The 576,716-nt window shown below is 38.8% G+C and overlaps 21 protein-coding genes, 1 long non-coding RNA gene and 1 pseudogene across 41 annotated transcripts; 10 read left to right on the top strand and 13 right to left on the bottom strand.

Annotated features, from left to right (window-relative positions):
• Positions 1 to 15,813: 15,813 nt before the first annotated feature.
• Positions 15,814 to 73,434, bottom strand: LOC117289912 (ATP-dependent RNA helicase TDRD9-like). The gene is made up of 37 exons (XM_033771115.1): positions 73,099 to 73,434; positions 72,656 to 72,774; positions 72,202 to 72,341; positions 71,507 to 71,728; positions 70,878 to 71,000; positions 69,233 to 69,313; positions 68,611 to 68,769; positions 67,331 to 67,434; positions 66,979 to 67,037; positions 66,206 to 66,263; positions 65,207 to 65,349; positions 63,597 to 63,701; positions 62,728 to 62,825; positions 61,281 to 61,412; positions 60,796 to 60,964; positions 60,490 to 60,553; positions 59,805 to 59,916; positions 58,765 to 58,818; positions 58,367 to 58,486; positions 57,501 to 57,608; positions 56,360 to 56,460; positions 55,790 to 55,879; positions 54,673 to 54,789; positions 54,058 to 54,145; positions 52,899 to 53,006; positions 52,281 to 52,400; positions 51,302 to 51,391; positions 50,311 to 50,454; positions 39,768 to 39,899; positions 35,824 to 35,940; positions 34,387 to 34,457; positions 33,474 to 33,680; positions 31,935 to 32,073; positions 31,512 to 31,627; positions 29,287 to 29,353; positions 22,032 to 22,207; positions 15,814 to 20,736 (listed from the first exon to the last, which is right to left on the bottom strand). The coding sequence occupies exons 1-37, from the start codon at positions 73,290 to 73,292 to the stop codon at positions 20,586 to 20,588; spliced, it is 4,398 nt and encodes a 1,465-aa protein (XP_033627006.1). The 5' UTR covers positions 73,293 to 73,434; the 3' UTR covers positions 15,814 to 20,585.
• Positions 73,435 to 73,590: 156 nt separating this feature from the next.
• LOC117294500 (gem-associated protein 6-like) lies at positions 73,591 to 77,060 on the top strand. Its single transcript, XM_033776943.1, has 2 exons — positions 73,591 to 73,771; positions 76,237 to 77,060. Exons 1-2 carry the CDS (start codon positions 73,599 to 73,601, stop codon positions 76,649 to 76,651), a joined length of 588 nt encoding a protein of 195 aa, XP_033632834.1. The 5' UTR covers positions 73,591 to 73,598; the 3' UTR covers positions 76,652 to 77,060.
• A 990-nt stretch (positions 77,061 to 78,050) lies between these two features.
• On the bottom strand, positions 78,051 to 100,184 carry LOC117289024 (putative ATP-dependent RNA helicase DHX57). The gene is made up of 24 exons (XM_033769933.1): positions 100,033 to 100,184; positions 98,032 to 98,363; positions 97,404 to 97,709; positions 96,584 to 96,745; positions 94,691 to 95,845; positions 93,411 to 93,606; positions 92,640 to 92,764; positions 91,934 to 92,067; positions 91,252 to 91,306; positions 89,747 to 89,964; positions 89,105 to 89,211; positions 88,201 to 88,307; positions 87,327 to 87,500; positions 86,513 to 86,676; positions 85,475 to 85,551; positions 85,180 to 85,275; positions 84,392 to 84,532; positions 84,128 to 84,223; positions 82,949 to 83,032; positions 82,448 to 82,585; positions 81,701 to 81,877; positions 80,442 to 80,531; positions 79,693 to 79,836; positions 78,051 to 79,282 (listed from the first exon to the last, which is right to left on the bottom strand). Exons 2-24 carry the CDS (start codon positions 98,307 to 98,309, stop codon positions 79,139 to 79,141), a joined length of 4,368 nt encoding a protein of 1,455 aa, XP_033625824.1. The 5' UTR covers positions 98,310 to 98,363; positions 100,033 to 100,184; the 3' UTR covers positions 78,051 to 79,138.
• A 50-nt stretch (positions 100,185 to 100,234) lies between these two features.
• Positions 100,235 to 106,157, top strand: LOC117289031 (mediator of RNA polymerase II transcription subunit 6-like). The gene is made up of 6 exons (XM_033769946.1): positions 100,235 to 100,279; positions 101,084 to 101,243; positions 102,551 to 102,725; positions 103,164 to 103,278; positions 104,143 to 104,258; positions 104,904 to 106,157. Exons 1-6 carry the CDS (start codon positions 100,252 to 100,254, stop codon positions 105,132 to 105,134), a joined length of 825 nt encoding a protein of 274 aa, XP_033625837.1. The 5' UTR covers positions 100,235 to 100,251; the 3' UTR covers positions 105,135 to 106,157.
• A 1,094-nt stretch (positions 106,158 to 107,251) lies between these two features.
• On the bottom strand, positions 107,252 to 128,884 carry LOC117292170 (multidrug resistance-associated protein 7-like). 3 transcript variants are annotated; one of them, XM_033774111.1, is made up of 19 exons: positions 128,816 to 128,884; positions 125,553 to 127,187; positions 124,744 to 124,847; positions 123,307 to 123,534; positions 122,577 to 122,733; positions 121,401 to 121,594; positions 120,238 to 120,489; positions 119,589 to 119,687; positions 118,866 to 119,055; positions 117,308 to 117,580; positions 115,797 to 115,911; positions 114,316 to 114,523; positions 113,425 to 113,640; positions 112,255 to 112,382; positions 111,319 to 111,488; positions 110,896 to 111,056; positions 110,021 to 110,274; positions 109,170 to 109,413; positions 107,252 to 108,392 (listed from the first exon to the last, which is right to left on the bottom strand). In XM_033774111.1, exons 2-19 carry the CDS (start codon positions 127,126 to 127,128, stop codon positions 108,126 to 108,128), a joined length of 4,836 nt encoding a protein of 1,611 aa, XP_033630002.1. In that variant the 5' UTR covers positions 127,129 to 127,187; positions 128,816 to 128,884; the 3' UTR covers positions 107,252 to 108,125. The 3 variants fall into 3 exon arrangements, with proteins under 3 accessions (XP_033630002.1, XP_033630019.1, XP_033630011.1); XM_033774128.1 differs by lacking the exon at positions 128,816 to 128,884 and adding an exon at positions 128,735 to 128,765; XM_033774120.1 differs by lacking the exon at positions 128,816 to 128,884 and adding an exon at positions 127,571 to 127,586.
• A 10,379-nt stretch (positions 128,885 to 139,263) lies between these two features.
• LOC117295616 (D-beta-hydroxybutyrate dehydrogenase, mitochondrial-like) lies at positions 139,264 to 158,027 on the top strand. The gene is made up of 4 exons (XM_033778324.1): positions 139,264 to 139,767; positions 153,351 to 153,503; positions 155,590 to 155,754; positions 156,592 to 158,027. Exons 1-4 carry the CDS (start codon positions 139,380 to 139,382, stop codon positions 157,065 to 157,067), a joined length of 1,182 nt encoding a protein of 393 aa, XP_033634215.1. The 5' UTR covers positions 139,264 to 139,379; the 3' UTR covers positions 157,068 to 158,027.
• Positions 158,028 to 166,025: 7,998 nt separating this feature from the next.
• On the bottom strand, positions 166,026 to 168,224 carry LOC117295607 (choline transporter-like protein 4). The gene has a single exon (XM_033778315.1). The coding sequence runs from the start codon at positions 168,222 to 168,224 to the stop codon at positions 166,026 to 166,028; it is 2,199 nt and encodes a 732-aa protein (XP_033634206.1).
• A 1,831-nt stretch (positions 168,225 to 170,055) lies between these two features.
• LOC117288475 (phosphofurin acidic cluster sorting protein 1-like) lies at positions 170,056 to 252,330 on the top strand. Of its 4 annotated transcripts, none has more exons than XM_033769356.1 (22): positions 170,056 to 170,538; positions 185,569 to 185,656; positions 193,325 to 193,414; positions 202,054 to 202,179; positions 205,821 to 205,947; positions 209,413 to 209,519; positions 216,532 to 216,606; positions 217,652 to 217,875; positions 224,136 to 224,256; positions 229,291 to 229,617; positions 232,722 to 232,835; positions 233,718 to 233,824; positions 235,656 to 235,810; positions 236,464 to 236,565; positions 237,189 to 237,233; positions 239,993 to 240,138; positions 241,357 to 241,402; positions 242,195 to 242,327; positions 243,977 to 244,000; positions 247,166 to 247,356; positions 248,197 to 248,310; positions 248,773 to 252,330. In XM_033769356.1, exons 1-22 carry the CDS (start codon positions 170,417 to 170,419, stop codon positions 248,889 to 248,891), a joined length of 2,703 nt encoding a protein of 900 aa, XP_033625247.1. In that variant the 5' UTR covers positions 170,056 to 170,416; the 3' UTR covers positions 248,892 to 252,330. The 4 variants fall into 4 exon arrangements, with proteins under 4 accessions (XP_033625247.1, XP_033625254.1, XP_033625269.1 ...); XM_033769363.1 differs by having other exon boundaries at positions 209,413 to 209,513; XM_033769378.1 differs by lacking the exon at positions 237,189 to 237,233.
• Positions 252,331 to 257,826: 5,496 nt separating this feature from the next.
• On the bottom strand, positions 257,827 to 290,002 carry LOC117292386 (leucine-rich PPR motif-containing protein, mitochondrial-like). Of its 2 annotated transcripts, XR_004519291.1 has the most exons (38): positions 289,830 to 290,002; positions 287,539 to 287,726; positions 286,647 to 286,769; positions 285,925 to 286,046; positions 284,722 to 284,867; positions 284,408 to 284,446; positions 283,619 to 283,706; positions 282,882 to 282,986; positions 281,886 to 281,925; positions 281,269 to 281,429; positions 280,648 to 280,762; positions 279,925 to 279,962; positions 279,249 to 279,318; positions 277,828 to 277,949; positions 276,766 to 276,856; positions 276,211 to 276,277; positions 274,851 to 274,939; positions 274,008 to 274,114; positions 273,338 to 273,490; positions 272,433 to 272,540; positions 271,995 to 272,134; positions 271,484 to 271,569; positions 270,445 to 270,649; positions 269,917 to 270,041; positions 269,469 to 269,575; positions 268,803 to 268,962; positions 267,966 to 268,108; positions 267,674 to 267,751; positions 266,756 to 266,892; positions 266,111 to 266,196; positions 264,949 to 265,141; positions 264,519 to 264,646; positions 263,995 to 264,107; positions 262,937 to 263,014; positions 262,111 to 262,201; positions 260,900 to 261,042; positions 259,618 to 259,938; positions 259,498 to 259,516 (listed from the first exon to the last, which is right to left on the bottom strand). XR_004519291.1 is itself a non-coding variant. In XM_033774417.1 (37 exons), exons 1-37 carry the CDS (start codon positions 289,973 to 289,975, stop codon positions 259,825 to 259,827), a joined length of 4,245 nt encoding a protein of 1,414 aa, XP_033630308.1. In that variant the 5' UTR covers positions 289,976 to 290,002; the 3' UTR covers positions 257,827 to 259,824. The 2 variants fall into 2 exon arrangements, 1 of the variants encoding a protein (XP_033630308.1); XM_033774417.1 differs by having other exon boundaries at positions 257,827 to 259,938.
• A 39-nt stretch (positions 290,003 to 290,041) lies between these two features.
• LOC117292400 (probable gamma-butyrobetaine dioxygenase) lies at positions 290,042 to 301,638 on the top strand. Of its 6 annotated transcripts, none has more exons than XM_033774439.1 (15): positions 290,042 to 290,201; positions 292,805 to 292,997; positions 293,483 to 293,583; positions 294,157 to 294,284; positions 294,825 to 294,961; positions 295,547 to 295,602; positions 295,928 to 296,003; positions 296,420 to 296,464; positions 297,089 to 297,213; positions 297,902 to 298,042; positions 298,751 to 298,811; positions 299,256 to 299,309; positions 299,685 to 299,753; positions 300,306 to 300,410; positions 300,754 to 301,638. In XM_033774439.1, exons 2-15 carry the CDS (start codon positions 292,836 to 292,838, stop codon positions 300,859 to 300,861), a joined length of 1,368 nt encoding a protein of 455 aa, XP_033630330.1. In that variant the 5' UTR covers positions 290,042 to 290,201; positions 292,805 to 292,835; the 3' UTR covers positions 300,862 to 301,638. The 6 variants fall into 6 exon arrangements, with proteins under 6 accessions (XP_033630330.1, XP_033630323.1, XP_033630337.1 ...); XM_033774432.1 differs by having other exon boundaries at positions 292,819 to 292,997; XM_033774446.1 differs by having other exon boundaries at positions 292,822 to 292,997.
• Positions 301,639 to 303,548: 1,910 nt separating this feature from the next.
• LOC117292440 (zinc finger protein 410-like) lies at positions 303,549 to 322,225 on the top strand. The gene is made up of 9 exons (XM_033774479.1): positions 303,549 to 303,624; positions 313,129 to 313,731; positions 314,376 to 314,547; positions 315,433 to 315,614; positions 316,626 to 316,715; positions 317,496 to 317,726; positions 318,326 to 318,472; positions 320,155 to 320,292; positions 320,762 to 322,225. The coding sequence occupies exons 2-9, from the start codon at positions 313,146 to 313,148 to the stop codon at positions 321,094 to 321,096; spliced, it is 1,881 nt and encodes a 626-aa protein (XP_033630370.1). The 5' UTR covers positions 303,549 to 303,624; positions 313,129 to 313,145; the 3' UTR covers positions 321,097 to 322,225.
• A 5,169-nt stretch (positions 322,226 to 327,394) lies between these two features.
• Positions 327,395 to 341,998, bottom strand: LOC117301324. Its single transcript, XR_004520291.1, has 2 exons — positions 341,326 to 341,998; positions 327,395 to 339,678 (listed from the first exon to the last, which is right to left on the bottom strand). It is a non-coding gene; the product is annotated as an uncharacterized LOC117301324 (long non-coding RNA).
• Positions 341,999 to 347,262: 5,264 nt separating this feature from the next.
• LOC117293329 (mucin-17-like) lies at positions 347,263 to 379,390 on the top strand. 3 transcript variants are annotated; one of them, XM_033775608.1, is made up of 20 exons: positions 347,263 to 347,308; positions 349,606 to 349,776; positions 350,178 to 350,321; positions 351,804 to 351,850; positions 352,185 to 354,403; positions 354,553 to 354,618; positions 354,769 to 354,834; positions 354,985 to 355,050; positions 356,059 to 356,241; positions 358,875 to 361,102; positions 362,045 to 362,243; positions 364,050 to 364,199; positions 368,490 to 368,606; positions 369,615 to 369,803; positions 370,629 to 370,691; positions 371,241 to 371,360; positions 372,234 to 372,305; positions 372,608 to 372,733; positions 373,411 to 373,551; positions 374,771 to 379,390. In XM_033775608.1, exons 2-20 carry the CDS (start codon positions 349,655 to 349,657, stop codon positions 374,816 to 374,818), a joined length of 6,366 nt encoding a protein of 2,121 aa, XP_033631499.1. In that variant the 5' UTR covers positions 347,263 to 347,308; positions 349,606 to 349,654; the 3' UTR covers positions 374,819 to 379,390. The 3 variants fall into 3 exon arrangements, with proteins under 3 accessions (XP_033631499.1, XP_033631491.1, XP_033631509.1); XM_033775600.1 differs by having other exon boundaries at positions 347,280 to 347,365; XM_033775618.1 differs by lacking the exon at positions 354,553 to 354,618 and having other exon boundaries at positions 347,280 to 347,365.
• Positions 379,391 to 379,392: 2 nt separating this feature from the next.
• On the bottom strand, positions 379,393 to 387,229 carry LOC117293341. Its single transcript, XM_033775629.1, has 3 exons — positions 386,951 to 387,229; positions 380,399 to 381,295; positions 379,393 to 379,849 (listed from the first exon to the last, which is right to left on the bottom strand). Exons 2-3 carry the CDS (start codon positions 381,266 to 381,268, stop codon positions 379,646 to 379,648), a joined length of 1,074 nt encoding a protein of 357 aa, XP_033631520.1. The 5' UTR covers positions 381,269 to 381,295; positions 386,951 to 387,229; the 3' UTR covers positions 379,393 to 379,645.
• A 1,009-nt stretch (positions 387,230 to 388,238) lies between these two features.
• Positions 388,239 to 435,024, top strand: LOC117293350 (RNA helicase aquarius-like). 4 transcript variants are annotated; one of them, XM_033775651.1, is made up of 39 exons: positions 388,239 to 388,300; positions 390,502 to 390,688; positions 391,564 to 391,604; positions 391,863 to 391,944; positions 392,741 to 392,815; positions 393,683 to 393,823; positions 394,425 to 394,493; positions 395,026 to 395,126; positions 395,268 to 395,344; positions 396,024 to 396,088; positions 397,083 to 397,196; positions 400,040 to 400,153; positions 400,948 to 401,051; positions 402,396 to 402,498; positions 403,783 to 403,903; positions 404,381 to 404,473; positions 406,624 to 406,724; positions 407,326 to 407,452; positions 408,513 to 408,683; positions 409,333 to 409,499; positions 410,397 to 410,638; positions 411,449 to 411,592; positions 412,633 to 412,702; positions 413,730 to 413,840; positions 414,741 to 414,850; positions 415,637 to 415,772; positions 416,818 to 416,940; positions 417,459 to 417,506; positions 418,042 to 418,083; positions 418,772 to 418,909; positions 419,475 to 419,546; positions 420,465 to 420,652; positions 421,947 to 422,118; positions 422,517 to 422,687; positions 423,713 to 423,798; positions 424,126 to 424,237; positions 424,698 to 424,760; positions 427,007 to 427,120; positions 434,534 to 435,024. In XM_033775651.1, exons 2-39 carry the CDS (start codon positions 390,551 to 390,553, stop codon positions 434,765 to 434,767), a joined length of 4,380 nt encoding a protein of 1,459 aa, XP_033631542.1. In that variant the 5' UTR covers positions 388,239 to 388,300; positions 390,502 to 390,550; the 3' UTR covers positions 434,768 to 435,024. The 4 variants fall into 4 exon arrangements, with proteins under 4 accessions (XP_033631542.1, XP_033631548.1, XP_033631534.1 ...); XM_033775657.1 differs by lacking the exon at positions 388,239 to 388,300 and adding an exon at positions 388,447 to 388,452; XM_033775643.1 differs by lacking the exon at positions 388,239 to 388,300 and adding an exon at positions 388,642 to 388,718.
• Positions 429,939 to 431,896, bottom strand: LOC117293392. The gene has a single exon (XM_033775702.1). It carries the CDS (start codon positions 431,829 to 431,831, stop codon positions 430,578 to 430,580), a length of 1,254 nt encoding a protein of 417 aa, XP_033631593.1. The 5' UTR covers positions 431,832 to 431,896; the 3' UTR covers positions 429,939 to 430,577.
• A 10,684-nt stretch (positions 435,025 to 445,708) lies between the features above and the next one.
• Positions 445,709 to 453,044, top strand: LOC117293397 (cyclin-dependent kinase 2-interacting protein-like). The gene is made up of 5 exons (XM_033775716.1): positions 445,709 to 445,927; positions 446,680 to 446,857; positions 448,183 to 448,324; positions 449,930 to 450,056; positions 450,371 to 453,044. The coding sequence occupies exons 1-5, from the start codon at positions 445,798 to 445,800 to the stop codon at positions 450,565 to 450,567; spliced, it is 774 nt and encodes a 257-aa protein (XP_033631607.1). The 5' UTR covers positions 445,709 to 445,797; the 3' UTR covers positions 450,568 to 453,044.
• On the bottom strand, positions 452,662 to 456,025 carry LOC117293384 (proton-coupled folate transporter-like). The gene is made up of 5 exons (XM_033775689.1): positions 455,087 to 456,025; positions 454,398 to 454,652; positions 453,874 to 453,957; positions 453,147 to 453,303; positions 452,662 to 452,749 (listed from the first exon to the last, which is right to left on the bottom strand). The coding sequence occupies exons 1-5, from the start codon at positions 455,907 to 455,909 to the stop codon at positions 452,695 to 452,697; spliced, it is 1,374 nt and encodes a 457-aa protein (XP_033631580.1). The 5' UTR covers positions 455,910 to 456,025; the 3' UTR covers positions 452,662 to 452,694.
• A 5,049-nt stretch (positions 456,026 to 461,074) lies between these two features.
• Positions 461,075 to 463,943, bottom strand: LOC117299243. Its single transcript, XM_033782758.1, has 2 exons — positions 463,868 to 463,943; positions 461,075 to 461,788 (listed from the first exon to the last, which is right to left on the bottom strand). Exon 2 carries the CDS (start codon positions 461,759 to 461,761, stop codon positions 461,126 to 461,128), a length of 636 nt encoding a protein of 211 aa, XP_033638649.1. The 5' UTR covers positions 461,762 to 461,788; positions 463,868 to 463,943; the 3' UTR covers positions 461,075 to 461,125.
• A 304-nt stretch (positions 463,944 to 464,247) lies between these two features.
• LOC117289483 (CLK4-associating serine/arginine rich protein-like) lies at positions 464,248 to 484,374 on the top strand. 4 transcript variants are annotated; one of them, XM_033770626.1, is made up of 15 exons: positions 464,248 to 464,434; positions 466,807 to 466,904; positions 467,668 to 467,846; positions 468,730 to 468,820; positions 469,417 to 469,571; positions 469,928 to 470,024; positions 471,916 to 471,994; positions 472,590 to 472,672; positions 473,378 to 473,605; positions 474,521 to 474,943; positions 477,237 to 477,282; positions 480,112 to 480,172; positions 480,967 to 481,025; positions 482,343 to 482,484; positions 482,880 to 484,374. In XM_033770626.1, the coding sequence occupies exons 1-15, from the start codon at positions 464,336 to 464,338 to the stop codon at positions 482,966 to 482,968; spliced, it is 1,929 nt and encodes a 642-aa protein (XP_033626517.1). In that variant the 5' UTR covers positions 464,248 to 464,335; the 3' UTR covers positions 482,969 to 484,374. The 4 variants fall into 4 exon arrangements, with proteins under 4 accessions (XP_033626517.1, XP_033626525.1, XP_033626541.1 ...); XM_033770634.1 differs by having other exon boundaries at positions 474,524 to 474,943; XM_033770650.1 differs by lacking the exons at positions 480,967 to 481,025; positions 482,343 to 482,484; positions 482,880 to 484,374 and adding an exon at positions 479,719 to 479,720 and having other exon boundaries at positions 480,112 to 480,155.
• Positions 477,295 to 479,705, bottom strand: LOC117289511 (annotated as a pseudogene).
• An 18,447-nt stretch (positions 484,375 to 502,821) lies between the features above and the next one.
• LOC117294946 (homeobox protein ceh-32-like) lies at positions 502,822 to 515,550 on the bottom strand. Its single transcript, XM_033777507.1, has 2 exons — positions 514,347 to 515,550; positions 502,822 to 505,626 (listed from the first exon to the last, which is right to left on the bottom strand). Exons 1-2 carry the CDS (start codon positions 515,162 to 515,164, stop codon positions 504,870 to 504,872), a joined length of 1,575 nt encoding a protein of 524 aa, XP_033633398.1. The 5' UTR covers positions 515,165 to 515,550; the 3' UTR covers positions 502,822 to 504,869.
• A 47,272-nt stretch (positions 515,551 to 562,822) lies between these two features.
• LOC117295865 (formin-like protein 14) lies at positions 562,823 to 564,349 on the bottom strand. The gene has a single exon (XM_033778649.1). The coding sequence runs from the start codon at positions 564,323 to 564,325 to the stop codon at positions 562,823 to 562,825; it is 1,503 nt and encodes a 500-aa protein (XP_033634540.1). The 5' UTR covers positions 564,326 to 564,349.
• Between the last annotated feature and the right edge of the window lie 12,367 nt (positions 564,350 to 576,716).

The raw sequence follows: 576,716 nt of genomic DNA on the forward strand, positions 1-576,716 counted from the left end.
ATGTATTGACCATCATTTCGATCGGTTTTAGCTACTGGCTTATGCTCCATCGGGGCTTCGAAAAGACAGACGGTGTCTGACTCCGAAGCCTAAGCCTTATCTGAATTGGCGGCTACATCTACGGCTACAACTGTTGCTAAGAGTATTGCTTTATGGACATCCTATACTTCACCGCGGATTAAAGACACTGGACACTACTGGTATCTGTGAAAGACCAGTCTTCCTCTGCATAAAATAACAAACCTGTGAAAATTTGAGCTCAATTGGTCGTCGAAGTAGCGAGATAATAATGAAAGAAAAAACACACCCTTGTCACACGAAGTTGTGTGCTTTTAGATGGCTGGTTTCGAAACCTCAAATTCTAAATCTGAGGTCTCGAAATCAAACTCGTGGAAAATTACTTTTTTTCTCGAAAACTATGTCACTTCAGAGGGAGCCGTTTTTTTTACTTTCAACCTCTCCCCATTACTCGTCACAAAGTAAGGTTTTATGCTAATAATTATTTTGAGTAATTACCAATAGTGTCAACTGCCTTTAACGCGGCAATCTAGCCATAGCAGTAGCCATAGCAGTAGCCATAGCAGTAGCCATCGCAGTAGCCATAGCAGTAGCCATAGAAGTAGCCATAGCAGTAGCCATAGCAGTAGCCATAGCAGTAGCCATAGCAGTAGCCATAGCAGTAGCCGTAGCCGCCAGTTCGGACACGGCATAGTGTGTACATTCCTTGGGCTGCTTTCATATTAATGATTATTCCACGTGTAAATTAATGATGACAAGGAAACTGATTTTCATGTTAAAGGGGACAGATTGAAATTTGGTCCGTCCTCGTTTCAGACTTAAAGGCAGTGGATACTATTGGTAATTACTCAAAATAATTAATAAAATAAAACCTTACTTGGTAACGAGTAATGGGGAGAGGATGACAGTATAAAACATTGTGAAAAACGGCTCCCTCTGAAGTGACGTAGTTTTCGAGAAAGAAGTAATTTTCCACGAATTTGATTTCGAGACCTCAAGTTTAAAATTTGAGGTCTCGAAATCAAGCATCTGAAAGCCCACAACTTTGTGTGACAATGATGTTTTTTTCTTTCATAGTTTTCTCGCAACTCCGACTACCAATCGAGCTCAAATTTTTACAGGCTTGTTATTGTGTGCATAATGTTGAGATAAACCAAGGGAGAAGACTGGTCTGTGACAATTACCAATAGTGTCAAGTGTCTTTAAATTGGTTTCAATGTTAACAACAAAATTAGCACGAATAAAGTTTGTAGAGCAACATGCCAAAACATTTGGTCAATGCTCACGTTGACGTCAGTAGTATTATAAAGGTTGAATTATTACAATTTCTCAATATAGACTATTAATGTATACACACTTGTAAAATGTGTTTCAATCGTTTCATTACAAAAAATGATTTCCTCATTCAGATCAAGGGGTTCGGTAGTTTCCCATTGGGTCCATACTGCAACGTTACTTTGGCCATTTTGATGTTCTTTTTACCGAACGTGTCACTGGGCATCCACCTGTCAGGATCGTTGCGGATGTACTTCCTTGTAGGGTGCGTATTAAGTTGGGCCTGCTTGTTCTTTTCCGCAAGCTGAATCCCACGAATCATACCGTTCCTTGTGTGAAACCTATCGCGTCTCTCAGCTGCTTTCGGTGGTCTGGGCATGTCACCCGATGACGATGACGACGACAGACTGTGGTCTTTGGCGACCTTTCGTCCGTCCTTTCGCGTCGGGCGACGGGCCGAGTCGTTGGTTAATGTTGATCCGGACGACGGGTGCTGTTCGGCCGACGGCAACGGGGTGCTGAAAGGTGATTTATCATTCATGACATCGTGTTTCAAACGCACATCTAGTTTGATTTTATCAAAAGTAGGTTCATCCGTCATCTGAATGGACTTTAGCTCATCTTCTTCCTTATCGTCGGTCTTTTCATCCAAATCGTCAAAAACGTCGTTCGGGAAAGATACCAAATAAGGTTTCTTAGATGATGCCCCAATGTTGTTCCTGCCGGGGAAAACTAGGTACCGTGTTTCCATAAATGGGGAAGACGGAGGAGAAATGAAAAACTTTGTAGGGTCTGGGATTTGTACCGTCCTTTTAGTGCTGTTACCTTTCTGTTTCGTCCGTGCTGTGTTTTTGATTTCTCCCGGATTCTTCTTGCGAGGCATCGGTGTTTCCGGGACTTCAGGAACCGGGACGATGGGAGGAAACTTAACGGGTGAGCTTGAAGGCGTGGCGCTGGACTTCTCCGTGGACGTTGGGGTATCAGGAGGATCATGGCTGCCGTCCGAAGACGGTGTCCTTTGCGCCTGTTTTTCATTTGAGCTGCGGTGGTGCGACAGCGTTCTAAACACCGAACTCCCTTTGACATCCGGGAGTCGGTCGCTCACGTCGCTGTCGGTGCTCTGAGAGTCTCTCACTCGCTGGCGCTTCTCCGTTTTGCTTATCTCGGCATCCAAGAAAATATCGCCGAGGTAATCCGAAAGGCGTCCGAAGAGTTTAGCGATGCACGAGTCGTGGAAGTTAGGTACGTACACCACAGAGGTCTTGAAGCAATCCCTGATCACATCCGACAGAGCATACACTGGTGTATTATCCGTGTGCTGATGAGAGAGAACGTTCTCTGAATCGGAATGAAAACCACTCGATTGGGACTCACTTTTGGCGTGGCTTTCCGGCCAGGTCTCGGAAGACTTACTCCGGACGTGCTGCTGTATTTTAGGGGGTGTCGGTTCGTCGACAGTGGCTTTGACGATCTCAAGGCGGCTGAACTCCGAGGGTAGGGTTGTGGGGAGGTTATAGCCTGCCTCTCGAACGGCAATAATCGGTATGTTATAGGCGATGGCAATGCCTAACTGATGTAAACAAAACCAGCTACCAACGGACCTATCGCTCATCAGAAACAAAAAAGCATCCGCTGAACTGACAGTGTTCAGAACGTCCATTAAATCCGTTCGGCTGACTGGTAACTCGGGATTTGCCCTGACGTAGCAGTAGCTAGACAGTGCTGTGACGATACGTTCCTTAATAGATTTGGTATGGACTAACTCACTGGAATTATGCACATCACAAACATAAACGTACCGTGCGTTGAGTTTGTCCGGTACCGAACGGCCGAACGTCTCTCGCCGACTCGGTGTGTGTCCCTTCCCCTTGCTCTTTTTTCGTGTCCTCCCCTCCTCCTTGGTGTCCGAATCTTTCGAAGTTGTTCCCTTCAACACAGGCTGTAGGAAATTCCACAAAGAGTCGAGCCCTTCCGACTGAATGAGATTCGGGTATATATCCAGTAACTGCACCACGGTATCGATGTCGCCCCTGTGCCGTTGGACCCAGTCTTGAGCCCCGGTGAATGTCGGCCGCGGCACATTCGGCTGCGGGTGAACACGTATTTTGTTGGTGGATTTGTTATTCGGGGTAGATTTCGCCTGTCTGACGGATTGTCGACGGAACATCGCCGACGGGAGCTTGCGGTCCCGTCTGTCATTCCACATGACCAAATCAAGGAATGTACATGTAGAGCGTACCAATACGAGTAGCTACTGTCCACATGGTGCGTACTGCGAAAAGCGACAGATCATTGCACTGTGTGTGCCTACATTGCGATGGTTTATGGTGCAGTTATTATGTATGCAAACCGCGTCGATGCAAACGTAGGCGAAAACCTGACACCGAAGTGGAGCAACTATACATCATGTCAAAATATGGTGTTATCGCGTGGAACATTAGCTGTGTTGATGAAAAACATAACCCAAAACACAAAGGTCGCATTACTGGTCGTTACGCGACTGAACTAATATCGCAAATACAAATGAAGTGTACACATCATAAAATGTTCCAACATAACTGTGCTCATGACGACGTGCAGTATACTGATGTGTGCAGGCTAGGCGGGCAGCGAGTGAAGTCCGTTGCTACCCAACAAAATGCATCGTAGAAGGTGTCCTTCTATTGGTCGTTTAGCCGTTAGTGAATTTCCAACTGTTCATTTCCATACCAGATCCACGGCCACTCCACGACGTCTACAGCACCTGCCATGTGACTTTCATGACTAACGACAAATTATAATCCTAAAAATTGTTCAATACAGGGTCATTGTATGTGAAGGTAGCGCCAGTCTAACCTGGACGGTGTTTCTTCGTCAAGCACTGATCAAAATGACTGCATTGAGCGTAATGAATTAATACTCCCCATTCACGTAGCGTATGAAATGATTATGTGGCCGTCCTCGGTTTATTGATACGCACTAGCGCTAATTAAAATGACATCGCACTGCGCTCCCGCTTTACAATCGACTAGGGTGTGAAGATACCAGGCGATATCGTAACCGCCAAAAAACAACGTTGACTATTGTGCTTAGCAATAAAGCCAAATTCGAGGGGAACCATTTGTATATTCACCGCTCATAACCAAGAGTGAGAGAAGAACAACAGCTGGTTGTGTGACACCTCTCGCATCTTCAATGAGTTTTAGTTACCGAGTGCCTAATAATCATGAACTATCACTGTCTGTGGGAGTACTATCCGTTGGGCTTATAAACAAAATTTCACTCGCGTTTCACAAACAATACCAATGTGTACATAGAAACTGATTGTTTTCAACAAACACAAAAATGACTTCCTGTTTATAGCACTTTTGGTACACGGTTTTATTTAAGATAAAACCAGTGGCCTGATTGCTAGCCTCTGTATTTTATGCATTTGTTATTTAAATAATACATATTTTTCTGTATTAAGACAAAAGAACACTTGGTTGAAATATTTGTCATTGATAATTCACAACACAACGCCATCTTAACGATATTTGGGCTTTGACGTTGAGCTGCGTCTTTTGTTCAGACAAAGTGCCGATTGGAACCGCATGCGAAATTCCAAAACAGTTCGGCACGAGAATATGATGTCATTAAAGGTGTAGACATTTCTTACCTGGGCCAATTTTCTGCACATGCTGCTGGCCACTCAATAGAATTTTGGTCTGTTTCTATTCCTCTTTACATAGCTAGGTAGAGTTTTTTTTCTGATCTTGTCTGCGAATCGATTTACAAATCTTTTCCCCAAAAAATTTTGCTTAAAAAGCAAAGATTTGATGTTATAAAGTTCTTCGTTTGACGTGCTGACGCGTGATCCACTGAGAGGACTAAAAGAGCTTTGATTTTTCTTTTTTTTAATTGGTTTTTCGGTACAATGCGCGATGTAAAACGGCACATACTAGTTTCAGTACAACAATTAAAACCAGATCTTGAAGAAAGGATATACAAACCATGGAGCATGTACAAACAAAGCGAGCCAGCAAGGATGTTAATCTCAAATGTTTTGAACGGTTTTTGTGCATGGTGTTTAGCCAGCCGACTGAATTGCGTCAATGTTGTTTTGCCCCTGGGTTTCGTGACTGATATATTGACCCAGGAATCAGCGTGAATGTAATTTATGTAGTAGCCATGAATTCAGCTTACCTCATGATGTCAAAGGGAATCATAACCCGCTGTATTCGGACGAGGAAAAGATCCAATGCCCGTTCTGGATATCATTGGAAATTACTCAATGTAAGCATACGAGCAATAGAGAGACTTTGAATGGTATAAAACCATGTGAAAAGCGGCTCCCTATTAAAGGAACACGTTGCCTTGGATCGGTCGAGTTGGTCTTTGAAAAGCGTTCGTAACCGTTTGTTATAAAATGCATATGGTTAGAAAGATGTTGTAAAAGTAGAATACAATGATCCACACAAACGTGCATCAAAATTGCACGGTTTTTCAATTGTTTTACTTCTATAAATGGCCGACCGTGTTAGTTCGCAAAGTTAAAGGAAAGCCAAGCAATTTCGAGGCGGATTTGTGTGGATCATTGTACTCTACTCTTAAAATATCTTTCCAATCATATGCATTTTATAACAAACGGTTACAAACGCTTTTTATAGACCAACTCGTCCGATCCAAGGCAACGTTGAGGAATAAATTCTAATTATTCCTCCATGCTTAAAGTAACGTTTGAAACTATATAAGACTTCAGCAGCTAAAGCCTTTGTCATGCATCTGAAAGCACACAAAGTAATGCAACAAGGGTGTTTTTATTTAGTCTCGCAACTACGATGACCAATTGAGCCAACATTTTCATAGGTTTGTTATTTTATGCATGATGTTTGCACCACGTGAAAATACTGACTGGTTTTGGCAATTACCAAACGTGTCCGGTGCTATAACGGAATATTTTAAACTAACGAACAATAAAAACGTCCATCGCATCAGAAGCTCTTTTTAAAGCAAAAAAAAAAAACCCAAAACAAGTCTACATAGTCTATCTGCCTTCTCATGTTCAAATACAATGTAATCAAATCGAGGCTTGAGGAATGTTTAATGGTCTTCTGTGTGGGTTGGTTATAATTAGTATTTCGTTGTAATGTTTCAGTGAAAGGGGACGACATGACAAAGAGTGACTGGCAATATAACCAAGTTGTATGCGGAGGAGAGAGGAAAACATGGCAGTGCTCTCCTTTTATGAGCGCTGAACGGGCCTGCACTGCTGTAATAAAAAACTGCTGTGGGCTATAGTAAAACACCACTTCTCGACTCGCCCTGCCTCTGTGCTTCTACAAACAAGAGCAACCTACATGAATGTTTAACATGCGCATACTCTTCCTTTTCAGATGTGAATAATACACTTTGTTTTAAAGGTGTTTAAATGTGACTTCATTTTACTAATATACCGGTTGTGATCGCTTTTATTAATAAATCCGAAAGATATATTGTATGAGAACAACAACATTTAAGGAACACGTTGCCTTGGATCGGACGAGTAAGTTGGTCTTTGAAAAGCATTTGTAACCGTCTGTTATAAAATGCATATGGTTAGAAAGGTGTTTTAAAAGTAGAATACAACGATCTACACACATTTGCCTCGAAAGTGCGTGATTTCCCTTTTAGTTTGCGAACTAACACGGTCGGCCATTTATGGGAGTCAAAAATTTGACTCCTATAAATGGCCGACCGTGTTTGTCAACGAGGTAAAAGGAAAACCACGCAAGTTCGAGTGATACTTGTGTGGATCATTATATTCTACTTTTAAAATATCTTTCTAATCATATGCATTTTAGAACAAACGGTTACAGACACTTTTCAAAGACCAACTCGACCAATACAAGGCAACGTGTTCCTTTAAATCTTCTCTGGTCTGGGCTATTTTAAACTTCCTCCGGCACGTACAATGCACAGTTTATTATTAGCCCAGCGGGCTACTTAAAAAACTACTTATACGCAAGACCTTGAAGTGTTAGACTTGCCTGGCACCAACATGCAAGAAACGAATTTTTGATTTTAGCTTTGGCCGAGGCTGTAGACTGAGCCGTAACCACTTAGAAATCTTTGTTTGAAAAGAGATAAATCACCACCTGAAATTGATAAATTTTAGTCAGGAAGCAATTTCCTGTAATAGCACCTAGCGGGCTAATCATAAAGTCGGAATTGGTTTTGCGTAACAGCAAGATGCACAAATTAATGACTTTTTTCGAGTGGAAATTAATTTCTGGTTGTTGTGATGGGGTTTCTGTCTGCAAAGAATATACCATTATTCAACAAGGGTTTTCCATAAGGAAATTTAAAGTTAAATGCCATTTTGAAGAGGGAAAAAAGAGGAGAGAAAAAATGTCAAATTTCAAGATAAATGCTCCCCTTGGCATATTACGCACACGTGTTGTTCTCATCTTATTAAGCTGCGAGGCTTTTTGGAAATTGCATCTGCGTATGCCCCATTATGGAACTACATCTTCCTCTTAAATGTGTAGACAGGAAGGGTAGATAGTTGGATTGTGAATAGTGTAGATTTGAGTTTTGTTTACAATATATTTCCAGGAGACATAAGATTTGGGTATATAGTGTTTAGTTTGTATATACGCCACATTGGTCGAAAGAACTGAAAATAAAGCAACCTTCTGCTCAGCAACACCAGGGGTATATTAAATGCTGGTACCAACCGCATCACTGGTCGTATTAGGGGAGGGGGCATGGACACCAAGAAATTTTTCAATCGCCTCTATAGGCGATCTTTGGACAAATTTGTTGGCCGACCTTGAGTAATTTCTAATTTACTACGAATTTTATTTTCAAAAATATACATTCTGTGCAGAATCTATGGTGACATGGCACATGGGGGTTCACCTGTTTCTATAGGGGTATACACCTTGCCATTGAACTGTAGTTCCCATCTCAATTTCTCTTTACACGAACAAGCCATTTCAGCAGGCTTGTTCGACACATCAATGCATTTCCAGTTCTGTTCAACATACTACACGCGGTGTTACATCCTTTTCATATGTAGGACTATCTTTATCAAGAACCTTCAACCCATCATGCTATTCTGAATGAAAGCATTGAAGAGAGGAATTGTGTAGTACAAAAAGACACCACATTAGCTCTAATAAAGGACAATATGTCTGTCTATCTGAATACGCATATAATTCCATTATGAATTTGTTTTCATAATGTTGTCCTCTGCTGCAGATTTATGGCGGGAAATCTACCGGGCAGCTGAGTTTCTTGATACATTGACAGTTGTGAACAAATGTCTTTGAGACTGTCTACAATGTTTAATAGCAAAACACCTGCCAGACAACGGAACTAATCTCAGAACGGACCAACTCACAAGCTCAAAATTCAATATTTCTGGTAAAAAAAACCAAGGCCAGCATGTGTTTTTTATTATTAACTTTAAAGTCTACTCACAAGACACGTGAAACTGCAACGTGGTTCATGATTAAAAAATACCCTTTTCAGAAAATAGGCTGAGCTTTCTTTATGTGGAGCTAATCTTTATGATTAGTTACATTCCAAACGGAGATATTCTGGATTAAATTCCCATTACTCTCCTACGCAATTCCCTTGATGAATGTTAAAGATGTTACCTTTGACGCTTCTCGAATAGTCGGATTGAGTGCCGGTCTACAAGTCATGACTGCGGCCATGTTGGAGGTGCTGCATGTTGCAGATGTATTTTTGTTTTTTTCTTCGCAATTCGTAGAAAGATACTCATCTTATTTGGAAGAATGTACTTTTTACGCCACTTTTTTACGGACAAAAATAATTTGGTTGCGGCGGATCAAAGTTGAACATGACCTCGAACCTTCGGAGAAAGTCTGACTGAATAACATCTTTAAACTGTGTCTATTTTTACATACAGTGTTGACGTACAAGGTGAAATTAACTATTCTCAACATTAGTATTTCATTAATTAGAATGTAAATTGCCAACCACTAGATCGTCGCCACCACCAGGTGAGTATCGGTTGCTGAATGGCGCTTCAATGAGTAAGGCCCGTTAGGAGGTCTTCAGTCTTGGTCATGACTTAATTCTTATTTTAAACCACGCGAATCGTCCAATTTTAGAATATTGCTGAACCTGAAACCTAGCTTATAAATTAAACGTTCTTTACATTTCATTAGCTTGGAATACATCGCTGCCTTTTTTTAACGAGCAGAGTCAATTCCAGGGTTTTTAACAAAGATACCTAGTAAAAAGAGAACATTTTTGCTGACAGCCGTAGTGAAAACGTATGCTTTAGTACTGCATCACAACACTAAAACTCATTTGCTGCCTATTATCATTTTCCAATATTGCAACTTAACTCAGCAGCGCGAAATCTCAAGAGTGAAATTATTATATTGATTTTTTTTCTGATTTGTACACAGATCTGATAATTACCAATCAGTGACTTTGTACTCAATCATCAGCGATTAAAGTCACCTGGAAATAGAATTGTTTTTCGTCAAACATTAGAGTATATGTTTAGGAACAATAACATAATTTGTTGAGTAATTGTTTGTAACTATTTGTATGTTTAAAAAATTGTTTTGGGGTGACTCCCCCTACCCCTTTTGTGACGTCAATCGAGGAAGAATTTGCCTCGATCGAACATCGAACACACGTACGTACAAGTCGTGCAAGTCCTAGTCGTGAGTTTGTACGTTTCGAAAAAAAATAGTCTTGCAATTTTCCGGCAATGTCGATCACGTGTATTGCTGCTGGATGCAGCAAAACAACTAAAGATTGGGTCCGTTTGCAAAGTGGTCCGGTCCTACGTCATTTCAAGCGCTGTGCAGCAAACACTTCGAGCCGTCGTGCTTCGAGAATCCGGAATACACCACACATTTTGACATGAAGAGAAATGTTCTTTTCTAAAACATGACGACATCCCAACAATTTTTCCAGCTAGTGGGAAGTCGAAGAAGGTACCTGAAATACGTGACGAACCTAAAGGAGCATTTGTTTAACGTGCAAAAATCGGGTATTGTTTCAACTTTGAGGGCATGTTTTTAGCTTGCGCCAAGCGTCACTGTCTTGTGTTGGCACTGCATCCGAGTAGACCGTTCGCACAGCAGCCATACACTGCGTGCAGTCTGCTCCGTGAGCGTAGTTCTGTACGTATGCATCATACCGATCAGGTACCCAGACGTAGTGTACGGGGCCAGACTACACATTTTCTCTTCAAATATCGTGCCTCTTTTGACGTCACGAACAGCGCCCTCTCGGGTCGGGCCTTCTTTTAAATTAAATAAAAGGGAAACTAATTTTTTTAGAACCTTAGTTATCTGTTTATTCATATTCCACTCATCAAAACACATAATATTTTAGTAACAAAAGCTTTATTTTGACAATTACAATTACCACTTCCAGGTGACTTTAAGTGCAAAGTACAGTTATTAAAAACCCACCCAAATTAACGTTGTGAAAGAAATTGCATTAATTGGCACTTAACAATTAATTGTACTTAATTACGAGCCTCGTTAGTCCGTTCACAGGAAACTACAACCTGGTAGGTGACGTCTAAAACCGCCTTTAATTTATGGCACTCCAACCATGTCTTGTTCATGAAACTTTGATCCTATTTTAAAAATTATTTAAGTATAAATGATACCAGATTATTCTGCTTCACATTAACATCATAGAATGTCTGGTATTAGTGCTTTTTTAGCGAGTTGAGGCAGGCCTTTAAGTTACGGCTCGCTCGCAGACTGCAATTAGAGGAAATGAACACTTGATGGTGCAGACGATGTAACAGTGCATTGGGTATGAACTCAAGTACGTGCTTTATCAAGCGGTTTAACACCTAAATCAACAAGCAATAAGAAATCAATCATCGCCTCTGCGGCATGTAGTCTTTTCTAATTCTCTCCGTTGTGAGAAGTAAACGGGAATATTTCATTCCAGTAATTGCTTCTCTCTGAGAAGTTAGATTTGTGTGAAGTCAGCTTGGAAACAATTGAGCGTACGTGTGTTTCATAAAGGCTTATACATATGCAGACTAATACGGGTCGCGTAAAAATTGACTCAAAACTCGACGTGTGTAAATTTATAAAATAAACATTGTTGCGTTGCTGTCAAGAATTGTTAGCACCGATCTTTATCATTCTGCCACGTTATTGGCCGTGTTTCGTGTATCAAATTGGCAATTAAGGATGCTAATATTCATGGCACCAAGAGGAAACGACTAATTCTCCTTCGAGCCTCGGTTTGGTAACATTAAAGGAACACGTTGCATTGGATCGGACGAGTTGGTCTATAAAAAGCGTTTGAAAACGTTTGTTATAAAATGCATAGTGATTAGAAAGATGTTTTAAAAGTAGAATAAAATGATCCACACAAGTATCACTCAAAATTGCACGGTTTTCCTTTTACGTCGCGAACTAACACGGTCGGCCATTTAAGGGAGTCAAAAATTTGACTCCCATAAATGGCCGACCGTGTTAGTCGACGAGGTAAAAAGAAAACCACGCAATTTCGAAGCATATCGTGTATTCTACTTTTACAGCATCTTTCTACCCATATGCATTTTATAACAAGCGGTTACAGAACGCTTTTTAAATACCAACTCGACCGATCCAAGGCAACGTGTTCCTTTAAGATTTGTTTGAGAAAATCAAGATGGCCGCTCATTGATACTTTGTTGTATGGGCGCATTAATATGCGCCAATTCTGTTCCCAATAACTAGCTACTCAGTGGTAGCATTATCACAATACACACACCACAAAAGTTATATTTCGCTTTTCAGTGGATTTGATGTTATTAATTTTATACTTATAAAAACTGGATACTTTTCGGGGGGTTTGAAGATGTAGTGAGAGAAATTCTTAGCGCAAATCGACCGTGAGGTTACACGTAGTGCAGATATCATGATGCATACTAGCCAGTAACCAGCAGTGATGAGCATAAACAACAAGGGGATGTCAGTAAGCATCTTCTTACCATTTTTATATTTGTTTCCACGAGAGGTAGAGCGATATTGCAATAAACGGTATGAAATTATAAGGTCGGTTGATATATTGGATACAACTTTAGCTTATAGAGTTCGTGATCGTTGTATCCGATAGTTGGGACCTACGCAATAATGAAACTCAGTTTCCCACACATCATGATTTTGTACTGTACATGACGATATCTCGTAATATCTAATAGCATCACACAGCAGCGGATAGCCGTTGAATCTTGTAATTTGGGCTTCTTGTAATTTGGGCTTAATGGAAACTAACTTGACAAGTAAAATCACAAGTCACAATCTTGTTCATCAATGTGCCATATATCAGTATAGTGTAGCCAGTAATAAAACACACAACTTCATCCAAACCCTTCGTTTCTACTAAACAAATCGGCCGCGAGATTTACAGACCCATGCCTATCTGATGCAGTTGATCTGATGGAATTGATTATAGCAGATCAACACTCGAACCAAAAGCAAATTGACTTTACTCTCGACTCGCTGTGATTTTCCGCGGTCGTAGTATATTGGAATTCTTCATCACGGTTGGTTATTCCGGGCAATATCCAACTATTTCTATACGAGTCCGTGATCTAACACTGTTCCTATTATAGAAAGTTTGATCCAGGTTTTTTCCCTAGAGAACATGAGCGGTTTGCGGAGGGTTTTGTTTTTCTGTATTTGTTTATTTTTAATGTCAATTAACTGCCCTAAAAGCAATATGGCACGAGGCACGTCTTGATGGTAAAAACTAATTATAGTAATGTTTTTTTTTATTGTACAAAGCTTCAGGACTTTAAAGTTCAGAAATCATGGAGACGAGTTGTCGTTTCACACTTTAATTGTTCGAAGAGTTATAATTGAAAATACACTACGGATGACTGCCGTGTTTGGGCGGGGTTTGAGTGACTCGTTTATTTAAACATATTTTATGTATATTTTATAATGAGTATAGGGTAGATGGCCTTAACTTTCGATCAAAGCAATATAAACACATTCATTAAACAACCTCAATGACCTCGTTTTTCATCAAAGATGGCGGTCGATGACATATCGTGCAATCCCAGCCTCGCTACCACGGTCAGCTATCTCTTCACTATAATCGAGAAAGGCATTCTGGAGACAAAGTACAAAATGGCACGGCAAGATCGGACACCACCGCCATGGGAGTTAGATGCAATCTCTATATTATAAAGAGCTGAGGTGGCATTAGAGATAAGATGACGTCACTCAGCCTGCGAACCAATGTTTTTATTCTGCCTTTACGAACGTGCCCGCCGTAATGGGCATTAGGCCTATCGATTTACGTTAACATGTGACAATTTGCTTCATATTGCTTATTGCGTTTAACGTGTCAAAACAAAAATCACCACAAACTTTGATTGAAACTTGAGAGGTTAATAACAGTCGAGGTTACTCAACATTTGTCTTATACCCGTCTTTAAGAATCTTTAAATTAAACTACTGACAAAGTGGAGTGTTGTGTCATCGTCGACACGCACTCAAACGCCCACACTTTAAATGCTTTAACTCATCAACAGTAATTAACAACTGGCCGAGGTGTCAATTAGATTGCGCCTGCTATTGTAAAACCACGGTATACACACCATTCGTCAAACAGGGCTTTGACGTCATGTTATTCTGACGTTGCTAAGCAACAGGTTTGGCGCGCGTGGAGACGGTAAGCTTGGGTGTATTATTTACTCCTTAGATGTCTGGGACGATGATGGTTTTCTAGTCGCTCCATTCGTTGAGGTATTTTATTCCTATGGTTCCTGTATTAATTGTAATAAAAAAAAGACCGGAGCGAAAATTGAAATAACTTGAATTGAAAAGCTATTAAATGCAAGCTGAGGGGATAAAACAGATGCAGACCGTTTGTATGCCTAACTGAAGATATTTGTATACAGGATGATCGAAGAAGGAGAAAACAAATCGATGTCAATTTTAAGCCAGGAAACCATTTGAAGTTCACACTATTGAACCATTTTTTTCTGCGAACAATGTTCATGTTGAATGAAGACTTATTCGAGAAAACTGGACTTGTAAACCTTAAAAAAAAAAGGTTTTCCAACAAAGATTTCAGTTGGTACATGCAAACCATATTAAGGACGACGTGTTTACATGCTGATTGGGCACGATCTTCACTACTTTCTCCTGGCTAACACAACAGAAGCCCAAATGTTCATATGATTTATATTTCATGTAGGCCTATGCGGTTGATAACACAAAACAGGAACACTTGTTTGTGACTATTTTGTCATTTCTTCCACTACACGATTAAATTCTGTGGTAACCTTTTGAACGATCCCACAATATCTATTGTGATATTCTTCGGCTTAATTAATATAGATAATGGTTGTGACAATGAATGGCTTTAATGAGTCGAGAAAAACCAATAATTCTACATGGAAACAGGGTGGTCGTTAAAATGTTATTGTAAGCGTATGCAGTATCGTTAAAATTAATTGAAAAAATATATAATACAAAACAAATTGTCATGTATAAGACTTGATAGTAGTATCAGTCAGCAAATGGGTTTCGCCTGAAAGGCATCCCTTTCAATAATAATAATAATAATAATAATAATAATAATAATAATAATAATAATAATAATAATAATAATAATAATAATAATAATAATAATAATAATAATAATAATAATAATAATAATAATAATAATAATACAATAATAATAATCATAATAATAATAATAATAATAATAATCATACTAATAATAATAATAATATAATAAATAACTAATATAATAATACTATCATAATAATAATAATAATAATAAATAATAATAATAATAATAATAATAATACTAATAATAATAATAATAATAATAATAATAATATAATAATAATACTACTAATAATAATAATATAATAATATAATAATAATAATAATAATAAATAATAAAATAATAATAATAATCATAATAATAAAATAATAATACTAATAATACTAATAATAATAATAATAATAATAATAATAATAATAATAATAATAATATAATAATAATAATAATAATAATAATAATAATAATAATAATAATATAATAATAATAATAATAATAATAATAATAATAATAATAATAATAATAATAATAATAATAATAATAAAACCATTCTTATATAGCGCATATCACCGTGAGGTCCCTATGCGCTGTAAAAGGAAATCAACAATTATTGTACAAAGTAAACAGATATGTTTTCAACCGGGTTTTGAATTGCTCTGATGTCTCAGCCTGTTTAACAACCTCTGGAAGACTGTTCTATAACTGAACTGCTGCATATTGGAAAGAGCGGGAACCGTACGACTTGGTTTTGATAACTGGGGGGGGGGGGGTCAGAAGGGATTTATTTGAAGATCGCAGATTCCTGGACAGTGATCACTAGTGGCATATGCTGATAATGTTTTCTTACTAAATACATAGGCACAATTTGACTAATGTAAGCGCAAATATTGCAGCGGGATAACCAAGGGGAAGGGGTGGCTCGTGCCCCACCCCAATGATGTGCATGGCCCATGGGTCACTCCTTTTTTAATCTGGACTTTTGAAATTACACATTAGTCTAAGATTATCCAACACAAAATAACCGGATAATTAATGACATAAAGAGTGGGCCAAAAGGGGGTTTGTTTGGGGGAAATGCAGACGAAAACTACAGTTTTTAATTGGCTTCGGAAGTGATACATAGAAAAGGATGGTCCACCCTCGTGCGACCCCACCAAAATTAAAATGTTACCTATATCGGCACTGAAGTATCGTTTATACACGTAAACAAACCCGCAAGCAGGTTCGCTTTTATGGACTTTTTGTCGCATCCAATTGTAACGAAAAACATGTTGTTTTATGTCTCGACCAAGATGTGGTGCTGCTTGAGGGTATCACCGTAAACTACGCGAACCACCTTCGAGAACAACTGGTACTGAAATAAAGTCACCTTCAGAAAATGCGTAAAATTCTGTCCTTCTTTCCAATACATGGCAGGCCTACAGCGTGATTGAACTGTTCCTCAGCTTTGTTTTAATTCAACGAAGAAAATGTTTGGACATCACCCTGACTTGTGTACTGATGACTGGTAATGATGGTATTTCACCGGCAAACAATATGATGTCCGCTGCAAATGCAAAATGTGCCAAAATGAATCCGAGAGAACTCCAAGTTTCAACCCCATCATACTCTCAGTGAAGAAAGACCACACGTGACATTTCATGCTATAGGCGAAAACAAATTGAGGCAATAAACTTTGGTTTGGTCACCTCGGGCTAAATATACTATTTCAGAAAACCTACACCATTTTGTTCTACCATGATTTATTATCGAATTTCTTTAATGAGTTTTCTAATTTCATTATAACACTGGCATGTGAGTTCACGTTTCGAACACTTGTCAAGTCGGTCACCGACTGTGTATAGCTAAAAGTTTGCGCTTAATCCATGATGTCATATATCAGCTTTCAAGATGTTCAAAGGTGGGAGCATTTCAAGTGATGGACAATACCATTGTTCGATGTATGCCTATAAACAAAAAAAAGGTTGCTCTGTAATCCAAAATTGTTTCAACATCCAAAGTTATATCCAAACATTATTCTGATATCTTATGGTATCCAGCATTTTTGTTTATCACAAAGCTATTCAAATATCAAAGAGTTTTTCTGATATCCAAACAGTCCCAAATCTGATCTAACATTATTACTGATATCCAAAGTGGTTCTTATACCCAGACGTTGTTAGATTATTGCGTTATTGTGAAAATCCACACAGTGATCCTGATATTCGAACTATATGTTATATAGTATCTTATACATTATTATAAAATCCACAGTTATTAGGATATCCAATACGTTGTTCTGATGTGTACTTCTGCTATCGAAACGTTTATGATTTGTTGATGGAAAAACTATGACATCAAGCGATAATTTGATATCAAAAAGCCAGTTGTGTAATCCAAAACTTATTTTGACCTCTAAACAGTTTAGTCTGATATTTTCTATTCTTACAGGTCCAAGAGTTGTTTTTGGTATTAAAAAAATCATTCGTGTACAAAAAGCTATTTCCTATACCCACCATTGTGGGTAGACCTATACTGGAAGAAATAGTTTAAACGGCTATCTAACATGATTGCAAACAACGCTAAATATATCGGAATCCACTTGACATAATATAAATAAATTTCTTATACTCTACATCTATATTGCGCCAATTCCCTTTAAGATGGGAAGGAAATGAACCCAAATTTGTTGATTCCACGTCCCATGGGGCCTGACCCATTTCTGGATCAGTAGACTCATTTTGGGGTCAGTATGACCCGTAATCTGTGTCAAAATAAAACATAAATGGATCAAACTGTGAAACATTTCATTTTAACTGGTCAATTGTGACTCGGGGTTTTTGTTTTAAAACTGTATACAATAACTGAACGAGCGAAAAACCCGGCGACATCGCAGCACGGTTAAATTATTTATTCAGCATATATAATGGGAAATAATAATACCTATAGTCTTCTTTCGTTCCATTGTCTGAACACAGAAACAATGGGTTTGCTCTTTCCGCATCATAACAGATGTCCAGAAAATGCATCATTTACGAGTTGTTCATAAATGCATTAATTGCAAAGTGCGTCATTTGTTTGTGGAGATTACAATGACAACTGCTGATACTGAATGCATCCATTTGAATGCCTTTTGAAAGAAGAAAGAAAAAACTCCAATGATGGCCCTGAAAAAAGTACTGTTAAATAATGTTTCATCGCATCGTTCTGAAATTGATCAATGTTTTTGATGAAGGGAAAATGCATCTTCTCTCCATGGCAACATGTTCTAGAAATTTTCCAATCATGCACATTCCCCCACAATGGAGTAACGGTTTGGGAATAATTTTGAGTATACAGATGAAAAGGTGCGCTACCTGTGGGAGATGTGCAATCTTCGTTAATGACGCAGACACGACTTTTGTCAGAGGCTGAATTTGTTTACTTTAAACAGTCCGGAGACGATACTGAAGCAATGACCTTATTCACCCGACTCCATCAACAAGATAATCTTCACTCTAAATGTGCATGAACACGTTTGAGCAGTTTTGCTCACCATCTTTTAATAAATTATATTAAATTTTCAGTCTATTTTAATGTTAAGCTGTACTATAAACACATAGTTCTTAATTTCGGTTGCAACAACCGATATCAGCAGTTGTTTTTGAAAAAAATTCACTAAAGTGCACACTAAATAGAAACTGAAAATTGGAACATAAACACAGACAAAGAATCACAATGGCTTAACTTTTCTGGGTCCAAAATTTGACCGAGGTTTCTTATTGAATCAAACATTATAAGAGGTAAAAATATGAAAATAAATTACTTTACTATAACCATCTTCAGGTACAACGTGGTACAAGTTTAATAACAACGGGCTGCCTAGCCTCTTTTCAACATTCAGAGTCGACCTCAGAAAAAAACTAATACACCACAAAGACGTAACTAGTAATTAATGAAGCATTAACAGTTCTGGTTACAAAAAAAACCTGAGAATAATAGTAACGAAAATAGTCATCTCTTTTATGCACGTTTATTAAAAAAATAAATAAAACGTTTTTCTTCTTTAAATGTCTTTACTTTCTGACTATTTAAATGAACTATTTTCAAAAACTGCCAACATGAAAAACTAAAACGTTGGTCAATTACTCTGTTTTCATAGGAGTTTCAGGGTGGGTTTTCGGGGGGGGGGGGGCAGCTAGGTTCATCCAGACGACGTCTATGTTGTGAATATTTCTTTGATAAAGTGAAGGGTAACTATTATCACTATGTGTTCTCTCTCACTGGTAATTTAGGAGACCATAGGATGGCAAAATCAATATCATGATATAATAAAGACATGATTATCATTTTTGAAATTCCCTCTGCTCAAGGCGTTTCCACTCTGGGAAAACAAACATAATTTGATAACATTAAAGTAATTTTCCGCTCGGGAAAAACACCCTCAAGGGAAAAAACACCCTCTGAGGCTGTTCTATGTGAACAGCCATTTGAACAGAAAACAAAGGCCCTCAAAAACACTTCTGGTGTCTTCCAGAAATAGAAATAAAGTATATTAACTTTGGCAAAATTGTAACGTCTGGAATGCTGGCCCTGTTTGGGGTGCCCAGCTCATCTGGGCTCAACCTCACGGCTCTGCTCAAAGTAGAAAAATTCATAAGCATATCACATGGGTTGTTATGGAGTATGTTCCTGTGTGCAGCTAAGTATTAATTGTTTCAGATAGAAACAATAATTCTGGGCTGACAGTGTAAAGTAGAAAATAGTTATCGCGTAATTTCATGGCAAACAAAAGACCCATGCAGACAAATCAGTTTTCTCACAAGGTCCAAACCTTGCAGTTTATAATCAGGTTCAGGTACTAAAGGTCAGAGGCCACAAGGAACAAACCTCACATATTGGAATTGTGTTTAGGTACTAAAGGTCGTGTCACATGAGGCTCATCGGGCATCAAGCTCTAGGCAATCTCCAAACAATCACATTCCAGTTTTCTTGTGAGTTAAACTTACAGCTCGCCGAATATGTAATGTGATCAAGCAAAATGAGACATTAGTCGACCCAGGTAATTTTTCTATACATTTGAAAAAAAGCCCAGCATAATCTATGTTTTAAAACATGTTAAAACCCCATGTGGATACCACATTTAGTACAAAAGTCAAGAAAGAAGAAACACCAAGTACGAGAGAATAAAATTGAGAAAGAGGGATTTAAAGTTGAGTTGATATTTTGGCATAAATTTTCTATTTTAATTTTTTATTTCTTATTTCACCTCTGTTGGCCTGTTTTGGCTTGTTTCTCCAATCTGAGATTACCGACAAACGACTCATTTTGCTTAATCGCATCACATATCTATTGTGCTCCCGAGGTGTTTCTTCTGCACACAGTGCAATAAGGGCCATGCCACACGGGGCAATTTACAAGCAACCAGTTCCAGGCAATCTCCAAGAAGGAAAGGCATTCACATTTCAATGTTCACGTATTTTTCTTGTTGATTGTAAGAAAATGTTGGAAAAATGTGTCATGTGCCACCAAAGTGGTCCTAAAGCATGCACTGCAGTTGGTTGCCTCCAAGTTGCCTGTAAAAGTTGCATCGTGTGACAAGGCCCCAAGTTGACTCCAAGTTGCCTGTAAAAGTTGCCTCCAAGTTGCCTGACAACAGTTGCCTCCAAGTTGCCTGACAACAGAAATCACCGTGTGTGACATGGCGTAAAGGTTTGCCAATTACAATCTTCCTATCCTGAGCTTAGAAGTAGGAGTGATTTCTTCTTCTTTCTTTCTTTTACCCAGCTACAGGCGGCCTACTGAAAATACATCTGGTGTTCTTCGTCCAGTTTGTGCTCTTCTTGCATGTGAGATTGCGTTCCAAGATGGAAGAGAAGATCTCTAGGGGTGTAGCAGACACATTCACAAAGCCAACATTGGACCGGCTTCTCGAAGGGGACAGTGGATCTATTCAGAAAAAGAAAAGAAAAAAACTCATCCTCAGACATGTTGGAATGGATTATTCAATCATAATGACTCCTTCTATATAAATCGATTTAAAGAGTGGCTCAAAGGTCACATTCAGTTTTGTGATCCACTTGTTTTCCAATTGTCCCTATAAAAATTGGGGGAGATATAAAAGTATCTAACCCGACGTTAAAACAATACCAAACTTATTGTAACTTAATCTTTTTAATCTTTCCCTCTGTAAATGGTGATGGTTGTCTCTTAAAAGGCAGCGATGAAAAACGATTTTTGTTATTATTATAATAAACCAGTAGTAGAAATTGCCACTGTGTTTAATTTGCCAAGCAATGTTTGTGATCTGCTCTCTATGAAATCCCTACTGCCACAGAATCTGGCCTGTATTTAATTTGTTGTTCCCCCCAAATGGGGAGTATTTTGTACATGTGAGGTTGTAAGGTGGTTATTCTGTCTAGTAATTGATACAACAGTTGGCACAGGGGGGACAGGGGGAACACTATGGAAAACAGCTGAACAATATGCAGAGTTTTTTATGCTGCCTACAGTTTAACTCCTATAGCTCAATCCTAACTGCTTTTCACCGGCAATCATTGAACCCATGGGGCACTCGATACATGTAGAGACAGCAGACAGCTGCGTTGTTGTGTTAGCTAATAACTCAGCATCACATGCAGGGCACTGATGACCCAGATAAAGTATTTTTACTACAGTTTGTCATTGTCAATGCCATACCCATTTGATTTGGTAAACAAGCATTGGATGAGGCTACTGTTTAATAAGGGGTAAGGGGGGGTGATTGGGTGAGGAGGAACAGGGGAGAGGGGTGGAGGCGAGAGAAGAGGGGAAAGGAGTTTGGGGAAAAGGGAAGGCGGGAGATTTGAGAATGGCGTGCGGGAAAGAGGGGAGAGGTAGGAGGAAGATTGGAAGCGGCGAGGGAAAGATTGGAGAGGGGGTGTGATGAAGATAGGGTGGGGGTAGGGGGGCAATTGGAGGGGGTAAGGTAAAGATTGAAGGGGTCGTGATGAAGATAGGAGGAATGAGAGGAAAATTGTAGGGGGTAGGAGGAAACTTGGAGGGGGTGAGGGGAAGATTAGAGGGGGTGTGGTGAAGATAGGAGGGGTGGGAGGAAGATTACAGGGGGGAACTTGGAGGGGGTGAGGGAAAGCTTTTTTTTGGGGGGGGGGAGGGGGGGTAGGGGAAGATTTGGGGAAGAGAGAAGATCTTACGATCTTAGATTTGGGAGGGGGGAGGCGAGGGGGGGGGGCAAGGTGACATACCTATTTGCCTTAGCATGCATGCCATCTAGATGCCTCTTATTGTGCTGGTAGTTGATGAGGTTTCTCTCTGTGTCCTCTTCTGATTCCTGCAGCACGATGCTGTCGTGAAGTTGAAATAACTTTGGGAAGTGGTACTCATCTTCTTTACCATGTTCCAGCAAGTCATTGGGATCAAACTGGTGGATGTAAATAGCAAAACTTAGTGAAACTATGTTTGAAACATTGATATGTTATTATTAAACTTCCTACCTTGGAGGCTATGTGAAATAACATATACATGTACCTAAGAAAGCCACATTTTTTCTGGACAACTTAAAACAAATTTGTAAAGAATACACACCGTTTTTTAGATAACCCAACAAATCACTTAGTTTATGCCTATGTAAAGATCAGACATACCTAGAAACCCTGAATCTTAGTCCTGCAAAAACCTGCAGAACATTTTGTTTCCATTGTCATCACCGATTAGAGAAAGAAACCTTTACAAATGGACATTAAAAAGTACATACAAAATATAATTTGTCTGACGTTTTGTTTTTACCATACACAAAACAAACTTTGTAAACTCTGTGCCTTTCCAAGTCCAACAGACAAAAATAACTCCACAGGCACACTACTCGTGTGGGATTCGAACCTACGACCCCTGGCCATTCTAGGTCTCTGAGCATTCATTCATTCATTCATTATTGGTTTATTATTTTAAAAACAAATTCCCATGGCGACCGGAGGTTGAATTACAGGAAAATATACAGAGATTAAAAAAATAAGAAAAAATCACACTATTACACATTACACATTGAGCACGCCCAATGACAAGAAACCAGTTCCAAACTTTTCACCTTCAATGTGTTTCCCCCATCAGGACAGGGAGTAGCCACACAGACAGCCAGAATGATGAGCAATACAAATACCTTGATTAAAGAGTTTTCTAAAATGGTATTAAAAACAAATGGCCCTAAAGAGAATGCTAATCAATCATAATAAAACATTCATCCTTCAATACCTAAATAGATTAATAGATTTGGTAAAACTCATTTATTATGATCTCTCAAGTTATTTTCTCCCCCCCCCCCCCCCCCAGAAAAAAAACCCCACAAATTGAGTTAGAAATGGAACTGTATAATGACGTCAACCGAAAATTAAATAGGTGTATCCAATCCAAGCATTTAATTTTTTAGCCAGTCATGTTTTCAGTTTGAAAATCATCCATCAGGACTCCATTTCACAAAAAGAGTGAAGATTGATCTTAACTGTGAATCAATCTTAATAATGGTTTACATAAATAAGTCAAACATAGGGTGTTCATAGTACGATTGGCAAGACATCTATAAACTGTAGTAGGGGTCTCGTCAAAAAAAACCATTAATAACGAAACTCTAATGTCTTGATTAAGATGAATCTTAGAGCTTAATGAAATCAAGCCCTGATGTACTTTACAGAGTCCCACATTTTGCCTTTAATGTAGGTGTACTGTCATGGACCCAACTGCATAAAGCTTTTAAGCAGAAAACACTGCTTGACAAATTTGTTTGCTAAGCAAAAATTGAGTGGGGCAACCGCCGCAACAATGCATACTTCATGTAATTTTAGCTAGTAACCTATATTTCATCTAAGAAATACTTCTCTGTGCTTAGCATGCTTTTGTGCTTACATGCTTTATGAAATTGGGCCCTATATAAAGCAGTCATTCTTCTCACTAATTTTAACGCTTGGATTTGTTGTTGTATATAATTTTTTTCTCTGGCTTTATGGAATTTTAATATTAATAACTAAAATTTGTATCCCTCCATATCTGACACTTTCACTGTGGATGCTGCATGAAATATATAAATAAATAATTACATAAATAATCTACAGTAGGCAAATTGGTGAATATATTTTTTAGGTGGTTTAAAATCCAATACAATATTTTAGACTTATTAAGAGCTGAATACTGATATTTGTTTGTATTTTTACATGACTTTGCCATTGTACCAGTGAGTTGCAGGAAATCTATCATTCCACAACTGCACAAATGTTGTAGTTTTTATGAAGGGTTTTGTAAATGCCCTTTACTCTATTGCCCTTTAAAGGGTATATGTACGGTACTTTTTCCTAACAAAAAACACAATGTCAACAGATTTACATTAAACTTACATAGTTTGAAGATTATGATAGTAGAAAGCTTCCCTTGAAATGTTATTTACTTACTGAGGTGCTTTAGTTTTTGAGAAATGAGTATAAGTAATAATTTTCGTCTCAGTTTTAGCATGTAAAAACGCATTAACCAGTTATGCTATGGTTTTGGTATAATATCATAACTGGTTAAGGGGATTTTACATGCTAAAATAGTTTTGGTCTCATGAGACCAAAACTATTTTGTGACTTGTTTTACTCATTTCTCAAAAACTACACAACCTTAGTTAGTAATATTTGAAGGGAAGCATTCCACTATCATAATCTTCAAATCCTGTAAGTTAAATGTAAATCTGTGGACATTTTAAAAAAGTATCCGAGTCCTTTAATATGTGTTTCTTCATATTTTTTTTTACATGTACTTATATTTTCAACATTGTTAAATGACCCTTCCAGTTACTTCCAGTCATTTTGTAAACAGAGTAAATAAACAAATAAACAAAACAAATATTTCCAAACTGCATACCCTACCATTCAGAGGAATAACTAAAAGTCACTACATGCCAATGAGCCTCAACTTGTTCTTCTTGTTTCAAAAGAAGTTTCAAGATTTTCCTACCTCCATTGTCAGTGCCCATTAGACTTCTATCAAACTACTTCTAATTTTGTACGTCATGGCTGCATACCATGGAGACACTATTCCCTGCTCCCAGAGCGCATTCGTCATTCACATTGAAGTTAACCATATTAACCCAAATTTCACCTTAAAGTCCAACTTCCATCATTGAATGTTAGACCCATTAGCATTTTCATACAGAAAATGCATAATATTTTTTAAATGATATATATTTTTTTTAAACATACAAGAGGGAGAAAGGAAAGTGGAGAAACGTGGAGGCAGGATTGGTAGAAACAACAAAACATATTTTAAATTTAATCAGAAATTTGCTGGAAGTGGAAATACACACAAAATATTTTCATCGTTGCAGTGATTTCCTTAACATGACATTTAATGAATGAGGGCTTTTATGAACTTAAATTACTTCTCCCTGATTTTATTATTATGACAACAATACTTTGACTGGTCTTATGTCTGCCGCCAATGCCACACTGATCCATCTTCAGCCTTCTAAAATGCAACCAATTTTAATAAAAAATATTGAAAATTGAAGAAGAAAAAAGCTTGTTCAAGTGGGTCATGCGTCAGCACAAGTTTCCATCTAGATGATGCAAAGACATACACTTAAAAATGAAAAGGCTGATTTTAAGCTAGCTACATCAATGCAATCACACAACAAATTGAACAAGTTGAAATTGTTCTGATAAATGCTTCTGCATCTGATGTTAATGTGAAATTATCAGGCCTGGATGCTTCGTGTTTTGAAAGGGCAAGGGTACAAAGGCATTTCCTTTTTGTTAGAGGGCACCCTAATGAGGGTCTTGCTAAATTCTACTGGAGCATTTGGAGAGCACCAAGGCATTAATAGCCAGGGAAGATAAGTATCAGGCCTGGATGGTGATATAAAAATCAGTTTAAAAAAAAAAACACAACAAAAAACCAGACATCGATGTTTCATATAACAAACTATATATAACAAACTATCGTGGAATTAGCTGTCATCTTTGTTGACTACGAGTCAAATGAAATCACTGTGAGTTGCAACAAATTGATCTGCTTCATTTAACAGTAAGGCCTACATGCACATTATGTGAATGAGCCGCAGCATAAAGTGCTGTTTGCAACAGAAGATGTCAATCGGCAATAATAACTTGAGAAATTACTTCACTACCAATTGGAGCATATTTAATCTAGATCCGGGCCAAATTTCATGGAGCTGCTCGACAACAATAAGTAGCTAAGCACAACAAAAATTAATCTATACCAGAATCAGGTTACCGGCCAAAATACCATTCACATGTACCATCTGCGACTGGTATCCTGCTAAGTTTTTACTGAGCAGAAAGTTATTAAGCAATATGCAGTGCTTAAAGACACTGGACACTACTGGTTATTGTCAAAGACCAGTCTTCTCACCTGGTGTACCATGATGGTTCAATAAAGGTTTGCGAACTTTTCTGCGAGCAAACAAATCCGAAATCCGATTTAAATAGGACCCATACCATAATAATAATAAATAATTCTTATAAAGCGCATAAATTCCATCCATGGCAAGACCCAATATCAATGTACGGGCATGAAACTAATTTAAAGAACATTAATTTAATCATGTAAAAGATCCGTTAAAGATGGATGATTATATAAATCATTTCGTGTCCGTGTGCCTTTAAAGATAAAACCGCTCCATTAACCACCACTCTGAGCCATCATTCCTCTACACATTCACAGTCCGAGATTGAAATAAAACAAAAACTAGAACCTTGGGGCATCATTTTGAGGAATGCGGTCGCACTAAACGGATTTTCGCATTATTCACAATAATGACTCCGCATTTAGTGCTACATTCATCAAGGTGTAAACGCGTCCAGATGCCATTAGATGGTGATAAAACCCCCATGGCCATTTCAACCTTCAGTACATTATTGATGACGACGAAGGTGTCCCTTGGAAACTGCTGTGTGTATGTGTGCTGTACACGCCAGCTGTTTTAATACACTGTGTCCGCGCTGAAGATTAAGTTTGTAATTACTTAGCGCGCGTCTCTCAAACCCTTCAGATTTTCCCATACACTTTGGAACACTTAACGGCTCAAGAGCGTACTCAATAAAAGGGGGGGGGGGTCGAGGAAGGGGGAGGGGGAGAGCAGGAATACATGCAGATTAAAATGTGTATTCATGAATAATATACCTGAAAAAATGGTACTTGTGTTTTCAGAGCCAACAATCCCACAAAAGAGATTTACACATGGTTGTACCCGCAAGTTTACATATTTATAGTATGTTCCTATGTCTGTCTCTCTGTCTGGCTCTTTTCTTTTTACGACTGAAAGAAGGCGCCTTCACCAACCCTTAATTTCTCTATTAAATACATGTAGATTAAATTGTGTGTTCTTGTTTTTCTTTCTGTCTCGCTCTTCTTTTCTCTTGAATTTGAAAGAAGGCGCCGTAACCAACCCTTAATTTCTCTATTGAATACATATAGATTAAATTGTATATTCTTGTTTTTCTTTCTGTCTCGCTCTATTCTCTTTACTTCTGAAAGAAGGCGCCTTCACCAACCCTCAATCTCTCTATCCTCTTGTCTGTGCTCCCGTGTAGAGCTACAATATCCCTATGGAACCTCTTTGTTTCACTACATGTACACACTTCAAGTCTCCACTGCACATGGGAAGCCTCTTCACCAGTCTTTGACCCCACTCTCTGCCTCATACATGCTCCCAGGGAGAAGGAATACATTGAGTGTTCTTGTTTTTCTTTCTGTCTGGCCCTTTTTTTCTTTTTTACTGAAAGAAGATGCCTTCACCAACCCCCAATCTCTTTACCTCTTGTTTGTGGTTCTGAGTAGAGATATAGTATCCCTATGGAACCTCTTTATTTCACTACTTTCAAAGTCTCCACTGCACATGGAAAGATAATAATAATAATAATGGAAAGCCTCTTCACCAGTCTTTGACCCCACTCTCTGCCTCATACATGCTCCCAGGGAGAAGGAATACATTGGGTGTTCTTGTTTTTCTTTCTGTCTGGCCGTTTTCTCTTTTTTACTGAAAGAAGATGCCTTCACCAACCCTTAATCTGCCTATCCTCTGCGCCCGCGTAGAGCTACAATATTCCCCATGGAATCTCTTCATTTCACTACTCTCAAAGTCTCCACTGTACATAGAAAACCTCTTTACCAGTCTTTGACCCATCTCTCTACCAGTGTTCCAGTATGTCATCTCCTAATTTCTACTTTGAATCTCTTGCTCGTTTTGAAACAGTGCCCTTGGGGTTCCACTCTGTTATTTTGCAGGTGCATCTTGCCCCAGTGCATGCTGAGGTGGTTTCTCATCAAACATCCACTAATCTCCCCGCAGACGCAGGCCATTGTTTTTGTGCTTTATAAATTTCTCTTTATTATTTTTATTATGCTAACTTTGAGCTGTCCATGCCAACCAGCACGCGGTTTGTTTATCGCCAAAGGCTGTCGATCAAGCAAAACCATATCACTCTAGAATGCTCATGAAAACGTTAAAAAACCGGTTCTGAATCCTCCTCACTTTTCAAAGTGGATGCTCTACCATGGTGCCATACTAGTATCATGAGCACTTTATGAAAGGTGGTGGTAAAGCTAGACAGTGGAGCATCCTGTAGACAGTGTCTAGTAGAATTGGCTGCCTAGACACTGATTGTGGAATTTGTGAAAAGCACTTTGTAAACCATGGATCTATGCTTCTTGATTTCCTTCGAAATTGCATTGTTGCAACAGAATTGTTGTCTGTTTGCCTTGTTAAATAGAACCACGAAAACCTGAACCCAATTTCATGGCTCTGCTTACCGCCGAATTCTGCCCTTACGATCACGATTCTTTTAGGTGGCTGTTGGTGGTATTCAGAGAAAACATGAATCACATATGGTGTTGTTTCAAAAGGCTGATATTTACAAAGTTATAATCTACCAATGAACAAAAAGGTGCTATTTAAGTCAGTCCAATTCAAACGCAGACAATCAGAAACTATATATCTCCTAGAATAACTATCAATTTGTTCCCAATGGAATACCATTGATGGAATGAGAAAGTTGAAAATTTTAATCTAATAGTCCCAATGGTTATTAAAAAAATAACAAAAAACCCACACACACATCACACAAAATGAATGTAAAAAAAAATTCTGAGGTAAAAATTGACCAAGCTTTGTACAATCCTCGAAGACACTATCAGCCCAAAGCAAACTCAACGCATAGGCAACTTAACAAATAATATCAAAAAAAACAAATCAGACACAGAAAAATATGCAATAAAATGTATGTTAACATTTACGCTTATGATACTCTCATTTGAAATACAAAGAAAAGAAATGGAGATTACGGAAAAATGACAAGCTTCAAATCTGAAATCTGACTGATATCATATGAAGACCAATCCTCCAGGGAACCATCTCTGTCTGAAATAATATACCTTAGTGTCATTACCAGAAATATATAATGGTAATGGTAATTATAAAAGTAATCTGGGAAGATGTGAGAGTTTGAGGAGACTTACCTGTTGCCATAGATACGCTCGGCCAAAATGAACTGGCTCAGCTGCCACTCGCCTCTTCAGGAATAACCTGTCAACAAAAAATCAATCAATCAATCAATCAATCAGTCAATCAATCAAAATATTGATCATCGGGGATAAAGAATACTATTTCTATACTATAATATAATAACCGTTGCTATTCTAGAGCAGATACTCTATCACTAATAATAATAATGTTAATCATACCATTGATAATTAATAATTCTGCTACTACTAATACTGATGGTAATATTAAAAATAATACTACTACTAATAATAATTATATCAATATTTATAACGCCCTGTCTAGTTTATGTGCACAACCCTATTCAGAGGTGCGGCACATAAGACACATAATAAGCAGAGAAAAATAGAATACAGAGATACACACCATAAAGTGTACAAATCATTACACATTAAATGACACACAGACCACTAAACAACCAAGACTAGAGACAGCTTGAATACTGCATTTTAGCAGCGGGTACTACACAGGTTTCAATAGATGCTCAATCTGTATCATCAGGGAGAAAATATTAGTTGATTATCATTAAAAGGTACATCTTAGATCGGCTGTACTGGATCTTTTTATACAGTGAGTTTCAACAAACACACACAACTAAATAGAAGAGTATCGTCTTTTTCTTATAGATTATAGTGAAGTCAGGTATGATCTGGTAACATCTCCCAAGATCTCACAGCCCAAGAGCATCCATTTACTTCAATGCTCAATAGTGAAAGAGTACAAGAAGAGAATTCCCTGCAGCTAATCTTGTTAGCAGATGATTTTTAAGCTCTTAGCTCTTGAGACAGGTAACTTTGTTATGATTGCCCCCTGAGACCCGCACTAATATTGATGTTTATACGAAACACGAAGGCTCTCCACATTCTTTTCCTTTCCTGAATATCAAATAAGCAGACAATTTGTTTCCATACTTCCAAGCTTTGTGAGTCTGTTTTTCAAACTGAAGCTTTCATTTAATCTAATAAATCGATGGCAGCTTTACACAAGAGAAATGATTCCAAACTACACTACATCATCATGCAATAGTACAGGCTCATATGCTTCGTTCTTTGAAAGGCCAAGGGAACTCAGGCATTTCCTTTTTTGGTAAAGGGCATCCTATTAGGGAATAGTTAAAATTCTACTGGAGCATATCAAGGGCACCAAGGCGTTGCCTCCGTGAAGTATCGGGCCTGGAATATGCTATACCCCTTATCTTTGAAACACAGATTTTCAACTGCTAACTTAAAGGGACACAAGGCCCTTAAAATCTCTCAAAATGTTGCCCTTTAAAATGCTCATTTTCCTTTTGTTCATTCAGTCAACAACAAAGACTGCCTCACAATCAATCTATCATAAAAAAGACACGTTGTATTTCATCAACTTGTATAATGATAAAAACCATAACAATAGTGGTTCACTTTTTATATTGTGCACATTCAATTAAATGTAGACAAGTCATAACAATCATGAAATAATGAAATACAGAACGATGATAATGTACGATAATACAATGTAGACAAGTCATAACAATCATGAAATAATGAAATACAGAACGATGATAACGTACGATAATACAATGTAGACAAGTCATAACATTCATGAAATAATGAAATACAGAACGATGATAACGTACGATAATACAATGTAGACAAGTCATAACAATCATGAAATAATGAAAAACAGAACGATGATAACGTACGATAGTACAGAACGATGACAACGTACGATAATACAGAGCGATGATAACGTACGATAATACAGAACGATGATAACGTACGATAATACAGAAAGATGATAACGTACGATAATACAGAACGATGATAAGGTATGATAATAAAGAACGATGATAACGTACGATAATACAGAACGATGATAACGTACGATAATACAATGTTAAAAACATAAAATATCACAATAAGAAGACATGGATTGGTAAAAAGTTAGAAAATACTACCATAATAAATTTGTAAAAAATTTGATTAAACAAGACCCATTTAGAACTCCAAGAAGCACTTGTGGTTCAGTGCATTGCTCAAGGGTGCAAGTTTCATGACCAGATCCACACTCTGCTGCTGACAGCACCACAGCTTGGTTCCGGTGAACTTGACCACTTGGCCATGACCCGCAACACACCATAGAAGTGATTTGCAACTAGAATGACAGTGGTGTTATATTGAGTAGAGATGAAACAAGAACTTACTGCAGCATCTCGTCTCTAGCCGCCTGCTGGATCTTCATTATAGCGGTTGGTCCCCATCCTTTCATTGCCTCTTCAGATCCAATGGCAATATTTATGGCCGTTCGGATACCATTAATCTGTAGTAAGATCAATCAAGGACGGAGCATATCATGGATAAGTGTATTGCTTAAGGACACAGGTGTCATGACTGGGACTCGAACCCACACTCTACTGATCAGAAACACCAGAGAATCTGGTGCTCTGTACCGCTTGGCCATGACTCGCCACTGGCTGGCATCTGATGCTAAAACTAAATAACATTCAACTCAAAACTCACACTGTATTTACATACTTCCAGAAAACAGCACAAAGCCATAACAATTATTAATAAAGAAGTGACCGATGACATAGAATACTATTCAATTGTATTTTATAATAACCTACATCTGCAATGTCCTGATTCAAAATGACCGAGTCAAAGGTCACCTCGATGTCATGGTCTGGTAACACGGCTCCTTTGGATTCAGGATCATAACCAAGACCACACAGAGCTCCTGCCAGTCTGGTGTTATCCTTGTCAGTCCTGCAGTGTAAAGAAAAAGGAAACTGTCAAAGTTTTAGGAAGGCACAGAATTTACAGGCAATTTGGTTCTAAGTAGGATTTGAAACTTTGCATGGTGGAAATACGAGATAGTAAGGTTTGCGGTAACACCATTTGTGGTTCTAATAAATTTTATCATATTTCGATCCTCACAATTTCTTCAAATACTATTTCACCAGTCTTCCAAATGGCAACTTCAATTCCAAAAATAACAGTCCCACTCTTATGTTGTCTCTAATTTTAATTGATTTGAATAATGTTAATTTGGACCCCCTCTGAAGGTGATCCCTTACAATGCCTCTTCCCAGGTTGTATCGTCAACGTTTTTTTTATTAAGATATTAACACAATGTATTTTATTCAAATGAAAACCAAAAGACCACCAGGCTTGTCCCATTGTGAGTTTACTAGCCCTCCGCTAAAACCACAGGCCTGAAGCCATTGTTAATTTAAAGAGACAGTCGTCTCACTTGGTGTATCCCAAGATATGCATTAAATAACAAACCTGTGAAAATTTGAACTCAATTGGTCATCGAAGCTGCGAGATAACTATGAAAGAAAAAACACCCTCGTCACTTGAAGTTGAGTGTTTTCAGATGCTTGACTTTGAGACCTCAAAATCAAATTCTGAGGTCTCGAAATCAAATTACTTTTAGAGGGAGCCGTTTTTTTTAACAATGTTTTATACTATCAAGAGCTCTCCATTACTCGTTACCAAGTAAGGTTTTTTGCTGATAATTATTTTGAGTAACTACCAATATTGACAACTGCCTTTAAAGCCCTGAAATCATAACATTAACAATGCATCCAAAATGGCGACAAATTTAATTAGTCTTCAGCATTGCCATTCTAGCCAAAGCCAAAGGCGTAGCCAAAATAAACCTGAACCAACAACACAGAAGAGTAAGTAAGCCAGAGCACTAACAGCTGATATCATGCAATTCATCATAAAAAAACAGTGAAGAGATGACGGCCACCCCTGCTCGAACCGTAAATATATTCCTAAGTGAATTAATAACGGTAGAAGCAAGCTGAGCCAACTCTGTGAGTGGTGTCAAACTTGACACTAGTAAAATGAATTTTGAATTTCACAGTGTGTCAACAATGAGACAGCAGGGGAATATTACTATCAACGTCACCCAAAGTTTGCTTTCCATTATTGCTTTCTGTGTGTACGGTGAAAAAAACACAATACAAGGAAAGAAGGCCACTCATAAGCTTAGAATCCATTCCGAATTATCAATGTTTCAATTGTTGGTTCTTTTTTCAAAAAATTTCTTTTCACCATAGTTATCTTTTCGTTTGAGTTCACCACTTGGTTTTCCCTGTAAAAGAGCTTTATAAATATTTATTATTACATATGTCTCTTTCTTTTGTCCATACCTGAGCTCAATGGCTGGTGTAAACAGCATGCAGACAAGACTGGGTAGGTCAGGTATGTTGGGCATCATTGTTGTATCCCTGCTAAGCAGCGTGTTGCCCGAATGATTGAGGCCGACGTTAGCGGATACCATCATCTTGGTAAACTTCTCCTCCGGGGCGTTGCTCAGGGCAACTGAGTTGATGCTGTCTCGCTCTACTCTGGTTGCCCTGGGAAGAACAGAAATTCATAAATACAATTTCAGAATTTTAAAAAGCTTCATATACCTTTAATCTATTTCATTCAAGGAAGCTGGGCCAAATTTTATTATAATAATAATAATAATAATAATAATAATGATAACAATAATACCAACACTTATATAGCACCTAGATCATGTTGAAATGCTCTGGGTCCCACTAGTAAAAAACTAAGAAAGTACAAATAAGAAACAAAATTACATGTATAACAGAAGGAGATTCATATTAATTTTGGTTTTTACCCATACACCGATGTGTGTTAGTACTGTATTCTCGGTACTTTCCCGAGTCCTGTGAAAAAATATCACAGGCATGTTACTCTGGTGGGATTCGAACCCACGACACTTGCAATTCTAGAGCAGTGTCTTACCAACTAGACTATCGCCCGGTAGCTAGAGGCAGTTTGAATCCTTTGTTTTGGCAGCGGGTACCGCAACGATATAAGGAGATTCAATGCATTGAAATTATAAAACTGCATTTATGGCTCTGCTTACCGTTAAAACAATGCTTTTGGAAGCAGGGAGTTCCGTTCTATCGTCAAGCATATTTCACAGGTTAGCAGGGAACGAGACTCAAACCAATACTCTACTTCCATCAGAGTAAACCATTATGAATGAATACACACATTTGTGTGTAATTGTTAATTTTCATCATGTAAATTTAAAATTTGACTTACTTCATTCTTCCGACGCGAGTCATACTGCTGAACCTCACCTCGAACGGACTAATTGGACCACGGAGAAACGCCTAAAAGCAAAAAATAAATAAGGGAATCAATGTGTGGTACGAGGCCTGGTTCTTCATAATTTTACCGAGACGAAGTCGAGGAAAATTATCAAGAACTAGGGCTCGGCGGGTTTAAACCACTAGTTGAAAACGGATTCAACACACTTTGATTCCCATTCATAAATACCTTTTCGGTCAAAAAAAGTCAACACTTTTGGTCAAAAAGTAAAATAAATGCAAAAATTATAATTGTTCTATGATTTCTTTCAACACAACACCCCTCCAGCTATGAAATGGTAAGGCCCTCCGCCGCCCTTGGGTAAACAACTCCTTATAAGGGACTGCTGTGTGCGTCGCGCGTATCGCGTGATGTGGCACAACTGTCCCGGTCAATGCTCTCGACCAATAGGAATGAAGAAACTGTCTTAAAAGCACAAGTGCACGCTCGTATGTCACGCCCATGTTTCAACACTTTTTACCGGTCATAAACAAAGGTTCATACACACCCACGTGACGCGCTCTCCACCAATAGGAATAGCGAAACTGTCCGAGGTATTTATGAATAAACATGTATGACTTTCTTGAGCTGTTAAAATTTTGTGACATTATACAAAAGGCATTAAATTTGAATTAAACTGAGATAAATCAAAAAGCGTTGTTTAAAATCCAGGCATGATATCTGACCAATCAAATATGAAAAAAACATAAAAAGATAATTTTGTATCGAGTACAAGGGCTGAGCTTCATAGTGGTACAGGTTTAAACAAAAATATTATTTCTTATTATTCAATAACAGTTTTACTGATTCTCTGTGTGGTGAGGTCAAACAAGAAACTGGAAAAAATACATAAAAACATTCCTATGATTATGGGTTGACAGACGACAAAATTACTGAGCTTTCTAGCCCTAATGCTGAAGGTCTCCCTAGTTTATCAATTAGTTTGTTCAGTTGGAGTGCCAGTATAAGCCAAACTTACAACTGCTGATTTTATTTTAATCATATCGTAGTGTGACTGGTAACCTTATTCTGGCAAGCATAGTTGATTCGTGCTAAGTGATTTACTAGTTGTGATTGTGCCAGTTGAAGGTGCTAATAATATCAAAGCCACTGTTAATATCAGGGATGTGATAGGCTGTTGAGGAAAAAAACCAAAACAACTCCGAGTGCAAAGCCCAATGTTAACATTTATCTTTGGTTTTGAAAGCCCTACACTGCAATATGGGGCGTTTATCTTGATTTTTTTATATAAATTGGATCTTAAAAAAATGTAAAAAAAATCACGGAAAATTGAGAATTCATTATTTTTTTAGAGCAAAAAGACAACAGAATTCCGGTTAAAATGGAAGAATCACATCCCTTTAGTGTATTTAAGAAATACTGCCTTACCCGTCCACTCTTTCTGGACGTCAGAGATCCAAACACTTCCGAGGTATTGGAAACCTCCGTCCAGCCAGGGTCAATGTACTTATAGGCAACCTCCTCTTGTCTTTGTAGATTGTTCATCTGATGAAAAAGAAATAAGACAGGAAATAAACATTTAGCCGAACCATTTTAGCAAAAAACCTGTGCTGCTTGACTCGTTTAATTGGAGCTAACTACTCTGTCGATGCTACTTGTTGACTTATCACAAATCTTCACTGGTTACCCATCCGGCAGTTTATTTCATGTTAAAGCCATTGGACACTTTCGGTAAACAGTATTGTCCAAAGGCCCACACTTCGTGTATCACAACTTATATATAAAATAACAAACCTGCGAAAATTAAGGCTCAATCAATAAATCCGTAATTCTCGATATCGAGAATTGATATATGTTTTAATGTTTTCTCAAAAAGTAGAGCATTTCATGGAATAATATTTCAAGAGAAATCTTTCAACATTACCTTGTGTAAACCCTGTAAATAATTGTAAATCTGTGAACTTTTTTTTCTTTTTCTGTTCTGAAATTGTACCGGTATAATGGCTTTAAATTCTCTTGATGATACACAAGTGCATACATGGTATTGCTCCTAAATACTTGTGTGATTTTCTCGCTTTTTATCTACAAAAATATTAAATTGGATAAGCGTGACCTATCATCAAACGCACACAAGACTTTGGAAATCAATGTTGTGTTGACATAATTCTGATTATGCAACGTTATTGATTATAATGCAAAGTGACAAGTATAAATATAGAGAAAGGAACAATTTACAAATACTGAGTCAGTATCACAAGAATACTAAAAAGGTTTAGTTATGATATTAGTCCTTGGAAAAAAAGTAGAAATATGTAATCGAGTCAACGGCTGGCCTACATGTACCCATAGTGTGGGCTAGGATAGAGATTGCTGTAGCACTTAAAGACACTGGACACTATTGGTAAGTGTCAAAGACTAGTCTTCTATCTTGGTGTATCTCAACATATGCATACAATTACAAACCTGTGGAAATTTGAGCTCAATGGGTCGTCGTAGTTGCGAGATAATAATGAAAGAAAAAAAACACCCTTGTCACACGAAGTTGTGTGCTTTCAGATGCTTGATTTCAAGACCTCAAATTCTAAATCTGAGGTCTCGAAATCAAATTCGGGGAATATTACTTCTTTCTCAAAAACTATATTACTTCAAAGAGAGCCGTTTCTCACAATGTTTTATACTATGTTTTAACCTCTCCCCATTACTTGTTACTAAAAAAGGTTTTATGCTAATAATTATTTTGAGTAATTACCAATAGTGTCCACTGCCTTTAAAGGCTAACTAACTTCATACAAACTGAAGAGCTCTAACACCAACAAGAAGTTGTTGCTACAAAAGCTCTTACATTTTAAAAAATTAGTTTGTCTTTAAGTTCTGCGCCTTAAACACCCAGCAGGGTGGATATGTGCGCATTACAAGAATTTATTATTATCATACTATTATTACAACTATCTTCCCTGTTTTATGATGAGCGCGTCACGTGGGGGTGTTTAAACGGTTGATAAAGACACAGCTGAAGCTGTTAAGACTGGCTGGCTTCCGCGCATCGGGTGCGCGCGCATAAGATTTTCACACAATTCATAGCTATTAGTAACAGCGCGTAATATGTAAGCACGCGCGCGTAATCTATTTCTGCGCGCGCGCGCGTACACACAACCCACGCGCATCAAACAGATTCTTCACAAAGCTTTTAATTTTTTTGTTTTCAAACCTCAAATTTTCAATTGTCAAAGTGTCTAAAAATGTATTTTGTTTAACGTTAAAGGGCATTTACAAAAGGGAATAAAAGAGTAGTGACTCGTTGCAGGGTCGTTGCCGTGCAATAAAGGCCCGGTTTTAAACGGCCGTTTAAGAACTCGTCGCTACCCTTTTATTCCCTTATTTCAGGCTATTTAATCACAATTGTTTCATTTTTTTTCCAAGGAAAACAAAAAAACAAGGAAACAAATATCTAAAATCTGAAGAATAACATGCCTGAATAAAGTACCTATTAATTGAAGAGTGGATTCAAACATACATCTCAATAAACATCAAGTAGGCTTCAGAACTTACATGTAAGATTATTGCCGCTGTCGCACCATTGCTTTAAGTAGTCAACGACTGGATAAATCAAAAGCTGTTGAATTTTTGTGTAAACTCAAACGAGTTTGTTGAAATGCCCGAGCTTTAGTAAGAGGAATTAACCAAAACAAGCTGTCCGAAATGCCTTTCAAACAAGATTCCCAACTGAAGAAAACTTTGGGAACCACGCTATTAAATCAACTGTATAATCTGTTATCTCTTCAACTGGCAAGGAATAATCAATAACTCTTCTCAATCCTCGGCAAAAAAGTTAAAACAATTTACGGCAGATAAATAAGCGCTTATCGTCTGATAACATTAAAAGCCAGGTTGCTGTCCTCAATAATTACAGCGACTATCTAGAGTCCTTTAACTTGGTCTCAAATTATCAATAACGCAATTGTAACCCTTCGTTAACCCCCCCCCCCTCCCCCCATCTCCTTCAGTTTACAAAGGCTGCCATCAGCTTAAAGGTATTACACAGGATTGGTTGAGCTGACAAAGTAGTCTAGTGTTACTGGTATTCAGCTGTTGTTTGCTTATCCTGAAAATCACATGGAATTTGATTCGTAATCCTGTTTTTGTCAAGGAAGAAATTTCATGCTAAGCAAATTTGTGTGCTTAGCAGCTCTATGAAATTGGGCCCTTGCCTCAAAATAACACTCCACACTCACAGCAATTGCCGTGGTGCTCTGAGATTTTGCTGTGTTTCCCCTTTGCAAAGCTCCAAAACAAATTGACATTTTCCTCATACATTAGTGCCCCCTACCAGAGAAAAATTGCTATGCACCTTCAGGAGCTAAGTTAATGTACTTTTTAGCAGAGATTGACAACAATGACAAGACTGTAATGCGATCATGAGAAGCTCTCCATAAGGTCCCTGATTGGACGCTGTAGCTGAATAACACTGCCTGTAATTACATCACGCGTTTGTGGCTCTGAACCCACAAGGAGTTTCCAGAAAAAGACTTCGGTTTTAGGATGAGTAGATAGACATTCATGGTTCTTGACTCTTATTGTTAGGGATGTATTTATGTATGAATGCCTTGAGTTGTCTGGTAGCTGCCTTTGAACCCTATCGGTATAAGTATGTTGGTTTGCATGTTGTCAATGTTTTTTTATCTTCTGTCTTCAATCTTCAATCTTCAATCTTCAATGGTGGAATCATTATCCAGCTATCTATAGCTATACTAGGATGGTGCAGAAGTGACGTCACAGGCAAAGTGCATAAGAAATAAGGTGAAGTTAAGGTGTTGACAAGAAAAAAGACTGATAACAAAAGACGATAACTTAGGGTGCGTAAAAACTGAATGATGAATTAGAGGAGACGTGAGCCCACAGGTAGCCTCATCCCTCTAATAGCTGATAGGGCAGTTTCTTTGATACTCCTAGGCTCAAATACATGACTCTGCTATCGTAAGCAAAGAATCAACAATAAGGGAAGCAGGTAGTTCAGCACTCGAATCAACAATAAGGGAAGCAGGTAGTTCAGCACTCGCGTCAAGTGTGCACATTTTTGCTTGTGCTCGTACGTCTTCCATGTTACTAGGCATTCTTAGCATACAAAGCTTGCCAATAATTTTGCGCTCGCACAGTAAGCGGAAAATAGTGATGGTGACAACTACGCCAAACACATTTACTAATCCTGCTCACAACCTGTAGGCAAGTGTAAACACATCCCAGTAATGGCAGACACCACAGTACAGAACAAAGGTAAATGGTCTAAAATCTCTTTAAATAACACATATAGGTAAAGTTAAAATAATACAACAATAATCAAGCATAATACAAAATCTGTTCTGAATTAACTTTACCTTCGAGACGTACGGCTCTTCAGCTTTGTCGGCCTTGTTTTCATGTATCAATATTTGATTGATGTGCAAGGACGGTTCTTGGCAGCAGTCGTAAAGATCCACTCTTAGCGTCCCACTCACCACAGAAAACACCTGCAGATTTCAACAACATAATGGAGTGGTTTATTAGCAAGGTCTTGCATAGGTTAGAATCAGAGAATTAAAGAATGGCATTGAGTTCTAAAACATTTGTTTTAAAACCGGTAGGGTTGTGGCCCGTGCGATAAAGGAACGCACCAAAAACGAGGTCCTCTATCAACCATCCATAACTACAGCCGGTTACAACTGGGTTGAAAAATCTTTTATTCCAATTCATTAATTGCTTTTTTTCTTTAAAAATCCACAAACCATTAAAAGTTAGAAAAATTTTCATAAATGAAAACCATAATACAACAGAGTTACCTGCCCAACAAAACCTTACAGGAGGTCGGTGGTTCAAATGACGCTCTAGTATTTTATTTTTTGTTCAACCCAAATTTATTCTCTTAAAAGTTTCAAGATCCTACTACTTTTGTTCTAAGGTGCACACTTTATATATATGTAGCATTAAAACACACCCACACTCGCAAAAAACTTTGAATTAAATTTAAGGCTGCTACTATATATAATATGGATTATGTTTAATAAACAAAGATTTCAAGAGATGTAACATCAAATTCTGTGACCTAGATTAAATGTCCCACCACGGTTGAATCAGCAGTCAAGCTAGACGGCGTGACGTCAAATCTAATGAAGACACATGTTAGCGCCGATTGTTTAGGGCAGTGATTTATGGCGTCCGATAGCAACATACTGCCACAGATATTAAAATGTTCAAAACATATGAAGATGTGACAACCATTTTCATATAGACATGCCAACAATTATTGATGTGGTTGTGGCTTTTTAATTGCAACGCACTTTAAGGGGGTGTAGAGATTTATTATAATATGACTCGCACAAGGATCCTAGTCAGTTTATTGATAGAACAAGCATACTGCGAGAAAAATCAATCTTAATATTAATCTAATAGTTAACTGGGGGACATCGTAGGGCACCGATGAAGGGTGTTTTTTTCCATCACACAAATGACTAAAAATCTGTGTGTCATTTGAAACAAATTTGAGTGTCTTCTTAGTCCCCAAAATAACATGGACTGTTCCGTTTGAATCGGTTTGCTTCATAAAATGGAATTGTCCAGATGTTAACGAGTACAACATGAATCATAATTTTTATAGATTTTAAAATTGCATTCTGGATAAAAGTAATTTTTTGTTTTTACCCATACACTGTATACTTTCCAGAGTCCTGTGAATTTCTTTGTCATAAATAAGTACAAAATATCCACAGGCATTTTACTGTGTTTTTACTGTGTTTTTTACTTCTAGGGCTGAAACAGGGTTACCCCTTTTACAGTCCATACGGATGTAGGCTTGGGTATCATCAGTCCGAAGCCTGGCTGGTAGGTTGGATTTTGAAACCACAAACTTTTGGAATTCCAGGAAAGACAGTCCCAGAGCTCAAGTCTCAACGCAATGTTAAGTACTCGAGGTTACTGATGAGAAAGTCTGGAAAATCTTATCGAGTACATTTGCATATTGTGTTGGCATCAATTTTTCTGATTTTTCCCAGGGCAAAAGAAACGGGAAAACCAGACTAAAGTAGGAAGAATGTCATGCCTGATCGATGCTCAGCTTTTATTTCAACCATTTCAAAAATCAGGCCCCTGGTATGTAGAATGCCACTGTTTTGGCAAAAAGTTTGACAGTACCTTACTACACATCTTTACTCTAAAAACAGTTGTGTTCACTACATGTACAGATCTTTAACCTAAAAACAGTTGTGTTAACGTAAAGGCACTGGACACCTTTGGTAATTGTCAAAGACCAGTATTCTCACATTGTGTATCCCAACATATGCATAAAATAACGAGCCTGTGAAAATTTGGACTCAATTGGTCATTGAAGTTGCAAGTTACTTCAGAGGGAGTCGTTTCTCACAATGATATATCAACAGGTTTTATGCCAATATATATTTTGAGAAATTACCAAACGTGTAAGACATAAACTAACACGATTAGGTGTTATAACTGCGTGATCTACATACACCCTGGCATCTTAAAAACACTGTAATATTATCATTCCTCATCGAGAGATTCCGTAGAGCTGATCCTCCTGAGCTGAGGTTCAGGTAATACATGGATACTGGAGATGACATAAACAATATGATGAGTCCTGAGAAATGCAGCATCACGTTTCATTATTGATGGCCGGAAGTCAGAGCCAAAAAGCCATGGGGTTATTAAACTATGAATCATCGGCCGAAGCCACATTCATCATATCATTTGCAAATTACATCAGGGGCCAATTCTACGGAAGCTGTTTAGCGGTAAGCAATTCATTGAGCTTCGTTGAGCTTGCTATGGCAGAAGAAACAAATTTGTATGAGAGTTAAGTGTATTTCACAAACCATCGAGATGACTTGAAGGCGCCATTGGGTTTTGAATTGATGCATCACTCATCTGCTTATACCAGGACCAAGAGCAACTAAGCATGCATTTTGATTTGCTTATGATACTCAGTCAGCAGTTAATGTTTTCAGTAACATATATTTCTGGTACTGAAACAAAGGATACCACAAGGCTGAGGAAACTTAATAACAAGGGTGCTGGCTATGTGAACCCAAAACACTGGGGTTAACCCCAAGTCTTGGTTCTTCTATGTGCGCAAATAATCCTAGTACACAGGACCTCTGAATGAATGTCCCATCCGAAGGAAAAAACTATAATAATTACGTATCTTGCTTAAGAACACAAGTGTCATGAACCCACACTCAGCTGATCAGAAACACAAGATACAGAGTCCAGTGCTCTTAACTACTCAGCCATTACACAATGTTACACACCACAGAAACTATACTTTGGACCAAGTCTGCCTGTAAAATTGGCCTCGAGAGAATTGAAAATTGAAATGTTATATTTAAAGTGTTTTTCTCCGTTACCTCCCATTGTGAGTCATGCCATTGTGCATTGAGAGAAATAGTCACCTGCAACAGCCATCTCAACACTACACGTCACTAAGCTTGGGCGATATCACGATTTTATCGAATATCGCGATATTAATTTGGACACGATTTCGATATCGGATGGATTTGGTTTTAATCGAAATATCGATATATCGCGATAATCGCAATGTATTTGCTAGCTGAGACATCTTGCACCCCATAGGTTTGGAGTAAAACCAGAAGAATAGGTCATTAGAACACCTCTCTTATGCTAGGACTGTCTCTTCTACAACTTTCACTTGGAGTTTTAAGATGATTTTGATGATGTCAAATTTCATTAATCGCGATTATATCGAATATCGCGATATATTGTCGGCGATATATCGTGAATAAAATAAATCGATATCGCCCAAGCTTACACGTCACCTCACCATGGATACCGACATCAGAAAATAACAACCACAACCATGGTCGTTCATCCAAACAATTTTTCTGTGAACGCAATTTTTCTTAGATCAATAAGGCAGATTCAGAAGACCGGAATGCCAGACATTGTGGTTAAAGCATGCAGACAACATCGGTAATTGTTAAAGACCAGCGTTGCGTGTTTTGGTGACCATGACCAGAAACAAGTTTAATGAACGTAAAATTCACCGACCGAAAATTTTTCCGTTAGCTACACTAAAAACGAGTCGGAAACCAGAAACAGTTCATGACGTAGATATACTACATGAAAATTGTGTTCTTGAAATATACAGCCTCCATTGTTTGAGTCTAAGAACTTTTTTCGCCAGAAGACGATCAAGAGCATACTGATCGAAACGTCGAGTTGAAACCAATGGTTCTTTTCAGAACCACCCCAACTCATTAGAGATAGTCATTACATGGTGTTACCGCAAACCTTTCTATATTATTCGAACTTGGTCTTTGCAATTTTATCAACATGTTATGTTTCAGTGTATTTTAAACCTAACTGAGCCAACAATTCTTTTGTGGTTTGATCGGAACAGCCTGGTCACCGCAGTTCAACCGAATACGCGAAATCGCTCAACCAAGGACCAAAAGTCAAACAAGGTTTCAAGTTGTGGTTAACAAAATACACTTCCTCTATCTGCACTGTATGTGACCCAGCATATACGTGATACAACACACCTGTGAAAGGTTAAGCTAAGAAGTCACAAAACAAATAGAGAAATTAACAAATGTGTTTTCAATCTTCAGGTTTTGAACTCAACAGAACAAAAGTAATTGTTATACCTCATTTCTGTAAACACCTATAGCATTTCAAGCAAACACAATTCAAGGGATGATAATCTTTATCATTTATATTTTCAATCTTACAATTCAAGGGATGATAATCTATATCATTTAGATTTTCAATCTTACAATGGTGTGCAACACCTGTCATTTCAGAATGGATCGAGTGCAGGAAAACTTGCCAGTATAAACCTTGGAGAAGAGTCTCCATTCCAAGTTCGTTTGACCCAAAACATTTATTTTCAATTCAATTCAATATTGGTTTATTTTCATATAAAAATACAAGACCAAATAAAAAGTCATAGACTAATGGCATTTGGTTAACAATACAATTACATCAAGAATATATGTACAAGTTTACATGATAAAACAATAATTATTATTTAAAATATTACTATAGTTAAACAGACAAACAGGAATTGGGAAAACAGCTATTGACATGAGGGGGGATTTGTGGACACAAAATAAAAACAAAACAAGGGAGTTTAAAACAAAACAGCAACATTCTGTAGGCAAGGGAGGTTTGGACACAACATGAGCACAAAGGAAATGAAAAAGAGCGGTTATCATGAACTAATTGAGTTAAGCATCTGGAGCATTGAGGGGACTGGCGAGTTTTTGTATCTCTGAGTTTTTATCTGAAGGTGTTCTAGTTGCCTGGTGTTTCTTAAAGTATGCTCTGACAAATAATTAGATTTATGTTCTGGGGGGAGGAGGTGGCGATGATTATCAGAAGTGAGCAGAGATTTGGCAAATTTAAGAATTAGGTGTTTACGCCTTTCATTCAATGATTCAAGTCTAAAAAAATTCAAGTGATCAAGATATGACAAAATATTCGGATAAGCAATAATACGCAAAGCCCTTTTTTGAACTTTTTCAATATTATGAGCTTGTATTTCATTGATTCCCGATGACCACACAGTAACACCGGATTCGAGTAATGGGCGAATATATAGTTTATAAATAACAATGAGGTCATTGGCTTGAACTTGATTTTTCTTTAATTTACTTAGTATGTAAAGTCGTCGTGAAGCCATACTGACAATCTGTTGAACTTGTTGGTCCCATTTGAGACTATTTTGAATGGTAATCCCAAGAAGCTTCAGTGATGTACAGCTTCAAGTTGCACACCATTGACATGCAGCTGAATGCATGAAACCGGATTTTTAAGAAAAGAAATCTGCATTACCTTACATTTGGAAGGATTCAGTTTCATATCATTAACATCACACCGAGACAATTTGACTATGAGAAACGATTCATTCAGGGGGCTGCTGTCTCTTCAAGATTGCAGTGGAAAGAGATGCTCGCTGTCAGCTTGCTAAACGTGGATGGATTTGACGATCTTGTGAAAATAACATTTTATTCAGTTAAAACTTTCCCATGTGACTGTTAGTGTTGGTTTTTATATAACTTTGCTTATCAAATTCAGCAATGCAAAAAAAAAAAAAAAAAAAAATCAAAATAACCACCGTTTTTGACCCTACTTTGAAGTGTATATAACTTGTATCCTTTGAAAGTAAAACAAAAATGTGAATTCGTATACACTAACGAATGTGTTTGAGCACCACACTCACAATAATTTATGATAATCCAACAATTTAAACTGAAAATGTTTATATGGACATGCTAGGAGGCTGCCATTATCAAGTGCTTCAATCTGATTCTGAAAACCCAAGAGGGAAAGAGCAAAATTGTATCTGAAATGTAGTCCCAATTGACGCGTAATTGAAACCACTGTTGTCATGGCCTTTTTTTTCTTTTCAGGCACACATGTTGAATGGATCACCATGCCAGCCAAGCAAATTGATACCAAAAGTTCAGCGAAGGAACAACACAAGTCATAGACCTGTGGCGGGTAATTTGTCACAATTTCCTCGCTCTGATTTCATGCGGCAAATTAAACCAGTGAACTAGTCCGTTGACCCAAGCGATAACATAAGTTTTTTGATGGCAGAGAAGTTGTTAATTAAAAGCTGTTAGTGAGAGGTCCAGGTTTTTACAACTTAAAAATTGAAACCTTAGAGAAAAAAAAGGGAATTTTGATTTAGCACCAGGGTTGATAATGGTACACTACAGGCTTTTACAGACTTGTTAAGCCCATTTTAAGAAATAGTCAGAAATCAAATCAAATGGGGAAAACCATCAAATCTGTTTAATAAATTTTTTTTTTTTAAATCTGATTACAAAAGTTGATATAGCTTTTTTATTATTAATTATTTCCCCCTCAGATTCTAACCTAACCTCCTGAAACATATTTTAGACCCATAATTACACAAATGCCATAGAGGTCTTGGTGCCCTTTGTAAGGCTTCCCAAAGATTTAAGATTTTCCAATAAAGGACTTGTGCCCTTTGAAAAAAAGAAAAATTACCTTGCCCTCTAAAGATGAAATTCAAGGCCTGAAATGTCAAAGTGCTTCTTGAGTAGAAAATATTGGTAGAAACATTTTTGATAAAATAAGCTGGAAAACCAGTTTAATAGTACATCATTTGTTATGATAATAATAATAATAATAATAATAATAATAACTGCATTTCTATTGACCCCTTGCGACTGTGCCACGCTCACCATGTTGGTGGACAATAGGTTAACGTGTAAGCACTGCGTCGCCTAAAATGCGCACTTCACTGAATAACGCACAATGACATTGCCCACCAGTATGGCGCATCCAAGATTACTTTGATGATAACATCAGGTCAATAGGGTCAATAGTGCCTAACACCTTCAAAAGCAATCAGAGTTTTAGCTGGTATCTTTTATACAAGGTGAAACAAATTATGTTGAGCTTTGATAGTGACTTTCTGTTATTCTCCATTTTATTTTATTGTTTTGCTTTTATTGTTAATTGTTAAATTTGACAAATTTCATATCAATTTGCAAGTATGCAGGTGAAAAAAACAACTTACATCATTATTAAATATAACTGTTCCTAAATATTCTATAGAAGACTTTATCGTTGATGTCTTTTTTTTCTTGGCTTTGTACATGAACTTAGAAGAGGTCAGTTTAGTTGATGTTTAATTTTATCTAATAAATTGTAAAAAAACTCCATATCTCAGTGATTATCACCTATAAAAGGTTGTTTCTACATGTACATCTCATAAAGACAACAACCTTTCCAACATTGATTTCCACATCCAGACAAAACATGTCACATTAGTTTCCAGCCATTGACGCTGCATTAATACAATCTTTCCTAAATAGATGAAGTATAGACCCAAGAGCGTTGAACTTTTTCCTGAGTCGACGTTTCAGAGGAAACTTATTGATTCAACCCCTGGAACCAGGTGATGTGAACTGTTAGGTAATCAATGACACACTATGTCTTAGTCAGCGATACGCAAAAAGATCCTTACGCATGGCTCGCCACATCCAACCACTAACCACCTGGTATGGTATGGTATGGTATGGTATGTCCGGTTGGATTAGATCAAGCAGTAGAACTAGAGCAAGTACGTCCGTTACAACTCAAGCTCACTCTCTAGTCCATGATAAGTTAAATCAGTCTAGTCTACATACTAAACAGTCACCCGTGTTGTAGACTGACTGGCCCCCAATTGGTTTATATGTATACATTTGTACATCAAAACTAGCTGCGAACCCCAAGAACCCAAACCCCCAAAAAGTTTTGTTCAAGGACACAAATGTCATGACTGGGATTTGAACCCACAATCCAAGGGCTCAATAAGCCTCCAGAGTTCAATGTGCTAGACCACACGGACACGATCACGTTGTAACTAAGGTTACAAATACTTGAGTACAACTAAATATCGTATAACTACAAGTTATTTTTATATTTTGGTGAAATAATATAATTTATATTGCAGGTCAAATTGCAATAGACGGTGCAAGTCTCGCGGGCACCGGAGCGAGAAAACACTTCAAACAAAAAACTTGTTTTTTATCTAAATCAAATCTTTGCTTTAAATTATTCTAAATACCAAATTTGAACAACAAAAATACTCATTAGTGCTTGTTTAATTTAGATTTAGCTTTTTAACCATTTTTGCAATTCATCGGTTATAGTTTATGTATAGACAAAAGGAAAATTCTGGGACAAGGATGTTTATTTGATGATAAATTTGTTGAAACCCCTGTTGCAAATCTACGCCCGATTGTGAAATTATCAAAAGCTGGGTCTTACGCGGACGCACAATGTTCGCGAGGGCGTTAGATTAATGCGTGCTTAAATGACAAATTAAAATGCTGTTCACCCCGCACAAACAAAACAAGCGTCTGCGTAAGTTTCGTGATTGGAGATGGGCAACAACTTTTTTTGAGTAACTTGACATGAGGTCAAGTTTTCAATAGATTTTCTTCGTTATTTTGTTGAATTTATTTGTACTTTTATATATGTTGTTAATTAGTATTACATTTTCAACAACATATGTAATTTCTATGGTCATAAGGTATGTTAAACTCTGTTGTATTTTATACTATAAGGACACATTCACAAGGAATTACAACTACATGAGGCAAATACGCAAATTTATAAGAAGTCAAATCATAATTTTAAAGGTGATGCCCTTCAACATGAAAGATCAGACTCATAAATATGCGCATGTTTATGAGAAGTCAGATAATAATTATAAAGGGAATGATCATAAAACTCATAAATATGCGCATAATCAGATCGTTACTATAAAGGGAACTCCCTTTGACATGAATGATCAGAAAATTTGACAGTTAAGAGCATTAGCATAGAAGGCACATTTTCAGGCAACTTGGAGGGAACCAACAGCACTGTATGATAAGGAACACTTTGGTTTGGTAGCTCATAAAGAGATAGTTTCTATAATAATCATAATAATAATAATATAGACTCTTATATCTAGGACAAATCCAAAGAATGATCATTGCACTTCAAACAATAATTAATTGAGCCATTTCATTTCTTAAACCATCTCAGCTCCCTGGGGAATATACAGCTTGTAATGCCAAGTATGTAGCGAACTAAAGCTTAACCACACACAAGAACAATCTCTACCCTCACAGGTACCCATTCACCCCTGGTTTATTAGAAACAATTATAGTTTAACCGTCTTGCTCAAGGACACAAGTGTCATGACCGGGATTAAAAAACACACCCTGATGACTCTTTGAACCGCTTGGCCACTACCAAAGAAAAGAACATTTGCGCCAAATGCAAAGGTAATGTGTCCCTTTAAAGTGCGACAGTTTGTTTCCTTCACAGGTTAAAGCAATGTACGAGGGCCCAAAGTGGTCTCCAAAATGTTTGAATATGCTTGAAACTTGCACGAAGTATTATTTAAAAAAGTTAGGGACCCAAAGCACTTAACTACTTCAAGTTTACACTTCGTCAAGTAATCTTTGATCAAGTTTCAAGCAAGTTTTCATCCTCATTGAATCGAAGTCTCGACACTCCTGATGGGGTGACAGGTCTTTTTCATCAGCTGCGCCACGCATCTGGAATTCTCTACCACTTAATCTTAGATCTTGTCTTTGTACCACAAAATTCAAATCTCTCCTCAAAACTTATCATATGTCACAGGTTTTCCGGGACTAATTTGTTGTGTTTGTTTTCTTTTCTTATCTAAAAGATGCTATGTCAGATGTTTGGCCTATTTGACCCCAAAATTTTTATTTAAAATTTAATTAGGTATTTTGATGGGGGTCGGGAAAGTTACAAGCTTTCATTTGAGCCATTGCTCGAAAAAGTCTGCCAATTATTAGTAGCAGTGAAATAAAGTGCTTAAAATTAGTTTTTGTCGGGATCCCGACAATATCTCCTGTGACCAATTCTTATGTGTTTTATAAGAAACGTCTTAAATTTTTGTCATGGTTCCTGGTTTTGTGTTCCACCCCCACTGGAGGTGTTTCCTACACAATCCTTATATCTGCCCGCGGCCAGGCCAGGTTTCTCAGTAATTTGCTAGTGTTTTTGCATATTTTTTTGCTGTTCTCTTTTTATAACCATTGTATTGCTTTTTCTTGTAAATCTTTGATGTGCAATTTTTTAATACATGTTTGTGTTTTTTCATGTTTGCTGGCAAATAAAATGAAATGAAAATGAAATGAAATGACCATTAAAAGTGAAAGGTAAACTTTTTTTCATTAGAGCGGGTGATACTCTTTGAAATAACATTCACTCAAAAAAATCTATTTTTTAATGTTTGGGGCCAAAAATCTGACATAGCATCGTTAAAGTTTTTTTTTCTGTACCTTGAACACCCAGCAGGGTGGATATGTGCGCATTACAAGTCTTTATTATTACTTACATGTATTATTAAGTACATCTTACCTTGGCAGTCATGATTCTATTGGAAGCCAGCTCATACAGGCGCTGTTTTGGTGTCGACAGGTGTTGTCTTGGATTTGAGTCGGCCTTGTTGGTGTTGGCTAAAGCATAAAATGGTTTGGTCTCACACAAAACACATTCTAAGGACTGCAATCAAAGATAAGTAATTCAGCATTATTTCATCTTCTGAGCGGCAAATGTCTGCAATGTAAGTTTGTATCTTTATGGCTTAGGAAATATTCCTGGGATATTTCATGCATGCCTGAAAAAAAACCAGGCCTAGACATCTCAGGGTATCTGCAAAATATAAAAAGTCAAATTTAAGACTTTTTAAGACCCTTTGTAAAGCCATTATACACTTTCGGAACAGAACAAACAAAATAAGTTCACAGATTTTCAAATAACTTACAGGGTTTACAGAAGGTAATGGTGAAAGACTTCTCTTGAAATATTATTCCATGAAATGCTTTACTTTTTGAGAAAACATTAAAACAGTTATCAATTCTCCATAGCGAGAATTACGGATTTATTTCAAACAAATGTCATGACACGGCGAAATGTGCGGAAACAAGAGTGGGTTTTCCCTTTAATTTCTCCCGACTCCGATGACCGATTGAGCCTAAATTTTCACAGGTTTGTTATTTTATATATAAGTTGTGATACATGAAGGGTGGGCCTTTGGACAATACTGTTTACCGAAAGTGTCCAATGGCTTTACAGCTACCCGTCACAAAATGTTTTTGCCCAAAACTTAAGACCAAACATAAGTTAAATAAGCAGTGGAGAACAGCTTTACCCACTCAAACTTTGATACTTTCTTTAACGCACGGCGTAATTTGGTTCCTTACCAGCTGATAAGAAAATTCATTACACGCTTCATCCAACTTCTTAAAGACCTCAAATAACTAAACTTAAATAAGACGTTAAATTTGATTAGTGAAATCAAAGACTTTTTAATACTCCTTTTAGGATCTGCGGAAACTTTTGATCGTACCTGGAAAGGTATCTGTAGCAGACTTCTGGGCATCTGCCTCAACTCTTGTCTCTCAACCTGCTCCATGTTGCCATAGTCCAGAAAAAACACCTGGCAAGAAACAAATAATTTTAAAATTTATTTGAATTTGAATGTTTTATTGTCCGCACTATGAATATACAGAAATTTAACTTCCACTGGCAAATAAAAAAGCCGGTATCGAGTAGGGTTTGTACGAGGAACACAAAGTCTAAGACCGGATCTGATAACAACAAAGTGACAAAAGAAGGGGGTGTGTTGGATCTGATAAAATCATATGAACCTTAGATTTTGCATGTTCCAAAAAGATGTTGTTATATGTTGGCAAGGTGAGGCCTACAGAGCCTTGGTAAAAACAAAGGGGCTCCAATATCAAATTTGTGATCCATTCATTTTCCAATATTTGGGGAGAATACTAGGAGTATCGGTTCATTTTGTAACCATTGGAAAAGGTGCATTAGAATTGTTTATTGTCATTATTACCAAATGATTTAGGATTCAAAAATGATATTTTGACAAGAGCTGGATTTGAACCAGTGACCTCAGGTGTGGAGTGCCGGCACTTTACCAACTGAGCAATCTAGTCCTACAATGGTACTGCAGCCAATTTCATAAAGCGCTAGGATTAATCCTATCTCCAGTTATGATGAATAACCCAACATAACTTAGGATGGGTTCAACGTGTCATATTGCTGTCGTTAGGGAACTTAACTCGTCCTAAGCACTATGATTAATCCCAAGTTAGAAAGAGTTTGGTGACATCCATGGCTGGTGGTCTCCCTGTCTTATCAATATCTTTTTTTTCTTCAAAAAGTGCCAGTCAGAAGCCGTACAACCACTTCAAAAAACGGAACGGTCAGTTATGATTTGTTATTTGCACAGCTGTGCTACACTTTATCTGTCTTTAGGCAGCAGAATAATATCGGTTTTAACTGACCTAACTACAGACGAAATAACTTACCTGAACGTGACTTTTGTCTGGATGTACATCTTCAATACGAGCTCTGTAATAGTTCCGCTCATCCTGATCAGTAAACGGAGCTAGGCAATACGCACCTGGCCGTAACGCTACAGCAAGTTTCTACAAGCAGAAAAAAACACAAAGATTAGGGAAATTTTGATAACCCTCTCATAAAGTCAGGTGAAATGGCAACAACATTGTTTTTTTGAAAAAACAAATTATTTGTGATGTGTTTGCGCTCGCCTTCAAGTGCGGGTTTTATTTGATTTTTTATTTGGAAAGGTGGGAGGAGGGGGAGAGGGTTCTAACAAATTTTAATATAATTTCTGCCCAAATGGAATGACAGCTTAGGAAAAGAACTATTCAGTTCATTTTTTTTTTTCATCTTTTATTGTTGGCAAACTGAAGAAGCTTTTCAGTCAAAATTTCAGTTCAATTAAAACTGAGGAAAAAACAAACCACAAACAATTTTGAGAACACACAAGAAAAGTTCTTGACAACACACACCCTTGACAACACACACCCCACAGTGTAGCTCTTGTTACATGTGTTAGCCTAGACAAACAGACAAACCGACCAACAGACAGACGGACAGACAATTTGTCTGATAAAACTTACTGGCATATCAAAGGCACTTTGGCAATTGATTTCTCTCATGATATGTGATAGCAGTTTGAAGGTCTCGGAATCTGCATAGTGAGCCCAGAAGCGATTACCATCAACAACCTGTATCAGCACATCAGAAAAAAAGCAAAATCACAACTTTATGCTAAAAGAAATTTCTCCAAAAGATATTATTATTAATATATTATTATTATAAAGGTTATTATTATTAATATCATTTTATTCCTCTCCACAAATTCAATAAGTTACTCACAAAAGAGAAACAATAAAACATAAAACAGTTATGGAGAAACATAATCACACAACATCGCGTCAACAGACATTTCCAAAAAATCATTTTGTAGCAATGCAATACATCACTCTAAAACCTGGCATAGTTACATATTAAACTACAGCAAGGCATCCATGTTGGCAGCTTGATTTGTCTTTTATACAATTGTTCTTGGTTCTCCAAGATGCGTTTTGATTTGATTGTAAGATGGTGGATGTATAGATGCACTGGCATTGAGTGCAGAATGTAAGCAAAACATCCAATCGTGTTAACAGATGTTCTGACCAAATTCAACATGTTTTCAAATGTTCAATTTCTAATAAAAATTGTCCCAAGATTGGTTGCTTTATTTCCAATAATTTCAACTCTATTTTTGAATAGTTGTGCAACATAGTTACAAACTGTCGCCATTTGTTTTTGTTTTGCTTTAACGGCTTTCCATAGTTTTTAAATCTTGGTGGGCAAAATCTCGGGCTGTGACGTTGAGATAGAAAGGTGTATTAGTCCACATATAGGATTTGAGGCATTTGAGGTATCTACTTGCCAGGTAGAGTTTGTTCTTAGAGAACTGTCTTGCTTTATTCTACTGACGCGTAGTAGATAATCGGAGGTTCGGGAGACTTCTCAGTTCTGAAAAAAAAACTGCCCTGCTTTTTAACTATTACCAGGGCGTTTGGTATAGAAAATAGACTGGACTACTACTTTAGCTTAGCTTATAGGATCGTAATTAACTGTACTGCTGCGGAGTCAGTTCTGAATTTGTCTCAATGTTTCGACTAGCTTGCTCTAGTCATCCTCAGGAGACTGAAGAGGTAAGAGAAGAGTGGGCTTATGTATTAGTCATGTTTATACAAAGAGTCAAGTAGTTAAGCAAGAACCTACCTCAGTGACCATAATGTCCACCCAGTTCCTGTTAGGGGGTGGCAAGGCAACCTGTCTTGGGGCATCACTGTCCACAGACACGGACAATCTACAAACAGTTTCAAAATAAAGCAATATCCATAACTACATATCATGTACAAAATATGCTTGAGCTCCCAGAATATCAACGCTAATCATTCAGATTAAAGGCACTGGACACTTTGGTAGTTGTCAAAGACCAGTCTTCTCTGATCACTTGGTGTATCTCAACATATGAATAAAATAACAAACCTGTGAAAATTTGAACTCAATTGGTCGTTGAAGCTGCGAGAGAATAATGGAAGAAAAAACATCCTTGACGCACCCTTTCAGACACTTGATTTCGAGACCACAGCTGAGGTCTCACAATCAATTCAAATATTTTAGTGAGAAAGAACTTCTTTCCTAAAAACGACGTTACTTCAGAGGGAGCAGTTGCCCTCAATGTTTTATACTATCAACATTGCTCCATTGTCGCTAACTAGAAAGTTTTTATCCTAGAACAAATTTGAGCAACTACCAATAGTATCCAGTGCCCTTAAGTAAAGCTTTAATTATTATTGCCATTTTAACTCGGCCCATGTCAGTGCTACTTACCTCTCAGTTTTCAGCTGCCTACCACTCTGAGACGAGTTCTCCCTACCCTCTTCAAGGGACTTCATCTGTGACTCGTTGACCTCATAAAGGTCAATGGTCATGGGCAGACGAAGTAACCTGGATATTAACAAATCAATGGATTCATCATGGCAAATACTGTTATCAACAATCACAAAGCTGTTTAACCAAAAGTTTGGTTCTGTACAAAGCTATTGTGTATGAAGATGTGTGTGTGAGAAGTGGGCAGGCACACTCATAGCTGTGTGAACTTCAAGAGTTGGGGAAAATCAACAAACTTTTGAACAAATGTTGAAATATGTTGCACAAAGTTTGTCTACTTCCATGAAATGTTTTTGGAGGAACAACAACACAAGTGAACACAATAGCGCGAGTGGAATACAGACAAAAATTAAGCGATTCTGCATCCCATACCCAATGAAATTAACGTTTGCTTGAAGATCAAGCCTGGAATTTAATCTTCAAAAAGGACATGGCCATTTTCATTTTTGCAAAAGGCAATGCCGTTGGAAAATCTTGAAGTCAAAGGTTACCAAGGCCAAGACCAGGGGCAACGGAGGCCGTTGCCTCCATGCTATTCTAGGCCTGGAAAATAAAAACAAAGGGTCAACAATGTACTTGGGGGATAGCAAGTGGTTTAGCGGCAACACTTTCTCATTTTGGTACGATTGGTGCCACACCTATATTTGTCGCCGGGCTGCTAAGCAATTTTATATTCTTGAGCCTTGGGTAGATAACCCCAACTTCATTGGAGGCAAGAGTGAGAGGAAACAAGATCCCCAGAACCGTTCTGACTGTCGTTTTTTTTGTATATATGAACATAACACTTCAACTGTAAATAAACACGAATAAAATATTCTATGAACTTCAACATCCGTCTGTTTGTCACTGCCTGTACAGTAGCCTTCCAACAACTCGGTTACATTGACAATCAATTATTCAATCATTCAATCATTTAATCAATCACATAGTAAACCATTCAATCAACTAATCAACCAAACAACACACAGACCAACCAACCAATCAATTTCTCAATATTTAATCAACCCAAATTACCTCAATCACACGCTCACTCAACGGTGTTCGATCTATAACCTACCTCATCTTGACAGCCATGTACACTGCATTTAGGATGGGGCTAGACTCTGTGTCGGTCATGGAGTGGGGACGCTCAAACTCAATCAGTGCTCTGAAACAAAAATCACCACACGATTTTGAATAAACTCACTAATCTACTCTGAGTTTCTTTTAGGAAACGAAAAGGTTTCCTATTGAACTGAAGGTCTAGGGTGAGGTTCCAAAGTAACGCATAGCAATTTCTTTGTCAGTACAAAATTTTACATTTCTGAATGATTTTTATAATTTATTTGTTGTTATATATAAATAGCAGCACTGGTCCTAATGTTTTTAGTATTGCGGCAAAGACATATGATCTTTGCATTATTGTACAGTAACATGGCAAATTTGATAGAGCTGCTACAACAGAAAACATTGCTTAAGAACAAATAAGAAGGAAATCAGTCACAAAGTTGTGCATTTAAAATGGTATGTTGGTCAGTTACCTTCTTCTAAAGCGTGATGTTGTTGTGCTTAGCTACTTTTTGTGCTTAAACTAAGCAGCTCCATGACATCGGGTCCATGACTGAAACTGTGACCGAGTAACACTTACTTGGATTGTTCAAAGTAGAGGTGCTTTCCTTTACCACACTGCTCAAAGAGACTTGCAATGGACGTCTTATACAGGTAGCCATGGCTTGGGAGATTGGATATCTTAAAAAGAGATACAAGCTGAATGATTAACGGTCATAGATTGTTTTTTGTCAACGTAATGCTGAGTTATAGGTCAAAGCATCAAGAAAGATACAATAAAGTCACATGCGAAAGTTTCAGCTGGATGCAGTGTCTACTTGTTGATAAAACAGCAAAAAACATCATGAACGTCAAATTGATACCAATGATATTTGAGTCTCAGAAACTCACCTTGAGGTGAGTTTCAAACTTATTTAGACATGAATGATTTTGGTAAGTTTTTAATTTTTTTTTACATACTTGATTTTTAATCAACACAGGCATTTTAGACAACATTTTGTAAAATTGATGCTTATAGACAATGGACACTATTGGTAATTGTCAAAGACCAGTATCTCAACATATGCATAAAATAACAAACCTGTGAAAGTTTGAGCTCAGTTGTTCATCGAAGTTGCAAGATAATAATGTCACACGAAGTTGTGTGCTTTTAGATGCTTGATTTCGAGACCTCAAATTCTAAATCTGAGGTCTCAAAACCAAATTTGTGGAAAATTACTTCTTTCTCAAAAACTACATCACTTCAGAGGGAGCAGCTTCTCACAGTGTTTTATACTATCAACCTCTCCGCATTACTCGTCACCAAGTAAGGTTTTATGTTAATAATTATTTTGAGTAATTACCAATAGTGTCCACTGCCTTTAACACCATTACCGTCTTTATAACAAGTAAAGCTTTTTGAAAGAAATTACACCTTTCAGGGTCATTACCAGAGTATGTTGATACAGAGGGTGCTACCTGTGATCAATTATGCAATCACCTGGGCCCAATTTCATAGAGCTGCTTAAGCACAAAATTTTGCTTAAGCAAAAACATCCTTGCTTAGTAAAATCAGATTACCGGCCAAGACTCCACTAATGTGTTATGCTAAGTAAACAACAGCTAAGTTCCAGTCACAAGCAATGTATATGGCATGAAATTTTTGTTTTTGTGCTTAAGCAAATTTTTTGCTTTATAAGCAGCTCTATGAAATTGGCCCCTGAAGTGTAATAACCACTCACCATGACAGTAGTGCAGGGGTCCTTTCCTGAGAGCTGTTTCAGAGCATCAGCTTCATTTGGTTCTTCACACATGAAGTAATTAGGGTAGAAGGCTCCAGCAAGAACAAGCTAAAACGACAAGAGGAAGAAGGGATCCAAAGTCATACTGCTGCTTAGAGGAAATGTACACCTTTGGTGTTTAGAATCGTCCAATTGTTTGAATACTCTGTAACTAACATCTGAAATTTTTTATTTGCAAAAGTTTGTAGCGTTTTTGCGATATCACCAAGTCCATGCAGGAAGAATAATTTGAAGCTGAAATACAAAATCTGAGAACTGTTTCTGAAAGTAACGTTTTTTCATATTCAAATTTGTTGGGATGAAAACTTAGATCTTTTTCAATAACCACATTACTTTGAAGTGAACAAGTTGACACTTCATCACCTCGAACCAATCAAAACAAAGATATGGAAATCTTAGGTCACAGCACGTTGATCCATGTCACAGCACGTTGATCAAATGAAAGCGTTGATCGTTGTCGTTATTGTTTCTTTGGGTTGTTGTTGTTGTTTTCATTTTTTTCCCTTTGTTGCTTCTTTGGGTTGTTGTTATTGAAGTTGTCCCTGTTGCTGTTGTTTTCCCTCTTGTTGTTGTCCCTATTCTTGTTGTTGTCCCTATTGTTGTTGTCTCTATTTTGTTTTTCTCCCCTTGTCAACTATTTATTTTACTTTAACGGTTTTGTTTTGTACATATTGTATTTGCTAGTTTTCCTGATTCTGTTTACTTTGTAGTATTATACTGTATTTTTGTGAACGTTATTGTCTTGTATCTTGGACGAATAAATAATAATAATAATAACAATTTAAACCCGTCTAACCATACTTTACCTTGAGGACCAGCATGTCCTGTACATGATCTTCCTGCTGTCTCCTTCTGTGGCTGTCCCTTGGCACCTTGATATTAAACTTGAACAATCGATCACACAGCTCCTTGGCCACTTCAGACACCTGGTAAATTGGGTGATCAAAGGTAACATCGTTCTGAATAAATTGAACAGCAATCTTCAGACTCCATTACAGAAGTAATTGTATCTTCTTACAGTCAACATAATAGGGAACATGGATAAATCGGTTTATCGATGTTGAACAAAAACCAGGGAGGGTTAGAAGCTCTGATTTCGCTGAAGCTTTTTTAAAGTTTTGTACGAGTAGTCATTTAAATGGCAGGGATTTGAATTTTGGTAAGGAGAATTTAAAGTTGATCAATTCAAACAACCATGTCTTACCTCTCGGATTCTGTTGATCTGGATCATGTTCTTCTCACCCCACCTTCTCTCGTTCTGTTGTAAACAACAAATCACATTCAAAACATACAAAATTTAGCTAACCAGTAAAAGGTAACCATACGTGTACATCTGTGTACAATCTATGAGTTATCACCTAACATCATAAGGCCGGACGGCTTCTCGATCAACGCGAGGGCGACATTAATTTTAATTTGGTTTTAACCCATACACTGATGTGTGTCAGCGCTCAGTACATTTCCGAGTCCTGTGAAAAAATCACAGGTATATTACTCGGGTGGGTTTCGAACACCCACGACCCTTGCAATTCTAGAGCAGTGTCTTACCAACTAGACTACCGAGACTGCCCGGCAGCTGGAGGAGGGCTACACTTAAATAATTTTGACCACTAACCAAATCGCTTGTCAACTTACTACTTGGGTTGCAACTGAATTACCCATTTACAGTACGTAAGGATGTAGACGTGGGTATCATCAACCAGGAGGAGCATGGCTGGTAGAGCGAAATGCACTACCAACTTTTGACAAAGCAGATATGGTTAAATAACCTTGCTCAAGGGCACACGTTTCATGATTCAAACCCACACTCTGCTGCTGAAAACACCAGAGCTTGGGTCCGATGAACTAGACCGCATAACATGCCACGATAAACGGATAGAAAAAAGCCCAACATGGATCGAAAATCTGAGACACGTATAAATCGAGCGGTGAACTATTCATGTTTGTTGTCATTTAGCCTTTGAAACGTCAGGTCATTAACTTTTTTTGCATTGATATCATAGGTCCTTTTGGCTGGTAAATTAAGTAGGATTGGAAACTTTGCAAAATGGAAACCTGATATAGAAAGGTTTGCACTAACACCATGTAATGATAATCACTTAATGAAATGGGGTGGTTATGAAAATAATCGCTGGTTTCAACCCAATGTTTCGATCAGTATGCTCTGATCGACTTCTGGAGAAGAAAAAAAAAGAAATAAAAAATGAAAAACTCTTTTTTTTCTCATTAATGACTTTGACTCACCATTCCCGGTCTTAGGAATCCACTTGTGTCTTTGAGATGTTCCCATTCAGTGTATGCATTCAGGATGGCTATGCAGTCGCTGAAGGACTTGCCTGCCCATTTCAACTTGGACCTATAATCATGACAAAACAATCAGCATCAGAACAGTCATCTACATCAGAATTTGGTTTTATTATTATTGTGTGCAGCAGCATGGCCAGTGGCTTTCTTCTTTGGTCTGTATGTTTCGCCAAGCTTGTACCAACTACACAACATAAACGGTGCAAATGCTGTTTTAAAGTAAAATTGCCCTGGACGAAATAAAGGTATTGTTTAAGGTACAGTATAAACGTAAGATTTCACACAGAGATCAAAACAATGAACTCAATCAAAATCAGATAAGGTGCATCGTTGTATAAACGCAGTAATTTTTTCGACCTTTGAAAGTCAAATAAGCTGTGTCTTGTATGCAGTGAATTACGATATATTTCCGTCTTTCGTGAAAGTTTTTATTCTTAATATAATCCAGCATTCCAGGGATTAATAAAAATTTTTGTAACAATATTTTTCTGTTGTTTAGACCTTATATTGTCATGTATTTCTTACTTTTCTACATGCATTGAAGTATAAGATGCCCTTAGCAAGACACCTAGCAACAGCCACAGCCATTATATGTAGATGCTTATTCGGATTTGGTCTAACTCACCCATAGGATTTGAGTTGATCCTTATACGGTCTTGCAAAGAAACTCTTCACAGAGAGACCAGCACCTGAGGATAGAAGTTTTAAAAAATGTGTTTATTAAGGGAGTTGAGAAAGTTGAAGGAAAGGTCTTAAAGTATTCCTGATGAACAAGGGGAACAAGGATAATAGTTTTGTAAACCACCTTGATCTAGCTACTTGGAAACGTGCTTTATATAAGAACAGTAGTATTATTTGAACTTGGTAAACAGAGCAGCAGTTACAAACTAACTTCAAGGATTTTTTCCATATAAAGTCCACATCTACTTACCAATGATGAGGCATTCCCTGAGACAGTCAAACACATGGCCTAGTACCAAGAGTTTCCCTACACGTATGTCAACAGGGAGCTCAGAGAGCACCTGACCAAGGAATGTTAGATCACCATCGCTGTCATTAGGCGAGATGACACCCCCTGTGGTAGTAGACAAAGCGCCAACCTGTAAACAATAAAAACTTAATGATTCAATTCAGTTACAAAGCGCAAACTCCTTTAAAATATTAAAAATATTTAAAGCCTTGTATATAAGGCAAAAGTTAATGATTGCCAACCTACTCGTGTGGCATGTCATGGCCTAACAAATAAGTTGATCGGACTCAAGCTCAGATGTTTCTGATCAGCACTTGTGTCCTTAAGCAAGACACTTAAGCACTACCAGGATTCAAACCCACATTTCCATGACTTAATCACCAGAACTAGAACATTGATGCTCTTAAACGCTCAGCTTAGACACTCTTCTTATAATTCTTACTGACCTCCTTGAGAAGGAGTACTGTCCTCATGATGTTATCCAGGTTGGGTGGTTCTAGAGCCAGAGCAAGCAGGGCCTTTGGTTCACCAAGGTCTAAGCGCTTGACTTTGAGAATCAGGTGCTCCAAGGGGCAACGCTGAGGGAGAAGAAATTATACTGAGCGATATGATTTATTATTGACAGTAATCATGTCCCTAAATAAAGGCAGTGGACACTATTGGTAATTACTTAAACTAATTATTAGCCTAAAACATTACTTGGTGATGAGTAATTGGGAGAGAGGTTGATGATACAAAGCATTGTGAGAAACGGCTCCCTCTGAAGTGACATAGTTTTTGAGAAAGAAGTATTTTTCCACGAATTTGATTTCGAGACCTCAGATTTAGAACTTGAGGTCTCAAAATCAACCATCTAATTACACACAACTTCATGTGACAAGGGTTTGTTCTTCTTTCATTATTATCTCGCAACTTCGACGACCGATTGAGCTCAAATTTTCACAGGTTTGTTATTTTATGCATATGTTGAGATTGACCAAGTGAGAACACTGGTCTGTGACAATTACCAATAGTGTCCAGTGCCTTTAAAGGGTCTGGGTACAATGTCACGAAAGTACCTTTTACATGCTAAAATAATTTCCCTCTCCTGAGATGAAAATTGAATCACTTTGTAAAAAGCGCTGTATAAGTAAGGTTATTATTATTATTATATTTGTGACTTGTTTTACTCATTTCTCAAAAACTTCAGCACCTCAGCAAGTAATATTCTAAGGGAAGCTTTCTACCACCATTGTATTCAAATTGGGTAAGTTTAATGTTAATCTGTGGACATTGTGTTTTGTGTTAAAAAAAGTAGCCAAACCCTTTCATAAAAAGTTTGACACATTCTATTATTAGAAATCCGTTTTCGGCAAAATTGCCAAATATATTTTGTAAGATCTTATTATTTATATATAAAGAATTTGATTTCCTTTGTAGGGACGATAGATTTAGATTTTTGATGGACCATTCCGATGAACCTATTATCAAGTGTTGCGAAATATATCTTTTTATTGACTTCATGTTTCTTGTTCTATGTTAAATCCCATATCTTTCACAACTGATTTACTTTTTGCTAATTATTAATGGGGTTTGCTCCAGTTTCGGAACACAAAACAAAACAATTCGTAGCAGTACTCAGATGTAAGATGGTATGAACATTCCTGAAAATCAGTTCCCTCTTGGTGTAAAGATGAAGCCCACTGAATTAACAGAATGCAAGACAATAAATGGCCTGACGATCAGACCCCAGCAAAGTTTTTCTAAGCGGCTAAATTAGGTGGAAAATACGCTATAATTATTTTAGTTTTCTGTTTGCCTTTCATGACCAAATACACGTAAGATCTGAAGTCTTCATAAATGTTCTGTTTCCACAAAATGTCAAAATTCAGAATAATGAATGTAAAAACAAACCCTCATTTCAGGAATTCCATAATCATTCATGTAATCCTCATAGAACCTTTTTGAGACAAGTCTGTAAACCTGACCAGACGAAACACGACCGGCTCTTCCTGTTACAAAAATAAAATAAATTTAAACGCCAGAAACGGAAACCACTTCACAGTTATCATTACAAAAAAAGCAATTCCACAATTACTGGCGTGTTGTGGCCGAGCAGTCTGGTGCATTGAACTTAATTTTTGATGGGCGAATTATCGGAGTGTGGATTTGAATAACTTGAAAAGTTTCGCAAATGTTGTGTATGCTTTTTTTGCGCATCCATGTTTTAGTTTGAAAACGTGCACATAAAATGCCAAATGTTTGTGTTGTTCGCCTGAATGAAACGTACCCCTGGTCTTGACACATGTTCCCCCCAGCAAGACATTATAAACTGCTTCTCATTACTCAGGCATAAATGGGTAAAAACTATAGATGCAAATGACGACCACCATCCTTTGTACCCATTTGGCTACTGGTGGTGCATACTCCTAAGGATTGGAGGGCGTTTTAGGTCTGACGAGGCACTTAGAAGGGCCTACTTGGTTTGAAAATTGCATAATGATTACACATTACTATTATTGTTTCTAGATAGCACACTGGTATGAGATTTACAAAATGTTTTGGGTGATCTGACCCACTGAAATGCGTTATCAGAACTCACTATTAAAAACGGAATGAATCACATTGATTTAAAAACTGACTTTTACCCTTTCAATGTACCATAAAATAACATTTCAATACACAATTTAGGACCACCGTTTGTTTTTGTGCTACACAGGTCCAAGCTCTTGGGCCAGTTTTTGAGGGATATTTTGGGATGCTAGATGAAATTAGATTCGTACCTTTTCTTTGGATGGCATTGGCTTTGGATGCCCACTGTACTTTAAGACTCTGAAAGTTGGTCTCTGGATCACATATCATGCACTTAGTCAACATGAAGTCAATAACTGAAATAAAGAGTGTTGTACATAATCAGCGACTCATACTGTAAACCAAAACTGCCCCCAAAACATTTATGAATACCATGTTAAAACCATTATACACTTTCGGAACAGAAAGAAAAGAAAAAAGTTCACAGATTTACAAATAATTTACTGGGTTTACAGAAGGTAATGGTGAAAGACTTCTCTTGAAATCTTATTCCATGAAATGCTTTACTTTTTGAGAAAACATCAAAACAATTACCAATTCTCGATAAAGAGAATTACGGATTTATTTAAAAACACATGTCATGGCACGGCGAAACGTGCGGAAACAAGGGTGGGTTTTCCCGTTATTTTCTCCCGACTCCAATGACCAATTGAGCCTAAATTTTCACAGGTTTGTTATTTTATATATAAGTTGTGATACACGAAGTGTGGGCTTTTGGACAATACTGTTTACCGAAACTTTTTGTCTGTGAAAGATTTCCCCCTGAAATGAAATTATATTTGAGAGAACTGTATCTGAAACCAAAAAAACTTAAAGGCAGTGGAGACTATTGGTAATTACTGAAAATAGTTATTAGCATAAAACCTTACTTGGTATTGAGTAATAGGGAGAGGTTGATAGTATAAAACATTGTGAGAAACAGCTTCCTCTGAAGTGACGTAGTTTTCGCGAAAGAAGTAATTTCCCACAAATTTGATTTTGAGACCACAGATTTAGAATTTGAGGTCCCGTAATCAAGCATCTGAAAGCACACAACTTCGTGTGACAAGGGTGTTTTTTCTTTAATTATTATTTTGCAACTTTGATGACCAATTAAGGTAATATTTTCACAGGTTTATTATTTTATGTATATGTTAAGATACACCAAGTGAGAAGACTGGTCTTTGACAATTACCAAAGGTGTCCATAGTGTCTTTAACAGCTGATTTCCCTTGTTATGACTCAAACTAAGAACAATGTGTTTACATCATGAAAATTATGCATGGTATTTTACTATTTTCTCTTGACTCACAAAATGGTTTAAGCCTTCCTTTTTGAAAAACCTCATAAAGGTTGGCATTTCGGGTTCAAAACGTGCAAAAAAGCGGGCACTGAAAGAGTGGAAAGAGATCTACCAAACCCATAGAGTTATATATAAGAACTAGAGGGAGCACTGGTGATGCTGCTTGCACAAACACGACGGAACTGCAAGGAGACACCCGCGCCATTCTGTACGCGCGTTGAATTTGAATTACACGTTTGTCCCATGCTGTTTTGTCAACTTACAAAATGGCCGCACAAACACACGCTGTGCATTGCTGTTTTGTCAATTTAGAAAATGTGCGCACAAACACACGCTGTGCAATGCTGTTTTGTCAATTAAGAAAATGGCCACATGCGCGCATGCCTCGCTGCATATATAGGCCAGTGCGCCCTCTAGTCCTTATATACAACTCTATGACCAAATCTCAGAATAGTGTACTGACGCAATAAATGAGTGCCACACAAAATTGATCTTATAGAAACCCAAGACTGTCTTTACCGTATTTGATATCAGGAACCGTGATGGAGCTCTCCGCAATGTTGGTTGCTAGGATGACTTTCCGGAAGCCGTCCTGGGCCTTGGTAAAAGCTCTGGATTGCTCCTGGGATGTGATGGTAGAATGAAGAGGCAATACCCACAACCTAAACACATCGAGGTCAAATAGATATTAGATTAGGAATGTTGAAGGGTCTATGAACTTTTTCCAAACACAAAACACAATGTCCACAGATTAACATTAAACTTACACAGTTTGAAGATTATGATAGTCGAAAGCTTCCCTTGAAATTTTACTTACTGAGGTGCTGTAGTTTTTGAGAAGTGAGTCAAAACAAATAATTTTAGTCTCAGTTTTAGCATGTAAAAACGTATTAACCAATAGGCTATGGTATAATATCATAACTGGTTAATGGGATTTTACGAAAATTAATTTGCGACTTGTTTTACTAATTAAAAAAAAAAAAAACGGAACCTCAGTTAGTAACATTTGAAGGGAAGCTTTCCACCATCATTATCCAAACCCTGTAAGTTTAATGTAAATCTGTGGACACTTTGAAAAAGTACCCAAATCCTTTAACAAGTCAATCTTCTCATAAAGGTGTAGCTGTTGCAAACTGCTTACCAACCATATAAGGACCTATGGTACAAAACAAAAAATAGTTAAAGGCCAGACGTTTCGACCCAAGATTTTTTTCTCATAAAGGCCCTAGAGATTAAGCCTTTGAGAAAGACTCTGCTATGGTCAAAACGTCAGGCCACTAACCATTTTTTTGCAAAGGTTTATTTGATTAGCACTCATGCTTTTGAGGAAACGGAAACAACTGTAGGGAAACGCAACTTGAGTGAATTGGGCGAATTGTTTGTCGCAAATTTGTGACATCAATTTCACTTTGCATTCCTGTGTATCAATTTTACACACGCTAAGCTTCCGACTACTACAGAAGTACACATGATCATGCAGCTTTCCTTTGAACACAGAGTTAAAAACTGAAGATTTACCTGTGAAAAGCAACCACACTGACAAGCATTTCATCAAGTCTGTTTATCTCCGCTAATCCTGAAATAAAAAATCAACAATCTCTGTATGTCAGTCTGGTATCTTGGGAAAGGTAGCTTCAGGGGAAGGGAAAGTGGTTTCTTAACCCCTTCTCCCAATCTTTCAAGGAACTGTTTCAAGATATTGTAACTACCAGGGCCCAATTTCATAGCTCTGCTTAACGGTAAGAAAATTTTTGCGCTTACTGTAGCAGAAAAATTTGCTTAAGCCTTAGCGTATTTCACAGGTTAGCAGAAAAATTGGGCGGCCATATTGCGTGTTTACCGTGGATTTGCATTGTGACGTCATTTATTTTCGTGTGGTAAGCACCGGAAGGTTAGCATGCCTTTTCGTGTGCTTACGGTTAGCAGCGCTATGAAATAGAAACTGCACAGTAAGCACAAAATCGGCCGCTAAGCAGCGCTATGAAATTCGGCCCTGGTGGTTGGGTTGGCATAGTGTTATCTTTCCTTGCCTTCTACTTCTAAGGGCCCCGATTGGTATCCCGTTGGGTCACAATGTTGATTGAGATTTCAGTCCCTGATTGATTTCTCTAGGGTTTTCCCTCCCTAAACCAAAAATGAAACTTCCTTCCTCTTCTTCTCTCCATGTGTTTCTTAGCTAGAGTGGTGACTAAGTTTGCTTTTTAAAAGTCCTTGGCTGCACATTAAATGAAACTACAAATCTGTCAGTAATGATAAATCAGCACACGCCATTCTCTCATGAACCAACTTACCTGGCAAAAACACCAAGACTGTTCCCCTGTGCTTAGCACGACCACTCTTGTCACTGTCCCTGTGTGTAAAATCAAAGGTGTTTAGCATTAAGACAGTTTTGGCACTTACTGTAGTTGGGGGAGGGGGAAATGAAACATATGTACGTCAACGTAATAAAAAGACAGGAGGTGATGACTTTGTTTGCTCCAACATATACTTTGAGGACTTGTTACCAATATCAAAAATTTACCACCAACTCCAGAATATTTATTGTCATTCCCTTATAACAGCAATTAAGCCAACAAAATCAGACAATGAATAGTCTACAATGAAAAGATTTGTTTATTTCCCTAAGATGGTCAGGGTTCTCACCCTTGTTCAGCCACTTCCAGTTCATCAAAGTGAATGATCAGGTTCTTGGCAAGTTCATAAGTCTCAGGGTTGATCGTCGGCTCACCGTTTTCACTTTCTATGAACTGTTGACAGAAAAAGAAAATATTTTCAAGAAGGTGCTGTTGTGCCAGAAAAAAACCTAAAAGAAGGTTTTTTCATCCCATGCTCAGACAGACGTACATTACTGTAAAAAAAACACGATAAAAGTTATGAAGTGGAACACAATATGATTGGATAACTTGAGATAGAAATTGGCAAGTGTGAAACAATATGGTCGGATAATTTGACCAATTTGACATATAACTTTGAAGTGCTGAACAAACTGCAAAAGGGCAAGTGGGACACAACCTGGTTGGATAATTTGGGTTATGAACTTGGACTGCAAATGGGCAAGTTGGACGCAACGCGGTTAGATAATTTTAGTGCTGGACCAACTGCAAATGTCCATGTGGAACACAGTATGGTTGGATAACAGAAGTTATGAAGTTGAACTGCAAATGTCCATGTGGAACACAGTATGGTTGGATAACAGAAGTTATGAAGTTGAACTGCAAATGTCCATGTGGAACACAGTATGGTTGGATAACAGGAGTTATGAAGTTGAACTGCAAATGTCCATGTGGAACACAGTATGGTTGGATAACAGGAGTTATGAAGTTGAACTGCAAATGTCCATGTGGAACACAGTATGGTTGGATAACAGGAGTTATGAACTTGAACTGCAAATGTCCATGTGGAACACAGTATGGTTGGATAACAGGAGTTATGAAGTTGAACTGCAAATGGGCAAGTGGAACACAGTATGGTTGGATAACAGGAGTTATGAAGTTGAACTGCAAATGGACAAGTGGAACACAGTATGGTTGGATAACAGGAGTTATGAACTTGAACTGCAAATGGACAAGTGGGCCATATAATGGTTAAATAATTTGAATTATGAACTTGTAGCGATGAACCAACTGCAAAGGGTGATGTGGGACACAACCTGGTTAGATAATTTGAGTTTTGAACTCACAGTGCTAATCCAACTGAAAATCGGCAAGGGGCCACAGCATGGTTAGACAACTTTAGTTGTGAACTTTTAGTGCTGAACCAACTGCAAAGGGGCATGTGGGACGCAACACGGTAGATAATGTGAGTTTTTAACTCCTAGTGCTAAACCAACTAAAAACGGGCAAGTGGGACACAACATACAATGTGGTTTGATTATTTGTAAGGCTGAACCAATAATAGTTGAAGTAAAGGAACTGCATTCGTACCTGTCCGAGGTGGCTGACATCTGGTGCGTAGATTTCCTGCACATCGTATACTTTCCCCTCGATGTTCACAACAGGAGCGTTCTCCAGTTTCCCGGCTATGGGCATGGCAAAGTAGTTGGCAAACATGGAGGTGTCAAAGGTCGCTGACATGAGGATGATCTGCAATAAGTTAAAGGTATAATACAGGATTGGTTAAGTATCCAAAACAAACATCATTGTTTAAATTGTTGCCTGAAAGCTATGAAGCTTATGAAATTAAGTATAGGATAATGCCGAGGTGCATGCCATTCAAAGGTAAGAATTGCGTGAGGGCCATTCGTATCCCACGAATGGCGAGTACACCGAGGGCATTATTGGACTTAACCTCCACCTGTGAGTTCATGGTACAATGTTCCAGTGCCTGTTTATTTTGCAGGAATGAGGTGATATTGTTAAAAGTTAGCCATTCGTTCAAAACAATGGAGCGATGGAACAATACCATGAGGTCACAGGTGGAGGTGAATACTAAATAAGCACCTTTTATTGGAATGAAGTCATATTCCATATTCCAGGAAACTCTGTCTGAAAACATAGAAAAAAATTCAACAGTTGATTTTGGCTGTTACAATCAATAGGAATTTACCTTGACATGTCTTGAGTTTGATCTCTGTAGCTTCCTGGCTACTAGAAGGGTGAAGTCCATATCTTGGTCCCTTTCATGTACCTGAAGAGAACACATTACGCACATAAATTAGTAAATCTGAACCTGACGAGGGCAATGCTAAAGAGGACAATCAGTGGACACTATTGGTAATTACTCAAAATAATTATAAGCATAAAACCTTACTTGGTAACGAGTAATGGGGTGAGAAACGCCTCCCACTGAAGTGACGTGGTTTTCGAGAAAGAAGTAATTTTCGATGAATTTGAAATTCTTTTGAAAAACTCTGTGTTTTTTTTCCATTATTATCTCTCAACTTTGATGACCGATTGAGCTCAAATTTTCACAGGTTTGTTATTTTATTCATATGTTAAGATACAGCAAGTGAGAAGACTGGTCTTTGACAATTCCCAATAGTGTCCAGTTCGATAATATATCATCAACACATCATTTATCATTACTAAATAAGCTCAAGTTACTAGTAATTATAATGAATTAAGATTAGATTTCAGCAAGACAACATTTAGGTTTGGGTGAGGTACCGCCTTCGTTACACTATTCTTATTGATAGACAAACAAAGAGAGGACACAGGACAAAGGACTGTCAGGACACAGACAAAAAAAACTATACAAAGACAAGTAGCATAAATGCTGCAGAAAACACTGATTTAGCAATGAAGAAGAAGATTTGAAACAGCAATGTTCTAAAATTATTTTGGAATTTTGGAAGCTAAAGAACTGTCTTGCTTAATGACTACTACCTGGGTGGGAGGTAGAAAATTGTTAAAAACTACTACTTTCGCTTAGTGGATCGAGGGGACTTCTCCCTATTAACTTAACTCAGGGATGTGAGCCCAGAGCATGAAAAGTTGCGAGCATGAAGCCCAAAATGAACATTTATCTTTGGTTTTAAAAGCCCTACCCTGCACTCTGGGGCGTTATTATAATTATGGTTAAATCTCAATTTCTTTTAGAATTTGATCTAGAAAACTAAACAAAAAAGGAAATCTGTTTAAAAACGGAGAAACCACACCCCTGTTAACTGCCACGAAGCGAGTTCTACCATGGTCTCAACATTTCAACTCGCCTGCTCAAGCCATCATCTGGTCACCAACAGGAGAAAAATTTAAGTTGTACTACCAAAGTGTTCCTTTTGCATGCAGTGCAGTTGATTGCTTCCAAGATGCCTAAAAAATACTAACCTCATTGAGTGACAAGGCCTTAAAGGCAGTGGACACTATTGGTAATTACTCAAAATAATTATCATCATAAAACCTTTCCTGATTACGAGTAATGGGGAGAGGTTGGTAGTATAAAACATTGCGAGAAACAGCTCCCTCTGAAGTGACGTAGATTTCGAGAAAGAAGTAATTTTCCACGAATTTGATTTCGAGACCTCAAGTTTAGAACTTGAGGTCTCAAAATCAAGCATTAGAAAGCACACAACTTCGTGTGACAATTGTGTTTTTTCTTTCATTATTATCTCGCAACTTCGATGACCGATTGAGCTCAAATTTTCACAGGTTTGTTATTTTATGCATATGTTGAGATACACCAACTGTGCAGACTAGTCTTTGACAATTACCAATAGTGTCCACTGTCTTTAAGGATGAACCTCTTTACTTACCTCGTCTAGAATGATGTGTGTGTACTTGATCATGGTTCTATCCCGGATCAGTTGATTCAAGAGAATCCCAGTAGTGCAAAAAGTAAGGCGTGTATCCTCCGACGTTTTATTATCCATACCAACCTGCATTATGGGGAGGAGATATTTTGACCCGAGTATTAAAATAGACCCTATGACATCAGACGCACAATGCCACCTACTCATGGGGCTGGACAGGGTTACCCGATCACAGTCCGTAAGGATGTACACACGGATATCATCCACTAGGAGCCTGGCTGGTAGAGCAGAATGCACCACCTTCCCAACTTATTATGAAGCAGTTGTGGTTAAGTGCCTTGTTGAATCCTCCTTCAACTTTATAATGTAGAAACTCAACTCTTTCACAGAGCATGCTCGCCATTAACACTAATTAACTCATTTTCATCCCGCCTCGGCACCAAATTTTGCACTTACGATCACCGCTTTCTGCGCTAGCTGTGTAAGCGTAGAATGCCTAGTAATGTGGAGTAACCCGAGAAATAAGCTTGACGTAAGCACGGAATTCCCTGCTTCTGTAAGCACTGATTCTTTGCTTACACTAAGCAGAGCCATGAAATTAGGCCCTGTACTTCTGACCCAATAGAACTCACCTGGTAACCGACAAGACTTCCAAGTTGCCAGCGCCGTTCCTCGCACACTCGTTTGGCAATGCTGATGGCGGCAATCCTCCTGGGCTGAGTCACGATGATGTTACAGTGTTTGTTGTGAGTTGCGTAATGGTTCAAGAGGAATTGGGGAACTTGGGTTGTCTTCCCGCTTCCAGTCATACCCTGGATTATTGCCACTTGTTGGGCCTCGATTGTGTTGACAATCTGTCATGACAGAAAAAAATGTTACCAGAAATTGTTGTTTACAGCCCCTTGATACAATGACAGTGGTTAGACTGCAGGAATTGCAATCACAAGTTTGTGGGTTCAAATACCACAAAGCCTACCACTGCTTTTTAGAATACCTAGAATAAGTATTGTCTTCTGGTTTCAATAAACCAATGTTTGTGTTTGTATGAGAGAGATTGGCTGTGGCTAGCTTGGTGCTTTTATCTCCTTGTGGGTGTTTGGCAAGTTCCCTCAAAAAAAGGGAAGATCGTACAAACAAACACACCAACAAACAAACAAACAAACAAACATAGTCTTTTCTGGCCATTTAATAACAACAAAGCAATGTAGGCTGATTCTTTGAGGGGTAAAAAAACAAAGAAATCAATTTAAAGCGGAAAGACTTGTATACATGATACAATAATGCACTTGGCAAAAATATTATCTTATTGTTTCTCTTTTTCACCAACCTGTTCAGCATACTCAGTGATTGGCAGAGCTGGGTTGTATGTGTGATCAAAGTTGTAGTTATGGTAGACCTGAGCAGCGAGTTCTGCTGGCTGATCATACGGCATACTGAAGACATCACTCTCAGTCATGCTCTCCAAATCTAAAGCATGTTGGAACAAAAAACTAGCTAAGGACAGGAAAAATGCTAAGCAGAACCATATTACCAGTCAAAATGCTGTGAAGTTTACATTATTGCAACTGGTACTGAACTCATTGTTAGCTGAGCAAAGAAATTTTCTAATCAGTAAAGTCTGCTACACAGATTAACTGGTAGTTGGGCTTGGCTCGGTGGTGGGCGTAGGCGGGAACAGGAGCTGAACAAGCCGGGCTTAGCTCAGTGAAGCGTTAAGGCTGGAGCTTGGACTAAACCTAAACTGAAACTCTCGATATAAAATTAGGCTCTGTAGAACTCACCAGAGAGACTTGTGTGAATGCTTCTTGCAACGTCACTTTCACTGGCGTCCTGAAGCCTCTCTTCTTCCCATTGCTTCTGGTACTTTTCCGCATACTGAAGCTGGTGATCTTGGGGATCTCTAAACATCATGAAAGATTAAAAAAAAAATCTTTTTCAATACCATCTATAATAAGCTCGGTATAATTGTTTCGTTACAACAAAATTTACTTCCATAGTTGTTTTTCTAGTTCTGAATTGTTTCCTGGTTTTCATTTGCCAGAAATCTAAATATAATTTGTTCTGTCAGTTTTATTGTATGTACTACTTGTAAAAGTTGTATTCTGAAAAAAAAGTAAGTATGGATTATCAGGAGGGAGTATTTATTTTTGTAAAACCGAGTGAAAAATAGGTGGCAGGATACTGACACAGTGACAGTATTTCAAAGAAGCAAAGGAGTACATACCGACGATAGGTAGGAACCTGTGCGGCGTCTGCTTCTTCGGTCTCGTCCCTCTGCTTGTTGGGCCACCTGCCTCCGGTTCCTCCTCGGCCCCCCGTGCTGCATAAAACGGTCTCAGGCATGCGTGGGTTTTTCAACCCAATTTTGAACCAGTCGTCGATGTGCTCGAACGACACTTCAGAAGTAACCCGACTCATGCTTATTCGTTACAAGAAAGCAGCAATGTTGCCCCTCTGAAACGTGTGTTTTGCTGCCTTTTATTACCTAACTTTCTACCGTTTATCACACATTCGAACATCACATTCCTTCCTCTGCATGGCACACTGCAGACTGACTTCAACCGACTGTACTGACCATGGACTGACTGAACTTTGTTTTTGCTTAGCACCGACTACTGTTCTAACTAGTAAATACAGTATACAAACGTCAAGGTTTCGTCCCGTACGTTTTTGAGCAGCGCCCTCTACTGTCGACCAAAACCTTTAAGGTGCTCAGAAAACAAGATGTCTGCGCCCATAGTGAATCGAGATTGTGCGAAGGTCCTGACAGGCAAGGTGTTTTTGAGCCTTTCTCCCAGCAATTTGCGTCTCTTAGTTTCCCAGCGGGTTGTCGTAATATGTACTGATGGCAAGACACAAGCTGGATTGGTATTTACGGTGGACCCTGTTTCAAAAAGGTGGGTCTCTTCTTCCCTAGCCCTAGCCTAGAGTCTACTATCCTGGTGTCATGTGTTTTCAGTAGGATAACAGGAAAATTGTTCACAATCAAAAACTAAATATATTTTTTTCAAATCATCTATCCAATTTTTTAACAATAACACTTTCACTTCATGGTGTGTTGAAATTTTTAAAGTTTGGATTTTACGTTGCGAGAGACAGTCCGCCATTAATTAACAGTGCTTATGCATGCACGACACTGGAGCAACGTCATATGTTTTCACACCTTTCATTGGTTGGTATTTTATTGAATATTCAGAAGCTAGTATGGCGTGCAAAATAAATCAAAAATATTATTCAATTACTACTTAACAAATTTAATTACATTTTTGTCCAGTGGCTACTTAATTAGAATCCAGAGATATCATAAGGCATGAAAGTAAAACACCCCACCCCCCTTGATGCACTCACACTTCATAGCAATCCGTTTTTCCCCATTTCAGACCAGTCATTTTTGGTTTCAGGAGATAAGAAACCAATCTATGATATTTTCTCTTTAATGTAGACTTAATATTTATTACGCTTATCGGAATTTATTACAGTATGCATGAGTAAATCAAAAACAAAATTGTTGTCATTTTCACTTAAAATATTTTAATATTTTCCCCACATTTGCACACCATAGAATCCCAAATAGTAACCACCTCACGTGATCCATCTAGTGACTAAAGCAGAATGAAACTCAATCTAGCAGATAGTAATTTTGTTTTGAACTTTCGAGGTTGGATGATGTTTCTTTGACTCATTTGAATGTTGGCATAATAATGCACTAGTGATTAGTACCAAAAATCAATCATTTTATAAATGTTTGAGCATAACCAACGACAGGAAACTTTACTCTCAGCATGATTAAGCCTGATGAAAATACAGACCGTGAGTAAACTGCATAGCTTCTGTCACCGGTGCAGCTTGCACAATTTCGCGATAAACGGGAGTCAAAGTTGGGGACCGAAAACATATGAGGGTCGATAACGTATGACGCTACGATACGTACTACTAAAACTTAAAAGTAAAATAAGCTAAATGCCCCTTATTTTTGACCGCGCAAGGGCGCTATAAATAGTATTTTTATCACTTCCGGGGGTACACGCGATTCGCCCTGCACAAATTAATAGGCGTTCTGTCACTTTTGTTGCGCCGTAGTTTCAATTTGCTTTAGAGGTGGATTATAACGGCTCCTTTAAAAATTCAAGTCTTATTGTCTGTGATGGATTAGATGTCTGTGGTGGTAATGTGTTCCAATCTTTAAAAACTGTTTTGGGTATGAATGAATATACCCCCGGAAGTGATTGAGAGCGCCCTCACACGGTAAAAAATATGGCCCATTAGACTAGCCACCGCAGTGCTGTGATGTGATGGGCATTGTGATCGACTTTCATTCGGCCGCGTCGTTGGTGACCGCGCTTGTGTGGCTAACGCTAACAGTTAAAGGAACACGTTGCCTTGGATCGGTCGAGTTGGTCTTTGAAAAGTGTAGGCCGCTAGGAAAACAAATTCCAAACAAAGTTTCCAAAGGGATCTGGCAGTGGCACAGCCCAGAGCCACAGAAGCCATTTGTCACAGTTTATCATGTATTATTCCCATAAAGCCCCAGTGGCAAGGCTGAGACCTAAATACGTCAGCCCAGGTCTCAAGGATGACAACACGGATTGATATGGGTGCATTCGATTAGCTTCCCGGGTTGACCTTCTTCTACGTTCTAAAAGCTAAGGTTCCCCCATGAGCCTTCTAGGACTCCCCTTTCTTTAGGCCTTTGTAGACTTGTGTAAAAAGTTGTTTCAATATTTGTCGCGCTGATAGCGACATACTCAGCACCTCTCTGCTCTCGCACAAGGCTGCTTGCTCCCGACTGCTACTCCCGATTAAATGAGGCTATATTCACGGAAGGTTTGGCTTGCTAGACCATCACCAGTCTTGCAAGAATCGCGGAGAGAGTTAGAATGCTATCAAACATTAAACAACTTGTTCTAGGGCCTCTTTATAATGCCACACATTTTCAAATTGATACTTCAACATTTTCTGGTCTTCAGCCAGCAGTAGCTTCAGTTTCCTTTGTACTACTCATCTAAATCTTTCTCACCACACTGTGCAAATACTTTTGCAATACAGGTGTGTCTTTTTTGCAAATTTGTATGCCAAAAACCTCATTGAAAAATGAGATTTCTTACTCACTATTCGCAGCAGTTTTGCTGTCAACAAAGCACATTCAATGCTTAAGCTTGAATGGTCTGACCAGTCATTCTGTGCAAGGGACATTAAAAGAAAAGACTTCCGCCTCCTTTATTTGAGCGTGGAGATGAATTGAGGCAAGATATTTAGTGATGAGTATCGAGCAAGAAATTTCAATTTCCAAGTTTCAAAATATATTTCCAATTATGGTTATTTTTGTAACTGTTGATGGATTTCTTCTGTTTTTCCACTACAGTATAGTTCTGGTACAGTTCCCAGATGAGCAATCAACGATCACTAAAATCATCATGGGCCATGCGGTCGAAAGTATAACTGTAGGAACTGAAGCAATCACATCACAGACTGAGCATCGACTGAGTCAGTTATTCAGACTAAATGATCCACACAAGAATTTATCTGAGGAGGAGACGGCCAGACGTAAGACTGAATTGAAACAGTGGTTGGAGCAGCACCATATTCCAGTGACGATCTCGGGTGATAAAGGAGAGCTTCTGAATATTGCCGAGGCATTGTACATTGAACCCCCGTACGGTCTAGACAACTGCATCAGTGCAAATGAGATTATACTGGGAAGGGTGCAGGCCCTGATGAAGAACAAACCAGAAAGATTAGATACAAAGGAAGTGACTCTCAACGAAGAAGAAACATGACACCAAGCAGACGTCAATACTGTATGGCTGTTTAAAAAACTGCTTGTGTTAAAGAGTACAATAGTGAAATCTACACAATCCAGCAGGAATTGAACCAAAGCCTCACCTGGAAGGTCTACCCTTGGAGTGATAATAATTATGCACCTTAGGATTGGTAGTGCATTTAAAAGAACCCAGAACACTTGGTGTGGAAGAGTAGGGGTTAACCTCTGTTTCTGGTTCAAAAATGAGACCATACTCGGAAGGGTGCAGGCCAGAGAGATTAGATGCAAATGAAGCGACTCTCAAACTCAATAAGGGAGAATCGTGACACCAAATCTGTATGCTGTTAAAAACTGCTTGTGGTGAAGAGTGCTATGGTGAAATCTACACAATCCAGCAGGAATTGAACCAAAGCCTCACCTTTGTTAAGGGTTTACCTTGAGTGTACTTACATGCTCGAATTTGGGAGAAAAACCTAAAAGGGCTTATAGCTCAAAATGTTTACTGGACCAGGGGCCAATTTTATAGAGCTGCTTAAGCGCAAAATCTTGTTTATAAAGCAAAAAAGATTACCAGCCAAGACTCCACACAATTGTTATGCTAAGTAAACAGCAGCTTAATACCAGTCACAAACAATGTATAGAGCATGTTGTGGCCAGTAACATTTGTAAAATAAGCAAACTATTTTTGTGCTTAAGCAAATTTTGTGCTTAAGCAGCTCTATGAAATTGGCCCCAGAACTGTTTGTACACCAGAATCGAAGAGAGAAACGGTTCCCGAGTTCCAACAACATGCAGGTATGCACTAAGACATCTGGAAGAAGAGAATATTTATATTTATAGATTGTCTCTTTTCAGTATATTTCATTACTCAATAGACTCTAAGTCATTTGAACATAATTTAGACAATGTGACCTGTGAAATCACATGTTTACAAAAGAGCCACCAAGCATGGACAGTGGACTTCCTGCGGGCAAGATTTGTACACGGAATAATGGAAGTAAACATGTCATATTTTATGGAGATTGAACTGTCCAATTTTTATCAACTTTTGATATGATGAAAGGGGGCACATCTCAAAACTTGTCCAGCTTTTACTTTCATAACTCTTGGATTTAAGTGGAAATTATGACACAAAATGTCGACTTTCTCATATGACCAGTGCAGTATCTTGCCTGCCAGACTAGTACAAGGTCACACTTATTGTAATCAAATTTCACATGGTCGATATTGAAGTTCAATTGACCGCCGGACTTGTAATGAAATTACTGGCCCATCACTAAAACCACTGGCCTAGGTCCTGCTGTCCAGTGTAAAATTCAAGCCATGATGTACATCGCTCTCAGTTTGTTAGCGTTTGTGTTTAGAAAAACATACCTTTACAATTTGAGCAAAGAAATAAAGCTTCAATGAAACAATTAAGTTTGTTCTGCTTGGCTGTACTTTAATTAAATATTTAATTTTCAGTTGTATGGGTCCTTTAAAAAAAACCACACAGAAATACTAATTTAAAGCAATATATTGTTGTTGCACATAATTAATCACCATAATGATCATACTAATTAAATAATTCTTTTAAAAAGCTGTATTACTCTGTCATTTTATTTCTTCAAAATTCGCAAACTACACAAGTTCAATGATCCATAAAATGATAGCCACACACAACGATGAAGAGTCAAATTAATTTTGCAAACTATTATTCCATAAAATGCCAGCCAAACAAACCCCTCACAGTGCGATTCCCATAGGCCTATAGGAATATAAAGATAATTCATAATATTCGTCTTGGGACTTTAATTAATTTAATAAATACAGCAGACTGCAATAATTTATCCGAAAAAATAACAGATAATTACAAAAGTTAAAAGGAACATTTGTTTGTACGCTTACCATAAGTTTTCCCTTCAATTTTGACCGCCAAAATTGCGAGCATTCTAAGGTCACAGCTATGGGTACCAAACTAATAATTCAGTAGCACACCATAATTCAATAGTATAGAGTTGGCTGTTGAGTCCACTTTTGTACAGCAAGTTCCACACTGACAAAAGTTTTTTCAAACAACCTCTTTGGAAGACTCGTATCTTTAATAAATTCTGTTCCCAATTTTTCAAATTGGTTAAAGCTAGCTAGTAAACCGCATTGGAAACTGGTCGTTGACATTTATTTTCAATGACCAGTATCCACACTTTGTGTGTAACCCAACCAACATAACACATAGCACAATGGGTCACTGGAGTCAAGCGAAATAATTAAAAAAACATGTTTTGCTTTCACAGTTTCAAACGGGTTTTGGACTAGCAAGATCAAAACTAATTGTTTTATTCGTATCTCAAAAACTAAAGATTTTCAAGCAAAATATTTTCCCCCATGATCGATTTATGTGCAAGTTTAGTAACATTTATGTTTTCAATCTCACTAATGTTGTGCACACACTTCCAATGACTTGAATCAAAGTTGGTGAAATGCAAAGCTACTGCTCACACACTAATGATGTAATGGCTGCAATTTACTGTGTACTTATGAGTTGTACAATAGCTGTGATGATTCGACTGCCTCGTGGACACGTACATAGATCCATGTTAGGCTGCTGAATCTTGTCCTCTAGGAGCTGGTCTAGCTCCAGCCTCAACTCTCTCACAAGCTCAGCTACCTATAAATACACGACAAAGACTATTTAAGTAGAATATAATAATAATAGGTGTTTGTTTGTTTGTTGAGTTCTTATATACCCAAGCCTACATCCGTATGGACTGTAAAAGGGGTAACCCTGTTTCAGCCCTAGGAGTAGGTGGCAACGGCCTCTGGAAAAAAAAATTGTAGCCCACACCTTGAAGTGGCCTTCAGGCCTTGTGTGTCTGGTGACTTGCATACAAAATAAATGACAAAAGGCCTTACACCAATATGGTCTCACTAGCACTTCACACATTTTCAGCACTTTTATTCCATTTGCCATCCATTTAAAAAAAATCAAGATAACTGACCATCTTTTTCGCTTGGCCTCCTAAAATTGTTGCTTAAAAAACAAGCTCTTGTATTGGGAAAAAAGCTGACTCCATTTACCTGAACGGATGCAACGCTGAATCGAATCCAACCCTCGTCTAATGAGATGATGAAGCGTCCCTTATCGAGATCAATCGATAGATCACAGCCGCCAAACAACAGCAGTGGGTATATGGACACCATGCTGCAGTCACGTATGTACACCTAATGAATAACAAGGGATTTTTTTTTATTAAAACACCTACTTTACACTGGTATTGCATATGCAGAGTACCATTCCTATTGGCTGTTTTCTCAGCAAGTAGACAATATATTCATCTGAAATTTCAATAACAAAGCTTGGGGGCACTGTACAAGTAATTACTCAAAATACATATTAACATAAAACCTTGGTAACATGCAACGGAGAGCTGTTGACAGTATAAAACATTGCGAGAAACGACTCCCTCTGTAGTTTTTGAGAAATAGGTAAGTTCTAACTAAAATAAAAGACTTCTGGCCAGAAGCCTTTTACTCCCATCTGAAGGCACACTATTTTCTAAAACAAGGGTGTTGTTTCTTTCATCATTTTCTTGCAATTTCAATGACCAATTGAGTCCAAATTTTCACAGGCTTGTTATTTTATGCTTATGTTGGGATACACCAAGTGAGAACACTGGTCTTTGACAATTACCAAACGTGTTCAGTGCCTTTCAACTTCTATAGGTAAATTATGTATTCACAGTAAGTAGGGATTCAGGTCGTGACCAAAAACTTGGTCTTCAAAAGGTATGGCAACCTATTGATGTACTTATGAGTGATATGGTTACCTTTGATGTTTTGATCTTTTCATGATACACCAGATACGGGCTCTCGTAATATCTCACTTGAAAGTTAACTGATGATGGATGAATGTTAACCTAGTTAGGAAAAGGACAAAAATAATTGTTAGCATTTGAGTTGACTGACAGATCAAATTAAAACTGGTTGCCACTGGCCCCCTGCATTTATTACTACATTTTGTTTTAATGTTCATAAAACCTTTGGTTTTAATGTAACTTCCTTGCTTACTGTGTTGAATCAATCCAGATGAGCAAGTAATGTTGTGAACTTTCACATTTCTGAGAAATTCTGGTTCATCATTGACAACAACTTTATACATTATACAGTGGTTTGTCATTGCCGTTTGTCATTGGCGAGCGATTAGGAGCACTTAACTCAAGCTCTGGCGTACTTAAATGCAATAATAATAATAATAATTAAATATGGCACTGAAGAATGGGGAAAAGACAGAAACAGACAAAGACGACCAGTTATGAAGACGACCAGATGTTTCTGACCAACAGAAAGTGGTTTTGAGTCCCGGTCATGGCACTTGTGTCCATGAAGCAAGATACTTTACCATAATTGCTTTGTCCTTCGGATGGAGCCATAGGTCCCATGTACTATGATTGATACTGCACGTAAAACCAAGAACACTTATCATGGAAGAGTAGGGGTTAACCCTGGTGTTTCTGGTCCACGTAACAAGCACCCTTGTTTACAGTGATTCAGTTCATTTATGAAGCATACTTGGTTTCATTAACAGAAGTATGCAATATCTAATTGCTCCTAAAATGGTGCAAAACACATCTAGTCGAGTTGAAACCAACGGTTTTTTTCAGAACCACCCCAACTCATTAGAGATAGTCATTACATGGTGATACCGCAAACCTTTCTATATCGTATTTCCACCATGCAAAGTTTCAAATCCTACTTAAAACACATCTAGCAGAGATGTTAAATTTGCATTTAACATCTCTTATATCGTTGCGGTACCCGCTGCCAAAGCATAGGATTCGAACTGCCTCTAGCTACCGGGCAATCTCGGTCATCCAGTTGGTAAGACACTGCTCTAGAATTGCAAGGGAGGTGGGTTCGAATCCCACCCGAGCAACATGCCTGTGATATTTTTTCTATTGACTTGGGAAAATATTGAGTATACAATGCTAACACACATCGGTGTATGGGTAAAATAACCAAAATAAACATCTAGCAGAGTCTAGTGCCAAACTATTTTCACAAATATTATATTGTGCACAAAACTCACATATCCCTCTTCCTTTGTTTTGAATCTGATATCAGTGGGTTTTGGAGCCTTAGGGACTGCCCCGGCGCTTGTCTTACTGTACTTGGACTCTGGTGTCATGACTTGCACAACGTTGGGATAGAGGGCAGCACACAGCACAGCGACTACGAGTCGGGAGTTTTCTGCATTGGAGTTAGCCTGAAACAGAATAGTTTGATGACAGATTAGTCTGTTCTCTTTGATGAAAAAAAAACAACAACCAAAAAGCAGATAATGTAGATAAAAAAATGTTGTGACAGTGTTCAACTGAGTTGGGTCAAAAGGGTTTAACGCAGAGCTGCAAACATTTGCATCTTGCAATCAGGAAGATTTATAGAAAAACATATGTTTAACATGATACAAAAACAACTTTCCATAATCAGGGAGATTTTTATTTTTGTTCATCAGGAAAGATTTGTTTATTTCCAGATAACTTTCTACAGTATTATGAAGAGTGGGAAGCTCTGGTGAGGTCGATTCTCACTCCATAGGTTATTTGCTTACATCAATGACTCTGTAACAAAGATCGCCTTTATTGCAACAAGGTTGTTACCCTCAAGCACTGATGCGGCGGAGACAAAAAAAAGAAACAACAAATTTATTTCATGATAACAAGCTTTAGACTGGCTTCAACTCTGTGTAGGATGTTTATTGCAGTTAAAGCTGAAAACAACAGAACTTGATGATGATGATGGTAAAAGTTATCTTCTAAAGAGAGTCGACCCTTACCTCTGGTCCACACATCTTCAAGACTGCATCTCCATTACCTCCTGTCTTCCTGTCCATCATCTTTGCATTCAGACCATCTTGGACGAAACCAATGGACGATAAGAGCTCAGCAAACTGGTGCTTCATGCTCGCTATCATCTAATAGTAACAAATTAAACAAATCATGATAATAATAATACAAAAAATGTATGTAGCAGCTAATGCAAGAGTCTATCTGGGCAACATAAAATGTATGAAGCAAAGTTGTAGATTCAAACCAAGTGAGTCTTTAAAAGTCGATTGAAAATCAGAACAGAGTCAGCTTGGCATTTCTATGATGAAGTTAAAGGCTCTTTGGCCATAGAATTTTGTGAAAACAGTAGTTAGGGTCAGTAAGGAAAGGCCAGCAGAACAGGAGTAAATGTTTGCATAAGATCATATATAAATTTCAGTTTACACACATTTTACGCGGAGCTAGTAAAACACTGCCATGAGAAATATTTACTGAAAGGGGAAACTCACCTGAAGTGTTTTGAATGAGAGGAAGTTTTCATGACAATAACGATAACCGTTGTACGAGCCGCGCTCTATCACTGCAGTCCAACCCTAGAGCAAAGAAAGACAATTATTAACACCACAAATTTTCTAATTAAGTTTAAAATAGAAAGAAACAGAATCAAAACACAGCAATAAAAGCTCTTGATATTTAACTTTGGGGCAATTAGCCCTTCCCATCCAATGGACACTATTGGTAGTAGATGTACGTAGGCTTCAAGCATTTAATACCAGATGCCAACGGCGCATACTCTGTGTCCATTGGTCAGACTTTGTCTCCAACGAATCAATTTGGGAAACCACCGGTCTCGAGGACATCCGTGTGACCATCTCACAGCGACGCCACTCCCTCTTTGGCCACGTCTGTCAACTTCCAGAAGACACTCCAGCACATGCCGCCCTCAAGCTGAGCGTCAACGCTCGAGGGGAACTCCGTCCTGGCCCAGCCTGGAAGAGACCCAGAGGGCGACCACGCAACACCTGGTTGTGCCAGCTAGAAGTGGACCATGACTCACCGGCACAGCAGCTGTGGCAGTCTGCAACAAATCGCTTGGTTTGAGTGGCTCTACGTCCCCCTTGATGGACCACAGAGAATGATGATGATTCAATATGCTAATTACATTCATGCAAGCATACAAACATTATTGGTACTTTGTGAGGTAGTGTTTTTCAATTTGGGCATAATTAATCATAATAATCTTAAAGATGGTTTATAAACTAATCCTTTCTCAGGGTGACCGTTATAATAATTATCTGTGAAGCTAATTATCCTTACGAATTGCAAAGTAGGCGGCTACAGCGTGGGTCAAGCCGCATGCATGTAAAGGCACCTGTGGCACTCTGCCACATCAACCCATATGGCCACTGAACACAGCCAGAGATCTGAAGTAGTTGATTTTTCTGGTAGGAAGAAATCTGGGGGGCCCAGAGCAATTTTCTTGTTATGCAGGAGACAACCAACGCACAACTCTACTTGCGCGGCATTTGACAGGAATCAAACCAGGGCCACAGTGGTGAGAGGTGAGTGCTCTAGCACTAGCCACTCTCATATCAAGCACAGTTGGTAGGTTTATTCATATTATCAAATATTTGTACTGCAAATCAACCGCGGAAATGCTGGTTTAAAAAGGGTGACTTTTGCTGTACCTTGTATGCTCTGAGCAGAGTAAGATGGTCGCTGTTACCAATGGCAAACTCCAACTTCTTCTTGTCTGCTTGATCACGCTTGTCAAATGGAGAAACCTAGTTACAGAGAATCAATACTACAAAGTCAATTTATGATAAACACCATAGTTATGATAAAACACAATAATTAGGCAACAATTGGGCAATTTGAATCCTTTTTCTTAAGATGAATGGAAATTTAATAATGAATCCCAGATGATAAAAATAGAATCTGAAAGCACTTACAAATGGTGACTTGAAGCTGAGACTAGCAGCAATAGTAAGTACAGGATCCAAACAGCGGAAGATAGCACCAAACAACATGAGTTTGCCAATGCGTACATCAACTGGTAGGGAGGCTAAGTGAAAACCTAGTGGTGTTAAGGCCTGAAAACACAAAATTAAAACTTATAATAGATGTTAAATTTGCATCGGGGATAAAGAATATTAATTTTGGTTTTTTACCCATACACCGATGTGTGTTAGCACTGTATACTCAGTACTTTCCCGAGTCCTGTGAAAAAATATCACAGGCATATTACTCGGGTGGGATTCGAACCCACGACCCTTGCAATTCTAGAGCAGTGTCTTACCAACTAGACTACCGAGGTTGCCCGGCAGCTAGAGGCAGTTCGAATCCTATGTTTTGGCAGCGGGTACCGCAACGATATAATAGATGTTAAATTTGCATCGGGGATAAAGAATATTAATTTTGGTTTTTACCTCAAATTTAATGCAAATTTAACATCTATTATAAGTTTTAAATTAAAACTTGTTATCAAGAAGTAAGCCCAGTTCATACTTGAATTGCAAAAGCAAAGTGAATTTCCATGAGTCACAGAGTGTAAGGTATTTGCTTGTGTCACATCATTCACTTTCAGCTTAAACAGCTGAAAACATTCATAAGTTTTTCTGTGCATAAATTGGGACTCTGCCTTGGTCAATGTGCCTTGGAATATCTTTTTTTGTTCATTTTGAATGAGTAATTGATGATAAGAAATGTTAAAATCTTAATTTTTTTAGGATGATCTTACCTGACTAAGGTCCAATGCTCCAAGATTCTGTAATCTTAAGATAGAATCTTGAATATTCGACACTGGAGGAGGTTCCAGTAGATTTGACAGCACATCCTGTTGACATAACAAACCAAAAAATTCCAAACAGTTTAGCTCATTGTAGTATTATTTTTATTATGATATATTTCTGGTAATGAACCCAAGGATCCCGCCTCATAAGTAAACATAATCACTGTAACCCCAAAGACTGAGGGTACCTGTAAATAAGGGTAATAAAACATGTTTATTACAACAAATATTTGTATCAACTCACCTGAACTGACTGCCTTTTGAAGATCTCCAGAATTTTGATTCTCAGTAACAGCTGCTCCAGTGGAATCCTCTGGATCTCTACAAAGTTGTCATAAAAAATACAAAATATTTGCTTTGTGTTCTACCCCTGATGAGCAGGATCACCTTAAAGAAACACGTTGCCTTGGATCAGTCGAGTTGGTCTTTGAAAAGCGTTCTGTAACCGTTTCTTATAAAATCGGTATGGTTAGAAAGATGTTGTAAAAGTAGAATACAATGATCTACACAAATATGCCTTGAAATTGCGTGGTTTTCGTTTTACCTCGTCGACACACATGGTCGGCCATTTATGGGAGTCAAAAATTTGACTCCCATAAATGGCCGACCGTGTTAGTTCGCGACGTAAAATGAAAACCGTGCAATTTTGAGTGATAATTGTGTGGATCATTGTATTCTACTTTTAAAACATCTTTCTAACCATATGCATTTTATAACAAACGGTTTCAACTCGTCCGATCCAAGGCAACGTGTTCCTTTAAAGGGGATGCGATGTTCTGACAAAGGTGGACAAAACTAATGCAGGACATAGTATTTAAGCAACAAAAAAATCAAATTTGTCTAATAGTGAATGTTGTGCAAAGAGGCTACAGTTGCATGGGTAATACACAAAACCAAGTCACCGTGGTCAAGTGGTTAGACTGCATGACTTGCAATCACAAGGTTGTGGGTTCGAATCCCCAAAGCTAACCGCTGATTTCACAATGACTAGAATAAATATTGTCGTCTAGCTAATGAATCACAATTTCTTGATTTGTGTGATTCATAATCATAGACGTTTAACCAATACTGTTTCAAGCTTGGTGTTTATATCCCTTGTGGGAGTTTGCCGAGTTCCCTTGATGGGAAGATCATTCAAACAAACAAACAAACCAATTACCTAAGAGGGTTTATGCCTTTTTTATAAAAAGAATTAGGAGATGGGACTAGAAAAAAAAATACACTAAAATGCACAAAAAAACCAAAGTATCTTGAAAAGTGTGTCAGTGCTAATAACATATACCTGGAATAGGCTGCTCTCTAAGGTGTTCATCATAGGTGTGTTTACTGTAGAGATGAAAACACACCCCTTGGGTGACACGCCCCGCCCTTCCCTTGCGCTGTAACGCATTGGCCCTCGACACCCAGGTCGTTTCCAGGCTCTCCATTCCCTTTGACGAATCATACCTTAAAATAGCACAGGAAACTTATTATAATTAAGGTTTCATACGGAATTGGAAGGGCTGACAAAATAGTCGCGATGATCCTTTTTTGTGTGATCAACTGCATACATGTAATAACAAACCTGTGAAAATATGGGCTTAATCTGTTGTGCCAGTCAGGAGAAAGAAGTCAAAATAAGCACATTTTTGCCAGCTTGTAATCAGCTTGTAACACATTGTCATTATTTTTGGTTGTAATGACCAAAGCCAGCTGTTGCACGTTTTTAAGAAAATTTTCAGATACAGTTTTCTTGAATATGACTGCATTTTAGAAGGAAACATTTCACAGAGAAAATGGTTCTAGTATGAACTTCCTAATTTGTAAGCTTTCAGACTAAAATTACAGAATGATGTTATTTATCCATACCAATCCTGTTTATTACCTTTAAGATTTTATGATACAATAAGATTTTTGTGATCGTATAAACCATATGCATCCAACACCATATCAGTAGGGCCCCTGAATGGATGAGGTCAATGGATAAGGTAAATTTGAGAGGTCAAACCTTTAGTTTTCCAATTTGAGAATTTGAAAACAAAGCATAAACTGCACCATGTAGGTTTTGCTCCATCGACAGAAAAAAACAAAACCAAAACCAAAACAAAGGGACATACCTTTTCTCCTTCATTTTGCCTACATCGATAACAAACACAACATCATCAATTGTAATGGAGGTCTCGGCGATGTTGGTCGCAATGACTACTTTAGTCACCCCCTCCTTTGGCTTGATGAAGGCTGAGTTTTGCTCCTCACTTGAAAGTGAAGAGTGCAGAGGTACAAGCTTGAACCTTGGGGAAAAGGTTTTGAAGATCCAATTCAATTGACAATTTCCCCAATTTTCTTTTTTAAATGCTGTCATCTCCATACAATTTTGTTAGATTTATGTGTTCGATCTATGACAATTTTGGGGACAAAAAGTGTCAGAAAGAGAACCAGCTGTAGCCTGAAAGATTGCCTAAAAGAAACAAAATTTCGGTCCAGAAGCTATCCTGTAAGTATAATTATAAAATATGCAAACTGTAATCACAGGTTATTCTCGTCACCATCTCTTCACTTGAGATTAAATTTTCAGATGTTCTACATCTTTATTGTACCTCTATTTGTGATCTTTTTAAAATGTTTAATTAATAGTAGCACTTATCAGAGTTTATGTAGCAAGAAGTATGTTATGCCAGTTATCCTAGTGGAAAGTATTTTTGTATTTTAGTCTTTGGATGTCTTGTATTTTGAAATTGTACTTAAATAAATACTTTTATATTTCACAATGTTTTTCTGTAATTTTAAAAGAAGTATATACATTTTCTTATGTAATTTTAAACGCAATTCAGCCTCTGGCTGCCAAGTTTGAATGTTTTTTAACAAACCAACAATAATAATAATATATAATATGCAACAGTTATAACAAAAAAGAACACACACCACTTATTTGAAGAGATTGTAACATAGCAAACCATTTCTCTATTCTAGGAGTGTTTCTAGGTGCCTTACTTTTTTTTAGCCCTTGGTCCACAAAGAGAGCTCTGTAGTTGTTCATAACAAGACAGTATCTCCGCTAACCCTGGCAAGAAGATAAGAATGGCTCCGTCTTTAGGGTACTGTTGGGAATCAAAATAAAACAAATTGTTTAAAGACAGTAGACACTATTGGTAATTGTCAAAGACTAGCCGTCACAGATGGTGCATCTCAACATTTGCATAAAATAACAAACCTGTGAAAAATTTTGCTCAATCGGTCGTCGAAAATTCAAGATAATAATGAAGAAAAAAAAACACCCTTGTCACACGAAGTTGTGTGCTTTCAGATGCTTGATTTCGAGACCTCAAATTCTAAATCTGAGGTTTCCAAATCAAATTCGTGGAAAATTACTTCTTTCTCGAAAACAACATTACTTCACAGGGAGCCGATTCTCACAATGTTTTATACCATCAACCTCTCCCCATTACTCGTTACCAAGTAATGCAAATTCCAAACTCACATTCTATACACCAATCTGAGCACCGCGCACCTGCTGCAGTGTACCTGAGCCTAGTTTTGTGCACAAAGACACAAGAAAATCATGTTCCTTTTCACTCTCTATGGAAATAAGATGTTTTCCTTCAACTTACACACTTTCTTTGACATGATATCATGATATACCAATGTAGATCACCGACCACAAATTTTTGCAACCAAACTCAAATCATCTGGAAAAGGTACAGGTACACCGCAGCAGTGGCGCGAGCGGCGCCCAGCATTTGCATGCCCGGATTAGTGTATACTTTCAAAACTTGAGTCCACTGCCCTAGACTGCTTGACCAGGACATGCCAATTTGATCCCAGTCCAAACTGTCTGAAGGAGGGAGGTGCACGATATACAAGGAAGGGGTTTTTGGTCACTAGATGTCCCTCTTACCTCATGATCACCGAATACAATCCATGACACCAGCGTTTCAATCAGGTCATTGTTTATCTTATCTGGGTCCATTGTACCCAGAGTTCTGATGGTGCTTTTACTGTAATCTATGGAAGACGAACACAAATCAATGCACCATAGTTGGTTTGAAACAAGTGAACAGGTTTGCGATTAAGTACTAGATGTCAAACAATGTCCAATGATCCTTTCAAACAGAGAAATCACCTCTAGGGGATGCAGCTTTTTTATTTCACACATCGAGTGACAAACAACGAGCGAAAAGTCTTAAATAATTTGGGGTTGAACAGCTAAATTGACCAGAGTGAGAACTGAACCTGCGACCTCTTGGTTATCGAGCCGACGCTCAACCAACTGAGCTAGCTAGCACTAATGTTGTTGGTCTCCCTTTTTTAACAATATCTTTGCTCGGTGGTGCTAGTCAGAAATCAGTCACACATTTTGTCACTTATTCCTCCTCATCTAAATAAAGTTTGACAGTGGATGATATTGAATAGTCAGACAGTAGGAGGGTTGACTAGACAACTGTCTGTTTGCTATCATGATTCACCTTTTTCGTACCTAATTGTACATAAGTTTTGAATAAAAAGGATCGTCTGTGTTATACAATAAGGACTTTCTTACCGCTGTATCTGAGAGCTAGCTGTGGAATTGTTAGATTCCAATCTTTGACGTTATCTTTAGGGGGGCTGACATTCAACGAGGATAATGCTTCCGCTATATCATCCTCTATCCCACCGTCGTGTGTAAAGCCCCTCAACTGTTTGGCCGTACTCTCTGATTGTACAGCATTGCTGCGCTTGATTGGTCGGGAATAGGTAGAATTCTCCTCAAGCACATAGCTGTTTGAAAAGGTCAGGGTTGAGAGTCATTACTAGCGAAAAAGTCTGAAACTTATATACAAATTCAAAGGTACAAACTGTATGTTGAAATGATGCCATTTCTACCATTTGGTAACCCCTAGGGTTATAGATTCCAAGGAGCTCTTGGAAACAGTATCCAATGCACTAGAGAAGTAGACCAATGAGCAGGATTTCTTTATTTGTGGAAAAAAATATTGTCTGATTTTCTTCACCAGGCCCACATGAAAAGTCTGAATTCAGACAAAAGTTTGAACAATCTCATCCCTTGAAAGGTGTGTATAATTATTATTTTGCAGCAATAGTTATAACATAGTTTGCAGTAATAGTACTTGTTAATTTGTTTGAATGGACAATTTTGTTGATAAGTTGCAAGAGTTGGATTTTCAGAACTTTAGATAGTTAGATTTTCATTTTTCTTTAAATAAAAGTATCGCCTAACATTACAAGGCCGGATGGCCACTTCAGAGTAAGAGCTACACTTAACTGATTTGGGATATCAACCCAAATCAACTGCCACCATTGCCACCTACTCCTGGGGCTAGTAAGAATGTAGGCATAGGTATCATCCACTAAGAGCCTGGCTGGTACAGGATGCACTACCTTCCCAACTTGCATTGAAGAGACAATCTCATAGATACCGTTAAATGTACAAGTTTCATGGTTTTTGATTTAATAAGAATAATTAACCATTCTTGTATAGCGCTTAAAACATAGCAATTAAACATGTCCCTAAGTGCTCTAAAGAAAAACACAACAGAATACAAATACAAGATGCACTGGGTAACAAACAAAACTGGTAGAATAAAATGTTAAATAAGTGCCTCTTTAAAGCAATCTTAAACTTAACAATGGAGTCAATGTTTTTTAAATGTTCCGGGAGATTGTTCCATAAAGTTGGGCAGTGTGAGTGAAGCTATGTCACCATATGACTTGGTCCCCACTGGTGGAATAACAAACAATTTTTTCTTGTTAGGACGAAGAATTTAACTCTTTTTCCCAACAAAAGCAATTTCTGTTTGAGCAAAAACTGCACTCAAAAAGACCAGTTACACATAGATAATTCAGGCATGCAACTGTGGTTTAACAATCATGAGGAAAAGGCCATGCGCAGCAAAAGTTTGTAATGTGGTCTTGATCTATGGCTAATATACATACAGATGGGCACAACTCTACCAGTCATCAGGGTATTGAATGAACAAATCAATCAATCAATTAATCAACATACACTGTGAGCAACAAATAAAGACTGATCAACAAAGTACTCACTTTGTACATTCAATGGCATCCTCCAAAAAGTACTGTTCAACAGCGAAGGTTTTTCCTGTAAGTAAAGATGTTTAAGAACAAACTCAGTAACTTCACCAGATGCAAAATAAATCATACTTTGCAAGTCAGATCACAAGTCACATAACGTCCCAAAATAAGCCCACACCCATGGCATTGTGACAAACTTAAATAAAATAAAAAACCTGTTATCCTGGCAGATTTAACATTTCTGCCCTCTGAAAAGTGCACTCGAAAACATCTTGATCGTCAGCAGCAGAGTTATCACCAAAGACTTGATTTTGCCACATTTAGTTACAACAATAATTGCAAAGTCGTAAAATCTAGTAAATTCTCAACTATCAAGTTATATTTGCTAAGTCAAGTCAAGTCACAAGTCGTTTTTCCCCAAGTCAAGTCAAGTCGCATACATGTCAATAAAGTTGGTGACTCGACTCTGGCTCAAGTCAAAGTCACAGACTCAAGTGTTGTATTGGAGAAAGTACAATCCTTGAACGCAATACAACACTTCTTTAGTCATCAGCCTTTCAGAGTTCTTTACATTCTTTCGTCTTTCAACAATTCTTGTGTAACCCAGACGCCTTATGATGGCGCTATTACAGTATTCATGAACACAACACACTGATACATATGAAACAGTGTGGAGTAAAGAGACAACCCTTACCTGGGATGTGGATGACTGGACAGCCTTTGAAGTAAGAGGAGAACAACTCAGCATTGAGTGTGGCACTCATCAGTATGATCTTAAGATCTCTCCTCTTGGGTAGAATATCACGCAGGACCATCATTAGAAAATCACTTCAAGTAAACATGAGAACACAAAAAAAGGAAATTTTGTTTCATACAGTTATAAATTGGCAGAAATTGCCAATTGTCATCAAGTTCCCATGGAAACACACCCAAACACATATTTCATTTTTTTTGCATCCCTATTGAGACATCTTTTGTTCTTTCCTTTGTCCCAGTAGTGAAGCAGCCCGAGTCATTAGAATTTCCCTACGGATAAATTTTGTTTTCCCTTTTATGTTTTGTTCTCAGTCTCCATAAGTTTGAATCCTAAAATTTCCTAGATATTTAACAAAAATTCACAGGACTCTGGAAAGTACTTAGTATCGTTTCTTTACACACATCAGTGTATTGGTAAAACCAAATAATATTCTTTATCCCCAACACAAATTTAACATCTAGTAAGATATTTATTGTGTTCATCTTTTCATTACAAACTTTGGTTGTCTTTGTGTTGTAGCAGAGTTCTTGTTTTTTGCACCACGAGTGTCATCATTGACAGACATAGCACACTAGAAATGTTCAATATTGATATTATTTATTGACCTCTGATCACCATCATCCTCCAAGCCCAGCTTCCATACCTTTCATCACTTCTCTCATGCACTTCATCAACAATGACATGACTGACTCCATCAAGGTTAAAATCTCCTTCCAATCTACGCAGAAGGATACCAGTTGTGCAAAAGAGAAGTCTTGTAGAGGACGACTGTGTGGGTATGATGCAAACAGAAACAAAAAAACCTTAGTTATTTGGAATGGATTTTTGAGCAAATTATTTTTTACAGTAAACAAAATATGGGGAAAAAGAAGCCTGACGGTTCGACTGTGGCAGAGTTTTTCTCGAAGGCTACTACGAAGTAAAAAAAAACTATGACCATCTTTAAACCATGTGACTTGTGTGCAAATCTGTGAATCATATTATAACTCCTACCAATGTTGTACACACACTAAATCAATATTTGATGAAAATAATGACGACAACGTCAAACTGCAATGACGCCAGACCTTGCGCTTAAGCTCTTTGTATATTAGACCCCCAGGCGCGTAGAGTAACCTGTACATTTTACATGCCCCCAGGTACTTTAAGTAGCCCTTTCCAATGGATTAATGGTAGTGGTCACAACCAGTGATGTTCACAAATAAATTAACACATGTAAACAATTTATTACTCTCATCTAAAAGGGAATCAATATGAACATTTTAAACAAGTAGGTGGCAGTTGTTATCAGTCCACAGGGCAAGTTGAGAAGTGGTGTTTACTAGCCCGTAGCACTTTTTAATAGACAATGTACGCCCAGCTAGTGTTGAGCCCTTGAGGCTGATAGCTAAATCACAATGACTTTATTCCGTACCTGCTTGTTCTCCAGTCTAATCTGGTACCCAACCACACCTCCCAGCCTTGTAGCTCTCTCATTAGCAACTCTCTCAGCCACCGCTGTGGCTGAAATACGCCTTGGCTGGGTACAGATGATGTTACACAATGAAGGCCCATGGTTTGCAAGGGAAGCATCTAGGATGAACTGAGGAACTTGGGTTGTCTTTCCGCACCTGACAACATAAAGCGATAACATTTAAGGATTACTCAAGGTCGAGCTCAAAGAGGTCGAGATCACCTGTCTTATGTTGATCTACTAGGACACTGGGTTTGTGACAGCTGGAGAAATATCTAAATGCATGCGTTAGGGTGTCGTGGCCGAGTGGATAAGAACACCAAACTCAAGCTCTAATGCTTCTGTTCAGCAGAGTATGGGTTCGAATCCCGGTCATGACACATGTGTCCCTGAGCAAGACACTTAACTATAATTGCTTCTCTCCACCCAGGGGTAAATGGGTACCTGTAAGGGCAGAGATGGTTCTTGTGATTGATTTAGCCGAGTAGCGCATATTAATGTTGCACGAGGCTGTATACTCCTCACCAGGGAGCTGAGATGGTTTAAGGAGTGATTTAAGGCCCAGTGACCAGAGGTAATAATGTGAAGCGCTTTGGGATGCCCTCCGGGTGTGAAAAGCGCAATATAAAAACGGGTTATTATTATTATTATTATGAGGGACATGGAGATCTGGGGACAACTTAAGTCCGGTACATACTTCCTGCGAATACGAATGTTGACGTCACAAATTCGCAAGGAATAATTTGCAGCAGTTCAACTCTGCTCAACTCACTTGCGAATATCTGTGCAACAGGAGGGTTGTGATGTCAAATTCATGTAAAATTTGCTTCGCATTCGCAGGCAGTATGAACCGGGCTTTGGCCATAACTTCATTGACCGAAGACATCGCTCTAAAAAGAAGAATTCAGACTTTTCCCCCCTGACTTATGAAAACAGCTCTTAAAGAATTTTAAAATATCAGTCAGAGTAGTTGTTACAGCAGAGCTGCCAACATCTGCATCTTGCAATCACAGAGATTTTGAACAACACTCAGGGTGATATTTTAAATTACATTCAACATAATAGGGAAACTGTTTCCATAATCAGGGACATTTTTCAACTGTAATGTGAACTTGAATTGATTGGTCTGGGAACTTTTTTACTGAATCAAGGAGAGTTGGCAGCCCTTACAGGCATGTTCACAATCCAAAGATTGGTTAATTTACTTCTGTGTCACTTCAAAAATTGTTTGAGTATCTTACCCAGTCATGCCACTGACAACCACAACTTGGTTTTTATCAAGAGCTTCCAAGATGGTCTCTTGCTCCTTCCATGCAGGCAGCTTCTGTCTGTCTGCCAAGAAGTTCCTGTATGCATGAGAATGCTGTTTCCTCTTAAAGGTCTCTTTGAGGGTTCTGTTAAGCCTTTCAATTTCTCTCTTGTCTCTTCTTGGAGGTACGCTCTTATTAGTTCTAACTGGAAGCTGTTCGACTTCCTCCTCCTCCTCTTCATCATCATATTCACTCTCACTGCTTTCATCAAGATCCTCCTTCTTCAAATTTGTTTTTGATGAATTCACAGAACTTTTAGTTCTTGTGCCTAGAGGTATGCCAGCAGAAGCACTCTGAGGTCTTCCACGTCCGGCACCATGCTTCGTTGCAGAATCGTCCTTTTTTAAGGAAGGCGCAAGACCCATTGGCAAAGGTTTCTCTTCAAGGGCCTTAATCATCTGGTCAGGATCTTCTAGAAGGGCGACAAGGGAGAACACAACAGGAGAGGCACTTTCAGCGACAACCTTCGCTTCATCAAACAGCAGTTTAGAGACATTGAGGCATTTAACGATTGGAAATTCTGGACTGGCCGTCAGGAAGGCAACAAGTGGGGGTTCCATGGGATAAACATTCCCTTTCGGGAACCGGATCTCTAACTGATAAACCTGTGCGTTGGAGTTATCACAGATCTCCTGGTATGTCTTTCCAGGGGTTAGTTTATGCCGAAACTTGCACGACGAGCCAAATCGACAATGACCCTGCTGGTAGAATCTGCAGATATTGACATTTGAGAGGGATTGTTCAACCATCTGCTGTTTTCTGTCGTGCAGTTGCCTCGCCTTCACCTGAAAGTGATCTGTGACATGAGGCAGGTCAAAGGTCATGACCCATATTTGGTTGGGTATCCTTTCCTCAAAGTCGTCTCTGTAGATGGAGCTGAGGGCCAGAGCTTCCTCTTCCCTCTGGAGCAAGGCCTCCTTCATCAGCGCCTCGTTGTCCTGCTCTCCCTGACTCTTAGTCCGTTTCTTTTTGCTCTTCTTTGAAGAGGTCTCAAAGCAAGTTTTGAGAAGATGTTCTACTGCCTTGCCGACATCGCCGTCTGTCTCTTCCAAGGCTTCCTTGCAGTGGTCACGATGGAAGCCATATCTGACATAAAATTTTACAAGAGTTTGAAACTTTGCACGGTTAAAGTAAAATCTAGAAACTAAAGTCCACAGTAAGAACCTGCCTTCTCTCTTAACAGTGGTCTGCTGGCCAAATGCTAAATACTTGAGGAACCAGTCAAATTTAAATCAAAGTGGAGTGGCTGGTTAGTTCAGTGTTGAAAAACATCCATTAATTTGAAATTTAAACAATTGAAAGGGCTGGCGGACCAACACAGGTCTGGATGGCTAGTCACTGGAAAAGTTAAGGGCAAACCCTCGGGGAACTTAGGAACCCATCACAGTAAATTAGTTAGCAACAAAAATCTTAGGAGACATTTCTTCAGTGCTAACACAAACCTTATTGTTTCATTTATCAGCCACTAAAAGAGGTTATGACTACTTCCTCTTAGAATGCAAGTTTGACAAACTATAAAAAAGAAACTGGTGATCAACCTTAAATTGGGGTGAAAAAAAAAATCCTTCAAAGATCATTTATTGATTAGTATACTGCACCAAAGCACCTTGTAAACCGTTACATGGTGCTCTTAAAGGAGATCTCATAATTCAAATGTAGTCCCACATACCTCGCGGGAAAATACTGAATGTTGAAGTGCATTGAGCATCACTGGTTGACATTTATGAGTGCTGTATAAGAAGCCATTATTATTATTATTATTGTTATAAAATGAAAGAAAAGTTTTACTTTTAACTTTGAATGACCAAAATGGCGGACACTCACTTAAGTAGTTTGAGCACAGCGTATTTATTGACAAGCTTTTCTTGCAGGTCATCGTCCTCCTCATCCACTTGGAAGAAAGAAGCGCCCTCAACCATCATTGTTTTATCCTCAGTCCAGTAGCGATTGTCGCTATGATAATCCAATTCCTCGTAGCCTTGCTCACTGTGTTGAAAACAGTCGAAAATCAAACGTATTTTTAAAGTGCACTTGAAAGGGTATTAAACACTGTGATATTTAACAACATTTTAATGTGAGGTTAGAGACTTACTTTTAGCTGTGTAATCCTCAGAGACCATTTAAAGCATGGAATAAAAAAGGAAGGGAACAGTAAACTTGTTTAAGGGATGCCAAGTTCAACTCTGGCCACATAAACTACTCAATATGTATCCAACCCTGGCCATATCTCATTGCCCCCCCCCCCCCCCCTTTCAATGTTGGCTTGCAAGGTCTTCTGGGAAGAAGACACGCAATGTTTATTGTAACGTTGAGAATGGGTGGCCCAAGCATGTTGGCCTGGATTGTGGCTAGTGGGCCATAGATAAAATCACGACAAAAAACAATTCACACGCTGATGCTTGGCTTTAGTTGCTTAAGCCAAGAGCAACAGCGTTACAACAAAAGGCCTCATTCTATATTCTTTAAAACTGTGTGATTTAAGTACTCTGGGCACCTCCATGAGGGAAGTCTAAATTTCTATTGAAAATACCAAGGAAATAAATAGATACATGGAGGCAATCACCTCCATTGCCTCTGTAAAGAATCAGGCTTGCCCAAAGATCATTGAAGTCTGACAGATCATTAGAAAGCAAGTTACTCCTACCTGAACTCAGTGGGCTCTGCCCCCTTCAGTTCTCTCAGGACGTCACGCACTAATTCTTGATTATCAGTAGTCATATGAAGTTGCTGCATCTGAACCTTCCTGGACTCACCCCTGCCACGCCCTCTTGACCCGTTGCCACCACCCCGTCCTCGATATCCATCGTTCCCAGGTCCTCCAGATGATCCCCGCCCTGACGATGAAGACCCTTGTCCTGATGATGACGATCCTCGTCCTGATGATGATGGGCCATGTGAGGAACTCTGTGGTTTTCCTGACGAATAGCCCCCTTTTGAAGCGCCCCCACCTCTGCAAAACAATTATCTATCTCAATAGAGGTAGAGACATTCCTCGGGCATGGGGGGATGGACTACTCGATTGCTCAGGCCTAAAAGGTCATTAGTGCAGCTTTTATGGATTTCATAAAATTGGTTTTGCATATTTTGGGGTTTATTTGTTTGTTTTGCAAAAAGAAACATTAATTTGCAGTAATGAATCAAACTACCTCCAAGTCGCTTAAACTGTTTTTTTATTTTTTTTTTATTTGAGTAAGGTCTGAGAGGAGAAGGGGAAAAGAAATGTAATTACATGCTCTTCTTAAAAGCTACAGATCCTTCAACAACACAAGTACCTGTTACTGTTGGTGTTACTGCCACGTGAATGTTCCCTCGGCATAAAACAAACATCATCGTCTAAGTAATCATATTTTCCCTTCCTCGCTCCAGTCTCCGACGCAAATCCTGCAGGCTTTTGACTCTTTCCTCCTCCTCCTCCAGTTGAACCCTGACCTCTTCCACGACCTCCACCACGACCTCCGCCACGACCCCCGCCACCTTGACCTCCTCTGCTTTTATTTCCTCGTCCGCCTCCTTTGTTGGGGCCTCCTTTCTTTCTTACAGGGTTGTCCATCGTGACTCCCTGTATAATTATGTCAGGTTTCTCATGCCTGTATTTAGCTGACTTCTGTGAGGTTGGAAGGATTATACCAAGATTTTAAGTGTCTTATAAAACAAATCAATTTCAATTATTTTGTTTGCTGTTGGCCAAAATAGCTTAAAAGGAGCTTGGAATTTGTATTGCAATATTTTGTACTTGATAGAGTCGCAGATCCAATGATTTTGATGTAATCAGTAAAAATGCTATTTTGTTATTGTGGATATAAGCCTGCAAAAAAGTGAAAACCAACAGTCAATAAAAAATGTATTGTCTCCTGTATTATAAAACTGCTGTTCTGATGACCTCATCTAAATCACCCTGACAATTTTGCCATATTCGATTCCTTTGGGCATGAGTGCACAAGAGTTAAATTTGCCCTTTAATTTTCCCTTTTTAAAGTCCACTATGCAGAAATGTCTCCTCCGTGGAGTCCACCATTCTTGATCAGGTTGGTTTTGTAAGAATATTATAACTCGGAGTAATTTGACCTAAATTAGGAGGATAAATTCAATTGGTGGAATGCAGCAACAAAATTGCCCTAATATTAATTAGAACCAGATACTGGGGTGCTGTATTCCTTTAAAAAAGAAATTGACAACTTCGCAGGTCTAGAGTGCTGATTTTTCATCTTTGGTTGACCGAAGCTGTCAAAAAAATTGTTTAAAGGAGTAAAGCTCCCTAGTTACTCGGTCTAGTTGCGATGATCGTAACGAAACCCTCCATCTTTCCGACCGTTGGGAGGATCGAGCTCGAAGTACGCGTATGGGGTTCGTTCCGCTATATCATCTCCACGAAGACGATAGCAGAATGAACCTCATCATTCATAGTTCTAGGACTAGGGCTAGCTAGAGTATTAGGACTCTAGGAGTAGAGTAAGAGAGGGAAGATTGATGGAGGGTTATGATCATCGCAACTAGTAAGTAAGAAAAGAAAAGGATCAACCTTGTTCTTGTATGTTTTTGTGAATTGTGTTGTTGTGGTTTTACTTAAATTATTAGTAAATAATTATCATTTATTTATTATAATGTTGATCTTCAAGATGGGCCGTGCAAACTTCAAGCTTTTGGGAGTGAAATTTGCGTTCGGCAAATTTGCGCGTGCCGATGAAGTTTGCATGCTTCATTTCGTCAAGCTCGACATGAACTGCACAGCATAAAATTACCCATACTATGGGCCATAGGGTGCCGCGTAATGCACGCTTGCTTGCTTGCCCAGTTCCTGCTGGACATCGCCATTTGGACTTTATAGACTTAGTATAACTTTTTAGTTAGTTAAATAAATCACCTCCATGGTTAAATAAGTTATTAGTTTCGGTCTTAATATGATTTATTCTATCAAACAACAAAGGGGAGAACCCTTTCAAATTCTCAAGGATTCTTTTTGAAAAAAGTCTGATGTGGAATATAAAGTTGCAGGAATGGATTCGACCCTGGAGGTTCGACACTGCAAAAGCCAATAACTTTTTATTTTTTTTTACAGCACCAAATTTGCGCAGGATTGAAATTTGCGTGGAATATCTGGTGCGCAAGCTTAAACCTGGATGCACAAAAGGGCCACCAAGTTTGCGCGCTCAGAGCGGAGGCTGAAGTTTGCGCGAGGATTGAAGTTCGCTATATTAATTGCTATAAATAATATAAATTATCATTACCCATAATTAATAAACGAGGTAATACATAACTAAAACAGCAATACTTACCTATAAGTTTAGCCCAATTATTAATCTTCTATTGCATGGATTGAAAGGGGTTTACCCTTGCCTCACTGCACGAAGTAGCGGAGGTTACACGTTGTGTGTGTGGTGCACAATCCCAAACTTGTACATTCGCTCGTTCCCCCCATGCCAATTCACTGCGGGATTCTATCATCTGCGAACTCTTGTTAAATTTGTTAGCGCCCTCTTCTGTTTTCACATTAAATGCAAAAGATGGCCGCTCCAGAAAGAGGTAAAATTTATTTTCTCCTGAATTGTAGATCGATCTTTAGAGGCTCTACACAAACCAGAGGAACCAGTGCTCATTTCATACCTTTGTAGTTCTTTAATTCTAATGTTACCTTTCACATTTATTGCTATTTAGTGTTAATTAAATCAGTGTAGTTTAGGTATGGACTTTCATTCCAATCCATTGTTATTATTTTGTTTATAAAAATGTTTTGTGTGCGGTTGTTAGCCATTTTGTGACGGTACGTGCAAACTTTGTCGTTTAACCATAATTCAAACCACTTTTCATAACATAAAATTAAAAAAGACACTGTAAATTAAGAGAATTTACATCCGGAGCAGAGGTTAAAAAGGAAGCATTGAAAAGGGGTAATTATTAGAGTTTGAATTTAGTGTTCTTTCTGCTGGAATCCTGGATCCCTTTATAACAAAAATAAGTTTACTTCATTTTGAAGTGACTGAGTGATAGGCTACTTTTGTTTAAAGTCTTGGGAAGAATGTCAAGAAGCAGGTATTAATTTCTACAATTTTTTGGCCGCGGGAGGTCAACAGAGATGCCAAGTCCAGAGGCCAGCTATGCTTGAGATTTTTCACAGCTCACCACCCCCCCCCCCCCCCCCCCCCCGGTCTTCTGGCCCCAATGCGTGAGAAAATGGTTGCTGTGCGTGTGAGCGTGAGACAGAGCCCAAATGCGTGAGTCTCACGCCTAATGCGTGAGACTTGGTAGGTCTGGGTCAAGGGGTACAATTATGCTAAATATGCAAAGAGGTGGCTAACTTTGTTCATTTGTGGCTCTTTTTGTTTGCAGATAATCCCCTGTTTATGTCATGGTACAACAGTGCCTGGATTCCTCATCTGAATCGAGCCAATATTATGGACTACTTCGCAGATCGGAGCAACCCATTCTATGACCGCACCTGTAACAATGAGATTATTAAGATGCAGAGAGTCAATCCGGAACAACTCAAGTAAGATATAAATCAACTCCACTTTGTCTGTCTTATATTGCAATAATTTCTCCTTCTCAATTCTATATTGAAAAGTTACATTATTTATATTTCTGGCTGAAGTGCAATCTTGAAGGAAACTGTTTGTTAGGAGTTAATCTCATTTCTCTTGGAAGAAAAGCTGTCAATATCATATAATACAAAAACTTTCACTGCATGTGGTGTTTCTGGTTCACATAGGATGATAGCAAGTACCCTTGTTTTCAGGTTTCCTCAGGCTTGAGAGCTACACTACAGTGAATAACTTAAAGAAACTGGACACTATTGGTAGTTGTCAAAGAACAGTCTTCTCACTTGGTATTTCTCAAAATATGCATAAAATAACAAACCTGTGAAAATTTGAGCTCAGTTGTTCGTCGAAGTTGCGATATAATATGGAAAAAACACCCTTGTCACTCGAAGTTGTGTGCTTTCAGATGCTTGATTTCGAGACTTCAAAATTTAATTCGGAGGTCTCAAAAGCAAATTTGTGGAAAATTACTTCTTTCTCAAAAACTACGTTACTTCAGAGGGAGCTGTTTCTCACAGTGTTTTAAACTATCAACAGCTCCCATTACTCATTACCAAGTAAGGTCTCATGTTAATAATTATTTTGAGTAATTACCAATAGTGTCCACTGCCTTTAAGTTTACTTAGGAGGCATCCTTGGTTTCTTTACCAGGAATATATAAGAATAGTAATAGCAGTTTGTCTCAAAAACACGAACACCAGTATACACATATTGACTGGCAACGAGGTAACTAGTGTACGTCTATTCCCACAAGGGACTTTGAGTGACCAGAAGAGCGACCTATTTCCCGAGGCCGAAGGCAGAGGGAAATAGGCCCCTCTTCTGGTCACTCATAGGCCCGAGGGGGAATAGACGTACACTAGTATACCGAATTATGCCAGTCAATATGTGTTTTATAACACAGCTCGGTCGTAAATGTCAAATAAGAACAGAAAAAGGAGTTTCGTAGTTGTTGTTCACTGTTCAAGTCAAGAGAGGGCGCTGTTACAGCGGGCACTATATTCAAAGACTATTGCCCGCTCTGGTACTATTCCCGCAAAACACGCACGCGCGATCACTAGCCTATATGAGTTCATCCCACGAGACCGTGTTTCAGCCAACCAGAATACAGAACAAGCAAGAGGTGTGTTATAATTGTGAATATTTTATCCCAGGCAATCTTAGCATATGATTCTTGAAAACCGGGAACATTAAGAAGTATGTACTCATCCTGAGTGATACTCTTCCAAAACCAACGCATTTTTCCTTTTATCGGAAGGTCAATGACCGGTCTTGAGTATGAGTTACTTCATGTGCAAGAACCAATCCTCTATGTCATACGAAAACAACATCGTCACACAGTGGAACACACCACACCACTTGCCAACTTCTACATCATTGCAGGCACAGTCTACCAAGCGCCAGACCTGTGCTCTGTGCTCAACTCTAGAATGGTAAGGAACTTCAATCACAAATTTGAAATTACTAATTGGTCATTTTTATAACTTAGTGCAATTGTGTATGTAGTTGCATTATTTTTGTTTTTCAGGTTGATTTTAACCTACTCCCAATTCCTTCTATATCCTCTTTGCCATAATGAAGGATTTTAGAAGGACTTAGGGTTGTAGGCCCAAATGACAATTGTTTTAAACTGGGGAAGGTAATCCAGTCTTATCCAAGTCTCGTTCAAATTTACATGTGTCTCACCAAAGTTGTCATGTCAGCTTTGATTTGCCATAATGGTAACATGCCGGACATCTAATGAGTAATTCACAGCAGTTTACAACTTTTTGAAACTTATTTTCATAAGAAAATCTTTTCCAAAACTCTGAACTTACTTCTAATTGTCAACTTCATAAATCTCCTTTTATAAGTACTAAATTATCATTCAGTTGACAGGCGTGCACCACATTGAGTCAGCGTTTGAAGAAGCTCAATCGTTCTCTCGTTATAATCCCAGTAAGGGATACTGGTGGGAGTTCAACAATAAAGACCAAGAACAATCCGGTAAGGAACTAATCTATCTGCCTTTTCTGACTGGTTTCCAACAAAATTTGATCAGTAAATTTATGAATTAATTTGTGATATTTTCTGCTTAGCAACTGCCTGATACTGGGAGCCCATGTCCTTTAAACAGATTTCAGACATTGAAGTGAAGAGTTGCTTACAGTGTCTGCTCTGATTAGTGTCTGCATGGAATTTTTGCCATATAGACTGGAAATTTATTGTAATTTTAATAGATGTTAACTTCAGGGATAACGAATATGGTTTGTTTTTACCTATACACCAATGTACTTTCCCGAGTTCTGTGAAAGACAAATCCATAGGCAAGTCACTCGGGTGGGATTTGAACTCACGACCTTCGCATGTGAAATTAGCATTCAAACCGCCTTTAGCCAGTCATGTGATTAGACATCTGCTCTACCAATGCAACGGTTGTGGGTTGAGGATTTGTTTTTCCCAGACCTCTGGAAAGTACTGGATATGCAGTGCTTTTAAACACTGATTAAAATCAGTGGTCGAAATTGCCACTAGCCTGCTAGCCCGCGACTACCATATTTACAGCCGGGCTACTGATTTTTCCAGTTTGATAGCCTGATGGGCTAGTGGAAAAACAATGCAAAAATCATCATCACAAACAATAATGAACTGTGCTATGGTGTATTGTAATGTGTCTTTCGGGCTACCAAAATCTCATCAGGGCTACTAAAAATTCTTGGTCACTAGCCCTGCTGACTACCCTGAAAATACACTTAATTTTGACCCCTGTAATAATACACATCGATGTGAGGTTAAAATCAAATGATATTTTATTGTAAAAAGAACCTTTGCAATTGCTCTGAGAGTTGATTTCATTTCTGCCTTTTTCAGAAGAGAATAAGAAGAAGAAGAAGAAGGATGATGCTCCTAGCTCGATGTTCCAGAGGCAGAGAGTGGATGACCTTCTCCTGGAGCTGGCTCGGAAATTTCCTCCAAAAGTCATCCAGGTTGTTCTTGCCTTCCTGTTTTTATTTTGCACTAGAAATGTCCGGTTTCAAGTAGCTCTGATCACCACATTTTGTGTGTGGAATTTCTTGTTTTTTTACGCACCAAGAAGTTTGCTAAGCAGTATTTTCTGCTAAATAGCTTTATGAAATTGGGCCTAGAGATTTTATATGGATGTTCAATTTACTGAGATCATGAATTTCGCATCTTCATTTTTGTTTTTGTTATTTGTTTAGTGCCTTTAAAGGGGGGAAGTCCCTATCACTGAATGAGAACAAACAGAAAGTGGTACAATTGCGGACAAGACTTGAACACGTTAACAAATTCTTAAGAGTTTTGAATTCAGTTGCCTTAGTGAAGTTGACGTGTGGTAACTTGAACTAAACAAGTGATAACCACTTCACTTCAGTATGATTACAAATTACGTGTCCATGGGCAGTTATATTCTTCTGCTATTTTTGCGCTTCTGGAGTGATCGTTTTCCCAGAGGCAATCCAAAATTGTTTAGGGAGTTAAAAAAAGTCCACAGATGGCTAGGCCAGACAAAAAAATTGGCATAGAAAAAGTCATCTGACATGAAGTGGTGTTAAGATAGTAGCCTTGTGATCTACTTGAAGTAAGTAATGAGAATATTGCCTTTCCAACAGACCAAACCTGGTGACAAACCTGTACCGGTGGAAACAGAGCAGAACGTCAGTAATACTGTCATCATTAAGGAAGAGCCTAAAGATGAACCAGGACAGCAACCACAACAACTGCAGCAAGTCAACAGCAACACCGGCCAACCTGCAGGTGCTGTTGCTGCCCCAAATTCTGGCGCCTTTTTCTCTGGTGGTATGAAAGTGCCCATTGTCAAGAAGAGAAAGTTAGGAAAATGAGGGTATTGTGATGGAAGTAGACGTCTTTGAGGAAAATTGACTGAAGGTCCTTACTCGAGAGTTGGTCTTGGTGAACGAACTTAAAACCAGCCAACCATGTCAGCCGATTGGTCTCCACTTTGAGCAATAAAGATATGCTACAAGTGCCTCAGCCGATGTTTTGTTCAGGTGGAGATGCTCCTGTGCAAGCGTACCCTAAACAAGAGAGACACTAGCCGACTGTCACTGGATAGATCAGACGCCATCTGATATTGCTTAATGGAAAGTGAAGGAATTCGGAAGAGCTCCTTTTTGTAGGTTCATCACTGTCTGTGGAAAAAAAGACCCTGCCCGTCTTTGATTCAGAGCAATATAACCGAGATGAAGCAGAAAGGGGAATTGGTCGGGCTCCCCAATGATGTCAAACTTTAAAAGAGATTGAATTGAACAAATAAAGGAGAAGTTTCCATTTCTTGCCACTTGAGTAAATTGAAAACTAATTTATTTCATAGCGAATGAAAAAGTAGTGGCAGTAAACACGCAATGTTGGTATCAACTGGTGTCCTAATTACCTTCCTTGTTCTGTTGGAGAAGTATGCAAACAAACTTAAACAAGGTGGCAACTTTCAACGATCTTCTCACTAGCCCTCCAACTTCTCGGTTGCAAAATGAAGTCTGCGGTGAACATTTTAAACTGATTCGATCTGGTGGGAAAATATTTCGTCGGGAGAGAATAGCGTGCCTCCGGGCCCATTCACTGAAAACACTGGCCACTATGATCCCTTCCTCAAATTGAATTCAAACCCACTGAAGTGTTACTGTAGATAGCTTGTGTTTCTACCGCTGGCAGCAAAGGCATTAGGGCATAAGGCATTGAGAAATAAAGTTCCTTTTATCATCCAATAATAACTGATAAGATGCCTTTGTCAGCGAACAGTTTGTGCATAATTCCACGAAACAAATTGTTCATGTTCAACCATGAGGGTAGACCTCACAAATTGAGACGCCAATTGGGGGGGGGGGGTCCGAGACAAACTGGAAGAGTTGTTTTACTCGGTACCACGATATGGGCTGCTTCTAATTATTTTGCAAAATTAATGTAGATGTTGTGGTCAAAACTTCGCCGAGTTTGGAGTTGGTTTCAGGTTCGAATCCATCGGCCTGTAAATGTCAACCAAAATAATTAAGAAAAGAAATGAAAAGAATTTCATCCCGGTTTCACATTCGCCCCCCCCCCCCCCCCCCGAACCTCACAACTATGGGATAAATGCACCAGTGGATACATGTTCATTCTCTTAAAAATGATTTAATCTGACAAAATACCCAACAAAATTGTCACCAAAAAAATAAGTTGGTCCCCTTATCTTCTATACATAATTGACACTTTAAATCAGTTGATAATTGTCAAAAAATCGTCTTCACCTTTTGTAAACAAGGAATTTATATTGAGTTGCATGTGTTTATTATATACCAGTACAATAAAAATAAAATCTGAAAGATTCTCACATACCATAATAACTTACATTCAAAGTTAAAAACCTGAAAGCATGGGAATGTTGATCCATATAAACATAAATGTATGCGTACATGAACAATAAATATTGTAATAAGGCATAACTTGGTCTCACCATTTTTATAAATGTTCCAGGAATGTAAAATAAAGTTCAAATCCAAGCTGAACGTCTTGGGTTGATTCTACATGTATGATTATACTGCTACTTTAAAGAAACATGTTGCCTGGGATCGGTCGAGTTGGTCTTTGAAAAGCGTTTGTAATCAGTTGTTATAAAATGCATATGTGAAGAAAGATGTTGTTAAAGTAGAATACAATGATCCACACAAACATGCCTCGAAATTGCACGGTTTTCCTTTTACCTCGTCGACTAACACGGTCTGTGTTAGTTCGTCTGTGTTAGTTCGTGTTAGGTCTGTGCGAACTAACTGTGTTAGTTCGCACAGTAAAAGGAAAACCACGCAATTTCGAGGCAAATGTGTGTGGATCATTGTATTCTACTTATAAAACATCTTTCGATCCAACCATATGCATTTTATAAAAAAAGGTTACAAACGCTTTTTATAGACCAACTCGTCTGATCCAGAAACAACGTGTTCCTTTAACTGAACTGTTCATCTGCTGGTTTTTTTTGTTTTTTGTTTGTTTGTTCGTTTATTTCCAAATATCACAATATATATTTAAACATCATGCGTTGGGAACAATGGGTGATAAGTGGAGGGCACCATTTCACATCATGTTTTGGTGAAGACATTGAAGATTTACATGTACACAGTACACCACTTGCTTCATGTTATAACCCACGTTGGTTTCTGTTATAATTCATTTTATTTATTTATTTATATTTTTTATTTTATGTGTTTATTTTGTCAATACTACTGGCCAGAGACTGTCAATATTTAAATGAACTGTAATTTCAGACATAATTCTTTGCCAAAATGCCATAATAGCAGACAATAATACTTGGTTGGTTGCCGAACCTACCCAAACCCAATCAATCTTTCCACTAACGGGGTGTTCACCACATACCTTTGGATAAACCGACTTTCAAAAATGATAAATAGTTCATGAAAAATAGCCTCTCTTCCTTACCCTAATCCTACAAAGTCCTTAAATTTACAGCTGAAAACCAGAACCTTTGCCACCTGATGGTAAAGCATGGTTGGTTTGGGAATTGAATGATTGAATTCAAAGTCGGAGACAGAACTTTGAAGGATTAACAACAAACAACCAAATCTGACAGAGACTTATTTGTAAAGCACCACGCCTAACCAAGGGAACTTCCTGCCAAAACTCAAAACTGGGACCATTAGTTCATCAAATGGATAAATATAGGGGTTTGCAAATCACACATAATGAGAACATTAAAAGAATATGTTCCAAATATATAAGGTTTAAGGCATCACATCACATGAATATCATGGCTGATGTTTTAGTCATATTCATAATTAATGTAATTTCACTGTCCTCGAGAGCATTGGATGTCTCGGGTCACACTTTTACTTGTTTACATCTGCTGAAGTTGCTCCGCTGTTGACAAGTCCGTAAAACATTGAACTTGGATCTTCAAGGAGTAGTTGAGGGGAAGCCAACTCGGCAACTTGGCCGCCGTTCATGACCAACACCCTGTCACTATCCAAGATAGTATTGATACGATGTGCAATTGTTAATACCGTGCTGTTTACAAATTCTTGACGAATGGTTTGTTGAAGTAACTGATCTGTTTCCATGTCAACACTAGCAGTGGCTTCATCGATGCACAAAACCTGCATTTAGAAAGACAAATATACAAAGTGAATTTTGATTTTGTGCCATGCAACAAAAAGCACATTTATATATCAACTAAAACACTAATTACAGTAACAAATTTAACAGAATAACTGACTGACTGCAGTAGAAAATTTACAGACTATCTCTGACTACAGTAGAAAATTAACAGAATTACTAAATAATAAAAAAAATTAACAATACCATTTTTAAAGACACTGGACACTACTGGTAATTGTCAATCACCAGTTTTCTCACTTGGTGTATCTCAACATAAAATAAAAAACCTGTGAAAATTTGAGCTCAATCGGTCATCGAAGTTGCGAGATAATTATGAAAGAAAAAACACCCTTGTCACACAAAGTTGTGCGCTTTCAGATGCTTGATTTCGAGACCTCAAATTGCTTCTTTCTCGAAAACTACGTTACTTCAGAGGGAGCCGTTTCTCACAATGTTTAATACTATCAACCTCTCCCCATTACTCGTTGCCACGAAAGGTTTTATGCTAATAATTATTTCGAGTAATTACCAATAGTGTCCACTGCCGTTAAAGATCAACTAAAATTAAATCACTCAACTACTTTGTAACTTTTACTTGTTTAGTTTATTTTATTTGGTCACAAGCATGAAATTTTCTTGCGTGTAACTTTGTTAAAATTTGATGGCACCCTGCATGGTCTCCAGCAAGTTAAACATATGACAGCGGATTGTCAATTTTTTTTTATAATGTTGATCACGGTAACAAACTATAAATCCAGTATATCATAATTGCTTACCTTAGCTCCAGAAAGCATTGCTCTTGCTAAGCACATTAGCTGCCTCTGGCCAGCTGAGAAACGTCTGCCTTTCTCACCAGCCTCTGCCTCAAGCCCTCCAAGAGCTTCTACTGCTGATTTAAGATGACATTTGTTTAAGACTGACCACAGCTTGGACTCTGTGAACTGACCTGTAGGGTCCAGGTTTTCTTTGACCGATCCAAAAAACAGGAATGGATCTTGTGGAATAATTGCAAGCTTTGACCTGGCGGAGAAACGGTGGAAGAAAAAAAGAAGGTTGAGGTAGATCGATAAAAAATAAGTTCAAAGCCAATACAAATGTTGAAGTGAATAAGGATTTCATTTTTTACAAACTATCTAGGAGAGGGATTTGCAGATTATTTTCAACTTTTTGGAGGAAAATTTTACCTCAAGATCTTTGAGAAGATTTGGTGAGGGTCTCAATCAATCAATCAAAAGACATTTATAAAGTGCCAAAATCATACGTTTGCTCTAAGGAGCTGATGTATGAGCACTAACAGGAGAACAAATTATTGAAGGTACACCTCGTGAAACAAGTGAGCTTCCAGGAGTGTCTTGAATGTATGCAGGCGATATCTCTGATGTATTCTGGAAGTTTGTTCCAGATTCTGGGTCCGTATACAGAAAATGGTCTATCGGCAACAGACACAATGGGTTCTAGGCTTAACAAAGAATACAAGTGTTAAAGTGGTGATTCTCATTAGAGAAGAACCTGAGATGAGATGAACAGTTTTAGCACTGTACCTGTTTGTAAGGCATTGTGAAACACTGATTTCTGTATAGCTTTGTACATCACAACAATCATTCTTGAATCTTAAACCTTTGTTTACCTTAGTTCTTCCAAAGACAGGTGTGCAGTGTCAACCCCATCAATAGTCACACGGCCGGTTTGAATCTCCACCATCCTAAACAGCACAAGTAACAATGATGACTTTCCTGATCCTGTCCTTCCCACAATGCCAAGCTTCTCTGCAGGGCGTAGTTCAAAGGTCACTCCATTCAGTGCGTTAGGGAGATTGGCACGGTAGGCAAAGGAGACGTTATGGAAAGATACTTGACCATTTTGGGGCCATGATGTCGGCGCCTAAAGATAATCAAAAGAAGAATAAGGAGAAACTCTTTTCATCTAAAGAAATATCAGATTAATATATTAAGTCCTCCACTCCTGTCCATTGATTCTAATTCAACATTTGCTAGTGTTTTAAGGTTTTGTAGTTTGGCAGGTAGGTGATGGGATTGTACCTTTGATGATACAAGCATAACATTTGGCACAGAGTCAGAGTAGGTCTTAAGAGAGATATTTAGCCATACATACATCGCAGGTTTGTCTTTTGAAAAACCAAAGGTAAAAAATAAAAAATAAAATGGCAGCCATTTCGACATTTTGAAAAATTGCTTGTTATAGCCAAATATCTTTCTCATGATTTTGACTGTGTTCCATATTCCATGCTTGTATAATCAAATGCAAAGTACCCCTAAATATTTCTCTTGACTTCCCCATTATTGTGTACTTTATTTTTACCCTTTCATTGGTGTGTATAAAGCACTGTATACTCAGTACTCCAGAAAACACAGGCGAATCACTTGGTTTGGATTCACACCCACGACTTTTGCATTGCTAGAGCAGATGTCTCACCCCTTAACCAGCTAGAAGCAGTTTGAATCCCATGTGTCAGTTGTGGATCCGTAGCTATTTGCATTTTACCTTACGAATTCCTTCTTGTTGTTCCCATGGTACATCCACAGTATACTGCTGAGCTCTCTCCATACTGACCATGTTCTTCTCAGTATCCGTAAAGGTGGTCACCAAAGACTGAAGTAGTGCACTGATTGAGAGAGTGTAGGAGATAGCAAGCCCAACCAGTCCTGCCAAAAAAGAACCATTGACAAGGTCAGGTATGCCAATCTTACAAGAGTCCAAACATATGGGTTTAAAGTTATATTGAAAAAGGAGTTTGAGTGATTGGAGACAGCTCTTGGTAAGATCACCTGGAGATCGAATCCCCACTCTAACAAGTACTTAGACTTTCAATCAGGAGGTTTGCCGGGGGGAAAAAAGTCAAAATGTATTATAAATCAATGCAAATAAAAGAGAGAGAGCATGGGACAAAATGAAGTCTTTATATACCTGGGTTAACGCTATCAAAGCGGTGTTCTAAGACTGCTATGATGGCCACCATTGCAATGATTGCTACACCCAGCATCTGAAGGCAAAATGACAACCAGCAGGTCACAGCAAAACTGCAGAATCGAGCTCTCTGATTGGTCTCCAGTTTGCTGGCATTCTCAAGTCGGAATCTGTCACACACAAAAACGAATGATACTTGAAATTATTCAAGCACTTCTTCAGCCTTCAAGGGTCAAAACTCTGCTAGGGTCAAAACGTCAGGCTAGTAATAATTTTTTGCTTTTATAGGTCCTCTTTGTTGGTTAGAAGTTTACAAAAGCTCATTCTATTTCCCACTTCTTTAAAAGAGGAAATGTATGAAATCCAACGATTCCTGTTTATATTCTTTATGGTTATATCACGTAGTACGTCTTCTTTCAGGAAGAATGGGCTCAATTTCATAGAGCTGCTAAGCACACAAATTTGCTTAGAATGAAATTTCTGCCTCGATAAAAACAGGATTACCAACCAAATTTTCACATGATTTTCAGGATGAGCAAACAACAGCTGAATACCAGTAACAAGCAATATGCAATAAATGTAAATTTGGTTGGTAATCCTGTTTTTATCAAGGAAGAAATTTCATGCTAAGCAAATTTTTGTGCTTAGAAGCTCAATGAAATTGGGCCCAGCTTAGAGAATACTTGTATTCTTCATTATCAACTATTTGACTGATTTGCCATCATCAAGAGATCAAAGGCAAGAGGAGTAGAGTAGCCAATCATCTTCAGTTTAGCCCGTCCTGACTTTAAGGTCGCTACTTTGTTGTTGTTTATTTAGTTATTTCATGATTGTTATGTGCTTGTGTAAGGAATGGGTGCCATATAAATCAATAAATTATTATCATTACTATAACAAGAGTGAACATTATTACAGTCATGATGTTATTCTTCCTACCTGTTGGCGGTGCGCAATGCTCTAATGGTTGATAGTCCAGTCAGTGTCTCTGAGAAGTGGGCATAGATTGGAGACATAGTAACACTCTCAATCCTCCTCAGCTCACGGGACGTCTTTCTGTAATAGTTCTAATCATCATCAATAAAATACTGTAACTCTCGCTGTTCAGTCAAAGCAATAAGGTCAAACATGAGATACGGACATCATTTTGGAGAGGGGGAAAGTGGCCCCACCCCTAAGTTATGTCGTTGCACAGAAGTTCCTAAGATTTACTTTAACTTTTTGAAGAATCTTTTGAAGTTCACATTGTTTGAAGTAGTTTTACAATGTAACTGTTTGTGCAACCTTAAGAAACAATAGTACTGAATTACAAGAAAACGAAGAAGACTGTTTTGAATCATTTTTTGTTTTTATTTCGCAAGCTTGCTGAGGTGGTTAAGTAAGATATCCCACACACAAACTCATGGAATCGGCAAAAAAAAACGTGTCTGCATACCATACTTTCCCTAAATCTAGGACACAGAAGTGCTATATTTTTCTTTACCCATGGAACATTTGTGGGAAAACTGACAACACACCAATAAAAAGCAACTTCAAAAAGTAAAATTGCGGGAACAATAATGTGTCAAATCTCTTTTGGGAGGATTGCTGCTCTCTGAAACGAGCTGGGCCCAATTTCATAGAGCTGCTAAGCACAAACATTTGCTAATCATGAAATTTCTTCCTTGATAAAAACAAGATTACCAACCAGATTTCCATTTACTGCATTTGCTTGTTACTGGTATTCAGCTGTTGTTCGCTTATCCCGAAAATCACATGGACATTTGGTTGGTAATCCTGTTTTTATTGAGGCAGAAATTTCATGCTAAGCAAATTTGTGTGCTAAGCAGCTCTATGAAATTGAGCCCTGGTGTAATCTCAACGTTTTAAACAGTGTACTCTGCTCATAATCAGAAAACACACTTCTCAGAACCAACACGCCTCCCAAAAAAGGGATTTCCATTTTTAAATCTTTTTAAATTATGTACATGTTTTTTATGAAACTTGCGCATAATAAATGAATAAATTATTATTATTATAAGAGATTTACAAACAGTTGTAGTTTACAGTTACTAATATTTCCACACCATGCAAAGCTCAAAACATCGCTTCATAAACACCATGACCTACCTGTATATACAAGTAGATGAGAACCATAGGTAGCAGCACCAGTGCAAACCATGGTAGTCCATAGCAGGTGACTACGAGAGCACCCACTGTGCTGAACAATGATGCAAGAAAGATATTCAAGACGAACGGGAGTCCATCATCAATGGTGTAAACGTCTGATGAGAAGCGATTAATGATTCGGCCGATGGGTGTGACGTCGAAGAAGGAAACAGGCGCCTGGTAGAGTAAAACACAATGATAATGACCATGAGTACCAAATCATAAGCTCCTAGAAGTTCCCCTTAAATTTTATAAAACAAAAATTTTACAAACAAAAGTGCCTTCAATCTAAAATGACTACAAACTGATCAAATACTGCGGACAAAGGGCACTTCTACTTAAAGATCTTTAAGTCTATGGGAAACTTCTTGAAAGGGCAACAATGCCAAGACCAGGGCAATAGAGACCATGGTCTCCGTTACCTTGATGTTATTCCAAGCCTGACCAGAGGGAGCGCTCCAATGAGTGCTTGTCTATGATGACCTTTCCAAAGAGTTGATTGGTAAGAAAAACTGACATTTGAAAATCTCCCATCTTTATTAGATTAGAGATTCAGTACACAAACTAAAAACACATTAAAATTTCATAACACTGCTTAGCGTAACAAAGAATCAGCGCTTATGCCAAGTATATATTTCATGGGTAAGCAAGGAATTTTTTGCTTGTGAACATGTGTACTTCACTTACTAGGCAGTCTTTGCTTACACATCTAGCGCAAATATTTGGCGCTTACACAGTATACATGCAGAACAAAGTGATCATAAGAGCAGAATTCGGAGGGTAAGCAGAGCCATGAAATTGGGCCCTGATCATCTGAATAAAGACACAAGTGTCCTGAGATATGTACCGTACCTTCATCACACTGCTCAGAAGTCTTTTGTGTACAGTCCTAGCCGCACACAAGCCTCCATAAGCAAACAGGAATGCTCTGAACAAGGTGAAGATACTGTTTGCCCCTACAAGGCCTCCGTAGATTCCAAGATAGAACCGAAGATTGTCACCGCTTGTAAGGTTGATCTTGGTAGAAGGCACGGAGGGATCTAACACGGCACTGTTGCTTCTGTTTCAAAAAGAATCATTGCATGGAAAATATAAATCAGTTATTAGTACAAAAGTGATATCTTGGAGTAGGTGAGGGTAGGTTGCAGAGCAGAGGGTGCTCACAACCAAATGATGTTCACAAATGTAAAAATTTGCAATTGCCCTCGTCTTTCAAGGAAAGTGTTGTAATTCTCCTCACTTCATAATTATTTTCTAAAATGAATAAGGAAAATGCAACACTAAAAGAACTACTCTTTGCTCATGATGAATGTGACTCACAACATCACTAGTTTAAAACAGCGCCACAGACCATGGACTTCCTGTGGCCAATTAGTGTGTATCAGCTAAATAACAACAACAAAAAAACAGATATTTTTAAAATTTCATAAAGATTACAGTATAAAACAATTTGGTTCTCAATTGTAACTCATATCCAAAATATTATTTTTGAACTGAGACATCATTACAAAAGTTTACATTGATAAGAAGAAAAAGAATACATGTCATCTGACTGTTGTTTATGTTGATATTTTGGTAACAACCAACAAATAAAGGAAACTAACTGGGTAAACTTAAAACAGTTTGGGGTTGAATAAAGAAGCAAGTTACATGAGCGGTACTTGAACTTGTGACCTTCGGATTAATGCGCCGGCGCTCTACCAACTGAGCTATCTAGCCCAAATGTTGGCAGTCAATATCTTTGTTCAGGGATGCCAGTCAGAAGCCCCTTAATGGATTTGGGTACTTTTTCAAAATGTCGCTAGATTTACATTAAACTTACAGGGTTTGAAGATATTGATAGTGGAAAGCTTCCCTTCAAATATTACTTACTGAGGTGCTGTAGTTTTTGAGAAATGAGTAAAACAATGTCATGAAAATACGTTTGTTAATGCTTAAAATATTTTTGGTCTCATGAGACCAAAACTATTTTCATGACATTGTTTTACTCATTACCCAAAAACTACAGCACCTCAGCACGTAATATTTTCAGGGAAGCTTTCTACTATCATTATCTTCAAACTGTGTAAGTTTAGTGTAAATCTGTGGAAATTGTGTTTTTTGTCCTACAAAAAAGTACATACACCCTTTAACCTGTAACTGCTGTTTAGCCAGGGATTGTTATGCACAAGTTTTTGATAGAACCTGGGAAGGGGCAGCAGTGATCAACCCAAATGATATTATGAATTGATATTAAATGGAAGTTATGATCTAATGTACAACACTTCTCATATCTTGTCTGCCCTGGTGTAATGTATTTTTGTTAAGGTGACATGGTCTTATGTATAGCTCACCTATAATGTAGAGTTTCTATCAGGAGGTTTTTGCTCCTACTGGAATTGATGGATACTTGACTATGGGAGTAAGTAACCCAGTAGGATAACCACCAGTCTGTCATATTCCTGGAGGCTGGTCAGCAAGAAAAAATTGTCAAATGTTGTTCCAAGAAAAGTATGCTATCAATGAAGCTGGGATCCTTTTCACAAAAGACCAAGATTTATCTTAAGTTGACTTACCGATAATATTATCATGACTTGTAGTGTGACATCACACTTTGCTCAACACTCTCAAGGTATAATAGATGTTAAATTTGCATCGGGATAAAGAATATTAATTTTTGGTTTTACCCATATACACCGATGTGTGTAGCACTGTATACTCAGTACTTCCCCGAGTCCTGTGAAAAAAAAAAAATCACAGGCATTTTACTCGGGTGGGATTCGAACCCACGACCCTTGCATTCTAGAGCAATGTCATACCAACTAGACCACCAAGATTGCCCGGTAGCTAGAGGCAGTTCGAATCCTAAGTAAAATGCCTGTGATTTTTTTCACAGGACTCGGGGAAGTACTGAGTATACAGTGCTACACACATCGGTGTATATGGGTCAAACCAAAAATTAATACTCTCAAGGTAAGCAAAGCTTAAGATCAATCTTAGCTCTTTGTGAAATTGTACCCTGTTAACCTTAAATGCCAACCCTTGTTATATAGAGAGTGCCCGGGACAGGAAGCTTTTACAGCTGTGTTTAATTGTAAAGGGTTGTCAAGTTTTAGTTAACAATAAATAATAACAACCGCATTTCTATAGTGCCTAACACCTCCAAAAGAAAGTCTCTAAGAGCTCAGAGGAAACAAAAGAATAATTATGTTTAAATGATGATTTGAATACAAATGTTTTGAGAAGAGTCTTGAAACTTGAGATCGTTGTGTCTTGTTTGATGTGTAGAGGGAGATTGTTCCATAAGTAAGGTGCAGCAAACTGATAACAACGTTGACCATAGGCTTTGGTGGCAACATTAGGACTAACAAGGGTGTCTCCCAACAACTGATGCATGGCCTTTCATTGTCTAAGTTTGGTGGTGGTTTGCAAAGCAGTAATTTTTGCATTTTTCTCTGTTTAACTACACAAGTGTTTTGTGGGAAGCGCAGATCCTAAACTGCCAGCGCCAGTAAGGAGTTTTAAGTGTGATATTTTTCAGTTGACCGATTTGTGGGTAACCATCCTCTCCGGAGTAAACTGTAGTGCCTGTGCTTTATTGGGAGTTACTCACATTGATGGCAAATAATCATAAACATTTCAGAGAACAATACTGAGACTTCCCAGCCAAGAATACCCCCCAAAAGAAGTTTGACAGATTTCTTTAAAAATTCATTATCGAAAAAAACTAAACCCCAAGACTCAACGAAAATTGATTTCACTTTTCATCTCAATTGTGGGTTTGAAAAACATAAAAATTCAAAAAAATAAAATTCTTTGTCTGAATACTAAGATTATGAGATTACATATGAGATTGCATTCCTACCTTGCATAAGGAACAAAGCTACAAGAACACTGGATGCCAGTATACATCCTATGGCATTCCAATACGCCTTATACACATGCAGTTTGACCACACCCACATCCTTCTCCTCCTCTTGCACCAGTTTCCCGTCCTCTCCTTCCTCCCCGGCCAGAGCTTCTGCCTCCTTCTTGTCTCTCATGGGTTGGTCTATTTCAGCAGATTCATCTTTCTCGGAATCCTCATACTGTAATGTCGTCATGAGTTCTTTGTTCTTTAAGATCACTGATGGATGGCCTGAACATTCAAATAAATGAAGACAGATGTATAGTCAGTTTGTGTATATTGCTCAGTAAAAAACGATGAATAGTTTATATTTTTAACAAGTTGATGCATTGACAACTTTTATGGCCAAACAAAGGGAAATTTGGTAAACCCACTTGGTGTACACACATCTCCCACCATGCAAATTGTTCTTTTCTCTTTACAAACTGGGACAGAGGGTAATGGAATTCATGCTCAAAATCTCATATTTTCTGGTATACAAATATTGAGTGGCTCAGAGTGGAATGGGAGGAATATTATTGCAATCAAAAATTTGGACTGTTCCATTTCACGAGGCAAAGGATAACATTATGAAAAATCACACAAATTGTACTGACAACCAAAAATCATATAGCGCCGCATAGCGGCATCAATGCACAAATCGGATCACAACCTTTTGCACCTTTGTTTTAGCAGCGGCGCGGTGGCTCTGTACTGCTCAAAAACATTGGGAACAAGAATGGGAGTAATAGTGAATGTCACGTGAAGTAAGTTCCACCAATCAAATGACAAGGATCTGTATGTCAGTTATATAATAGTTATTATGTAATCCCTGGCTGCAGGCCTTTCGGAGCTGCCAACACTTGCCAACAGCATGCAATCACAGAGATTTTAAAAATTACATTCCACAACATCAAAGTCTCCATAATCATGGAGATTTTTAAATTTGTTCATCAGATTAATGGAAAAAATATTTATTTCCATTAAACTTTCTGCAGAATCAAGGATTACGAGAGATGGTTAGGCCGCCATAATTTTTGTCATATTGTATTGGAGATTCTATGCCCCATTTATTATTACCCTAGTATCATTACTGTTAAAGGCAGTGGACACTATTGGTAATTACTCAAAATAATTATTGGCATAAAACCTTTCTTGGTGACGAGTAATGGGGAGAGGTTGATGGTATAAAACATTGTGAGAAACGGCTCCCTCTGAAGTGCCATAGTTTTCGAGAAAGAAGTAATTTTCCACGAATTTGATTTTGAGACCTCAAGTTCTAATGAGACCTCAAGTTTAGAACTTGAGGTCTCGAAATCAACCATCTAAACGCACACAACTTCGTGTTGCAAGGGTTGTTTTTCTTTCATTATTATCTCGCAACTTCGATGACCGATTGAGCTCAAATTTTCACAGGTTTGTTATTTTATGCATCTGTTGAGATGCACCAACTGTGAAGGCTAGTCTTTGACAATTACCAATAGTGTCCACTGCCTTTAATCCAAAATCTCAAGGCCAGGGTACGACACATCCTTACCAGCATTGGTTATTTCTCCATGCTCCATCACCACAACCAAGTCTGCCTCCTGAAGGTACTTGGTGTGGTGCGTGCAAAGGATTCTGGTCTTGTTTTGAAGCAGTCCCATGATACATTTGGAAAATATGTGTGTGCCCACGTGTGCATCGACTGCAGCCAGAGGGTCATCAATCAGGTAGACATCTTTGTCCTGAAATCAAAGGCAATCATAATAATGTGTATTCTTTATGATGCTTTCAGGGCCCCTCAAAGGGACTTACATATTGTTTACCTGTCACTAGCCTTTCCCGAAACAATCTCATCTCTTAGAGAGTATTTCTGGAATGATTAGAATGTCATGTCCGAGTGGTTTAGAGCATCAACTTGAAATTTAGTCATAGGGGTGTCCATTGAACAACACACTTCACTATAATTGCTTCTCTTCACATATAAAATGGGTACCTGCGAGGGTAGAGGATTAGATTGAGTGTGAGAAAACCCTCTGAGTGCCATGACAGCTCGGGGCTGTATAGTCCAAAGAGCTTAGAAAGATTACACAAGTGTTATCTGCCCAATGACCATGCAACTATAAATGTAAAGTGAATTTTAACTTAGAGCCCCTCATTGAATTGCCAGTAACTCAAATCTTCTTCTGATAACTTGAGTTGTATGTAAGAGTATTTATTTCTGACAGTTCAAATCTGGACTTGGCGATTTCCTATGAATAGGCTTTCATTCCTTTACCTGATACACTGCTCTAGCTAGAGCTACTCTTGCCTTCTGCCCTCCACTGAGCGTCACTCCATTTTCACCGATCTCTGTTTGGTCTCCAGCCGGTAAAATCTGTGAAAAAAGAATGCATCTCATTATCCAGAAACAGTTGTAAATATTCTTGCGCTACCAACCCACCCTGCTAGGAAATTTAGACAACCACAACCACAATGTCAAAACTTAATAGCGCTGTGGCCTCTTACAAGTAGTGTGTCATGGCCAGCCTGTAGGCACACTGGACTCAAGCTCTTATGTTCCTTATCAAAAGAAGTTTGGTTTAAGTCCCAGTCTTGACACTTGTGTCCTTAAGCAAGACTTTTCACCAGTATTGCTTCGTCCTTCAGATAGGGCATGAAGCCATTGGTCCTATGTTTTTTGTAATGCTAGATAACGATCCCACTTACACTTATCGCTTTCCTTCAATGTTTATGGCAGTTGCTGCTGAATGCACCACTTCACCCTTGCAAGGTGATACATAAATTGTTCTCATAATTCAAAACTTTAAAAGTCTGATTTAAGACGACAATAGACAAAGTGCTTTCAAAAATACTTATTGTTTTTTCTTAACTGAACAAATTCACAAGCAATTTAGCGATAGCTATCTTGGATTCTCATTGTTCACCTTGATATCTTCCAGTAGTGCACATGCTTGCATGACAGCCCTGTAGCGTCTTGGTATGTACTCCACCCCAAACATGATGTTCTCCCTCAGCGTGGCATGTTGTATCCAAGCCTCTTGAGGCGCCAGACCAAAACCATCGCCAAGATTGGCGACACTGATGAAGCCACCAGACTTGGTCATCTCTGCCATGATGGCAGCAAGTAGAGAGCTTTTGCCCGATCCAACACAACCTATGACTCCAACCAACTGACCCTGTTGAGGTAATGCAATCAATATACTGAGAGATTTCATTTTCCAAATGCTTTTTGGGGTAAACCAAAAAAAAACAATTTAACTAAAATCAGGACTAACAAGCCGGTGCTCTATGGACTGAGCCATCTAGCCCTAATGTCGAACAGTCTTCCTATTTTGTTAATAAAATTTTTTATAGCGGTGCCAGTTAACCCTTGTTGCCGTTCAACTGTGATTCACACCCAAGTCTACCATACAACCTTGGAAGCAGCAGTACTAGGATCACCTTAAGGGGAGTTGAGTTTTCACTTCAAATATCAAGTAATAAACCAAAAAGGAAAGTGGTTTGGTAAATTTTAATTCAATTTTGTGTTGAGCAAAGAAAACTTTACAAGAACGGGATTCGAACCTTGGCCTCCAAATGCTTTTTATATGACAAGATGATAGAAACACATCTCTCTTTGGAGTTGTGTATGCAAACATGGATTGTATGTTTTTAACTTTGAGACAATTAGCTATCAAGTAACAATTGTGTGAAATGTATCTCTTTGAGAAAGAAGTGACTTTTGTGAGAAGAACAGGGTTCATGATGTTGCTCTCAAAATTTCAACTGGGATACTCTGCTTGTCTTCAGGATAAATCTTCAAATGTGACTGTCAACACAGATTTCTTGTGAACCTTAGAATAAACATCTATTGTTGCAGAACCTGTTGTTAACAAGTAGGACTCAAAATTCCTCTGGCCACCGGGCTAGCTCGGTGGTCTAGTAGTAAAACACAGTTCTAGCAATGTAAAGGTTGATTTGCCTGTGGTTTGTTTTGTAGAACTCGGCAAAAAAAATACCGCGTAGACAGTGATTAATACAAGTCAGTGTAAAGGTAAAAACCAATGATAGACTAAACTCCTACTTCAATAAATTACAGCACACTTACCCTGCCAACTCGTAGATTCAAATTAGAGAGCCTCAGGGTCCCTGTCTCTTTCTCATCCTCCCCACGTTGTTTATCCTCCTCCTCATCGTCCCGAGATAACCCTCCATCTTTAGATGTATTTTTCTTTAATGGCCGCTCCCACTGAAAGCTGCCATGTTTGATTTCAAGGTAGCAGTTTGGATCCATCGCGTCGTCTGAAAGGGTTGTACAAACATACACAGTTTATAATTTTTTAGCTTACACCAAAATATTTGCTGTACCTACCTGGCTAGAACCTACCAGGGATAGGACCTACCTCGGCTAGAACCTGCCAGGGGTATTACCTACCTTGGCTAGAACCTACAGGGGGTAGGACCTACCTGGGCTAGAACCTTCAAGGGGTATGACCTACCTAGGCTAGAACCTACAGGGGGTAGGAACTACTACCTGGGCTAGAACCTGCCAGGGGTATTACCTACCTAGGCTAGAACCTACAGGGGGTAGGACCTACCAGGGCTAGAACCTGCCAGGGGTTGGATCTTCCTGGGCTAGAACTTTCAGGGGGTAGGACCTACCTCAGGCTAGAATCTGTCAGGGGTACGACCAACCTGGGCTAGAACCTAAATGGCGTTTGACCTACCTGGGCTAGAACTTACATGGGGTATGACCTACCAGGGTTAGAACTACCAGGGGTAGAAACTACTACCTGGGCTAGAACCTGCCAGGCGTTGGACCTTCCTGGGCTAGAACCTACAGGGGCTAGGACCTACCTGGGCTAGAACCTGCCAGGGTATGACCTACCTGGGCTAGAACCTAAATGGGGTATGACCTACCTTGGCTAGAACCTACAGGGGGTAGGATCTACCAGGGCTAGAACCTACCAGGGGTTGGACCTTCCTGGGCTAGAACCTACAGGGGGTAGGACCTACCTCAGGCTAGAACATACCAGGGGTAGGAACTACTACCTGGGCTAGAATCTGCCTTGAATAGGACCTACCTGGCCTAGAACCTACCAGGGGTAAGACCTACCTGGGCTAGAAACTGCCACGGGTAAGACCTACCTGGGCTAGAACCTACAGGGGGTAGGACCTCCCATGGCTAGAACCTACCAGGGGTAGGACCTACTACCTGGGCTAGAATCTGCCATGGATAGGACCTACCTGGGCTAGGACCTAATGTACCGGGGCTAGAACCTACCTGGGGTATAGTACTTTGAAACGTTTAACTCCTGTAGTTCCAGAAATCTCTGGACCCTCTTGAGGGAAACCCACGCTTGGATGACACCATTCAGTACCCATGGAAAGCTGTTCAAAGGACCAATCAGCATGTTGAACAAGGCCAAACTTGTGAAAATCTGGAAGGAGAAAACAGTTTGCAAATGTATCAAGAATGCAAATACATTTGTGTTCAGAAATTTGTATTTGTTTCCCTTCACCCATTTCAACCCAAATAGCGACAAACCAATTAAAATCGATCCCTTGCAAGTGACATACACACTCTAAAAAATCACTCTCACTGAGGTCAAAAAGCATCCTAAATGTGGCAAAAGAAGGCAAATCATTGGATGATAGCTGTTCTTTCTGTGTAAAAATGTACAAGTGACCTCAGCATCCTTGGTGCCTTTCAGGTTATGCAAGGGGTCTACATTGTATAAGACAGATATGGTGCTTGTCTTAAAGACATATGGTGCTTGTCTTTAAGACATGGTGCTTGTCATAAACCTGAAACACAGCTCTTCCAGTACAGTGGCCTCGGTTCCTTTACAAGCTTTGCCTGTCCTTTTATGCAAAACACATCCGCAGTCTTATAAACTGGCATTTGAGTTTCTTTGCATGTTTGGCAGTAAGTAGTCTTGCCAACACAACATATGCTGTGGTGTAAACATAAACAGGCAACTGCTTTACTATTGGAAAAAACACACACATACCTTTGCAGCAGTCAACTGGTTTCCGAGGAGAGAATATGTAGTGAAGGATAGGATCGAGATGAGTACCGGTGTTGTGGCCCAGAAGTACACACACAAAGCATCAAGGTACTTGATTCCTTTCAAACTGCCAAGCTCTAGATCTCTCAGCTGTTTGATCTTGCGTGTAAAGTGTTTCTCCCAAGCGTAAAATTTGATCACTCGGATGCCATACAGGATCTCATTCATGGCCTGTAGAATGAAACAATCAGGACACATTGTAGCTGCTTAAGCACAAAAGTAGTTAAGCACAATAAAAATATTCTTACCAGAATAAGGTTACCAACCAAAATAGCATTCCTCATGTAACATTTATAACTGGTATTCTGCTTAATTTTGCTTAGCAGAAAATATCTAAGCAATATTTGCTGCTAAAGCAGTTCATTAAATTAGGGCCAGGACCCAATGTTATAGAGCTACTTAGGCACAAAAAGTAGCTAAGCCCAACAAAGTTATGCTTACCAGAATAACGTTACCAGCAGCCGAATTTCACGAAACGCTAGGATTAATCCATTCTCGAATTAGGACGAGTAACTCGTCCTAACTTAGGATGGGTTCAATGCATCCCAACGTCTCCGATGTGGAACTGAACTCGTCCTAAGTCCCAAGATTAATCCCAAGTTAGGAAGAGTTTGGTGAAATCGACTGCAGCCAATGTAGGCCTACCATTCACATGTACCATCTGCAAATGGTATCATACTCATTTTTGCTCAGCAGAAACTTTTTTTAAGCATTTTTCCTGCTTAAGCAGCCCTATGAAGTTGGGTCATGGTCTGGAATTACATCAGAAAATGGCGTGTCCATCATAAGATTTGGAAGACAGTTGGGGCACCCAAGCCCAAGACCAGGGTAATGTGAGCCGCTGGGAATCAAGACCTTATTTCAAAGAGCTGGTTAAAGGGCCAATTTGGGCTTCATAGCGCTGTCAACTATAAGCATCTGGTACACGCTGCCAAAACATAGGATTCGAACTGCCTCAAGCTACCGGGCAACCTCGGTAGTCTAGTTGGTAAGACACTGCTCTAGAATTGCAAGGGTCGTGGGTTCGAATCCCACCCGAGTAACATGCCTGTGATATTTTTTCACAGGAGTATACAGTGCTATGAACACACATCGGTGTATGGGTAAAAAAATAAAAAAAATAAATATTCTTTATCCCCGATGCAAATTTAACATCTCTTATAAGCATCTGAAAAAGGCATGCTAATCCTTCCACTGCTTACTTTAAGCATAATTTGTAATTTGTTTGCTAATTTGTTAAATACACACAGTTTAAATATAAACTTCTCTGCTCAAGTTAGCAAAAACATTTGCCGAATACTGTTAGCATTTCTATTAATTTTGGTCCCAATTACTTGAACTTCACTCAATTTAGACCTAGATTTTTCATATTTTGTTTACCTTTATTCGACCATCCTTGTGCTGCATCAAATCTTCAAAGTATTTCTGTATTTTAACCGTCAGCCATTTTGTCATAAGAACCAATAGAAGGGTAAAAGCAACACCTTAGAAAAGAAGACAACAACAGAAATATTAAACACGTTGAAGACAAAGTTCAACTACAAAGCAACAATTAATGACATTCCACAATTTTGTCCTCAAACAGACCCCCATGTTTTATATTTAAAACTTATTCAGTTGTAAATAATAATAATCACAAATATTGGATGCATGCCGCAGGCGAGTACACTGCGCAGAATATTATCACAAAGTGCAATCAAGACTATTCCATTTCTTGATGCAAAGCCAGGCAAAAAGGGAAATCCAGATTTATACCGCTACACCGAGACAATAGCAGAGACTTTGCCAAGACTGTGAAAGGTTGAATTTGCATAAGGTTGTACAAATTGATGCAAACCCCACATGTTGGGGCTGTGATAAATACTCTGCATGCTGAGGTCTGGGATTGTGCAGGAGTTGTGAAATAGTATCCTGCATTCTGATTCCAGGGTATTTTAGCCACAGATTTAAAAAAGCAAGTCCCTGCACCTGGGCAGGTATTGGACATGGCCAGGCCAATTTTACATCTCCAAGCATGTCCCCCATCAGTACCAGGATGCGTTACAAACAGGTGCATCAAGGCCACATTCCCTTTAATTTTTGGTGTATTATGGCTGAATCTTCATTGGGGAATATGACTTTGCCTTTAGTTTCAACACTGTCGCTCCATTGTAGCACATCTTTGGTGTTTATTCAATTGTTTAACCTACCTGTAAGGAAGGCCAGTCCAAGCTGTTGATGCAGGAGAAACAACGCCACACCAATCTTCACTGGCAGACTCCACAGCTCATGAAAGCTCTGGCAGATGTTAATGATGCGCTCCGAGTCAACACTCATGAAGTTGACGATCTCCCCAGTCGTGAATCTCGATAGCGTGGTGCTACTGACCACCAATGCTTTACGGTACGTCATCGTGACAATGGCTGCCCGCATACGAATCAAGATCTTGAAGATCTGGTAGTTATAATGAATTGACATGAAAGACACAATGAAGGATGACAAGCAGAGACCTCCGGCATACAACCAACCATTCAACACTGGCTCGTTGTTTTTGTTTTCCATGAAAGAAACAAGAGCATTTAAAAGAAGGGGTCCAGAAAAACTCAAGAGATCACACACAAATTTAACGACTCCGAGAGCAAAGTAGCGTACTCCGAAAACTCCAAGAAGTGCTCCTAGAAGAGTACACTTTTTCTGAGACTTACATGTAGATGATTGTGGGCTTCTGATTTCATGGGTGATTGTATCTTCAAAGTCACTGCTGTAACTGTTCACTCCATGAAGCGGTTCATTAGAGAAGAGAGAATCAGGGGGCATGTTAACATTCCCCTGGGGAGTGCTAGCGTAGGAAGTGTTGTAATCGGTGACACTATAGGCCGAGCTTCCTTTGAAATAGACTTCACTGAAAGATTCTTCAACATTTCTTGTTTGCAATTCCCAGGGTAACCTGAAGACATCATCAGCCGTCCTTAGATCACCGCGAGCCCCACGTTTCATCAAGGGCTGTATCCACGACAAAACCATCTTGGAGAAGATGTTTGCATGTTCCTCAGCGACACCTAGCTCTACAAGGGCACCGTACCTATCCCTTGAGTATGATCTGCTTCTCCTAATAAGAGGAGATTCCTCATCTGTAGCATCATCGTTGATGCTGGGAAAGATGCGTCTCCCTTGACCTCTCTCATAATTGGCCCTGGCATGCCTTGGGGATGGTAAAACTGTCAGAAAGTATAGCAACTGCAGAGCAATTCCTACAAATGACAAAATCTTCTCTATCTCTTGTAAGTTTGATGTGTCTTCATGCTGGAGTGTCTCAACAACTTCAACCACTTTAACAACTGTTGAAAGCAAAGTCAATGGCCACATTAAGAGAACTGGGACATGGCCGCGTATGTGTTTGATCCCAGCCCTACGCAGCTTGACAAGATACACTGTGTGAACCACCCAGGCTAAGAAAGTGCAACTGTACGTTAAATACTCCACCGGTGTTAACTTCTGTGTGTTGAACAAGCTCCATACGATTTGTATCACGGGAATGAGACTGGTTAAAAAAGACACAATCTGTCTGCACTTAAGAGCTCGGGATTTCTTCAGGTTCTGGTGTTCAGTGTTTTGGATGTACCCAATGTAGAGACCACTGGTGACTGCAAGCATTGCATGACTCGTCAAACCAAAGACAAGGAGTTCCTTGCAGTAGCCATACTTGCTGTGTGGCCAAATGATCGAGTCATTGTTAGGCGGTCCGCAGAACTCCCTCAGAAGACTGTCATCATCAGGAGAAGCCATGGTGGAGCAGGTTGTTTTCAACAAAAGAATTCTAATTAGTTGTCAGTGTTGCAATTTACCTTAAGGAAAGAATAACAGAATGACGTACAATCAGAGGTTGTAAAACAGATCTTTAGAACAGATTGATGGTTTCCTCAATCAAATAAAGCATGGCTTCCACTCAAAACAAAGAGGGGAATAGTTCTCATATTAGCTCAGATTTCAATCTTTGCTAGTCTAGCTTAGACTAGAGAGATCGTTGGGAAAAATGTTACAACCTCGCCACCAATCTCTGGCCTTTTTTTTCTGGATGTATATAATGCGGTAACATTTCTTCGCAGTAAGAAAAAAATTCAGTGGTTTTGGAGTTAATTAAGGGCGGGCAAATTGGTGGCGACGTGCAGAAAATTATCCATCTCCTGCCACACCAGCACAGTTTACACGGCCCAAAAAAATAACACACAAAATAAGACATGCAGAAGAAAGCCGTTAGAATTATTACAAAAGCCAATTATCTTTCTCATTCAGCTCCTATATTTGCCGAACTTAAAGTGCTCAAATTTAATGACCTGTATCGTCTGAACTTGGGTAAATTCATGTTCAAGAACAAATACCGCCTGTTACCTAATAGCTTCAATGAAATGTTTACTTTAGCTTCATCAATACATTCCTATGGTACTCGTAAAGCATTGAAGGGGGATCTGTATGTCAATCACAATAGAACTTCAATTCATAAAAATAGCGTTGTGCAACGAGGAGTAGAATATTGGAATAGTCTTCCCATACATTTTAAGCAACCTTCTACAATCAGTACATTTTCAAGAAAACTTAAACACTACTTGCTAGATACTTATCTGTAATGCCATCAAACTCTAATGGTGTTCTTTTTAATCGTTTGCTTTGTTTGGTCTCAGCTGTCAGCTTGTGTATACCTGTGTGTCTGTGTCTCTCAAATAGGGAATACTTTGGTACACTATTAGTAATCGGCGTCTTACTTCACGAAAGCATATTCTTTATAACCCTATAATTCATGACTTTAATAGTACGAGTCCATTTAATGATGACTCGCCTTTGTGTTGTTTGTAGGCCTACACCTATCGTCTGACCATGTTGTCCCTTGTCTTTGTCTTTGTTTGTGTTCCTTAGTATCATGTTTGTCTGTCAATAGGTTAGGGCACAAAAGCATTTTGCTTAACCTTACACCTAAATGTTGTCTTTAAATTACTACTTGTTTATTTATTTATTTTTTTGAAGTATTGTGTACCTAATCATACCTCATACTATATTGCTTGTTTTAATTTTGACATAAATGTACGCTATTGTATTATTGTTTTGTATGACAGCATTGAAATAAATGTACTGAATAATAAAAAGCGCATGCATGACACGGGGGAGGCTGGTTTTGTAGTTGGACGTCTCTGCGTTTTGAATGGTCAGTCATAAACAATCAGACAACCAAAGCAGATGGTTGCAAATGGCTGAATAAAATCCGTATCAATATGGCAAGAAATGTCAAATGCGCCCCTTTGTTTGTATGTTTGTTGTTGTTGTTGTTGTTGTTGTTGTTTGTCGAGTTCAGAATCAGATGACTTCAGTTCAGTAAAATCTTTCAAACATTTATATTTACACTCAAAAATCTAAAGGAGATAAACCTGTAGCATCCCAAGCTCTGTCAGGAAAAGTAGGAGCTAGGCTTACGTAACTTTACCTTTATTTATAGAAAACGTCCGTACTTCCGTCTAGATTATCACCCTGCTGTCTGGGTGACAGCTTCTCGTCTCTCATTGTGAAGCAGCGCCCTCTGTAGTCAGATACCGATCCATGTCCGTGGGGTGTGGGGGGCGGGGCGCCGTACATTATTGTCCCATCTACTATTTGCATCTACAAGCCTTCATACCAGATTATGACATTGTCGACATCATACCGTAGACACACTGCTTTGTGTTTAAAGGCACTTGACACTGTTGTTTTTGTTAGATACGGAGAGCTAGGCTGTTGATATTATAAAACATTGTGATAAACGTCTCCCTCTGAAAGTATGAAAGAAATTAAGGGGTAATTTCTCACTCAAACAATAAAACTACTTCAGCATTGTGCATGCAACAAGCTTAGGATGTTTTTCCTTCATTATTTTCGTACAACTTCGATGACTTTGTCAAAATTTCACAATAGTTGGGTATTGTATGCATACAAACATTAGGATACACTTTAGTGGGCTGAAAAAAGGAACTTGATTCAAAAGAGGGCGCTATAGAAGAAATGTCTATTTTCGTCGATAGGGGGCACAGAATCTCCTACCATAATGACAAAAGCCACCAATGCCATGAATACTGATGTACGAACCCGGCCTGAATAGCCGAGCTTTGGGCACGAGAGGTCGCAAGGAACAACCACATCTGGCAGGGCCCATTTTCATAGAGTTGCGTAACAGAAAAAAAAGTAGCCGAGCACACCAGAATAAGGTTACCAACCAAACTTCCATATACATATTGGGACTGGTATCCTGCTCTTTCTGCTTAGCACAAACATTTTAAGCTCTGCTTAAGCAGCTCTATGAAATTGACCCCTGGGCTTTGATTTGGCGACTCTTCCTTTTTATAGTGAGACAACCAGAGTCACCAACACCATGTCTTTGTACGGCAACCTGACCACTTGCAATAATTCCCCAAGCGACGTTTCTGACGCGACGTGACGACGTTTCTGACGCAACGCTGCTGGCGGGACGCTTCTGATACCCTTACTTTGATCTCATGATGAATAATGACAAAGCTTCAGTGTGAGACTCCCAACAATAACCCAAGAAGATGATGATATGATTTCAGATCAAAGAAGTTGTCTGAGTTGGATGTCCCCCACACTTTCGTATATCCAGTCCAGCTGAAAAGCACTGAGCAGATGAGGAAAGCAACCAGGGGGTTCAGCCTGGTGAGAACCTATAGCCACGCTGCCATTCACGGAAAGTCAATACATTTCTTCGTCACCAGGTGATCTTAGACCTCTTAGAAGCTGGATCATCCCTAAGGATTGTGGAACTGTGGGTGCAAAAGTTGCTGGCATAGGAACACGTAATCAGAATAAAACTAGTGAGGCTGAGTTTGATTTCGGTTTGAAATACAAAATGACCGCAACAACAAAATTGCGGTAGAAATTACTTAAGCTGGCACCTGAAGATTGCCAGTATGCGTCGATACGACTGAAGCAGGAGAGTTTCACAGGCAGATACCACGTTGGAAGAAACTCTGGTGGTAGGTCTGGATTCTACAGTTCTGATGATGGAACTAGAGGTGACAACCTATGGTGGCTGATCTACCAATTCTGGTCTGGATGGGATGACGACCAGCTTTGCAAAGGCTACAAAAGATCGCACGATGCCAAACAAAACAGCGAAGCATAATCGTAAAGTTAGAAGCTGCAGAAATAACAGGCACACTGCAAAACCGATGGACGGTATGTTGAAGAATACCATTGCAGTCGAGTGCAATTCACGGGACAGCCATGCCAACGGCCAACCACATGATGCGCTCAACAATAAGTTATCAAGATTTTTCTGTTTAGGATTTCGTCCAAAGAATGACCGAAATCTAACTCATGAAGAATCTTACCCTACATAGTCCAAAACAAGCAGGTCTGGTACACATACACAAAACCATGTCTACAGAAATGAGGAAAGTGATAGATGTTGTGTCCCTTGCTCTATGGTTTTGTGAAGTCGAAAGTCTTTTCGAAGCACCGGCTTTACATTTCCGCGCCATGCTGCGTTTTCACGTCATCCTGCGTCATCCTTGGCTAAACCTTTTAACATTAGTCGTTGCCGTAGCTGTGGTTGCCAATTCGGATACGGAAACAGTGTGATCATTTAAAACAATATTGATGGTTAAAAGCAGATAGCAACCAGACAACACCATGATGTGGTGAAGCGGCCTAACCGTCTTTTACAGCGTTTAAGCCAATTTAGGTCATAAGGGCCTATAAGTTCATGTTTCCACCAATCACATAAGCCCATTTTCACGAAAAATATTTTTCAACAACATTTCTGTCGATACAAACTTGGAGATGGGAACTAGACATAAACAGTAACCGCATGTAACAGTAACTTGAACCATATACAATAGATCAATTCTGTTATTTGCTCATATCATGCTTGAACAGCCCTTCGTATCCATACTTAGTTTCTTGAAACCGCGACCTCTGCAGTTGAGTTCGAATGTAGCTCAGGGTAGCCGGAGAAGGAAAGAGGGTTTCCGCAAAAGGTTTTGACATTAGTGTTGTTGTTGTTTTGTTTTGTTTTGGAGAGAAGTGTGGGGAGTAATCTTAAGAGGCATTTTCAGCGCAACTGTGTTTTCCCAATAAAATTGTAAAAAAAAAAAATAAAAAAAAAATCCAAACCCTCAGTCTTGTTTCCAGCTTGCTTGTAACTTGACCACCGCAAAATATGACAAAACGTGAACTAGATGTAAAACATATTTATCTTCCTTTCAATATCATCTGGGTTAACTTTTTGTTCAAAAGTGAATACTCGTCGCATACAACGGCATATATTTTCTTGTCAGAAACCGGTGCAGTACCATTGTGAATAATGAATGTCCCATAGAGGACTGATACCCAGGGGGTGGTTGCTGAACTTTTGAGGGGGCCTTCCATCGCTGAAGTAAAAGTTTGAGTATCAATTAATTCTCAAACTGCACGGCGCCAGCCTTGATCAATCAAAAACGCAGTAATGTTACGAAACGTTTTGTACCGACTCTCTTGAAGGGATCGCTTCAACTGCCGTCCCACGGTATAACGTGGCATTTTGTTTGTACTGTACTGCAAACAGAACGTGCCGTATACAACAGCACTTTCCCACTAGTGATAAACAAGTCATTTGTTTGTCAATAAATGTTGGTCACGGGCCACCAGCACTTGATGTGGGTAATTCGTCTTCAGTAGCCTATATAGTCCCATGGGTAGAGTTGTATAGAGTTTCAAACTATATAGTTTCCATTGCAAGCCAATACAAGGGTGAAATCATGGCCTTGGTGGTCGTAGCCATTAATAGCTTCCTGTTCATTATCTCCATAGAAATAAATGGAAAAATTACTACTAAAAAGGTAAACACAAAAACAAACGTTTTGCTTCATTTTCCTTCATTTTATAATTTGTTATCTTGTTTGGACTTTTGTATTCTGTAGTTTGTGTGAAGGTGCTCACCCCCCCCCCCCCCAAAAACAAAAAGCTTTTCCTGAACAATATTTGACTCATTCATCCAAAGGACTACTTCGATATTACTCTAAACGTATTCGGTTGACAATTTGCACTTATAACAAACCCACTGGATGCTTCGTGACAAGCAACTTCTTCCATAATAGTCTGAGTTCCAATCGAATGAAAGATAAGAATCAGTCGGTACAAAGGCCATGATTTAATGGGAATACTGTCTCGTTATCTGGGCTAGAGATGGGGTTATGGCGGGTCCACAAAAATCCCGCGATATTTGACAGGAGTTTCCCAGTGTTTTCCCAAACATTATTGTCCATTCTTGTACGTTTTGAGTGAAACTTGCTATAGTTCTTTTCAGTTATAATGTATAACGTTGCAGAAGTAGGTCAGTTTTAAGATGACACTGCAATAAAAATTGATGAACATTCCCAAACCAATAAATGAACACTCTTAAAAAAACTCCCTTGTCATAATTAGAGTCATAAAATTGACCCGGATCCGAGTTCCGTGGTACCTTTATTTTCTGGGTTAGTATGACCCGGAATCGTAATAAAATTACCCAGAACTTACCCAGAATCCAAGTTAAGAAATCATGTTTGGGTCAGGTTGATCTGGAACTGTGCAAAAATGGGTTTTTAATAAGGATTCTGCGTCAGTTTGGTCCATTTCCAGGTAAAGTTGTTACCTATCCAGGGTCATACTGCGCGGAAATGATTGACGTCACAATGGGACGCTGAACTGGGTCAACTCTGACCCGAGGAGTTTTTACCAGTGTATGGCTTCATAAATCTTATGTCAGATGTTGTTTGATACAGGTATCTTTCTAAATCCACCAGAATGCCTTCTGTGTTAATAGACTCGGATAAATTGGATGGTCATAATATCTGACAAAAAATGATAGATTTCGCTTCGCATCACTGAATCTGAATCCACAAAATAATTTCATTCATAAGACATCCTGGTGTAATGGAGGTTTGTTAGAGAGAAAACAATCCGGGTGAACAAACTTTTAGACATTATATGATCGTAGTATAATATAGATTTACAGATCTGGGCCCAGTTTCATGAGAAGGGAACCAGTCATAAACATTATACATCACATAGTATTTTAGTTGGTCACCTGTTTTTGACAAAGGTAGAAGGCAATTCGGTGCTTCTTAACAGTGCTAAGCGGTACTTCTGCAAAGTGTGTCTGTGAAGTTTGGTATATGACAGTGCAGCATTATATAGACTGGTGCCGAGATACAACAGGTGTTGCTAGTCTGCTTGTTGAACAATATTGTGATGCGGTCGGGTTTTATTTATTTCTGTGCCATTTCTATGTTTTTGAGTGAGATTCTTACTTTCTGTTCTGTTTAACAAAGAAACCAAGGAAAACTATATACATAGCTATATATAGATTCCGCTGAGCATTAGGTCTCTGAACACACACTACGACTTTTGCGAAAATCAAACAAGAATGACATGTTCCAATGTTGCCTGCTCTTTTGTTACCATGAGTCGTGTTTAGTAAATCATTTATTGTCTGTTCGCTGACACTGTGAAATGGGGCCACCCCTTTAACGGCACAATCCCCTCCACCAAAGAGCTATGATGTGCAGAGTGGGCTGTCATAACATGACAGCGTGAATGGCCCCCAATGCCCCCATCCTGATCCCAACCCGATTCCATTTACGGATGTTATGGCGAACATTTTGATTGACTGTATGGAAGTTTTCAAGAGCCCCCACACCGTTTATTTGTGTTGGACGTCAATGAATCAAAAGCACAAGTGATTTCATGGTTACATAAAGGTCTGATTTTATGAGACAAGAGGGGCTCAAGTGGAATATCACTGGTCCCCTGGACTGAGGGGTATCGGTTATTGGCCCCGAAATACTTCAGTGCGGGGCAAAGTCCTGACGGAGCCCAAAAATAGTATAGCCTACCTCGTGAAGATCGACTAAACGCGAGGAATTACGTGACAGAATCATTTGTGTACACACTCCATCGGGTTGGGGTAACATCTGGGTAAATTTGACAAGAAACTCGGATCTTAAAGGCAGTGGACAAAGTTGGTAGTTACTAAAAATAGTTATTAGCATAAAACCTGCATGGTAATGAGTGATGGGGAGAGGTTGATAGTATAATACTTTGTGAGAAATGGCTCCCTCTGAAGTTACGCAATTTTCCACGAATTTTATTTCGAGAGCTCAGATTTAGAATTTGAGGTCTCGAAATCAAGCATCTGAAAGCACACAACTTCGTATGACAAGGGTGTTTTTTCTTATTATTATCTCGCAACTTTGACGACCGATTTACCTCAAATTTTCACAGGTTTGTTATTTTCTGCATATGTTGAAATACACCAAGTGAGAATACTATTCTTTGAAAATAATTTACCAATAGTGTCCAGGGTCTTTAATAGCAATTAGCAACATAGATTGATACTGTTCCGGCGGAACTCCCCCCCCCCCTTTCTGATGTCAATGTTCAACCCGGACTGTGGATCGTATTGGTTAAGTTTAACAATGATTATCTAACTCCAGATTGCGGATTTGGGAGATTTGTGTGGGACGAGTTGTGGGGGCAAACTGACACGATGGAGGGATCCGGAAAATCCATGTCAACTATTGCCCCAAAACGTTGCAGGACTACTATTGGGGTTTCGCTACAAATATTTTAAAAATAATGAAAACAAACATTAGGTTACAATATTCCCAATATTTGAGGGGAAACAACGACTTCACATAGATCCTGCATTTTGTATCAGTATAGTTTTGCGCAACTGAGCGAATAAAGTTATTTTGTATTTCTTTAATTTATTTAACTTTCCATTCTGTTTATTGTATAATAGTGTTATTTGTGCTGAATTTCTGTATTATCATCATGTGTGCAAATGTGAAAATTTGCAACGCGAAGAAAGTGCAAATTCTATCATCTTGTCTCGGATGTTACTGAGCTTGATGCCCTAACGGTTACTTATCCCAATCCTGGTCTCAGATGTTACTGAGCTTGATGCCCTAACGATTTCTTACCACAACCCTGGTCTCGGATGTTACTGAGCTTGATGCCCTAACGGTTACTTGCCCCAATCCTGGTATCAGATGTTACTGAGCTTGATGCCCTAAGGGTTACTTACCCCAATCCTGGTCTCGGATGTTACTGAGCTTGATGCCCTAACGGTTACTTGCCCCAATCCTGGTATCAGATGTTACTGAGCTTGATGCCCCAACGGTTACTTACCCCAATCCTGGTATCAGATGTTACTGAGCTTGATGCCCTAACGGTTACTTACCCCAACCCTGGTCTCAGATGTTACTGAGCTTGATACCCTAACAGTTACTTACCCCAATCCTGGTCTCAGATGTTACTGAGCTTGATACCCTAACGGTTTCTTACCCCAACCCTGGTCTCAGATGTTACTGAGCTTGATGCCCCAACCGTTACTTACCCAAATCCTGGTATCCGATGTTACTGAGCTTGATGCCCCAACGGTTACTTACCCCAACCCTGGTCTCAGATGTTACTGAGCTTGATACCCTAACGGTTACTTACCCCAATCCTGGTCTCAGCAGATGTTACTGAGCTTGATACCCTAACGGTTACTTACCCCAATCCTGGTCTCAGCAGATGTTACTGAGCTTGATACCCTAACGGTTACTTACCCCAACCCTGGTCTCAGATGTTACTGAGCTTGATACCCTAACGGTTACTTACCCCAATCCTGGTCTCAGCAGATGTTACTGAGCTTGATACCCTAACGGTTACTTACCCCAACCCTGGTCTCAGATGTTACTGAGCTTGATACCCTAACGGTTACTTACCCCAATCCTGGTCTCAGCAGATGTTACTGAGCTTGATATCCTAACGGTTACTTACCCCAATCCTGGTCTCAGCAGATGTTACTGAGCTTGATATCCTAACGGTTACTTACCCCAATCCTGGTATCAGATGTTACTGAGCTTGATATCCTAACGGTTACTTACCCCAATCCTGGTCTCAGATGTTACTGAGCTTGATGCCCCAACGGTTACTTACCCCCATTTTGGACTCAGATGTTACTGAGCTTGATACCCTAACGGTTACTTACCCCATCCCGTACTTTTTATGTCTTAGGTGTTATCTCATTATTCCCAGGTTTATGCCTTCGAATCGTAATAAAGAAGTAAAGCAGACAAAACTACCCAGCAGCAGGAGGCCCTTATAATTTCAGAGCTTAGTTTCTATGTCAAGGTTCGTTAAAGTTCGAGAGAAAAAGAAAAAAATATCCCGCTGAGCAGTGACGGGAACAAATCAAAAACTTTATTGATACACAAGATGGTTTAAAAGCAGCATGCTTGTTTAAAAAAAAAAGGGTACGCAGCGGTCGTTCAGTGAACTTAGATAAGTTTGTGTCCCTGGTAATGTTTTTTTTATTATAGTTGAGCTATACTTCACTTTATGATATCATGCGTCAGATTCGTATTATGCGACCGACCTTCATAAAATAGTTCAATCACAAAAGGATGTGTTTTGAAGAACCGCCGATAACCCGTTGGTGTTTTGACATTGCCATGAATGCATGAACGACTCACGTTGGCGACAAAAATACTATTTATAAAAGGTTTTGAAATGTATTCCAGATTTTAGGATTTTTACTTCAGGAACGTTGAACTCCGTTTTGGTAATCGAAACGGATTCTGAGATTTAAATTTGAAGTGAGGGTATCAGAGTCAGGAGTTACAACTTGTAGAAACAATCTCAGTTAAAAGTTCCAACTCCATTTATTGGACGCGAGTGATCATTCTGCCGTTAATCCTGCTCTGATTTTGTTGTACCAAAAATGACTTTGGGTTTTGAACAAAACACAAATTATTTTCCTAGGGAAAGCCTTCGGGAGTTTACTGCTGTGCCTCGTAGCTCAGCTGGTATATCTACATGGAGTCTTGGGTTCAAAGCCCAATGAGGACCATTTTATTTTCTCATATCCCATGTTTAGTTATTTCACTTCTGTGGTGATTACTGATTAGGCACCATACAAAATATTGTGGGGTTTGTAAACATTTACCCAGTCAGTTTCCCTTGTGGTTTATTACTTGACATAAATATTAGTTTTATTGTGACCTTGAATTCGCAACGGCGACATTAAAATGACCAATTTGATCTGAACTGATCGCGGATACATTGAGTATTAATTTTTGCAAAAGGGTGGAGCTCTCTGCTTCGGAAACGAAGATGCCGAAGAAAGTTGATTCCCAGACCACTTGCCCTTTGTGCACGTGTGTGCTGAAACTTTCGGGATTATTTGTTCCATTATACTTCCGACTACGATGTACTTGTTGATTTGTTATGCATTCGATTGTTTTAATCCTATGTAAAGGTAGAAATAAATCAGGGTTCTCATAATAGCGCTTTATCACATCCCTGGGTGTATCAAAGCGCTCAGTATGTTTTCCTGCGAGGTATGTGGAGCTACGTTTTGAAGCATGATAACTATTCCTTTAAAGCAGGAACACCGGGGTTAACCCCTTCTTTTTTCGATAAGTGCAATGGATTGTTTTGCGCGCATTACACGGCACACAGGACCAACTGTTTTACGTCCCATCCAAAGGACGAAGCGATGGTTACGACTGGGACTCGAAACCACACTCTGCTGAACAGAAACATCAGAGTTTGAATTTGGTGCCCTGGACCGGAGGTCTGCTCAGGAAGAACAATTCGTATTTGGAATGCAGAATCTGCAAACAAATTCAGGCAGAAACAATCCTCAAACTGAAAATATTTTTGAAATCCCTCTCTCTAAGTTAAAGCCACATTGTTTAGAAGTGAACAGCAGCAGTTCTTCTTTCCAAGTACGTTTTTATTGTGGTAATTAAATTGGGAGTAATTACCAAAGGTATACCCTCCCTTTAACATTGTCTTTACAAAGAAATGACCAATAGTGTTTTGGGATTGCAAAATATTGTAAACTGATTGTAGCAAGACGTTGACACGAAAAATGTACACTTAAAGGACGGCGATTGCCCGTCAACAACTTCCTCAATTCACTGAACGATTATGCGCGTATAAAGTAAAGAAAGTAAGGACACAAACTCTGCTAAAAGTTGATAATAACTGGTCAAAATATCTCATGTCGGGCTTCCATCACTTTGTTTAATAATATTTTGCGTAAACATTATGCACGGACACTCGGTGACATGTCGGCTCAATGAAAATCAGCTGTTGTTTGTGGGTGGTACAAGTTGATAGTAGAAAGTGTAAAGTTGATGGTGTGCGTAGCATTTGTATCCTGTTAATAATTACCAATTTGGACATTGTTCGTCCGTGTGTACAGAAGTGATATAGTTGATCAGAAAATGCGGGCCAGCCATTGCATGCACAAACAACTTGCACTAGAAATTAATTAAATGAATGGACAGTGAGGTTGGATTATCTCAAATGGAGAAGCTTGAACTCTCAGGGGATATTGCGAATAATATCAGAATATCAGGCGGCTATAGGGGGGGTAGTGCCTGTGAGGTCAGCCAACCTGGTTCCACCTGGTAGTAGGGTAAAGCAGCCGCCAATGCCGTCATGCACTTGGTTTAGCCTCGTTCACAGCACGACACTCTATTCTCTTCTGCCTCCCTTCATCCGACCCTATTCAAAGCATTGTCATGGCCGTTCGATGCACCCTCCCACGGTAGCTACACACAAAGTCGTTAATGGAGCAAGCGTGCGTGACTCCGTCAAAAAAATCCCACATCTAGGCTCGCTGCTGTGATACGAACCCATTCGGCGAGCAACAAAAGCACGACACATTTTCCACTTCTCTGCCTCTATGTCCTCATTTCAACTCGTCAACTGTTTTAGGTGTCGTACCGATCGATCTTTGCATTTCAAGTACCTCCGTGACTTTTTCTGTGTTGCGCATTTCTGAAAGAGTATTATTGGCCGTGTCTGCCTATCGTTATGCATGATGTCCTGAGTTGACCTCAGAGGCTGTGGAGGAGTAAAATGCCCACCTGTAAACCAGAAGGGACTATATATAAAGAGCTATCATCATCTGTCACAGTAGTCAGTCAGTCTTGTTTGGGACACGTCACTGGAGCTCACCTGTACAAGCTGTAACCATGGCGAGCTTGATTGTATTCATTTACCTGTTCATAGTGTACCTTTTACCGTGTACAACGTGGGTCCGGCTGGTTGGTGCTTTACCCGCCGTGGTCGTGCTCCTCTTCAGCTGGTTCGGTCCACCGGAGGAGCGGCTTGCTGCCACGGGCAAAGCCGTGCTGGTCACCGGATGCGATACCGGTATCGGCAACGCATTGGCCAGGTACCTGGACAAATTAGGCTACCGTGTCTTCGCTGGGTGCTTGTTTGCGGACGGCAAAGGAGCGCTCGAGTTAAAGAGACAATGCTCAGAGAAACTAGTTGTGCTTCAAATGGACGTAACAGACGAGAAACAAGTAACTGGAGCAGCAGCCCAAGTACAGAAGATCCTACAGGCAAACAGAGAAAGTATGCACATTTTGTTTTCTTTATTTTATATTTAAAGATGGATTAGAAAGACAAAGAAGTTGCAGGGAAGTTGTGACAATGTTCTTTAGTGTTTCCATTCCAATCTACTTTTCAATTTAGTATATTGTAAGCTATAGTGTTTTGGGGATCTTTGATTGTGTTTTTGCTCTGCAACCAGTTAGTTTCATTCCGAAATTGGGTTCCTGGTGAATTCGTTGTTTTAAAGGCAGTGGACACTATTGGTAATTACTCAAAATAATTATTGGCATAAAACCTCATTTGGAAACGAGAATGGAGAGAGGTTGGTAGTATATTAGCATTGTGAGAAACGGCTCCCTCTGAAGTGACGTAGTTTTGGAGAAAGAAGTAATTTTCTTCGAATTTGATTTCGAGACCTCAAGTTTAGAACTTGAGGTGTCAAAATCAAGCATCAGCTGAAAGCACACAACTTCGTGTGACAAGGGTGATTTTTCTTTCATTATCTCGCAACTCCGACGACTGATCGAGCTCAAGTTTTCACAGGTTTGTTATGTTATGCATATGTTGAGATACACCAAGTGAGAAGACTGGTCTTTGACAATTACCAATAGTGTCCAGTGTCTTTAATTGATGAGCGAGGGTTTTCCTATTGTACTCCTACCAAGCTTTGAACTTATGCATATAAATATGCAGAATACTATGATAAAATAACTTACCTTTTTGCAGGTTCGCGGACGTGGTATATGCTATTGTAGACATTGTTGATATTTTTAGTCACTAAATGATTGCCTAGTCAACACCTTATCACAATTTCTTGAATGCATTAATCTTACATAATAATTTGGTTTGCGGTAACACCATGTGTGTATCTACTTGCCAGTATAGAGAACTATCTTTCTTTATTCTACGACCGCGGAGTAGATTTATCCGATGTTCGGGAGACTTCTCAGTTGAAAAGAACTGTCCTGCTTTTTAACTATCACCCGGGCGGAAGGTATAGAAAATTGGCTGGGACTACTACTTTAAGCTAAACTCTACCTGGCAAGTAGAGACACACATGGTGTTACCGCAAACCAAATATATATGTTGATACCTCACCATGCAGTGCCTCACATCCTAATATGCATTAATCTTACTTTAGACAACGAGTGGGGATAGAGTAGAGGTGCTTGGTAGATATACAATTTAAAAAAATTATTCTACCCAATTCACATTTGCAGCTTGCTCATTAACATTCAAACACGATTACTTCGAATTTAATACCGAATTATTTTATGATTATAGTGACATCTTCCGTAATGATATCTCCACAGGAAATCAAATTTGTCGCAATAATTGTCCCCCGCTGTAGGTATCCAAACAAATTAGTTCAAATTTATAATAATAAAAAAGTCTTCCTTGGGGACAACAGCGCTGCCTAAAGGTAAAAAATTACTGATTCAGTGCTATTTATGTATCCGAAAAGTTGCTTTTAAGCTGAACAAAAAACGTATTTCAAAGGTTAGCAAGAAAATAAGGCGGCAATCTTGCTGCTTGATTTGCATTGTGACGTCATGTTTGCTTCCACTAAGCACCGGAAGGTTAGCATGGCTTTTTCTGTGCTAAGTACAGTTAGTAGGGTATATGAACTGGGAATCGCACAGTAAGCAGAATATCGGTTTGTAAGCAGTGTGGGCCCCATACAGCTGCTGCCGAGCTAAATTAAGCAAGAAACAGTCACAGATCATACATGTGACATTGTATTTGGGCTGGTAACTTTGTTCTGGTAAAACTGTTGTGCTTCAGTGCTATGATCATTGGGCATTTCGTCATAGCTTATAATGCATAATATGACGTCATTAATTGAGTAGACGCATTTAGAGTGAGATTGCTCATCGTGAGCCGCGCGTAGGTCATATAATTATAAGCGTTTTCCTTTGAACTAAAAGTTTTTGCCTTACACAGTGCCAGCTGTTGATCTGGATACAGCGAAAACTTTGCTGCAGATACCCACGTGTGACGCAATGACTTTCCAACAGAGAATGGATTTCATTATTGACCGTATAGATAAAGAATCTGATTACACTTTAAAACCATTTTATCTATAAAAAGAGACCAATGGCCCACACGCGCCACATGCTGTCCGCCTTCCTGGGTGTCAAAATGTACACAAACAACCTCGTTCCTGGGTGTGATCGATCTCACTGCGCCATTTTCCCCCAGTGCGCTCGCCCAAAACGTCGCGCTGCTGAAGCATCGAGGCTGCTACACGAAGGCGTAGGTAGACGCGCATTGTGCACAGTTGCACCTCTCGTCGTTCAATAGGGGAGGAGTGGCAATCTGTCCCGACTAACTATTTTGACGAAATGAAGTCGTATACCCCTTGTCGACTTTCCCAGCATCTCAACTCTGTCGACGCTTAAAAATTGTCAAGGCAAAAAATTGTCGTTGTTATATTTCATAAACATCACTAGCAACTAGTATCAATCACCAAAAAATAAACTGCTGTGAAAGTGCAAAAAGGGTTTTGAATGCGGTTTACCGCAGGAATTAGGACGAGGTTGAATTTCCAGGACACGAGGGGTGAGTAGTGGAGAAAATCCCCCTTTCATTTCCTTCGTCAGGAACCTCCGAATTTACCCAAAGTATCCCCTCAATGAGTTGGTTCACTTATTATTTGGGGCAGGTGACATCCCATCATCCAAAAGAGAACTCGTTTAATTACTGCCCCAGATTGTAAAGGTATTAAACATGATTGGTGAGGATCAAAAAACATAACCTTTCTGATTATAAAATTTATGCTATATTAAATAAACGTGTTTTTTTTAATTCTGTGAAACAATTCCCTCTAAAATTGAGTCATTATTATTCGAGAAAATATCTATGAACACATATTAATAATATACGCAAACAGTGTGGTATCGTAACAATTTTGAAATAGTGGATATCCTACAACGAGACGTTATTTAAAACATTTTTGGGACTTTAGTTTTCAGAATCGTCCATTCATCCTAACTGAGCACGATCAGTGATAAATGCTTCGTTTAGTCTGACACATACTTTTACATAAAGTGGACCTCTGTCATTTTGCTGAGTTTGTTCGCACTCCGCTTGTTTAAATAGCGATGCGAAAGACGTAGGTGATTCGACACAACAACAAGGGAGATAGATTGTCCCCACTTTCTTCTACTTTACTTACCCCCATCCCTTCATGGCCGTGAATGGGAGGGGAAGGATGCTAGTGGTTGAGAATGGGTGACGACATTCTGTCACCTTCATTAATGTCAATCATGGGAGGTCGTACGTGCATACGAGTGTTGATTTAAGGGGGGCGGTGCCCTTGGACTGGTGTGACAGGCAACGCCCCTCTCAACATGTCCTCCATTCATTGTTCGCGATTTTAAACTACTATTGTTTTTTCACACACGGTACCATTACATCTGCACCCACGCAGTTCTCATAGATCGTGTCTTGCTTAAAGCTGTTTAAGCAGAAAATACTGCACAGCAATTTCCTGTGCTAAGCCAAAGTTGAGTGGGGCACCATGTCAACTTTATGGAATTTTAGCTGGATAACCTACTTCTGTTAAGCAATACTTTTCTATGCTTTGCAAGTTTGTGTGCTTACAGGCTTTCAATATTGAGCCCATACCGTACATTGTTCGACACCACAATCGATATACACTGATATGTATGTAAGCTAATTGATGGCGATGAAATAAATTGGCTGAAGCCTCAAGTTAATTTTGATATCGGGTTTAAAGGCAGTGGACACTGTTGGTAATTACTCAAAATAATTATTAGCATAAAACCTCACTTGGTAACGAGTATGGGGAGAGGTTGATAGTACAAAACCTTGTGAGAAACGGCTCCCTCTGAAGTGACGTAGTTTTCAAGAAAGAAATAATTTTCCACGAGTAGGATTTCGAGACCTCAAGTTTAGAATTTGAGGTCTCGAAATCAAGCATCTGAAAGCACACAACTTCGTGTGACAAGGGTGTTTTTTCTTTCACAGTTATATCTCGCAACTCCGATGACCAATTAAGCTCACATTTTGACAGGTTTGTAAATTTATGCAGATGTTGAGATACACCAAGTGTGAAGACTGGTCTTTAATGGTTAAAAATTACCCTTGCTCCCGACCCCGAAAACCAAACGGTAACTAATAAAACTACCGTATGCGTACATGGAGCTGTATGCCTACGTTTTGTAGCATTCCACCAACAGCGATGGACAGAAAATGTGACTGAAACAGGTGTCGGGTAGTTTTTAAAAGATAATGCGCTTTATATCTGCCGCAGTATTACACTACGAAACCTGAAATAAACAAAAATTAACTTAAAATCATTTTATAACAATCTATATAAAATACCACAGTGGCTCTTATAACCTAGTTCTTTATGCATCGCTTGAGCAAATGTTGATGTCCAGTACACATCCATTGTCCAAGCGAGTACAACTTATATTAAGAGGGAGTCTAATAAAACATAAACACGCTTAAAGTTTGCTATGATTTGACGTGATTTATCGTGATAACTTTGGTAACCTTTTTTCTGTGTCGCTCATTAGGGAAATTTATGACTGGAGCTTAACTTTTAATTTCTTTGCAGGCCACCACCTGTCATTTATATCAATAAACAATTAAAGAAATACAAAGTATTTATAACTGCTCTTTTGCTGTGACAAATATGCACTAATGCCAACTTCCTCACATGTGAAGAATTAATGGCAATTCCGGGGAGGTCAGAGTAACATTTTGCAACATTTTTGCCCCATGAAGGGTTTAGGGTTAAGGGTCGACAGCTTGTGTTTCTGCATGTTTTGTTAAACACCAGTTCATGGCTACGTCTTCCTCCATCAACCATGTACAGTGGTCGAGGGGTTAGACTGCAGGCCTTGCAATCACAAGGTTGTGGGTTCGAATCCTACCAGGCCAATCGCTAATTTCACAATAGAATACGTATTGTCGTCTTACTGAAGTACAACTTCTTGATATGTGCAATTCCTCATAGACGCTAAAGGCACAGAACACCTTTGGTTTGGTAATTTTCAACGACCAGTCTTCTCACTAATGTACCTCAACATATGCATAAAATAACAAACGTGTGAACATTTTAGCTCAAGTTGTCATCGAAGTTGCGAGAGAATAATGGAAGAAAAAACACCCTTTTTGCACAAGTTGTGTGCTTTCAGATACTTGAATTCGAGACCTCAGCTGAGGTCTCGAATTCAATTCAAATATTTTAGTGATAAATTTCCTCTTTCTCAAAAACTGCGTTGCTTCAGAAGGGGCCGTTTCTCACAACGTTTTATACTATCAACAGGTCTCCATTGCTCATAACCAAGTAAGTTGTTATGCTAACAATTATTTTGAGTAATTACAGATGCCTTTAAACCAATGTTTGCAAGAGATAGTTTGGCGTTGTCTATCCCTCTATGGGAGTTTGCCGAGCCTTGACCGGAATATCATCTAAACAAACAAACTGGCGACTTCTTAATATAGGAGCTCCAAAACCGAGAACACTACTCCCTCTGAAGTAACGTAGTTTATGAGAAAGAGGTAAATTCTCACTCAAATATAAAAAAACAATTCAGGCATGAAGCCTTTTTCTAGGCATCTGAACGCACAACAATTTGTGCAGCACGTGTAATTTTTTCTTTCATTGTTCTCTTGCAACTTCGATGACCAAAATGAATCAAAATTTGCGCAAACTTGTTATTTTACGCATAACGTTGGGATACACCAATTGAGATTATTGGTCAATTATCAAATTTGTCAAGTGCCTTGAATTCAGAGCGGTGTTTCAAATCCGTGCATAGCCGTCCTGGTCTTCGCTCTTTTAAAGACACTGGGCACTATTGGTAATTGTCAAAGACAGTTGGTGTATCTCACCATATGCATAAAATAACAAACCTGTGAAAATTTGAGCTCAATCGGTCGTCGAAGTTGCGAGATAATTCTAAATCTGAGGTCTCGAAATCAAATTAAATCTGAGTTCTCGAAATCAAATTTGTGGAAAATTAATTCTTTCGTGTGTTAAAAGGCATTAAAAGTCATTATTTTCAAACCCTGTAAGTTTAATGTAAATCTAAGGACATTTTGAAAAAATATCCAAATCCTTTAAGGACGGCATACAAAGCACGGTGACGCAGAAGTCTAGCCGTAGCCGCCATTTAGGACGTGGCCGTAAAAGGCAAAGCCACAAGGTGTGCGTGGGTGATTGTGTGGTTTGTTCAAAACATTTTGTACCGTGAACCGTAACATGGTTTCATACGAAAAAAAGTGTTCATTCTCATCAGCAATATTTTAATGCAACTACTTGATGAGATTTAACTCGTACCAAGCATATCTAGCTTTATTGAGACGGGCGCCTCTTCTAGTTTGTCAATTTGTGATCATAATTTCGAGTTTATTATGAGTGCGCCATAACAATCATACTAATCCATAATGACGACGCGCCATTGTAATATTAGCATCCAAACTCACTTATTCTTTTTATCTCCAACACTAATTTGATATGGTTTGTTTATATTGATGGTCAATTAAATGTAAAAAAAGAAACACAATCCGTAGATTATTAGATACAAGTACGATTGATATAGCCGTTTAAATATGATTAATGAGAAAATGGCCTTGCTTAAACGATGAATAAGACTGAGGTATGTGTCAGTTACCGCTCGGTCATTGCCCCTGCGTTAAAGCTTTCTTTAAAATAGGCGGTTTTGTATAGTTTTTTTTTTTTCAATATGTATAGCAACCTGTCCTCTTCTATATCATATTATGTATTTATTGACAGAGGTTCCCGACTACTCTTTATCGATAAGTTAAGAAATAAGCGAGCAGATTTTGTTTTTGTTCCGGTACCTCAAAGACAATTTTTTTAGATTCCATTTAGAGAACTTTCTATTATTGCTTTTGATCTGTATTTGTTGTATTGTAGCTATATTTCAATCATTATTTTGCGTTTTGTTTGTCGTTGTGAGGTTTTTCTTTTAAATTGCTTGCAACGTTGACCGGGCGCCATATTGTTTGCCATTCACCAAAGTGCAAACCATAGCTGTGACGTCGCAGTGAATCCTTGATGTAAAAGCACCCCGCAACGGGCCTAATAAACATGCAAATCCAAAGGCGAATTAGAAATAATTGTACTTCCGACTGCGAGTCATTAGTCATGTATATAATCACCGTGAACAAACCCCAAAGTTTATTATTTTAATTCCAATTAAACCGACTTCCTCCATATCCGTCCACAGGGAGCGTTGATTCTGAGTTATTGTTGTCGTCAATGCCCGGTTGCGTACAAGGCATCGGTTGACACCCTCGGCGTGTATAGTCAAAGTTAAGAAAGTAAAAACCATATTGAAGCTGATGAACTGCAGTGAAAGATATACAAGCCTTGATTGATTAACGAAACAAATTCTGATTTGTTCTGTACCTTGTATTGGCAGAATATATATATATACGTGCTTTCTATATCCTCGAAACTTCCTTAAAGGCAGTGGACACAATTGGTAATTACTCAAAATAGTTATTGGCATAAAACCTCACTTGGTAACGAGTAATGGGGAGAGGTTGGTACTATAAAGCATTGTGAGAAACGGCTCCCTTTAAAGTGACGTAGTTTTGGAGAAAGAAGTAACTTTCCGCGAATTTGATTTCGAGACCTCAAGTTTAGAACTTGAGGTCTCGAAATCAAGCATCTGAAAGCACACAACCTCGTGTGACAAGGGTGTTTTGCTCTTTCATTAATATCCCGCAACTTCGACGACCGATTGAGCTCAAATTTTCACAGGTTTGTTATTTTATGCATATGTTGAGATACACCAAGTGAGAAGACCAGTCTTTGACAATTACCAATAGTGTCCAGAGTCTTTAAACTAATGTCACTAATTTTATGACGAGAAACAATCATTTATTAACCTTGGAAAGCTGGAGAATAGCCCCAAGCAATACTCCCTGGTGGTTAGTAAATTGATGTAAAATAATTTCTCTTTGTTTCACAATATTAATTGGCAATGTGCATATACCATTTTATGCTTTACGCTTGTGGCATGTTAATGTTGCGGCTGAGCGGTCAAGAGCGCCGGAATCAAGCGCTGGTGTTTCTGATCAGCAGAGCATGTGTTCGACTGGTCCAGTGTCCAATTTTATAAGCACAAAAACTTGCTAAGCACATACAAGTTTGCTTTAGTAGCAGAAACAGGTTACCAGCAAAAGTGACACTAAGTTTACATTGTTCTGACTGGTGCCTCACTGCCCAACACAATTTTCGCTTAGCAAAGAAACTTGTCAATCAGCATTTTCGTAATGGCTATATGAAATCGTGTCGTGCTTCTAAGCAGCTCTATTAAATTAGGCCCTGGTTTGGGCTGTGCACAAGAACTGGCGCTGAACTTTTAATCAGTTTAGCCCACTCAAAATAATATGGCTTCAAGAAATACCTTACTCAATAAGAATTGCGCCTTGTGTAGCTGTATTGGATCACTACCTTCTATATTACAAGACGTCATAAGCCTAATCTGAAAGTGTTGCTTTTAGAAGTCTCACAAATTCTAAAACCTGAATATCGAAGAAGTTATCGGTGCGGCGAAGACAATACATTGGTTCCTTCCAAGATGTGTCACTATTCTTTATCCCCACTGCAATTATAACATTTTGTTGATAATATTTTGGTTCATTTTTGTCCTTATTAGGACTTTTCGTCTGCATTTTATCACAAGTCAAAGAATACCACCCTGTGTTATCTTATCTGTTACGTGTACAAAGCAAGACAGAGGACCAGTCTATATATTCAACTTCAGTATCGATTTGGTTCGACGCGTCAATTATTAAGTAGAAGAATAACACAAGATAGGTCCATCGTGCTAAAAGTCCCGTAAAAGAAAAGTGAATCACAACATCAAACTGACTTCAAGTTGACATGCTTTCCCTTTAAATAACACTCAACTACCTCTGATGTAAGTGGGTATCGCAAGCACGATCACTCACCTCCAAAGGCATTCACCTTTTACTTCAATCCACTGACATAGCCCTACATACATGTAATTGCAATAATAGTATCCTGCCGTCTTGGATTTGGTAAATATTGTAATAGGGGCTGTTTAACCCATTTTATTCATTCGCACGCCCCGATATCGTAGAATTAAAATAATACGAGCGGGCAGTAATCCGAAAGGGGGTTAGTCAAGCACTGATACTGGTCTCAGTTTCATAGAAAGTATAAAATAAAAAAACACGCGGGGCCGCGGGGGGACGGTTCGGATCGAAGGGAGCCGGTGGGTAGCGGGGCTTGGAGTGGTTTAAGACAGCGGCTTGACTATAGGGAGAAGGTACGGCGAGAGGATTCTACGAGGGTGTGAGTAGCATGGGGGGGGGGGAGACCCGTTTGCGAGAGGGCGGCTTTTCAAGGGGAGAGAAACCCCCTTGAAATTCCTCGCCCCCATTTATTGATCCGCTTGTAAGCAGGCCGTTGAACCTGGCCTGGGGAGGGGACAGGGGAAGCTGGTCCATACATGATGCTGGATGGTCGTGGGGGGAATGACCGGCAGACCAAAGGGGGAAGAAAAACGCTGGAGAATTATTTGAGAATGAGGGCTCCTCATTTACTCAGTGTTTCTGAAACTAATATTCTGTAATCCAGGAGCTTTGGATTGAGGTTATTATCACATTGGGATTGAAGTTATGACATTGTAGTTTCATATTTATCCTTTTCACGTTTTGTTTTTGTTTAATACTGATTGCAGTCTAACTTATTGTTCTCTTGGCAAGATTTTTGTATAAAAATGAGAGAAACATGGATTTTGTTTATTTCATTAATTAATTTAAATTCGATCACAGGACTACGGATGTAGGCCATTATGTTATTTTTTGACGGCAAATTATTTTTGAAACAAACCAAGAAACTAGTTACAATAACTTAGTTGGTACAACCTATCACTTTGTAAAAGGCTTCTGTATAATCCAACCGAAGTGGTCAATTTTTATATAACTTTCAAATTAAAGGGCTATAACGAGGTCCGTTGAGAGGAATGTATCTGTCATCGAAACCTATAAATTGTAAGCTAGAAGGCTCAGACGAAATTATGACATTGAATATAAAAATTGAGTTACAACGCCAGCTGGGAAAGTTGTTTTCCCGTTTAGTTTTTATTTTGGAGCTTTATTCGTACCGTGTGAAGGGCATTCGTCCTTCCCGATGATGATTTGAATGCCGTGTTCTGACATATTTACTGCGTGGTAAATTCTGTGGTGAATTTCCAGAGGGTACAGTCGTGATGGATTTACAGTCATTTAATTTGACCACGGGGATACGCTTCGTCACATAATACGTCATTTCTGTCACAACGACAGAACTATCTGCACATGAATTGACAGGCTCTTTATTGTTCCATCCACTACCACAGAAAGCCAGTGCGAAAACTGATTTAGCGTTTCTGATATTCGATGTTCGTGTAATTTTCGAGGAATGCGTCCTTATGATTGTGTGTACGGCTGGCCTAATTGCCAACAATTTAACAGACATACATAAATCATGATTTGTGGGGGAGGTGGGGGCTGTACTCTACCCTTGCGTTTATCGATTCATCGCTTGCAGCGGGGATTCTCAGCCATGACAGCGGTGTCGAAGAAAACATCTACGAAACCTGGGCCGGCCAGGGGTACGGACGGGTGTAAATCGATGGGGCCCAAAGCGTCCAATGAACCCGCTGGCGTTGTCAATGACTCCGATCATGAGTCAGCGTGTCTGCCCGTGAACTCAACTATGAACACCAATTGGCGAGATATTTCCATGATGAAAAATTGGTTACCTAAGGCAAATCGTCATGTCTTGATTCTCAATTCGTTTCCTTGATAGGTGGGAGGCTCATGATGAGTGTGAACCTTATTTGACCCCGCTCTCTACAACTTGGGATCATTTGAAGATGAGTCTCGAAAGGGCCAAATCCAAGGTTTCAACAACTTTATTAGACCCCGAATATAAGGTTTTGAAAATACGACTGACTGAGGCTCAATTGGCGAAATGGAAGGAGCATGCCCATGTAAACATCTAGCTTTTGTTAATTGGTTTCCTTTCTGTTTATTTATTATTTTTAGTTCAGGGATTTTGTAGCAAAATTGTTGGCCAAAATATCTATAAGCTACTTGACTCATCTCGTGACTAGTTTAGTTAACCCGTTTAGATGACACGCATGGTAACGTACCCTGTTTGCGGGAGCTGAGATATACCTATTATTGATAAAACTATAAGAATCTTACCACCATCGAACCATAGCCACGGTGCTCCTGGACAATCGGTCCTTACCCCCGTGCATATTTCCTCGTCTTTACAAACTTTTACGAGGTCAATAAATCCATTTTTCAGCTGGATGCGCTTCATGTGTGATTTTCCCACTCATTCCAAAAGGCACCTCTACGTGCAAAGTACAATCAAATAATACACTGGAATGGTTTTAGAACTCCTACAATAGTTTTTTTCTTTTCTTGTTTTTAAACAAAGTGCGAATGAAGTTTAACCACCTCTGCAGCCTATTGAAATTATCACCGTGTGTTCTTTTTTTGCCCTGCTGCGCTGAACCCCAAATTCGCAGTCTCGTTTCTGAACGATTGACACCAATTTTTCAACTGATTTATGAAAGAGCCGTTTAAGTCTAAACATGGACAGTGAACCGATGGGTCTATTGACATTGAGTTTATCGAACTACTTCAGATTATTTACTTTTGCCCGATGGGTGGCATTGCATTTTGTAACGCCCTCTTTGTTCGGTATGCAATCGGCACACACCCTCTTTATATCTGTACGACGTCAGAACAGACAAGTGGAACTTATTGTTGGCCTGCTGAGTGAGAATTTGGTTTATCTCATTTCAATCAGATATCATCCTTTTGAAGTTGAGCCAGCTACAATTCCAGCGTGAAATGGATTTATGGATTAACCTACCGGTCATGTCCGTGGTTAAGGCACAAGTAACTGAATTTAATCACCCGAGGGGGGGGGGGAGTGGCGTAGAGGTTTGTAGGGGGCATTTTTCTTGGACATAATAGAGACCCTGGGGATTTTTCTTGGACATAATAGAGACCCTGGGGAATTTTCTTGGAAAGTTGATAGATGCTTCTTTCAATTGGTAGTGCCACGTGGTCGTTGCAAAAAGTGACAGGTCTCTTATCGCTGTCCGAAAATGGTTTCGTATGTATCTTGTTTACCATGGGGAGAAATTGGGGGGAAAATGTCTCAATGTTGTGGGAGTATTGACTGAGGAGGGCAATGCACCCCATACCTAGCGCCGTCCATGCTCGGCCTTCTACCTCAAAGGACCCTGCCGCTGTACACCTGCAGACCCTCCACGGCCGTTCAGCTTCAACAACCCTGCACCTTTCACAGTAAAAGAAAAAAAAATGGAAAAAGGGAGTATCAATGACAGTAACTGGAGGCTTGCCGAGGGTGCCGTAGCCAAGAATACATGGACCTTGACGCTGAGTTCACTGGTAACACCCCTTTATTTGTTACCGTACATGATGCCTTCACAATGCCACACCGGGAAGCGGCTGAATCGCTAACCCAAGCTCGTTGCTTGATGTGCAGCTAGTAACTACACCACCGGGTTCAACGACCGACCAGTCATCTACCGCAGCAGTTTTTATGTGATTTTTTTTGTTCACAAACCCTCGTTAGTTATAAATTCATACAGGACTTTGAGATTATTTGCTTAAGAAAATACTCCCGTTAAAATGCCATTATGAGGGGCTTTAAAATTGTTTGATGTGTCAGCTGAAAATAATCAAACGACGAGGTACCTTTAAAAAACAACAGGTGTATCTTTGCAAAAACAATCCACCGAAATCCATGATACCAATAATATCAATGCGACCGGGTTTGTTTTATTTTAAATAAAAGTCAAATTGACGCGGAAATAATACTATTCGTATGACTATTGGGAACGTTTGTGTTGGGCTTGTTTGGCCTTTTTTTTTTTTTTTTTTTTTTTTTTGTTAAGGGTTGGGGGAGCTTTATTTTTGCATGGAGGAATTTTCCAACTTCCTTCCGTTGACCAAAGGAGAAATTTATTCCACCAGGAACGGGAAGGAGATAAAATAAGACGATGTGAATAAGTTCCTATCCCGAATGTGTCCGCATATACTGTGATTATTCTTATATATATTTCTGGTAACGAAATTGAGGATGCCTCGTAAGTCCACTTAAATCACTCTAACTTGCAGGAATCTGCAATCAAGTGCTTGCTATGTTAACCAGAAACACCGGGGTTATGGCCCTTATCGTCCACGATAAGTTCTCCGGTTATTTTCACGTGCCCTACCAACCCTGTGCAAGGGATTTGCGGCTTAATGTCCCATCCGAAGGACAAAGCAACGGTAGTGAAGTATTTCCCTACCGGAAAAGAGGGCCACAACCGGGACTTGAACCCACACTCTGCTTAGAAACCACCAGAGTTTGAGTTCGGTGCTTTGAACCACTCGGCAAAGACACGCTTAATTGATGGGTCGTGGTTCAAAGACAAAAAAATACCTGTGCTATAAAAGTTTTGCCATTGCATCCCTAATGTCTATTATTTTGTACTTTCCTCAGTCTGTGAAATACATATTGAGTTGTATTTTCGCTCTTTCTTCAGATCTGTGGGGCGTGGTCAACAACGCTGCCGTGAACGGTTTAGGAGAGCTGGAATGGATTAGCCTGGACACCTTCAAGTCTGTTACAGATGTCAATCTATGGGGCAATATAAGAGTGATCCAGGCTTTCCTGCCCTTCATCCGTAGCTGCAAAGGTGAGGCCTATCTAGGGCAGTGTGGTTTGCCATCTCTTGGATAATTGAAGGGATGGCTAATTACGGGGGTATATTAAGGGGTTGTAGCGTCACCACAGAGGCTATGCTTCGGCATACCACAGACCCATCAGTGGGTTGGCTTACATCTGTAAAATTTTAAAATAATTCCCTTGGCGTAGAAACCATTGCCAACAATATCGAATATGACTAGATTTTCAGAATCACTTCTAGTTATGACTGTGTGTTCATAGAACTCCACTGCATGGGCATCATTCATTTTCGAGACTGGCCCCTAAAATCCTTGTAAAACATCTCATTATCTCCATTTTCTTTCTGTTGGTTGCTTCTTCTTTTTTCTTTTTTTGTGGGTTGTTTTACGTTCGTTCCCATTGTTTGCAAGTTATCTAACTTCACTTTAATAATTTTCATTGTTTTCAATGTGTTTTTACGGAGTTTGGGTTTAAAAAAATATACAGACAAACCTCATGTTCAAGAACATCGTGTCTAATAATTAGTTAATTAAATTTGCTGACAACCTCCATGTAAAAGTTGCAGTAGTAACAATACAGTTAGACAAGCAAACAATAAGTGTAGGCTACTTATACCAATCAACGTTAGATAACCAACCAAAATGGCATCTCATTTGAACAGTCTGTTGACTGGCTTCCGACTAATGTTTGCCCAGCAGAAATTTGCTAAGCAATAGTTTCTGCTAACGCAGCTCTAATGAAATTAGGCCCTATTTTAAATCAGAAAGGTTTATAACTGCTGTGTGGAGGCCCCCCTCCCCTTGAAGTTCTTGCCCCGCCTCTTTGAGGACAAGCACTGCTGGAGGGCAACGACCCGGAACATTCTCAATTGACCCAGGGAGGGGCTCAGGAAGGGGAAGACTTAAGACAGGTGTGAGGGGTTAGTCCTAGGGGGTCATTTAGCTCTTGAGTCGGTCATCGGATGTGAATATGGAGACAATGAAGAATGATGTGATTGGCCAGAGCTTCCTCAAACCCAGGTGCAATAGGTTTTGCTTCTTCCAGTGTTCTACATTTAGCTGCCGGTCAGAATGCCTTCTGTTCCCAGTAATAATGGTCCACAGATGTCTGTACAAGAAGAAAACGGATGGCTTTCTTCAAAAACACAACAACATTGTGAACGGCTGTAAACATGGGGTTGGGTTGTTTTCCATGAGGGAACTTAGGAGGTATAGCGGTTTGCATCAAGCAATATACCGAGCGGCAATTTGAGAACAATTTGAAATGTGTTGCCGTCACATTCGTAAGCCTTCCTCCTATAATTGAAGAAGAAAAACTAAATCGACAAACTTAACATTCCAAGGATAAACAATATTATAATTCGGTTATTCCGTGTTTATTTATTCACAACCACTTATTTTACATCGTTGGGGAAGGTGGGGGTAAGTTGGGAGAAGTGATAAATCAATTGTGGTGCACAACAAGAAGGGGATGTTCCTGATATAGGTTTGCTCGATAGACGTTTGACGAAAAGGACGTCGGAAGACTGCACAATAGCGTTAAAATAAAATATTTTATTTTGTGCCTTATATATTGTTCAGGCTTTCCCCTCCCTGCTTGTAATATATAAGCTCGAGTACCAAAGCCCCCAAATTAGCTAAGCTCAATAAAATAATCCTTACCAGAATAAGTTTTTTTTTACCAACCAAATACCATACCACATGTACGATTTGTGCATGGTATCCTCCATATTTTTGCTTAGCATCAAATCATTCAGCAAATAATAACACAAGCAAATAACACAAGCAACAATAACTGAATGATGAAGAAAATGTTAAGTTTTAGATGTGAAAGGAAATCCAAAATGGGGACAACCCACGCAGTCAGTGAGTGAATAATGAGTACCCGATCCACCTGCAAGGTGGGATTCGAACCGGGGTTCAACACCGTGCTGATACAAAACTGTAAAAAAGAAACCACCGAGCCAACCTGACTTAAACATCCTTAAAGTATCTGGGACAAATTAAAAGCTTTTCCAATCTCTATTCACGACCTTTCCTAGCCAAGTTTCCGTCCCCCATTTAGACTGTCTGTGTTTTTGTCCATGCCTTATATAGGTCGCGTGGTGAACATGAGCAGCATTAGTGGGCGTATGAGCTTCCCGTGTAACTCCGCGTACTGTTTGACCAAGTACGCCATAGAGGCGATGTCGGACTCACTGCGTCACGAAATGTATAAGTGGGATGTGAAGGTGATCCTGGTCGAACCAGGCAACTTTGCAGGTGAGTGACTCCAGAATATATCAAACTAGAGCTTCCAACTCTCCCTGATTCTGCAGAAAGTTCTTAAACCAATCTTTCCATTCAGAAGACGATCAGAGCATTCTCCAGAAGACGATCAGAGCATACTGATCGAAACGTCGAGTTAATCCAACGGTTCTTTTCAGAACCACCCCAACTCATTTAGAGATTGATATTACATGGTGTTACCGCAAACTCTTCTATATCTTATTTCCACCTTGCAAAGTTTCAAATCCTACCAATCTTTCCTGATGAACAAAATTTGAAAGTCTCCCTGATTGTGGAAACTTCTTATGTTGAATGTAGTTCTAAATGTCTCCCTGATTGTCGTGAAAATCCTCCTTGATTGCAAGATGCAAATGTTGACGGCTCTGATATATTCTATTGTCAAGACTTTCGTGGTTTTGACAGCTTCATAAACAGTGGAGCGACTGGAAAGGGAGACCACACGGTCGAGTCGAATGGCGAAGCGTGCGTGGTCTCCCTTTCCAGTCGCTTGGGATCGCGGCTGTACGAAGCTGTCCATGCCACGAAGGCATTGACAAAATGCTACCTGACATGGTAAATAATTGCGTCAAATAGCTCCCTCTTGCAAATCACATCACAAGCAGACAGCGCCCTCACTGAGGTAAAAAGGGGGTATATCAATGTGAGAAGACAAAAACAACATTGCAGTTGTATAGTGTCATATTCAAGCGAAAAAATGCAAAATCCGTTAGCGAATACTATATCATCTGCGCTGGTCTGAACAGCCCCCATTTTAACTGTGCAAATTCTTTGGCATCGATCTCTCACTGCACATCTCATTTTACATTACAGGAGCAACCGATTTCTTTAAGAAAGAAAACATCGAGAACATCCTTCAAGGAGTCTGGAACAAGATGTCCGACTCTCTGAAAGAGGAGTACGGCAAAGAGTACTTCGACTTCGTCTTGAGATCCATGTGCTCCTGGTCGGGTCAGGGGTCATCCGACCTCCAGCCAGTCCTCACGGCCGTCGAGGAGGCACTCACGGTGATCAACCCCAAGGAGAGATACATCGCTGCCCCTTTCGCCGTTCAGTACCTCCTCTATGTCTTATTCGTTCTTCCTACCTCATGGATTGATTTCTTCTTCACTTTCATGTCTGGAAAGTCCAACCTCCCACCACGGGCGAGTAAGTCACCCATAGACCCCGCCCCTACGAGTACGCCCCCCTCGCCAATCTCGTCACCAGCACCATCGACCCCTGATGAAAACGACAACGTGATAAGTCTAAACGGCAATGCAGCTGCCAATGGCAACATAGAAAAGTAGAAATACTATTTTGTTAGTACTTTCCCCCGGCCTCCCTCAGTTACTCTTGTGTAAATAGTTAAAAATCTGGCTGCGACAATAGTAGCCTTATTGAGGTATGGTGGACACTATAGGAGTGCACTGTTTGGTTTGGGAGAAAACAGACAAATTTACCCAAACCTAATAGTTTCATATGAAGGTGTTCACCATAATCTCAAAGTGGCTTATGGGCAAAGTGTTTCGTAGATTTACGCTGGACCGTTAAACATCGGTCCTTCATCAAATGAGCCAACGGGTGTTCTTTCGAAACTATGGCTTGAGTTCAAATTGAGGCCCTTCCCAATTGTACACGCTTTCCTTTTTTTAAAGAGATAGCCTATAAGTCAAAGCCCGAACCCAAAACCGCGGTTTTCGAAGGGGCCTTTTTTAAAGCCCTTTTTACACTACGGAAGAACAACACTTGTTTTTTACATGTTCTACATTCTTTGCGGAATTTTCTCAAGCATTGCGAAATTTAGTATGTATTTTTATTCGCATTCAAAGAGAATGCTGATTCATTCACACAGTATGCTCATGCCATTGTTCATACTGATTGTGTACGGCAGTGAATGTTTTGTAATTTTCTTTTCGTGGGATTAGGACAATATTGTCGGAATACTTTTTAGTCAATTATGGATTGACATTTCGTATGTAAAATACTCCCTTTATGGTATTGTAAATTCCAGAAAGCTTTTGAAGTGTATATTATTTAAATGATGTGATAAAGTCTACGATTAACAAAAGAGGAAAATCGGCATCACCACTATATAGTTTTATTGAAATAGTTATATTTTGTTCTTTTCAGCTTTGATGTGATTCTATTCTTCACTTTATGCTATTTTACAAAAAAATTCGTAGCGTGTGATGTGAACTAGTAAGTTTTAATTGAATGACAATAAACATATAGCCACACAAAAACCAACAAAAACAACAACCACAAGCAAGAACAACAACAAGAACAACAACAAGAACAACAACAAGAACAACAACAAGAACAAGAATAACAACAACGACAACAACAACAACAACAACAACAACAACAACAACAACAACAACAACAACAACAGCAACAGCAACAGCAACAGCAACAGCAACAGCAACAGCAACAGCAACAGCAACAGCAACAGCAACAGCAACAGCAACAGCAACAGCAACAGCAACAGCAACAGCAACAGCAACAGCAACAGCAACAGCAACAGCAACAGCAACAGCAACAGCAACAACAACAACAACAACAACAACAACAACAACAACAACAACAACAACAACAACAACATTAACAACAACAACAACAACAACAACAACAACAACAACAACAACAACAACATTAAAAATAACAAAAACGACAACAACAACAACAACACACCAACAACAAAACTAAAATGTCTGGTTACGCAATTTTGCCTGGAGAAATAATTTTGAATTACAGGTTGTTTTTGGATCTCGTCTCGGCTCTAAACAGATATAGCATGACTTTATGCATTCTTAAGTTCAACGACCAAGTGGTTAGTGGAAGATTGACACTAAACATCGACAAACTCAAATTTTCTAAATTAGGAACTCGGAGTACAGCCAACCTTGGTATGATGCCCAAACTTGTAAAATCCACTCAAGAACACACCGAAATTGAAGGCACTTTTTCTTGTGGTGGGTTTTTATCTGTACAAAATGCTTTTAAAATATGACCACATGTACTTAAGTTTGTTCTAAAAGTGAAAACAAAAAGATTGCAACTTTTATAATGTACAAAATAACAATTAGAAAAAATATATAATTTATTTTATTAGTCATTGTTGGTGATTTCTAATTCAGTTGTATGACCGCCAAATCTGCCGCCGAAAGTAAAACTAACTTTGGAAATTGATGCCAATCTAATTTTATTGATAATTTCCCTCAATAACACTTCACGTTTAATTGACTGTGACGTTTGTTGACTCAGGACCAGGACGCGGGGGGGGGGGGGGGGGGGTGTATAGGTCAGTTACTCCCCGTTCATGATGCACAAATGACGGCAGTGAATACCTCGGTGTTTCTGTCGCTTTAATTAGTCAACGTGGTAGGGGAAATTAGGAGAAGAATGTTTTTGAAGCGGAGAGCGTAGACCCTTTTCACCCTTATGTCCAGATGAGTAAACAAATTGTATATTTCTGGCCTTCGAATGTTGTTAAAGTTGTTGCCATATTATTATTATTATAAGTCTTTGATGTTTTACTTAAATTTTATTTGAAGGGGGACCTGGACACGATTGGAAATTGTCAAAGACCAGTCTTCTCACTTTGCGTATCTTAACATATTCATAACATAACAAACCTGTGAAAATTTGAGCTCAATTAGTCGTCGAAGTTGCGAGATAATAATGAAAGGAAAAATACCCTTGTCACACGAACTTGCTCTCAGATCAGATGCTTGATTTCGAGACCTCAAAAACAAATTCTGAGGTCTCGAAATCAAATTCATTGAAAATTACTTCTTTCTCGTAAACAACGTTACTTCAGAGGGAGCCGTTTCTCACGATTTGTTATACTATCAACCTTTTCCCATTACTCGTCACCAAGTAAGGTTTATGCTATTAATTTTGTTGAGTAACTATCAATAGTGTCCACTGCCTTTAAAATATATGAGTTCTTCACAAGTATGACACACCTTTTTGATGAATTCAATATAGCCTATATAGGAAAAGCTGGACTTCAGAAGATTTTTGTCCTTGTTACCAACTGCACATACGCATGTGTTGCGAGCCAAAGATGCTGATACTGGTGGATTTTGTTCTCTGGTATCAAATGAACTGACAACAAGGAACACTCAATTAAAACCTTGCTATACTGTCTTCAGTATATCCTTTTTATGCCGACAGAGGGCGTTGTTAATACAAAAGTTTATTAGCAGAAACGTCACTTGTCAATTTTGTTTTGCTGTCTGTGACGGGTTATTTTTTCAAATCGTTTCGATAAACTTCATAACATTTTGTTTGTTCGTGTTGCTTTGAATAGGGGTAAGGGTTGTTATGCTATTTATCACGTGTGAATTTAATACACTTTTGTACTCTTTTTGTGAACTTTTATACACTAATTCTTTTATCTGTAAATTTGGATTGTAAATCGTAGTTATTGATATATTGTTATAACGATAGTCTATTGTAAATTGGATAAATTGCTTAGATCGAGCAGGATTATATTTGATTAGCCTTGTTGGTAATTTTAATAAGGGTAACTTGGCAGTCTTGTGGTCGATTTCGCAAAGATTGATCTTAATTCCAAATCAATCTTAATTGCTAAGCAATGTGATGAATCTTTAGTGCTTTATGAAATCGACCCCAGCTCCCAATAATATTTCAGCTCGAAAAGTTAAATGACCTGGGCCTATAATTTCGTAGAGCTGCATAAGTAGAAATACTGGCTAAAATCTCTGCTTAATAGCAACAATGAGCAGGATACTATGGGGCGCCATTTGTCACTTATATTGTTTAGCACTTTAAGATGTAAAATTTGTTAACATCTAGTTGATATAAACCATGGCAAAACCATGAGTTAAAAGTGCTAAAGCACCCATCGATACCATTCATAAACTGTATAGGCATATGACATGCTATTTTGGCTGGTACCTTTTTCTGTTCAATTATAATTTTGTTTTGCGTAGCGTTTTGTACAGGTCTATGAAAACCATGGGCCCGCTGTACATGAGAGTAGCGTTATTTTGTTCCCAGAGAAGATGGAATTCTCTTGCAGTTTCTAAGTTTACTTTGAGTACGTTTAGAAAAGCAGTTAATTGAATAGCTTATTGCAGGCCATTAGAAGTAACGCGGCGCATCGGTGGCTGAACATTGAATACTAAGAATAAACGTAATACAAATGTTGATGTAATTTCATTCTTTATAATAGGGTAATACGTTTTGTTGACTGCTTTAAAACGTTTCAATATAAAATAGACGTCTGTTTTGATATTATGTGACCTCAGAATAACCAATAAATATCGAACTCTGTGATTATAAGAATTGACTGTGTCGATGAATTCAGTACAGACTGAGGCCATTATTTTCCCACCCCCCATACTCGAGTAAGACTACGGGCGATTCAATTAATACAGCCTCGGTTAGATAATTCTTTTTTGCCCCATTTTATCTCTTTCTCATCTGAAGTATGTTGATTGACACAACACACCAACTTTTTAAACGAAGACAATGACGAAATTTCAGTTTCAACCGAGGGAGGAACACCTCAAAGTGGGAAACCCATGCAGTCAGGTGGGACCGGAAAAAACCCTGTTTAAGGCTTGGTCTGGTATCCCAGTGAAATCTGACCGCCGGAGATGTCCCCCGTGGGAAACTAACATGGGCTCAATGAGGATTATTCACAAGAGGGCGCTACCAGTAGCTTGTTTGTACACTGTGTACGCCGGGGGGGGGGGAGGTCTCCTTTCATACCTGGAATAGAACCGGGATCCACAAAAGTGAAAGGCAGCAAAGTAATAAACCTTGTGGGTAGAGCTACGGGTAGGGGAGCACACGCGTGGCCTGAACGGGAGAGGGCAATTTTTCAAAAACATAATGATCATAATGATTATGATGCGACTAAAACTGTGACCATTATCACACATTCTCCCAAATTGTGCTTTAAAACCGCAGTTTGTATACTGACCTAGTTGCTCATTCTATTTAAAACCTATGTGACTGTGTTATTTAAAATAAAAACTTCTCAAATAAATCAATAAGCTTGGAAACGGGAACTTGAAATCTAAAACAGTCATGACCAACTTTATTGGATAACTATAGAGGGCGCTCTTAAAATATTGCACTCTGTCGTTTAGCGACATGGCAGGGATTGTATTCGTATATGGTCAGTACCCAAACTCAATTGAGTACACATAATTATGACTAGGGATGTGGCTGCTGAAAACCCCCACAATATTAGAACCATCCGAACTACCATGGTAGCAACCATCACACCTCACAAAGGTTCCAACAGGTTTGTGCACGAATCATGGACTCCCGTTATGAAGTGATATTTGGATACATGATACTTTAAAATGGGTACCTTGTCCTGCTTAACATAATTTTGTTGTGCTTAACTACTTTTGCCCTGCCTAAGCAGCTCTATAAAAATTGGGACCTAATTTAGTTAGTGTTAAATTTCCAACCATCTAGTGTACCTGGAACTTAAAGTTGTACCTTTTTTCAAAAAGAGTTGTTCTTTGCGACAATTTGATCAGTAACAATACCTATATGTGTATAGAGGGTGTTCCTGTAATATATTATGAGTTGTGTACACAAAGCAATATATAACTCTTTTCCAAAGTCCCACACCTCTGCCCCTCTTGCCATTGGCCATGCCGAACATTGATTGCTAGCCGATAAGCTTATTATGCCCCTGCAGTTGGTGAAGCTACCAAAGGTAGGGGCGTACTATTTCTGACATTTCATTCTGTGTGCGTGTATACATAAGCCCTATAGGACTCTTTCTCTGTACACAGATACAGCGAAACTGTAGTACAATACAAAAGTGTAAGGCCGCCAGGGCTAGCATTCACTGGACTTTGTTAATTATAATTTACCATCTTTTATTTACAGTAGGTTATTGTTTAAACCGGATCTACCACAAATATTACGGGATTAGTTGTTTGTTGACGACGGTCATAAAGTTTAATCAACAATCTGTTTCCATGGTAGAAACAGTTGTATCTGTAAACAGCCTTATAAAACATTCATTAACTGATTGCTAACATCCCAGGCAACACACAAAGGACCTCTTATCACTCTATAAATCGTTCAAGATTCTCTATCAAGTGTTTACTCTGTTTGTCAAGTCATCATAACTTTATAAACCGGTGCCCAGTTCAAAAAGGTGTTTAGCAGAATGGTATTTGGTAAACTGTCTACTAAGCAGACAATTGGCATGGAACCAGTCACAAGCAGTGTGTCTTACACGGTGTTTTGTCTGGTAACCTGCAATATTTACTGCTGTGCTATGCATTTTTGTGCTTACAGGCTTCGTAAGAGTCTGGTTCCTGGGCCATATTTGGTTATGCTGTTAAGCACAAAATTCTGCTTCGAAAATGTTATTTTCCCTGCTACTGAACAAGAAAAGAGTGGGTTACCGGTCACAGTAGTGTGAACTGTATTTCTGCTGGTGACCTGTGAACTAAGCAATACTTAATTTATGCTTACAGGCTCTCTTACCCCATGGGCCAGGGAATTGATGTTTATATTAACAACTGCAGATGGGCCACCAACTGTTTTGATTCATAATTTGTTTTACTATTGAATGTTTTTTTTTTCTTTCTTCTAATTTGGCACTCTACCTAGCTACCGAACTTACAGCCCTTTGTTTGGTCTCACCATTTTTTCAATATCTGTATTTGAGTGTTTTTCTTTTTAACTACAATGACAACATGCCAGGCAAGCACAGACACAAATTTGCGTTTTTGTATTGTCATAATTTCCCTTTAAACAGGTTTTAAAGTAATTGAAGAGTATATTGACATGTTTTAGCAGATTGAAATAAAACTTTATTAATTTAAAAAATACTTCAGAAATGCGGTTTTAACTGTTAATGGCTAATTTAATCTAATATATAATATATTACATTTCGTGGAATAATGCAAGCAATGTTTAAGTTTAATAGCTGTTAGTTTAAACAACTCGAAGCGTTTTGGTTAACGATTAGGCTCGTTCCCTTTGGAAATAAAACAATAATTATTTAAACACTTCAGAAACGCGGCTCGAATTGTTGTTTTAGTCAATAACGTTGAACAACCAAAATATCACCTCGACATATCTTGCGTTGTTGAAAAACTGTGTTATACACATTATAGGCCTATGCATGTATGCGGGTTTCCTTTTTAACTAAAGATACTTTTGACTTATACCAGCACTATTATTTTGACTTATACCAGCACTATTTAAATATAGCAATGCCCGAAAATTCAAATACATACAAAAAGTTTTTAAGTTGTTTTCGTTCAAATGATGAAAGATTGCCGACATAACAGTTTGAAATTTTGTTAATTTAATTTGTGTTGAAAAAAATCTGGAAGTCATTTGCCATTATTATCAGTAAACGTATACTAAAAAGTACTTTGCATTGTTGACAGGATCAAAAATACATAATTTGGAGTGGATATCAATGTACGAAAATAGATGCATGTTTTATCAAGAATATTAAAAGCTATTGATCACAAACCTTTTCCCTCCCCAATTTTCTCTAAAAGAAAACACTTTGGTTCAATTACATTTTAAAGTTTTGTATAGCATTTTTTTTCTCGGCATAAATATAAAGTATGTTAAAAAAAACGGAAGTGATTTTTGTCTTACAATATCGTGTCGGCGGATTGCTCATTAGCCAATAAGTATGTTTTGGGGTTGAACAAAGAAACATTTACTAAGTGGGACTCGAACCAACGAACTCCGTATTAACGTGCCGGCGCTCTACCAACTGAGCTGTCTAGCCCTATGTTGGCGGTCTCCTTAAATTATTGTCAATATCTTTGTCCCCTAGATAGCTCAGTTGGTAGAGCGCCGGCACGTTTATGAGGTCGTATAGGTTCGTGTCCCACTCTAGTAATTTTTTCTTTGTTCAACCCACAAAATCATTTAAACATTTACCCAGTCAGTTTCCCTGGTGGTTTTATATTGATACAAATTGTCAAACATGTCACCGGCCATAAGGGAACACGTTGCCTTGGATCGGACGAGTTTGTCTTTGAAAAAGTGTTTGTAACTGTTTTTTTTTTTATAAAATGCATATGGGTAGAAAGATGTTGTAAAAGTAGAATACAATGGTCCACACAAACATGCCTGAAAATTGCACGGTTTTCCTTCAACCTCGTCGACTAACACGGTCGGCCATTTATGGGAGTCAAATTTATGACTCCCATAAATGGCCGACCGTGTTAGTTCGCACAGTAAAAGGAAAACCACGCAATTTCGAGGCAAACTTGTGTGGACCATTGTATTCTACTTTTAAAACATCTTTCCAACCATATGCATTTTATAAAAAACGGTTACAAACGCTTTTTATGGACCAACTCGTCCGATCCAAGGCAACGTGTTCCTTTAAGATTTCCAGCCTCAAAGGTGTTTCACTAAATTTCAGTAAACGTTAATGAACCACCGTCAGTAAAAAGACTTGCCTTACTGATAGGCTGGTCAATACACTTATAAGCAGAGTCTTTCAATTATATTTTTTAGCATAATGTTTTGTAATATTTACAACAATTAAAGGCAATGGACACTAAGTAATTATTCAAAACAATTTGTTAGCATAAAACTTAATTGATAACGAGCAATGAATAGCTGTTGGTAGTATAAAACACTGCGATAAACGGTCCCTCTGAATTAAGTAGTTTTTGAGAAAGATGTAATTTCTCACTCAAATAGTAAATGACTTTGGTTGTGCTATTCTATTATGCATCTGAAAGCAAACAAAATTCGTGAAACAATGGTGTTTTTTGTTTCATTATTATTTCATGCAGTTGAGATACACCAAGTGAAGAAGTGTGGTCTTTGACAATAACCAATAGTGTCCAGTGTCTCATCATGTATTACTATTCTAAGGTAATTGTGTGTTTGTGTACTCGGCTGGAAGATGTAATTCTATAACTTGCCAAACTCTTAATTTCATCATCATCAATAAGTTGTTGCAACCGAGATCCAGATCGCAACGTCATGCCATAAGACTGTGTTTACTCCTCGTCATGTTTGGAAAGTCCTCAATTTTCAAATTAAACCACTCTTGTCACTATCTATCATTTTCTTGCCCTATCACAAAAACTTCACTTCTTTTAAATGTTTGAAACTAATGTAACACCTCTCAATAATAGCCAGCCATTTCTTTTCACATATGTTTTCCCTTCATTTTGGAATATTTGAGACTAAGAGAACAAGTGGAGGTGGTTTATAAATTGTTTCTGCTTCACTTCGGTACAAGTTATTCTGTTCTTCCATTTTTACTGCGCGTTTTCTTGCATTTCATGATCTCTTTCTTTCTTCTTCGCCTTCTTGGGTTTCTTATTCTTCTTACCAAGTACAGCCATAAGACTCTTCGACATGAAGTAAGGCTTCTCCTCGGATCCATCATGGCGCTCCAGATCTTCAAGGAAGCACAAGAATAACGTGTCCACTCCCATGTCGTACACGGCAAAGAAGACAGCTGCAATGACGTAAGAGAAAACACCGATTACCACTATGGGTGCCCAGATGTAATTCAGAGGTGGTATAGGAATGAGAGGATTTGAGTCCCATGTGAAGTAGTAAAACGCACCCACAGTGACGCCCAAGGTAATGGTCAATTTGAAGATGAACAGCAAGAAACTTGTAATGCTATTCAAGACGGCAGCGCGCAGGATGTTCCTCATGAGGAGGAAGAAGGCATCCTTGGCAGCCGCACAGAACGAGCGGCCGTATATAGCGATCTCGATGTAGGCATTGCGGTTGATGTACCGGATGAACTTCTCAAGACACCAGAAAAGACAATGGCAGCAGCATAAGATGAAGCGGGAGATGCAGTTATCCAAACTAGAGCCTTTCAGCTTCTTTTCCACGTACTCCAGAATGATACGGATGAACTGGACGATGGTGACAATGAGAGAGCCGAATGCCAGGGAACCAAGGTGGTATCGTATGGCCCGCCAGAGGGAGCTGGCAATGGCCACAGCAGGGATGTCATTCGGCTTGGAGAAAGCCCAATAGTAAGAGGCAAATGCCCCAGCTAAAATCATCTCCCCCAATGCTATGATAAAGTTAACCATCCATAACAGGGCAAACACCATGTACAACTGTAAGTACAGTTTGTAATCTGGGATGTCATAACTGACAAACTGGCATTTTGCCGGTGAGTTCAGCGTACTGTTGAATCCCGATATGTCACAAGCTGTCCCATTCGTGACATCTGACCCGAGTGGAGCGTCGACAACTGTATAACTTGCCTCGCCAATCGATGCTAAAAATACAAAAACGAAAGCCCAAAAGACGGCGAATGTGATCTGGAGAATGAATGGCAAGATGGGACCAAAGATGGTAGATGGCATCATGCCCATGGCTCGGCTTGCCTCCTCGATTACTGCCGTGGCGAGTCGAATGCGGTTGAAAAGCACCAAGATGATCAGGATGAGTATGCCACCGATCACGCTTAAGATGATGGCGAAGACGAGCCAGATGACTGAAGATTCGAGGTAGCATTCCGGGTCGAGATAGTTAAAAGTGGCGTCTCCAAAGTCACCACATTTGGATTGGTCTCTGTATTGAAAATATCGCGTGTAGGTAAAGTAATTTCCAAATGCAAGGAGACCAACGAAGGCTACAAGCACCGCCCAGACGATGAACGTCGCCAACCATTGCATGAGTACAAGAAGAAAGAAACAGAGAAGCATTGTTCCTCCTAGAGCTGCTAAGATGTAAGGCCATGTTTTCAAGAAGTCGTCAACAAGGTTCTCAATTTGTTCGATGCCGTACACGAAACTAACCAACTTCCCCAAAGTGTCCACTTGTTCGTTGGTTGTGTTGCGCCCGTTTTCTGTCTGTCCGTTTTCGTCTGCAAAGGTAATGGGGAGACACCGTCCAGCGAACGGTTGGCTCGGTACGTAGTAGACGGCACACAATTCCTTAGTCGCTAACTCCAAGATTTTACTAATGTCGTTACCAACATACGCTTTCGGATCAATGTCATATCGACAGATGAGCTTATCCCAGTCCACAGTATAAAGATCCACTACTTCCAGTAAAGAAAATGTGGTATTAGGGCATGACTTGACACATACTTGCGGGGTTGGGCAGCTGAGGGATATCAGGACGGTAGACGAAAGGCATGACAGCAAGTCGAAGTAGAAAGCGTAGGGTTTGGTCTGTACGGTATCACTCACCCCGCACAACTGCCCCTGGTAGTCGGATGGATACAACAAAGTATCTGGATTTCCATACGAAAAGGCGAAATAGGCGACCACTCCAATGCCGGCCAAGAAGGCCAGAAATATCACGCAGCAAATGACATCGGTGCAGCTTCGTTTGTGGATGGGTCCTTTGAACGTTGGGTCGTGTCGGCGTGGTTTCCCGTAATTCTTCCCTTTACGCTCTTCCTCTAAGTCGTCGTCAGGTCTGTCAATGTTCTCCACTGAGGATGTTTTCTTTGTTTTCTTAGATCCGAGACCCATGTTGTTGTTTTTCAACTTCAAACTCGAGACAATTCGTGACTACTGATTTGATGGGCTGTAACCCTCTGTGATGACACACTTTTTAATGCGAGATACGGACGACAGTTTGTCCTGCTGCTGTGAGCCGGACTTGAATGTGACTGCTTCGCCGAAACCGTCTAGCCTTTTTTTTTTTTTTTTTTTTTTCTCCAAAATAATGCACCAAATGCATTCCAGAATGACTGTCCCCTAAATAATGCAGATACACGTCAATCCAGTAATACCTTTAGCCGGATTCAGATAATGGCTTCGCTGAAACCATGGAGGAATACACCGAAACAATAATCTAGTTGTTTGTTTGTTCTTTTTTCTACAACAGATGTATCAAGCCGTAGTCTGCGGCCGGGAATGACGGGTCCACACACCATGTTTGATGTCGGGTTAAAAATTAACTACAGTGGACATGCTTTAAAGGCACTGGACACCTTTGGTATTGTCAAAGACCAGTTTTCTCACTTGGTGTATCTCAACATTTTTGCATATAACAACAAACCTGTGAAAATGTTGACTCAATTTGGCGTCGAAGTTGCGCGAAAGGAAGAAATACTACCCTTGGCGCACAAGTTTTATGCTTCAGATGCCTTGAGTGAGACCTCAGATGAGATATCTTATTCAAATCCAATATTTTAGCGAGAAATTACTTTGTTCTTTCTCAAAAACGTTACTGGAGGGAGCCGTTTCTCACAATGTTTCAAATTATCAACAGCTCTCCATTGCTCATAAATATACCAAGTAAGTTTGAATGCTAACAATAATGAGTAGTTCCAAATAGTTTCCAGTGCCTTTAAATACACGGGCGGTTTTTCTCAGAGCGACTTGCAATGCAGTACGACTACACATAATGACCTTTGGATACAAGTTTGACAATTAAAAACTGGTCAGAGGTTGAGGAGCAAAGCCTTTATGTAAGTAAATAGGCCTACATGAAGTATGGACATAACATTATAACTGATAAAAATATGTAGACTGCTAGTCTTAATAATTACTTGATATAGGCCTAGGCGTTTGTGTATAATAATTGTGCCTGTATATTTTATGCGACAAATTTAATTCAGAATTTAACGTAGCCCGAGAATGGAGCTTTACAGTCCATACCAATTTTGTGTTGCGTGAGGATTAGGTCTATCTTGTATTTTGTGCTTGGAGTCGAATTTAGTGGATTGATCGGGGATATTACCCCCAATAACTCACTTCAGCACCGGATTTATAACCTCTGTCAGTTACTCTCTTAAACTGCATCAAAATTGATTTTTATTTTTGTTTACGTATTATTTTACTTAGAGTCACTTGCTACTGCAGTTACAGTGCAAATCATACTAACGTCACGAAGTAGGCACAAGTGACCCCCCCCCCCCCCCACCCTCGTATCTGCTCCATCTTATCACTCGTTGCTCATTGGATCTAGGACCATAATGGTTTCATGATGATTGGACGAATATTTTATAAGCCAAAAGCCAGGGATCATCACCACTAAGAAGAAGTAAAACACAACAAAGTATTGTATTTAAAAGGGATGATCAAACAGTGAGCGTACATTCTCAGACGAGGTATTACACTGATAATACAAAGTGTTTAGATCTTGATTGGCCGATCATTGGTTTGTATCAGGTATGCTTACTAGTTTCAAACTCTCTCACAAGCATTGTTCTTCCTCATTCATGTCATTTATTTTGAATCTAGCGCCCTCTGTTGGTGAAATTTAGTCTGACCACCGCCTCGGATCCTATCGTTGTTTAATAAGGAAAAATAAGAAGGAAGCTGGTACCGCCCCCAGTCTCCGCTCACAATTACATGAAAAACATAAACAATTTTGGCAGTGTTCAGTTATTCGAAGATGTCATGCTGTGCTGGAGTGATTTGAGATATTGTTTATAAATGACAGCCATTAATTGGGCTGTACATTTTGTCTTTGTGATATACACCACAAGCAGCTGTTTTTTTATTTATTTCAGCCCAGTGCTCCAGTCGTCTAAATTGCCGGGGTATTCCATCCCAAACAAGTGACGCCGAGCTTTGCTTTGGAGGTCCCAAGTCAACATGCTGATTCCGTGAGAGCAGGCTCTCCGTGGATTTACCCACCCAGTTCTTTGGCCTCGCTCGGTGCATGCCGTGAATTACTTACTGTCGACCGCGACACTTACTGACGTGCAATCATGGCGGAGAAATCTTCAGGAAGGGCGTACGCTTCTTCAACATCACCGGGTAACAAACCTGTACCCATGAAGTTGTTTTCTACGTGGGAAGTTGAAAGAACTGCTCCTAACTGTATTGCAAGGTAGGCACAACAAAAAACAACATCACTCTGTCTGGCTCTGCTGTCTTCTGTGTAATAATCGAATTTTTACAATTATATTTAGATTTATTTTTGACAGGAGTAGTGACAGTGTCATGCATGTCAAATGTCATAATATGTCAAAGGACCTCTTTTACGGACGAATAAAAAGCAACATAATTTGATATGTTTTGGGACATTTTGAAAATTTTAACAATTTTTTATAGTTTTCTGTTCTGTCGTCGTCTGTGTCGATTGTCAGTTGTCTGCGATAACAAAACCCTCCTCCCTATGGCGAAGCCGGAGGTTATTGCAACTATAGTTTGTTAGGATCATTTGCCATCTTTTCTTATTTTGACACAATGTTCGGTACAACTACAATACAAATACAATGCAAACTAGTTGCGATAATGTAACCCTCCTCCCGACGGCAGCAGGAGGGTTACGTTGTCGCGGCTAAGTGCAAACCAACTTTAACAATGCAAAATAGTTTGCTGTAGTAAGATGTAATCTTGTTTTTAAATGGCATGTATGCAGTAGTATGCTACAATTTAAACAAGGTACTTTCCAATTCTACCCCCATTCGTGTAGTACTACTTCTTGTTTTGTGAGACGTTAGCTGAACGAACCGCACAGTTCTTATTTTTCTAGGAGAAGGTTGTTGAGATGAGTGCCTTGATTGACAGGATGACCTTTAAATTTAACATAAAGCGAAACACATCCGATCCTGTCTGTTTGTTTGTTAATATTGTTAATATTGTTTAGATGGTCTTCCCATCAAGGGAATTCAACAAAGCTCCCACAATCGGATGTACAATGTACATTTAAGTAAACGCCGAGCTAGCAACAGCCAATCTGTCAGAGTCTCGCATACAAATATTGGTTTAGTTAATGTTTATGAGATCATAAATTAATAAATTCAACAAATTGTGATACAGCACTATTTTCTAGAAAATTGCCTAAGGCCTATGTGTCCGAATTCAAACACACAACAACCTTGTGATTACAAGTCCTGCAGACTTGACCATGGATCAGTATTTGAGGTCATTTAGTCTTCAGGGTATCTCTTAAAATTACTTTTATAGTAACTTAATAGTTTGATTTATTGGACCTACCCACACATCCTTTTAAATAGTCAGCTCTCTAGCAAAGTCTTGATTTTTCCCTGTTTTTGGACAGGTGTTTTTGAAATCTTTGCCTCCGTATAAGTTTGATATTGAGAGTTTCTAAAATAAATTTCCAAACCCCCAGATAAAACATGAGGTTATAAATAACAATGTAAGAATAGTTCCTTACACCATAGTCATTTGTTGTCATGCACTCATTTTCTGGATACAATAACCACTTAAAGACATTTATAACTAGTAGTACTGTAGGTACTGTCATTGCTCCATGGTTCTTTACTGTCAGTAGTCGTCTACTTCAATGCAAGTATAGTAATACTATTTCAGTGTACTTGCTGCATTTATTGCATTAAGTTTGGTAACTGGCAAATAAATAAACAGTCGAATGAGGAAGTGGACTGTTTATCCACAAGTATGACAACAGTTTTTAAAGCTTAGTCAGTGGTTGTATACTTCCCCTGATGGGCTTCCCTTTTGCTTTGTAGATTCTTTCAGTCATTTTAAAATAGTGTTTGTTTTTAAGATGGATCTTCCCGTGCTTGAAGGTAATTCACCCATGACATAGAGATCTAGTATTGGCCAAATGCCAGAACATCTGAAGACCAGCCAAACACTCCTTTCCAGGATGTTAGGAGGAGCCCATGGGTGCTTTAAAGTGACAGCTAGCAGGCATGCACACAAGTCTGATGTTGGTTAATAATAAATAAAAAAACAATACAGGCCTGGTCCCACTGCAGCGATAACGAGAACGATAGCGATAACAACGCCAAGAGAACGTATTCTATTGGTTGAATGAGCGTGTGCGTATTCTGCGTGGAGCAATTCAACCAATAGAACGCGTTCCCTTTGCGTCGTGATGGTTATCGTTCTCGTTATCGCTGCAGCTGGACCGGGCCTTTAGACTATTGAGTCAACCCACTCCGTCCTCCATGGCCAGCAGGACCATTTTTTTGGAGTAAGCTTGTCATTTCAAGTAGTCCCCAAGCTTTTTCACAAGTTGATAACTTGGGCTGCTTTTTTCAATCACTTAACTAGTCAACTGGACCACTCGGAGAGAATTCTGACTTGTCCTCGGGTGTTTGAACAAGCATTTGGCCAGCAATCCACTGTTAAAAAACATAATGAAGGAGTCCTCTATGATAGAACTTCATTGTGATTGGCTTGGTTTGTAGACACTTGGCAAGTATTTGCCTTGCAGTGTTGCAGTATTTAACCATGATCATTTGATCTGTAAACTATTATAGTGTACCCCATGTGCCTCTCATACTACATGTATGCCCTTAAATTGACGTTCTAGAAATGGGTTAAGTATTGTTTCTATTTTTTAAAATCAAGCAAGCAAACTAAAGCAATAATCAGTAATGTTAACATAATAGTTTGAAACAACATGTCGAGCTGTACGCACTTTCATTTAGAAAATGTTTACACACCCGTACTAGAGAATTTTGCCAAGCCTACGTTTAAAAAGAGAATTTGGCCAAGCCTACGTTTAAAAAGAGAATTTTGCCAAGTCTTATGTTTAACATACACAATGTAGACCCACACTCATTGTTCTGTGTATACAGTACAGTATGTTGTGATAATATTCAAGGATACGTAAGGCAAGGGTTCAAGGTTGGAAACAGGCCATAGGAATTCTATGTTTATTCATTGATAAACTAGATGCTGCACTAAGCCATGAGGTTTTTTTTGCAGTGTGAAAGGGTTTGTGGTTTGACTGGAAGCCTGTGTCACATGATAAGGTGTTATGACTGGATCAAACTGGAATAGTGATGAATTTGTTCAGTCCTATAATATTGTTGTTTACTTTCTTTGATGACTTCATTGTGAATGAACTGCTCCCCTTTTCAGGGGACGATGTGTTTAATGTTAATGTACCTAAGCTTTACCTTTCCTGGTTGTGATTATAAGTGAAGAAACAGCACGATACTTATTTACTTTGCTAGAAAATTTTTCATAGACTAGGCAAAAAAAAAACCAAAACTTAAGGCTACGAATTATTTTCAATCAGATCGAGCAGCCCAAACAAAGAGGCGATATAAATATTTTTAAAATTGAAAAATTTCTATAGGCCTTACTGTTAGTACCCGATAACACTAACTAACTTACAAAATACAACATTTTGGGGGGTTTAACCTTTAAAAAAATGTGTGTTAGCACTGCATAGGGCCTACTCAGTACACTTTTTCATGACTTCTGGAGAAAACAAATCACAGTCATATTACTCGCATTGGATTTAAACCAATGACCTTTGCAATTCTAGAGTGGTGTCTTACCAACTAGGTCTTGACAACTATACTAGACAGTGTCTCTTTTATGAGATACACTTTTTGTAGTAACTTTTACCATTATGATACTCGTTAACTATTGAAAGGGCGGTATGGTTGGCTTAGGGTTACCTCAGTGGTTTCTTCCCTGACTTTCACCTCTGTTGACCCCAGTTCAATTCCCGGACTGTTGCATTAGTATGCGTTAGGTTTTTATTTCCAACCTGACTCTGTGTGTTTTCCCTAGCTGAGTTTTCCTCCCTCGTCTTAAAACTTAAATTTCTTCATTTTGAGTCTAAGTAAAAAAGTAGGTACGATGTTTTCATAGGGATGCTTTGTTGGACTGTATTACTCAGATTCGACTCAGCATGAAACTGAAAAGTCCGTGCCCCTGTTAGAGGTAAATTCTACAAAGACTCAATAGGCTTTTCTTGAGTACATGTCCTTGTCATGACTCACGGTACACCACACTCCTCTTTTGTGTAGGTGAACATAGAGTTTGTTTTCTCTTAGTATTTGCTCCAATCACAGCCATTGCTAAATCATTGAGCCTTGTGGAACCCGCATGGTGGTCAGGAGAAAGGCATGTAGGTCATCAGTAGCAGGGCTTTCCTACTTTAAATGTATTATTTAAATTTCTGGTAATGCAACCAAGGATGCATCATAATAAGTGTGAACTTAATCTATCTTTTGTTGTTGTTATTTATTTAGGACTAAAAAACAGTGTTAAATCCCCCAGTTACAGCAATGCTATTGTTGAAATGTAAATTGCTCACATGGTCATGTTTACCCGGCCTTAAATTGTTTTCAAAGCTCGGCCGAAGGTGAGACCTGTTCTTTATTACATGACAATGATCCTGCAAGGTCTTAAACAGCCGTAAAGGCCAAGTCACTGCTCGTTTATTTTCTTAAATGATCATATGTTTTCTTGAAAATATTAACCCCTGGAGGAATAATGGGAGACTTTATTTTAGACGGTCCTTTTTCATGGTAGTGGGCGTGCTCATACCTATTCGTGCAGTACTGAGCATGCGCGCACTCGCTCAAAGCCACAAAAAAGGACTTTTATGTCTGCCTGCTGCCGCCAGCGTCTCAAAAGTCTCCTATTGGCTAGGATAATTTGTCATGATTTTGAAAGGCTCAGTGGTTGGAATGAATCCATCATTATTTTATATAATAAAAACAATTATATTTCTGGTTTATATTATTTTAAAACAAGTTGACATCTATAGCTGTGTCTAAGGCCAAAACTGCTCAAAATGTATACAAGATGAAATCAAAATGCATTTAGAATATTAAAATTATATATTTGGCCCTCTCCTAAGAAACATTTTCCAGGGAGTTGATCAACCATTTGAAATCCTTCACTGTTGTAGTACAGCTGTGCACATTATTCCTAAAAGTGTGCTTTGTACTATTGGTGCTACTATCCTTCACTGTGTAGCATGCATGCACTCCCCACATAATGTTGTTTTTGTAGGCTGGCATAGTTTATTCATCATTCAATGCTGGATGATTGAATGGTCAGACAGTACATGATGTATGTAGGTTGATGGAAATGAATTTAAACTCAATACAAAAACTACTGATGTATAAAGACCTTTGAGGCAAATATACCACTCGATTTTTTGTTTGAACCGCTCGGTTGTGTAAAATCCTATATAAATGTATTAGAATGAAACAGCCCCAAACCTATGAAAATATTTCATTTAAAAAAAAAGGCTGATAGCGTTTTTGAGATATTGCTAAAAATCTATTAAAGCGGTTATGTCCAATCAGACAGACTAGAAATGTGAACTGCATGAAACTTTTCTCAGATCTCGAAAACTTTTCTCAAAACCCTCTCTATAAAACCACATGTATCCCTTTAGGTGCTTTAAAGGGAATTTGTTTCTCAAAAAGTCATATCAACAGCTGCAATGTTTCTTCTTACTATTATTAGTAAGTTTTTATGGTAATTAATTTAAGAAATAGTTACCAGAAGGTATGCCAAACTATACGTGCACTGCAAACTGGTCCTCCCTGTGCTGTAAGTGTGCTGTATTTCTAGTTAATGCTGATCCAATCTCCTCCTCCATGGCCAGACCACCTGCTTGAGGTAAATTATCATTTTTAAATACAATTGAATAAATTACTCAGTGGTTAAATCGTATTTAATAGCTCGTCTGGACTCTGGGCTGGTTCTTCCGGTCAGGTGCAATATGCAGATGTTTTTCATTCCTAAAATACATTGCTGCCCCAAAGTACAATTCAAAAGCTGACATCTGCATAATACCTTCTGTAAGAAAACCCCAAAACAAACAAACAATGTCGGTAAAGATACAGACTTCATTTGTGTGTTTATTGTATGTTCTGTTCTTCCCAGTTTTTCTACAAACTGGTCTGGGATTATGTTATACAGATCATTAGCAGACTGACCATGCAACGTTAATTTTTTAATTGTTAGGCCACATCTACGCATGCACATACGTACAAGTAATTTGAATGTGACAATACAATGTAAAATGCAAAAATAGTAGGTTGTCTTACATTTTGACCCTAACAGAGTCTTTCTTGAATGCTACTATGACAACACAACACACATTATAAACAGGGATGAGAGTGCAACGGAAGCAGTCAAAAGGAAATTACAAACTACTAATTAAATTGATGATTTAATTCTGATTTTCTGTTTTCTTTTTGAGAGCGCATACAGTCTTTCGTGGCTTTACACATGAGCAGGTTTTGTATAGCAGAGGAGCAAAATGCTATGCAAAGTGTGTCAGTTGCTATTCAAAAACCATAATTTGCTATTCAATATTACAGTTCATCAGTGTGCACAAATTTGTTTCAGTCAACATATTTAGCTACAAGTACCGGTATGCAAAAATGCTAGATGAAATCCTTCCCTGAAATTGTAGTGGGAGTTCCTTCCTTGCTTTCACCTTTCTGTATACTTACAGGACAGCCAGACACCTAAATGACCTATTGAACGTTTTTTTCTATTCAAGGTCAGACAAGAACTTGTTTTGTCTCCAGCCTCAAGCACATTTTGTACCACCTTTTGTCTGCCATTGTAAATAAAGGCATACTTCATGGGGCATGGTACCATGGAGGTAGCTGAGTACCCCTACTGTACCACACACTGTGTGGACATTCTACATTTCACCAGCTGTACTATGTTCTGATGTGTTCATTAAAGCCACCTGGAAGTGGTATTTTGTCAAAATTAAGCTTTTGTCTCTAAAATATGTGTTCAGATGAGAGGAATAAGAATAAACAGTTAACTAAGGTTCTAAACAAGTAGGATCCATTTTATTTACAAATTTAAAAGTAGGCCCGATCCGAGAGGGCGCTGTTCGTGATGTCAATCGAGGTGCGATATTTGAAGAGAAAATGTGTAGTCTGGCCTGTACACTTTACTGGGTACCTGATAAGTATGATGCCTACGTACAGAACTACGGTCACGAGCACTGCACGCACTGTATGGCTGCTGTGCGGACGGTCCACTCAGATTACCCAGCACCGTGATTCGCATGCAGTGCCAACACAAGATAGTGACGCTTGGCGCAAGCTAAAAACATGCCCTCAAAGTTGAAACAATACCAGATTTTTTTCACGTTTAGGTTCGCCATGTCTTTCAGGTACCTTCTTCGACTTCCCACTAGCTGGAAAAATTGTTGGGATGGCGTCATGTTTTAGAAAAGAACTTTTCTCTTCATGACAAAATGTGTGGTGTAGTCTGGATTCTCGAAGCACGACGGCTCAAAGTGTTTGCTGCACAGCGCTGGAAAAGACGTCAGACCAGACCACTTTGCAAACTGACCTCCATCTTCAGTTGTTTTGCTGCATCCAGCAGCAATACACGTGGTCAACATTGCCGGAAAAATTCAAGAAATAAACCTTTTTTCGAAACGTACAAACTCACGACTAGGACTTGCATGTAGTTGCGCAGACGTGTGTTAGATGTTCGATCGAGGCAAAGTCTTCCTCGATTGACGTCACAAAAGGGATAGGCGGAGCCACCCCCAAACAACTTATCTATTTTTTAAACATACATCATTACAAACAACTACTCTTTATTGATCATAAAAATAAACTCTAAGTCCAATGTTTGAAGAAAACAAAATTCTATTTCCAGGTGACTTTAAACGTTGGGAATTTTCTTCCCCCACGGTTTAAGTAACATGTTCTAATAATAGAGTGCATACCTTGTACTATTGTCCCTGACCCCAATTTCAAGGAGCTGCTTTTAAAAGCGTGTTACTACGTACATGTAGGCAGTCTTTTAAAAGCAAAACTAAGCAGGACACCAGGAAAGGAAACAGAAAATATGGCTTAAAAGTTTAGCACAAATTAGCTGGATGCCAGTCATAGATGGTGATAAGACATGTTTTTTTTTTGCTTTTTTTTTTTTGCTCACATGTTCTGGTAAGCAAAGTTTGTCTACTTGTGCTTTTAAAACACTGCTGTCTGAAATGGGGCCCATGGGTGGATTTCTCAAAGAGTTACATTGTAAGAGTAGTCTTATCTCAAGTACTCGTTCTAACTTAGGACTAGCCTTAAGTTTGAATAACTCCTGAAGAGTCCTAGGACTAGTCCTAAGTTAGGAATATCTGTATCAACGGCTGGCACTGTAAACATTTATGCATCAGAAAGGTAATTTTCTCAAATTGTCCGTTTCTAAAAGCATCAGAAACAGGAAATGAAAAAATGGATGTTACTTTTTTTTGTCATCTGAACTGATAAAGTGGGCCACTGAAATGGCTCAAAGCCCTGGCACTCAGGCAGGCAGGCTCACCCACCTTCATCGGGAAAACAACCAGGAAGAAGTTTGTTGTCATGTAAGTCACAGCACAGCATAATAACGGTCGAATAATGGCCCCCAAAAAAAGATTTGTGATTTAATTGCCTGAGAGGGAAAGCTCTTCCGCTGAGCATGATATTTCCACATCAGATCAGAGAAGTAGGTCACCTAAGCTGTTTTCACTGATGGACAATTATAGCATGGACCAGTTCCTCTCTCAGTCTGTTATCGCCATGCTGTTTTGATTTTACTCTATGATTGTACAATTAGAGGCCGTGTACATGTACGTCACATTTTGGCTGTAATCGTGACCCTGTGTGCGGACTTGTTATGCACACACACGTCCAAGGTAGTATGGCAGATCCTCCCATATTAAATGAGACAAAATGATTTTGTTGTCACAATTCTGGTAACTATGACTGGATCCTACATAATTAAATGAGTCTACTAAATGATTTCATTATCAGAAATCTTCTTGCCAGCTATGATTCTTTGAGCTTAATTGAAGAAAGGGCATGACCACTTTTCCTGAAAAAAAAGGGTCCAACACGTGAATGTTGACTACAGTATTACAGTGTGTGCTATGTAACATTAAAAAGGGGCTCGCAGGAAAATTACAAGTAGACTCTATACTCAAAATTAATATTTTGTAAAATGAAATTTTATTTGACACTCTTTCAGAGCAAAATTTTAAATATGACATCAGACATCAAAGGCAAACAGTGTGTACATTTCAAAGCTCAAATGTCAAATTCAATACCTTTTTGATTGAATATCATCAAAATTCAGGAATTAACTGAAAATTCTCTGTACAAAAACATACCTGTAGACCTTCTGTATTTGAAATGTGGTGTCATAAAATGTTTTAGGATTTTGACAAAAAATGCATAAAATGATATCAAATCAAACATTTTATGCATTTTACACCATTTAACATGAGGTAAAACTGGTTAGAGACTTATTACCCCCCCCCCCCCATTTTCATAAGTACTTTGTTTCTTTGAAAATAAGTGGATCGTATATCTGAATTTGACCTTGCCAAACATGTAGTCAGCCAAATGAGTTAGCTCAACGTAGTCCATTGTTCATATTAAATGGGGATGACATTTCATATTAGACGTTTTTACTAGCATTCTGCCAGCGGACCACTGTTGTATGATACGCAACACAAATGCCATAGATAAACATTTAACTTACACGGTTTAAAGAAGACGTAATGATGGTAGAAAATGTCCATTAAAATATTACTTGTTGAGGTACTGTAGTGTTGAGAAATGAGTAAAACTGTTTCCCAAAATTAATTTTCGTCTCAATGAGACAAAATTTATTTTAGTATACAACAGATTAACATCTCCTGATTCCGTTGATTGTGATTTTCCTCTTTTTCTCAAATCTCGATGACTAACGCATCTGAAACTTCTACATGTGAACTTTATGCATCTTCATTCACAGTGAGTAGAGATTCATTTCATGGCCAAAAACTTGGTCTACAAAAGCTATCAAAACCCTTTGAGGGAGACAGATGCAGGCAAGATGAGGAACCCTAATGCCTTATATTCTTACAAAGAATGTTGTATATTCCTCATTATTTATCAATTCTACATGGAAGGGATCATTTTTTCATCAATGTGCATTGAGCCAAGATGCAGTCAAGTCTTACTAATGGTTTCCAGTTGACTGCCAGCTATTTTCATTAATTACTCTAATTTTATAAAACGAAAGAAGAAATAGCTGGTTGCATACTGTTTAACCGTTTCCAATTTTACCAACTGAAATAACCCATGGATTTGTGTGGACCATAAAGTGGTTTTAAAGGCTTAGTTAGAAATAGTTTGTTTATTTATTTAGAAATGTATGGTTCTGCACTAGTTGTTTTGGTGGGTAGATCAATTTGTCTATTTTTTTCTGTTTGCATGTTTGGTGATGCATTAGTATACACATAATGAATGTTTATGAGTGCAATGGTGCGAATATGTTCATGAGTTGAAAGATGGAATGTTCTATTCAACGAGGCGGAGCCGAGTTGAATGGAACATTCCAGCTTTCAACGAATGAACATATTCGCACCATTGCACGAATGAAAAACATTCATTATTTGTTTTATATAACATCCAAGTAGATCTTTGTCATTTTGATTGAAAGATACAACTTTCAAAACAAACAATTTCAACTGTAGAAGCCGAATGCTAGTAATTTTACCATGCCTTCTTGCAGTAACACCTGCTGCGTTACCAAAGACACGCGCACGCAGTGATGTTTTTACTCAGCTTTTTCGTTCCATCCGAAGAGTACCATTGCACGCTGCCAGCGTGCAATGGTACTTTTCGGATGGAACGAAAAAGCACGGTGAGTGACTCAGCGTGCAATGGTACTTTTATTTGCTATCACGTGACGGACAATCCTCCAATCAAATGGCAAGGATCTGCTTGGGTGTTATATAATACATTTTAACCACCAAATTAATTCATACAGTCAGTGAACAAACTGCTTTTTTGCTGCTTAAAGTTAAGGCAAATGTTCTTTAGTCCAAAGGTCGTTAACCTACCGGAGAAAGGCAATTAGTAGCTGGTTTTATTGTAAGTATTTGTAACTTTTTAACAATGTATAATGATTAGTTACTTTTAAAAGTTCCTGTATTTTTTTGCTTGTCTCGCACAAAAACTTTCAAAGCTTCGTAATATACGTTCTGTTCAGTTTTAGATTCAAATTTTACTTAAATGTTTTTACTGTTGTTTTCATACATGTCTCATTTCTAACAAAACATAAAACAAAGAAAAAGCAGATGGATGTGAGATGTGCACAGAACAAACTCCAATTATCTTTTTCATCTTATACTGTACTTTGTATCCAGCCTCAATCCTCATCTTCAGAGAAAAGTCAGCAACAGCTAAAGTAATCCCCCTCGGCAGTTTCAATCACATGGGTTTCTCATCTCTTAACTTTTCCCCGTCTCATTGTCGTCTCAGTAAACAGCTTCCCGTTCATTGAACCGGAGTCTTGCCTCGCTTCTTAACTCGTATGTTGTCCTCGTGCCCCAGTTACATGTATGAGGAGCAAGACATTTCACGGAAAGCTCTTTATGTGAAGCAATGAAGGATGGTGATGATGTACATATGTACATGTACTATGTTCTGTGTTTGTTGGCGTTTTTGAAGACTGCCATGCTATTCTTCCTTTTTCGCAATCTGAGTTCCGATGTTTTGCGCTCAGAAAGGGTAATTAAATACTATTAGGAACATGTAAGTTTCTTTGGGAAAAATAAAGGGGCATCAAGGCTAAGTCTTGATTATTATTCCAAAAGGAACATGGCAAGGGCCAGAAAAGGGCAAGGGGGCAATTGCCTGCATTGTGTCTTCATGAATATCAGGTCACAGGGCATTTCTATGCAGCTTCTGCAGCTTAAAGGATTTGGGTACTTTTTCCAAAATGTCCATAGATTTACATTAAACTTACAGGGTTTGAAGATAATGATAGTGGAAAGCTTCCCTTCAAATCTTACTTACTGAGGTGCTGTAGTTTTTGAGAAATTAGTAAAACAATGTCATGAAAATCCGTTTGTAAATGATTAAAATAATTTTCGTCTCATGAGACGAAAATTATTTTCATGACATTGTTTTACTCATTTCCCCAAAACTACAGCACCTCAGCACGTAGTATTTTCAGGGAAGCTTTCTACTATCATTATCTTCAAACTGTGTAAGTTTAGTTTAAATCTGTGGACATTGTGTATTTTGTCCTACAAAAGTTACATAGACCCTTTGAGACCAGAAGAGGTTCCATCCAGCCTTTCGTGTCAAGATACTTGTACATACTTAGCCATTTGATTTGAATTTGGACACTGCACATCGGCATGTAGTGTAAAAAATAAAAAACATTTCAAATTTCTGTATACTTTCTTATAACGTTATGCTCCTACGTTTGTAAATGTTGATTTTGACAAGGAAATTGAGCAGACAGTGTGCATGAGTTTTGCTTCTTAAAAGCATTCAAGAGGGTTAGAGAGCAGATTTGCAAACGAAGGGTATTTACATTATAATACAGTGTACCATTAAGAGATTATGCATTTAATGCTGTACCATGAATGCACTGTATTGTGTGGGTAATATTTTGCAACTTAACCAATCAGTTGTATACAATTTCAAAATAATGATATTTCCTGAGATCCAGAGAATCCGCTTTAGAAGGTTTTTTGTTCACAGTACTTTGGAAAGTACAGAGTAAACAGTGCTTAATACAATAGTTAAGGGGTGAAAAACGCAAATAGTACTTGTTATCCCTGATACAAATTTGAATCAAATTACATTTCCATTTGGGCAATTTGTTTGATTTATCAATTTTGCTCTTATTCAGTTCCTGAAGGGCTAATAATAGAAAGGCATTTTTACTTGATAGATTTCTTTAAATAGGAACGTTTTGATAAGCTTCCACATTTCCTTCGTTCAAACCGGACCTTAACTTCCCTCAAAACCCAAATAGACAGCACCTTGTTGTGTGTAAGCCATTTCCTATGAGATATTGATAGGGTCTTCTAATACAGTACCAGGAATATTACAATGCATGCAATGTAAGTTTTACAAACACTTTTCTTAATGGAAACCAACGGTGGCCCAAAGCAGTGGGTACCTCGTATTTTTAATGCATCTTTCATGAAGTAGTATTATAATCGTTTCACACTACGTCAGGAGGGGGTCTGGATCTCTGTTATAAATATCGAGGGTCCTTTTAGTCATTATTTCACAATGACAACTGTAATTTGCTACTTTCTTTTTAACATCGATGTGATTTTAGTAAAGATTCCTTGTTTTAAGGTCTCTAGGGTTCTCCTCAGGTTTTTTTTCTTCAAATTGTGGGGCATTCTGGACCCAAATTTGTGGGTGCTAAAACATGAAACAAGGTCTTTGAAATGTTTCCTATTAAGTGTTTTTAGCCCAACTGTGCAATCTGGAGAATTCTATGGTTTTCTCTTCATATTTTTTTGGGGTGAGAAAAAATAAATTAAAAAATTCATTGTTATTACTTTTGTTTACGTATCAGCGGAAATGTGCAGATATTGGCATGCAAAACATGCGTAATGGCTTGGTACACCAGCTTGTGTATACGGAGAACCCTAGACTCTCATGTGAATGAAAAAACCAAAGGCCTTTTTAGTTGATGGTTTGCCTTTAATCTCTGCTCTTGATTGATCCTCCAAGTGATTATTCCATCCTTAAGTCCCAAGGCCATTCCTTCATGGTTGAATCTCCTCTTTGCTGCTTGATGAAGTTGTCCTCATCAGGGAAATCTGACTTGCATTGACTGCTGGTCACCACCCTTCATTTTAACATGAACCTCATTAGGCAAGCACTTGATTCACATGCGGTTTGCGAGGGAGAACTTTAATGGTTTGCCATTAAGTGGTTTTCTTTTTTAGAAGCTAGCCACAGAACACTTGCCCTTTTGTTTTTACAAGCTCACTAGAATATTAATGTACAATATACTACATAGTACCATAACAATAAATATATTTTTTGTTTTGCAATTAGTTGTCTGAAGGAACTCAAACTGAAAAAAGTTAATATTCTTTATCCCCGATGCAAATTTAACATCTATTATATGTCATCGCGGTATCCGCTGCCAAAACCGAGGATTCAAACTGCCTCTAGCTACCGGGCAACCTTGGTAGTCTAGTTGGTAAGACACTGCTCTAGAATTGCAAGGGTCCTGGGTTCGAATCCCAACCAAGTAATATCAGGCATGCAACTCTTCCGCGTTTCCGCGGAATTCCGCGTTTTTTTTTCTTTCTCTTTTTTAAACATAAAAAAAAAATTGATTTTTTTTTTCGGATTTTTTGTTGTTAGCCTAATATATGCCTGGGAACAACAGTGTACAACTACAATCATGTAAAATAAGCCTAGTACATGCTAACAATGCACCTAAGAGCCTAATAAACTAACATTTTGTAGGGTACCATTGTGGGTATCGCACTTGCATTGTGCCTTTAAAAACTTTCCTCTTTTTTTTTTCAACGGGCAGTTGCATGCCTGTAATATGCATGTGATATTTTTGTTCACAGGACTCGGGGGAAAGTACACAGTGCTAACACACATCGATGTATGGGTAAAAAAACAAAATTAATATTCTTTATCCAAATCATTATCTATTATATTTAGAACTCAAACTGGTCGCTAGTGATCGGTGGACACAAGACAGTTACAAGATTGAAAGACAAATTTGATATTCACATGCAGCTCATTCATATAAAAAACAGTTTGCAATAATCATGCTAAACTGTGTAGAAAGTTCTTTCTCATAAGATTCTGGTCTTATAAAACAAATTCTGGATTTCTTCAAACTTCAAGCTGTGACATGTAAGGGTACACATGTACATGTACATGTAATCTTTGATATTCATGGAATGGAAAGATTATGTAACAGTTTATGACCAGTGAAAGGTGAGTGTAGGCTCTGAGTGTTCAGGAATGAATCATGGAATGATTTCCTTCCTCCTTGGTGCTTCATACATAGTCATTGTAAATCCACTTCAATGTTTGTGAGGTGGGATTTATAACTACCTCCATGGTAACACCACGCAAGGTCAAAGGTTTCTCTATCAACAAATCTAAGGGATGGGTACCCTTGTAGTCCATCGTGTTCAACTTGCCCCAAAGCACGACATCAGATTGCGAAGCCTGTCTGTCAGTGGAGGGCAGTGTTCCTGTTAATTGTCTGCGTGTATAATATTGTTTGTTGTATTAGATATCTGGCGTCATGCTCGATCCTTGACATGTGATGTCATATCTTGTTGCTATTATATGTGTCCCTCTCAGTAGAGGGCAGTGTTCATCTTATAATTGTCGGCGTTTGTTTGTTATTTCAGGTTATGCAGTCTGAGGTTAACTCGCTTAGTGGTGCTTAAGAACCTTGAGACCGACTTGGGTTCCGTCATCATCGCTGTACGCATGCAGGTAATTTATTCCACCTTTGGTATGACAAGTGTACAATGTTATAAAATGTGTAAATGTCTTGGTTATCCAAGACAATTCTGAGATTTGGACTTGGTTTTGATGGATTCAGAGTATGGTTTCCTGCATTTTATGTATGCATTAGTGTTCACTGGCCTTTAGGAGCAGGCAGCGTTACTAACTTCACTGAGGCAACAGATGCAATTGCCTCAGTGCCCCAGTGAAATGTTCCAGTAGAAATGTTAGTTTCACTCATGAGGTTGCCCTAAAATGAGGATAAACTTCTCTGCCCTTACAACAAGAATGTATCAGGCCTGAATCTTGACTGAAATAAACCCTTTACTAAACAACTGTCTGCCCATCAAACAAGGAAGCATTAGCCTTGAATCTTGGATGAAATACATCCTTTACTGAGGATAAACTGCCCTGCCTTTTAAACAAGGAAACATTAGCCCAAACATCTTGGATGAAATACATCCTTTACTGAGGATAAACTGCCCTGCCCTTTAAACAAGGAAACATTAGCCCCAAATCTGGAATCAAATAAACCATTTACTGAGGATAAACTGCCTTGCCCTCACAACAAGAAGACATCAGCCATGAATCTTGAATGAAATAAACCTTGAACTGAGGAGAATCCGCCTTGCCTTTAAAACAAGGTAGCATTCAGGCCCGACACTTGAAACAAGTTGAGATCTGCTTTTCACATTCATCACACTCTAATTCACAGAGCTTGATATAATAAGTACACAATAACATCAATCTCCCCATCTCATATTCCCTCTCTCGTTGCATTGTATGCCTAATTCCCTCCGTAAGGTTGCAAACATGTAGCACAGAGTTTTCTCATCTCATTCCAATTCCCAGACACTGGATCCTGTGCTAGTTTTTAATGAAGCACTCGAGTGCATGTCATTCGGATCATCTTGTTTGCTAAGGCTGTGTTTTAATTAGTGGCTACGGCTTTGACTATGGCTACAGCTGGATAGCCGCATCATCGGCATCATCGGCATCATAGGCATGGAAGTATAGACCTTTCCATTTCAATGTCACAGCCGGAGATTTTGCCAACCAAGGTTGGAAAAATATTGAAAGCCACAAGTGCAAAGCAAAACAGATAGCCATAGTTTGTATAAGGTGACACAAACACTCAAAACAGCATTGAATTTGTTTGAAACAAATACCCATAATTACAAGTTTACAGAAATGTTGAATTTGGCCACATCTGTGGACACAATTCTACCATCTATGCCAACCAGTGAGGTTTATCAACACTATATTATAAAGGTCTAGAGGCTGTCCTTAGCAACAGTGATAGCTGTAGCCGTAGCCAATTAGGATGCAGCCTTATATTGTATACTCACAGGCTGGCTAGATTTCAGCAGTCTAGTGGTGAAAGCGTTGATACTGCATGTGTACTTACTCAAGAGAGCAATACGCAGTGAATAGGCCTTTATGAAAAGTGCGTTCACCCTTTCAGTATTAAAATTTTCATTTAAATTATGCATCCACTGTTTTATTATTTGATTACCTTATTTACGGAAATTGTACATAAAAATTAGTATTGATGATGTAGGAACTGTGGCCCTATTTGTAGTATGTTTGTTAAATGTAATGTTAAATATCTCCCTGACGGTTGTCTAAAACATCATGATCGCAAGATGCAAGAATTGCCAGTTGGCTTTACAAGTGCGTACTACTACTACTACTACTAGTGCTTACAAATTGGTGTGTTGTTTTAAAGACAGTGGACACTATTGGTAATTGTCAAAGACTACTAGCCTTCACAGTTGGTGTATCTCAACATATGCACAAAATAACAAACCTGTGAAAATTTAAGCTCAATCGGTGCGTTTAGATGGTTGATTTCGAGACCTCAAGCTCTAAATCTGAGGTCTCGAAATCAAATTCATGGAAAATTACTTCTTTCTCGAAAACTATGGCACTTCAGAGGGAGCCGTTTCTCACTCTGTTTTATACCATCAACCTCTCCCCATTACTCGTCACCAAGTAAGGTTTTATGCTAATAGATATTTTGAGTAATTACCAATAGTGTCCACTGCCTTTAAATGTACATAAACTACTGCATAGTTCAATAATACTGTGTGTACAAGGTAACAGAAGGCACTTGATAGTTCATTGATTGTCAAGTATTTAAGGACACAGTAAAGTGCATGCAATGTTGCAAAGGATAATGTTAAAGGTATTAGACAGTCAGATTGTTTTAGCTGACAAAATAGTCGCAGACAGTGTTCATGTTTTTTGTGATCAACCATGTTTATAAACTGACAAACCTGTGGACATTTGGGCTTAATCCTTTGTTTTAGCATGGAGGAATGAGTTAGTGAAAAACCATGTATAGGCCTACAAGCATGTCAACACATTTGTCCTTATTAAGGTTGTAACAACCCAAATCAGCTGTTTTTATTTAAATTACAAACAATATAAACTTCAGGTTTTCAGCTACACTACTTTATAATTGGTTATTTGACTTTATTTCAGGGGGAAATAACTCACAGAAAAATGTGGTTCCACATGAACTTCATAATCAAGAAGCTTTCAGGCTAAAGTTAAACAGTGGTTTTTATTCTTAAAACCAATCCTGCCCTTTAATATTGAATAAGTTAAAAGGGAAGATTGCTTATACTGATCAAAGTATGAGACATTGTAGTACACTTAGGCTCTACATACAATGTTTATGGAATATGAATTACTGTATGTATACCATGGTTATACAGTACCAAGTGCAATATTACAATGGAACAATGGAACAATAGGCAACTAGAAAGTTAATTAATAGCCAAATATAATGACACAGTAACGTGCATGCAATATTGAAGGATGCCATTAATTAAGGCAATATTGAATAAATTAAAAGAGAAGATTACTTAATATTGATCAAAGCCTTAGATAAGGAATAGGGCAGGAAGTTAATGAACCACACTTTTTGCCGAAGGTTATGTGAACTGTATTTACTGTAGATTTTCAGTGTACATGCCTCAAGATAACCCATTGGCACATACAGCAATTGTTGCTGTGCCCTGTGCCCTGTGCCCTGTGCCCTGTGCCCTGTGCCCTGTGCCCTGTGCCCTGTGCCCTGTGCCCTGTACTTTTCCCTTTGCATAGTTCCAATACAAATTTACCTTTTCCCCATAGAGTGCCCCTTATATTACGAGAGGAAAATTGACGGCCGTGTCAAGAGCGAATATTAAGGCCGAGTGTACATAACTTAATTAACATGGAGCCGTGGTTATATCAGGGATGAGATTTGTCAGTCTTGTGTCTGATTTCAGACTTTTTAAAAGTCTACCTGGCAATAAAACATAAATTTGTTTATAAGACATGCTGTTTGATCTACTTCTCCAGTACTGAAGATACTGTTCCCCAAAGCTCATTGGAATCTACAACTCCAAATGGTGATCAAAAGTTTGAAATGCCATCTTTTCAATGTATCCCCTAAGATTTGAATCCCAGTTTCTGACTTTTTTGTCGGCAATGACTCTCATCCCTGTTATATGCACTGTACATCAACCATACATCCAACGATATACATCCACCTTTTACATAATATGTTGTAACTTTAAAATCTGTGTAGTTTTGTATTGCAAACTTGATCTGGTGGAAAGCTACATTTACGTTGTGCCTGAACATTTCAAAGGGGGAAAAAATGCATTATTTTGAGACTGCTGGACTTGAGCTAGAATCACTGGCCTCAGGCCGGCAGTCCAGTGATGGGTTCCATCACTAACTGTAAATTAATTCAAATACAGTAGCTGGGAGCTTTAAATGTCCTTTTATGTGTCACTGTTAAGGACTTGATGATGTTGACACGGTGTTAATTGATCCCACTATGAAAGTCAATGGCAGTTGAGCTTTTAACACTCTGCATCCAACGCTGATTGATAGGGGTTATTGTTGTATGTAATAGAATTAGTTAATGCAGTTAATACGCATGGAGGCACAGGATACACTTGTGGGATCTAGATATTGAGAGCAAAATCTAGCAAAACGTTTGTTTGTCGCACACAAAAATAGCATCTACAACAGCTGGGTCCCCCGGCTCTGGAAGGGTATCTCCATGTTTAATTCAATTCAATTCAATTGTTTATAAATACATATAAAATACAGTGAAATTCACTTCGGCTTGCGAGTCTAAAAATATTAAAAATTACAGAAATTACAAAAAACCCTTAAATCACATAGGCATACAGTAACGAAAAAATAAACAGTATGTGCACATTACCCAGAGAGACAGTTACAAAATTGCAAACCCCCCAAAACAAATTAAAAAGAATTAATCATTAAGTAACCTTAACTGTTGGGGAAAAAAACCCCAGAGTGTATCGCTTCACCAAAGTCGTCGTTTTTGCAAGTGGATAATTGTTTTTCTGGATTCATTGACTGCTTTTTGCCATGTAGCAGCCGCCGCTGAGGATTGCTCAGTTGTCTGCACCACTCACTCTGTATTCCCTGAGGTGTTGTGTTATTCTTGGGCTGTGAGTTTCATTACGGCAATGGCTGTACTTTCGTGGTGTTTCTCTAAAATCCACAGTGTCATGCACAAAATTTGCGTTTAGCCCAGTTTATACTTTTTCCCAGTGGCAAACAAAGTGACGCAAATATTCTTGTACCTGCAATTGTTTCGCAACTGTTTCACAGGGCAATTCGCTTTGCTTTCACATTGGCATATTAAGTATGAACTGGGCTTAACTTTGATTTCTTTTGTGATTGAACAGTGTTCTTTGGGCATTTCAGAGTACTTGTGTGAGGCTACTGAATGCACATTGTCGTTTGTGCATATAAAATTCAAAATTTTGTTATTTGTTCCCGAACTGTACACTGACGTTAGCAAGAGCATCATGTGTGCAATTAATCACAATATTTTACATTAACATCCCTACAAAGTCCACAAATTCTACCTTCATACTAAAACTAACTACTCAAAACCTGATCTTCCTTGTCTTCAGATTGGTTTACTTTGCTTGTAAGTTAGTGCTGGAAGTTGATTTAGTCAATTTCTTTTTTATAATTTCATTTCAAGACATTTTGTTCTGAAGCAAAAATTGGAGTATTCATCCATGACACCATTTGAAATAAGATTTTTTTTAAATCTGATATAAATACGTCATTATTTCTTATAATAAACATCTATAGGGCACATTTAACCAGTTTGCTCGTGGGATTTACGGTTTGTTTCTGGTACCTTCCCTGGGTTCAGGCATGCAATGTTTCCATTGTAATTGTGGGCTGATAGTACATGTACTTACAAAAGAACATGTTATTTATTTGTTGCATCTAACTAAAATTCCCAACTGTTCTGCCTCTAAAGCAAGCCAGTTTATCCTTGATATTACCATATTGGCTGTGCATTTTAAAAGCAATGTGAGCTGACATGTTAGCTTGTCTTTAGTTGTCCCTTTTTTCCTGTGGGTTTCAATTTCTGAACAACAACAACAACCCAAAAATAAGAGCTAAGTGAGTTGTAGCATTTCACAGGATACTTTTTATAGTTCAGTGCAAGTAGGTTTTCTTCTTGATAAAATTGAGCTTTCGATAATCATTGCCATGCGCAAAACTCTGTACATTAATAACATTCCAAACAACAGTGTTGTTTATCACTTCATACCTCAAGCCAGTCATCTATAAATAAAGATAATTTTGCCCAAAGACAAGGTCTTTTTTTCCTCTGCTACATGTGTATGCCCATGTGCTGAAATGTGGCGTATCGATTCCTGTAACATTTGAGATGTAACGATTTGGGTTATTAATAAGCTCAAACTGAAGTCGCTGTCTGGTGTAAAGTGTTTCTGTTTTAACAAGTTTTTACTATGTTTTTCTCTGTTTCGGAAAAACACCTTTGTTTTTGTAAAAAAAACTTAACAGGTTGGAATATTGTCTAGATCAGGCCTGTGGCTCTACATGGAGTATATACTCTCACCCAGTTACGTTTTGTATGTGCGCTTGCCATCACATCTCAAAGACTGTATCTCTGACAACGTTTCTCAGATTAACATTTTTGGGGATAGAAAAAAGCTGACTTTCCCCCCATAACCCACACTACTTCAAAGTGAAATGATTGTCAAAATACTTGATACTAATGAAAGCTCTTCTAGCCAAGTAAGTTTTTATTGACGTTTATTTTAAGAGTGATTACCAAACGTACACCTTACCGTAAAAGAAACAACAAAAATGCCAGACATTTTGCCCTTGTACACACACGTACATGTATTTCTTTCCAAAAGTATGACCCTAACCTGTGAACAAACAAACACACAAGTGATCTAGTCCTTGGTACCCCTTAGAAAGTAATACGGTAAACATTCTTATAATTTTGGGGTTGTCCTCTCCTTAAGAAAAGTGGCCTTGTTCCAGCAATCAGAGATTTATTTATCTAGCTACCCTTCTGATTTCCCGTTGGTGTATAGCCATCACCCTGAATCGTCTCTTTCTGGGCGGCCTTGTAAAAGGATTTTATTTTCATCGCAAAGAAAATAAGATGCTTTCAAAATGTGGAGAACTTTAGACAACCCCTTGCCGACATACCAAGCATGATCAAGTCTGTTTCAAACATGCATCTTGAGAATTCATTTGCTAGGAGCATCTCCGTTGGAGTTCTCCAGTTTGGAGAGTTTGCACAGCATGGCTGGCCTTTTGATGTGTGAATACTTACCACTGGACACCCCAAGCAACTGTCAAAGAAGAATTTCGGTCCCGACAAACAGAACAAAACAATCAATTGATCAGAGTTGACACGTTTATTTTTGGTCGGTTGAAGATTCACATTTTTGACATTGACTTGAGAGACGAGTAAAGTTTAAGGTTGAGGATGGAGTGTCCCCGTTTCATTCCTACTTATCTAAACAAGTTGAACGTCTTGTATAAATGTTAAGATTTAAACTGCAAAATTATGTATACAATGTATCCAAACAAAACTGTGTAGTTTGGAAGACCCTGGCAATGGCAAACATATCTTGACATTTGTATGTTTGGTCAGTGAAGAATTAAATTATTTCCCGCTGGCTGTAAAGCTAGAAAAAACGAATGGTTTCTCATCTGAACTTTTTTAAACATTAATGCCAGTGTGTTTTCCCCCAACATGGCAGGAGTCTTTTTGAGAATTAATGCTACTTAGAAATTTGATATTTACTGGTGGGTTTAGAATGTTTTGTTTTGTGACATTCACAAAATGTGTACGTTGTGTCCTTTCCTCTATGGTTGTATAAACATGCCTAATATTTAAAATAGACGGCTTTGATTTTGATGATATAATTAGCCTACATTGTGTATGGAAACTCATAATACTGTATTGTAGCATACCATTTTACAATATAAATGTGCTTATTCAAAAACATTTTTTTCCAGATTGGTAGTCACTATAGTTGGACATTGTTTGAACCCCTACTCAATCCTCCGATATCCTCCTTTCCCGTGACTTCACACCATTACATGTATGTTTGAACTAGGACAAGATTGGCATGCCTGGCCCAGTTTTACAGCCCTCATTTCTTCTTAACTCTTCATTTTTGGCTCGGAGGGCATAAAACTTGGATGGTCTTTGGAGGGGTCAAGGGTCAATGATTGAGTTTTTGTGTGTGTTAAATTGTTATACTAGTTGCATACTTATTGGAAGAAATGAAACATGTTGTATTTTTGTCTTCTTGAATGTTACAGAGCTCCAAGCGTACTCTCCGCTCAAATGAGATCTTTTTCAGTCAGGGGAGCTTGGTGGACACCGAGTTGGATTTATCGTTTTCATTACAGGTATGTAGAACTTTATGCTCCCAAACAAATGCAGTTTGAAGAAAACACTAAATCAAATGCGCAGATTCGTAAAAAAAAGTACACAATAAATTTTAAATGTACTAATTGCGAGAGCGATATGTACATACTATTCTTATACAATTACCCTCTTTACTTACAGTGGAATGTCAATGCCTGTTCACAGCATGAAACCAACATTGTCGTTTACAACCTTGTTGTGTAACAAAAGTGATTTTATACAAGTAAGATTTCAAGCTTTGTGTGGTATTGGCTTGGAAGTAATAATGAGCTGGTAATCTTGTTTGTGGTGACCACCAAGTGATAGTAATCTTTTCGTGGAAGGACCAGGGTCTATTACTCTAACTTAATAAAGCTACTTATTAAGCAGAATAAAATTATGCTTACCAGAATATAAGGTTACCAGCCAAAATAGCATGCCACACGTACAATTTGTGAGTGGTGTCCTACTGATTTCTGCAAAGCAGAAAATTGTTGAAAAAGCAATATTTGCCGCGGACCTCTATTTCACAAAGCTCGCCAAGTTTGATCCTTTAAAATGTGAATCAATTATAATTGCTCAGCAGAGTGTGATGTCAAATCACTATATTGACAATTTGTCTAAAGATGATTCTTACTAGTATTTACTGAGTTTAAAGTAGCTAAGCACAACAAAATTATGCTTACAAGATTGAGGTTGCCAGCTAAAATACCAAATCCTGCGCACCACCTGAGGCCGGTATCCTGATTAGTTTTGCTATAAGAACGGTTTACTATAAGAACAGCACACTCCATTTGTCTTCAGGTTTAGTATCTAATCAGTAGCGCATAGGTGTCTATACATGTGCGTGAACATGATGTGTACGTGACACTTTCATTTTGATCATGGCCTGCCAGCAAGAAAGCTGTGTTTTTTAATTTACATTTTGATCAAGGACTAGGATGCGGAAAGGACTTCCAACAGCTACATATTATCCCTTTAAAGCAATCGCACAACATCGGTAAACAGTATTGTCCGAAGGCCCACACTTCGTGTATCACAACTTATAGAATAACAAACCTGTGAAAATTTAGGCTCAATCGGTCATCGGCACGTTTCGCAGTGTCATGACATGTGTTTAAAATAAATCTGTTATTCTCGATATCGAGAATTGATATTTGTTTTAATGTTTTCTTAAAAAGTAAAGCATTTCATGGAATAATATTTCAAGGGAAGTCTCTCACCATCATCTTCTGTAAACCCTGTACGTTGTTTGTAAATCTGTTCAGAAAGTGTCCATCCCAATGGCTTTAAAGGCAGTGGACACTATTGGTAATTACTCAAAATATTTATTAGCATAAAACCTTTCTTGGTGACGAGTAATGGGGATAGGTTGATGGTATAAAACAGTGTGAGAAACGGCTCCCTCTGAAGTGCTCATAGCGAGAAAGAAGTAATTTTCCACGAATTTGATTTCGAGACGGTCTCGAAATCAACCATCTAAACGCACACAACTTCGTGTGACAAGGGTGTTTTTTCCTTCATTATTATCTCGCAAGTTCGATGACCGATTGAGCTCAAATTTTCACAGGTTTTATTATTTTATGGATATGTTGAGATACACCAACTGTGAAGGCTAGTCTTTGACAATTACCAATAGTGTCCACTGCCTTTAAGTGCCTTTTCCTATATCATAGCTTCAAGGATTTGTTATTATTAATCTCAAGCTGATAATATTGCACTGTACACAGCAGCCATCACTTGGTGTATAGTATGTTATAATCACACCATCAACTGTTTCATTTGCATTTGCAATGGGAGACTTTCTGGGACGATAGAGGGCAGCAGACTTACCGGGTAAATCCATTGTTCTCAGAATTATGCGCATGTTCAGAACTACGTAAACAAAGGAAATTTACCCGGTATGTCTGCTGCCACCTAGCGTTGGAAAGTCTCCTATTGTTTCATTTACCACTGTCGGGTTTCATGTACGTAGGTTGCTAATAGACCGATACATTAGGCTTTGCCCATTGCGTACATGTGAGCAAGAACATGGGAGTCTCTCCAATGCCATTCTGCACAACTCATTCTCTGCTGCGTGCGCCAAGGGTAATACGCGCATGTATGTCTGACTGTATTGTGTCAGACTTTTGGTGGCGCAATGGGTTGTGATTGGTCAATGGGAGGGAGCTTAATGGATTTGTCTATTGGTGAATCCAAGGTTTGAAATTTAATGAGTCATTTAGTTTGCACATAATTTTACCGTTTGATTATGTGCCTCATACGTTTATATGCACATTCATGAGGTAGCCATGTTGTGTCTGATTCCCTGAATCCAATGGGCTTATGATAAGCCGGTTACTTGTATTTGTTCACCTGCTACTTCAAAAGCTGTGGGAAAACCCTGCATGAAGTGTGCACACTCAGACAAGTCACCTGGCTATTTATACCTGTTTGCCGGCAGTTGCTTGCACCAGTGGCATACTTTGTATACAAAAAACTTGTTTTCTTGAAAGCTAGCAGTGAAACTTTTCCTTGAAATCATTTAATTTTGTATACCTGTTAAGCAAATTGGCTTAACTGCCTTTTAAATTTAGAGTACATGCAAAGCCTCTTTTTCAGCTCCAATTTATTATCAATATTAAAGAAAAAGTACAGTGTTGTGTCATTTAAATATGACAAAACCAGTGTTTGAGCAAGTTTTATAAAGACAGTATACGTGTTTCCCCTACCTTACAGTTAACCAGTGTTTTAAATTTGTGGGGGTCAGAGGGGAAGTGGTCATCAGTACTGGTGGTCATGGGGATGGTTAGAAGAAATTTGGTTTTTGTTTTGAGGATGAAGATTTCACAAAATAACTTATTTACATACTGACAGTCAGCTTCATTTGTTTCTCTGTCTGTTTCCTTTATAAAGTCAACATCTTAAACCCTGTTGCTATTGACACTGTAATCTGCATGTTTGTTGAATTGGCTAGAAACAAGATAAAGAGGCACCCATTGTTATCTTGATCTTGATATGTAAATATTCGTTTACACATTAGCTGTAAATTTTACAATATTGGTTTCATAAAAAATTATCATGAAGTGTTCCTTGATAGATTAAAAATGTTGAGTGAAAATCCCCAAGACTGCAGCAGTGCAGTGCTTGGAGCTCAAAATGCCTGTATGCCAAAGATCACGATGTGCACCTTTTTATTGCATGTTCTTTATGGTCAAACCTGAAGTGAAAATTAAAGCCGGTTTTAAAAACAGAATTATATTTACAAGATGAAAGTTGAAAGTTGGCGTACAGAAGGCCTTCGTGTTAATTTTTCAAACTTTGAATAATATCGTTTTACTTCGTAAAAACAGTGTTTATGATTGATCTGGCCTTACGTACATGTAACATGTTTTTTAAAGGAAAGCAATTATTGCTTGCACCTGCTAAATAAAAGAAGGATCACCACATTGTCAATATACAGTCTGTTGTCAAATAGCAGCATTATACATAGTACTCGTGCCATAATAAAAAGTACAAGAACGATAAATTGGATCATTTGTGGCTTGAATCTAGTGATAACACGACAAAGCTTGTCTGAAATTACTCCCTTGTGTACACAATGAACACGTGTACGGCATACTACACCTGAAACAAAGTCCCCTTGTAAAGTACACTTGAAACCTGTGTTCATGCACCAGCATGATTCTGTAGTGTTAGTTTTTTTCAATTGTAACCATAATTACTACATTACGACCTTTGATTACAATTCACACAATAACTTGAAAGACCAACAAGAGCAGGGCAAAACTTCATACTTCAGTAATGACCCGGAAAAAAATAGTTTTAACAGTTAAAATAAATTTATTTTCAACCAAAAGCTTACTTGTTATGAAGATGGTAATAGTTGTATGCATTCTGTGAATTTTTTTTTCTTTCTGAAATGCCCCGTTAATTTGAAATCAATAAAAACTCTTGAATCTGAGAATTCATGCATTATCGATTCTCAAATTGTTTAGTGTTGTCCATTTGGGAGTGCTGTTACCATGAGATTCAATTCAATTAAATTCAATTCAAAAAACTATAATCATCCTTTGCAGGCAATTACAATAGTAGACCAGCTCCATATAAAAAATATTAAGAGAAATATACAAAAAAACAATAATTTAAAAATATAAAGATTACTTGACAAAATGACTAGGCAGATTATGTACAAATGGTTGAAACCACAGCAATTATATACAAGTGAACACTATAAAAAAAACACCACAAAAACACAAAAAAAAAAAAAAAAAAAAAAACATTGATTGTCACTATTAAGAACCACAAAACAAATAAGACATTAACAGGTAAACAGTGGCGAACCAGACCTCCAAATAGTTGACATCCCGCACACGAAAACAAGTGCAAAACGTCAACCACTCAGAAGTCTGGTTGCCACTGGGACGAAAGAGAACTTCCTTCTATTTGTTTTGCAAAGGGGAAGTCCAAAACGTCGTCCTGAAAGAAGGAATTGAAACAATTGTTTGAGGACATGACTATCGCTGGTTAAAATCGATAAAATCGTTGTCACTTAGCTAAACAAGGATTTATTCTTATTTGTGTAAAAAACATGTGACAGTTTTGTTGCTGTTTTCTCAGTAAGAAGACAAGACACTGTGTTCAGCTCAAACTTTCACATCTGGAGGAGTAGTAGTACAAAGGTCTTGCTTGGGCACAAGTGTCAAGATGGGACTCGAACCCACACTCTGCTGATCAGAAACACCAGAGTTTGAGTTTATTGCGCTTGACCCCTCAACCAGGACATGCAGGACATGTGTGAATTGAATATTGCAGCTCATTCTTGAAGGTTCGAGACAATTTCTCCAGGGAAAAGGGCACTGAAGAAAAGGATCTATTGCAATTTTCAAAAGGTCACCCTGGCAAAAGCAAAGGAAACAATATCAGTTGCAAGTGGTGCTGGGGATAATACATACATACATTTGTACATGACGTAGTTTGATGTACTAAATGATTTAATAATAATAATTTTTTGTTTTGATAAAGCGACTTACATGAAAAAAAATCTCAAAATGTTGTACAGTATTTTTTTCATCTAGTATAAACATTAAGCTAAACAGAGATAAGCAAATAAACAGTAAGATTACATTTGTAATAATTTTGTTCACGATTGTATGGAAAAATTACATATTTGTTTGTAGTGAGTTTTGTCTAAATGTCAAGTAACAGCCCTGTATATTTTACACAGAGATAATCCGGAAATTTACAATCAGTTTACTCTCTGTACGCTTTCGTACAGCAGTTATTAGACACATTGAATATATGTAGTGTGCGGGAATAAAGTAGAGTGAATAACGGATGCGTACGCTCAAATAAATCTGCAATAATCAGCCCAAGGGAGTTACTAAATTCAGCCGGACTAGATGCGTACAGGTCTATATTATGTCGTGTTCGTTAGCATCAGCTGTATTTCATTACCATACATTCATATCCTACACATAATTGGGAGGGGTTGCGTGTACACTTAACGATGCATCAGTTTGGAGGGGCTTCTATAATGGAATATTTTTAAAGGTGAAGTTGTTCTCGCAGAGCTGACGACTTGCCCTGATTCTGCAGGAAGTTCCCTGAAAATAAACTTGTACATGTTCTGATGGTCAAACTTGAAAAAATCTACCTGATTGTGGAAACTGTTTGAATTGGAAACTGTTAAATGTAGTTCTAAATATCTCCCTGATAGCGTACAAAAACTACCCAACTATCCTCGATTGTGCAGAAGATTCCCTGAAAATAAACTTGTCCATGTTCTGATGATCAAATTTGATAAATCTCCCTGGTTGTGGAAACTGTTTGAATGTAACTTTTTAAATATCTTCCTGATTGTTGTACAAAAACTGCTGATTTCAAGATGTAGACAACACACAATGTCCACAGCCGTACACAATTTGAAGATACTAATGGTAGAAAGCTTCCCTGAAATCTAACTTGCTGTAGTTTTTGAGAAATGAGTAAAACAAGTCATAAAATAATTTTTGTCCCAGTGAGACGAAAATTATTTTAGCATGTAAAACGTATTTTTGTGACATTGTTTTGCTCATTTCTTAAAAACTACAGCATCTCAGCAAGTAATATTTTAAGGTTAACTTTCTATTATCATCTTCAAACAGTGTAAGCTTAATTTTAATCTGTGGACATTGTGTTTTGTGGTACAACATGTACTGGTACCCAAATCCTTTAAGAAGCATTGATTTATTGAGTTATTTATATTGGAATATATTTAACCAGGGTATGCCCAAACAGTTCCACCAATCAATCAATCAGTTAATCACCAGGCGTTTGTAGAGTGCCATCATTCTGGTTGCCTATTCTGGGGCACTTAGCAAAGTGAAGAAAAATTTAAGACAAAAAGATTTCACAGAATATCATGTGAAGATGTCAAGTGCATTGGACCAAATGTACACTGTAAGCGGATTCGATGATGAGTCTTAAAGACAGTGGACACTATTGGTAGTTGTCAAAGACCAGTCTTCTCACTTGGTGTATCTCAACGTATGCATAAAATAACAAACCTGTGAAAACTTGAGCTCAATTGGTCGTCGAAGTTGCAAGATAATAATGAAAGAAAAATAATGAAACACCCTGGCCACACAAAGTTGTGTGCTTTCAGATGCTTGATTTCGTGACCTCAAATTCTAAATCTGAGGTCTCGAAATCACATTTGTGGAAAATTACTTCTTTCTCAAAACTGCGTCACTTCAGAGGGAGCTGTTTCTCACAATGTTTGATGCTATCAACAGCTCCCCATTACTCGTTACCAAGTGAGGTTTTATCCTAACAATTATTTTGAGTAATATAGTGTCCACTGCCTTTAAACTGGATTTTGAAGATCTGTTATGAGTCAAGTGTATGGGGCTGATTGGGGAGATCATTCCAAAGCTTTGGTGCAAATGAAACAAAGCATCTATTACCTTATGAAGAACGGGATTTAGAAACTGGCTTCACATTCGGCCCCCAATTTGAGGCTGTGCTTTGTATCCTTTGGGAAAAAGGCTCGTTATAAATACGTTTATTATTATTATTATTATTTTAGTTATGTGTTAACTGTTCATCATAATAATTTCCAAATGTTTTTACTTAATTATTTTAGTAATCAACTATTAAGCACAAGTTTATGCCGACCAGAATAAGGTTACCAGACAAACCATCTGGGTGTCTTGCTTATATTTGCTTAGCTGGTTGTCTCTTGTGCGCCTTGGGTGTCTCCATTGAGACAGATATGTGCGCGGTATAAGTTTATAATTAATATTATAGAAAATCGCTAAGCAGTGAGTATTTTCTGCTTAAAGACCCCGGACACTATTAGTAACTGTCGAAGACCAGTCTTCTCACTTGGTGTATCTCAACATGTGCATAAATCAACAAACCTGTGAAATTTTGAGCTCATTTGGTCAATGAAGTTGGGAGATAAGAATGAAAGAAAAAACACCCTTGTCACACGAAGCTGTGTGCTTTCTGATGCTTGATTTTTAGACCTCAAGTTCTAAACTTGAGGTCTCGAAATCAAATTCGTGGAAAATTACTTCTTTCTCAAAAACTATTTACTTCGGAGGGAGCCGTTTCTCACAATGTTTTATACCAGCAACCTCTCCCCATTACTCGTAATCAAGAAAGGTTTTATGACGATAATTATTTTGAGTAATTACCAATAGTGTCCACTGCCTTTAAACAGCTCTGTAGAAGTGGGCCCTGTTGAGTAAAGAGCTAAGTATATTAAAATGTGTGAATACGTTACAAAGAAAAAGCAAACAAAAATAGAAATGGGTAACAAGTGTCAAGTCCGTGTACAATACGTTTCATGATGCTTTGCATTGGCTGGTTTCTTTCATAGTTTTGCCTCCAATAAATTTCATTAAACACTGTCTGCTGCTTTGGTGTAACTTGTAAATTATTCCTCTGATGAAAGTGGTCCCTGTGGACCACTCTACCCAGAATTGCTTTATGGAACCAGAAATTGTCTTTTTGTATAGTTGATAGAATGTGCTCCTCATTTTCCATTTCAGTAATGTGCTCCTCATTTTCTATTTCAGTAATGTGCTTCTCATTTTCCATTTCAGTAATGTGCTTCTCATTTTCCATTTCAGTAATGTGCTTCTCATTTTCCATTTCAGTAATGTGCTTCTCATTTTCCATTTCATTAATGTGCTTCTCATTTTCCATTTCAGTAATGTGCTTCTCATTTTCCATTTCAGTAATGTGCTTCTCATTTTCCATTTCAGTAATGTGCTTCTCATTTTCCATTTCAGTAATGTGCTTCTCATTTTCCATTTCAGTAATGTGCTTCTCATTTTCCATTTCAGTAATGTGCTTCTCATTTTCCATTTCATTAATGTGCTTCTCATTTTCCATTTCAGTAATGTGCTTCTTCATTTTCCATTTCAGTAATGTGCTTCTCATTTTCCATTTCAGTAATGTGCTTCTCATTTTCCATTTCAGTAATGTGCTTCTTCATTTTCCATTTCAGTAATGTGCTCCTCATTTTCCATTTCAGTAATGTGCTTCTCATTTTCCATTTCAGTAATGTGCTTCTCATTTTCCATTTCAGTAATGTGCTTCTCATTTTTCATTTCAGTAATGTGCTTCTCATTTTCCATATCAGTAATGTGCTTCTCATTTTCTATTTCAGTACCCACATTTTCTCAAGAGAGACGGAAACAAATTACGCGTGATGCTGCAACGCCGGAAACGATACAAGAACAGAACCATCCTCGGGTACAAGACGCTCGCAGTTGGACTCATTAACATGTCAGAGGTTTGTCACAGCTGATTTGTCTTCGATTTAACCTAAGCCCCTTCCTCACTAAGTTGATTTCACCCATCTTCAATTTTGTGTTATCATTATTTTATTGCACATCCTACAGCACAATTTGCGCAAATTACAGGATGAATAGGAAACAAAGGAAATGTATAGTTTTAGGTGTTGGAGGAAAACCCCATTAGGGGAAAAACCACTCAATCAGGTAGGAACTAAACAATTCACATGCGAGGCTCTGGTCAAAAGTTGAGATTCGAACCGGGGTCCACAGAGGTGAAAGGCAGGGGAAGAAACCACTAAGCCAACCTGATCCCCAATGAATTGCAGAGTTGAACAATGTGGTAGAGACCACAATTCGATGTCAAATCAACAGTTAGTTGAATATTGTGTTTATGACTTAAATATGTTCCATGTTATTTTGTCTGATGGTCAAAATAGACTAATCATCTTAAAACTTGATACATGATCCACCAATGCAGCTAGGCTATCCTCGAAACTCAACTTCTTTAGAAGTGCAGTTATAAATTGGCTTGAATGGTACAAACAACAATAAGAATAATTTACTAAGCTAATAATAATATTCCCAATTCAAATTGAACTACATTTTTCGTGAATGCCTATGTGAGTTGAAAAATAAAGCTAGGAAAAAATAGAAGAATTTTGTTTTTTCACTTTAGCATTTTAACCTGAACGAGACTCCGTCCATTGGGTTTTAGTGGACGTAAAATTATTTGTTTTATCTTCTAAGTAAATGTCACCATATGAGGCATGGCCTTGATCATAAGTAATTTACTTCCATCTGGGTGTTAGTGAACACGGGGGTAGATATTTTGAGAGGGCACCCAAGGTCAAACTCAGTGTTGTTTTTCAGTCATTTTCCAAAGATGGATTGCACGTAGCGTCATCGGCCGCTATATTTGATGATAAACAAAGGAAAAGTGAATGCGTGTACGCACAGCACACGACTCTCAGCCAATGATGTCCTATGCAATCCATCTATAGATACATGTAGATTGCCTATGAAAAGGGGGTATATATTACGAGGCTATATCTGCCACTGTGTTTGATACCCTTCAAGTGCATTTTTTTGGTCAAAACCCCAAAAGGCTTGATGATGTCACATTTTAAATATGTGGTCTGTACATTTTGTTCTGAGAGTTTTCAGTTCATTCTTGATTTCTGGTGGTATGCAATGGAAACAGCATTGAAGTTAAGCTCAAGACTAGCGCAGAATTTTTTCTTTAGAATACACAGACCAATTGGTTTTTGCTGTCCGATGACACAGTTTTTCAATTTCAAACAATTTTTCTAATCTTACTTTTTTTTTCATCCGCCCTCTAAATTTTTTCTGCTGTGCAGCTCCACCAAAAATTGTATGAATATAAATTCAGTATTTATAACGATAAGTTTGGTATGATTTATATTCAGTGTTTTATATGAAGGACATTTTAGAGATGAATTGCCCAAGTTCAGACTTTGTGACGTGATGACATTGATTAAGGTGTTACCATGGAAACACACGCCCTTTACCTTCATACATGTACTTCCTGGGCAAGTTTGCTTACCGAGCTGTCATCTATCAAATTCAATATGAACCCCCTTTTTTCTCAGATTGTTTTAAATACATGCATTTACTGAGCTGAGTGGCTTGCATTCTCCTCCCTATGGTGCTCCCATGTAAATATGACAATTTAAGAAGATGTTACCAAATCTATCCTGTACTTGGTTAAAGAGACGAGTTAAGGCCCGGTCCCACTGCAGCGATAACCAGAACGAATTAGACATAACGACGCAAAGAGAACGCATTCCATTGGTTGAATGAGTGTGTGCGTATTCTGCGTGGAGCAATTCAACCAATACAATGCGTTCTCTTTGCGTCGTGTTCGTTATCGTTCTCGTTATCGCTGCAGTGTGACTCGGCCTTTACCTTGGATTGGGCAAATTGGTCTATGAAAAGTGTTTGAAACCGTTTGTTATGAAATATATATATACGGTTAGAAAGATATTTTGAAAGTAGAATATAGTGATCCTCACAAATATGCCTTGATATTGCATGGTTTTCCTTTAATGCGTTGTGAAGTAACTGTAAACTCTTATTTTGGCTCCACAAAATGGCCGTTAGTTTGCAAAGTAAAAGGAAAACCTGTGCAATTTCGAGGCATTTTTGTGTGGATCATAAAGTTCTACTTTGAAAACATCTTTCTAATCAATGTACATTTCACAACAAACGGTTTCAAACACTTTTCAAAGACCAACTTGCCCGATCCAAGGTACATGTACAGTAGCAAGTCCCTTTAACTGTCAATTACATTCATAGGTGTCTCTAAGGGTGGCTTGCTTTAGCATTCACTCCAGCCCCTCAAAATATCTGACATTTAAGAAATGTTTATTGGTCATATTAAAGATCAAGGTGTTGATGTTTCAGATAGAAATGTGCAAAGTGTGAAGGGATTAAAATAGGGCCATCAATTTGCAGTCTTCTGTTGTGAGTGACAGATCTTGATGCAGCCAAATTATGAAAATCTACAGGATTAAGCTGATTCCACAAAGTGGATAAAGATAGACATGTTTTGGCGAGGGCGAACGACAGGGTTGTGACCATGCATAATTTTGTTCTTTGTCACATCCTTGTCTTAATATTCCTTTACTGTTTTTTTGGCAAACACTCGTTCGGCTTTTCGTAAGACTTTAAAGCCATTGGACCCTTTCGGTAAACAGTGTTGTCCAAGGCCCACACTTTGTGTACCACAACTTCTATATCAATTAACAAACCTGTGAAAATTTAGGCTCAATCGGTCATCGGAGTCGGGAGAAAACAACGGAAAAACCCACCCTTGTTTCCGCGCGTTTTGCCGTGTCATGACATGTGTTTAAAATAAATCCGTAATTCTCGTTAACGAGAATTTATATTGTTTTGCTGTTTTCTCAAAAAGTAAAGCATTTCATGGAATAATATTTCAAGAGAAGTCTTTCACCATTGCCTTCTGTAAACCCTGTAAGTTATTTGTAAATCTGTGAACTTTTATTTTATTTTTCTGAACCGAAAGGGTCCAATGGCTTTAATGGACCAGGGTGAGAATTTGGGGAGGAAATGCACAAGACCGCTAACTATAGCTTGTTCATGTAGCCCTGACCTGTAGTTCTGACTTGTAGCTCAGAATCTTTACTGGATTGGAATTTTAATAATAAGACTAGAAACAAAATGAAGAAGAGACTAGAAATCAAGCACAGTTCTTTTTAGAAGTAGGTTTTTAAATTTGTATACAGAAGTACAGTTTTACGTTTCTTCAGGTCTGGAATTTTTGCGTGGAAAGGGCAAGGCCATTGGCCATTTCATTTTTGCAAAAATGCATTTCGGGAAAATCATCAATTTTTTTGGGAAAGGGGCAGGGGCTGCAGGGATCATGGCCTCTTCCTCGTAATTCCAGGCCATTCTCTTGCAAGATTTGCCATGACTTGTCCATGATTTTTCTGCTCAGCAAATTCTAAAACACCAATCGTGCCATATGATTTCTTCTCTTAACTAACACAACTCCAGAGTGATTTACACAACGTGCTACCGCAATCCTCACCTTATGATTACTTGAGTTAAGATTTTGAATCTTATCTAACATTTGTTTTTTTTTGTGTTCCATCAGGTGCTGCAACAGTCCAAAGACAACGAGCTGAGCTTGTATGGCAAGGATCATGAGATGGATCGTGTTGCTCATGTCACTGTCCTCGGTCTCTCGAGTCAACCGGTCGACCAATTCAAGAGAGGAATAGGTAAGGCTTGATTAAAATATGGGACATTACAGAATTGGTTTTGCTAACAAAACAGTTGCTGTCAGTGTAAGCACTTTATGTAATCCACCATATACATAAACTGACAAACCTGTAGAAGTTTGAGATCGATCGGCCATCTGGGTCACGAGAAAATAGTGAAAAACCGATTACACATTTTGCATGACATTGATGCAAACAAAAAAAATTAATAAAATGCTCACTGAGCAAAAAAACTCCAAACGCAAAGTTAAATTATTTATTTCTCATCAAATATGGCATTTCAGGTAGAAATATTTTAAGGGATGTTTTCTACTATCATCATCATTAGACCGTGTAAGTTTTATGTAAATCTGCGATCTTCACAATTTTGTTTTCTTACCAATTCTGTAACGTTCCTTTAAATTACACCCTTGACCATGTTTTTCATCATAATACTAACCCTGAAACCCATCTTTGGTTTGATATAATATTTCTCAAAAGGGAACATCCAAAATGGCTTAATTTTCAGAGGTATTATGTTGAGACTGAAATAACTTGGGTTGCACTCAATAGTGTTACTATGTTGTTGACCATATACTATAAGTTATCACACAAGCGCGAGTGGAATACGGAAAAATATAGCGCTTCTGCGTCCCATATCCAACGAGGGCGAAAGGCTGAGTTGGATGTGGAACGCAGACGCGCTATATTTTTTCGTATTCCACGAGCGCACTATACAACGAATTTATCTTCCAGTCTGACGTGCAGCACGCAAGGTTTAAAATTTCAGAACGTTATTTCGCGACGAACAGCATGCGCGCACACAAAGTTTCGATTGTAATTTTTGCACTGTCCGAGTACGGAGCGTGACGCATTGACAATACGCACTGTGCAATAAAAACAGAGGAAGTAGTATATAAAACAGAGGAAGTAGTATAGGTTTTTATCCCCCCCCCCCCCCCACCCCCGCCAGTTCGAGCATCTGATTGGTGGATTAGTACAATAAAGATAAAGTACAATGCATAGATACTGCACAGTATGCGACTTGCTTTGAGAAGATTTACTACACCCACTCTTAACATATATCACCCTAGGGCAGCCACTAGCTAGCTCATGACAAGATCAACCAAAGTACGTGAGACACTCATGTCAAGAAAGAAAGAAAAAAATACCTTGCTAATGGTCACAAAATTAAATCTTCTACATATGTGTCCCTGGTAAACATGAGTATTTTCCTTCCTTCGGTAAAAAACTGACAATCGACGAGGCGTTGTACATGTACATCAAGGGTAATCTGATAACAGAAAGATCTTTGAAGTTTAAAATTACTGAACCTAGGTGTAATATCATCGTCAAATACCATCTCGGTGTTTGTAATTTAAAACTTAACCGCAGTGGCAACTTTCAGATGTAATGTAAACAGTTTGTCATGTCTTGAAGCATTTGGAATTGGATGTGCTTTTTTCTTTTGAGAAATTTATTAAATTGGCAATAATGTTTGTGTCTTTCTTGACTCCTCAAAATTTGTTAAAACACAAAAATCTTCTGGAATATTGCATTACTACTAGTTCTGTATCAATTTCCTTTTTTAAATTACATGTATAAATGTATTCTTGCAATTTTAATACCATTCAAGCATACATATAATATGTATGTGTAAATACTTTCATTTTGCAGAGGGCTCTTCCATTGGAAAATTTCAAAGTCCATGCAAACCTTTCAAAGGGGCTCGAAGGCCAAGACCAGGGGCAACAGAGGCCATGCGTGTAACTCTAGGCCTGCTTTGTTTTTAACTGAATTGACCTAATTCACCAGCACGCTGCTTACTGCAGAACTATGCGCTTACTAGGACACCATGAAGAGTGCACTTTTTGAAAAGAGAAGGGGTTCGCCCCGGTGTTCCTGGCTGTGGCTGTTGTATGCGATGTAGCACCTTGTAAACCCTTATAAGGTGCTAAATAATTGGGTCTCAAAATTCATCACTGCAATTACCTATCATTCTGAAAGTTTGTATATATACTCAGCGCCTTGAGTACCTTGTTTTATAGATACGTGTGCTATATAAGACTTAGATATTGTTATTATATTGTCGTGATTGTATGAGCTGTTATCCATGAAACTGGACCCTGATGTCATCACCCATCTAAGGAGGCAGAGTCGCCTGTGTGTTACTGTGTAGTGCACATTTCAGGTGGCCACATGTGGTTAGACATGTACCATATCTTTTCAGGCATTTTGCCTTCCAAAATGGTTGACCATGGACCGACTGTAGTCGGGTGTAACTTCAGTGCAAGGGGTCTGTTGAGAATTCAATCCATATTTTCTAGCTGCAATTTTAGTATTTTGTAACATTGTTTCTGGAAACCCAGCAGGGAATTTCATGTATCCTGATCTTTTCAGAAAGCCGCCCCTTAAGTGCAACACTGTGGCTCTATATGTACCTGAAATTGCGTTCATAGTATTTTCATTTCCCGGTGTAAAAAACAAAAGGGAATTAAAGGTCTGAAACGCGTCATGGTGGTTACTTTTTATAGACAGGGACTTCACCCCTAACACTGAAGCTCAAAACAACCAGTCAGAGTGCAGAACTATTTTTGCGATCAAGTGTGGAAATGTCATATATAGTAAACAAACCTCCTCGTGTAGTGATGATCCCAATGGGATCTTATTGGGACTTCATTGGGACTTAAGCCATAGGCGCAGTGTTAAAATCTTAGCTGAAGTGACATTTTGGTGATGCCCCTGTGAGCCATGCTGAAGGAGTCTGATGCATGGACTTGGTCCAAAAACATTTGTCAAAGTGTGAACGTTTGCAAAATAGCAGTCAAGAAATTAAAGATGAGTTGTGTATGCTAAGTTTATTTACAGTCTTTGAAAACATTCGTGAGGGATTTTTTGTTCGTAAGTTTTTCAGCAACATGTCATACAAATTTCCTGTGCTTTCTTTAGGGGAAGGTTATATACATAATAGTTGGTTTTATTGCTCCATGGTTTAGGGCAGAGTAAATTAATTCCCATAAACTTTTCGTGTATGACATTTCATCAATAGCCATTATTATAATGACATTGACTAAAAATATCAGGAGTATCGGGAGTGTTCATGTGAAGAAGAAGAAAAAAAGAAACATGTGTGTAAAAAAACAAACATTTTTGTAAATGTTAAGAGACTATATCATTGACCTACATGTAGTTCCTCAGTTCCTTCTTTCATACACTTTGAACCAAACTTGATTTTTCATAACATCAAGCCTCTTAGCTATGGGCGATCTTGTAGGTCTAGTTGGTAAGACACTGCTCTAGAATAGCAAAGGTAGTGGGTTTGAATCCCACCAAGTGTTTCGCCTGTAGATTTTTCCACAGAATCCGAGAAAGCAGTATACAGCGCATAAAACAGATCAGTGTACGGGTAAAAACAAATTATAGTCAGGTTAGGTATCTTATCGATTTGACTAATTTTATTTACTTTTTATTTATTTTTATTTTTAGATCGGTCACCGGATATTGATAATGAATCTGAAGATGAAGAAGAGTCATACTCATCTGATCAAGAGAACAGCGACAGTGGGGAAAACCTCCCTGAAGCCCAGGTACATGTACGTTCGATTTCTCTCATCATCCTTAACCCCACTCCCAGGGCATTTCATGGGGACTTAAACAAGCGCATTGGCATCAAATCTCTCCAAATATTGCCGTTTGGTATTGCTCCTTAATCATTTCAAAAGTTGTCAGTGCACAAAAAGGAATTAGCGTGTAGTGATTCAAAGAACTTTAATTTGCCTATTTGAAATACAACCAGCAAAGTAAACGGTCCACCATATTGTGGAGACAAACATTAGTGTGTGTTTTTTTTAAATAGCGTACTTTGTACTGTCATGAAATTAAACACAACGGCACAATTTTGGGGGAATTTTAGGTGAATCATTATATTCTAATAGATGTCAAATTTGCATCGGGATAAAGAATATTAATTTTTTGGTTTTACCCATATACACCGATGTGTGTAGCACTGTATAATCAGTACTTTCCCCGAGTCCTGTGAAAAAAATCACAGGCATTTTACCGAGTAAAATGCCTGTGATTTTTTTCACAGGACTCGGGGAAAGTACTGAGTATACAGTGCTACACACATCGGTGTATATGGGTAAAACCAAAAATTAACATTATATTCTACTTTAAATATATATGTCCAACCATTTTCATTTCAAAACAATTGCTTTTTATTCACCAAAGCCCCAAACCCCCAATCCGAAGGCATCATGCCCCTTTATATAACTTTATAAATTTCCAAAACATTACCATAATCTGTAAATCAGACTACAGCATCTTTAAATCAGACTAATTACCACTTACAGAGAATTCCTCATGTATCATGACATAAGTGAGCCTTCTCCCGCGCTATTTTGACAACCGTTTCCGTGGGAATAGTCCAGCCTTGCAGTTCTCGCTGCGAGTTGTTTTGTCACTCGATAGTACGCACTACCGGTCTGGTTGGCGCAAAAACACCTTCAAGTTGTCAAAGATAAAGTCTCCTTTGGTTTGAATGGTATCACGCGGGCAGTGTTACATTTGATTTCACCTCATTGGAAATTTCTAGGTGTATATTATGGAAATAAAAACTGAATATTTTTAGGAATTCTTGTTGCTGTAACCATAAACAGTTGACTTGATGTTCTTCTACAGGGAAAAGCTGGGGGGGGGATCCATGGCACAAAGTCTCTAAGTTTACCATAGACTTGCAACTGTGTAAAATTTGGTCTGATGCATATTTTTCTGTTATAAACTTCAAATTATGTATAGTGGATGTTCCATTGTCTAACTCTGTAGATTTTTATGTTTTTTTTTTTTTTAAAGTGCGTACATTTTTTTCTCCCGGACAGAACTGACAACAAGGCCAGTAAAGGCGTCACTTGAATATGCCAATAGTCGGACAAACTAGCTTGTGAAATTTTAGGTCAAACTATGTTTGATAGCCTACAAATTGCAAGATACATCTTTGTGTCTGTGACTAAGCATGGGTGTTTATGAGAGAGTTTAAAAAGAACTTCAAAAACTTTGAGATGGTGGCTTGTAACCCAGATTCACCATAGAAGGTTGTCCTCATTGAACAGATTATTCCAGGGTACTCATGAGGGATAATAACCCGTTTCATTTAATTTCATTTATTAATTTCACAGGTCAAAACATCACAAGTACATTACAAAAATATGAATAAAATACAAAAGTCAAGAGATCAAAATATAAACAGCAGACTACACAATACATGCCAAAGACAGGACAATAGCAGATAACTGTAAACAGAGCTGGAATTGATGTGCAGCACTCTACCAACTGAACCATACCGCCCTAGGTTGGCTCTATTTTGTCAATAGAGGGTCTATTTCGTGGTGCCAGTTAGAACCCAGGTTTTTTTTTTGATTGATAACTTGGTATTAAAACAAAAATGTCAAGGTTAATCAGAAGTCGGTACTGATGCTGAACTCCCTTTCATACTAGACCAATTTCGCAGGAACTCCTCAAGATAAATTGGTCCACATTTGAAGTGTTAACTCCAGCAAACGTGGGAAATTGAAATAGCTCTGCCCTTGCTATTGATTGCACTAGACAGCCATGGGGTTGGCTTACTGAGTGTACACCCCCCCCCAGCAGAATGTGTGAAACAAACTGTGGGGGTGGCAATGAGGTCAAAATTGCCCACAAGTTTTGATTTCTTGGGTTTTGGCTTGGTAGTGTAAAAAGGGTTTTAAGGTACCGAAAGTGCTTACACTTTAAGTTGTTTATGCTTTGAGGTCTAAATTGGATTTCAAAGACGAGATATACAAGAGAAGACTTTACGTACGCTACATTTTATGTAACTCTTAAAGATCTGCTTGGACGAAAAATTTCAAGTCGTGAGCTTTGCTGAAATTCATTTTAAAATGTTTTCAATGAATAAGTAAATCGAGTCATATGATAAAAAATAGTTATTAATTGTGTAAAAAATCAATCATTTCGAAAACCCTTATCCAGCGTTTTTTTGAGAGATTTGCGAAAAGCTCTGTTACGTAATCACTCTGAAAACGTTATAGTTGGGAACTCCAATCTGTAAAGCCGCTTTGTTGCAGCGTGGAGGTTATAACAAAGCAAACTCCCACAAATGGCGTCAAAGCATTGTCCTTTGACACGCGCCATCAATGGCAGAAGTGTTTTTAGTTCTTCAAAATCTTTAGGTTGGGGTCTGATTTTTTAATCGATAATTCCAAAAAATTCAAGAGTGTACACATATCAAAATTACATTAAAATGGTGAACAAGTGCATATATAAACAAGTTAATATACCATTTCCGTTAAAAAACATTCCACTCAAGAAGCTGTTTAAAAATCTGTTATGTCCAAACAAAATAATGAATAAATCCTTACTTCAATGAAACTTTAAGGCTAATTTCAAAGAGATGCTTGTTGGCGAACTGAATAGTTTCCATATGAGTTCACTCATCCGAAAACTCTGCAGAAAAAAAACTTGGTGTTGAGTTAACCTGTTCAGATGACTGAAACCAAGCTTATGAATATTATACGGACCAATAACCCAAGAGATATCATATAGCCCTCCCTTAAAGGCAGTGGACACTATTGGTAATTACTCAAAATAATTGTTAGCGTTAAACCTCACTTGGTAAAGAGTATTGGGGAGAGGTTGGCAGTATAACACATTGTGAGAAACGGCTCCCTCTGAAGTGGAGTAGTTTTCGAGGTAGAAGTAATTTTCCACGATTTTGATTTCGAGACCTCAAGTTTAGAATTTGAGGTCTCGAAATCAACCATCTAAACGCACACAACTTCGTGTGACTAGGGTGGTTTCTTCTTTCATTATTATCTCGCAACTTTGATGACCGATTGAGCTCAAATTTTCACAGGTTAGTTATTGTATGCATATGTTGAGATACACCAACTGTGAAGGCTAGTCTTTGACAATTACCAATAGTGTCCACTGCCTTTAAGATGAATAGGCTTTGCTTGTTACACGTCTCTTGTTAGCCTTACTGTATGGGGTTACTGTATGGGGTAACACCTCCTTTGTTATTCTGCGAAGAGGGACGCAGTAAAACTGTCCAAGTCTTCACACATCGTAGACACTTCAATCCGCTAGCTGTGGATTCACACTGGCATTTTGCATTCATTATTGACAACTCTGATTTAAGTGTGGGGTGGGGAGACGTAGGTCCCTCTACTCGTACACACTGGTTTGCAGTAAGTTATGGCATAGTATGCAATACTCCACATGTACATACAGGTGTACTCTGTGATTATGTGTCGGTCGCTCTGTGGTTCATGTTATGTAGATCATTGGCTTGTGGAAGAGATATTTATCATAATTGTTTGGTCTGAAACCATATTTGTAAATAATAATTTATCAATGTGAGATGGGTGGTCTCATAATGGATAGTTGCATCTTTGAGGGAATAACAAAACATTAACACTTATAATAAACAAAACGCTATGAAGTGTGAGGATGCAAAGCTTTGGAGAGGGAAAGTTGAGAAAAACAGACAAAGAGGGATAGGGGGTTGGGAGAAACCCAGATTACTACTAGCGAAGAGAGAGAAGATGGGTCATACATGTAGGAGGGCCTTTTTAGGGAGACTGATTAGAGCTGGGCCCAAGGGCCCAATTTCATGGCTCTACTTACAGTATGAAAATAATTGGCCCTTACGGAAGCAGGGAATTCCTTGCTTACTTCAATTCTACTTTACAGGTTAGCAGGGAATTTTTGCTTTGCTTGTGTTTGTGCATACTCCTCATTACTGGGCATTCTTTGCTTAACACGGTTTTATTGCTCAGTAAGATTCGATAACAATAACAACAACAACAAATTCTTAGATAGCGCATTTCACAATATAAACCGTATCATTAAATGCGCTTTACATGCTCCCCCTGGTCATTGGGCCAATAACATCCCTTTAATTTTTCTCAGCTCCCAATAGGGAGTATACAACCCCGAGCTGCCGTGGCGCTCCAATGTGATCACTAAGTAAGAGTAGATGTGATCACAAGCGTAGAATTCGGTGGTAAACAGTGCCATGAAAGTGGGCCTAAATGTAGTTGAGTTTCTATGTCATTTCATGCGGAGGCTTCGTTGGGCCTTATTTACATGAAAGGGGAAACAGTGCACATTTTTTTTTAATCAGTACCACAGAAGTTGCTTTTCAAGTCGTGAAATTTAATTTAGCTACACAAGGTGTATTTGTTGTACCTTGTACATGCTTGTACATGGTAAACAAACACCAGCCTTCCATTCAGGGGAACGGTTTCCTCAAGCATTATGCATATATAGCAATACATGTATATAAAATACTGAGCATGTTTTGTGCACACTGGATGTCATTATAAGGAGCAAATTATGATATTTGATTAGCAACCTATACATGTTCATTTCGTGTAGCATTTTGGTTTGCTATACAAGGGAAATGATTGTTCTGTTTATTTTTCTACCTCTATGCAGCATGGACACAGTAAATGCACTTTGCTACTTATAAACTACATGAACATGTAGCTTCCATATTTGCCCAATGGTATACTATTATGTATCATCAAAATATTGTGTAAATATGAATAAACGGTCGCAGATTATAATCTTGATGTAATATCCGGACGATTCCATTCCATGATGTGAAGCCGAGTCAGTGAAGAGGAAAGGCTAGATTTCATAAAATGATTATGTTATTATTATCATTATTATTTTATTTGACATAACAGTACAAAAGACAATATACCCCGAGATGGGCAAGGACAACAAAAGCAAATTCATACTATTATGATCTGAAGATATTCTGTGACAATGCAAGAACAAAATGCTTTAAATCTAACTCACACATGTAGATGCTTGTCATTTCAGATGTTTGCACAATAAAACACATATACACAAACGAAATGAATTCATCTTTTTTTTTTAACTCACACATTGATCCTTGTCATTTAAAATGTTGTAGTTGTCTGTACATTCAATTCATTTAAAAGCAATGTTCATTTCCACATATTATCGTCATCAAAAAGTACAGTACTTGGCTTAAAACATTTCTAATAACCTATCTTGCATTGGAGTCTGTGTGGTTGTATTAGTTCACTCAGTTACTGGCCAGAGGGACAAGTATCGTTTCACTGGTCGGCCAGCATTTTTTCATGAGTCCATATTTCATATGAAATAAGAATGCTTGTGGATACTGAGCTACCCAGCCGGATCACTTGGACATAATTTTGACTGGTCTTCTCCAGGTGTTATTACTAGCATTTGGCCATTCATCCACTATTAACAGGCATCGCATTCTTCCTACTTTTGTCTGATTTCAATTTTGTTGCTCTTGGGCAAAATCTGAACATTGTGATTAAAGGCAGTGGACACTATTGGTAATTACTCAAAACATTTATTAGCAGAAAACCTTACCTGGTAACGAGTAATGGGGAGAGGTTGATGGTATAAAACATTCTGAGAAATGGCTCCCTCTGAAGTGGAGAAGTTTTTGAGAAAGTAGTAATTTTCCATGAGTTTGATTTCGAGACCTCAGGTTTAGAATTTGAGGTCTCTAAATCAAGCATCTGAAAGCACACAACTTTGTTTGTGTGACAAGAGTGTTTTTTCTTTCATTATTATCTCGCAACTTCGACAACCGATTGAGCTCAAATTTTCACAGGTTTGTTATTTTATGCATATGTTGAGATACAGCAAGTGAGAAGACTGGTCTTTGACAATTACCATTAGTATCCAGTGTCTTTAAATAGCTTCAGATGTTTTCTAAAGCCTACACCATGTGTACGTATGTAGGTCAGCACTTGTTTTCAATAAAACATTCCTACTTATTTTTTTAAGGACCAAATATCATGCATGTATTAAGGGAGAGCACTGTTCATTGGTTGAGAGTGGTCACATGACATGCATTATTTTGACTATCAAAATTGCACCACACAGAAACAGACTAATCTGCCCACAAAAAAGATGATATAAGATGAGATGCATTCTAAGATAATAAGATAAGATAAGATAAGATACCATAGCACTCGAAGCAGTCCAAATTTGTATACTATTCCACATACATAAGAGGATGAGATGCATATAACTTCACAGTTTCTCGCCTTTTTTCCCCCCGGAGAATAAAACGATCGATGTTTACTCTTGTATGGATACTAACCCTTTTGAGGCCATAGCGGCTGGAAATGGCTTTTCCCAAAATGCCCATAGCCGCCGCAAAAGTAAACAAATTATTATCTTAATTTTAATATTTCCAATGTGTCTCATGGTGACATACATAAAGTATAATTTTTCTAAAACACAAGACAAATTTATATTCTATGAAATATTTCCTTAAACATTTTTACAAAAACAAAATTGTATAAAACAAATCAATAACAAAACATGTTTGGGCGTATGATAATGATTATACAGAAGTAATTTGCGCTTTATAAATGAAAACATTAGTATTATTCATGGTCTCTTGAGAAATTCCCAGGACTTTAATCGAAATCATCCCGATGGGAAGAGAGAGAAGTAGGCAGGAGGAGGTATCGGTATTGATTTTGGAAGTTGACATCTTTGACCCTGTTTTTCCAGCATGTCTGACATTCTTATTTATTGTTTCAGGATCTTCTTGGTGAGGAAGAGCAAGAGCCTGGGAGGAAGGGAATTAGGACCAAACTCAGACCTCCTATGAACAGGGTAAGGAAATATCCACCTTCAAGTAGCAATGTTAATTAGGCACTGGACACTCGGTAATTACTCAAAATTACACAGCAATGGAGAGCTGTGTTGATAGTATAAAACAATGTGAGAATCTGCTGCCTTTGAATTATTATAGTTTTTTGAGACAGAGGGTATTTCTCTCTTATTCAACTAAGCCTTTCAGTATGCATCTGAAAGCACACAAAGTTGTGCAACAAGGGTGTTTTTTCATTCATTATTATCTTGCAATTTCGATGACCAATTGAGCCCACATTTTCACAGGGTTATTTATGCATATTATGTTGGGATACACCAAGCGTGTCCAGTGTCTTTAAGGGTCTGTTCGGCTATAGTGTGTTGGACATGGTGCAACTTCTTTATATTTTTATATTCTGGACTTTACCCTGTGGGTGGTCGGATTGACGTAAAGGTTTCTTTCCTTGCCTTCCACTTCTGGAACCACCCCCCCCCCCCCCCCCGGTTCAAATCCTGGGGGGCACTATGTGGGTTGGGTTTTCAGTCTTTACCTGACTGCGTGGGTTCTATTAATTCTTTGGGGTTTTCCTCCCACATCTAAAATTTAAATTGCCTATCTTGTCTTCTATACATGAGGTTCTTCACTAGAACAGTGATTAACTCAAAGTTCGCTTTTATGTGAATCCTGGGATACTCAACCAGAGTAAATAAAGAAAAGAAAACCTTTGTATGTTCAGTTTAAGTTCTCTTGAGTGTGTCCTTTTCTCATATACATGTGTATTTTCACAAGGCTATTTTTATCCACCCTGCAAGTTATAATATTTCTGAGAGAGAGGCAGAGAGGGGGAGTGAAAAACCCAACAGTGTACTTTGCATGTTTGATCTGTTTTTATGTCGCCATAGTCACTGATATAAAAGGAACTGGCTCAATTTCTACATGTACCTTCTCTGTTTTTTAAACTTCACAATGATGTTTTTTTCAGGTCTCATTAAATCCCAACAGGGAATAATATTTATCAGTAATTGTAGATTTGATGTGTTGGTTACATATATGTTTCATCAACAGCAAAGAAACTTCAAGCAGAAGTTCATTGCCCTCTTGAAGAAGTTCAAAGTTCAAAGTGACGACAGCGACACCGAGCAGTATCCCTACGAGGATCAGGATCAGAACCAGATTGACCCTGACTTCCTGTTATATGATGACCTCGATGACCTCAATCTGAGTGATAGCGGACCTGATATGGATCAGGATGAAATGAGCATTGGGTCAACGCCTAAACCAGTGTTAAGGTAAGTTTGACTCCTCCTGGGTCAAGGGAGGTTAATTCAGTCTTTTAAAAGGCCCGGACCCAATTTGGATCAGGATGAATTGAGCAACAGGTCAACACCCAATGAAATGAGGAACAGGTCAACACCCAAAGTGGTGTTATGGTAAGCTGACTCCTTCTAGGTCGAAACTGACTCCTTCTGGGTCTAAGGAGGTCAATGAAGGGTATGAGGAGTATTAGGTCCGAACCCAACTTAGACAAGGGTGGAATGATCATTGGGTCAAATTCAACTGACTCCTCCTGGGTCAAGGGAGTTAAGTGCAGTCTTTTGCTGAACATTGATGAGTCATCATATTTACTTGTATCTCAAAGCTTCAATTTAGTTAAAGGAAATGAATTTATTTTTTATTTTTTATCATTTAAAAAACCAAACTGGTAACATGTAAAAAATAATCACATCGAAAGTTATAAAGGATTTCTAGATTCTGCATAAATCCGGTGCCTTTTTTCTGCCCTGTTCAGTGAATAAATGACTAACATTGAATTTGCGCCTAAGTGCTAATGGATTAAAGAAGTTGTTACCTTTAACAAGTAGGAAAAAAGCAAAGTAAAACGAATGAGCAATGCACATTTCAAGGTAATGCACTAATTGCCTGCTTTTGCTGAGTGAGAACTCTCTGTAATTGGAAGCTGTATAAAATAAGGTCAGACAGTGTGTGTACTCAAGTTTTTTTTAAGAAATGTACACATGTCCGTCCAACAACCCCTTGAAGAATGTGTTGAACAATCATCAATCGTAAATGTTGTCATACATCACAGAGTCCAGGCAGTTTGTGTGGGCGTCCTGCATTCATCAAATGAAAAGACCGTCTATTTAAAGAGTGTTTTTTTTTCCCCACTATCTTGTGCATTTTTTTTTTTTTTTTCCAAAGATCCAAATGGAATTGAAGCTGTTAAAGTGATTATACAAACAGATTTTGATTGAGACTGAGTGAGAGTTTATTATTTACAATCTATGTATTATTGGAAAAGATATCAGACACTGGAACTTTGTGGGTGTGCATTGCAGTGACAGATAAAGAGAGGATTTACAACAAATGGAAACAACAGTTTCAATCTTTTTATCACAAAGAAAAACAATGGGGTCCACATTTGTGAGGGGAAAAAGGTGAGCAAAGTATGGTCCAAAATGTGTGTGTGTACTTGTAGTGACATTTAAACAGAGGACTTTTAACAAAAGGGGACAATAGGTCCGCGATTGTTATCACAAATGGGATCTTATTTCTCAGGACTAAGAGTAGGGGCCACAATCGGAGGTGCTTGTGTGTGTGTTTTTTCTAGAGAAAAACATCTTCCATGTTTTTAGATAACAAAGTATAAACATCTGGCCAACAAAAATAATACACCGATCCTCATTTATTATTGCATTGACTTAACGGCCAGCCGCTCGGAAAAGTAATCACTCCCTGTCAAATTATTCAGCTGCATTTGAGATTTGTGTCGCCTGGGTAACAGAGCTCTGTAATCACATTAATCGGCAGATTGGTGACAGTTCTGGCCCCCCACGTTGTCATGGAAATGATGAGCATGATTACGTGAGGGTGCTCTTTGTTATATTGGTTATCTTGCCCGGGCCGCGTTGAAGGATTCAGATGATATGACAAAATGAAATGACATCTACGCAATATGTCACGTAATCAACATCTCCAATCCAGAGGTTCTTTCAGATGATATGATAATCAGATTAGGATGTGACGGACTTGAAAGGCGCACGCAAGGTTAAAGATGGGATGTAGTTTTGAGGGTTTTCTTTTCAATTGAGCTCTCTTTGAGCCGGATGAATTAGGAAACGTTCAGATTGTTTGTAGTCATGGCTTACATGCCACGGTTCTCCGGTCATTTTTGTCTACTGTGTTTACTAAATGCAAAAATAGTCAATGGCCTGACGTTTTGGCCCTAGCAGAGTCGTTCTCGAGGCTAAATGACAACACATCAAACATGAACAGGTAACTAAGTGAAACATAAGCAGTGAAGTGGAAATACATGAATTGAGAGAGAGAGTCAGAAAGCACACAGACACATTTAGAAGTTGCTGCTACTGTAAAGCTGACATGTTTACTCTCTTAAGTAAAGATTAGGTAGGCAATTTACAAATACATGAACTTGTGTACAGAGTTGGAGGTAATGTTTTGAGAAAAAAAGGGCTGCTGCTGAAACTCTTAATTTTATTGAAGATAAGTGCTTGTCTGCTCCTGCATAAAACATTTACCTTGCATCCTATCTTGGAATCCAGACGTCTCTAAAGCATGGAACTTCTCAGTTGATCAGCTCATTTTCATTGAAAAAAAAAAAAGGAATGAAATGTATTTTGGGGGGAGGTATACCATGTAACAACTTAATTAACAACTGTTTAAAGGCAGTGGACACTACTGGTAATTACTCAAAATAATGATTAGCATAAAACCTTACTTGGTGACAAGTAATGGGGAGAGGTTGATAGGATAAAACATTGTGAGAAACAGCTCCCTCTGAAGTGACATAGTTTGCGAGAAAGAAGTAATTTTCCACAAACTTGATTTCGATACCTCAGATTTAGAATTTGAGGTCTCGAAATCAACCATCTAAAAGCACACAACTTCGTGTGACAAGGGTGTTTTTTTCTTTCATTATCATCTCACAACTTCGATGACGACTCATTGAGCTCAAATTTTCACAGGTTTGTTATTTTATGCATTAGTTGAGATACACCAAGTTAGAAGTCTGATCTTTGACAATTAGTGTCCAGTGTCTTTAACCAATATTTGTTGCAATTTTTTTTAATGGCCTTAAAACATTACATTTCTCAAAGGCTAATGGACAACATGACCCACATAAGCAGGTATCTTATAACCAGGGCCCAATTTCATAGAGCGACTTAACAGTAAGCAAATATTTTTGCTTAACGCAGCAAAAATAATTGCTGAAGCAGCTCTATGAAATTTGGCCCTGGTATATTTTTCCATCAAATATTTTCTGCTGAAGAAGCTCTTTGAACTTGGACCAAGCTGGTTATTACCATTATAGTACCTAAGGCTTCAAAGTTCAATTAAACTGAATTGGATTAAATTGAAAAACATTTACAATGAGCATCAAGAGCAAGTGCTCTCAAGGTGGAGTTCAAAGTTCAACCACCAAACGATATCCTAAATCCTCCTTAATAGTTGTTATTTTTGCATTGGGGATTGGATAAAGAATATAGTTTGTTTTTACCCTTACATCGTGTGTACTCAATACTTTTCTGAGTACTACCAATTACTGGGCTAGCTTGGTGGTTTAGTGGAAAGACATCTGCTCTAGCAATGCTAATGTCATGGGTTCGAATCCAACCTAAAAGTGATTTGCCGGTGGATTTTTTTTTTTTCACAGACTGGTATAGAGTAAAACAAAATTATATCCTTGCAAAAAGGTTGCATAACATTAAGACTACAATCCCATCTGAATCCTACTGAAGTCCAGCTGATATACTATGGTTACTGTTAAAGGCAGTGGACACTTCATGGTAATTACTCAAAATAATTGTTTAGCATAAAAACTTACTTCATGTACTTAGTAACAAGTAATGGAGAGCTGTTGATAGTATAAAACATTGAAAGAAGTAATTTTCCACGAATTTGATTTTGAGACCTCAGATTTAGAATTTTAGGTCTCAAAATCAGCATCTAAAAAGCACACAACTTTGTGTGACAAGGGTATTTTATATTTCATTCATATCTCGTAACTTCGACGACCAATTGAGCTCAAATTTTCACAGGTTTGTTATTTTATGCATAAGTTGAGATACACCAAGTGGGAAGACTGGTCTTTGACAATCAATTACCAATAGTGTCCAGTGTCTTTAATGGGGGTTTGTAATTATAATCATCGGTGTGGGACTGATCACCCCTGGTAGCCTGTACTATAGGCCCGGGGGGCTCCAAGCTCTGATAACCACCCATGAGCCCTGGTCTCAGATTAAGCATTAATCTTGCTGGTAATTAATTAAAACCAATCAGAGTTGTACATGCAGATAGTGGAGAGGCATCGCACAGGAAGTTGTGATTCTATGGTCTAGGCAAAGACTACACTTCATTATGGTGTTGGTGAACAACTCTGCTAATTAGGGGAGACGAGTGTACATAATTAAATACATAAATCACTATTATACCCGGACAACTCGGGCCTTGCGCTTTTGTGTTGTAGCCCACTAGGCTAGTAATCTGTATTAATACATCTTTCTATTAATTAATTATAGTGGTCACAATGTGTTTATTGGTCAAATGAAGTTGCATTCATACTCTAAAAAATAATTTTTGTATTTTTATTAACAAATATGTTGCACAATTTTTAGAAGCCTCAAGGCAAGTTGATAAGTGGTGCTAATTATTAGACCATACCAGTTTGTACTAGACAATGTACGCTGGGCCCTGCCACTCATGATTTTTACAAAATTTAAGCAATTAACTTATATGGTTGACAATTGTAAAGGCAGTGGACACTACTGGTAATTTAAGACTTCAAGTTCTAAACTTGAGGTCTCGAAATCAAATTTGTGGAAAATTACTTCTTTCTCGAAAACTATGGCACTTCAGAGGGAGCCGTTTCTCAATGTTTTATATCATCAACCTCTCCCCATTACTCGTCACCAAGAAAGGTTTTATGCCAATAACTATTTTGAATAATTACCAATAGTGTCAACTGCCTTCAATAAACAGCCATACACTATTGCTAACAACATTTATCAGTTTCAGATTTTGTTTATGTTTAAAGAACTAACAGAATTGGTTTTGCTAGCATAATAGCTGCTGGCAGTGTAAGCACTTTATGTAATCCATCGTAAATCTGTGATCTTCACGATTTTTGCTTCTTACCAATTCTGTAACAGTCCTTTAATGATATTGTCAGCCTAGTTATATTTTTACCAATGGTATATGAAGACACGTCGCCCTTAATACAACCCTGTAAAATCTACTTAACATATCGAGAAAGGCCAACCGTCTAGAGGATTGATAAAAGCAGCTTGAAGGAAATATGCATTCCTTTGAAGAAGCCTTTGCAGATTGCACAGTATTACTAACCTCAAATTTGCCATGGCAACCACTACAAATTGTACATTTAATGTACAAAATTGTGTCTGTGATTCGTCTGAATTGCAAACCCATTGTTGGCATTTCATTTCCTTTCTTGAAAGAAAGCACTCAGGGCGAATATGTGAGTGAAAGGTTTGGTTGATGGGAAATATTGTAAACAAAAAATGACAATCCTGCATAGGCCTACGTGTTTTTGGTAAAAGTTTATGAAAAGACTGAAACATTGTTAAAATCTTGTAATGATCTTTGACTTTGAAACACATACGCGCACAATACAGATTTAAATGTAGTGTCGTAGATTGGTTTTTGTTTACGTAATTGCTTATTTATAGGCAAACTTATGAAGAAAATACAACGTCATTTGTGAAAATCTCTGCTGACTACAGCTTCTATTTACTTGCTAGAAAACGGCAAAATAAAATCATAGTATTTTCATAAGAACGTCAAATCCGTTTACGTAACAACTGCATCTTTGGCCGCAGCATTTACAAACAGACACCAACCCACAGTGAATCTGAGATATAGCATGCATGAATCATGATTCAAATGTTTTTTGGTGCAAAATTATCAAACCATATTACTTCATAATACTTCGAAGGGAATAATTTCTCAGAACAATTTTTTACCATCAACATCTGCATTGCCTTTCAACGGCGAAGTCAGTTTCAATGGTCATTCATTTTTGGAGTATTAACAAACCCATGACATACATTTCAAAGACACTGGACACTATTGGTATTTACTGAAAATAATTGTTAACATTAAAAAGTTACTTGGTAATGAGCAATGGGGAGCTGTTGATAGTATAAAACATTGTGAGAAACACCTCCCTCTGAAGTAACCTAGTTTTTGAGAAATACATAATTTCTCGCTCAATTATTTAAAGACTTTTTGGGCATCTTGTAATAAAAAACACCCTGCTGTTTTTCAACACACAAATTTGTGCAGGTAGGATGACCAACTAAGTCCAAGTTTTCACAGATTTGTTCTTTTATGTTACATAAATGTTGGGATACACCAATTGAGAATACTTGACAATTACCAAACAGTGTTCAGTACCTTTAAATATATTTCACTGATTTGAGTTTCATGGTTGGAATGAATGTATGTACTGCGCGGGTTTTAGTCAATTGATGACATTTGAGTGATATTTCTTTTACTTGACAATCTTTTTCAGGCCGTTTTTCTCTCAAGGAATTCCCACATCGAGTACGATGGCTGAAGAAATGGAGCAGTTCCCACTGATAGACCAATGTCGTGATGACAACGGCAACAGTAAAGACTCTGGTAGTTCTGGGGTAAGTAAATCACCAGTAGTTATAATAAGGGAATCAAAGTGAAGTAAAGAGGTTTTAAACTAGTATTAAAAAAAAAACTGGCTAAGGTCTGGTTCTTGACAATTTTAGTAAGACGAAGTTGAGGTAAAGCGGTCAAGAACCAGCAGCCAATTTTATAAAATGCTAGGATCTAACTTGGGATGGGTTCAATGCGTCCTAACGTTTATGGATATGGAACATAACTTGTCCATAGACCTTTATCACACTGTCACCATCTTGGTCATGTTCCCTGTTTCCAATATTAGTAATGAATGCTAAAATTCTTAGTTTGGTTACAATGAGTTTGAATGGAGTAACATCAAGATGACCACACCGTGTAAAAGGTCTATAGTCCTAAGATTAATCCTTAGTTTAGGCAGAGTTTGGTGCAGCAGGTCTTTGAAAATTGGTCTCTATATTTTGTCAATTTCTTTGTTCAGAGGTGTCAGTCTGTAGCACCCCGAATAAAGATATTGACAGAGCTAGATAGCTTAGTCGGTAGAGGACTGGCACATTAATACAGATGTCACAGGTTCACGTCCATCCCTAGTCAAATTTGTCTTTGTTCAACCCCAAAGAATTACTACTGCGACAATAACTTCAGTTATTCATTCTCTTGCATAAAGCCAGTGGTATAGTGCATTATGTGTCCATTGTGGTGATGTCTTTAATACAAATGCGAGTACAAACAAGTCAAGCCAATAATGAGCAGTGACGCGCGTTTTTCACTAATTCCGAAAATCTGCTCCGCTGTAGTAGAACATAAAGCAAGACAAGTTCTCAAAAGAGCATAATCTACCTGGCAAGTAGATACACACACATGGTGTTACCGCAAACCAAAAGTATGTTGATACCTCAAATCCCATATGAGTACATACATGATGTATATATGTATACGCACATATTGACGCATTTTGACTCTGTGGGGATTGATGATTAATGGAGTACTCTCATCAGCCATGTCATCAGTTTTTCTGAGATTAGATGACACAAGATGTTCACAATCATGTCAGCGTGAATGATTCATCTTTATAAACACTTGTGGCTTTTTTCTTTATTTTTTTATTTGTTTTTTTCTTATAAATTTCAATTGTTATGTTTAAAAACCCTTAGCGTAACATTTATGTGATTTGCACGTGATACATATGCTCTTTCATATGTACAATCTGAATTCAGAAAGTTTGTTATTAAGGGTGTTATACAGGATTGGTAAGGGTATACAAAATCGTTGGTTAATTTGAGTCTGAAATAATATTAATAACAGGCATTTATAGAGCGCTCTTACACCAGGCTGACAGCTCCTTACATGAATTAGTACAAAAAGCGAATAAATAATGGCACTAAAAATGGTAAAGAAAGTTGTTCCTTTGAAACCAACCATTGAACAGAAAATTGTTGATATTTGTTTCTTGAAAACTTCAAGTGACTCAGCTGAATGAATTTAATGAAGGTTCCAAAGGTTTTGGGCATTTGTGTAAATTGCACGATCCCCAGCAGCAGAATGATCCCAATTGGTATACTTTGAGTTGACTAGTTCCTTTTTAAAAGAAAACAGCACAAAGGTCCAAATGTGTTAGCATGTTATACAGGATCTGAAAAATGGGTTTCACTGGAAAGTAAGAAACAGTGCGTCCACAGTGTTCCCTTAAACCAAGCTCCACTTATCCTTGACCATGTCTACAACAGATTAATCAGTGTGTCAAAAATAAACCAAAAGTATCCAAAAGATTTGCAGATGATCCCCCTCGTCTGGCGTAATGTTTCTCAACAGGCAGTCATGTCACTTTAAATTGACTCTAAATCCACTTACAATGAAAAGCGTGTCGTTACAAATGCTTTAATCCTCCCCTATAGAGTCTGTACACATTTGTTAATGACCGGAAATTATTTGCAATAAAAACTTACGTGGTAAGAAGTACAGCTGCTTGAGTTATTATAACGCGTTTTAAAAACATTTTACTTTGAAGTACTGCGTTTATGGGAAAAGGTATCAGTTTTCATCCCACAAAGTTTAAATATTAGAAGATTACTGCGCGTAGCTCTTCTGTAGCTCTTCTCAGAATGTGTATTCCTACAAGGATTATTGTTCATGCGTGGACATTTCTCAATATCTCAAAAATATGACCACCTTTTGGAATGAAGTTTTTTTCTCAGGTTAATTTTTAATGTATACAACAACTTTTTATATAGGATTAAAGCAATCAAACGGTTTCAAAATCACAATGCCTTTAACCGCAAAGAGTAGTTTCAGGTTCCAGTCCAAAAGAGATGTCATGAATAATGTCATACAGTGAGTCATGCCATTCAGACGTTTGGTGTATCTCTTCTTCAGACCCGTGGGCCTGTTTTATTATGAGGCTGAGGTCTGTTCTGTCAGGTGATATTATCACATGTGTCTGTTCAGCAATACATGTACCTGTAGAATTGGTGACTAACTTGACAACTTAATTGATAATCGTTGTGTTACAACCTTTATAAGTGAGATCATAATGTTGGGTGTGCGTACACTTTTTGACTTTATTACTGAAAAACAAAAGCAAACATTTTGCCTATTATATTGTTAAAGTATATATTAATTATCAACCGTTAGCCAAATAAAAAATTAAATAAAAAAATTGACCATAGTGGGATTTGAACAGGCAACCTCTTGGTTACTGTGCCAGCTGAGCTGTGTAACCCTAATTTCCAACTGTTTACAAAGCAATTGCACAAGGGCACAAGTGTCATGACCGGGTATCGAACCCACAATCTGCTGCTGACAACACTTGGGTCCGATGAACTAAACCGCTCGGACACAACACGCCACAAAATAGGTACATGATCGATGTGGCTGTATTGACTCAAAACAAATGATGTACATATAACTTGTTAATTGTAAATGTCAGAACGTGGTTTTTTTTGATGACCAATATTTATGGTTTTGGGCCAGTGCCAGGAAAGTTGAAATGTGTCATTTTGGGTCCTGTAGACTGAACGTCATCTCAGTTGACAAGCAATTATTCCTCATAGTGTACCGATAAATAGGTTACTCATTTGAACTTTATGTTGGTCCTAATTTGCCAAAATGAATGACCTGTTGCAGGATGTAATTTTGTAGGCATTGAAGGTTGTTGTTATCATATTCTTAAAATTACATTTGATTGAATTTGATTCTGTTCAAGTGCTAACTTTGCGGTGTGAATTGAATTTTCCATTGGAAAGTCAAATACGTGTATTCATTGACAACAAAAATCACATTTTTATATTCTTGATTCAGTATATGACGTGTTTATGAGGGAAATAACCAAACCTGTGTATTTTTAGAGTCCCATAATTATCCATTATGTTGACTAGATTATTGTTTTAAGTATGTTACACTTTCACTATTCGCGTGAAGTTTAAACTAGGCTTAACCTACAATAAAATATATTTCATTGATGCTCATTTCCTTATGCCTTAAATATTTTTCTTTACAATGAGACGTAAACAACACAGAACACCAACTTTCTGCCACAATACGGGACCTGTCCACCACAAAACCTATAATGCATAATGTACATTTCATTATGCTGAACTTTGGGACCTGCCCATATTGTACATGTTAGATATATTATGTTTACTTTTGTAGGCTGTTCCTTGCAGGACCTGCTTTTTGGGAACGTGCCTCCACATTCATTGGCTGTATTTGATTATGATGAATGATGTTACATGTACATGTATGTGGAAAAAAACTGTTGCTTTGAATTGAATTGAATTGAATTGAATTGAATTGAATTGAACTGAATTGAACTTTACAATGGGACCGGCATTTTGAAAGACTCTGCTATTGTCGAAACGTTAGCCCACTTACCTTTTTTTTGTGTGTTTTTAATATCATCAAATAGTTCCTATCCCCCCAAGTTTCTGAATTTAGAAACATTTTGATCATCTCTCTCCTCATGACATTGCTCTCATTTTCTTGGGAGTAGTTTGTGGTGGTAGCCTTCAAAAGTGTGTCAACATTTATATATAATTGACAACTTTTTCATCCTACGCAGAGGTGGAAGTTGTTACTTTATTAACGTGAATCACTCCAGGGTTCGACCTTGGGCAGTGGTTTCCCAGCGGACATTAAAAGGATTTAATTCAATATCATCATATCGACTATGAAACAAAAACTTAGTTAAATGAATTCATTTTTGAGTATTTGTTTCTGTTTTTACTCATCCCTAATTCTGTTTGAGTTGGGTTCGCGGGGTTCATTTTAAAGGTGCTGGTTTTAGTGTTTTGTTCTTACTTTAGCAGACGGATTTTGTGTTGTTTAGGCTTGATAGTTCGATTTCTGATTTTGTTATGTGCTCTCCGAAAATCAGAAAAATTATAATTAAACAGCCTGAATTGTACACCACATGTACACATGTAGATCAGTAGTACTTGGCCTAAAAATAGTTCTACTTTGTTCAAAGAACTAATTCATCCTTGGTTGTTTAACAACTTAAAAGTGAAACAAAATGTGTTATGATTTTGGCAAGTCTGGCTTGTGATTTGTTTGGAAAAAACTATCTTGGGTTGTTAGTTTGCCGTGCCATTAATTTTGATTTAGTTATTTTTTTTAAATGCTGAAGTTGCCTTTAAAGGAAATTACCCATGTAGTCATTAATATGACCAACCAAAACCCAAAGAACCTGAGAAAGTACAGAGTGTGCAGTGCTTAATTACACACATCTGTGTATTAAAGGGTATTAACAAATTATGTTCTATATCCCCAATGCCCATTGTACTTGTGTTATGCCTCTGAAGAAGGTCCGGTTTGGATCGAAAGCTAAGGCCATCTACCCTACTTATTATCTATATCCCCAATGCAAATATAACATCCAACATCCAACAAAACCCAAACTTTCATGCAAAGCTGTTTTAGTGTTTTAGGGTTTGTAGAGGTTAAGAGAGTTTTATTTTGTAGACTAGCAGAAATATTCGGATGTGCTTGCATATATATATATTTTTTCTCTGTGTTTTAACTTTCAACTTCTGTAACCTTGCTACCTTTTTCTTTTATAGGATTTCGGTGTAGAGGATGACACAACTCCATGGTCGGATAACCCACCCTCTCTTGCCAACCGAAGCGAAAGCATCATCTCCCACCAAAGCGACCCGGGGAACCTGGTCCTGATGAAAACCACCCCCTCCCCCAACAACGAGAGGACTGTCCCCCTCGTTAATAACAGCACCAACCAGAAAGAGAAGAGACACCACAGCCAATCAGCACCCAAAACCCTAACCAAAGAGGGTTCTGTGTGTTCACAGGGGTCGTCAACGGGTCAGGGGTCACATACCCAGGCCAAGTCTTTGGAGAAGGCCAGCAGCTTTGGCAAAGCTGACCACAAGGTAAGGCAAGGATTCAAGCCACTGATTGCTTTTTGGAATGTTAGAAATAAGTCTACATTAATCAGACATGATATATTCTTCTTACTATTTTGATTTCTAATTTAGTTTGCCCTTGGAAAAATTAGACTAAATAGCCTGAAAAGGATATTAAACCCTACACCATGTTCATGTAGGTCAGTCCTTGAACTTAAATGAAGAGTTCACATTTTCACCTTTTTTTCATGAACCAAATTTCATGCCTGATTTGTTCTTACTAGTATACTGGTATCATTATATACTATTGTCAGATGCAAATCTTCAAAGTTTAACTCTGTCATGCTTTAGATTTTTCAGAAATTTTCCTTATTTCAAGATTTTCCCAAGATCTCCTTTTCTTGAAAGAAGTGACACGATCAGCAAAAGCTGAATGGATTAGTCCACAATGTGTCTGAACCTGTAGTTTTGTATTTCTGATAATGCACAGAGTCTGTTAACCTCCTGAATAGACCGATCCACTAAGCTCCGCCCGATTGCGTATTGACCAATCACAACCCAACGAAGGTCCGACAAATAAGGTCCGACATGCGTGCGCGTATCTTGGTGGGCGCGGCAGAGTTGTGCAGAAAGGCATTGGAGAGGCTCACGTGTTCTTGCTCACACGTGCGTCGTGGGCGGAGCCTACTGGATCGGTCTAATGAACATGTGGGAGGCTCTTGGTCTGGAACTAAATGGGAACACATTCTTACAAGTGATTTCCAGGAATTTGACGTTCATAAAATCTTACCCATGCTTATTTCTTTCGTGATTATTAAGTGGAAATTGGCAATACATGTATATGTGTACGCACACAATTTAACAGTGGCTATTGAACCATTGGCTGTCACCCATAGCCATGTACAAAGCCATTGTTGCTGACACGGCTTGCCTTTAATTCATAAGTTGGTGACTACGGCTACGGCTGGATTGCCAGGTCATCATGCGTTGAGGTATAGGACATCCTCTAGCAACACCCTCAGCAACAGTCATATAGCTGTATCCACAGCCGCTAGTTTGGACACAGCTGTCACCACTATCCCCAATATTATATAAAAGAACTAATGAGTGATGACCCCGAGTAATAAACTAAACAAAACACACAAAGAAATGACTACATGAGACCATGTTAAATTTAGATAATATATTTACAACAAAAATTATTTACAATTATGTACAACATTGGGTAAATCGGTGTAATCATTAGTTAAACCCACAGTCAATTGAATCACTTATTATCGATTGGCCAAAGCAATCTTCTATCAATTATTGAATAAAAATCACAGATACTTGTACTTCAAAGTTACGGTAGCTCGTCTCTATAGTCTTTAGTCTCCCTGTACGTTCACGTACGATGAATGGCGATTGGCACGCAGTCTAGTATGACATCATACAGATGACGTTAAGTTTAGTCTCCACTTCAGGAGTTCACAGCGGCCCTCGTCTTTCAGTTCATCTCAAATAGGGAGTCTCATGGACGGGAGATCGAAGCCCCAAATAATGGCCATGGTTATTGTGCGGGCGAACTAACTTGAGGCGTCTTCAGGCTGAGTGTTGCGGTGTCGACCGGGGTTAGGAAGAATCGTTACTATGGCTCTGTTTTGCCTATAGTTTTTGGATCACAGATCAAACAAGACAGAATTCTTGTTGACTGTCTACCTGTTGCTTCAGGAAGCTTCACGCAGTTGGTACAGTCTCTAAACACTCACCATCAAAACATGCTCTCAGATCGCCGATCAAAATCGTTCTGATCAAACTAACATTCAATTTCACTAGCAAACTCACTCACTACTAAACTCCCAAAATCAACAAAAGAACAAACACCAACAACGACAGACTAAACAACAACAATAACAGAACTAAACGGGGACAATAACGGGGCCGATGTATTACGTAATGTACTGTGACAACGAAAAAAGCGTCCTATGTTACACAAAAAAAAAGCACTGGAAAAATACAGGAGGGTGCGGTTTGTAGCAGCGGGAAAATTAAACGCGCGCGATCCTGACAACAGCCTAAACTGCTAGACAATAATTCATCAGAAATATGAAAGATGTAATTTAAATGCAGTTGCACTTTAAGAATAATGACATTTTGGAGTTGATGCAGAGCGATTATAATCTGTCCTCCGGTGTTCAGCTTGACTAGTGTTAACGTCAAGCCTTTAATAAACAGTAGACGTGGTTCTGTATGTATCGTGACCGCCCACTGTTGGTACGCTCCATGTGAAACCCATTTGGTTAAAAGCTGGTAATTTATAGTGCAAGTTATCAAAACATGTTTCCTGAGTGATGGAGAACTGTAAAATATCAAGCTTTTTATTTTATGATCGTTTTGACAACTTTTGGGATGGATTTTTTTACGGGAGAACTGAAATTGATTATTGGATTGCTGTTATGAATGTGGGTTTCATTGAATGTTAATGTAGACCCCTTAGCATTGGCGTCATTTGGGGTCACTGTCTACAGATGGTCTGAGATTTTGAGTTTCATATTGCTAGTAAGACAGTTGTGTGTCTAACTGTGTGTGGGTCACTTTAAATGTAACACACAGGGAATGTGACTTGCAACATTGCACAGCAAATAAGCACTGAGGTGGTGACGTTTCGTGAATTGGGTCAATTTAGAGAATTCTTGTTTGAGGTAGGGTGATGGATAAGTTTTTGTCAACATCAAACTGATTTATTGGCAAATTATTAAGGAAAAGAGACAATAAAGTCACATAGGGAAATTTTATCTGAAAATAGTGTCTTCTTGTTGAGAAAATAGCAAAAAGTGTCACGATATTTTCACAAGAGCGTCACGTTGAATTATGCATAGAGTTATGCACTTTCATATGCCTGAAAAAAGGCTTTATGCTTTTTTTTTTTTGGGGGGGGGGGGCGAAAATTAAAATTTTTCTCTAAAACTACACTACTTCAAAGGGAGTCATTTCTCACAATGTTTTTAAATGTCAACAGCTCTTCAGTGCTTACCAAGTAAGTTTTGTGGTTTTTAACTTGTGGAGTCATTACCAAAAGTGTATCTTGCCTGTAACATAGGACAGACGAGTGAATAAATTTAACTTTGTGTTTTATTTTATCATTTTATCAGCATCCCGGCATACCACCTTTAGCTGAACAACTCACAGATCTATGGCAGGGGCTAGCAGATGGTCAGATACCCGATCGAGTCATACTAGTCAGTGTGCTGGAGAAGCATGGCAGGGTATGGATACAAGACTTACACAAATTCATACATTTTTCAATCACTGGTTAATTTTTATCAAGGTAGTTTAAATATTAATATTAAATATTAATATGACATATTTGATTCAATTGTGAGATCAGTGCGTGCTTGTTTTTTATTATATGGGTCATTGATTTTTAAAGTTGAATTGAAAGAAGTATTGATAAGTAACTTATTAGGGCTTCATTTTCTCTCAAAATTATAAAAATGTGAAAATCCATCTTGGTGATGGGTGTTCTACAAACTTTCAACAATGTTTCTATCTTAGTTCTGCACATTTTGCCAACTATTGTATTTCGGGGCTTTTTATCAATGCCTTTTTACATTTTCACTTTTTACAATTTGGTTCTGTTTTTGTATTTTATTTATTATTTTTGTCACTGTCATCTGTTTCAGTGCTTGTTTTTGGGTGTTTTTTTTGCATTTCAAACCTAAAATGCCCATCTTTTTTAGTCTTTGTTTTGTTGCAAAAACAAATTGTTACTTGCTGATGTGTGTTGCATCAGTTATCCCAAAGTCAATTTCCTGAGTGATAACTCTCTCTTAATAACATGTTCATTATGGGTTGTACATGTACTATTTATAATACTTTGTGAGTACATGTACATACAATAGATTGTACATGTACGATAATGGCACTTTCAGAATACATCACATGAGTCTTACATGTACGACCTTGGCAGAGAAGGAGTTAAGTGATCCTTTCTGCTACAGCTGATGTTCACTTCAAACACTAATAAATGAAAATAGCAAAAGACAAGCTTTAGATTATTTCTTAGCAGTCATTGAATTTGTTTTTCTTCTATCTCATAGCTTTACTGTTCACAGTAATGTAATTTATCTTTTTGTTCATTGTTTTAGTTGTTAGCGCAGACGTTATCAAATACTGGGGAGAAAGTTGTCTGTACGTGTAACCATCCAGATGTTGAAGCAACTCTACAGTTTATTGTAAACAAACTCCAAAAATAGTAAGTGGATATTCATTTCCTTATGTTTCTATTATTTAAAGGGGAATAATATTATCGGCTTCTTAAATCATCACTTAGTGACGCTCATGTGAGTCAGAAAATATTGTTCAAATTGATGATCTGGTGTGATGTACTCGCAGGCTAATACTTCATATTGGGAGCTGCTCTTCCCTATCCAACCAGTGTATAGACGATGTGACCTGTGACATCACATGTTTACAAAAGAGCCACAGAGCCTGGACTTCCTGCAGGCAGGATTTGTACACAGCTCAATGGAAGAAATCATAGAATCTTATATTTTATGGAGATTGCACTGTCTAATTCTTATCAACTTTTGATATGATTAAAAAGGGGCACATCTCAAAACTTGTCCAGCTTTTACTTTCATAATTCTTTGATTTGTGTGGAAATTATGACGCAAAATGTCAACTTTCCCATAGGACCTGTGTAGTATTGTGCCTGCCAGAATACTGAAAGAATGTACAAGGTCACATGGTCTATACAGAGATACCAACATACACGATTTGGGCGTAGCAAATACGATTTCGAGCCGTGACTACGACGCTACGATAATACTCAATAAAACACGCTAAACAAGCCGCCCAATATAATTTTATTACATCGTACAATACATGCAAACAACGAATGAAGTGGGAAATAAAAATTAAGAAAAATATCAAAACAATTGTAACAGAAAAGAAAAAAACACTTTTAATTTTAGAACGCAGTGTTGAATAATAGCGGCGAATCCACTCGAACAATGTACTCGACATAATGATTGTTGTGTGCCCTCCCCCGCTGGCTGGCCGGCTGAGTGTGCATTTTTTACGCAAGTGCATTTCTGCAAGATCGTACCCATTGATCTCTATTACACGATGGGGAATAGTGCACATGTGCGTGGGGAATGAGGTTGTGTGTGAGCTAACGTGTCACAGTAACCTCATTCCTCATGTATTCATTATTGTGCCCACGCTGGCTGTACATGTACTTCATCGAAGCTTGGCAAAAAAAGTACGAAATAATGGCGACAAAAAAAGGAGACCATCTGAACAAAATACCTTCAACTGAGTGGCCTTCTAAGCTAGACAGTTTCCATGTTTTCCTACCAGTAATTGTAGCGCCGATGTCCAGACAATGCCCAAAATACGGACACGTATTTTTTGCCCAAAATCCGGACACGTTTTTTTTTTTTTCTTTTTTTTTTTTCTTCCTCCTCTCTCTCCCAATAGCTTGTTGTGGCGTTTCTGATCATTAAAACAAAAACATTTAAGTAAGGCCACCCTTTTTTATGTTACATTTAAGTAAGGCCACCCTTTTTTATGTTACATTTATTTTTGAAACATAGTCAGAAGATGAGGGAAATCAGGGTTTTTTTCAATTTTTTTTTCACTGACCACTATAAACATTTGTAGCTGTTCTGTTGATGCATACAGGTAATTGTTATTTCACAACAATGCCCGAAAATGAGCTAATTAGCATTGTAGAGAGTAATAGAAAGATTGGTTTAGGGAGCCCAAGCTGCGCTCGCCCTTAACATTTGGGAGATGCTACTCTTTTTTAAAATTCAATGTTGGCATCTCTGGTCTATACATCGGGAAATATGTTTGCTGTTCTTTGCTCAGTAGACAAGTATGCTAAGCATAATTTTTGCTGAACAGTTTTTTTGCAACGGGCTCATGACGTATGTACTATTTTGTGTGCTGATTATGTTTGCTTAGTAAACAACTTTGAGCACTGTTTGAGCAGCTGTAAGAAAATTAGGCCCAGCTCATTGAAACGTGGTAAGTTCCTCTGACCCTAAAAACTTATTTGGATTTAATTTTCTTTCCAGTTGCAATCAGAATCCAAAAATCCCTGAGCCGTTGAAGGTTGCCCTGTGTGGGAACGAAAGCTATGCCGGTGCGGCACTCAGACCGTACGTGGAGCTGTTCTCAACCAAGTCAACAGACTGGCAAAATTATATCAAGTTTTATGTAGTTCCTTTAGGTGAGTTTATGAGAATTAATAAGAAGGTTGGTTTAAATTTAACTCTAGTATGTAATGTACACCCTTCAATTGATTCATTACGAATGTCCTTTAAAACTTCAGTAAAGATGTTCACATTACACATTCGAATATATGGATAAACAAATGGAGAACAGACTCACAAACTTTTCAGTGACGTTTCACCACTACTTTACATTGGCAACTCATCACAGCCCTCGATAGTTGTCTCTGATAACTATAAAAGGAGAAATTCAACTGTGATGAGTTGCCAGTCTGATGAAGCCACTAGTGTATAGGTGAAACGTTCACTAAACTTCCATTTCAAAAGTTGTCACATCTTTTAGGGATCACCCAGGGGAATAACTCATAGTAAGAATACCCAATCTGAATGTAACGTTTTCTCAAATTCTTTAAACTTCTCATATTTTCCTTTTACCTTTGCCATTGATTAACACATAAATAAAATGATTCTTAAAATGCTTTATACTATCGAAAGCTGCTGTAAGTGTGTATTGCCATTAGTGTTAGGAGTGGTACATGTAACCAAACATATACATTCCCTCCAAGGCAACCAGTCTGCCCGATCAAGCTTGACAAAACCGTTCAAACATTTTCTTGGAAGTAATGTTTGGATATTTTGTTTCCTTCTGCAGGTAGTAATTCTCTTGCCAAGTATTTAGGGTCGCTGGACTCAAGATATTCTTCTCTCTTTCTGGACTCAAATTGGAGGGAATTCTTTGACAGAGATCTGCCAGGTAAACAACATGGCCAGAATTAGGGTTACCCTTACGGCTTGTTAATCATGTGAATTGTATTATGCATTACTATCATCAGTAAAGGAGAATATAGATTTAATGATGCCTCATTTTCTTTCCACTCTCTGTACATGGATGAGAAGTTTCAGTCTTTTTTTCTGAATGAAGGTGTTTATATGTCTAATTTGTGAACAGATCAGCTGTTATAAAGAAATATTCATAAATACCCCAGACAGTTTCGCTATTCCAATTGGTTGAGAGCGCGTCACGTGGGGGTGTTTAAATGGCTGAAGACACAGCTAGCGCTGTCTAAAAATTTCAGCAGGCCCATCATCCTGAGCAGTTGTACAATCATCCCGAATCACAAAACCCATCCAATTGTATTGATAGTTTCTTGTACCCCTGATAACTATTGCCCTCTGTCTTTAATTGAAAACCCCGATCCAACAGTATCGACAGTTTCTTATACCCTTGATTACTGATGACCATCTGTCTTTACTTGAACCCCAAATACCACTGTATCAACAGTTTCTTATACCCCCGATTACTGATGCCCCAATGTCTATATTTGAAACCCCAATTCAACAGTACTGACAGTTTCTTGCCCCCCTGATTTCATTCAGATAATCAACCCCAAATGAAATCTCGCAGAACAAGAAATGTTGCGTGTAAGTGAACAACACTGCATTGTTACGTTGTCACAGGGACAGCTGCAATACCTTGCCAACCTGTCAACCCCATCCCCCCAATTGCAGCTTTGATATCACCGCTTCCAAATAAGTTGGAGAGAGTTTCAGGAAACTGTACATTGGCAAAAGCGGGAATTCTCAAGAACAGTTTTTAAATTGAGAAATTCAAACGATCACCAAACAGTTCTGATATGGGTTCCATCGTATATCCTCCCCATTTGCTTGTGTTGTCTTTGCAAAATCTAAGCAAAAGGACTTCCAATAGTTTGCTATCGAATGAAACATAAGGGAGCAAGTTTCTCACTTCATTTTTATTGCAAATGACAGATAGAGTTAAGGTGTCAAGTTGTATTAGCGATCAAGAGACACCCTGGCATCCCTACCACTCACACGGTGTTCATGTATGAATTCAACCATTTCATGATCAAAGTAAAGTCAATGTTTTGAAACGAGGATAACAGTACCTCATAGCAAGGTATTTTTGTCATGTCATTTGACTAATTTAAAAACAACATGATCAGGGCCCAATTCCATAGCACTGCTTAATGGTAAGCAAATTTATGCTAACTGTAGCAGAAAAGTTTGCATTTTAGGCATACTCCACAGGTTAACAGGAAAGTTAGCCAGTCATCTTGCGGGTTCACCATTGATTTGTATTGTTACATCATTCATGTTCATACAGTAAGCACTGGAAGGTTAGCATACCTCTTTGTGTGCTTACGGTTAGCAGCACTAAGAAATGGAAATACAGGAAGTGCTGCTCAAAAGATTTGCCGTTAAGCGGCTCTACATAGAGCTGCTTAAGCACAAAAAGTTGCTTAGCACAATTTGAGACTCTCTCTTTGTCCTCACAAGCCCCCTCTCTCCCACCCTGCAACCTCCTTCCCACCCTGCAACCTCCTTCCCCTAAATCAAACAGCACCCCCACCCACGAAGTATTAAAAACTCCCACTCTTTTCCGATGTGCTAAGGGCATTAATGTTGCAATGGCATTTTTATTTCAGATCCTATCCAGCAAGCATGGTGTCCAGTGTTTTGATTTTCGGCAGAAACCCCACTAGTTGTTTTCTGTAGATTTTATTTTCTTGTTTCTTGATGGTATAAACATAAACATGATGCCTCTTTCATGCTAGATGAATTTCCCAGGTACATCTTAAGGCAATCCGTGTTTGTTTGACATTCGAACACTTGAATTGCTAACCCTCTGATTGTCGGTCCTTAAAACGTTTTGGTTAGTTATGAGGCAGCTGTAGTATTCGTCCCAGAATGGTGCTATGATATGAAACTGGACAGTTGTCCGATTTCCTCAGTTTTCTTACAAAGCAACTGTCATTGAATATTTAATACTTTGCAACAATGAAAACCTCCAACAAAAACCAAGCTGATTTGGACATCAATTTCAAGTTTGTTGCTGTACACTTTTAGTTTGAATTTACCTTGGACATGTTGTGTCCGTGATGTTTTTTCTTTTCTTGAGAAAGACAAATGCGGTCCGAGTTTGCATTATCACATGGAAGGTTGTGTAGCCTTAAAATGAGACCAGATCATGTTTTCATGAGTTTTTTATGTGTAGATTTACTGTTCTGTTTATATTATTTAATAACTTTGTTGTTAATTTCTGTTGATTTCTAGTTAATGGTGTTGCACATTTTGGTTGGCTCAATACCTGTATGTGATGCACTTTGTGTTACAGTGATTTCTTTGTCAAGTAGAAGTTGATTTTACGTGTTCAGTTTCATATGCATTGATTGCACAATGTATTATGTGTAGTGTTGACATGTGTCGATTACCCACGCTGGCCTGGTTCCTTATAGTCTAAAGTACAATCAGTATGCTGGTTTTGTATGCATCTGTAAGTACCAGCCTAAAGGGAACCTGCAGCCGATTTCACAAAACTTTACGCACCTGCGTAAGTCCACTTGCGCAACGTTTATGGTGTAAGTTGTGCCATAAAAGTTGCACAAGTTGACTTATGCAGTTGCGTAAAAATTTGTGAAACTGACTGCTGGTCCCACTGTGGTCACATTGATCCCGTTACAGAATTAGATGTGCCGGGTGGGTGCATTTTGAAGAAAGTTTATCGCACTCAAAGTTTTAATGATTCACAATTGTTGAAACACTGTAGTTTTGATATTTGTTGTATTGCTAGCAGTGTTAACGACCCAAAATGAACAAGCCAATGTTAATACCATTTTATGTAAACAGATATGGCTATTTCCACTATTTGTGCAGTAATGGGAGACTTTTGAGATTCTGGTGGCAGCAGACATAAATGTCCTCTTTTGCGGTTCTGAGCATTCGTATACATGCTCAGTATTAGGCGCATACTTAAGGTCAGAGCACCCGACTATATGCAAGAACTGTGTAAAGGACCGTCCAAAGTTTCTCATTGCTCCAGATGTTGATGTCATTAAATGTAACAATAATGTTGCATTTACAAAGCTCCGTCTATGTAGTGTGCTCATGCACATTATTGCGGGGCTTTGAAAAATAAATTATAACAAGCAATATAATATAGAGAAATGTAAAACACCACGTTGCATCGTCTTGCACAGAAAGTTTTAAAAAGCGTAGCTCATCTTTTGCATTTTCCATCATCAAATGCCTCCAACATGCTGCCAGAGTTGTGTCAAGTTCAAAAAGTTCTGTTCTACATCTTTAAACTGATTTTGTTACATTGACCTTGATATAAGACGTTGTCTCATCAAATATTAAATGGAATCTTTTTGATCCCATAGATGCCAAAGAAATGGTCAACAGAATATGTCAGTACATGACAGGGAGCCAGCACTGTCTGCAATTACCGATTGGGGAGGTGATGGTAACCTGTAAGCTCCGGAGTACCGATGAAGAATCCATCCAGAAATTCATCCCGTTCATTAATGTAAGTCGGCATTGCTAACCGTCATGTTGGAACGTGTTGGCAAAACATTCAACTGGTTTCACAGCTAGTGCACAAGGCATTGTAAACAAAAATGGTTGGAAAGTAATTTACAATGTTAGGCCTTCTATTTGCGATGCTCTGTTTTCAATATAAGGATTAAAATGCTAATAATAAAATAATAATACAAGGTATTTATAAAGCACTCTAACTGACAGGGGAAAGTACCACAGCGTTGTACACACAATTAACCAAAAGCAAATGTTTCTGAGTTGAATGAGAAAAGAGTTTTCGAGATGGTTTTCAACTCAAGGAAATATGAATAAAAGGGTCTTATATCAAGCGGTGTCCGAGCTGGCAGCTACAGCCAGGGCTACAGCTAGATTTTTGCGTCGTCATGCATTGAGGTGTAGGACTTCCTTAGCAACACCCTTAGCAACAGTCGTAGCCGTAGCTGTAGGTGCAAATTTGGATACGGCCTTGGTATGGAGTTAACACTAGGTCTAGTGCACTGGACGCCAGTTATGGAGTTAACACTAGGTCTAGTGCACTGGACGCCAGTTCTTGTGTTGCAATGAGTGTGGGTGCGGTTCTCAGACATGGATGTGTTCATGTGCAAGACACTTGACCATGGGGACATTAAAGACACTGGACACTATGGTAATTGTCAAAGACTAGCCTTTACAGTTGGTATATCTCAATATATGCATAAAATAACAAACCTGTGAAAATTTGAGCTCAATCGGTCATCGAAGTTGTGAGATAATAATGTAAGAAAAAAACTCCCTTGTCAAAGTTGTGTGCTTTCAAATGCTTGATTTCGAGACCTCGAATTCTAAATCTGAGGTCGCGAAATCAAATTTGTGGAAAATTACTTCTTTCTCGAAAACTACGTCACTTCAAAGGGAGCCGTTTCTCACAATGTTTTATACTATCAACCTCTCCCCATTACTCATTACCAAGAAAGGTTTTATGCTAATAATTATTTTGAGTAATTACCAATATAAGTGTCTACTGCCTTTAAGCTGTAGGTCCCTTGTGTTAGGTAACTTTTGTACAGTAAAAATAGCTCAATAGACTTGTCATTTCAACAGTAAAAATGTTATGCGATGAGCCACATCTTATAGTAGACATTGATTATAAAAAATAAAAATAAAAAAGCAACATCTATTGCTCAGATATTTCAGTTATATTTTTCTATTTGTGTTTCTTTTTCTCCAGCATGTCAGAATAGGATCGGTAGACGGTGTGAGTTTCTCATTATCAGGTGAGACAACAGTTTTCTTAAAACAATCGTACTGTAATGGTCAGTGTTTTAAAAAAATTGTTTAAGGATATATTAAACACGGTCCCGTATTATCCATAATTTGAAATCTGAATTCTAAATAATGACATTGTTGATTGAGAGAGATGGAGAGATCAGTTAGCTCGGCAAGCTGCAAAGAATTTGTTTGAATTTTTGAGATCAAGTAGGGACTCGAAACCCAATCCACATAAGGCTATTGGCAGGATGCGAACCAGGGTCCTAGAGGTGGAAGATGAGGGATACAACTTTGACAGCCCGCTTTCCTGAAGACTATTTGTCGTGAAGTGTCGTGGCTGAGCGGTTAAGAGCACCGAATTCAAACTCTGGTGTTACTGATCAGCAGAGTGTGTTCGAATCCCCAGCCGTGACACTTGTGTCCTTAAGCAAGACACTTAACCATTGCTTCATCCTTCGAATGGACGTAAAGCCATATGTTGTGTAACGCATGTAAAAGAACCCAGTGCACTTATCGAAAAGAGAAGGGGTTTGCCCCGGTGTTCCTGGCTGTGGCTGCTTAATGCGCCGTAGCACCTTGTAAACCCTTATAAGGTGCTAACTAGGTGGGTCTCAGAATTCATCTCTGCAATAACCTATCTTTTTGAGAGTTTGTATATACTCAGCGCCTTGAGTACGTTGTTTGCTAGATACGTGCGCTATATAAGACTTCAATATTATTATTATATTATTTTTTTAGTTGCTTTACTTTTCAGAAATGAAGATAATAATGACATTTCTTGTGTTTGAATGCTACAGAAGGTGAAGACACTAGTCCAGGCAGTACCTGTGGACCGTTGTCATCGAGCCCTCCAGGTGGACCCGGTAGCAAAGAGAAAGATATCGCTGCAGCAAGTACACCTCCATCGAGCCCAGTTGTCGTTAATAACAGGTTGGATTCAATACTGTATATATCAGCCATTTGTGTTTTCATTGGAACACCACATTTTTTTCTAGGATCATGGATGATTAGTGGGCTGACGTTTTGACCCTTGCAGAGTCTTTCTCGAAAACTCCAAATGATTACACAATCTTAACGTTTAGAAAAATGACAATGACCAGGGCCCTGTTTCATAAGGCCTGAAAGCACAATGACTTGCTTAGCTCAAAGGAGTCTGCTTGCTTGGCATTAATAGGTTGTGTGCCGAGTCCTATACAATGTTTCGACTGGTGGAAATTGCTAGGCAGTTTTTTTCTGAAGTCAGAAAATCTTTCCAGCAATTTATAAGTGAATACTTGAAAGTAAAGGTGCATTTTCGATACTATGAGAGCTTGAAAGACTCACAGGGGCCATTTTTAAAGAGCAGCTCAGCTGGAAATAAATGTGCTGAAAATTATTAATTGGCCAAGCAATAGAATAACAAGGATCCAGTCCCAAACAAGCTGAGTATTTCTACAGGATTACCCATTAAAATTTGAGTAAAGAAGATATTCCATGCTTAAAAGCACATTATATGGTTTCTTTGGATGGTAACCGGTTGTTGTATTATAAGCTTTAACTGCAGAGTACCAACAACACTTACCACATTATAGAGTAGCTTTTAGTTAAAAAAGATAACAATTGCGATTTTGCTTTTCAAGGGATGGTATATTGTGGTTAAAACATTTTTTTGTTTTAACTGGGAAAAAAGGAGGGGAAGAAACAAAAAAATGAAAATATTACCTCAATCAGTGAACAAGTTTTTCATTATGAAATGGGTAAATATTTAGGGCTCTGTCTGTTAGATATAACTCTGAATTTTGTACAATTTAACCAAAAAAACAATGTACCATCTCTTATCACTACCACATTTAACGTACGTAGACATACATTTTAATGTAGTATGTGAGGCAACAGCAACGTTTTCTTTCCTTTCTGGTTTAGCTGACAACTTATTTACATGTCAGTTGTATCGGTGTTTTTTATTTAAATTTTTATTGATCAAAGTTTCATTACCTGATTTTTGCGAAAATAAATTTGTTTTGAGAATTGTTTCTCTTTACAAATTTTTACAGATGAAGCTGTTTAAAAAAAGAAAACATACAACAACTTTCACATATTCCTTGGATAAAACACAGAAATACATGTTTTACAAGTAAAATTATCTGTACATGGTTGATGGACGGAGATCCTGTTGGGATCCCTACACTAATTCATCTTTAGTTTTTTTTTTAACATTAACAAATTTGTAACTCACTCAAGTCTATGAAAATAGATATTTAAATTTACAGTTGTTTAAAAGTTTGACCTAGCATCTTTGAACTTTTTTTTGCTGAGTTATAACAAAAACGATGTCGGTGTAAAGTAATATAAAAAAAAAAATTAAAAAAAAAAATTAATAAAATAAAATGAAAATCACAAAATTCTGACTGGGAAATACAACCAGAAATGGAAAACGTTGTTCAGCCTTATTAGCATAACAATCATTTTGATTTAACCCAAGCATGTTCAGTGAGTTTTCACCAATTGTTTGTAGCCATCCCCACATTTGTGTTTTTTTTTCGTTTTGTTTTTTCTTTTTCCCCCTTGCATGCATGTGTTCCTTCCACTTACCACCACAGAGAGGACTTTGTCATGGAAACAAGGTAAATAACAAACTTCGATGAGGACATCTTTTATTTTCATCAATGTGAGAGAAGGGTAAAACATTGGTTTTTCGGAATGCTGAATCTGTTTTTCAATCTTACATTTTTCCAAGAAACGCAACATTTAGTGGCTGCTATATAAAAAATAAAAAACAAGTAGTGCACATATTTTATTATACCTAGGAGAGATATGCAATCTGATTGGACGAAGACTGGTCACATTGGGGTGTATTAACTTGTGGTATAAAAGACAGGCTCTGCGAACTAGCGAATAAATGGCCCTAAACAAACATACTGTTGCACAAAAGTTCTGTATGCACTGTGCTTGTTGTGTGGTCAAATCAACTGTTTTCTTTTGTTGTTGTTTTTTTGGCAATGGCAGATGGTGCCGCATGCATACACATACCACACTTATGCAGGAGTGCGTAGCTTAAGGTAGCTGGCCAAAGGGTTTCTATGTAGTGATGGTAGTTGTCAAAGCTCATAATTAGATTTTTGTTAATTTGCATTAATAATTAAATATATATAATAGACTAGATCCTATGTAAAAATTAAACAGCCTGAAGAATGACCCTTGAACATAAATAGAACAATCGCTTGCTTTGTGGCGGGCCGCTGTTAATGGACCTCACCTTTGGCTCGGTCCATTAACACCAACCAAGTCATTATCACCCAGTGAAGATTGGCTCCTCGCACTGCTATCAGCTATTGCCCAGTTTCATATGGTGGTTAGATCTTGCATCAATTTGATACCAAGTAAAGTTTTTGAATACTTGAACATTTATTTACAAACTAGGTCGCTGTTAATGTGACAACAATCATCATAACTAAAGCTGTTTAAGATATGCAAAACTAAACTTGTGCTTTTCTATTTTTTAGAAGTAGTTTTCTTAAAAACAGCCCAAGACATGGCCCTGTTAATACTTTGTTCCCTCTGACAATATTTTTTGATAAAAACAGAAATCCTCGTTTTGAAAAGATATTGTGTTACCTTCTTTAATCAAGCCATCGGGTGTCTTTGCTCAAATCTGACTGTCGTCACATGATTTATTTAATAAGATGCATGTGGTTGTTTAGAACCTTCAAAAATGATTGTAGAATATTGCTTGAGACAACTTTCTTATATAAACCCAAATCCTTCTTCAGCAATGACAATTCAACACACATTGCACTCTGCAAGCATGATATTCTTCCTACTTTAGTCTGTGTTCCGATATTTTGGCCATTGGAAAATCTGAAGAAATGAGATTAAATAGCAGAAACAAATGAAGCTGTTTTTGCATTGTGAAGAATTTGGGACAGTCAGCGCTATTTATGGAACACCATAGACTGTTGAAAACAAGGCATAACCCTTCTTAAAATGCATGACTCAAAGATGATGCACATTCAACTCCACGTTAAGTATTATCTGGTTAAGGAGAAATGTAGATTTAAAGGGTTTATGTTCTTTTTCCTAACACAAAACACATTGCCACAGATTTACATTAAACTTATACAGTTTGAAGATTATGATAGTAGAAAGCTTCCCTTGGAATTTTAATTACTGGTTAGGTTCTGTAGTTTTTGAGAAATGAGTAAAACAAATAATTTTCGTCTCAGTTTTAGCATGTAAAAACGTATTAACCAGTTATGCTATGGTTTTGGTATAATATCATAACTGGTTAAGGGGATTTTACAGGCTAAAACAATTTTCGTCTTACTGAGACAACAGTATTTTGTGACTAGTTCTACTCATTTCTCAAAAACTATACAACCTCAGTTAGTAATATTTGAAGGGAAGCTTTCCACTATCATTATCTTCAAACCCTTGTAAGTTTAATGTAAATCTGTGGACATTTTGAAAAAGTACCCGAATCCTTGAAGCATGCGGTAACTTGAGGCAACTCGAGATTGAATCCTGGAAAACCTTAAAAAATCTAATCTCAAGTTATAACCTGTTTTTATCCCTCCCTTACTGTGTTTGTAAATGTTTATGTTAAGAATCATACACAGGTTTCATTCTTTTTGCTCCAAACCCAATTTCAGAGAGCTGAATAAGCAAGTAGCTGAGCACAACAAATCGGCTTACCAGATTAAGGTTACCAACCAAAATACCGGTACTATGCCACCTGTCGATGGTATCCTGCTAATTTCTGCTTAAGCAGAAAATGGTTTAGCGAAATGTACTGCTTAAGCAGCTCTATGAAATTGGGCTCTGATCAAAGTATAAATTGACAACATGTATGAAGACTGGCTCAATGCTGTTTTTGGTCAGTCCACATTTGTGTAATGTGCATGTTCATTACACAGTGCCTCTTTGCATGAAGTATTGGGTGCGTTCGTTTAGCTTCCCTGGGTCATCCCCGGTCTGCCCCGGTGCGTTCGAATAGTGTTTGACGTCATTCCAGGGGCTCACCCAGGTCAGCCCCCAGTGCCCTGCTTGTGGAGTGGGTCACTTGGGGCTGCCCCAGGTAAACGACGTCACTACGAGAGCGGTGAGTGGTCGTTCGTTTAGCTCTTGTCAGGGGCTCACCCGAGTGAGCACCGCGGGGTAGTACCAGGGAAGCTAAACGAACGTACCCACTGTAAACTCCGGAAAGTGGATTCCTTATATACAGTGGGTTGGTAAATGCTTGGCGTTTTCATTCCATTAAAAAAGGAAGATACATTGTCTGTGGGAGAAGGGTACTCCCATTAAGATAACTGTAAAGAGAACATTAATTGTAAATCCAAAAAGGCTAATGGCAATGGGAGGAGTCCCTTCAATCCTCTGTGTTGTAATTCAAATGTCTATTGTTGACATCTGAGGTTTGGAAGGTACATGTAGTGCATTCTGCTCGACCAGCCAAGCTCCTAGTGGATGATGCCAATGCCTACATCCTTACTCTAAAGGCGGTAACCCTGTTTCAGCCCCAGGATTAGGTGGCAACAGGCCAACAGATGATTTGGTTCGATAGCTTTTAAAGAAATTTTATGTATCGTACCAGTGCAATTCAACATATCGGTTGCCATACTGTCTATTTAATGTTTTGTTTTTATGAAATACACCAATAAATATAATATAGCCCAAATCGGTTAAGTGTAACCCTCAACTTGAAGTGTCTGTCGGGCCTTGTGAGGCGATCTCTCAAATATTTCCTTTTTTTAAATTGCTAAATTAAGTTTCATCTCTCCTTCTTACATCAGTGTAAGTCCGCTGTCTGGAGAATTGATGGATCTCCAAGTTGAGTATTGGCCGATGCTGGGAGGCAAGAAGGATAAGTCCTCTCTGAAGACAGCGTTTCGGTCGCTAACCGTCCAAAGACTGCCCTCGCATGCTGACCCGTCCACGACTGGACTCTCCATGGTTGTTGTTACCAAGGAGAAGAACAAGAAAAGTAGGTCCTTGATTATAAAAAAAATTCTGGAGATATTTTTAAACTCTAACAATTTTCGGTCAATGAATTGAAAAAATATATCTAAATGTTACATAGTACTATACTTTAATATTTGTTAAATTTGCATCGGGATAAAGAGTGTTATTTGGTTTTACCCACATTTCCTGGCTCTGCTTACCGTAAGCACAGAATCGGCGCTTACAGAAGCAAGGAATTCTGTGCTTACAGCAAGCGTATTTCAAAGTTTAGCGGCGAGTTTTGGCTTGTGCGCATGCGTACTACATGTTACTAGGCATTCTACGCTTACAAGGCCAGAAAGTCGGCCCTTGCACGTAAGCGGGGAATCGTGATGGCAAGCGCAGATTTCAGCGGTAAGCAGAGCCATGAAATTGGGCCCTGGTTTAATGGTAGTAAAATTACCTGATTGATACTTGACAGTATTATCTAAAGGTATTATTGTCCCAACTCACTGGTAGCACCACTTTGGGAGTCGATGGCCCCGTGTATTTTTGTTTGCATGTTTTTTTTTTAGGGTTGACTCCCATTAAGCATGGCAGCAGCTGCTGCATATTTGGTGGTGGAGTTTTGCGCACTACAGGAAAACATTTTGTGTCAAGTGTCGTCAGGGCTTGATTTCTACACGGTTTACCTATTGACTCCTAAAGTAGTGGCCCTAGAACAGTCGCAGCGTTGAAGGGGTCAATTAGATGATGCGGTAAATACCAATCAATTATTGAAAGAACACAAAGTAAAACCATAACTCTTCCATGATGCCTTTTCCTCTCCACCTTTTCCACACCACGCTAAAATGTTCCTCCTCTGTTTACCCTTTTCTTTTAGTCATGCGCATCGGAAAGAAACCCCGAGAGATGGAGACTGCCCTCAAGAGTCAAGAAATAGATGGAATTCATAGATTGGTCTGCACTTCAAGAACGCAGGACTACTCACTGAAAGGTTTGTCTCGTTCTAGCAAGTAAAGTTTCGAAAATCAAATGAAAACTGACTGTCTTCTGCGCCTTGAGCACCCAGAAGGGTGGATACGTGCGCATTACAAGTCTTATTATTATTATTATTATTTAAGAACTTTTTTTAAAGAATATAATTACACCATCAGCCAGGCTGATTGTTTCATTGGAAACTTTCAAGTTGGGAGTTAATGTCATTTCAGGTTTATTTGTTATTGTGTTGATTGTGTGTGTATATACTGTTTTTATTGTTTTGTATGTTAAGGTAACTATATATTTTTCATGATGTTGTGAGATCAATATTTCAAATTCCTGTAATTGTTTTTAGTCTTTGACTCAATAATCAATCTAGTTTATTCTAATAGATTTACCCAATGAACCTGCCGCCACCTTGTTTTTAGAAATGTTCAGTCTGTTCTATTACTTTTGTTTTTGTCTTCTTTCCTTTCAGTGACTATTGATGGTATTGAGCTTACCAGAGTAAAGTTCTTCCAGTTGTCCGCGCAGTGGCAAACACGTATCAAACATTTCCCGGTGGCGCTGTTTGCGCAAGACCTTCCAGCATGGTGATTATTGAGGCCTAGCCTCGAGAGAGAGAGACTTTTAAAATCAGTTGAAGCTCTACCTAGGTAGATTTGTTCTCACTTTGAGTTACGATTGTTGCAGTCGATAATCATTTTGTGAAGATCTCACAGTTGGCACCTAAGTAGTCATGTATCTGCTGATGAACAAGGATTTAAAGCCGCCCTGTGCTTGGAACAGTCTTCTACATTATACAACTCAGGAGAACTTCTTTTGCCGAGCGAGAAAGTGTTGTCATGGACGCTGCTTGGAGAGTGTCAGCTCCCTGAAGAAAAAGCCTACAGCTGTTTTATGTGGCTTTGTAAGATATCAACTCATTTTTTGGTGCAGCTTCATGAGTTCATCGCTGTCGTTGGTTCAGCCTTTGTTGGGTGGCCAATTCCTGTCTGATCAAGCTGTATATCAACTGTTTAGTGCAGCTGAGCAAGTTAATCAACTGCTGTTCCATGCATCTTTGAGAAGATGAAACCTGCTGTTTGATCAGTTTCCAGACAACACTGTTGAAGTTTAGTGAATGAACCACTGCTGTTTGTTGAAGCAGCTGATAGAACATGCTCCTAAGATCATCTACTACTGTTTCATGTATGCATTTTATTTTTTTATCTTCTGGCTGGAAGAGGCCTCTTCACACAGTATTACAACTTGTCTCTCACATTACATTTTACCAGAGTCTACGTTTGGCGTTTTATTTTTGCTTCCGTGGAGGGTAGCAGTTATTGTGATTAGCACTACATGCAACAGCTGAGGCTACCCTGTTCAAGCTCAACTACAAAGGTCTTCATTATAATGAACATTTATAATCTAATTTGCATAACCATGGACAAGCCACTCCAAATTCTACAGGCATGTCTTCTGATGTGATCATTCTATTCTTCCCTGGTTTCCACTGTTTCTTACAGAGGTGTTTTCTTGCAGATTTCAATCGAACCTCATAAATCAATTTTCAGAATATTTATGGAATGATCTTCTTCGATGGACCTTTATCCAGGACAGTTGAAGGTTTTGATTTGAGTGTGTCAAGAAGAAAATGTTGGACTAATAATGTGTAATGAATGGGAAAGTTGCAATTATTCATATCTTAGTTGATTAAGAAGTAACCTGTAAATGTTTGAATAATTCGCAGCGGAATATGTAAAGGAAAGCAGTCGCGACTGAATAAGAAAATGTTTGAATGAGGTGAAATGTACGGAAGTAGTAAAGGGAAAATGTTACAACAATAACAACAAATAACTAGTTGGAATCAATTTCTGTCTTAAATTGTGCGCCAAAAGTTTCATAAGAAAATATAGTTTGAGAAATTCTCAGTACAATAGGTTACTAATTGTACTGATCATTCTGGCTGCTGTTGCCGTCAGAAAGGCTGTAAGTTTTGAGAAAATTATGCATGAATCGGCAAACTTTTGTGGATGAATGTGAGTATCAATGCCCCATTTTCTTAAAATTAAGCAGGATTGTTTTTCAAGTCGCCTTTTGAGGATTGCTTTCAAATTTAATGGTGGCACTGTTTCATTTTAAGAAAATGCAAGTATGTTTTATAAAAGTTTTTAAAAAAGCGAGAGAGACTCTTCTCATTTTCACTCGTGACAAGTTAATTGATTTGAACTATTTATAATACCCTTTTACTGCTTCCAATAAAACAAATTAAAGCTGTACAGCCAAAGAAAATTTAGCAATGTTTGAATGCAGATCCTCCAAACAGTTACAGTTGGGCCATTCTGGACGGAAAAGAAAGGTTTAGTTTTGTGATTATTTGGAACTGCAAGAGTAGTGCAATCAAAAGCGTGTACATACATGTGGATTGGTTGGGAAGTTTGTTTTAAACTGTAATTGTCATGGCATATGTTCATTTTTCTGTTTCATTTGTACTCTGTGAACACACACAGATTGGTATCACAATTAGAAATAGGAGTGATAGGTTGACTGTTACCTATAACAAGATTTAGAAGAGGCTCAAACCTAATGCACCGCAGCACATTGCAAAGTTATTGGATTGACAACAATACAATAACCCTTTCCCCTTACAAGGCTCAAATTTGGAATGAAAATCCACAAGGCTGCCCGTGAAAGGTTTACTGGACCAGAATTCTTTTCACAAAACCAGAATTGAAATGAGAAAAATTGTACCTACACAGTTAAACATCTGAACTGTTTTAATAAGCCACTTTGGAATGTCAGTGGCGCATGTCTGTTACTGCTGACAACGGAGTTTGTCTATCTCCCTTAATTGTCAAAAGGTCACGGGAGATAGACAGAGTCCATTGTCAGCAGTAACAGACATGCGCAGCTGGAACTCCGAAGTGGCTTATTTGAACAAACACTAAGAGAATATTTATCTCATTTTGTATGTTGGGTAAGTAGTCTTCAATACTCAACAGAATTGGAAGATGGCTTATCAACATTTGAACAAAACACAAGACCTCGGACTTGGTCATGAGTGTACAGGCCGAATGTAAAATCACTGGCCTCTGCCTCTGGTCTGTGGTCCAGGCTACCCTAGCGTCTTTTGAGACCCTTTCTATATTCTCAAAAGTACTCCGTTTTGTGATAAGTTAACACCCGGATGTTTTGACTTGGTTGATATTGGTCTGCCTGTTTCAATGCATCTGTTAGGTGGGTCTGCAGTCCCCAATACAACAAAGTCAGATCATTTCTGCTCCATGTTTCAAAGAGCCCCGCTTAAACACAGAAAGAAGCTAAGCAAAATCAAATTATGCTTACCGGAATAAGTTTATGTCATTGACATTTATTTATTAATGATAATTATTATTACTTTTGTAGATTTTCTTTATTCTTTGTTATTATAATGAAAATAATATAACTGAAGCTGTTTTCTGCGATCTTCCCCCATATCTCAAATTTAACTTGTTGCCGTGATATATCAGTTTAATTTATGAGAGATATACATTCATATTTATTAGTCAACTCATCCCCCCCCAAAAAAAAAAAAATCAGTAAGAATAACCTTATTATTTTATACAAGTCTTTGGAACAAGGAAAAATAAATTATAAAAACGGTCCCTGCTCTTCCATAATTTTCTTTAAAAAATTACCCCTGTTCCAAGGAATCGCCACCCCACCGGTTCTTACTTGAAATAATCCTGAAGATTTGTTTTTTCATTTACTAAGAATTTCTTTGAAGGGGGAATTCACTCGTTGGATACTTTGAGGTGAGGGCAGTGGTGCTAGACAGTGATAAATGATATTCACAGTAATTCTGATTTTGTTTGATAATTTAAACAAAGGGGGGGGGGGAGAGAATCTGTCTCATCGAGACTCCTTAACAGTAAGGAACATATTGTGCCAAAAGGATAAAGTTTTGTTTATTTTCAATGTTTAAGCCAGTATTATGCGATTAAATCTTATCCTTTGGAAACTTCATTTTCACTGGATAAAGTTTTTGTTGCCATTTTGTTTAAATAAAAAAAAATAAAAAAATCCAAAATGTTAAAAATTTAAAAACAGAATGATTGCATCATCATTTGAGACATAATCATTTGTACATGAATTCATCACATATACAGGTATGTATCAAGTAATATTTAACCACTTACCTTCTCATAATTTCTGAGAGTTTCAGCCGTTTGCTGATAATATTGTTCATCCATATTTCTACACTGTTGTGTATATATAAGTAGTCTATGACATCATTACTGTATAAACAGGTTAAGCTGGTCTACCTGCAGTAATATCGTTTGAATACTTCTTTAATAACAGTAATTAGCTTTGTCTAGTCATGATAATTATTGACACTTGCTACTTAAGTACACCCTTTTTTTGTCTTCAAGCAAACTTGAATCGTTGATTCTGATTGGATGATCCATGGCAACAACAGTGTGATTTCAAACTATATTGCAGGGTTCATCACGCCCTGCATATTGCGCTGTTCTATCTCCGCGTATTGCGGTATTTTAACATCTGCGTTAAGTTTGCTTGAAGAAAGATTCATTATCTCACACGCACTCGCCGAATACGGAAAAAGATAACACATATGCGTTCCATATTCTATTTGGCAGTCGCCCTCATTGGATATGGAACACAGAGGCGTTATATTTTTCTGTATTCCACTCGTGTGATTTCTAATACAAGATACATTTATTCGGGATTATGTAAAGCTTTGAGAGTTTGAAAGCTTGATGTTTTCCATATTTTCACCGTTTACAATAACTTTCATGTGCAAGCCTCAGCTTGTACATCAGATGTCAAATTGTTTGTCATTTTCTTAGAATACTTTCAACAAATCAACAGCTTGTGTAGCCATAGAGGAAAAGAAGAGAAGCGTGTGTCATTGGTTGACAATGGCATGTGACATGTGATATGCCATTTTGATTGGTCGCTCTTTATGAATTTTAATCAGATGAGGGGTTTTTTCAGCCAGATGATTGAAATATTGATTAAGAATCTTTTTAATGTGTCACTGCCAACTTTTTTCCCCGTTTCCTGCACAGTGTCATAGACAAACTGTTAAGTTAATCAAATGAATTTCATTTTATGCAATGTTTACTTTTGAAGTTTACTATTTGTATTGAAGGAAATGAATTTTATGTTTAGAAAACAGTATCAGAAGAGTTCCCAAATGCTTTTGGTGCAATTAAACAGGAATGAAGTTGTCAAAATAAGTTGATTTGATTTTTACAATTTTATGAGACTTAGAGTATAGTGTCAATTGCGCAAACTCACAAACTCATAAATATTTGCTGAAAAATAAAATTATTCCACTTCATTTAGATACCTGGTAATATCACTTTTACTTTTTGCCTGAAATTTTGTTTTTCTTGAGCGGGTTTGGTTATTTTTCTAATCCTGAGCACACATCTTACAAAATGAACACAAAACACTATTGCATTGTCACAGCCAGAGTTTTTTGCTAACCAAGTTTGGAAAACTATGGGAAGCCATCAATGCAAAGCAAAAACCAGATAACAATGATACACAATTTTTCAAATATAGCGTTGATTTTGTTGGAAACAAAGCAACCAATCATGGGATCTATTTTGCTTCTTTGAAAGTTTGCAGTTAAGTTTAGTCACAACATAAGGGCCCAATTTCATGGCTCTGCTTACCGCTGAACTATGCGCTTACGATCACGATCCCCGCTTGACATGCTAGCGCCGAATTTCTGCGCTAGCCTTGTAAGAGTAGAATGCCTAGTAACGTGGAGTACGCACGCGCAGAAGCCAAAATTCGCCGCTAATCCGTGAAATACGCTTGCACAGAATTCCCTGCTTCCGTAGCGCCGATTCTGTGCTTACGGTAAGCAGAGCCATGAAATTGGGCCATGTTGACTTGATTGAGTATTTTACTAAGATTCGGCCATTCATGCCAACAAGCTCGGTTTGTATCGACTGTGGGAAGGTCTATAACTCATTGTATCGACTGTGGGAAGGTCTATAACCCATTTTGACTTCAATTTGAATAATGTCTGGTATCAAGTGACTTTCCTGGTCACTATTAAATGTCCAATTTTAATTCCACGACTAACATAACATCATATGGTCCAAGGCAAGCTTTTTAATTAGGAAAAACTGGTATGCTTTGTGCCACACATTTTGTTGTACTGGTATGTAATGTGACTTGGTAATGCAGGATTTATTCTCAAGAATTCAAATTGAGCTAAGACTAGTGACTGAGCATCAATTGCACTTGACATCGTTCAATTTGCTAGTGGCTTATTCCCTTGACAGACATGATATTCTTCCTACTCAAGTCTACTTTCAGGTGTTTTTTGTACTTTGGGAAAAGTCTGGGGGAAAAATGCTGTTAAAGGGAAGGTACACTATTGGTAATTGTCAAAGACCAGTCTTCTCACTTGGTGTATCCCATCATATTAAAGCATAAAATAACAAGCCTGTGAAAATTTGGGCTCAATCGGCCATCGAAGTTGCGAGAAAATAATGAAAGAAAAAAAACACCATTGTTGGACGAGTTAGTGTGCTTTCAAATACGAATAAAAGACTTCTAGCTAGAAGTCTTTTATTAGTTTAGTGAGAATTTACCTCTTTCTCAAAAACTACATTGCTTCAGAGGGAGTCATTTCCCACAACATTTTATACTATCAACATCTCTCCAATGCTTGTTACCAAGTCAGTTTTTAAGTTAATATTTGTTTTGAGTAATTACCAAACGTGTACCTTCCTTAAAAAGTCTATTAGAGCACATGTACATGTAGGCCAGCCCTTGCACTTGATAAAGTATTCCTACTTTTTTCAAAGGACCAAATATCATGCCTGCCTTGAGTTATGGCCAATGATTGGGTCCCACTAGAATTAATTGATTTTTTTGCAAGTAGAGTTTAGTAATGAAAATCTTGTGAACCCCCCCCCCCCCCCTAAAAAAAAACCCAAAACGACATACATAAATTTTTATGTCACAGGTGACTGCGCTTTTAATTGAATTTTGATGTTTTTCAAAAAGTAAATACACTTTGTGTGTGTCAAGTATCAAATTTTTCCCCCTGCTGTTTATGTATAGTACATAATGAACATTGCCGGGATGTATGTATGAATTTTGTTATTTATAAATAACTAAATATTTATTTTCAAATATGTTTTTTGTGCATATTCAATTTTTTTCCCGTTTGTACATTTTTACTGTACATAGTGTTCTGCCATCAGATTGATGGTGAAGGAAGAGATGTTATTTGGCTTTAAGAGGCTTGGGGACAATATAAAAGCACTGATAGACTTAGCTTGAAGTGCGGAGGTTGGTTAAGATACACTGGTACAATGAGATAGGGCCTGGAAGGAGTTCTAACCTCCCAAGCACTAACAAAAGGGATCGGTGGGCCCAGAGCCATATATTGAGAGAGTTTCAACAACTGGTGATTAGAAGCCACACTGTGTGGTTGTGTTGCATTTGGACCAATAAGGGCATCCAGAAACCAGAAAAATGGTCCCTCTTTGTCGCAACTCTCTCAATACACAGCTCTGGATGGGCCGCTTAACCCTTTGTAAAGCTTGTGCCATGCTGTGTTATATGGTTGTTAGCATTTGACTGCACGGTGTTAGTTGCGATGATCATGTTTCCTCTGATGTAAGAAAGTTGTGACTCATTCGTCGTCCTATCCCAACTCTCTCAAATCCATCCAAATTATGCAGTTTTTCTTTTTTGTTCTGTTTAAATTCAATTCCGAATACACAGTCAGTTAGAAATTCCAGCGTTTTATGGACAACCAATGGTAGTTGAGTTTCAGTGACTGCTGGATTCTGCTCAGGATGAACGTGGCTGAAATCATTGAGGTGATTCATATCACTTCAACCAAATTCAACAGTGCCCAAGTTAATGGCTCTGCTTACCATAGGCAAAGAAACATCGCCCACAGAAGCAGGAACGTCCATGCTTACGTCAAGCAAATTGCACAGGTTCGCAGGGAACTTTTGTTTTTGTACAGGCGTACAGCATGTTACTTGCCAATCTGCACTTACACAGCTAGCACAGAAATTCAGTGCTTGCTCGCTCTGTAAGCAGAGAATGGTGATCACAAGTGCAGAAATTGGGTGTAAGAAGAGCCATAAAATTGGGCCTTGGCACAATTTAATGAAGCTATTCAACAGAGATTATTGGTTAACAAAGTGTTTCTAAAGATTAGCCGGGGGGGGGGGGGGGGGGGGGACTCTCCATTTTGAATTCTGGTTGTCAACCTATTTTGCCAAGCAAGATTTTTCTCCTCTTGGAAATATGGGCTTACGTTGGTTGATATGCTGTTGGAATTTGATGGATTTGTGAAGGTGTACGGACAGAAAACAGCACACAAACATATTTGTTTAATTTAAAATGCTTTTTACACCAGCAACAGAGTTGGCTGGTGTCATAGTTTGATGGAGTGGGGATTTGACATTTAATGGAGGCTTATGCAAGGTTAAAGAACTTGTGTACATGTTCTTGTCAAGAAAGTAAACTGATTGGTTCAACAATATGGATGGATTTGTATTCAGAATTCTTCTTTGGCATGTTGGTCAAATTTTACTTTTTGTTGTAACCGATGTACAAAGTGGGTGCTAAATATGCTAAGGGGCAGTTATGAGGAAACCAACGTCTTCTTTTTTAAAATTAAAATGACGACGTCTTGTTTCATTGTCAGCTGAATCTGTTTCACCATTCAGTGATTGTAAAATTGTAAATAGTTAATGATTTACTCCAATCAATTTAAAGAAACAGTATAAATATATATAAACAGTAATGTGCTGCCAGTAAAACGCAGCATTTTGTCAGTGATGTTGTCACAGTCGTTCAACGTACACGTTTGTATGGAGGGAATGTGGAAGCTGGAGTTTAATGCACGTCTTGCCAATATTTCTTTTTTGTATGATGAAAAGTGCAGCCATGCAATCTGTGTCAGTAAACCAATTCAGTGAAAAACAAAATTGTGTCATTTTGTCTTTTCTTTTGTATCAGGAACTCTTCACCTATCGATAGAACTTTGTAATATCAGACATGTAGCTCGTAATTAAAAACTATGAGAAAAAAGAATTCTGTCTGGACACTGGTATGCTATTTTTTTGGCACAAACAATTGTGAAAAGGACTGGACTTGCCCCTTATAAAAATCTTTTACATTTTAATTTTAATTTTAGACCTAAATTTGATTTAACTGTAGCACTTGCCCTTGTGAATTTGTTAAAAAAAATTTCAAGAATTTCATTAAATTGCTAGACTTTGGGCATGGTTTTTCACCATTCTTTTTCCCGACTCACATAACGGATTACACAAGCCCAAATTCTACACAGGTTTGTTATTCTATGTCTATGGTTGATTGAACAAAACATGAACTCTCTGCAACTATCCTGTCAGCTCTACCAATTCTGTATAAACACCTTTAATTTCAGGCAAAATCACAAGTGGTAAACCTTACATTCTTGTCAACTTTTAGCAACAATTTCCAACGTGAATGAAAATATTGATATGACTCAAAGAGGACACACAACCGATTCACTTTATTGTGTATTTTAATTATTCATCTGGTACTCAGATAATGTAAAAACATAATGTTAAAATCAAGCTGCTTAAAGCCGATCTGGCGCAGACACAAACCATTAAATCTTAAGTGTAAAATTACTAGAAATATTTTGAAATTTTATTTATGAAAATTGTTTCTGATTATCTCCAGGGATCAGTCCTGCATCATTCAAAGACAACTAATCCCCCCCCCCAAGGCTACCTCCTTACTTTTAGTATGTATAATAGCTGACTTTGAGTCTTCTGCATTCTGTACTCAAAATGAAGTCAATAGAATCCCTAGCTGGACTAACTTGATAGTGAAATGAAGCAGGGATTAAATTCAAGTTAAAAACGCACAAGAACAAGACGGCAGGAATTGCAGCGTAGCATTTTTACTGGACCAGACAATTTAAATCAAGAACACAAAAAATATCCTGATTATTGACAACATGCATTCATTAGTTTTTAATTGAGCAATAATTGCACTAAGACTATGTCGAGTGGGTAAAGAATAGGCCCTACATTCATAAACATGCACTCAACACTACACAGAACTGGTAGAGGGCGTTTTCATTGGTCTTTTTATGTATTACGTATACTTCATTACGCAATAGAATTTAACAAGTTGACATTTGAACATAATTTGTTTCTATTTAAGATATGATTCAGTTGATAAACACATGACCGCCGGACACTGAGAACCACTGGCCTCAGGCCTGTCGTCCAGTGTCGAGCTCAATGAACTATTAAAAACATGACAAATTTAAGTGTAGGACATTCTTCCCCAATCCCCATAAATTATATTTCATTAGTTGCATATGAAAGTAACAAAATAAATTAGTCCAACTATCAATTAAAAAAGAAACATACTTCCAACACCACCTTAAGATCGGCAGAAACAATGGATTCAATTATTTTATCCCTTAATATATCTTACAATCTTATAAAGTTAAAATGTATGGATTTTCGCCAAAAGAAATTTTCAAATTTTGGATACTTCATAAATCACACATCAATGACCAGAAGTTTTGAACTTAGGGCTGGCTGTACTTTTGGTAATTACTCCACAAGTTAATGACAACAAAAATGTACTTAGTAAAGAGCACTGCAGAGCTGTTGATGGCATAAAACATTGTTAGAAACGACCCATTTTGAAAGAGGTGATTTTCACTAAAGAAATTTAAGTCCAAGACGGGCTTCAGGCATGAGGCCTTTGATGGGGATACTGGTCTTTGACAATTACCAAAAGTACACCCTGTCTTTAACACTGTTCACAGATGTATAATGTATACTTTCTGGTTATAACTACAAAACCCTATTCATGGCAAACAGTACCATTTCCTGGGTAAGGTTAATATATCTATAATTTGATCACATCAAATGCACAAAACATGCTTTTATACCCGGTGTAGGTTTATGAGCCGAATCTAGTTTATAGACCCCATGCATTGATCAATGACCTGGCACCATCTTGAAAGTAAAATGGCAATAAACAAAGTGGACATACAGATGTGCATGCACAGTGCACCGAATGGACAATTGAGCAAACTCCTTTTTAATGCTGCATGTGGGCACCCTATTCAAATGAAGTCATGTGCACAAGGTCTATACCAAAATGGGCTCCTCTGCTGGCTCTCTGCAAATCTCTCCCGAGTCAGCAGATCAGAGTATGGGGTAAATCTAGTTTATTCTGTACCACTGTAAACTCTTCTGCTGACTCTGGAGTAAAATCTCTCCAGAGTCTACAGAAGTGTAGAGAGATCATCGGGTATGGGGTAGACCTAGTTTATTCTGTACCACTGTAAACTCTTCTGCTGACTCTGGAGTAAAATCTCTCCAGAGTCTACAGAAGTGTAGAGAGATCATTGGGTATGGTGTAGATCTAGTTTATTCTGTACCATTGTAAACTCTTCTGCTGGCTCTGGAGTAAAATCTCTCAAGAGTCAGCTGAAGTGTATAGAGAGATAAGGGTATGTGTCGAGTCTAATTTATTCTGTACTACTATTGACTCTTCTACTTCCTTCTGGAGCGATTTCTTCAATCTCAAGAAGGTTGTCTTTCTGGTCAAGTCTTGATTGGTCTCTATAATGGCTCAGAGGATTCTGGAAATCAAAAGAAAATAAATCTCAAATTAGAGTCTGAAACATCTGTAACATTTCTAATTTAAAGGCAGTGGACACTATTGGTAATTACTCAAAATAATTATCAGCATGAAACCTCACTTGGTAACGGGTAATGGGGAGAGGTTGATGGTATAAAACATTGTGAGAAACGGCTCCCTCTGAAGTGACGTAGTTTTCGAGAAAGAAGTAATTTGATTTCGAGACCTCAAGTTTAGATTTTGAGGTCTCGAAATCAAGCATCTGAAAGCACACAACTTCGTGTGACAAGGTTTTTTTTCTGTCATAGTTATCTCGCAACTCGGACGACCAATCTAGCTCAAATTTTCACAGGTTTGTTATTTTATGCATATGTTGAGATACACCAAGTGAGAAGACTGGTCTTTGACAATTACCAATAGTGTCCATTGTCTTTAATAGCGAAGAAAGAGGGGTGGTTGGGAATATTGCATGCAACGTTGGTTTATTGGTATAATGTTTGGTATTACACTGGTTGCACTTTTGGGTGGTTAAAGTGGGGGAGGGTTGGGTCTGCCAAATAAACATACCCAGTGTTTTTTTCACGTTTCTTATAAAGTAAACATTTTGAATAAGCTCTCTTGTAAAAAAATTTTTTTTTTTTCTAATTCAAAACTCTATCAGCATAACTAGCAATTTCGAAACTTGTATATATTTTTAATGTCATGAACATGCTCGACAAAGCATTTTTCCATTTTATGGACAATAACATAATTGAATATAATCTATATTTCACAGTCATGAAAGTAGACACAAGTACAAAGACAAACCACTTATTTTATGGTACAAGTTCATTGCCCTGGCCGCAATTTACACATCACCCTAATTTATTTGTTCTCAAAATTCAACAGACTACAACTAACATTGAAATTTGATTTCAATGAACTGGACGCATTTTGACCTAGATAAAAGTGTTGCAACTTACCGGTGGTTCATCAAAGGGAACCGGTTGTTTATTGCGTTGAAGAAGTAGTGCTATTCTCTTAAGATTGAAGTCTGTCACCGGAACATTGTCCAATTCCATCTTCTCTCTCAGCTTCAAGGCTTCCTCCCAGTTATTGGCTTGGTCTGTAACAAGCAAAAAACAATTCCCAACATCAAAAAGAGAAGCCGTGTCTGTAGATGGCTCTGGTCAGGGACCAATTTCATAGCGCTGCTTAATGAAAAGCAAATTTTCGTGCTTACAGAAGAAGAAAAATTGCTTAAGCATAAGCGTATTCTACTGGTTCATAAGAAACTTAAGTGGCCGTTTTGCACGTTCACCATTAGTTCGTATTGTTACGTCATTCATTTTTATTCAGTGAGCCCCGGAAGGTTAGCATGCCTTTTCGTGGGCTTACAGGTAGAAGCGCTATGGAACAGAAATCACGCATCAAGCACATAATCAGCCAGTAAACAACACTATGAAATTGGGTTCAGATTCTTTTAAAAGGCTTCTTCTTCAACATTGTGGCTGCAGCCAAGAGCCATAGCTGTAGTCGCTTGATGTGGATACAACTGAAGTACGTTGATGCAATGAAAGTCTATACTGAGCAAACATGTCTGGGCAGAGCAGTCAAAGGTACTGGGCCCAATTTCATAGCATCGCTAAACTCAGAATTCTGCCCTTTATAGCATATGAATGTATGTGCAGAACCATGAAACTGAGCCCTGGTGTTTCTGATCAGCGAGTCCTGGTTCCTTGTGTTTGGGCGGTTTGGAGTGAGTACAGAGTGACTACAGGGTTAACGGTGTATGTGCAGAACCATGAAACTGAGCCCTGGTGTTTCTGATCAGCGAGTCCTGGTTCCTGGTGTTCCTGTGTTTGGGCGGTTTGGAGTGAGTACAGAGTGACTACAGGGTTAACGATGTATGTGCAGAACCATGAAACTGAGCCCTGGTGTTTCTGATCAGCGAGTCCTGGTTCCTCGTGTTCCTGTGTTTGGGCGGTTTGGAGTGAGTACAGTGACTACAGGGTTAACGATGTATGTGCAGAACCATGAAACTGAGCCCCCTGGTGTTTCTGATCAGCGAGTCCTGGTTCCTTGTGTTCCTGTGTTTGGGTGGTTTGGAGTCAGTACAGTGACTACAGGGTTAACAATGTAAAATACTTGAAAACCTTCGATGGTACAATAATGTATCATACCAATTACTTACCATAGGCTTTGAAGAGATAAAAGTAGACCTTGCTTTTATCCAGATAATCACTGCCCTCAGTCATCTCCAGAACGTTGGTAATCTTTCCAATCTAGACAACCAAAAATCTTCAGATTAAAGTAGGAAGACTATCATGCCTGTTTAAGCATACAGAATAATAAGCCTCTTTACTCTGTCTACCAACAGATGCCTGCAGTGTTATTACCCAGTCCTTACTCTATGGTTAAAGGCACACTATTGGTAAATACTCAAAATAATTATCAGCAAAAAACCTTACTTGGTAACGAGTAATGGAGAGCTGTTGATAGTATAAAACATTATGAGAAACGGCTCCCTCTGAAGCAACGTAGTTTTCGAAAAAAGGAGTATTTTTTCAGGAATCTGATTTTGAGACCTCAGAAATAGATTTTGAGGTCCCGAAATCAAGCCTCTGAAAGCACACATCTTCTTGTGACAAGTTTTGTTTTTCTGTCATTACTACATGTATCTTGCAACTTCGTCCGGCCAATTTAGCTCAAATTTTCAGAGGGTTTGTTATTTTATGCACATGTTGAGATACACCAAGTGAGAAGACTGGTCTTTGACATTTTACCAATAGTGTTCAGTGCCTTTAAATTCAGCCATAACCAAATGGTCACGGTATAGGAGATCTGATGTGTCAAATGCGAATGCGAATGCGATACCAATTTTGATGTCACAAATTCATATCAGCTGACTTGCGCTAAAATCCTACCAAACATTCGCTGCAAAAACAAAATTCATACCTTATTCGCATTCGAAGGGCTTTACGCTATTTCTTTATTAATACACAAGGTTTATAACCTACCAAGTCGGAATCTTTACCAATCATGGAAATGATGTAACCTATCAGCCCTGAAGACTTCTCCTTAATGACTGGATATTTCTGTTGAAAAGGCAAAAAAAAGATATGAAATTTAAATTGTGGATGAAGATTATTTGTGTTTCCCATACACTGATGTGTGTAAAGCACTGTTCAATCCAAATTGTCCTGAGTCCTGCGCTGCCCACTGCGCATATGGAATTTGAACTGCCTCTAACCAGTGTGCAAACTTGTGGGGGTCTAGTGGTGAGACTCCAATTGTGTGGTGCTCTAGAATGGCAAACATTGTGGGTTCAAATCCCACCCAAGAAGTATGACTCTGGATTCTCTTCACGCTTTACACATATTGGTGTATGGTTAAAACCAAATAATTTTAGACAAGAATGATTTAACATAAAAATCAAGCAACAAATCAATACACATACCAAAGAAAAGAATGAAACAACTATTTTTTCCAATTGTTACCCGAGTAAAATTTATCCAAAAAACCTGGCCTTTGTTTGGCCAATACATTGATCAGGTACACAGAATGTCCAAAGACCTTGTGTGGGTCCAACTTTGGCATTTACAGGGCCTTAAGGTTGGTAATAATATTAACAATAATAATAATAATAATAATAATAATAATAATAATAATAACAATAATAATAATAATAATAATAATAATAATAATAATAATAATAATAATAATAATAATAATAATAATAATAATAATAATAATAATAATAATAATAATAATAATAATAATAATAATAATAATAATAATAATAATAATAATAATAATAATAATAATAATAATAATAATAATAATAATAATAAAAGAAAATGATTATATAGCACCAAATCCATCGAAAGCAATGATGCTCCATTGCACTTAACACAGAGAAACAACAAAATCCCTAAGCAGATAAACATATTTTAAAAAAGTAAGTACATAAGCTTATTTGTGTTCCTCCAAATTTTTTACAACGAAACAAACTGGTTTTTATTTATGATCCATGGCCCTTTGGTAAGGAACTTCAAAAATAATTGTTTGTACAAACCTCTGCTAACGCTTTAGCTTGTTCTATCTGATTGCAGTCAAGATGAGCAAATAGTAGCTGCCATACTCCACCGTCTAAATCCTTCTCGTTAAATCTGTTCACCATTTCGAACACTGCAGAGCAACAACAAATGTGAACTTTCAACTCTCAAACCATAGGATATCTGGGCACAATTTTATAACACTGCTTTCCCAAATAAACTTTTGACTGAGGCAAGATTGAGGGCAAGTTGTCACCCCTCAGTCTTAATATAAATAACTAATTCTTATATAGCGCATTTCCAGCTGTATCAATAGTGCCCTGGTCATTGGGCCAACAACATTCCTGTAATCTTTCTCAGCTCCCTAGGGCGTATACAGACCTGAGCTGCTGTGTCGCTCCAAAGGCTTTTTTATACAGAATATCAACCTCTACCCTTGCAGGTACCCATTATAAACCCCTTTGTGAAGAGCAGCAATTAAGACTCAAAATCTTTCACTGATCTCGAGATGAAGACCTGAAACGCTCTATTAATGGTGACTCACCCTCTTCCATGTTGGCTTCACTCTGCAATAACCTGACGAAGAACGACCGTAGACCCAACCTCTTCATTTTGGTTGTGTCTCTTTCTACCTCTTGCTCAATGAAACTCACAGCTCCGGCGATGTCATTCCTGTCAAGTAATGATTGTGGCCAACTGACATTTTCTTTTGTCCATATTAAACCTCAATAAGGGTCATACAAATTCTGGTGTGATTGCCAAATGGGATTTCTAAAAGATGATATCTTTGTTTTTATTTTGTATTTTACAACAAATTGCTTAAACGGTACTTGTTTAGAGTTTTTTGGAAAAATTTGAATGAAGAGAATAACAAAACTAAAAAAATTATATCACAGAAAAAAATAAGCTTTGTTCAAGGTGTTTTCTCAATTTCAATATGCGGTAGACTTTCACAGACTATTGTTAAAACTCACCTCTTAATGAAACTACCCAGGATTGCCCTTCCCATGGGGAAAGTCTCTTGCGTTTTCTCCTCATACTTCATCCTCATTTCTAGCAGCTTTTCTAAGTTTCCTGTCTCTTCATACTTCAAGGCAAAGTAGCGCAACCCGGAGCGGATAGGTACGTTGCCTTGGTCCAGCTGTTCATCAAAGAGTTCATGTGCAGCTGCCGCCAAAAAGAAAAGCAAGAACAAATGTTTGGTGGGTTGGGATCACTAGGCTCCTTGAAGTTCAATCCGGGCCTCTAATGTCACGGCCATGTCACTCAGCGCAAATTAAAATCTTGGAAAGTCTATTGGAAACTTTTGAGTAGCACTCCGTACTAATGCTACAAGTAGAAGCTTAGTAACCGAATGTCAGACAAACACACAATTCACTAACATACTAGGTGTACATGTCCAAGTTTTATATTGGACCTTTATGACTTCACTACTACTACAAGTGCAATTTGGCACGTTGATGATGGCGTGATCGCTTAAGTAGTGGAATGTTTGTCTTACAGACAGGTATCATGAGCAAAAGAGATGTCATTAGTGCAGAGTACTATTGAAATGACATCAAGGCCAAAACAACAGCCCAATTTCATAGAGCTGCTTAAACACACTAGACACTATTGGTAATTGTCAAAGACCAGTCTTCTCACTTGGTGAACATGTATCTCAACATATGCATAAAATAACAAACCTGTGAAAATTTGAGCTCAATTGGTCATCAAAGCTGCGAGATAATAATGAAAGAAAGAACACCCTTGTCACACGAAGTTGTGTGCTTTCAGATGCTTGATTTTGAGACCTCAAATTCTAAACTTGAGGTCTCAAAATCAAATTTGTGGAAAATTACTTCTTTCTCGAAAACTACGTCACTTCAGAGGGAGCCGTTTCTCACAATGTTTTATACTATCAACCTCTCCCCATTACTCATTACCAAGTAAGGTTTTATGCTAATACTTATTTTGAGTAATCACCAATAGTGTCCACTGCCTTTAAGCAGAAAACAGTGCATAATCGTTTTCTGTTAAGCCATAAAAAATCCTGATACTTCTCACAGATTTTGTCATTTCAAATAGTATTTTGGCTGGTAACCAAATTCTGGTAAGCGTACTTTTGTTGTGCTTAGCAACATTTAACAGGCATACCTTCTTCATTGCCTTGGTTCACATACACCAACATCAGCTTGTTCATTAGATGCTTACTCACAGAGAAATCCTTCAAATCTTTACACCTGGACAACAGAAATGACAATGAGCAATGATCAAAAACAATGAATACTGCAAAGTATCTTTTTAAACAACCTTGTTGTGTAACTACAGTGGATATAAATCCTTGCAAGAACAAACTAGCATAAGCAATTCCATAATCTTTCAACAGGGCACAAGTTTTACACTGGACCATAGGCCAGAGGCAATAGGCCAGAGGCAATAGGCCAGAATAGGCCAGAGGCAATAGGCCAGAGGCCAGTAGTTATAGTTATACCAGTTAACTTGTTGACTAGATGAGTCCACTGAATAACTGAATATTATTTATGAACAATAAAACCTCACTGTGGAATATCTTGAACAAAAACAAACAACGTTCAAATGTTGCAATTCCTTGCAAGTTAAACTGTGTCTGGAATTTTTTCTCATATTGATTCTTGTCGTGTAAAAAAAAGGCTGGTCCAGAAAACATTTTTAGCTACAGCACATGTACAATTGCTGTGGTCTTGTGGAGTTCTCATCCAAATTCTGGCACTGTTTAAATTTCTGTTTCTTTTGTTGTTATTTCCGATTGCATTTACTCACATTTCCTTGATTCTCGTAAACTCCTGGGTGTTGTTTTTATGGAGGTTCTCCCACATTAATGCTTCGTAGGCTTGCATCTTCAGCTCAATTCCTCCACTTATTGCCTCTTCCAGCATCTTTGTCGCTCCATCTAGATCCTAGGAATAGTAATGAAATGTTCAAAGGCATTAGTCATACCAAACTTAGTCATTAGTGAGGTGTTTATTGTGCAATTTCTTTCAAGGTCCAAATGGAAGAAGCTGGTTAAAACTTAGTACAGGATTGTAACATGTCACACTTTTGAGTGCACTTTGCAGGGTTTCCCCCTTATTTATTTGGTGATTAGCAAGCAGGACCAGGTAGCTTGTTGTTTCCCTAGTACACCAGTTTTGTCAATTGGGCCATCCTTCAAACTAAATAAGGATGTTTCTTAACACTGAACTAGCCAGCCGGACCACTTGAATGAATTTTAAATGGTCCTTAGGTATTTTACATGGCATTTGGCCAGCAGACCACTGTTAAGGGGAACGCTGCATTGCGATTCTGATTTGCCAAAAGGGTCTTATAAATAGCTTTAATGGCTTACACAAAGTATTGAGAAAACATCAGCGCCATGAGGGTCTATCTGTGGCGGACACAAGACTCTTTATCAGTTTTATCCAAAATTCTTTGCGCACTGTTCATGTGCATTGGAACATGCATATTAGCATCATAACTATCAATGCAGCATTAAGCCTGGTTTATACTTTCTGTGAATGTGAATGGGATATGAATTTTGATGTAACAATTTGCATTGAATAATTTGCATCAGTTGCCCTGTGCTGAACTCCCTCGTAACATTCATGGAGAAAACAGCCATGTGACGTCAAAATTTGCATCCCATTCCCATTGGCAAGAAGTAGAAACAGAGCTTTATTGGTTAGATTTCTTTAATCTCACCCCAGATTGTATTGTGGAGATGATCTTGTTCTGACAGTCAACAGCCGGGTCGTCATGACTCATTGTACTCTCAATCAACTGTCAAAAAAGAGAAGAAAAAAATAATTAGCAAAATTTTAAATTATATTTTTAACTTGCAACAACTCTCCTGGAACTGGCAAAAAGGGGATTCCGACTTGCTGAAAATTTACAGACTTATTTTCACAACTCGCCTGGAACTGTCAAAAAGGGAAACAAAACTTGCTAAAAATCTACAAACAAGATGAACAAAATTGGCGGGATTTACATTTACCTGAGGTACTTGGAAGGGGACTGGTTTGTCGTACGAGCGGAGGACATTGGCCAGGTACCTCAGGGTACGATCCTTGGGCACAACTCCTTCATCTTGCATTGACGTCCAAACCTGGAGACATTTGTCCGGCTCTCGCTGTCGAGCTGAAGGGGGAAACATATTGTAAACATGGTTGACATTTATATTCTGTAATGTTTTTGTAATCTTTCAAATTCACCGAGAGCATCTTCAGTTTGAAATTTTTTCAATAATCAAAACTATTTTCAAGGGTGGTTGTAAGCTATCATGACTGACGTTAAAAAGCCTTGGGATACTAGTTTGGTGATTTCCAAACTAGTGATTTCCAAACTAGTTTGCTACCATTTAAGTTGACCAACCATTCAGAACCATTTGACAGCAAAGGTTGTGTACATGTATGGTAGAGCGACTGCGTAAAAAACAATCTGTGGTCACACCACTTGCACGTGTTTTCACAAGACACAAAGAGCGCCATCACTGAGGTAAATGAAGACCTGCCATTGGCCGGGTTGTGCACGTATGAGTGCTGACTGTTTACAATGTAGTTTCAATTGTGGGTTTTTTTTTTTTTTTACACTAATAATAAACAAACAAGTACCACAAAAGGAGACAATCACTTAAAGTTCAGACACAAACATGGCAAAAGCAAAACAAAAAGATGAAAACTGAGAAAAGCACAAACATCCCACTAGCACAGAAAGCCAAAAGTGTAAAATAAACACCCCAAAAACGGCCCCCCCCCCAAAAAAAAAGGGTAAAAAAGAGAAAGTGACAACATTATAGAGTGTTTTGTATGGGCCTTTATTATTTCTGGCTTACCGTACAACTGCAGCAAGAAGAAGTGAAGATTATCCCTGTCACATCCATAGAGATCCTTGGACAAAGTACAGAGGTTCTCTAATGCTTCAGGCATGTTCTTGCCGATGCAGTGCTCAGCGTACCATTGAAGACGACGATCCTTGGCAACCAAACCAGGTGTCTGTTTAAGAAGAACAAATTGGTTTGCAGAAGTGACTGAGACAATCAAAGTTATAATAATTTTGGTTGGAATAAAATAAAAAATTAAATGATCTGAGCGAGACTTGTCCAACGACCTCAGAATAAACGTATCGGCGCTCCACCAACTGAGCTATCCAGCCCTGTTTAGATGTCTCCCTATAGTCAGGGTCTTCGATCGAGGATACTTTCTATTCAAACAAGATTACTCAAAGCGATATAGAAATTGATTTTACAAAAATAAATTACACCCAAAAAGGAATGTTCCTAACTTGCAGTAAAGAGAAGTTTCTTAATACGAGTTTGAAATGTGTTCAGAGAGTGAATGTTTCTCATGTCACTGGGTCGATTGTTCCATAAGACTGGCGCAATGTGAGAAAATGCCTGGAGGAGACAGTGCAGTTATAAAATGTTTTTAAATTATTTTTCTTCTCCAAAAGATGTGAGGCACACCTAACAAAATTTCACAGATTTTCTTTCTTGTTGTACCTCAAATATCTTCTTAGCTTCTTTGAATTTGCCGGTGGAGAGGAAGGCAAAGATGAGATCATAGAGCATGTTGATGTCTCCGTGGTGTTCACTGGTAAAATCCATCGCTACAGGGGGAAACAAACAAACAAATCATCCGACGTGAAGTGGTAACAAAAAGTCTCGAGTTTTTCAACAACCAATTTTCTATCAGGTGAATGAAAACCTCGACATCCTTAAGATCAGGCTACCTAGTGCCAGAGGGTTTAAAGAGGTGCCCTCATTGCTCTTATTATGTGGACCCTGGTTTCAATCAAATTTTGGACAGGGCACATTACATGTTTTAGCTTTTTGGTCTCTGCTATCCCGACGATTTTGGCAATTCCTCAATGATCTAAAACTGACTTCTCATCGGTTTGATTTCCGCGATAGACTAATAATGATAATAACAGTGCCCTCTCTTGTTCACCTTTCTGAAGTTGCTCAGTGTCTCCTTCTTCCACCAGCTTGATGAGAATCTCATGAAAGTGGGGCATGAGTTTATACTTGGTCTGGCATTCCTTGACACACTCCATGGCTCCAGCGATGTCGTTTCTGCAGCGAGTTTGAATATGAAATTTAGCAAAATGTCAACACAGCACAATTTTATAGGCACTTTTTAGAAACTACGACTTCGGCTTGGGCTTCAATTTACGATTCGACCATTTTTATATTTTAGTCATAACTGTATGGTTTTTTGCTGTAGTATTTTTGTGAATGCTTGTCCTTTTTAATATAGTCTACAGACAGGGGGCCAATTCACAAAGTGCTAAAATTGATCTTAACTGCAAATCAATCGTAGTTGCTAAGCAAAATGTGATGGCGCAATACAAATCACTCTAGCAATAATGACAAGTCATCTTTAACATGAATGTTTGTGTTTTGAGAAATCAACCCTGGCCTCCTTCCCGCTCCCCTTCAGCAACGCTGCAAAGATTCAACAAGAGTTTAAACTTACTTGACAATGTACGCAGTTACGACGGGACCCAAGATGTTAGAGTTGACGTTGATCAACTCCAGCTCAGCCAGCTTATCAAAGATCTGCCGAGTCTGTTCAGGTAGTCCTGCCTGGGCGAGATCATTCAGGAGGTGGAACAGCTGCTTTTCTTGTCTGTCCGTTCCAACCCCTGAAACCTTCATGTCTTCAACCAATTCCAAGGCCTCTGTCAGAAAAAGGTGATCTAATAGTTAGCCTTTGAGAAATGCTCTACTAGGGGGCGAAATATCAGGATAACTATTTGTTTGTGATAAGAGATGTCAAATTTGCATCGGGGATAAAGAATATTAACTGAATTTTCCCATACACCGACGTGCGTTAGCACTGTATACTTAGTACTTACCCGAGTCCTGTGAAAAAATATCACAGGCATGTTACTCGGGAAAGTACTGAGTATACAGTGCTAACACACAACGGTGTATGGGAAAAACCAATTAATATTTGTTTGTGTTTATACCTTAGGTCTTTTTGGTTGGTAAGCGCAGTTTAAACAGCAACTACCCTTTGAAAACTGAGTAGTCAGCAAATCCTCCATTGTTGGAGCGATCATGTTTCTCAAACACTGCTTGAACGCATTGGACTATGATTAAAAATGTTGGGTGTCGTGGGGGTTCAGTGCGTCAGACTCAAGTTCTTGTGGTTAAGTCATGAGGGTGTAGGTTCAAATCTCGATCATGACAGTTGCGTTCTTGAGCAATTTAGTGCACTTTATATTTTGGCAGCATAGGCAGGGAACTGATATTTAAGGAATGAAATAAATGGCCCAGTGACCAGGGGTAATAATGCTGGAACGCCCGAGCATTACTGAGTGACGGATGTGAGAGTTATAAGAAGCCATATTATTTTTATTATAAAAAAAGTAACACTTTTTGGAAATATTGTAAACTGTACCTTTTTGTGTTTTACTTTACTTTTGATAACATTGGCTGTACATGGATATGTTGTTTTTGTCTGATCAAATAAAGTCACCAATGGGAAGGCAGATTGTAGAGAGACTTACCATCCATTCTGTTTGCTTTAGCTAATTCACAGATCAGCGGCTTGTACTTTGACATGTCCAGCTTGAAATACGGGTCAAATTGTTTTCTGAAATGAAAAGTCACGTGATTATAAAATGCGACCAAAAACAGAGTATGAAAAACAAAAACCCTCATCACCAGAAGTTTGCAAACAGTCTGATGGTGTCTGAATAAGTGCTGTGACTTGCGATAAAGGAACACTTGAAACCAAAAAGTCACATCTCCTTAAAGGTTATTCTCTATGCTGTCTGTCGCTTCCAAAGTTGCGCTGTGAACTTGGGTGTGATCCCTGGCTATGTGGCAGTTATAGGTTGAATGGCTTCTATCTGGCAACCTCGAACATATTTACAAAATAGGGAGACCAGCAAAATGAGGGTTAGATTGCTCAGTTGGTAGAGCGCCTGCCCTAGTAATTTGTCTTTGTTTAACCCCAAATCATGCAAAATATACCCAGCCAGTTTCCCATGTGGTTTATCTAAACCATTAGCTTACACTTTTTCCTTGTATTTCAATGCACTATCGAGCTGTTGGTTCTTGCTGCAAACCGTCAGCAAGGCTGCATAGATGGCTCCAGTCGCCTCGTAGCCCTTGGCCTCAAATTCTTCCATCAACTCCATGCATCGATTGTAATTCTGAAACATTCAAGGAAAATAGTTTCCTAATCATTGTGACAATGAATTGGTTTCAGTATGGTCAATACCCATCTAAATCGACATCTCTTTTCTATCCTGGCATGACATTTTAGCCCTTTGAAAAAAAACTTTAATAAAGTACATAGACGTATCTACCATGAACACATTGCACTTTATCAGGATATTTAACCACAATGTTTCGATTTTTTCAAGAGCATAACAAAATGAAAAATTTAACTTAAGTATTACCAAAATGGCTAGAAACCTGAAATCAAACTATTTTGAATGTGAGTCTTACATCACGTGCAGAATTGAGGAGGATAAGCTGCCTCAAGACGGTCCTGTAGTTGCCACCTTTTTCTTTCATCTCTTTAAGATGTTCTTCCAGAGACTCGACTGAGAGGTTCTATCAAGAAGACAGGAAAAGAAATGTAATGATTTCTCTCTATGGGTATGTTCAGACAGCGTACTAAATTGAACTCAATGAACTCAATTTGGACTAACTTTAGATCCGTTCAGACACACTGGGTTGAACTCGATCGAGTTGAACCATGAGTTAAACCAACTTTAGTACCGTGTCTGAACGCACCCTATATGGCCAGTTTACTTCTATTTCTTAGATACTTTCAACTCAGACTCACCGTTTTCATTTGTCTAATTCTGCCAGTGATGCAGTGATTGGAAAAATAAAACACCATGACAGATCATGGAAAGTGGTCCTGAGATGAAAACCCTTAATCTAAACAACGTTCTACCTGAGAGGGATGATAGAGTCTCTCTTTAGTACGATTTGAGACTTTGCGGTGACACCATGTACATGTACATAACAAATCTCTTTGGAGTAGTGATGTTTCTGAACAAAATCCTGTGGTTTTACAACAAAATAATTAGGAGAATACCCAGATTGATCAAATGTGTTCACTTTTCAATTCAATTCAATAGTACGTTTATCCCACACTCTTGTTGTAGAAAAAGAACAATTGTGAGAATTAAACAATACGTAGAAATGTAACAAAATCAAAAACGCATTAAATTGTACAGACAAAATATAATCATAAAGCAAATAATAAATAAATAACTATGAACTATGTACAAGAAAGGAGCGAGATACTAGACCAGATACTGCCCCCTACCTACATGTATCTACTGCGCAAAGCTTACAGCCAGTGCCGGAGGTCATCCGGATTCAGAACAAGAACCTACCTCTTTCAGGATCAAGTCGACATTACCCATGGGGTTTACATTCACGCTGTTTGGATCCAGAAGTTTATAGGCCGACGGTTTGAGTGGCGCCAACTTAATCTGATCCAGGAGGTTCCGAACTCCTCTGAACCGTATGGCTGAAATTTTAATTCCCTTCAATAAACAATGGAAAAAGAATACCTCTGTTAAGATAAAGCCAAATCAGAACTGTCATATATAACATTAATGTATAACAAAATTGAAGGGAAACTGACTGGGTACATTTTAAATGATCAGGGGTTGAACAAAGAAACAATTACTAGAGCGGGATTTGAATCAAGGACCTCCAGATTAACATGTCAGCGCTCTACCAACTGAGCTATCTAGCCCTATGTTGGCGGTGTCCAGATTTCGTCCCCCCAAAAAAATAGTATAAATTTTGCTGGATAGTGCAACACCAAAACCTGCGTGTGTGTAAAAATAATAACAAAAAAGGCATCATAGTGATATACATAGGTAAATGGGATTGAAATGAACATGTTGTGGCGCAGCAGTTTTTTGCAATCTGGACTCACGCATATGTAGTTGTGGACATTAAATGAGAACTACATGTATAATGTGTACGCCAGTTCAAAGGAGCTGTACAGTATTGCACAAATGGTTTGATTTTTCTGGTCATGTTTTCACCAACCTGTTGGAAGAGCTTGTCAAAGAGCAGTTGAACATGAGGTTTCAGTTGGCTGGCTCTCTGTTCAGGAATGGTCTTGATAATTTCATATAGCACACTGCCGAGGTAGTCTGCAAGGAGAGAAGATAATATACAATACAGGCGAGGTAGCAAATTTTCGACACCAACAATAAATTGAATATTAAAAAATTATAGTTTTACTTCTAATTCTATTTCAGTTTAATCCTCATCATATGCCCATTGGTTGTGTGGAACAAGATAAAATCTTGCAATTCCTTTTTGGCCACTATGGGCATTTTGACACAAGCAGCTTGCTGCCATTAATGTCTCTACATGCCTATGGGTGCATTCGATTAGCTTCCCCGTGTCGACCCTGCGGTACTTGCTTGGGTGAGCCCCTGAAAAGAGCTAATTTAACGATCACTCACCCTCTCGTGGTGACGCCATACACCTGGGGTCAGCCCACCTGGGGTCAGCCCACCTGGGGTCAGCCCACCTGGGGTCAGCCCACCTGGGGCCAGCCCACCTGGGGCTGACCCGGGTGAGTCCCTGGAATGACCTCAAAGCTATTTGAATGACCGGGGGCAGACCGGGCAACCCAGGGAAGCTAATCGAATGCACCCAATATCTAGCACATTCCATCCATACACAACATGTAAACAGATTCACTTCATCGTTCAATTGAAACTGGTATATGATGCACTCCACCTAGTATGAAAATGGTTAAACACTAACTTTTTGGGCTTGTTGCGGCCCACTTTGTAACTGAAAGGGTTCCATGTATGCAAATTTACCCAGTCTGCTATAGGACCCCCTTACTCAATGCTCTAGGCCCTTCCTACAAACCTTCCTTGGTGACATCACTGTCTTGGTCCTCTTTGAACTCAGTCCATAAATGCGTCAACAACTTGACAAGTGGCTCCACTTGAGGGGACCTAAGACAAATTGGAAGACAAACAGTGGGAGATATTACACAAAGTTAAATATGTGGGGATCTGTGACAAAAGGGGTGATAGATTCCTTGCATATGGCGTCACACTCTCAAAAACGCCATCCCCGAGGCCATACGGAAGCAGATGATTGGAGAATAACTGTTCTTTGTGCGTGAAAATGTGCGTGTGACCTCAATACACCTGGTAGCATTTCATGTAATGCAAGGGGGTGTATTGATTTCTATAGATACCTTACATAACGTTGATTGCACCTCCAAATGATGCACGTCTACCATTTACATCATCTAGGGAGCCAAATAGTTTGTGCATGAATGTGCATGATTTTGACTTCCAAAATGGCGGAGAGGATAGGCGCGTAAGAGTGCACTGTGCATTGTGCATAGACACAGTGAGACATTTTGTGATAGTTGAGGGTGCAACTGTAGGGATCTTTGATAGACAGGGTAAGGATGGCGGGACCAACTGATACCCACTGGGAGTTACTGTTTACGAAGCATACTGTTATGGTCCATTGGACAGAGGTAAACTTTATGAACTGCGGGCTCAATTTCACAACGAGCTGAGATTGATCTTAACTTCAAACCAACCTTAATTGCTAAGCAAATTGTGATGTCACTATGGTAATTAATAAGGGAATCAATGTGTGGTGAAGAGGTTTTCAACTAGTGGTTTAATCCCAACGAGGCCTGGTTCTAGATAATTTTACCGAGACGAAGTTGAGGTAAATTATCAAGAACCAGGCCTCGGTGGGTTTAAACCACTAGTGGAAAACCGATTCAACACACTTTGATTCCCACTCATAAATACCTTTTCGGTCAAATAACATCAACACTTTTGGTCAAAAAGTAAAATAAATGCAAAAATTTTAATTGTTCAATGATTTCTTTCAACACAACACCCCTCCAGCTATGAAATGGTTAAGGCCCTCCGCTGCCCTCGGGTAAACAACTCCTTATAAGGGAATGCTGTGTGCGTCGCGCGTATCGCGTGATGTGGCACAACTGTCCCGGCTGTTGCTCTCGACCAATAGGAATGAAGACACTGTCTTATAAGCACAGGTGCAAGCTTGCGTGTCACGCCCATGTTTCAACACTTTTTAACGGTCATAAACAAAGGTTTATACACATCCACGTGACGCGCTCTCCACCAATAGGAATAGCGAAACTGTCCGAGGTATTTATGAATGCCAACTCATCTTAAGATGAATCTTAGTGCTTAGTAAAATGGAGCTTAGGACTACAAATGATATTCACCTGTTGAAAGAGTTGATTAGTCCAGTCTTGAAGAGACCTATGTCTACCATACCAGGGTACTGCTCCACTGTCAAGATTCACACAAGTCAAATTTGTTATTATTAGTCTACTACTGCCAATAGTCACAATCATTGATGACATTATTGGGTTGTAAAATAGTGCACAAATCCCAGTAACTAGATCAAGGCAATGTAATAACCGATTATCATGCACACTTTCATAACCATTCCACGAGAGGATATAACATCAATCTGCTGTGCGTTTTGTTGTCCCAGATCTTCGTTGGTCTTGTGCTTTGTAATTTGCCCATTTGGAAATTGTCAGTTCTGTATGTATTTACCCTTTAATGATGTTCTTATATGGGTACTCCCTAACACAACATGTGCTTACTTGGCTGTGTGCCCCCAACTCCTAAAATTCTTGTTTTACTTTGTCTACGTCGTATTTTTATTGATTGAGAAATTTGGAAATAAATGTTGAATTGAAATTGAATCTTCCCTGCATGAATGCTACATTATTCTGTACTGCTTCAAACTTTTTGTGAAATGGACTTACCTATCTTGACGATGCTTGCTAATTTATTCTTGGTGACTTCGTGCCTGCAAACTGCAGTCAATAACTGCTTATCTAATTCTACGCCAAAACCCTGGGTAGAAAATAATATATCTCAATGTTACCCATCGTATCGTCTGAACAGTGGGCCGCTGGCCAGATACTAGCTGAAACACCCGAGGACCAGTCAAACTTCACTCTAAACAGTCAAGCTGGCTAGTTCAACGTTGAAAAGCATCCGTTTTCAAAATAAAGTATGGACTAGTGAAATGACGGACCACTAACTTGGTCCTGCTGGTTAGTAACTGAAAAAGTTAAGGGTTCTGTGCCAATCACACAAGTGGCAATCTTCCGAACATTGTTATTGTTATAAAGTAAAACCAATTAGTTTATATTTTAAAGGGTCCAGGCTCTGTATAAACCGAGGCTTTTTCCAGGTGCCCTCCTCGTATCACCCTTTGTTCTTTTGTTCTTGTATGTTTTATGATTATTTATTGTGATATTTGGAAATAAAAAATAAAAAAAAACAAACAAACAAACAGTGAACCCTTCAAATAAATGTAACTATTAACAACTTCATGTCCGATGACGTGTTAATCTACACATTGTTTTTGGACAGACGTTTTTTTAATGGCCAAAACAATTTTAGACTTTCCTCCATTGTTTGTGCCGACAGCCTACGGCCGACATTTTTATCCACCAATAATGTTCATTGTGTAGCACACACAGACATGCACCTATTGTGATAAACTTTGTTTTACCCACACAAAGATTGAAAGGAGGTTCTGGGATCTTGCCGAGTAAAAACCCATTTCCGGGGGTTATTTCGAATCAGGTGAGTGCCAATTAAATTTTCTCAAATAAAAACATCAAATGTCAGAAGCAATGATGAAAATCTATGTTGTATTTCCTTTGTCAAGTCAGGGTTTTCATTGTGGCAAAGATGTTTTCAAGATTTCCGTTATTTGAGAAGCTCAAACAAGTTCTAAAGAAACAAACCAAGGTGGGAGCAGAGAATGTTTTAAAATACAAACGAGAAGTGGATTAGATTCATCACTTTAATACCTGAAGTTCTTGTATCATATTAGTTGCTGATCCATCGACGGCCGGGATCACATATCGAGAATAGGTCTCTACATTGACTGGTACACCTGCTTCCACCATTGCTTTGGCCAATGATAAAACACCTACAATGAGTAACAAAGACGACTACAGTCAGTTAAACAAATAATGTCTGACAATAGGAAGAAATTATAATGGCCATTTGATATCCATTTTAATCTTCCTTAAAGGCACTTGACACTACTGGTTATTACTCAAAATAATTATTAGCATAAAACCTTACTTGGTAACGAGTAATGGAGAGTGGTTGACAGTATGAAGCATTGTGAAAAACGGCTCCCTCTGAAGTGACGTAGTTTTCGAGAAAGAAGTAATTTTTCCGTGAATTTGATTTAGAGACCTCAGAATTATATATTGAGGTCTCGAAAGGGTGTTTTTTCTTTCAGTGTTATCTTGCAAAGTCGACGACCAATTGAGCTCAAGTTTTTACAGGTTTGTTATTTTATGCATACGTTGATATACACCAAGTGAGAAGACTGGCCTTTGACAATTACCAAAAGTGTTCAGTGTCTTCATTGCAAGGCAATTCTTTCTTGGTTAAAGGCAGTGGACACTATTGGTAATTGTCAAAGACTAGCCTTCACAGTTGGTGTATCTCAACATACACATAAAATAACAAACCTGTGAAAATTTGAGCTCAATCGGTCATCGAACTTGCAAGATAATAGTGGAAGAAAAAACACCCTTGTCTCACGAAGTTGTGTGCATATAGATGGTTGATTTCGAGACCTCAAATTCTAAACTTGAGGTCTCGAAATCAAATTCGTAGAAAATTACTTCTTTCTTGAAAACTATGTCACTTCAGAGGGAGCTGTTTCTAACAATGTTTTAAACCATCAACCTCTCCCCATTACTCGTCACCAAGTAAGGTTTTATGCTAATAATTATTTTGAGTAATTACCAATAGTGTCCACTGCCTTTAATGGAAGGTTGATGTAAACTTGGGGTAATGTGTACATTTTCCTTGCTGCCTCTTCCAAAGTTTGTATGATTTGACTCAAAAATTTTGATTTCAAATTTGCATAGCTATTTATATAGAGCAAGAATAAATCCACCAGTAAGTACAAAGGATTTGTCATGATGCATGTATTGTCCGTGGCATAAGCAAAAACAAGATGTTCTGTGTTCAGAAACGCTTTGTGCTTACATTCTTTATGAAACTGGGCCCGGGGACTGATTCCACAAAGCAATAGAATTCATTGCAAGACAAATTGTCAGTATAACCACATTGATTTGTACACTTAGCAACTATGATTTGCAATTAAGATCAACCTTAGTTCTTTGTGAAATCGGCCCCAGGTCCGTGCTACAGCTTCTAACACACTTAAAGCAAAATGCCGAGATCTTTTCAAGAGACTACCTACCCTGTCCATTCCCTTGGTTTACTTCAGTGGCCATCATGGGCCAGAAGTAGTGTGGCCTCACTGGTAAATCCTATAAACAGAGTGGAAGGATAAAGGGGGTCAACAGTGAGATTGTCATCATGTTTAGGGTTCGGAATTATTTAGAGCTGCCTCACATCATTTAGAAGATCATGGAGTAATAATCTAGGATAAAGAGGTCAATGTAAAGGTCACAGAAAAGGTCAGGGTTACAAGGAGCTACCTTCACTGGTTAAACCTTAACACTGCATTGAATAACAAAAGAAATATATATAAATCATATGATTTATGGTTCATAGCCACCAATTGTTTCTGAAATAGAAACTTTGATTGGCTGTTATTTTCCCGCTTCTTTCTGGATCCTTCCCTTAGTCCCTTTCCCCTCTCTTTTTCTATAAATGGATATGTTTTTGTTTGTACTTGTTTTATGCCTCTGAAGAAGGTCCGGATTGGATCGAAAGCTAAGGCCACCTACCCTATTCATTAATCATATGTATAGATACATTCATACATGTTTTTTTTTTTTTGTTTTTTTTTTTACAAATGCACAATTTAAAAACAAGTTTCCAATGGGTATTTCAAAAAAGAAAATTTGAAAGGATGTACTCTTCAAAAACCAATACCAAACCAGCCCTTTTTATCTTGTTTTTATACATACCAACTCTACCATCCTCTTCATCAGACCAATGGTGTATTCTGTAAAAGCAAAAGGGGGAAAAACAGCAAACGGATTATTACACACAGTAAAACATTGAGAGATCTTATATTGATCAATTCTGTGCGGAGATCAGAAGCCATCACATACTGATAAGGAAATAGTGTTTTTTCTCACTATTCAAACTAGAAATGAAGTGCAGTTTGTTTAAGTGACTTAAATGTCATGGTTGAGCAGTCTACTTGGTGCACCAGACTCAAGTTCATATGTTGTCAAAGTGTGGGTTCGAGTCCCATTCATGAAAATTGTATCCTTAAGCAAGACACTTAACAATAATTGATTCGTTCTTCTGATGGAACACAGTAAAAGAACACAGTACACTTCACATAAATAGAAAGGGTTTGACCTTGTGTTAATGGCAAAGATGGCAGCAGATAGCTCCTCATCACCTTGTAAACTGTAACAAAAGTGCTACAAAAAGGGATCTCATAATTCAAACATTGCTTAGCATACCTGTCATAATCCCATAACACTAATTAGCGTTTTGAAACAGTCGTTATATGTGATGAATTGCTATATCAGACCCGCATACTATAATAACTATAAGGTAATCAAGTTTCATTTCATTTCTGCAACTGCTAATCTGCAGCTTATGCTACTTGGTCCATTAACCTTTGCAACACCCAAAATATACAAAGATGGCACATTTATTTGAGTTGAACATACCATGTGGAATGGTGGTCTGGTTCCTAAGACCAACATGCACTGCTACAATGTACGGAGATGCATGTATACCCTCGCTGATCATTGCATCCAGGTATTTAAAGAGCGTCTCATGGGGCTGGGCAGTGGAAAGTATCAAGACAAAAATGTTTAGTTATTTGTTCATAATCATCAAGTTTTCTGTACAAAACAATCGTCCAGAGTCCTGTGAGATACAAAAATCCTCCCGCAAATTACTCAAGTGGGATTCAAATCCATGACCTTTGCAATTCCAGAGCAGAATGCACAGGTGATGGTTTCGATCCTGTCATAGTAATATGCATTTGGATTTTTGTCACAGGACTCTGGAAAGCACTGAGTATACAGTGTGCTTCACACCAATCAGTGTACCCGGGTAAAACCCAAATAAAATTCCTTATCCCGATGCAAATTTAACATCTATGAAAGTAATATTTGTTCAACAATGACACAGCTCAGTGTCTGAATTGATGGATTCAACTGTGGCTACAGCTGAATCACTGAAAAGGTGCAATCTTCAACATTGTCATTGCAGCCAACAGCCATAGCCAAAGCCATAGTTGTTTGATACAGGCACAGCTAGACAAGAATTGACAAACAAGTTACCGTTCCGAGTTGAACCAGCGGATCAATGAAGAAGTTTCCATGATTTTGATGATCGTCTCCTGTGGAAGTGTCCATCTTACGAGACTTGAAGACTCTGATGATAGAGAAAGCCGCGTCTATGTTTCCTCTCGAGATCAGAGTAATGCAAAGATTGATGGCTTCTGTAAAGGGGACAGATGCAGATGGATAAAAAGTGTTTATCAATATAAGACGTCTACACGAGGGGGCCAATTTGATGGCTCGTAGCTACAAGGTCGTTCAATTTCAATTTCACAAATTTGAACAGATAAATAAAAATCCACAAAAAATTAGATTTATAAAAAGATTGTTTCTTTCTGCCTAACACTTACTTAGGAGACTACTCTTGATCACTAAATTCTGTTGACCACAAGCTAATTATGAAAAAGAAATTTTATGAAATCCATTCAAACTGCATGAACGACCCTGTCTACATTGCACTTGAGCGCAGCTGATGGATTCTCCAGTTCTCTTCATAAGCATCTTGTGCAATGGCTCGGCTCGTAAAGCATGTCTGTCCTCCAAAGGCCACTCTTGCAGCATTGTGAAATAAGGAATCTCTTGGAAAACCCAATGAACTGTAGGATTATTTTACTCACCAGGAACAAAGCCTGCACCTAGTCGCACTCTCTCCAACAGCTTTGATAAAATAAAGATACGTAAAAAAAAAGTTAGTCGGCAATATCAAAGCATAGGAGCCAATGCAATGATCGTCAATTTTAAAATTGGGTTGGGACCGTTTAACTGGTTAATTGTTTTACATTGAAGAGTAGCTCCAAGATCAAAATGAGTTTTGCAATGCACTCATTTTTAGATAAGAGTCCCCATGAAATTGGAGAAAAATTTTCAAGTCTCTAAATTTCATGCTGAAATGGTTTAAAATGTCAATTCAAGTTATACTCTTTCAGAGCGAAAATTTGAAATTGACGTCATAGGACAAGCAGGAAAAAATGGGTCCGTACGTTCCAAAGAGGATTTTATGCAGAAGTCAAAGGGTCAAATTCGATGCTGTTTTGATGAAAATATATTCAAAATCAGGACTAAACTGAAAATTCTCTGAACAAACAATGTACAGGCCATACATTTCAAATGCTGCGTCATTAAAACATTTTTTTAAAAATATTTTGACAAAAACTACATTGGAAGGATTGCAAACACTGGAATTGTACACAATTTTGACATAAGGTCAATTTTGTCCCCTATTTTCAGAAGGGCTCTATCTATAGACCATGTGAACCTTGTTTACAATAAGTGTGACCTTGTACATTCTTTGAGTATTCTGGCAGGCAAGATACTACACTGGTCCTTTCGGAAAGTTGACATTTTGTGTCATAATTTCCACATAAAACCAAGAGTTATGAAAGTAAAAGCTGGACAAGTTTTGAGATGTGCCCCCTCTCATCATATCAAAAGTTGATTAGAAATAGACAGTGCAATCTCCATAAAATATAAGATTTTATGTTTTCTTCCATTGCGCCATGTACAAATCATGCCTGCAGAAAGTCCAGGCCCTGTGGCTCTTTTGTAAACATGTGATGTCACAGGTCACATCCTCTATTGGTGGATCACCAAACTAACTATTCTTAACTACAAACCTTGGGGAAATGTTCTTCATGTCCACTCGTGGCCAGACTGTACAGGGAGTTCAGGTAGTATCGGTCAGGCATTTCACCTACTTGCGCTTCCGCTTCTACAATAAGCTGATAGAAAAATATTTTTGAAAGAGTTGAAACGTTTTCTTTTACAGACCATAACTGATCAAATGAAGAGTACTCACCCATAGCTCACATGAGATCAACATTCTCCTAGTGCGATTCGAATGTTACAAACTTGGTCTTTGTACCAGTATTTGTTTTCCTCATTACAATTTGTTTTTGCGCATTTCAATTCTGGTCTTATAAAAATATTTCCGGTACAGTCAAAATTTTGAGCCATACAAACATAAATACAAAAATGTTTGATGTACTGCCATTTCATGAAGACCACAGCAGTTTGTGACAAAACAGAGAAACAGCCCTGAGGTCTGGTAGATTTTAAACCAAAATTTGAGGGAGCAGTGTACACTTACATAGCAACACTGACTCCTAAAGTGTGGCAACCAAAATAACTGTCAGTTGATTTGTGGCACAACGCCTTTGTAGAGGTACTGGTCATCTGCTCTTCCTCACCACTCACTGGCTTGGTATTTCTTAGCTATTTTGCTTCTTTGTTTCTTTATGTACCGATTTGTATATTTATATTTTTATGCCAGCATAAAGTCTAATAAAACTAAAACTTGGGAAAACAAAAGGTTTTGCCCATTTTGAGCTGTCAAATACTAGCATTCCTTTACCTCTTCAATGGCCTGAATATCTCCCTTCTCAGCCAAGGCACACATGAGAGTGCTGTACGTTTCTTGGCTAGGCTCAAGTCCAACATTCCTACACAACAACAAAAATAAAATGTTATTTAAATCATCAATGAAAAACCGAAGCCATTAACGAACCAATAACACATTTTTGTTTATCTAATTTAACAGTTTACTGTCAAGCTGAAAAAAAAGACTCTGACATATCTAACAGCCTCTCTACACACAAACTTGTTAAAACAGCAATGGGAGACTTTCTGGGACGATAGAGGGCAGCAGACTTACCGGGTAAATCCATTGTTCTCAGAATTATGCGCATGTTCAGAACTACGTAAACAATGGAAATTTACCCGGTATGTCTGCTGCCGCCTAGCGTTGGAAAGTCTCCTATTGAATGATCTCTATATGTTCTCTATTCTTTGGGGGGTGGGTGATTTGGATCGCACAAGGTCTTTTGAGCGACATCCCCATTGGTTTTGTACACAAAATCAAAGCAAGGACATCCTCATTCTGTCAGAACACGGCATCCCTTTTATTAGAGTCCTCTGTTATAACAAGCAGACAACATTTGTGTAATGGTCCCTGCCAAGCGTAGACCCCATTGTTTTCCTTTGTGGTAGTAATCATGGACCTATTGTCCCTTTTGTGGATTCAATACCACTCCCCAAATGATTTGTTACACTAAGGTATCACAGTGACGCTGAATAATGTTGTTAGGTTCTTTGATTAACAATCAAGGGGCTAGATTACGGTTGAAATCTTAGTATACAGTACCTCATAACAGCAAGTATATTGCGTGCATTATCCATGTCCCTGAGCACACAAGAAGAAAAAGGAAAAATTTATGTTACATTTTTCATTATAAGAAGGAAATATATTTAAAATCCTGTAAGCACTTTGATTACTCTAAAGCATGGCCATGAAACTGGGTCCAGCTTAACTGGACCCAGTGATAAGCAATTGTTATTTGGGCCTATAGCCCTCAATCCTTATAAATCCTTCAATTCGGCCAAAGGGGATAGAAGTACAAAAATTGGGAGGATAAGGGTTAGTCTATGTATGCTACAGATGTGGTATTAATGGCTTACCCAGCTCTTGCATGTCCAGTGATGAGTGAATTGAACACGCCTTCAGTCACTGGTAGTTCCTTGATTTTCATAAACTCAAGAATCTTTGTAGCTCCTTGGATGTCTCCGAGGAGGCAGTATGCACTGATTAATCTCTGATAAGTCACCTTCACAAACAAACAAAATACTTAATATTAACCTTCCTACTCTCTGACCAACCAATATCATCAACTGGAAGAAAAACATGTAGCGAATGCACAGTACACAGTCAACCCTCTTACTTTATGACCATTTTTAAATATCATTCACTGTGGTTTTGAATGATACGTACACTATGCAAACCAACGTGGTGAATGCATGGATCTACAAAGTACAAAGTTAATCCTCCTACTTTCTGACCATTCAATGTCATTCCCTGTGTTTTTAAGCATTGGACTCGAGCTCTGGTGTTTCTGATCAGCAGAGTGTGGGTTCCAAATGCTGATCGTGGAACTTTGATACTTTACCAATATTAATTTGTCCTTTGAATGGGACATTAAAGGCAGTGGACACTATTGGTAATTACTCAAAATAATTATTAGCATAAAACCTTACTTGGTAACAAGTAATGGGGAGAGGTTGATGGTATAAAACATCGTGAGAAACGGCTCCCTCTGAAGTGCCATAGTTTTCGAGAAAGAAGTTATTTTCCATGAATTTGATTTCGAGACCTTAGATTTAGAACTTGAGGTCTCGAAATCAACCAACTAAACGCACACAATTTCGTGTGACAAGGGTGTTTTTTTCCTTTCATTATTATCTCGCAAGTTCGATGACTGATTGAGCTCAAATTTTCACAGGTTTGTTATTTTATGCATATGTTGAGATACACCAACTGTGAAGGCTAGTCTTTGACTATTACCAAAAGTGTCCACTGCCTTTAACCTGTTCATCTTTTGTGCTAGGATTGGTAGTGCACGTAGTAAAAGAACCCTAAATCACTTGATTCAAACAGCAAACACCTTTGTTTTCAGGTTTCCTCAGGCTGGCAAACTACAGTCAATAAGTTCACTTATGAGGCATCCTTGGTTTATTACTAAAAATAAATAATAATAAACACAAAAAAAAACAAGTTTGTGGGTGGTTATTTAAATAACAAAACTAGTGCAGATCAGAGCTGAAAAATAGGATACGAAAGGCTACTTTTAAAATGACAGTTGTGTTAACAGTAAATGCTCTACATACCCTATTTGGTTCAATGGACTTTGACTCCATATTGGCCAGGAAGTCTGTCGGTGAGAATTTATGTTCATTCTGAAGGTACACATTGAGGAGTGCATTATAGTGACTCACATCATACGTTGCTCCTGTTAATCACAAAATCGAAAAGATTATTATTATTTATTTGACAAAAAAAAAACACAGCACATTTACAAAGGAGCAATTACAAGGAGACAAAAAAACAAGACAAAAGTAAGCAATAGAAAACAAATAAGTCAGTTATTTCAATCTTTAAATACAAGTCAAATTGGATGCTTTAAAAAGTTCAAATATGTAATAAAAAAATATGTTCCCCACAGTTCTTCACTGTGTTCAAGTGTATTGTATTGTATTGTTTTTCCAGGTTTTGCAGTTGAAGAAACAGTAAATACTGAGACAGGTTTTGCACCAGGCAATAGATGTTGCAATGACTACCAATTGAAGGGAAAACAGGAGTACCCATGAACAGTGTTAGCTGCTTCAGGTCTGGAATTTCACCTTTGAGAGGGCAAGACCATTTTTATTTTGCAAAGGGCACTTCCACTTTTTAAGGGACACCAAGGCCAAGACTAGGGCAACAGAGTGACTCAAGTCCTGTAGCTCCTGAATTTTTTTAAATAAGATAAAAAAGTACCTAAGTTGAGAAGATTCAATTCATTGTCAACTAAATATCTTGATCTCTAGACTTATCCAAAAAGAATTCTTACCAATACTCCCAAGTTTATCCCAGAATGTATGAGCCAGGGCTGTTCTTTCTTCAGATTTGACCTCAGGTAGTAAGGAACCACAACTTCTTATCAGTAACAAAGCTTGGTTCGGGGTCGCTGTGCCTGTGTTTTTAAAGAGAAAATTACATGAATAGTAAATTCCTAGAACCCTTCACAAAAATCATATTTCAGAAGGCTTGGATGATTTGAAAGGTTACAAACATTCGGCCACTTGAAGAAGTGAATAGGGATCCTACAAAAGTCATGATTAAAGGTTTTGGAAAAACTTTGGTCGCGGTTCAAGTCCGGCTCCTTTAAATCTGTCTCGGTTCAAACCCAAATTGATAATCATTTAGGATAGATTTGGGATACACATACGAGGTTTGCATTAACACCAGGGCCCAATTTCATAGAGCTGCTTAAGCAAAAAAATTGCTTAAGCACGAAAATAGCTCGCTTATTTTACACATGTTACTGGCCAAAATTTCATGCAATACACATTGCTTGTGACTGGTATTTAGCTGTTGTTTACTTAGCATAACAGTTGATGGAGTCTTGGCTGGTAATCTGTTGTTACTTAGCAAGGATTTTTTCGCTTAAGCAAAATTTTGTGCTTCTAAGCACACAAATTTGCTAAGCGTGAAATTTCTTCATATGATAAAAACAGGATTACCAACCAAATTTCCATGTAACACTCAGGATAAGCAAACAACAGCTGAATACCAGTAACCAGGAATATGCAACGAATATAAATTTGACTGGTAATCCTGTTTTTATCAAAGAAGAAATTTCATGCTAAGAAAATTGTTGTGCTTAGCAGATCTATGAAATTGGGCCCAGGTGTATTGAGGTTAAATGAGGATACAGATTAAAATATTGTGATGTCCCTCACCCATATTGCAGACTTCATCAAAGACCAGTAAGAGCTGGTTCTTAGTGATGCGGCCAGTCCTGCGTACCATATCATCCAAACGGCGTAGCACTGTGCGGAATTCATTGTCTGCTCTGACCGTCTTACTTATTTCAGTCTCTTGATTTACCTGAGAAGTTTGGTTTACCACAGATGAGATGGAGAGTGCCCTGCAAATAGAAACAAACAAATAGAAGATGACAAGTGTTCTTGTGAAAACTTGCAGATTTCCGGCGTAAATAGATTGGCTCAATAAGAGATTTGGAACTCTAGGTAAATTGTCCTTGTTCAGATAGCTCTGTGCGATAACAAAACCCTCCTGCCGTCGACAGGAGCAGGGAACGATTTCGCCTGTATCGCATCGCAATTTGCGATGCAATTTGGATGATTTGCTATGCAATTTTAAAAAGTGCCACGCAAATTTTGCGATCCAATTTGCGATGCATATTTTGCAACATTTATGCTTGGTACAAAAACGTCAATTGCTTATTTAAAACCATTCATATTTAATCAATTTTCCCGCAAGAAAAACGAAGCTAAATTAATAAGAAATCACCGCCGACGACTAACGTTTTCTTCCGTGATGTTGAATACTTTTACACACCACTCTGGCAGTAGGGCAAAATCTACCAATGAAAAATGTTGTTACGCGCTATATGGAAATTCAACAGCCAATATTATACTTTATAGTTTCTAGAAGTATACAATGTTCAGTATACTAAGTATTAGTTTAAAGGCAGTGGACACTATTGGTAATTACTCAAAATCATTATCATCATAAAACCTTTCTTGATTACGAGTAATGGGGAGAGGTTGATGGTATAAAACATTGTGAGAAACAGCTCCCTCTGAAGTGACGTAGTTTTCGAGAAAGAAGTAACTTTCCACAAATTTAGAATTCGAAATCAAGCATCAGAAAGCACACAACTTTGTGTGACAAGGGTGTTTTATTATCTCGCAAATTGAACGACCGATTGAGCTCAAATTTTCACAGGTTTGTTATTGTATTAATTTGTTGAGATACACGAACTGTGAAGACTAGTCTTTGACAATTACCAATAGTGTCCACTGTCTTTAAAAAATAGTTTGAAATAGAAATTGCAAAGTAAGCACAAAATCGGCCACTAAGCAGCGCTATGAAATTGGGCCCTGGTCTCGCTGGCCAGTTAAAAAAAAAGTTAAGGGCAACCCCTGCCAAAAAAAGACATCCTCACCCACACAAAACCGTTCCAACCATTCAGCCCCAGAAAAATTTTAATTAAATAAAACATAATAAATTAATTTGAATAAAAAAAAAATTATAAAAAAAGAAAAAAAGAAAAGGACAATTTTTCAGCACGCCTCGTGAAAATAAAAAAGTAAAAGTAAACGTCAGGAGGATGGAGGGAAGAAAAATCTTTACACTTTTCATTTTGAAGAGTTAATCAGGTACAACCGGTGAAACACGCCGGGCCGGTCGCACTAAATACCGACAACTCACGACCCCTCACGACAACAATTTTTAAATGCACTTTAACAGAATATTTGAACGAAATTCAACCGGTAAATATGTGCACAAGAGTCACATGCAACTAAACCACTTTCAAACTGTTGAAAAAATTGTATTTTTAACTGTAAAAAAGGTGTTTTTTACCCCAAATTTAGTAACGAACGGAAATATTCGCCATGTTGTCTTTCGACGTACTTGGACAATTCTATTACACCGCAGAGGGCAAGGTCATTTCTGAGGGCTGAGTTTTATTTTTTCGTTTTGGTTTTAGCTGCTGATTTTTTCTTTCTGGTTAGTAACTAAGCCGCCACTCTGGAATTTGAAGTTTAAAAGGGAAACTTAAATATAGTATAGTTTTAAACTCCATGAAATCATCTTGCATATTGTATCACCCCTGTGGTATAATAGAATCGTCCAAGTGCGTCGAAAGACAACATGGCGGATATTACCGTTCGTTACTAGATTCGGGTAAAAAAACACCTTTTTTACAATTAAAAATACAATTTTTTCAAAAGTTTGAAAATGATTTGGGTGCATATGACTCTTGTGCATACATTTTACGGTTGACTTATGTTCAAATGTTCTGTTAAAGTGCATTTAAAAATTGTTGTCGTGAGTTGTCGTGAGGGGTCGTGAGTTGTCGGTATTTAAGTGCGACCCCGCCGAACATGCACACACGTGCAGTTCGTCAGTGTTGTTTGTGCACCGGGGTGTCGGGAGTGCAACTGCAAACAAGTAACTGACGACTAAGGGGAAAACATGAATATTTATGCACAAAACTCACCTTATATTCTCCAAGATAGGAGAATTGACTGTGCACAATGTAAGACGGTTTGCTGTGGATCCGTATCCATTAGATTGAGCTTGAATTGCTCGTAACAGTCCCGGAACGACACGAAAGACTCGTGGTGACCGCAACAAGGCTGCCATCTTGGATCTGGTTATTTAATTGGTCAACTCTTGATCAAAGGAGGGCGCACTTTACAACTGCAAAAAGGAAGATGAGAGTAAATAAATAGGGGACGGGCATTTCGTCGAAAGAATTTAGTTTTCTGATAAGATAGCTCCAGTTTATGGAAGAAGGAAATTAAATAGAGTTCCCCTTGCCTTAGGCGGAGTGGATGTGAGCTGAGTGTTTAGTGTATGTGAGTAGGCGGTGAGTATGTATGATGTTGCCCATTTTTGGCAAAACTTTTTGGGCTGCTAAATAATAAATAGCCCCACTTGGCTTGTTGGGGGGGTTGCAATTATTATGGCAGTGGCTTGGGGGGGGGGGGGGTCCAATATGTCAATAGTGGTCCAATCCAATGAAAGGGTTTGTTGTGCTTTCCTAGTAGTTGCGATAACGTAACCCTCCTCTCGACGGGGTTAAAGAATATTATTTGGTTTAAATACCCTTTACACCTAGCCCAGGTTGGACTCTGATGTTGCATGCAACGCTCCTGTTTTTAGTAGTGATGACAACATTGACGCCTTTCCAGATCTTCCTGCATATCCAGTTGGTGCGTTATTGTCTTTTGTGGTGAGCAGGAATCGTGTGGAACAGCTTCTCAAAAGAACCCATCCCATAAAAGTTCTAGTTGTGACAATGTTAGCAATAATAAAGTTCTTAAGCACTGTGCCGCTCCACTTAGTCATGTTAGTAGTCCTGTCACTAGTATTTTTCAGAAATCCCTGAATGTTGGCATTTTTCCTTCGATCTGGAAATCTGCTTCACAAGGGGGGTTCTCAAACTTCAGTTCAACATTTTCGTCCTTTTTCACTCCTGATCCTCCCTTCTTTGTCCAAAGTTTTGAAAAGATTGTTGCAGAAAACATTCTGGATCACATTTTCTCTGTTTTGTGTGATAATCAACACGGTTTTGTACCTGGAAGGTCATGCGAAACAAATCTTGCTTCACTGCTGTCCGTTGCATACAAGGGTCTGGAAGAAAAGGTTCAGTGTGACGTCATTTACACAGACTTTTCAAAGGCCTTTGATACAGTGAGTCATGCTTTGTTAATGCACAAAATCAGTAAGTTTGGCATCCAGGGAAACCTTTTTCTTGGATTCACAGTCATTTGGCTGATAGACAGCAGAGGGTTGTTTTACATAGTGCAATCTCCAACTGGAAACCTGTCACCTTGGGTGTACCCCAGGGTTCAGTTCTCGGTCCATCGTTTTCAACTTGTTTGTTAACGACATTCCCAACATTTTACGCATTATTTGCGAATGATTTGAAGCTGTTTCACATTGTTTGCATACCTGGAGATGCGCAGCTGTTGCAGGATGATCTGGACAGGCTCTATGATTGGTCACCTACATGGAATTTAACCCTTAACCCACCTAAATGTAAAGTGCTCTTAAGAAGCAACCTATTTTGCCAAATTACAATCTTTCGTCTGCCAATTTAGAAAGGGTTACACATCACAAAGACTTGGGTGTTTTTGTTGACTGTAAATAAAATTAACCTTTGTCTCTCATGTAGACTACATTGTTGCAAAGGCAAACCGTATACTTGGTATCTTTTGGCGTCACTGCAGAAACCTAGATCAGAAAACAAAGCATATCCTTTACTGCTCTCTTGTTAGACCTGGTCTTGAATTTGCCTTTGTTTCTTTTAACTCACTATCTGCCACGCAGGAGACGCGTATTGAGCGTACTCAAAACAAATTCATCCGTTTCTTTGGCAACAACGTAGATATTTCACCACATACTTCTCTAGCCTCACTCAAAAGTTGTAGGCAAACTCTAGACTTGACTTTCCTTTTGCTCTCTTTTCCCCCGTTAAGTCCCCTGTCCTAACCTCCGTCCCCCATGTCTGTTCATTTTCCCTAAAAACAGGGTCAATGCCACTTCAAAGGTCTTCATACACCGTCTCACCTCCCTGTTTAATTCAATCACCCAAACCAACCCCTCCATCGACATTTTCCACCAATCCATCTCTGCCTTCAAAGTCCAAGTCAAACAAGAGCTACAGCCATCCCCTCACTCATCTTGCCTCCTTAGGGATTAGTCCAACAATTGTCCATTTTTGGGTCTTGCATGTTTTCTGTCTGTTCTTTTAGGGTTTTCCCCCTCTTGTCATGTGTTTATTTTATGTTTCGTTTACTTCCTTAATTTATTGTTACATTTAAATGTTTTTATAATGTTTGATATTAATTCCATCCTGTAAATGGTGCTTGCGCTGTTGGATGAAAAAAAAATGGGGAAAAAAGAAGAAAAAAAGTTTACACCTAGATTCTTATTAAGCCCAAGCAAATCACTCGCTTGGATTTGAACCCACAAGTTTTGCATTAAAAGATCAGATGTCTTACCACTAGACCATCAAACCAAGCTTTATTAAAGACCCTGGACACTATTGGTAATTGTCAAAGACCAGTCCTCTCACTTGGTGTATCTCAACATTTGCATAAAATAACAAACCTGTGAAAATTTGAGCTAAATTGGTCGTCGAAGTTGCGAGATAATAATGCAAGAAAAAACACCCTTGTCATACGAAGTTGTGTGCGTTTAGATGGTTGATTTCGAGACCTCCAATTGTAAATCTGAGGTCTCGAAATCAAATTCTTGGAAAATTACTTCTTTCTCGAAAACTACGTCACTTCAGAGGGAGCCGTTTCTCACAATGTTTTATACTATCATCCTATCCCCATTACTCGTTACCAAGAAAGTTTTGTGCTAATAATTATTTTGAGTAATTACCAATAGTGTCCACTGCCTTTAAGCACTGTACTCTTTCTGTAAGTACCTCCTGAACTTAAGTATGCATTCAAATAGTATTCTTCCTACAGAAGTGGTTGGCTGCAAAATGTCCAGAGGTCTAGGTTCATATCATTGTGTACTGAGATGTGGGGCTCTGCTTTTCAGACCTTCGGCAAAACTGTTTCAGAGTAAATCTTTGCATCTCAACTGGAATGGAAACTGTCCCATCGCCAGGCCCTTTGCTGTAAAATGGCATTCCACAGGACCGGTAGGTACAATTCTTTTTTAATGTTTTATAAATCAATTAATCTGGTCTTCAGTTTCAGATTTGTTTTCTTTGATTAAGGACACTGGACACCTTTGTGTATCTCAACATATATGCATAAAATAACAAACCTGTGAAAATTTGAGCTCAATCGATCGTCAAAGATGCGAGATAATAATGAATTAAAATACACCCTTGTCGCACAAAGTTGCGTGCTTTCAGATGCTTGATTTCGAGACCTCCAAATCTCCAAGGTCTTTAAATCAAATTTGTGGAAAATTACTTCTTTCTCAAAAACTATGTTACCTCAGAGGGAGCCGTTTCTCAGAATTTTGTATACTACAACAGCTCCCCATGACTCACTACCAAGTAAGGTTTTATGCTAATAACTATTTTGAGTAATTACCAACAGTGTCCAAATAGGAGATTTGGTTCTTTCCTGTCCTATGTCTACTTCTAAAAGAGTTTTGTTCATGAATATTTGACAGGTGAGTGATGTCATCACACAGATGAAGTCTCAAGGCGTCTCTGATATAATCCCTCGAGGGATACATCTGGAGATAACTTGGAATGACGAAACTGCCAGTCGGTAATTTGATAGTTTATGTACTTTTTATGTCCTATTACATTGTAAGAGTGTTGTTTATAAGTAAGTACGGTTCGCACCATGTAAAATCTTTTTTTGTGAGTAGTGGTGGCTGGTTTCTGATCAAATCTGTAACTCCGTGACGCTCATGGCGCTCCAACATACAGTATTTTGTGGAGCTATGTATGCATGTGTAGCTAAGTATGAGATCTTTTTTCTTTACAGTATACATGTACTAGTAATGTAGTTTAGTGGGTGTTGTGGCCTAATATGCAGCCATTCATACCAGGAACAACGAGGCGAACCCCTGCACTTTAAAAAAAAGTGTGTACCGGATTCTTTTATGTGTATTACTCAACACACAGGACCTATGGCTAACTTAATGTCCCATCCGAAGGCTTCAGCAGTAATGGTTAAGTGTCTTGCTTAAGAACACAGGGTCTTGGACTCGAACCTACACTCAACTGATCGAAAACACCAGAGCTTGAGTCCTGTGCTCCTTTTTATCCGCTCAGCCATAACACGCCATGACCATTTAATATATTCAATACCATCACACATTTGTTTTCGGTGCAGCTTTTACAGCTTATGGCTGCGTAAAAATTGTCATTGTCGGTTGTGTCGGCACGACAACGGACAGCTTCTTTTGCCAAGTTTTTCGTTGCCCGAGTCTCTAACAGTCAAATCAGCCAGCATCAAATCAGGTGACTTTTTAAATAATTATTGTAAGTTTCATTTTAAAGATTTGATTTCACGAAGTACTAAGGTTGAACTTCAGATGGGTGGTTAATATTATGATAGAGATTTGTACTGTGACGTCACACTTTGCTTAGCAATTATGATTGATACACAGTTAAGATCAGTCTTTGCTCTTTATCTTCGTAAAGTTGGACCTAGAGAATACAGTTTCATAAAGATGTGTGCTCACTGTGTGCAGGGCTCAAAGTTTGGGTAAAGTTCCACAAGAATTCCTTTGTGGACTGGTCTTGGGATCCCCAAAAGCCTTTTGTTTTGGAAATGTTAAGGTCAATATGGCTAAAACAAGAGAAACGTTGTCCAATCAATTACTCAAGAATGACATTAATCTCAGCGGGGCATTTGTGTTTGTCAACACATTACTCTTATGTTTTTGGCATTAAAATAGACATTGAAAATAGTCCCTCAAGGTTGCACTGGTAAATTGGCTGGTTTATAGACTACATGTACCTCGTATTACTCAGATATTTTGCTTTCCATTGCACCAGAGAATGGAGCTCTAAACATTGATTGGAATGAAGAGGACCATGTGACGACGATACCTCTACAATATCTTAAAGACAACTGTTACTCTGATAAGTCATTGCAAAAGGAGTCCAAGAAACTGGAGGTATCAGTGTGTCAGGTAGGTATTCGAAATACCGCTTATGCATTTCCCAATGCGCATTATTGGTGCGCAAAGGATTTGGGGTGAAGTTTCAAGTCCATGCAAAATCGGCAACCATCATGGCAGGCTGACTTTGAAGCAATGGGGTTACACTTCTTAAAAATTTGGCATTTACAAACACCTGGGTAAAGAGAAGCAATTATATTGGAACATCTTGCTCAACGCTAAAGTGCCATAGATGGGATTCAAACCCACTACCCAGTGACATGAAACCTTATAACTCTTGTGATTCTTCAATCTCTGTTTGTTTGAGCTGAATTTTATGATCAGGTCTGCTCATGCTCCATGTTGCCCTTGTCTTGGCCTGCGACCTTGGTGTCCCTTTAAAAGTTCCCCATAGATGAAATTCCAGGCCTGCGTCTTTGTTGGTTTTTGTTTTCCATTTTTTTTTAAGCATTTCTTTGTGTAGTCCTAATTCTGTACCAATGACTAACAATGATTTCATGAAGGAAAACAATAAAACCCCATACAAACAAACTAAAAATCATATCTTAAACCACATCACTCCAGATTTAAATGACTGTTTTGTGTCTTTCTTGCCAGGATTTAAGAGAACATCATTATGAAGATTTACTCTCCGCTAAAGACAATGACAACAGGTATGTCATTATTTTAAAGAAGTTTTTTTCCTGCAATTCGCTGTTTTTTTGACCGCGTGAGAAATGTAAAATTTAACGTTTCAACATTAGGTTAGAGACTTGAATTATTTCCCCCCCCCTTCCATAATATGGACTCTATCTATAAGGAAGTGAGTCACAAAACTGAATTTAACCTTAAAGCCCCTCTATAAAATTTTTAAATTGACTTTACAGTTTTAAAGTTTGCGAAAATAGACAATACATTTGAAAGTTGGAATACTGTCACGCATCAAGTTCGAAAAAAGTTGTTAACAAAACGCTGCATTGTGGGGTTTTTTGATGGTAGCTTCCTCACAGATCTGAATGAAGTTGGACTAGTTCTAGTCAAGGGAGTTCCCCAAGAACCTGATAAAGTAAACAAGGTAAGATACAGCCTATAGTTCTGGCCATATCTCGTTGGACCCCCTGCAACAAACTTGTTTTCCTTCACCCTACTCTGCAAGAAATGAATGTTCATTGTAAGTGCACACTTTTAAAGCCTTTTTTTTTAAAGTATTATTTAAAAATAAAAATTCATGCTCAAAAATTGAAGATAGTCCTGGCCCTATCTCGTTGGGACCATGCCCCCCTCCCCCCATGGCCCATTCTATGTTGTCTCGCTGTACGTGGTCTCCGCCCCAACTTGGGTTAACAACATTGAGCAGGGGACTGCGAAGGATATGTTTTGTTTAACACAACCCAAGTGTTCTGATCGGGATTACAGCTGTGGATGCGCCAACTTTTAGTTTCAGATGTTAAAATAAACAAAAACAAACAAACTATTTCTTTTCTCTGGTAGGTTGCAGAGATTGTTTCCCATGTGCAAGAAACATTTTACGGCAAGGTAAGACATTTTCTGCTCCAGCCAAAGATGACTTTTCATCATGTGGCCGAGCGGATAAAAGTACCAATATCAAGCTCTGGTGATTCTGTTCAGAAGAGTGTGGGTTCGAAACCCGGTCATGACACTTGTGTCCCTGAGCAAGACATCTATAACTACATGCTTCTCTCCACCAAGGGGTAAAACCAAATAAAAATCATGTTAAAGGGATGCTGCAGTGAATTAAAATAAAACTGTTAATTTTGCTGTCATTTATTTCTGATATATGTATGGAACATCAATAAAATGTGTTTTGTTTATTCCCGACATATCTGACTTGCGTAATGACCCTTTTGTGGATTGTTACCGCCCCCACCATCGACGTCATGTTGGGAATTCAAACATATCGTCGGCAAAAAGAGTCTGGTCCCTAACTACACGCGCCTAGGTACCAGGCCACACAGTGCACACGTCTCTATATGCACACATCCAGGGGGCCTGATGGCTCGGGTTACTGACATGACGTCACGTTTATGCAAATGTTAAATCTCTTGAAAAATAAAAAAATATTTCAGGTTTAAAAAGTCATGTTTAATCGTTTAAATGAATAAAAAAAACACTGCAGCCACCCTTTAAACTATTATCTAGTCTTTCAGTGTAGAGAGTACAGAGAATGCAATCAACCTTGCATACACTCCTGATGCTTTGGAGCTACATATGGATCTGGTTTACTTCCAGTCTCCACCAGGATTGCAACTACTTCATTGCTTAAGGTTAGTAAAGAATAGATGTGTTCAAACTCTACCTAAAAGAGGTTGGCTCATCAGTGGCTTCTTTTGTCTGCCTGTTACCTCTGGTGACCGAGTTGATTCCCACATCAAACCAGAGTCTTGCATGTGGATTGGGTTTTTAGTCCCTATTTGATTGCGTGGGTTTTCCTCTCACATCCAGAACTGAACTTTTCTTTCTGTTTCTATTCATCCTGTTATTTGTGCTAATTGTGCTGTTGGATAAATAATTAAATTAAAAAGAATAAAAAATAGAGCAGTCAAAGCGTGTTTTCTAGAAAAATGCAACTCATTCAAGTTTTCTAGAAATGTAACAAAACTGTAGACTGAAACGTTGGGTTACTTTGGGTTATCATGTATGGTTCTAGTGAGTGACTGTGTCACATTAGGTTGTGCGCTTTCTGCTGCTCGTCAAAAGTATTTGCTACGTCCTACACCAAAGCTTGGGCATACATTTGTGTTTTATTTTTACACAAAGTAACCCATTTCGTTATTTAAAAGCATTTCTTATGCTAAAAACTTTTAATATTTGAGAAAGCCATAGACTTTGAAGAACATTGGAGCCCTCTCTCTTATGTGGTAGAGTCAGCCACCAGTGCCTCACAGACAGAAATAATTCAACTTGAGATATTTCCAAAGTCCTAATCTGACCCAATTTTAAATGCTGTTTTAGATTTGATGAGCAAGTGGAGGGTGGAGAGAGTGTTTTTCTTGACTCGATCCTCGTAGCTCAAGAGATGCAGCAGAACTATCCCGAATTGTTTGAGACACTCCTCAGGGTCCCAGCTACATTTCAGAAGATTCATTTTGACAGGTAAGAAATCCATTCATCTACTTTGCATACTTATAATCATCATCTCGGCCACAGCCAGAATCCAATTTGACTGCCCCATCCCATCCAGTTCGCCATACAAAAGGTGGCAAGCTACTTCAACAGTCTCCACTACTAGAGTATCGGTTTTCAGGACCCCCTCGTGGGCGTGGCTTGCCTACCTCCTCTCTTCCTACTATGTTTCTGCACCCATAAACACCACCTGGTGAGCCTCTGAGCTCAGGCATGGCTACTCTCTATCTATATCTCCATATTGATCTTGGGTTGATAAAAAAAAAATCATCAGTGGGAAATTTGACCCTGTGACCATCTGGATTGTTTTGGCGCTCAATCGACTGAGCTATTTTGCCCTAATTTAGGCGCGCATCCAGGATAATCATATAAGAATTCAGAAATGTGAAATAAGATGAAAAAGAAATGTTCAATTCTAGATGTGGGAGGAAACCCCAATTACGGAAAACCCAAGCAATCAGGTAGGAACTGAGAACCCGATCCACATGCAAGGCTCCGGTCTCAGGAGGGATTTGAACCACAGCCCACAGAGGTGAAAGACAGGGAATGAAACCACTGAGCCAATACATGATGTGTAATGTTCAAGTCAGTGGTTTGAATGTCCTTGTTTGGGTCATTTGTCATTTTCAATTTCAATTTGTCATTTTCAATTTCAATTTGTGTTCTGTCCTGATACAGGGAGGTCCCTGCAGCTTACATCTACCGAAAACCACATATCACTGTTACTCCAGAAGGCAAGGTAGGTGACAAAAAGTGAATAAGGAATAACCCACATATCACTGTTAATCCAGAAGACAAGGTTTGTGACAATAAGTGTATAAGGAATAAGTAAACCTACATATCACTTACACGGTACTCCAGAGGGCAAGGCTTGTGACAATAAGTGAAAAGGGAATAAGTAAATGCACATATCTCTGTTACACTAGAAGACAAGGTTTGTACCTACAAGTGAATAGGGAATAAGTAAACCCACATCACTGTTACACAAGAAGGCAAAGTTTGTTACAATAAGTGAATAGGGAATAAGTAAACCCACACATCACTGTGCATGTAATTTTCATCTGGTGCTTTGCATTCCAATTGTTTTGTTATAATATCTGTTAGTCTTTTTGTTAAAGTGGCATAACATACATAAATAAACTGGGTTACTCTAATGAAGTATTTTGTCTTTGTCTGTCCCCAGATAAACTCATTAATTTGGTCTCCGCCATTTGAAGGGCCTCTCAGAGTCCCAGAGGTTAGTAGAACTCAACAAATTTCAACTATCTGTTAGATTTACAGTGTCTTTATTTTTTCATTACAAATTCAGGTCGTTAGCTAAACTTAAAATAAATACATTACAAATTCAGTAGAATTTGTTAAGCTCAAAGTCAGCACAATTCAAAGCTTTGCATGGTAAAGGGAGTAATACAAAATTGAGTTTATGGTCAACAGTTGAAATTTTACTTTTGCTTTTAAATCTGAGATTAAAAGTGTACCTTAGAGCATGGAGGAAGAACCCTCCATGCTTAGAGTTAGCAACTTTCTGCCTGATACGTTATTTTTAAAATTTAACAGTAGTTATCTGACACTTTTTGTTGTAATTTTTTATTTTGTTTTTCTTTTCCTGCAGAAAGATGTGGAGCCGTACTACAAAGCTTACAGAAAACTTGCCGAGTTAATATACAACTCTAAACAGAAGGTAATGGCTACATTGAATGGATACATTTTCTTACTAGTACAGATTATTTTTTAGTCAAGTGTCCAATATTGACTTTGAGTCTGAGGACTTTGCTAGGCGAGTACAAACACGAGTAATGGCGTACTCGAGTACGAGTTTGTGAAATACAATGCCGTCCATGCCTAATACAAATTGGCTTTATTAATGGTACACATGGGAAACCCCTAAGGGGGCATGGTTGGCTTGTGCATAAAGCGCTCTCCTCTCATCAAGATGACCCTGGTTCGATACCCGGCCAGGGCCATATGTGAGTTGAGTTGTGCATTGGTTTTCTGCTGTGCCACGAGGGTTTTCCAGACCATCCGGCTTTCCTCAGTCGGGAAAAATCTAACACTTTCGATCTCTGACTGTGCTCCGTGGTCATAATGGGTTGATGTGGCTGGCTGCCTAAGGCGCCCTTGCATGCCTGCTTCTCGGACACGTTGTAGCCTCGTTCTTCTCAATTCAGCTCTTAGCTGCGAGCAAGGATGACTAGCCTCCCAAATTATATAACAATTCTCATGTTTTTAACAGATCTCTAAAAGACTCCAGCCTGGTGACTGTATCGTTTTTAACAACATTCGCATACTCCATGCACGCCATGCATTTATGTTGAATGGAGGGAAGAGACATCTCATGGTGAGTCATTCAAACAGTCGTGCACTACCCTGATTGAAAATATTGTGTGGACAAATTTATTTTAAGATTCAAATTTTCAGACGCATCTGTGTGGACTTCTGTTTCGGAAGTATAAATTGGCAGTTATAAACTTAAACCTGTGTAGTTCTTTACGTGATTTTTCAGACAAAATTTTGCTGCATCTTCATAGAAAATGCGACAAAAACCACTCTGATAACTACAAGTATGAGGTCACATAGCAAGACATCTTTTCATCAATGGTTTCTTGTAAATGACAAGACAGGGACAATGATATGGTTGTTTACAAATAATTTTGTATATATATGTATTTGTTTGGCAACAGGGATGTTATGTTAATATCGATGACTTCAAAAGTCGTGTCCAAGTGGTGCACATGAAGAAGGGATCTGGCACCATGGCTAAACGAGTGAACAATGGAGACTGGTCATAAACGCCATGGCAGAGCTGAAACTTGTCTTGAAAGTATAATTTATAACGCGACAAGTAATCATTCTCAGGACATTTACAGGGCGGTTGGATAGGCTTAGTGGTATTATCTTTCCCCACCTTTCACCTCTAGGATCCTGGTTCGAACCCAGCCAAGGGCACTGCGGGATTGGGCTTAGTTTTCGTCCCTACCTGACTGCATCCATCATGTCCATGGGTATTTCCTGGAACATTTGTATGGGGTTTTCCTCGCACATCTTGTCTTCTATGTATGGGAATCTTGGCTTGTGTAGTAATTATAAGTTCACTTTTCTGAGAACCCTTGGCTTCAGGACCAAAATTAATAAAAAACAAAACAAATTATAAAGTACTTCTGCTATATAAAAAATACCTAATGATAAAGTTTCTATTTTGTTACATGTTTGTCACACTACAGGGTGTCACAATTTATGTAAACGCGGTATACAATGTTGCTTATTTGCACAGTACTTCAGCTGTTTTCAGCTGTTTTTCAGCTGTTTTTCATGGTTACATCTTAGTGTGTAGACTATAAAAACTATTAAATACTCATAGATCAAAGCTAAATTTATGTATTTTGTAAACACTAAATAGTTGTCTATCTATCTATCTATCTAATTTTCTACCGACAAAGCAAGGCGTTTTCTTGTGTGTATTTTTATAAGATGTTCACAATGCAGTGTGATTAACACATAGAGTTATATATAAGAACTAGAGCGCGCACTGGCCTATATACGCGCCCCGGTATGCGAGCAGGCGACCATTTTCTAAGTTGACAAACCAGCTATCTCACAGCGTGTGTTTGTGCGGCCATTTTGTAAGTTGAACAAACAGCATCGCGTGAGCGTTCAATAAAAAAAAACCTCAAACGTGTATTTCATATTCAACGCGCGTGCAGAATGACGCACTTGTCATCTTGCGGTCCCGTGGCGTTTGTGCACGAAGCATCACTCGTGCGCTCTCTAGTTCTTATATATAACTCTATGGATTAACACTTGTTAATTTTAATTAGTAGATAAAGCCTCCTGAGGAGGGGGTGGGGGAGGGGGGGCGTCAAGGTTGAATAATATTTTGGTAATGACTCTGAAAACAAATTGTATAATATATTCAACAGCTTATTAAAGATGGTAATTGGAGTAAGCATCCTGTGAAATTGTTTCATTTCGAAGTGTCACCGTTGATTACTACTCATGCGGCTAGAGATGCAGTTTAGACCAAGTAGACGTTCTTATTGAAAATACAGCTACATGTATAACAAGTAGGCATTTCACAGGCGTCTTTTATTTGTATCTTTCTTGATAAATGTGTCAAACTATAGACAGTTTATTATTTAAATATTGGAGATATAGTTTTAATATTGATCATGTGATTGGAAAGAGTAATTTGTTCAAAAAGTTATGTAACATAATGTTCTGTGCTTCCATTTTGCAATTATTTTAGGTCTGGAATTACACAGTAGGCTGTGACCTCTTTTGTCCTGGTCATGGCCTTTGGTGCCCCTATAAAAATATTTCCATAAGATTTTCCAATGAAAGTGCCTTTTACAAAATAGAAATGGCCTTGCCCTCTCATGGAAAGATCTCAAGGCCTGTTGATTTACCCACAGTGGGGGTGCTTATATGGTTCTTGCTGTCAACCCCTATCAAATTAAATCGCTAGTTATGGCACAATAACAAACCTGTGAAAATTTGTGCTCAATCGGTGGTCGTAGTTGCGAGATAATAATGAAAGAAAAAATCACCCTTGTCACACTAAGTTGTGTGCTTTCAGATGCTTGATTTCGAGACCTCAAATTCTAAATCTGAGGTCACGAAATCAAATTCGTTGAAAATTACTTGTTTCTCGTTAACTATGTTACTTCAGAGGGAGCCATTTCCCACGGTGTTTTATACTATCAACAGCTACCCATTACTCGTTACCAAATTAGGTTTTATGCCAAGTGTCCACTGCCTATAAGTTTAAAGGCCGTGGACACTATTGGTAATTGTCAAAGACTAGCCTCCACAGTTGGTGTATCTCAACATATACATAAAATAATGAACCTGTGAAAATTTGAGCTCAATCGGTCATCGAACTTGCGAGATATGAATGAAAGAAAAAACACCCTTGTCACACGAAGGTGTGTGCGTTTAGATGGTTGATTTGGAGACCTCAAGTTCTAAATCTGAGGTCTCTAACTCGTCACCAAGAAAGGTTTTATGATAATAATTATTTTGAGTAATTACCAATATAGTGTCCACTGCCTTTAAGTTTAAGTACCGGTATAAACTTTAATGAGAGGTATATGCATATATTCAGTAACTGGTGAAGCTGTGTATTCTGAGTATTTCATAATAATAAAAAATCTTTACACGATTCCACTGTCTGTTTTTTTTTTCGCTGCTCTTGAATTTGTGCCACACTATACTACCAGTGTTGAACTTTGCCTGCAATGAAATGCCCTGAAATGCCTCATACTTGTTTAACTTGTTAGATTTGTCCTTAACATTTTCAAAATGGTTGTCCCTGTTTATTATCCTAAACAAAATTCGAATGACCAATTCGCAATGTCACAATAGCCAATTACAGGCCCAACACTATACCTACAGTGCAAAAAAGAGAGGCACAACAAAAATACAAAAAGTATAATTCACCAATAGGTGGCGCTATTTAACTTTAAAAATGGTGCTCCATCCGCAATTTTCATCACAGCAGTCGTGAAATTCAAAACAAAATCATGGTCGTTTCTTCATTTCAGTATTCTTTTGAGGTAAGATTTTACATTCATTAGAAACAGAAAACAATTCTCCTTACAATATAGATCATTTTAGTGAAATGCGTGTGGAATGTTCACTGAAACATTCACTACCATTATTATTAAACGTAATTGCGTGCCTACCGGTATAACTTTTATTTTTCTGAATTTTGTTGAGCTCTTTGAGCAATCGTTTTCCTTTAAAAATATCTTTGTCGCTATGAAACCCTTGCTTGGCCTTAAAATTGACAAAGAATGTATACAACATAGTATTAGTAAGGTTCTCATTAGTCATGTCAGCTCAGTAATTAGTTTAGTAATATTATTTAAGCATACGTAGGTAGTAATGAATTTGATGTGTAGGCCGGAAAAGTTTCCGTATGGCGCCACCACTTTTTCACTCAATATGAAATAATATATTATCTAATTTACCTCACTGAGATATCCCTTTTCATAAAAATGAGTGAAAAAGTGGTTGCGCCATACGGAAAGTTATCCTTTAGGCCTACCGTGACTGTGGGTTACCATGGAGGGAGTGACTCAGTGAGTGATAGAATTAAGTGTATGCACCTCCATGGTGTGGGCACTCATTCCACTCATGTCATGATGGATCCTTGTCTCGGCATACTCCTAGTCCTAGACACTGCTAGTGCTAGATGAGGTTCGTTCCGCTATCGTATCAACGATAGCGGAACGAATCAGGAGTACTCGTCTCACTCTCGTATCGCCCTGATTATCAAAACTTTGGCGTGATGGGGAGGAGCTGGCCACAGCCCAAACTTCTGCAAAGTGTATGCTGGAATATTTGAGTGGCTAGGCCTACTCATTTTTTTTCAAACAAAATACAACAAATCGCCAAACTAATCTTTTGGGGAGAACAAAAGAGTACGACTAAACTAGTTGCGATAACGTAACCCTCCTCCCAACGGCCGTCAGGCCGGAGGGTTACGAGATTGTTTCGAGCGGCAACGGTTAATCTGGTCCAACTGGACCAGAAAATGGGGCAAAATCTGGTGACTAGCTGTCGAAATTGTACATGTTGGACCAGATTAACTGTTGCCGCTCGAAACAATCTCATAACCCTACGGCCTGGCGGCCGTAGGGAGGAGGGTTACGTTATCGCAACTACGACTAAACATTCTAAAGAGTGAGAAGGGAAAAACAGCTGTATTCGACCTTCCCCGTCCTTGACTTATTTTTTTACCTTAAGAATTCATTTTGGGGAAATTATTTTCATTTGAAAAAATCCTAGAGTAATGTTTAGGTGTAATCCTTAGACTATTGTGGCGGAACTGGTCCCTTACCAATCGAGCGGTCGAGAAAGGTAGGTCCGTTTTGGATGAAATATACCGCCTATACGCGTAGCTGCACTCACCCGCGCCTCAGCCTTCTGGGACAGACAATGGACAGACAATATAAAAATACAGAGACAGATATATCACTGTTCCAACCTATTTATTATGCAATCATTCTTGTATTAACTGGACCCCTGTCGAATAACCTCCCTAATTATTAGTGTAATCCCTACAATCACAATAGCCTCCTGTTCATCAATGAGAGGCAATGCTGTCGGTGGGGTAATGCCTGGCTGGGCTTAGCCTCCGGGTGTCCGTCGTGCCGTACGCCTCAATTGCGTGATAGTGCGCCTCCCTAGATGCCCGCCCTCTACGGCTCTGAGTCCTCGGATCTCCCTTGTAGAGGCGGCCGGTGCATCGACGCGCGCTCCCCGGCTCCGTCCCGTCGCGCTACCTACAGCAGTCCGTAGCTGCGCCTCCAGTAGCCTCCTGACACCCGGTGACCAGCGCCCAGCCCGACTTCACCCACCGTGCAGCACGCCGTCTGCCCCGCCCGTGCCTACCTATTTATCCTCCTTGCGCGTGCTGAATACACCAACTACGAACTAACTACGTGGGAAACTGAGGGCTGACTGAGAGACCCGACTGTTGCGCTCACGGCTTTTATAGCCCGCAGCTAGTCGTGCGCCCTCATGTGGTGGGTAAGTTGCGTCACAAAGCCTCCTTCTTGGCATGAACGCCCCCGTTCATAAAGACCTAAGAATCAAAGCAACTTACTGAAAAACAATAACTTTATTAAACTTACTTCAACAGGGTCCTCAACTCCTCCGGCGCCTCTTTATACATGCGCCTCTCTTCAAAACTTTATAAACACTTTATAGAAAACTTTATAGAAAACTTTATAGAAAACTTTATAGAAAACTTTATGGAAAAACCTGAGATAAACGTTTATGAAAGAATGGCAAGAGCTGGTGACTTAACGAGCCCTACGCGAACACCTCTGATGGACTGTCTCTACACCCTACGGAAGTCCTGGTTGAACTGTACATCGTAAACTCTGTGCAACCGATACTCGCGAACCTTCACACCCTCTTGGTAGTCCGATGTGGTCGACACCTCAGTCACGCGGCTAACTCTGCCTCGAAGGACTTCTGCAAGAGGCACCTCGTGGATTGGTTGCAGGTCCTCTCTGTGTTCTGCTTCTCCCTCGTCGTTCCCGGCCCTTGCCTCGGCTGGCTCCTCCGGTGGCAGTACTCCCTCCTCATCTTCACTGCTCTCCTCTTTCACCTCCTCCTCACCTCTGGCCAGCGCAAACATCCCACGGGGCTTTCCTCTAAGTGGCTCACGCACCGGGGCTGGCACGTCCTCGTCCAGCAGAGACACTGAGGCTGGTGATAGAGACAGCTCAACAACTACCTCCGGTCGAGGCACCGATAGGTCAAGAGGACCTCCAGTGGCGCCTCCGTCGCCTTTACCAACCTTGCACTTGGGTGTCTGCTGCTCCTCCGTGTTTCCCCGCGGACGCTTCTCGCCCCGTTGTTGCTTGTTGGCGGCCTGCTTCTCCTTGATGGTATCCCGTGCCTCCGCCCACGTTTCCGCACTCTCCAAACCCCTGCTCACCGTCACTCTTCTTGTTTCCTTCGTCTCCTCCCCGTCCAAGCGTCGCCTCTGTACCCGTTCTCTCTCCGTCTCCAGGGGCACCATATCTACCTCGTGTGTGTGTTCCTTGTGGTGCTGGCGATAGTGCCTTCTTAAGTTGTCTTTCCTTGCACTTCTGAAGTCGCACCGTTCGCACCAAGCATACAACTCTGGGCCATGGTCCACCTGTCTATGTCTCGTGAGGCTGGTCCTGTGCCGGAACGTATTTGGGCATTCCGGGCAGCTGAACACTCTCTTTTCCTGCTCTTTCATCATTCCCGGTCTGAAAAATAAACATTAAAAATTATAGCAGAGGTTAGTTTACGGGATCTGATAATTTTTCCCTAACGAAAACGGAGAGGTAGCTTCCTCTCTCTGAGGGGGTTCCTTCGACCATGAGTTACAGGAATATCTTCTGTATCCTGTACTGTCTCATCAGTAATTACGTCATTGTCCAAACCTCCCATGTCAAGTATTGGTTCGATCCGAACGTCCTCATCAACGCCTAGGTCCGGGATCGCCGCCTCAGCGCCTCTCTGGTGATTCTGCTGTTCCGGTGACTGCCCTTGATCTAGCTGTATCGGAGTTTCAGTAACCCTTGTCGGTGTTTCCGTATGCCAAGCATCCATGTGAGGGCCTTGGTAGGGTTTCATCCTATCGAAATGGACTACAAGCATTTTCCCTCTGGGTTTACTCTGAATCCTGTAGTTCACATCAGAAAGCTTCTTTATTATGAGGTGCGGCCCTTCCCATCTCGAAACTAACTTAGGGCACACTCCCTTCTTCTTTGCTGGGTTGTATAGCCAAATGAACTCGCCTACATTGTAACCGATCCCCTCAACTTTCCGGTCGTAGGACAACTTCTGCCGTCTAGTGCTAGTCCTGGTTTGTTCTCTGGCTCGTTCGTGGGCTCTTTGCATTCTCCTGCGCAGTTCCTCCCCATAGTCCGTATTTGGTTCCATAGCCTCGTCAGGAAGGGGCTCTTCAGTAGTGAGGTCCACTGGGAGCATTACTTCTCGGCCCAACATAAGCATGTTTGGGGTCTCTCCTGTAGATTCTTGTGGTACCGACCTGTAAGCAAACGTTGCAAAAGGGAGCTGCTGGTCCCAGTCCCTCTGGTTACGATTGGGGTCCAGCATCATTGACACAGTGTTTATGAGTGTTTTGTTGTATCTTTCCACGAGTCCGTCAGACTTCGGGTTATAGGCGACTGTCCGTGTCTTTCGAATGCCCAGTATCTTGCACATCTCTGCAAAAATGTCTGCCTCAAAGTTGCGACCCTGGTCCGAGTGTAACTCCTTTGGAACCCCATATCGGCAAACGAAGTTCTCCACAAACGCCTTAGCCACCGTCTCGGCTGTACTGTCGGGGAGGGGGCACGCCTCCATCCACTTAGTAAAATAATCAGCGATGACAAGAACCCATTTGTTCCCTCCGTCTGTTTCGGGCAGTGGGCCTACAAGATCCAACGCCACCCTCTCCATCGGTGCTCCGACTCGATACTGTCTCAGGGGCGCCCGCCTCTTCCGAGCTGGCGATTTGCGTTTAGCACACACATTGCATTTTCGGCACCAAGTTCTCACATCCGCCACCATACCTGACCAGTAATATCTCGCCTTTAACTTAGCAAGCGTACGACTAATCCCGAAGTGTCCTCCACTCTTCCCTCCGTGTAACTCCTCCACCTTTGCCTCTCGTAGGTTGATTGGGAGGACTACTTGCCACTTCACCTCCTGTCCATCATTCGACTCCCAACGGCGACATAACACTGACTGTCTCATTTCCAACTGGTCCCATTGCGACAGATAGACTTTGACTGCCGATGCACGGGGGGATACCTCTTTCCAATCTGGTCGCCGACCAGACTCCTCCTTTGCACGTACCACCCAGGCAATGGATGAATCTTCCAGCTGACCTTTACGCAAGTCGTCCATGGTAACAGTTGGCTCAACTGACACAACTCTCACATTCACCTGCACAGGCGCCTCTTGGCCCTCATCGTCCACGCGTCCACACTGTTTGCAAGGTCGGCGTGATAGACCGTCGGCATTCCCGTGTTTCTTTCCAGGGCGATGCAATATCTCATAGTTGTACTGTCCGAGAACTTCTATCCATCGGGCTACCTGTCCCTCGGGATCCTTGAAGGTGACCAACCACTTCAACGCCGCATGGTCAGTTCGCACCGTTATCCTTTGCCCATACAGGTACTGCCTGAAATGTTTTAGATAGACGACAATTGCAAGGAGTTCTCTGCGCGTCACGCAATAGTTCCTCTCGGGCTTGGATAGTGCTCGGCTGGCGTAGGCTATAACACGCTCCTCTCCATTTTGCACCTGGGATAAAACTGCTCCTATTCCCACTCCACTGGCGTCGGTATCCAACACAAACTTCCCCTCTGGTTCCGGGTATGCCAGTATTGGCGCCTCCTGCAGGTGAGTCTTCAAAGTCAGAAAAGCCTCCTGGCATTCATCGCTCCAGTAAAATACCCGTGATTTCTCAGTGAGATTATGGAGCGGGCGTGCCACATCAGCAAAGCCTCTTATAAAGCGCCTATAATATGAGGCTAGCCCAAGGAAACTCCTCACCCCTCGAACATCAGTTGGGCTTGGCCAGGTCCTTACCGCCTCCACTTTGTCTGGATCGGTAGATATCCCATCCGGGGACACCACGTGGCCCAGATACTTGACGGACTGTCGAAACAGGTGACATTTCCCCGGCTTTAATTTAAGCCCCGCCTCGCGGAACCTCTGAAGTACCTCCCTCAAGCGGCTGATCTCCTCCATAATAGTTCGCCCGTACACTATCACATCATCTAAATACACAAGCAATGTTTCCCACTGGAGTCCGCGCACTATCCTCTCCATGAGCCTCTCGAATGTGGCAGGGGCATTGCACAAGCCGAAGGGCATAACCCTCCAACTGTACAACCCTCCGCGAACTACAAAAGCAGACTTTTTACGGGCCTCGTCGTCCAGTTCGACTTGCCAATAGCCGGACGCAAGATCAAGGGTTGAAAACCATCTTGCACCAGCTAGGGCGTCAAGTGTGTCGTCAATTCGTGGTACGGGGTAGGCATCCTTAATTGTCCTCTCGTTGAGCCCTCTATAATCCACGCAGAACCGCTGGGTGCCGTCCTTCTTCCGAACAAGAACTACGTTGGAAGCCCATGGACTGTCCGATGGCTCTATAACGCCTCTTTGTAACAAGTCGTCCACCTGTCGGTCTATCTCCTTTTGGTTACATGGAGGCTGTCGCCGAGGCCTCTCCTTTACTGGTTTAGCACTGCCGGTGTCTATGGTGTGTTTCACCCAGTCAGTTTTTCCTAAGTCCTTTTCTCCCTCAGAAAATACATCCGAGAATTCTGACAACAGCCCTGCAGCTGTATAATGGTAGCGTACATCTATCCCCTCCACGCTGCGCTTCCAAAGATCCTGGAGGTGTCCTGGGACATGCACATCATTTGACCCTCTCTCCGCTGCTCCCTTTGTTGACTCTTCTACATCTCCTTCCTCAACTGGCGTGAGGCGGCCTGCGGTCACCCCACATCGAAGGACACACTTCTGTCGTCCTGGGTTCAACACACGCAGCGGCAGTGTCTCGCCGTCCATGTTCACTAGTGATCTCGCAATTATAAGGCCCTTGTCAGCCACCACCCCTCCTCCTTCAACTGGTTCTATTACTCCGACATGATAGGAGTCAAATGATTTATCCATTCTCCCCGGTATGACTGCCTCATGCCCTGGTGGTATGACAGTGGTCCTAGCCACCACTATCCTGGCACACAACGATGTTCCCAATCGGCTCGTACACTTGATGTGTTCTCCATGCAACACAAGTTCCAAGGACTTAAAATCTAACACCCCTCCTGTAGGTATGAGAAAATCCATTCCTAGAATTCCCTGTGCGCTAACCTTAGCAAAAACTGCCCGCACTGGGAAGATAGTTCTTCCAACCTGAACTTCGATTTGTGCAACGCCCAAAGTGTCTATCGGTGTCCCGTCCGCCTGGAACACTTTTATGCTTTCTGTTTCCAACCTGGGCCGCCTCTCGGGTGGAATTCGGTAGTAAACTTCAGTCAAAATAATTGTATCAGTTGTTCCAGTGTCTACAAGTAGTGGAATGTCAAGGGAACGCACTTTCCCACGTACGTAGAGTCCTTTCTTTGGAGAGATCGTTGGTACCAGTATTCTTTCTTTCAGTTCGGGCTGGAGGTTTGTCATGTTTGGGTTTAAATAGCTGGGGGACCCTGATGTGGTTCCAGCCCCTCCTCGGGTCGTAGGACAGGCTGATTGGCGTTTCCCGGACGGCCATGTGTATTATTTTTCTCTGGGCATTCCCGTGCAAAGTGTCCGTTCCTCTGACAGTTATAGCACCGGTCCCCTTGGGTTGCAGGTCGACCCGGGCGAAAACGATACACCCTGGTGTCACGCCTCCTCGGTGTCTGACCCGCCTCTTCTTCCGTTTGGTGCATCTTTTGTCCCGTACTTTGAAGTGCCGCCTCCTCAGGGGTGTTGTCCAACATCCTGCATCTACCGAGGCCAAACTTAGTCCCACTCCGTTGAGCCTCAATCTTCTCAAAGTTTTCCGTGGCCAATGCCGCCCGTATCGCCTCGTCAAGAGTTGAAGGGTTTGCTCGGAACACACCCTCTCTAATGGATTGACTGGCTATGGCGTCGGAGAAGTGTCCTCTGGCAAGACGGTCCCTTGCGGTTTCCGTGAACTCCGGGTACGAAAAAGCTGCCAATTCGCGCACCGCCTGGCCGAGCTCCTGGATAGTCTCCTTCGGCCCCTGCCTCCTGTTCCTAAGCTCCAGTAGGAAATTCTCAGCCCGCTCACCCGGTCCAAAACGTCCATCCAAAAGTTTGAGAAGTTCGCTGTACGTATGTCTCTTCTTTTCTCCACTTCCGTGGTGTATAAGCACTTTAAGTGCCGGTCCCTGAAGGCTCGCCGCTAGAAATACGGACGCCTCTTCGTCGTCCCATCCGTTTACCAGCTTGCAAGATTCAAAATGTTCCTTATAGTCCACCCAAGGCTGCTTATCACTAAAACGGTCCGGGACAATCCTGGGGCGACCCGCCCCCCTCTGTAGCCTCTCTCGCAACTGCTCCTGTCCGACTATCCGTTGATCCCGTTTGAGAGGCCATGGTGTCTCCTTAGAGGCTACTTCGCCTCTTAATTCATGGTCCAAGTCCTCGTTCTCCTCTCGTTCCCTAATTGGTTCAACGTGCTTCGGCGACTCCTCGAAAGCCTCCACAGGGGGCGTTGTGTCTCCCTTGATAGCAGTGGATTGTGCCTGTGGCATCCAATTTATTTTCCTCTTCAAAATACTCCTCGGAGGTGTCCAATCACCTCCTGTGACCTCCGGCGCTGTTCCCTGTACCTTTGCCGTGTAGGTAACTCTAGTGTCCAAACCAGAATCAAACGAAGCCTCCTGGCGACTTGTGCGCCTCCATTCGTCCTCTAGCCGGGATAGTCTGTCCGTCAATTGTTCCATCTTTGCCTCCAGGCGTGTACCCTCCTCCATTGAACACCTAAGTTCATCCTCTCTTCCTTGGAGGTCTACACGGAGGCTGTCAATCTCCTCCTGAAGTTCCTGGACAGTCTTGTCCGTCATTGTTAGTCTCAGTCAGTCTTGATTATTTTGTTATTAACTTGATTTCTATTTAATTAATTCGAGGCGTCCTGAGATAATCCTTGCCTTTCCAAGCCTCCCAGAAGTGAGCACGTGGGCAAGTGTCAGCTAGACGTATAATCCCACTTCTGACACCATTTGTGGCGGAACTGGTCCCTTACCAATCGAGCGGTCGAGAAAGGTAGGTCCGTTATACCGCCTATACGCGTAGCTGCACTCACCCGCGCCTCAGCCTTCTGGGACAGACAATGGACAGACAATATAAAAATACAGAGACAGATATATCACTGTTCCAACCTATTTATTATGCAATCATTCTTGTATTAACTGGACCCCTGTCGAATAACCTCCCTAATTATTAGTGTAATCCCTACAATCACAATAGCCTCCTGTTCATCAATGAGAGGCAATGCTGTCGGTGGGGTAATGCCTGGCTGGGCTTAGCCCCCGGGTGTCCGTCGTGCCGTACGCCTCAATTGCGTGATAGTGCGCCTCCCTAGATGCCCGCCCTCTACGGCTCTGAGTCCTCGGATCTCCCTTGTAGAGGCGGCCGGTGCATCGACGCGCGCTCCCCGGCTCCGTCCCGTCGCGCTACCTACAGCAGTCCGTAGCTGCGCCTCCAGTAGCCTCCTGACACCCGGTGACCAGCGCCCAGCCCGACTTCACCCACCGTGCAGCACGCCGTCTGCCCCGCCCGTGCCTACCTAATTATCCTCCTTGCGCGTGCTGAATACACCAACTACGAACTAACTACGTGGGAAACTGAGGGCTGACTGAGAGACCCGACTGTTGCGCTCACGGCTTTTATAGCCCGCAGCTAGTCGTGCGCCCTCATGTGGTGGGTAAGTTGCGTCACACTATGTACCCATTTCTTATGAACCAGAATAAAAATCTACAATATCACATAGCTAGGATTTCAAAAGCCGTATTAACCACTACTGTTTTTTTCTCCAGTATAACAGACGTAAACCATGGACCCAGTAATTAACACAAGCGATGTTCTCGCCTCATCACTAGACAGCTTGGCAACCTCTATCGCTTGTGGAGCTACAAGTATTCTAGAAGACTCGGTGGCGAGCACTTTAATGCTAACAAATCATGGAGTTGCTTCATCGCTTGGGATCTCTCAAGCAAACCTGGGACTCAATGACATCGACGGGAACGGGTCGTCCGGAATCGAAATGGGGGCGAACCAGATTGAAAACTCTTTTCCTGATTGCACCGGGGATCTCGATGGCCAGGACATTGTTGGGGGAGATGAAACAGATGGTACAGATATGACTAATCTCGGACTCTCGCAATCTAGCTACATGCTGTTCAATCTCCCAAACAGCAACCCGACCTCAGCTGCCACAACAACCTTCATGCCCATCATGGTGTTGAGTACAAGTAATGCCATGCTGAAGGCAAATGGTGTTGAACCAAATTTGATACTAGATCGACCGCAACAGGACTTGAGTCGGTTGCTTAGACTAAGAGACCTTGCCCATGCTAATCTCATATGTGCTACCCAGGAGAGTATAGCTAAATCATCTTGGGTGACCAACCAAACAACAGGTTAGTTGACATCTTCTAGCTTTAATATAGGATTCGAACTACCTCTAGCTACCGGGCAAACTCGGTGGTCTAGATGGTAAGATACTGCACTAGAATTGCAAAGGTCATGGGTTTGAATCCAACCCAAGTAATATGCCTACAGGTGATTTTGTTCACAAAGCTCGGGTTAGTACCACAGTGCTAAACACACATCGTCATGTATTGGTAAAACCAAAATTAATATCTTATTGCTTACGGTTCATAATAAAACTATCTTGATCGAGTAATAATGAAGTTGAAATCCTGTCATGGGGTGATTTCACAAAGCGATAAGAGTTGTCAGTATTACCCTATAGTGATTTGCGTTATGACATCATACTTTGCTTTCAGCGATCAAGATTGGTATTGCAGTTGCAATTAATCTGAACTCTTGGCGAAGTCGAGCCCTGGAAGTAGAAAATTCTGCTTGAAATGATTGTGGTACCAGTCGCATCAATGTAAATTGTACGGTATTTTGGCTGGTAACCCATTTCTGCAAAGCAAGATTTTTCTGTGCTTTACAAGTTTTTGTGCTTTCATGCTATATGTAACACAACATAAGTAGATCCTATCACTGATGGCAGAAACAAATTCTTCACATTGAGTTTTCAATTGGTATCTTTCAGAGGAGAAATTCTTCAAATGTGAAGAATGCGGACGCAACTTTAAGTCTTCCAGTCACTACAGGTATCACTGTGAGACGCACAAAGGTAACAAAGTCCTGAAATGTCCAATGGAAGGGTGCAATAGACGCTTTGCTTGGCCTGCCCATCTCAAGTACCACACAAGGACACATGCGTAAGTATCCTCTTCAAGGGTTTTTATTCTTATCCCATCTTATTCTGATGTGTCATGACCAACACTGTTGAAGTTGAAGAGTCGGAGCATGCGTCACAAGGGCCCAATTTCATGGTGCTGCTAAAGCAGGAAATATTGCTTCTTAACCACTTTTTTCTACTAAGCAAAAAGGAGTAGGATACCTGTCATAAATAGTACAGGACTTCTGGCTGGTAACCTTATTTGGGTAGGCATTTATTATGTTGTGCTTTGCTACTTGTTGTGCTTTTAAGACACTGGACACTATTGGTAATTGTCAAAGACAAGTCTTCTCACTTGGTGTACCTCAACATATGCATAAAATAACAAACCTGTGAAAATTTGAGCTCAATTGGTCATCGGAGTTGCGAGATAATAATGAAAGAAAAAACATCCTGGTCATACGAAGTTGTGGGGGCCTCAGATGCTTGATTTCGAGAACTCAAATTCTAAACTTGGTCTCGAAATCAAATTCGAGGAAAATTGCTTCTTTCTTGAAAACTAAGCCAGACCAGAGGGAGCCATTTCTCACAATGTTTTGTACTATATACCTCCCCCCATTACTCATTACCAAGTAAGGTTTTTTGCTAATAATTATTTTGAGTAATTACCAATAGTGTCCACTGCCTTTAAAAGCAGCTCTGTATGTTGTAATGGCTTTCCAACATACTCAATGAGGTTACCAAACTAAAATTGTCTGTTTGCAGGGACAATTTCACTATCAAAATATAATCTGTTTTTAAGATATAGTCTGTTTTTGTTGATAAAATGACAAGGCTGTATTTAGCCCTTTACTCCTGTGTCTCTCTTTAGGACTTCAATGCGACCAATTTACAGTAAGATTCTGGTTATTATTTTTGTCAATAGCAACGATCGTCCCTACAGCTGTTCAATGGATGGATGTGGTAAGACCTTCTACACTGTACAGAGTCTACATGTCCACATGCGAACCCACACTGGCCACAAACCGTTCAAATGCTCAGAGGAAGGTTGCGGCAAAAGCTTTACAACAGCAGGAAATCTCAAAAACCATTCCAGAATTCACACAGGTAAAATTATTGTTTTTTTTACTTTAAGGAGTTTAGCGGTGATATTTTGTTATGTTTTCCACAATCCATCAGCTCCATTCTATCATCAGACATGGAACAAAATATACCAATAATATCGGGTTCTTTGAAAATGAGTGTTCTATACCATAGACTTAAATGCACTGGACACTATTGGTAATTACTGAAAAAAAATGTTAGCAAAACACTTACTTGGTAACGTACATTGGAGAGCTGTTGATGGTAAACAACATTGCGACTGAGGGCTCAAATGCAAGGCATCTGAAAGCACAATACTTGTGCGACAAGGGTGTTTTTTTGAGATACACCAAGTGAGAAGACTGGTCTTTGACAATTACCAAACGTGTCAAATGCCTTAAAAGATACTGGACACTATAGGTAATTGTCAAAGACCAGTCTTCCCACTTGGTGTATCTCAACATCATGCATACTGTGAAAATTTCAGCTCAATGGTCGTCGAAGTTGTTTTCTTTCTATGAAAGAAAAAACACCCTTGTCACATGAAGTTGTGTGCTTTCAAATGCTTGATTTTGAGACCTCAAATTCTAAATCTGAGGTCTCAAAATGAAATCCGTGGAAAATTACTTCTTTCTCAAAAAATACGTCACTTCAGAGGGAGCTGTTTCTCACACTGTGTCACACTTTTTAAGCACTCATGTATTGTACATTTGTTTTGTTGTCCATTGTTAACTGACTATGCGCCATTGGTACCCTATTTTTTATTTTTAGGATTTGAAACTTTGCATGGTGGAAAAATAAGATATAGAAAGGTTTGCGGTAACACCATGTAATGATAATCTCTAACCACCCCAACTCAATTAGAGATTATCATTAATACATGGTATTACTGCAAACCTTTTTTATTTTCAATTCCTTGTATTTGGTAAAACATTAACATTTTGTAATGAATGTATTTTGATATGGCCAGTGGATGTAAAATTTCTAATACGAATGGTCAATTGATTAAATTGTTTGTCTTATCTCTTAATGTAGGAGAGAGACCATTTATATGTGACCACGAAGGGTGTATACAGAGTTTTGCTGAACACTCCAGTCTACGCAAGCATAAACTTACTCACACAGGTAAATATCTTGAAAAATATCAGAAACCTTAACACAGTTTGGCTTAGAACTTTGCCACGCTTATGGTTTGTTGGACCACTAATTTACAGAAATTGTTGTTTTTGCTCCGTGAAAACAACAAAATCCCACCAACCTGAAAAGAGCTCTTTTTGAAAAAAAAGGACTTGATACAAATAACAGTACATTCACTTCTTTCCCTTTAATGTGCTTAATTGTGTACTAATTTGCTAATTATATTCATTGATCTTTATGAAAATGTATCTCTTTTCATGAAATAAATGTTTAAAGGCAGTGGATACTATTGGTAATTACTCAAAATATTTATTAGCATAAAACCTTACTTGGGAACAAGTAATGGGAAGAGGTTGGTAGTATAAAACATTGTGAGGAACGGCTCCCTCCGAAGTGGAGTAGTTTTTGAGAAAAAAAGTAATTTTCCACAAATTTGATTTCAAGACCTGAGATTTAGAATTTGAGGTCTCGAAATCAAGCATATGAAGGCACACAACTTCGTGTGACAAGGGTGTTTTTTCTTTCATTATTATCTCGCAAGTTCGTCGACTCAAATTTTCACAGGTTTGTTATTTTATGCATATGTTGAGATACAGCAAGTGTGAAGACTGGTCTTTGACAATTACAAATATTGTCCAGTGTCTTTAAGTGGAAACAAAGTATCAAATGGTGAGGTTTGCCATTCGAGTTTAACTTAGCATATAATTCTGCTTTAACAACACCACATACATTCTGGGACCATTAATGTTGTTTGCTCCAAATGCACAGGAGAGAAGCCATATGAGTGTGAAATCTGCTTCAAAGTGTTCTCACAGAGCGGCAGTCGAAACACCCACAAGAGACGTCACCACAGCAAGTCAAAGTCTGCGTCATCTCGAGGAGACAGGAAGATACGAGACGGGACCAGGGAGAAACAAGAGGCAGAGAGGGACACTGAAATTAACTGTAATTTATTAGGAAATCATCAGGGTACAACTCAACATGAAATAGAACTCGAAGGTAAGCTATTCTCAGATAAACGAAAATCGTCACCGTTCTCAGACGACTCTTTTAAAAAGTCCTGCATTTCTCTGGAAAACCTGTGTTTTTAACTCTTTGATTTTAATATTGAGATAAAAGTTGCAAGCTGGTTTTCAAAGAATTGTTTTAAGAGTTGACTCTGAGGGGGAAATCTACGAAACTGCATGGTTTTTACAATACCAAAATCGAAATGACATTTAAATTGTTTTTGTTTGAACAAACACGGGTGGCCTATATTTGATAATTGTGTTTATATAGTAAACATTTGAAGAAAAAAACCTACAGTAACCTACAGTAAGGTGTTGAAAAAGACAAGACCCTGATCGTGGTTGTTGAATGAACACATTTCTTGAAATATTTTTACAATTGTATTCCTTTCTTGTAATTGTAAAGTCTACTGTATTCATATATAAAAAAAATCTGTAATCGACTTTGAGGCCCATAGAAAAAAAAATGTGCCCACGCTGACCTATTTGGTATTTATTGTTGCAATTGCACCCAAGAAAGAAATTCTACAAGGACATCTGTTTCACAATCAAGGTCCATGGGATATAATTTTTTTCTTTGTTTTCTTTCAGAAATCACCTTGCCTAATCCTGAGCACAGTAACGCCACCTTACCCACCATGACAACTGTAAGTGTTTCCGAGGCAGACATGCACATGTCTTCACATTCATCTATGCCTGAACATGATGGTATATCACTGGCACACTCCATGCTTGCAGGTTGGTTTTTTAATAACTGTTATAATGTGAGTGCTTGAATATGCAGGGTTGTAGATTGTTAAAGGCAGTGGACACTATTGGTAATTGTCAAAGACTAGCCTGCACAGTTGGTGTATCTCAACATATGCATAAAATAACAAACCTGTGAAAATTTGAGCTCAATCGGTCATCGAAGTTGCGAGATAATAATGAAAGAAAAATAACCCTTGTCACAAGAAGTTGTGTGCGTTTAGATGATTGATTTCGAGACCTCAATTCTAAATCTGAGGTCTTGAAATAAAGTTTAAGGAAAATTACTTCTTTCTCGAAAACTATGGCACCGAGAGGGAGCCGATTCTCACAATGTTTTATACCATCAACCTCTCCCCATTACTCGTCACAAAGAAAGGTTTTATGCTAATAATTATTTGGAGTAATTACCAATAGTGTCCACTGCCTTTAAGTCCTCGAAGAACATTTTTTTTTCATAAATCATACATGTACTTGGTGAGAAGCATTGCAGCTGTTGATAGTATACACATAATGAATGTTTATGAGTGCAATGGTGCGAATATGTTCATGAGTTGAAAGATGGAATGTTCTATTCAACGAGGCGGAGCCGAGTTGAATGGAACATTCCAGCTTTCAACGAATGAACATATTCGCACCATTGCACGAATGAAAAACATTCATTATTTGTTTTATATAACATCCAAGTAGATCTTTGTCATTTTGATTGAAAGATACAACTTTCAAAACAAACAATTTCAACTGTAGAAGCCGAATGCTAGTAATTTTACTATGCCTTCTTGCAGTAACACCTGCTGCGTTACCAAAGACACGCGCACGCAGTGATGTTTTTACTCAGCTTTTTCGTTCCATCCGAAAAGTACCATTGCACGCTGCCAGCGTGCAATGGTACTTTTCGGATGGAACGAAAAAGCACGGTGAGTGACTCAGCGTGCAATGGTACTTTTATTTGCTATCACGTGACGGACAATCCTCCAATCAAATGGCAAGGATCTGCTTGGGTGTTATATAATATAAACTATTTTGTAAATTAATATGAAAGTAATTTGGTTTGGCAGAAGCTTTCCGGCCAAAAACATTGAATCTTAGAACCGGTTCATCATGTATGAATGCTGTCCAAGGAGAAGGATTGAAATCTCTATTGCCGGTTGAACTGTCTTACTCTTAATGCCCCACATATACATTATTTCCAATCACCTACAAATTGCTTTTGCTTTGTATGCCACCTCACCTTTGGTGTGTGGCTTTGTGACTGTGAAGACTGGCATTATATTGTTAGTCGATCCTGGAAAGTGCATTGACATTTGCTTATTTTACAGATCAGCTCATAGTTCTGATTGGAAGGGGTAGAAAACGGTCTTAAGTTCCATATCAAAAATGTTAAGAAAAATACATTTAGATGCACAACCTATGCTCTTTGTACTGATGGTTATAGCGTAGTAACTGTTCTATTTTCTCAACACCCCTATGTTCCGACAATCCTGTATTCCGAGAAACCATGATTATTTTTACACGGTAGGGTTAGGGATAGGAAAACACGCCAGTGGTGTCAGAGTATAGGGGTGTCACTCAAAACACTGGGGTGTAATGTAACCGATAGCGTAGACAGCACCCTCTAACTTTGGTGCTTTAGAGCTTGATGTGATTCTGTTTTTGTTTTTTCTTTCAACCAGGTGTTACTCTTAACTCACATCACCAAGATTCTTCATCAGGTCATGTCATGCAGTCTGAACAGGACAATATGACCATGTTGGGTCATAATGGCATCGTAGGACACGACAGCTTGACTTTGAGTCACTCCATTCTGGAAGGTAAATTTATTTTTCTCCAGAACTTGGGAAAGTACACCTATGTAGAAGGTGCTTTATGCGCACTGATGATAGGGTAAAAGCATCCTTGAATTTTGGGGAAAGTTTGATTGTGATCTCCAAATTGTTTAATATTAAAGGTGCATTATAGCTGAACGAACACTTTGTTATTAATCAGCGTGTGTTTCTGAGACAGTGGAGTGTCAATAATGTTTCAGAACTTTCCACAATATCAGTGACTTCCATTCACACTGTGTTTCTGAATTTTGTGCAATGCACATCTCTTGTCCGAAGGCTGACATAATTAGGGTCAAGTGTCTTGCTCACGAACTCAAGTATCATGACAAGAACCCGAGCCCACACTCTGATGAGTTAACTGCACAAGACTGCTCTACCTTCAGCAAACTATTCACTCTAATGTAGGGCCTAAATGTTTTTTCAAATAATGACAACAATATTTTTTTCTTCCCAGTGACAACAGACTTGGAACATGGCACAAGCTGTAAGGCAGACTGTGACGGCTCCAATGCCCGTAACGTAGTAGTCCTCACCCAGCCAAACCATAACCACGATCACACCCTGAGCATGATCACAGATGCATCACAATTCCCCGTCAGCCATCAGACGGCATCTGCAGAGGACATGGTTTACAATAACGCCATGCTGCCGTCTGCTGCTCACATGGTGGATCAGGATCATGGAGGGCACGACGTGGACATCCCTGTATCTGAGATTGAGGTCAGTGGGCATCATCACCACCATCACCACCATGACCTCCAAGGTGGTGATATAGTGATCACATGGTGATAGTTGAAGGTTCATTATGTAAAGTCATCATCACCACAGTGACCTCTAATGCTAGAGTGTAGCATTGGATTAGAGACCATAACTGTTCTTTTATAGTATTAATCACTTTGCTGAAATTTGAGTCCCTATCACCACCACGACCTTCCAAATGGAGATGACTGTGATTGTTAACAACATCAATGGGTTTAAGGTTGATGGGTTGTTTAAATATTCACCACCACAAGATATGGTCATCAGATGGAAATGATGATTGTTTACCCTAGCAGTATTTTCTAACCAATACCATCATCATTGTCTTCACTGCCATGACCGGGGCCCAACTGAATAAAGCCTATAAGCACAAAAACTTGCTCAACACAAAACACATTGCTTAGCAAAAATAGGGTACCAGCTTGTGACGGGTACCCTGGTAATTTCTTGCTTAGCCAACAAATTTGCTAAGCAGAATTTTCTGCTTTAAAACAGCTTCATGAAATTGTGTCCAGGGCCCAACTTCATAGAGCTACCTAAGCATAAGATATTGCTAATAAAAAATTTCTGCTTGGCAAAAAATGTGCAGGATACCAGTAAAAAATGGTACATGTACATGTTAGATGGTACTTTTGCTGGTAACCTTAATCTGGTAAGCATTTGTTGCTGTGCTTATCTACTCTTTGTTCTAAAGCAGCTTCATAGAGCTGCTTCAGCCAAAATGCCATTTCACATGTACCATCTGTGACTGGTATCCTGGTCATTTTTGCTTAACAAAAATTGTTGAGCAATGTTCTGTACCTAATCAGCGCCATCATGGCCCTGCTGACCACAACATTCTGTGCTCATGTGATCCATTTTAGGTGCGCATTGTTATGTGCCATTAACATGGAATTATATAGTAAGCACTTCCATGACATCTGGATCTGTAGTGTGTGTATGTTTGCATGTTTGTTTGTGTGATCTTCCTAACAGGAACCAATTTCATGGCTCTGCTTACCGTAAGCTTATCGGTGCTTATGGAAGCAGGGAATTCTATGCTTAAGCCTTACGGCAAGGGTATTTCAAAGGTTAGCGGCGAATGTGGGCTTCTGCGTGTGCGTACTCCATGTTACTAGGCATTCTACGCTTACAAGGCTAGCGCAGAAATTTGGCACTTGCACGTAAGCGGGGAATCGTGATCGTAAGCGCAGATTTCGGCGGTAAGCAGAGCCATGAAATTGGACCCAGGTGAATTCGGCAAAGCTCCGGAGAGGGGATATAAATGCAAAGCTGGCAACAGCCAATCTCGGTCATACAAACTTTGGTTTAATTTCAATGATTATAAAATGCACAAATCCATAAATTGTGATCAGTAACTAGAAGACAAAACTTATTCTAGTTTTTTGTGAAATCAGTGGTTAGCTTGGTAGGATTTTAACCCACAACCTTGTGATTTCAAGTCACAATGTTGTCTAATATGCCAAGTACAGTATTTACAACAAACACAGCTATACATGATCATGGTGTAGTGGTTTTCATTGTTAGGGCTGTAGTATGGCTATATGCTGCAATCTGCTAGCAATCCAAATTGGGACTTGTGTATGCTAGTTGTTACAGGAAAGGTCAAAGATCATGTTTACTCCCAAGCATAGACTTGCTCTATGTCCCAAGTTAGCATTGTGGCCATCTTATTGGTAAAAATAGTGATGACAAAGGAACAGCTATGTCCTGACAGTACACAGGTTTGCAAAAATGAGAGACTTCCTTTTGAAAGTCGAGTTTATGTGCTACTCGAGTTTATGCTACTTGAGTTTATATTTGAAAAACTATATACTGGAGTGAGATTCAAATTAAGTGAGCTTTCACAGCAGGGCCAAATTTTATGGCAATTCTTCTCATGACATTTATCACTTGCAATTGTTCTTCACTTTTACACTAGCAGGGTTAGCAGCCAGTTACCATGCTAGCCATATAAAAAGTGAAGAATAAGTACATTACGTGCACAATTAAACAAATAATATCTATGCATTGAATTAAGTATTGTACTAAGTTTTTTTTAGTGTCTGTAGGCCTATACATTGATTTGTGCAAGCATTTTAAAACAGTACATTATACCAGGACAAGGCCTTGACAATTGAGGCAGTCTCAGGTCTCAGACTATCCAGTTTCCACTGCAACCTGACTTCTTAAATGCAGGAATATTTTTAATCTTGAACTACTGAACTTGCCAGATGTAGAGAGATCATTAAAGGAAATCGGGCGGGGGCGGGGTCCCAGATTGGTAAGTACTTCAAAAAGTAAAGATCACAAGAACTTGAGCTGTTGATAGCAAAATATATAATGTGGTTTGGATAATTTTTCCACCAAAACGTTGAATCTGAGAAATGATTCATGCATGAATTGGTGCTCAGATTGCTAAGGGTTTGTTGACATGAATGCTGGGCCAGATATGCGGTTTGTACTTGCTGTCACCTTGTTAAACGTGAACCGATTCTCCATTCGTATTATAGTGAAAGGTTTTTACTCATTTCTAATTAAGTAGACACTGTATTCAACTGAAACTATCACATGTTACTTTTAATCTTTCTATTTATACTTTTGCCTATAAACTAGTATACCTTCACAAAAACCAGTCTACGAGCCTACATTTAAGAGTCCTGTACAAAACCAAGGGGCAATCATGCAATTTTGATTAGCATCTAGTTAAAGTTGTATATTTTTTTTTTAATAAAACATCAAGTCATGTTATCATTTCGATAACTAAAATTTGTTTTGACAATTTCTAAAGGAAACTGGATCTTGAAGAAACAACCAACAGTGGTGCCAACCTTAAATCAAATAATATTTAATAAAATAATCAAGGGCGTACAATTATTTTGTAAAACTACCTTAACCTTTTTGAAGCGGTCTGTTCTAAGGGTGCTTCATTAATTGACCAAATAATGTCTTAACCTTATTTTTTAGTTAATGAAAATCAACGAATATAGCTTCAATTTTAAACGTTCGGTTTCTGGATATAGTTGGGGCTCCAAGGGGTCTTATTCAAATTATCTTAAGGCAAGCTACATGTAGTACTTATATATGGTGGATGGAGTAGTAGGGGGACAGGCAATGAAACCTCCCAATCAAGAAATTTGTATTATAACGCCAGGGCCAAATTTCAACCAGTTCCTTAATACCCTTTATCAACCATGGCTCTTGTTATTTGACTATTAAAACTGTTTATTTTTGTGAGGGGTCTTTGTTCCCGACACCCTAATGTTCCTACAACACTATCTTCCAATAACCCCTCATGAAGAACATGATGGAGTTGCGGTTAGAACTAGGAAAATTAACTGGGTGTCGGCATATAGGATTGTAACCTACAATCCAGGGTCATTGGAAATTTAGTGATGTGAAATTTATTTCAACTAGTCCGTTAAAACTTTATAAAAAGAGGACACTTCTAAAAATCTAGATTTATGTTGTTTCATGGAAGTTACAAATTTGGAATGTGTTCTGCTGTCATTATTGCCACATAAATATTCACACATATCTATTATTTAATGATGTGGATTTCTTTTAAATTTTGTAATTTATCATTGAATACTTCTTAGTTAATTGGAATTATGTAAAATTGTAGTGTTGTTATCAGGAAAGTGTCAAATTAAATTGTTGCATTGAATCATGTGAACATGACCTAAGTGTGTAGCTTGTGGTTAATTATACAGCTATCCCAACGGTTAGAACCCTGCGTTCAAACAACCCCAAGTTTTGACGGTGTCCACCCGATAGTTCGAAGGTCCGTAGTCTGAAGGTTCAACAGTCCGAAGGTTCGATAGTCCGAACGCACAAATTTCCCAGAACAGGGGGTTCATTAGTCCGAAAATGAAATAGGGTTTGTTAATCCAAACATTCGATGCAATCGAAGGTTCATTGATCTGAAGGTTCACAGGTCCAAAGGTACTGTAGTTCGAATGGACAATAAGGTCCGATAGTCCGAATCGGCGATCGAACCTTATTGTCAATTCGGACAATCGGACCTTATTGTCAGTTCGGACTGTCGAACCTTCGGACTAACAAACTTATTTTCAGAATAATAGGGTTTGAATGTGGAAGCGCTTTGAGACGCCCTTCGGGTGTATAAAGCGTATATTTAAAAACCGACTATTGGTACTATTATTATTATTGTGGAAACATTTGGGGTGTCGGAGAGTAGAGCAGTCATCAACCCAACCGCAAAATTATGGCGAATTTGCTGAGACAAACGATTGCATAAAATCGTAGAATATGAATTTGCTTAGTAATAGTGCATATACATGGTACTATTTACGGTTACAGCTCGATAGTCTGAAGGTTCGATGGTCCGAAGGTTCAATAGTCTGAAGGTTCGATAGTCCGAATTGACAATAAGGTCCGATTGTCGTCGATTCGGACCTTATCGCCGATTCGGACTACCGAACCTTCGGACCAGTGAACCTTCGGATCAATGAACATTCGGACTAATGAACCTTTGGACTATCGCATCAAATGTTGAGATTAACGAGCCCCATTTCATTTTCGGACTTATGCACCCCCTGTTATGGGAAATTTGTGCGTTCGGACTATCGAACCTTCGGACTCACACTTTTGGGCGTACACCACTGTTTACTGGGCCCCATTTCAATGAGTTGCTTAACAGGCAGTTTGTGCTAATCTCATTCTGTGTGATTTCCATTTGATAGCGCTGCTAACCCTATAAGATAATACAAGCTGGGACCACTTTCATTAAGCATGCAATCACAAAAACTTGCTTAGCACAGAAAATTAATGCTTAGCAGAAACTGGTTACCAGCCAAAAGTCCATGAAGTTTACATTGTCGTCACTGGTACTGGTGCCCCAGCCATTTTTCGCTTAGCATAGTTGTTCAGCAGTATTTTTTGCTTAATGGCTGTATGAAATTGGGCTCTGATGGTCCCCTCTTGCCAACACTTGCACCTAAGCAAATTCTGCAACTAAATAAAGCAGTTTAATGTAATTGGTCCGAGGTCGGCTGTCATTCACATACATACCTTTCTTGAATAAGCTGCTGTTCTTAGCTCTGAATGATGCATAAATGTATATTTACATGTAATGTCAATGTACATTCACTAGGGATGTAGCTCAAAATCTTCACTTGTCCTCAAAGCAGACATTTCTTTCACCAGCTAAAAAGGGATATTTTTTTCCCCCCAAGCTGGCTCCCCCCTTTGCTGGCCGCTCCTAAGGTTGTCTGATGATGACTTCCATTGAATCGGCAACCCTTTGGTATTGGGGACTGGGAGGAGGATGGGGGTCGGAGAAGAAGAAGTAACATGCCCACTGTACATGTAGTTGCAAATTTAAAGCTCTTCCACTGTATTATAACACACTTCTAACCCCCAATTCTACACTGAAAAATCTCCATGCCCCATACTACTGTCTTTGCAAATTATATCTCCCAATTTGGTGCTCAAAAAGTGTCATGGTGTAGTACCCCCACCCCCCACCCCCCCTTTTTCCAATTTTGTGTATAGGGAATTTATGGAAATCTCCAGAGGGGGGGGGGGGGGGGCTACCTCAGTGCAAGCACAGGGTGTTTTCAAGCATAGAGGTAGATGGGAACCCTTTTTTTTGTAGTGGGTTGCCTGGGGGCATGATAAGGTAATCCTACTGAAAATCAATCCACATCTTCATGAAAGTCACAATAAATAGTCAATTCTCATTATCAGAGGTTCTGCTTATTCTTGAGTTTTGAAAATGCTGAAGTACAGAATCACAATTCTGTTTCACGTTTCTTTGCTATGCCGTCTTCTTACAACAACATAACCATTAGAACAGTCCCAGCTTTCTTTTATAGTGCGAGTCGACTACTATCCTGATCACATTTTGATGAATCCAAATCATAGTGCCATTTTATCAAGAACATTTGGTTAAGCTTGGAGTATACAAACAGCACGACTAATAATTTAACAATATGCGACTTAAATGAAGTTAGGAAAAGATTATCAGTAGAAACTACAAAAACAAAATCTTCATAAGTTATGCCCTACCAGTGCTATTTGGATTTCCTAACCACACCAAAGTAAAGCTAATAATGATCATCAGAACATGTTCATATTTTCCAACAAGTCAAAGATTTTAAACCATTGTTTAGACCTCAAATTTCTCATGTTCAGAAAATTCACATCTGATGATCATCAGATACCTTACTGTACTGTACAATTGAAGCAAATCAACAAAAAGGTAAGAAAACACTTTATGGACACAATCAAATATATTTTGTTTTGTTTTATTGTGTATTTTCAAAAATTTCTTTTCCATTTTTCTGTTATTTTCTTTTTCTCTTGTTACAATTTTTATTTTTACCCCAGAGCTGCCAACTTCAAGATTCTGCACAAGGTTCCCTGAACATAAGAACAATCTTTCCACATTTTGATGAAAATCTCCCCTTTTTGGAAACTTTCCTTTGTGTTGAATTTTTTTTACAAAATCTCCTGGATTGCAAGATGCAAATGTTGGCAGCTCTGGAATATCCCCATTTCTTTATCGATTAGTTGCATTAGAGAGTCAAAAAACCTGTAAAACCCTGTGGGAAAAAGCAGGAAAAACTCTCAGAATGCAACGTATAAAGAAAATGGGTTACAATTTGTATAACAATTTTATTTATTTTCCATTTTGTTTTAATTTAAAATTTATTTGAACTCGTTCCTTTGTGAGGAGTTAAAGAGTGCTTTAAAAGCTGGACTTTTTTACGCATAAGCAATAATTGTGCAAAATGTATATTTCATAACAATAATTTAGTAGCCCATATTGAAATGAATTTAAAAAATCCCAAAAGGTCTACAGTTTTTATCAATGTGAAAAGATTCACTGTCTGGTCTTAATATTAGGACAGTTTAGAGGTACACATGTGCATGTACGCGTATACTGCAATTGTATGTTTTTTAGCACATTGCAATTGTAAGTTTTTTAGCACATGATACAGATACAAAAAAACACCAACATTTTTGACTGGTTTTTGTTTTAACTTAGATTCAAACGATGTACATAATTCACAAATAAGTGCATTTGTTCAGTCAACTGTAAACACCTTCCAACAACGACATAAAAATTGATATGTAAGTTAACAAGCCCCAAAATGGTGTAATTCAAGACACAAGTGTTGTTTGTCCCAACAATGTGTTTATGTGTAAACTACATGGTCAGCTGTTCATGGTAGGTTGAAAAAGTATTATAATTTTTAAACATACAGATAGAAGTGGGAAGCAATTTGCTTTTTGTTTACTGACACATCGACTTGCATTTATAAGGCAAACAACATTTCTGAGCGACTGCGTGAGCACACCAATCATGGTTTGACATTCAATGTCGTAACAAGGTGATACAAATTTTCACACAATTGGAACATAAGAATTTTAAACTTTTGAGTCAAAAACTTGTTTTGGGATTTTGGGTTTCAGAACATACAAATTTAACTGATAATTTATTATTTATTTTGTTAACTTTGGTGCAACACATTACGGTTTCTTTTCTTATTTTATGCCTTTTAAATTCGATACAATGTCATCACTGTTCGTTGAAAAACTAGCAGAATTAAATGTATGAGCATTACTTTTTCTTATTTAAAGGTCTAGTTCAGTTACCATGGATTTTTCTTTTCATTGAACGCATGAAAACTAGAAGATTTAAAGAATTTGGATGAAGTACATGAACATGTCAAGTTATTTTTTATACCGTCTACGTTAACCATTGTCAGTTCTTTAACCTTAATATCTTTGCTAGATTTTGATACTGGGAAATTTATTACAATTATTATTATTTTTTATCTTTCATATTTTTCCTTTTTGATTTTCCACTCGGTTTTCTCCTTTTCAGAGAATAGGAGAAAAACCAATAGAAGATAAATGTGATTAGAGGTACCAATAAACCATAATAATTTATAAAACAAGGTAAATACAGTGTATCTAATATCATTGAAATGGTGATTAGTGTACCATTTTCAGTAATATTTCCGACATTTTTAAAACAAAATACACAACCAAAATGTACAAGGCAATTATCTAAAAAATATGCATGTGATCACTTGAAACATTTTTTTGAATTTGATAAATAAAATAACTTTTTACATGGACATGTACAATGTATACCTTTCGGCATATCAAATCGAGTATCTTTTGATTCACGAGATGTTCACTTTACATTTTGACTTCTTTTTGTGTGTGATTTTGTTTTTTTAAATGATCATTTTCACATCGATAGTTTCTAAAAGTAAAATTTCATAAATGTTGATGCCGTTTGTTTCAAATTGAGATACTATGAACAGCAGTGTATTTTTTTCTTCATTAAAATGCTTGTTTTTGTTTAGAAATTTGTCCTGAAAAACCGGCCTCCTCATCTCCCCTTATAGCCGGCCGATTCCACCCACATTTTTTGAGTGTTAAAGTTGGATTTTTATTTCAAAATATTTTGTAATTAAATCAATCTATCCTCTGATTTAAAATAATGTTATCTATGTATGTTACAAGTTACTACGATGCCCACTGAATAGTTTCATATGCAGCTAGTGTGGTCATATTGTTTTTATAGTAACACAATCAGATTGCCAGTTTCAAAGGAATGTTAAATAACAAAATGAGTACTGTAAATGTCAGTTCTCAGAAAAGATTCAACAAATGGAATTCAAAAATTGTTGGCAAGGGTTTTTTAAAGTACATCTAGTTGTAACATGATAAATTGTTTCATTCAAAGATTTGTTTTAAAAAAGATAATCTGGTACTCACTTAATGTTTTTAATTATATCAACTTAATTGGTTTTAGTAAGTTGAATGACAAATATTTTCTGCCATTATAATAGTCAAGGTATTTTCGACCATAAGTTAAACTTTCAGTTTAGAGTAAGTAGGTGACCTGATATTATCAGTGAATTACAAAGTAAATGATGTCTTTCAAAAATGCTCGATATATTGATTTTTTCAATCACATTTTTCTTTTTTTGTCCGGTGTAAATATTAGTATCAAATTTTTGTTTCTTTAATTTTTTTAAATTCTTTTTGACTTTTTTTCAAAATGCAGATTTTTAAGAACCTGGATTTAATAATTAGGTCAGATATTTTGCATTTTTGTACTTTGTAATCATTTTGGCTTAACTCAAAAGCAATGAACATTTGTCAGTCTTATTCATGGATACCCTTTGATTAGCTGCAAGTTCCCACGCCTCCAAGTTGTCCGACGCCCTTCCCACTGTCCAGTTCCCCTGTCACTACATCCTCCGTCTAAGTCCCTCGTCCTCCTCAGTCCAGGTCCCTCGTCGTCCTCCCTTTAGATTCATCGTCGTTCCTCCGTCTAGGTCGCATGTCGTCCAGGTCCCTCAACCTCCTCTGTCAAGGTCCATTGCCAATCCTCCTGTCTAGGTCATCTGTCCAGGTCCAGATCCCTCGTCGTCCTCCGTCCAGGTCCATCGCTGATCCTCGGTCTTGGTCGTCTGTCATCCATCCTCTGTCCAGGTCCATCGCCGATCTTCCGTCTAGGTCGTCCAGGTCCCTCGTCCTCCATTTAGGTCCATCGTCGATCCTGTCTGGGTCATCTGTCGTCCAGGTCCCTTGTCTTCCTCCTCCGTCTGGGTCCATCGCCAATCCTCCTGTCTAGGTCGTCCGTGTCCCTCGTTCATCCTCTGTCCAGGTCCCTCGTCCTCCTCCATCGTTGATCTTCCGTCTAGGTCATCTGTCGTCAAGGTCCCTCGTCATTTCCGTCCAGGTCCATCGCCGATCCACCGTTTAGGTCATCCGTTGTCCATGTCCCTCGTTCATCCAGTCCAGGTTCCTCGTCCCTCTGTCCAGGTTCCTTGTCACTCCGTCCAGTTTCACGTCCCTCAGCCATCCTCCATCCGAGCCAATCGTCGTCCACGTCAGGTGTTGTCAAGGTCTCCGGTCCTGTCTAGGTCCTGCGCTGGTTTGTATCTCTCCTAAGCTTAATCCCTCCTGCAGTGGCCCAATTACCTCACTCTTTTGTCAATCCCCTCGTCCGCGCACCAGCCCGTCTTTTCCTTCGTTATCAGTCTCGACAGTCTACTCCACTCATCTCAAAACAGCACATCAAGTTAAAACAACCAGACCGCTTTCCCTTTACATTAGCATGTGTCTACCTTCAAAACCATGTGACGTCTTGCGTACCCCACTTCTCTCTGTCAACAAAACTTGAAGTGGGGTAGGCAGGTGACCTCACACAGCACGAAGGAATCAAAAGCAAAAGAGAAAGTGGCCAGGCTATCTTCCTCTGATCTTCACTATGTCATTTGCAGTCACATTCCTTAAGTTCTTGGTCACTGGTCAGCTTAAGTACTCTATGTATTTCACTGGTCCCCACTCATTCCAGGTTCCCATCGCACTACGCCCTTCGGTTGAATTTCACCCTCCACCATCATTTATCCCTGCACTAGGTCCATCCACATCAAACTCTTTGCATGGGCATTCAAGTGAATAAGCTAGAGGTAGATTTTTATTACTGCACGATTCTAACAGGCATCGTAGGGTCAAACCTTCCCCCAATGTGAAATGGGTTGAATTAGCCTTCACTCCCGGAAAATATCAATGTATCATGGATGTTTACTGCATCTGTTAAAGATAGAAAAAAACTCCCCCCAAGAAAGCACCCAATAGCCATGCAATTCAGCACAATTATTTGAAAAATTCAATTGAAAAATTTACATGAACAACCATACAAGACCTCAGTTGGGAACCTCGGCATGTGTCAGCGTGTACTAGAAACCATGTCCTAACCATCCAAGATGCCAATGCTAGGAAGAGACCAAATAGCTGGAGTGTATGCTTTACGAATGGGAGTGAAGCTTCCCTTGCAATCTGTAGCTTTAAAACAAAACAAGGCATTCTTTTCCCTATTGCGCCAACAAGTGGCTTTCGCACACATGCATTTGTTAAGAAAAACAAATTCACTTGACCATGCATTTACATTCTTAGAATTCATTTTGAAAAACAATTTTCAACATTTTGAAAAACAATTTTCAATTTTATCGAGTTATGGTCTTCAGATAAATTATAAAATGACTTCCTACCAAGCGATGCAAGCACATTCTCCGTTACAAAGTAATTAGCAGCACGGCGACACGATCAGTCAAAAATTTGCACAAACGTCATCCAGCAACGCCACATTTTCATCCGTATCTGCAATGCAACTGTACTGAAACATATTCCATCCCCATGCTTACAAAAACCCAACCACAACACTTTACATAGCGGTTATATTCTATCGGTCAGAAACAATTTCCCCATCATTTAATAACACTTTATCCCACTTTAAGAATTTCAACCACAAACGGTAACCAGAAAATTCTCACCAAACCTAAGAAGCTTTTACTTTAAACCATCATCTCATTTCATGGGCGCAGTAAGATTTACACCAGCTTTTTCCATCTGCAACTCAAGACAAACAAAATCTTTTCCCACATGTTACCCAATTACAAGCAAACTATTTTTCCCACAACTTTTATGAACACAAAAATTTTCCCTCCAATCTTTTCCTCTCAAATTTTTCAATGCATCTTGATAGTTTTGCATACATGTACACCTTAAACACCATTTTTTTTGTGAAGATCTATCACCGACACGTGCTTATTTTTCAACTGTAAATTATTTCCATTTTCCCCCCATTTCATTACAAACAAACCACTCCTCAGTATTATCTACTGTTCACCCTTCATTAAGCATTCATATTTCTTACTAAATTTCCGATACATTTTCATCATCTACAGCAAATCATTACGGGATGTTGGGATTTGGACAACACGGGAAATACCTTTCGTACAATTCACGCTTTTACAATCGTAGAACATGTATCACATTTGAAGTAACAGAACTTGCACACAATGATCCGCTCAGCAATTCTTTTCTATAATCTGCAATTAAAAATAGACCTGAAAACTTAACCCCACCCCTCTCCCCGTCCATTCTGGAACCGTACACACAAATGTTTCACAACAAATTACAGTAACACATGTTAAACACAATTAATCTCAAATCTTGAAGAAAACACCTACATTAATTATAGTAGACCACAATTACGCCACCGATTAACACATGTATACAAAAAGCATAGACAAATCCCTGGCGCTGAAACTTGCTTCAATATTCAAGTTGTGATGCAAGAAAAGATTTACCCCAATACAAGTCACCCCAAACCTAAATTTTATGCAAGCGTTCATGAGTTGAAATGCAATTGATAATCAAGAACTTACTTTTTGCTTGAAAAAGTCTCAGACTTGGGAAAAAGGTCATTGGTGTAAACAGTTGGGCCAACCAACTTGCAATTTGCTCTTGAGGGGTCTCACATTTACTGGGCTTGATGGGACGATCAAATGCATAGAGAAACTGGTACAACATGAGCGAGGATTCTTGAAATGATGCTTGCAAACTAATGCTGCGAGAGTCGAATCTTGCGTGGTGATCTCTTATGGACTTTACTGGGTTTCATTCCTTATTGACGATACAGAGCAATTTGTCCCTCTCGGATTCAGATTCTGAAGATCCAATTCTTTATTCTATACGGGACTTTAGCGTGTACAGGAGTTCTATCTGTAAGGAGGAAGAAAAACACCCCAATCCCAAGCCCAAAACACAACGAACTAATACTCAGTTAACCACCCAAACCCACCAACAACTCAGTTTATCACCAACCCACTGATAAGCTCAGTTAGCTTTTACAAATGTTGAGTACAACTTATTTGTTACAATCACAAGTTTTTTCAATGGATATCCGGCACAAAACACTGAGTGTTTACCAAATTAATGGCCAAAAACATGGCAACAAAACAATCAGATCCACGACTACACCACTTGCCTGTGCTTTTCACACTTGCACCATCACACTTCCACGAATCTTAAACCAAGTGGGGATCACAACAATAGTAGCTGAGCTCGGACTCTGGAAAAGAATAACACATTATTCCGCCCTTCCCTAGTCTAAAACAATTATAGTTACAACGCGCTTTCATTTTTAACATTTTTATCATAGATAATCTGAAATTTTATTAAAAACAATGGCGTGAAAATAAAACCGGGTACTTTGTACACACAAATTTAAGTTATTCATTTAAGTTGCTTTATCATTAAATCAATGAGCGTTAATCAAGCATAGGGGTCGAATTTAAATCCATTTGAATATCACAAGAGGGAGGGGTAAATAGGTAAACATACAAATCTTATCTAACCCTTGCTTCACAGTGGACCACGACTTGGGAGACACGAGTTTATGCCAACTCACACCAAAGAATTCCAGGTGCTGAAATCACAACTTATCTCAACCAGGCCAGCAAAATGGCAAACTATTATTTCTGGAAAGAAAAAACAGATTATCTCGCCCTTCCCTCAAAACCCCAAAACAACAACCACAGTCGCTATTCGAACTTCACATGTAAGTTAACCCGACATTAATTTCCTTTTAAATTCAGAGAAATACACTCAGAGATAAAAATCTTTCAGTAATTTTGAATCCTTTTTAAAAATGTATTGGTTGAATTCCTGGCAATGTACCATGTACACACATACGCATCTCGGTTTTTATCATACAACATCACTATTACTTCACTACAAGACTCAATCTAAACAATTATTTTGATGATAACAAGTCACCTGTGTCAAAAAGTACAGCGCTCAAATTAACTCGTAGGGCAACTGATGATACTTGGGTATTAACCCGTCGTGATACAAAAGCCTGTGAAAATCCACCTATCCCAGACACTAGATCATTTACCTACAGAGATGCAAAAAGAAAATGGGAGGAAGGAAAAAAAAAAAAAAGAAAAAAAAACGCGAAAAAACCCACAAAACTGAAGCAGACGCTGATCAAGTATTAAAACATAAAAAACATTTGATTTTAACCAAAAAATAATGAAATTAAACCAAAACAGACGTCAAACTGAGAGACTTCAGGTTGCCAAGTGGCAGCAGATAAACCATTGCTCTGAACATTGCTCAGATTTTAGTAAGCAAAAGGAACAGTAAGTCTATTGTCACCTTTTTATCTGAATACTCTCCAAATAATCAAGCAAGAAGTAAATTACTTTAACAGAGTAAGCAATCTTTGATGAACGTGCATTTTGGTTAGGCAAAATTGTTGATGCTAAGAAGCTATAACGCAACGAGGTAGGTTAACAAAATCACCTGACGAAAAGCATGACAGGACTCAAAGTGGAGCCAAACGTTTAACTGAAGGTGGACCTGATGTAAACAAATGGTACGAGAGCAGTGAGTAGATGTAAACCGCTGGACGATGCATTTTCTTGAGATGCTTTCACATGGTGCAAATGCTTGAGAGCTGTATGATAACAAAATGCAAACACAAAAAGGTGTCCCCTAGCTACCCTAATTGCTAAACAATGGCAAGTGTTAATCTCAATTGCAAACTAACCCATAACGTTTGAAGAACATTCACTTTTAAATATAGCACCATTGAAATTCAGTTGATTGGTAAGTTAACATGCAAAGGTTGGAGCCCTTAACAGAAATGTTAAACAAGTTTTAACAGGTGCTTGGGTGCATTCATTCTGTGATACAAGATAAATTGAAAGAATAAATTCTTTTTCAAATGATAGGACTGTTATTGCAGGTTGAGAGTGGGTACAACTGACAAAATTGATCTACAACTGTTAATAGTTAAAAGCGTTTTTCTTACAGATATTTTAGTGGAAAGAAGTGGGACTTAAATTAAAGAAAACAATCTACTAATGAACTTTGGAAGAAGGAAAATGCTTTACCGTCACTACTACCGACTATTAGCCAGATGATGTGCAGGGGAGTACACTTGATTAGAGACAGAGAATGTTGGTTGCATAACGAAGGCATTATCTTTGTGAAAATGGAGAGTGCCAAAGCATGTAGCTGTATACTGGTTGGTTGGCGGGTTGAAAAACGGATAAAACGAGAAACACAGCAGCGCAGATCATCACAAAAGAACCACCTGGGTTATTGCAAAAGCAGGGGGAAAACAAAAATACCCTACACGCTGGTGGAAAACCTACAATCAATTTTATCATGAACACAAGAGTTGTCAGCCAAAAATGAGGTTAGAGCGAAATGGTGAAATATTCAAAAAGGTAGATCAAAAAGAAAACTAAAAACATCGAAAGTTCTTTCTTGAACACAACTAAAATGCAACAGATTCACCCAAAAGCTGAAGAAGTGTGTGGTTGTAGAAGGCGACAGTGGAGACCATACATAAGGAGAGATTCGATTAGTCATCAATGGTGTGTGTGACACGAGAGGTTTGGAGGAAGCAGGTGGTTAACGTATGGTGATCAATCCATGCTAATTTCTTCACGATGAACAGTGTGCGAGCAGACTTACGAGTTCTGGATGAGGTTTATTAGGTACAAAAACAAAACGGGTTATGTGAAGCCCTAACCTAAATTACACATGTGCACAACTTCCAAAACCAAATGAAATTCCAAACATGATGCCAAATACTTTCGTCTTTGCTGTTGTTAGTTGTCATGTACATACAGGGTCGAACTTGATCATACAAGTATTTCCTTTAAGGGTCCACATCTTAACCATGAGAATACTTTTGTCTTGGCTGTTGGTAGTTGTCATACAAAGTCTGTTACTTTTGGCGTTAGTCCATGGAGATTAACTCCACTTATCAATGAGATACAAGGTTCAAATTCTTTCCTTTTTCTTTTTTTCTTTTATCCTTAGCTTTACCTGAACTTGGTTCTTGGCATTTTTCTTCTTTTTCTTTTGTCCATGGCTATACTTGAACTTGGTTCTTGACATTTTTCTTTAATCCTGAGCTCAACTCGGTTCTTGGCAGTTCTTTTCTTTCTTTAACCATTCCTTAGCTTTTCTTGAACTTGGGTTCTTGGTTTTTTCTTCTTTCTTTAATCCTTAACTTTACTTGAATATGATCCTTGGCATTTGTCTTCTTTCTTTTATCCTTGGTTTTACTTGAACAGGATCTTGGCAGAGGATTTCAAGACTTTTGACAGGAAAAGACGGATCAACAGAATGACGCTATCTTCATGCGCATTATGTACATCTACATGTAGCAGCAATTCTAAAAGTGGATGGAAAGCAGAAAAACACAAAACATATCCCAAGGAAACGACCAATGGAAGTACACTACACACGAGTAAATTGCAATTGATGCTAGTTGACTTTATCATATTCTGTCCTTGCTGTAATGCTCACAAAATCACGACAATTATCAAATTTTTGACTTTGAACTTCTTGGAGTTGATTTAGATGTTTTGCAGTACACTAAGCGTCTTGTCTTCATGATTGCTTTTAGTTTTCATAGTGATAAATTGGTGCAGTATTTTCTTTGAACCTTGATGTGATCCAGCAGGAAATAAATAAAAAACCTTTCAAATGTGATCCTACTCCACAAGAACTACCCAGCCAACGATCTTGCAAACTTGGTATGTGACCTTGAAGTTTGATGGCATGATGATATCGAGGTACTTTTTCTGTCCAAATGTAGACCTACATTTAAAATTTGAGAGGGGGGAAGAAATCTGTCTACAACAACTCCTATCTCTACCGGGTTATTTTCATATCAAATCAGCCATTGAAATTCCATGAAATTGCAGCTTGTTTTGAGCTTTGTCACAAATTACATGTAGATGCAGTTTACATAAATTACTCGATTAAATGCAGTTTTCATTTAAAAAAAAAAACCTTTCAAATGCGGTGCGAACACTACGTTTTTACAGCTGGAGACATTGAGAGCTTGTCTTTGGTTAGCAGAAGAGACCAAGTTGAACTCGCGATGAAATCCTGAGCATCTATTTCAATCAAACCACCGACCTACATTCAAAACTCAATAAGGGATGGAAAAAAACCTAACACAAGCAAGATTTCCCTAATTAAGTAAATTTAAGTTATAATTTAATTCACATTGGCAATTTAAGAAAATATTTTTAATTTTTTTATTTTAAGCATTTTTTTTATTATTGAAACTCGCATGATCTTACTGTTTTAAGGGTATTTCACAAGCGTTGTGGCATACAGGTACACCTTCAAGGTTTTAGGGCGCATTCATATCTGGACAGCCGGGTAGCCGAGCAGCCAAAACCTACAGCTCTAACACTGGGAGAAAACACAGGGAGGGGGAAAAACGTCCATGGCAAAGCACACCATTTGATGTATCACAAAAATGTGTCAACTATAGAATCTTAAAGTGCCAAGATTTAAAAAGTGGACCACAATCAATAAAATTGATTAAAATATCCTTTCATCATTAACAGGGATAATGCATATTTTTCATGCAAAAAACAGATACTTTTAAAGATTTTGACCTTTAAAAACAATGCAATTCCGTTACCATATTCTGTGCACGCGGGTTTACGAGGTTTCGATTAGTTCTTGCCCACGAGCGTGAAGAGTCTTTATGTTGAATTGAATGCATGCAGCTTGCCTTTCATGTCGACGGTGGTTGAGAAATCTACATAACACAAAGACTTAAAAGGGGGAAAACAAACCAAAACCTACAATAGCACAAGCTTATTGAGTGACGACTCGTTGGTCAAGCATATTCAGACATTATCCATTTGAATATTATATGATGAAAAACGTCAAAAATCTTTGCTAGATAATCAGCTTTTAACTTGTTACTGATTCAAATTATTTTTTGTTGTGGTGGTTGTAGAATATTGAGTGATTGTAAAGATTTGTTTTTCAATAAACGATAAAATTGTAGACTTTCGGGTTTAATTTAATTTTTTAAAGAACCTGTTTGGCAAAGTTTATACACATCAGCGACTGTCAGGGAAACTGGTACCACGAATTGACGCTCAGTATCCGAGTTGTACACACCAAAGAACAGCGAAGTCATCTGTATACAAAACGACACTCGATAGAAAGAAAAAAAGAAAACGCCCCAAGCCACATCTCTCATGAATGGTTAAACAACTGGAACACATCCCTTGAACTGAAACACTCCAATCTGAAATTTATAAAACAACGCTCTGGAATTTCCTTCGACACAACGGATTCATCCTTTTCAGTGAATATTTACGATTCTTGTGGTATCCATTTTCTGGCATGTTTCTTCAGTGAATCTTGACCTTTTTTAGCGTGCGAGTGCTCCACTAGGACCAATCATCTTGTGTTTATTTCCATGTTCATGAGTGATTAAGCAGGTAGACTTGCAGCATTTCTTCCTGGCTTTGAGAAACTACGAAAAAGAAAACACACGAAACAAAACCCTTCCCTTCCGGGTGGAATAATGGTGACACATTTTACAAAAAATTGTTCTTGTATCTTGAATCTGGTGTTTAACTGCTGTATTCTTCATGCTTAAAATGATGCTGCACGTTGTGCTTACAATTGTTGGATGATATTTTTTTCACATTCAATAACTGTTAACTCACAATGTTTCTGTTGGCTAAACTTATCCAGAGGTTGAAGTAACAAAACAAAATAAAATAATAAGATTACCGAACGCTTGTGTAGAACTGAACTTCTGAAGGTGCAATACTTAAACCAGAACTCTGAAATTGTAGACTGTATCACCTAGGGCATCATCAATTAGAATTTGCAAAATCCAAGACTCGAGTGTCCCTCTTATTGAACTTGGCAGTCTTCAAAGTATGCAAGATGTCTCAATTGTATCATGATTTACAAATCATTGTTGCTTTTTATCTAAATAAAATGGAGAAATTGCATTGTGTTCAAAAACTGATAATAGGAAGACTGCAATCTGTCTGGCTTCAAACGATTAATTTGATTCAGTGACCAAAGAAAAACAATGTGGAATTCCAAATTCACAATGACAAGAGCGGTTAACTGTTTGTCCATAAATATAATAATCCCATGTAGACCTCTTGAATAAGGACGCATAAAATCATTGATGGTGTTGTCTAAAGAAAGTTCATCTCTATTTCTCAATGTTGTTTTTGATATTTTGTTGTGATCAGGACAAATGAAGAGAGGAGAGGATAGAAATCAGTATTCTTCCCAAGGTTTTTCAAAACTGGGGGGGGGGGGGGTCTGAAGCACACTGCATTAAAACAAGGTCTTTGGAATGTTTTGTACTTGGTGTTTATCTTCATTTAAAAGCAATACTGTGCAATCTAGATTCAAAAAAAAAAAAAAAAAAACTAACTTCCGCATCCATAACAGATAATCCAGAAAAGATGACTTCGAGTTTTAGATGAAAACAATAACAAAACAATAGTTTCAAAACTACCTGCTTATATCAGATACAAGTTTTTAATCAAAAGACAAATTTCTTTGTTTTCAAAAAAGAAAATCATGAATTTTGCTTGACCTTGATACATGAAAAATAGTTTGACAAGAGGACAAAATCAATGAATATAATTTTGCTTCAACAGGAAAATAAATTCCGCTTGACTCGTGAATGAGTGGTTTTGTTCTGAAATACATCATGACACTGTCTGTGTCACACAGTGTCATGTCAACAGCCAATTGACAACAAATTCACGAATAAAAAAATAAAAATAAATATATGTTAATTATTATTCATAATTCCAACAACAATCAGAAGAGAAAAATCAAGATGGGGAAAGAAATTATCATACTCATTTAAATTACAACCACATCCTCATAGAGTCCTAGTCCTATCCAAAGTGAACTTAATAAGTCACAAGTGAAACGACTTCAAGTTGGGCCGCAAGTAAAGTAACATATCAAGTAGGGCCTACATGTATTTCTACCAATTTCTGTGACAAATCTTGTACAGCTAGTAGGCTATTCGTAAGGCTGGTATCACCAGTAGTTTCATAGAAAGTCTTAAAATTACCAGGCATTTTATTGCAAAATTATTTCCGATGAAATCAAGTAAATATGAATGGGCCCATATGGAACTGCCGAGATGCACAAAGAAGTAAGCTCACCAGATGAAATTGTTGGAAGCTCATCAGATGAAATTGTTGGAATATTTGACAGAATTATAATTATTATGGGTGAATCAAGACTTTAAAGTTCAAAGAAACAGGACGACACAAAGACAAAGACTCACTGTTTAAACCAAAGCATTCCAGGTATGGCAAAACAAAAAAATGATTTCAACATGTTAAATTTGTCTGTACTTGATTAAGCACGTTAATTAATTAATGTAAATAGTTCAGGCTGTTTTCGATGTGGTTCCGAATCCAACAGTCTAAATCTAAAATTCAAATGTATATCATAAAATAAGCATAATTTGCAATAATAAAATGGTTTCCAAGAAAAAAAATTCCCATGTATAAAAACAATCCGACTAGAAAACAAGAAGTTAAATAAATATTTTAGGTAAATCTTTTTAAAAAGTTCAGAATGTGTTCTTACCACATTTTTTGCTTGATTCTCTTGCGCTTGAACGAAGTTGGCTTGGGTACCGGTTCGAGACTGGCCACACTCTTGGTAAAAACCTTCCGCAGTGGACAAGCCCACATAACAAATTTACTTTCTTTTAGTAATTCACCAGACACTGACCCATGACAACTCAACTTGATTCTTCGAGACATTACATAGGCTACAAATGGAATTTTGTTCAGCTTCTTCTTCAAGATTATTTTTACTCCCCATCCTGCTGTGTCGACTAAAAACGCCTACAGACAGAATAAAGTCATACTCAAGTAAGCCCTACCACACGGTCTATAGTCAGTGTTAATCTACAATTGTCTAATTGAAGAAAATTGGTTATCTTGTTATGGTGTAGAGACTCAAATGTTGACAAAAAAAGTGACGTTTGCTTGCAGAAAAGTCGGACATCATGTTGCTTAGAAAACATTTTTGATGTCAACAACAAAGAAATAGTGTAGAAACACGTAAGTCACTCCTTGAATCACAAATTATCAACCAGAAATACAAATCACGCAAACCTAAACCGACACTTATGCCAGAAAAGACTTTCCTGATGACAAAACCAAGAGAAAATGGGCCAAAATCGAACAAACGACCAGCTGGATTTACTCACACACCGAGCGCAAACCAAAAAGATCGCTGCTGATGACGCCCTACAAATTCTAGATCCGTCGGGGTTTATATACCAAATAAAACCGATTTACTGCGATATCCTTTACCATCGAAGTGTAGCGCTACATCGGGCAGTCGCGTCAGCGTTATGTAGACTCTTTTCAAGTCATTTGCTTTGACATGTTTCATAAAACATCAGAAAGAGGGAAGCAACTATCTCATTTTACAAACAACATTACGAATAAAATAAATAAAAATTGTCCTATAGTAGTTTATTTAGGAATTGTACTTTAATCACAAGTAAATTGTGGTATATTTTTTATCTTCTTCGACAGTAATTTTCAGTAACGACTGCAATACCTCTAGCGTCAAGAATTTATTGTAAACAACCTTTTCTAATAACACACTCACGCGCGTATGAATATTTGTCGTAGGAAGTGGGAAGTCGGTCGCACGACGCAAACGTCACAAACCGCAATATTGATGATGATGCTGACGTACGTGCCAAAGTTATTTGTATGTTTTTGTTGTTGTCTGGCGAGCTAGCTCTCGGAAGTGTGTTGCAACAGTTGCGCAATGGCATGGCATGCAATCGTGTTTAAAACGTTTCGACAGATTTAAAAATAGAAATTGCATCTGATCTGATTACACAGAACAGGACCTTCTTCTGATGTGGCTACTGTTCAAATCGACATTCAACAAAAAATGAAATTCTTCCATCATGGCTCTCTCCTCAAATAAAACGTGTTTTATTATTATTATTATTATTATTATTATTTTATTTGCCATAACAGTACAAAACATAATACATTGACAATATACCCCGAGATGAGCAAGGGACAACAAAAGCAAATACATACTATGATCCGTAGATCTGTTGCCCCACATCTGGGGTACACAATACAATTAATATAGATTTAACATAATATACATGTAGTACACAAAGCATTAAAAAACAGAAAATTATACAACCAATAGCAGATAATAAGAATACAAAATAAATTTAAAATAAATAAGTAGAAATAACGATAAGGTAAGGATAAACAATAAAAGGAAATAAATAAATAAATAAAAAGTAAACTTGTAGAAAAATAAAACAACTTAAAATATTGCACAAGTAATTCAGCTTAAGGTACTATATAATAGATTCATGAGCTTGGCAGACAGAAAATCTTAGTGATTTAAGAAAGCTGTGGAAGGGCAAGAGCAGTAGTGAATTGCGAATGTTTTCAGGCAAACTAGACCAAAGTCTGGGGAAAAGATGAGGAGCAGATTAAGCAAAGCGAGATTTTGTGAGATTTTTGAAGAGTTATAGTATACGGCCTACTTAAAATTGTACAACCAAGAAGTAAAACTCAGTTTCAAAATGTAGTTATAACCATGGAGGTAGAAATAGACTGACCTCCTTCCATCCTTCCATGCCCTAATATAATGTAAACCACGGAGACCGTGCAAGTTTCGCCTAAGCTGCTCCTCCTCAGTGCCCGTTGGAATAAGCTCCCTGGGGGGATGTGGGGCGCCGTCTGTGTATTGACACTTTTAAGGCATGTTTGGTATAGCAATAATAGATGTAAACCATAGAAAGTGTTGTCAGATCCTTTTTATGATTTACATACCCAGTAGTATTTGTTGTGTGTAAGTTTATGGTTTACAAACCATGAACATGCAATAAACATTTATAAATCACGGTTCATATGGAAAATTGCGCATCTTTAAATCATGGTTTATAAACAATAATAATTGAAGCATCAAATTCATGGTTTATAAACCATGAAAATTGAAGCATGAGAATATGGTTTACAAATCATGGTTACAAACTATGAAAATTGAGGCATCTTAAAAACATGATGGCTTATAACATGAAAATTGAAACGTGAAAATCATGGCTTATAAACTATGAAATCGGAGGCATCTCAAAAAACACTGTGGTGTGTACATGCATGTACATGTACATGTCACGTGTAAAACCCCTTTCACATGAGAGCAATTTAACAAGGGAAGTACGTGAACATCGTGCAGAGGTATACATCGTGACCTATGCTATATTCCGACTCACCTATATTCCGACGTGACCCCATTGTTCCAACCAGTTATTTTCGCACATTATTATACTCTGTTGGGTTGGCCCATCGTTGGCCAATAACAAAAACAAACAAACTTGTATTACGGCCGAGAATAAGTTTGAGTCATAAGTTGAATTTGTACTCGTTTTTAAAAATTGTAGCCTATATTCGAATCGCACATGCGTTTAAAGGAACACGTTGCCTTGGATCGGTCGAGTTGGTCTTTGAAAAGCGTTTGTAGACGTTTGCTATAAAATGCATATGGTTAGAAATAAAGATGATTTTAAAGTATAGAATACAATGATCCACACAAATTTGCCTCGAAATTGCGTGGTTTTCCTTTTACTTTGCGAACTAACACGGTCGGCCATAAATGGCCGACCGTGTTAGTCGACGAGGTAAAAGGAAAACCCCACAATTTCGAGTGATACTTGCGTGGATCATTATATTCTACTTTTAAAGGCAGTGGACACTATTGGTAAATACTCAAAATAATTATCATCATAAAACCTTACTTGCTAACGAGTAATGGGGAGAGGTTGATGGTATAAAACATTGTGAGAAACAACTCCCTCTGAAATGACATAGTTTTCGAGAGAGAAGTAATTTTCCACGAATTTGATTTCGAGACCTCAAGTTTAGAATTTGAGGTCTCGAAATCGAGCATCAGAAAGAACACAACTTCGTGTGACAATGGTGTTTTTTCTTTCATTATTATCTCGCAAATTCGACGACCGATTTAGCTCAAATTTTCACATGTTTGTTATTTTAAGCATATGTTGAGCACCAATTGTGAAGACTAGTCTTTGACAATTACCAATAGTGTCCACTGTCTTTAAAATATCTTTCTAATCATATGCATGTTAAAACAAACGGTTACAAACGCTTTTCAAAGACCAACTCGACCGATTCAAGGCAACCCGTGTTCCTTTAAGTTCGTTGTGTCGTTTATGAGTTATGGCTCCCCGATAAGCTGGTAATAAAATACTCGGTACTTTTCTAATTGGGCTTGTTAGATGCGTGTCCGTGTTGATTACATTTCATGAGCCTTCAATTTATAAAAATCCCCCTGTGTGTATTGCGCCGATGTGTAATTTCTTGCACCCCCCAAAACAAAAAAAGAAGAAGAAGATAATAACATGTTAACAATTTAGTAATAAATAATTAAGTCCCCCCCCCCCCCAACTACTCAGCCTTCTTCTAAATAAACCAAAGTTGCTATCAGAACTGACACTTTTCGTTGCCTTGGAGCGGTCGAGTTGGTCTTTAAAGATAGTGTACACTATTGGTAATTGTCAAAGACTAGCCTTCACAGTTGGTGTATCTCAACATATGCACAAAATAACAAACCTGTGAAAATTTGAGCTCAATCGGTCATCGAAGTTGCGAGATAATAATGAAAGAAAAATAACCATTGTCACACGAAGTTGTGTGCGTTTAGATGGTTGATTTCGAGACCTCAAGTTCTAAACTTGAGGTCTCGAAATCAAATTTGTGGAAAATTACTTCTTTCTCGAAAACTATTGCACTTCAGAGGGAGCCGTACCAATAGTGTCCACTGCCTTTAAAAAGCGTTTGAAACCGTTTGTTATAGAAATGCATATTACGGTTAGAAAGATATAAAAGTAGAATGCAGTCCACACAAATTTGCCTCGAAATTGCGTGGCCTTCCTTTTACTCTTTGCGAACTAACACGGTCGGCCAATATACATGTAAACAATAATGTAAAGCACCTTTCACACGGGAGCCTTTTAGCAAGGCTCTCTTGCTTATATTGATAAATAATTGTATAGCATCGATTGTAAAATTTTGCAAATTGTATATCCCATAAAGGCAAGAGTATCTACTGTCTCTAAGTTTCTACCGTCTCTACTACTGAAGCTCTCTTGCAAAATCTTATCAATTTGTTATCTAAGCATGGAAGAATTCCTCACCAAGGGCGGGACCCCAGTTAAACAATCAAATTACTGCCGTGTGAACGCGTGATCATGAGATAAAAATAGAGCCTACCATGGCCAATGCACCTCGAAATGTGACGTCAGATGTTCAGATTATAACATGGAGAACCTTCTTCAAATGATTGTTCTTGTCCTTGAATCTGATCTCAGTCTATGGTGTGTAGACTTGTGGACAAGTCGTTAAATCGGCCCCACGCGCTGAGATAGTGGTCTCGCGAGATCACTGCTCTCGCGCGAGAGGTGTGAGGGTGTTTGATATGACGCGAGAGAGATGGCGAGATACACGGCAAGCTGAATGGCCATATTGTTGGTATTTTCCAAATAAATTGTCGACTCATCAACCAGAATTTCGATATGAAAATGGCTTCATAAAGTAAACCGTTTAATGTACAGTGTACACCGATATGGGGCAATAAACTTGCATGCTGACTGAACATGTGTGGTAGTAGCAGAGGAACCAAAAATGAAAAGTCCACCGTCGGCACTTTTTATGGAGGTCACAAAGTTACTGGCGTTTACAAAATCAGGAACGAAATTTACGATCTTGGTCGTAAGCTTGAAACCACCACTTCTCGTTCATTGATAAATGTTTGTTTTGTTCTATAAAAACTTAATTTTGATTTACAGTCATTTCTTTCACACACCAACAGTTTCGAAACATCATTTTTAACCAAATCTCTGTCGGATCGGGGCGTCGTGTGTTGCTCTGCCCGGATAGTCACTGAAATGACTTAATTTAACCGCGATATCCCCTTGAACCAGATTATTCTCAGTTATTTCTTTTAAAATCCCATCCCACCCGCACAGTTTCGAAACAACAGAAGTATTATTTTGTGTAAAAAAATACTCGCGAACTCCCTATTGAAATCCAGCTCCGCCCCGCCCCCATTGAGAATATTATTCTCCAGATCCAGCTCATCAGAGATTTTTGTTTTAATTATGGGCCATGTGCGAATTGGCAGCTAAGGCTACGGCTGAGTCTCCGCGGCGCCATCATCCACGCGTTGAAGTATGGGACTTCGTTAGCAACACCGTTAGTAACAGTCGTAGCCGTTATCTGTAGCCGCAAATTCGGATACGGTCGGCGCCGCGGCCGGGCGGCTGCTGCATGCGCGCACCGTGTACAGTACTCCTTTTCGAAACCACGGCTTGCGCTTGGGCTCAGGCTCTTTGAAAGCGTGTGCCACTGCCAGAGGATACGGAGCCCAAAACAAGCGAGCCCGGCCTCCTAATCTTTAACCGTAGTTTCCAAAAGGGGCAATCAGCTGAGGTTTCTGGGAATCTAGTGCTGCAGCATGCTGCTGAATGATGGCGCATGTCTTATCACCACAGGTACAAAACTAGCGCCGGAATACGTCTTGATTTTCTTCCTACAAAAACAATATGATGGTAATAATTTCAAATGTATGAACCACGAGTCTGACGTGACCATATTCTGTTGTTGTTAATATGAAGTTAGTGTTGATTTCAGTCAGGGCTTTCCTCTTGCGAGTTTGCGACTGGGTGCCGAAGTGTCCTTGCTAAATAAATGCGATTGCTTATTTGGGGTTTGTGCCTTGTATTGTGATGCCTTTATTGTGAGGTCCTGTTTTCACGGTATATTATTGCCCTTCTTTAAATTGGAAAAGAAAATGATGCCATAAATATCAACTGATGCCCTAATTACCTTCATTTGTTTATATAAGAGGTATGCAAACATTATTAAAACTTGATGGACATTGAAATTTTCGCACCACACACCGATCTTTGATTTGATGACTTCAATCATGGAGCTGGAGGAATCTTCCATGCTTCAACAGCATCCCATTTGTTTTGAGTTTTTCCTGTTTTCGAGGCAAACAAGAAAAATGGTTTCCCGGTGAAGCCATACGTGTAAGAAACATCTGCAGTGACTACAAGAATTCTTAGCCCACCTTGTTGAGCTGTCAATGGCTACGCTTTTATAACATCGGTCTCATCACTGTCGCCATTAGTAGTGATGAGACCGATGCGTATAAAATAAACAGTGATAATTGAATCACCGGAAAAGTTTCTGTATGGCGCCACCACTTTTTCATTCGATATGAAATAATATAGTATCTAATTTACCTCAATGAGATATCCCTTTTTGTAAAAATTAGTGAAAAAGTGGTGGCGTCATACGGAAAGTTATCCGAATCACCTATACTACTACTATAATAGCCAACGTTTGAATTTTAATATTAATAATAATATTGATATGCGGGTTAAAAAAATGCTCAAAATATTAGAAAGTGGTATAATAAGGCACATGGCTTCGAAAGCCTCTGTATTTTTTATTCCAAAATGCTCAGCAGAAAATTCAGTCACATGATTTGATTGGCGTGAATTGTAAATTGAAAAAGAATTGTAAATTGAAAAAGTGTTTGATGAAATTTTTTCAGTGGGCAATTTTTTGTATGTGGCCCCAACATAATGAAACATTTTTGTACCTTGTGGGCTTAAAATACCAATACTTTTTGCAGTTGCAAGTGCAACTTACCAGTGGATCCTTACAAGTTTCAAAGTTTTGGTCAAGGGAGAGGAGACTCTTTGCTTGGCAAGTCAAACCACAAACATTTTGTGTAGGGACTGTTTACATCGCGCACAGAGAGATAAAAGATTTGCTTTGATTTTAGGGACACCTTGAAAACAGGACGTCCTACGATATGGCTCTCTTTATGTAGTAGAAATGTACGGACGTGTCGTGTAAACACTTGTCACAAGACATGCATAATAGTGCACTGCATGGTGTTATTGTATTGTCCCATGCATATCAATATCATGAACAGGATGAAGGTAGAAATTGCCAATAAACAGTTGTTCCGCCCCAACTCAACTTTATAATCTTCCCATCCATAGTTCCGAGTTGGGACTAGACCCAGTGCAGTTACTGTGGCGCTCCTTTTTTTTCTCTCTCGAAATTTGTCGTATCGATCGGTCATCGTACCATGGAGGTAGCCTCCATGGTCGTCCGTAGGAACGATAATGACCAAAGTTGGGACGTCAGTTTTGAATGAAATAATTACTTAGGTGGGCATTTAGGGACCAGTCTTAAATTAGAGCCTGTGCAGGTAACTACAGGTAGCTATAGATGGGACAATTGTCAAGTTGGGGCAGAAAAGTGTTACCATGGCTCTCTTTTTAACATAGGTGGTCTTAGCTGTTGGCTGTAATAATAGTCACCAATAATGAGTATGACATTTAAGAGGGGTGACAAAGTAGAGCCAACAACCCAACAAGGTGGGCTACTGAGTGGCTGGGATGTGTCACCTTCCTCCACCATAGTTCTTCTCATACATGTAGTTCTAGGAGTAGTCGCTGGTGATGTAGGGTCCAAGTGAATGATCTGTAGGGTTAGTTGTCACCTCAAGTTTAACATTATAGTCTTAGTTTCCTATGTATGATTATGAATGTAGCCTGCTTGAGGTGTAATTGTTGCAGTTGACACATAGAATTAATGAGAACAAAACAGAATTGTATTTTGTATGGTTGTCTGTTGTGTTCTTGATGTCAAATGGACATTTGCTTGTTCATACTCCTAGAACTGTTATTGTTTACAGCACATGTAACTTTGATACCAAGTTCATGAGACGAGGTCTAAAACACAAAATGTTGTCTTTGTTTTCTAGCTTTTACTGATATTGAGCCAGGACCAGCAGTGAAACAACCAGCATCAAGATGAGTACGGAGCAGTCGTTGATGTGCCCCACGTGTAAGCTGGACTACACTACATGGGGACAGTATGAGGAACATTTCTGGTCATTGATCCACCATAAACAGCTGGAAAATCAATATGGCAGGTCAGAATGGTGTACTTTTATTGTTTTTGTAAACAAACATAAAACCCAACCTTCAGACCATCCGTCGTCACATTGATATGTGCTATAAAACATGCTCTCAAAACCCACCTTTTTCCCTCTTTGTAGCTGGTCGTCTTTATCTTTGTTCTGTCTTTTCCCCCTTCTTTCTCAGCGCCTTGTATCCTTTGGCAATTTGGCGCTTTATAAATACTGTTATTATTTATAAGTGCATAGAGCAATTTACAATCTAAGCACGTGCGCATACAAACACGCCCAACAGTAGTACATGTTCTGTCACAGTTAAAAATTACGACATGCATTTTCTCATTAAGATTTGGAAAAAACTTTGAAATCTTCACTCTTTCTCTCTGTTTTTTGTTTGTTTTTGTTTTTGTTTACAGTGGACAGATGCACATATGTAGTTTATGTAATTCCCAGGCTGACTCTCTATCATCTTATGCCAAGCACCTCGTCAGTGATAATCATCGCATTGCTATAAAACAACGGAGACAATCTAAACAGCTACAAGAAGAGCAAAACCAAAGGTATGCTGAACAAGATATATATTTTATGTCATATTTGATTTTTGTTTGAAGTGCTTTAACTCTTGGTGTCACAGCACTTTTTGAGGAAAGTATAAAAAATGAAAAACCAATAACTAAATGTTTGGGTCTGAGAAGCAGGGCTCGAAATTTACACTGGACTTCAGGCCCAAGGCCTGTGCAGGCCTGACACTTTATGGAGGCAATGAAGGCAATAACCTCTATGCCGTCTGGTCAATGCCTCGGTGCCCTTGAAATTCTCCAGTAGAAATTGACAATTTTCTAATTATAGGGCGCCCTATTTTCTACCTCCATGCCTATACCATTGCGAAAATGCCTTGGTGCCTTTGTCCTTTCAAAAATGTAAACATACAGACCTGCAGTGTTATTTTTTTCATTTCTGTTGAGTAAAAAAGTGTTACCCAAAAGATTTCTGTTTGCGTAAAAAATAATTCTCATAGTTCATTCATTCATTCATTTATTAGTGAATCAGGTCTTGTAAAACATTTGATGATCTAGTACAAATTTTGAGCTGCAGGAATTGTGCACCAAATTTGAGCCCTGAGCAATATGATGAAACTGCATGTCAAAGACAGAACAGGAAGACCAGCTTTAAAAAGTGACATCCAAAACCCATACCAGTAAATGAACTACTGCTGGTCTGGAACTTCATCTTTGAAAGTACAAGGTTGTTTTCATTTTGTGAAAATCACTTCCATTGGAAAGTCCAAATGCATTGAACACATTTGGTAATTGTCAAAGACCAATGTCCCAACATAAGCATAAATTAACAAGCCTGTGAAAATTTGGTCATCAAAGTTGCGAGGAAATCATGAAAGAAAAAACACTATTGTTTGACAAATTGATGTGCTTTCAGATAGGAATAAAAGACTTCTGGCTAGAAGTGTTTTAATATTTTAGTGAGAAATTACCTCTTTCGCAAAAACTACTTTACTTCAGAGGGAGTCGTTTCCCTCTCAAGTGCTCGTTACCAAGTCAGTTTTTAAGTTAAACTTGTTTTGAGGAGTGCTTACCAAACGTGTACCTTCCCTTTAAAGGCACTGGACACTTGGTAATTACTCAAACAAATTGTTAGCATATAAACTCCCTCTGAAGTAATGCACTGTTTTTGAGAAAGAGGTAATTTCTCACTCAAATAATAAAAGACTTAAGCTGAATTATGCATCTGTTGAAAGCACACACATTATTTTTGTTTCATTATTCTCTTGCAACTTTGATGGACCAATTGAGCCAAAATTGTCACAGGCTTGTTATTTTATGCACATGAAGGGACACACCAAGTGAGAATACTGATCTAATGTGTCCAGTGCTTTTAAAGTCTATGGGAAAATACTGAATGTACACACACATTGTAGTCTGGGGTAAGTTTTAGCAGATCATTCTCTCATTCTACGTAGAGATGGCTGCTGCATAGTATATTTCAGAACATTTGTTTTCTGATAACGGTTACTTACTTGATTACAGACAACTCAGAGCGGTGGGTCCAAGTTACAGTCAACAAACTTACCCAGGTTGGTATGCATTTGTTAACTTATTTGTAATTCTCAAGTTTAAATCTTATAAGGTAAATATAGGTTTTCTCGGTCAATTTCGTCAAATGAGCAGACAATTTAACCTCCATGATATTTTATTTCGCGCCAAACCGAGTGCTACTGAAAAGGGTCATTCCATTTCGTTTTATCATTTGTCAATTGTACTGTTGCGTCATTAGTGTTGAGTAATCTTTCATTATAAAATCACGCTCGATAAGTTTATATTACCAATTAGATACTCTGTAGGCATACAATTGGAATGCATCTGCAATAATGGATTTTTTTTACCACCCCCCCCCCATCCCTTCCCAAGGAGGATTGATGAAGGGATCCTGGCAGCAAAATCAAAGAAATGTATGGCGCCAATATTTCCATGGCAATCATAACAGCAACTCATCCCAGAATAGGACGTGGAGTGCTAAGATGGATTTTGAAGCACCACAGAAAAAAGTGACTGGCCCGTACTCGTCGTCAATGAATTCTTCATCACTAAGTTCATTCGCAAGAAAAAGCAGATGGGATCTACCATTCACTAAAAGTTCAGCAAGAACAAGCAGGTGGGACCAACAAAAAGGAAGCTTTCAAACGACAAATCCTAGTTCAGTGAAGCAGACAGCTGTAGCGAGCACTGGCAAGGGAACGTGTATCACTGGAGTAACAAGATCAGCTATTGAGGTAGAAGGTCATAGTTCAGGGGTCAACTCATCTTTGAAACAGAACAACACCAAGGAAAACCCCCTCAGCACCACTATCAAAGCAACTTCCAAAGTGATTCAAACCAATCATCTCTCTAAAAACAGTTCTGTACCGAAGTTGTCTTCACATTCAGTATCCAGTAAAGTAAAAGATACTATACTAACCGATACATATAGGAAATCCGGTCTAAGCAGACTTACAGTGTGTGAAAGTTCTTGTACAGGAGATCTGGACAAGAATGGAAAGAAAAGGAGTTGTAGCTCTGAGAGTGAGAAAACTCTCAAGTATCAGAAAACTCAACCAAGCACAAGCACACCAGCCATCGGTGAGAGTACTGTAGTAAAGAATTCAGCGAGTGGATTGAAAAGCTCAAAGTCTGAAGATAAGCAAGGACAAGAGAAGAGTACTGACCAAAAGAAAAGCACTTCAAGGCAAGAAAAGACAAGTGAACTATTGGTTGCCGATAAGAGTGAAAATAGAACAAACGCCAACAGCCAAAGCAATGTGATCAAAAGTGCAACAGAGTCGGGAACGGAATCTGATTTGAAAAAAGCCAAGAAAATTAGTGTGTCTCAAACGCCGGATGGAATTGGCAAAGTATTTGCTGCTGGAGAAATAAGCACATCACTGGAGCAAACAAAGAAAGTATTAGATTTGGGTGAAGAAAATGTGATCAAGAAAATAGAAGAAAATCTGACCAGTGATGGGACTTCAAAAACTGACTCAAAAAGTGCACAAACAAAAGCAAGTACAGCTCAGGCTTCCAGTATATCTAATAAATCTGAAAAAGGTTCAGAATTAAACTCTTTGGCATTACCAAGTTCACCAGTTGATGGGAAATCTCAGAATACTTTGGTTATTGGAAAAACTCCTCCTGAGGTAACTAGACTAAACCTACCACAATCAAACCCTGAACTTGGCGAAAAAGACCCCTCGTCACTTGTTACGCCCGGTGTAGCTTCTACTGAGGACCCTCTTGAATCAATTGAACTCAGTGGAGAAGCAAGTGTCACAAGAGTTCAGCTTCCGCCAAGCCTCCGACGAGAACTGACCAAGCTGCTGGTCAAAAGCCAAGGGCCAAGGCCACGTGTAAATCTGGCTGCTGCACGTAGCAGGCTTCATGCAGGTGAGCACCCTCAGGCCCAGGTGGTTGAGTCGCCAGACAGAATGGTACAGCAGCTTCTAATGAAACTCCTGGACTCTCCGAAGTCACAAGACAGACAAGTACAGCAGATTGAAGAGCTTCAGCGTTTATTGATTCAGGCGTCCAAGAAGGGTAGCGAGCGAGCTCGTTTTGGGGTGCAGCAGATTCCAGAAATCTCTCTGGAAGTTTTAGAATCGTTACTGAAAAGTGGGCAGCTAATACCGCTGCTCTCTGACGATGGTACACAATCGGATCAAAATCATCCCCTGACATTGCATGCCAATGAACCTGCTGATTCCACCGAACAACTCAGAAGACCCTTTCTTGTCAACTCGCCTGTGGATAAGCCCCATCCTGAAAGGGGTACAAAAACTGTCATCAAAGAAGAAAAGGTCGAGTCTGAAACGCATATCAAAACTGAACCTCCATCTCCTGAACCAAACACAGTAACAATCAAATCAGAACCAGATCTGGACACTGCAGCTCCAACTGATGTTGCGTCATCTACTCAAACAATGCCTTCCGCACCGCAGACACTAAGCTCAACTGTTCCTCTAGAAGGAGGCAGTAGCACTGACAACATGATTCAAACTACTAATATCAGAAGTCTTCCCTGGACTCTGAAGAGTAGAAATCAAAAGGAAGTTTGCAACCTCCCAAAAGAAGCTGACAGTCGACAGCAACCAGTATTGGTAAGTACCCAGTGTTCTTATTTGTTCTGAAATTCATTGCAAATTTTCATTAGTAGTATTTTTTCTTTTCTAATGAGAAAATGTTATTCAAATCACTGATTGACGTTGTATAAATCAATTATGTTAAAAGTGTTTCTTGCACCCCCCAGACTATCAATCCACAGGAAGTTTGCAACCCTCCAACAGAAGCTGATAAACGACAGCAACCAGTATCGGTAAGTACAGCATTGTTTACACTTGCTCCAAATCATTGCAAATTTCCAGGATAGTACTTTTTCCTTTTTCCATGAGAAAACATTATTTAAATCACTGATTAACATTTTTCAAATCACTTCAATGTTAGACGTCTTTCTTGCACCCCCCAGACTATCAATCAAAAGGAAGTTCGCAACCCTCCAACAGAAGCCGATAAACGACAGCAACCAGTATCGGTAAGTACAGCATTGTTTACACTTGTTCCAAATCATTGCAAATTTCCAGGATAGTATTTTTTCCTTTTTTCATGAGAAAACATTATTTAAATCACTGATTAACATTTTTCAAATCACTTCAATGTTAGACGTCTTTCTTGCACCCCCCAGACTATCAATCAAAAAGAAGTTCGCAACCCTCCAACAGAAACCGATAAACTACAGCAACCAGTATTGGTAAGTACAACATTGTTCACACTTGTTCCAAATCTTTGGAAGTTTCCAGGGTAGTATTTTTCTTTTCTCATGAGAGGTTGGTTATTTCTGGGGGCCTGTAAGGAATTGTGGCCAAGAGTCTTTCATTGGTGATATTCACAAAAAAAATTCTCGGCATACAGTGCCCTTGTTTGGGACTGCCATAAGAATGGTTTCAATTTGGCTTTACTCTTACAGCGATGTGTGAACAATATATTACTCAGTGGGATTTGAGCCCTCAGTCTTTCCAATTGTAGAGCAGTGTCTTACCAGCTAGAACACCAAGATTACCTGGTAGCTAGAGAGGCAGTTCAAATCCTATGTTTTAGAAGCAGGTACCACAAGGAATTAAGAGATGTTAAATTTGCATCAGGGAAAACAAATATATTTATTTTGTTTTACCCATACACCAATAGGTGTTAGCACTGTATACTCAGTACTTTTTTGAGTTCTGTGAAAAAAATTACAGGCGTATTACTTTGGTGGGATTCGAACCCACGGCAGAATTGTTGCTAAAATATAGGATTTTAGCTATTGGGCAACCTCGGTGGTCTAGTTGGTAAGACATCAATGCAAATCCCAATGAAGTGGATGTCTGGTAAACTTTGCAGAAAATGGACCAATCCATTAGGCTCGGCCCACGGCGCATGTGTGACCAAGAACACTTGAGCCTCTCCTATGCCAATTCTGCACACATCTGCCACTCGCGCCAAGCATATGCGCACGCATGTCGGACTTTTGGTTGCGCAATGGGTTGTGATTGGTCAATACGCAATAGGTCTATTAAACTAAACAAAACCAATGGATAACATTTTATGTGGCTGAAAATATCAATCAATATTTCATTGCATTCACAATTAGTTTGGCTGTACACCTTGTGAATGGTCTTGTCTCTAAAATAAAAACCACCTACACTAAGATAAAAGGCACTGATTGTAAAGTGCTTTTAAATTTACTCTTTCTGTATTGTCTTTTTATCAAAAATTTCAGAAAACCCCTCGGAAGAGGAGAACCTCGCAAAAGGATCTGAAAGACATCTTGCTTCAGCTGTCTCTTAAGGAAGAACGCTTTCACAAAAGGCTGATTACAGTAGAGAGTAGCTTAAAAACAACCAAGGAGCTCATCTGCAGGAAACAACAACATTTTAGGAAGCTTAAAGAGCAGAGAATTAAGGTGAGGATAGCCTTTTATTTTCATGTTATTTGATGTAAAGGCCCGGGCCCCGATAACGAGAACGAAAACAATAAGTTAAACTAGAAAGCACGGTAGCTGTATTTGAGCAAATACGGGTATCTCTGCCCGGCGGGGGGTGGAGCATAATATTCTGCATGGTTTATGTTGCACTTGGAGAAATGAAAATTGTGTGTGTTTTGGGGGTGATACAGAACAATATTCGCATACGTTACTCGCGAATACGAAATACGACCATACGCAAGCGCATACGTAAGCATGCGCACATATTCCCAAATATTTTCACGACATACATGTACGTATGCCGACAAGTTTACAGTTATGCGATGTGCTTTTGGGCCACCGTACCTTTTTGATTGCATACGTTTGCGATGTCACAAATTTATTCGCAAATGTTTGCGCATACGTATGCGGTGTCAAGAAATTATTCGCGAATAAGTATGATGTCGCGATCAGACTGGATGCTAAAAATCCACAGATATATATTAGAAATTTTAATTAAACATATGCGACAAAGTATAATAACATTTTCGACAACTCAAACATATTCGCATACGTTACTCGCGAATATCTTAACGAAATCCCACCATACGCAAGCGCATACGTAAGCATGCGCACATATTCCCAAATATTTTCACGGCATACGTATGCCGACAAGTTTACAGTTATGCGATGTCCTTTTGGGCCACCGTACCTTTTTGATTAGGTAAAAGTCAGCTGCCTATTATTACATGGACAAGTGATAACACTATTAATATCAAGTGTCCAACTTTTACTAAGAAACACTTAAGTTTGGTACTGTTACCAACAGTATCATGCAGTTGTTTTACAACATATTTCATTGCAAAGACATTTGGCAAGGTAATGAATCTCACATAAATTCCAAAAACATTCAAAACCTTTTCTTAAGATGCACTGTGAAAAGAATAATTTGTAAAAGCTAATAAGCTAATTTAAAACAATTTTTCTATAAAAATGCTCCGTTATTGAATGACTATTGACTTACGGATTAACGGTGACGATTGCGAAGTTTCCTCACTCAAACTAAAGCTCATGTAACTAACAACCATACACGGTTAGCACGGTTAACATCCGTTGGCTCTCCGGGTTTTCACCGAACCCGTATGCCGTGAATAAGCTCCAGACCACGGCAGAGTGTTTTTAACGTTCACGGTGCAGGTCACACTGCGACCGGAAAATCCCCCATTGCAATAACGTGGGGAAAAGCTTCGGTGGTGATCGTCTCGCAGCGCAGCGTAGAGGATTCACTCATCACGTAAATAAAACAACCTCGTTATATTTTTACGTTGCAATTCTGATCGGCTTACAAGCTTTAGGTACGAGGTTGGAATTTTTGGTTCCGTTTTTTACGAAACCGCGGCTTTAGCTTGGGATGTCACTTGGGCTTCGGCTTGGGCTTCGTCTGCCTGTTTGAAGCCCCGTTAGAAAAGCACATGTTTTCTAAATAACTGACGGAGCCTAAGCCCAAGCCCAATATGTGGCCACGGTTTTGCAAATGCAAGCTGAAGAAGAAGGAGAAGAAGAAGAAGAATATCCACCACAAGGACAATATCTCTGCCGTTGCACGGGCAGAGATAAAAATGCACGCCCTCGATTGGTTGAATAAGCATGGGCGTATTCTGCGTGGAGCAATTCAACCAATAGAATGTGTTCTCTTTGCGTCGTGGTCATTATCGTTTTTGTTATCGCTGCAGTGTGACTAGGCCTTTAAGCATGCAGACAACATTGGTACTTGTCCAGGACCAGTATCTGCACTTTTGTCTGCTGTTTTTGCAGGGGGCGAGGGCAGTTTTATGTTTTATAAAAAAATCGCTGTTTATATGTTTAATAGTTGTTTTTTGGTCAGGGGGGGAGGGGGATGGGGGGCGGTGACCACCTTTCCTTCGCAGCGATTTTTGTTCAGGCTCTGAAGGAAAGAGTCACTGGCATCCCTGCCAATCACAACCCATTGCGCCACCAAAAGTCTGACAAAATAAAGTCTGACTTCCTTGGGCGTGTGCTTGGCGCAGAATGGCATTGGAGAGGCTCACATGTTTTCACTCACACGTGTGCTGTGGGTGGAGCCTAATGGATCCGTCAATTGACCACTTAAGTGGCACACAATACAGCTGTGCCTAATGCACCCCTTTCATTTGAAATTCATCTTAGTGACTGTAGCATGTCAAGGTTCACCATTTCTTCATTCATCAGATTTCACAAGATGTAATAGCCATAAGAACACAAAGACTGCAGCTCCTCAAAGAAGCAACTACATCATCACTCATCTCTCCAATGTCTCAGTAGTCATTGATCAAAGCATGTCAAAAGAAATGTCAAAACCTCTTTAGCCAAGCCTCTTGTCATTTGTAATTCATCACAATCATAGTAACATGTCAAAGTTCACCTTTTCTTTATTCATCAGATTTCACAAAACGAAAAAGACTAGCTCCTCAAAGAAGCAACAACATCACCACTCATCTCTCCAATGTCTCAGTAGTCATTGATCAAAGCATGTCGAAAGAAATGCCAAAAACTCTTTAGCCAAGCCTCTAGTCATTTTTAATTCATCACAGTCATAGTAACATGTCAAAGTTCACCATTTCTTTATTCATCAGATTTCACAAGATGTAATGGCCATAAGAACGCAAAGACTGCAGCTCCTCAAAGAAGCAACAACATCATCACTCATCTCTCCAGTGTCTCAGAGGTCATTGACCAAAGCATGTCGAAAGAAATGCCTAAAACCCACCAGCCAAGTCTCTTCTTGTCGCAAATCTTCCTCGTGTTCTACGCCTGTTAGTGGACTACTGTCAAGTTTGCTTGCCAGATCATCAAGTTCCTGTCCAGTTACCAAACAGTCCAAAAACCATGCAACCAGTGTAGCTTGTACAAACTTTTGTCCTGTCACTAAAGTTTTGTTAAGCGGAAGCTCAGTGAAAGGTAAATCTCAAGGACTTTCTGGTCGAATAGTATTTAAAGGGCCAGTGTTTTCAACTGGAGTTGTCTCTGGTGCTACACCTGGTAGTAAGTTATCACAGAGTGTTGCTGCGGGATCCTCTCTTCAGAACCCAGTTAAATCTCAAACAACAAAGACAAAATTATCTCTTTCCCGAGCAGTGACCTATACGTACAACAGTCAGACAACAGCTGGAGCTTGTACAACGTCTTATTCAGTCACCAACACTGCTGGGACTTACAAAGTTTCACTTGGGGAAAGCTGCACTCGAGGTAAATCTCAAGGAACTGCTGGTCAAACAGTATTTCAAGGGCCGGTGTCTTCAACTGGAGTTGTCTCTGGTGTTAAAGCTGGAACTAAATTACCACAGAGTATTGCTGCAGGATCCCGTCAGAACCCAGTCAAATCTCGAACAGCTAGTAAAAACCGACCAGTGAAGCATAATTACAATATCCAGAAAACAACTGGAGCTTGTACAAACCCTTATTCTGTCTCCAACAGTACTCCAACGTACAAAGTTTCATCAAAAGCAAGCTCGCTTCAAGGTAAATCTCAAGGACTTTCTGGTGGAACATTGTTTCAGGGATCGGTGTCGAGTACCCCTGTATCTGCCTCTGTATGTAGCTCAGGTAGTGAACCATTAACAAGCTCGTTTAAAGAATCGTTCTTTAATTTTTTAACTTGTACTCCCAAGAAGAGCAATTCCACTCCAGACTCCGTTGATAAGCCTCAACCAGTCAAAGTGAAAGAAGAGCTTATTGATGCGGGAATATCTCTTTCTTGTCCAGTGAACAAACCATGCAAAATCCAAGCAAGTGTAGCTTGTACAAACCTTTGTTCTGTTGCCAACAGCACTACAACTGATAGCAATTCATTTAGAGAAAGCTCACTTGACGACAAATCTCAAGGACCTGCTGATGGAACATTATTTCAGATTTCAGAGTCGAGTCCTCCTGTATCTGCCTCAGGATCCTGTCCAGGGAGTGAACCATTAACGAGCTCATCTACAGTATGTGATGTTCCTGTGAACAACACCCATGCAGAGGCCACAACTGCAGGTTCTGCCGAGAAGAGCAATACCACTTCAGACTCAGTTGATAAGCCTCAATCAGTCAAAGTAAAAGTAGAACCTACTTTTAAAGTGAAGGAAGAGCCGACTGATAAAGTGAAAGAGGAACCTAGGGATCAAGTGAAAGTGGAGCCTACGGATCATGTGAAAGTTGAGCCTACGGATCAAGTGAAAGTTGAGCCTGTTGATCCTGGTTATCAAGATGTTGGTGATGCCAGTTTACAAGCTCCTTTAGTTACACTCCCTAAGACAAGTCTTTTTAAACAGTCCAAAAATCCACCTAGTTCTCTTTTTGGGACCAGTACCAGCTCAAACACTCTCCCAGAAACCAGAGTTGAAGGTCAATCAATGGATGAGAAACAAATCATTGAGGACGTTAGCAATACTGAACAGACAAACCAGGATCATCAGGCACCACCGGTAAACAAGAGACGGATTTACAGGGCTTGGAAGGCATCACCAGCATCCAAGAAGGCCAAAACATCTGAAGGATTCGCAACAGCCGAATCACCAAATAGTGAAGCTAGGTACCCAATAGGGTCTGCTATTGACACATCTACTCTTGAAGTTCCATCTGCTGTCATAAAGTCCCCCGGTTGTACCTCCGTTTGTGAGAAGTGGATACCAGTGCTGAAGCTACGCAAGATTGACCAACAAGTTACTAGACCTATCGTCAAAACAGAAAAAACGCCGTCGAGAACAACTAATAAAGGCAAAGGAAGCTCACCAACTCCTCTTGATTTAAGTGTCTACGACATTTCATCAGACAGTGAAAGTTCTGCCATAGTGGAGCCAATCACAAGGAAAGCCAAATCAAGGTGAATATTTGTTTTGATCTCATGTTATTATTTATAAAGCCCTACAAATAAAATGTATAATGTAATCATTAGCATTCAAATTGGCACTATTAAAGGGAAGGTACACGTTTGGTAATCATCAAAGACCAGTCTTCTCACTTGGTGTATCTCAACATATGCATTAAAATAATAAACCTGTAAGAATTTGAGCTCACTTGGTCGTTGAAGTTGCAAGATAAGAATGAAAGAAAAAACACCCTTGTCACACGAAGTTGTGTGCTTTCAGATGCTTGATTTCGAGACCTCATGAGGTTTTGAAATCAAATTCGTGGAAAATTACTTTTTTTTCCAGCTTCCCATTGTTACCACAAACAAGGTTTTATGCTAACAATTATTTTGAGTAATTACCAATTGTGTCCACTGCCTTTAAATGAGCTGCAGCATTTTTGCAATTTCTGATTCGCAGGTATACAAACTACTTTTTGGGCGTTGAAGCATTTTGGCAACACCTTGAACAGACCCACTGCATTAGACACCATCCCTGAGGTCAAAACAATGGAAACATGTTGGCCTATAATAATAATAACAATAATAATAAAGAGAGATTTATAAAGCGCAAAAACAATAGCAGAAAGAATTCGCCTCAAGGCGCTGGAAAAGAACAACAATAGAGTTGAAACCAACGGTCCTTTTTAGAACCACCCCAACTCATTAGAGATAGTCATTACATGGTGTTACCGCAAACCTTCCATATTGTATTTCCACCAAGCAAAGTTTCAAATCCTACTTAACAACAATAAAACTCACCGAGGTACATGAATGCCTATCATAATCATTGATAGGTCTTCATTTACCCCGGTGAGGGCGCTGGTTTGGGCTTGTGACGACACATACAAGGGGTCTATTGTACAATTGCAACAAGTGAAACTTCGTATGAATATCCTTTTTTAAAATTTATTGCAGCGTCCGTAAAGTCCGGAAGCTGAGTGCATTGAGAACACACTCTCCATCACCACGATCTTCATATGAGCAACAAAGCATCCCCGGTGCAAAGTGTGGCATATTTCGTGCTCATAGCAAGGCTGTCCAAGGGATGTGCAGTGTCAAGGGGAAATTGTGTACGGTTAGCGCAGACTCCACAGCAAAACTCTTCAGTATTAAAGTGAGCATTGAAACAAAGAAGTTTACTTACCATTGTCTCTCACCATGTTTTTACGTTGAACCCAATTCACCCGATGTCATCTTCACCCATAAGAACTAGAGGGCGCATTTTCTAAGTTGACAAAAGGGGCATCGCACAGCATGTGTTCGTGCGGCCATTTTGCAAGTTGACACAACAGCATCGTGTATAGCGTTCAATAAACACGAACTCCAACGTGTACTTCATATTCAACGCGTGCGCAGATTGGCGCGCGTGTCTCCAGTGCGCCCTCTAGTTCTTATATATAACTCTATGTTTTCACCAGGCCTCAAATTAACCCACATCACCCACTGCAATTGCTGTGGTGCCCCTGTGCTTTTGATGTGGTGCCCTTAGCAAAGTTCCATTACAAATTGAGATTTTCCTCATAGAAGTGCCTCCTTATCAGAGGACAATTGTTGTGGCCTTTAAAGAGCAAAGTTCAAGGCCTGCTTCATAATAATCTTGGTAGCACCATTAAGGAGTCATTGTCCTCAAGTCTTTTATAATGTGTAGTGCAGCGTTTACACGCTTGCCATAATTTTGATGCAATGCATTCCCAAAGTGGCGAGTGTGGCAGACAGTAGCCGTGCAAGGGGTCATTAGCTGCTAAAAACACAAATTGTACTTTGCAGATGACTGGTGCTGTACTGATTTACACTCACAGCTGTCTTCGCCTGCTACTTATATAAGTCTGGGTGCTAGACCTTATAATTTTTGTTCATTATGTAAAAGCTGTTTGTAGATCATAGCGCCCTCCAGCCTCGCTACCACGAGTAGAATGCCATATCGATACCTCTTGTCACTAACCCCTGGAAGGGAAACACTGAGAATCAATGTTAGTTGGCTATTAACTAAAAGTGGCTGGTTTGCTTGCACACTTGTTAAAAACGTTCTAGGGCTTGTTTGGTGCACTTCGGGCATGGTCAAAAAGCACATATTTCGATGCAATACATTTAAAATGATATATATGTTTTGATCTGATCACCCTAAACTGCATACAGTTAGACAGTTTAAAAGATTAACAAAATCTGAGCGGGGGGGCCAGTTGCTCCATGAATAGGAGACTTTCCAACGCTAGGTGGCAGCAGACATACCGGGTAAGTTTCCATTGTTTACGTAGTTCTGAACATGCGCATAATTCTGAGAACAATGGATTTACCCGGTAAGTCTGCTGCCCTCTATCGTCCCAGAAAGTCTCCCATTGACAGCGTGCTCTGGGTAGAGTAGTCTCTAACACAGAATGGATCAACTTTGTACTGGACTAATTGGTTATTTAAAGTCACTCTTCCAGGGGTTACATTCGAGCCAGGAAGAGACCTTTATCATGCTGTCACCATCTTGGTCATGCTCCCTGTTTTCAATAACCTTTAATGTATGCTACCAGTCATTGCGCATGGCACCAGACTGTTGTTTCGTTCAGCCTCAGTTTGGTTACAATGAGTTGGAATGGAGTTTAATCAGGATACCCACACCATGATAAAGGTCTATTACCTGGCTACACCGTGATAAAGGTCTATTACCTGGCTACACCGTCATAAAGGTCTATACCTGGCTACAACAGCGGCAATGACCTTTTTTGACCCTGGTATTGGCCTTGAGCCCTTTCAAAATTTCCCTTTTCGCAAGAACCCATTGCGCAAGCGCTAACTTTACGCGGGTCGCACCCACGAAAGGTCTATAGACTTAAAGAGTTTCCAATAAAGTGTCCTTTGCAAAATGAAAATGGCGGTGCCTTCTCATAGATGGTATTCAAGCCCTGATGCCTGTATGTATTTTTCACTGTAGCACTTCAGTCGTTACAAAGTGTTCAAAGGTCACCGCGACAGCGTGAATTGTGTTTCAGCGTGGAGTTCTAAAGACCCAGATACTCTGGTTACAAGCTCGTATCTGTTTACAGGCTCTAGCGATGGAAACATCAGAATGTACAGTATGCAGGTTAGTAAAAAAGATAATAGTGATAATTTTGTGTTCCATTTTGATCTCCTCTGTATATAGAAAGGTTTGCGGTAACACCATGTAATGACTATCTCTAATGAGTTGGGGTGGTTCTTTAAAGAACCGTTGGTTTCATCCCGAAGTTTTGATCAGTATGCTCTGATCGTCTTCTGGAGAAAAAAAAAGAAAAAAGAAAAAAAAGTATAGTTCAGAGCTGCCAACTCTTGTTGATACTGCAGAAAATTTCCCTGAAAATAAACCAAAATGTCCTTGTTCTCATGAACAAATCAACAAAAAATTCCCTGATTATGAAAATATTGTGTTGAATGTAATTCTAAATATCTCCTTGAATGTTGCAAATAAACCCTTCGACTGGAAGATGCAAAATGTGGCCAACCCTGACAATTCGGGTTTTAAGGGGACCCCTTTTTTATCATTAGAATGTCTCTTGATTTCCCTAACTCTTCTTTTGTCTCCCAGCTTTCTTGAAGGGTGGGAAGGTGTCATTAAGGGGTAGAGATCACGGTTCCATAAGATTTTTCCAAAACCTGAATTTACACAATTAAATTATTTGAGGTGATGAGGACAAACCAAAAATCCTGTAAAATACAGTAACCTGTTAAATTGGGGAGAGCGGTGGGTCCATTCTTAAAATTGCCATCCCTTAAGCATGGTTCATACAAATGTGATTTTTGACGTCACAGCTAACTTTTTGCTGCAAAATATTCGCAGAAGTTGAGCCTCTTCCGAATTACTCGTTCTTAATTTGTGATGTCATTGGCTTACCATACTCGAGATGATCTCATGTTAACCTGTGATGATTTGGAATGTGTTTTTATTGAAATTGCCAGGAGTGACTCATGTAACATTATTGTTGGTAATATTTATAGGGCACCTGGTACTTCCTTTGATACTTTTCAGACATCTCTTGATTATTGTCTCAGTGTAATTACCAATGAGAAAAAGCTGTGTTATATAATGGGAGATTTTAACCTGAATCTTATCAATTGTTCCACTCATCAGCCAACAGAGGACTTTGTAAATATGATTTCTGCTTATGGTTTCTGCCCACTGATAAACAAGCCTACTCGCATTACCTCTCGCACAGCCACGCTAATTGATAATATTCTTACCAACAATGATACACATCAAATATCTGCCGGTATCCTTTATACCGATATCTCTGACCATCTTCCTCTTTTTCAAACTACTCCTTTTTGTTTTCATCAAAAGCCGTCACCTGATAAAACATACACTACTAGGCCAATAAATAGCTTCACGCTAAATGCGTTTCGGTCAGACCTTGAATGTACTGATTGGACTGGTGTTTTCCACTCGTCTGATGTGGATCTTGCCTACAATTACTTTCTTTCTACTTTTACAGATCTCTACAATCACCACTTTCCTCTTGTTACGAAATCTGCAGTCAAAGTTAAACAAAAACAGCCCTGGATTTCTCAAGCTATTATTACTTCTATCAACCACAAAAATAACCTCTACAAGCGGTTCTTACGCAATCCATCTACAACCAATGAGCATAACTTCAAATGCTTCAGAAATCGACTTACGACAATTATCCGAGTAGCAAAAAGAACGCATTATGCTCGCAAATTGGATGCCAATAAAAACAACATTAAAAACACCTGGCGTGAAATCAGTGACATTCTTGGCAAAAATAGAAAAGTTGATATCCCAGAGGAAGTTACTGACGGACAGCAGACTTTTTCCAGCCCCTGTGATGTTGCTAATTCTTTCAACACTTACTTCACCAACATTGGCTCTTCACTTTCCAGCAAAATCTCACCTACACAGGCATTGTTCTCTGATTACCTCCCAACCTCAAACAACCATTCCTTCTTTCTTGTACCAACGAATCGCTTTGAAATCAATGAGGTGTGCAAACAACTAAACAATGGTGTAAGCTGTGGCTTTGATGGAATTAGTTCAACTGTTGTGAAGTCTGTAATTTCTTTTATCTCTTGGCCTCTTGCCCATATTTTCAATCTGTCCTTTCTGTGTGGCTCGGTGCCTTCTCAGCTAAAAATTGCTAGAGTCACTCCTATCTTTAAAAGTGGTGATCGCCATGACTTGCGGAACTACCGCCCTATTTCAGTTCTTCCTTGTTTCTCTAAAATTCTTGAAAAACTTGTCTACAAACGACTCTTTAAATTCCTTTCTGACTTTCATCTTCTTTATGATCTTCAATTTGGTTTTTGTAGCAAATTCTCGACAGATATGGCGCTAATTAAACTTGTTGATCATCTTAACAACTCTTTCACTGAGAAAATGTCTACTATTGGTGTCTTTATAGACCTTTCCAAAGCTTTTGACACCATTGACCATAGCATTCTTCTCTCCAAATTAGATCACTATGGAGTGCGTGGTGTGGCTAACCAATGGTTCGCTAGTTATCTGTCTGACAGGTAACAATATACAGTTTTCAAAAACTGTGATTCCCCTCTAAAGACAATTGACTGCGGTGTTCCACAAGGCTCCATTCTTGGACCTTTACTGTTCCTTTTGTATGTAAATGATCTTTATCATTGCTCATCCGTCTTGTCTTTTATTCTATTTGCTGATGATACCACTATCCTTTTTTCTCACTCTAATATATCTTCTTTAAGCAATATCATCAACAGGGAACTAAGTCTGGCCTCGTCTTGGTTTAGATCTAATAAGCTGTCACTCAATTCGAGCAAGACTAAATACATGTTTTTCAGCAGGACTCGCAACGCTAACGACAACTTCACCATCAGTATTAATGATACTCCAATCGAACAGGTTCACTCGACAAAGTTTTTAGGAGTTTTAATTGATGATAAGCTGACCTGGAAAGATCACATATCCTCTGTTTCGAAAATTGTTTCTCGCAACACAGGCGTTTTGTCTAAGCTTCGTTCCTTTCTTCCCACACACACATTACTTTCTCTCTACAACACTCTTATTCTTCCCTATCTTAACTATTGTAATATTGTTTGGGCTCATTCAAGCACTAGCAAACTTCATTCTCTGTTCTTAATCCAAAAAAGGGCTATCCGTATCGCTTCTATGTCTCATCGTCGTGACCATACCGCGCCCTTGTTTGCTAACTTGAACACACTCACACTCACGGATATCAACAAACTTCAAACAGCCATTTTCATGTTCAAATACACAAAAAATCTTCTGCCCCACACTTTCTCCAATTACTTTCCTTCTGTCAGCAACACGCACCTTTATAACACACGCTCCTGTAACAATCTCTATATCCCTTTTGCACGTACTTCTTACACAATGAACACTCTTCGCTATCATGGGCCCCGCCTCTGGAATTCAATTGATAGGCGAATTCGCTCGCAGTCCTCTGTTGGTCGATTCAAAGCCTCCTTCAAAAAACACATTGTCTCCCATTATGTAACATAGTTGTGATTCTGTCATTATTTTGGTTTAGTTCTATCGTCGTGGCCGTCTTGTGGTATTTGTATTGTTTGTTTGTTTGAGGTGTTAGTTTGAGGTGTTAGTTTGAGGTGTTTGTTTGTCTGGTTGGGTGTTTTGTTTTTTGCGTTTCGTTTATCCGTCTCGTTTTGATGTTATTGTTATTACTATACGCTTTGTTTTATAATTTAAATGATCTTATTACCTTCCTTTGTTTTGTAAAAGGCATCCCAGCTTACAAGCTTTGCTTTAATGGGCCATGCCTCCATACAGTTTTCAGTCTTGTAACATCCTATTGTTTGTATTTGTATATTGTGTTTGTATGGAAATAAATGTTGATTGATTGATTGATTGATTGATGTCAAACTTTGTAGCGCATTCGCATTCACATAAATTGCAGGAAGTATGAACCGGGCTTAAAGGGTGTATGTACTTTTTGTAGGACAAAAGACACAATGTCCACAGATTTACACTAAACTTACACAGTTTGAAGATAATGATAGTAGAAAGCTTCCCTGAAAATATTACATGCTAAGGTGCTGTGGTTTTTGAGAAATGAGTAAAACAATGTCATGAAAATAATTTTTGTCTCCGTGATCATGAGACGAAAATTCTTTAAGCATGTAAAAATGTATTTTCATAACATTATTTTACTAATTTCTCAAAAACTGCAGCACCTTAGCAACTAATATTTTACGCTGACTAATATCATTATCTTCAAAACGGTGTAAGTTTAATGTAAGTCTGTGGACATTGTGTTTTGTGTTACAAAAAAGTACCCAAATCCAGTCATTGATGACACAGAGAGACTTCAAAAGAAAAACTGTACTTCTGCTTCTATGTAATCAAACTAATTGTTTTTATTTTCCTCTTCAGATATTTGCGTGTGAGAAGGTCATCTGTTGTAATTCTCGAGTCACATGTTTTTTGTTGCGATCGGAAACTCTGTATGCGGGGCTTGCAAATGGTTGTGTCACTGTAATTAACCTAAAGGTAAGTAGTTATCCAATTATCTTATGGTTGTGTCACTGTAATTAACCTGAAGGTAAGTAGTTATTCAATTATGTTATGGTTGTGTCACTGTAGTTAACCAAAAGGTAAGTAGTTATCCAATTATGTTATGGTTGTGTCACTATTCAATTATGTTATGGTTGTGTCACTGTAATTAACCTAAAGGTAAGTAGTTATTCAATTATGTTATGGTTGTTTTTTAAATAAAAAAATGGGTTTAAATTATATAGAAAGGAAAGAGCTGTATCAGCCATTTTAAACTGTAGTATTAAGATGAAGCTTAAAGGCATTGGACACCTTTGGTAATGGTCAAAGACCAGTCTTCTAACTCAGTGTATCTCAACATATGCACAAAATAACAAACCGGTGAAAATTTGAACTCAATTGCTCGTCGAAGTTGCAAGATAATAATGGAAGAGAAACCACCCTTGTCACACAAAGTTGTGTGCTTTCAGTTTCTTGATTTCGGGGCATCAAAATCTTATTCTGAGGTCTCAAAATCAAATTCATATGTTTTATGTGAAAATTACTTCTTTATCGAAAACTATGTTACTTCAGAGGGAGCCGTTTCTTACAATGTTTATACTATAAAGAGCTCTCCATTGCTGCATGCAACAAAATAATGCATACAGGCGTGTCTTGTAATTAGTGAGTAGTGACTGAACAAACAAAAATTCCTCTGGAAATACAACCAGTGGAACACACACTTCGCAATTTTGGGGATTAAACAATTTGGTTCTTCAAAATAGCTGGCTGTGTTCTGTCATCAAATTAAACAGTTTGATATTACATTGTGTCCATGTACATGTTTATGGTTCGTCACACAAAATTTGAACATTGCCATCAACTTTTTTGTCAGCTCTACCAATACTGTATATAACACCTGTGAACTTCACTGTACAATTGCAATTTACATGAACAACAAAGTAAGCTTTTACATCTGTCTCTTTTCTCTTTACTTTGATGATATTCTTTTGTTGGCTTAATTAGGATTTCACAACGGAGACATTTCAATGCAAGAGAGATATCATCATTCAGTGTATGATTACAGCCAAATACGAGGGAGAAGTCTGTCTGGTAAATGCCTACTCAGATAACACAGTGGGTGTGCATGCTTTGGCTGATGGCAAACAGCATATTGTCCTCCGAGGACACACCCGACCCGTACTCTGCTTAGGGGTAAGTCTTTCTTGTTGAGGGTTACAACTTGGAGCAAGTTCGAGTGCACATAATGGCCAACTAATGGTTGACTCGAACCAAGGCTGGTCGAGCATTGGTTGACTGCTGTGGTCGACCATTTGGAACCAGCCTCAAGACCATGGTTTCTTCGGTAGTCCTGATAGCATGTTCCATGCTATTATGTGGGAAGCACAGAAGGGGACCAGTGACACTATAGCGAAAAAGGCTTAGGGCAATACCGATGGTTGACTTGAGTTCCAAATGAGTCCTTAGAGTACGTCACTGCACAGTATGAAACTGCACATGTACGTTGCTATTCAGTGGTCAATCATGGGTCGACTAAACATGTGCACCCAAACATGCTCTTGGTTTTAAAATAAAATAAACTACTGGTTAAATGTAGGGTCTCCAGCACCATGTAATGGTTTTACAAGGTGCTGTGGTGCAATATGCTGCCAATCAAATCAGGAAGATATGTTAATACTTAGTAATACTATTTTGGATTACTATCAATGAGAATAACATCTTGAGATTACTATCACTGAGAATAACATGCGTGTGATTTGTCCACAATATTAGGAAATTATTGTTAAAACAGCCGTAGATTTCACAAAGAGTTAGCACTCGTCTTACTCGAGTTACAATGTAGGATGAGTAACTCGTCCTAACTTAGGATTAGTCTTTAGGTCTGCATGCTACAGTGCAGGGTTGGGACTCGTCCTAAGCCCTAAGATTAGTCTTAAGTTAGGAAGAGTTTTGTGAAATCGACGGCAGACAACTAAACTGGTTTTTGTTTGTAATGTTTTTATTTTTGGTCTTACCAAGGTGTTTGACCATCATGTGTACAGTGGATCTGCAGACAGGAAAGTAATGATACATGACATCAGGGTAGGTTTGATTTTTCAAAATGCAAGATTCAATATGAGTACTGCTATGTAGGATTTTAAAGACGTCCATTGTATTGGAGTAGACTGTGCAAGTCTCATGCCTATTTCAACTTCCGGAACCAAGTTGGTCCCAACCATAAAGAGTTTTATACTTGCACATTTCTAGGTTTTTTCAAATATTTTAGTTTAACATAGTTTATGGCTATCAAGATTCTATCATATTAACTTGTTACCACATGAGTTCATTGCAGCATCCAGCCGCCATCTTAGAGGTAAAATGATGACAAAACAATCAAAGAGCACAGAGTTGTACGAGCGTCGAACAGGTTTGGCCAATGAACCTTTTTTACCTCAAGATGAGGGCGCCCTACTAATATGACATATACATCAGGTCTATTGCATGATTTTTTTTATCAATCAGTCAGTCTAACTGAGATGGATGGTTGATTCATTGGGAGTCAATAGATTGGAAAAAAAAGATTAAAGTTTTGAATAAAATGCCTTGATTTTAAGCCTTTAATTTTGTTTTTAAATTTTGTGTTTGAGTTAGACAGGGGTACGGACTAAAACCATCAAACACCATGGGAGCGCAATAACAGGCTTAATTGTTGGTACTCCGTACTTGATTACCGCTTCAATGGATAAGAAAATCCGTCTCTTCAGTGCAAAGGTGAGTGAATATAAACACAAAGGCACTATGCCCAGTTGTTTTCCCAAGAGATCCTCTTCTGTGACAACTGTTGGTCAAGCACAATGTAACCACATGGGCACAATTTCATGGCATGACTGCTTACCGTAAGCAAAGAATCGGCGCTTACGGAAGCAGGACATTCTGAAGTATCTTGAGTGTATGTGACGAGTCAGAAGGGAATTTCGCGTACTCCTCGTTACTAGGCATTCTTCGCTTACACAGGTAGCGCAGAAATTCGGCGCTTGCACAGTAAGTAGAGAATGGTGATCATAAGTGCAGAGTTTGGTGGTAAGTAGAGACATGAAACTGGGTCCAGTTCTTTTCAGAACCACCATGACTCATAAGTCGCATTCATAGTGGATAAATATTTACAAGAAACCATGGGTAACATTCCAATGGGTAAATCTTACCGATGTCCGCACTTTGATTATTTGATGTAGGTAAACTAAACCGAATCATGGTGAAACAAATCGGCTGAACAAATATATACACAAAAGGGGGGCTATGCCAGCGACTTTTATTCAGATGTGACAACATACTTGAATCGACTTTTAAAAACCATGGTTGAAGAGAAATCAAAGCATAGATAAGGAATACAAAAAAATGTAAGGAAAGGGACTCACTTTCTGAGTTCTGTTCACCGGTGTGACAACAAGAATATGCGACCACTGCTTTAGAGAAATTAATGTACATCATGTCCCAGCAAACCTCACTAGATTGTACTCCCATCTTGCACAAGTTTTAAAACCTACACACTATGTATTTGCAATCCCCTGAATTGTTTGTTTTGGGGAAAGCTAATTGAATCAAAGTGCTTCTGTTATTTTCACGGACATCGGTTTTTTTTTACAGGATGGGAAGCTTGGAAGAGTAATAGCCGAGTGCCCTTACGGTATATCCTGTATGATTCGCATCAAGAAAATGGTGAGTTAAAACATTTTTACAGGTTACTTTTCACAATATGTTTCTTATATGGAAAGGTTTGAATTCATCGTTTCGATCAGTATGCTCTGATCGTCTTCTGGAGAAAGCTTTGAAACCATCAGTTCTTTTCAGAACAACCCCAACTCATGGAGATATAATCATTACATGGTGTTACCGCAAACCTTTCTATATCAAATTCCCACCTTGCAAAGTTTCAAATTTTACTTAAAATTAAAGTACTCGTCTTTAACATAACCAAATGCCTTGAAACTGAATGATCGTTTTATTTTTGAATTCCACAGCTGTATGTCGGATGTACTACTGGTCATGTGGAAGCCATAGATGTCAGGCCAGACAGTATCAGGGATGAGGATGGGAAGAAGAAGAAGAAGAAGACCAAGGCCAAAAAAGTCATGTTCAAGTGCGAGGTAAATTTAACAGTGGGAGGACATGGTCTTCACCCCTGCAAGGAGCAAGTTCGAGTGTGCACCGTGGTTAACTAAAGGTTGACTGTTTTGACTCAAACCCAGGCTGGTTGACCATTGGCTGACGACTGTGGTCCATGGACCATGGTTTCTTCACTGGTCCCAATAGCCTGTTCCATGCTAACATGTGTAAAGCGCAGAGGGGAACCAGTGTAGCGAAAACGCAGAATGCAATGTGAGTGTTGAATACCGTGGCATGGATGGTTGACTAGGCTTCCAAATGAGACGTCCAAGTGAGTGCGTCACTGCGTATGTACGTTGCTGGGCAGTAGTCAAACTAAATACGCATGCTCGGACTTGCTCATGGTTATGACCGTGTTGGTGGCTGGCCGCTGTTACTGTACAAAACCAAAGATGTGGTCCAATAACAGTGGCGAGCCACCAAACATGTGATGACTGATTGAGCTTAAACTTTCACAGGGTTGTTCTTTTATGTGTATAGTGGGTCACATAAAAGATACTCACTGTCTTTTGACAGTTACTACTGTTTTACCATCAAAAAAATCTATTGAAAAACGAGTGGATTACCAAACTGAGTTTGAACTTTAAGCCCCACTTTAATAATCTTTGACTATGTATACTAAAACCTCGGTTGAATTTTTCTTGTGTTTTTTACTCAGTGGTTAGATTGTGGCAACCGAGTCAAACTTACTAAAGGTGCTAAGCATCTGAATAATTACCATATTATCAGTAAGAAAGAGCATCAATGCAAGTGGGGTTACTGTGACGTGGTCATAAACAAGGCATTACCAAACTGTCAGGTAAGTGGAGTACATGTAGTTGGTCATAAACTATCTGTAATTTACTGTGCAAGTCTCACACGTAATCAAACCTTTTTGGACTGAACATGTTTGGTAATTGTCAAAGACCAGTATTCTCACTAGGTGTATAGAATAACTAAACTGTGAAAAGTTGCAAGAGAATACTGAAGGGACAAAATCCTTGTTGCACAACTTTGTGTGCTTTCAGATGCATAATAAAAGGATTCAGGTGAAGAATTTTATTATTTAAGTGAGAAATTATTACCTCTTTCTCAAAATCTATGTAACTTAAGAGGGAGCTGTTTCTCACAATGTTTTATACTATCAACAGCTCTCCATTTAACATCTAATCTCCATTGCTCGTTACCAAGTAAGATTTTATGCCAACAATTATTTTAAATAATTACCAGAATTATTGTAAATTTTTATTGCTAGTTGAACCAGGTCTTCTTACCTGGTATGTATTTATCCAGCCTTGTGTTGACCTTTTGTCCTTTCACACAAAAGTGACAGTGTGTGTTATGCTGTTTGTATTGTGTGCTATTGATTTGGGTATTGAAATCAATTCAAGTGTAGGTGATCATTTCCAAGTGTTAGACGCCACTGTCATCGTATGGATTTTGCTGTCGTGAATGTTCAACGTCCGTTTTAATTAGAAGGGCCGGCGACCTCCTCGTGCCTATACATAATGCATTGGTATGCAACACACCTTAAAGGGTCAATGTAACTTTTGTTGGACAAAAAACACAATGTCCACAGATTTACACTAAACTTACACAGTTTGAAGATAATGATAGTAGAAAGCTTCCCTGAAAATATTACGTGCTGGGGTGCTGTAGTTTTTGGGAAATGAGTAAAACAATGCCATGAAAATAATTTACGTCTCATGAGACGAAAATTATTTTAATCATTTACAAACGTATTTTCATGACATTGTTTTACTCATTTCTCAAAAACTACAGCACCTCAGTAAGTAATATTTGAAAGGAAGCTTTCCACTATCATTATCTTCAAACCCTGTAAGTTTAATGTAAATCTATGGACATTTGAAAAAAGTACCCAAGTCCAAATTCCAATATTAAAAAAGGGTGATTGACAGCCTAAAATGCATAGCTCTACACACATTTAACAGATTGCACTACTAGGGTTAAACATGGCAAGCTGAACGAAAATGAACTGAAAAGTTTTCAAAGCTTTTATTTTTCTTGTCATTTTACAGAAGCTTTTGTGGAAACATGCCAAGGATCATATACAGCCCCAAGAGTGAGCGATGATTGAAGGAACAGAAGATACACCAGAAAGACTTTGAACACCTGGGAGTGTGTGGGGCTGGTGGTTAGTGGAGCCGCTGCAAATCAGTTGAGCACAGCAGATGTGTGATTAGCTGAAACAAGTTACCCACCAAAATGATACATGATTAAGTACATTTAATTTCATTTATTTCATTTACATGTATCTTTACAGGTTCCCTGCTGATGTTCGCTAAGGAAATTTGTTTGTAAAGCAAAACGCTTGGATTGGCAGATGTTTCCTTAGTGCAAGTCTATACATCACTTGCATACACATTGCATATATGTATTTTGTTTTACTTTCTGTACCAAAGCTGCCTTACATTTGTTTATCATTTTACCTATAGTTTCACTATTTGATATGCCATTTTTTCTGACTGCAATTAACATTTTAATGAGACTTTTGATTCTTTCCCCCCCCCCCATGTTGGCCTAGTGGCTTCTGTCCCCGTCTTTCACCTCTGTAGACCCCAGTTCGAATCCCATCTCAGACAGGAGCCTTGATTGCGTTGGTTTTCTCCCATTAGGGTTTTTCTCCTACATCAAAAACTGAATTTGTTTTTCTCGTTTCCTATTCCATCCTGTTATTGGCACCAATTGTGGTGTTGGATGCGTCATCAAATAAATAAATGACGCCAATGGAATGGGTTTGGCCTTTGATGGGATTGCGTCATACTTAAGTTAAATAATAAATAGATAGCACAAAAGCAGAGTAGCAAGAATTACACCAAGGTCAATTGGTGGGGTTAATTAACTATTAGTGCATTACTGATCAACTTGATCAATGTAAAGAATAAAGCAGAAGATCGTTAATTGTGGTTTTTTACGCTCATCTTGGATTTTTGTCCCTAGTGAGTTTGCTCATTAATTTTTTTTTTATTGTTATAGTAAAAGCAAAAACCACTAATTGGTATTATTGGTTGTCCGAAAAACAATTGGCTATAAAGGCAAAATTGATGCATTGTTACGAGGCAAAGCAATAAAATTTGATTAATGACTTGCTCAAGAATATTTGTAGCCAAAACGGACTAGTGAAAATGGACTCTTGTATTCACTTAACTCCTTGGATTTTTTCTTAAATATTAAAGTGATTTCCATTTAACTCAACAAAACTGTTCAGCCTTCAAGGTGGGGCTAAAGAGTTTGTTGCTGGTATTTCTTTAATAATACTTTAACAACAGGTTTTTGTATTGTTTTTCTTTTCTTTCTGTTTGTTTATAATACAAAGTTAGAGCAAGTGTGAAGGTGCATACTTATAGAATACAGCATTTCTTAAGATTAGAAAAAGACAGAGAAATGTAGAAGACATAACATTTCCCAGCTTTGGAGTGAATGTTTTGTTCTTTTCTTATTTTGGAACTTCATTTCGTTAAGAAGAAGGAACAAGGTGAAGATAAAGACAAATCAATGAAGTATTAGGATCTGTTCTCTCACTTGGGATGTTTCATTATTTAATCTTTTAGAGACCATAGCGGCCAGACACGGCTTGTACGAAATGCTCATGGCGGCCAAGGATCTGACCTACTTCCACTCAAAATAAAAGGTCAGAGCAAAGGTCATGTCATGTATTGACATTTTCCATTGTTTTCATGTTTCTGGAAAAAACAAAAATATTAGCCGTGTCTTGTGGGTTACTGCACCTGACTTTCAGTTAAGAAGACTGAGGTTCAAACCCTGTGTCATGAGGTTGATTGCAAGTACTTTTCAGGGTACATTGCCACATTTTTTGTTTAACATCCTCATCTCTGAAAAGTGTCCTCGGTTTGTTTAATTTTAATTTGTTCACTCTTAATTTGTTTACTTTTAATTTGTTCACTCCTAAACTCAGCAGTGCAAAGCTTACGTCAAAGCTTGAGATTTTTCCGAATCACTTAAATTTATTTGTATTGTGACATCAGATTTTGCTTTGTAATTAAAGTGCAATGAAGCCAATGTTAACTAAGATAATCAGAGGAGATTAAGTAAATTAAATTAACAGACATGTTGGTATTTTGTCTATCATATATCTCTTGAAACGTAGAAAAAATTGCTTATCAATAATGTAAGAAATCCATTATGCAAAATAGTGCAAGTAGATTTGACGGTCCTAAAAATCAAAGCTTGACAAATTGTAGTTCAAGAAGGCAAAGCAAGTAGTTATTTTGAATAACATTTGTGCATGTACTTTTATGATGACTGCACATCAAAGGTATAAATGTATTATTTGGTACTTTCTATGTTAATTAATGATTATAATATATGGATCTTGTTTTTTGATAGGGGTTTCTCATACCAGCGTTTAAGTTCAAGCACATCTCAAACATCTCAAAGAAGAAAAAACAATTCTTTCACATTTCAGCTTTCTTGGCCAAAGTTGGACACTGTTAGAAAAGTTGCTCTTTTGCTACCAAAGAGTTGCTTTTGAGGCAGTGCAGTTCGTTTTGCCTTCAAGAATAGCCTGGTATTTGAACCTTGAACTATGTGTTGTAAGTGCCGTATAGTCATACTGATGGTGCGGACATCAGCAACACAGCCATGAAGACATTAATTGATCAACCATCATCTTAACCGTGTTAGAAGTCAAATTACTTGATTCTAGCAACATTTTAGTCAAGACTTTGGCTTGATATAAGGTTTGGGTGCTGAGTTAGTTACCAAATGGTGTTGGACTGCATTATATTCACCCTAAGGGTTACCTTAATTTTTGAAACCAAAGAAATCGGATAGGAAATATAAGTGTTTACTTCCTATCTCATTCATATATTTTGTTAGGATACTTTTGTATACTTTTGTTATGGATTATTTATCTGGCATTATGATCTGGAAATGATCTCTACAGTTTATCAATACTTGAAATTGTCGTTGTTGTTGTTGTTGTTGTTGTTGTTGTTGTTGATGGTGGTGGTGTTTTTTTTTTTGGGGGGGGGGGCAGACATGCCATAATGGAGAGTCCTGTATTGGATCAATGCTGACAACTTGATGAAACTGCAAACCATTCATGTTACTGGGCCAATGTTTTAAATATTTGTTGCTGATTAGTTGAATATTGTAGTAGTCCGACATAAAAAAAAAACCAAGTTGGAAGTCAGAGGCCCACACTCGGTTTATACATGTACATTGTACTATAGTTAAGATAAATTATTTTTGTATTTACAAAATAAATTAGGCAAGGAAAACTTGTTGATTATTTCACTTAATTTATATAACAAATATCACATTTTCTTTTTGTTTATCTTGTGATTAATTTCACCATTGCCCAAAATTGTTTGACAAATAAAATGCCATATTTGCAAACGTATTTCATTTGTCACTTGTTTTTTATTTTGATATTTCGTCCTGTCTGTTTTTACCCAAAGTAAACCTGGAAATAAATCAAATTTAATTTTGTAAAGTCATAAGACCTGAATTTTTACATAGTGAAATTTGTTAGTTGGGGAACCACAAAGGTATCTATTGCTTTAACATTTATTTTAATATCATTATCTATTTTTTTTCTCATGAAAACGATTACTTCAATAAGCCTTTAACTCTGTGTTCAACCCTAGTTACAATTCAATACTATTTTGTTTGGTATTTGTTATCAATTGAGCCTTGTCAACGGCTTGAGCCTGCCTGCCTTCCAGCGGTTTTAAATCTGGCCAACGAAATTGCGTTTACCAAAATAAGGTTACCAGTATGTCTAGTGTACTATGTGTTACTGGTATCTTGTACATTTCTGCTTAATATTAAATTTTTAAGCAAAAAGTTCTGCTTTAGCAGCTCTTTGAAATTTGGCCCTGAGCGAAGATAAATATTGGTAAGCAGGAACAGATTAACGGCCAACACACATGTATTGTGACTGGTCCCCTGCTAATGTTGGCTACAAACGAACGAGCGCGATGGAAGAAAAGCACATCAATTGAAACGGCTCCCTTTCTCGTAAATCAATTTTGAAAATCCACCTAGTAACTACTTAAAACAAGTTAACAAGACTTTCAATTATTCGGTGGTTTTAAAGTAGTCGATTATGTCTTCAAAAAAAAAACCAAAGGATATTTGTAATTAAAATGAAAAATTAAAAAAATAATTTTTATTTAAAGTTTCATTCTCTTTCTCACCAATTTAGCTTTCATGCATCCAGCTCTCAATAATCTCCCTTTTAACACAAAGCCACAAACTTCCTTTAATTTTGCTTTATTTTGCTACTTTCTAATGTTAATTTTTATCAATTAAAAATCTATCAACAACAAACCTGAAAGGGAATGTTGAATAATTTTGAATAACTTCAGGTCAAACAGAGAACAAGGTTAACCAACGACCTAACATTATTAACCGATCATCCGTTTAAATAACAGGGTTTTTTTTCACTAGTGTAAACAATGGAATACAAAGTAGGTTGTAATCCACCAGTATTGAAGACCTCTGATACCGTTAACACAAAAGAAAAACAAACAATATTGGTGCAGTATAATGATTTAACAATGTGAAAAGTTAAAAATATAATTTTCCGTTTATTTTCTCTTTCGCATCAATATAGTGTACTTTTTCCTCTTCTCGTGAGAAAAAGTTTGTTTCTGGAGAAAGTTACTTTTTTTGTTCTCGTAAGAGAAAGTAACTTTGTTTTTTTCTTTTCCCGTTTCCCTTTAGAGAAAGTTACTTTGGGTTTCTCTCTTTAGTTTTCGTTTGCTGTTTATCTCAAAATAATCCGTAGGCTTATACTCTTCATAGCTTATGCTTTTGTCTGAATGTTATCTTTTGAATCTTTAGCCTATATTCTTTGGGGTTTTGAAATAAACTTTCATTGAAACAACTGATTATGCAATATGTACATCAAGTATTTCTCATCCTCAGCGGCCATCCTCCTCAGATGATGAGCTGTCTTCAAGAGCTCGAAGTCCCTCTCGGATTCGAGTCCTGAGCTTATCCATCACTCTCTTCATGAAGTCAGTCTCGTCGATCTCTCGCTCATCCAGCTTCTTCACGACAACGAGATCGGTAAACATGACTCGGGCCATCATCAACATGGCGTGGGCACGATCGTACAGGGCCGCCTGTCGGGAAAAGGGCAAACAAACACTTGTTCAGAATCGTAAGTCTGTTTCAAATTCTACCGCACCGTTTGTCCACATTTAAATACATGAGCAAAGGAAATGCCTTGTGAATGCCTTGCGCGGTAGATTTGTTTTTGTCTACGTAATACTGACGGTGGCATAATATCAAGGAAGATACAAGAAAATTCACATGTGAAAGTTTTCAGATGAATAAAGACTTGAATAAAGTATTGTTGAGAAAACACCCAAACCCGAGAAGACCGTCCAATCTATCCGCATTTAGCGAGGTGGATATCTCTGGCCGCAGCATTCGCAAACGGACCAAAGGAATTCAAGTTATTTTTCAGTCAACCCTCAGAAATCTCAGAAAGAATTCATGCATTTAGTGAACCATTTATCAGGTTCGAATGTTTTGCAGGAAATCCTTTCTCAAAATAGTTACAGTGCTTCTGGCTGGATTCTTACCAATCTACGATTAATATGAGTCAAAGGGGTTAAACTATTTTCCCAACATAACATTGCAAAGACAATAAGTATGGTAAAACTCACATCAGTGTAATCTCTGACTTTGAAGAGTTGCCGTCTTACATTCAGCATCTGCTCCGACACTCCCCACATTCCGTAACTAGTGTGAAGCTGGTGCGATCCGGTGTAGAAATCCTGCAATCGTTCCGCATCCTCCTCCTTATCCTCCCACATGGTCATCTCCGGCTCAATCCGGTACAGCCGGAGGCAGAACTCCGGATCCACCCGGTTGACCAGTAGCGTCTTCCGGAACGAAGAAGGCAGTGGCTTACCGACTCGTGGTAGCAGGATCGCGTCCCTCTTGAGTACAATCTGGCTGCTCTTCGTTCCTTCAGCAGCTTCGGCAAGCTCCGAGAAGCTGTAAACCATGTCGAAGGCGCGAAGCTCTTTCAAGGTACCCACCCAGAGGTAGAACCCCCACCGGCAACACCGCTCCAGGAGCATGTACGCAAGACGAGCCATGTCTGATCGAGGCTCCCGTACATCAGGCTCGTAGCCCGCGCTTCCTTTGCGTATCATCAAAGACGACACAAACACGAGCTCAGGACGTCTTTTGGCCAGCATGACATCGACTCGAGGTTGTACGACAGTTCTACTCCGGAGATATTTCAGCTTAGGGTGATCATGCTCGAGTATAATCTGCTCTAAATCTTTCTCGTGACGTGATAAGATGTAGGTGCAAGTATCGTACAGGCGACCTTGTAAGAACTTGGGATCTTTAAGGAGCTCCTTCTTGCCCAGGTGGATGTCTTGTAAGATGATACCGTGGAGAGCAAGGCAGGCGTCTTTGAAGAGTTGTTCGCTGTATTGGTAGCTGTCACTGACGTTGGGGTATTTTGTTGGGTGATCTTTTATCTTTTGGAGTTGGTTAGATTGCCTGGCTGCGGCAGCCATCTTGCCGCAACTGGTTTTGAAAGACACCTTGAACAGAAATAAGAAAAGTGGAACAGGTAACTTGCGTTTACAAAAAGGGTGATCTTGTACACTCCAGGTTCCTTATAGCAGGCGAGTAACTGAACTGGTCTTATGGAAAATTACCTTTTGTGGATTGTTTTCACATACTTAAAGAGTTATTAAAGCAACAGCTGGACAAGTTTTGAGATGCACCCCTTCTTTCACATCAAACATTTATAAAAATCTAACACTGCGATCTCTATTTTCTTTGCTTCCTTGCATATGGGGCTGTGTACAAATCGTGTTTCCATGAAGTCCAAGTTCTGTGGGCGTGGAGAGTTCAATAAAAGCAATACGGGCGAAATGTGATTACCAACATGGGGTGAGAGGGGGGGGGGGGGTGCCTACGTCGAGAGAAAGAAATTGGTTCAAACCACCCCTATATAATGACTGATGACTGGTTTGTGTCTTCATCCCTATAATAACCACTTTGAAGCACCGACATAAATATAAAATGTTCTGTGCGCACTGAACCATGTATGTTTGGTGAGGTAACTGTTAATGAATTTAAAGGTCAATCATTTCAGCCACTAATTGCTAAATTTTCTTGGAAAAGGGTTGGATTAGTGTGTTCACGTGTGTTTCCGTTTTCTTTGCGCATTGAGTGGGGCAGATATCTCTTCACTCAGGGCCCCTATAGAATAAATAATCAGAACAACCTGTTGATTTATTGTAACAAGTGAAGAATAGCTGGTCTGAGACAAAATTAAGACGAAATTAAGAGAATACGAAGATGGCAACGCATGGTCAAAGTAAAAAATAACATGGAAGATTATTGTTTCCAGCCTTTGAAATCCCTGCATGGGGGCCAAATTTAATTGAGCTGATTAAGCAGAAATGAGTAGGATACCAGTCAGAAGTTAGGAGTTCGGCTATTAGGGTAGGCCTAAGCTTCACTTTGTTGTGCTTTAAAATAGCAACTCGAGAGAACTTTAACTGAAAACCTAACAAAACAGGTCGCAGCAATTGATTTCAGTTGCTACAACCAACTTATATAAAACCTCAATATGTTTACATGCTGAAATGTGCATGGTTTATCACTATTTTCTCCGGACTCACTATTACGGAATTATAAGCCCATCACATTTTCACAGGTTTGTTATTTGATGTATGGTAGATCACAAAAAAGAAAACATGAATACTTTCCGCGACTATTTTGTCAGCTCCAATCCCGAAATGGAAGCTAATTGATCTTGAACCCACACATGTGCAAATTATGCACTTTGTATCAACCTTTGCACTATGGAGGACTGATCAGCATATCAGAGCCATCAAAAGTGCACTATAGCGTGTATGCAGTAAGGCCTCGACAATCAATTTTACCAGAAAACCTTTGCGTTATCTTCAGCAGTATATCAGTTATTATTTTACTATCATTTAAAAGCCTTTAAATTAGTTGAGGGCCTTATATAACATGGTTTTACTCCATAAAACTTCGATCAACAATGGACATGGATAAGGCCCATGCAATTGTCAAGTGCGCGTGTATACGAATCCTTAAATCTTTCGCCATGTTTTTGTTTTGTTTAAAAAAAAAATGAAAATTAATGATATTAAAATGTCCAAGGCGATCCTTGTCATTTCGGTTTTAGAGGATTGTTTGTTTTGCTAAATCAATCGAACCATGTAAGGAATAATAAACCGTGTATTGCTTGTGTTATTCACCTGAAAAAGGGGCTGTAAATAATGAGAAGAAAATCTGGGATTGTCCAGAAATTATGTCTTGGTCCGTTCTAAAGGTTTTATTAATAAAAGGAAGACATCAGTACCTTCTCCCACGATTCCATCTCACCTCAGACACTTAATTGAGATTTAATGAGTTTTGAAATGGAACAATGGTGTTCATTTAACATAGGCCTACAAGTGTAGACACAAATGCAAAACAGTGGCTCTCGAGCGTCCATTAATTCTCTGGAGCACCCAATAACAAAAACTAAAATTCGTGCAATTTTCTTAAAAGACTTTTTCCTTTCGAGACTATTTCGAGAAAAAAAATCAAAGACCGTCTGTAAAAAAAAAAAAAAAGGTTTTGCAAATTGCTTACAAGCCAAAATTGCCAAAAAAACCGGATGTACAGGTATTCAGTTGTAACAAAAGCATTCAAGTGAAATATATGATAGAGATGAAAGCACACTGAGAAGGCAGGGGATGACAAAAAAGAGGTTGTGGATGGAGAGAAGAGGCTAGTTTGACCACAAGGGATCAACGCACGATACGGTGGCAGGGGAAAGAAAAACGTAGTGAATGAGGCAGAAACAAACTGGGGATATCCGTGATAAGGCAAGTTATTTTGTAATTTCCTTCTTGGGTGTTCAGACTTCGGGGCTGAATGGTATGAAGGCGCCTTATCCACAGTTTATCCCCACTCATACGAGTGCCTCAATATCTCTAACAATTATATGAAGTAGTCCTTCTCTCATTTAAAAGTCACGATTGGTTAATAAACCGATTCATTCGGGAAACCGGTTTGACGGTAATGAGTTTTAACAATAATTACCTTCTACACAATATTACGTACATGCAGTATAATGAACTGGGCTGTGACAGTATGACCTGAGAATTACCCATAACGGCGGGCTGGATTACGGAGCATCTCGCTACTGTTGTCATGACAGCCAGTTTTATGTTTACACTCGCCATTAACGTTGTCCAATGGCATAATGGGGGAAAACCCATTCTTATTATCAATTCTCATATCAATCATATTAACTACCGGTTGTTAATACAATCATAATGGGTGGTTTATAATAGAATATTATGAATTGTGGACGGGCATTTTTTATTGTATACATAAATTATGCAATGGACAAAAAACAATTATAGGCTTTTTGTTCTGCATGCGACGTGGGTGGTTTCTTACATGTACATTAGTCGCGAGTCACAAGTCATAAAAACCATGGAGGAAGGAAATAAAATAGCCATGTTTCCGGACGGAAACAACAGTTTGATTCCTAATAAAGGACTTCACATGGCAAGGGGAAGCCGAGAAAGGGGATTCGGCTTTTAAACAAACAAAAAAAACACACAAAAAAGGACGTGAATGTTCTACATCTTTTGGTTTTGGACTATAATAGGCCTAACTTGTGACTTTTCAAAAAAAAAACATAGAGCCTGGACTTTCTGCAGACTTAATTTTATTTTGTACACACTCAACAGAAGAAAACCTAAACATCTTTAATATTGTGGAGATTGCACTGTGCGATTTGTATCACCATTAACCCAGGTTTACATGTTAATGAATGGTTTTACCCTTTGTGAGGCAGTCAATAGGAGACTTTCCAACGCTAGGTGGCAGCAGACATACCGGGTAAATTTCCATTGTTTACGTAGTTCTGAACATGCGCATAATTCTGAGAACAATGGATTTACCCGGTAAGTCTGCTGCCCTCTATCGTCCCAGAAAGTCTCCCATTTCTGGAAATGGTTAAGTTGTGTTTCTTTGTTAAAGACTTTAGATAAGTCCCAATTGTCCACTCTGATTATAATCTTGAAGACATGAACTAAAAAGCATTCAACTTGTCACACATTTGTAGATTTATGAAGAAGCTAATAGGACGTGATGGTGGAGCAGCAGTTTTTAGGTTAGCACATGACTAGAAAAGATGATATTAGACCTTCACACATGTTGGTAAATTTGGGTGTTTATGAGTGCATTTTAAATGAAACACTCTAAGTTCAATATGGCTTCGTTGGTCTTTCAAGCACTGGGCCGACTGCCAGTTAGTGTAGAGAGCAACCTTTCATCAAAAGTAAGTGGCGACGTGTCAGTTAGAATCACTGAAGCATTATTACATAATTATACAACTTTCCAAAATGCATGATTAAACTCATATTGATAACAATTTAAAGACCCTGGACCCTATTGGTAATAGTCAGGGACCAATCGTCTCACTTGATGTATCTCAACATTTGCATAAAATAACAAACCTGTGAAAGTTTGAGCTCAATATTGGTCGTCGAAGTTGCGAGCTAATAATGAAAGAAAAAAATACCTTGTCACGCGAAGTTGTGTGCTTTCAGATGCTTGATTTCGAGACCTCAAATTCTAAATCTGAGGTTCGGAAATCAAATTCGCGGAAAATTACGTCTTACTCGAAAACTACGTCACTTCAGAGGGAGCCTTTTCTCACAATGTTTTATACTATCAACCTCTCCACATCACTCGTTACCAAGTAAGGTTTTGTGCTAATAATTATTTTGAGTAATTACCAATAGTGTCCACTACCTTTAGAAGTGTGTGCATTGAAGTGAAAATCACATCTAGAATTAAATGCGTCTTGCAGTGAGTGATATTGATCACTAGGAGGCTAGTATTCGATGTGAAGCATTTATTATTTGAAGTATTTTGTGAACCTAGAGATGTTTATTATTGAGACGCCATTTTGTGTCTAGTTGTAGCACAATCCAATCATGCGTTTGTTTGGACCAAAAAATGGCTTCTCTTCGCAAGTTGTTGCAATTCTTTCAATAGAAAGCCCTGACAAACTCAAACTTTGTTATTAAAGACAACTACTTGTAATACAGTAACCTCACACATAAATAAATGACCCCTATTTGTTTATTTCTTTAAAAAGATAATAATAATGTTTTTCTTTAATTCGATTTTTTCGTTGAAGATAAAAAGTGCCTTTGTGAAATATAAGTTTTCTGGCTTGATAAAACAAATTGTCCAACCCATTGTGTCGAACGAACCTTTATTCCGCCTCCGTTATGTCCGAGGACCCAATCTAAAGTATTTGCATGCTGCCTCGGAGCCCCTGAGAAGCCCCGGAGGAGTTCTAGTTTCCCTGAAATTCACCTTGGAAAAATCGGGAGTCATATATTTGTCAATATTTGTTCAATGCCCGACTCGCTGAACCTCTTCGAATATTTCCGTTTTCCAGCAGGATGAAAGACATACGGACATAATATTATTGGGAAGGACGTAATGGTTTATCGTAAATAATGAAAGGGACATGGTTCATTGCGTTATCGGACACAATAGGTCGGCCAGACATTACAGTTTGTATGACATGGTCGGATAGTAATAAATGCTGCGCAGCATACATTCCATTTGAAAATCATGCTTTTCAGAACTTAAAAATGCCCTCGGATGTACGACGAGTTTGCGTCAGTAGTGGTGTTCCGTCCTAACTTGACAATCGCCACAACTATAGTTGGAACTTTGGACCAGTCCCATTGTCTTGTTTTGTCTACACACGAGACGGAAATGCATGAGGCGATCGCGGACGCAAGTATACTGAATTGAAGAAGGCTACTCTCCAAAACTCAAAATAGGGTTTCCCGGTCATTTTTCGGCAAATAAACAAGCGGCCAATTCAAACGTCGCGTGGTTCCTCAAAACAGTCATCTAATAAGTACAAGCAAGATTTTGTGTCGTGCGATTTGTGCTCAATTCGATGCTGTTTGGTATATCGATCAAGCATAATGTTGATGATGGTGTTGAACGTGCTTGCCGAAACTGCATTAGATGTTGGCTAGAAATAAATGTATTAGTCTCGAAAAACCAATGACATTTTCACTATCTGATGGCACGAGTCGGTGTTAATTGAGAACTGAGGATTTGAACAGTGTTCTTAAAACATGAGTTTAAGAATAGCAAAGAACAGAGGAAGATCTTACCTGCAGCAGCGACACCACTGAAGATCACACCAAGACAAGCTACAGATGTGGTATCTTCGAATTAAACTAAATGCAATGCGACTTGACAATCTGAATAATCTCAACCGCACATCATAAGCCTAAATTCTAATATCCTTAGAATCAAGGAAGGATTGCAGTCCACTATAGCCTACTTGTTGTTTGGATTGTGTCGTCGAATCCAAGAAAAGGGTGGTGGAAGAAAAGACCACATCGATTTTGTAGAGGCTCGCCTGGCAGCTGAGAAATGTAGCAACACAGTATACCGTTGTGTGTAGGCCTACAGCTTGCACAAATAGCGCGGCCAACATCCATCGATTTTTCTTCTACCCACCACCTTGTTAATATCTAGCATACGTGGTAATGCCTAATGAATATGAGATGAAGTCACCGTGTAATGGGTTGCGCAGTTGTATAGGTTGAAATTGAAATCAATTGGTGGCATTTTCTAAGACTGTATGCCGACTGTGTTGGTAGATGGGAGGATCACGGATGATAGACTCAAGCTTTTTCAAATTTTTTTGATTTTTTTTCCCTTTTTTAAATTGCGGGATATTCAATGAACATAAAGTTAAAACAAACTCATGTGCTCATTGTGGGCCTTTAATCTCTTTAATTTGAAAAATATTCATCAGTATAATAACAATTATTGGCAATATCCTATCGACCTCTGCCCCCACCAAGCAAAAGTAAACAACACACAATAAACAAAACAAAGCAACTCACCAACAACTCAATCCAAATTGTCTCAGGGCTTACAAAGCTCACCACCTGCTCCCCCGAAGTAACACCAGACCCTTTCGCTCGACCCACCGAAAGGGAGATTTTTTTTGGGACCAAGCGAACCATACAGGTTTGACCCACTCCCTGAGAAAAACAGGTTGATATAACGAGCACATTTTTGTTACCATGTAAAGATGTGGCCTACTAGTTATGGCAAAATATTCATCCCGATTTCAGAGAGCAGTCGGGTTGGATGCTGAGTGGTTCCTCTTATTTCACCTCTGTGGGCCCCGGCTCGATACCCGGACCGGAGCCTTGTGGATTGTGTTTTTCAGTCCCTACCTGACTGCGTGGGTTTCCCTGTCAGTTTTAGACGTGGGAGGAAAACGCCCTAAAATTTATTAATTATTTCACTGTCTTCTCTACGAAAAGTTGGTGTGATGTGTACAATTTTTTAGATGGGTGTAAGGCCACAGCATTCCTTGGCTAGCTAGCTAGCTGCGCACGGTAGTTTCGTATAGCGCCCTCTCTCGTCAAAACATGTATTATTTTAAGTAATGGCGACGTCCATGGTGCACGCTGAGTGAAGTGGTTTTCAAATACAAACTGGTATGATCATGATTTATACATATTTAAAAAGTTTTAAAACGATTTCAACCTACCTGTTTAAGATTTGTGTTTACTGGGTATATGATAAAGTGCATGGTATACGTACACGGTCTGTACCGTGGATGTGTTTTCCTAGCTAACGTTATTAAAACGTAATCTCAACAAATCAGTCAGTTTTCTAAACTTGTCTTTCTTTTTAAAAACATTACATTAGAAAATGTTGGTAATGATTTTTTATCTTACATAAATACAGTATTACAAAGCATGCTGTATTCTGATTTCTGTACACAACACAATGACTCAAAAAACTTTACTTTCTTTATTTTGCCAATAAAACAAGTTCTCGTCTCACTCATTTTGAGTTATTGGGTTGTGTACAGAAATCAGAATACAGCATGCTTTGTAATACTGTATTTATGTAAGATAAAAAATCATTACCAACATTTTCTAATGTAATGTTTTTAAAAAGAAAGACAATCAGTGTTTATTAATTAATTTATGTTTTTGTTTATTATGCCATGTTCAATGTTGTTTGGACTTTTTGACAATATTTCCTTTTTTTCAAAAGGCAGTGTACATGGTGAAGAAGTGTGTTTATTTGAAAAATCCTGAAGCAGTAAAATGTATATTTGAATGATACAAATGTCTCGGCACTCAGCACTATTTGTTTGTGACTTATTAAGTTAATAACTTTTTATTATAGTGAAAAACAATTTTTGTTGAATTTCGGACTTGATTTCCCTTCTTACATATATAACAAATCCTTGGGAGCTGTGGGCCAAGGGCCAAGGGGCTTGTCTTGAAGTTTCTTCTTACATATATAACAAATCCTTGGGAGCTGTGGGCCAAGGGCCAAGGGGCTTGTCTTGAAGTTTCTGGCAGTGGCTTCTTTATTATTATTATATTGATTATATTTAACATTTATTTCATCGTTGTCCATTCATCTTACAATACATAGATTAACATTACATTCAGTTACACAATAACATGTTTATGATAAAGTAGGCTATTACAATGTATACGCAATATAAATAATAGATTAATAACAATTTTATATGTAATAAGCGGTAGGACAACAATTAGGTTCAGGTGAAGCCGTGGCTTTTGTTCCTTAACCTATGGACAGACGAACACAAAAATAACAGCACCAGCACATATTGTACAGACAATAGACTTGACAGACAAACGCAACAACGGCTAATGTAAGGTGTGTTGAAAGATAACATAACCTAGGCAATGCAGAAACAGTCATAATCTATGAATATCCATCAAGTAGTTGCTTTTTCAAATTTCTTGTAAAGACAGGTAGAGTAATTGATTTTTTAATTGAGTTACTCGGACCATTCCAGAACCCAACTCCACGCTGAACAAAACTCTTTTGGTATAATGATGTTCTTTGGCGGGAAACAAACAAATTTGTCTTTGCAGTACTTCGAGTATTATATGAATGGACCTTTGAAGTTAAAGTGAAAAATGAACTAAAACAGCTTGGTAATGCGTTAGTCATAAATTTATACATAACTTTACCCAAATTAAGATGATAAAGGTCGATGATTTGTAGTATTTTAAGATTGAAAAATAATGGAGCTGTGTGTTCGTGAAAACCAGCATTGGAAATTATGCGAACAGCTCTCTTTTGCAATGTTAGAAGTTTATTGCATTGTGACATGGAACCACCCCATGTAAGAATTGAGTAATTTAGATACGGCAGAACTAAAGAGTTATCCTAAAGTGTTAGTAAAATATAACCGGGTACGAATTTCCTTATGTGTGCTGGCAGGCTGCCAGTTGCGATAACGTAGTCCTCCTGCCGACAGCCTAGCCGGAGATCGCAACTAGCAGGCTGCAGCTTGTAATCAAGGCTGCTAGATGAATGGGTTTCATAATTCAAATCATAGCTCTACATCTTGTTAAAAAAACAAATAATAAGTGATTTTATGTGGGCACCAGGAAACGATTTTGTCCAGCAATATTGCATGCATATCAACATATTTAAAAAAAACATTTTCTATGCACACTGAATGCTTCAATTGAGTTAGTTGCGATTGTTATCGCAACTACAATTGAGTAGCAAATGGTACAATTTGAATAATGATTGATACATTTTGTGTTTTATTTTGCTCTGCTGGGTGTAATTAAAAAAGCACTGCATGAGAATCCATTATTTTTTATTAATACTAGTGGTATGATTTTGTTCACAGGTTTTTCATACAGGTTTCAGTTTGTTTCACATTCAGTCAGTTAGACAGTATGAGTGTGACTCCTAAGGGAAGAGCCAGGGGCCAAGCTCCAACAATCGAGCAGATCAATGCTGATATACTGACTCAGCTGGCTAGTGAATACTGGGCACCACACAGTCATCTCCCCAGGAGGAGCTTTGAGCCAAAGGTAAGTCTAAAAATATTTTTTCAGATTTTAAAATATTTTTTTAAAGATTATTTATTCAAAAAGACAACTTAAAGGCAGTGGACACTATTGCTAGTTGTCAAAGACCAGTCTTCTCACTTGGTGTATCTCAACATATGTATAAAATAAAAAACCTGTGAAAATTTGAGCTCAATTGGTCATCGAAGTTGCAAGATAATAGTGAAAGAGAAAACACCCTTGTTACACAAAGTTGTGTGCTTTCAGATGCTTGATTTCGAGACCTCAAATTCTAAACTTGAGGTCTCGAAATCGAAAGTTACTTCTTTCTAGAAAACTACGTCACTTCATAGGGAGCCGTTTCTCACAATGTTTTATACTATCAACCTCTCCCCATTACTCGTTACCAAGTAAGGTTTTATGCTAATATGTATTTTGAGTTATTACCAATAGTGTCCACTGCCTTTAAAAGAAAAGGTTCAAATTAAACAAACGAAAATAACACAAATTAAGAGAAACAACAGTAAATAAAGCAAGTACCCAACAAATAAAAGTGCCTATTAATAAATTCAGACATAAGTAATTAGTTGAACAGGAAAAACAAGAAAGGAAACTTGACCTGAGTGTGGGATAAAAGCAATTTATGTAATGTATTCATCAGTGATGTAGGTCTCAAGACCTTCCTTTGGTGGTCTTAGGTCTCGTCTTGGTCTTGATTGCAGAAAGCTTGGTGCCAGGAGAGCTTGCCTTGGTTTTAAGTCTCTGTCTTGGACTTGCAGGTCTTGACCACAACACTGTTTTTTTTTTTTTTTTTTGAGGGGACAAACCGAAGACATTGACAACAGTGACAAACCTTCTGTCTTAAAACTCATATATTTGTTAATTTTATTTCTTTGAAGGTAATTGAAGATGTTTACCACAAGGAGCTGATCCAGAATAAGTAAGTTTTTTAAAACCACTTCACATCGTTGTTAAACAAAAATATGTCCGTGCCCATTTGTGTATTATTTTTTTTCGAAGCATTTTGGAGCGTCTTGAGTAATCGTTTTCCTTTTGAAGATGTAGGCCTAATTGCCAAAAAAAAAACCTTGACTTGACAAAGGAAAGTCAACAAAGGAAAGTCACCAGTAGGCACTCGGTGTGTTTCACAAAATATTGCTGTGAGCCACCACCATTTCTCTGTTTGTTTCCTTGATAGATTTGCCATCAGGAGGATCATGCTCTTGGAGTTCAGTCAGTACTTGGAGAACTACCTGTGGCCAAATTACATTCCAGAAAAGGTAAAACCACCGTTTTAGGCATTGCATGGTGTAGCACCTTGTGTATAACAACATTATCTTGCTTATTGCATAGGTTTTGTTCTTGAGAACTTGTCTTGCTATTTGCTATTTATTCTACTGCCGCAGAACAGAACTCAGGAGATTACTTAGTTCTGAAAAGAATTGTCCTGCTTTATTAAAGGAACATTACAGAATTGGTTTTGCTAGCAAATAAATTGCTGGCAGTGTAAGCACTTTATGTAATCCACTGATACATAAACTGACAAACCTGTAGAAGTTCGAGAGCGATCGGTCTTCTGGATCACGAGAAAATAGTGAAAAACCGATTACAAATTTTGCATTGCATCGATGCCAAAACAAAAATGAATAAAACGCTCACTGAGCGATAAACTCCAAACACGAAATTAGATTATTTATTTCTCATCAAATATGACGTTTCAGACAGAAATATTTCAAGGGATGTTTTCCACTATCATCATCATTAGAACGTGTAAGTGTAAATCTGTGATCTTCACAATTTTTGTTTCTTACCAATTCTGTAACGTTCCTTTAAGAACTATCTGGGAAGTAGAAAACTGACTTTGTGGCCTTTTTGTACGTCCTGACTTTGGTTAGTTTTGATGAAGGACTATGTTGTAGAAGTGAATGGGGTTTACTGTTGTGTTTCCACAGCACACAGCAAACACTCATATTTGCAGGTTTCTTTTGAATTTGTTTCAGAAAGAATAATCTATTTCATCGCTAGAGATATGTGTAAACATATTGTTTTGTTTTCTTTATCTTTTATATTTTGCAGGCCAGCAAGACTCATGTGCTGTCCATTGTTGTGTTGATAAATGAGAAATTCAGAGAAGGTGTTCCACCATGGGAGGTATGTCTCCAAACTCTTGGGAAATGTTCGGATAATATTGTAAACAATTATTTGAGTTTTTTGGAAAGAGATGATGTTCATCCATGTATCCTAATGTTTCTGCAATAAAGGTCATATCTTGATAAATAGCATTTACGTGACACACCAGTTTGAAAGTGCACAAACTTTGTATCGGCTCGAAAGTGACACAAATGTACACACAAAACCGCAGTTGCCAAGATCCAATGAGTTTTCACCAAGCTGTGTCTTTTACGAGAAACAGGGTTATTGCAAAATTACGACACTAAATAAGTATGGGACTATTTGCTGTCTATTTAAAGCACTTATGACAATATTCAGTACAACATTTATTTCCAGTTCCTCAATCAATACAAATACAATGTTTGCAAAGTGATACACAAAATGCAGGAAATTGGGGGCAACAACCAAAGTAAGCACAGCTTGTGTTAGGGAGTGCCCATTTCTGAAAATGTATAAAAGAATAGGACAACTTAATATTACGGGTGAATGATAATGCTTAAGAGTTTTCTAGATACAGCACTTTATTTCGGCTAGATGATGTTAGTTAAAGTTGTAAACAGCCTGGCTGTGACTGCTCATGTGTCAACAACTGATTGAAAGATCCACTTTGGAGTGATTGTTGTTGGTATGTTCGAGAATGAAAAGTATTACTACTTGCAATTCAACCATCAGGGTCATGCAGGGGGCGCGGTGAGATGTATAAAACTTGTAGATCTTTTGTCACGATACTCTGTAACTACTTGGGATAGTTAGATGAAAAGATCTTTGGGTTGAAATTAAACCTTAGTCTTAGTAAACGAGTGGAATTTTTATCTCATCTTGTTTTGTAATTTGAATATCTACCAGGCATGTAAATCCAAGCCGGAACACTTTCCAGGGTTCTTTCGTCAAGTGATGGAGTTTTGTCTTGAAGATGATGAAGCCAAAGTGAACATCAAAGAGCAGACCATCCTCATGGGTTTCCTCATACACTGCTTCAATAGTCTGGTAAGCATCATGTTTTGAGCACTTTTATGACATAGCACGACTATAGGCTTCAGACTGAACTTAAGCATAAACAGGTAAATTGTAAGGAACCAAATATGTGGTTTCGGGCCATGTTTGCCCTGTTCATTCTAATATTGGACGACATACCTTATCATTTTGGGTCAATATCAGCCCCTCATACACTGCTTGAATAGTCTGGTAAGTATCATGTTTAGAGCATCCTTATGACATAGCAAGAGTTTAGGCCTTAGACTGAGTTTCAGCACAAACATATTCAAGCCATGTTGTAACTTTGTCCACTTGACTTCAGTGCCTCATGTTTTTAAACTAGGACTTGACAAGTATATATATTTTGCAAAGGTTTCATAAAATTGCCCACTGTTATTACACCTTTTTTTTTTTTATAAATCAAAATAATTTTTTCCCCAGCTTCTGCGATCTGAAGTTAAACCTGCAAAGCAATTAGGATTATTGGTTTTTAGAAATGAAGTGTTGCTCCTGTCTGAAAACCAGGATCTTAGGATAACAATTTTCAAATTTGGAAAAGCTTTTTTGCTTGAAATCTTGATGTGTTGACCTTTTAATTCATTAATCTTTGTAGGAGGTTGATGTGATACGAGAGCAGGTCCAACGTTTAGTCTCGTTGCCGATGTGGGTCAATCTGCTACCAGTAAGTATTCAATGTGATCTCTGTTTCAATCCTCGCTTGATGACTGTAACAACTAGATAGTCATACTAATTAGTCAGCAAAGCCCCTGATGGCTGGCTTTCACTCGATGAATTTAATTATATCCTATGTGGCAAACAGATTTCCTCTAAATATTCCTATAAATACTAGTTGGGCATAAAGGGGAAATATTTGTAGTACCTAAAAAAAGAGTTTACAAGGTGCTGGGGGCACGTGCATACAGCAGCCACTGCCTGTAACACTGAGGCAACCTCCTTCGCTTAGAGATATATGTAACAGCATTTCACAACACAGGGGACCAATGTCTTTACGTACTATCAGAAAGACTATTCAAGAAACTTTGTAAACTCCTTTGTTCTTAATTTCTCACTACCTCGCTAAGCACCTTGAAGTAGGAAGCTAGAATAATGGTGTTCTACAAACACCTGATGATTGTTTGATTGATTGATTGATTGATTGACTGATTGACTGTGATTGATTGATTGACTGTAATTGATTGATTGAACTTCCACAGGGTCGTCTTGAGAAAGAGCTGCAGCTGTATCCAAAGTACAAGAAATTCTGGAATATCGTTAAGAAAGTTGACGCCAAAGCAGACGATAAGACAAAAGCAAAGTAAGTCTTGAAAAGTATTCTGCTTGCTTTGTTTGAATTTTAAATAGCATTATTTGTGTATTAACAATAAACACAAAATGTACAATGCAAAAGGTGATAGGAATAACCAAAGCATTTTTATTCTTCTTGATTGTCATTTAGGAATGAATTTGAGAGACAGTTTCTGTCAAGATTGATTCAATGCTTCTACAAGATACTGGACTCAATTCCGGAAACAGGTAATGTTTATTATTATATTATGGTGTAAAATATCAATAATTGTGTCTAAAAAGGAATTTTACTGTTCACCATGTTTTAGTTACAGGCTCATGTAACACACACCTGTTACTATTATTGCATAAACATGTGGCATGTCATGGCCGAGTGGTTAAGAGCACCGGATTCAAGCTCTGGTGTTTGATCAGCATAGTGTGGGTTCGAATCCCGGTCGTGACTCTTGCTACGTAAAGTTTTGGAGGTAGCGCCTTCTGCTCTACCGGCCAGGCTTCGGACTGATAATACCCATGCCTACATCCGTTTGGACTGTAAAAGGGGTAACCCTGTTTCAGCCCTAGGAGTAGGTGAACAAATAATTGTAGCCAACACCTTAAAGTGGCATTCAGGCCTTGTGTGTTTGCGAAAGCAAAACAAAAAAAACTACTAAATGGGTGTGATAGAACTTAAGTATGGCAGACATTGCCTTGCTTGAATGTGTAACATAAATGAGGAGGATCTAAACAGCACTGAATTTGTTGCTGACCAGGTCCAAATGTCAGGCTCTGCCAAATGTAAGTGATTAATCTGCTTCGATATAGACCTGCTTTAAAGGCAGAAATATTGCTCAACAATTTTCTGAATTTGTCAATTACTAAACACACTTGAGATTAATTTGTGGTGTATTATTTTCTTATTAAACAGGGAAAATCAAAGCCAATAAAGTACACTACTGCGAGAGATTTGTCGAGCTCATGACAGACTTGGAGGTACTGTTTTAGTTCTTGTTTTTAAATTTTGATATTTCAAAATATCCAAGAACATGGAATTTCTGATTGAATAAAACTCTTAATAAGAAATGGTTATAATGTCATGTAAAGACTGGGTTTGAAAGTTAGTAGATAATTTTGTTTTACTATAAAGCAGAACTTGTTTACAAATATATAAACAAAGATTTATGTCATCTTCAGTAACTAGTTTGTATCAATCAAATCTTAAATAATTTTGTTGAACATAGAAACAAAGAAAATCTTTTTTGAAAGTGTTGCTGTGCTTATAAAGAAACACACGTTAAGGAATATGTTTTTGTTTTGCTTTTTTGAGGACCATAAACACCTAGTAAGTGGCAAGTGAGGGTCACGCAGTCTATTCTAGCGCACCGGACTCAAGTTCTGGGCCTAATTTCATAGAGCTTTTAAGCACACAGCGTAGCTAAGCACAACAAAATTATGCTTAACAGAATAAAGTTTCCAGCCAAATCACTATCACACATGAACAAAATGTGACTGGTATCCTGCTACTCTTTGCTTACTAGAAAAATGTTAAGCAATGCTTTCTGCTGAAGCAGCTCCATGAAATGTGGCCCTGATGTTCTGATCACCAGAGTGTAGATTGTGTTTTTAAGCAAGATACTCAGCCATTTTTGCAGCAATTTTTGTTTTTCCACATCGATGCAAACAAATGAGAAGCAGAGGTACATTCTTTGTTAATACCTAAACGAGTAGATGTGGAGGGGATCTGCAAGAAGCAAGCTTGACGAGTGCGAAACCCCTCATTTATATTGTATATGCTCCAAGTTTGATCTACTTAGATCGCAAAAAAAGAAGAAGAAAAAAACATTTTAAGTTGTTGAAATGAGTATTAATGTCAATTTGATCCAGTCAGCTTTGCCTTCAGATGGGGCGGAAAGCTGTTGGTCCAGTGTATTGTGTTAAAGAACTATGTCTTCTCTTAACATATTTTACATTAATTTCTGTAACACAGGCTCAGCTTCCTACCAGACGCTTCCTGAATGTTGTCTTAGATGACAGCCATGTTGTAGTACGCTGTCGCCTTTCACACCTAAACAAAAGGCATGAAGGCAAACTCTTTACCCAGGTAAAGTATAAATGCAAACGTAGTTCAGAAGTTTTTGAATATCTTTTTTATGTTTCGGTTTTGTAATGGCGTAGATTGAAACTGCAACTAAATATGTTCATTGTCACATGTTTGTGTCTCATTATATGAAGGTGGAAATAGGGTGTCTAAATTCCAGTGACACAATATGCATCTTTTTTTAGTTGTGATTCTGACAAAATGTGGTGGTATAAAAAAGATGTCGCGTTTGGAGTTACTGCAAACTACTAGATTGTATCTCCACCATGCAAAGTTTCAAATCCTACTCATGTACATGTTTCTGCAAACCTTACTAGATTGTATCTCCATCATGCAAAGTTTCAAATCCTACTCATGTACATGTTTCTGCAAACCTTACTAGATTGTATCTCCATCATGCAAAGTTTCAAATCCTACTCATGTACATGGAGTTACTGCAAACTACTAGATTGTATCTCCACCATGCAAAGTTTCAAATCCTACTCATGTACATGTTTCTGCAAACCTTACTAGATTGTATCTCCATCATGCAAAGTTTCAAATCCTACTCATGTACATGGTGTTACTGCAAACCTTACTAGATTGTATCTCCACCATGCAAAGTTTCAAATCGTACTCATGTACATGGTGTAACTGCAAACCTTACTCGATTGTATCTCCACCATGCAAAGTTTCAAATCATACACATGTACATGGTGTTACTGCAAACCTTACTAGATTGTATCTCCACCATGCACAGTTTCAAATCCTACTCATGTACATGGTGTTACTGCAAACCTTACTAAATTGTATCTCCACCATGCAAAGTTTCAAATCCTACTCATGTACATGGTGTTACTGCAAACCTTACTAGATCGTATCTCCATCATGCAAAGTTTCAAATCCTACTCATGTACATGGTGTTACTGCAAACCTTACTAGATTGTATCTCCACCATGCAAAGTTTCAAATCGTACTCATGTACATGGTGTAACTGCAAACCTTACTCGATTGTATCTCCACCATGCAAAGTTTCAAATCATACACATGTACATGGTGTTACTGCAAACCTTACTAGATTGTATCTCCACCATGCAAAGTTTCAAATCCTACTCATGTACATGGTGTTACTGCAAACCTTACTAGATTGTATCTCCACCATGCAAAGTTTCAAATCGTACTCATGTACATGGTGTAACTGCAAACCTTACTCGATTGTATCTCCACCATGCAAAGTTTCAAATCATACACATGTACATGGTGTTACTGCAAACCTTACTAGATTGTATCTCCACCATGCAAAGTTTCAAAGACTACTCATGTACATGGTGTTACTGCAAACCTTACAAGATTGTATCTCCACCATGCACAGTTTCAAATCCTACTTGTGTACATGGTGTTACTGCAAACCTTACTAGATTGTATCTCCATCATGCAAAGTTTCAAATCCTACTCATGTACATGGTGTTACTGCAAACCTTACTAGATTGTATCTCCACCATGCAAAGTTTCAAATCCTACTCATGTACATGGTGTTACTGCAAACCTTACTAGATTGTATCTCCACCATGCAAAGTTTAAAATCCTACACATGTACACGGTGTTACTGCAAACCTTACTAGATTGTATCTCCACCATGCACAGTTTCAAATCCTACTCGTGTACATGGTGTTACTGCAAACCTTACTAGATCGTATCTCCACCATGCAAAGTTTCAAATCCTACTCATGTACTTGTTACTGCAAACCTTACTAGATTGAATCTCCATCATGCAAAGTTTCAAATCCTACACATGTACATGGTGTTACTGCAAACCTTACTAGATTGTATCTCCACCATGCAAAGTTTCAAATCCTACTCATGTACATGGTGTTACTGCAAACCTTACTAGATTGTATCTCCACCATGCAAAGTTTCAAATCCTACACATGTACATGGTGTTACTGCAAACCTTACTAGATTGTATCTCCACCATGCAAAGTTTCAAATCCTACTCATGTACATGGTGTTACTGCAAACCTTACTAGATCGTATCTCCACCATGCAAAGTTTCAAATCCTACTCATGTACTTGTTACTGCAAACCTTACTAGATTGAATCTCCATCATGCAAAGTTTCAAATCCTACACATGTACATGGTGTTACTGCAAACCTTACTAGATTGTATCTCCACCATGCAAAGTTTCAAATCCTACTCATGTACATGGTGTTACTTCAAACCTTACTAGATTGTATCTCCATCATGCAAAGTTTCAAATCCTACTCATGTACATGGTGTTACTGCAAACCTTACTAGATTGTAACTCCACCATGCAAAGTTTCAAATCCTACACATGTACATGGTGTTACTGCAAACCTTACTAGATTGTATCTCCACCATGCAAAGTTTCAAATCCTACTCATGTACATGGTGTTACTGCAAACCTTACTAGATCGTATCTCCACCATGCAAAGTTTCAAATCCTACTCATGTACTTGTTACTGCAAACCTTACTAGATTGAATCTCCATCATGCAAAGTTTCAAATCCTACACATGTACATGGTGTTACTGCAAACCTTACTAGATTGTATCTCCACCATGCAAAGTTTCAAATCCTACTCGTGTACATGTTACTGCAAACCTTACTAGATTGAATTTCCACAATAAAAAGTGTCAAATCCTACTCATGCACATGTTACTGCAAACCTTACTAGATTGAATTTCCACAATAAAAAGTGTCAAATCCTACTCATGTACATGTTACTGCAAACCTTACTAGATTGAATTTGTACAATATAAAGTGTCAAATCCTACTGATATTGAAATCAACACTAAGTTGTAGCCTTTGATTCAAACTCATTTTTATTCTCTTTATTTGGTGTGAAGCTTTTAGATATGTTAACCTTCTACACCGGCTTTGAAATAAGCGACTCAACCGGCACTGCGTTGACTGATCATGAGATGACAGACCTGCATTATGACAGAATGAGTTCATTACAGGTAGGACAAAGGACTATCCACCAAGCTTAATCCTGAGCCTTAAATATCTACCTGAATGAACTTAGCAATGTAAAAAGAAAACCACATTTTGATCAGTGTCACGCTTGGCAAAAATGCAGAGTTTCGCGAGAAGCTCAAAAACGGCACAGTACTTTTTATTGGTCATGAACCACTCACGTAATGTCATACAAAGATGTATTTACTTGGCTGCGGGGAACATGAGTGTACATCACAAAAGCATAACCTCGTACTCATAACTACATCGCTCTCGCCGCAGTCTTTTCAGAATGTGTATCGTCGACTGAAAATGGTTGTTGATGAAAAAGTGTTATTATGGGCAGAAATTAGGGGATAAGATCATTCCAAAACGCAAAATTGCAAAAACTTTACTTCCGTTTTGATTGATTTTTTTGGTTGCACCAAAATTCTCCCAAAATAGTTAGTATGGCAGACAGTAGCCATATGTGACATTAGTGCAAGGTGGTCAATAGGAGTGTCCACTCAGTTGTTCCCAGAAAATTTACATCTCTCTTATGTCTAATTTATATTTGATGAAAAAGTGTTATTATGGGCAGAAATTAGGGGATAAGATCATTCCAAAACGCAAAATTGCAAAAACTTTACTTCCGTTTTGATTGATTTTTTTGGTTGCACCAAAATTCTCCCAAAATAGTTAGTATGGCAGACAGTAGCCATATGTGACATTAGTGCAAGGTGGTCAATAGGAGTGTCCACTCAGTTGTTCCCAGAAAATTTACATCTCTCTTATGTCTAATTTATATTTGTTTCCATAGAGGGCAGCCTACAAGTTGTTTGAGGATCTTAGAAGGTTCTCTTTGTCAAACGTCGCCAGTGTGGACACCAGGAAGGCACTAACAAACCATTTTGAGAAACTCACGTAAGTCAACCTTTTCTCGCTTTATCTGTTTTGTACGTTTAAAGCCATTTGACACTTTCCGAACAGAAAAAAAAAATAATTCACAGATTTACAAATAACTTACAGGGTTTACAGAAGGTAATGGTGAAAGACTTATCTTTAATTATTCCATAAAATGCTTTACTTTTTGAGAAAACATTAAAACAATTAACAATTCTCGATATCGAGAATTACGGATTTATTTTAAACACATGTCATGACACGGCAAAACGTGCGAAAACAAGGGTGGGTTTTCCCGTTATTTTCTCCCGACTCCGATGACCGATTGAGCCTAAATTTTTACAGGTTTGTTATTTTATATATAAGTTGTGATACACGAAGTGTGGACCTTTGGTAAAACCAATGTATTGCCTCAAACCAAAATGTACTTGATAGACCCTTCCCATGCAATATGCTATTAATACACAAGTGTACAAACACTGTAGGTTTGCAAATGTCGTAGAGTTGGCACCAGTTGGGCAATTGCACGAATGTTTATGAATTATACCACCATTAGCCCCATACAAAAAAGCAGGATGTTCCCTCATTCTGCCCCAAGTAGTGTTAGTAGTGCGCACAGGAGTTGTACAAGTTACATATTTGGTGAGCAGGGTCTGTTATTATAAATTTCCCAACTCTTTCTTTAAGGGCTCTGATGGTCATACTCGCAACAATATCACAATGTTATTACTTTTTTGGTTATTATTCCTTCTTAATTAATGTAAATAAATTGTTTTGGAAGTGTCGTGGCCGAGTGGTTTAAGAGCACCAAATTCAAACTCTGGTGTTTCTGATCAGCAGAGTGTGGGTTTGAATCCCCTGCCGTGACACTTGTGTCCTTAGTCAAGCCACCTAACCATTGCTTCGTCCTTCGGATGGGACGTAAAGCCATTGGTCCCATGTGTTGTGTAACGCATGTAAAAGAACCCAGTGCACTTATCGAAAAAGGGGTTCGCCCCGGTGTTCATGGCTGTGGCTGCTGTATGCGCCGCAGCACCTTGTAAACCTATTTAAGGTGCTAAATAATTGGGTCTCAGAATTCATCACTGCAATAACCTATCTTTCTGAGAGTTTGTATATGCTCAGCACCTTGAGTACCTTGGGCCTTTCTCAAACCACGGTTTGGGCTCCGGCTCAGGCTCCGCGTGCTGATATCCATGCAATACGCGCTGCTCCAAAATGCAGGTTAAATGCAAGCTGCGTACACAGCACGCGGAGCCTAAGCCTGAGCCGGAGCCCAAGCCGTGATTTGAGAAAGGCCCCTTGTTTGGTAGATACGTGCGCTATATAAGACTTTGATATTATATTATTTGTGGTCTTAATCAGTGCCAGTCAGCTTCATCAGTTTGCCGCCCATCTGAACCTGATGGCTCCGTTACCAGAGGAAACAGAAACTACCAGTGACAAGGAGTTCTTACTGGAACTCATGGTAAGGCAGATGGATGTTCTTAAAGAGATGTTTCGAATTTGGCGGGAAAAAAACATGTGTCCATCGACAATCTGCGGGCTCTATTTATTCTGTATCGTGTATTATCTTCAAGCAAATTTGAATCCTCGATTCTGATTAGTTGATCAATAGCACAAAAGTGTGATATAATTTCACATACCCTGTTCTATAATGCACTATATTCAGCTATGCATCAAGTTTGCTAAATGATAAATCACTGGGCATGCGTGTACCACTGGGCATGCGGGTATCGTGTACCTTTTGGTACTCAACAGGCAGGGTATACTTTTGATAGGTGTAAGACCAGTATCCTCACTTGGTGTATCCCACCATAAGCATAAAATAACCATACTGTGAAAATTTTGGTTCAATTGGTCATTGAAGTTGCATGGAAACAATGAAAGAAAAGCACTCTTGTTTTATAGATGTTTGTGGTTTTAGTTGCCTAAGAAAGGCTTTATGCCTGTAGTCGATTCTAACAGTGTTTTTTACTATCAACAGTTCTCCAGTGCTCGTTACCAAGTAAGCTTTTATGGCCATTGACTTGTGTGGCAGAATAACCAACAGTATACCCTGCCTTTAAGCCCAACCTTTATACAGTAGAAGCTAGTTGGATTAAGGGAGTCAATGTGTGGTGAAGAGGTTTTCAACTAGTGGTTTAATCCCAACGAGGCCTGGTTCTTGATAATGTTACCGAAGTCGAGGAAGAACCAGGCCTTGGCGGGTTTAAACCACTAGTTGAAAACCGATTCAACACACTTTGATTTCCATTCATAAATACCTTTTCGGTCAAAACACATCAACACTTTTTGGTCAAAAGGTTAAATAAATGCAAAAGTTATGATATCTTTCAACACAACACCCCTTCAGCTATGAAACGGTAAGGCCCTCGGGTAAACAACTCCTTATAAGGAGATGCTGTGTGCGTCGTGCGTATCGCGTGATGTTGCACAACTGTTTCAGCCGTTGCTCTCGACCAATAGATATGAAGAAAATGTCTTATAAGCACAGGTTCAAGCGCGCGTGTCACACCCATGTTATAACACTTTTTACTGGTGTTATATCATCCGTTCAAACAAGCCCCTCGTGATGCCCTCTCGACCAATCAGAATGGATTATCTGTCTTAGGTATTTATGAATAAACCCCTTATATGCATGTTTCAATCATCTAGAGACTCGAATGATTAGCTGCTTTTATGCACACTCTTTGCACAGTAGATGAAGAACCCAGCTTTCGTAGTTTCATGACTTCTTGGTTTATTTCAGGTCTCAATGCACGAGCGTCGACAATCACAGATTCAGGTTCTCAATGAGACACCCCTGTATCCTACGGATAAATTACTTTGGGATGAGAATATAGTTCCGACCGAGTATTTCTCTGGCGAAGGTAAGTCGTTTTGGGTATGGTTTGGGTTAGGATTAATTAACTTCAGGCCTTGAAAGGTTTTTCCCTGACTAGCCACCTAGTATATTGCTAACATAATATTGCTTACATATCCACTTTGCAAAAACAAGCGGGATACCATTTACAGATGGTACACATGACACAGTATTTTGGCTGGTAAACTTATCCTGGTAAGCATAACTATTTTGTGTTTGCGTAGCCCAGGGGATAACAATCCAAGCAACAACTCAATCTTTGGAAATGTCTCAAAAAGTATGACTTTTATAACAAATCTACAAACAAAGAAAAATATCTCTTCTTTGCTGATGGAGAACACTTGTGGCTATCATCATTGCCTTTGTTTGCTTGTATTTTCTCCTCTTTGATTTTGTTTCAAAAGGATATTCAGTTTGAAATGTCGCACTTAAGCACAATGGTATCCACTGTAACATGCCCTTGTTGTTTTGTTGGTGGTTTTAGGTTGTCTGGCTCTACCCAAACTCAACCTCCAGATGTTAACTCTTCATGATTACCTACTGAGGAACTTCAATCTCTTCAGACTGGAGTCAATGTGTAAGTACCCCAATGGAAATAAGCGTCCAATGGAAATAAGCGTCCAATGGAAATAAGCGTCCAATGGAAATAAGCCTCCAATGGAAATAAGCGTCCAATGGAAATAAGCGTCCAATGGAAATAAGCGTCCAATGGAAATAAGCGTCCAATGGAAATAAGCGTCCAATGGAAATAAGCGTCCAATGGAAATAAGCGTCCAATGGAAATAAGCCTCCAATGGAAATAAGCGTCCAATGGAAATAAGCGTCCAATGGAAATAAGCCTCCAATGGAAATAAGCGTCCAATGGAAATAAGCGTCCAATGGAAATAAGCGTCCAATGGAAATAAGCGTCCAATGGAAATAAGCGTCCAATGGAAATAAGCGTCCAATGGAAATAAGCGTCCAATGGAAATAAGCGTCCAATGGAAATAAGCGTCCAATGGAAATAAGCCTCCAATGGAAATAAGTGTCCAATGGAAATAAGCCTCCAATGGAAATAAGCGTCCAATGGAAATAAGCCTCCAATGGAAATAAGCGTCCAATGGAAATAAGCCTCCAATGGAAATAAGCCTCCAATGGAAATAAGTGTCCAATGGAAATAAACGTCCAATGGATATAAGCGTCCAATGGAAATAGGCGTCCAATGGAAATAGGCGTCCAATGGAAATAGGCGTCCAATGGAAATAAACGTCCAATGGAAATAAGCGTCCAATGGAAATAAGCCTCCAATGGAAATAAGCGTCCAATGGAAATAAACGTCCAATGGAAATAAGCGTCCAATGGAAATAAGCCTCCAATGGAAATAAGCGTCCAATGGAAATAACTGTACAATGGAAATTGGCCTCCAATGAAAATAACCGTACAATGAAAATAAGCGTCCAATGGAAATAAGCGTCCAATGGAAATAAGCGTCCAATGGAAATAAGCGTCCAATGGAAATAAGCGTCCAATGGAAATAAGCGTCCAATGGAAATAAGCGTCCAATGGAAATAAGAAGCGATCAATGGAAATAAGCCTCCAATGGAAATAAGCGTCCAATGGAAATAAGCGTCCAATGGAAATAAGCCTCCAATGGAAATAAACGTCCAAAGGAAATAAGCCTCCAATGGAAATAGACGTCCAATGGAAATGAGCCTCCAATGGAAATAAACGTCCAATGGAAATAAGCGTCCAATGGAAATAAGCCTCCAATGGAAATAAGCGTCCAATGGAAATAAGCCTCCAATGGAAATAAGTGTCCAATGGAAATAAACGTCCAATGGATATAAGCGTCCAATGGAAATAGGCGTCCAATGGAAATAGGCGTCCAATGGAAATAGGCGTCCAATGGAAATAAACGTCCAATGGAAATAAGCGTCCAATGGAAATAAGCCTCCAATGGAAATAAGCGTCCAATGGAAATAAACGTCCAATGGAAATAAGCGTCCAATGGAAATAAGCCTCCAATGGAAATAAGCGTCCAATGGAAATAACTGTACAATGGAAATTGGCCTCCAATGAAAATAACCGTACAATGAAAATAAGCGTCCAATGGAAATAAGCGTCCAATGGAAATAAGCGTCCAATGGAAATAAGCGTCCAATAGAAATAAGCGTCCAATGGAAATAAGCGTCCAATGGAAATAAGAAGCGATCAATGGAAATAAGCCTCCAATGGAAATAAGCGTCCAATGGAAATAAGCGTCCAATGGAAATAAGCCTCCAATGGAAATAAACGTCCAATGGAAATAAGCCTCCAATGGAAATAGACGTCCAATGGAAATGAGCCTCCAATGGAAATAAACGTCCAATGGAAATAAGCGTCCAATGGAAATAAGCCTCCAATGGAAATAAGCGTCCAATGGAAATAAGCCTCCAATGGAAATAAGCCTCCAATGGAAATAAGCCTCCAATGAAAATGAGCCTCAAATGAAAAAAGTCTCAAATGAAAATAAACCTCCAGTGAAATTGAGCCTCAAATGAAATTGAGCCTCAAATGTAAACAAGCCTAAAATGAGAACAAACCTAAAAAAATAAGCCTCCAATGAAATTAGCCTCAAAAAGAAATGAACCTCTAATGAAACTAAGCTTTCATTGGAAATAATAGAATAGAATGAAACCTCAAAAAGCCTCCAATGAAAATAAGACTCCAATGAATACGAGTCTGTAACGGAAATCCTTTTTCTTGCAGATGAGATTCGTCAGGACCTTGAGGATGCTATTCTACGAATGAAGCCCTGGGTTGCAGAGAATGGAGAAACATTTTTTGGTGGCTGGGCTCGTATGGCTCAGGTAGGATTACTGAGTGATTATTATTATTTTATATAGTTTTCATACAGAAGTTAAGGATGCCTCATAAGTGAACCTAATCACTGTAACTCGCAAGCCTAGGAAACCTGCCGTCGATTTCACAAAGAGTTAGGACTCGTCTTATCTCGAGTTAGGACGAGTAACTCTTCCTAACTTAGGATTAATCTTAAGGTCTGCATGCTACAGTGCAGGGTTGGGACTCGTCTTAAGTCCTAAGATTAGTCTTAAGTTAGGAAGAGTTTTTTGAAATCGACGGCTTACTACATGCATGTGAACTAGAAACACTGGGGTTAACCTCTTTTCTTCAATGATTAGTGTTCTGGGTTCTTTTACATGCACTAATTATTCCTAGTACACTGGACCTACGGCTTAATGTCCCATCCAAAGGCCAAAGCAGTTTCTTGCACAAAGGCACAAGTGCCACACTTGGAACTCAAACCCACACTCTGCTGATCAGAAACACCAGAGCTTGAGTCTGGTGCTCTTAAACCGCTCGGCCATGACACGCCAAATGCTTCTTCCAGTGATCTCTTTTATGTGTTGGAGATCTTTGACTGGTTAATTACCTTTTCCCCCTTTACAGCCCATCACGGCTTTCTCAGTGGTTGAGGTAGCTAAGCCTAACATAGGGGAGAATCATCCGGCTAGCGTCAGAGCTGATGTGACCATCACGCTAAACCTTCGACGACAGATCAAGAATGAGTGGGAAGGTAAAAACATCATCACTCTGTTATTTGAAATAGTTACTGTTATTTGAAATAATTACTGGATGTTTTCAGCCATCAAACTATCATGCTAGTTGCACAATATCTACAACTGCATTACTAGAAATGTGATTGTAAAAGTAATTAACGGCCTGATGTTTCAACCCTAGTAGAGTCTTTCTCAAAGGCTAACAAGTTGGGAACTCTGCTAGGGTCGAAACGTCTGGCCCATTAAAGGAACACGTTGCCTTGGATTGGACGAGTTGGTCCATAAAAAGCGTTTGTAACCGTTTGTTATAAAATGCATATGGATAGAAAGATCTTTTAAAAGTAGAATACAATGATACGCACAAATTTGCCTCGAAATTACGTGGTTTTCCTTTTACTCTGCGAAATAACACGGTCGGCCATTTATGGGAGTCAGAAATTTGACTCCCATAAATGGCCGACCGTGTTAGTCGACGAGGTAAAAGGAAAACCGTGCATTTTCGAGGCATGGTTGTGTGGATCATTGTGTTCTACTTTTACATCATCTTTCTACCCATATGCATTTTATAACAAACGGTTACAAACACTTTTTATGGACCAACTCGTCCTATCCAAGGCAATGTGTTCCTTTAACTATTTTTTGCATTTATACCATAGGTTCTTTAGGCTGGTAAGCAGTTTGCAAAGCGTCAAGACATCAACTTTTTTTTTTGCATTTATACCATTCACCTTTAGGTTGGTAAGCAGTTTGCAACAGCTAAATTCTATTTTCTCATTTAGAAATATCACTAGTAATATTGAGTTCACTAGAAATATGACTAATAATATTGAGTGTTCAAAAAGTGCATCAATGTCGAATATTTGAAATGTTGAATTTTAATCAATGAAATTATTATTACTATTATTATTATGCCCTTAGGTTTGCTATTTATAGTATAACGATCACAACGTTTACAATAGTAATGAGCAATATATCAACAAATCATTAAACATTATACAAACAAAATAACAACAATTGATTCTTTATACTGGAAAACTGAAGTAAATAAGTCACTGACTTTTAAATCTTGATTATCAGCTCTGCGTAAGCATGACGTAGCATTCCTAATCAGTGTGCGACCCATGAAGAAGATAGGGTCAAGGTTCAACCTGAAGGAGGAGCATTTCATTGAGTCAGTAGGCCTGCTCCATGTGAGAGGTTGTGAGGTAGAAGGGATGCTGAATGAAGAGGGAAGAGTCATTGAAGATGGTGAGTAACCCCCTTCCCCCAGTACTAACATACAGATTTAGTAAAAACTGCTAAGCCATTCAAACTAAAATTTGAGCATTCAGGTTGGCTCAGTGTTTTTTTCCCTGCCTGTCACATCGGTTTCAATGAATAATGGTTATAATTAGAACTTTCATAGTGTCTTACATCTAAGCATGAAACCCAAAGCACTTAACAAGGAAGGAAAAAACAATGAATAAGAAAAAAGCACTACAGCTTAAGCTCGCTACAACAAGAAGCACTCCATAAAACAATTTAGAATAAATTTCTAGTTACAAATATTTGTAAAAACATATTTAAAAGGATCTAAACCCCAGCTCTGGTAATTAAAATAAGGAATTAAACTGGTTAAACATTATAGCAACAAGGGAAATAGAGAGGCTTTATAGCCTTTTTAGAACAACTGAGGGAAACATGACACGACCATTATGAGATGAATTGTTCCAAACTGTGACTGACGATGCAGCAAATGATCCGTCCCCATTAAACTTTGACAATAAAAATTTGATTTCTGATTCAAAGTGCATGAGAAGTTTGACAAAAAAAGGTGGAGTTTTACCAGAAACAGATTCTTCAAAATGTGATTGTAAACACAAAAACTTTTCCTTTACTTTTTTGCAAACATTATCAGGGCCTGACCCGAAACCTGAGTTGCCTGGTGCCCAGCGTACCTATCGAGTGTGGTTAGATTCCAATCAGTACCAGCAGGATATGGCTGGTACTGCTGCAGGTGGAGAGGATGTGTACGAGTCCTTCAACATCATCATGCGCAGGAAGCCCAAGGAAAATAACTTTAAGGTGAGTTACTTACAAATCTGGGAAGGGTCCCTAAGATGTATTGATTGACAGACCTGATACTGCGCATGGGCAATTTGAAATTTGGAACAGTAGGTGGCAATAGACTTACTTACCAGGTAAATTTACATTGTTTACATAGTTCTGAGCAAAGTTCTGAGCATGCGTACATTACCAAGAACAATGAATTTACCAGGAGGATGCTGCTTTAAGACACTGGACACTATTGTTTATTGTCAAAGACTAGTCTTCGCACTTGGTGTATCTCAATATATGCATAAAATAACAAACCTGTGAAAATTTGAGCTCATAATAATGAAAGAAAAAACACCCTTGTCACACGAAGTTGTGTGCTTTCAGATGATTGATTTCGAGACTTCAAGTCTAAATCTGAGGTCTCAAAATCAAATTCGTGGAAAAATACTTCTTTCTTGAAAACTGCGTTACTTCAGAGGGAGCCGTTTCTCACAATGTTTGATACCATCAGCAGCTCGCCATTGCTCGTTACAAAGTAAGGTTTTATGCAAATAATTATTTTGAGTAATTACCAACAGTGTCCACTGCCTTTAAGCACTGCCTTGGTAGTTGGTCTTGGCTCGGTGGCGCGCGAAGGCATGAACAGGAGAAGCTAGGCTTAGCTTGATGTAGCGTGTAGGTTGGAGCTGTAACTGAAGCCCACTAGGAGGTGGTAGGGAGTGTGTGCTCACTGAGCTGAATCAGTTGTTGACAAGCACAGGGAAGGAGAGTAGGGAACTTACTGTTTCTTCCATTTATTTTGAAAATATATTAAGATTCTTGGTTGTCTATTTCATTGTCACTGTTCGGGCTGTTTTAGAGACAATTTGTTACCCTGTGCATGCATGCTGATTATTGATTGTCTAATTCATTGTCACTATTCAGGCTGTGTTAGAGACAATCCGTAACCTGATGAATACAGACTGTGTCGTCCCAGACTGGCTCCATGATATCATCTTAGGTTACGGAGATCCCGGTGCCGCCCACTACTCCAAGATGGAGAATCAGATCGCCACACTGAACTGGAACGATACGTTCCTCAGCTTGGATCACCTCAGGGCGGGGTTCCCGGGTCACAACATCAAAGTTACCGCTACGGACCCTGCAAAGCAGAAGCCGCCTTTTCGGTAGGAACTCATCAATAACTTTGATAATGCTTCTTGTGCTATCTTGTAGTTAGTTAAACTGTGTTTGGTCTTCCCTTTTCAGGTTTTATTGGTTTTAGGTTCTATTTATTCTATCTTCTTTGTTTCACTAGCTATTGTCGTTAAAAAAACATGTAAACACTTCAATTTTAGCCTCTTTAACTACTGTCGTGTAATTTGTTCAATTGAATAATAAACCTAATTGAAATGAAATGAAATGAAATTTTGAGGGCGAAATCGTGTGAGGGACTGAGTAAAGTTGAAAGCATACTACTGCTGTGCAATCGTGCACTTTTACTTTCTCAGAAACCACTGTGATTTATATTTGTAAAGTGTTAGTTGACAGTTGGAGTATTCCAATTGAACAAACAGCATGCAGCATTGGTGGGTGTGATTGAAGGGGGACGCCAAAGAAAGCGGGAACAATTTCCCCAATTAGTTAAGAATTCTCTACCTTATTTTTAAGATACAGAAATAATCTTATTTGGTAGCATTATTTTGTTTATTAAAACTTTCCCGGTCACTTCTGCTGGGGAAAAGACACTTTTGACTGTAGGAGATGGTGTAATGGAATGGGGCAAACAAAAGGGGAATGATGTTCCAAATGGGTTAAGAATTCTCCACTCCTTCTTTAAGATGCAGAAACATTCTACTTATGAAAACATCTCTATTTAGACTAACTTTCCTCCATCAGTTACCCTGATGCATTTGAATGACCAAAATTAGTTCAGAATTCTCTACTTCACCTTTAAGATACTGAAATTTCTTATTTGTTGCGTCTTCTCTGTTTAGAATAACTTTCCCGGTCACGTCCGGCGGAGGAGGAAAGAAACGTAAGAAGGCAGAAGAGGAGAAAGAAACTGAGAAGAAAGAACTGGTCGTTGAACCCCACGTCATTCCAAACAGAGGTCCTTATCCGTACAATCAACCCAAAAGGTGAGTTTCAAGAGAGCCTTTCTGCTTTATATCAATCGATGTGCAATCAATTTTTAAAATCAGTAAGAATAATGTAATCATAATATACATGAATAAATGGTTAACTTGCGGGTACAACTACGTATTCAATCTAGTCTGTGGGAGTGTTAGCTCTGAAAACATCCAGTACGGTCTTGACATTTCAAACAGTTTGCTCTGCTCGTCTTTTTTACACATGAGCTTGAATATTATTATTATTATTATTATTACAGAACACCATAAAATGTACAAAAATATGTATATAATAAAAATAGACATGTGTACAAAATAACATAAAATCAAACATAAGAAATACACCTATTAACAACTTAAACTTAAACGCAACTAACCGAAGACGAACCAAAATGAAAAATAAAAAAATAAAAAAATGGAATGGCTATGTGGGTCAGGGGTTGCAAAAGTAGAATGAATCACTATTACCCGCAGGTATGCAGCCTCGTACAACGCAAATGCTATGTGTTAGAATGCTATGTGTTAGAATTCTGAAAAATTAAATTCTGATTCTGATCTTATACTGTAGTTTCTTTAAAGCTTTCCTTCCCAAACAAAAGTAATTGTTGGGGTTGTGCAAAGAACAATTTACTAAAGTGGGAATTGAACCCTCGGGCTCTACCAAATGAGCTATAAAGGGCTAGATAGTTCAGTTGGTAGAGCCCTAATAATAATAATAATAATAATAATAATAATAATAAAAAGACTTGTAATGCGCAAGAATCCACCCTGCTGGGTGTTCAAGGCGCACAGCCCTTGCATGTTCATCTGGAGGTCATAGGTTCAAATCAACTCTAGTCAATTTTTCTTTGTTCAACCCAAAGTAAATTGCAATTTACTCGGTCAGTTTACCTTGTGGGTTATTATTTGAAAAAATAAGATTAAACAGTTTTTGCATAAATTTGGTTTGTGTTCCACAAGCCTAGTTGAAATCTTGAATTAGACGTTTGTTTTCTTTTTACTGAGCGGTCAAAATGTATGCCTTATTTTTCAATTTGATTATCTTTCAGAAATACGATCCAGTTCACCCCCACACAGATAGAGGCCATCCGAGCTGGCATGCAGCCAGGCCTTACCATGGTATGCTAAACCTTCAGATCTGAAGTAAAATGCAATCCATTTAATTCAATTGTACATCACCCTTGTGTATGCATTAATTCATCCCCGCCAAGTCAAGCATTGTGGGGTGTTTCTTGGGGCTGAGAATCCCAAAACACTTGGGCATGGCCCTCCAGTTCACAGTGTTTGTAACGCTTCTCAGTCCATTACACAACACATTTTAACTCTGTAGCTTCAAAGGATACTTGGCCTAGATGGTTTCAGAGGATGCCAAACTGTGCTGAACTTCAAAATACCCTTCCATTGAGCTAAAATTGCATCACTGGTGTAATTTTCCAATTGTCCGAGCATCAATCTCGAAAAAATGTCCCTACACCTCTCGACAAAGTAGGACCATTTATTTCAGGGCCGGTGTCGGCCACATTGGGCCGTATTCATAAAAAAAGCATTTGCTTTTTTTAAGGCTTTTGCTTACATTTTTGATACATACAGCTGTATAAAGATGTAAGTAAAAGCCTAGAAAAAGCAATTGCCATTTTTTATGAATACGGCCCAATACCTCCAGCTTGGAAGTCAGCAACCCCCAGGTCACAGTTGGGTACTATTTTTACACTGTATCCCACTTTTGTTGGGTTCTCAAATCTGTCTATAATAGCATAGTTTGAGGCCCTACAAAATATTAATGAGGCCGAAGCGCTGTTCTCCCTATTGACCCCTTGCACGCACGTCACACGCGGCGACTGTGCCACGCTCACCATGTTGGTGTAAAACCATTTAGGTGTAAACGCAACATTGCCTAAAATGCGCGCTTCACTGAATAATGCACAGAGTGACATTGCCCACCAGTATGGCGCATCCAAGATTATTCTGATGATGGTGTCAGGTGAATTGGGTCAATTCAGTGGGGTGCACTCTATAGTTTGTTGGCTTATATAGCACCAAAAGATGCTTAAGTTTACATGTTTATACAAGGATATCAATGGTCTATGGAAGTCGAATGTTTGTGGTGAGTTTTGATAGTGACACTGTTTTGTGTTTTTGTCTTCAGGTCGTTGGTCCACCAGGCACAGGAAAAACAGACGTTGCTGTTCAGATTATCTCCAATATCTATCATAACTTTCCCTCCCAGAGAACACTGATTGTGACTCACTCTAATCAGGTAGATAAAGCTGGCTAAACTAGTCACAGTATTTCAATCTGAGTTATTAATCAATGCTCGAAGTTTAACACCAGACTCGAGGCTAGTGGTTTTAGCGTCGGACTGGCAAACTCATGACCAGACAAATCCTTTTCTTTTGAGAATAGAGGATCTAAGTTTAACACCAGACTGCAGGCCCGAGGTTAGTGGTTTTAGCGTCGGACTGGCAAACTCATGACCAGACAAATCCTTTTCTTTTGAGAATAGAGGCTCTAAGTTTAACACCAGACTGCAGGCCCGAGGCTAGTGGTTTTAGCGTCGGACTGGCAAACTAATGACCAGACAAATCCTGTTCTTTTGAGAATAGATGTACAATACCCTCAAACAAATGAGAATGTTTTTTTCTCTTTGTGCTGGTTCAACTCAAAACAGTTAAAGGAACATTACAGAATTTTTTTTTCTAACAAAACAGTTGCTGGCAGTGTAAGCACTTAATGTAATCCACTATGAACATAAACTGACAAACCTGTTTGAGATCGATCGGCCATCTGGGTCACGAGAAAATAATGAGAAAACAAACCCGATTACACATTTTGCACGACATAGATTTAAAAAAATGAATGAAAAGCTCACTGAGCGATAAACTACAAACGGGAAATCAGTTTTATTTATTTCTCATCAAATTTGACATTTCAGACAGAAATATTTCAAGCATGTCATCATCATTAGACCATGTGTGTTTTATGTAAATCTGTGAGCTGAGACAACTTTTTTTCTTACCAATTCTGCAATGTGCCTTTAAACTGTGTAGTAAGTGTTTCTCTTTATATAAGATTTTAAAAATTATTATTAGTGGTAGTACTTATACACGCTTAGTCAATTAACTCAATTATTTTTTTAAATACAACTTTCTGCATGTAGGCCTTGAATCAGTTGTTTGAGAAGATCATAGCCTTGGACATTGACGAGAGACATTTACTACGTCTTGGTCATGGAGAGGAGGCTCTGGAAACAGAGAAAGACTTCAGCAGGTACGTCTTTACTTTCATACAACACCACAACTTTCTCCCTCAACAGTGGTCCGCTGGCCAAAGGCTAGTTATAAGAGACCCAAAGACCAGTCAAATTCCTTCCAAATGGTCCGACTGACATGTTCAGTGGTGAAAAGCAGCAAGTGATTATAACAAATTGTGTAGCAGAAGTAAGCAGGATACCAGTCACAGATGGTACATGTGACATGGTATTTTGGTTGGTACCCTTATTCTGGTCAGCAAGATTATATTGTACTACAAGCTACTTTTTGTGCATAAATGATAAAGCAGCTCTATGAAGTTGGGCTCAGGTTTTTGAATTTAGTCTCGTGTGAGGCATCTTTCATTATACAAATCTTTTAAAGGAACATTACAGAATTGGTTTTGCTAACAAAACAGTTGCTGGCAGTGTAGGCACTTTATGTAATCCACCATATACATAAACTGACAAACCTGTAGAAGTTTGAGATTGATCGACCATCTGGGTCACAAGAGAATAGTAAAAAAAAAACGATTACACATTTTGCATGACATCGATGCAAAATTAAAAAATGAATAAAATGCTCACTGAGCGATAAAATCCAAACACAAAATTAGATTATTTATTTCTCATAGCATATGACATTTCAGACAGATATATTTCAAGGGATGTTTTCTACCATCATCATCATAAAACCGTGTAAGTTTGATAAAATCTGTGATCTTCACAAATTTTGGTTCTTACCAATTCTGTACGTTCCTTTAAGTATTTAGAAATAAGTAATGATGAAATGTGTTTCTATGTAGGTATGGACGAGTCAACTACGTCTTAGCTCGGCGGTTAGAGCTTCTCAAGGAAGTTGAGAGGTTACAAGAAAGCCTGCGTGTCGGCGGGGATGTTGCCTACACCTGCGAGACGGCTGGCCACTTCTTCTTATATCAGGCAAGACATTTATTCCAGACACTTTCTTTTCGCTCTATAAAAAATCTCTGTTCAAATTCAGGTCTTTATAACTTCAGATAACAAACCAGGGAAACTGACTTGGTAAATTTTAAGGAAACCACCAACATAGGGATAGATAGCTCAATTGGTAGAGGGCTGGCACGTTAATCCGGTGTCTGCAGTTCAAGTCCTGCTCCAGTAAATTTTTGTTTGTTCAACCCCAAATCATGTAATACTTACCAAGACAGTTTCCCTTGTGGTTCATTATTTAATATCCCCTGAAGGTGATCCCTGACTGCCACTTCCCAGGTTGTATCAAAAACTTGGATGTGAACCCTCCTTAATGACAGTTGATGGGTATATGGCTTCTGACTGGCACCCCTGAACAAAGATAGTGACAAAATAGGGAGACTGCCAACATACAATAGGGCTAGTCTTAATAACTAGGAACCTTTGCAGCCCCCCCTCTCCCGCACAATGTTGAGTAAATAATAACTTGGTGCTGACATTTTTGTTCACTTCCTTAGGTATTACAAACATGTATAGCAAGATGGGAGAAGTTTCTGAATAATAGGGAGACTGCCAACATAGGGCTAGTCATAATAACTAGGAACGTTTGCATCCTCTGCACCCCCCCTCCCCCGCACAATGTTGAGTAAATAATAACTTGGTGCTGCCATTTTTGTTCACTTCCTTAGGTATTACCAACATGTATAGCAGGATGGGAGAAGTTTCTGAATAATAGGGAGACTGCCAACTTAGGGCTATTCATAATAACTAGGAACGTTTGCATCCTCCGCACCCCCCCCCCCACCCCCTGCACAATGTTGAGTAAATAATAACTTGGTGCTGGCATTTTTGTTCACTTCCTTAGGTATTACAAACATGTATAGCAAGATAGGGAGAAGTTTCTGAATAATAGGGAGACTGCCAACATAGGGCTAGTCATAATAACTAGGAACGTTTGCATTCCCTGCGCACCCCCCCCCTGCACAATGTTGAGTAAGTTATAACTTGGTGCTGACATGTTTGCACTCTTCTTTAGGTCGTAGCAAGATGGGAGAAGTTTCTGAGTAAGGTGAAGCCGACTACCAGCGGACAGAGGAGCGACTCGGAAGACATCCTGGAACACTTCCCTTTTAATAAGTACTTTGAAAATGCACCGCAGGTACAAATTATATATCTATGAGCTTTTATCTCAAATCACTTCAGTAAATTGAGGTAAACTTAGTTAACTAGGTGAGGTTTGCAGTAGCACCATTTGTAAATCTCTCTCGAGTAGTGTCGGTTCTGAACAGAGCTGGTGGTTGACAACTCAACATTTTGATTCAGTATGCTCTGATCGTCTTCAGGAGGATGCTGGACTCTGTTGCTGGATGCTGCTTCAGTAGCGCAGTAGCCTTGGAAATTAGCTGGTAGTTATGGGTTTTGCTGGATAATGCATAGAGGTGGGAACAGGAACAGAATAAGCTTGGCTTAGGCTGGAGCTGGCTACTAAACTTGGCTACTTCAGAGACTTTGATAAATTCAACGCTTGTTCAGGGAAATGTGAATACGCCATTTATAAAAATGAAACTTCTTGTGAATCGCTGTTTCAGTTATGAGGAAATAGTTTATCTTACTCTTGTGTTTGTGTGAATAAGGAACTACTTCAGATAAATCAAGTTTTTCTTTTTTCTTTTTCAGCCTGTCTTTAAGGGGAAATCGTTTGATGAAGATATGGACATTGCAGAGGTAAGTTATACATTCTGCTTCTGTTGCTTGGTAAGGCCAAGACCAGGGCAACATGGCCTCCGTGAAATTCCAGGCCTGCAAACCAGCATTTTCTCTTGCCTTTCACTATGCAATGCTTAAAGCCATTATACACTTTCGGTACAGAAAAAAAAAATAATATCACAGATTTACAAATAGTTCACAGGGTTTACAAAAGGTAGTGGTGAAAGACTTCTCTTGAAATATTAGTCCATGAAATGCTTTACTTTTTGAGAAAACAGTAAAACAATATCAATTCTCGATAGCGAGAATTACGGATTTATTTTAAACACATGTCATGACACGGCGAAACGTACGGAAACAAGAGTGGGTTTTCCCGTTATTTTCTCCCGACGCCGATGACCGATTGAGCCTAAATTTTCACAGGTTTGTTATTTTATATATAAGTTGTGATACACGAAGTGTGGGACTTGGACAACACTGTTTACCGAAAGTGTATAATGGCTTTAAAGCCGTCCTTTTACTTTACTCAATATGCCCTTCTTTTTTTCAACAGGGATGCTACAGACACATCAAGAAGATATTCCAGCAGCTTGAGGTATGTTTGTGTCAGTTTGTTTGCTCCTATTGACAAAATTCACCTTTCATTACATCTCAACAATTCAGCTTGCGCCATTTTGGGAGCCAATATTCCCCTGTGTTATACAGTGTAGTGCGCATTTTAGGTGAGGCAGTGTATACACGCTTACTGTAATTTTTGCAAGCAATTTGACTCCAACAATGGCAAGCAGGGTAGACAGTTGCTGTGTGTCATGTTGGTGCAAGAGGACAATAGACGTGAAATCACTTGAGCATGTGCTGCTCCTGTTATTTGGATTGATTGATTAATTGATAGATTGATTGACTAGTTGACAGATTGATTGATTGATTTTCTAATTGTAACAAATGATTGAATGATTTTGTCAAATACGTAACAAATGATTGATTGATTGACTAATTGATTTTTTCAAATAAGTTATAAATGATAAACAAAGAAAAGGAAAAAAAAAATATATAAATAGTAATGTAATGTTTTACTCCAAATTATTTAACTATGTAACTAACTGTTCATGTAATTCTGCTGCTGGCAGCGAATTGAATAGAATTTTAATAAACCATTGAATGAAATGAATGAAATGAATATCAAATAAAATACCGTAAAGAGGTTACAGAAGACATATATTCAGAATTGGTTTTAAGATTTAAAATTTACCATTTTAATGAAATAAATGCTCTTCTCCTTTCAGGAATTCCGTGCGTTTGAGTTGCTCCGGAGTGGACTGGACCGTTCCAAGTACCTCATGATTAAAGAAGCGAAGATTATTGCAATGACCTGCACCCACGCTGCACTCAAGAGACACGATTTAGTCAATATGAACTTTCAGGTATGTCGGCAAATGATTGTGATTTACAAATACTGTCTTGTGATGTCTAGTGAGAAAAATTGCATTAAATGGCTTATGACTGCTCCCCATAACAAAAATATTGACGAAATGGGGAAACCGCCAACGTAAAGGCCAGTTGGCTCAGTTTAAAGGTGCCTGCACGTTAATCTAGAGGTCAAACAGTCTTATATGGAACTATTCTAATTAAGGATACCGAAGTGTTAATTCTGTTATTTGAGGTCTTGAAAGATGAATAAAGCGTGTCACGAATTTTCCTATCAGCTCGTATCGAACTGAATTACGCTGTATGTAGACAACTAACATAAAGTGTGTTCATTTATAGATGTTTCTCCCCTGTTTAATTCACTCGCTTTTGGTATTAAATCTGGTAAAAGGTAGCATTAATAAGGTCTTAAAAATCTTAAATTTGACCTTTAAACATGTGTAGATACCCTGGCAAGTTTAAATCTTGGTTTAGTACATTTTGTTTAAGTTATTTTTAAAGTTACCCTGTCAGTTTCCATGTGGTTTGTAACTCTTTTTTACTTTTTGTTTTTTTATTTAGTATGACAACATCCTGATGGAAGAATCCGCTCAGATTCTAGAGATTGAGACCTTCATTCCACTCCTCCTGCAGGTAAGATTTTTTTTAAACATTCCACATATACGTCTTTTCTGTAGGATTTTGGAAAATGAAAACATGAATGAATTATGAGGACCCTTGAGATTAAATGTATACCATGTATGATAAGGTAGGGTGTCATGGCCGAGTTGTCAAGAGCATTAAATTCAACTTCTGGTGGTTATTAAGTCAGGTTGTGGGTTTTAAAAAAAAAAAAATGTTTATGGAGTGCCCCCTGAAAAGACAAGCATAATATCCCATAGGGATAGCTAAGAGCTTGTTTCAACAGCCCATTCCACGATAAAAAAAAAAAAAAAAAAACAAGAAGAAAAGAAAGGAGATAATGGTTATTGTACTATGCCTCACTCACTAGAAAGTGATGAGAGACACAACAACTAGCATCACCTGCAATCATAACTGCCGTAAAACAGGACGTTACTTAAGGTATTTATTTACTCTACATTTGAATGACTGCATGCCCTGGGTAGTAATGTCTGAGATAACCGATGATGGTAGGCTGTTCCAGATCTTCACAGCTGCAGGAAGAAAAGCCCTGTCAAAGCCCGGGTCCCCGGTCATTACTATTGTGTCCTTGAGCAAGATACTTTACTATAATAGCTTCTCTTCACCCAGGGGAATAAATGAGTTGAGTTAAGAAAGATGAAAGGAATTTTATTGGCCCAATGATAAGGGCACTATTGTCAAGCGCATTGAGACAGTTATTGTGAAATGCACTTTATAAGAACTTATCAGAGATGCCAACATTTGCACCTTGCAGTCAGGGCGATTTTGGTTTAATATCAGGGAACTTTCTGAAGAATCAGGCAGCTGGCAGCAAGAAAATAATAAAAATAATAAAGATTGCACTTGATCCATACTGAATTGTTTGAAGCGAACCTTATAATCCGAGAGTAATCCCTCGCTATTCTTCAGAATCCTGAGGATGGTTTCAGTCGTCTGAAGCGATGGATCATGATCGGCGACCACCACCAGCTCCCCCCAGTTATCAAAAACATGGCCTTCCAGAAATACTCCAACATGGAGCAGTCTCTCTTCACTAGATTCGTCCGGCTCGGGGTACCAACAGTGGATCTAGATGCTCAGGGAAGAGCAAGACCAAGGTATGTAGGTCATCCATATGGATGGGGTAGAGTCCTGGGTTCGAGTCCCGGTCGTGTCACTTGTGTTCTTAAGCAAGACACTTCACCCTTATTCCTTTGTCCGCTAAAAACAGCACTGGACTCAAGCTCTGATGTTTCTGTGCAGCAGTGCCCCGAGTTCGAATATGGTCTTTAACTTGTGTCCTTAAGAATGACACTTAATCATTATTGCTTTGTTCTTAAGATGGGTTGTAAAGCCGTAGGTCCCATGTGTTACCTAATGCATGTGAAAGAAGCCATTTACACTTACCGCTAAGATAAGGGGTTTGTCTTGTGTTTATGGCAATGTCTGTTGGTTTGTTTAGATCCCAACAGCCAATCTCTCTCATACAAACATTGGTTTAACGCCAATGATTATAAATTGTACACATCAATAGACTGTGATTCAGTAACTTGACGACAGTATTTGTTATAATCTTTGTGAAATCAGTGGTTAGCTCAGTAAGAGTGAATTGAATTGAATTGAAGATTCAAACCAAAAACTTTGTGACTGCAAGTCCTGCAGTCTAACCACTAGACCACTGTATCACAGTACCTTTTAAGGTGCGACATAAATCGGTCTCGTAATAAAAAAATAAACTAAATGAAAGCCTGTCTCAAAATATTTGATTGTTTAAGCGCCTAGAGTACTTTATGGATAGATACATGTGCTCTATAAGACTAAATATTATTGTTATCATTCATGGTTTACAATGTTTGCTTTGCAGTGTTGCCAAACTGTACAACTGGCGTTACACAAATTAGTCTCATACTTAAAGGGAGTGGACACTATTGGTAATTACGCAAAATAGTTATTAGCATAAATCTTTATTGGTAACAAGTAATGGAGAGCTATTGATAGTATAAGACATTGTGGGAAACAGCTCCCTCTGATGTAAAGTAGTTTTCGAGAAAGAAGTAATTTTCCACAAATTTGATTTCGAGACCTCAGATTTAGAATTTGAGGTCTCGAAATCAAGTATCTGAAAGCACACAACTTTGTGTGACAAGGGTGTTTTTCTTTCATTGTTATCTTGCAACTTCGACGACCAATTGAGTTTAAATTTTCACAGGTTTGTTATTTTATGCATATGTTGAGATACACCAAGTGAGAAGACTGGTCTTCGACAATAACCAATAGTGTCCAGAGTCTTTAAACAAATTGTAAAATCTTAAACCTCATTCAAACGCTTTGAGTACCTTATTGGTTGGTAGCTGTGCTACACAATACATTTTTATTAGTATAAAAATATGATTGATGATATTTGCTTTGCAGTGTTGCCACTCTGTACAACTGGCGTTACAAGAAGCTTGGCAACCTACCCCATGTTCACCTGACCCAGGAGTTTCACAGAGCCAACCCAGGGTTCCGTTTTGATTTCCAGTTGATCAATGTGGAAGACTTTAATGGGGTCGGAGAATCAGAACCGAATCCTTACTTCTACCAGGTAGGGAGCTTAGCTTATAAATATTCAAACCAGTCTCAAAGATGCATCTTTTCAATCACTATTTCATCAAATTTCTAGTCAATTCTCATTGTTCGGCACCAAATCAATATTCTATAATAAAATAGAATTATATAAACATGTAGAATTTTGTGGTAGTTTGCCTTTATTCGTTTGTTTATGTATTATTATTTTTATTCCCCAGGGGATTGTTTAGATTGTGGTTTAGTTTGCTTTTGGCTTTCCCTAGTCTGCTGGTCTCCCCCCCCCCACAAACATTTGTTTAGTCTTTTGTATGCATTCCATTGTGAGGGCTTTTGAAGCCTAAACGGAAAATAAACAAATAAATGAATATTTAGCATTAATCAAATAATTCAATAAAAATCTGATACATTCTTCAGAACCTGGCTGAAGCGGAGTATGTGGTGGCGCTCTTCATGTACATGAGGCTTCTGGGATACCCGGCAGAGAAGATAAGCATCTTGACAACGTACAACGGACAGAAACATCTGATCCGTGATGTCATCAACCAACGGTGTGCAGGAAACCCGCTTATTGGCCAGCCCAGTAAAGTAAGTCTGAATAGTAATGCAGCAGTCTTTCAAAACTTGGAATAAAATAATGTCTTGAAAAGGAAGGTATACATGTACCTTTGGTAATTATTGCAAAAATTACCATTTTGAGAAAAAATTCCCTTTAAAAGAATGAGGTTTTTAGACAGTTGGATTTGAAAAAACTCCAATCTTAGAAACGTTTCAACTTTTCCCAGATTGTGTATTTAGGTTACAAACTATATTGAGAAACGATTCATGAGTTGTTTCTCAGATTTCTGAGAGTTGGTGTCCTTTTATGAATGCTGCGGCCAGAGATGGGGTGGTACCGGCTGCCACTTTGCTAAATATGGATTGATTTAACGTTCTTGTGAAAATACTGTGGCAGATTCTTGCTGTTCTCGGCAAGTGCACGTATTCAGCAACATTTTTTACATGTGACTTTTACTGTATCCTGCTTTAGAATTTTGCCTATAAATCAGCATTACGTTAATTGTACACTAGTTTATGATATTTTCTGTACCATCAGCAGTTGGAATAACCTTTCGGAGATACATGTTTTTTATCCTGTAAAATTTGTTCAGCCTTGTCTATTATGGTGCTATCAGAATTTGGTCTCATAATTCAAACGTAGTCCCACATCTGACAGGAAATACTGCATGTTACAACGCCAGAGGAGCGTCACAGGGTGACGGACATGTGCGCTATATAAAAAGGCACAATTATTATTATTATTAACCAAAATTAATATTCTTTATCCCCGATGCAAATTTAACATCTATTATTATTATTATTATTATTTCATTTTATCACAGCATGCAAAAGAAAGATCTCATTTTCCTTTGTGCCGGTAACTCCTCGACCCGGCCTACGTCCCGTAGCCTTAGATCTCAAGGGTCTTTCTCAGGATCCTCGCTGTTCCCAAAAGCGCTGCCTTTATTATTATTATTATTATTATTATTATTATTATTATTATTATTATTATTATTATTATTATTATTATTATTATTATTATTATTATTATTATTATTATCATTCCCCCTTAGGTGACTACAGTGGATAGATTCCAGGGTCAGCAAAATGACTACATTCTTCTATCATTGGTCAGAACAAGAGCGGTCGGTCATATCAGGTTGGTACTATGGCTGTAACCCAAACACACTAACATACTTTATGCACAAAGTTGTACAGACATACCAACCTTCCCGGATATAATCCTCTGATAAAGTGGAGCCATCTATTCTTTGTAGCAGGCTTCTAGGCGTCTTACTGACAGCCTGTACTAGGTTCTGTGGTTTCTAACCCCCTCCACCATGCCAATCAAAACGTTGGGCTTTATAACTAGTGAAACCTTATTGTGTTTGCATAATTGGTGGGGTAAGTCCCAAACTTGAGGGTTTAATCAAGTATTTCAATGGCATTTCAAGTGTAACCTTATGATTTTTCTTGTCTTCACCAGGGATGTGCGTCGATTGGTTGTAGCGATGTCCCGTGCACGGCTAGGGCTGTATGTCTTCGCGAGGGTGTCTCTCTTCCAGAATTGCTATGAGCTCTCACCGACATTCAACTTGGTGAGTATCCACAGCTTTAACGGCATGATACATTAAACAATTTCCCCAGTCCTTTTAGTTTTTAACACACTTGTTTTTATTTAAAACAACATTTAACGCTATTTTGTCAGACTCATAGTCGACACTTCAGAATGTTTTCCTCTTCAAGATTTTACTGCCGAACTTGTCTGGTAATAAGTTCACTAGCCCGACACTTCATTCAAGGGTCGATTTCACAAAGAGTTAGGACTTGTCTTATCTCGAGTTAGGACGATTTCTTTCTTACTTAGGATTAATCTTAAGGTCTGCATGCTACAGTGTAGGGTTGGGACTCGTCCTAAGTCCTTAAATTAGTCTTAAGTTAGGAAGAGTTCTTGTGAAATCGACGGCAGGTCTGCAGTCCAGTGTAAAAATCCCGCCCTGATCTCGCTAAATGATTGAGGCAGATTGTTGAAACACAGTCTCTTGTTTGATATCGCAGCTTGTTGAGAGGCCCCTCCAGCTTCATCTAGCACCAAGGGAGACCTATCCAACCACCCGCAAGGTAAGAATAATGTCAAACTCTTCCTTAGAAATAAAAACAGTCAAACTCAGCTCAGATGCTATCAAGTGAAGTTTAGATGGGCCGATTAATAAACAGTAGAAAATATGCATTAGGCCATTTTGTCATGCATGTCACATGTTGTCAAGCAATAGGCCTACATGCCACTTTACGAGGTTTGTGGCTCGGCAATGATGACTTCTCACCAAGTTTACTGCACGCCCTTACTCCGTATCATTTCTATGGAGGGTGCGTACCGGTGTGGCGGTTTCCGTCTTACGCCGTGTTCAGTTTTCCGGGACTCAGTACGGCACTAACAATTGATCACTTTTGCTTGCTGTGCACAGGCGTCGCATGACATAATGTTACCGTATTTGGTCATTCGGAAAACTGAACTCGGCGGAAAGTTGAAACCGCCACACCGACCGCATTCACTGGGTGAGAGTTTATAATTCCGTGTACAGCCACAGGCCTGCTTTGATCATGGTGATAGCTCCCCTTTGAGTGAATATTCAGATTCAGGAATATTTAAACTACAGTGATTTCTTTAGAGTTGTTTCCCTCAAGCCTCGTCATATTTGAACAGCCTACTTTTACTCACTGCGTAGATTGTAACATTTTATCCTTATCATCATCATTGGTCATGTTTACTCTTTGCTCGTATTTTTTTGTATTACTATATTTTTGTCCAAATGATTGATGTATTTCCTTATTGAGAGTACGAAAATAAATGTTACTTAAAATTCATCACTATGGAGGCATACTTCTATTCCACGCCCCATTCTGATAAATGTTAACCAATCATTTTCATGAAATTCAAAGGTTTATTCTGATTGATAAGTTTTGCTTTTTCTCACACTGTTAGTTGTATAGATTTGTTTGTATACCTTTATTACATTTAGGCCTGGGCGAATTATTCGAATATCCGGTTAATGGCCAATAGGTTTTCCTATCCGTAACCGCGAATGCCTTTTTTTTCTTAACCGGATATCCGCATAGGGCGCGAATAGCTATTTATAAACCGGATAGTTCTGTAATTACAACCAAGTAACCGGATATTCTTTAATATCCGAATATCCGCGGACGTCGGGCGACATCTGATAGGAATGTTTTATCTGAATCCTTATCGAACTTCTATTAAGACAGCATAAAACAGCATATATTAAGTATTTAACTATGCTCACCTCCGTGAAGAGTTAAAATAATGACATTTCCGACGTATTTTGTTCAAAGATTACAAAAGTTTTCCTTCACGTAGAGTCAATCACGATCAAAAGAAAAAGCAAATCGCCATCTTTAAATTAGATCCGGTCATTTTTATGAATGAACCGAGTGACACTGTCTAAAACTAATATCAATCCGCCCATAAGATCTCAATCACAAACGAACAGCGCCCTCTAGCGGCAAAAAAATAAATATTTTTTTAATATTTTTATTTTTAATTATTTTTAATGGCGCCCTCTACGGCGAAAAAACTATTTGAATATCCGGTTAATTTTGGATAGTTGGCCAGCGGTATCCGAATAACAAAATTTCACTATTCGCCCAGCACTAATTACATTGTACCTTTTAAATAATCGTTTGTTAAAACAATAATTAGTCTAATAAAATAGCATGTTGACTTATTTCAATTTGATAATTTGGGTTGATTGAAGAAACATTTACTGAGGCTGGATTTGAACCAAAGACCTCCAGTTAAAATCCTGCTCTAGCTCTAGTAAATATTTCTTTGTTCAACCAGTAATAAAAAATAAAAAATACCTCATCAGTTTCCCTTGTGGTTTGTAACTCTTAATTTAGTTAGGAATATATTATTTCCCCAAGGGTATCTGACTGGAATTGATGTAGTTTTAAATTAAAGTTTGTATTTAGGTGTGTACTCCAACCCCCCCCCCCCCTTTAACTTTGTATGTATTCTGAAGTGCTGTTATCGTCCATGTAAGATCTACTTTATAAACTCAAAAAGTGTCCATCAGTTGTACATGTACAACCCATAATACACATGTTATCACCGTAGCGCATTATCACTCAAGAAATACTATTGACTTTGGGATATAAACCAATGCAACACAAATCAGCAAGATACATTTGTTTTGTGACAAACACTTTTTTTTTACACACAATTTAAAAAAACCTCAGAAAAATTTGCATATTAGGTTCAAAACGCAAACAAAATGGCGGGCACTGGAAGAGATAAACTATGATTCCTGAGTAACCCCTTTTTCCACTAATTATTCCTACATTGGTAGGTTGAAGAGATTCCATTTGGTCAGCCTCTGATAGTGGATGATATGCCCCACATGGCTCAGTTTGTCTACGACTTCTACCAGGATAGGTTGAGAGTGATTCAGGCCAAACAGGGGGTAAGTTGAACTTTCAGAATCAACAATTTATTGCAGGGGATGTTTTGTTTTTGAAGATAATATAGCCAAAAGCTAAGTTTTGGCTATATGGTTTGTGTGTAGACTATTGATGATTGTAGAGACGTTGTGACCTCTGGCGTCACTCGAAAACCATAACATGATTAGCGCGCATACCGCCGGGCAAATCATTTGTGTTTTGGCAGCCAACTAGAAAGTACACGCAATCTTACCATGACTACGCGTCTTTTTGCCCGGCGAAAGGTGGCGTATACAGTGTTTTTTTCAACGGAGGGTGGTTTGAACGTAAACATAGGTCACATGGTCTATATATAGTTTTGTTTGTGCTTTGCTAATTGTTGTGCTTTAGTGGCTTCATGGAATTGATAAATGGGAACTGGGCTAAAATCCCAAAAAATGATTTGACTTTTGCTGCCAGAAGGCACTCAACATAATTATAATGTTTAAAAGACAACTTTTGATACACCAACACAGAAGTTGATGTGAGGACGAAGCTTTCTGGATTATGGGATGTAGTTCTAGGCTGATTCTGAAAATATCCACGCATCAAAAATACAAATTATTATCATGTACCACAAGAAAACAGTAAATTATTGTATTTTATTGAACTATTTTTATTCCCAACACATAACAACCCCCATACACTGTGGAAGGGTTACTACAATAACAAAATATAAAACTTCCAATATAGCAAAGAAGGAGTAGGAAAGCATGAACAAAATATCAAATTATACTTGGTTTTCCTTCAACTTAAAAGCAGATAATATGTACTTGGCAACACAATTCATACATCTCACCAAAGGTTTGAGTCTCAAACAGAAACCATACTTGATTACATTGCAACAACAATAATTATAACTTACACCAAGGAGTCAAGCATATTTAGTTTAAAAAAATCAAAGGACATGTGAATGAGAATTTATGAATAAATGAAAGACTAATGATTCTGCTGAGTTTTTACCAGCATAAATGAAGACGAATGGCAGTATTGGATCTAGACAGCAAACCTATTCAAGGTCAATTGCAAAAATTCCGCTTAAAGTCCAATCGTTGTCTAGAATGTATAGCACATTTATAATACAAGTAGCAGCCTCACAGGGTTAATTATAATACAGATGAACAAGCAGTAAAAATGTACATCAATTTAAAACACACAAAAGGTGATTAATAAAAGGGAGTTTAAAAAGGGCCTAAGATTAGAGCATAAACACTTCATGTATTTAGACTGAACATGTTACGTGCACATTAAAGGCAGTGGACACTATTGGTAATTACTCAAAATAATTATTATTATAAAACCTTTCTTGGTAATGAGTAATGGGGAGAGGTTGATAGTACAAAACATTGTGAGAAACGGCTCCCTCTGAAGTAATGTAGTTTTTGAGAATTTGATTTTGAGACCGAATTTGATTTTGAGACCTCAGATTTAGGATTTGAGATCTCGAAATCAAGCATCTGAAAGCACACAACTTCGTGTGACCATGGTGTGACAAGAGTGTTTTTTCTTTCATTATTATCTTGCAACTTCGACGACCACCAATTGAGCTCAAATTTTCACAGGTTTGTTATTTTATGCATGTTGAGATACACCAACTGTGAAGGCTAGTCTTTGACAATTACCAATAGTGTCCAGTGTCTTTAAATGTGACTTAAAAAGAGTTATACAATTTTAAGAAGGATTACAATAATCTTACATCAGACATTTGCTCCTTTTCCAACTTATAGTCTAGCACTTATTTTTGTAAGGGGTTGTATGTTTAAATCATGTCCTTAGACTCTGTTGAAATGAGTCAGGAGATTAACTTAACACAAATTATACAGACAAAATTCTCTGCATAAAACAAACCATTTATTAGGTAGGATTTGAAACAATGCATGGCCAGGTTCAAGAGTGTAACATTCAAGAGTTGTTCATTAATTTGAACCAATTTAGATCACATTCAATTCATTTCAATTCGAAACAACATTTAGTTCCATATCACAGAAAGACGAATATACAGAAGTGCATAAGTTAACTAGTTAAGTAAACTAACAAAAACATTGTTTTTAGTATTAGAAGACCGAGTAACAACTAAACTTTTCTAGGTGGCCACTGATGGAACCTTAGTCTCCATGGTTACAGTATCAGCCCACTTTCATCTGCTCCACCACAGGGTTGGTTTTTGTTTATATTCTCTAGGGTAATAATTTACCCAGCAAGGTCTAGTTTTTGGTTCAACTGCCTTGGTATGCAGTGTCACACAGTCTACTGGGTGTCTATACACCCACCCTGTGTCTATATACAGCGTTGTATGTAGAATCGACCTAGTATAACCTCAAATATTCTGATCTATAGACAATGTAGCCTGTGACATCACATGTTCACAAAAGAGCCCGGACTTCCTGCAGGCTCGTTTTGTACACAGCCCAACGGAAGAACACGTTCAATCTTATAATTTCAAGACATTGCACCAATTTTATAAATTTCTGATTTGAAGGGCATCTTTAAAGGCAGTGGACACTATTGGTAATTACTCACAATAATTATTAGCATAAAACCTTACTCGGTAACAAGTGATGTGGAGAGGTTGATAATATAAAACATTGTGAGAAACAGCTCCCTCTGAAGTGGAGTAGTTTTCGAGAAAGAAGTCATTTTCCACGAATTTGATTTTGAGACCTCAAGTTTAGAATTTGAGGTCTCAAAATCAAGCATCTGAAAGCAAGCAACTTGGTGTGACAAGGGTGTTTTTTATTTCATTATTATCTCGCAACTTCGACGACCAATTGAGCTCAAATTTTCACAGGTTTGTTAGTTTATGCATATGTTTAGATATACAAAGTGGGAGGACTGGTCTTTGACAATATTACCAATAGTGTCCACTGTCTTTAAAACTTGGTCAGCTGTTATAGTTTGTCTTTTATATGACTTCATTTTCGAGGGAAATATTTCACAGAAAAATTGGTTGTAGTATTAACTTCATAGTAAGTAACTTTCAGACTAAAATTATGCATGCGATGTTGTTTTTTATTTTTCCCAAGTAGTCTTGGTGCAAGGCATTGTTGTTCATTATCACTCAACTATCAGGATCCCCCACTCCGCGACGCGCAAAAAACTTCACCACAACATCACACTCAAAACAACTTTCTAATGGGTTCGTGGCTTCCAGAAACAGCCCTCTATCGATGGAATAGTCATGACATACGTATGTAGGCCCAAGGGTGTCACCAACTCACCAAGACTAAAGCCCAGTCACATGTATATGTAGGCCTCGATAACGAAAACGACAACAAAAAAGTTAGTAATGCACGCCCTCGTGAATGAGCATGGGCGTATTCTGCATGGAGCATTTCAACCAATAGAATGCATTCTCTTTGCGTCGTGATTGTTATCGTTTTCGTTATAAATCGCTGCAGTGTGACTTGGCCTTAACCCTCAAGTAGATGACAATTCAATGAATCAGATCAGTGTACCACGGCTCATTATGACTGCAAGTGTTGTAATCGCAGACAAGAAGTAGTTAAGGGGGTTCATACGGAGCCCTTGAGATGAGTTTCCATCATCTGTGCAGCTAGGGTTAACACACATGGATATTGATGAAGATATTGTGACATTACCCATGTTGAGCTCAAGCTCTGTTAACTCTCCTTCTCTAACACTGTCGACAAGGTGTTGGGTTGTCATAGTGAGGTTGACAATGGGGGCATCGGGAGCACTCGTAAGTTCAAGGGTGAGTTTATCAGCGATCATGATAATTACATCAATTCCATCAGTGGTATCAGTGCCTGGAGGAACATATGCAAACCAAATAAGAGTGCGGTCATCCCAACCATGTAGAAGTGCAATTTTATCACCGACTTCCTTTGCGATTTCATCGCCATTTCCACCAAACCAGTCAAAGATGATTCGGATTTTAAGTGAAGCAGATGAGAGCATTTCCGACCCATAGTCCCAAGAACATTTGCCTGCCACTTGGACCATTTCTTTGAGAGTTTCTGCCGTTGCTGAGACGAAGCTCCCCTTGATCGTCCAGAAGATGGCTAGCCAGTCCCGGGCTCCAAGTGAGCAAATTGAAGGTGCACCTTGTGCGGGTGATGTGTAACACCCAGCGTGAGAGTCAAACGCAACACGCTTGATGTCTCCACAAGTCACTGTCTGCCACGGTCGGATTAACGGAACCAGTGCGACCTGGAGGCAGCGCCGTACATCATCGATCCACTCCACCGCATTTTGGCTGAATTTTGAGTTCTCAACGTTTGATGTATAGAGGGAGCAAAAATGTTCCCCATATGACAAAGCGTATCCGTTGTCTGCATCCTCACATGGATGTTTCTGATCCAAACACTCTCTGTACCAGATGCAGTTTCTACCATCGGGATCAAAACACCACGCGGGTATTGCGGAATCGGCTGGCGTATATTCAGTCGGTGCACTGCACTCGCAGAAATGTGTCTGCACTTCTTCACTGGTACACCCGTACAGACAGTAGTCATAGCCCATCGTACACTGCTCCATGCCTTTCGTCTTCAGCTTGATGTAGGAATTGGAAACGCAAGAGAACCAACCGAGTTTTCCAGTGTCTGTATCATGTTGACATATAGTCAACCCCGCTGGACCGGTCTGACCATTACAGGAATCCTCCGACAGTGATGTTGTTAAAATGCTGAAAAGCAGCAAAACAACACCATAACATAGAACCATCCTCTGTGACATGGTGGCTGTCAGTGGTATAATGTTCTCAAACGTTGGGGCTCATTGCTATATACACCAATAGTAATCACTGATTGTGTTACATTAAACTGGCAGCAACAGTCCTCCTACTTCCCACAATTGGGGCTCATGCTGTATACACACGTACCTATACACAGTACAGCATACAGTGTATGCCCCACGGTTCAAACCAAATACTTTATAGCAGTAAATATATAGCACAGATTTCCCCCCTTTTCCACTTCAATGCGTTTGCACACAAAACACCAACTAGAAGTTCACTAATGAAGTTCAACCATCACATCCAAGTCAGTGAATTGACTTAGTTTTAATCCAGGTGTTTCTTTAGAAACGGTGTTGAACATCAAACTATACAGAATTTGTTTGGTAGAAAATTGAGCCCCAAGCCAGCACAAGCCTGAAAATGGTTATTTGTGTTTGCTGGTTCAGTGCATGTTCAGTGGTGTTCAGATTGGCATTTAGCAGACTTGTGATGGTGATGTTATTGGTTTTACATTTCCTGTCAACAATCATAAATGGGGAACTTTGGAAAGATTAATGTTCAGAAAAATCTGTCCAGGAATCCAGGATGTTCAGAAATAGAAATAGAAAAATAAGCGACCTCACATCTGAAAAATCTCAAATTTGTATAAGTTCAGGATTTTTTTAAAGGAAGCTTAGTTCCGTGATCTTTTTTATTTCCTCGTTGGAATTATGGCTCTAAACAAACATGTACATCACTTCAATAACCTATCTTTCTGAACGTTTATAGGCAGCGCCTTGAGTACCTTGTTTGGTAAATGCGTGGGCTATACAAGACTTTGAATTTGATATAAATATTTTTACATACAGTAGGATGAAGACACGGTACATTCTCACACCCGCTCTAATGTATAAGAGATCATTTATTGATCATCACTCAATTCTGTAAAGAATTAATAAAACAGTTTGAGTGGATCGAAAATCACTCCACAGAAACTCTTTACATTAAATCAATTTTTAAACAAACTAAAAAATATACAAACTTTTCATATGACTGTTAACATTCTCAACAAATCAATAACAAGTCAACCATTATAAACACTGAATTAACTGCAATTATCTTTAATCATAGATATATTATATCCTGACCCAACCGTAGTTGTTGTTGTAGCGGCTAATTTGGACACGGCCTAAAGATCCTAAACAAAAACCCAGAATTTTAATGACTCGAGGGCAGTCGTTGCCTAATGACCTGAAAAGATCTTTTGTTGTTTGCGGCTTAGGAATAACGATACAATAATAAAAATATAAGCATGTGTATAGCGCCACACAATGTGCCCCACAAAGATCGGAGTGCTTTACAATTTACATACGAAAAGCCGGATACCTCACTGTTTGTTTTGCTGTAGTGTGCTAAATACAGTGTGTTAATATGGTGCAAGGGGATTCCCCAAAATTTTCCAATACCCTTTCCCTCTTGCACGGCGGTCTACCTTCCCTTCCTGGAAAATCCACAATAAAGATAAAAAACGAGGTTTGGGTTGGTGTGGGGGGGGGGGGCAGGTACAGGGCAGGTTCACAATGCCACATGTCCAACACCAAATGGGGCACGGGGAACTTTGTTATAAAATGTGAAGGGACACTGCACTGTAAAGAGTGTTAGTTTAGAATTGCAAAATTTTGTATAAATCACACTGAGAAAAGGTGCAACCCAAGCGTGTCCTTATATCTTAAAAAAAACACCATTATTACCATATATCCATATATACCATAAAGGGAAGGTACACGTTTGGTAATTACAAAAAACAAATATTAAGTTAAAAACTGACTTGGTAACGAGCATTGGAGAGCTGTTGATAGTATAAAACATTGTGGGAAACGACTCCCTCTGAAGTAACATAGTTTTTGAGAAAGAGGTACTTTCTCACTAAAATAATAAAAGACTTCCAGCTAGAAGTCTTTCATTCTTATCTGAAAGCACACAAGTTCGTCCAACAAGGGTGTTTTTTCTTTCATCCTTTTCTCGCAACTTTGATGGCCAATTGAGCCCAAATTTTTACAGGCTTGTTATTTTATGCTTATGATGGGTCACACCAAGTGAGAAGACTGGTCTTTGACAATTACCAAACGTGTACCTTCCCTCAGAGACATTCTCATTCTCAATTTAGCTTTACCCAGTCATTATTGTGAGAGTGTCAGACTTCTCATTATGCTTTACATCTGTAAGGAATCAATCAGATATAGCAGTGTACAATCCATGCCAAAATGGCTGGGACACTTTGACAATAGGCAGCTTACCCGTGCCACTTACCCCTTACCCCCCCCCCCCCCCCAACAGTGCATGCTGTGTAGAACCATGCAATAAGAACGGACATATAATGACCAGGGGCCGGGGGCTTTAGCCTTTTCGAGAAACAGTGGAGACTATAGGAGTGCACTGTTTGGTTTGGGTGTACACGGACAAATTTACCCAAACCTAAAAATGTGAGTCACACCATACATTCCATATTATCTCAAAATGGCTTATTGGGGGTCCAGCGAGGCTTGGGTGGGGCTATTGTCCAAAATGTTGAGATGATCCTCACTTCAGGCTCTTTTTTAGAGCTACCATTTCTTCTTTTACAATCAAAACTAAAAATGTTGACCCAGTGAAATGTGCCTTCCCAATTTTCAATATTTTGTTTGTTTTATTAATGTTGCAAACCTTCGTGTATTTTTTTCAGCACCAAAGACAGTTGCAAGCACAGCTTGCCAAGCCTCCCGTGTCCCACACACCGAGCCAAGCCAAGCCAGTACCCAAAGTACAGCATGTTGCTAAGAGACAGGATTCACTGAAACCTCCGGGCACCGCAGAAGACACTTCAGAGGAAGAAGTGGGTGAAAAGGCAGGAAAAGAGAAAACTGTCGAGGACAACGAAGATGTGGAAATGAAAGAGGAAGGAGCGAAATCAGAATAGGGTAGCGATTGAAAGGAAGAGGAAGAGTTCATTAAAGTTACAGGCATGGGATTGTTCCTACTTTAGTTTTTTTCCCAATTTTTGTTGCCCTAATATAAATCAGAAAAAAAATTGTAATTAAAACAGCCTGGTAAGTCTTTAAACCTACACCTTGTGTAAATGTAGGTCAGCCTGTTTACTTTGATAAAATGTTCCTATTTTTTTTCAAAGGACCAAATGTTATGCCTAAAGTGAGGGTCATAGATTGGTAACTTCTCCAAAAATGAATGACCTTAAAAAATTACTTGTTGAGAAGCACTGCAGCTGTTGATGGTATAAACTATTTTGAGAAGGGATTCCCTTGAAAATGGTATGGTTTAGATAATTTGGCACAGACAAATCATTTGAGAAGTTAATCATGCTTGAATTGTTTCTCAGATTTCGAAGGGTTGGTGTCCATTCACAAAAACTGCGGCCAGTGATGCAGTTGGTACCCGCTGTGAATGGGTTTGCGACTTTCTTGTGCAAATACTTTGACACACACCTCTTATGGTAACAGGGCTTTTTCATATGCAGCACCAACCCTCTAGTATACAAATATTGACTGCTTCTTAAAACTATGACTCCCGAGGTGATCCCCAGAGCGTTCTATTTTCCCGAGGCTTCGCCTCGGGAAAATAGAACGCTCCGGGGATCACCGAGGGAGTCATAGTTTTTAACCATTGCACGAGTAAAAGCAGTCAATATTTGTTTTATAACACCCCAAACATTTCTAAATACTGTACTATTATTATTAGGTTACAGACCTGAATGCTACAATCCACGGACGACGCGAATACAGATTGCAAACACTTTTACTTACTGTGTTCAATGTAGTGTAGTGCAGTCCGAAATGGTTACAGACTATTAATTTATCATCCTCGTACACGCAACGGACGTCTGGGTACTGCACGCCGTGTGCTAGTCTGTCGGACTAGCGCATGGCGCCGTGTGCTAGTCTTCGGACTAGCGCATGGCAAACCGACGCACTATCACACGGCCGTCGTCTAGCAAAACTAAGACATGTCATGTGACGCGCTCTAAACCAATGAGCAGGCAGAATACTTGCAAGGGGTGTTATAATTTGAATTATCCGATTCATTTATAACCTTGTGCTTTCATTGTTTCTGCTAGGAGTTATTGCTAACCGAGGGATGGCCCCTCAGCCAGGCTGCATGTCCGTATACTGTTCAATTCTCTCTAGTCCTCCATGTCCTGGGGACAGGTTTCATGTGTAGCATTGTTAAGATTATGTGTGGTGCAATCATTGGCTATACTGTTCAATTCTCTCTAGTCCTCCATGTCCTGGGGACAGGTTTCATGTGTAGCATTGTTAAGATTATGTGTGGTGCAATCATTGGCTAACCATGTAATCAATACCACTATCAGGCACGATATTCTTACTACTCTAGTCCGATTTCAAATTTTGTTTTCCCTCGGGGAAATATCACAAAAGCTGTGATTAAATAACCTGAAAAGTCTATTAAATCATACACCAGTGCCAACATGAACGTAGGTCAGCTTTTGTACTAAATGTATTTTCCTATTTTTTTCCCAGTGACCAAATAGTATGCCTGGATAACAGTGTTGTGGCCTTCTTAGTGTAAATGAAGGGCGCCCTCATGGGTTGGAATTGATGCATTTTTGTTTTTCTAGGAAATCCCTACTTCATGAAAATTCTTTGTATTGTAAGCTATTAATGTTCATTATCTGAGGTTAATTTCTGTTAAGATTGCTTTGCCCGACCCATGCAATGGATTGTTTGGCACAAGGGAATCCATCAAAATCAAGTACATGTACATGTATTGACCCATTTCACCTGAAGTCGTCATCGGAAAAATCTTGAATGCGCCATACTGGTGGGCAATTTCACTGTGCGCTTTTATATGTAACTCTATGCTGTGCGTTATGCAGTGAAGTGCACATTTTAAGCGACGCAGCATTAATACACGTAAACATAACTTCCCACCAACATGGCATCAGTGGCTGCGTGTGACGTGCGTGCAAGGGGTCAATAAGAAATTAATTTGGAGGAATAGACCCATCTTCAGGTTTGAAAAGGTATTTTCGCTTGGACTGCTAAACATTAGTTGAGTCGTTTTGAAAACCAAACTTAATTGGTTTAATATGCACAACACCTTACCCAAGGGTTTTGTTGTATTTCCATATAAACTGCTGTATAGTTGTAAGATATTCTCAATTTTTGAAATAGAGAGAACAAAAGTGAGACAGAAAAAAACATTGGTTTAACGTCAAAAACAGAAGTGTTGCTTTTAATTCTCAAACTCTAAACTTTGCATTGCATACCCCCTCTCCCATGTTTATTTATATATTACATAATCATTTGTTCTGCATTGCATGGCTAGCGCCCTCTGTGGTTGTTGTATCGACCGCTGCGTCCCCTGTAGTGTAACTCATAATGTAACCTGATTTTATACATCGCATCGCACCCGTGACATAGATGTTGAAATTTTCATCGGGATAAAGAATATTCATTTTGGTAAAACCCATATGATTGTGTGTGTAAGCACTGTATGCCAAGTACTTTATCGAGTTCTGTCAAAAAAATCACAGGAATATTACTCGGTGAGATTCGAATCCACAAAGGTCACAAGTTCGAATCGCACCGACACACATATCGGTGTAAATGGGTAAAACCAAAATATGTAAATACAGTATCTCTACTGCTCTGCTTATAGACAAACTTCTGACTTTTTTCTTTTTAAATGTTATACATGTATATACAGAACATATTTCCATAATATGTACATGCTACAGCCTTGAGGACTGTGTTGATATTTAAAGGCAGTGGACACTATTGGTAATTACTCAAAATAATTATTAGCATACAACCTAAAGGCCCGGTCACACAGGCCCCGATAACGAGAACGAAAACAAGAACGATAAAAATGCACGCTCGCGATTGGTTGAATTGCTCCACGCAGAATACGCCCACGTTCATTCAACCAATCGAGGGCATGCATTTTTAGCGTTATCGTTTTCGGGGCCTGTGTGACCGGGCCTTTACTTGGTAATGAATAATGGGGAGCTGTTGATAGTATAAACAAGTGTGAGAAACGGCTCCCTCTGAAGTTACGTAGTTTTCGAGAAAGAAGTAATTTTCCATTGATTTGATTTCAAGACCTCAGATTTAGAATTTGAGGTCCCAAAATCAAGCATCTGAAAGCACACAACCTAGTGTGACAAGGTGTTTTTTCTTCCATTAATATCTTGCAACTTCGACGACCAATTTCACTTGTTTTTTTTTTTTATGCATATGTTGAGATACAACAAGTGAGGAGATTGGTCTTTGACAATTATTAATAGTGTCCACTGCCTTTAAAGGCACTTTACACTTTTGGTATTTACTCAAAATAATTGTAATTTTAAAAAAGGTATTTTCTCCTGGAGTATTAAGACTTCAGACCTGCGGCCTTTTTTAGGCAACTGAAAAGCAAAAAAAAAATTGTGCAACAAGGGTGTTTTTTCTTTCACTATTTTCTTGCAACCTCGATGACCAACTGAGTCAAAATTTTCACAGATTTGTTAATTTCTGATATGTTGGGATACACCAAAGGTGTCCAGTGCCTTTAAGAGGTTGGCTGTGTACACTTTCTGATACAGTGGAGTATGTTGGAGGAGCTGGATGCAGGTGCAAGGTGCTCTCTTTATCAGGGTTTGTATCAGAATTGTTTTCAAAACTGGAAAGTATTATAGATCTAAACTTTTAAAACTTGGCCATTGTAGGACGACTTGACGAATCTTGTCAACTACTTGCATAGAATTGTGGGTCTTGGTCTGAAACTATAGATTACAAAGAGTACTCGATTATACCCTCATGCATGGTCATGTTAATGAAATAACTGCAACTCAAAACAGTAATAAAAGACCCTCCAACGTCTTGCAAAAGAAATAGCCTAGTGCAAATTTTAACAAATCATGCAACATTGCAAATATTTGCAATGATATGTGATCATATTTGTGACCTCGCAAATATATGCAAAGATTCGTGAAAATTTGCAAAAGTACTGATAAAATAATTGGTGATTTCAAAAAATATATTTCCAATTTCTGATCTACTTTTAAGGGCGCTCATACTGCTGTCCACTCAAGTTCAAAGTCACTTTGAGTGATCTTGGTTCTCGGTGCACATCTTATCAACTCTATTTAAGTCCAGCTGTCTGAAATTTCCTACGTTTGCTCTTCACAGGGATGTCCTGAAATTCCTTGTTCCTAAGCTTCAGTGCATATTGCATTCGAACATTCACAAATATAGCTACGATCTTGGCTTTTATTCTCTCACTGCAGACCGGCAACTCCTTGTACAGATCTAGCTCCCGCATCACATGATTAAGAAGGTTTGAGATGTTGATTCTTGTCATCCTAACGCCTTCAAATTCAGTACAAAACACCTTCTCACACTCAGCGCAGAAAGCTAGGAAGCGCTCTGAGGGGACCATTAACGATCCAAAGTCAGATGCCGATGTGAATGTGTCCAAGGCTTTGTAATTGATGAATAGTAGTGCTGGGTTGTCTAGTTCTGCATTGCCTTTCAGCAGGGCTTCTCTGCAGGTCTGGCACGGGCCAAGTTCTTCGTGTCCGGTGAAAACTTTGCGACACAGATACTCAGCAATGTGTGCAAGGGTGTTCTGTTCAGGAAGGTCAAGTGGAATATTGTTGACTGCGATGGCTTTGCGTGTATTCTTGACACGTTGGGATTGTTTTTGGCTTCTCTTATTGCTTGTTCCTAGAGAGCACAGTGTCTGGATATATTCGTCTGTTGAGCAGTTGGAACTCTGCAACTGGCTTGATAAGCGCATCTACCATTACCATCCTGAAGGCGCAACGGAATTCCTTAGCTGATGGGTTATCTCTGAAGCTAGCTTTTCCTCGAAGGGTAGAAAACATATTTTCTACAACCTCCTGGTTGAGATGAGATGTCATCAGACATTGGACATTGGTGGTTTCTTTCAAGTACTGCCATAGCTGAGAAACACATGCAATAGCCAGACACCATCCGTTGATAAACTCATGATTCTGGCCTCCAACTACCTTCAAGTTCTTGAGTATCGGCAGGCATAACTCAAAGAATGATCCGTGTTCCGAGTTGTCGGACAAAGGCCTTCTCAGTTTTTGTGGATCTTTGAGTCGTCTACTGTTAAGCGCATCAAACAAGTCGTTGATCATCTCAATGAATTCAGCTGTGTATGCGGCTTCTGCAGGTAGTTTGTCAAATACCGTATAAGTGTACATGCCTGCAGCCACTGAATGACTCACTACTTCAGCTGCTTCATGTACTCTCATCTTGGACAAACTTGAGGGGTCAAAGTGCTGTTGTGTGAGTCTGTCTGCTTTCCTGATTGCCAGCTGCGAATCAAATTCATGGAAAGTTTGAATATGTCTCCACCTGATGGATTTGCAATCATCCTCTCCATTCAACTGGAAGACAAACTTCTGCAAGTTGGAGATTGTGTCCATCAACAAGTGTGGTGGGTCATGCAAACAGAAGATTTTGTCCGCCCCATGGATGAAGAAAGGCTGCTCTGCTGTCACTGAGAGGCGTTCGAATAGTCGGACATGGCTGGACCCTTGGTCACATACAACAGCTGTAGGACGCAGTCCAATGTCTTTCACACCCTGACAGCATTCATTTATCAATTTCTTCATCTTTTTAGCACACAAGGCATCTCTCAACAGAAAATAGCCAATGGGCTGTTTCCACTTGCCGATCAAACCCCGAACCATGAACACAAGTGCATGATTTGCAGGCTTTGAGGTTCTACCCAAAGAGCCAAAGTTTTCATATCCCTCCACCGCGTCTTCTGTAATGTTGTACAAAAGGCCCGCACGAAGACTCATCTCGTCAAATGTGATGACGCATAACTTATCACTTTCTGTCATGCTTGCTACTTTGCCTCTCAACAGTTCAAATACCTTGGGAGGAAAGCCAGGCCCAACTTCCAGAATATTCAACCATTTTCGGAGCGTTGGTATGGACGGAAGTGTGAAAGTATGCTGCCATAATTGGTATGCACAAGGATTCTGGTGGTAAAGGGAAAGTGCTACGACTTTGTCTTTGTAAGTCCATCTCCTGCCATAAGCCTTGTCACAGCGCTGTGATGAACTCGCCAACAGAGATGTAAACAAGATCAATGTTGGATCTTCTAAAAAAGCACTTGCGTTTTTGATGAAATCACTCCTTGCCTTTGCAGTCCTCAGCTGTTGCGCCGATTTCTTCATTCTGGTACTTTGAAGTGGTACTTTCTTGCGTGGTTTACTGCTCTGTCCTTGCTTGGGCGGTTTGCTGCTCTGTCCTTGCTTGGGCGGTTTGCTGCTCTGTCCTTGCTTGGGCGGTTTGCTGCTCTGTCCTTGCTTGGGCGGTTTGCTGCTCTGTCCTTGTGCAGTTTGCTGTTTGCGTGATACAGATGGTAAGACTCTCCTTGAATCATCATCATGATTGGTTTCAGAAACTTTAGAGTATGTATGATCTTTTACATCATAAACCACTGCAAAGAAAATAAGAGAAGCACATTTAAAGGCAGTGGACATTATTGGTAATCACTCAAAATAATTATTGCCATAAAACCTTTCTTGGTGACCAGTAATGGGGAGAGGTTGGTGGTATAAAACATTGTGAGAAACGGCTCCCTCGGAAGTGCCATAGTTTTCGAGAAAGAAGTGATTTTCTACGAATTTGATTTCGAGACCTCAGATTTAGAACTTGAGGTCTCGAAATCAACCATCTACATGTAAATGCACACAACTTCGTGTGACAAGGGTTATTTTTCTTTCATTATTATCTCGCAACTTCGATGACCGATTGAGCTCAAATGTTCACATATTTTATGCATATGTTGAGATACACCAACTATGAAGGCTAGTCTTTGACAATTACCAATAGTGTCCACTGCCTTTAAATAAAAAGTTCTTGTTTAATTATTTTTGATGAGAGATGGCGTAACATTACAAGGCTGGTTTGCCATTTCAAAGTGAGGGCTACACTGATTTGGACTATCGACCCAATTTGACTGGCACTTGGAGGGCACGTTGCCACCTACTCAAGGTGCTGAAACAGGGTTAACCCCTTCACAGTCCGTAAGGATGTAGGCATTGGTATCATCCATGAGGAGCCTGGTTGGTTGAGCAGAATGCATTACCCTCCTACATAACTTTTCATAAAGCAATTAAGGTGAAGTGCCTGGTCAAGAGTGACATGACCAGGTTTCAGCAAGTAGACTGTATTCAACTGCAACTTTCATATGTGATATTTTCTTTATAGTTGTGCTTATATGAATCAGCATTACCTTGACACAACCAACTTTACGACCCTACCTTTAACTAAACTAAAAAGGTATGACAAAAAATCTCTGGCAATTGTGTCCTAAACCTGTATTCCTTAGAAATTCTTACCTTGTTCAATGTATTGATGCTGCCTCTTCAGTGGTTTACGTTTGTACAGATAATCGGCTGTGGTTGGCAAGTTGAATATAGTGGGCACTGCGTTCCAGTTCAGTCTTTTTCTAGTTTTTTTGTTGGAGAAATGTCGAAGTTCAAAGTGTTGTGCACACAAGCGGCAGTTTTTGGATAAATAGTGCGGAGTCCTGCCTAGTAGATCACTGCGTCGAGTGTTGTGGACCCACTCTTGACATCTGCAAAGGAAATATTGGGGAAAGTTTGTCTTAGGAAGGAACTGTCTGAACAAACACCATGGTTCAAAATCTAAACCCTGTCATACGCCAACAGCCGAACACAAAAACAAACTAAGGATGAAACAGGAAAAGTCTATACCGAAAGATATTACACAGAATTGGTAGAGCTGACAAAAAAGTTATGGACAGTGTTCAAGTTTTTTGTGACTGATGTACTATAAACCGAGGACACACACCTCTTATGGTAACAGGGCTTTTTCATATGCAGCACCAACCCTCTAGTATACAAATATTGACTGCTTCTTAAAACTATGACTCCCTCGGTGATCCCCGGAGCGTTCTATTTTCCCGAGGCGAACGTTTTATTTTCCCGAGGCGAAGCCGAGGGAAAATAGAACGCTCTGGGGATCACCGAGGGAGTCATAGTTTAAACCATTGCACGAGTAAAAGCAGCCAATATTTGTTTTATAACAACCCAAACATTTCTAAATACTGTACAGACTTTACAGACCTGAATGCTACAATCCACGGACGACGCGAATACAGATTGCAAAAACTTTTACTGTGCTCTGCATGTAGTGTCATGTAATCCGAAATGGTTACAGACTATTAATTTATCATCCTCATACACGCACCGGACGTCTGGGTACTGCACGCTGTGTGCTAGTCTTTCGGACTAGCGCACGGCAAACCGATGCACTATCACACGGCCGTCGTCTAGCAAAACTAAGACATATCATGTGACGCGCTCTATACCAATGAAAAGGCAGAATGTTGGTAAGGGGTGTTATAAAATACTCTACCAATAGCCATTCCCACAGCTTCTTCATTAGACACAATTAAATTGCAACTAAAAACCTATTTGTTTCCTAAGTCACGTTAATTAGGCACTCTTTTGATCCTTTTCTTTGTTTTGGTTTCTTTTCCTCTCCAGCGCCTGGGATTAGTTTTCTAGATAGATGGCACTATATAAATGATTATTATTATTATAATTATTATTATACATAAAATAGCAAACCTGTGAACATTTGGGCTTAATCCATTGTGCGAGTCAGTAAAAAATAGTGAGAGGCAATGCACATTGTTCAGCATATAATTCAACTGTCACAACCCAAATCTGCATTTTTGTCTTTTTCTTCAGAATACAAATTCATTTCAGAGAAAAATATTTCACTGAAAAATGGTTCTAGTATGAACTTCATTAATGTTAAGCTTTCATACTTAAATCCTTACCAATCTTGTATTCAACACATTCAAGGTGCCTTAGACAGGGCGGAATAATTCTTTGAAAACTCAAAACAAAAAAAGTTGTTTTGCAGGGGGTAAAAAGCAATCTTTGAAACATAAATGCTTAAAGGCACTGAACACCTTTGGTAATTGTCAAAGACCAGTCTTCTCATTTGGCGTATCTCAACATATGCATAAAATAACAAACCTGTAAAAATTTTAACTCAATTGGTCGTCAAAGTTGCGAGAGAATAGTGGCAGAAAAGACACCCTTGAAGGTACTGGACCTGATTGGTTATATTAAAACATTGTAAGACTCCCTCTGAAGTAACAAGTTATTTCTCACTATAATATTTGGATTTAGTAAGAGACCTCAGCTGAGGTCTCGAATTCAGTGCACCTGAAAGCACACAACTGTGCCACAAGGGTGTTTTTCTTATTCTCTGGCAACTTCAATGACCAATTGAGTCCAAATTTTGAGTTGTTATTTGATGCATTACTTGGTGTATCTCAACGTCAAGTGAGAAGACTGTTCTTTGACAATTACCAAAGGTGTCCAGTGCCTTTAATGTGTGACCAAACTATTTATAAAACATCATCAATACACCAAATTTAAAAACCAAAGTTTAACAATTAGTAAAATATACACTGTCCAGGAATAATGGTTCTATCCTACCTCTTGTCTTCCGTTGGAAACCTGAAGAATGAGAGATCACATTGTTTACTTTGACGATTGGAGCAATTTATCGCAGAACAGTGGGCAGATGATTTAGAACGCAACGCCATAATGGAGAACTGCTTGGATTGCTACATTGGCCTTCGTGGATCTAAAAGAAATTGTAATAAATGTGGTTAAAAAAACTCAAACAATTCAATATGTTAAAAAGAAAGACCATGCCACCACTCGACATGGCTTGCTGACAACGGTAGTTCATTTTGTAGTCAACTAGCTAGTACTAGTTAGTAGTACCTAAGTCATCTCGTACTCAAATAAACTTTTTACCCGACTAACCGTATAAACCAAAACCATTCATACTTCCTGCAAATGCAAAAGCGAAGCGAACTTGACGTCACAACTCTGTTTTCGTTGCGAATATTCGCAGCCATAGAGCAAATTTCCACTGAGTGAATTAATCATTGCGAATTTTTGACGTAAACATACATCTCACTGTATAAAACCAGGCTTCAGTCCATCCAATTCAGTGGTCAAACTTTGGTGGAAATCCACGAGACCAGGACTCATTACTCAAATTATGGATCAGAAATATTGTTACAAGATCAGAGGCAAATTGAGCAAGAACTCCAGTTTAACATGCATTTGTTGTCTTGGCTATATCTATTTTAACAAGCTTAGTGACTCAAAAAGAGAAGATATATTTCTCTTGTCTTTTGGGTTTGAACTTTGAAGTATTTTTCTTTTAGAATTGATTTGTTACTGTTCAAGATATTACACAGGCAGAGTTGGTTGAATTAAAAAATACAAGACCGTCTGACTTGTGTGTGGTCATGAATTTACTGGCCTGATGGCATGCTAAAAACTCAGGTGAAATGGCGATACAAAGTACGGTGGTACAACCTGCTAATTTTGCACTATGGCATGGGGCTACGTACTCCGAGTCCTAGAACTGTGAGGTTCGTTCCACTAGATGACCGATAATGTCAAAATTTCGAAAAAAGGAATCTAGCGCCCCAGTCACTGGGTTAATATACCTCCATGCTGGCATGGGTTTGTTTAAGTGCGACCCCGGACTTCGGACAAAAAATTATGTGGTCCGTTGCGTTGCGCTGCGTGACCTAGTTTGTTGTCAATCCAAATTATGCCAAGTATGATCAATTTCTAAACAACATTGGATTCGGCGATAGCAATTAGCACACACAACTACATTTTCTAGTTCCTTTCATACGCGAAGAGAAAGGTCGGGTCATTTACTTACACCCTAGAGTAAGCTTACACTTTGGGCAGCAAGTGGCTGGCGCACAACTTTTTAAATCTTAAAAATAAAATGGCGGTGTTGTGGTGTGGTTTTTTTCTTTTTCGGTGGTCAGTTGAGGGCGCCCTTGTGTATTTATGTTTTAAGGATTCCAGCATGTCGTCTGTGGAAAAGTAACTTGGTTGTTGAAAAGAAGTGAAGTAAAATGTCAACGTCTATCAACAGAGACCGTGGAAGGACACCGAAGAATAGACGATCGAAAGCCCAAAACCTAAGCTTCGAAGGGAATGAAGGGTCAGATATTGTAGAAGAGAAGCAGGGTATTGAAGCTGATGGTGAGTTGAGAATTGGACTTTGTTGTATTGTTGTATTAATTTGGTATCTGATGATACATTATGTTGTGTAAGTTGTATGTATAATGTTGTATGTTGTAAGTTGTATATAGCCATAGTTTGGACCTGTTTTTTTGACAAATATAATAGCCTAAATAGCAATTACTGAATTACAGATGTAACATTTTTAAAAATCGCTACTTGATTAGAATCCGGAGGTTTTACAAGTCATGACAGTAAAACACCCGAAACCCCCTTGAATGAAGCACAAACACTTCAAAACAGTCTGTTTTTCCCCATTTCAGACCAGCAATGTTTGGTTTCAGGAGTAAGAAACCAATATGTTATATTTTCTCTCTAATGTAGACATACTATTTATTATGTTTATCAGAATTTATTATTACAGTCTGCCATAAATAAATAAATAAATCTTTTTTTCATTTTCATTTAAATTATTTAAATTTTTTCCCCATATTGGCACACCATAGAATCCCAAATAGCAACCACATCACATGATCTATCTAGTGACTAAAGGAGAATGAAACTCAATCTAGCAGATGATAAATTTGTTTTGAAATTTACAGGTTGAATGATGTTTCTTAGAGTTTTAGACTCATTTGATTGTTGGCATAATAATGCAATAATGATTTATGCCAAAAAGTAATAATTTTATAAATGTTTGAGCATAAAAACCTACCTACAACAGGAAAATTTATTCTCACCATATCCTTAATATATTTAATATGATCCATCAGATCCCGTTCCGATGGTGATAGTACCGGTCAAGTCTCCAGCTGGACCATTACAAGGCTGTGCTAGAGTCATCAAAGACCATTGTGCTGACTGGCACAACTATATCGACAAATGGAATATTCTAAATGACAAAGGGTTAGCCATCGTCAATAGGATAGTGACATCTAGGCTAGAAGTTCAGTAAGTATTTAACCTTTATCTGCAGAACAGATTACAGTGTTTCATGCTTAAAGGGGATGGTTGATTTGATGATAATTAGCAAGGATGTACGCTGTATTTTTTCACAAATTATATTAGGCCAAATAAAAAAAAATACCAGTTGATCGTCTGGATTTTTCAAAAAAGAGGAGGATGAGGGCCTTATTATTTACTATTTACTATTTTTTTTCAAGATGGCCGCTTAGTATTTCAAATCAAACAGGCCACCAATTCTTCAGTTTGAATCAACCGCAAACTTATTTTATACGTACATGTATGAGTTGCATGAGGACCTGTGTTAACACTAACACTAACAGGGTCGGATAACACTAACAAGATTTGCTGGTAGTCACTTATATTGTTTTATGAAACAGACGGTTACACGTGTTTCGACAGCATCATATTAGATTCGGGAAAAGCTCCTAGGCAAGTCCTTTTGAAAAAAAAAATATATATATATTATAGTAAAAAAAAAAGATGCGGCTCCAAAAAAGGATGCGGGCGGGGACGATCAACTGGTATTTTTTGTTATTTGGCCTTACATGCAGTTGAAGAAAACAGAGCATGTCTTTACTCTCCAGTCTCCCCTAACTAATCTCTTCTCTTACCTCAGTACATATGTAGCACACATTTCTCCAGAGGGTATTATTGCCGAGTGGTTTAGAGCATCACATTCAAGTTCTGGTGGTTAAGCCATCGCAGTGTGTGTTCGAATCCTTGTCATGAAACTTGTGTCCTTCTACATGTACTACACTTACTTCTCTTCACCCAAGGGTATACAAAGGTATCTGTGAGGGTAGAGGTTGATATAGTTAAAGAAAAAGCCTTTGGAGCGCCACACTAGCCCAAAGCTTTATACTCCCCAGGAATACACCAGAATTGTTATTGGCCCAATGACCAGGGGGGGATTTCACAAAGAGTTAGGAATAGTCTTATCTCGAGTTAGGACGAGTTACTCGTCCTAACTTAGGACTAGCTGTACGTTTTTGATATCTCTTAGGACTAGTCCTAAGTTAGGACTAGCTGTACGTTTTTGATATCTCTTAGGACTAGTCCTAAGTTAGGACTAATGCTAACTCTTTGTGTAATCGACCCCAGGGCACTAATGTAAAGCACATTTTTATTATTGATAAGGTTATTGTAAAATGCGCTTATAGAACTAGCTATTATGAGTAGGGTAGATGGTCTTAGCTTTCGATCAAAATCAGACCTTCTTAAGAGACATAATTAAGTAAAAACAAATGTATCCATTTACAGAAAAAAGGAGGAGCAAGTTATTGTTCAATTTTTTGTTATTTGAATTCCAGATACAGCGAATCACCAGAGACATGTAGTATGAAAGACAAGGAGAGCGTTATGAATGTGGACTCCCAGGGTAGTATGAGTGGCCAGGTACCTGACGGACTTGAAGGCTGGTGTAGTGATCTTGGTGACATCTACAAATCAATGGTAGGACCAATCAACTTTCTGTGATTTGATAGAGGCACTACTGCTTTTACAGTTATGCCTCAGTCAAATTGTCTCTTGCTTGCAAATGTAGAGTTACGTGTATAAACCACCTATTTACCGCCACTTTGCCCAAAGGTATCCTGCACTTGCTGCAAAGAAACAGTGGTTATTTTATGTTTCAATAGATTGAAATTTGCATTGGGATAAAGACTATTTATTAAGGTTTTACTTATATACACTGATGTGTGTTAGCACTGTATAATCAGTACTTTCCCGAGCTCTGTGAACAAAAAAATCAGCGACATTTACTTGAGTGTAATTCAAATCCACGACCGTTGCAATTCTGGAGCTGTGTAATCTCAGTGGTCTAGTTGGTCAGGTAGCCTACACTGTATGGGTAAAACCAAAATTAATATTTTGGTGTAAAAATGTTGTATCCGCTATTATAGACACCTACCAAACTAACCGCTGATTTCACAATAACTAGAATGAGTATTGTCGTCTAGTTACGGAATCGAAACATCTTACTTTGTGCAATTCATCAATGAAAGCTGTTAGGACTAGTAACACTTTTTAATTACTCAATATCAGCGATACTTGCCAACACCCCAAAAGTCAAAAACCCTGAGATTCATTGTAAAACTAAAAGAATGAAAAACAGTTTGTTTCCTAACCTTGTTCGTAGTTTTAACAATAGTTGATTATTATACACATTGCTTTATTCTGTTATTGTACAGTACCTTACATAACTTCTAAGCTTACTGAAACTAATTCCACCTTATTTGATTTTAGTAATTCTGGTTGTGTAGGCCTGTATGTTTGCTTGAAACTCTTTGATGTTCTTCTATTGTTCTTTCCTCATTTCCTCATTTTATTGTAAGCTTACGTTTACGTGCAATTCAATTGATAATTTTTTGTTTGAACCATTAATGTATGGAGTAGAATGTATGGAGTAGAATGTATGATCAAATTTGATATTTAAATCTATTTTTTTTTCTTATCTAGCATCTTCTTTTTGGGGGGTTGAACAAAGAATTGACTCGAGTGGGATTCGAATCAACAACCTTCGGATTAGTGTGCTTGTGCTCTACCAACTGAGCTATGTAGCCCTTTGTTGGCGGTCTCCCTATTTTGTTAATATCGTTGTTCCCGGGTGCCAGTCAGAATCCATACAACTGTTAAAGCAACATTACAGAATTGGTTTTTGCTAACAAAACAGTTGCTGGCAGTGTAAACACTTTATGTAATTCACCATATACATAAACTTAAAAACCTGTAGAAGTTTGAGATTGATCGGCCATCTGGGTCACGAGAGAATAGTGAACAACTGATTACAAATTTAAACGCTCACTGAGCGATAAACTCCAAACGCAAAGTTAGATTATTTTTTTCTCATCAAATATGACATCTCAGACAGAAATATTTCAAGGGATGTTTTCAACTATCATCATCAAAAGACCGTAAGTTTTATGTAAATCTGTGATCTTCACAATTTTGTTTCTTACCAATTCTTTAACGTTCCTTTAACTGGCGTGTAGCCAGGGATCACACCCAAATTAGGTTGGTAAACATCCTCAACACAATTTTGTATTACCATTTAAACAGGAAAAGGTTGTTCGTAAGATGGCTGCCATTACTAAGCATCTCAAAGGTATTTGTGAAATGGAGAGAATTGTCTCGGACATGGAAAGACCAGAACCCATGTTTCAGACATGGCCAGCTCAATTATTCTGTAAGTTCTTCTCACTCTCTCTTTCTTTTTGTTATACTTATTGAATTTTTAATGAATTGTTTTTGTTATCAATAGTAATATTATAATACCAAAGAAGTCTTATACATGAAACTTGAACGTTTTTAAGTGCACATAGGGAATTTGTTTTTTTTATTTTTACTTGTAAACTATAATAGAATAAATAAAATTGAATTGAATTGAGTTTTATTATTTATTCTTCAATTCATAAAAAAAACAACCCAAAAACGATGTTTGTATGTGAACTTCAAATTGTAACACCTTTTGTATTAATTGTCATTATTTTCTGGCCACAGGGGAGGCATCTTGTCAACTTGAATCAATGTACACCAAGGAGCTAGCCGTCAAGAAAGCCATCATTGAAGATGTTGCCCACGCTAAGGTCCGCAATGTTCTAATGACTTACACTTCAACCTGGGTCCATCAACCTTACATTGACCATGGAGCGAGTACAACTGTTGAAAGCTTGCTGAAAGAAACAGGACACAGGTGACACTAGCTGTCTGTAGGACTCTTCCTCTGTTCTGTTCATTGTTAAAAATTCATGATATGAGGTTCCATTTCTGGGGGAAAGATTTTCAGTCCCAGAGCTCAACTGTTCAAATCTTACCTGTAAAAAGCTACTTGTCTCATCTGAAAGTGTCGTGGCCGAGGTGTTAAGAGCACCGAATTCAAATGCTGATGTTTCTGTTCAGCAGAGTGTGGGTTTGAATCCCAATTGTGATACTTGTGTGCCTTAGCAAGCTATTAACCATTGCTTCGTTCTTCGGATGGGACGTAAAAGCACGTAAAAGAACCCAGTGCACTTATCGAAAAGAATAGGGGTTTGCCCCGGTGTTCCTGGGTTGATTGGAAGCATGTTGCGCCACAGAACCTTGTAAACCATTACATGCTGCTTTAAAGGAAAAGTTCACATACTTCAAAATGTACCTCCACATACCTTGCAGGAAAAAAGAGCGCTTTGATACGCCCCTAGGTATGTGATAAAGCGCTGTATAAGAACTTAGTATTATCATTAACATTTCAAGGCCACATAATTATGTTGGTTGGCGATTATAGCACTCTGACCTTGTGGTAATACTCGCGTTCAAACAATGGCTTCAAAATAATACAAAATTGAATTTGTCTTAAAGGAATAAACACCTGGTGAAATATTTCGATTGAGACTTTGAAATAATGTATTTTTAGTACAGTCAAATAAGATGTTTTGAAGTAACTTGGAAGTACATTTTTTAATGTTGTAATATACCTTTAAGGCGTGCGTTGGAGAGCGATTGCACCCAGTCTCCTTAAAAATGAAAGTATGTTTGAACTTTGTAGGATTGACTCAAACAAGGGGCCCGATTTCAAGATTATAATGCTTTCAAATGTTCTGCTGAGCAAAATAAGCGGTATACCACTCACAGATTGTGACCTATGACCTTGTATTTGTGCTCGTAACCTTTTTCTGGTTTAGCATTATTTTGTTGTGCTTAGCTACATGTTCTGCTTAAGCAGCTCGATGAAGGTGGGCCCAGGTTTGACTCCTCCATTGCCTACAACATTGCAGTGGATTGGAGACTAACGTCCTATCAGGGATAGGTTGACTCAACCTTCTATTGGAGTTTTCAATAAATAAATGAGGTTAAATATGCAACTTCTGAGTTCAATTCATGTATAGGTTTATTATCGACTCAAAAACTACATGACACTGACAGTAGTTTGGACGACTGAAATTGATGTGGTTACACTTTTAAAAAAGTGACACAAATCATTTTTTATTGCTCTATTTAACACTATTACTTAATTCCACTGATCTAATATATTATAATTAATCATTGCCTGCATTATATTTAACTAATGCATTTATTTATTCAGTAATAATACAATTTATAAATGTCCATTGTATACAGCAAGCCTTGCCATTTTCTTTCGCATTTTTTTCTGGCACTCTTGGCTCGTGCATTTAAAGCAATTGCAAATTCTCCCCCGACTAAAAGAGAAGTACTAGTTCCCAGTTTCATGCTTTGGTTCGTTATGTTGACATTTGCAAGGATTTCATTCCGTTATGTTTGTGTAGTTCCATGAAAAGTATCACCAGGAACTCAATAAAAGGTTTCTGTATGTCACAGGCTTGGTACTTCACACAGGCTGTGAGGCATCTGGTATCAGGTCCCTTTCTTTGGCATGCCTTGCTTCCCATTGAACTGTTTACAGTTCGAGATAACAATGTTCTTGTAGTAGACTGGTGCCTTTTCCCAAAGAGAAAATGTCTGTATGCCCTTCTTGTTCAAGCATAAGGGAAGATAATATTTGTTTGAGTTTCCTGGCGAGGGGTTTCTACAGACAACATGCTTAGAATTTACATACTCTCCAGTCCAGGTTAAAATATCTCATATATTAAAGGCGTCATTTTTTTTTACCAAGTAGGTATAAGAAAATATAAGCTTTAAAACAAAAGCAGTGAAAAAGCAATGGTTGATGTTCAGATTGTTATCAAGTCTCACGTTATTTTTGAATGATAAAGGACCGCAAAGTCTTGTCTCTGATCACTATTTGTTAAATTATGTTCTAAATCTACTAAAACCGAAACCGAAACCGAAGTGGAAAAGTGGGAGTAGTGGCAGTGACGTCACCATGACTATCCGGTCTTGTTGTCCTTTTCGTGCGTGGCTTTGATATCAGTCTTCAGTAAGCTAGAAGAAGAAAACAAAAACGTAAATGGTTTTTATTTTGTTTTCATTGTCTTACCGTGACCAGTGGTTTTAAAAAGGTAAACGGGTTGTTTGGAATGAAAGAAGTGTGTATTTTTAGTTGTGCTTTGAATAATTTGTTCCATTCAGTCAACAAGTTTACCAGTGACATAACATTGTCATGTGGTCCATTGGCTTGAATGCAGGACTTGCAATCACTAGGTCGTAGGTTCAATCTTCTGATCAATCTTTGTTTAAATTATAAACACACATAAATATATAATGTAGGTTTGTGAAATGCGGCCGTTACATGGGTGATTTATTGCAGTTTTGACACCCATCTACGATTGGCTACCTTGCCAATAATACCATCCAATCAGCCAGCAGTATAGTTACTCACCTGATAAGCAAGAAAGCCACCATATACACCGCAGCCTGCACAGCGAATGCGAATCCGGGTGAGGACGTAGACGTCCATGCATAGATGGTGCTAAAGACGAGGGTACCAAACGGTCTGGCCAAATTACCAATAAAGGATGAGAACGATGAGAATGCACCTACAACGTAAAATGGAAATGGTTATCCTTGAGGGCTAGGGCTATACTACCCTTGCACGCATGTGCACACAGGGCGACTATGGAGACCAACCACGCCGTCAAATATTGACAACGTTACCTGTTTCAGTTGTCAATGCGTTGTTTTAGTTGTCACTGCAGTTGTCACTGCGTAAACAGAGATGAGTAAAATAGAGATCGTTATTCCTTATCGTACTCAACGCTCTATTTGGGACCAATTTCATAAATTTAAAAGATCAATAATTTTGAAGTTGAGTCTTGCTACCCTTGTGCACGCATTTTTTTTAATATTATTTAAAAAAAATAATCTTTAGACATACACAATAGTTACAAGTTGTACAGGGGCTGTCAAGGTTAAAACGAAAGTTTAAAAACTGTCATCAAAAGATGTGTAAAACCAGACCCCTGCCAACGATAACAATATAATTATACAATATAAAAAGGAGATTGCACTGAAACATTTAAAAATCACACTAAAGAAAACAGTCAAACACAAGCATGTGTCACGGGACTGCTGTAGGCCTACCACGATCCGGTCAAATGCAACTTTACCTTTTTCAGTTGTCTCGATGAGTTTTGAAGAGAAGGCACCACCGGCAGCCTGAGAAGGCCCCGACAAGATGCTCAGTAAAGGAACTATGGAGAAACACAGAGAGACAACCCTTATTAAAAACGTGCTTGGACCATCCTCCATGCTTGGACCATCTCAATTCCAAACGAGTACCAGGAACTATACTTGGATATCAGAGAACGCATAATAAAACGAGTTCATTAAAAAGGAACATTCTGCAAGAGGACATGATTAAAACAAATTGTGTTTTAAGTATTATTGTTTTACATTTCACTTCTTTTATAAGCTAATTTTGGCAAATAAGCAAAATTTCTGTGTGTGTGTTTTTATTTTTTTTAAACAAAAATGGATCAGTCAAAGCTATTAGTGGAGTATTAGAGGCCGTGATTTTGAGAAACCGGTAGGCCCCTTGTAAGTCGAGTATCAAGTATACGGAATGCGAGTGCGACGTATCCAAAGTACAAGAACGAGTTTGGGGCTATCTACTTAAACACCAATTTCTTACCAAGCATTAACACTAATGAGCCGGTAGCCATCGATGTGGCAAGAGATGCCATGGCCGTCGCCATGAACCCTATCTGCATCAAAGTCAGATCATCGGTGGAACCTTTAGAGCCGAACACCTTGAGAAGAGCTCTGGTACCCAGTACCATGCCAAGTATCATGCAGACATTCTTAGCGGCGTTGAAGTATCCTAACGTGGTAGGCTCCCAGTGGAACGGGGCTCGCTGGGTATATAGCACCGTCAAACCCATGTCACCTAATAAAGCAAACAGATTTTACGCAAATTATTTGACTTTTTAAAGACAAATATTTGAACACATTTTGTTTGAAAAGGTCATGGCTCACACTGACTGCACGTTAAGTTATTATGCTGTCTACAACGCCTGATAAAAATTAACAACTGATAGTTCAATAGATTGACAAAATTAATTAATGGATAAATAAATGAGGATCTTATAAATAAATGGTAAGCACGGAACAATTATGGCTCACACTGACTGCACGTTAAGTTGTTATGCTGTCTACAAAGCCTGATAAAAATTAACAACTGATAGTTTAATAGATTAACAACATTAATAATGGATAAACAAATGCGGATCTTGTAAATAAATGGTAAGCACGGAACAATCTTTTAAGTGTTATTAGCTAAATTTTAGTTATTTTTTAAACTCAAACGTTATCAGCCTATACCTCCGACTCCAGCCATGGTGATAACTCCAGATAACACCATAAAGATGACGTGTTTCCTTCCACTCCCGGGTCTTGCCTTCAAACAAACTCTAGCCCCAGCTGTAAGATTGTCCCAAACTGCAGATAGCCAATGAGACTGTCCAGCTGTCTTGGATTCATCAGACTTGGGCTGGACTTGCATAAATTTATAAGCAAGGAAAAGAACAACAGTTTGAGTCGCGAGAAAGATGAGATACACAGCCATGAAGCCGAGATATTTCAATACAATTCCAGACAGCAACATTCCGAGTATGGTTCCGAGACCAGCAAACGGCTGCACAACACTCAGCCGTCTCGTGCGTTCATCGGCCGGGGTAACATCGGTGATGTAGTCGAAGAGAGTTGCCATGAATGTACCGATGCTACCGCTTAAACCCATCGCTGTGTAGCCAATGAGGAGCAGTGTTGGGGACAAGTAGCTCAGAGATGACTGGGCGATGAAGCAGAGCGCTAGGATCCCACCACCAAGACATGTCAACATGAGGATCTTCCCCCTGCCGAACTTATCACTCGCTGAGCCGAGAAGAAGCGAAGTGAAAGCCAGCATGATGCCGATGATACTCGGTAGGGTCATCACCCAGAAGGTTCCCTGTGCCTGGACCTTGGCTTGTATCTCCGGGTGGTCGGCTAGCGAGGAGCACACAGCTTCGCTGTGGGAGCCCTGGCACGACTTCTGCAGGATCAGAAGCTGAGTAACAGGCCATTGCATGACGATGCCGAACATGTAGAGGAATAGCACCACCTCAGCAACATGACGACCCAAAAAACCACCCACCTCAGCCATTTTGATAAACAAAATCCTTTGCTATAGAATGAACTACACTTTGATTTGTGTTTTCATCTATACAAAGATTGGCCTCGTTTGTTTGCACACAGCAACACGTTATTTTGTGTTTTCGGCGGGTTATTCCAATGCATTGTGCTTCCTTTGAACATAAGTTATGGTTCAGATAACGCACAGTCTGCAGACCAGCATTTCTATTATTTTGAGATTTGAGGGTCGTGTAAAATATTTGAGCGGGTAGGCGAACAGTACGACCCAAGAATCAGCTCACAAAATGGTAGAGTTGAAGATAAGTGGCTATATAGAAAGGCAGCGACGATCCTGGTATAGCAATCGAATGACACTGTGTCGTGATTGGACGTCATACTGATGATAATTGTTCAATATTGTAAAAACAAATTTTGCCATTGCAATAAAAAGTACGTCACTTTAAAAGGACATCCCACAAAGGCGTTTTTTCATTTAAAAGATTAAAAGGCATAGGGCTACTATTGTGTTGATGTGAACATAGCATCCATCTCGGGCTCTTTTTACATGCTCATTCCGTGTGTTAATCTCTGTACCATGCTTTTCTCAAAAATGTAATTTATCGAGTTAAAAGTTGGTATACTCAAAATAATTATCAGCATAAACCTAACTTGGTAACGAGTATTGGAGAGCTGTTGATAGTAAAACAAAAACATTGTGAGAAACGGCTCCCTCTGAAGTAACGTAATTTTTGAGAAAGAAGCAATTTCTCACAAACATAATTATATTTGAATTTGATTTCGAAACGTCAGAAGATTAGATTTTGAAGTTTTGAAATCAAACATCTCTGAAAGCACACAATTTGTGCAAAAGGGCGTTTTTTCTTCCGTTGTTCTCTCAAATTATCTCATTTTTGTTTGTTTGGCATAATATGTTGAGATACACCAAGTAAAATGACTGGTCTTTGACAAGTACCAATAGTGTCCAGTGTCTTAAAGGCTGTTTTGCTACTGGAAGGGCCTGTCTATGACTGTTGCTAAAGGAGGTTGCTATATACAACGACACCCCAATCTTCAAAGACACGGACATCTGCCGCTGGCTCTGGACCTCAAAGTTCTTTTCCGAGTGTCGCAAACTGGCCTTGCGAACGATTCTGCGCAGCTGCTATTTGATGAAGTTTTTGCATAATAATGACCCAGCCAATGGGAAGGAGGTATGCAAATGTTGGCCTTTACAAAAAAAACCGAGCTGAAAATGTTGTTTTCGCCCCCGTATAGCTGAGATTGTGATACATGGAGTATCTTTTACAATATGAGACAAGCACGTTCAATTGCATGGGGGATATGATGGTTATTATTTGAACAACAATGACTGCCCCAAAACAATGAATGACAATAAAAATACATACCCACAGTGCTGGCCACCACACGCACAAAGATTCAACGTTATGCGGGGAACACAATGTTATTCAAAAGAGCACCTTAAGCCTATAGTTTTTGGATATCGCTTTCATATGCAACGGGCTTCTTTGTGTACCCTTCGTAATCACCAGACTGTATATACAATGTTTTTGTTTGTTATGCCATGAGCTTGATTATAGAATGGCCGATTTATAGTATTGGTGCGTAATGAACTATTCTTGACAATAGACCGATTGAACAAACTCTGTCACATGACCCGAGATGGGTGTTGAACATCAACAAACTCGGCGTCCTCCATAATCGAAGTGTGTAAAAATGACATAATTATTATAGGAATGAGTGTTTTGATCGAGGCCATTCTCTCTCGAAACCTCTTATCTCTTGAGTTTATTCATGAGTTTGTACCCGAAACCTTCCCAGTGCCAGTAATGGGTAAAGACAGTTTCAGCAACAAGGACATTTTTTGAGAATATCACACTTATGGTATTTCTATAATAATCTGCCCTCAATGTAATGATTTTGCTGCCAAATGAAAATGTACTGAATAATTGTTTTGTTTCACCCTAAAGTTGAGTGTGATTCCGTAGTCTGAGAAAACACACCTTTTCCAACGAGCGGTTTGGTCGCAGTGTATAGCCAGAATTTTAAATGTTTTAAATTGAGTCTCACAGCTTTTTACATAAAAGGAAATTTATTCAAAATCATTCATTGACTCTTGAACTAAAGTTCAATTGCTCAAGTTATTATGGCAAGTCCCTGGACCCATCGAGTTATTTCCCTTCCAAGCCAAAACACCCCTATCTACACACCAGTGTAATTTTTCAAAACGTCCGAGCACCAGTCTTAGAAAAATTTCCTTTTAGACTTTGTACATAAAATTCATTGTGGAGCAGACACCTTATATGGAGATCATTGTTCTTTACATTCCCGTTTGTTATAAATAAGACTCCGTAAGGCAGCAAATATGAGGTCAACGTGACATGTAAAGGCCTATCAGTTTCAGCATATTGCACACTCATCATGCACGTTAATGTTACATGTAACTCGCCCCTTACGTTTTAGAGTGGGACAGACCTTATAAGCCTTTTTAATCCCTTCAATTTAGACTTTTCATCAGCCAATCAGCCAAATCCCATCTCGGCCCATACCGATACTCGCCTCTCATAATAATACAGGGCGAGTCAAAAAGAAGTTGACCGGGGTTGGTGATCTTTTTCAAACAAACAATTAATGACACTCAAAAGTCCAGTAAAGCACATATTTAAAGGCCCATGGACACTATTGGTAATGGTCAGAGACCTGTCTTCTCACTTGGTGTATCTCAACATATGCATAAAATAACACCCCTGTGAAAGTTTGAGCTCAATTGGTCGTCGAAGTTGCGAGCTAATAATGAAAGAAAAACAAATACCTTGTGAAGTTGTCAAACGAAGTTGTGTGCTTTCAGATGCTTGATTTTGAGACCTCAAATCCTAAATCTGAGGTCTCGAAATCAAATTCGCAGAAAAATACGTCTTACTTCAAAACTACGTCACTTCAGAGGGAGCCCTTCCTCACAATGTGTTATACTATCAACAGCTCCACATCACTCGTTACCAAGTAAGGTTTTGTGCTAATAATTATTTTGAGTAATTACCAATAGTGTCCACTGTCTTTAACAAGAACTCTCCTGCTTATTAGAAAAAAAGGAATGGGAAAACATGATCATTCCTAAAAGGAGTTATGTCTATTTTAATAAAGGTACTATACTTTTGCAAGCTGTCCACGGGATACTTGACAAAACAGGACAACTTCTCTTAGCATTGGTCAATTTGTTTAATTCTTTGTTTTCAGCTAAGCAGGAAAGAATGCTTGTTTATATGTGATGTACTGGGGTTTAAGAACTTCATCATTGATCCGAACCAATGAACCGGATCTTTTCTCGAACGAACAGTTTCGCATTACACGTTGAACATTTATTTCTACTGCTTTCGATACAAACATTTTTTTTTTTTTAAACATATGAATACGTTGCGTAATTCCCATCAATAAATAAGAACAATTCTGGTTTTTTTACAACATTTTGTTTTGCTTTCTAACATATTTAAAATAAAATATTTTTGTACAACAAATAGAATGCAACACTTATTTTCAGTCTTTATACAATTAAAAATCTCAATAAGTTAAACAGAACAATGCCGACTAATCTCGGAGAGTATCTCAGGTCTTAACTGGAAAAAGGGTATCTCATACGAGGAAAATACATGTATAAATTTCTACTGGAACAATTAAAGGGGCATCAAGGCAATGACCAGGGGCACCACTGAGGGAGTTGCACCCGTGCAGTATATGTTATGGAGGCTTGAAGTTGTCAACTTAACCCCGTCTAAGTTTGTATGTTCAGGCTGCAGAATTTGTTCATGGTCAACAAGCAAACAATTTTGTTTAAAGACATTGGACACTACTTCTCACTTGCTGTATTTCAACATGCATAAAATACCAAACCTGTGAAAATTTGAGCTCAATCAATCATCGAAGTTGCGAGATAATAATGAAAGAAAAAACACCCCTGTCACACGAAGTTGTGTGTTTTCAAATCTGATGTCTCGAAATCAAATTCGTGGAAAATTACTTCTTTCTCGAAAACTACTCCACTTCAGAGGGAGCCATTTCTCACAATGTTTTATGCAAAAAACCTTTCCCCATTACTCGTTACCAAGAAAGGTTTTATGCTAATAATTATTTCGAGTATCTACCAATAGTGTCCACTGCCTAGCTTTAACAAGTTTCTGCTAAGCGCAATTTAGTGGGAAACTGGTGCTTTGGCTATATATCTTTGACAATCAAAACAGTTTTGTATTGTAGCTACTTCTTGTATGGAATAGGTTCCAGGTTAGTTTACTTCCTGATTTTTTTATTTATAGCGATGGTAATCCGGAAACAATTTCATAAAGCACAACAACAACAAGTAGCTTGAACAACAAAATATTACGCTTATCAGTCAAACTACCATGTCACATGAATCATTGTGAATGGTATCTTGCTCACTGCTCTGATCAGAAATTTGTTGAGCAATATTTTTGGCTTAATCACTCTATGAAAATGCCACCTGAGCATGAGGTGGTGCCCCAAGAGGTGTTTAAAAAACCAGACTTTAAAAAACCTTAATAAATAATTAGCTTGATAATCTTTAGAAGAAGAAAAAATCGTATTATAAAATCTAACGAGACGTAACGTAAATTTATATATTACACTTTGTCATCTCTTCGAAATCGTATTATTTTATGGAGTGAAGAACAAACATTTCTTTGACAAATTGTTTATACTACATAAAATTCCAACACAAACTGGACTCACAAATCCAATTGTGCCTTGATCACATTTTCAATAAGTTGTATGGCTGATTTACATGGCAACAACTAAAATGACAAGAAATTATAGTTTTGACCCTAAACTTATGGTAAAAGTTAGCAAGTAACCTGGTAAGCAGGCCACCGGAGGCTGTATCCATAAGACAGGATATTCTGCCCCCTCCCGGCATTCAATATGTCCTGTCATAAAGCAAACTTTGTACAAACTACTTCTGAAAGCGCCCTCTTTTGAAACATCCTCCTTCAGCCCATGTGCTTGTGTTCTTTTAATTGAATGGGCGCAATATAAATCACTTAACTATATTAAGCCTATTAATTGTACTTTATTTACCTGAAATGCTCAGTAAATAAAAGCGGGATACATTGCTGGATGGATACGAACGCGGATAAAATTTAAATAATGTGTATGTTAACCAAATAAAGCAACCACCGCGGTGCACCGTGCATCATGGATTTTTTTCTTTTTCTGTGGGTGTTTTTATTCTTCTACATCCCATCTTGTGATTGGAACAAGGTGTGCATCGCAATCGCAGACGTCATCAAACAGAAGGTCGCTATGCCAATGGCTGCTGGACTCTAGCTCATTGCAGCTCTTGTTGCTACCTACCGATTCTTTCATCTGAAGATAAGATCGTTGATGTTTCAGAAGCAAGGTCAGCAAGGTCGAGTCAGGTTCCCTCTGCGTGAATGCCTCGGTTGGTGTTTGGGGATGACAAGGAGTCAGACATGCTGCGTGGACAGTGCCGGTCGGTAGATGAAACTCGTTTACTTCAGTGGTGTGAGGAGCTGCTGAGCTTTGCTGAATCAAAGTCATGTCTTCGTGTGACATTGATGGGACATATTGAGCATCCTCAAAAAGAAGATGCTCTTCACAATCAGGATCAACACGCGAGGAAGTTTCTCCAACCTCAATGTTACCACGCGGTGCTGGTAGAACAGCATGGCAATACTGTGGCTCATCAGCTGGAAAGACAACTGTGCTTCTTGGTAGAGTAGTCTGCTTATAGAAGACCCCAGGGCCTGCTTCTCCAAGGAAAGTTTCATCTAGTCGAAGTTCATCATCAGGTAATAGTACTTCATCGCAATGAAGATCGGGAACAATACTGTCTGCCATGATGCTGTCCTCAAAGTGAAGAGGGCCCTGTGAAGATTATAACAGATTAGTGAACGCCAGATCTATTCTAAGATATGGGGGGGGGGGGGGGGGTAGGGGGTTTGGAGAATGATATTAATCTGAAAACATTAATGATGTATACAAATGTAAATCAAATTCGGTTAATTTTAATGGATGTTTATTTGCATCGGGATAAAAAACAAATTTATGTTTGGTTTTATAATATAAATACTTTCCCAAGTCATGTAACCCCCCCCCCCCCTCATTCACAGGCATATTTTTTTGTTGGGATTCGAACCCAAGGCCTTTGCTATTCTAGAGCAGAATTCTTACCAACAAGACCACGGATATTCCCCCCATGATGGAGTAACCAAGATGGCCCGGTAGCATTTTGAATCCTTATATATTTGGTTTGCGGCAACACCATGTGTGTATCTACTTGCCAAGTAGATACACACATGGTGTTACCAAACCAAACACATATTGACACCTCAGTTTGAATCCTATTAGATTGGTTCATTGCACATTAGTTAAATTAGGAATATTTATTTATTGATAAAATAGACAGGGAAGCCTTATCAGTTTTACTTTTAGTTTACACCTGCTAGGCCTGGGTAGTTGCCCCTAACTAGCAAAAGGGTCCTGTGTAGTACTGTACAAAAAGTAGCAATTTAAAATGTTGAATAGTTAAATACGAGCAATAACAACATATGAAAAGCTTTGTGGGTATTCTATTTTGATACTCTATATAACTAAAAACCTAGGTTAATTTCAATCACAAAAATTTATAAATTACAAATAGTAAACTCAAGTGGATTCATCTGCTCAAATCACTATGTAAAAAATGACATTATCAATCACGATTATCATTGTCTCTTCTGATGTCTGATGCTACATTTAAGCACAAATGGTGCACATTTTGTAGGTTTTTGTTAGGGCAATTAAAAACTGGAGTTTCCAGGTGTCATGTGTTTTCAGTAGGATAACAGGAAAATTATTCACAATAAAAAACTAAACGATTTTTAAAAATAAACATCTATCCAACCTTTTTACAATGACACTTATTTACACTTCATTGTGTGTTGAAATCTTTAAAAAAAAAATTTTCTGTTGCGAGAGATAATCCACTATTTTACAGTGCCAATGCATGTACGACATTGCATTGGAGCGACGTCATATGTTTCCAAACTGTTCATTGGTTGGTATTTTATTGAATATTCAGAAGCTAGCAAAAGAAATAAAAATCTCATTCAATTACTACTTCACAAATTTAACTACATTTTTGTCCCAAGACATATGGCTACTAAATATGGCTACTAACTAGTAGTAGTAGTAGATTAGAATCCGGAGATATAACAAGGTATAACACTGAATACTACAGCCAAGCACCCCAACCCCCTCTTGAATCACAAACACTACCAAAACAATCTGTTTCCCCTCATGTCAGACCAGCAAGCAATGTTTGGTTTCAGAAGTAAAAAACCAATCTGTTATATTTTCTCTCTATCTATATAGGGTAAAACTTCTAAATAAAAGTCTAAGTCTATAGTAGCTACAGTACTTAGTAGACGTATTATTTATACGTATATCAGAATTTATTACAGTCTGCAGATAATGCCAATTTCATTTTCACTTAAAATATTTAATTTTTCATACCATAGAATCCCAAATAGCAACCACATCACGTGATCTATCTAGTGACTAAACATGCTATTGCTGTCCTAAAAAACTAAAAGGAGAATGAATTTTTAAAATTTTATTTAGCATGTTTATAGTTGATGTTTCTTTGACTCATTTGATAGTTGGCATAATAATGCACAAGTGATTTATGTTTGAGCATAACCTACAACACGAAACTTTATTCTCAGCATGACGAAAATACAGACCGTGAGTAATTAGCAGAGTCTGTCACCGGGTACGGTGGAGCTTGCACAGAGTCTCCCCGTAAACCGTTTACTTTGTAACCGGGAATCAAAGTTTGGTGGGTTCGAAAAATGAGGGTCGATAACATTCTTAATATTACATCATCAGATGGCTCTTCAAGAGATTGAAAAGTAAACAAGCCGATGCTATAGAAGTGATTGCTGAACGATATTGGTTACATACCTTTACAAAAGACAATGAACTAGTCGAAGTAGTTGGTCAAAAGTTTTTAATTTTCCCGGGTCAAACAAAAAGTTTTTCGTACACGTACGACCATGGTACGACGTACTCCCAATGAAAAAAAATGATGCATTGTGGGATCTTAAATAGAATAGCTTATTTAATTTTACCACAAGAAAACACAAAATAACAGCAAATAATGTGTAGCAATTAAAATAAAAATATGCTTAAGTATTTATCTCCAAATCTTCTTGGTACAGTTCAGACTACTGTATCTTAATATTTTGAAAAAGAATGTCCTTTTTAAATAAGTACACTCCACACGCTTAGCAAGCCAACACCCCCTTTTGATATAATAATAGACTCGCCCATGTTGTATTTTGTCAAAATGGCGGCGTTTTACGATGGAAAGAAGTGAATGAATTTCTGCGCTCTACGAAATTTGCACTGGTCCCAGTGTTAAACGTCAAAATGTGGCACGAAGCTAAGAAACAAGAACGTAAGATCCATGGGATTATCGTGGATTACAGAAAAAGAGCAGAGAGAAGGAGAGAGTTTTATGAGAAGATTGTAAGTAACGTTACGAGAGTTGTCTGCTTGATTTTGCACAGCCACTGCGCAAGTTGGTTGCAGCATGGTTGCAGCGGGCCAATTATCATGAATTATGCGTCGATGTGTACTGCATCAGTTGCGTGATAAAATAATAGTTTTTTACTTTTCTTCTAAAGTCTAGATATACTTTAAATATAAGGATTATAATGATAATTCCATGTTAGAAATTACAAACCAGTAATAAAATTCAAAACGTTTGTTATTATTTATTAAGGGGGGGGGGGGGAATAAATTAGCATGGGGGGGGGGGTGGCTAGTAAATAGCAAAGGAAATAGGCCTAAAATTGATTTTAATTTAAAATCATAGGAGCCTATTCATAACATTAACAACAACATTCATAGATACCTAAGACAGTTAGCTATTGCTATTGTTGGAGAGCGCATCGCGTGGGGTAGTTCGTTGCGATAACGTAACCGCCAGGCCGGAGGGTTACGAGATAGGTTCGAGTGGCAACGGTTAATCTGGTCCAACACATACAATTTCGACAGCTAGTTACCAGATTTGCCCCATTTTTACCACTTTCAAAAATCATTGCACAAATTCTGAGGGTACAAACTTAATCCGCAATGTCTAATGCAGCCTGCCATAATACTCAAAACACCATTTAGGAAATATTTCGAAGAAAAATGGACAAAAACTTACCAGATCCCGGAGCGAATTCCCAGGTTCATATTTTGAACCTGTCACATCGCTTTGCAAACTCATTATTTTGTTGTTGGGCTAAACCATTCTGTAAAAGGGGTGTTACAATGTTGCAGTGCTGCAGTGCGTGCGCGCCATTATGAGTGAACGGCGTGCAATGCAAACGGACAGCGCGCACACGCACTGCCGCATTGTAACATTGAACATTTATTTTACTTTGTGACAAAAAGTGTTGATGTTTTTTTACCGAAAAGGAATTTATGAATGGGAATCAAAGTGTGTTAAAAAAAAAAAATCGGTTTTCAACTAGTGGTTTAAACCCGCCGAGGCCTGGTTCTTGATAATTTACCTCGACTTCGTCTCTGTAAAATTACCAAGAACCAGGCCTCGGCCAGTTTAAACCACTAGCTGAAAACCTCTTCACCACACATTGATTCCCTTATTAATTAATTATTATGATAAGTCCTATTTTGTGAAAAAACAAATTCTCAACATCAAATGCTATGATGGGTCACTGACTGGGTGGGCTGGGGGAGATAGAGTGGGGCAAATAAAATTAGTAATGTATAGTATTAGTCATTTAAAAGTACAGTGTACGTGTAAGCGGAGAGTCCAGCAAGCGTTGGAGAAGCAGAACAGTGTACAATATTCAATTTATCAATTTGAGTTTGTTTCTGGGTTTATTTGGAAGATCAGCTACATGTGTACCTCCTCACAAGAAGGTGATTATATTGGCAAAAGTGAAGAAAGAGGTGGTGAATGTCAAAGAAGTGAGGAGGTGTGCAACCGACCTCATGTTTATAGGCAGTAGACACTATTGGTAATTACTCAAAATAATTCTTAGCAAAAAACCTTACTTTGTGACGAGTAATGGAGGACTGTTGTTAGTGTAAAACATTTTATGAGAAACTGCTCCTTCCTCCTGAAGTAACGTAGTTTTCGAGAAAGAAGTAGTTTTCCACGAATTTGATTTCAAGACCTCAGAATTAGATTTTGAGGTCTCGAAATCGAGCCTCTGAAAGCACTCTACTTCAAGTGACAAGGGTGTTTTTTCTTCCATTATTATTTTCTCGCAACTTTATTATCTTCACAACTTTGACGACCAAACGAGTTCACGTTTTCACAGGTTTGTTTTTTTGTGCATGTTGAGATACACCAAGTGAGAAGACTAGTCCTTCACAATTACCAAAGGTGTTTGGTGTCTTTAAAGCAGATGAGTATATTTGATTATATGTATGAGGCTATTTTTGTCCACTGCTAGTGAACATCTTTAGCTTAAAGGCAGTGGACACTATTGGTAATTGTCAAAGACTAGCCTTCACAGTTGGTGTATCTCAACATATGCATAAAATAACAAACTTGTCAAAATTTGAGCTCAATCGGTCATCAAACTTGCGAGAAAATAATTAAAGAACAAAAACACCCTTGTCACACAAAGTTGTGTACGTTTAGGTGGTTGATTTTGAGACCTCAAGTTCTAAACTTCAGGTCTCAAAATCAAATTCGTGGAAAATTACTTCTTTCTAAAAAACTATGGCACTTCGGAGGGAGCCGTTTCCCACAATGTTTTATACCATCAACCTCTCCCCATTACTCATTACCAAGAAAGGTTTTATGCTAATAATTATTTTGAGTAATTACCAATAGTGTCCACTGCCTTTAAATTTCAACTTTCCTTATTGAACAGAAACAAGATCCTACACAGTTCCTGCGAATTCATGCTAGAGCATGCAAGGTACACTTGGATCCCGCAGTTGCCTTGGCTGCAGAAGGCCCTGGAACAATGTAAGTAACAACAACAATAAGAATATTAGTTTTGGTTTTGACCCATTTACCGATGTGTTTAATAGCACTGTATAGTCAGTACTTTCCCAAGTCCTTTGAAAAACAAAATTCAGAGGCATATTACTCGGGTGGGATTAGGTGGGGATTCAAACTCAGGACCTTTGCAATTCTAGAGCAGTGTCTCACCAACTAGAATACCGAGTTTGCCCTGGTAGCTAGAGGCAGTTCGAATCCTATGTTTTGGCAGCGGGTCCTGCATCGATATAATAGGCAGGCCTAGATGTAAAATTTGCATCAGGGATGAAGAATATTAATTTTGGCTTTTACCCATACCCACGTGTATCCCCCATGCAAATTTAACACCAATAGGTGTTGTATGAAATTAAATAGGACTGGGATTTTTCCCTTTCATGTTGAATAAAATTCTAAATGTTTCCCTGATTGTTGTACAAAATCTCCCTGACTGCAATATTAGATTCCAATGTTTATGTAAGATCTGTGACTGGTGTCCGTTAAACCTGCTCAGTTTTGCTAAGCAGAACATAATTTAATAGTTGTAAAGTTTGCATCATGGATAAAGAATATTAATTTATTTAATTAATTTATCTAATTTTGGTTTAACCTTTACCCTTAGAGTAAAACCAAAGCTACTAGAACATAGTTGGTTTTAGCAAGCTGTTCTGCTAAGTAATACTGTATGAAATTAGGCCTAACTGAACCCTGAAACGTTTAACAAGTTTTGTCACACCACAATTTTATTCAGGATGCCCTGGCAGGGAGATAAAATGCACATGATCGACCGCTTCGATGCTCGGGCCCATCTAGATGTCATTCCGGATCAGAGTGTGATAGCGGCCATCTTACCTGCCCCTCACGACCCAGACGAAGAGAAGTGCTACTATGAGCGTTATCGCACTCTTGTGCAGAATGAGTGCGCTGGAAGTAGGTGCTAAATTACTGGGTATATCAATTGCCGGCACCAGACTAGAGTTATTGACTTTATTAACGCGCTTGTGGAAAACAGGGTTCAAGAATGATAAGGTTTATTTGTTAAAACTCTTTATTCAGAAACATCATCACATTAATTAATAACAAATAACAATGATCGACAAAGACAACAAAAATCCACAATTGTATTTTATTTATCAAGTTGGCACCTGTATGTGGTTTGAAGCAGGTCAACATTGTTTAATTCATCAATATATTGTGCAGTGTAGTTCAAGATACTTTCAATTACACATGTGCAGAATTCCGCCAAGATATTTACTACACTTTGAATAGTCTTATTTTGGGTTGAACAAAGAAAAGTTGACTACAGCTGAACTTGAACCTGTCACCTCCGGATTAAAATGCCTGTGCTCTATACCAACTGAGCTATCTAGTCCCTAATGTTGGTGGTCCCCGTATTATGTCAATATCTTTGTTCTGGGGTGCCAGTCAGAAACCATTCATTCTGTAACTGCCGTTTAGCCGGGGATCAATACCCAAGTTTAGGATACATCCTGGGAAGCAGATGCCAGGGATCACCTTAAGGGGATTCAACTTTTCACATTTATTTGCTATGTTGTGTTGTAGGAAGCAGAGCTTGTCTCTTTTTACCATTCACTGGGCTTTTTTTAGTCCGTATTTCGTATTAAAAAGGGATGCTTTACACCACTGGGCTAGCCAGTCAGCCTGCTTTGAGAGATTTTCAACAGGTCCTCGGGTGTTTTAACTGGCATTTGGCCAGCAGATTACATTTGAGGGAGAACGCTGCATATGGGTGCTTTGAAGAGTAAGCACACATTGAAGATGTGAACATTGATTGTAAATTTGTCTATTTCAGTTTCTGAGGAGCAATGCCTACAGCAGATTCAGATAGATGAGATGTTTCCAGACGTAAGCACACAGAAAACCATGAATGAAGAGAAGGAAAAGTAAGCATAAAGGTCTTCTTTTATTGTTTATCCGAGCGGCTTGCCAATATCCCACCAACATTTAAAGGGGTTGTGTCGTCAAGATCAAAACAGCCTCATGGCTTTGCTAGGAATGATGATTTTGCACCCAGTTACTGTACACGTACACCTTCCATATCATACCTATGGAAAGCTTGCCGCGTGTGTAACTGGGTGAGAGTTCATAATTCAATGGACAGCCACAGGCCTCCTTTGATCATGACAGTACAACTTGACTCAAATCTGTCTGTAAAAGTCTTTAAAAACAACAAACAAGATTTGTTTTAGGGGCAGTTAATTTCAATATACATGACAGAAACAAGCTGTTCCTTTAATACTTAAATTATTTCACTTTCAACCCTCAATTCTGCCTTATCAACTATTTGTATCAGGTGTTAAAACCAATCAAAAGACAGATTCCAAATGTTGGATGTTGCTAATTTAAAATGAAGAACGAAACATTTTTTATGATTTAAAAAAAAAAGTTTTATGTCAGACAACTTTCACCAAAAAGCGAGAATTTTTCATGTTCATTTTTTGGGTAAATAACCAAAATGCTACATCAATTTTTTCAATAGACTAAAAGGCAAGAGAGCAGCGATTGGTTTCACCTATGAGGTGAACAACAAGGATGAGAAAGGGCAAGACGATAAGAATCAAGAGGCAGGAGAAGACTCGGATGAAGGTGATAGTGACAGCTCGTCGGATACTAGTCTCAGTGATATTGACATCGGTAAGAAAACAACAAGAATAACCAACCTGTATGTTTTTTTCCTGCGTCTAAACTTTGCAGGCAAGAAGATTATGATGCCTTTTCGATTTTGAAGATGACCTTTTGTCCTCTGGCATAACTCCATTAAAAACCATCCGTATTTAAACGAAGTGTGACCTCGAGCAACAGTTTGTAGAAAGCCATGTTCAGGTTTTTGTGTACTTAAGGTACCTTTGGGCTCGTTTTGCACTGAACCCCGACACTATTGTGTCTCTGAAGTATTGCTTCACATTTTATCTGATGATGAGCAGAGATGGAATTGATCTTTTCCTTGAATTCAAATAATGTTTCTTTATTTTTTGTTTGTTTGCCATCAGATATAAATGTAGATGTGGATGAACTCAATGAAGAACAGAAAGGAGAGCTTAATGTTGTAGGCACTAGATACGGCATGAAGCCAAAGGAATACATAAGGTAAACCAAACCACAGTATATCCAATTTCACTGTACAGACACAGGCCTCAAATTTCCCGGCGGCCACGACGGCCATGGCCGCCGGTGCCCTGCTTACTGGCCGTGGTGCCCCGAGAAAATCTGACATTTTCGCGGCCAAAAAGGCCGTGCCCTTTTTCTCCGATGGCCGCCGTGCCCTTTTTGAGATCAAAATTTATGTTTTGATACACCACCACCATCCGTCTGTGTGCACATAAAATCAAACACTTACATGTACATTCTATATTAATACACGCACACAGAGCGCGGTCGGTTGAATGCTCATCACACGGAATTTAAACGGACGGCAGCATATCCATGCAGTGCATGTGTGTGTGCACGATGCAGAACGAACGACAGACGTGCATCCATCATAGACATTGTGTACTCGAAGTTTATACACGGGCCGGATGTACTTGCAACGACCATTTGAGAACAATCGCACTGGTACTCATCTTGCAACATGCGTACCCACGCAAGGTTGTCCATGATGGGTACCAGCTAATCACAATTTCGGTTCCATTCGAGGTTGGGCGTCCGCCTATTCCACTGGTGTTGTGCTTGTTCACTGGTACTCGTACATGTTTGTGCACGTGGGCCATGTTACGTAAATCACGCATCATGTACATGTACATGAAAAGTACATGTACATGTACTTTACATGTACATGTATGTCCGTTGAATAAATCTCCGCTCTGCACACAGTCAAGTGACAGCTCATTGTTTACGTCCGGCCGTCGCAACAAAATCTCCGCTGCACACAGTTAAGTGACAGTTCATTGTTTACGTCTGGCCATCGCAACAAAAAATGGATGCTTACTTTTACTTCCCATTAATCAATAAAATTAAATACATTTAAAAATACTTGATGTTTTTTTGGTACAGGAAAGCAAAAGTAATGAAATGGTTCATTAAAATAGCCTTCATGGACCTGAACAGAAATTGTTTCATGATCTTTATTTTTTATGGCCTTGATGCCCTTTTTGAAATTTTAAGTTGGCCTTGGTGCCCTACCCCATGGCCTTGGTGCCCTTTCAAAATTTGACAAATTCAAGGCCAAAGTGGCCTTGCCCTAAAAATCGGGAAATTTGAGGCCTGCAGACAGGCCTGACACTTCACAGAGGCAATGGAGGTGATTGCCTCCATGCCCCCTGGTCATTGCCTTGGTGCCCTTGAAATGCTCAAGTAGAAATTTTCAATTTCCTCATAGGGTGCCCTTTACCAAGGAGAAATCCACATGTTGTATTTTCTGCAGAGCCTTTGAAAGTGGATAAATTTTTGGTGTGCCAATTTTGGGGTAGCAAATAAAACCCTGCGTATCTTTTGTGGTGTGTCGTGGTGAAAAGCACCGAACTCAAGCCCTTCAACCAACTGTGCAGACCTGCTGAAGCAGAAAATATTGCTTGGCAAATTGTTGCAAATGATACAGGTGTCAATTTGTTTGGCTGGTAGCATAAATCTCGTAAGCATATTTGTTTGTGCTGTGCTGCTTTGGTGGCTGAAGCAGCTCTATGTAATTTGACCTGAATGTTTTTGATTCCCAGCCATGACACTTGTGTCCTTGAGCAAGATACTTTACCATCATTGCTTTGTCCTTGGGATGGGACATTAAGCTGTAGGTCCAATGTACTAGGGTTGGTAGTGCACATACAAGAACTCGGAACACTTATCATGGAAAAGAAGAGGTTAATCACAGCGTTTCTGGTTCACATAGCAAGCACCCTTGTTCACAGGTTTTCTTAGGCTTGCGAGCTACAGTGATTAAGCTCACTTATGAGGCATCCTTCGTTTCAATACCAGAAAGATACGATATTGTTAATAATGATAAAACCAAGTTCAAATGGAGTGTGTTTACCATTGTTTATATTTTCAGAATGCTAGAAAGGGACAAACATGAGTTGGATATGCAGAAGAAATATAAAGAGATAGAAGAAGAAAAAGCCTTGTATTCAGTAAGTATTTCTTAATAATTAAGAGTTAATTTCTTAACACACCACAGCAATAAAACAGAGAACTATGAGTTCCTATACTGGCCATATAACCATGTTTTTCCTTATGGTTTCTCAAAGTGTGTACTTTCGGGAAAAACCCCCCAAATTGCTTAAATACAGCAGTAGACAGTGCCTAAATAAACACATATAAAAATATAAAAATAAAAAAAAGGACATGACGTTGATGTACATTATTTTGACGGCTGGTGGTAAGCCTTACACTTCGGCAACACAAACAATTAACTGATGGGCGGTAGCACTTGTGTGACCTAACAATTAAAAGAGTAAAAGTAAAAGGAAGGAAATCAATTGGGTCTAATAATTCAAACATAATGTTTGCATATTTGTCATAAAATGTGTGATAAAGTGCTACTATAAGAACTGTGAATTATTATTATGACTAAAAATTTAAGTTCTGCAGGAAAAAATCCTGATAACCGCAAGGATTTAAATTGATGTTAATAAGAAATGATGGTGTACGTCTTTGCCTTTGAGACTTAATTTATAGGATTTGATGTTAAAGCTCACCTGTGTGACATATTTTCTTAACGTGTAGGGAAGAAAATCAAGAAGAGAGAGGCGAATGCTTGTGGAGAAGAGGTTACTAGCAAGGGGAGACAACAAAATGAGCCCTCCAAGGTAACTTTTATAACATTGTGCTGAAATGTTTTGCATGTTTACAGGATTAGTTGGATTAAGAACAACATTTTTTATTGATTATATACACTGATTATGAAGCTTATACTAGATACAATTTTCTTTGAAATATTTCCCAGAGAAAGCAAGTCATATTCATGTGTTATTTCATATAGAAAACCCCAAAAAGAAAAACAACAGCGCCTTGAACACCAAGCAGGGTGGATATGTGCGCATTACAAGTCTTATTATTATTATTATTATTATTATTATTATTATTATTAGCTGATTTCAGTTGTTACAACCAAACGTTAAGGACATTGTGTTGACATGCTGGAAATTGAACATGGGTTTTCACTATTTTCTCCCGACTGGCACAATGGATTAAGCCCAAATTTGAGCACAACCTTTTAAACAGGCCTGATCTTTCATGAATGCCCCTGGTCTTTGCCTTTGTGCCAGTGACAAGACACAGTAGAAATTTGCAATTTCTTCATATATGTAGTTGCCCTTTACCGAGGAGAAAATGCCTTGGTGCCATTGCCCTTTCAAATCATACAGGCCTGTGTAAATATTAATGTATTCAAATGAAACGCTTCCTCAGAATGATCAGTATTTTGTGCAATTCAAGAGAGCTTCGAGAATGGTAATGATGGATTGGAATGGTGGTGGTGTTAACCATGTTTAACCTTTTCATTTTCTGTTCAGTTATGCCAGTCGAGACAGCCCAACATACCAGGACTACAGACGCTCTCGTTCCAACTCCTCAAGAAGTCGATCCAGCTCCCCAGAAGACACTGGCAAGGTCACCTTCATCACCAGCTTCGGTGAGGACAAGGAAGAACAGGCAGCGAAGAGCGAACAAGCCTCCAACAGCAAGACGCAGAAGTCGTCTTCCAAATCTCTGTCTGGGTCTGATTCTCATTCCAGGACACGGTCGGTTTGTTTCCACTCTGCGTCTTTTTTAAAAAACTCCAATTAATCCCTGTGTTTGCTAGATTTGATCACATGTGCGTACTTGGTAAGATATCCTTGGTAAGAGGTACCTAGGGTATTGACTTGACTTGACTTCGCTGCTTAAGACAACGTGTCCCTTGGCCTCCTTGGATAGGCGTCTCCATTTCAGTCTGTATGTCGCTTGTTGCTCTACCTCAGGAAGTGGAATGTGAACATCTTCTTGGACTCGATCCTCCCAGCACACTGTAGGGTGTCCTTGTTGGCGTGGTGTGATGAAATGGCTGTAGTAGTCCTTAGCCTACAGGTTGGCATTCTGATGACATGCCGAAACTATTTCAGACGACGTTTGCTCACTACAACCACAATGGTTGTAGTCATGTCAAGTTGCCTGCATTGATCATCAATTCCCGAGGTCATTACTTAATAAAACTGTTATTTCTGGAAATAAATGAGTGAGGATTTCATTAGGATACATTGTCGGTTTTTCCCCATAGCTTTCTCTTTGTACCATAACAGGTCAATTTTTGGGTTTGGTTGTGTTGGCCTTCCAAGGTTTGTTTTAGGGTCTCTTTGGTATACAGGTTAATCTGTGTCACAGATATAGAGTGTTGGTATCATAAGAAAAAAACATACGTTATTGTGTTGCATCAGGTCTGGAATTTTATTTTTTAGAGGGCTAGTCCAATTTTTATTGTTGAAAAGGGTAGTTTCATTGGAAAGTCTTGGGGGAAACTTTTGAAGTGGAGCCAAGGCTTAGACAACTGGCAACAGAAGCCATGGCCTCCATGTCATTCCAGGCCTTTTGTATACAATAAGAGTTGCGTCATTATGTCTCCTAACCTATTATAGTATTGTTTACAGTCAATTAGCAACGCTTCTACGTCTTTGTTTCAGAAGGCGTCATAGACACTCCTCTTCCTCTACCAGCTCATCAAGATCTCGTTCGAGATCACCTTTACAGGGGAAGCATCGTAACCATAGCAACTCAAGATCTCGTTCCCGTTCATTGTCAAGAGGTCGGCATAAACGACGAGGCTCCAGCTCAAGTTGGAGTTCGCGGTCCAGATCCCGATCCCCAGTGAGGGGCCACCGGCGTTCTCGCTCTAGATCACCAGAGAGACACGGAGCCCGACGTCTTTCCCACGATCGGTATCGTAGGTCACGTTCCAGCTCCAGATCGAGGTCACATGGTTGGACGCACAGGCCCAGGTCGCGGTCGAGATCACGGTCGAGGGACCGTTTCAGGGGAAGATCGAGATCAATGAGCCGTGAGAAGGGAAAACTACTGCAAACTCCTAGCAGCTTAAAAAATAAAAGGTATTTGTCTGTGGTTTTACTCCAAAGAAAAATCACCCTAGACAAAATTAACACTGATTTGAGCTGATATTTATTCGTCACACACCGCCCTTGGGTCATTGCCAAATCAACTACTTGTTTGAAGCAATTCTGTTTTACCCCTGGGAAAACTAGGTGGCAGCAGGCTTACCAGGTAAATCCCCCGTTCTCATTACTGTGCTCCTGCTCAGATCATTTTAAATGATGGTACTTTATCTGGTAAGTCTGCTGCCACTTAGCTTTCCAAAGTCACCCATTAAAACAAGTAGAGGCACATTGAAGATTGGGTTGCACCGCTGAGCAGTACAGGATGTCTAACCATGTGCACTAACTCTCAAGGAAACAGATTGATTACTGCTATGAACAGGGCCCAATATCATAAAGCTGTGTAAGCACAACAACTTAACTTAGCACAAACAGGTTTTGCTTAGCGAAAATAGATCACCAACCAAAACACCATTCATTTTTTAATACCATTGCTACAACTGTTACTCCGGTCATCTCTTGCTTAGCCAAGAAATTTGCTCAGCAGAATATACTGCCTAATAGCTTTATGGAATAGGGTCAAGGGCCCGATAACATAGAGCTGCTTAAAGGCAGTGGACACTATGGTAATTGTCAAAGACTAGCCTTCATAGTTGGTGTATCTCAACATATGCATAAAATAACTAACCTGTGAAAGTTTGAGCTCAATCGGTCATCGAACTTGCGAGATAATAATGAAAGAAGAAAACACCCTTGTCACATGAAGTGGTGTGCGTTTAGATGGTTGATTTCGAAACCTCAAGTTCTAAATCTGAGGTCTGAAAATTACTTCTTTCTTGAAAACTATGGCACTTCAGAGGGAGCCGTTTCTCACAATGTTTTATACTACCAACCTCTCTCCATTACTCGTTACCAAGAAAGGTTTTGTGGTAATAATTATTTTGAGTCATTACCAATAGTGTCCACTGCCTTTAAGCACATAAAGTAGCTTTTTAGCACAATATATATGCTTCCCAGAATGAGGGCACCAGCCAGAGTGTAGTATCACACTGCTATCCTGCTCCTTTTTTCTGAGCAAAACGTCATCAAGCAATTTGTTCTGGCGAAGTAGCTCCATGAAATTAAGCCGAGATGCAAGTACATGTACAAGGGTATTGATCTGTAATGGTTTGCAGTTGATATTTACTATTATAACACACCTCTTGCTTGTTCTGCATTCTGGTTGGCTGAAACACGATCACGTGGGATGAACTAATATAGTCCAGTGATCGCGCGCGCGTGTTTTGTGGGAACTACAATCCCGGCCAAATCTCGTTGGGCCCCCCTGCCCCCTTTCAATGTTGGTTCCATTTGCCGACTGTCTTCCGAATTCAGTCAACATTGAGCGGGGGGCCGGGGGCGGGCAAATGTTTTTAATGTGAATGTGAATGGGAAGTGCACAGGGAACTGTTGTTTCAGGAAAGGGTGGCCCAAGCATTTTGGCCGGGATTGTAGTACCCGAGCGGGCACTAGTCTTTGAAAATAGTGCCTGGTTACAGTGCCCTCTCTTGACTTGAACCGTGAACAGCAGCTACAGCGATTTCCTTTCTTTTCCAGATTTCTGTTCTTCATTGATATTTAAGACCGAGCTGTGTTGTAAAGCACATATTGACTGGCATAATTCGGTAACTAGTGTACGTCTATTCCCCCTCGGGCCTGTGAGTAACCAGAAGAGGGGCCTATTTCCCTCTGCCTTCGGCCTCGGGAAATAGGTCGCTCTTCTGGTCACTCAAAGTCCCTCGGGGGGAATAGACGTACACTAGTTACCTCATTGCCAGTCAATATGTGTATAATAATCAATACGTGATAAACCTATTATCATTAGCAGTTGATATTTACCAATATTCAATAACTGATAAACCTATTATCGTTAGCATTGTGTACTTCCAACAAAATTACTATGATTTGCTGCTAGTTTTAAGAGCTTTATTGGTGGCTACAAGTAAAATATTGTTGAAATCATCATTACCCCCGCTCCAACTTGGTTTCATTAGAGTTTGATGGGTTCAGTGCTGCAGAACCCAACCAAATTTGCTTAGCATGTATACATTTTCAGTACAAGTGCAGTAAATAATAGTTCAATATTTTATAACATTTCTTTTGCGCCCTCTTCATTGGAGGATGTTTAAAGGCGCCAGTCAACTGCCAATAAAAATTACATCAAAATTACACTAACATTACATCAAAATTATGTAAAATTACACAAGGGGGAAAAAAACAATAACTATGCCTTTTTTTTTTCTTTTTGCAGATCAACAGAAAGTAGTGTGGGTAAAACACCTGGCTCTGTCGACAAAGTCAGTAAGATTTTATGTTATACGTAATAATGTTATTAGATTTATCTGAACCAATAACAGCAAAACAATTGAACTAGTGACTCACCCACTGCACAACGCGAAGTGCACTTACATGCACCTCTCCTGCCTGCCATTTCGGGAGTCAAAATCTACACAAAGGAATTGACTCCCAAAATGGTGGAAATTGTAGATGCGCATTTTTCGGAGGTGCGTTCCACGTTGTGAAGGGGTCATGCATCAGGATCTTGACATTACTGTTCTTGTAGTTTGTGCATTGTTCGAGATATATGGGAAAAATCTGTCAAATCTGTCAGTAACATCTGTCAAAATTCACTCTAAAAAAGGAAACAAGTATATACCAATTTTTTTCGGCGAAAACTGGGCCTTGCTATTTTTAAGGGAATAAACAGTTTGAGCTTGGTACCAGCTAGTTAGCTATCACAGAAGGCAGAAATTGCGTGTCTTCTTTTCTTGTTAGCTTCCATTTTGAAATTGTTCAATTATTATTTTTTGTTCCTATGAGACATTTTCTGCTGAGAACAACCAGGGAATAAAATGAAAGTACATTTCACTTTTTTAGCATGATTACTGAAACATTCATAGGATTGATACCTATAAAGAAAAGGGGACTTTGAAGAGGATCTGAAAACTTCTTGTGATGTCAATGGACTGAAGTGATATTTTGAATTACACCAAATTTAATGATGTCCACAAAAAGAACAGGACTAGCTGACAGTGGACAGTTTTGGAGTACTCACTCTTGTGTTGTGTTGTGACTCTAAGTGTTTGGGTGGAGACTGTGGCTGATACAGTTACGTTCCTCTGAGCAGTTGTGCCGTGTCTGAATGATCCGTCCATGGTGTCCACGCGGTTGCCTCTGTTGGTTCCTAGTCTGCATAGTCCGAATATCATCTTTTTGGCCTGTTTCTGAAAGCGGTCGTAGGTAAAGCAGTAAATCAAAGGGTTGACGCACATATTCACTGTCACAATGGTACTCATTGTCTGAAACACTAAGCTGTTGACGAAGTTATCGTTCAGTCCAACTCCAAGATTGTAAAGATTGTATTATTATTATTATTATTATTATTAGTCCAAGATTGTAAAGGATGTAGTTGATGTCAGTTGGGGTCCAACAGATTACATAGAAGGCAGCAACTAAGATTAGAGTCTTGGTTATCTTCTTATTGGCCTTAGACAGCATGTTTCAAGCACTTTGATTATTGTCGCGGATCCTCTCAGCAGAACGTCGGCTAAGCTCCAAGATGATTTTGGTGTAGGAAAAGACGATTATCAACACTGGGATAAGAAGATTCTTGAGAAATACAAGGACACCAGCGATAGCTTGGGTAGCAGGGCTTGGCCAAACGGCATCACAAGCTTCATTGGTGAGATGAGATATGAGAACAAGGTGTGCCTCAGGTATCCATCCACACAGCCAAGATGTCACCATGATCATCATCAGGCGATGAGCTGAGACTAGCTTACGATGTTTGATGGGTTGACATGTTACTAAATACCGCTCCATGGATATAGCAACTAGATTGTAGATTGAGGTGAGAAACATGCCGTACTGTGGCCACTCAGACCACCACAGTCTACAGTACAGCGAGCCCAGGATGTTGTCTGGAACGGTCGACGGGGTGAAAACCAGAAACCTGCGCAGAAAGAAAACCCAGGAAATCCACAATGGACTGATGGAGGATAAGCTTATTGGTTGTGGAACTGAAAACGCTGCGATTTCGCAGCATCACCAGACATACAAACGCATTGCCGACCATTCCAACTAAGCCTAACATAATGTACATGTAGAAAAATGCACTTGTCTGACTTGAATTGTTTTTTGGCTCGGATGTAAAACTGGAAACAGTTGACATCTCCATTGCAAAATTAGTTGGAAAAACAAAATGTCAAAGAGATGTTTGATGTGCGGTTGCAGTACTTTCTTAGTAGTGTAGTCTATCACTATCAATATAGCACAGTCGACCAACCCGCTATCAAATGTTTACTATTTTTATAGTATTTTCTTCTATAAAAACAGCATAAAGACAGCAAAGTTATTGCTTTGAAATTAAGTTAGCCATGGTCAGTGCTTCAAATTGTTTGTTAACCACAGACCATATTCAAAGTGCTTGGAGTTGTAACTGATGGCGCTTTTGTGCTTCCAATTTACAATCTCTGTGCTGCTGTTAAAAAGACACAGCAAGTTAAAAATAACATTAAAAATAAAATCCGGTTTTGACTGTTGGTTACTTTTTTGGTGCTGTCTTTTTTCCAGTAAATTTCAAATCATAACTTAATTTGAATACAATCTTTTTGTGACAGTTTATCATTTTTTGCTGCTGTCATTTTTTATTTAAAATCAAATTATTTTTAGGTTATGCAACAAACAAATGTTTGATGGTATATCTTTCTTAGTAAAAACCATTACAAAAGAAGAAGTGTTTTCTTGATCAATTTGATGTTTGTAATTTAAACAGAAATTACAAACACAACAGTAATTCATGTTACGACAAAGTGCATTTGCAGGGTTACTCAGTAGGAGAGAAATTGTAAATATTTGTTTATCACCAATACAAATTTCTATAATAGCTTTGAGTAATTTGCTGTCATGTCAAAGTAGAAGTATTTGCCTCGTTGATATACCTGGCAGACTGGTTCCAAAGCTTATGTAAAGCAAATACAATCCACTGTAGCTTTATTGTGGAGTCAAGAATAGGACTCATGATACCAGACGTAGAACGAAGTACAAATTGTTGTTCAAAAGATAAAGTTGATTGTGCTGCATTATAATTTGTTTGATTTTAAAATCAGTATCTGATTTATTTACAGAAAACAATGACACCACAAGAAAGGCTGAAACTTAAAATGCAGAAAGCGCTAAACAAACAACGTAAGTTGGCTTTCAGAAAGTATTAATAACAGCTAGTTTTTAGAGCACTTATCATTTTTTGTTTCTATACAGTTATTGGAAGTTTATGATTTATATGACCCATTTATGTTACTTCTTGTAAGGGTTTACAAGGTGATGCCGCCAATTCAGCAGCAACTGCCAGAAACCCTGGGGCAAACCCCTTCTGTTAGGAATAAGCATAGATGGGTTCTTTTATGTGCATTACCGTACAAACATTCATGTACAGGACCAGTGTCTTTTACGTCCGATTCAAAGTGTCTTGCTTCAGGCCATGAGCCTCAAGACTGGGACTTGAACCCGTACTCTACTGATCAGAAACACCAGAGCTTCAGTCCAGCGAGCTGGGCCGCTTGGCCACAAGTACCAGCCTATTTTCTATACCATCTGCCCGGGTAATAGTTAAAAAAGCAGGACAGTTTTTTTCAGAACTGAGAAGTCTCCGGAACCCCCAAACACCTTCTCCGCGGTAGTAGAATAAAGCAAGACAGTTCTCTAAGAACAAACTCTACCTGGCAAGTAGATACACACATGGTGTTCCCGCAAACTAAATATATTTTGATACCTCCCCATGCAATGCCTCAAATCCTAAATAACTATGATAAAACTGGTATGCATGTTCCAATTGTAACAGATTCTATTGTCTAAAAACGTCTGAACTGGATTTGGCAGGATTTTGGGCTGTTAGTGTTAGGAAAAATTCATGTTTATCAGGCTTTGTATAGCTTGTTTTTTATTGGACAGATGGGACAAACTGAATTTGTTTTTATTTACAGATAAAGCAGACAAAGTCAAACAGCATCAGAAAAGATCAGCCAAAGAACTTGAGCAAATGGTAAGGCTTCTTTCTTTCATCATGATCAGTGCCAAAGCTACAATATTCAGGGAGAGTCACTATGATTGTTATTAGCTGTGGTTGGCAAAAATCTAGACTTGGATTGAGTAGTTTATCTCAATGAGTCGATGTCGGTATCTGATGAAAACATTTCTTAGCTGTTGTGAAGATTTATTGGGAAGATTTATCACAGATATTTACTGAATGAGAATGCCTTATAATTTGTGACACTGCTTTGACTGCTCTGATAAGAACCACACTGCCCGCGGTGATCCTCGGCACTTTCTATTTTCCCGAGGTGAACCAAGGGAAAATAGAACACACCGAGGATCACCAACGAGGTGTAGTTTAAACCATAGCACAGTAGCAGAATATAATACTCAACAGTTGACTTTGTTGGGTAATGGGTAGGAATGTATACCAATGATTCACCACAGCTCAATGGACTATCAGTGCAAATAGTGACAATCCTACTCCACACTCGGTCCACTGACTCGTCTTCTCTTGATTTACTTACCAATTTCGTTTGTTGTTTGCAAAATGTACATTACTTGCTATTTATTGTTGTCGATGTCATTGCTTTTCTGTATGTGTTTTGTTATGATTGATATTTATTGATGCTGAGGTCCTTGCTTTGCACAGTGTTGCAATACAGACCACATTGTCTCTCCTATTTAACTCTTTCTGTTCCTTTTTGAAAAATATTTATACTTGACAACATCATCCCATCTTGCAAGTGATGCTGTTCTTATATTTGTTCTTGTCATGTTTACGATGATGGTGTGGTATACATGTATCTTGTATTTCTTATCGTATAATGTTTACGTTTTTGTTGTATTGTAATGTGCATTATTGTTTGATTGAATTTGTGTATTTAAATTGAATTAATTATCAATATTAATCATTGCCAGACATTTAATTTCCAATGCCAATACTTTTTAAGATTAGACTCAACTGTTTGTCATTTAAACCGTTGTCATATTATTTGAATTGTGCGATGTACAATGTATTTATCTATATTATGTTTTTTTTTTATATATAAGAATAAGAAAACCCACAAGACTATATTATTCAAACTGAAAAAATTTAAAATATAGTAATTTTAAATGTTAAATTTACTATTTTAATTAATACAAAAGGATGACAGGCATTGCATTTAAGTAGGCTTATTTTTTTATTATTGGTACAAAGGTTAAAATAAGGCATGATGCTCTGATACGGTTGGCTTATGTCTGGTATTACATAGCATAGGGAACCAGACATCAGCCACCTCCACCGAAAGCAATGCACTCACTCTTTGTCCATTTCTTTCCACAGGAGAGAGAAGAAGAACTGAGGGAAATGACTCGGCAGTTTCGCTACAAGGAGCAGGAGAAGAAAGAGCGTGATCGAAGCGAGAGGGCCTGGAGAGACCGCCCTCGCTCTCGCAGTCGTTCCAGATCCCCTGAGCGCAGACGCAGTAGGCTTTCTTTGTTTAACCTTTTGTTCAAGACAGAATTAGCTGCTGGCCGGACATCACTTTGTTAATTTTTTTAAGTCATAGATCAAGCGTTATGGGTTTCATGTGGAAATGTGGGTTGAAACGGGGTTGCTTTTTTGTTTATGTTTGCCAACATTGGCAAGCTTCCCACCACTTTCTTCATTTGTGCAAGTTGCATGAGAAATACTATGTGGGCGGTGTTGTGCATCTTTGATAATCTGTAACCTTTGTGAATTCAAAGCGGTGACAAATTGTCACAGAAACCCATCTTTGAGAAAGATTCTGCTTGGGTTGAAACTTCAGGCCATTTACTAATACAATCTTTTTTATAGGTACACGTTATTCAGGTGGTGATCTTTGTGTTTATTTTGTAGGATACGGACGTGACAGATACTCACCGGAGAGACGACGCTCCAGATCCAGGTCGATGTCCCCTAGACCTCCTGCTCGGTATAGGTATTGAGTCATTTGAGTCGGCTGGTTTGACAGTGTCTTATAATGTACATGCAGTTGCAAGGCTGCAACAGAACCATTGCACATATTAGCATCACCCATTTTTGTCGCGTTGCTTAAACAGAGGATTATGTTATATACCTTTCAGCTAAGCAGTTTTTAGCAGGTGTCCGTCACTTATTGTACATGTCAGACATGGTATTTTGGCTGGTGACCTGATGCTGGTAAAGCATCTGATTGTACATGTGAGACATGGTGTTTTTGGCTGGTAATCTAATTCTGGTAAGCATGATTTGGTTGTGCTTGGCTACTTGATGTACATCTTAAGCAGCTGTATTAAATTGGGTGCAGGACGTCAGTGATCGACAAACCAATACATGTACATGTAAACCAAGATCTGTGCAAATTTTAATGGTTTGGGCACTTCCATGCTGGTTGATTTCTACTGTGTAATTTACCTTCTGAAAATAAATGTTGAGTGGCAAAACATAGTACAAGTGTTGCAATTGTAAATACAAATGTACTCTGAATGTCCACCAATGTTCTATGATGCAACTACTTTGAAATTGTCTATGTTTGTGGAGATGTCAATGAAAGTACATACAGCTGTTCTTATTAATACCAGAGCTTTTGGATACGCATGTTATTCAAAAAAGTGGTTTTCATTCTAAAGATTTGTAGACATTCTAAAGATACATTGCTGCACAGAAATAGGGTAAAACTGTATGATATTTTTTTTCTAATTGGTGGAAAGTTCTTTCTTTAAAAATGAATTCTACTGGGCACTTTTTGTTTAACTGAAATTATCTCTCGGTGGCTGCCAAAACAAATGCTACACAAGAAACACTGTTTTTTTAACTGTACGGTTACACTTGGTATTGTATAACTAGCCTTTCATCCAATAGTGTATGTAGTTTATGAAGAAAGTGCAGCTAAAACCAGTTCAAAGGCAAGTAGTTTTGAAGTGATGATGAGGGGTATTTATATTGGTATCAAAATGTAGGAAAGCAAACTGCCATGTTTGGTGGAAGGCCCCCTCCCTCATGGTACATCAATGGGGGAAGGTACATTCCTGTTTTCTTTTTTGACTGGGGTTGGAGAGAAGTTTAGAATGGGAAACGCATCAAATCCCCCTACAACAATGGAAAGAGAGAACGCACCTTTATCTAAACTTTGGTATCAAGTTGTGGAAATATTCTAATAATAACCCACATGTAAGAAGGAGATTATGTTACCAAGGTGTTCTCACGTTACAGGCGTTCGAGTGTTGGATTTTCTATTTTTCTTTCGTAGTGTTGTGAGATACATGAACATCATTCATATATTGCCACAAAGATCAATGTGACAAATGTGTTGTTTGATTAACATGTACTTTCAGGACATGAATAAATAAACAAAGATAAATCCACTGTAAAAGCCCCTTTTTGTGTCTATAAGATGAGTCCGTGGTTTGAAGGTTTCTGCCGACTTCACTAGAATGTTCTCAACTTCGCACCCATCAGGCCAAACAAATCGCATACACATGTAATCGGTAAGACTTTTGGACAAGTCGTTTAATCCCTCACACGATTACACTGCCCTCTGGAGATTAGTTGCTACAAGAGCGCGTTACCGTCTATCTGATCACCGTGACTAACATTGAAGAGACCTGCCTGTAAGAATGTACCAAGCGGTGATTCATGGGTTCTCAGATCTTCTAAATAATTAGAGTGATACATTATCATACCAAACGAATAAATCCAAAATATTAGTTTGCTGACGCTTTCGGTTTGGGAGTTATCAGTTATCAAAGTTTCGGCCTAAGAGCCTTCGTGAAACGAATAGTACATTCCCTGTAAATACAAAAATGTGCGCCAAGGTCATCCCAACAAAAATAAAACATTTTTTGAAACCTCCAGTTGGGCTTATAACAAAAGCATAAAAAAAAGTTTGGGATCTCGTTGGCACGTCATGATACGCGCACCTGAACCTTTGACGAACAGTGCCCTCGTGCCATTTTCAACGCCTCATAATTCAACGCGCCTATAAGATCCCATGAATTAAACAAGTTCACATGAAAGAGCTTGCATCCCAAAAAGTCCGTGGGATCTCGTTGGGGCAGAGAAATAATAGAGGTCAAAGTTCAAATTGTACCAATATATTGCGTTTTCGCGTCTCCGTAACCTTGCGCGCCAACAACAAAAAGTTGTTTTATGGCAACCGGGTGTTGGAACAGTTTTCATCTAATGACAAATGAAAAAAGAATCTTGGGATCTCTGCAACTTGCATGTCAAAAGATTTTTTGAAAATTTTCTAAAGTATTGCCATCCCACACATTTTGGCCTAAATTGGCACAACATTCACTTTTTTCATCACTGTAAGTATCTGTGCCAACGAGATCCCATCAATGTTTTCTTGTACTTGGTTAAGTTGAGTGTTCCTAAACAGATTTCAATTGAAAAATAATTGGGATAATGTTGGCCCACCAATATAACAAAGGTCAAAGAAATCGTCTAGAAATTCACACGCCAATATGATCCCATTAAATTGTCTGCGTTTTATGATTATATAGATTCGCAGCAACACATTAAAAGCAAAAACCAAATGGGATTTGAGTGGCGCTAACATAGCATGGTCCATCTTTAACAGATTTGCCCCACGCCAGCCCCCTCCCCCCCCCCAGAATTTCTTTTATTGATGCACCCTTGACGATGCTGGTAATGATAGGATGAATCGCCGTCTCAGCATTAGGCCTATGTCCATAAATAACATTGAATTTTTAGATACAATAACCATGACAGCAAAAAATGGTGAATCATAGCTTGAAATAGGCATTAAATTCCAACCATCTGAGAGGGGGCACATATCACCCCTCTGACTACCTAGATTGCACCAGAGAGCATCTACGGCATAATTTTTTCCCGGGCCCCAGCGGGCCCCGGACCCCATGCCGTAAATGACGATGTCCCCCCTATCTTTCAAGACAGATTGACGCCCCGACAAAAAACAGCTAGATTGCACCAGAGAGCATCTACGGCCTAATTTTTTCCCGGGGCCCTAAAGCGGGCCCTGGACCCCACGCCGTAAATGACGATGCCCCCCATCTTCCAAGATAGATTGACGCCTGACAACAAAACAGCTACAGCACAAACTTTGTGCGGCACAAAGACCAATGGAAAATCAAATATTAATATCTCAATCAGAGTCAATAGGAAAGAAAATTAGTTGCGTACTTCACCAGGAAAAACAAAAAGGGCTTAATGGAGATGGGCTGGACACAATGCCTGGAGAACACGAGACTAATGAATTGGCAATGGGAAATGGAGGGATGACAAAATGCAGGAACAGAAGGCCTATAGAGACTAGAATAGCAAGCAACAGGCATTTTTCAGCTGATCAGCATAATTTTCCTCTTTTTCTTTTCTAATTTTTTTTGTAATTTTTAATTTTTTTTATTCGAAAGTTGCATTTCTGTCACTGATTTCTGTCACTGTTCGTGCGAAGGGCTTGTTCTACAACGAAGACAGCCTAAATTCAAAATCAAAGCCGTCCATTTTCATCTCAACGGTAGATACCAATGTTGATTTTATCGGGGATCTCCGACAAAGGGTGTTACACATTGTACGCAGTTGGCTGATTTGTGGCTATTTAGGGGGGTCTTAAGGTTTTAGGATGATCGGGGCGGTGAGAGGATTGAGCCCCTTCTTATCCATTGAAATGTCCCATATGATCAGCGTCTCAAAGAGCCTCTCCTAATTCAAACTCCTACTGCCCGGCTTCACGTGCCGACCCCCGTTGCGAACAGTGGGCAGAGGTGTGAAGGCGAATTTCTGGCGCCTTTAAACCAGATTGCTCCGGGCAGGTGGAGCTCGTTAACCATGGGAGGTAGTCCACCTAGGAGACAGCCACTCTGATTTCAAACTCGGGTGGGTGGGGCTCGCAACCTTGGTTGGCAGCCCACCTAGGAGAAGGAAAACTCTGATTTCAAACCACCGAACCGGAACGTCGGCGGCTAAACCGGCAACCCCACTGGAGCCCAGAAGGGAGCTGATGAGGAGGGTGGTTGGACATCCTGATGGAACGAAAAGTAATATCCATGTTTCTAAGGGCGGATGAACTCTTTTTAGAGCCAACGGCCATCCATCCACGGTGGAAGGCAACGGCAAACCACCACCGTCTTTGTATGCCATGTAAACCGTATGATGAGTTCAACTTTAAGCAACGATATGACACTGGAAAGTGAGACCCCCAGGCTGGAAGGTGTCTCAATTACTTCTGGGGAAGAGAGGACGAATGATACCCTGCTTTGCATCAATGACGCTGCTGCATTAAATCCAAATGGAAGTGTGGGAGCTGAAACCAAGGTTAGTGTTGTCAGGCGTAACCTCTGGAAGACAACTTTGAAAATTGGCACTTGGAACGTAAGAACCATGAACCAAGGGAAACTATAGACATCGTGACAAGAGAACTAGACAGACTTGATGTTCATCTGTGTGGAATTTCAGAAATGAGATGGACAGGGAAGGGGCATTTCACCACACTTACCAACCATGTAGTCTACTTCTCTGGAAAAGACAACAAGAGAGAAAGCGGAGTAGCCTTTGTTGTTAATCCAGATGTGGCTGGCTGTGTACTTGGTTATAACCCAGTAAACGACAGGATCATCACAATCCGTATTCAAGGAACACCAATGAATGTCGCCATTATCCAAACCTACGCACCTACCTCTGCATCAAGCGATGAAGAAATCAACACATTTTATAATCAACTCCAGCAGGCAATAAACGGTGTCAGCAAACGAGACATAATGGTCATCAAGGTTGGAAATCAGAGCACTAACCAATGTGTGATGGGCAACTGTGGATTAGGAGATCAGAACGAGAGAGGAGAAACCTTGATCGACTTCTGCCAAGAAAACAACCTGGCGATTCTCAACACACTATTCAAGCAACACCCAAGAAGACTCTACACATGGATATCTCCAAATCATAGATACAGGAATCAAATTGATTACATCCTGGTAAACAAGAGATGGCGGTCCAGCTTTGAAGCTGCCAAAGCATAACCAGGGGCAGACTGTGACTCAGATCATCAGCTCCTGGTTGCAACTATGAAGATGAGACTGCGAAAAATAAAACGTCAAAAGAAGCCTGTTCGGTACGACATCAGTAAGATCAGTGATAATTATAGAGTGAAGGTCAAGAATCAATTCCAATGCCTACTGGAACATGACCATCAGGAGACCAGTCAAGAGGAATTGTGGCAAGAGATCAAGAAGGTAGTCTTGGAGGTGGCTGAGGAAACTGTTCCAAAGCGTAAGAGCAGAAAGAAGCCCTGGCTTACAGAAAAAGTGTTCAAGCTAGCTGACGAAAGGAGAGAGGTTAAAGAAAAGGGATTGGAAAAGGAGGATGCAAGAAGAGAGTATCGTGATCTAAACAGGCAAATCCAGCAACAAATCAGAAAGGATAAATCTGATTTCATGAACCAGAAATGTGCCGAGATCGAAAGGGATGGAATGATAAATAACACAAAGGAAGTGTTCAAAAACGTCAAGTTGCTGACAAGCAAACCAAATACCCGGCTTAATGTCCTGAAAGATGGGGATGGCACCATTCTAACTGAAGAGAAAGACATCAAAGACAGATGGCAGCAGTATTGTGAAAGGCTTTATGCTTCCCAAGAAGAAGTGACTGACCAAGAAAATTATCACCAGCTTGAATATGAAGAAGATCCAGATATTCTCCTTAGTGAAGTTGAACAAGCTATTAAGAGAATGAGGAGTGGCAAGTCACCAGGATTTGATAACATCCAGGCAGAACTACTGAAAGAAAGTGGTACAGAAGGAGTTGAAGTTATTCACAGACTGTGCTGCAAGATATGGAAGATAAAAGAATGGCCAGAGGACTGGAAACAAGCAGTTTTTCTTCCATTACCCAAAAAGGGGGATACGAGGGAGTGTGCCAACAACCGCACAATCTCACTGATTTCACATGCTAGTAAGTTGATGCTTCACATAATCGCTGAGAGAATCAGACACAAACTGGAAAGTGAGTTGCCACCAGAGCAAGCTGGATTTCGGAGAGGGAGAGGAACACGCAATCAGATTGGAAATCTGCGAAATCTGATAGAAAAATATCAGGAGTTTCGCCAGCCATTGTTCCTCTGTTTCATAGATTATTCAAAGGCATTTGATTGCGTCCAACATCAGAAGCTATGGAACATCATGAGAAAGATGGGATTCTCAACACATCTGACTGAACTAATCAGAGCACTGTACCAAGGACAAGAAGCCACAGTAAGAACTGAGTGTGGAGACAGTGGTTGGTTCTCAATTGGTCAAGGAGTTCGTCAAGGATGCATACTTTCACCCTTTCTGTTCAACATTTACGCTGAATACATTATGCGGAAAGCCTTGGATGGCTTAACAGGAGGGGTCTCAATTGGAGGTCGACAACTCACCAATCTAAGATATGCAGATGACACCACCTTGATAGCAAGAACAGCAGCAGAACTTCAACACCTGATTGATAAAGTCAAGTACACCAGCGAAGATTATGGGTTGTTTCTCAATGTAAAGAAGACGAAAGCGATGATTTACGGAGGAACTCTTGATCAAAACCTGGCACTGCACGCTGATGATGAGGATATTGAAGTAGTTAATAACTTCAATTTTCTGGGCTCTTTGATCGTCAACGAAGGTGGAAGTTCTAAGGACATCAGAAGGCGCCTTGCTATGGCAAGAACATCAGCTATCTCCTTGACTGACATCTGGAAGGACAGAGGGATCTCCAGAACTACCAAAATTCGACTCATGAATGCTCTCGTCTTCCCAATAGCCACCTATGGGTCTGAAACGTGGGCTGTGGGTAAAGCAGACAGGAACAGGATCAACGCTTTTGAGATGTGGTGCTGGAGGAGAATGCTGAGAATATCATGGCAAGAGCACAAGGCCAATGTTTTTGTTAGAAACCTGATAGGAGAGGATAGACCCACCTTGTCCTCAACAATTAACAAAAACAAGCTTCAGTACTTTGGTCACATATCCAGAAGAGAGGGGGACAACCTTGAGAAGATCATTGTGCAAGGATGTGTAGCAGGTAGTCGCCGACGTGGCCGTCAAAAACTTCGTTGGACAGACGGAATCAAAGAACTCACGGGCTTATCAATAAACGTTGCTTATCGATCTGCACTGGATAGACAGAAGTGGAACTACATCATAAACAGGGTCACAAAGGGTCAGCCATGACTCATAGGACGACGACGACGAGGCGTGTCATGGCCGAGCGGTTAATAATTGAGCACCGGATTCAAGCTCTGGTGTTTGATCAGCTGAGTGTGGAATCTAGTCCCGGTAATGACACTTGCCACGTATGGGGAGGTAGCGCTTTCTGCTCTACCAGCCAGGCTTCGAATTGTAGATACCCAAGCCTGCATCCATACAGACTGTAAAGGGGGTAACCCTGTTACAGCCCTAGGAGTAGGTGGCAACGGCCTCTAGAATAAAATAATTGTAGCCCACACCTTGAGTGGCCTTAAGGGAAGGCGTGTCTGGCGACTTGCATAAAAACAAAATAGGACTTGGTGTCTTCATGAGGAGGGCCACATTCTACAACGGGCATAGCTTAAATTCAAATTCAAAGCCGTCCATTTTCATTTCAACGGTAGAGCTAAACCAATGTCGAACATATCAGGGATCTCATGCCAAACAATGTCAAAGGCGTGACACAATGTACACACTATGTGTCGAATAGTGGTAGTACAGGACATTGGTCTATAAAGACACTACTTTATTGGTAATTGTCAAACCAGGGTTCTCACTTGGTGTATCTCAACATATGCATAAATTAACAAATCTGTGAAAATTTGAGCTCAATTGGTCATCGAAGTTGGGAGATAATAATAAAAGAAAAGATTTCGAGACCTCAAATTCTAAATCTGAGGTCTCGAAATCAAATTCGTGGAAAGTTACTTCTTTCTCGAAAACTATGTCACTTCAGAGGAAGCTGTTTCTCATAATGTTTTATACCATCAACCTCTCCCCATTACTCGTCATCAAGTACGGTTTTATGCTAATAATTATTTTGAGTTATTACCGATAGTGTCCACTGCCTTTAATATCATAGAGCGAGGGCTACGGTGTGTTCATAGAGAGGGCTACATTCTACAAATGAACACAGCCTAAAATACATATTCAAAGCCGTCCATTTTCATTTCACGGTAGAACTAAACCAATTTATTTTACACACTTTGGGCCGATCTGTGGTTATAGGACATTAGCCTAGTATTACCTTTTGTAGAGCGGAAAGAAGCGAGTTGATCAACCTCCTGCGTTTCCACTGCTGTGCCTGGATGAGCGTTTAGCCGGACACGGGAAGTTCTATGTGGTACCATGGAGGAAGTCCTCCATGGTAGTAGTAAGCCAGGGCAGAGTTTCCTGCAGGTAAATTCCGGGAATATTCCGACTGTTTAGACAGCTGAGTTGGATTTAGTAAAACTATGTCTCTCTCTCTCTCTTGAAAGAAATAAATACATTTTATAAAATGTATGCCAATAATATATATTTTTTAATAACACACCCAAAATAATATGCTTGCAAATGAAAGCTTATTTCACATCAATGAACGATAGAACTTACTTCAATTAGATGCTGCCTCAACTTCACGTGACCCGTTTTTTTATATGAGAATATGTAATTAATATCAACAGCGTTTTGCCCCGGAATAAGTGTGAATGACATCTAAAAATTACAACCAACTTGTTTATAGCATGATTATTCTTGAAACTTCTGATTTTTCCCGATTTTTGTAGCTCTTCGAAAAATCAGAAAAATTGTGATTAAACAGTTGTGATTGAAATGTCTGCTAAGCCTACACCATGGGACCAATATTTGTGTCGACGATGTAAGAAATTATTTGAATAAGATGGCTGAATCGCCGCTACATGGATATTAAAAAAAACATAAGAATGGAATATTCAATTATTGTATCTGTTATATCAAGAGTGTTTTGAATACTATATCATACCTGTCGATTAAGATATAATTTACATACGCCTGTAGTATAGGACCCCTAATAATTAACAATAGTGGGCGGTGTTCGAATGAACGGCTTTCGCAGTGGCTATGGCCGGAACGCCAACTCTCCAACGTTGCCGTTGTAGCTAACGACCGTAGCCAAAGCCGCATGAATCGGACCCAGCTTGCAGACCTAATTGTTTTATTCCGACTTGAACAGTTTTTCCCATTCCATTAGGCTAGACGTGTCGTAGGACGTCCTGGTTTCAAGGTGTCCATAAAATCGAGGCAAATCTTTTACCTCTCACCGCGCGATGTAATCAGTCCCTAGAAACAGTTTTTGTGGTTTGAATTGCCAAGCAAAGAGTCTCTTCTCTCCCTTGACCAAAACAATAGAAACACGTAAGGCTCCACTGGTTAGTTGCACTTGTAAATGCAAAAAGTTTTGGTACTTTTGGGCATTTCTATCAAGGTACAAAGATAGGTCACAATGTTGAGGCCATATAAAAAAAATTGCCCACCGAAAAAGTTTCATCAAACTTGTTTTCAATTCACAATTCACTTTGATCAAATCTTGTGCCTGAACATTCTGCTGATCATTCTGGAAAAAGAAATACAGAGGCTTGAAGAAGCCGTGTGCCTTATATATCTTTTCAATATATCTGGAGAGTTCATTTTGTAACACTCATAGGGCCTATCATTGTTATTATTAATATTAAAATTTAATCATCGGCTTGGTGATTCAAATATCACTGTTTATTTATTATTATTATTATTATTATTATTATTATTATTATTATTATTATTATTATTATTATTATTATTATTATTATTATTATTATTATTATTATTATTATTATTATTATTATTATTATTATTATTATTATTATAATTATTATTATTATTATTATTATTATTATTATTATTTCATTTCATTTTATCACAGCATGCAAAAGAAAGATCTCATTTTCCTTTGTGCCGGTAACTCCTCGAGCCGGGCTACGTCCCGTAGCCTTAGATCTCAAGGGTCTTTCAAGGGTCTTTTACCTCTCACCGCGCGATGTAATCAGTCCCTAGAAACAGTTTTTGTGGTTTGAATTGCCAAGCAAAGAGTCTCTTCTCTCCCTTGCGATGTATTACGATGTATTGCGATGTATTTGCGATGTATTTGCGATGTATTTGCGATGTATTGCGATGTATTGCGAGCCGGGCTACGTCCCGTAGCCTTAGATCTCAAGGGTCTTTCTCAGGATCCTCGCTGTTCCCAAAAGCGCTGCCTTCTGTAATAGATCTACCCTCACATTTGTCCCTATTTCATCTAGATGTTTCCCCAGTGCTTTGGGAATGGTGCCAAGTGCTCCAACCACCACGGGGACTACTTTTACCTTTACCTGCCAAATCTTACGAAGTTCCCTGGCCAGGTCCTGGTACTTCTCGATCTTTTCCATCTCCTTCGAAGCTACCCTTATATCACCTGGCACCGCTATGTCAATGAGATGACACATCTTCTTCGTCTTATCTAATAGCACAACATCCGGACGCCTATGTTGTATAACATGATCGGTCTGAATGTTAAAGTCCCATAGGATCTTGACCTGGTCGTTCTCTACAACTTTCTCCGGAACATGGTCGTACCATTTCGCAAGTACTTTGACACCATACTTCTTACACAGATCCCAGTGAATCACCTTGGCCAGCTTGTCATGTCTTCCTTTGTACTCCGTCTGGGCCATCTTACTGCATTCGCTAACAATATGAAATACAGTCTCCTCTGCTTTATTGCACATTCTACACATAGGAGAGACGTTTGCTTTCTCTATCCTTGCCTTCATTACATTTGTCCTTAGAGACTGGTCTTGCGCCGCAGTAATCAAGCCCTCTGTTTCCTTCTTTAGTTCTCCACTCTTTAACCAATTCCATGACTTGCTGCTGGCCACTTCCTCAGTACACCTCAAGAACCGGCCATGAAGTGGTTTGTTCCTCCAATCTTGATGTCTTTCCTCCTTCCTTTCCCTCTTGTACTCTTTCGGCCCAACTTCGTCTGCCCTCGTGTACCTTTGTGCAACTTTCAACAAGCTCTCCTCGGTCCTCCTGACATGACAATGCAAGCTTCTGCGCTCGATGTTAACACTGTCCGCCACGCTAAGCAACCCCCTTCCGCCCTCTGACCTCGGAAGGTAGAGTCTACTAACATTTGACCGCGGGTGTAGCATGCCATGCATGGTCATTAGTTTTCTTGTCCTCCTGTCAGTGACATCTAGATCTTCCTTAGTCCACTCGACAATACCCGCACTGTACCTCATCAAAGACACGGCCCATATGTTAATCGCCTTAATCATGTTCCCCCCCGTTTAGTTTAGACTTCAAACATTTCTTTACACGCCTGATGTATTCTGCCTTCAGCCTTACCTTTGATTCCTTGTGAAGGACATGGTCCGATTCAAGTACACCAAGATACCGATAACTCTCCTCCTCACCCAAAGCCCTCAACTGTGCACCATCTGGCAGAGCAATGCCATCGGAATGTACCCTCTTCCCCCTCTTCATGGTCATTGAAGCACATTTCTCCAGACCGAACTGCATCCCAATGTCATCACTGAAAATCCTGACGGTCTGCACCAAAGAGTCGATCTCGGCCTCATTCTTCGCAAACAACTTCAAATCGTCCATAAAAAGCAGATGGTTGATCTTACATCCGTCCTTCTTCATTACATAACCTGCACTCACCTTCCTTAGAATCATCGACAGGGGCATCATCGCAAGAACAAACAGCAGCGGAGACAGAGAGTCACCTTGGAAAATACCTCTTCTTATGCATACCTTACCCAGATTATCATCGTTGGCTGTCAGATTTGTTCGCCACGTCTTCATGCTCTCACCTAAAAGACGATTTACTGCATCAGCCACTCCAACCATATCCAGACATTCCATTATCCATGTGTGCGATACCATGTCATACGCCTTCTTGTAGTCAATCCACGCCATTGCCAAATTAGTCTTTCTGCTCCTGCAGTCCTTCAGTACAGCCTTATCGATGATAAGTTGATCCTTCGTACCTCTGGACCGCTTCTTACAGCCTTTCTGCTCCTCCGGAAACAACTGCTGGTCATCCATATGGCAATATAGGTCTTCTGCAATCATACTGGTCAAGAGTTTATACATCACAGGTAAGCACGTGATTGGTCTATAATTACTGGCAATGTTACCTTTCTTGACATCCTTCATGATCAGCACTGTTTTTGCCTCAGTCATCCAAGATGGGACCTTACCCTGTACTAGACAGTCTTGCAATTGTAGGGCCATTCGCTCATGCAAACTACGGAAGTTCTTCAACCAGTACCCATGCACATGGTCCATACCCGGGGCTTTCCAATTTGGCACCTTCTTTATCTCTCTCTTAACCTTGTCCACGTCAATCTGGAACCCTTCTTGCTGTTGTACCCCTCTCAATTCATCTTTCACATATGTTAGCCATTCCGCTTGTCGGTTGTGTTTTACTGGTTTGTCCCAAATACCACCCCAGAAAGTTTTTGCCTCTGTTGGTCTCGGAACCGCTTGCGTGCTGTCAGCCTTCCCATCCAATTCCTTAAACAACTGACGCTGATTGGTGTTAAATAATCTATTCTGGTGAAATTGTCTAACCCTGTCGTCATACCTCTTCACTTTTGCAGCCTTAGCCTTAACCCTTTGCTTAATCTCCTCTATTACAACACTCACACCCTTACGTTTGACGTTGTACTTTGTCATAATTGTATTCCTTAAGTCTGAACTATTCAATAAACCCTTATTCATTTGTTCTATTCTACTGAGATCTCTTCGCAAATCTTTAATTTGACCCTCCAGCCGACGTTTCCACCATGGTGTACTGTTCCCTTGTTGAGACACCTCTACCCCTAACTTTTCCCCTACTACAACTGCCCCTGCAAAAATAAGACGGTTAGTTTCCGATAAATTATCCGTACTTACCGACCCAAGGACTTTACTTACCACGGCTGACATTTCTGTCAGCCTTTTCCTTGGGACCCGGCGCAAAGCTGGAATACTCCACCCGTTTGACCCCTTCGCCGCTTCCATCACCTCTTGAAGCCTAGCCTTAATCTGCACTTCCTCCTCCGTGAACTCTACGCCCTCCTCATCGTCGATGCCATCATCATCCTGACCATTTCGCAACCCTGGCTGGTTCACCTCATCTTCACTCTGTGAGCTAGCAGCAGCCGCCTCCTCCGGTATTTGGTAGTTAACAATATCTGTTCCATCACTTTCAGCTTGTACTATCCTCCTCATCTCCTCAATTTCCACATTGGTTAACCACTGGTTCCGTTTGATAGTACTTATCTGGTCTGCAAGCCGCTGCTCACTAATCTCAAACATTCCTTTATCTTGCCATAGGCTTATCATTCTCCTTCTGTATCCTCTCTTGTCCGGTTCACTCTTAATATAACAGTCCATCGCAATTTTGTTATCGTTCTTACTCCATTTTCTCCTGGTTCCACCACGAATCCCGTTGTGAGCAGTTTGGATACGATCTGGTAGCACCTGCTCAGGCATACCAACCAGATCGGGTGAAGGTTACTCTCTGGGAGTTTGTCACTCTTTCACCGTTGAATTGATGCTCCATAGCACTCATTATTAACATCACAAAATTGTGAGAAAGTTTATAGTTTCAGGGAGAATCACATACAGCAACGCTGTAGAATATCCAACCCTACGAAGACTTAACACTGGTTGTAATCAAGATGTTCCAAAGGACGCGGATGATGCGCAACAAGGAGTTAACTTTTGGTGCAAAACAAACAGCGGGAAACAATATTTATCTTCTATAGAATCGAGAGCCGATCTGAAGCAGTGTTCCTTGTCTTGTCGCCATTTATTATTATTATTATTATTATTATTATTATTATTATTATTATTATTATTATTATTATTATTATTATTATTATTATTATTATTATTATTATTATTATTATTATTATTATTATTATTATTATTATTATTATTATTATTATTATTATTATTATTATTATTATTATTATTATTATTATTATTATTATTTCATTTTATCACAGCATGCAAAAGAAAGATCTCATTTTCCTTTGTGCCGGTAACTCCTCGAGTCGGGCTACGTCCCGTAGCCTTAGATCTCAAGGGTCTTTCTCAGGATCCTCGCTGTTCCCAAAAGCGCTGCCTTCTGTAACAGATCTACCCTCACATTTGTCCCTATTTCATCTAGATGTTTCCCCAGTGCTTTGGGAATGGTGCCAAGTGCTCCAACCACCACGGGGACTACTTTTACCTTTACCTGCCAAATCTTATTATTATTATTATTATTATTATTATTATTATTATTATTATTATTATTATTATTATTATTATTATTATTATTATTATTATTATTATTATTATTATTATTATTATTATTATTATTATTATTATTATTATTATTATTATTATTATTATTATTATTATTATTATTATTATTCCTATTATTATTATTATTATTATTATTATTATTATTATTATTATTATTATTATTATTATTATTATTATTATTATTATTATTATTATTATTATTATTATTATTATTATTATTATTATTATTATTATTATTATTATTATTATTATTATTATTATTATTATTATTATTATTATTGTTATTGTTATTGTTATTGTTATTGTTATTGTTATTGTTATTGTTATTGTTATTGTTATTGTTATTGTTATTGTTATTGTTATTGTTATTGTTATTGTTATTGTTATTGTTATTGTTATTGTTATTGTTATTGTTATTGTTATTGTTATTGTTATTGTTATTGTTATTGTTATTGTTATTATTATTATTATTATTATTATTATTATTATTATTATTATTATTATTATTATTATTATTAATATTATTATTATTATTATTTTATTTTATTTTTTGTGCAAATTACAATGGTGATTTTTAAAATGTAATAACAATTATTTTGAATAAAATGAAGAAAACTGCTGGCGATAGAGTCATACACAAAGTCTCACAGAACACTTGTAGTCACTGCAGATGTTTCTTCCTCATATGGCATCACCGAGAAACCATACTTTCTTGTTTGCCTCGAAAACAGGAAAACTCAAACAAATGGGACGCTGTTGAAGTCATCGAAGATCGGTGCATAGTGTGAAAATTTCAATGTCCATTAAGTTTTAATTTAGTTTATATAATTCTTATAACAAATGAAGGTAATTAGGGCATCAGTTGATATATGACATCATTATTATCTTTTTCCAATTCAAAGGAAAAGGCATAGCTAATATCTAGAAAACAGGACAAGGGAGGATATAAGTTCATAGTTTCTCCGACTGTATCTGCCAGAGTGTGATTATTTTGGCGAGATGCAAAACTTGCTCTGAGTCTGATGGACAAACACTATCATCACAATAAAGGGCCCGACTGTTGACCCCGTACAAGTCCCCTCTCCACAGAATGTCACAAAAAGTCCCATAGGGGATGACACTGATTAGCCCCTGCTGAAAGACTTGTCGATCACTACAAATAATTATTATTGTATGAGATTGATATTGTACACATCGTACATCAACAGATCCCTAGCATTGCAAACACGCAGGAAGTAATGACCGAAGAAGATGATTAAGCAATTATTGTTTATTTACTGTGTGTCACTACTTGGTATTTGGGGAAAGTGGAAAAAAGAAATAGTCATAGATGAATGGTGTAAATTAATTGGCATTTGTTTCAATATCACACCGTAATGTATTGTTGTTTAATTTTACGTCTGAAAGCTACTAATAATCGTAGAGTTCATACTCTAATTTTGTTTTCTTCTGTGACAAATTTTCCTTTTGAATGAAATAATATATTTAGACGGTTCAAGAAGACTGTAAAATGAAAAACATACAAACACGCAACAGCTGACTTCGGTTGGTACAACCACAATTTAAGGACAATGTGTATAACAGGCGACATTGTGCATGTTTTTTCGCTATTTTCTCCTCAATTCAAACAGTAAATTTAGCCAAAAGTGTCACCGGTTTCTTCCCTCGTATATAATGGTCGATCAGACAAAACATGAACACTGTCTGCAACTATTTTGTATTTTGACAGCTCTTCAATTCCGCAGCAACCTTTAAAGACACTGCACCTTTGGTAATTGGTGTATCTCAACATATATGCACAAAATAACAAACCTTCGAAAATTTGAACTAAGTTGGTCGTCAAAGTTGCGAGATAATAATGAAAGAAACAGCACCCTTGTCACACGAAGTTTTCTGCTTTCTGCTTACAGATGCTTCTTTCGGGACCTCAAAATCTAATTCTAATTCTGAGGTCTCGAAATCAAATTCAAATATTCTAGTGGAAAATTACTTCTTTCTCGAAAACCACGTTACCTCAGAGGGAGCCGTTTCGCACAATGTTTTATGCTATCAACAGCTCTTTCGTCGCTTGTTACCAAAGTAAGTTTTTATGCTAACAATTGTTTTGAGTAATTACCAACGTCATTAAAAGATGGTTGCATTTCGTACAGATTGTAGACCTACACAAATTCCACGAGCGTTTGATGGAATAAATGTCTGTGTAGGCTTATAATTAAACCGTACATTTTTTATCCGAGCAATTCTTTAGGTCTACCCAGTGTTTAGTATTGTAATCACAAATGATTTTGTTTCCTATAAGGTACATTTTCGGTTGAGATACGTAAAATAAACTTCATGTTCTCAAATGTAGTCCTTACTGTGCTGTATTTTCTTAGGAGACAGAAAGTCTACAAAATGGAAACAAACGTTTCATAGGAATTGTTGTTGTTTGGTCGATCATATTTATTGGAGAAGTGTAATATTTCTTCACAACTTTTACCTTCGAATTTGAATTTGTGTATATGGCGCGGTCCTTTCTGCTTGGTGTGTGTATGGGTGTGAAATACTTTTTTTGTGTGAAACAGCTGAATGTCGTTTTTAATAATAGTAAGATATGTATCCACCCCGCACGATTTTAAATTATGACAAAATTGAAGAGCAGGGACAGAAATACAATTGATAACCACACATAATACACCATGTTTGTACTGCTCATTACTGCACAACAAATATCCATATCTTAAGACGATTCAATCTCAGCCTAAAACTTTATGAATATGGCGCCTATGCGGCTATTTTTACCAGCGCTGCTTGCAACTGGTTAATGTTCCTAATGGTAATGACCGTACGGCGAATGTGTAATAAACCAACAAGTATAGCCATGGTGTATCTATGCCGGGACTGCTACCGACAAAATGGCTACCCAGGGCGCGGCTAATCTGGGCCCAAGGCGTCATCTTAAAGACCTAAGATGGATACCGGCTAATAATCAGTATAATGGGGAGACTAGTAACCATCAGGATGCATCAGACAGGATCAGCCCTGAAGGGAACCAGTTCATCAACAGATCACGGCCCCCGCTGGTTTGAGACTTATATGCCCGTGGAGAGACCGGCGCGGAGTGGGCGCTTTGTCCTGGCCGTGCGGACGGTGTCGGCATCTCGTTTGGCACTCTGAAATCTGGGAAATTGTAGAATGACGTGTTTACGAGACGCTGTGTGAGATGAAACACATGGCACAGACTTTCACTCAGCCGCCGATTCTTTGTGAGAAAAGAAGACGTGCAAAAGGAGGACAAGGCAAATCGTATGGAAACATGCAATTTCTTTTTCAGAGTTTATAGTATGTAAAATACATCGTCCATATACACACAAAGTGCGTTAAAAAAATGAAAAATGATGTATATTCTAACATCAGCAATATCCCGTGACCTCAACGTGACGCTTTAAGTCCAACAAATGTCATGAATGAAAGGAACTCACAACAAACTTGCAGAAATTATGTCAGACAAACCCCGAAACTTTACTATAAACTTCCTGAACCATAAATTTAAAACTAAAATGTGTCTTATTTTTGGACTCGTTAATTAAGTTAAGGTTTCATCATTTTATTGTTGGGGGGGGGGGGGGGGGTGGGGGAGACAGTGATATTAATTATAGAATTAATTGTGACCACTGAAACAGAGTCCACTGCATATTTGACAAAGATATGAAAATTTATTAATGACACATGTTAGCGCCAGTTATTTTATAACTTTCTAAAGCAAAGGAAACTTTTTTTTCTTTTTTTTTTACTGTGGAAGCCAACGGGGCGAACGAATGAAAATTTATCAAAGCCTATTTTACACTGGGTCGGCTGAGCAGTTATTCGCCAATATAAATATTACAAATACTTTTAAAAGCCTTTTGTCAACATTTGTCCCCACGATAATTGATAAATCAACAGACCAAAATGTTACTCCTGTTTGAACATGTTTGCGACAAGAGTTGCCATGCGGTCGTGTATCATTGGAAATTGTTCCACACAGTAACCTATTGCAAAAAAATATCAGCACTTATATCACATCAGTTCTGTACACTAAAAAATATATAATAATATCAATAATACAGTGCAAACAAAACTACCGAAAGCAGAATTTGTTTATTATACAATAATCAAGTTAAAAAACCGCAAATACCACACCACAGTAATGTTCAGACATGCACTAGTTCAGCCGATCAGCTATAAAAACTTGATTTTATCTCATAATTATTTTCATTTCCATAATAATTATTTTCAGTACCACAGGACCGCCCCCTCCCCAATTTTGTTTAAAAATTATAATGTACAAAGTTAATAATATCATAAAAGCAGTTCCATTTGTTTTCTACTTGATAAGTTGCATGACTGTTTATTTGAAATGAAATAAAGAGCCGCGGACCTGGATGGTCTAGAAAGGGCCCGGGGGTCAAAGTTGACCAGGGTCCAGGTCACCAGGTCACATAACCTAGCATGGGGTCCTACTAGGGGCCTCGGCTCGGGTCATTTAACTACGAAATGGTTATGGCATAGGAGCCGTCTCCATTTCAAAACGATGACCTCTGATTTGTTTATATTTTGCAAATAAAAATAATTTTTTAAATATTTTTTATCTAAAATAATAAAAACACAAACACACTTTGAAATCTTCACAGGTCCAACACCAAATAGTATGATGTGAAACTTTCAAAATAAAAACGTGCTGCGATGTTGTGAGGAAATTTTTTCACCAAAAGTGAGATATTTATTTATTGTTTTTGCCAATGGGAGAATTCACAAAATATCATTGTTTTCGAGCTGGATTGTCGGTAATTCTAAAACTCATAATTTCGTAAACTCAATTCCAAAAATAATGAACATTATGGCGTATACCTTCTGTTTCACCCATACCTATTAGTTTTTACAAATTTTACAAAATAACATTTTAAATAATTTCTTTGGTATACAGGAATGCATGACACGTAAAGGGTACAGGCTAAAACAGTCTTAAGTCAACATAATTACGGCTACATCTCGACGGGGGATCCTACGGCCACGGCATTTCTCGACTCCGGTGAAATTTAATTGTGGTAAAAATATGCAGGTCTCTCACTAAGTATCACTCAGACAGAAAAATCCATAGGTTAAAGGCAGGATTCACTTTTGGTATTTTTGTCTAAGACAAGTATCCTCACTTGGTGTATCCCAACATATAAGATAACAAAACTGTGAAAATTTTGGGCTCAATTGGTCGTCGTAGTTGCAAGAAAATAGTAAACAAAAAATAAATACAATTTAATAGATTTGTTTGCTTTTAGATGTGGGTGTGCCTATTGCTTTCATGCTTTATACGCATATCTTGTTACATTAAAGGCACTGAACACTTTTGCTAATTACTCAAAATAATTGTTGGCATTTAAACTTACTCGGTATTCGAGCAATGGAGATAGTTGATAGTGTAAAACATTATGAGAAACGGCTCCCTCTGATGTAACGTAGTTTTTGAGAAAGGTAATTTGAGATTTGTTATTTCATGCATACGTTGGGATACACCAAGTGAAATGGTCTGACAATATTACCAAAGGTGTCCAGTGCCTCATATCAAAAATACCATAAATCCAGCCAGTCTTTTAATAGAGTTGGAAGTTGTCAGCTAGCTTTTTGATTCTAAGACAATTTCACGGACAGTTGACTTCAAGTTTACCACTCACCAAGTATACGTCCCAGGGCTGAGATTGAGGGTAAGTAGAGTTTGACCTCAGAGGTAGCCCTTTGTTCAATTCAAGTGAAAACAGCCTCAAGAGAGTCAAAACCTTTCCCTCTGTTGGAGGCGAGTCCGCTGGGCAAGTCGAATTTTTATTGTCAGAATAAAACATAGCGTTCGAGAAATACTCTGCTAGGGTCGAAACATCAGTCCATTAAAACAGTGGACACTATTGGTAATTGTCAAACCATGAATGAGAAGAAACGATTGAATGCACGTTTGGCACAAGACCGGTATCATCCGTTGGTGTATCCCAAAATTGAGCATGAAATAACAAAGCTGAGAATTCTTTTGCTAAGTTGGTCATCGAAGTTGCAAGAAAATAATGCAAGAAAAACACCCTTTTGTGCTTTTGAGATTCAGATCAACAGTTTTGGTTGAAAAATACCCCTCTCTCTAAAACAACATACTACTTTCAAAGGATGTCGTTCATAACAATAATTTATAATAATCAACTCAGAATCTGCAGTGCTGAATCTGCCAAGAAGGGCCTATAGTTATTTTCTGACACTAAATCGAAGTAATTACCAAAGGTACAACCTCCCTTAATCTTTTCAAAAACGGATACACCTTTTCAACAAGAGGATATCATTATCAAGTTATTTAATTGTACAGTGGGTCACCACAATTTTGCAGCTAATATGCACAGGCTATAGTACTGAGTAAGTGTATTTGGTAAAAAAAACAAGAAAGAGGAAACAAAACTTCTGTGGAACCATTTAACATCGAGATAGAAAGTGTTTATATTGTTTGTATTTCAAACCTTTTGCTACCTTAGGAGTGTGTTTATAAATAGCCATGTACACTACACTATTATAATGTTACACTTGCACTTTGGCCGAATTTCAAAAAAATTGCCTAAAAATGTGCTGCTAAGCAGAAATAAGCAGGACACCATTTGCAGTTTGTACATGTGGCATGGTATTATGGCTGAAACCTTATTCTGGTAAGCTAAGCTCTTTGAAAAGCTGTAAATCTATGGAAGAGGGCCCATGTGAAGGTAGGACATAAGTCCTTTACACAAAACCGTTATCTTACCCATGTTGATAAACTATCATGTTTTAAGACAAAGGAGCTATGGGAACTTGATTTTCTGCAAGCTCAGTTTGTCACCAACTCAACGATACAAACAAGAAACATTGGTCAGTCGGGTTGGCTAATGATATCTTTCCTCGTCTTCCACCTCTGGGACCCCGGTTCGAACCTCGCTTGGGGCACTTTATATGTGGATTAGGTTTTCAATCCCTACCTGGTTGCGTGGTTTTCCCCTGGAATAAATTTCAGAGGTTTTCCTCCTACATCTAAAACTGAAACTTCTGTCGTTGTCTTCTCTCCACGGTTCTTACACAATAACTTTCCGAGTATTAAGATATTTTTGATGTTGTGTATTTTTTGGATACACCCAGTGAGGGGCTTCGATTGTCGTTACCAAAAAGCACCCTGCCTCTTAATGAAAATACAAAGTATACATAGCTCTGGACCTAACAAATATTAGTTTTTGTCCGAAGCGTACTAGTTTTACCATGTATGTTGGTTGTAGGCCTACTGTTTCTCCATTTTGAATAAAAGATGTCCTTTCCACAAACCCTTTGTACCTAAAATTGAGTGGCGCATGATGTTTAGTTTTTCTTTAATCAGTACGACTTATTAGATCTTTAAGATGTTCTCATTGTTATTTTTAGATTCAGCAAACAGTATTGCTCCATGGTTGTACAATAGAGCAAGGTTGAACCAACCAATCAGGCCTATTGCGTCACCGAGACTGAAAATCCGAGTTTCGACAACCAACTACAATCGACTTCAATCGTGCTACGAGGTGGTGGTTATTACGCCCGTCATGGAAGATTCGACGACTGTTTGAGGGGGTATATTAATTTCCAAGACGCTACCACCGGCACTGCCGATAGATGTGGGGCCACCGACTGCAGTTGCAGCGGCACCATTTGCTGTCGTCGTTGCTCCGGTACTGTAAGGGCGAGGAGGGGCACGAGTGATTGTATTGTTATTCCAAGTTGCTGCTACTGTCTCCATCAACTGTGCAGCAGCGGCTGGGGTGAGATCCGGTGCCATCAAGGGCGTGCCCTGGCGGTACGGACTTGGTAGCTGCCCCTTACCAGTGAAGCCAGCACCGAGAAAAGTTGTCGGGTTCACCGCAAGCATTGAACTGAGGGAGGTGGCGGTTGGCACGTCCACTGGTCCCGTGCTCAGAGCAACGGGTACCACCTGCTGTATGACGGCTAGGTCATGAAGAAACTTGAACCCCATAGCACGAAAGTCAGTTAGAGGGGTGAGGTCCTGGGATGGGGATGAACTCAACGTAGAGGGCTCCCTCGGTTCTATCTTGATACGCTCCAATGAGCTTGCTGGACTGACGGGTGTGGTCACTATGTGCATGGGAGATAACGATGACGTCATCTTAGTGGATAATGCACCAGGTGGGCTTGATGTTGCGCTGTTGTTGTTGAAGTTGCCCTCATAGAATCTGGCGTGTATAGAGAAGTCCTCGTCCTTGGAATCGTCCAGATCAGAGGGTATATTATTGTTGTTGTTGTTCGACTCTACATCTCTGTAAAAATAACACATCAACATATTAAATTAATTTACAAATATAATAGATCCTCTTAATCTTACAGCCATTGGACACTTTCGGTACAGACATTTTTTTTGAAGTTCACAGATTTTCAAATAACTTACAGGGTTTACAGAAGGTAATGGTGAAAGACTTCTCTTGAAATTTTAGTCCATGAAATGCTTTACTTTTTGAGAACACATTAAAACAATATCAATTCTCGATACACATGTCATGACACGGCGAAACGTGCGGAAACAAGGGTGGGTTTTCCCGTTATTTTCTCCCGACTCCGATGACCGATTGAGCCAAAATTTGCACAGGTTTGTTATATTATATATAAGTTGCGATACACGAAGTGTGGGCGTTGGACATTACTGTTTACCGAAAGTGTCCAATGGCCGTAAAGGAGAACGCGCTGCGGCCGGGAACACTTTGCCCTTGACGTCACATTTTGGTAACGACCCCGGTAATAAGCATCCTGCCTGTAAAATTATTTCGTATGAAATGCCCCCATTGATTAGAACCAGAAAAAAACGAATCTGAGAAACGCCTGGTGATTCTTAAATTTCTGAGTGTTGGGTCGGTGTCCGTTCGCGAATGCTGCTGCCACTGAGCGGCTTGTACTCGCTGTCAACTCGCTAAACCTGAATGACTTCGACTTTCTTGTGAAAATACCGTGGAATTTCAATGTAACTGTTTTCTCAGCAAGTCAACTGAAACTTTCACATGTGGTTGAACTGTATCTTTCTTGCCTTTAATAAGCATAACGTTTACCGTAAACCTGACCTATGACCCCCAATCTTTAACATAGACTAAACAACACACTGACAGATATTAAAACGGATATTAAAACGTTGACAGTTTTTGACAGTGACAACGTTGCGAATCTCTTGATTTTTTTTTAAATGATAAAACACAAACAAAATACTCTGGAGGCCATATTTATAGGGATGACTTGGTTTTAAGTGAGAATGTACGACTTGTTTGGTAAAAACAACACAAGTCCGTTAAACATGTTTATAATCATCTGGCTCGTCTCGTGGATTGTACGTGGAGCTGGTCAGGAATTGGGGCCACCACATCCATAGTAATCCATGTATCTCAAGTTAAAAACGCGGTCAGCAAAAAATTTATATTTTAGATGTAACGCAGCAATCTTAACATTCCGTTGGGTTGTGTAGCACTTCCTTATCGGAATGAACATTAACTCAATATACAGTTAAAGGCAGTGGACACTATTGGTAATTACTCAAAATAATTATCAGCATAAAACCTCACTTGGAAACGAATAATGGGGAGAGGTTGATAGTGTAAGAAACGGCTCCCTCTGAAGTAACGTTGTAGTTTTCGAGAAAGAAGATTTTGAGGTCTCGAACTCAAGCATATGGAAGCACACAACTTCGTGTGGCGAGGGTGTTTTTTTCTTTCATTTATATCTCGCAGCTTCGACGACCAATTGAGCTCAAATTTTCACAGGCTTGTTATTTTATGCATGTTGAGATACACAAAGTAAAAAGACCGTTCTTTGACAATTACCACTGCCTTTAAACAGAGCTGCTATTCGCTATGAAAAGTCTGTTCTCCCTTATTAGACCACTTTCCACCTCCAGTCAAAACTCTGTCATGGAGTTTTTGGAGGAAAAACAAACAATAACCAAGAACATTATTTTGTAATACAGTTTTACACTTTTGCTTACTTTAAATTTAAATACGAAACTGATTGAGTCTTGCGGCCCATTGAACTTGAATAATATGATTTAACAAGCGAATGATAAATTAATTTACTCCCTTTGATTGTTGAATGTTAATCCAACGGGGAATTAATTTAGAAACAAAATTGAATGAGCCGGTAGATAAATTGAATGAATTTGCTGTTGAAATTGGCGGCAAATTCTATATAATTTGGTTTGTGGGTTTGACATCTTGCAAATGACATTAGGGCTGCTACTTCTGTATCTATATTGCGCTTCCCACGGATGAAAACAGAAAGAACATATTTTTCAATCTTTAGATTTAACATCAAACATACGGTAACATACTTTATGGATGTGTTTCGTTTTCCAGATTTCCCTAATAAAAAGGTCATAACTAAAAAAGAATCCATTTCCGCGAAAAAAGGAAAGGGCTCAACTGAATGTCTTATTGTAATTTTACGCGACTTAGAAATATTTTAAAGTTTCAGAAGCTATTTTTGTAACAATCTAGACAAATCGGTTCAACTTTCAAAAGGTACTGTCTTTCACACTCCAGACTTATTTCCTTCTCAAAGAGAAATAGTAACCTTTACGAGTACAAGACCCTCAAGTGACTGAGAATACAAGAAAGAGAGATCTAACTAAAATAAAACCTCCCAAAAGACCAAACAAGAAAAAACAAAGTTCACATATCTAAAACCAAGTTTATCGCAAGGTAAATTGACGAGCTTTCTTGTTCTCAAATCCAGTGGACACTATTGGTAATAGTGGACACTATTGGAAATTACTCAAAACAATTATTCGCATAAAACCTTTCTTGGTAACGAGTAATGGGGAGAGGTTGATGTAACACTGTGAGAACGGCTCCCTCTGAAGTGACTTAGTTTTCGAGAAAGAAGTAATTTCCCACGAGTTTGATTTCGAGACCTCAGAATTAGATGTTGAGGTCTCGAAATCAAGCATCTGACAGCACACAACTTCGTGTGACAAGGGTGTTTGTTCTTTCATAGTTCTTATATCGCAACTTCGATGACCGATTGAGCTCAAATTTTCACAGGTTTGTTATTTTATGCATATGTTGAGATACAGCAAGTGAGAAGACTGGTCTTTGACAATTACCAATAGTGTCCACTGTCTTTAAACTTCTATTCATGTATTATTTTGTTGTCGACGTAAAACTGATTTAAAAAAAAGATACTACAAAAGTCTCATGTGAGAGTTTTAGATGAGTACAATGTCCACTTGCTTGGAAATGAGCAAACAAATTTTCACGGCAGTTTCACAAAAATGTCGAAAAAATGTTTACGTGTATGGAGGCGTTTAGGTATAGGCGTTTAGGTATAGGCGTGAAGGGAGCCGATGGTACCAACCGCATCTGTGGCCGCAGCGTTCCCAGATATCCGAGACACGATTCATACATGAATCGTTTCACAGATTCAAATGTTTATAATCAACGGTGACATTTCAGACTAAATACTTCCACATTCTAAATTTATATTACAATTTAAGAACAAGTAAGCTTACGGATAAAAGTCACACAATTTGTTTTCTGGGTCATTACCAGAAATAATTTATGAACCTACCTTGTAACCGTAAATGACACGCAACACAATAAAAACGCAGAAACGACACAGCAAACAGTTGTACTATTTTTGCTAAAAATTTTGTTTGTTTGAACAAATATTGCATTTTCCAGCTGACAATATTAACAAAATAAACGCAAAATGCAAAACTCTTCGTTGAAGGTCTACATGGCTAACGTGTATTAATGCCGGGATATTACCAATAACTGATGTTTATTTTTTAATTAGCTACCACTATTTTTTTGTAAATATTTATTTACCACTCATCACCAAAGGATTGTTTTCGTTAAATGAAAGTATGTAACTTTTTCAAATCTATTATAAAACAAACCACATAATTTACATCTCAAATTAATTGCGTAACATCGGCACAAACCAGACAAAAGGCATCTTTAACTGTAAATCCAGTTTATCTCACACCATGCTGAGATAAGATAAGAAGGGGGAAAACTGTAGGATCTTCAAGTTTTACATCTTGGCTACAACCCAAGCAAGGTGTCTTACTCCCAAGTTCTACCATGGAGGTAGAAATGTGGTTCTACCATTACTTGTCTTCTTTCAAGGTTCTACGAGGGGATTTTTACACATGTTTTCCCGGACGTGATTAAAGAAAGTGGCGTCCCCTGCCAAACCAATTTCCTCGAAGCTCACTAATGGAATCGGGGAACCCCCTGAAGGTTGTGTATAAATTACGTCATGTTTAATTTGGCGAAACTGCCAGATGGTGACTCCATTCTCGAGCTATGAGTCAATGTATCGGTAGTAACTCTGATCATTATCTGGTGTCAACCTCGTACCGTGCCAAAACCATAAATCTATCAAACTCAATGATCAACAACGTAACCGAATAGTTGAGTAATATAGGCCTATCATATGCTACCTTCATAGTGGAAGTCTGGATGGATGCGTTTTGATACAGTGATCTTTTTTTTTCTCTAGGAAGGTCATTTCTGTGATTTTATCAGAGTCAGATGCTCTTCTATACCGGAAAAAATCCATTATATTAGCTGTATATTAATGGTTGGGACTTACCGAAGCCCTCATGTGAAAATGCGTTGGGTCTGTCGTTAGGAAATCCAACCAACAGGAGCTTTGGATAGTACAATGCATTTTGACAACATTTCACTTCGAAGCACTTAGTATTAGAAAGATTCTGGAAGAATACACCACTTTTTACCCCCAACAAATCAATTTAATATAAGAGGCGTTACCGCGTTTATGCTTCTCAGATTGCGATTCCTATAGAGATTGTTCTTCATGCGTGGAAATTCGCTCCGGAGTTTCGGCGAAATCTCCCAAACGCGACCACCTTTTGAAGTGAAATGTTCCGAGATAATAATGAAAAAAAGAAAAACACCCTTGTCACACGAAGTTGATTTCGAGACCTCAAGTTCTAAATTTGAGGTCTCGAAATCAAATTCGTGGAAAATTACTTCTCTCTCGAAAACTATGGCACTTCAGGAGTGAGCCATTTCTCACAATGTTTTATACCATCAACCTCTCCCCATTACTGGTCACCAAGAAAGGTTTTTATGCTAATAGTTATTTTGAGTGATTACCAACAGTGTCCACTGCCTTTAAACCGAATTCAAACAATCGGTATAGGCCCTAAACTGCCGTAGATCACCACACCATCTAAGACTAACACAAAACATTTTCTGTGTATTTACCAAAGACTAATTTTAGCTTGTTTGTGAAATTTTATAAACAAATTGTGAAAGGACAACTAGGTTTCGACAGTTTGACATTGCTGATTTTTTTTGGAGGTTCGGACACGGCTAGCGGAAGTTTTTACTTTATATTGCGTAAAAAGGAAACGGGTCACCCAAAACACTATCAATGAAAACAGGAGATTAATAACAAATAAATAAAACAAATATAACAAACAAAAACCACCAAACAAATCCCCCCCCCCAAAAAAAAGCAGAAAAATGACAGATAGACAGCAGGCAGACATGCAGTAAAGGCGGAAATATGGACAGACAAACAAACAACGTCAAAGGACAACATTTCTACAATCAAAACTAGACGACTCATACAGGGCAAAAACTGAGGTGTTCAATTTCAAATTGATACCATGGGTGCTGTCACATAAGAAGCACCCACAAATATCAAAATTTACACCGTAGGGTGTTGAAATAACACTAGTTTCTGCAAAAACTAACAATAAATTCTGCCAACACAAATACAATGGTGTTATTTCTCTGTTATGTACAAGTAGTAATCGCCTTAAAAATCAATGGAATGTGCTCAGTTCCTAGGTACAAAATGTCACCACAGGTAGAAACAAAAAACACCTCACTCCTTTAATAAAAAGAGGAGGAAAGGGAACACCGGTGCCTGTGTAGGTCTACATTAAAGGAACACGTTGCCTTGTATCGGTCGAGTTGGTCTTTGAAAAAGCGTTTGTAACCGTTTGATATCAAATGTATATGGTTAGAAAGATGTTGTAAAAGTAGAATACATTGATCCACACAAACATGCCTCAAAATTGCACGGTTTTCCTTTAACACCGTCGAATAACACAGTCCGCCATTTATGTGAGTCAAATTTTTGACTCCCATAAATGGCCGACCGTGTTAGTTCGGAAAGTAAAAGGAAAACCGTGCAATTTCGAGGCATGTTTGTGTGGATCAATGTATTCTACTTTTAAAACATCTTTCTAACCATATACATTTTATAACAAACGGTTACAAATGCTTTTTATAGACCAACTCGTCCGACCCAAGGCAACGTGTTCCTTTAACCCCATCCTCATAAACGCTGTATCAGGGACTCCGATATAAGATCAAAGGTCGAATAATACAGGTCAGGAGTTCAAGGATACCAAACAGCACAGGGAGAGACGTGTCCTGTCAAATAGGTAAAAGGTGCGCTATGGAAATGGAGTTTACGGTGCTAAACCTTGAACAAACTTCATCGATGAAATACAGATAATATAGTTGGGAGACCTTGCTAAGAACTGTTAAATAATCACCTTGTTCTTAAAGACACTGGACACCATTAGTAAATGTCAAAGACCAGTCTTCTCACTTGTTAAACTCAACGTATGCACAAAATAACAAACCTGTGAAAATTCGAACTCAATTGGTCGTCGCAGTTGCGAGATAAAAAAAGGAAGGTGGAAGAAAAAACACCCTTGTCACACTAAGTGGTGTGCTTTCAGATTCTTGATTTCAAGACATTAACATCTAATTCTGAGGTCTCGCAATCAAATTCGAATTGTTTAGTGGAAAATTACTTCTTTCTCGAAAACTACGTTACTTCAGAGGGAGCCATTTCTCGCAATGTTTTAAACAATCAAAAGTTCTCCATTACTCGTTAACAAGTAAGATTTTATGCAAACGATTTTAGTGTGTAATTTACCAATAGTGTCCAGTGCCTTTGAAGAAAAGAATCTTCATCAACAACCAACTATGCACGAACCAACCATCAAATAAAAGCACAGCTAAAACACAGAAAAACTTAAACGTACAACTCGATTTCACCAATAAAAACCGAAGGGAGTGAGACCAGTGGTAGACAAAACTTAAAATCCATTTATTAAGGGAACAATTTCATGAAACCGGTTTATATAACTGTTTTATTGATCAAGGACTAGTCTAAAGGGGATTTGTGCGAGCCATGTGAGCAGACAATCAATTTTCACTGTGTGCTAGTTCAAACGAAGAAAGCAAAAGATGGCACTTCTGAAATTTTAAAATGAATTAAAATTTGTTGTTTAAAGAACAGGATTTAACTCACAGCAGGAAATAAACTACCGATGTGATGTCGTGACACAATTTTTTTTAAATGTCAAACCAAGCCTGCAATCCGGCACGTGCGTATGAATTTGTTTGAGGATATACATGTACGTCCTTAGAGACAATGGCCACTATTGGTAATTACTCAAAATAGTTATTATCATAAAACCTTACTTGGTAAGGAGTAATGGGGAGAGGTTGGTGGTATAAAACATTGTGAAAAACGGCTCCCTCTGAAGTGGAGTAGTTTTCGAGAAAGAAGTAATTTTCCACGAATTTGATTTTGAGACCTCAAGTTTCAAGTCTCGAAGTCTCGAAATCAAGCATCTGAAAGCACACAACTTCGTGTGACAAGGGTGTTTTTTCTTTCATAGTTATCTCGCAACTCCGACGACCAATCGAACTCAAATTTTCACAGGTTATTTGATGCATATGTTGAGTTACAGCAAGTGAGAAGACTGGCCTTTGACATTTACCAATAGTGTCCACTGACTTTAAAGACATTGGACACCATTGGTAATTGTCTAAAAACCAGTCTTCTCACTTGGTGTATCTCAACATATGCATAAAACAACAAACCTGTGAAAATTTGAGCTCAATCGGTCCTGGAAGTTGCGAGATAATAATGAAAGAAGAAAAAAAACACCCTTGTCACACGAAGTTGCTTTCAGATGCTTGATTTCGAAACCTTAAATTCTGAAATCTGAGGTCTCGAAATCGAACTCGTTGAAAATAACTTCTTTCTCGAAAACTAAGTTACTTCAGAGGGAGCCGTTTCTCACAATGTTTTATACTACCAACCTCTCCCCATTACTCGTTACCAAGTAAGGTTTTATGCTAAATTTTATTTTGAGCAATAACCAATAGCTTCCCCTGCCTTTAGATAAAACACGAATAACGGTCACATTATTGTGATGCTAATTTTGTTTTAAACTATTGTGTGAAGTTTTGTTTCGAGGAGTATGTAGAGCGCCCATTAAATTAAAGGAGAGCATTTTATTATGTATAACTCTCATGACAAGTGATTCGAGTGTGCTTCTTTGCGAAAACCACTGTGACTAATAATGGCTATGGTTAGCCCATTGTACAATTCCCGTGACGGAATTTAGAACTACGCAGTATTCTTGTTTTAAATGGTTTGAGTTTGATAAACTATGCCGAGACAATTCGAGGAAGGTTCATTAACAAAGATACATTACCTTGCTTTGGAAGTTAATTCCTAATAATTCTCTGATGGGTATGGGTGCTACCACACGTTCCACAACACCACAATGCAATGGAGGTACCCCCTTATTATGCCAATGGAAATTTCAAAAAATAGTACAGTTACTGAGACACTGTACTATTTTTCGAAATTTTCATTATCACTCGGTCGTATACGACCGATAATGCCAAATTTCGCAAAAAAAAGGAGTACAGCGCCCCAGTTACACTGGGTCTAATATAAAGGGTGTTAACATAATTGACACCGTGACCGTTGTCACATATTGATCCCCTTAAGAAACAACATTGAAAATGTACACAATTGGGTGTTAAATAACACTACCTTAGCAAATACAATTACATTTGATGAACACCCTAAGATGTTAATTTTGTTTCTCTCTCTTCGGTATCATATATAATGTGACAACACCCATTGTGTCCATTTTAACGCCAAAGTCAAGCCATCTATAGCTTCAAGGATCCAATCTTACCCTTTAGATATGCCAGCAGGAGCACGATCTCTCTGCCGTCTGTTCTTGAACCAGTTGCTCACTTGAGTCAGAGTTAGTCCCGTCACCTTCGCCAAATTCCGCTTCTCCTCCGGTGTGGGGTACTTGTTCATCCGGTAACATTCCTTCAACATCTTCCTAGACTTCTCCTTGAAGCAGTACACAGTCTCCTCCCCGTCCCAAATGGTCCTCGGTAGAGGAAACTTCCTACGGATGCGGTATTTATCGACAGCACCCAACCCTCTTCCCCTGGACTTCTCTGCTTCGCCGTAATGCCCCCGATACCACAGGTCTTGAAGCTCCGGGTGGAAGGCAGAGTTGAAGCTGTACGACTGTATAATTGAGTACATCTCTTTGAAGTTTCCCCGGTGGTAACTCACCGCTGCCCTTGCTCTGAGGACAGTCTCGTTGCTTTGGAGAGACTCGTCTGACGGTAGGGTCCAGAGGAACCTGGCCAACCTCTCCATATTCCCCGTCTGGAGTAAAGCCTCACAAACGCAGACGATCTGTTGCGAGGAGAACGACAAGGCATTGACCCCTCTCTCGTTGATGTCTCCGATGGAGGTAGTGGTGGTGGTGGGAGTAGCGGCATTGGCACATGAGTTGATCACGCCGATGCTGCTACTGATGGGCGACGATTTGTGGTTGTTCAACAAGTCTTGGATCATGTTGTCCGTGGTGGAGTGCTGCTGAATGCTGTTGTTGGCCTCGCTGTCGACGATCATGATACCCGACTCCAGAGTGTTCATAGCTGGGTCCAATTCCGAAGCCATCGTCTCAGTATGCGATTCCATATTCATCTTGTGTAACTATAATATCGCTACGGTGCAGAGAGAGTGACGAGCTTGGAGAGTGTAGAGTTGCAACCTCGCATCAAGAAAACGAAAGCTCAGGGGTCAATGTATACCACTGCGCCGTATACCAGATGTGTGCACACGTCACAGCCTAAAAACAACAGCAGATCTGATAGTGGAGCCCATAGTGCCGAAAGTGTATGCATGGAAACGGGTCCACATAACAGTGTCTTTTATTGGCTCAGACCGCCTTCGATTCTTCACGCTAATTGGTTGTTCTAAACGGGCACCGTGATAACCCCCCACACCCCTTGAGAGCGAGAACATTTTTGACACATTACAAGCCATGTGTAAACTTCGACACACACACAGGTTCGGTGTGCGATGCTTTACTTTCTAATAATTAGCATAACAAATTGTTTCTTTGAACAAGCAATCGAAAGTAACATCTTGAGCAATTTTGGGGGCTTGTAGGTTCCGGGATTGGTGTGGTTTCCAGTGTGGAGCTGTATACTGGTGGGACTGTGTGCATGTTTACTACGGCTGGCTCAGGCCTCCCGTGGGGGAACCAGCTCACCGTCATTGAAGGTCATACCACGGTGTAGATCGGCAGAGGCTCACGCACACACAAGGTCATTTTTTATCAGAGGACAGAAATATCATTCATGCACGTTGCATTTACTGCTGACAGCAACCCCTCGATCGTATACCCTCTGTTTATATCACATTGTTGTTCTCGGTTTATTTGGTATTTGTTGGTCTTTTGTTTTAAGCAAATCATCAAAATGGAAAAAAAGAGCCCACGATGAATTATGTTGAACATTGAGCGTCGGTTTTATTCGTACTTTGTTCTATGCTTTGTTACACAGCTGCAGGTTACAGCCAATTCCAACCTCGATTTAGTTACAGTGTTTTTGAGGGTGTGTAGCTCTATCGATCCGTGTAGAATGGTTAAACAATGTCATTGTCAGCCTCAACTTTAAAGGCAGTGGACATTATTGGTAATTTAGTCAAAACAATTATAACATAAAACCTCACTCAGTAACGAGTAATGGGGAGAAGTTGATAGTATAAATTATTGTGAGAAACGACTTCCTCTGAAGACATGTAGTTTTTGAGAAAGAAGTAATTTTCCACGAATTTGATTTCGATACCTCAGATTTAGAATTTGAGGTCTCGAAATCAAGCACCTCAAAGCACACATTTTCGTGTGACAAGAGTGTTTTTTCTTCGACTATTATCTCGCAACTTTGACAACCAATTGAGCTCAAATTTTCACAGGTTTGTTATTTTATGCGTATGTTGAAATACACCAAGTGAGAAGACTGGTCTTTGAAAATTTACCAAAAGTGTCCAGTGTCTTTAATAGCAAAGCGAGAGTGTTGAGATTGAGATGATTTTGATCAGCAAAGTGCCGTGTGGTGAGAGTGTGCACTTAATGGACTGTTTCATCACCTGCGTCTACTATACATTGAAGGAGAGTACATTATGCCACCAGTTGCACTTGATCATAGGTTTATTGTTTTACGGTATGAATTAAAGACACTGGACATTATTGGTAATTGTCAAAGACCATTCTTCTCACTTAGTGTATCTCAACATATGCATAAAATAACAAACCTGTTAAAATTTGAGCTCAATCGGTCGTCAAAGTTGCGAGATAATAATGAAAGAAAAAACACCAATGTTACACACAATCATGTGCTTTCAGATGCTTGATTTTGTGACCTCAAATTCTAAATCTCAGGTCCCGAAATCAAATTCGTGGAAAATTACTTCTTTCTCGAAAAATAAGTCACTTCAGATCAGAGGGAGCCGTTTCTCACAATGTTTTATACTACCAACTCTCCCCATTACTCGTTACCAAGTAAGGTTTTATGCTGATAGTTATTTTTAGTAATTATCAATAGTGTCCACTGCCTTTGAAAGCAAGTGACAGTTTTTTGGTAACTACTCAGAATTTATATGTATATTATTAGCATACAAATACAACTTACTTGGAAGCAAGCAACGGAGAGCTGTCGGTGGTATAAAACATTGTGAGAAACGGCTCCCTCTGAAGTAACGTAGTTTTTGAGAAAGGTCTCACTCAAATTGTGCAACAGGGTGTTTTTTCTTTCATTATTCTTTGCAACATCGATGACCAATATTGAGTCAAAATTTTCACAGACTTTTTATTTGAAGCATATTATTGGATGCATTAATATTGGATGCAATATTACTTTGAGGCATGTCATGTTTATAGTCTATGTTTTCTTGTCATATAATTATATGTATACTTATACACTGTGGTAACAATGAATGGCGAGAAGAAGATTATTCAATTCGAACAATATTGTTTTATATCTCAATACTATCGGCCTAATACCGAAATTCCATTTCGCGCTATTTACATGTAGCTTCCATGCAGGGCTCCTGTTGTCTACAAAGAATTCGTGTTTTATTGTCCAATATCTCTAAAGGTTGACTCACAGTATTGGAACCTACGTGGTTCTGCGGCTCTTTCCTAGAATCCATTCAAGCTCTGGACAGATTTTCGGCCTTATGGTAAAACGTGTTGAAACCACTGACCAATTCTAAATACTGGTTTAAACACATTGTAACGGCATAGTTTTCATTGATCAAGCTTCTTTCCTTTCAGTATAGGGACCTCTCTGAATAACATGCACTGTATAAAGCTGTCATATCTTTAATTATCATTCTATTAAGTCGAAAACCCAAACTTGCTCCAAAAGCAATGGCGTTCCAGGGGATCATACTTTTTTTTCTTAAATCTTTAACGCAGCCCTATTAACCTTGGGCAGATTTTACGAGTCCCAACGCTCAAAACCTGCGAGAGACAGTCTAGAGTATACCGGAATTTGTTGCAAGGATTTTATAGCAATACTTCGGCTGCAGGTAAATGGCTGCATTGTGCCATTTATTACTTCGTATAGTTTTTGCACATACAAGATATTTCGTTTATTTGCGAATCGCAAAATAATGTTATGCCTTTATAGTTACATTTATGGATAAAGGATGTCTTGTAATGTTGTTGTAGTAAACAAAAATATGTTTTATTATAAGTATCATAACAGTTAAAGCCATTGGACACTTTTGGTACGGAAAAAAAGTTCACAGATTGACAACTAACAGGGTTTACAGAAGGTAGTGGTGAAAGACTTCTCTTGAAATAATATTCCATGAAATGCTTTACTCTTTGAAAAAACATTAAATCAATAACCAATTCTCGATGGATTTACTTTAAACACATGTCATGACGCGGCGAAACGTGCGGAAACAAGGGTGGGTTTTCCCGTTATTTTCTCCCGACTCCGATGACCGATTGAGCCTAAATTTTCACAGGTTTGCTATTTTATATAGGAGTTGTGATACACGAAGTGTGGGCCTTGGACATTACTGTTTACCGAAAGTGTCCAATGCACCTAAACGGAAGATTCACACATTGCGAAAATCTTGGTGGTCGATACAGTAAAAATACCTATAAGACATGTTGGCAAATTTGTATGCATTACTGGAAAACCAAAATTGAACATCACCTGTCAAGTTTTATTTTTATTAATTGATTCTCAAAATCTTTTCAGTTTGAGTGAGAGAAACTCTTTCTTGTACTAAACCGTTTAAAGACAGTGGACACTACTGGTTATTGTCAAAGACCAGTCTTCTCATTTGGTGTATCTCAACATATAACAAACCTGTGAAAACTTGGGTTCAATATTGGTCGTCGAAGTTGCGAGATAATAATCGAAGAAAAAACACCCTGCTCACACGAAGTTGTGTGCTTTCAGATGCTTGATTTCGTGACCTCAAATTCTAAATCTGAGGTCTCGAAATCAAATTCGTGGAAAATTACTTGTCTCTCGAAAACTACGTCACTTCAGAGGGAGCCGTTTCTCACAACGTTTTAAACTGTCAACATTTCCCCATTACTCGTTACCAAGTGAGGTTTTATGCTTATAATTATTTTGAGTAATTACGAATAGTGTCCACTGCCTTTAAATAATTCAAAATGTCCATAGATTTACCTTAAACTTACAGAGTTTGAAGAAATGATAGTGGAAAGCTTCCCTTCAAATATTACTTACTGAGGTGCTGTAGTTTTTGAGAAATGAGTAAAACAATGTCATGAAAATACGTTTGTACGTGCTTAAACTAATTTTGGTCTCATGAGACCAAAATTATTTTCATGACATTGTTTTACTCATTACCCCAAAACTACAGCACCTCAGCTTGAATATTTTCAGGGAAGCTTTCTACTATCATTATCTTCAAACTGTGTAAGTTTAGTGTAAATCTGTGGACATTGTGTTTTTGTCCTACAAAAAGTAGTACATACACCCTTTAAAGCTGTAAAGAACCAGTATTTTTACTCTACCTTTTTAACAGAAAATCTGTTTTCTTTTTAGTTTACACTACTTGCTATATTTAAAATCGCGGGACTTTTTGAAAAGGAAGTTTGACTCGAGTTCCAGGAACTTCTTAAGACAACAAACAAAACAATAAGACAAAACAAAACAGCAACTTGTTGTTCGTACGAAGTGGGAAAGTTGCGACAGTTTACGTTGAGTTCAAAACTACCCATATTTAGTGACATGTTTTGGGACATTGTCATTAAACACTTCTGGGAATCGTAAGCTAAAACAAATGGGTACTTCCCCCGAGTCCTGCAAACTCATAGAACTTGAGGAAAGTATGGGTAAAACCAAAATAACTCTATTTTATCCCCCGATGCAAGTTAACACCAGCACATGCCAAATTGTGCTGTTTGATCAATGCACTGGATTGGTAATTTCTCAAAATCAAGCATCTGAAAGCGCACAACTTCGTGTGATTATGGTGTTTTTTTCTGTCATTATTATCTCGCAACTTTTACGACCAAATTGAGCTCACATTTTCACAGGTTTGTTATTTTGTGCATATGTTGAGATACACCAAGTGAGAACACTGGTCTTTGACAATATTACCATTAGTGTCCAATGTCTTATAGACACATAGATACCCAAACGAGAATCGAAAATAACACTCTAAAATAAACCCAATTGAAGTGTTTGTGTACAAATAAGTGTTGTTTTAACACCCTTTTGTTTGGTGAAAATTTTGCTATTGTTTTTTTATTATCTTATTGTGAACAGTGCTAATCGTCTTCTGTATTTAAAAGTAAAAATGAAGATGGGTCATTCCATGTCAGACCAACGCACTTTTTTACCTCATGTCTTCCGATTTTGATAAAAATTGCTGTGATTGTAGGTCCTTATGAGCAATGAATGCACAGCAATTTTTAGCCCGATCGGACTTACCATGTGGTCAGGGCAGAAACCACTAAAATCTGACATTTTTAGGGTAAAATACCACCTTTTTGGTAAAAATATGTCATAACCATGTCAATTCTCATCACATATATGCAAATTTGGTATCAAAATGATGGGAATTGCATGCTCAAATCAGTTCTTTTGTCAAAAATAAATTTTCTGAAATGTAGGTCACTGTAATTTTTAATATGTTATCGTGAACTTTGACCCAGTTTTTGAAATAATGTATCATTCCAAAAATCAATGAAATAAAAATCTCTTGATAGAGCGTTGTCTGACATGCAATGACCCAGATAGGGTTTCGATGTATTCGGGTCTATGTCCTATGAAATGTTTTGACAAAAGTATTGTTTGTTGTATTGATGTCAGTATTTGTTTGTTGACACTTGGTCGCGTTTTATTAGGCCACATTTTCCGGTGAATAAACAAACAGGTACTCAAATTATGTGGTGAAAAACAAACACCTGATTTCCAAATATTGTTCGTCAATGGGTAAACACAACATGTCAGCTGACAAACAGGAATGGCACAACTCCCTAGATTCGGAGATTGTGTAATGTATATACTATACCTTTCAAGCAATTTCATTGCTTATTGCCGAGTTGATGCTTAAGTTATAAATGATGTTGATTTTGTGCATTTTTGTTTTACTTCCCCAAACAGTTCCCCTTTTAAATACATATTTTACAAAAACGAATACTTACAATAAAGAGATCAATAAATAAAGCAGTAGGCCTAGTAGAATAACTTAATAACGAGAAAACGAAGTATTTAGAACGGGGGGGGGGGGGGGGGGGGGGGGAATACGGGGTCGGTAAATAATGAAAAAAGGTGAAAGTTTACAAGCCATAGGCTTTGAAGTAATGTATTTACAAATTAAACAAATAAGCTTTGAAGTTGTGTATTTACAAATTAAACAAATAGGCTTTGAAGTAGTGTATTTACAAATTAAACATTATAGGCTTTGAAGTAGTGTATTTACAAATTCCACAAAATAGGCTTTGAAGTAGTGTATTTACAAATTAAACAATATAGGCTTTGAAGTAGTGTATTTACAAATTAAACAAATAGGCTTTGAACTAGTGTATTTACAAATTAAACAATATAGGCTTTGAAGTAGTGTATTTACAAATTAAACAAAATAGGCTTTGAAGTAGTGTATTTACAAATTAAACAAATAGACTTTGAAGAAATGTATTTAAAAATTAAACAAAAAGGCTTTGAAGTAGTGTATTTACAAATTAAACAAAAAGGCTTTGAAGTAGTGTATTTACAAATTAAACAAATAGACTTTGAAGAAATGTATTTACAAATTAAACAAAAAGACTTTGAAGAAATGTATTTACAAATTAAACAAAAAGGCTTTGAAGTAGTGTATTTACAAATTAAACAATATAGGCTTTGAAGTAGTGTATTTACAAATTGAACAAAATAGGCTTTGAAGTAGTGTATTTACAAATTAAACAAATAGACTTTGAAGAAATGTATTTACAAATTAAACAAAAAGGCTTTGAAGTAGTGTATTTACAAATTAAACAAATAGACTTTGATGTAGTGTATTTACAAATTAAACAAATAGACTTTGAAGAAATGTATTTACAAATTAAACAAATAGACTTTGAAGAAATGTATTTACAAATTAAACAAAAAGGCTTTGAAGTAGTGAATTTACAAATTAAACAAATAGACTTTGAAGAAATGTATTTACAAATTAAACAAAAAGGCTTTGAAGTAGTGAATTTACAAATTAAACAAAACAAATGAGATTTAAGTTGTCTGAGACAACTCTACACAAAACATAAACATGATACTTAACAATGTGTTATCCCATCATACTATACGATCATAAACATGATACTGAACAATGTGTTATCCCATCATACTATACGATCATAAATTCAAGTCTTTCAAGCAATGAGCGAATTTCTATTTTTTGACTTCCTATACAGAAGAGAAATCTTTACATAATTTGGCGACAATGTATTTCTACATACTGCTTATGCATTCATGTTATCACTTGATTAGTACTCCCAAGTTCTCCTTATTGTAGTCCTTCTGTTAACAACATACTCTTTCATTCGTCCACGAAATACAATGTTCAAGCACACAATGATTTTTAGTCATTAAAGGCAGTGGACACTATTGGTAATTACTCAAAATAATTGTAGGCATAAAACCTTATTTGGTAGCGAGTAATGGGGAGAGGTTGATGGTATAACACATTGTGTGAAACAGCTCCCTCTGAAGTGACCTAGTTTAAGAGAAAGAAGTAATTTTCCATGAATTTAATTTCGAGACCTCAAGTTTAGAACTTGAGGTCTCGAAATCAAGCATCTGAAAGCACACAACTTCGTGTGACAAGGGTGTTTTTTTCTTTCATAGTTATCTCGCAACTTAGACGACCGATCGAGCTCAAATTTTCACAGGTTTGTTATTTTATGCATATGTTGAGATACACCAAGTGAGAAGACTTGTCTTTGACAATTACCAATAGTGTACACTGTCTTTAATGCAGAATGGAGGTATGGGGCATTTGGAAACTGGTATTATTGCCTTATTTTGGAATATTTGAAACATCCACATCCTCACATTTTGTAAAAAAAGAAGCAGCGTCATCAAAAGAATACCGATCCTTGCATGGCATTATTTTCTGAATAATGCATTGATTTTAAATATGCACAGCACTAGCACTATAGACAATGTAATATCAAAATGTTGACATCAAGAGGGCGCTATAACCATTTGACAGTTCCTCCTTTCTAAAGTGTGCGATGCTCGTGCATGGTGTCCGAAATAATGGCTTCGGCCGGTGTCGCATGCAATAATGTCCTCTATGCAATACTATCCGGAGAACATGATTGCATTCTTAGGGTTAATCTGTTATTGCCAATCTTCCACAGCTGCTATATAGTGTTTTTTTTCTTTTAATGTCGCTCTATTTTAACATTCGTCCCATATTTGTTGTACATGTATTTACTTTGCCTGGTTTGTTTCTTAATAATTTTATGGGTGATATTTTGTTTTATCTACCAGCGTTCAGTTTGGGTCTATTGTCATTATCTTGCCATAATGTTTGTGCCAGCTCGGTGTTTAATGATTTTAATTTAATGTGGCGTTTTGTCCTTTTTATGTTATTATCTACATTTTTAAAATTAAGCTTTTATTTTCTGTATTTTTGTAACATGTATGCTTTTTGTTGGAGGGGTCTGGGAGGGCACACTGCTTTGATGACAGTTTAATAAACTTTTGCCTTACCCTGGACGGCCCCTGCCAACAAAGAATTATGTCCGCAGATTTAAAATAAACATAAATAAATAAATAAATGTGCAATAATGTCCGCCGGACGGTTTTGCATATGCAATCGTGCCGCCCGGACGCTGCTGCATAATGCAATTGTATCCGCCCGGACACATTTGCATATGCAGTTGTGTCCACCCCCGTGCAAAACCGTCCTTCCCATTTTTTTTTTTACATGTCATGATTGATATGGGAAATGTTCAGCCGTTGGGTATTCGCTGCAATCATAAAACTAAATACGTGAATATTCATGCTGCATATATACATGTACGTATAGGTTCGGTGCATGCACGCTCGCTTACGCGCGCACATACATTACATGTACAGTCATGCACATGTCCACGGTTTTTGCATAGCCCCGGACACGATTGCATATGCATAAGTGTCCGGAGCGGACAGTATTGCATGGCGGACACAATTGCATCTGATACCGGTGTCCTAGGGAAATCTGCCCGCCGGTTAATATGTTCCCCATATATGGGAGAATTATTATGGGATGAAGGAGGAAAGAGGGCGCTATCAGAAGTAGTTTGTACACAGTTCGCCATATGGGGGGGGGGGTATAGTCATACTATAGTGATTTTCCCCCTTCAAGTGTGTGCATGAATGTCCCCCATGGTACTTGGGCCGAAGAAAGTTGTAGACGAGAGCGTTATCAGATGAATATATACACAATTCGCCGTAAATGGGACAGAAACATCGACCGAGTTACATTTCCCCTTACACCGGCTTCACGTGAGGCAGGAGATTCTGCTCCTCATACGGCAATTAAAACGGGTGTAAACATTTCATCCGAATAGCGCCCTCTTTTGAGTAAGTCTCCTTCAGCCTAAATGAGGAACATGATCTCCGCGGGACATTAATGACACCTGTGCTCACAGACAAGTCCTACTTTATTGGCCGAGTGTTTGCCCGAACTTTGAGAACACGTCCCGAGAACCATTACACTCGGAACAAGATCACACGAACGTTCCAACAGTTTACAACAATTTACAAAATGGAGGTAGGACCTCAAGAGAAGTAAATTAGATGCAACATTTACTCTAAACGAGAATCAAGTCGTTAGTAATCTGTTGAAAGAGTCACCGTGGTCAAGTGGTTATACTGCAGGACTTGCAATCACAAGGTTGTGGGTTCAAATCCCCAGCTAACCGCTGATTTCACAATGACTAGAATAAATATTGTCGTCTAGTTACTGAATCCGAATTCCTTGATTTGTGCAACTCATAATCATAGACTATAAACCAATGTTTGTATGAGAGAGATTGGTTGTTGCCAGCTTGGTGTTCATATCTATAGAAGATCATCTAAACAAGAAAAATAGTCACCCGAAAGAAAAAGGTCGAAAGTTAGGTCTCTTTCTACAGTCTGTAGTGGTTTGCCGACTATTAAAACAACCATCCAATCTGAACTGACCTTTCACGTAGTTTTAATGTTCGTAGAGATCACATCGTCGTGTCCTTGCTCTATGGTTTAAGCGAATGAAACAAGACCAGCGATCCTACTTGCTCGCGACTGTCCAAAAATAAACCCCTGTCCCAGGGATTTCTGTCCGCCGGCGATTCGGTTCCCCAGTATGAAACTAACATAGCCTAAAGAGGATGATTCAAAGAGGGCGCTATCAGAAGAAGTTTGTACACAGTTCGCTGTAATATGGGGGGGGGGGGGGGGGGTGACGGGGGACGGACCGAATATCCGGGGGGCATACCGCCCGAACTCGGCCATCGATGTCGTCGTTTCAGCCAACGGTCATAGCCGTAGCCAACGGCCGAAGCTGTAGCTATAGGCACTTGATTTAGACACGGCTTCATTGTGGCTATGGCAAAACCAACTGAGTATGTGCGCTTACCCTCATAGCGAAGAAAAACTACAAGCCTTCGTATAGTTATAGTACATGCACATGCATAATTATAATATTATGTTCTGATGACGACGTGGACACTTTATTAATATGGGCTTTGTGAAGTTCTCACTGTTCACTGTGATACGCCTATTTTTGCTCGAGTTAAGAAGACCGACCTCTATTGACGCTCTGCAAAGTCTACCCAACCACACACCAAAAATCTCAAATCCTTTTCCTTTTCAAACCAATTGTTGACGATTTTAGAATTGGCTGGCACAATCAGGCTTTCTGAACGTAGTAACCTATGGTTGGCAAATTTGAGCTCGTGTTTTGTGAAAAAAAAAACAAGGGGAGAAATTACTCCAAATAATAGGCCTACAACAATCGATAGATTCTTCTATATTATTGGAATTATTGTTTTGCATGTGAGCTTTCCTGAAAGAAGTTCTTGTCATAAAGCCAACGATAGAGGACGCTGTATTAATGTACCGGTCTTACATTTACCGATGGGTGGCGCTTTGTGCGTTTGCACAGAGGAGCAAGCCAAACAGTGGGTGCGTTCGATTAGCTTCCCCGGGTCGACCCCGGTGTGTGGCGTTTTCTTTTTCTAGGACAAACATGTGCAGATAATTACCCACGTTCGTCCTGGGGAAAAAACCGTCACACACCGGGGTCGAACCCAGGGAAGCTAAACGAACGCACCCAATAGTAATATCAATCAGCATTGCCGATTCTACAGTTTAATGTAACTCATTAGTGACCTAGCTCCGTCCGAAATAATGGTTTTATAAATATCATGGAAGTCGATCACCGGCTGTCTCTATCGTTACGTTAACATTGCCAATTCAGACCAGCCTTAGAAGCGAAATATTACAAACGGTTTTGATGCTTCTCAGGAAAAAAAGGCTTGTGAGAAAGTGCCAAGAAAATCTAGTGTCGAGCTTAAAATAGTTTTAAGTTTAGAATCAAAACAACAAAACGGCAGTAAGGCGCCTGTCTCAAGGAAAACACGTAGGCCCCTATACTTAACTCTAAACACTGTCTTCAGGCCTATATTACATATTGGTCGTGATATATCAACATGTACTGTTAACTCTGCCGAATAAGCAACGACAAAGACGCACACGGTTATCGTTGTCTCATACAATAGAAATATTGTTTGTCCTCTTTACTCCTTCTGTTCCGTTATAAATCTCAAATCAAATGCACTTGGGTATAAAATCAACCTCATAAGTTTCACCACCAAGTTAGTTATAAGACCGCCACCATGCGGCCTAACATGTACATGTACAGTGAAACCACAAAGGTCGCATGTAGGTCAAAACACCGCGTGACCTTTCTGACCCCACCCCTGCACAGTCCGCTGCTGGGCGTTTAGCTCCAAGCAACTGGCCTGTATTTTTGTTTTATTTAGGTCAACGGTTCTACCACAATTGTGCCAACGGTGACCTCTGTTCCCCTTTCTCCCCTGGTTGTTTTTGGCCTCGAGCCGAGCGGGCCAGCGCCGCTCAACTTGACGGGTATGATACTGAAATATCACGGTATCAACATTTTGTAACCACACCGTGGTAATGACTTTACTTTCACGATCGCCTGCTCCGATTACGGAGTATAAACTTCGAAATGATCACTATCTTGAAACAAAAACTGAAAACAGTAAACGATATGGAGCACCATCTTGAAGGAGGCGTTTTCGGATGTTGTAGAATCATGCAAAGTTCAATCGATAGCCCTGTAAAGTAGAGTTGATGTCATTTAAAAAAAAGTGGCTTGGTCAAATCGGATGGAATCGTTTAATACAAAGGGACTTCAGTTCCTTTGTCGCCCTCGACGTCCATTTTGAATTTCAAAGGAAAGCTACTGCAGCCGATTTCACGAAACGCTAGGATAAATTCTACCTCGAGTTAGGACGAGTAACCCGTCCTAACTTGGGATGACTTCAAAGCGTCCTACGTATTTTGATACGGAACTGAACCCGTCCTAAGTCCTAAGATTAATCCTAAGTTTAGGAGGAGTTTGGTGAAATCGACGGCTGGACCTTTCGTCGAAGACCATGTTCCTCACTATGTGTATCCCAACATAATTCATTAAGAAACAAAACTGTGAAAAATTTGACCAATTGGTCATCGAAGTTGCAAGAGATAAGAACCCCCCCTAAAAAAAACGTGTTTTGGATGGCTAAAAAGGGCTTCAAGCCTAAATTGCCTAACTTCTTTAAGTTTGAATGAGAAATACCCCTTCCTAAAAAACTACGTTACTTCAAATGTAGCCGTTTCTCACAATGTGTTATATGAACCGCTGTACATAAATATTGATTGTCACCAAGTAAGTTTGAATGCTAACAATTATTTGGAGTAATTACACATGTCAAAAGTGTTTCAGGTAATCGAACAAAAAAAATGGCGTGGTCGGCTGGTATCGTTACAAAAGGATTAATTTCTCCCTTGGGCTTTTGACTTCCATTTTGTTTTTCAAAAAGGCCCTTAATTTACGTGTGTTAAAATTTAAGCAGTGACAGCACCAAGAACAGATGGGGGCGCTCTATAACCTATGCCACTTAAATTTCCTCCCCCTTGTTTGGTGATCGTGATACATGACAGCAGCAGGCAGGAGTCGGGGTGCGGTCAAGCGAGGCCGGCGGGCGAGCGAGCCCCTTTGCGGTGGGTTCTTGCACTCTCTGGTATCAACCCATCTCCTCGGCTTACCGAAAACGAAATCCGATAGACGGCAGGAATTTCGTTGATTCAAAAAACACCACAACACGCTGTTTTTGGAGACTTGTTTGCCAAATGCTCGCCATGACGTGGGGCCGTGGGATAGTCCACTAAAGATTGAGGTTCCTTCGTCAATCACATGTCATTTGAAAAACAGATTGGACTTGATTTTTAAAGAAAAACTTACCCGGGGAGTGTACGAGTGAATACTATTTCTTAGATTGTCATCTGTATGTTTAAAGGTGAAGATGAATTCAGCCATTTTAAGAAGGTTGTATTTTGCTTCATCTTAGAGACAAGAAATTCCCTCTTTTTGCAAAACAAGAGAACTTGAAGCAGCATCTTGTCAAACTTTCCCAATTCGTCTGTCTGTATTTTTTTTTACAAACGGATAAGGAAGTGGCAGTTGCTTTATATATGTATTTGAAAATAGTGCGCTTGTTCCAATCCTCTAGTTTTCAAAGAGTTGTAAACTGCTATTTAGGCATAATTGTTTGGAGCAAACATATTTTACTAAAAAGTGAGAGCATTGTCAATGCATTATACTCTTCATTGACTTTACCTTTTCGGCATCAAGATGAGCGTACTACAATACTCGATGGTTTTAAAGTTGAATGAATTAGTACCACTCCAATCCTAAACCCTAACGCAACAACAACAGTTTAAATAGATTGGTATCCGGCTCTTCAAAAAGCAATTCAGTTTTTTGGACTTTTTGGGGTTTCGAGAAAGAAGTAATTTTCAACGAATTTGATTTTTGAGACCTCAGATTTAGAATTTGAGGTCTCGAAATCAAGCATCTGAAAGCACACAACTTCGTGTGACAAGGGTGTTTTTTCTTTCATTATTATCTCTCAACTTCGACGACTGATTGGGCTCAAGTTTTCACAGGATTGTTATTTTATGCCTGTGAGATACACTAAGAGAGATAGACTGGTCTTTGGCAACTACCAATAGTGTCCAGTGTCTTTAAATGCGTTGGTCGAATAAGCGGCTACGGCTACGGCTGGCCCACGTCATCATGCGTTGAAGATGGACTCATTGGCAAGACCCTTAGCGACAGTTGTAGCCATATCCCGAGCTGTCAATTCGGGCACGGCCTGAGTCTGTGTTTCACAAGTCAACGCAAGCTTTGAAGAAACACATGCAGTTGACCTGATGCGTTAAGATCAGCTGGACTCAATTTAATGCAGCTAATTTCAGAAAACAAAAAGTGTTGAACAATTTTATGCTGAGCAGAACTGAGCAGGATGCAGTCTCATATTATACAAGTAAACTTACTCTGCTAAGAAAAATTGTTTGTGTTGAACTACATACTAATGAAATTAGGCACTGCGCAGTTTTTTTTCTTCGATTATTGATAACATGCAGTATTTCGTGAACGAAATAGAAACCAATTATGGTATAAGACTAAGAGTTGATAACGAACTAAGGGAAATAGCGTTCCCTTTCCTTCTTTCTGCTTCACCGATTCCTATTTCGGTTTCGTTTACCTATACACCATTTTTACCCTTTTTACCAAATTGATGAGAACATTTCCTTTGGGAATTGTCAAAGACCAGTATCCTCACTCGATGTATCCCGATATGCATGCAATTTAGGTCTATTTGGTTTTGAAGTTGCAAGAAAAGCATGAAAAAAACACACAAAAAAAACAGCCCTCGTTGCGTAAAATTGTGTGTCTTCAGATGCATGAGAAAGGCAAAGTTTAAAATAAAAATGTTTGGTAGAAAAATTACCACCTTCTCTATAAAACTTCATTACTTTAAAGGGAGTCGTTTTTAGGAGTGTTTGGTAGCGTTAGCAATTCCCAGAGCTCTTTAACAAGTAAGTTCCAATGGGCATTTATTTTAAGTAGTTACGAAAGGTATGCCCTCCCTTTAAAGAAATAATATACACACATTTGTTTACAGTTTCGGTTTTCTATGTTCCTTTGCTCAGTTTGAGATTGGCTTCGAGATTTTGAGCAACTCCTTTCTAGGTCGGGGTCCCTCTTAACTTATTCGGTTTAGCTTTGAATGTGGTGTTTAGCAACAGTTATTGTTTCTACTTTTTAATCCCCTGTGTATTTTATAACATAGAATATAAAATCTCTCAAAATGTCAAAGCACTTTCAGAAACTTCCTATTGTGTTTGGAAAGCGTTTTGAATTAATTCTTGTAAAGCGAAATGTCATCTGATCACACTAAACACAGTCTGCTGATTAAAAAAATAGAGACCAGTGTTTGAGGGTTTAATCCTAGTCTATGCTAAAAAGGTCTAAAGTTTTACATCAACCACCAAAACAGCCTAATGCGTTATTCATGATTCGAATCATATTTTGTTCGGTTCTCTTTAATAAGGAGCTGATTGCTAGGAACAAGATTCATAAACTTGAAGATAGCAAGGAAAACCAAAATGTGATATCAGATGATGTTGTGTTTGGATTACACAATCTGCAACATACTCTTACAACTACACTTGGTCAGCCCACAAGTCCACATACTTTGCATTCGAGATGAGTCGGATCGCAGTTACAAGTACGACAAGTGTGCCATCGCATCGGACACGAGATCCTAAAACCAAACTTCTTGAGCGGGCAAGACACCAACAAGAACGCGGTCAGGAACACAAAATGAACGGCATGGGGGGATCAAGTGTAACCAACAACATAACGGTTATCAGCGCGGGAAAAAACATCATCGCGTGAAAAACAAGCTGGGCCTTTGTTAATTTAGCCCTGAGGCTGCATAAAAGAGCAGATGTGATTTCAGGGGATACCAACACCATCCACAAAGACGAAGAAGAAAACAAGCTGAGATAATCGTGATGCAGTGTCTATATCAACTGTGTTGTGCATTTGCAAGGAGAGAGCACTTGAAGTTTGTTGGAGAATGATAACGGGGAGTAGAGAGACCTGAGCCCGGGTGTGGATAATTCGGAGCTTCCGCTTGCTGCTGTCTTCTCGGTCTTCTTTTTAAAGTTTCCCAGTGATCTCAACGTGTGTGTTGATTCAATTAAAATACATATGTAGGTTGCATGAGTTCAAGAATCGAAACCACCACGGTTCCTTTTCTTCTCTCTCCGTGTGATTTTTGCTCAGGGTGATGGGAAATAAAGGCTGTTATTTTGGCCCAATTAGATTTCCCGCGTGTGTCGGCACCGGGCTTGGTGCGAAATCGTCAAGTTTCAAACACGGGTCGATTTAGGTTTCTTGATTGATGTGGCTAAGTATATTCTTATTTACAAAGAGCTGAAATGTGACCACCCCAGGTCCAGATCTCTCCCATTTATTTATTTTTTCTTCTTTGCCCTGTTCTCGGGTCTTTTTTCCCTTTCTTTTAATGAAACATTTTGTTGGTACTAAATTGCCTGCGGGTGGGTCTAGTTTCTCATGTCGGATACTGTTTGTGTCGTTTGCAATGTGAAACCACTCCGGGAATGTCTGAACTCTACCGGGGAGTACCGGGCGAGAGAGATCCCCGGCTCGGCGTGCTAGCTCACACCTGCCCCGGTGCATACAGGACGTCGGTCTCCACTACTTCTCTCCTTGTTTCATTAGTCCAACTCGGCCATGGTTGAAGTTTGATATGTTGAGAGGAGTCTCATATAAGGTTAATTTTGCTTGCGATATTACACACCGCTTCAACCCCTTTTCCCTTCCCTTCATCAGTTTTGCACCCAAGTCATTTTCGGCCTGGACATAGCGGTGCCAGCCCTGTCCGACATCCATACTCCTAGTGTCACGCTAGACCTAGCCCCCGCGCCTCCCATCCCCCATACACCCCCCTCGATCGATCCATCTCGCGGTGTACATATTTTTTTCCCCTGCCCATGTATCGTTTGAAGGCACTCCATTTCTCAATTCAAGATCATGTCTCTTAAGATGCTGAGTTTTGAATTAGAGTGCTCGGCCCAGGGGACTAATATTCATTTCATTGACGGGCATGTAATATAATCTCGTCAACAAAAAGCCACAAAAACTTCAGCTGAAAAACTTGATCGCTGAGGCAATTGATACAAGAAGGTGTGAAAACTAAAACGAAACTCCGTATAGATGCAGGAAGTTGTCAAATTTCTTAGTGTTTTTCGATGAAACTAATGTCACAGGTTTTTTACCTCTTTCAAATAATCAAGAGCCTACGACGTGGTTCGATTAAGAATATCGGAATGTTTGCTAAGAAAGAAAACACAACAGACAGCAATTTAGTTAGATTCTCTTCTCTCTCAATTATAGTTATTATTATTATGAAAATTATCTCAATATCTCAATATCAAGGATTCAACAAATACAACACAATCCATTCAGTTATAAAAACAATCAATAAGGCAATGGTTCAAAATCATATTAACTCCTTCAGTATTATCAACGGTTCACAACTGTGCGAAATGATATTTGAACGGCAATTCACCAAGGTGAAACAACAAGTAAAAATACTCAACCATATATGAGTCTGAGGAAATATTAACAATCGCAGGTTTGTAAAATGAAACAGCAATAATAAATACTGAAGCAGTTAATGGCAACGAAAATACACAATGATATATAATAGGTCTTAGCTGGTTCCGCGCTTCCACTGGACTTGGCAGAGACTCTGTCTTGGGAGGTCGACATCAGATTGGCTCCGAAGTCCAAGAAGTGACTCTGACGAATTCCAGGAAGACGACGAAGGGGGTTGAGAGCGGGACTGGCGAAAAGTTGAACCGGGTCAACTTCCCAAGCGAGGCCTGTGGGCTAGTCTGTATCAACAGAGCACGTGGTAAAGGTGCAAGAAGGGGGTTTAGGAACGTACTTAGGGAAGTAACAAATGTTCCAAACAAAATCTACGCAAAGTGTAACTATCTAAACACTTTCAAGAAGTCTTCCTTGCATTAGGCCGATTTTCGCTCTGAGGATCCAGAGGAAAACGAGCCAGGATATACCAAGCTGGTCACGCACTCGGACAGGAAAGTTAAACTATGATTGGCCAGAAATATTAAAACAATAACATTCAGGTCGGGCTTGACCAATGAGAAAAGAATTAGTGGCCTAAGTTCTTAAGAAAACGTGTGGGCAGCTAAAGACAATCAAATCCGGGCACAATTCAAGGAAACTACTGACCTTGCAACAGTCATTGCAACATAGCCTTACGTCATGTCCCTGGGGGCAACCAACTGCTATGTCTTATGGTCAAGGAATTCCTGGACGGTGACTCTGGCCACTCCTCTCAAGGATGTGGTACTATAAACAAATGTTTCTCAGAATTATAAAACTAAGAGAAACTAACACCCACACAGGAGGTGAAAGTTGAAACAATGACTCTATAATAAACTTAAGAATCCTCGTTGGACAACTTAAACTAAATAAAATAATCTTCGTCGGACTATTAACTAAAGTAAGAATTCTTCGTCGGACTAATAAAATTATGTTATAATATGCAATTTATAACAGAGTCCGACACTAATATACAATTTGCGTTATGCAATGGTCGGCTAATTTACAGGCAGCGTGAAAAATTCGATCAGTTATACAAATGTACTGCAATTCTACTTGAACAACTTTGTTTATAGACTGTTGATAATAGGTCAAAACAGGGTAAGATCAAGGTGCGTCGCCTTCAGGTTTTGTTTTATTCAACTCTGATTTTTATTGTAGATTTACACGACTGGGTCAGTCTGGCTCAGAACGGACCCACATCAGGGTTGGGGGGGGGGACCAATTTTGGGTCATAATGAAGACCTTACGAGGCTAAAATATCACGGATCGGTCAGTTATGTCAGTCTTGCTTTAGTTTGACACACTGCCAGCTACAGCCTACAACATTGATTCTATCGTCAGCACTGGACCCGGGAGTCATGGTCGAGTTTAAGGAGGGAATTCTTATCTTTGCCCCGAATGTGACAATATCTTCAGAAATCTCAAACAATACATCCAAAACATAGATCATTCTCGCACCTGTTATACGGTCATTGGTTTAAAATGGAACAACGAGAAACAATCTGTTTCTGTAACTTTTCAAAGTAACGAAAACTTCTCACACAAATACATTTTACTTCCAAACTGTTATTCTTGGCATGGAAAAACATTGAAACTGGTTTGTTAACCACTAGGAATCGTTTAAATGTTAATATAGAGTGCTGGATCGGAGAAAGCGAGTCCTGCGTTGTTGACAGTCCGTCGAGTTGGTGTTGACTACCGGTGTGATGGGCCAATAGAGGTCCTCTCAATGGGTGATGTTCGCGTCTCGGTACCGACTCCATCCACTCCACGGGAGAGTGGTGCATTCATTCCGGGAGTGTGTAACCAGCTATTACAAACTGCTGTGTCCCCAATCTGTGTTAAAGGCAGTGGACACTATTGGTAATTGTCAAAGACTAGCCTTCACAGTTGGTGTATCTCAACATATGCATAAAATAACAAACCTGTGAAAATTTGAGCTCAATCGGTCATCGAACTTGCGAGATAATAATGAAAGAAAAAAAACACCCTTGTCACACGAAGTTGTGTGCGTTTAGATGGTTGATTTCGAGACCTCAAATTCTAAATCTTAGGTCTCGAAATCAATTTCGTTGAAAATTACTTATTTCTCAAAAACTATGGCACTTCAGAGCGAGCCGTTCCTCACAATGTTTTATTCCATCAACCTCTCCCCATTACCCGTTACCAAGTAAGGTTTTATGCTAATTATTATTTTGAGTAATTACCAATAGTGTCCACTGCCTTTAACCCAACCTCTACCACCATGCATTATTATAAACATTATACAAAATGCTGGTCCTAATTTCATAGAGCACAAATTAGCTAAGCACATCAAAGTGTTGATTAACAGAGCAAGGTTACATACGAAAGACCATTTTCACATACGAAATTCGTGCATATATCTTCAGTCTGCTACATAGTCGCACTTAGCAGAACTTCAAACATCCATTTCTGCTTAAGCAGTTCTATGATATTGGGCTCGTTGATAAACCCCCTTTGGATGAAAAAAAACCCCCGACGCATCAAGGGCTGGATGCAGCTTTCAAAATGATGACTTGCAAACTCTAAAATTAAAGTAGTATCTTCTTATAGTATCAGGAAACATTAAACTATTGAAAGCCAACGATAACCAAACTTTGTATTGTTTTACTGTCATCTGGGTCACGGTCGTGCGGGGACGTCAAAATGACCTCAGACAACTCGGGTGGGTCCCCTGCAGTACTTTATACTCAATAACTTACATTTTATGCATTAATTGTGATGCACTATTGATATCCAAGTTTCGGACTAGGGAAATTACTTTTTGATTGAGTTTACTGTGAGACGTGTTGTTTCAGTTGCAGGGGAATAAACCACACCTAGGAAATGTTAACTTGTGAGTAGTTTCGCTTTTGAACTTTAACAGTAGTTCAAGTTTGGTGTTCCATGGAAGAACATTAGACCTTCCTCCATGGTTGTACGGTATACAGAGAAACTATCATGGACGGTGGGTATCGGGTGTAGCGCCACCCGTCGCATTATTGTTTCTATCACAATCGCTATAAATGTAAACATTTAGTCTGTTTCATATAGCATCCGTTCCCGCCAAACCAAATTACGAAACTCCCCGTTGTGTATTGAAGTCGGGCGACGGTTCAATTTTCACAAAAGAGAAAAAACGAAAATAGCTCTTTCATGCTTAACAAACTTCAATTCAGTGGATAACACCCCGGGACCTGTTAAATTAGCAAAGAAAAGTGGCCAGCGTATCCGATTATGGCTCAGTCCTTTATCCAATTGTCTTGATCTCAGTTGTGTTTACTGAATGCAGCCACAAGGGGAATATTGTTTCTATTGTGTGTGAACGTCTGTGATACTAAAAGGTTAGTAATCTCATAGACCGCTAACAGTTCCTGTATGGTTTCATCTTTGTCTGCTGAATCCAGCGTACCCCCATTTTACACAACTAGGCAGTTCAATTAACTCATTTCCACAAAACAACTCATCGTTACTCAATCCCGATACCGCACTTTTTTTTGTCAATCGCTCAGCAGCAGTGTACAGACCTTGATTTTGTCCCCCTCTCTCCTCTTGTTTTTCTCAATAGTCGCTCGATATCTCATCTTACATTGTGTATTGTCTTTGAAACACAAGAGGGTCGATTACTGTTTCTGTCGTATCAAAACGCGGTTTGCAATCAATACACTCGCCCGTGTTTACCGTCCCACTCCCGGCGTAGAATTTCAAGGCACACGGTGGAAGTTTCCAGGGATAAGTTCTCTCTCGAATTCTCCAACTCGGTGTACCTTACCGAGTCCCTATATCTTATTGCTTTTGATTTTTCTCCCCTAAGATTAGCTCCAAAATGGCCACGGCTTTTTAGGCCAATCGAGCGGACGTGCTTGAGAAGGGGATGCCGGGGGAAAAGTGGTTTTGTCCCCGGGCGCTTTGATGGATAGGGTGGGTTCTTTGAATGCCCTTGAATGGTGACGATGGATCATAGGATTTCTAAGTCCTATTACCTTACCTTGAACTCGATAGGTATGCCTCCATCACCTTTTGACTTACGAATCATCTTTCCCCCTCTTTCTCTTCTTTCACAACCATCCTTTAAAAGGAAAGAAAACCCCACTTACAACAAACTTAACTTTTAATTATTGAACTAGTAGCGAAGCTATCAAAATTTCACCAAAATGTCAAACATAGCCAACAAAAACTAAACAACTTGCTTGACGTCGAAAGAATTAACCTTTCTGGCATGAAAACTGGATTATTTTGGGAAAGTGTTTGAAAGCAACGAAAACATTGGTGGATGCGTGCGTGACATTTTGAACATACATTGGTTTGCGCCATCTCTGTGTCACTGTGAGTCAAAGGTATTCCCAACAAACAAACACACATAAATGGAACAAACATTGCATCCTCCGCACGCTGCAACACAAATATCCTCGTCTTTAGCTCACATAAGAACAAGGAAGCGTTGACCGACAAAAACTCCCACGGTTTACATAATTAAAAAATCTTACAAAAAAATACAACAAAACAAAACACCACCACCACTGAAGCACTCCCCCGCGCGCCGTGTCTCACTCGAGCCACCATACCGAGAAAACGTGATACAGCACGGGGGATCTTCTTCCAAAACGTCACGGTCGGGTTGTGGTGGGGGCCACTAATAGCAAAGTATCGCTACGCTGCCACACCGCCTATGTATCTAACACTTGAGAAGGCTTTCGTCGAGATACTCGTACGCAAGTTGGGTGTGTTATGATGTGCCATATTATATCAACGCGGTCCATTAGTTTATTTACAAAAATATATAAATACAGGCATTCAATTATGATATGTACATGTATATAGTCCAGTATCCTGGACCAATATATCGGGCCTTTAAAAAGAAAGAAAGACAAAAAATCCACAATGTGAGAAACTTATTTCGGTACCTCATTAGATGCTGATTGACATTTGATTATGAATTGTAATGGTATATTTGTATAATGTATGCCGATCCTTTTCAAAAATAGTGACGTGGTTTTATGTTTGGTCTGTTTTGTTTTCTTCGTTTTGAAATGATCTCGGCCTACTGACATGCTTGCTGACTTGTGTGTTTGGTGTTTTATGAACGATTTCCGATCCACGGTCACAAAACGGGAATGTCAAAATGGATTGGTGAATTGTAAATGGATAATACAGACGCCAACATATTAATTTGCGTTAAAGATAAAAGTTGTTATGGCACATCTTTGTGATAATTCTTTTGTAAAATTCATGAGTCATTTTATGTGTGATGTACGGGGGTGGGTTGGAAGGGGGAGAGGGGGGGGGGGTATGGATCATTTTGTGCCAATCCAGATTCAAACTGCGTATGGGAAATTCAGCACCAGCCGACAGATAGCCTGATCCCCCGGCTTTAACCCAGTTTCTTGGAGCAGTTGTGGCCCAAGGCGAGGTTGATTGCTTCGTCCCGCCTACCCCGTCACGGTAACTTACCGGGAATGGCCTGTGTTGACAGAATGTGCCCGCCGACTCACTCTGGGGTTTTGGTTTGAAGGAGGGGAGGAGAACGCAGTGCATGTACCCTAATCGTGCATGCTGGGCTCCCTCTCTCCCTCTGTAAAACCCCCAGTACGTTGGCTATCCAACTATAAATGCAGACCTTAGGTGATGAGGGAACTGTAATCCTTAGGCCTGCCCAAACGGCACACCGATATCACGGCCCATCACCTGTCGACTTAGCTATGCTTAAAGATAAATCCTAACCATCTGACCTCGTCAGGACACAGGGCCCTACAACTCCCTAAACGCATCGCATATCAAACCGGGATGAAAATATCGCCAGGAATCATGCATTTGCAAACCTTATCTGTGAATAAAGTACTCCTCCTCAGTGACGGCTGCGGCTGGCTGAAGCTGCGGTTTAATTTGCCTAATTTCATGGAAAGATGAGATGGCTTTAGAAGTGCTGCTATATAAGAAATAGTTGATATAAAATGAATATTCCGTGTCAGTCCGTGCTCATGTGCTGAATTTAATATCAAGTGTGCATTTCACTAGTAAATTGGAATGCCAGCTTCTTGATTTAATTGCTGTCATTCAGTACACTGACGTATATAGGTCTCCATTCATTAATTTCATCAGGCATAATGTACACCTCAAACCTTAGCTAGTGAATAATCTCAACCTCGTAAGTCATGCTTGCCAATTCGACAAAGTTAAAAAAGTAGACACGAGACGTGAGTGTATTTTTTTTTATCAGATGCGGCAATCCTCCATGCACGAAGCCGCTAGAAACGAGTTTCTACCACTGTCACTATAAATGTAACAATCTTTAATAATACATCACCATTCACATCCAGAAGACCTTTTCCCCCGGCCCTTGCGTCTCCTTCAAGCATGCCCATCAAAACCCTCTTTTCATCTTCTCGAAGTCACGAATCTTCAATTCCATCTTCGAGTGTGTTTTAGAGATTCATCACACACAAATTCGATGTTGTTGTTTGATTTGCTGCACGTATCATTCATTGACAACTGCACAAGAGTCGCCCCTCATGCCAATGAAAAATTGATTGCAGTTGGCCGGTATGAGGTCCGTGTCCCTAAGGAGTCGTCTTGCCTCCTGCCAAAATTAATTGGTCCTCCATCATTCTCGTATAAGACGATGACAACTTTAGCTAATAATGATTGAAATTGGAACTTAACAAAACCACATTCAATTTATCAGAAACTTAGATTACTCTAATAAATGCGTTCTGACGTTTGGCTTGTATCTTTTAAGGAGGCAAACTTTTGTGTCAAACTAAAGTGAGGATTGTGAGTACACTAATTCCTTATGACAAAATATATTGTCTTCATAAATAACCCATAAATTCTCACCAATATAAAATACACACGTTGTTTGACTATAAATCATCATGAAACAATCAATATATATATATTTTTTTGTATGTGAGAAGCATGTCATATAAAACCATTAGAGTTTGTTGTGTACAATAGACCTTTATCAGGGTGGGTGCAGCCATCTTGAATTGTTCCCATTTATGTTAATATTACCAAACCGAGTCTGGTTCCTATTTGCTAAATGGTTATTAGCATTCATTATTGTTATTAGATACGAGGCACATGACCAAGATGGAGGCAGCATATGATAAAGGTCTTTACAAACGAAACTGATGGATGCTCCAATGGATGGTCAGCCCTTGATGTAAGTTGGAAAGACCACTTCCCAAAATACAGTCTTGTTTGGAGATCACACTTAAATACACGACCGAAATCAGATGAAGGCGCCTTCAATTTTCTGGACAATGGTCAAGTGGCGTCAGATCTGGTGCTGAGGGGCAACCAAAACATGAGAAGAGGAGCAAATGAAGGCGAACAGAATGATCATGCATTAGCCAAGACTCCAACCTGACCAATGATGACATAGGCAACTGTATACTGGACACGAGTGTTTGGGAAACGTCTGGTGAAAGCCGTTGGAATGAATGCAATTCGCATACTTTAAAGCCTTTCAACGTGCCATTGGTGAACTGAACCTCGTTATCAGTTATCAGAGTTTTGGTCTGATAATTAATACTTCATAAATGACATCATAGTTCACATTATCATCTTCGAATTGGTGGTTATCGATTAACGTTCGGGTACTTAGTCGATAGTTTGTATTGTTGTGAAATATTGTTTAAAGGGAGTTGTCAAACCGTTTCGATGCATTGTCGTAAAAGCTGAATAACGTCTTGGTACAACGACTTGCTTAGATACAAGTTATCGCGTCAATTTGAATTCCTCAGAATGTAGAGATAGCTGTCACATAGTTCAGGACAAACTTTTGTAAAGCAATCACCATAGAGCCCGGCATAGTACAATACTGTGCTATATACATTCATTAAGAATCTCACATGGGTGTTTGGCCTCTCTGATGCCCACCGTCATGTGCCATAGCAACCCAGAGCCATTGTGTCATAGCAACTGTCTTATAAACCAAAGGATATTTAAATTTAAGCGGTTTCTGTTTCTGTTTTTGTTTCTCACAAAAGGATGATTTTGTACCTATATAAACTCAGTTGGACGAAAATCAGGCGATACATCATTGCCCGTGTCCATGTATCGAATTCATTTCAAACTGCTCATCAATGACATTGCTTCACAAGAAATCACTGATCTCATACTACTTCGGTCATCTTCTTGCAACTTTAAAATTAACTTCTTCTCCATGTTCCCAAATGGAAACTTATTTTTAGATGGGCCGCCGAGCATTTTAAGTTCGGCACCGTTATGGAAGAAACTGAAAATCCCTTTGCTCCCAGGAATTGTTCGTGTTATTTATACATGTACATCTTGTCAAGGCGCCTTTGAACACATTTTTGTTTGTATGGACTGGCCTTATCAAAACTGTTTCGATTAATTGATTGATTGATTAATATAAATATTAATTTAGGAGTAGGTGTTCTTTGAAGGAACATTACAGAATTGGTTTTGTTTGCAAAAAAGTTGCTGGCAGTGTAAGCACTTTATGTAATCCACCGTATATATAAACTGACAAACCTGTAGAAGTTTGAAATCGATCGGCCATCTGGGTCACGAGAGAATAGTGAAAAACCGATTACAAATATTTTGCATTGCATCGTTGCCAAAACAAAAAAAGAATAAAACGCTCGCTGAGCGATTAACTCAAAACGCGAAGTTAGAATATTTGTTTCTCATCAAATATGAAAATTCAGACAGAAATATTTCAAGGGATGTTTTCTACTATCATCATCGTTGGACCGTGTAAGTTTTATGTAAAGCTGTGATCTTCACGGTTTGTGTTTCTTACCAATTCCGTAACGTTCCTTTAGTTTTCTTTTAGACGAATCTATTTTCAAGAGGTAATACTCTGTCCTATTTTGCTACATTGCTGCTAAATTGTATGTCTCTGAAATGCGTATATAAATCTCGCTGTATGACTTGTCTTGAAGGGGCAGAAAGTTCACTTTAACTAAAAGCTCCCACATATTTAGGAATGGTTTTAATTATTCGTAACAGTTCGCTTCAAATTCGTGTATATCGTCATGGTGTTTTGAAAGCCAAACCTGACTGATGCCATAGAGTGCGAACAGTTCCATGTGACAACTTCTCAATCTCACGGTTTATACTTCCGTGTTCAAACCCATGTGCGGCACCATAGGTCCGGGCTACATTTAGGGCATGTTTGGGGCTGCATTTAGGTCCGGGCTACATTTAGGGCTCGGGCTACATTATGGTGCCGCACAAACCCATGACACAAAGAAAGGGCCAAAGACTTCACGTTATCGTTATCCTTTTTTATGTCTTGTACCAGGACTAGTTCGTCAATATTATTTGCGATCCATCTTGGACTAAGTGACAAATAACACCAACCATGTAAGATGTAGGTATCCATTGTTTTGAAGTAATTTATTCAAACCTTTTATTTCTGAGACGGAATCTTTTGATGATCTTTTAAAGGCAGTGGACACTATTGGTAATTACTCAAAATAATTATAAGCATAAAAACTTACTTGGTAACGAGTAATGGGGAGTGGTTGATGGTATAACACATTGTGAGAAGCGGCTCCCTCTGAAGTAACGTAGTTTTCGAGAAAGAAGTATTTTTCCACGAATTTGATTTCGAGAATCAGATTTAGAATTTGAGGTACCGAAATCAGGCATCTGAAAGCACACAACATCGCGTGACAAGGGTGTTTTTTCTTTCATTATTAACACGCAACTTTGACGACCAATTGAGCTCAAATTTTCACAGGTTTGTTATTATTTTTGTCTGCATATGTTGAGATACAACAAGTGAGACGACTGGTCTTTGACAATTACCAAAGGTGTCCACTGCCCTTAAAGTAGAATTTATCTTAATAGTTTATAATGATATTAAGAACATAAATCCAACCAAGAAAACCCACCGTAATCAGGTATAGGGACTGAAAACCATATCCATCTGCAATGCGCCAGTCTGGGATTCGAACCGGGGTCCACACCAGATGAAATGTATGGCGTGAAACCACTGGGCCAGCCTGACCTCTTTTAAAGACATCCAACCCTGTCCAAACCCACTTTTCTGTCAGTGATTATATTATTACTATAAACCACAAGGGAAACTGACTGGGTAAATTTTGAAATGACTTTGGGGTTGAACAAAGAATTGATCAGAGTGGGATTCGAACTAACGATTATATTACTGTCAGATATTGTATCACTGATTATATCTCTGTATATATCACTGTCAGTGATTGTATCAATGTTTATATCACTGACAATGATCACCGAAAGTGATATCACCGACAGTGATAATACCACTATGTAAGTAATCATACCACTATCAGTGATTATTGCTGTCGGTGATTTTTATCACCATCACTGTCTATACTGTCAGTCATTATATCACTGTCGGTGAGTATATCACTGTCAGTGATTATATTAGTGAAATTTCCGTGATTTGATTACAAGTGGGAGCTTTTAAAGATATTCTTACATGAAAGCTTGTCAAGAGTAATGCATGATAGCAACTTATATATCACAGGTCGTGGGTCGTGGGTTCGAATCCCACCCGAGTAAAATGCCTGTGATTTTTTTCACAGGACTCGGGAAAGTACTGAGTATACAGTGCTACACACATCGGTGTATATTGGTAAAAACCAAAAATTAATATTCTTTATCCCCGATGCAAATTTAACATCTATTAAATCGTTTGCAGTACCCGCTGCTAAAACATAGGATTCGAACTGCCTCTAGCTACCGGGCAATCTCGGTGGTCTAGTTGGTATGACACTGCTCTAGAATTGCAAAGGTCGTGGGTTCGAATCCCACCCGAGTAAAATGCCTGTGATTTTGTTCACAGGACTCGGGAAAGTACTGAGTATACAGTGCTACACACATCGGTGTATATGGGTAAAAACCCCCCCAAAAATTAATAAACTTATATATCGTCTTGCTTTGATGTTGTGTGGCGTGTTCTGGCAGAGCGGTTAAGGCCACCAGACTCAAGCTCTGGTACTTCTGATCAGCTGAGTGTGGGTTCGAGTTCCGGTGGTGACACTTCTGGCCTTAAAGACAGTGGACACTATTGGTAATTGTCAAAGACCAGCCTTCTCACTTTGTGTATCTCAACATATGCATAAAATAACAAACCTGTGAAAATTTGAGCTCAATTGGTCGTCGAAGTTGCGAGATAATTATGAAAGAAAAAACACCCTTGTCACATGAAGTTGTGTGCATTTAGATGGTTGATTTCGAGACCTCAAGTTCTAAATCTGAGGTCTCGAAATCAAATTCGTGGAAAATTACTTCTTTCTCGTGGCACTTCAGAGGGAGCCGTTTCCACAATGTTTTATACCACCAACCTCTCCACATTACTCGTCACCAAGAAAGGTTTTATGCTAATAATTATTTTGAGTAATTACCAATTGTGTCGACTGCCTTTAACTATGTTTTGCTTCGTCCTTCGTTTGGGACGTAAAGCCATTGCACGTACAATAATACAGTTTTACTAATCGCTATTAGAGAAGGGGTTTGCCGATGTTTCTGGCAATGGCTGCTGAATGTGCTGCAATTGATGGTTAACCATTAGTAAGGTGCTACATGGATCTCATTATTCATAAAAAAAACCTCATTATTCATCTTAAAATGTGTTCTTTTTTAGTAAGGTGCTATGATCTCATTATTCATTAAAAAAAACCCTCATTACTCATCTTATAATGTGTTCTTTTTGTTAAAACACCCTCGGCACCGTATTGGTGGTTACTTGCGCTATGAGAAGACTCCATTATTACTGATATATTAAACCAAATGTGATCAAATCGAGGCTGAGGGAGATGAGCTAATGAGAATCAGTGGTTTTTAATACCATTGTACACTTGAACAAACATGACAAAAATACTATACTGGCGTTTAATGGTATGTCCGAAACCACGGGTTTGGGCTTCAGGCTCCGGCTCAGGCTCTGTTATTAATTGTGGGAAAAATGTGCGCATTCAATATGGGACTTCAAACAGTCGGAGAGTGCCTATATATAAGCGTTAGTCCAGCAGGCGTAAAGCCGCGGTTTCGAAAATGGCCTGTTATGGCTACATTTAAGAGTCAAACATCACTGACTATGAAGAGGAAAAAACAATGTGTTATACAAGTACTTTATTACGCAGAAAACACTATCCAAAGGAATGAAAACAGGTAAGATGAATCGCAAATTATGTGAATTATAACCGTCAAAAGTCGATATACAACGTGGAACTTGAAGCGGCTGCAGGAGGAGACCAAGTTCATTGTGTTGGCTAATTTTGACTCATTGAAAAACCAAAGGTGAACAGTCGTGTCAGTGTTCACTAATTTTCGACACGGCACAAGATGATGTTTTGGGGTCGGTTTACGTGCCCATTCGATCAATTAGCGATGGGGACAGTCGCTGCAGAGTGGTCCCATCAATACGAGACATCAAACTTCGGTCAGCCGGCCAGCGATTTAATTTCATCATATAGCACGGCCGGATATGTTGGGAACTTGTGAGTATCGATTCATCGTAGTGGAGCGGTACTCCTTGGCATATCCTCCTGCATCGTGGCCGTGCCGTTTCCTCTGCTGCTCGCCCCGGGCTCCCCCCGGGCAGTTGTCGAACAGCGAAATTCGAGGCAACTCCGCCGGAATAATTACTACCGATTCTGGCGAGTACGGGCAAGATACGCTTACTAGAACGGGATCGGATGACAATTTCGGGGTTCACGGAACATTGAATATTGGAAATAACGCAGCTCGTTAAGTCAACACTGCTCCTAAATCGTTTAGATTCGAAATCATGTCTTTCAGAAAGTTTCACGGGAAACGCAAACTTTGTGTGAGAGTTTTTTTTAAAGTTTTACTCCCGCAAAGCTAGCTTTTGGACGCTTTTCCCATGTTTTTGTGTCCGACTACACAGAAAAGGGAGGCATAGCTGTAGACTAAATCGCTCAGAGCCAAGCAGGTGTCGTTTTGAGATTAGGGTTGATCGAGTTTCCATCTTACAATGGCGGAGGATACCTGATGCTCTGCAGACAACACAACGGAACAGTGCGATACGATACAGAGTAACCACGAGCGACTCTAATTCCGCGGCTCAATTTTGAGCGCGAAAAACAGGCGGGAAACACGACACCGGATGCGACGCTGAAAAGCTGTCAAAGTGCCCGTACTTGTGAGTCATATCGGCTCGCTGACAGTCAGGCCACCGTACTGCCATTGCCATCGATGTCAGTGGTGACACACTGCCTAATCCTGACGTGTCAGAAACTTTCACAAGCGTTTTGCAAAGTTGATTAACCAGGAGTATTCAGTTAATCTCTGACTGAGTGTACGACCTACATTTGTCAGGTTCCTTAAGAAGTGTAAAGCTCTAAACACGTCCACCCCATGACAGTATGGGCGGTAGTTACGCAGCTAATAGGAGGGCCTGGGGATATTGGTGGGAGGTTTGTCCATACAAGACAAACAAATCTGTTTGATGAAGACATATGCCCTAAGCATACTGAGCGAAACGTCGAGTCATTGCTCCTTTGCACCACTCACTATCTCAGACCATGCTCAGACTAACAATAAGTGAAATAATCAGAGGTGTGTTTTAAGTGCTGTACGGGGACTTTTCCCCCTTTCAGTATGTTTGTTTGTTTGTTTGTTTGTTTGTTTAGATGATCTTTCCGTCAAGGGAATTTACCAAACTCCCACAAAGGGATATAAACACTAAGCTGGCAACATCCAATCTCTCTTATACAAACATTGGCTTACCGTCTTTGAATTTGATTATGAATCGCACAAATCAATTCACTGTGATTCAGTACAGACGACGGTGACAGTACTAATAGTCGTTGTGAAATCAGCGTGCTGAACGCTGCAGCGGTTAGCTTGTCTATAGGCAAGTGTGAAGATGATTTTGTCCAGACTGATTTCGATTTAGAAATCTAAAACTAGGGTCTACACTTTATCTGTCCATTCCATGTCACGGCTCTTTGTGGACACGGGTTCAGTTACCCGTCTTTCCGACATCAGCTCATGGTCACAAACATGGTCATACTTATGGCTATAACAAAACGAGTTGTCTTCATCAAGTTCACGCTATCTTGGTGTCTGTCGCATTTAGGCCAATATGAAGACGATGAACATAATTATATAAGCGTAATCTACCCTATGATGGGGTGATATAATTCTTACTTCTTGTCGATGACAGTCATAGAGTATGCAGTCGTTCGCCTCAAACGGTTTGAATTATTCGGTATTAATGGTTTTAAAGGCAGTGGACACTATTGGTAATTACTCAAAATAATTATTCGCAAAACCTAATCTGGTATAACGAGTAATGGGGAGAGGTTGATGGTATAACACACTGTGAGAAATGGTTCCCTCTAAAGTAACTTAGTTTAAGAGAAAGAAGTAATTTTCAACGAATTTGATTTCGTGACCCGAGATTTAGAATTTAATGTCTCGAAATCAAGCATCTGAAAGCACACAACTTCGTGTGACAAGGGTGTTTTTTCGTTCATTATTGTCTCGCAACTTCCACGACCGATTGAGCTCAAATTTTCACAGGTTTGTTATTTTATGCATATGTTGAGATACACCAAGTGAGAAGACTGGTCTTTGGCAATTACCAATAGTGTCCATTGTCTTTAAGACAATTTGAAACAAATTGTTAAACTCTGTCATAATACCCTGACTCCTAAAACCAACATTGATGTTTACTATAAAAACGAAACGAACAAACACATTGACGACACACGGGGACCTTTATTGTAGGGGTATCAGGAGCAATAGCTCAGTTGGTTGAGTGCCCAGTTAATCGGGAGGTCGCAGATTCACGTCCTGCTGTAACAAATTGTTCGTTGTTAGAGCTAGGACTATATTCAGATTCCCTTGTGGTTGTGGTTTATTTAAAAGCAAAACGTCAACGCCTTTTTGTCTTCGCAGGAAACTTCCGTCCTTTCATGCAACTAAATATTTTCTTGTTCCATTATCACTGACACTGCACATGTTGTGGTTTGTGTTATGGAAAAAGAAGTACAATTGCCTTCAATGTTTAAACAAGAACAATAGATGATACAAATTTGCATTTATTTTGCGGCACTTTCAAACAAATCACAAATAACTAAAGCGCCATTGAACCATCTGGAATCACTCTTAAAGACAATGGACACTATTGGTAATTGTCAAAGACCAGTTTTCTCACTTGGTGTATCTCAACCTTTGCATAAAATAACAAACCTGCGAAAATTTTAGCTCGATTGGTCGTCGGAGTTGCGAGATAACTATGAAGAAAAAAAAACACCCTTGTCCCACGAAGTTGTGTGCTTTTAGATGCTTGATTTCGAGACCTCAAATTCTAAACTTGAGGTATCGAAATAAAATTCGTGGAAAATTACTTCTTTCTCGAAAACTACGTCACTTCAGAGGGAGCCATTTCTCACAATGTTTTATACTGTCAACCTCTCCCCATTAATCGTTACCAAGTAAGGTTTTATGCTGATAATTCTTTCGAGTAATTACCAATAGCGTCCACTGCCTTTAACTGATGTGCACTAACATGAATGCCATAGCATTATGTCTTACGAGGAGCGAGGTTCGCGTTCTATCAATATTTAAAACACAACCCAATCAGTAATCGGACTCATTTTTTTGAGGAAAAACGAAAACATTTAGCTTGTTTATCCCCACTTGTCTGTAAATTAGTTTGTCGAAGTAAAGACGGAACCACTCGTCACAGTAATGGTAACAAACCTCTATATAATATACTTTAAAATTATCTATCTAACCATATGCATTTCATAACGAACTGTTTCAAACGCTTTTCAACGACCAACTCGTCCGATCCAAGGCATTGTGACCCTTTAAAGATGGCCTCATCAAGTTGATACTAGTTTGCTGTTGTTGTGTGTTTTGTAAACACATCTTTAGTATTGTAGTTGGTAATTCATTTTTATTGCGTCCAAGTGCATAATAACTTCAACCTTTTTTTTTCTTTAAAAAATTAAAAATAAATGCTTATATTATTGAATTTCTTAAATGTAATCGATTAGTGAAAACAATGTGAATTAATGGTTTAATACTTTTTTTCGTCATGGACTTTGTGCACGTTTAATGGTGTCTTTAAACTTGACTAACTCGACACTCAGCGGAAAATGGTTCTCTGCAGGATTGGTACTGGTATTGCAACACGAGAGATAATGTTTATCAACTTGTTTATTATTTATTTATTTATTTTAAAACTTGTTTATTTATTTATTTATTTATTTTAAATCTTCGGACATAACTCTTTATGGGCAGGGGCCGTCCTAGGTAAGGCACAAGTTTAAGTTTTAAAAACTGTCAACAAAGCGATGTGCCCTCCCAGTTTAGGTTATTTTGTGCCGGAATTCTATATTATACATTTTATTGTATTTAATACAACAAGCGCAAATTAAGTAATAAATAATCAATGAATATTATAAATAATTACATTTCAATCAGACTGGTATAATTTCAAAGTTTGTTTTTCTATATGAAGTGATAGAAATATACAAGTTCAGGCTATTTGATAAACATATACCTCCTATATACAGTGAAAGACCCAGTGAATCGAGCCATTATATTATTTTGCATCTCCCTACGCCTTGATGGCAATCTTCGTCTTATTCCCTGTAGACGCTACAGAATACCCCCATCAATACGACGCATATGTCTGATCATTTACACACCGTACGTTGAGGGTACCAGGCTAAAAAATAGTGCCAGAAGCAGAGACTTGCGTTTGTTAATGTGTAATCCTATGATAGAAAAAAACTGCAAGGAAAGTCAATGATCAACATTACTCAGTGGTGATGTGCATATACAGACATTGTAAATACATCGCAAGCTCTTGTTAAAGGCAGTGGACACTATTGGTAATTACTCAAAATATTTATTAGCATAAAACCTTTCTTGGTGACGAGTAATTGGGAGAGGTTGATGGTATAAAACATTGTGAGAAACGGCTCCCTCTGAAGTGCGACAGTTTTCGAGAACGAAATAATTTTCCACGAATTTGATTTCGAGACCTCAGATTTAGAACTTGAGGTCTCGAAATCAACCATCTAAACGCACACAACTTCGTGTGACAAGGGTGTTTTTTCTTTCATTATTATCTCGCAAGTTCGATGACCGATTGAGCTCAAATATTCAAAGGTTTGTTATTTTATGCATATGTTGAGATACACCTACTGTGAAGGCTAGGCTTTGACAATTACCAATAGTGTCCACTGCCTTTAAAATATAGGTATTTGACAGAGGAGACGTGGTTCCAGGTCTCTAGTTTTCAGGAAACAATTCAGTGGGCATTTCGTCACATTAGGGAGGTTTAGCTGCACATTGCGCGAGCAAAAACGTGAACGTGAACGTGAACGTTAGAAAGTTGTGTTATTTCTAGGTGACGTCGCCACTTTAGGGGTATTGCATGCTCACGTATAGCGTATGCAGTACGTACCTGCCGTGAAAAGTGGTAACTTCACGTATGCTCAAAACGTGAGATTTTTACAACCAAATTTTCTGACGACCACGTTCACGTTTTTGCTCGCGTAACGTGTAGCTAAAAATTCCCTATTAAGAGATCGCGCAATTAAACAATATCGAAGTCTTATATAGCGCACGAAACAAGGTACCCAAGGCGCTGAGTATATACAAACTTTCAGAAAGATAGGTTTTTATTGAAGTAATGAATTCTGAGAACCAATTATGTAGCACCTTATACGGGTTTACAAGGTGCTAGGGTGCATGGAGCAGCCACAGCCAGGAACACTGGGGCGAACCCCTTGTCTTTTCGATAAGTGCTCTGTGTTCTTTTACATGCATTACACCACACATGGGACCAACGGCTTTACGTCCCATCCGAAGTACGAAGCATTGGTTAAGTGTCTTGCTTAAGGACACCAGTGTCACGGCTGGGGATTCGAACCCATTACTGTGTTGTTTTACTAAAAATTTGCTTTATTTTGATTCACTAAAATCGAAATTTGACTTTTGTGTTGACTTTTTGAGGACCATCGTTTCACACAATGGCAGCGTTTCAGAAGAAATCGACTTCAGACAGTGTTAACTCTGTATTTTATCCCCATAATGCTATGTCCTATCTTGGGTAAAGATTTTTTTTACTTTGATGCAACCAAACGTTTGCCTGGTTTGAAATAGAAACAGGGCCAGTGCTAAATGATAATTGCAAAACTGCAACTGCAAGCGAATTCCACTTCAAGTTGGTAAGTGGGAATTATGCCGAAACGTCAACGCCCACCTACACACAAATGTGTCGGCCTTCACATAAATTACATATGAATTGTATGTCTCTTTCCCCACAGCGGAAAAAGTAAAGTTCAAAATAAATTATCAATTAATAAGCCAATACCTTTCTTCTGCAAATGCACAGGACATAAATGACCGAGTCGGACAGGCTTATGGGCTTAACCTGAAACCAAATATTTTGGTTCATTCCTTCATGACATTTTTTATCAGCGTCAAAACCAGGGAGGATTTACGGGGACACGGTGGGTTGACCGTTTTATCTGTGCGGGGTTCACTTAGATGGCCAATTAAAACTGTAGTTTCCCTATTATATGCATTTCTCTTGAATCAGACCCTTTTCCGCACTCTTTTTTTTATGCAATTTATTATTTTTTATAAAATAATAAAATGTGAGTATAAAAGCAGGTAGATTGTCTCCGTGTTAATGTAATTTTTTTAAAGCATTAAAAGTATAATAAAAAAAGTCCGATTTTAATCTGGTAATTTCAATCTCAATAGTTCAAATGGGGGTGGGTCAACGCCACTGCAGAATAAGATACCATTTATATAAGGGAATATGTCATGGGTAACATTATAACAAAAACGTATGCTGTGACTGTATAGGACAACATGAATATGTACCTTAGTTCACCCTGGCATAATTAACATAATCTAATCCAATCTCAATATAAGCGATTATTCAAAGCGATTATTCCTAACTTCAAAGTGGCAGGCCAATGCCGAAATTTGTCTCGTTTTGCAACAATGCTGTACTTAATATGACAATATTATAATCTTCATAGTTGAAATAGATTTGATTTAAACACGTTGTTTATCCTCTTCGTCAGACTCCATGCAAACTTGGAATATTAGATCGATGATCATTGGTCACCACACACACAGACTATAGCCGGGTTGTGTTTACTGCCAGCCTCGCTCTGATCACAAGTAACCATGTATGATAGAAAACGAGATGGCCTCGACGCATTGGAAAGGTGTGAAAAGCTTTTTTGTCACGGGTATCTATGGTTGTAGTGTCTATGGTTGTAGTTCCCGATACCTAAAACTGACGCAGCAGTTGACTGTGTCTCTTCTAATACCAAGATGCCTCACGTCCCATTATCATGAATGAGGAATTGTATATCCTCCAGAACATGATCAGCTCACATACTCTTCGTCCGTGTATAAGGTTCACTACGCGGCGAGGCATGAGCAATAAAATTGAAGTATTTCCGGCGTATATATCTTCCACCCACCGACCTCCGGAAGTCGTATAAACATGATATTGCCAAGAACACTTATTAGTGGGCTCCGTCTTTTGATGCTGACTGGGAAATAAACACAATCAAAAAGCCGCACGACTCGCAACCTTTGAGCGTTGCTGCGATTCTAAGATTACTAGTGGAGAGAGTCGCCCGTATCATAGCCACCGTGATTTCCCGGCACAGTGGCACGGTGCGATCGACTCGGGAAGACCGCCTAACTTTCCACGTACTCACTGCCAAACCCCCTCCGGGGCTTCGGGAGCTAAGGATTCAGCAGTACCGGTTTTTCTCGTCACTTCATAAGTGATATCACTTTATCCTTTTTAATAAATGAGCAGATTGCACCGGTAATGTGAATCAAATACGGCTTTTGTACAAAGAGAGGTGGAGAGGCACCCGAGGGTCTGGTGACGGTGAAGAGATCTTGCGTGACCCAGATACAAGTAGCGAAAGCCAAACCTATGCACGGATGGAAGAGTCACAGTCAGTACACACTTACCCTGGGTGGTCAGGTGAACGAACAGGTAGAAGAAGAAAGAATGTGTCCAAGGTGCCCTTTGATCAATCTCACAAGACAATCTCACAACCTTACAACATTTCAGAAAGAAAAGTACTCCTCGGTAGAAAGATGCTTTTCTTTGCTTTTAGACCTTCTGGTTTGACCCATTACATTGGTCATATCGGTCCGTTCTCGAACGTTCATTCTAGCCCATTTGTCCGACTGTCTCTTCTTGTACTTTATTTAAGAAATGTCCTCTGGACACGCTTCCACTTCTACACCTGTGTCTTAATTTTAAATTTGTTAAAATTTATCATCTTTTAGACCATCATTGTGTTACAATCACGTTATGTTCGCACTATACACTCAGTAAGAACAAACAATGGATTTTGTTAATTTTATCACGTATAGGGAGTTGCCCTCCCCTCTCCGCTTCGGTTTCGTCACAACTAGTTTGATGCAAGAAAAGGAAATGGCTGCGCTGCGATAAATAATATCAGTCTGGAAGTCAAAGTGTAGACAAGTTTATTAAGAGTTATGAAATATAAACAAAGTGAAGTACGAAAGGTCATTGACAAAGATCAGAAGAATTTTTTTATTTTTTTTTATCTGAAACTATCTCTGTATACATGTAGGCCTAGCCGTTTATTTTACCAGCTCTAAAATAATACACTATCCCGAAAGTGAATTTATATTATTACAAACACAAAGAACGAGCATGAACAAAATCTTTGAAAGTCTTTTCAGAAACACGTCTTCACAGAATTTTAAAATAGAAATTTGAATAATGAGAAGCCTTTCTGTGGCATCTGAAAACACACAATTCTATGCAACAAGGGTGCTTTTTATTTCACTATTTCCTTGTGAATTCGATGACCAATTTATTAAGCCCACATTTTCACATGTTTGCTAATTTATGCATAAGTTGTGATACATGCACCGGGTGAGAATACTTGTCTTTGACAATATTACCAAAAATATTCCCTGCCTTTAAAGGCAGTGGACACTATTCGTAAATACTCAAAATAATTATTAGCATAAAACCTTTCTTGGTGACGAGTAATGGGGAGAGGTTGGTGGTATAAAACATTGTGAGAAACGGCTCCCTCTGAAGTGCCATAGTTTTCGAGAAAGAAGTAATTTTCCACGAATTTGATTTCGAGACCTCAGGTTTAGAACTTGAGGTCTCGAAATCAACCATCTAAACGCACACAACTTCGTGTGACAAGGGTGTTTTCTTCTTTCATTACTATCTCGCAACTTTGATGACAGATTGAGCTCAAATTTTCACAGGTTAGTTATTTTATGCATATGTTGAGATACACCAACTGTGAAGGCTAGTCTTTGACAATTACCAATAGTGTCCACTGCCTTTAAAAAGCTCAAGTGTATGCTCAATTTGAAATATATTGCACAGAATAGGCATAATAACAATAAATGTAGTTTGGACAACAGTTTAACAAAGATTTCTAAACAATGTGCATAATGTTTATATGATTAAAAATTAAGATCCCTTTTTTGACTCATACCTTACATAGTACAAAAGATGAACTCGTGAAAACTTTCACTTTCCTTGAAATATTTGTTCATGAAATGCGAAACCTGGATTTTGAAAACTGTGAAAGCACTCCATGACATAAACTTTTTATTATTTCATGACATGTACATGTTCCAATGTACTTTTCTGCGTGTTTTAGAGGGGGAGGGAGTGGATTTCACAATACTTCTTGAATAGTTGAAACTTAATAAATTAACACCATTTTGTCTCCGAGAAATACACCAGACAGCCAGTTTGTGACAATTTCATCAAATTTCGTGATCACATTTAAGTCCAAAATAACGAAAAAAACAATCAGTGATTTGGTACACGTTCACACCAGGTTTTATTTGAACCTAAAAAAAAAACCGAAATAAAGAACGATAGGGCTGTCAGAGTCTATTGTCTTTAAAAAAAATATATATACCACATTTCAGACAGAAATATTTTTTGAATCATAAAACTAGTGAGCTTTCAGCTTGAAATTAATACAATTATTTCTCTTTGACAATTGTCTCCTACTTAATAACCGGACAAGCTGATGCCATCTTTGCATCAAACATGGGCAAGATCAATATTTAAACAAATCTTTGGTTTGGTGACAGATGAAATCTCATTTACTGTATAATTACCCACACCAGCGCCCTACAGCTGTTATGCTTGCCTTTTTTGTAGACCAATTTTTAACCCCTGGCCGTTTTTAGAACGGTAGTGGTGAATGGTCAAGGGCGAGCGTGATCCTTGGGCCTTGGGGTATACTGACGGAGCTCTGGCCCGGCGAGAGACGCGACAATGGTGTGGTCAACTTGGTGGAGGACCGTTCAGCGAATCCCTCGGGTCCTCCGGTCGCTTTGCTTAGGTTTCTCGCTAAACGCCGTGGTACACTCCGAGGTCATATTATAGTTTGTTTTGTCAGCGATAGCACTGGTTCAAACGATGGTTGCTGTTACTTTGAGAAAGATCAGGGTTGTTTTTGTAAAATTGACTCCCGAGGTTTATACCCTTCTGAGCTGCCATTCAACAGTCAAGGCATTTCAAACGATTTCAAACTTTTGCAAATTTGTCATGAAATGATTAGCCCGTGCATTAAAAAACAAATGGAATCAAGCGTAGAAATAGATTCTTTAAAAATAACATTAGCGAAATGATAAAATAAAACTAAAAAAAAACAAAAAAAAAACTGGCGCTAAGTTAATACCCCCGTCACAAAAATCCTTCCTGTGTAACAGGTTGTAGAAACTTCTTCTGATGAAACATATGTTTGTAATTTGTGCTGACGTGTTCCAATTTGAACATTTCTCTGTTGAATGTGCACTTTGCTTTTATATGGTGACAATTTCATGGAGCTGTTTAGTTTAGAATTTCAAATGCCGAGAAAACAACACCGCGAACCAGTCACAAGTCATCATACATCAGCGGATTCGTCGACTGGTAAACCTGCCTTCACGTTACAGTAATCATTCGACAACGATCATGGTCACAGTTATCATAATTAGAAGTAGTCAATTTGACAATAATCATACGACATTTTAATATTGACACGTTCATAGTGGAACAAATCATAATGACACTAATCATCATTGTTATATTGTGACTTTTAATCATATTAACAATATTCACAATGACTTTGGTGTATTATTACCAGTATATCATCGAAACCAAAGCATTACTGAAACCATCCCAACTCATTAAGGTACTTAACAATGAGACTTATAGCATAACACATCATTGATTTTTGGTATGGATGAATCTCACTCTCACACTTAAGCTTTTCAGAAACACACTTAAACTGTATTGCACAAAGTAAACCATTTATAATATTGTAGTCACGTTTTCAGGAGTTAAAGGCAGTTTTCAGGAGTTTCAGGAGTTAAAGGCAGCCTTAGTTCTTTATAATTTACCTCGACTTCGTCTCGGTAAAATTATCAAGAACCAGGCCTCGTTGGGATTAAACCACTAGTTGAAAACCTCTTTACCACACATTGATTCCCTTAATAAGAATATAAACCACAAAGAAACAATTTAGTGCTGAGTTTGTGTTATAAGCACAGTAAAGCATTTTACATTATAAGATACCAAAGTGCCCACAGTCGGTTGGTGTGATGTTCCGAGAAGACTCACTTAATGTATATATATTTTTTCTAAAGTTGAAACTGAAACATACAGCTCATTATAGATGGTACTTTTTTTATCTTGTTCATTATTTTGTCAGAATGGTGTTTAATTAACTGACTTATTCGTGAGGTGTTGGTTGTGTGCATAGTTGGAGAGAGCTACGCTAGGGCATGAACCACACTTGTACTCTTCCGATTCTTCCGATCACCAAACTGCATTCTCATATCGCTTACACAACGAGAGAATATTAATTTTCACCGACATATTCATTTACCACATTTTTGATGAGTGGTGTCACTGATACGAGCATCGAACCCGAAATAATTAAGTAGCACTTTTGCTGTTTGGCAATTTGATATACATTTGTAGCAGGCGAGACCCCCGATTAATTGCATTATACACTGATGAATCTAAAATCTTAGGAATTCCTTTCCGTCACCTCCAAAGGGAAGTGCGCCATTGATGGTTGTCTGCTCCTGCATAGACCAGTTCAGTTTCCACGCTTTATAGGTGTAAGGTGAAAAGGGATCGTCAAAAATGATCATTCTCGGCTCAGGGAAATATTAACAAAAAGTTGTCATTCGAGTTTACTGGAGGGAAGTTGTATGCATTTTTAAAAAGTATTATACAAGATTGAAAGAGCTAACGAAATAGTCACTGACATTGTTCAACCTCATACATGAAATAACAAGCCTGTGAAAATGTGGAAACTATTGGTAATTACTCAAACAAAATAATAAGCTTAAAACCTTACTTGGTAACGAATAATGGGGAGAGGTTGATAGTATAAAACATTGTGAGAAACGGCTCCCTCTAAAAGTGACGTAGTTTTCGAGAATTTGATTCGAGGTCTTGAAATCAAGTATCTGAAAGCACACAACTTCGTGTGACAAGGGTGTTTTTTTCTTCCATTATTTTCCCGCAACTTCGACAACCAATTGAGCTCGAATTTTTACAGGTTTGTTATTTTATGAATATGTTGAGATACGGCAAGTGAGAAGACTGGTCTTTGACAAATGTCTAGTGCCTTTATTCCGTTATGTGAGTCAGGAGAAAATAGTGAAGATCTATGCACAATTTCCAGCAGCATGTAAACACATTGTCCTTATATTTGGTTGTATCAACCGAAATCTGCTGTTGTTTTTTTAAAGAGTCTTCAGATACATTTATCTCAAATATGACTTCATTCTAAAGGGACATATTCCACAAGAAAAAAAAAAAAAAAAAACCCAGATTCTAGCACGGACTTCATAATCAGACTACAATTTAACAATGTATTTGCCATGGTTCCGAGTATGCAATGGGTTTACGGATATCCTGGTATATCAATCATAAAACTCTCGATTGTGTTCTTATAATTATTTGTGCAACAGTTTTAACAGAAATGGCTATAATTAGTCCCTGGAACCGAAAGGTCATGACCCCTGTGGTTAGATTAACGCTACAAGGAATGGGGTTATAATAATGACCTCTCAGCGGGTACCAGTAGCAGGGGGTTGGTTGCCGTTGACCTTTAGGTCATGACACATCCTGTGAGGTCACCAATTATAATTATATACATATCCCGAGGGGTATAGGCCCCCCAAATGAAAGGTTTCAATTTGTCCATATCATTAACAAATGCTCTAAGACTTAATTAAGTCTTATGACTAACGTACTGAAGTATTGTTTCAAATGCTTGAATTAAAACTTCAACACGTTCTATTTAAGATTGGTGAAGACGGCTATACCTGCTTAAAGACGGTCTCGTGTGGACATTGGTTTTGTGTTTGGTATCTTGGTTTATTGAAGTCTACTACAGGCATGGTATGATGTCATTTCAGAAGGTAATTTATCATAGGACGGATGGTAAAGTATCAACTTCATTCAAATTCAGCTTCAAAACCACTAGTTACCAAAATACCGAAACACGCCTTTCCAACTGCAAAAACGGGGATGTTAAATAGACACCACGGGTGTTGTCACATTTATATATACAGAGAGATTAAAAAGCAACATCTTAGGATGCTAAAATGGCACAGTTGTCTGCAGAAACAATTACATTGGTGTTATTTTGACACCCCAAGATGTTAATTTTGAAATTCTTCGGTATCTATGTGACAAAACCCATGGTGTCACTTTCAACATCTCAGTTTTTGCAGTGTAGCGTATCTACTCATGGACTGCATTTTCTGCAGGCATAATTTATTGTTTGTAAATTCATTACGGACCATGTACGGACGCAGTGGTATGATTGATATTACCCAGGTGGCGCCCTGTAAAAGAATATATCAAACTGTTGGTACCAATCCTGGCCAAAATTATAATTAGTTTTTGTCACAGCTTTATATAGCCAACCATCTCCTATTATTGCATTTGGGATGAGTTTCAATTACGCCAGTGTCACAGTAACAGCTGCACGACATAAATGCAGACACATTTTATAACATTGATACATGGACATTGGAATATTGGCATTGTTCCTGCACGCACGCCACCTGTGACGAAAATGTTTCAATTTACAAAATTGAAAATGGCAGTTGAGGGAACAATGTCCGTCAAGTCTAGGTCTTGATATCTGGGTTTTGGTGGTATAGATAGACCCTCACTATTTCAATAACATTCACTCCTTATAATTTTCATTTTTGATTCAATATATTTTCAAACAATACAACAATGTTGCTTGGAAGAAGTTATAATTTTGTCGAACCTGGAATCAAGTCTATAGCTAACCAAAGTGTTATCTGAAACCATTTCTTAATTTTCAGTAAATTTTGCAGTAAAACATTTCCTATCATTGTGAATTTGCCTCTCTGGGTCCCCGCCTCGTCATATTCAAAACTGAACATTTCATTATCTTCGCTTCAAAGGTTGTTCGGGCTAATGTACTTTGAGTACAAAGTGTTTCTGTGGCCGGACCTCTGTTTTTTTTCACACAGTACAGAAAGTACATTTGATACAAATTCAAATTAACACAAAATATTCAAGACACAGTCATACATACGAAGTTTTCACATAAGAACGTCTAACCTATCTACGTTTAGCGAGGTGACAGTGGGTACCAATCCCAACTCTGGTCGCACCATTCGCGAAAGATCTGTGATGGGCTAGGTCTTTTTATGAGCTAGGTCTGGGAGGGCACATCTTTTTTGATGACAGTTTGTTGACTTTTGCCCTTCCCTGGACGGCCTGTGCTTCTTTGATCGTTTTGCTTTTTTTGTCCGAAGAATTAAAATAAAATAAATACAGTTAATAAAGGAAACCAACCCTCAGAAATCTGAGGATAAGGTTCGTGCATAAAGCTCAGATTCAATTTTTGTTTTGTGAAAAAAATATCCAAACCATATCACTTGCGGTGTTTCTCACCAAGTAAGTTATCATGGTCGATATTTTTGGAGGATTAACCAATCCAGGACACTAAACCTTTAACCGTAAAAACCCTCACAACCATGCATGAAACATTAAATATCACATCTTTAAACAAGGTTTAAATTTAAATTTCACCCGAAACTCTAAATACTTCAGGGTTCTTTTTCTATTAATAAGTATCATTTTCGTTTTCAGTTTTCTCATCTCCTTTTTGGATTCGGAAGAGAAACAAAACTATATGTAACAGGTTTGAGTGCGGCTAGCGCACTCTGTGCTGAAACATAATAAATTTTACAAGGGACACGCTGTTTTAGTGGTGTTGTAAAATATGAAGAAAGTTTTATTCAAATCCCGACTACTATAAAGGGAGAGGCGAATTTAAAACGCTGTATTTATACAGTGCAAGTGAGATAATAATAAAATCTCAAATACAAAAGAGGCGAAAACGAACCCGGCGGGTCTCGACAATTAAAATGCAACGAAAATAACAATGAAACTTTATACAATGGAAATATAAAACAAAAATAAATGAATGGCCTATCTGTTGGTGTTGGACTTGGACGGATGCTGACGATAACTTGAATTGAAGATACTTGAATTGAAGATGGTGTGACAATGAAAAAGTTCTTCCAGCAAAGTTGAAGATATTGGGGCTGCGAAGATTATGATGACAAACTTGAAGACTTCAGAACCAGTTCCTTGTCCTTGATCAGGGGACAGGATTACTGTTCTGGTACAAGTGGGTATGACGAAAATGCAGTGAAGATAAATAGGCTACAGTTGATGACACGCTGTCCTGCTGGCTCTCTTGATTTGGATTCGGCCTAGAGCAGGACAGGGGATGAATATATACAATTATTGTGGTGATAAAGCTGGGCTGGCGCAATCCAACGTAGATGTCCGACAGAGGCAAAGTGTAATTATTGAAGGAACTTGGAGGGTTAATTCTAAGACTATCCGTCCTCTGTCGGTGTCCAGTGGCCAAGTGTCAAACCACTTCCTTGGGTTTGGGCACTGACCCCTGAGACAACCCTTCCTCAATAGCCGTGATTGGTTGCAAAGCCTGCTACCAATCACCCACTCATCACACACCACCAGGCAACCACCCACCCCTAGACTCGCCCTAGTCCGAGCAGGACATAGGTAAACTAGGGGTAAAAAAAAAAAGGGGGGCTGCAATTTCATCCCATTACACGCGCGCCTGCTTTCTGAATGTCGTCCCGACATAAGTTTAAACAATCGCTACGCATGTCCATTCGCGCAAGTAAAATGCCTAGGGAAAAAAATGACAAAGAAATAAAATTTAAAAAAAAAATCGCTCTATTTTGCAGTAATAATGTCTAACATTGCAGTAATGCACACATCCTTACTATTCTCTAAACTGAAGGTACTCATAAAAGATTGAAGAAACTCTGCCTTTTCCTTCCATTCTGGAATTCCATGTTGGAGGGAAAAGCCAAGACGGTTAGGGGGCTTTATAACTCTGCTGGGTCTTTGTCTAGGGGGGACCTGGGGACCCGTAGCAGGGGGTTCATCGTCATCTGACACCGAGTCTTTTACTATGGGTGCATCCGATTCAGTATCAGATTCTGATGGTTGTGGTTCCTGTGTCTGCTTTGCCTTGCTCGCTGTGCCTTCAGTGGAAGTAGGTACAGGGAGTGGCAACGAGTTGAAGGGCAGGAGCAAGTTCCTATGGAGTGTCCGAGTAGGACCTCCACCTTGCTCTTGTTTCACCACATACACAGGAATATCAGGGTTTACCTGCTTGACCACCTTGTAAGGATGTTGTTCCCATCGGTCAGCTATCTTGTAGTTTCCAGTGGGAGCGACAACCTTAACCAGAACTCTGTCACCAGGGTGCAAGATGGCAGCTCTCAAATTGACATCCTGACGAGCCTTATTACGGGAGTTAGACTTGTCAGAGTGACTTGAGGCCAGGTTGTATGCATCAGCAAGGCGTCGTCTCAATTGCTTTGCATACTCTCCCTGGGTTCTATTGGCCGACTCTCGTGGTTCCAATCCAAGAAAGATATCGACTGGAAGCTTTGGATGTCTACCATACATAAGGAAGTACGGTGAGAAACCAGTTGCATCATTCTTGGTGGAGTTATATGCATGGACCAGAGGGGTGGTGTGTCCAAGGTCTTTGTCGTGAAGTGAGAAAACAGAAGTACGGTGTTTCAAGAAATCTTTAACTGTAGTCAGATTATCGGAACTAATCGGTGACTCAGTAAAGTTGAACATATTCAAGAAATCATCTGTCTCGTCTAGAACGACATCGGTGGGGTGATTGGTTCGTGATTCTTTCTCAAAAGTAGGAGAGGAGATTGAATCAACGTGCTCCAATTTGCACAAAACAGTTCTCGGGTGGATGAAGCACTGTTTTAGGGACATATTTCTGACTGTTATTGGAACAAAATTATGGTGAACATCGCGGTCCAATGTAAGGACTGTAGGAAGGACTTTCAACATGCCAGGCAGGGCATGTCCCTCAGCGGGTTCAACAATAACTTTCAAATGCAATGCCTGGAGATGGGCTTTTACAAAACCACCAACGACAACGGTTTCATTTGGGTTAATTGTGATAACCCTATTACCGGCTGCTCGTACGTTTCCAAGTTTCTGTTTCTTGCATTTGTCTTGGGCAGACAGACTTTCGAGTGCAAGTTGCAAGGCATTTGGCAGGGCTACCATTTGAGAGAATCGTGGCCCATACAATTGGAAACAATGCGACTTGCACTGAGCGATAACATTGGTACCAACCAAAAGGGGAACATTGGCATGATAAGCCGTGTCCGGTACAACAAGTGCTAGTGCCCAGTATGATGCAGGCTCATTACGAAGTTGAAAAGGAAATGAGATTTGAACTTCGATGTATCCTAGGAAAGGGACAGTAGCACCACCAGCACCTTGGACTTGAAGAAGGTTACTGATGGGCTTAATGGGATTGGAGGAAAGATGTTTGGTGTGGAAGGACTTGGAAACTGTCGTAACCTGTGACCCAGTGTCAACGAGGCAAAGGCATTCCACACCAGACACACAAGCCTCTGTCTCATTGGCACTACCCACCAAGCGAGTTAGGATTGTTGGGGTGTGGTGGAGGCCGCCGGGTTTGACGGCGGGGCTGCCTGCCACATCACCCCCTGTGGAGGCAGGTGCCTGTTTAACTGTTGGGACTTTTGAGGCTTAGGGGGGTTGCGACACCCACGGGCAATGTGCCCGACTTGACCGCATTTATAGCACTCAAACCGTGCTGGTGTGGGCGGATTGTGTGTGGGCGGATTGTTGGAGGTCATGGCAAAGCTCCGAAAATGGGGTGGGGGCTGGATTGGAGGGGCCGCTGGTTGGGGTGTTAAGGCGACTTTAAGCTCAGCCAGTGAGGAAGAAATTACCGAGAGGGCATCTTTGAAGTCATGGGCAGGAGTGGGGCGTGGAGGGCCAGGGGGAAGGTCCTTCACGGGGCATTTCGCAACCAACTCCTGCTCGCCCAAGCGGACGAGGCGCACTAAACTATCAAATGTGGCTACCTCGTCCTTCTTATGGCGACAGATATTCTTGAGTTGTTGGTCTCTCAGGCCACGCCAAAATATTTGCATCAGAACGTTGTCCATGGTGGCCACAGGAAGGCCACCACGACGGCACGCATCATACACGAGGAGTTTGAGACGGCGACCGAAACCAGCAGCCGTCTCCTGGTCTTCTTGGTTGCTGTTATATGCCCGCTGGAGGAGTGACGGCCCATCCTGGACGGTGCCGTAACTCCCCTCCAGCTCACGAACTATGGCGCCAATCGAAGCGTGGGGGCCCAGCGTTTGAATTAGCCGACTGGGTTCTCCACGGATCGATTGGCGAACATATGGGGCCAAAATCTGCTCCGAGTATGTGCCGTCTCGGAGCAAGGAGTCGACTTCGAATCTCCAAGAGTCGAAGTCAACACCATGCCCCTTTGACGACACATCCCCAAGGAAAGGAGAGATCTTGGGGGGCTGGACATAAGCAGCTGGGGGCTGAGGATGGGCAGGGAAAGGCCTATGTGGGGGAAAATGAGATGGAAACGCATGTGGCGGTTGCGGCTGTGGCTGCGGCGCTGGCTGCGGCACTGGCTGCGGCGCTGCAAAGGCCGCCTGGGGGATAGGAGAAAGTACAGGAGGGGGAGGATTGGAAAAAGGAATGGAAGGGGGAGGGGTAGTTGGGTGAGAAATAGGATATTGTTGTGGTATGGTTGGTATGGGCACAGTCATCGGTGTCGGGGGATGAAGGATAGGCAAGGGAGGGGTTGTACGAAGAACATCTTCGTGGGAGGGGATGAGGGAAGCCATTGGTATAGGGTCGAGTCCAGGGGGTGGAGGCTGCCGGTGCGACAAGCGAGGGTAGCCATTGAGGAGGGACTGTCCATTAAGGAACTGAACAGCCTCAGCCGCCGCTGCCGGAGAAGTGTACTGGCAATATACATATGAGCCATAGGCACTTCCGGAATGTGACGGCTCAGTAATGTTACGGATTGCACCAGCCCTTCCTAGAAAATAACGTATCTGCGCTAGGGAGGCTTCAGGTGGAATGTTAGCCACCAACACGGACATAATGATTAAAATGAAGTTAAGAGTTATAAATAAAAATCTGATGTAAATAATCACATGCAACCAAAGGGTACATGAAAAGAAGAAATTCAAATTAAAACTTTGGCAAGAGCAATGCTGAAAAACAACAAATAAAGACAATGGGGAAAGTTGGCAAGTTTAGCAGAAAACAATGTCGAGTAATAATGTGGGCCCCATCAGTAGTCGTCGAAAGGTGTTTTATTTGAACACGCAATCAAAATTGGAAACGAAATACAGCGTATCCCCACATTGGGCGCCAATTATGTAACAGGTTTGAGTGCGGCTAGCGCACTCTGTGCTGAAACATAATAAATTTTACAAGGGACACGCTGTTTTAGTGGTGTTGTAAAATATGAAGAAAGTTTTATTCAAATCCCGACTACTATAAAGGGAGAGGCGAATTTAAAACGCTGTATTTATACAGTGCAAGTGAGATAATAATAAAATCTCAAATACAAAAGAGGCGAAAACGAACCCGGCGGGTCTCGACAATTAAAATGCAACGAAAATAACAATGAAACTTTATACAATGGAAATATAAAACAAAAATAAATGAATGGCCTATCTGTTGGTGTTGGACTTGGACGGATGCTGACGATAACTTGAATTGAAGATACTTGAATTGAAGATGGTGTGACAATGAAAAAGTTCTTCCAGCAAAGTTGAAGATATTGGGGCTGCGAAGATTATGATGACAAACTTGAAGACTTCAGAACCAGTTCCTTGTCCTTGATCAGGGGACAGGATTACTGTTCTGGTACAAGTGGGTATGACGAAAATGCAGTGAAGATAAATAGGCTACAGTTGATGACACGCTGTCCTGCTGGCTCTCTTGATTTGGATTCGGCCTAGAGCAGGACAGGGGATGAATATATACAATTATTGTGGTGATAAAGCTGGGCTGGCGCAATCCAACGTAGATGTCCGACAGAGGCAAAGTGTAATTATTGAAGGAACTTGGAGGGTTAATTCTAAGACTATCCGTCCTCTGTCGGTGTCCAGTGGCCAAGTGTCAAACCACTTCCTTGGGTTTGGGCACTGACCCCTGAGACAACCCTTCCTCAATAGCCGTGATTGGTTGCAAAGCCTGCTACCAATCACCCACTCATCACACACCACCAGGCAACCACCCACCCCTAGACTCGCCCTAGTCCGAGCAGGACATAGGTAAACTAGGGGTAAAAAAAAAAAGGGGGGCTGCAATTTCATCCCATTACATATAGGAATGAGAGGAAATTACAAATTAAAAACTTACATACTAAGTTCTTTGAGCCACAATGGAAACTGCATGTACAAAGTGTTTCTGTGGTAGAACCACCCAGCATTAAAACATATTAACCTTTTGTAAATAGTTACATAAGTACAATCCGCGAGTACAATATATTTTAAAATCAAACGAAGGTATTTATCCCAAGCATGGGGTGAAAACTCGACATCATTTAATATTTATTGAATTTGTGAAATTTAAAGTTAGAGCAACACTCTATTTTTCAATCGAAGATAAGCAATTTAATATGAATGATTACTCAATCACGAACAATATCAGCTATTGTATTGTCGTATAAAGCTGCAGTCGGTATTAATGTTAATCCTACATTGAAGCTCAGAAGTTACTTGACTCGCGTAGCAACCTAGATTTGTGTAAAGAATTGTTAATAAATGCTGACGACGATCATTCATCAAAATTGTGACTGATCCGGACCTAGATGCTGATACCGATACGTAAATGAGTAAAAATAATTCCAGTACCCAGGTAGTATTAAGTTCATCTAGTAGACAGAAATCTGTCAGGGCGTATTGCCTTTTAATCATCAAACATTACAGTAAATAATAATTGACACAAAAACCTTTGTAATTGATGGTTTGATGGGAAACCAGTAGTTCATGACAAGTCCGGATCTCGTCATCAATCATTAGACCAAAGCTTTATTTCATAAACAGACATCGTCTCTGTGTTCCTTGTCTCCCCCCCCCCATCATGAACTACATGTCCAGCACTCATACATGTAAATAAACGTCACCCTATCAATCAGATGTAAACTAAGAAGTCCTGCTCTATATGGACAAGTGGCAATTTGCAAAGAAGAAGACGACAACGAGTTCAGACGATCTCTCCATAACTATATGATCCAGAAAACGCTCCGGAGACGGATGATTTTACCGGAGTCTGACAAGACTGTGTTTGCCCTGGTTGTATTGGGTAACTACACAACGGAAATAGCATGTGGATAGCCATACTGCTTTGAAATGAAATATCCGGTAGTATACCGTGTCTATACGGGGTTTGCATCCGCGGTAGGGCTGCAGTTTACAGACGGCGTGGGTTCACGGGTAAAGCCACGCTCAGGCTCGCTGCGTGAGTGGGGAGAGACGGGGGGACGAGTTACTATACCAAAAGGGAAATGCAACTCTCAACCAAAACGTTTGTAAAAACCTAATAACCAGAACTAATGCATCAAACAAGGTATTTAGATAGATGGTCTACGACGTGCCTTCATGTGAAGTTTTTTTTTTGTGTGTGTTGTTTCTTTTTTTTTTTTTTTTTGGGGGGGAGGGCAGTAGGTGCAAATACGTAATTTAATTAGTAAGTTTATTTTTTGTATTCTTGAGGTGCTGTTTAAATGTATCATCCATCCATTTTAAGTCATTTACTGTTTGTCTGCGGTAGGGGGGGGGGGGGTTGAGAACAGTCCCCCTCCCCCAATGGTTACCTGGGCAAGATGGATATTACCGGTGGCATTATGGAGATCGTTGCTCATTTAGCCGGCAATTAGGGGGGGACGAATGGTGCTGCAGCGTCCAAGAGATGTTTGATATTTCACCCCGGATCACGTCATAAGTACACCAGTTTAATGCTGATTTTGTTCGCTGTGTCCACTAACAGTAATTAGTGCTTGTAGTGCGCAAACAAAGGAACTAGACTATTTCTCCTTCAAGTCTCGGTTTGGTTAATTCGATTCGGTGAGAAAGTCAAGATGGCCGCAGTCCCGCACCATGGCAAAGATCTATTGCTCTTGGGGTTGGATTCTGACGTCATCACCACTAATTGTTTCACTTACCCTATTTCGGATTAAAAGATAATGTTTTACAAATCTTGATGTTAAAAATCATGACATACAATGAAAGAACCAACAAATACGTAAACGAATAAATATTAATTTAAAAACAACAGGAACAACAACAACAACAATCAAACAAACAACTACTAACAGTCATCGTTAATGACTCCGTGATGTCAATAAATAAACTCTTTTGTAAAACGAAAAAGACAAAGGTTGCTTATTTTTGACAATAATGTTGGTTATCTTTGCGTGACACTAGTGAGCCGTTTTGAAACCGTCTATTCCCAAAGAACACGATTGACCCGTTTCCATTATTGTGAAAGTCATTCTAGGGAAACTAGTCTTTGACTGAAAAACACGATAACAATTTTGTTATGCGGTTTCACAAAAGACCGCGAACAATAACATGTCTCCTCAAATAAAACAGCTTCAGACTAATATATTATTTCAATTGTGCTGAATGATGTTTGAAAAAAAACCTCTGTTATTTAGTTGACACGTACTCTCACAATACGAAGGGACAATATTGATTGACTCTTGTAACGTCACGTAGGCAACACAGTAGAGGTCATTTTGTATAATATTCTGACATTGTGGCTATTTGTGAAACCCCCAAATGTCAGGGTTAATCTCCTACATTATACAAACCGGCACCACCGATCATAATATGTACACAAGAGACGCGTAATAAGATGAGCTTTAGACCTCCCCCGACTACACACAACCCCCTTCCCCGTACCCCAAAAGCAGATTAAAACGAGGTTGTATTTCGCAATCTGAAATAATTTCTGTAACCTTTTTTAATTGGTACTTTGTCAGCCCGTCAAGATAAAGAATGCGGACTCCATCATCACCCTCTAACAAACCACCAAACTAGAGAGAGCCCCCCTCCCCAGGGGAATTTAAAACATCCGAGTTGATGGATATATTTTGCCTATGACGGAGTGGGGCAAAGTTCAGCTGAAGTTTTGAGCGTTGACAGTTAGATGCAAAGTAGCGGTTTGTTTCCCCCGGGTTGGCCCTGTTTAAACATTTTGGTTGAGGGGGGAAGGAGGGGAGGAGTTGGGGGGAAATTGGCTGCGATTACTGACCACCTCTGATAGAGTGATGAAGGGGGGAATAACACCCTGGGGTGTGGAATAGACCGGGGCTACGATTAAAATAAAATATGGTTCCCCTGAACTAGGTCAGACATACATGACCTGGATTACGGTAATAGCTTTGATGCTGACGTTCAACCGCTGTGCACAGAAAACAATAACTCAATTCGTCGTGTCATAGTATTAAAGGTGAGGAGTTTTATATCAACTAAGAGTATACTGACAAGAAACTTATGACAGCACTTTGATCTATTTATAGCTCGTTTGATACAATTAGATTGTATTCTTCAGATTACAAGATTGTATTCTTTGCTAAGCAAAGTAAGATGTGTACAAATCACTATCTCCAGAAGCAAGAACCCATTAATGGTTCTGGTGATTCTTTAAAGACAGGGTAAACCTTTGGTGGTTACTAACAACAATTCATGACCATAAACCTTACTCGGTAAAGAGCACTGGAGAGCTGTTGATGTCATAACAAATTGTTATAAACGATCCCCTTTGAAGTAATGTAGTTTTAGGGATTATTGTACACAAATCTTGAATCTGAGAAATACTTAAGACATAAATCCTTTCTCATAAATCTGAAAGCACACTCTTTTATTTAGCACTGGTGTTTTTTCTTTCATTAATTTCTTGCAAATTCGATCACAATCTAAGCCAACATTTTCACAGATGATACTGTTTTATTTTTTACAATTACTAGAAGTACAACCTGCGCTTTAAGATAAATCTAAGTGCGTTTTGAAATTATGCTCTTGTTTTATCTCTGATTGATCAGCCTCAATATCTTTTGATTTGTGTAAAGTCCTTCCAATGAATTAAAAAAATCCGTTTGCAACAACACTTTTCCCCCGCTTAACTATTACGTGGCCCTCTACTAACAGCTCCCCTTCATCAGTACCCCCTCAGAAATAATCAAAGATCTTCTGAAACGCTCACGTCTTCATTGATTCAAGATCTTCTTTTGATTAAGATATAATTCTGTACCCTGTACTTCTCTCTCTCTCTCTCTCTATAATGTATCACATGTCGTTGATACTGACTCAATTTCTTCATCATAAGACCCACCGGCACTGGAAGTGGCTGTTAGCACCTAGCCATTTCCAACGAGGCTACTCCTGACGATCATCAAGCAGGCAGAGGTACTCACACTATTAACCGAGCCACGCCGCGTTGGGGCTGTTGGCGACCCGTTGATAGCTCTCACTACCCCGCTCTGCCACCACGGTAACACCTCTCTCGGAAACTCGATAGTCACAAACTAGTCACAAACTAACATTATCGAATAAAAAGCCCAGCTACAAGAAACACTTCGAGTTTCATAATAAGTAGTTGACAGAGCAGTAACACTTCATATGTCAAGTATTGACTAAAGGGTCAGATGCATATTATTTGCAATTGACTTGATTGTAATCTCGACTCTCTGATAACTTTTCCGTAAATGCGTGCCATTGTTGAACTTTTATTTGGTACACACATGTGTTTTTCTCATGCCTTTTTTGTACAGAAACTTTTGTTTTTACCGATGCACATGTCTGATAACAAACAAACTGCGTTTGGTGATTTGTTGTCTAACTTGCCTTTGATAAAGAAGGTGTTAAACAACTGTTGTTTTCTCTCGTGGAAGATTCCAGAGTCAAAAGTTGTGAACTGTCGCCAGACACGTGACAGCAAACACGAACCATACGCCCGGGTCTTCAGTCTTTGATCTAGAACAAATACAAACTTGTTCACAGTCAAAACGAACTACGGCGACTGGTTTTCAAATTGACAGGGACTTTCATCTTCAAACAAGTTCCATTTAAAAATGTACCATACAGCAGCCCAATCAAACTTTGAAACAACCATTTCTACAACTATGTGATTCTACAAACCGTACTCCCTCCCTCTGATTGTTTTGCATACACCTTTCTTGCAGAAATATATATATTATAGCAATCTGAATTGGAATGCTACAGAGTGACGGCATTTTTAATAATAACGCGGGCTTCGAGCGACTTTGTTTCACTTGTATACGATTTCAGATATCTATAATGTTTACGATTGTTGTATCTATACTTCTGGCCTTATCAGACGGTTTGGCACAAAGGTCACGACAATTATTTAGAATTATGTAAGGAAGTCCAGTAGCATTCTGGAAGGAGCTATTCGACTTTGTTGATAGATACAAAAAAAATCACGTTGAATTTGAAATATACATTCATAGAGTCGATCTACACAAGGGCAAACTCTCCATGTGAGTTTGTGGATTATTGTTGTTTCGCCATTTTGAGATATAAAATGTTTCATCATAAGGAACGGTTTTATCTATGAAATTACATTATGAAAAGAAGAATTTTTTTTAATGGCCTGAAGTTTCGATCCTAGCAGAGTCTAGGCCTCTCGGGAGAAAAGACTTCGCTGGCTTCGAAACGTCAGGCTATTAACTTTTTTTCTGTGCATTTATACCGCAGGTCATTTTGGTTGGCAAGTTGTTTGCAACAGCTAATCCAATTTTCGCGTAATTATATTAATGTGCATTTGATTTGGATGATTAAACATTGTAAATTGTTTTCAAACTGACATAAACTATCGAATTATTATGTTTTGGAAGTACCTAATTCTGTATTGGTTTCCACTACGGGTAGACTTTACCTTTCCTTTAACCACCTACACATGCTACGCCACAATCTTGTATAGATTAAGTGCTCTTCAATTCAACCCAGATTGAGCTTATGTTCCCCTGCGTCTGTCTGAACCCCCAATCGGCTCAACATCCTGTGAGGTACCCAAAGAGGAGATTTATTTACCCCTCCCTCTTAATCCTCTGGAAGACGTTCCGGGATAATGTTACTCCATGTTACCCCGGTGCCCTTTCTGAGTTGGGAACTCTGTGGACCCTCTAGGAAATGAACAGGGGAGACACCATCCGTTGAATACTGCCCCCTTGCTAATTGTATGGATGACTTCGTTTATAACTGTTTTCTGTGATCGATATTTGTTGATGTACAAGTAAGGTTAGGCCGTGTCCGAAACGGCGACTTCGGCTACAGCTGCGGCTTGATCAGCGCGTCTGGCTATTCTTCAACACTGACAGACGCGCTGATCTAGCCGTAGCTCTAGCCGAAGAGCGGACACGGCCTAAGTCTCACCGGGTTTGGTTTGAATGGTGGAGAGGCAAAGGTGCACGGTGGCTGGTGGGGATCGGGCTGGGAGGTTTTATAGGAGAAGTCCGTGTGGGCGAGAGAGAACATTCGCGTTCTGACAACAGTTATTATCCACGTTCAAGATTGACTAATCCCATTTGATCATCATTGAGCAAGAGTGGTGTCATCTCATAATTCCATTCATTTCGATAAAGAAACTTACTATATCATTTTGAACCGTTGATGCTTCCATTTCATGTTTTTATTTTCTTCAAACTTGTGTGTGTTTTTTGAGACACTAATTTTTTAGAAGAGTTTGTTTTTCTCCTGCGCGGTTCTTTGAAGAGCAATATACAAGGACTTCAAAACCAATAATTAAATTAACACTAGCAGAATGATATACAGTTTTTAATGACAATTTAGGAGTATATTCGTTCTAAGACATTTATAAGGAGTTGATGTTACACATTTAATGTGTTGCCAATTTTTTTTCCGGGTCGAAGCCCGACCTATAACCAACTCCAAGACTTATACAGGTGTAATCTCTCATGGACGCTCCACTTTTCAAACCGGCTTTGAATTTATCGGCTCCTTATTTGGGATTCGGGGATCAGTGTCCAAGAATTCGAGGGGTGGCATTTGGAGGGTGAGATGTCGGACACAGCTGACGGGAGCGACCGGTGGGGGTTCCTTACCATCGGCTCCGTCCATCCACGGGGATTTAATTCTGGTGATGGTCAGAGGTAGCAGGTGATAACGGGGCGGACAGCTCGATTTACCCGCTGGTCCTTCACGCTCTCTCGCCGTACCACCCCTTTAGTTTTACGAGAAGTTTATATTTACACACTGAACGAACTCTCAAATTAATGTCCAATTGAAAAAGTCTTAACAGAATCATTCAGAATAACAGTTGCCGTTAGAATTATTGACATTTCGAAATAACCAATCAATTTTTGTTTGTCAGTGTTAACATACTTTACAACTTTCGGTGTACTTTTCGCTTTGCACTCTTGAATATTAGTTGTGGGACATTTCTTGTTACATGAAGGTCAACGATGGACTGATCAAAGTTTTGTGGAAGTTTGTGTCTCCAACGGTGTTGCAACCAGGGGGTACATTGAGCAACATGGTTTGGTGAAATCAGAGTCTTGGCAAGGCGAGAAGAAGCTGTGACCTAGAGCATTTTGAAAGTAATTTTTTTCTCATTGCTACTTGCTTTGTGTGTTCCAAATCTGAAATGAGTGTATCTCTGTGGGGTTTCTTGAGTTAAGAAAATTACAGTTCAAAAAACTAATTAAAGGTTGGGTCATGGTCCTATAGGTAGATATTCCTCAAAACAATGAAAAGAATAACTTACTTGGTGAGAAGCACGGTACGTATTAAGAATAAACCATTATTTTGTTGAGAAAGGACTCCCTTCGAAGTCTTGTGTTTTGTTCACCACAAAACACTTGAATCTGAGAAACGATTCATTCATGAATCGTTTCTCGGATTGCTGTGGGTTTGTGTCCGTTTGCAAATGCTGCAGCCATCAGAGATGCAGTTGGTACCCGCTGTCACCTCGCTAAACACTGGATGGATTGTGTGCCATCTTGTGAACATACCGCTATATTAGATCTGTTTTCTCAGTAGGTAGGTGAAACTTTAATTGTACCTTTCTTAACAATCGGCCGATAAATAAGCAATACATTGACAAAACTAATCCATGAAGTCCACGCACACTCTGTCCTTCTTTTACATCTAAAACCCATCATTTTTTTGTGTAGTACTTTAATTCTACATAGGCCTATTTCATAGACTATTGCTCAGATTTAATTGAAGGATGGAAGAGCTTTTGTGAAGCAAGTGCGCCTGTAAGAAATGCACACACGTAAAGACAGTCTCGTAGTCTAAGGGGCGTGGACAACACCGGCAACCTGTTCCATATTTCCTTGTCTTGCCCCCTGAGGCAAGTTTTGTAGGTGTGGTCCTGCCCCACTCTCTATATCCCTCTCTGAAAGAATCGAAGTGCGAGATACTGGTGCCCATCTTGAAATGATGATAACAACTGAAATGATACTGTTTGCCATAGATACCTAAATAATAAAGGACATCCTCGTTATGTGTCTGATTACTCACACAGGGCTCCAGAATCGCAGATGTTTCGGCTGAACTAGTTTTCCCAACTTGTTTTTCTCTCGAAACTTAGCACCCCCTTAAAAATCTCCACAGCCCGTGAAAAATATATACAATTACCGCATTAGAAATGGTTTCTCCGGGGGGCAAATGTGTTTGAGAGTGAAATATTTCACCCCATCCAAAAATAATCTTCATATTTTCCACGTGTCAATTTTCCCCTCAGATTAAAATGATTGCAGATTTCCAATATTTAAGAAAGTCGATTTCGCTTCAGGCATTGCAAACCTATATCCACTTCTTTGCTGGTGTTTGAATTACACGGTCGAAATACCTTGCCCCTCGTCCGTCTGAGATCTGTTAGCATAAAAGTGAAAAACTAAACAAAAAACTTTGTATTATTATTATTCAAAGTAAACCATTTCTATACTGAAACTTCCTATACTACGGTAATGTAATCCCCACTGGATGGTAATGCTGTTGAATGTTCGCTCTGAATTGTTGTGATGCCTTTTCAATATCCCGTTTTGGGCCACTCACTGTGAATGAATATGTATGTAGTTGAATTTACCTGTAGGAGTTTTTGAAAAAAAAAGGGAAAATCACAGAGTGATGTTTTCAGGAGAGCAAATACCAGTACTGGTAAAAACGTTGTACCATCTAAAAGTGTTTTTTTTTTTCCGCAAAAATGTTACTCATTTCACAAAAACTACAGTACCTCAGCAAGTAATATTATTTTTAACCGTGTCTGATGTAAATGTGTGGACACTGTGTTTTGTGTTGTACATAAATTACCCCCAACCCTTTAAACTGTTAATGCGCACAATGGGTGAACTTAGCATAAATGGTCAATGGAACTTTGTTCAACAAGCGCGTTCCCAATAATTGAGTGTGCAAGATACCTTTGTCTGTTTTAACCGAAAAAGATACCGCCGAAAGTTTGAGCATCAGTAACAGTTTGAAAGGAAAAGGTCGAGAAAGAAAACGTAAAGGACGTGCAATCTGATTCTCCTTGTCTTTCCCCTCAACCCAACTTGAAGTAAGATTGCTTCTTTTTAAAAGAACTGTTATTCAAACCTGTCCGCGTAGAACTCACTTTACTAGAATTCGGAAGAATTGTATCCAGTGGGTGGAAGAAGTGTGCAACAACGAGAGAGCGTGACGTTGAATGCAACAGCGCCCTCTTTGTTGATAGAGTCTAAACAAACATCCTGCAAGTTTGTGGGTTCTATGCACATCCATCTACGCAAGTCAATCCGTAGACTCTCGTAGTTTCAGTCTTTTTTCCCCTGAAATACAGAAAATAAACAGTTTTTTCTTCTTCAACAGGCCTATCATTACCAAAAGTGGAATTCCAGAGTCGTAGTTTTATCGCGGAAGCCTCCGCGGTATTTTATGACTTTTGATGGATGGATGCTTTCAATATAAAGTTTCGCCCAATTGGTCCTGAGCATATAATGCTTCATTGTGAGCACCAATACTTCCTTTGAATATCAACCCCTCATATTGATATCAAGAACATAATCACCAAAGTTCCGAAACACAAAATAAGTCATCCACAATCCGATCTCGGGGGACGGAACGAGTGATTCAAATCAGTGTTCCACATCAGCTTCGGAATTAGAAAGACTGACAAGTTAACCAGATGTTGGGCTTTGTAATCAAAGAACTGGCAGTTTAAGACGTGGCATTCATCTTGATCAAAATAACAAAAAATGTAACTTGACTTTATTTTCGCGGCAGCCCATATCAGCCACCACAGAGTCATCTGTCGTGTGTGGTAGGCACCGGCTCCCTTTAACCCACGCCGGGTCCCTAAAGGAAAGCCGGTTTCAAATGAACCGGGTGCATCAGAGAAATTCATAAATCAAACGAAATAGCTGTCGAATACGATACCAGAAATCACATTTGGGGTGACGGATAACCATATTTGCAAAATTCCCTGGGAGATTCAACAACAAACTTGGTGTCATTCTTGCCTTATTTTGTTATAATACTTTTCTCCAAAACTAAAACTATACACCAAGTTAGACTCCGCTGAGGCGAGCTTGTGCGCGCAGAGGAACAAACATGAACCCGGCCGCTGGACTCTTTGCTTGGTAGAGGTATGTAGTTGAAATCCAGCTTCATTCCCGGACCCCGGACCATTGGATTCCTAAACTCTCTTGGGTTAAGGAAGTGACAACTTGCAGTTGGTTTACTGTTCGGGGAGGGGTTGAACCACACAAGTATCTCTGTCAAAACTCTTTGAGTTATACAGGTCGATACAAATAGTGGACCCTTTTGATATTTACGAGGTTCCCGTTTTGATTGTCAATTATGGGTTTATTGTAACATTGTTAAAGATCACATAAATAGCTTATTCATTCGTTCCATAAGCTTTCGCTTGACATTTTGTAATAGTTCCAAATGTTGCTGTGTAGTATGCAGTTGCCTTCATCCTCATAGGTTAGGTTGGACTCTTCACATTGGCTATGATTTGCTGTGGCCTTCCTTTGCTTCTCTTTCCATGGGGTGGTTGCCACACCACCAGATCTGACGCCACGTTGATCTGGGCCCAATTTCACAAAGTATGTTAAATACAAAAACTTGCTAAGCATCGATAAGTATTGCTTGATGAACAAAAACCAAAGTTACAGGATTTGTTGTGACTGGTGCCCAACTTAATGTTTGCTTAGTAAAGAAATTAGTCAAGGGACAGCTTAATGATATTGTGCCCTGTAGGCCTACTTATCTCGAAACTGCATTGAGGTATTTTGGGATTCAGTTTTAGCGAAACGGAGTTTGTTTTATGCAGATGGAAATGATGTCATAGAATGACGTCACATTGTCGAGGTTCTGAAACCACAATCGCAATTTCACCATTTTAGTGGCAAATCATGGTTGTGAAAAATCCCCAAAGTCGCAGACTCTGAACGATGTTGGATCCCATTCTTGCAGCCCAACGGATCGAAGGATGGCTCAGTGT

The sequence above is a fragment of the Asterias rubens genome, chromosome 1 (assembly GCF_902459465.1).
Source record: "Asterias rubens chromosome 1, eAstRub1.3, whole genome shotgun sequence".
NCBI lineage: Eukaryota > Metazoa > Echinodermata > Asteroidea > Forcipulatida > Asteriidae > Asterias > Asterias rubens.

Bases quoted from the DNA above. Each gene is read 5' to 3' on its own strand.
- LOC117295607 (XM_033778315.1), bottom strand. From the start codon at position 168,224: ATGGGTCTCGGATCTAAGAAAACAAAGAAAACATCCTCAGTGGAGAAC.
- LOC117294500 (XM_033776943.1), top strand. From the start codon at position 73,599: ATGTCTGCGCCCATAGTGAATCGAGATTGTGCGAAGGTCCTGACAGGC. The intron at 73,772-76,236 runs GTGGGTCTCTTC...TTTCCACTACAG, and splicing joins GTGGACCCTGTTTCAAAAAG to TATAGTTCTGGTACAGTTCC.
- LOC117293350 (XM_033775643.1), top strand. From the start codon at position 388,696: ATGCTTTGTAATACTGTATTTAT. The intron at 395,345-396,023 runs GTAATGTTTATT...CTTATTAAACAG, and splicing joins GGACTCAATTCCGGAAACAG to GGAAAATCAAAGCCAATAAA. The intron at 422,119-422,516 runs GTAGGGAGCTTA...TACATTCTTCAG, and splicing joins CGAATCCTTACTTCTACCAG to AACCTGGCTGAAGCGGAGTA.
- LOC117288475 (XM_033769356.1), top strand. From the start codon at position 170,417: ATGGCGGAGAAATCTTCAGGAAGGGCGTACGCTTCTTCAACATCACCG. The intron at 236,566-237,188 runs GTAAACAACATG...GATTTCATTCAG, and splicing joins CTTTGACAGAGATCTGCCAG to ATAATCAACCCCAAATGAAA. The intron at 242,328-243,976 runs GTTGGATTCAAT...TTACCACCACAG, and splicing joins CCAGTTGTCGTTAATAACAG to AGAGGACTTTGTCATGGAAA.
- LOC117293392 (XM_033775702.1), bottom strand. From the start codon at position 431,831: ATGTCACAGAGGATGGTTCTATGTTATGGTGTTGTTTTGCTGCTTTTC.
- LOC117294946 (XM_033777507.1), bottom strand. From the start codon at position 515,164: ATGAATATGGAATCGCATACTGAGACGATGGCTTCGGAATTGGACCCA. The intron at 505,627-514,346 runs GTAAGATTGGAT...TTATTTTTACAG, and splicing joins CCTGCTGGCATATCTAAAGG to AGATGTAGAGTCGAACAACA.
- LOC117289912 (XM_033771115.1), bottom strand. From the start codon at position 73,292: ATGAGTCGGGTTACTTCTGAAGTGTCGTTCGAGCACATCGACGACTGG. The intron at 67,435-68,610 runs GTACGAATGCAG...TTCTGTCAACAG, and splicing joins ATGTCAGCCACCTCGGACAG to TTCATAGAAAGTGAAAACGG. The intron at 61,413-62,727 runs GTTTGTTTTTAC...CTTCTCCCTCAG, and splicing joins ATGGAATTCCTGAAATGAGG to CGTTGCCCCTTGGAGCACCT.
- LOC117295616 (XM_033778324.1), top strand. From the start codon at position 139,380: ATGGCGAGCTTGATTGTATTCATTTACCTGTTCATAGTGTACCTTTTA. The intron at 139,768-153,350 runs GTATGCACATTT...CTCTTTCTTCAG, and splicing joins CCTACAGGCAAACAGAGAAA to ATCTGTGGGGCGTGGTCAAC. The intron at 155,755-156,591 runs GTGAGTGACTCC...TTTACATTACAG, and splicing joins CGAACCAGGCAACTTTGCAG to GAGCAACCGATTTCTTTAAG.
- LOC117293384 (XM_033775689.1), bottom strand. From the start codon at position 455,909: ATGGCTGAGGTGGGTGGTTTTTTGGGTCGTCATGTTGCTGAGGTGGTG. The intron at 453,304-453,873 runs GTAAAGTTGCAT...TTTACGTTGTAG, and splicing joins CATCGAGACAACTGAAAAAG to GTGCATTCTCATCGTTCTCA. The intron at 452,750-453,146 runs GTGAGTAACTAT...TTCTTCTTCTAG, and splicing joins GTGGCTTTCTTGCTTATCAG to CTTACTGAAGACTGATATCA.
- LOC117293397 (XM_033775716.1), top strand. From the start codon at position 445,798: ATGTCAACGTCTATCAACAGAGACCGTGGAAGGACACCGAAGAATAGA. The intron at 445,928-446,679 runs GTGAGTTGAGAA...ATGATCCATCAG, and splicing joins GCAGGGTATTGAAGCTGATG to ATCCCGTTCCGATGGTGATA. The intron at 446,858-448,182 runs GTAAGTATTTAA...TTTGAATTCCAG, and splicing joins ACATCTAGGCTAGAAGTTCA to ATACAGCGAATCACCAGAGA.
- LOC117299243 (XM_033782758.1), bottom strand. From the start codon at position 461,761: ATGGCAGACAGTATTGTTCCCGATCTTCATTGCGATGAAGTACTATTA.
- LOC117289483 (XM_033770626.1), top strand. From the start codon at position 464,336: ATGTGGCACGAAGCTAAGAAACAAGAACGTAAGATCCATGGGATTATC. The intron at 477,283-480,111 runs GTCAGTAAGATT...ATTTATTTACAG, and splicing joins CACCTGGCTCTGTCGACAAA to AAAACAATGACACCACAAGA. The intron at 482,485-482,879 runs GTAGGCTTTCTT...TTTATTTTGTAG, and splicing joins ATCCCCTGAGCGCAGACGCA to GATACGGACGTGACAGATAC.
- LOC117289031 (XM_033769946.1), top strand. From the start codon at position 100,252: ATGCAAAAGATGGCCGCTCCAGAAAGAG. The intron at 100,280-101,083 runs GTAAAATTTATT...TTTTGTTTGCAG, and splicing joins GATGGCCGCTCCAGAAAGAG to ATAATCCCCTGTTTATGTCA. The intron at 103,279-104,142 runs GTAAGGAACTAA...TGCCTTTTTCAG, and splicing joins TAAAGACCAAGAACAATCCG to AAGAGAATAAGAAGAAGAAG.
- LOC117292386 (XM_033774417.1), bottom strand. From the start codon at position 289,975: ATGGCAGCCTTGTTGCGGTCACCACGAGTCTTTCGTGTCGTTCCGGGA. The intron at 286,047-286,646 runs GTAAGAATTCTT...TGTGATTAACAG, and splicing joins GGATAAACTTGGGAGTATTG to GAGCAACGTATGATGTGAGT. The intron at 262,202-262,936 runs GTAGGTTATAAA...TTGGTTGTCTAG, and splicing joins TTGGTAAAGATTCCGACTTG to ATTGGAAAGATTACCAACGT.
- LOC117292170 (XM_033774111.1), bottom strand. From the start codon at position 127,128: ATGGCTTCTCCTGATGATGACAGTCTTCTGAGGGAGTTCTGCGGACCG. The intron at 117,581-118,865 runs GTAAGGATGTGT...TTGAATGTTCAG, and splicing joins TGGAGAAATAACCAATGCTG to GCCATCCATCAGTGATCTTA. The intron at 111,057-111,318 runs GTATATAAAGAC...CTTTTTTGGCAG, and splicing joins CTTTGATAGCGTTAACCCAG to GACTGGTTGGGCTTGCTATC.
- LOC117295865 (XM_033778649.1), bottom strand. From the start codon at position 564,325: ATGTCCGTGTTGGTGGCTAACATTCCACCTGAAGCCTCCCTAGCGCAG.
- LOC117293341 (XM_033775629.1), bottom strand. From the start codon at position 381,268: ATGGCTGCCGCAGCCAGGCAATCTAACCAACTCCAAAAGATAAAAGAT. The intron at 379,850-380,398 runs GTGAGTTTTACC...TTTTCCCGACAG, and splicing joins AAGTCAGAGATTACACTGAT to GCGGCCCTGTACGATCGTGC.
- LOC117292400 (XM_033774439.1), top strand. From the start codon at position 292,836: ATGTCCAGAGGTCTAGGTTCATATCATTGTGTACTGAGATGTGGGGCT. The intron at 292,998-293,482 runs GTAGGTACAATT...AATATTTGACAG, and splicing joins AATGGCATTCCACAGGACCG to GTGAGTGATGTCATCACACA. The intron at 296,465-297,088 runs GTAAGACATTTT...ACTATTATCTAG, and splicing joins AAGAAACATTTTACGGCAAG to TCTTTCAGTGTAGAGAGTAC.
- LOC117292440 (XM_033774479.1), top strand. From the start codon at position 313,146: ATGGACCCAGTAATTAACACAAGCGATGTTCTCGCCTCATCACTAGAC. The intron at 314,548-315,432 runs GTAAGTATCCTC...TTTTGTCAATAG, and splicing joins TACCACACAAGGACACATGC to CAACGATCGTCCCTACAGCT. The intron at 318,473-320,154 runs GTTGGTTTTTTA...TCTTTCAACCAG, and splicing joins GGCACACTCCATGCTTGCAG to GTGTTACTCTTAACTCACAT.
- LOC117289024 (XM_033769933.1), bottom strand. From the start codon at position 98,309: ATGGACAACCCTGTAAGAAAGAAAGGAGGCCCCAACAAAGGAGGCGGA. The intron at 95,846-96,583 runs GTGAGTGTCCGC...ATTTTATGTCAG, and splicing joins GCTGTGCTCAAACTACTTAA to ATATGGCTTCCATCGTGACC. The intron at 81,878-82,447 runs GTAAGGGTCGAC...ATTCTGTTTCAG, and splicing joins TGAAGATGTGTGGACCAGAG to GCTAACTCCAATGCAGAAAA.
- LOC117293329 (XM_033775608.1), top strand. From the start codon at position 349,655: ATGAGTACGGAGCAGTCGTTGATGTGCCCCACGTGTAAGCTGGACTAC. The intron at 364,200-368,489 runs GTTAGTAAAAAA...TTTCCTCTTCAG, and splicing joins TCAGAATGTACAGTATGCAG to ATATTTGCGTGTGAGAAGGT. The intron at 370,692-371,240 runs GTAGGTTTGATT...TGTTTGAGTTAG, and splicing joins TAATGATACATGACATCAGG to ACAGGGGTACGGACTAAAAC.